Genomic DNA, 496,345 nt, shown 5'->3' on the forward strand with positions numbered 1-496,345 from the left:
CTCCGCTAAGCTTCCTCCAGACACGGCGCTGCAGGAGCACTGTCAAGCTCTGCATTGTGTCGCTGTTCCAAGCACTGCACAACACTGCACCTTCCTGCCCCTGAGACACCTCCAGGTCTCGCAGTCCCCCCAGACACTGTACCACACCTCCCTCCTAACCAGCTGCTGCATCCCAGCAGTGATGTTGCATTGCCTAGCGTCGAGTCACTGCATTGTAGTGCACTGCATCTCCCTTCAACTGTGGCACTGCCCTACCTCTGGACACTGCGCAGAGCAGCTCTCACCACTGCATTGCTCACTGCACAGCCTAGCCTGCATTCACTACATGGAGCAGCCCAACACCGTCTTGCTTCCAGTCACTGAACCGCACTGCACCTAGCTATGCCACACAGTCCAGTTTAGCACTCAGCCACTGGCCTAGGTCACTGCCTTCACGCTACCCTCCAAATTCTGCAGGTCCTTACACCACTGCGTACGCAGCAAGGTGCTGCCCAGCCACTGCACACTATGTGTCACATCCCTGAGCTTCCCAAGCATTGCTCAGCCTACTGCTGGATCATGCCAGGCTGCAAGTGATGTGCAAAAGTAAGGTTAAAAGTTGTAAAATGAGCAACCCTGTGTTGAAACAGTGGGATGTATCTAACCTTGGAGAACAACGTCAGCAGGGAAATCCCCAAGGTAAGAAAGGCTGTAAACTTCTGGTTCGCAGTTTTATGTTTACTGACTTAAATACACATGTATGTCTTTGTACAGAGTGGATCCTTAACTAACCTTGGATAGTTACAATGCCAAGATACACACCCCATTGTGAATAATGAGCATGATAGTTAGGGGACCACCCTAATTGTTTTAAACGTGAAGCTAAATGCATAAACATTAAAATGTGTAATCATGGGCAGTAGAGGAAATTTTTGTCCTCCAATCAGTTGTATCTTGCTACTATAAATATCAGGCGAATCGAAATGCCTGTGTGCCGGCTCTGTTAGATGCCTAGCACCTGATTCTGCAGAACTGAAATAAAAACAAGTATCTCGACCCTGTGTGTTGATTGGCTTATTGCACACCGCATGAAGAACCCTCATTTTAGGGATAACACAAGGACCACACTGGGCTGCGCAGACTGCATCAGCTGCCCTCCCACAGCACAGTACAGCTCACACCGCACAGTTCCTGTTAGATTACATCTCCACCTTCTCACTGCAGTGGTGGGGCCAGCCCACACCTCATCCTTCCCATAGCATTGCCCTCCTTCCTGTTGGCCCCACAGCCTTGCTGGGTAGACTTAATACTCATTAGGCACAGGACCAGTGAGAAACACAAGTACAAGGCAACACAGGGAGGGAATGATAAAGCAGAGAATTATTAGGCGTGGGGGGGTGGTGGGGGAGTCATCTGATAGGAAAGAGACCATAAGGAGTAAACCTGCATCATCAGGACAGCAAAGCAGCCCAATGGTTTTGGTTTGCTGTTTTCATCCTCCATGAGACACTGATAACAAGCAAAACAAAAAGCCACATGAGTTTAAGGGAAACCAAGTAGGATGATGTCCAGTGTGGTGGCAGCTCCCACTTGCAGGCAAGCCCAGGTGCTTGTGCTGACCGGCAGACATTGCCTTGGAGGGCACACAGCCAAATGAGCACTGTCTGACTCTGCTCCCCAGCACTTGGCGAGAGAGGCAGAGTCCACGCAGGTCACAGGGAGAGCAGCCGGGGACTCCCCCAGTCCCACATTCACAGCCAGAAGCTCCCTTTGTGCTCACCATGAGTGAAGTCAGTGTGAGCTGACTGCAAGTGTGGCACCCACACAGCCAGGCTCACAGACCTGCCACAATCCTCCACAGAGACATGTGTTGCACTAATGTCCTATTATGGTTTTTTGGATGCAAATAACTTCTAGATACAGCACAGGGGACCAGCAGACTCATGCCAACACTCAGGGACCACTGGTACCCATATCCCCCTTGAGGAAGTACATGGAGAAGGGGCACATCCATCAGCAGGTCTGCTCCCCACACTGCTGCTCACATCAACCCCCAGCTCCCCAGTGCTGACTCTCTCAGGATGCCGGTTGCTCTCACACAGCCAAGGCAGCATCCTTATCCCCGGCTTCACAGCTTCACAGAAGCCAACGCCAGGCCGTGCAGCCTCCTCTGCCAGCCCCGGCTCAGACAACAGGCTTATTCTCTCCAATAACCCCACTGACCCCTGTACTGCATTGTATCTTGCTGGAGCCCAGCTTTGCTTTACAAACGCTTTATGCCAGCACCTCTCTTCACCTCTTCATCCCTCCATCTGTGTAAGCCAGGTCTCTTCTCCTTGTCCTGACCCCCACCATGTCCGAACAACATGGAGCTGCCTGCAATGCCTGCCGCTGCTGCACCACATCTGCTCTGACCATCCTCAAGCCTCACCTAAACTGTCCCTACTCTACTGCTTGTGCACTTAGAGTTTACACCCTGCACTCTGCAGGCACAGCGGGTGATCTGATTTGGATGATAAGCGGGGACCTACAGCACCAAGACAGATAATGACAAGGCTGAGGCTTGCTCCTGAGCCCATGTTTGTCATTCGAGAAACTCTACCCCCTGTTATCAGGTGTCGGTGTGCTGGAAAGAGCCCAGGATGAAGTCACGCTTTTTTCAGCCTGGAAAAAGATCAGGAGGCAAGTGCAGCACATCCATGGAAATCAGGTACCAGCTCCCGGCAGCTGTCTAACAGCCACGAAATGAATTAAGGCAATGATTAGTGGAGTGATTTGGTTCAAGTAGCAGGACTTCAGTCTGAACATGTTCCTACTTAGCTTACATGTTTCATTCGCAGGCAGATGTCAAGCTGGATGTTGCTAGGAGATCGACAGCAGGGGAATAATTAAGTCTGATTAAATCCTATCATATTGCTGTACTGCTTTCCAGAATGCTCTGGAGCTTTTCAAAGCCAAGCTGACCAAATGAAAGGGCAAGACCTGCATTCCATCCTGGTTCATAAAACCCACTTGTGGCCAACCCACTGAGTCTGTGGGTCCTCACTTGTCTGCAGAGCTTTTCCACAGCAATGGTGGTCACAAGCTGGGGAAAATAAAGGCTTGGGCAGAGGGCATGGCTGGTGGCTATATTAGCAGGTAACACAGGACAGTGAGGACCGGTTGCTATCTGGAGCAGACAGTGAGGGGTCCTACACCACATGTCACTGCATCAAACCCATGTGCTGCTTGGGGCACTCACGTTGGACTAGACATAACCTGGTGCCCTCTGCATGGAGAGCACGCATGGGTCAAGGCTGCGCCAGGGACCAGGCGCTGGTTCTGCTCCTCGTGTCCTCAGTGGGGCTTGGGCACATCAGGGAGACAAACTTCCTTCTTCCATTCCTATTGAAGGATCCCACCTGTGGCATGCTGAAATCCCTCTGCACACGTACGTCACATGTGGTGCTGAGCACCACAGGGCGTTTCTGCTGAAATGGTGCCTGTTTGCTTTTCTCTTTCATGGTGACTGAGGCGCACATTATACAGGGTGACACATAAAGGTAAATAACAGCTACACGTTCTTTTCCCACCACTAAATAAAGTTGTGCTCTATCTGCATCAGTTGCTAAACACACACACGTCAGCCTCTGGGCTCCCTGCGTAGTGAGACTGCTAATCTCATTTTGACTCTGTCCTATAAAAATTCTCATTCAAATACTTACTCTGTAATCCTTCCCCCCAAATTACATGTCACCAAATCAGACCTAATACTAATTAATGCAATGTCTTATTATTCATTAAATACCACTGAATACCACAGCAAAGACCTCTTTCCAGTAATGGCTAGATAGAGGTTACCTCTGCTGATGCACAGGCTCAGGGAATGCAGTCTGGGAACACAACTCTGGACAAACTTGTTCCATTGCACACTCATTACGTATTATTCCTAAACACAGGCTCTGAGTGTGACCTGTCTGTGGAGAGACCTTTACATTTCTGGTGCTCTGGCTACTCTAAGAACAGAAACATTAAACAGCATCATCGACAAGCTCACACAAACCAAGCTAAACCAAGCTGAACTTGGCTGAAGAATTCTGCCACCCTCCAGATGTTTTCAGCAGCAAAGAGCCACACTTACCGCTGCGGGTGCAGGCAAACCCAGAGCCTGCCTGAACAGCTCCCTGAGCCCTCTGCCCACCTGGACCAGGCTTCCCAAGGTCTTCCTTAGATGAAAGGATCCAGCAGCCCTGCCTGACACACGGCTGTGCGAGCAGCTGGCCAGCACATCGCTCGGCAGTTCACCTCCCTGCATTAATTCCAATACGCTATGCTTGGTTCACGTGTGTTTTCCAAGAAAGGAGGCAGGCTTGATTTGAAGACAAACGGAGACTCCCACCTCCCTGGGTCTGTTTCCAGAGTCCCTCACCCTCACGTTCAGAAGAGCAGCCCACATCCCTGCGTCTGGCTTCAGCTTGCAGACATACCATTTTGTTCTGCCTTCTGCTTGATTAAAGAGCCTTTCAGAGCCTGGCATTTTCTCTTTGTGACACTACACATATGCTGCAAGCAAACCCCCTCTCATCCATCTTTCCGATAAGCTAAATATACTGAGTTGCTTAATTCTCTTACTGCCAGGCTTTTCCTCCCACCCTCAAGCCATTTTTTGCATTTCTTCTCTACACAGCCTCTCTGATTATCCTGAATCCTTTTCAAGACATAGAACCCCACAACAAGCCTCCCTAATGCTTTGGCACAGGGATTAAATCTGTTTCTACCCCATTCACTGTCTCAAAAGGCTGTGTTGGTCCTCTCTGCCATAGCGTCAGATTAAGCATTCAGGCAAGATTGTCCCAGATCTTTTCCAGACCTGCCACTGGCAGGTTAGAGGCACCTGGGCTCTGTGTGTGCCTCAGCTGCACATCCAGAACACTGATGCATGGAGCTGGGTGGTGGGGGACATTTTACCAAGGGAGGAGTGATCACAGACACCTCCCTTGCCTGCTCCCTGTCCTGGGATTGTGGATGTCGTGGCTGCCTCTCCAGCAGCATCCCTGAACAGTCCGCAGGCAGAGTCCTGTGGAATTTCCCTCTGGCCAGTGGCTGGTTTACCCAGAGTCAGCACCTCCGCTTCCCAGGTGCTGCAGGCTCAGGTCACCCATCCATAGCTGGACACAGACCCCATCACAGGGGACATGGGTGCCACATTGAGGAGCTTAGAGAGCTGAGCCTTACAGGCAGAAGCAAGGTTTGCTGAGCCTCATCTGCTCCCCAGGAACAGACATCCCAGCTCTCAGTAGGTTGCTGTGCAATAGGGGAGAGCACAGGACCAAGCAGTGCCTGCTGGCAGCCAGGCTACTTTCAGTGTGATGCCAGGGAAGTATTTTGCAGTGCCTCTTAGCATTTCACCCAAGCTGCTCTCAGTGACAGCAGTCACTGAGGGATCGGGTGCACTGCTTAGTGTCTGGGCTGCACACCATGAAAACAGCCTCTCAGAAATAATGACCTGGGTGGAGTTTCCACCTTTAGTTTTGCCCCTTTAAGAACCCAGCTCAAACAGTCCTTGTATATTTGTCAAAGGGTTTTCTTCCTCCCCAGCAGTCCTGTCAGCAAAGCCTACCTGAGACCTGGGAGTGAAACAGGGAATCTTTCCCAGCCACCGGATATCACAGTGCTCTTCCTCATGCTGGTGCTGAGGGATCCTGGAAGGAGCCCAGCTCCAGCTGTGCCCACGCTGCCTTTCCAGAGCCAAGAGCACACAACTGGATCACTGCCACTGGGTTTCTCAGGCAATCACTGAATAAACCTGAATTTCAGCGATGGTGAGGGCTGTGATGGCCATGAACCCTGACAGCTCACCCCAAGCCCTCCAGCCAGGCATTGCCCTGTCTCCTCTTGTGCTGTAAAACAGCTGAAAGAGGCAGGCAGGTACCAGCCGCTGCCTCCTCTCGAATGGAATGGCAGGAGTGACCCCATCTCACTGTCACAAAGGGGAGCGAATTTGGCACAGCAGCAGCAACACAAGGAGAGGCTGCAGCTCCACAGACCAGCCAGGTTCATGCCACACGCCCAAGTAACTCACAAACAACATTTTGATGACATAACCATGGGTTCTCCTAAACACGTTAATGTTTAACAAACTCTTAGCTGGTGGGAGGCAGCATAACTCAGAGAGCCAAAGAAATGAGCAGAGGAACAGCAAAGGGACCCAGACTGGGGTGGTAAAAGCGCAGCTAATGGCATCCTGAGTGCTGTGTTACATAGCACAGACCTTGCAGAGAAACTCCTCCATGGGCAAAAGGAAAGGTGTAGGCGGTGGGAGAGCAGGAGCATCCATAGAGCACGCTTTGCCTGCTCCACCGTCATCAACAATGACACAGGAGTTTATTATAAAGAATTAATGAGGCTCATGATAGCTTAACAACTGTGTATTAACAGCTATGTTTTGAGATCTGTCAGAGAGCCAAGCCTTAATGGAGAGACACCAACAACAGGAAGCGTACCCAGACCCCCAGTGACCATTTCCTGGTCCAGTTAAAAACCAACTGTCTGGATGGCAAGATGAAGGCTTACATTTGTGGCTGACAAAATACTGAACAGGCTGCTTGCTGCTACAGCACACACTGAACAGCCTGATAAAACAATCACAACCCACAGCACAGTCATGGGCTGCAGAGGAAGGTTGTTGGGAACACAAGAGGACAGGCTGTACCGGAGGGTGGAGGGCATCCCAGAAAGCAGGGAATAAGTGTTAATAGGAAAAAGCCAAAGAGAGCTGGCCCCACACACGTCTGCAGCTATGAGCCTGCACTGCAGCACCTCGGCACGGGGAGCTGCGAGCCAGCAGCACGTGGATGTGACTTCCGAGCAGACACACAGCAGTGCTTGTACCTCTACAGCTTTGGCAAAGTCAGCTTGGTGCCTGGTCCAGCCCTCCAGACTGCAGAAAGGATGCAGAAATCCCGAGGAGCAGCCACACCATCATGAAAAGGGAGCTAAGGCTGTGAAATGCAGCAAATAAAGCTGTGCAAGGTGTGAGGAGTGCCGCAGGGGAAGGTCTCCTTGCGGACGGGGGAATAGAGCACTGCTATGAGCAGTGTGTCGGCCCAGCAGAGAAAAGTGAGGGGTGCAAAAGTGAGGATTTGGAGATGAAGAAATTCAAGCTCTGAATTAAGCACATTCCTTTGCAGCACAGTGGCTGAAGGCTGTAGGGGTGGCCGTCCCCACTGCAGAGCAGCTCACAAATAGGATTAGATGGTCTCAACTTCTAATTTACTTTGTTATATCTGTGGCTCAGGCATGAAGAAGAGCTGCTGCATGGTCAAATGTCTTGTTTCCCTCTGAGCAATGATTCCATCCCTCAGAATCATAGAATCATAGAATAGTTAGGGTTGGAAAGGACCTTAAGATCATCTAGTTCCAACCCCCCTGCCATGGGCAGGGACACCTCACACTAAACCATCTCACCCAAGGCTCTGTCCAACCTGGCCTTGAACACCACCAGGGATGGAGCATTCACAACTTCCCTAGGCAACCCATTCCAGTGCCTCACCACCCTCACAGTGAAGAACTTCTTCCTTATATCCAACCTAAACTTCCCCTGTTTAAGTTTTAACCCGTTACCCCTTGTCCTGTCACTACAGTCTCTAATGAAGAGTCCCTCCCCAGCATCCCTATAGGCCCCCTTCAGATACTGGAAGGCTGCTATGAGGTCTCCACGCAGCCTTCTCTTCTCCAGGCTGAACAGCCCCAACTTCCTCAGCCTGTCTTCATACGGGAGGTGCTCCAGTCCCCTGATCATCCTCGTGGCCCTTCTCTGGACTTGTTCCAACAGTTCCATGTCCTTTTTATGTTGAGGACACCAGAACTGCACACAATACTCCAGGTGAGGTCTCACGAGAGCAGAGCAGAGGGGCAGGATCACATCCTTCGACCTGCTGGTCATGCTTCTTTTGATGCAGCCCAGGATACGGTTGGCTTTCTGGGCTGCAAGCGCACACTGAAGCTGGCTCATGTTCATTTTCTCATCAATCAACACCCCCAAGTCCTTCTCTGCAGGGCTGCTCTGAATCTCTTCTCTGCCCAACCTGTAGCTGTGCCTGGGGTTGCTCCAACCCAGGTGTAGGACCTTGCACTTGTCATGGTTAAACTGCATAAGGTTGGCATCAGCCCACCTCACAAGCGTGTCGAGGTCCCTCTGGATGGCATTCCAGACCAGGGCTGATTCCTACACGCTGGAGAAGGCAGTGGGGAGGTGTGGAAGGACTCAGCCTCAGGACAGTCTCTTCACCTGCTCTTCTGGCTCATGCATGTGTTTATGTAAAACCAGGCACAACAGCCTGACCTGGCTCCCTGGCATTACATTGCTCTTGGCACAGGCATGCTGCCTGCCTGTAGCAGTGCACGTTGCCAGCCTTTTGCCCAGGGAATGCCACACTCCAGCCTGCAGCAAGCAAGCCCTTGTACACCTTTATCTGTGCCATTGTAGTGATTTAGCCACATGGCCACAGGTTCCTCTTTTCAGCCTTTTCAACCTGAACCCCACCTTATCTCCACCTCTTCCTGGTGAACTGAAGCCTCTGAACACAAGTAACACATCAGCAATCTTCATGCAATGCAGCAGCCAGCTCTGTTGCTTGAACTGCTCTCTCCCAGATGTGCCAAGCAAACTGGTGCCAAAACCCACACTGCAAGCACAGTAACCCACAGCTCTGCTGGTTCAGACCCATTTACAAACCTCCTCCATTTGCATCGCTCTGATCTCTTGTCCCCAGGAAATGGCTGTGCGCCAGTGCCTGTCCCTGGTGAGCTGCACTCCTGTGCCAGCCAACCTGTGCCCTGTTTGAGGTTTCATGATGTCCCTTGTCATGATTTCAGACACAAAGAGTGGCCGTGTGCTATTTTCTTTGCCAGCCTGGGGCAGAACTGACAGCATGGGTATGAGCACATTTGTTTGGAGTAAGTCATTTCACGTCACCTTTGCTAGCCCCATTTCTGACATTAGTTGTTATAAAAAGCATCGGTTTTGCAATGTGACCTGTGCTGGTTGTACTGCAGATGGTCGTTTCGTCTGCAGAGCCACAGGCTGCATCCCCTCCGTTGTGAGTTCTCCTGCTTGAAACTCTCCGTGATGCACCGGGGACATCAAAACCTCCTAGGGTGCAGGGCCATGTGCCCGAGGGGAAGATGCTCGTTGCAGCATCCTACTGCCTGCTCAACCAAGATCAGGTCAAACATGATGCTCAGGAAAGGGACCAAGGAGAGGGGAGGTAGTGAGGCGCTGGGGTGAGGAGAGTCAGTGGGAGGAAACAGAAAGCACCAGACAACTCCATGACTTTGCACAAATCCTGCCAGACCCCAGGAAGGCGGTGGGATAAAGGTGCTGGAGCTGCCAGTGCAGGTGCTTCACCCATAGAAGAGAGAAGAGCCGCCTGGCATGGGGTGCTGGCCTGTGAGGGGCCCAGCTGAAGCAGCCCCACCATGTCCTGGTGCCTGTCCCACATCTGGGTGCTGAGGTTTATCTGCTCCCAAGGAAAGGAAAAGAAGGAAAAGGAAGAGAAGGAAGAGAAAGAAAAGGAAGAGAAGGAAAAGGAAGGAGAGGAGCCACGCAGCATGGGGTGTGGGGCAGAGCAGGGCTGGTGGAGCTGGTTATGGGTTTGCACCACACTGACCCCTGTGCTGCAGGATGTAGCCAAGGTTTCAGGCTCTGCTGCAGGGCATGAACACCCCGTGTTATGGAGATTCAGCACTTGTGGCAACCTGTGTGCTCTTGCAGCCGCTTTGTGTAACAAGGAGTTAGTGCAACCAGGAGGAAGTGCCTCTGGGTGCTGTGTTTGCTGGCAGGACATGGGCTAACAGCAGCCATGAGGAGGCAGCTGCCAGCCACACGAAGGGGACACAGGCAGAGGGGGAGCTGCTGCAGCACAGCAAACCTCACCGGGTACATCACCAGCATCCACACAATCCCACCGTGACAGGTACAACAGAACAGGACGAGGGGGACGTCTTGTAGCAAGAGGGGTCCCAAAAAGCTTGTGTACAGAGGTGCCAGGCATGGAGGACTCTGCCTCTGTCCCAGCAGCCACAGGAGACCATCCAGGCCAGCAGGTCCCTCATTCCCCACACACTGTAGCCCACACAGTCAGGCAGCAAGAAGGCAAGGACAGAGCTCAGCCTCCCCAGCAAAGCTTCCCACCCTGCTCCCCCAGGAACTAGCCCCCTGTGCCATGGCAGAGGGAGTATGAACATCCTGTAGCCATTACCTGAGGCACTGGTACACTGGGGAAGCCAGCAGGTCCACAGGGACGGGCAGATGCAGCTGCTCAGGGCTGGAGCTCTCAGGGCTCAGCACCCAGTTGAGGGAGGTTCGTACCTGCAGCAGGACTGGTCCTTCCAATGCAGGGCTGGGGGAAGCTAACCACAGAGAGAGGTTGGTGCCAATGACATTCTGCCTGACAGACCGGTTCCTGGTGAATGGGAGAAATCAGCACCGTTGAATTCACGAAGACACACAGGCAGATCCTTGTGTTCAGAGTCCAGCACCTACAGCCCATCTGGATTGACGTGTGAGCCCTGGCACAAAGCTGGGCAGAGCAGCCTGCCCCAGCTCCCCATATGACCCAGCCATAAACCCTGGCACTGCTGGGAGCATTGGGCTGTTCCACCCTCCACCAGCACCCAGGACACAACCATGGCTTGGCACTCCCAGCAGTGATGCATCGCTCCGTGTGCCCAGAGCATCAGACATCTGCTTCAGTCAGACCCCCACCTCATATCAGCATCCCCAGCAGTACTGGGGGACCAGCTACAGTCAAGCCTGGCCAAGGGGGACAGCTCCAGTATCACACCCCAGAGTCACTGCCAGCTGCATCCCCACCCTGGGCCCTGACTCAAAGTGGGATTTTTGATCTTTTCCTCCATAATGCTTTCCTGAGCCTCAGGCCTCACAGAAAAGCTCTTCAGCTGAAGGGGTTCCCCATTTCTTTGACAGTAGGTGACCATGTGCAAGCCTGTTGCTGTGCACACTTGAGTCCTACAGCATTGTCTGCTCAGATACTTCCCTCCTTTTCCTTCACAAGCCAGGAAACACCCTCAAGCTCAAGAACCAGTGAAATCGGTGCTTTCATTGACCTGCTCTCTCAAGAACACTGGAGCTGTGCGAGCCCAGAGGGAGAAGGATGGAGCACCAGGAGCTTGCTCGCAGCAAGCCCACAGCCACAGCACATGAGCAGAGCTGCCTTTCCTGGGGGATGGTTGTGTCTCCAGCCCCCAGCACACTGCAGCCTTGAGCAGCCTTGCCAGAGGCCTGCGCTCCTCCCATTGCACCAGGCAGCTGGGAGAGGCACCTCGTGGTCTGGATGCGGAGTGAGCTGTCAGCTCTCCCTCATCTGCACAGCCAGGCCTAAAAATACCCCGTGAGTGGGCTGATGGTGGTGGTGGTGGTGGTACAGCCTCCATGGTGAGCATGAGAATGTCTGGTCCCTGCCAGAGCACCCGAGGAACTGCCAGCTCCTCTGCCCTGTGCTGGCACAGGGTTTTGGGATCCCGTGCTGTGCCTTGGCAATTCCCATAGTGGAGGTGTGCCAGGGAGAGAGCGTGGCACAGAGCATCCCACAGAGATTCCAGCTGGGGGAGACAGGCAGCTCCAGTGGCACCATGCCTGCTGGGTGTATGGGACTGAGCAGCATGGGAACAGGGGGTTTCGTAGCCCAGTGCCATGAACCCCTAACAATGATAGGATGGGTGCTGCCCAGACACCCTGTTGTTCAACACTAGTTGAAAGCGCTTCCAGACAGCCAAGCTGACAGCAGTGTGGGTGCAAGCACAGCAAGACAGGGAGCTGGAGGGCACATCAGTGGAGCAACCACAGCAGGAGAGTGGGCTCAGCCCTCAGCACATGGGAAAAGCCAGAGAAGCAGAAGAGCACAGCTGAGTTTGCAGCCTGTTCGGGAAGAGGGCTGGTCTTGTGCCCTAAAACATGCTGGCAAAGGGAAAAGCTGTCAGCTTCTTCCTTCCCATCCCTGCACCATCCAAATCCACAAGGCCTGACAGTGAGCACGGCTGCTGACGCTGATCCTCGGGCAATCATCCACCCACTAACCCGACTGAGTGGGAAAAGATGTTGCTGGAGGAGGCCAGAGGCATAAGCCAGGTCTTGTAGGAATGGCTTACAGGATGAGAGCATGAATACGGCCCAAAGACGGGACTGGCTCCTACACATGGCCAGCAGGCAAAGCCCATGCTCTGTGGATGCTAGAGGGTCAGGGCAGGAGGGAGGGCTGCTTGGGGAAGGCAGGCACAGCCTTGTCAGAGCTGCCCGACAGATGGGGGCAGGTTCACCAGGCTGGGCCCCCACCATCCTGGTGTTCCCAGGAGAGCTGCTACCCAGGAGGAGCCCATGTTTGGGGCAGGGCACACCATGGCAGGGTAAATGCAGGCAGTGCAGCACTGCCTTGGCAAGAGGCTTCTGCAGGGTCCATCCCACCAGCAGCTGCATCACCCCTCTGCAGCCATCTCTACTTGCTTCAGAGCTGGTCGGTAAAATACCTGTCCGTCTTCCTCCCAAAGCAACAGCACACGGGGCACAAGATCTTAACTGCCCTGCTGAGCATCCCACAGCCCTTTTGAGTGCATGAGCCTCTACTCATTTGCCTTCATGATGTATTTCACATGCTTTCATCCACTAGACCTGAAGCACCCTGTGCATTTGCTGCTGCTGTGCATGACTGTGGTGGGTGCATGGAGCACATTAGCATCCACGTGGGCTCTTGGTTAGTTTGTGAGTGGCTGCAGGGACTGTAAAAGAGGGCTCACCTGCTGCTCCAGCCCTCAGCCAACCCACAGGTATTCCATCCCAGCCCTGCTGGTGTCCCCAGGATGTCACAAGCATCCTCGACCCAAAACCTGACGTGCCATCTACTCACCCCTACTCAGTGCTGCACTTTTGTCAGAGCCTAGGCCAGCAGGGCAACACCTCCAGCACTCCACCCTCTCCTGGGCTGGCAACCAAGGGCCAAGACCACAATGACTCAGTGTCACCTCTCAGAGGGACAGGCTCCAGACACAGACCTGGATTCTATGACCCCTGGCAGCTCCCAGAGCCTGCACAAAGCTCTTCCCAGGGAGCAGAGCCCTGAGCAATCTCACCTGCTTTAGGGCTGCAGACAGGGGCGAGGCTGGCAGAGGGGTGAGGCCAAAATACCTTCAAGCCACCTGGCAGGGCCCAGCTGCAGCCAGGCATCCATCCATTCGCTAGGAAGGGGAAAGCCTCCCCCAGCAGGTACCAGGCACCTCCTCAGTAAGGCTGCAACTCTTGGAAGGACTGAGGTTCTCCAGCCTGCCTGGAGAAGGGGTGAGGATATCCTGTGAGAGATAAGGCCAGTCCAGCCCCTACAGATTGCCCCCGTGGCTCCAGCCCTGCACTTCATGCTGGGAACCATCCATGCAGCTTCAGCACAGCCAGTGCACAACTGGATGCTGCCTGTTTGAAGTCTGCACAGCTGGGCAAGGGACTAACTCAGGTCCCCCCAGGGCTGCTCATACAAACTGACTGAGACTGGGGGACACAGGCAGGCAGGAGGGACCCCAGGCAGCTCCCTCAGGGTCCAGGGCAGCAGTGCAGGCGCCAGGCTCCTGGGGAAAGAGCAATGCCCCACACAGGTGAGTGCACAGCGTAGAGAAGGCAGGGCAGTGGGGCAGGAGAGACCTCACTACACCGGGACCCCTTAGTAGGGCTCATCTGGAGAAGCCCTGGGCTCAGCTGGAGAAGGCAAGGAGTGAGAAGCACTTTGAGCTGGTCCATCAGATGCTGATGTGCCTGGCTCCCAGCCCAGCCGCTCAGAGCCACGCAGCTCCCATGAATGCTGCCTTTCTTCTCGCTGCCGCACAGCCCTTGGCAGCCCCTCAGCTGCTCCGCCTGCGGAGGGAGAAGAGCCAAGGCCTGTTTTGATGTCCCTTTCCCCTTGCCAGGCTCTGCACAGCGCTCAGGGCTCAAGTTGGGGCCTCCCCGCTGGGGACAGCACTGCAGATCCCTGCTCCTACAGGGATCCAAGAGAAGCCTTCACCTCCAGCTAGCAAGAAAAAGCAGGGCTGGCCCCAGCCCCACTGCAAGGACAGCAGAAGGTCCAAGCAGGACCTCCCCGCATGCAGGAGAGAAAGGCAGAATAAGAGCATTAACTCTATTGCCAGTCCCTATGGACACTAGCTGTTAAATGTTGTTTGGAAACATCTATCCAGCTGGACCTGGGAAAGACAGAGGGGACTCTGGATAGATCCATCTCTGGCTGACAACACAACTACTCCCTTCATTCTGTTCTGCCTCTGCTGGGCCTGGACAAGCGAAAGCTGTGCCCCTGCTGCAGAGCCAAGCAGCCTGGGCAGCCACCCACTGCAGGCAAGCGCAGATCCAGACAGGCTGCTAAGCCCTTTGGTGTAGGTGCTCCCCACTGCTGCCAGTTTCCTTGCTCTTGGTGTATCTCCAGCAGCAGCAGCACACAACCACCACTCCTACGTCCCATAGAACTGTCTGCCGGTTAATAGCTCCTCTGCACATCAACCTGTAGCTGTCAGCAACCAGCACCCACACTAAAGGCACTCATGTCCTGCACCCAAGACAGCGAGTCACTTTTTTAATCCCTTGTGGCTATCAGTAATGAAGTTTGAAACAACCCCTGTTGTGAGGATAGGCACGAAAATTAACCCAAAAGGTGCAGAGATACTTTCAAGAGAAAGAGCAGCACTTGAGGAAATGGGAGTCCAAGCATATTAGCTATCATCAACTCACATTCACAACCATCTGATCCCATGGCTGAAGCGTCTCTGGAGGTCCATGAGTACAACACCCCCCTACCTCCCACAGCATACCTCTATGTGCTGTATCACAGTGCAGTCACAGGTATAGTTTGGACATGAGACTGAGTTGCAAAACCAAGTTTCTCTTTAACCCTAGATGGAAGACTTCAGGCTGGGGATGAGAACATCCCAGCACATCAGCCAACCACCTCACCTACAGCTTTGTGAGGAGGCAGCAATTCCTTCAGCCAGCAGTGGTGTTAAAGACGAGAGCATCCCAGTTCCTGGAGTGCTGGCTGTGCCCTCTCGCAGCGTAAGTGGCTCACACTGGGTACACCAGGCAGTGACTTCCATGAGACTACGTCCCCACTAGAACTGTTCATAGAAGTGAGAACTTCCCTTATACACAGAATTACAGGCCAAGGACATCTCTGTTCATGCTCTCCTACCTTCACTCAGTTTTGGCTAGAAATTAACACACATACTACTCCATTATAATCTTTTTCCAGTACCTTCCCACACATTTCCCTTGCTCCCTAGGTGCTGTCAGAACAGTTTTCACTTCAGCATCCTCACATTACTCACGCTGCAGCAAGGCTGTGGCAACGTCTCCGTGTGGATCTGCCACAGGTTTCTCCAAAGACAGCAATCAGGTGAGTGTTTCCCATTCCTCTGTAGACCATTCTGGTGAGGTGCAAGGAAACCTCTGATACACACCCTCAGCTCTGCTCACTACTGGAACCAAGCAACAACACACTCACCCCCCCGATGTGCTGCACTCTTCATTCATCTGAAGCTGCTGAACAGCTCTAACAGCAATGCAAAGAAGAATGATTATGGGAAAAGAAGAAAAAGGCTTCTTTTGACTTTTAGCAATACTCCAAATTGTTCATGTTGAAACTAAAATACCATATGCTTTAACCTAAATACACACATTTAAAGGTTATGTGCAATGTCTACAGATTTGTTAGGGAAAAGGAGACTTTAACATTGTCCCAAACTACAAAAGATACTCCAGGAATACCTGGCCCTGTAGGTTCCAAAGATAGGGGCTGGAATAATACTACAGTGAATAAGCAATTTAGTGAAGGTCATTTGGTGGATCAGTAACAAAAATCCCTGAGCTAAAGTAGAAAACTCTCCTTTCCCTGACTGCCAGTTCAGCAAGTCTTAACCAGCACTGTGAAATCCAAGAGTCAACACCAAAGTAAAGAAGAGAACTGTTTGACTCTGCAGCCAGGTAAGATTTTTCTGATGACTCCTCTTCTGGCACTGCCACTCTCAGCTACAAAGGGAACCTAAGGCAACTCAGCTCTTACTGCAGATGTCTCAGGTCTGTACTTCAATGAGAAGGGATGACTTTGTGGCTCTGTCCCTGCTCTAGTTGAATAGCCACGCTGGACGAAGTCCTTAGATAACAGAACTCCACTTAGAATCGCTGAAAGACACCCGAGAACTCACTGGATAAATGTTAAGAAGATGAGTATTAGAAAGGAACAGTGCTGATAGAAAAATTAGAAGCATGATGAGAATTTCCAAGTTACATTGCTATAGTTCTTAAATTAGTTTACAAATTGTCCATTTGGAATTTAAATTTATTACTCCATCAAACTGAAAACAACACACAGGCTAATCGAGTCTTGACTTCATCCCATGTTTGCATCAAAAAAGAAACAAGCACAACTGCAGACATGTCAGACAACAGGAGCCCAATAAGAGAACAGAAGAATAGAGAAACCTTGGGATATGGGAATTGGAAACCTTGGGATATGCGGCTGTGCTCCTCAAACAGTGCAGAATCAATTCAACCCAGCTCAAAACACTGGGAAGCCAGAGAAGGAGTGAGGAGAGTGGGTCCTGCTACTGACAGCACTGTCTCCAGTCATCTGAGGGGTCTGCTGATGGAGAAAGGTCTCCTAGAAGTCCACCCACAAGCAGAAACATGACTGCAATCAGGCACTCCACAAAGAATACAGTCACCTTCTTCAACATTATGAAAAGTAATCACTAGCTTGCCAAGTTCATCTTGAATTAAGGGCAAGCTGCTATTTGTTTATACTAAAAATGCTTTTTATGGGTCCAACTTGAACCACTCACAAACAGAAGCTTCTTGAAAAGTGAAGTGAGAAGGTCAACTGCCTGCAGCATCACCTACAATGGACCTAACGAAGGGCCACCAGAGCTCCTGTGGGGTATAGTGAGTATGATTTCCTACTGAACACATTCAAGAAGCACCCACCTAGCTGACACTCTGGCAGCACTTTGCCCACACTGGAATGATGCTGTAACGGGGATAAACACACTGCCAAAACAAAACAAACCACTTGAGAAAATTATTAACAATCAAGATCAAAGTACAGGTAATGGAAAGCACGTGTACCTTTGAGACAGCTGCTCTGTACAGAGCTTTTATTGCTACCTGTTATACCTCAAGCCATAAAACCAATTGTTTTTGCCAAGTCAAATAACACACACCCCTCAAACATCAGGGGCACCAACTGTAAGTTCATGGAGAAGCAAAAATGCAGTTCAATCACTGCAGTAGGTAAAGTATGCTCACATTTGAACGGTGCAGCACAAGAACTGATGGGAAAACTGGGAAGGCCCTTTGTCTCGGGAGAGCAGGATGGCAGCAGTTTCCAACACAGTGCAGCCAACTGACAAGAGCAGATCTGGAGCCCACAGAAAATGCAGCATAACAAAGCTCCTCTTCTAGAACAAATACCAGACAAAGGAGCTCTTCAGAGTCACACAATACTGTTACGAGGTGGATGGCAAAACCTGCTGCAGCTGAACAACAGCACTCCAAACAAATCCAGCTGTTATTTTTTTAGGATGAAGCTGCTGAGCCAAGCGTTTGCAGCACAGGTAGCACATGGCACCTAAAAGGTGCATTTAAGTTATATGGCAGTTTGGGAAGAAAGCCTGAACACAGATGCCTTTTCTCCAGAGAGAGAATGGCAGATGATACAAAGAGTGTGTTTTTTGGTATTATACAGGTATTGTTCAGCCTATGAAAAGTTAATACCAACTGAACTCTGACAGAACAGAGGAAAGTTTAAGGCTCTGCCAGCTCTTCTCCATGCTCACAACACATCACTTCACAGAGGCTTATGTACAAGCTAAGACATCAAAGTGCAATTTCGTTCCCATTGCCTAGACCAGAGTAACTGCAGCTACTAGACTCTGGTCTTGAGATTCTAGTTTTATCAAACCAACTATCCCCTTCATCAGAAAACTATTTAATACCCTGAGACCAGGAGTTGTGGACATGGGAAAAAGAAAAAAAAGCCATAAAGGAAAGCTGCTATCTCCTTTCAGAATCTGCTTAAGCCTTCCAATACTGATGAACAAGGTATTTCACCACAAAAATGGGACAGAATACCTCTATGCAAAACAGTGGTTGTGCAAATCTTTGCTACTCGTATCAGCCTCCTGACCCTATAAAAATGTAGGGCTAAGTAAGATTTTTCTTTATAAAAGCTGTAGTTTATTTCTTTTCTGATCAAGAGTTGTATCACTACACAATACTACATTTTATTGCTAATCACAAATCGATGCACCGGGGTTTCGGAAGAGTTTGGTTTATAGCGTTCCTATGTAACAAAAGGAAACAAGTTACAAATCCAGACTTTGCAGACACATTGCCATGTCCCTATAGAAGCAGGGATGCGTTAGGTCTGTTTCACTAGAAAATTCTCCTCTTGAACTGTTTCTGGAGAACACATAACCGTAGTTTTCTCCAGCAGGAAAAGTCAACCCATCTTTCCATGCAAAAAGAAGGTGGCCAATCTGCTCCACAGCCTAAAATCCCTTTCCTACAGAATGGGAAAGGAACATGCATTTACAGAGCTCCTATTGTGGTGTGTTAATGCTTAAATTACTAGGAGCAAGTTGGCTCATCTTCCAGGTACACCTACTACCCAGCTTAACTCAGCTTCCAATTGCTGGGGTAGCAAGTTCTTTCCAACACAACTGAGATGTGCCCTACTAACACTCTATAAAAACATGTGGTAACCTTTGCCAGGCAGGAACACAGAAGCACTCCTGCTTCAGAAGAGCACTGCACAGCCCTTCAGTAATACATACAGTTCAGTGCATGCTTTATGTGTCCCAGACCCAGTATTAGCTATTGCAAGCAAAAGCCTGCAGCCACAAGACAGACAGCGCTGCCACACAAGAGGTACTGCACTGCTTCAGATACCACTGCCCTGTCATCACCAATACTGTGATGCTTGGATTTCAAGAAGGGAGAGTTAGGACTCTGCCCCTTTGGTCACTATTGCCCTAGAGGGGACAGGGAGAAATTTAAAACTCACTCTTTGGGAGCTGAATGTCTATTGGGAGCTGAATGCCTGTTCTTGTTAGAAGGCTGCACCGTGCAGGGCTCCAGACAGATTTCACTGATTCTGAGGCACATACTATTACAAGTAAACTTAAGATTGAGTAAGTCAAAAGAAGCATCAGAATAAAAAATTAAATGGAGGGTTAAATAATTTGTCCTGTAGGATTCAATTTCACATTTCACCTGTTCACACAAGCACCTCCTATTTGCTTGGATCTGACCAGCCTACCTCAGAAAGGAGGTGCTGAGAAAGAAGAGACTGAAGCTGCTTGTGACAAAAAGATGGGATATAAATATAAAAAAAGGTTCAATTTCAAGCACCAGTAATACTGCCTGCTCAAGCCCAGGTGTGGTCACCAGGGAGACTCCCAAAATACAGGAACATTATTCAATTAAAACAATAAACTGTACTATTCTGCAGCTGCCAAGATTCCTGGCTATAACTCCCAAAAGAGTTTGCCACCTCTCAAAATTGTCTCTAATAAAAAAAGCAAGGCTGCTTGACGAGATGAAAGCAACACCCCCAAAGCTGGCTTATTCAGTAAGGACCCAACTTCAGACCAAGAGTCTGCAGGCATCAGATTCAGCAAATGGGATCTGTTTCACTATCCAACAGCTGCCTTCCAGCTACTGCACAGCATCAGCTTTTTAGCTTCCTTACAAAAAAACAAACAAACAAACAAAAAAAACCAAACTCAACAACAAAACCCCCTGGATTCAAAGCATCCAAATATGGCCTGTTGTACTGGAACGTTTAAATCCTTGGGAGAGGCGAGAATCTTCTTCCTCTGCCACAGGAAGCGCTTACTCCATGATGGCCCGGTACAATGCAGGTTCAATGTAATCTTCACGGTAGCGTGAATTGATCACTCTCTGTCTCTTCCTCTCTTGTCTGACCTCCTTCTCTGCAAAGATCTCTGTGAAGCGCATATCTGAAGCTATTGACTAAAGAGACAAAAAGCAGAATTAGTCACTAGAACACAGGTCAAATTTCTGCCTCCACATCTGCCTACTGCATGTAAGGAAGAACCAAGTCAGGACACTTGGGAACATTCAGCCTTCTTCAAAAACTGACCAAACACAAGGAGAAAAATATTTAAGAAACCAAACCGAAAAGTCTGGGGATAAGTTTAAATAAACTGTAATCAGAGATCTAAAGAATCCCAGGTTTCAAATTTAACTGAGCAGCTAATTTAAGTTCACAAGCAGTCTCTTGAAAGAATGAACACACTCATCTGTTTTAACTTTCAAGCAGTCTAGGACATTTTGTGCCTTATGGGGCAGGCGTGTCTAAACACCTGGTCACAGGGTTTATCTATGATACTTTCCATGCCAAGTGCAGGGTCCTACACCTGGGTTGGAGCAACCCCAGGCACAGCTACAGGTTGGGCAGAGTAGACATTCAGAGCAGCCCTGCGGAGAAGGACTTGGGGGGTGCTGGCTGAGGAGAAAATGAACATGAGCCAGCTTCAGTGTGCACTCGCAGCCCAGAAAGCCAACTGTATCCTGGGCTGCATCAAAAAGGAGCACGACCAGCAGGTGGAAGGGGATGATCCTGCCCCTTTACTCTGCTCTCATGAGACCTCACCTGGAGTATTGTGTGCAGTTCTGGTGTCCTTAACATAAAAAGGACATGGAACTGTTGGAACAAGTCCAGATGAGGGCCATGAGGATGATCAGGGGACTGGAGCACCTCCTGTATTAAGACAGGCTGAGAAAGTTGGGGCTGTTGAGCCTGGAGAAGAGAAGGCTGCGTGGAGACCTCAAAGCAGCCTTCCAGTATCTGAAGGGGGGCTACAGGGATGCTGGGGAGGGACTCTTCATTAGGGACTGTAGTGATAGGACAAGGGGTAATGGGTTAAAATTTAAACAGGGGAAGTTTAGATTGGATATAAGGAAGAAGTTCTTCACTGTGAGGGTGGTGAGGCACTGGAATGGGTTGCCCAGGGAAGTTGTGAATGCTCCATCCCTGGTGGTGTTCAAGGCCAGGTTGGACAGAGCCTTGGGTGAGATGGTTTAGTGTGAGGTGTCCCTGCCCGTGGCAGGGGGTTGGAACTAGATGATCTTAAGGTCCTTTCCAACCCTAACTATTCTATGGTTCTTCCCTTAACCTTTAACAGATTCTGCATTAAGGTATGCATGATCATGCTGTAAAGCAAGATACCCTAGCATGGTGTCCATAGTTAGGTATTTTATAGCAGGAAGCATAAAGCAACAGAACAGATCCCAGAGGGGCTGTGGGATCTCCATCCTTGGAGATAATCAAAACCTGACTGGAGACCTGAGCAACCTTATCTGACTTCAAAGTTACCCCTGCTTGGAACAGGTGACTGGACAGAGGCCTGCAGAGCTCCTTTCCCACCTGAATTATTTTACAATTTTAAGGTGCCCAGCTCTCTTAATGCCACCCTATCAGGAGCTTTTCCAAACAAAGCATAAGGGAAGGAGCTTGGCCATTCTTTGTAATGGGAGTAGACAATGAGACTTACAAATACAGGCATGAAAGGGTGTCAAAGTGCTGTCCCAAACACTAACTATAAGCTCCCATCACTGCAGACGGAGAATTAAAGTCACTCCAGAGTGAGAGCTTTCTTCTGTAGCCTGATCAACCAAGTTTCATAACAACTGAGAGCAGGAGATTGTAATCTGTTGCTGCCATGCTCTCAGCTTGCTGTCCAAGGACAAATGAAGTTTGCCCAGGGAGGCTGTGAATGCTCCATCCCTGGCAGCCTTCAAGACCAGGCAGGACGAAGCCTTGGGTGATATGGTTTAGTGTGAGGTGTCCCTGCCCACGGCAGGGGGGTTGGAACTTGATGATCTTAAGGTCCTTTCCAACCCTAACTATTCTATGATTCTAAGTTACATGAGCTTCTTTAGTAGAAGTCTGTACCCTGTTTACCTACCAGCCTTGACTTCACTCTCTTAGGAAGTTCCTCGTCAAGAGTATATACATCATCCCTTTTCACCATCAGCTGTGACCCATCTTCAAATTCCACCTGGAAGAAAAAACAGAAGTTGTTCTTCCAGAAGTCTCAGAAGTTAGAACCCTCCCAAAGCTACCCAGAACTTGCCTTCTGCTCCCCACAGAGGGCTCCCATGAAATAATCTTCTACCACTTGAATTTTATAAGATACATGTGTAGGTATGCACACTGCCAACAGACTTGAACCAGAACCTCACCAATCCCATGACAAATAAAGCAGCCCAGGAAGTTTTGGCATATTCTTGTAATACCTGACAACCTGACAAGACAGCCTGGCTGGTCACTTTAATAGGGCCTGAACCTTGCACCTTTTGGAAGTGTGTAAGGCATGATGCACTTACTGAATAGAGAAAAGCAAACCCAAACTTATTTTAGGTAGTTTAACCTATAGGAACAGAATTTGCAGAAGAATTACAGACCAGGAATTTTTCAGAAGCTGACACTTTCATGTAGGTAGCCAGACAGGAGTAGAGCTACAAGCAACCAACTTTGCTTTCAACACCAGTGACTGTTACCAGCATCTGGCATTGCTGACAACACTGAGTAACTTCCCCTGAAGTGTTTACGTGTGACTCTCCCATAGCTCTGCTGGCTTTAAGAACAGCCCCGTTATCATAAACGGCTTCAGTTCTGTACCTGGTACATCTGGATGGCATGTGATGCAACAAACTTGGCTCCGTAAACTTGTCCATCTGTCCATCTCACCTGTACAACTTCCCCTTCAGCAGGGGGACCTAACTGAAGACAGTCTCGACTCTACAGCATGAATGAGAAAGGTGGGAGAGACAAGGAGTAGGGTAAGCAGCTTCCTTATGTGAAGATTCAGCAATCCCCCAGGGAGTCCATCCCAGTCACAGTGCACACCACCCCAACAATTACTCTATTTTAGGGATGAAGAACTAGGCTGAGACACATCCATGCATATCATCCATCTTTAAATCCCAACAGTGGGCCCAGCTTCAATGTACTTCATGCAAGAATGGTATACAAGTATCAGCAAGTCTTCTTTCAGACCTACCACTGCTAAGTAGCCAGAGATGAGCTGCACTCCCTGTTACACCTGTTCCTATGTGTCCTCAGTTTAGACTCATTAACGACATCTTGCAGCACATCTCAGCCACAGTCCAACCTAGGGTTGGAACAGTTACCAAATGCCCTGGTGTATCTCCTCTGTAGCAGCAAGAATTGCCTCGCGTCATGTGCCCTCTACTGGAGCCAGACTCCCACTGCACGACATACCACAATGTCCTCTGGATACAGGTTGTCGCTGAATGAACCATCATCAAAGTTAACTTCGTAGAAAATCTCCTTTGCAAGGCTGACCACTTCACATTGATAGAAGCGACCATTCTTGTGCTTGCTGATGACTATCTGTCCAGGTGACAGATCCTGGAGTGCAGCCTTAGCTCGCTGAGAAGAGAAAAAAAAAAGGAATTTTTTACACAATGACTCCATAAAGAATGAGTTGAGGACCACAGCTCCAGTGCTGGCAGACAAGGAAGCAAAATTCAGTTCAGGATGAGTAACTCTACTCAAGATACTATCAGCAGCACTTTTAGAAAAGTTCTGCCTGTGGACTTTCACATGCTTAAAGCCTGATCTGTTAGATGCTGCTGTCCTTTAAGTTACTTAGTAAATTAAGCTATCATTCTTCAGAGCAATGCAAGGCCTTTACAGTAAATATTCTCTAATAGATTGTTGTGGTTTTGATAACTAAAATAGCTACATGAAAACTTTATAAACTAATCAATCACTTAAGAAATTCAATGACCACTGATGCAGCCTGCTGGAGTCCCAGCATTAACTCCTAACATCACAGCTGTTAACACCATGTATTTTATATTAACATATAAAAAGCGCTATTATTTCTCATTACAACAACCACAGGAGGGATGTAATGCTCTGAATGCTTCTGGGCGGCAAACCAAAATAGAATAAAAGATCTCACTAAGGTCACTCAGAGCAGCAGCAAGGTTGAGATCAGAATCCAACACCAGTTAGATTACACTGAACATTGTGAGACAGCCTTCAATGAAGAATTGAAAGAATCAATCCCACAATCTAAAACTTTTCAGTCCCTCCAAGATCCTGCAGTTCAAATTCCAGGGAATCATCCATCTACCCACCTCTGACTGAGATGGAATCTTATGCCTGAAGCAGGTAATGAAGACAACAAATGGCCAGTCATCAGGCTGCATCATGACTCCTGCTGCTTGGGCACAGCTGACATGAAAGGATGTGGGACACCGACCATGTGAGCACTGTACACAGCAACCTGCAATTCTCTTTCTTCGTTTCTTGCAGAAGATGCATTTCTGTGGACAGGAAACTAGAGGTTTAAACTAGCTTTTACTCCACACAAATGGCTAGCTGGTCCTGTGAGAGCACTGCTACTTTCTGATTAAAAAGCAGCAGAAGGCTACCAGTTCTAGCTTATGACAAGGCAATAATTCATAAAGTAAACCCATAGCCAAAACCAATGTACATTAAATGCCTGCTGCTCAACATGCACAAAGCATGCAACCGAAGGATGCTAGCAATGGGAGATCTTTGATTAAATCATCCTATAATGCTCTGAAGTCAACAGGGCCTTTCAGCACCTGGCTAAAGTTTAGAAAGACAAACAACAAGATTACAATAATGGGCAAAGACCAGAGAATTAACAGTTAAAATTCCGTCACTACCACTAGTGGCCCAACTACTCCTGGGTCACGCCTGATGGGCTATTGTAGGAAAAGAATGTTATCTGTAATGTATTAGCATATGCAAAGCAGTTAAAATATTTTTCCCCTCTAAGTGAGCTGTTAGAAGAGTTAATTACAGCTGCTTTGTTGCAGAAGATATTCACCCATTACACAAATGCCTCGCATATCCTGAAGCACTTCAATGCTCAATAGCAATCAATAATAAAGCAAGCTACATACTAGGGATTCTAAAAGTAACAACAACAAAAATCACCATTGTAACACTGCATAAATGTCATTTGCCACATACTGAAAACGGTGCCCCCTTACCGGCTTCTTATCCAAATAAATATATACTAAAACAGGGAAAGAATCAAGAAATGGCAACAGGGACAATTGCTATTCCCCCACACAAAGAACAGTGCAGATCAAACTGTTCAGTCTGGAGAGATGACTTTGGGTTTGCAGGGATGAGCAAAAGTCTTCCAGATTCTGAACAGACTGGAGAGACACTCTGAAACCCCACCAGTGAAGCACATCCTTACCAGTCTGAAACGTTGCAGGGGAATTTTGCCAACATCTACAGGACTCCGCTCGGCAATGTTCACAAATTTTGCCTCCAGTACAGCTACAGCACACATCACATGAACCCATCTGTCAGGACAGGAGAGGGGAAAAAGAAATTAATATGCATTAGGCAGACAGAGGATGTTCTGGAGCTTAAGTAAATACAGGTCTGTTGAAGTTTGCCACATAAATCAGAATAAATAGCCTCTGAGAAGCAGCAGTGTAATCTTCCTTCCTACTGCTAGTAACTGGGCACATGTGGGGCAAACCCAAGACTTCTTCACACTTCCATTGTACTACTAACAGGCTAACAGGAGAACAATTCAGTTTGGCTAGGGCTGGTTGAATGCCTGCATTATAAAAGCCTGCCTGATAGGACAACACAGAACAGGCAGCTGTATGCAGTATACCTGCTGCAGAAGTAGACTGAATTTCAGTATGCTGTTCTACTTAAAGCAATGGTTGTAATTCGTCTCCATAGCCACAGCACATTACATGGAGTAACCAAAATCCTTTGTGAGAAGGTACTGAAAGATGTCATCTCATCAGAAACCTCATTTTTATGTGGTACATTTACACCTCTGCACATTACACCTCTGTGCTATAAAATGCTAAGCAACCAAAAGCATTAGTATGGCACTACCTGAAGAGACAAAGATTGCTGTGTGTGAATGCAACAAACACACTTTATCACCTAATATATGATATTATATTATCATGTAACACAGAATATGAAAGGTGGCGTTACATCAAATGCAGACACTGGCTTTTACTAGCTTACCCTCACCTACTTAGGAATTGAGTCTCTCCCTTAAGATCAAAAAATCTGGAAAACTCACTTGTCATCATTGGCTCTCTGCAGTGCTCCTCCTCGTAATGAACACAAACAGCAGTCCTGGCATGAGGAAGAAAGCATTAGCTGTAAGAGTGAAGTCCAGAGCAGTACACTTGCTTCAGAACTTCCCCCTCAAAACGCATACCCAGAAGAAGACAATAGTTTCAGTGTCAGAAGAGAACTCCCTTGTGCAGATCAACCCTTTAGCTCTCAAAAGCTGCTGCCTTTAGGGCAACAAATATAGACTCCAAGTCTGTGAAAGCAAGTAGAACTACCACTGAAGACTTGTTTAACTTGCTTGTTACAGATTCCTTTTACAACTGTAATATCCTATCTCCTTTGAGGATGTGTAAAAGGATCTGGAAAGCCATGAGCAAAGACAGTTTGAAAGTTTAACCTGTTCTGCTGATCTAGAGCTTTCTGACGGAATCCCGCTCTTCTTGTTTTCTTCATACGCACACACCTCCCCAGTTATTAACAGAAGTTACTGTTTTAGAAATAGTAGCTACCATAAATTAAGACAGACAATGGAGCTAATTGCCTCACTCATGCAGAACATCTTCCCAAGACCCAAGTGAGCTCAGCAGCTTTGCACTACTTAAAAGGATATACTGTTACAGCTTAAAAAGCACCAAAATGCAACAGACTGACTCCCAAACATTTTCTGAATTGCCTTCTATCCACAGGAGAGAACAAAATAATCCCAAACCAACACCACTATGGAAATGAACTTTGTAACCAGGTTCCCAGATATGACAGGCTCCATCTGTAAGAATCTTAGGAGAAACTTTACCTCTTCTAAGGCATTTTCTGTACATCTGGAGCACATCCAGTCTTCAGTGGCCTTGTCAGGGGATACACCATAACAACCTAAACCAGACATATCTCAGTCAGGAGGTTACCTAAACTCAGACCCATTCCCCTAGGACCAAGATGTAAAGCAGGAATTAAAATCAATGAGCCTCAGGGTGATACAGATATTTGAAGTTATCCATGCAGCTAACTCTGTATTTCAATGGCCAGCACTCGAATACATACCATTCAGAAAAGGGCTGAAGTTAGTCTACTTGTACATTACATATACTGGTAGAGGCTTGCTATGTGGACAGACTTACTACAGAGAACACTAGAGTTAAGGATCAGGTCTGGATGCACTCACTCGCATGAACACAGACATGGCAGTTCCTGCAGGTGATGAGTATGCTGGTTCCATCTTCCTCTAAGTAGGGGGTTGAAAGATTGAGGTCAGTGCTGCAGCCAGTTGCAGTAAAGCACATCTCAGGAATCAGGGGTTTGGTTCGGATCTTCCCATCCACTGCAGCTGGAGTAACTCCAGAGCTTTGACTGTTGCCTCCACACTCTGCCTGTAACAGATGGACAAGGAATTTCAGTTTTACAAGTAAAACTGTTTCACATCATCTTTACTCACCCATTATTCCATACATATATCCAGTTTAAAGAAAGAATAAAGGTGCTGAAAGATTAAAGAGTTAGTAGGTTAGGTGAAAATATAGTTAAGTTTATAAAATCCTCAGACACTGCAGCTTCAGAATGAAATTATTTTCTGCCAAAATGGCTAAAACGTAAGTTCTGAACTGTATCCCTCTAAAGAGCAACAAGATCAAACTGCATCTCTTCTGACAGAAGAGATAGAAACACCAAGCCCACCTCATGTTCTATGCTCAACTCCTCTGCTGCATTCCCCCACCCCTTAATACAGAGGATACCAACACTGCTATCCGACACTGTACATTTATCTTACCTCAGTATGGGAGGATTATGATCACACAAATAGGTATCTACTGCAATCCCTGTAATTTTTAACTAGCATAGCTCTAAACAAGTCTAATGGGCTTTCAAACTAATTTGTTCCTGGGAAATAAGCAGCAGACTAAAAATGTAGTTTCCCAGTTAAAGCTCGGGAGACTTTCAGGCTAATCTTTTGGAATCTGTTCATCTAAACCAATGCAAAACCAAACAGCAATTACACGCAAAGTTTACACAGGTATGCTCCACGACATTAAACCACGACACATTAAAGTTACCATTCTTAACAGTTAAAAAGAAATTAATCTTTCTCTTTGAAGAAAAGTTTCATATCATCTTTTGTACCTCATAGGCCACCACGAAGTAGTTTGCTTGATCTTTTAAAAATATTATTAGCAGAAATTGCAGCAACAGAATGAAGCTGCACTGTCCCTCCTACAGTGCATCAAAAGATAGGAAAGAAAGTCCAGCTAAGGATCACAGTTGGAAGGAAACTGACATGTTTTCAACAAGTCTTGTTTATTCAGATTCTGTAAAACTTATTGATTGAACACTGCATGTCAAGCAAAAGACTAAATCATAGAATCATAGAATAGTTAGGGTTGAAAAGGACCTTAAGATCATCCAGTTCCAACCCCCCTGCATGGGCAGGGACAACTCACACTAAACCATGTCACCCAAGGCTCTGTCCAACCTGGCCTTGAACACTGCCAGGGATGGAGCATTCACTGGGCAACCCAACTTCCCTGGGAAACCCATTCCAGTGCCTCACCACCCTCACAGTAAAGAACTACCTCCTTATATCCAATCTAAACTTCCCCTGTTGAAGTTTTAACCCATTACCCTGTGTCCTATCACTACAATGCCTAATGAAGATGACCAAAGGAAATCTGTAACAAAGTTGAAGAAAATGGAACGTTCTTTTCCCCACCAAGCAGCTAGATACTTTTCTTCTTCACAAAGGAAAACTGAGTATTTGCCTGGCATTTTGTGCTGATTTTTTATTTGAATGGGTAACTGAAGTGAGTTCCCAGGCTTGCAATAGACGTTCTGAAGTTGGAACGAAGAACCTAACCACAGCTCAAAACTCGGAAGTGTTTCTGCTTCACTGCATGGTGCGGACAGACATTTGGAAACCTGCAGCTAGAGTTTTCTGCTTAACAGCATCTAGAACGGAAAAAAGAAACTCACAGAACTTAAACTGTTGACAAACTGTTAACTTTATACACTGTCAGCACTAGTGAAATCCCCAGGTACTATGCAGCTTCTGACAAGAATCTACCCTCAGACAGAAACAGCAAGATTGAACTGAAACTATGGTTTATGGGTTTTATGGAAATTAGGAACTATACACAATAGAAACCCTCACCAAAACTGTGGTGAACATATTTCTAGTGCCATCACAGCAATCTCAGATGAATCAAATATTTTTAGCATATAGAAAGGGAAAAGTATCTCTAAATTGCAGGTCTAACACACAATCAGATAACTATTCAAGCTACCTTACAAGCTGAGGCACACCAAAAAATTCAGTATGGGACTCCTGCCTAAGCATTCAATCAACATGACAAAGAGGTTCTGCAACCAACCCCAAGCTATGCATTGCTACAGCTGCACTTTGTTAAAGCCCATTTCCACTTGCCAGATATACTCCGAGACAGCTTTCTATCCACAAACACAACCCTAAATCCTTTTAAGTAAAAGGTTCTCTTTCTTGCCAGCTCCCCAGAGACCATGTAATATGAGTGGAGTTAAAGTGTTGTTTTTAAGTGTAGAACTGAAAGTCTGGAAAAGAGAAATGGGATTTTATTGTCAGTTGAAGCAACATTTGAGCTCCATTCAGTGGCTCAAGCAAAAGCCACAGACAAAAGCTTCTGCTGAACAGCTGAGCAAGCTTCTGGGAACCCACAAACAGGCCCTCACAGGTGTTGCGAGGTTCCCAACTGTGCTCTCCTGGAACAATTCCTTGGGAAGACTGCAACACTGATACAGCTTTTGTTAACTGGAAATACGCAAAATGATGGTTTTAAAACTATGCACCACAGCAGCAACCTCTCCAGTTATCCCCATGGTAACACTAACAGACTTGGTCTATATACCTGGTAGGTCTGGAAGAGCATACAAACAGCACAGTGGGGAGACTGCTGAGCCATGATCCGATTGTATTCTTTTTCAGCCTCAAAATTTGGTGGCCGATTCTGCCACAGCTGGCTAAGTGGCTTGGCCCATGCTTCTGTCTCCTCAGCCTCTTCTTCAGGAGTTAGCTGCTCCGATGCCTCTGTGATAAGAGATCAATAACTCAGTGATTATGTGTACTTTCATAGATACCCTTCTTCCAAATGAAACTAAATAACGCAAAGTTATGAATGGAGATGAAAGACTGACAGAAATCAAACTGACAGAAGCGTGACGGGAACCAGTAGCTTGGTCTCCTTTTTATCCTTTTTAAGAGGCTTCTACGAACACAGCAACCGTACAGACATAAGATAGGCTTACTGTGAGAACAGCACCAGCTCCAAATCAAGACTAAGGCTGTCAGCCAAAGAATCTGGTACTGTTGGATTTTTTGTTTGTGTGTTGTTTGTTTTAAATCATTAATATTTACATCAATTATTAGAATGCTCTAAGATGGGTGTACTTATGCAAATCTCTGGTACTAGTTTAATCTTCCTTTCAGAGCTGTGACTCTGAAGAATGGAAGAGGAAAGAAAGAAGACACCATGCAAGAGACAATTTTAATGATGTGAGCACAAAAAAAATGAGGTAAGATCCTTGTGTAGGATGCAGACTCCTTGCTGACTCCTGGTTACTGCCAATTACTTAATGGAATACCTCACACAGCAGAAGCTAAGATCCTCGCTACAGTTCCCCAAAGAGCACAAGGCTTAGTTACCATCATCACTAATGCAGTCCTTAACCAAGAGTGGGTGATGGCGTGGGAGCTTGCTCAATGGCTGGCGACGACCCTTGGACTTCTTACTCTCCTTCAGTGATCTTATGTATTCCTTTGCTGCCTGGACAAGGAGAAGCAATTCAACACTCAATTAGCACATGTCCCTTTGACACTACTTTTAAAAGGAACTTATTTTGAACTTAAAGAGACCTCCACAAAGTGTACACATGCTTTCATGATTTCACTTCTGAGAAACTAACTTCAGCTCTGAACTAACTTTTTGAAAGAACTGCTCTTAGCTCTTGATATGGAAAACCAGGTAGAGCTTTACTACCTCTGCTGAGCCGTTAGAACAGAGACTTTTCACGGATTCCAGTGTAGCATTTTATGCAAGTCTGTTTATATTAGAATCGTGTAAAAGGCAAAACCAAAGACAGACAAGTTGAATGGTTCTCTTCTATAAGAAGTCTCATGCATTCTGCAGAAATCCTCTGTGTAAACTTAAAAAAAAAAAATCTCAAATTTAAAAATAAAATAATAAAACCCATGTACAGTTCAAGCTGCCAATGAAGTCTCACTGACTTATTTTAAGCAAATGAAACTTTCACCCTCTCTGCTGATTATTTGCACTGACAAGACTGGAAGGAGACTACAACAATAGTGATTTCCCCTTCCCATATGTAAAAAACAAGTGACACACTGACAAAATTACTACCGACCTGACAAGCAAGGCAATAAAGGGCATGATTTTAACAGCTCAGGAAGTCTCTCAGTAGGTAAGAACACCCTGCCTCCTTTTTTTTTTAATGTTATTCCTTTGAAAGCAGAAGCAAATCTTAAACACACCTCACATCTTTTAAAATCTTTTCATAAAAGAAGCCAGAGGAGAGCATAACAGTCATTACCTCTGATCTCCTACAGAGCTGGCTACAAGCCTTCTAAGAAGCAGAAATGCTTTTATTCAAATGGAAATCAGCATTCCCAGTTAACATTTAACGGAAAATTTGTTTTGAAACACACCATACTGGGAAAAGCCATGTATGCCCTTTGAAAATTTCACCTTTTCCCTGTATGGCATATGCAATGGAGACGTCAGTACCAGCAACAGAATTTCTTTAGTTTAAATATCCATCAGAACTCTTGCTTAATTTCAGCTTAATTATCAAAAGATTTGCCTCTTTGCTGTTCCATTTCTGTGATTCCTGAATTTTGAAGAATCATTACTGAACTCCCAGTCTCTAAACACAGATTTAAAGAAGAAAACAAAATAATTTGAAAAGACACCAGCAAGTAAGATTTTAAGTATTACAGCCTTCTCTTGGGTGTCTAATGAAACATTCGCTGGGAGTTCTTAAACGCTTACATTCTCCCAATCAATAATTTTTGTTCTGTATATTTTAAGGGACATATAAATGTAGATGATTTTATATAAAAAGCCCCTCAAACATCTTAATGTGGTCATAATAAAGGCTGGATTGAACTACATTAATTTTAGGTACAAAAAGGTGTCTATTACCATAGAAAGAACTGACTCAGCCTGTAACACTCCCGTTTCAAAACCACCAAGCTACCCTTTTCCTGAAAGCACTTAAATAATTCAAAGAAGTTCTCAAAGCAAGGATTGTTTTCTAGAAGAGGTAAGACTGGTTTGTTGATTTTTTTTTTTTTTTTAGCAAACCCCATAGGTATTATAACCCACATTAACACCTAAGCAACCTGCTATGCAAACACCAATGGAATGAAAAGATAATCTGCACAGATAGGAAGTTCTGTCACAGCAAATCCATGACCAAATAGTTCAGTCTTTCAGTATTCCTGCCATTCATACCTCTGCCAGTTCTTGCTCACTCACACTGGCGGTGGCGCTGGCTTTCTTTCCTGAAGTCTGCTCAGTGTCAGATCCACTGGCATCTCCCTTAGCATAGCTGTGGACTGTGAGCACCCCAGCTGGCCCAGGAACAGTTCGTTTTGCCAACAGATCAGTCAATTCAGAGTCTGAGGAACCAGAATACGCAGGCGAGCTGGACTGAACACTGGGCGTTGCACTCTGCTTTGCAGTTGGCAACACTGAAGTGGAATTTGAAGCATGTGAAATGGAGAGATCCAGTGCAGCTGCTTCTTGTTCTTCCTCTTCCTCCTCCTCAAGATTCACTGTTTTCAGTTCTTCAAATTTAGCTGAGTCCACATGATCTAGAAGAAAGGATATAATGACTTCAGAAAAAGTCTGGGCAGCAGAGAGACCATTTGCACAAAGCCAAACAGAAAAGCAAACTACTGCACATAAAAAAGAAACATTGAGTCATATAAAGAGTAGGTCATTAATTCAAACACCTATAAAATCATGGGTGGGCTTAGCGAGAGAGAGAATAAAAGCATCTGCTCATTGCCTTTTCCAGTACAAGAACTGAGGTTCATCAAACAAAACAGCAGACAGTGAGCTCAAAATAAACAGAGATGATCCTTTATACCGTGTAGCTAAAGAGCTCAACTCCTGGCTACATGATGCTGTGGGTAAGAGGTTACAAGGGTTCATGGGAGACTCAACAGAAAAATAAAACCCCACAAACCAACAGAAGGTTATGAAATACAAGCTGTGAAGGCCTGGAAAACAGAGTAACAGAGGGAGGAATGACATGTTTGCCCTGTTCCTACATTGTTCCATAGGCCCCTTGCTTCTCCCTTACAAACAAGAATAATCCAATCCGTTACAAGCCATATTATTTTTCCTCCAGCCTATTTATTACAAAATTACAAATAAAACATCTACACAGCATACTCGACCCATACCATGAGGAAGTCTGCATATGTTTTACTAAGCAATTTCCATAAACAGGTCACAGTACACAACAGGAATACAGAGGACCCTGGGCTACTGAGGCATCCAACACACTTCTGTATGCAGGCAAGCAAAATAAAAGAGCAAAATCAAAACCTAGGAATACTATTTATGAAGCAAGTCACATGTAATACCTCCTGTCCGCTTTAGTTCAGCTGAAAGGCAACATCTCCATGACCCACCTGGTCTGTCAATCAATGCAGCAGCCACAGGATGGCTGCCTACACCTTTGTTCTCCCCCAGCAATTTGTTTTACATAGTTCTCACTAGGGAGTTATCCATAGGTAGGCCACAAAAGCTAATAGTTCAAGCTGTGGTTATTTCATTTACTCGAGCCAGTCGCAGAAATGTCAGACAAATCAGACTAACAGGCACAGCATAAAATCATCCAAGATGCATCCTCTGGTCTTGAAAAATCAAAAGGGAATATTTCAGGTCTCATGACAGTAAATTTCTGAAGTGCTTGCCTTGGCCTGACAAACTTGTGTCTGAGTTTTTGGACATGACATCCTGCCGACTAGCATCACATGAAAGAGTGCCCCAGATTCAGCTCTAGCAGCGTCACTCACTGAAGAAAAATACCCTGTCCCCTTGTACCGGGATAAAGCTTGAGGAATGATTACCTGGAAGCTTGACCCTTTGTTCACCCTGCTGCACAACTTCACTCGCAGGTTTCTCACAAGGCTCTGACATGTCTGTTTCACACTGTGCAGAGCTCAGCTCCTCCTTGGGGAAGGCCTCACTCTCACTCACCTCCTGAGGCACTTCCAGGCAGACCCTGTGCCTTTTTGTTCCTATGCGATGCTTGGGGATGCTGCAGAAGACAATTCCATATGTCAGGTTACTGAACATGTAAGCATGTTGAATTTCTGCCTGGCTACACAAAATACAGCCTGGTTTGGATCGGTGCTTTATGAAACAGCACCTGGGAAGCCAAACAGTTTCCAAATTATTCTGAAGTGTTTTCTTTGCCTTTACAGGAGCACCACCAAAGACAGCTTTAGGAACAGTAACTAACACTGGCTGAAAAATTTAACTGTGAAATGTAGGATAATTCGCCTGCCCGCCTTCAGTAACCAGGAATTGATGTTGCAGCCTGCAGCACTGACAGAACTGGAATCTGCTAGCAAGCACTGCCCCATGATCCCAGTGCACTCCCTTTTATTTCTGGCCTCCCAGTGTACGATGCACACTTCCAATCCAGGCTTTGGATGTCTGTCCAAAGATGAAGAACTACCTTCCAAGCTGGTGCATTTCCTGTCTAATGCAGACTCTCACCAATGGGGACCCAAACAGTAAAAAAATATAAAAATAAATTAAGAGTATACCCCATTCCCAGGAAACAGATTATTGCTAACTCTGACTGCTGCTGTTCTGTCAGAATGGCAAATATTCAATTAAGCTGGGTCCAATTTCTAATAATCCAATGAAAAAGCAGAGGACTACATAAAGCATTACCTTTTTGTCTCATCCTCGTCCACTTCGTTTTTACACACCTCTCCTATTTCCATTTCTTCAGCACACTGTTTCCCATTCTTGACTCTTTGCATGAGATCCCCTTTAAGGAACTCTGCTGCCTCTGGGGTTGGAAGAGCATGGTCAATGACAGTCACATCCTTCCCGGCTTTCCAAAGCTTGTAACGATCTGGCTGGTACTTCCTCACAAACACATCCATGGAGATCTTCACCATGTCCTTCCGACACGAGCACTTAAATCACAGAAAATATGCAAGTAAGGCCACATACTCAACAATTCTACTCTGCACTCCTTCTCATTTTGCTTTCAGGAGCGTAACTAAAGAATCCTACAGTTACATGTAACTGAGCCTCAGAACTCTCAAGACCTTCCCAGCAAATCAAAAGGGTGTACATTAAGTTACTAAGAACTGGGCAGAGAAGCCAGCAAAACCAACAGAACAGATGTTATCACAATAATGAAGAAAGCAAGCTCACCCTCATCAGCCTATTTACAGAGTTGCTGGTAGATGACTACTTTAAAATGAGCTCATATAAAAAAAGCCAGCAAAACCAGAGACCCTAATGAGGAAATCAGAGCCATACAAACTGGGCCTACTCAGAGTAGCAGAGGTCCTTCCCATCTGGACACGGTTACAACTAGTGCTTCAAAGCACTAGTTGTACTAGAACTAGAACTTCAATGTAAGTTCTGAAAATATAAGGCATGTTCATAAGGCACCTCTACAGGGATATAACACCATCCAGTCTAAAGGTTCAGCCAAGACATTTACTTTGATAAATGACTTAAGTTACCAAAGGCATACTTCCAGGCTGAACAATCAATAAATCACAGTTAAAATACCAGACAAAATACTGGTGAGTCCTGACCACTAAGCATACCCTTTCATCTTTGGTAAGACAACCAGTCCCTCCCTCTCTTTGAAGCCTCACTTGATCCACATAAAGCTAAAAATCCTGTTATATGCTATCCATAGTTGAAACAAGGACATGAAACACGATGCTGACTGAACACTGTTACTGTATCAGAAACCAAATATCACATCTTAAGTGGAAAAAGCACTGAATTCACTCCCTTAGAACAAACACTGGGGATGTAACGAGCAGCAGCGCAATAGGTTATTTGTATGCAATAACCTACTTGATGGCAACAGACCACCTACCACTATAGACCGCTTACAGTACAGACTGCTTACCAGTACAGACTGCTTCCCATACTCGATCCACCGAAGAGTAGCAAAGTTGGTAGATTCAGCACAGTTAAAACCATGATTAAAGCCGGCATGATAACTATAAGGAAAGGTTATCATGAACTCTCCAGCCTCCTGTGTCACCTAGAAGACAGTTGAGACATCACACAGTTATTCACAGCTTAAGAGTTTACTTGATGTCTCTGAATAAAAGGAGCTCTTGCATGCCACATGCAGTATATCTGAAACCCCGACCCACAGATGATGGTTGGAACTACTTCCTGCAATGGACAGATATGGCACTTACTTACCTTTACCATTCTCCTACTTATGTTAATATCTGCTTACTGGAAAGCAACACTCAACAGTCTTTTACTAAAACATGACTGGTCAAAATAGCACAAAATCATAGAACAGTTTGGGTTGGAAAGGACCTTAAGATCATCTAGTTTCAATCCCCCTGCCATGGGCAGAGACACCTCACACTAGGTCATGTCACCAAAGGCTCTGTCCAACCTGGCCTTGAACACTGCCAGGGAGAATACTCTGTGATTAGCTATCTGAAGGTCATAAAGGTGTCTGTATCAGCTACAGGTTTTGCTGAACAGTATCTAAGGCCAATTAAAATTACTACTCATGCACAACGTGGAAATCTGCTACTGTTTCCTTTCACTATTCATATTCAAATACAACTCTAGATCAGCTTTCCACTGCTGCCCTTCAACAGACCCCCACTGTCTAACAAGGTTCATGACAACCGACCGAGTGTGACAGTACTTCTGAGTAAGGACTCAAAGACTAGATCTTCAATGTGTGCGCTTGGGGGGGAAAGTGGGTGGCAGGTTATCACCTCGGAAAGTGAGGACATCTACAACATTATTAATGTAATAAAAAAAAACACAATAGGGAACAAGCCATACTTTCTATTGAGGAAGCAGATCACATCAAGCAAACTTAGGAGGGGACAAATCTGAAACAAAAAAAGAGCAATCTCTCTTCACTGACTACACAGCTAAGCTGTGAAGCTGATCCCATCTAACACAGGATGTTGTGTATAGTTTTAAGTTAAAAAAAAACCAAACATCAAACTCTTTGAGGCCCAAGTGCCAGATAAATGGTGGCACAGTGGGAAAGGATTGTGTTATACCCTCCCTGTTCCTGTTTTCCTCTCTAAGTGTCTGCTCTTGACTGCTGCTAGAGATGAGACAGGGCTGCATGAATGTCTTGACTGAGCTGGTACAATCATGATTATTTCTCCACACCTTATCAAATGGGATGCCGTATTTCTTCAAGATAGATGGAGAGATGAGGGTCATCTTGTGGCGGAGAAATGCTTCACAGCTTTGGGCACTTCCTGGAAAGAAACCTGTGAAGTAAAGGCAAGGAGAGATGTTACCGTTCTGCTGTGAATTAAATTAATTTTTCAGTAATTTCTAGGAAAGGTTACTGCCTAAACGGTATTTTTCCCTAGGCCTGCAAGTATGGACCACCTGATTTGAAGTGTGCTAGCTTGCATCCTGAAGAAAAAGGACAAGTCCTGGAGATTTATCTTTAACAGATGCTAGTCTGAAAGAGCATATGGAAGACTGCACGCCGAAGGCTCTTCCCTTGGCTATAACCTTCCACTCCTAATCATCAATAGTTGAGGATTTTCTCATTAAAGGTCAGACAGCCCACAACTGCATTATTTGTAATATGACATTTCTCTTGTGTGTATACACAAATAGACACTCAGAAATAATATAATCTATATTCTAAAAGGCAACTTATCAGTTCAGTCTGCCAGCCTGTGCTCTTACAAACATTACAGGCATGCTGTACTCTAAAAAGGCTGAAACCCACTGAAGCTGTACATCCCACCTTCCACAAAATGCAGGTCATGAATTGCCTGATTACCTTTTGCAAGTCTCTCCAGTCGCTTCCCATGCTCTGGAGGAATAGAGTACCTGCAGGCATAAGAACAAGTCTGTTAAGTTCAACTGACATGACAGAATCTCAAAGTGAGACAGGAAATCATAAATGGGCATTGAGGCATGAATTACCTATAATAATAATGAAAAAGATCTTCCATCTCCACACCGTCTCTTTCAAAGTTTGATGAGACAAAGCTATAAAACTGTATCAAGGACTTTTACCTCTCCCAAGAAAAATCAAGAGCCAAAAGCTGACCATCTCCTCTGCTGACTTGTGCTTAGGCAGGCAAGGAAGTAAAAAGTCTTATGTATTTAATTACACCAAAATATGAATTGTGGAAGGGAAGAGCACTTCCTGATCCATTTCAGCTCACAGCTGTGCAAACGCTAGTACACTCAGTGCAAGGAGGATCACAGACCAGGAGAGAAAACAGAATCATCTCTTCCAGCTGCTCAGACCAAAACAGGACTAAGACACAATGACACATCCTTAACATGCACACAACTTGCGGTGTGCTCTTTGGGGCTGTATCTCTCTCTGTACTCACCTTTCCAAGGGTGCCACAAAACTCCTAGTTGGTTTGACTACAGTAAATAAACCCACCTACTTAACTTGCTTTCACTCTAGAATATGGAGTGCTTGTTAGCTCCTTCTTAAATAAATAGAATAGAGCTCCTTAAACAAATCAGACTACAGTATCCGTAAAGCTAACTTCTTCCACGTACTACTGTGAAAGAAGCAATAGCCACCAGGTTTATCAGACCTAACTATTGTTTCATGTTCCCATGCAATTGCCACTGCATTGGTTTGTTCACTGGTCACGTGGCACTAGCTATTATTTTTTACTTCAAAGTTGTACTAAAAGGCAGCCAAAAATACTAGCTTCCAACAGAAGTGTCATGGAAACAATTGTTAAGTTGCTTGAGAAATTTATTTGTGAACAGAAGGGAATGATTCACTCTTAAAATGCAACCCATGCTACAGAAAAATTTGGGAGCCTCCCCTACAAACAGTCATGAAAACTCAGACCATGGATGAACCACTCAGCAAGATCCACCAGCCTGCTTTTAGATCTGTGATAAATAGCTACATTTCAAAATCTGTTTGACTGTTTTCCTACTGCCTGCATGACAACAGGTGTGTTACCTCTGTATGGTCATTTTAGAGCCTCAGGAAATCATAAACAAGTTTTCCAAGTTCTGGCCCTATTGCATATTACAATTCTGAGGAACATTTTACATCAGGACAGCAAATGGACTTTCTAGAAGGTAACCAAACAAATGCTACTGAGGACATGCACTGCTCTGCAGTTTCTTACAATTTCTAGTGTTCTTGTCACCAGATACAACTGCAGTGCAACACTGGAGGGATGGCAATTCCTTTAGTCAATTCAACTCTCTGAACTCCATGACACTGACTCCAATGTTTCACAGTATTGTTTTTCTACACCTAGAAGCTTCCCTAGAAAAATCTTACCATGACTTGGGTTCCCCAAAATGCAAGTAATTAATACTGTAGAGATCCATGTCCTCGGTATGCCAAGCAAAGGAAGTTTTCCACATGCCAAAATACAGGTAAGGAGTATTCACTCCCTCAATGGTGATGCCACTTTCATTCTCCACGATATCGAGGATTGTGTTCAATCTGCCAATATTCCATGCATCTACATGCTGCAAAACAGAAGCCTCGTGTTAAACGTACATTATGAAGTACGGAACCACACAACTAAAATGACAGTTACAAAAGCTATCAGACACTTGTGAAACAGCGTAACAAGACAAATCATCTACTGGCATAGCTCAAACCAAGGTAGCTCAAGTAAAACAAAAGTTCTGCATGATGCTAGCTTAGATACTGATTGTTTACTAGTCACCAGAGAACAGCGTGAGCTTGAGCCGATGTCTGAAACCTCTTGAACACTTTTCATTCCAAACATCTTTTTTAAAAGAGTAAATCAACATAACTTAGAAGACTAGCAAGCAGAATGCATGCCCTTTTATAATGTTTATTATCCTAGCACACAATGGCTGCAGAGCTGTCCCACAAAAATATATGCACTAGTGGATACCAAAGCACTGCATGTTCACTGATCAACACTTCCAATGCTCATAAGCCTTTGAGGACAAAGCAGCATAAAAGCAACACTTAGGCAACAGCAGTTTTTCTTTTCTTGAACTGAACTATATTATACTGAAGTGCTAACAAAGGTTCATTGTGACCTCTATTAGCCTAGATTATCTGGGTTAAATAGAAAGTACATTATAAACATAAAGTTTACTGCATTTCTGCCTGCTTTAGAAGCTGGAACTCATGTTTAGACTATCATTATCTCTTTCAGAAAAAGTCATGAGTCAAATGCTACATTAGCATTTCTGAAATGTGATACACAAGGATAACCTTTACCTGAAAACCAACAGAGTTTTCCTACCTTGTCATAAAGTGTGCCATTAACATCAGCACCGTAGATAGGGGCGTTGAACGTAAGGTTCTTCCAGTATTTTCGTTCAAGGTCTTCAAAGTCCGTGTAGCGGGGTGTGCAGTACCTGAAAAAACCCCAACAAAGATACTAAAGACTTTGCAGTTTGATAACTGGTGAGTCTAAACCAGTGGTTTTCACCACTGAAAGAAGCAAAAGCTACAATAAAAATACCCAATGCATGATTATTAGCCAGACCCCTACCCTAACTCCCAGAAAAGCAGTGAAAGCAGCCACAGCTCTGTTTCTGTGAGACTTGGGAACAAAGGATCAGGAAGAAAATTACTTTCACCATTTCTCAGCTTGCTTTCATTTTTGCTTTGCGCACTTCTCTCGGTCTGAACAATTTAATTTTCTGGTTGTTGCTACTTAGCAAGGAAGAACATAATCAAACCCAGAAATGATACAAAGAACAGCTTAAAAAAAAACCCAAACCAACAAAACCAATGTTTTCTGCCACTGTAAGTGTAACAACCATTTTCAGCCTCACCTGCTGGTGAACTGGTCAAGCATACTCTGTTTATCAACAAAATACCTGCTCTTGATCTCCATTCCCTGCTAGCTATATATTGGCCTCTTTCTGCAGAACTGAGGGATCAAGTTTACACTTGACACCTATTTAATATGTGTATACATATGTACTCCAGACAATTACATATATAGCATAAAAGAGTAATTTTCATTAAATTACTCTATTAGAGAAACAGAATCCTAAGATAACTGATGTGTACTGCTCTTGCAAGATAAAATAAGGTGCAGCAGACCGACTGCTGGTCGTAATTCCAACGCTATTTCTAAATAGTTATTTCATAGGCTGTTTTGCTTAAACTCCTTTTAAAGCAATACTTTTTTGCTGTCTCCTTTTTCACGTCAAGAACATTCCTTTCGCTGCTATTACACCCGAGTATTTCGATGATGTTGACACACGCACAGGCACCCACAGCAGAAACAAAAAGTTCTGCTGGTGTTTTGCATCCCTCGTCATTACCAGATGACACGAGCGACAAAGGTCCCCGCGCACGCAGCCGGTCTGACCAGCACACCTCACCCGCTCAGGGCGTTACGTTCACACCTCCGAGCGGCACCAGGACCTGGCCCTGGGGAACTGGGTCAACAGGACCAACCCCCGCAGTGACTATGTGTGCAGTGGCACCGTAGCACGGCCATACTTGTCGCTGTTGGCAATCCTTCGGAACTCGCGGACCGTCATGGCCTTCTTCTGGATGTTGTACTGGGTGAAGAGACCGGACTGCCCCGTCACTACCTGCTGGATGGGCGCGGGGATGACGAGCTCGTCGATGTCATCGTAGCACCGCCGGGGCTTCCACTCCTTCGGAGGGACTATCTGCAGGAAGCAAAGCGCACCGGCTGATCGCGGGGCACCCGGGGCCGGGCACGCCCGCCGCGCCGGCGCTGCGGGGTAAACAAAGGGCGGAGGGAGGCCGGTGGCGGGGGGAGCCGGGGGTCAGCACCTTGGCCAGCCCGGCGCGGTGGGCGCCCTGCGACTCCACGTAGGCGATGTACCGGCTGAAGTCCCGGAACTGCTCCATGGTGGGGCGGAAGGTCATGATCCGAGCGCCGGGGTTGAGGCTCTCCAGGTCCGAGGCCATGTTGCCGGGCCAGCCCTGCACGGAGGAGGGGAGAAGAGAGCGGGCAGGACGGAGGAGGGGGGGTTGGGGGGTGGGCGGGTCACCCCACGCACCCCTCCCCCACTCCTCTCGGGGCGGGCCTCGTCGCAGGCGCAAGCCCCGCCCTCTCCGCCCGCTGGCCAATCGCCGCGGGGTCCGCACCAGCCCCGTCTCCTCATTGGTGGACGGCACCCGCCCGTCACGACTACGGGCTCCCATTCCTTCCTCACGGCGGAGAACGCCACCGATTGACGCCCCTCCCCCTCCCTTTCCCCGGCCGGGTCGAGCCCGTTCCGAAGCGGAGGGGCCCGAGTCCCCGCCCCGCGTGCTCACGTCAGCAGCGCGTCCCTCTTCTCCGCCGCCTCCGCCCTCCCCCCGGTCCGGCGCCCAGCCGCCGTACCCCTGCGCGCCACGCGCCCAATGAGCCCGGCAAGGCCGCCGACGCCACCGCGGCCGTTCCCCACTGCCCGGGCCCCGCCCTGCCCCCCTGCCCCGCCTCCACTGCCCAAAGCCAATCGCTGCCCGCTCCCGCTTCGCATCCAATAGGAATTCGACGGCCAGTCTGGGCGGGCCAGCGAATCAGGAGGCCGGGAGAGGGGCGGTTGCTAGGCGGACGGGTGGAGCGCCGGCGGGCAGTCGCTAGGGGGCGGTTGCTAAGGGAGGCCCGGGCCCACTCGAGGCTTCAAAGGGGCCGGGTCGGGGCCGTCACGTAGCCATGGCGGGCGGGCCCACCGCGTCCTGCCTCCCCGTGGGTCCGCAGAGACACCCGCCGCGGGTGGAGCAGAGCCGAGGCCTTGCTGAGCGGCGTCAGCGCGGCCCGGGACGCCGGGGAGGGGGAGCCTGTCCCGCCCCAGAGGCAGCTGATGACTGTCAGACATGGCCGGCTGAGGCGGGAGCCGGGGACCTCACACCGCCAGCGGGGCGCCCGGAGCCGGCGCAGCCTCGTGGTGGCTGGCGTGGGGTCAGAAGCGCTGGGTGCTAAATAGTGACATTAACTGGAGGCCCTCAGTGACATGGGTTAGTGGTGGACTTGGCAGTGCTGGGTAACAGTTGGACTTGATGATCTCAGAGGTCTTTTCCAACCCAGCTGATTCTACCATTCTAATCCCATGTGAGTGGTGCACCAGTGAGCTAATGGGCTCTGGAGGGTGGACAGTGACACACACCAGGCATGTGCCAATCAAATGTATTAACCCAGCTAATTATACTCCTGCAATTTCTGAGCGCACGCAAAGCCAAAGCAGAATTTGACCCTCGGCAAACTGCTGGCAGCAAATACAGCCTGGGGCTGGACCAGCGCCAGCCACACTGGTCAGAGAGAAACATGGAAAAGTGCCCCCGTGGGCACTGTGCACTGTCCCTGATCCACTGCTGCTGTGCTGAGGATTGGGAGCCGACAGGACGGTTCCAGCAGATCCTCTCAAGCGTGGTCAAGGCTGAATGAGTGACAGAGGCAGTGGAGGGACACTGATGTCCCCTCGGCCAGGACCGGCTATGGTTGTCACAGATGGTGTTGTACTAAACGCTTGCTAAATGTACAAGTGCAACCTTGAACGTAAGCACAACCCACATGTAAGAGCTCATGGCCAGGCTCAGTCCTTCATGCCTAAGTAAAACCTTAATTCCACTGCATGTTTCTCCTGATAGGAATGTCTCAGGGTAAATGGGGCTGTTTAGTCCGGAGAAGAGAAGGCCCAGGGGGCACTTTATTTCTCTATAGCTACTTGAAAGGAGGGTGGAGAGAGGAGGTGGCTGATTGTCTTCTCCCAAGTAACCAGTGATAGGACAATAGGTAACGGCCTCAGGCTGCCCCGGGGGAGGTTTAGGTTGGATATTAAGAACAATTTCTTCATCAAGACAGTGATCAGCATTGGAACAGTGGTGGAATCACTGTCCTTGGAAGTGTTCAAAAGACTATGTAGATGAGGCCTTTAGTGACATGGTTTAGTGCTGGACTTGGCAGTCCTGAGGTAATGGTCGGATTTAATGATCTTAAAGGTCTTTTCCAACCTAGTTAATTCTTTGATTCTATTATTTCCTTTGGTGTCACACTATGGGCATGACTTTCAGCAGTCCTGAGAGTCTTACCAACCCTCCAACAGAGATTTTCTGTGGTCTGCTGCCTCGCTGACCTGCTTGGAGTCTGAATTGCCAGGTGTAAGGACCAGAATCCAAAAGTGAATTAAAATCACAGCAAGGCAAAACACTCAGCCTCCTGCAGATGGAGGTACCAACACGGATAACTGTGAGGCAACGGTTTTGAGATAAACTCTGCATTTCTGGCCTTTCTGGTGGCCTCCAGCTGCACTTGCTACCCATTAGTCAAGAAAGACCAACTTTCAAATATCATGGGGCATGAGCCAGTCTTTTTGTGATGACGAGTGGTAAAATGTTGCCATGAGCAGAAATACATAGGCAGAAAAGCTTGCTGAATATACAGGTGTCACGGCGGACTGAGATTACTTATTAAAACCAGCAAAAGGGCAACAATGAGCTTTAATTAGAGGGATCAGAATTTGCCCTGCTCTCAGAAATGAACCAGGTCAGAACAGGCAAAAAAGAAGAAAAAAAATCAGTCTTAACTGGGAAAATTTACTAATTAAATGGCAAATGTTGCTGAGAACAAGAAACACCAGGACTGTGGGGCAAGGAGCTGCCAAGCTACTGTGCAGTGTAAGCTCAGGTTTGCTCAGGGGTGCAGCTGTTTCTTTTCCTTATTTAACAACTATTTTTCCCTTGAAAAACAAAATTTAAGGTAATGGAATCCCAAAGGGCAAGTGCTTGGGCAGGATGTTATTTGGACTAGAAGGTCTTTAAAGGTCCCTTCCTACCCAAATCATTCTATATTCCTATCATTTTGCATCACTAGGAGGCAACCCAAGCCTAGGCAGGGCTTGCACAGCTCTCTTGCTGCAGGTATCAATGGACTGGATTTAAAACATGAAAATAGAGCAGAAGAGCACCTCAGTGCCCAGGAATCCACCTTTGACTAGCTGCCATTTAGCTGCTGTCCCACCTGCCAAACTGTGCCCTTTGCAAAGCTGTTTATCCCAGGCTGCATTAAGGCTACGTGGTACATTAGGGAATGGAAAAAAATCACTAGGAAATAAAAAGCAAGCAGTGACTGCCCAGGTCCATTGCTCAGTGTGAGTATGGTTGGTCTGTCAGAGAGACTCCATGCTGCTCGGGACCATTACCTTCTGCCCTGGAGCAGTGTGGCACTGAGAGGCCAGGCTGATAGCAGAGGGAGGGAGGAGTCTCAAACTGATACCAAAGAAGATGAGGGGAAAAGATGCCAGCTGAGATAAGTCCTTTCTGGCTGGGGAAAGCTGAGCAAGGCCAGGCACTGCACTGGAGCATGGCATGAGCCACAGTGCTGGCTCCGAGGGCAGACTGGGTTATCATCTCTGCCACTGTATATGGTTAGCCTTTTTTTGTTCCCCTTTTATTTTGTGAGATACACAGAGATAAAGGGAAACGTTAAAAAATAAGTCCTTTTAAAGCTTTATGACTCCATCCCTGTCAGAGCAATGCTGGCTTTGTGCAAGCTGTCTGGGGAGTGGGACTGCCCTCAACAGCAGCAGGCGCCTCTGAACTGGCTGTCCTCTGGGGTCCTGTCCCCTTGCCAGGGTGGCACCTCCTCACACTGCAGGAGCCACCTGGCCCTCTCTGTTGAAACTTTCTTGGCCCTGGGAGGCTAGGACAGGGCTTCACCTGTGTGGCTTTACTCCACAATGTAAGTGCATGGTGTCTACTCAACAACAGCCTTGCTGCAGAGGGCTGGGCTTTGTAACGCTATTCCCGGTGTGATCCGTGCTGAGACGCGTGTACTTTTGTCTCTCTGCCTCCTCCCGTTTCTACTTGGCCCATAGACAAGCTCACTGACCCCCCAAAAGGTTGCTCTGTGCTATAGACGTGGCAGGCAGAGCAGAGCCCACAGAGGCAGTGAATTGGGAGCGTTTGCTCCCTTGTATCTTCCCCGGGTCAGTTGTAAAGGGTTCGGGCTAAGAACAAGATATCAGATGGGAGGGAAGCCCCCAAGCACTCTTGTGCAAGTGGAAGGAACATGCACGTGTGCTTGTGCACATGTACAACTGCTCTGTCAGCTGCTTGTTCCAGTGAGAGCAAACTGCTGTATTCAAAGCCACAGAGGGACTACAGGTTTATACTGTGGCAGTGCCTGGTGAGTGCTGAATGAGTGGCGATGTGCCGCTCACATGTGCCATGTGGCAGAAGCACTGTCACCAGCTGAGGCTCAGCGGCACAGTTAAAGCATTGCAGTGCAGGCAGGTGCTCTCTGGCCAGTTTCCTACAGTGCAATGGTGGGCATGGCGTTCTTCCTCCCCATGCACACCCATGTATGAGCAGGTGCTCGCTTGGCTCTGCCACCCTGGGCACTGACAGCAATGCAAAGCAAAGCGTCCCCATGCCAGCACTGCTGGCACGTGCACGTGCACACACATACACACCTGCACACGTGTGCTGCCTTGCAAGGGCAGGAGCTTGCTTTGCCCTTGGATCTGTATCCCTGCAGGTCACCCCAGAGGCACAGCACCGTGGTAGGAGCCAGCCAGATGAAGGGGAAACACTGTTTTGCATCTGGCACCAGCTCAAGTGCTGGTCTGGCCTTGCAGGAAACACTACGTGTGGCTGCACTCCAGCAAAGTAAGCACGGAGTCAGCAGGAAGGTGCCCACAGCCATGCTGAGGAGAAGCTGATCAGCCCTTCCACATGCTCCCACCCATTGTGCACATGCTGGCAGGACAGGTTTGGCTTCCTCAGGAGGGATGGACAGGCCATGCACACACATGTGGTTGTGCCTCTTGCACTGGCCTTTCCCTTGCACGCTGGTGGTGGTGTCAGGTGCTGCTCTCTAGGAGCCGGCACTGACTGGGGATTTACAGTTCACATGCAGGCAGGGCTGGGGCTGCCTGCCCATGGAGCGGGCACAACCCGGGCACGGGCTTCACACCTGAATGAACTCAGGTGCTGCTCTGCAGGTAAGAGCCAGGCAATGCTTTTACTGCTAAGCAGTGACTTTGCATACATAAGTGTGATCAGTGCTGCAGAGCAGCATCACTGCAGCATGCTGCGAGGCCAGCAATGCATCAGCCTCATCCAGAGCTGGTATTGTCACCAAGCCCACCACCACAGATCTCTCTCCTGCAAACCCATAAGCACAGTCCAGCCTGGTCCTGCAGCCAGCATGCTGGCAAGAAAGGGGGTGCAGGTAAATGTGCTTCCAGCAAAGCTCAGCATCACCCCAGGGCTGCATCCTGCTACATCCTGGGGTCTTCTGGGGATTAGTAACTGGCACTAAAGCAGGTGGGGAAGGTGTCATTCATGTGAAGGCTTCTTCATGTGAAGAATAGGCTTCTTCATGTGAAGAATAATCCATCCTTGGGAAAAAGGAGGGGACCCAGAAGGGGCCATGTCTGCAAAGAGATGGCAGAAGCCATTCTCGGCAGTGCCAGGGACTCTCGGTGCACCCTGGTACGGCTGCAGGTGGGCAGGAGGTGAGCACACATGGGGATGTCACAGAGGATCTCCTAGCTCCCTGCTAGCACAGGGTCCCTGAGGAAAGTGTGGGGTACTCATGGCTGGGATGTGCCCATTGGGAAGGACTTTGGTGGCAAGAGGCTGAGAAGCAAGCCCATCACTGAGGGACCCTATGGCCTCTGCTTGTTGCTGAAGAAACAGACAGCAAAGCCAGCTTGTATGAAACCCAATTATTCAAATTTATTAACATCAAGAATTATGCAATGATGCTGTAGATTTTTTTTATTAACAAATAGAAAACAGACTGTATACAACAGTGACCCCTACAGCACTATGCATCCACAAGGTAAAAATGAATGTGTCCTCCAACATTACCAACCCTGGATTGCTGATTTCAACGTAGCTTGGATTTCTTAACATTCGGAATACATGTGATAATACAATTAGATACCCTTCCACCACCTTTATTCATAACTCAATGCACTCGAAAGAGGGCTGCTCACTCCCTGCCTTTAGTGCAAGCGTGATATAATAAGGAGTATTAATATATAGTACCATTAAATTAAGTCCAGTAGTCTTGCCACATTGGTTCATTAGAACGTCCTGAAGTAGCGGAAAGTACAATGTCCTAGTGACTTTTAACATTTGCAGGATAGCAGAAATTATAGATACACCCAACCTCTGAAGCCATGTGTACTCCCCTCCCCTCCCCTTCCCTGCAGTACCCTGCTTTCCAAAGAGAGCCGGCCCGGCTCTGCTCTGAGGGTGGCTGGGCTTGTGCTCCTTGAATTGAAAATGCTTTTGATGCATGTCACTGGTGAGAGGTGACAGAATGGTGCTTGCACGCACGGAACCGGGGGATAAACAAAAAGGGCCGTGTCTCGCTCTTTCCAGCCCCTTCCCGGGGAAGTGTGGGGCCCACTCCTTTCTCCTGCCTGCTTCCCAGTGAAACACACAAAAAAGAGACTCCGAAGCCCAGAGCCCGGGATTTCGGGTCTCTCACAAACAAGGCGACGACAACTCACGTCATATCGGGATCTGCCAATACACACGGTCACTGGATTGGTTTAACACGCATCGGAATAGCACTGAATGGTTGCCAGCTGACAAAGGGGACCACTTGTCTGGTGACCCCAGATGCCCTCCCAAACCCAAACCTACTCAGGAAATAATGGGGGGGGAGGGGAAAGGCTAAAAAAATAATTGGTAGCTTAGGTCCAGTTCCATGAAATTTAATATTCTACAGAGGATTAAAAAGCAGCCTATGGGGAATGGAGCCGGGCAGGAACCACAAGCCAGCTGCTGCGAATTACCAAGGAAGCTGCACTAAAATGGGCAGAACCAGCAGTGACTGGGTTGAAACAAACACAGGGCAGTAAAAAAATGGAAAAGCAAAAGGAAATAAAAAGAACAAAACCCTAAAAGCCCAACTCCCAAGGGTCTGGTGGGTCCAGTTCTGCCTGGGCAAAACATTAAGACTTGCAAACAATAAAAAATAAAGAGAGAGGAGATTATAAAAACCACTAGTAACTATTTTACATGTTTAAAAAAAAGACCCCATTCCACCCACCTAAAGCCTCGCTGTGAAATGCAGTCGGCGTGAGAGAGGGCGAGAGATGCACATGAGCAGAAATTCAGCCAGAGACTGGAAATGCTTTTGGAGTCAGATTCCCTCGTTTGGCGCTGGGGCGAAGTTCCTAAATGCCGTGGTCAAACTGGTTGGTGTGGAGGTCTGCTGCCTGGGCAGCACCTCCCTCTGTACAGAAGGACTGAGGAATGGGCAGCTCTGGCTCAGAGGGACCCATCTCCACTCCTAGACATCCCCACCGCGACTGGAGGAAAGCACTAGTTACGTTGCATAGTGGTCAAAGCTGCCGAGATACTCCAGTGCTGCTCTGTAGCACAGCTGGTACTGGTCCTGCAAGGCAGCAAGGGGGTAACATGAGAAGTGGGAACACAGTGACAGTGGGCAGCAGGTTCAACATCCAGAGGTATCAGCTCCCCTCCCTTCTCCTACAGCTCTCCCACCGCCCCAGGGAGGATGGCATGCTCACCTCTGTCTGCACCATGGCTGGCCGCTGCGTCCGCAAGGTCTTCACCGTCTGGAACATGTCCACCACCCCCTCGTAGCGCATCCTCTCCAGCACGATGCTGAGCGTGATGAACACACCTGTGCGCCCCACTCCAGCGCTGTGCAGAGGGAGCAAGAGGTGCCATTAGAGACCTGCCACCCCAGTGAGGCTCTGCTTGCACTATCTAGCAGCGGTGCAAGTGGGCCCAGCTCATGGAGCAGAGTGACCTGCCACAGGGGGGGCCACAGGGACGCTGCCAGCCTGAAGTGCCCCCTGAGCCCTATGGGGCCCACCAATTCTGCCTTGTCTCTGGGCCAAGCTGGTGTAGCGCCCTGCCCTGCTCGAGGAGTCTTCCAAGGAGCTACAAATGGCACCCATGGATGTTGCTGCCTCCTTGTCCCCTGCCTGCCTCTTGCCAGTGGTGTGCAGGAGGGGCACCAAGTGCAGGACGCTGGCAGCTGCCAGAGTCAGTGATGCAGGGGTCATCTCTGAGGGCTGATCTGTCCCCACTCACCTGCAGTGCACTGTGATGGGCCCGTCCTGACCGAACTGCTCCTTGGTCTTATGCACCTGCCCAATGAAATCGATGAAGCCCTCTCCTGTCTTTGGCACTCCTTGCTCAGGCCAGTCTGTGAACTGGAACTGGCGGATGGTCCGTGACTGGCCGTCCTGTGGGGAAGGGGTGTTAAGATGTGAACCATGGGTGAGGGGCTGATCTTGCTCCCCTCAGCACTGGTGCTGCTGACCTGCTCTTAGACCCCCACCCCAGGCCAGGTGAGAAGGTGTACAGGACATGGAAGAGCCCAGGCAGATCTTCTGCTGAGAGCTTGGGGCCTGCCTCTGCTCTCCCATGTTCACCCCAATGTGGCTGAGCTGAGCAGGGCTTTGGGCCCCTCTGGGGTCAGTGCCCTGGTCCTGTCTGGGGCTCAGCTCCACCCTAGGACCACATTTACTGTCACAAAGGGGTCCTGCACCCACTCAGATGCTGCACACAGAGACTCCAAGTGCAGGGGAGCCCATGCTGAATGCTTGCCCAAGTGTGCAGCACAGGCAAAGTGGGGTCTGGTGCTGATAGGGGTCCCTGAGCTATTCACCAGGGCTGACACAGCTGGCAAGGAAGGAACTTGTGGTGAGAGGAGCAGCAGGTGGGGGGCAGAAGCCCTTTCTGCCTGCAGTGCAAGGCAGTACCTTGCCTTCCAGTTCCTGCAGGAGCTGCTGCACACTCCCTCTGCCAACCTGGGCAGGACAGAGGCACAGGAGGCAGGGGAGTTGGGGAGCCAGCAGTTGCACTTACCCTGGCATCCGTCACCTTGAACTCCCGGAGGATGTATTGTGGCATGTTGTACTCTGCCATTGGGTCCACCACGAAGTACTGGTACCGGGCAGAGCGCTCTGCAGGCCAGTACTGGTGGCACTTCTCCTGTGGAAGAGGAGCATGGTAAGACAGCAGGACCAACAAGCTGCTGCTCCTCCCTCTCACCCCCAGGAGCATCTGTGGCTGTAGGGCCACAGGGTCAGGCACAGGACACGCCAGCAGGAGGCTGTCCCAGAGCACCTCGTGCTGGGGATGGACTGGGGTGAGCTGAGGTGCCCACAGACAGCAGCACACAGCCCCCTTCTGCCCCCAGCAGGATTCATACCCTGCCCATCTCACGCAGCTTTGTCAACATCACCACGATGGTGGAGTTGTGCTCCCAGAGCATCCGCCAGAAATCTTCCGTGGTCTCAGCCAGTGGTCCCTGCGTGGCGATGTAGGCCTTCTGCTGCCTGCAACAAACACAGTGGTGCTCAGACCAGCTCTCCTGGGGGCTGGAAGCAGGAGCCTCATGCAGCAGGGAGCAGGGCTGACAATGCAGCTGCAGGAGGAAGGTCTCAGACTAGTCATGGACTCTGGGGGGGGCGATGAGCCTGCCCAGCACGTCTTCTCCCTACAAACACAGTGAGCACCACCAAGTGCAGGATCCAGAAAGGCTCCTAGTCCTTGCTGGGCTGACAGTGTCCCCTGCCCAGCCTCTTGCTGCTGCTTATCCCCAGCGTTGCTGCACTTTAAAGCCTTCTCAGCACCCATCCAAGCTGGAAGGAGGGGCTGTGCTTGGGGATGATCCCAGCAGCACCCCTGGGTTCCTGCACTTTCACTCACTTCAGCATCCCTGTCCCTCCCATTGCATCGAAAGACACAGAGCAACTGCATCCTGTCACTTGGATCCTGCACACCTGCTAATTACTGGAAGCAATTCCAGCAGTGTAGAAACCATTAAAACTGTTTTGCCAGCTTTTCTGGAGCTTGAAAATTTGTCCCTGGTTCCGCTATGAACCAGAGCATCTCTCAGAATGTCCCGTGTGAAAGAGAGCTTGACCAGCCCATGGCCCCCATACTCAAGAAAGCACCCTTAGTGCTTGGGCCTCTGAGAAGGGCCGGCTCTGCCATGTTGGTTCTTTGGCTTGCTTAGTGCCCAGCCTAGCACACTGGTGCTGCCTGTGAGAGACATGACGAGTCTGGTGCCACACAGGCAGTGGAGACAGGCTGAGAGCTGGGCTTGTTTGGCCTGGAGAAGAAAAGGCTCAGGAGAGACTTTATAACAGTCTTCCAATACCTAAAGGCGGCCTACAAGGAATCTGGAGAGGGACTTTTCACAAGGACATGTAGTGACAGGGCAATAGGGAATAGCTTTAATCAGACAGAAGGGAAATTTCAATTGGACATTATGAAGAAATTCTTCACTATGAGGGTGCTGAGGCACTGGCACAGATTGCCCAGAGAAGCTGTGGCTGCCCCATCCCTGGCAGTGTTCAAGGCCAGGTTGGACGGGGCTTGAGTAACCTGGTCTAGTGGAAGGTGCCCTTGCCCATGGCAGGGGGTTGGAACTAAATGAGCTTTAAGATCCCGTCGAACCCAAATCATTCTTTGATTCTATGACATGGTCTCGCTTCACCACAGAGAGGCGCCGGAGCCCGCGGGATGAGGGGCAGCATCCTCCCATCCAGCACTCCATCTCTCCACGGGTGCTAAAAATTAATGAACGTGCTGCAGGACAGCTGTAACGTGCAGGATGAAGAGAGGAGCTGCTTCAAGGTGGATTTATAAGACACTATAAAAAGCAGGGAGTGGGGGTGCAGAACGAAACAGAAGAGGTAGTAGATGCAGATTCAGTGATGTGACCTTGGGCCAACTGATCTCTTTAGATAATACTGAGACGATTACTTGGTTCAAAGGAAAGAATGGGAAGAGGTAACAGCGCTCTTCAGGAATGGGGTAGGTAGCACATGAAATGGTACCACCTGCTGTGCTGACAGCCCTCCCTCTAGAGCATCAGCAAGCAGCAAAACCAGGATCGCTCTTAGTCCGTGGCTGTGGAGCCAGGACGCAGCGGCTGCAGCCTGCCTGTCACACAGGGCTGCCAGGGTAGGCATGAGGGCAGGCGGCCACAGTAATGCCGCAGTGCTGGATGGCTCAGAGCCACACAGGCCAGGAGGAGCAGAGGCTGCTCCATGACAGCTTTCCTACAGACCCTTCCTCCTTCACCATTACTCTGTCCCACCCTGGCTCACTGCAGCTCTGCCGTGTCGGGATGCTCCCGGGGTTGCTCTCCTTCTGCTCCCTGCCCACTCTTCCCTCCATGTACCCCTTCCCCCTGGAACCTCTTCCTCAGTTTGCTTACTGAAGCACCAACAGATGCACAGAGCGCTGGCCTGGCTGCACCTACATCTGTTCCCTTTGACAGTGCCTGTTGCTCCTGCGAGGTCACCAGCCCATAAGAAACGTTTGGGCAGAGCCAAGCTGGAGGTGGATTGTGCTAAATCCATCGTTGTATCCCCCACTCCTGCACTGGGTGACTACTGCAATGGTGCACAGAGAGGTGACAGCAACAACCCTTGTACATGCATCACTGGGATTTGGTCTGGATTACTGTCTTGGAGTTGGCTGGGAAGGAGATGTGGCCACTGGGCTGTTTCTCTGCATTCTCCCCTTAAAGAGAAGAACATTCTCCTTAGCAGCTGAGAATGTGATGCCAGCTAGATACAGAAAATGTTATTATTATTGTCCCACTAGATCTTAATCTGTGCTTTCTAAAAGCTATCCTGGGCAGCAGAACCCAGTGACAGGCTCGCCAGTGTCCAGCACCAGCCCTGCCTGAGGATCCCCAGAGTCCCCCAAAATCAAGATATGGGACAGTGAGTCTTGGGCTGCTGCTTGGATCCGTCATGCAATGCACTTCTACCTCTGGTTTCTACAGTTAGTGAGAGGGGGCAGGTTTGTTTTAGATGCTGCAGATATAAAACACATGCCAAGGGATGCCTACCAGAAGATCCTATAAACCTTGGCAGAAGCCAGCACAGCCTCCCACCCCAGCCATGCGGGCATCTGTCTACAGCAATACCAGCCAGGCTGGCAGCACTCACTCACTAGCAGTCTTTACATACTGTAACTATACGCAGTGCAGTGCCTGTGAGAAGTCTGAGGGAAACATAAAATACAACAGTGATCCCCAACCAACCCCTAGGCAGCCAGGACCAGTCCTTGGGAAAGAGGAGAAGGCAGCTCTGCCATGGTTCCCAAACAGGCAGGACAGGCTGGTACAGGCACCTCAGGGTGGCCCTTACCTGTACCCATCGATGAAGCTGGCATTGATGTAATCAGAGCCCTCGACACCCCGGATGGGCTGCAGACAGACTCGTGTCAGCTCGTACGGCATGATGTTCACGAGGCGGTTCTTGAATTTGTTGCATGGGAGGTTGGCACTGATGAAACGTGAGGTATGTGCTTTAGAGTTGGCCAGCAGCTGGAAGAGGAGGAAACATGTCAGACGCCTGCTGGGAATACAGCAGGGGAAAATGGGACGCTGGCAGCAGGGCACACAGGAGTCCCTCTGGGCATGCAGCCACCTTCCCTCCTCTGGCTGAGGGACAACTACTGGGGACAAGTCTTTCCAGACCAGGCGAAGGACTCTGGCACCACATTATGAGGAGGCTGCACCCGACTGCTCTATTTCCCAGTGATCAGTCTGGTTTTCAGGATTGTGATGGCCCCTCTGCCATGGCAATGCACATCTAGGCATGGCGTGGCCTCACTGCTGGCTTTTGGTGCATGGTTGTAAGTAACAGCAGGGGAATCACCTGCACTGACCTGCTGGCACAACCCCAAAGCCACACATAGCAGAGCGGAGACCCACAGCAGCCCTCTCACTCACAAAGGACCAGGACATGAAGCACTGTACCTCAATGAACCAAAGACACATGCCTGGTGGCATCAGGGAAGGAAAGCTTTCCATCTTCCAACAATGTCTTGCTATTTACTTCTCACCCCAGAAGAACACACGAAAAATGTGAGAACTGTGACAGTTTTAGGTAAAGAAGATCTATTTTGGGCTACTGCGAGACATTTTACGGTTCTCTTTGAGGCATGTAAACTGGAGTCATGATAAATGTGTTACTAAGATCTATTGGCAGAGACATTCAAACAGAAGTCCCCACTCTTGGCCCATTCCCTTCTCCAAAAGATTCTCTCCAGCATCTCCAGAGCCACTCTTCTTCTACATGTGGCAGTGGCTCCCTGCAAAAGGACAGGATTGCTCCCTGGGGAGTGATGCAGCCATGTGAGGCCCTCCCTTATCCTGCTCCCCAGGGTTTTCCATACAATGGACACTGCCAGGGCGCAGAGAGGGGCAAATTTTATTACTGTTCTAAAGAGGCCCTTGGAGAAACAACAAATTTTTGCCTTTCTTATAAGAGAGTTGCTAGAGTTGAGCCTAATTCTATGGCTCTCTTGAGGGCAGGTGTCACCATGAGATACTAATTCAGCATGTTCTACTGTCTCAAGCCCAGGACACTGTCAGCTTTGGTAACCACAGGACAGAGCTGCTCAGTTGTTCCCAGTTTACACAGAAAGCCAGTATTTTACTTCTCCTGCTCCTTTGTCACTTGGAAGGAATCCCCAGGGTGAAGCAGTATTGCTGCAGTTCATTTCACAGCCTGCACGGTCTGTTGCCTCTCTGCATGAGCTATACTCCCCAGCATGAGTTCACTGGACTAATGCACCTAATCTGAGAATATGGGCGCTTACCCAAGCTCACTTCCATCTCCAAGGCTGTAATAAGTATCTGCAGTTGGCATTCATAGATACAGACAGCAAAATGTGGGCTTGGATTCCCAAAACCAGTGTGCCTTAAAACACTGCCTTCACCAATTCTAGACATCGAGGCTTGGTGTTGAGGTGGTTAAAAGATAAGAAGTTCAGCACTGCAGAAATGAGACTAGAAACATCTCACATATTTGAATTGGAGCCATTTCCAGACAAGTTGCTCACAGTAACATCAATTATCACTAACACGATCTGCATCTGATTTCAGATGCATCTCCTGCCGCACAGTGAACCTAGAGCAGAACGTGCTGCTGAGAACTGCGCATCCATCTGCCTTTTATATCCTCCCCAGCAGCTGCCAATCCAGGGGGGACCATGGCCGACACAAGCTTTACAATTCAAATGCATTTTAAATCACTGCCTACCTGGTTTAGAAACACACAAAAGAATAACTGTCTGTAATGATCCATGGCTTTCATCTCCCAGCCCCTGTGGGAGCGGCCCGGTGGGGCTGTGTAGGCAGAGACAGGGTGCCAGGTAAGAGGGGTGCTGGGGCTCTGCCACCAACCTTGAATTCCAGCTCCATTGCAGTAACACTCTCTCCTGGTGGCACCTGGGTCAGCTTCTGGATGTGAGCAAAGAGGTTGCGTGCAGGCACCTCTGTATTGCCGCACGTGGCTGCCTCCAGCAAGGCCTCGTGGATGAAGATGTACTGGTCCTCTGTCTGCACCATGTAGTTGCGCTGAGAGCGCATGCACGTCACGTGGCCATAGATGTCCACGGTCTTCTCATGCTTCATCCGCTCCAGCATGGCATCGATGACAATGAAGCAACCAGTTCGGCCCACACCGGCACTGTGGGAACAAAGCACGTGCCCTCAGATGATCATCTCCTACTGATGCCATGCAAGCTCTGCTCTTGCTTAAGAGAGCACCCAGACCTAGAGCGCACAGAGGGAATAAAGGCTGCTCCTCACACTGAGGGCTAATGAGCTAAGCCCCAAACAAGAGACAGCAGGAGGAGCTAGGGAGAGAGGCACTGACAACGTGGGAGGCTACTCAGCCCTTCTCTGCTCCCTGTTCACCTATGGAGCAGAAAGGACACTGTGCCATTCTGCTGGTCCCTGCGGTGCCTAGCAGCACCCCCTCAAGGGAAGAAGAAATGTGTTAACAGGCAGGAGAGTGACAGCATATGTGTGCACGAAGGTATAAGATCCGAAGTCCAGGCTGGGCCCCAACACCAGCAAAGCCCATAATTTCAAGCCTGTTTGTCCTCTAATCTGGGTCACTGTTTCCTAACCCATAAAACAAGGACAGCCAGCCTGAGAGGGAAAAGCAGAAAGGTGAGATCATGCATGTCCATGCTGAGCCTTTTGCTCAAGCACTGGATGCCTTTCCATGTCTGTTAAAAGGGCAGTAGCAATCCCCAAACTCCTCACCCTGAGAGCACCCTGAAAACAACAGACATGCTGCCATGACATGTAAACACAGGCAGAGATAGGGAGCTAGACATTTCCTCATTTATGGTGCAAGTCAGATCCTTAACAGGGCTTTAATACAGCTTGTTTGTGTGTTAATTACACCCCACTCCCATCTGAAACAGAGCATGAAAGAAGAGAATTAAACACTGCTAGTAAGGCGCATGCTGGAACAGCAATGATGGAGTGGTTTGCTCAGTAATAGTCCCCACTCGGCTGGTATAGATAAATCTTGCCTGGAGAAGATGCTGAGCCTTAGTAGACGAACATTTTGCTTAAAGAGCTGCCTTTTTACCCTGCAAAAGAGTTCTGCTGAAAACATTATGTATGAAAGTTTGCAGAGGTTACTGAATGCCTGTCAGTCAATGATGTGCCTTTGAAAGGCACCACCTACTTAAGCTGGGCACACATCATTTTTAAATGGTACTTGCAGTTTTGCAGGAAATAGGGGTTTTTGAGGCCTCTGCACAGCAGTGCTGTTTAATCAGACAGACTAGCAGCAATACAGATGTTACCACTGCTTGGTTGCTGTCCCAGCCCAAGTGCAGGTGATGCTACTGCTAAACCTTCCCAGCAGGAACAGGAGACTTCACTTTTAGTTAAAGCTCCTGGAGCCAGAAGACACAAGCCCAGATGCAGCTTTGCAAACACCCAGTCCTACCTGCAATGGACAACCATGGGCCCAGCATCGGGTGGGTTACAGGCCTTGACCCGTCGCAGGAAAGCTAGAATCGGGGTAGGGTATTCCGGTACCCCGTGATCGGGCCAAGCCATGAACTGGAACTGCCGCAGCTCTCGCTTCTCACTGGAGCCATTCTGTTGAAGACAAAGAGGAATTGTTTTGCATGAGAACAGTCTCATCCTAGGCAGGAACCCATTTATGGGGTAATGAGGTACCCGGCTGTCTGGGTAACAACAGGCATGTAATGCTGTGTGTGATCATGCATGTATTGGGCTTTTGCCACTGAGAATCTGAAGGCAAAATGTAGGCTTCTTGCAAAGCTTCTGTAAACACAGATGCCCTGTGGAAAGCCAGCTGATAGAGACAGCAGAGCAGACGGAAGGGAAGGTGAAAGACTCCTTTCTGCACAGCCTGGGGTCACTACCCGTGTACTCACTGCATGTTCAGGGAAAATGGGCACTGGGCATGGAAGGGCCACAGCAGCCAGCTCCTTCCCTGCTCCTCTGCATCATAGGGTGCCTGATCAGTGGGTGTCTGCAGAGGCTGCCCTGCTCCTGTCTTGGCTTGGCTGAGTGATCAACACAGCAATGCAGTAGGACTGGCTGGGTGACTGCTGGGGACGAGATGCCTTCCTGGGGTGTGAGCATGTCTCCATCACACACTGCTGTGCTCCTAGCCCAGACTCAGTCATGCACAGAGGCAGCTGGCTCTGAAGCCTATTTGCACTGCTGTGACACGCTGCTGCTAGCATTGCCCCTGGGATTTCCAAACACTAATGAGGTACACAGCAGGCAGAAGGGAAAGCCTTGAGCACATGTCAGCACAGCCCCTCCATTTGCATTATTAGTGACAGAAGTACTGAAAATTCACTGCTTCCCATGTTGTCCCTCTAATGGGAGGACAGCTGTTGCATGTACACTCGCCAGAGGCAAGCATAGTCCTCGTTCTGGGGCCCATCACAGGGTTGGAATGTGTACAGGAGAGCATCAGGTGTCCCGGCCAAAATCTGGTGGTGGACAGATGCACAACCTGCAGTTGTTCTACTGCAGCCCAGCTGTGAAAAATGGCTCATGTATGGACTAGTCACATGCTTGGCCAAGCCAGGCACAGCCTCTGCTTGTGGGCCCTATAGCAGAGGAGAGCAGCTCTGCATTACCTGGAGCGGGAAAAGCCCAGCCAGAGCCATACCTTGTACAGTGCAAAGGTGCGGACGGTGTAGGTTGCCAGCTCGACTGTGTCCAGCAGTGTCACCTGGATCATCCCATAGGTTTCTGTACCCCGGCTTGGCCAGTACTGGTCACACTTTACCTGCAGGGAGGAGAGGAGAAAGGGTCAGTGCTTGGCTGCTGGGTTTGGTGACTGGAGCATTGAAAGAAGCACAGAGCCGCTGGCCTGGCTGGGCATTTGGGGTGGTTTGCAGCCTATATCCCCACTAGCTCCCTGCTGTCCCAGCCCAAAGTCCTTGACCCACAGCACTGAGCTAAGACAGACAGAGGTCTAAGTACAGCACAATATACAACAATATAACAACAGGTACTGCCTTTCCCCATAACATCTGTAGTCTCCAGGGTGCCCCTGCCAGCGAGGCCCCCAGCAGCAATCCATCCTGGTGAAAGATGGGACACAGCCAATACCAGGCCTCCAGCCTGGATGCTGTGTCCACAGGGCTGACCCTGCCACCCTTTCTGCATTGCCGTAAGCTTTAGTGCACTGAGCATCAACAAGAAACACCAACCTGCCCCTCTGGTAGGTGGCACATCCCTGGAAATCTGCATCTCCCAGGTATTTCAAAAACTCTGCAGCAAGGCACAGATACTAGCTTAGACACAGTCACAGCTTGCTCTCCCTCTGTGAGAAGACACAGCCTGTGGCCAAACCATCCTTTTAGCCTGCTCCTGCCAGCAGCACTGTTCCACCATGAGAACACTCCTACTCTCTAGAGAACCCCTGCCCTGCAGCTCCTTTATCTCTCCCTCCCAAATCTGCAGCCATAGCACTTTGAGCTACTGGTCACAGCTCCTGCTGCAGCCCACTTTACAGAGAGCCCTAAAACCTCCCCCAGGGTCCCATCCCTCTGATCCTTTCATCTCCCTGTGCATCCCTCCCTGCACACCTGCCCTCCTCCTCCTATTCACAGCTCAGTGTTTGCAAACTACTCCTCCAGTTTTGTTCTTCCCAGCCCTGAGCTCCCTATATAATTGGCACCCTGAGCATCCCTATTTCATCTGGCACCCGGCTCCCCCGCCCCGCTGAGCTGTGGTGCCGGGCTGACAGGAGAAAGACTTCATTTCCACCCATGTGCACTGCACTGAAAATGGTTTCCCACCCTAGGAGAAAGGAGTGAATGGAAGATCATCTGTGCTTGTCAAGGAATAGTAAACTTAATTATTAGCCAAGTGTGTTTACAGGGGAGCATGTGGGAAGGGAAACAACAGGCTTAATTAGAAATCAATGAAGTTCTGCCTTCTAATTGAAGGCACTTTAAGCAGGGTGGGGCTTGTGAAAGTGAAGAGCTCTCATCCTGCACTCTGGTTGCTGGAGTGTGGCAGCCTGAGGTCAAAGAGATGCATCTGCCCCTGCTTTTTTAGGATCTGCTCTCAGTAAGTGCTGCCCTGGCAGAAGTGCTTGGAGCAAGGCTGTCTCATGGGGTACTGCAGGCACCTGCACACCCAGAGCAGCTCCACTGCCTCCTGCCTGCGGTCTCCTGCTGTTCAGGCTGCTGTGCTGCCTTGGATGTGTGCTCCCAGCATGGCAGGCCCTGAACAAATCTCAGAAGATTTCTCTTCCTCGCTTAGCACAGAGCAGGCTGTTATTTCGCACTGACTCGCTGCAGAGTGAACAGCTTGGAGGTCACAAACCTTATTTCACAGCTAAACTGATCTTATCCACAAGCAGGCGGCAGCTGCATCTGCATCTCCATCTCCAGCCACCTGAGTTTGCCTTGCCTGGCTCAGTGATAATGTGACCCTCTCTGAAGGAGGTGAGGTGAGGGCAGAACAGAAGGGCATTCTGCACATACTGAAGGAGCCAGCTGCTTGCTGTATAGGCCTCGGTGTGGTTTGCAAGGATGTTCCAGTGGAGCAGCACAGCTCCCTGAGCTGTCCCCTCCTGCCACACACATGCTACAGGGCCATGTGTGCTCGAGCACAAAACAAACTTCAGAGGAGTTCCCTGTGCAGGATAATAGCAGCGCCTGGGCTGGTAATTGAAAATTATTTATTCATGACCAGATAAGAGTCAGTCACATTTTCTGCCAAATTTACCCATAATGTTTATGCCCCATTTTCAAGCTCTGTAAATTTTATGCTGAAGCTGATGCACTGTGGCAGTAAAAGCAGATAAGAGATGTTTTCTTCTGGCAGTGTTTGCTACTCATTAACTTAAGAAGCACAGTAATGTCCTGAACAGTCATTTACTGCAGCTTTGCTGAGTGGTTCCTGTCCCTCCCCTTTGATGCCCTGTGCCCGAGAGCAGCCGGGCACCTCTCCTAAGCTCGAGAGCTGTGCTCTGCTCCCAACCCCACTCACAAGCTGCAGATGGCATTGCTGCCAGGAAAAGGAATAGAGCAGGACGTGGCTGCCAGGCCTTTCTTCCTCAGAGCCCTTCAGAACCATCCTCTTTGCATCTCTGCCTGGGGACATGAAGCATCAGGGGAGATCACACCCCAGGGATGGCTGCTTGGTGCTCTGGGCTGGGACAGAACAAGCTACTGCACTGCTACTGCTCTGGGAGACCTCGCCGTGCCGGGCTCTTGGGGATAGCCCATGGTAAGAGAAATCCTGATTTAATACCTCTCTCATGCAACACACCCCCCATCAGGGACATGGCACGCTTGCAGCTTTGGGAAAGCTAATCTACAATGTGTGTTTCTGAACTGCCACCAAATGATTCTGAAACTGATTGTAAAGCTTTGAAGGCAGCTAAATTGCACAATCCAGCCATTTCTATCCTTTATGTGCCTCTCGCTTTGTGAAAACATGAAAAAGGGAGGATGATTTGGACCATCAAGCCAGCTGAAATTGCAGACCATAAAAGCTGATGCTCTTTAAAGATTTTTCTTCCCCTGCAGCTCAGGAGCCCTTTAAAGCAGTGTCACCCCTACAGGGCTGCAAAGCTGCTGCTGATCCCGGCTGGCTTATCTACAGACAGCACTGCCGACAGGGACTTGGGAAGCTCACTCAGGAAGGTGGCAGAGCCTGTTCTGAGCTGGGCATCTCACCATGAGGCCCTGCTGCCCACCCCACGCTTTGTGGCTGGAGAGACAATCCTGTGCCTGGACCCCTGGGTAAGGGGACTTTCAAGCAAGGTCACCTGTGGGTAATGCTGTGACACTGTGTGACTGCCTGGAGCAGTGCTGCCCCACAGCATTGTGAACATCAGCCGGCAGCAATGCGCAGGGATCTAAGGGGTTGCACCAGATGAGGTTTGAATGCTCTGGAGTAAACTGTAAAACAGTGACTCATGCTGAAAGCTGGGAGCAATAGGCAGTGAACGGGATCTTCCTTGTTCCCCCAAAAGGTGTGCTCCTGAATGAGCTCTAGCGACCACCAAAGGGACATGAAGAAAAGCAGAGCAGGAAGAGGCTAAAAGCCATGCTGCCTTGGAAGATGCTGGAGAAGTCAACAAAAAAACCCAGAGAAAGCAATCTCCTCAAGTCCACATCCCAGCTCCCCACCAGGGCCCTCCTGTGAGTGAGTGCTCTGAGGCACCTACAGAGTCCAGCAAACACATCCCTTGCTGTGCAGGGCTGTTTCGACTCAGGAGTGGCTGGGCTTCCCCACTGCCTCTCCTGGCAACCTGCTTGTCCTATGGTGCTTAACAAAACTGCCCATTTCCCATTAGTGCTGGGGATGCACCAAAGAGCCAGAAGGGCACAGGCAGGCAGTGCTGGGGAGCAAATGCTGAAGTCTGGGTCCAGTCAGGTCAGCCTAGAGGCCCTGGACAGCACGCCTGGGCGGGCAGCATGCCTGGGCATGCAGCTGCCTGCAGCTTCAGTGAGGGCTCTGGTCACCCTTTGCCCATGACAGGGATTCACAGTGCCTGTCCTGTGACCAAAAGCCTGACCACACACACTGTGTTCGGAACAGGAACTGTTACCGCAAGAGGTAATTGCCTGCCTGCAGGAGGACAGGACAAGGAGCGTGCTATGGGGAGATAACACATGGCTCAACAGCACAGGCATCTCAGGCAAAGACAAGTGCCTGTGGGGTCAAAGGAAACCCGTTATCTTTGTGAAACATGCACCTTGGAGTGCCTTCCATAACTAAGCAGCCTGGAAGTTAAGTGCGTCAGAATTCTGGGCAGGAATTTACTTGGCAACCTAAAAGGGTTTTTCCTCGTACTTCAAATACATAGAATCATAGAACAGTTAGGGTTGAAAAGGACCTTAAGATCATCTAGTTCCAACCCCCCTGCCGTGGGCAGGGACACCTCACGCTAAACCATATAACCCAAGGCCTCGTCCAACCTGGCCTTGAACACTGCCAGGGATGGAGCATTCACAACCTCCCTGGGCAACCCATTCCAGTGCCTCACCACCCTCACAGGAAAGAATTTCCTTCTTATATCCAACCTAAACTTCCCCTGTTTAAGTTTTAACCTGTTACCCCTTGTCCTGTCACTACAGTCCCTAATGAAGAGTCCCTCTCCAGCATCCCTATAGGCCCCCTTCAGATACTGGAAGGCTGCTATGAGGTCTCTGCGCAGCCTTCTCTTCTCCAGGCTGAACAGCCCCAACTTTCTCAGCCTGTCTTCATACAGGAGGTGCTCCAGTCCCCTGATCATCCTTGTGGCCCTCCTCTGGACTTGTTCCAACAGTTCCATGTCCTTTTTATGTTGAGGACACCAGAACATGTTCCATCATTGAAATGTGGAGGCACAAAGAAGTCTCCATTTAACCCTCAGCTGCAGAGAGCAACTGACCAGTAGCTTCTGATCTTGCTTAGCCCATGTGCCAAGCCCTGAGCTGCAGGAAGGGTCAGGTTAATTGACCTCCCTGTTTGGGATGGGGTTAGTGAGGGTGGACATGAGACAGAGCAGGCAGGGCAGTGCAGCGGGAAGCACAGTGCAAAGCTGGGTTGGTTCTCTAGAGGCAGCTCATCTCCAAGGAATACTGTTTTTCCTGCAGGCTGTAGGACATTTGTAGAGCTGGGGAAGCCCATGAACAAAGCCTATTTTTGTATATGTAGGAAAAGCAGATCTGTTTTGCCATGGTGATCGGTTATTCCAGCTGCTTCCTCCCAGCCAGCGTGGGTTAGGACACCCTTGTGAGCATTTCAGCGCTAAAGCTTTGAAAGGGAGGGAGAGCATGCAGGCAAAAGTTTTAACTAAACCCAAACTTGACAGTTTCTGCTTCTCAAGAATGAGCTTATTGGGCTAAAAATAACCAGTGCTTCACAGCTTGAGTGCACAGCCCCTTCTCCTGCTGTTGGCATGGCAACACTAAAATATTCTGCAACTACAAATGCTCACTGCTAAAATTTTACTTTTAGGAACAAACTGAATCATGAGAGGCTGAAGGTGGCTCCTGCTTGGGCAGGCTTTGCCCAAAGGATGCATCTGAGCACAGAAGCACTTCAGTCACAGGTTATGAACTCCTGCTTCAGGGGCTGAGTAAGAACCTCAGTCAAGAGACACCACAAGCATCATCTGCAGCTGCTCCTTCCTCTCCACCTCATGCTGCCCCCACAGTTTGCAGGCAGCTTTGCATTTATTACATCAGAATATCTAATCTTGGCAGCATGAGCTGATCATTTATACATGTCGTCATTGGAGAAGGCATAAATTACTCTTGTTATTGCGAGACCTCATCAGCCATTCGCCTTCATCGCCAGAGATGCCAGGGCCCTGTCAAGCTGCAGGATGCTGCTGATACCACCTACCCATTGCAGCTTCTGGGACTGTCAACACTCTCCATTCAGAGCTTTCCCTTCTCCCTTTGGCACGAGTGATGTGGGCAGGGAAAGGATGCATGTGCATAGAAATCACAGAATCAGCTAGGTTGGAAAAGACCTTTCAGATCATCAAGGCCAACCTTCCCCCCCGAACTGTGAAGGCCACCACTAAGCCATGTAACTGAGGGCCTCATCTACACAATTTCTGAACACTTCCAGAGATGGCAATTGCACCACTTCCCTGGGCAGCCGGTTCCAATGCCTGACCATCCTTTTGGTGAAGAAACATGAATGTAAGACAGGGGTTAATGAGCAGCACGGTAACAGGAGGTCTTGCTACCTTTTCAGTCTGTGGGGATATCCTTACAAGGCGCTTGTTGCTGGGGTGCCTGCAGCACCACTGGACCTGTCTCTCCCTGGGTTCCCATACCTCTTTCCTGCCCGCACCACCAGCTCCAGAAAAGAGAGGAAGCACACACTGTACCCTGGACTTCTCCTCCAGCCTGGTCATCATGACTATAGTTGCTGTTCTCTGTTCCCACACCATCCTCCAGAAGTCACTGAGGGTTTCTGGCAGAGGTCCCTGTGTGGCGATGTAGGCGTTCTGCTTCCGATAGCCATCGATGTAATTAGCATTGATGTAATCACTGCCTGGGACTCCTGTGCAAAAAGGGCAAAGCGTTAACTCTAGTGGCAGCACACCACCCTGTGCCTATTGCTCTGCTGGGCCCTGCAGGCAGAAGAAGCTGTCATGTTCACAAGGCTCTTGACAAGTCTCCTGTACAGGGTGATGCCAGAATCTTGCCCAGGGATCCTGCAAAGGACAGGGATGGTGCCTGAACAAGGAAGAATCCTTTGTAACTCCCATATTAATGCAACAAGAAGGCAGCACCAAAGCAGAGAGACAGCTGCCACCCGCACACAAAGGAAAATTCACAGGCAGGAATATTAAGAAGCTCGTTTGGCCCTAAGCTATTGACTGAAATAATTGTCTTAAATTCACCAGTAATTTGTTATGGTCCTACAGCACCTTTCTAAAATGAGGCTGCTTCATTAGCTTGTCTGTTAGCAGGGGATGTCAGGCAGGGATGTCCCCCCATCCCTTCTGCAGGGACAAGTACCCCACCACAACTGAAACCCTCCTTAGATTGAGATCCCCCTCATTTGCTGCCTGTTGTCAGAGGCTGTTCTAGCTCCCACTCAGCCTCCACCATGAAGGAAAGGACTTTCTTATAAAGGCCTTTAAAATGCAAACACACAGTTAGTAAAATAAATTCAGTAAAACAGAGAGGCCTGGGGCTGTGTTTCCAAAGCCTGCTCAGCATGGGCTGCCCAGGCTGCAGGGAGGGAAAGCAGCAGGAAGCTCCTATGTCTCCCAAGAAGCATGCATCTGCATTTCATTAGAGGAAGGAAATAAAGCTGGGGGTGTCCCCATGACCCTTTTGTCAAGGGGAATTTTCTACAGGTCTCAGCAGTCTCACACCTGCAGAAACAAAGTGCTTGGTGGCTCTGGGGGAGCAACAGCAGCAGCTGGAAAGCAGCGTCTGGCTCCCTTGGCATGGTCGGCAGGGACCCAGCAGGGTGCTTTGGGAATGGTTCCCAGGAAGACACAGACACTACTCATAGGAACTGAGTCAGGCTGGAAAACAAGGATTCCCCCATGTGCTCACCCCACAAGTGTCTAACAGGGTTTGCCCACGATCAGGCATGCCAGGCCTTCACAGAGCTGCTGCTGCTCAACAGGCCTTGAAGCAAGGGACCATTTGGACCCCCTCCTCCTCTGGAAGAGGATGAGTGGTGCATTAGCGTTAGAAAAGAGTCATCCATCCAACAAAAGAATGCTAAGTGAGGCAGGGCCACCCGTACATAAAGCCAGGCCCCAGTCTCTTCTCCAAGCAGGGGTACACTGAATTAGCTGCATCTTTCTCAACCTCCATGAGTGGGCTCAGCTCTGGTGTGCTCATCTGGGTGCTGATTTATAAAACAGTGGGAATGGGTGAGCCTGGGCTTCAGTACTTGGGCTCCAGCTCCTGTGTGTGCAAGATGACTGCAAAGCAGGCTCTGAAAGCATGTACTGGCCCAGATTCCAGAGACATAGGGCTGGTTCTTGGAGCCATGGGGGTCAGTGCTATGAATGCCAGGGCCTGATGTGTTTTCCATGGAGCAAAGGGATGTGAGGAGCCTGATGTACCAGTGGAAGGGGCAACCCTCAGCCTCTGCAGGGCTGGGCACTAACTTCGGATCAAACACCAAGTACAAGAGGAAGATACTGGCCCTGCAGTTATGTTGGGACAGAGGGTGGCAGGGCTAACAGTGCCATATACCACCATGTGCCACACTGTGCCAAGGAAGGCAGATGAAGTCACACAATGGGGCCAGCAGTGAGAAGGGAGGCTGCTGAAACAGACATCTCTGCTGGCGGCAGCGGTAGCAAGAAGCAACCACACAGGGCACGCTGCTCTAAGGACATTGGGAAAGCAAGGGAAGCTCTGCAGAGCCCTTCCTCTCTTCTTGCCAGCCAGAACACACATTGGCTCACACTGATGCTGAGTATTATTTCCTGGTGTTTGTTCCTGCTCGACTAAGAACAGGGAAAAAGATGGTCCCCTGCTACTGCCAGGTTCAGTTGTTGGCTGGGGTGCCCGCTCTGGAGCCACTCTTACCATCGATGGAGGTCAGGATGACACGAGAGTGGTCATAGGCAATCACGTTTGCATAGCGGTTTTTCGGTTTATTCACTTCCAGGTTGGAGTTCTCCCAGGTGAACTGCTGCCCTGGATCAATGGACTGCAGAGAGAAAGAGAGGGATGGAGTCAGGAGAGGTTACAGCAGAGTGGGATGCTGCAGCACATGTGCATTTTGGTCAGGAAATCTGCCTTTCCCTGCACACCTCTCCCCAGGCCAGATGCAGATTCCACGGCTGTCTCCAGCAGCAGTGTCATGCCAGATCACACTGAAACCCAGTCTCCAGTGGGACCTGCCTCCTGTGACCTGCAGGCAAGGGAGCCCCTTGCTAGGGCAGTCTGCTGCAGATGAGCCTTCACCTCCACTCTTGCTGCATGCTCATCCTTTCCTCTGGATCTACTATCAGCAGAAATTTGGTGTTATGCCAGGACTCCACAGAGACCTGACTGCGCAGTTCTTGACCCAGCGGTTTTATTAGCTGTTGAACTGCAGTTTCCTGAAATACAGCAAGCCCTGGGTGTCTTGTGCCCCGGGAGCTTTAGGTATTAGTGTCCTGCAAGACAGCCTATGAGCTTTTGCCAGGGAATAGTAATGAAAATTGATAGGTTACTATCCACCACTCCAGCTACTTATGCAATGTAAACATCTCTCGTTTGAGTTAATAGAGTGACAAGGAACTATAAACCTGGAGAAGAGACGTGGTTATAAATCTTGGCCAAAGGCCTGCATGCTATGTAACTGCCTGAAAAGCACATCCTGATCCCACTTGTATCCTGGCCTTGCATACCCAGTGCTTCTCCCACAAGCCATGTGCTGCTGCATGGCTCCTCCACAGCCAGGCAGCCCCTTCCCAAAGGGACAAAGCCCCTTCTTTGTCCATGCACAAAACAAGGTGAAAAAGGACCAGCCCCAAAGCTGAGATGGGATGGCCTCTTTGTCAGAGAGAGACATGTGAGGCACCAAGATAAGACAGCTGCCTCGTGCAGGGACTTGCTCTGCACATGCAGCTCTGGGCAAGCCCACGGCAGGCAGCTACAGCAGAAATCAGTCACCTCATGAACCCCCTCCTCCTGAAATCACAAACACAGCCAAAGCCTGCTTAAAATCATGCTCCAGCTCCAGGTCCCTGAAGCTTTGCTGGCCCACAGGCAAAAACTATTGAGCAAACAGACCAGGGGAGCAGCACGTGTTATTCTCTCTGCAGACATCTGTGTTCATTGCTTGGCAGACAGCCATTTCAGGAGGCTTCTCAGGCAGTAAAACACCCATGAGCCTGTCAGCTCTGGATCAGCTGTGAACTGGGAAGTGCAGCTCCCTGAATGGGCTGACCTGGATGGCCCTCACAGTCCCCTCTGCTCAGCCTCAACAACCACTGTCTGTGTTTAGGGTGACATCCATGACTGTCCCCTACTCTGGCACTTCCTAAGCAGCCAGTGCAGTGGGTGCAAGTACCCAGCTTGGGTATGGAGCACAGGCACTGCCTGCATGGCTGAAGCAGCCCTGAGGGCTCTGTGGCACATGCAGGACACAGACCACCCCTGTCCCCACGTGTGTCCCACACTGCCAGCCCTCCCCAAGGCAGCAGGCTGCCCACAGGCAGTGCGGCCAGTGCTGACGAAAACACGCAGGAGAATGTGACATCACAGCGATGCTAATAGGTAGTTTGGGAAATACAGGATGTAAACAGACATTTCCTACAGAAAACCTGTAATTTTCTATTATCAGCATAATAAGCAGGCAGCAGCAGCGCTCAGAGGCACTGCAGCAGGGATGGTGGGAATGGAAATCTCAAGCACTGCTTCTGGCTGGAAACCCACTAGCCTGGCTGCCACAGCCCCTGCAAATTCCTCTTCTCAGGTACAGAGACATCCCATCACAGCTCAGGGCTCTCTTAATTTTGTTCAGGCACCTATAATTTGTTTTCAGGATAGGCTGCTCACTGAATCAGCTCTTTGGATGCTCTCCTCCCCTGCCTGTGTGGCAGGGATGACTACTGCCCACCTAATGGTGAGGCTGAACTGGAAAAGGGCAATAGAAATTATCAGAGGCATGAAAAATAGAAACAAAACGTGTAAACACTTTTCTGTTTGGAGTAGAGTGGGAGTGGTTTTGATACCAGTCTATTTAATTCATAGTACACTAAAGGAGAAGCACAAGGAGACAAACTAAGGAGGAAAATTCACCAATGCCTGTCAAAGACACAAATAACACTTCTTTTAGGAAAAGGTGGCCTTAGTCTGCACAGACAGCCCATGCAGAGAGCTGGCTAGCTGGTGGTGTAGCTGAGACCAGCCCCAAGGCTATCAGTGAGCATTTTCTTGCTGCCGAAGAGGAACACAAGAAAGCACCAGCACTGCTTCCACCCTGTGAACACTCAGCACCAGACACAGGTGGGTGCTGGAGTGAGTCCTCCCTTTGCAGCAGAGGCACGGAGAGCTCAGTGCAGTTGTCTGTGCTCAATCTATGCTGCAAATCACTGCCAAAAGGCTGCAGGGCTGCCCAAGCTGTGGGGTGCAGTATGCTTTGCACAGCAAGTCTGTGTCCTGCCACAGCGGTGGAAAAGAGTTATTTCCTGGGGGAGACAAGGCTGCCAAGAGCCCCCAAAACCGAGGAGGAGCATCAAGGTGTTGCCATTAGGGTTAATTGCTTTGATGTGCAACTAGGATGTGCAGAAATGGTCTAATCAGGGGCAGCCTCTTAAGAGGGCAAACAGGTGAGAAAGTCAGAAGTAATACAGCACCTGAGTGCAAAGAGGCTGTAATTAAATACTCCTGCAAATTAGTGACTCATTTAGAAGTAAAATGACTTAATTTAAACTCTGGTGATGAATTAATGTACACCTGTTCCCCCCTTTAAGGCAAACAAATGAGTAAATAAACGGAAGGATGATGGGCTGTTTGGAGAGCAGTTGAAACCCTTACATGGAGTGGTGCCTGGCAAAGCTCACCCCATCTCTGCACCATGCTCTGCAGCCCCTGACTACAGCAGCACTGCCTCATCTTCCCACCTCACTCCATAACTGCCTGGGACTGGGAATCTGCTCTCATTCCTTTCTGGGGCTCCTGGGAATTTCTGTTTCATCCACAAACTTGATCAAAGTAACACTTTCAACTCGTTTTTCCTAGAAAGCAGAAGGGCTGGGAAATTGGAAGGAAATGAGCTAGGAAAAAACTTAAAAGCACCATGACTTTTAGTTTTGCTTTGCTTTAACGTGACAGGGGAGATGTTGTTAAGACAGCAAGTACAAATTAAGAAAAAGCTCAATTAGTAAAGCTCCTCCTTCCCAGCATGGAAGTGCAAGAAGCAGCCTCTCCAAAGCAGCAGTAGGGATCCTTACTGCTATTTCCATCAACATAAAGACAGAGCCAGGCTATTGAAACAGGATTGGAAAGAGGCTCTTTCCTTGACAGACTCGAGAACACTTCGCAAATGCCTTGAAAACATCCCTGGGTGTCAGTTTGTCTCTCAGATACAGTCCACCTTGGGTTTGCAGCTCCAGAGTCCCCCTGCAAGCAGAGTCCCTGCAGCTGCTTGTGGTGCGGGCAGACAGAGGCAGCCCAGGCATACAGGGTTCTGGGACAGCTTGGCTGGCCCTTGGCTGCAGCAGCCAAGGAACTGGGCAGCCTTGGCCCTGTACTGCTCAGCATCTCAGTCAGCTGTACAAGGGCATGGGGAGGGAAAGGTGCTCGGGCTGCAAGTGCTTCCCGGCCTCCTGTGAAATCAACCACATTAGCGCAAGCATTGACCACTGTCAATCTGCGCTGCGTCTCAAATGAGGACATAATGCGCTCCTGAATCAATTGCTGGCAGCGCTTCAACCTTATTATTCTTATTACCGGAACGTGAGTGCTGTGAGCCTGCCAGGCAGCTTCCTGAGTAGTCCATTAAACCCACAGCCTGCGCTCCCTGGGTGCTATCTGGCCCCTGGGTCCAGCACCTCCTGGGCTCACCGGCTCCAGGGACCCAGGCACCTCTCCCACTGCCTAAGCTGTCCTGCCAGGGCTGCAGGCATGGGAGATGCAATGTCCTCAGTGGCTTTAAGGGAAATGCAAGTGAACATGGGGTTTGGGCAGGCCGGCAGTGCTTCCATACAAACCTGGGGGGAAGTGGCTGCAGCCCTCCACTGCACTGGGAAGCAGGATCACAGACAAATCTCATGCACAACCTAAAGATTACCAAGGACTAACGTGCTGACCAGCAGCATGCTCTCTGATTTCATCACATCCAGCCTGTTCTGCTCCCAGGGGCTGCCCACTGGAGGGACATGCCAAAGGGACTGGGCATGAGGGGCAGTGGCCTTAAGCTGTAGTTTGACTTAAGGAAAAAAATTTCCCCTGGGAAAGTGGAATGAAGCAGGATCTAGGTCAGAAATACCAGCAGCCACAAGGGAGCAGGAACCAGCCCTGGCTGGCGTCAGTCTGTCCTGTGTCTGTTAATAGCAACAAAGTGGACAGCAGCGCTCGGCTTGCTGGATCCCACAGTGAAAGTGCCAGATGTGATGTGTGTGTGTACACTTGTTTGTATTGGCGAGGGAAGCCCTTATTCCAGGGCAGGATCCCGCCCCACGTCTACAGGCTGCAGCATGGGAAGGTGGCCCACAGGAGGAGCTCCAACACAGCTGCAGCGCCCACCACAGCCCACAGATAAATAATTAAGGGCTCAGCCTCCCTTCTACTTACTTAATTCCATTAATCCCGCACCGTAAATTCACTGTAGCTCTCGCTGTACACTAAAAATGAAATACTCTCCTGGTGCGGCCGGGCCAGGAGCTGCTGCCAGACCCCTGTACTCTGGTCCCCTCAGCTCTGCTGCATGCCCAGGGGAGTGTGACGGGGCTGCGCTGTGTCCCATGCCACAGCAGCCAAGCACCAGTTCACTGCGCCTGCAGCCGGCTCAGCTCCCAGCACCTGCACTTCAACCTCTCCTGCCGCACCAGACGTACCAGCAGGTCCAGCTGGGATTGCTCCCTGCCTGCTCTTGCTGCAGCCAGCGCACAGCTCGCTCTGTGCTGGCTTTGTTACAGGTGCCACTGGGTCACACAGGCTGGCAAACTGGTGTGAGCAGTATTATTTGTTCCTTGACCTGCGAGAATAGAGGCGAGATGGCTTCAAGAAATCTCTGGCATCCTCCCTGCTCCCTTCCCAGGCACGAGGGAGGTGCTGACAGGTCTTGTTTTGTGTCACCTGTGTCTAGGCTACCCTGCTATCCCTTGCACAACCAAGGCAAGCACCAGATTGATGGCCTTGGGCCAGCTGGCCTCAGTGGTTGAAAGTGCTGATAAATATTAGCTCTCTGCCTCGGGTGCCACAGGCTCCTGGAACGTGAGCCTTCTATAAACAACCCTGCACCCTATGGAGATGTTAGGCTGCCAGGCTGCTCTGCAGAAACACTTAAAATACAACTATTCCGAAGGACAATTAAACAGCAAACGGGCCTTGGGGGTTCACCTGCGATGCCTTTGTTCTCTGTCTCTCCCTGCTCAGCTGTGCTATGCCCAGTCCGGAAGCACTATCACGCTGTGGGGAAACAGGGTCAGGGCCTCCAAAGTGCTGGGTGACCACCCAGCTCTGCGTAGGTCTGGGGCTCACACAGTCTGAGCGCTGGGACTGCATCATCACTGACTGCAATTGCACAGAATTTGCCACGATGTGGTTCCTTGCCTCCTGGGATCCCACTGGGGCTGCACAGCCCGCTCCCCGCCCACCTCTGCTATTTCCATATCCACTGCAGATTCCCTTACACAGCAAGGCAGGCCGTGCCCATCCTGCCCTCCAGTCTTCCCAGGGCAGGCTCCAAAGGGAGCTGTCACCCTGCCAAGCCTGTGTACACGCAGGGACCAGGATGGGAGCAGACCCATCGCTGCAGCAATCATGCACAGGCAGGTGCTGCTCTCTGCAAACTCAGTCCAGGATTTTTCTCACCGGCATTCCAAATGGGAAATGACTGTACTGATCCCCACATGCCAAACAGGGCAACCCCTTCTGCTTTGGGGTCCATCCTAGTATCAAACACTTTATGAGCCCATTATGTTCAGTAAATTCTAGCTGATGAGGAATAAAACACAACAGAATCCAGTGGAAAAAAATTACATGCAACAGTCAGCTACTTAATAGCTGCTTCAAGATGAAAAGTACAACTGATTGGTGCTCGCAACCAGCCATGATGTTCTAAAGAAGGAGAAATGAGAAGAGAGAGGCTCACGAAAACAGCTACGAGACTTTACTTAATGCTCATTTTTTCCAAAACAGTTGCCACAGCTCAGTATTATGCTGCAGGCTCCAACCACCACAGGCCTAGTGTGAGGGAGGGCACAGACACTAGGTCCTGCTGAATCCCTACTGTGCAGTCTGTCTGTAGCACTGTGGACAGCTTTGCTTAGTATTTCAGCTGGGCTTGGAACAAAAAGCCCAAGGCAGGCAGATATGACTACATACTTTGGCACCACTGGCAGGACACACATGAACACACAGGTAACTGCAAAGAAAGCATAATATTCCTCTAAACATTTCTCAAGTTGCAATATAATGCTACAGTTGCTGAAAGCTCAGCTCCCCTCTGGTCTAGAGAGCAGTACAGAGAAAGATGGCAAAGCCCTCCACTTGGCATCCTGAAGCAAAAAGGGGCTCCAAGCCTCCTCAGATACATGCAGCATGCCCTTTGAACTAGCTGGAATTCATCCCTCACCTTCTCTCCCTTTCCTGGCATATATAATCCTACCTCGTGGGCAAATGTTCTGATCTCATCTCATAAATCAGTGTGGGCACACTGCAGAAAGGGGAGGCTACAGGCACAGGCAGATAACAATTCGAACATAAGCGATAACACATGCAAAGGACACTTCCCAAATTTATTCCCTCTTCAGTACTGGTAGGGGTTTATTTACAAGTACCCTGCAGCTCAAGAGGGTCCTGCATGTAAGCACAGAAAAATATAATCCTGCCATTGCTGCAGAGGAACTTTCTCTGACTTCACATGTCTTCAACCTAATCATCCTGCCCAGAGAGTGGTGAGAAAGGTAAGGCAGTCCCTGTGCAGTTCAGCCCCTTCCCCTCCATGTGTGCACCCCCTTGGCAAGCTGTCCTCTGGGGAGGACATGAGAGTCCTCTGGGCTAAGAGAGGTGCAGTGGAGGTTCATCAAACACCCAGCATGTGCCTCTCTGTGAGCAAAGGGAGCACTAGTGGCAGGTGAGGACAGTACCTAACCAGGGACTCTACCAGATATGGAGAAGGGCAGGAGGGTGATTCAGCAGCACAGGGGATTTTGCAGCTCAGGACTGCAAGGCACAGGCAGAGAGAGCTTCATGCAGAGAGGGGTAATGGGACTGCTCCAGGGCAGTAGGACATGAGCACAGAGATGCTGAATGGCACAGGCAATGTCAGCACAGTCCAGCAGTGTGCGGGGAGAGATTACATGGGGAAAGCAGGAATGAAAACCTGAATGTGTGTTTGTTGGCAGGAAGATGGCACAGAAAACAAAGCCTTGATTGCATATGGAAACGAAGGGGTACAGGATGCTGTGGACTGACAGACCTACATGGAGGTCAGCTCTCATGGAGCAAAAAGAAGCTTCAAGACTTCTCAGAGACATGCAGCATATCCTTTGAACTAGCTAGAATTCATCTCTTACCTTCTCTCCCTTTCCTGGAATATATAAAACCCATGGCAGGGGGGTTGGAACTAGGTGATCTTAAGGTCCTTTCCAACCCTAACTATTCTATGATTCTATATATAACCCTATATGCCAGTAAATACAGGCATATTTCCAAGTGATAGCCCAAGTGGGTAGACATGAGCTTTCATTCACTCCTAAGACTGTAACCATGGTGGGAGTGTGGTGGGTTGCTGTGCATTCAGGTGCAAGGCCTTTTCCCTGTACAAGCAATGCTTTAACTGCTCAAGGCAAATTCCCACCACTCTGGGGCTGGCAGGAGATGCTGGCAGGGGATGCTGGCAGGCTCCCAGGCCTGGCTTAGGGCCTGCTCAGGCGATGCCAGTGCAGAGGAGGCACAGCTCAGCTTTCAAGCCCTCTCTGCTGGGGGTCCTGGCTGGCATCACTCTGCCCCCACTGCCTGGCATACTCTTATGCTCACCTCATATTCCTGGGAGAACTTCAGCCCGTCGTTGGCTTTCAGCCTGTCGATGTTGTCAGCGAGGTCCGTCACAGGGATTGGGGGGTGGTCACGCATGCCTGCAAGAGACACAAGGAGGAAGGAGGGAGAGGAAAACGGTTATGGCTCTGCACGGGCGAGGAATCCTTGACAACAGCATGTGCACAGCATACCCAAAAGGTGGGTGCAAGGCGGACATGTGTGACTATGTGAAGCGTTGGGTGGGATGGATGTGAAGTCGGCGAGATCACGCAGCATGCTGCACGCACTCTCAGAGCACACGGTTTAGTGAAACACAACAGAAAAGTGATGTGCAGAATGTGCATGACTGGGTGAGCATGCTCGGACAGTACAGCCACAGGGCACACAGAGCAGGCCACGCAGCAGCAGGGGCTTAAGCAAGCCCCTGGCAGGAATGGGCTCCCACATGGGCTGAAGTTGAACACACTGATTCTCTGGTGCTCTCACCACCAAGGGCTGAGGCTGATCCTCCCTAACAACAGTATCAGCCAAGAAGAAGCTCGCCCAGACCTGCACCAAGGGAAACCTCCGTGGTGTAGGTGCACAGCTTTTGGGGTAGGCAGATCCTGACCCAGCCCCTGGGACCTAGAGAAAGACGGAAAGAGCCCCATGGAGGAATGGCTACTCCCCTGGTCAGAGACTGCATAACTTTGTAAGACCTGAGGAGCAACTCTTCATGAGGAGCAGCCTGCATTCACATAACTCAGTGCTTTTTAGGGGTGCTCCAGAGGCAAAGCCAGCTCCAGGGCCCAAAATCCAGCTCCACATTGGGGTGTCTTGTGCAAGGCACCATGTGCTCTAGAGCAGCTTCTTGGAGGGTGCTGCAAGCTGAGATGCAGCTCGAGCCATGGCAGACGTCTTGCCCTGTCTAAAGCAGGGATGCACAGTATGGCTCATCCTGGGCACAGCCCAAGCCCTGATCAGGGGAGAGGCATAGAGGAGGGGATCCCACAAGTCCTGCATAGGGAACAGGTACTGTGAGGGTGTGCATGCAGGACTGGGGGGAGTCATTCTGGAGCCCTGGGATTCAGGGCTCAACCATTATAACCTTTGTCTGAAGCTGAGATGTGAAGTAGCAGGAATGTGGCTGTGAAACATCTCATCCAAAACCTGGCTCATCCAACTCCCAAGGCTCGTGACTCCACCGGCTTCTCTGTGGGTTTCCCAGAAAGCCCACATGGGTAATAATGATTATTAATAGGCTGAAGCTGTTGATTCATACCCAGGGAGACAAACTGGAGCATGGCCAGTTGCTAAGGAGCCATAACACTGCCACAGATGGCAGTGATGGGCTGCTGAGGTGACGAAGCAGTCCCCAGGCTGGGTACGTGCATTTTACAGAGTGGTGACAAGTCACTAGGTGATAACATGGAAGTGTTACACCACAGCCACTGCACAGCAGGGCTCCTCACACCTCTCCCAAAAACATCTGATGTCACTGCATATAGGTAAGACCTGATCCAACACACGCTCATCCCTCCATCACTTGACAGTGCAGAGCTATCCACGGATGAGACATGGGCAGAGAGAGAAGGAAATACCCCTCTTCTGCCTTGCGAAAAGGTCTTCCTGCAAATGGTCCTCTGCCACTTCACCCATCAGGATCCCCAATGTGGCTGAGCAGGCACACAAAGTTGATTCTCTGATTTCTGCACAATATGCTCGTTGGTGCCAGAGCTCTAGAGGCTGTAGCTCAGAAGCAGCCTTTGCAGTGTAGAGCTGTTACGGATGAGCCATTGAATGAGAACAGTGTGGGACCAAGACAGAAGTGTGGGGCGGGATGAAGAAAGGGACTGGAACATAGTCACAGTATGGGCTTATCCCTGTGTGGTTATGTATGAAGTATAGCAGAACCATGGACCACAGCAGAGCTGCAAACACTCATCTTTGCTGAGAAGTACAAGGGGATCTCACCAAACTTCAGTTTTGCTGGCCAAAGGAGCGTTGCAACAAGGCAACACTGCAAGAGCAGATGGTGTGAAAGAGGTGGTTGGTATCCTGTTACAATGAACCTAAAACAACTGCCACTGACAGTGTAAGGCAAGACAGAGATTTGTACACACTACCAGGACTTCCACATGCTCTTCCAATGACTAGCAAGAGAACAGTGAGATGTCCACCAGGCTAGAAGGGCTCAGAGGTCTCACAATGCCTGCAGGGCTGCAGACTGCAAAGCCCTTGCCTTTGATCCTGAAGGAAGCATTTATCCTACATATTTATTCCATTCCTGTGTGCATACACAGATGCCTTGTACATGAAGCAGGAGGGAGGACACACCTTTATGGTTGGTTGAGAGTCAACCTGAAGCTCACAAGATGAGATAAAGGGGCAGTTGCACTCACAGACTGATACTACTCCATCCAACCTGCTAGAGCAGTCCCTCTGCTCTGTGCCTGGGACTCTGGTGCCAACACTGCCAAGCAGGCCAACTGCATGACAGTTCAGAGAAGACTGGCATCTCTTGGCATCTGTTCTGCCCAACTCTACTGCACAGGTGACCCAGCCTAGGGAAGGCAGGTTGCCTGAGGTAGGAGGAGAGTGTGTTCAACCACTGGGCTGCAGAGCACCCTTCAATCTGTTTGTGAGGGGTTTTCAGCTGGCCACCCCATCCAGAATGGCTGAGGTTATCTGTCCCCACGTAGGGCAAGCTGCAGGCCTGGTGCCACAGCAGAGCCTGGCATGGCACTGTGAGGGGGCAGGAGGCATGGTAGCAGACAAACGGCTGCCACAGGAGCATCCCAGCAGCCCAGCACCCGGGGCCTTCCTTCTGCACTGTGCTGTGGTGAGCTGCTGTAGTGCCGTGCAAACAGTACCCGAGCTTGGCCCTGCACATCATGTCAAAAAGTGAAATCACTGCCATTCTACAGTCTGCTGTGAGTGAGGGTGACCTTCATGACATTGAAACAAAAATTACAGAGACGAGAGAGAAAGGGAAAGAAAAAGCAAAAGGTGTCAAAAGATAAATACAGGAGTTAAAACTAACTTGAGACATTCGGGCAACTGGGGACACTGGCACCTGCAAAGAAAAGAAATGGGGCAAGAACAGAAATCCCATTAGCCTTTAGTCATCATCGCAGAGGTACAGAAATGGAAAGACCAAGAGATGAAGATGCAGAGGAAAGCACCATTTACCACAGCGCCAGGAGCCTCCCTCCTGCACAGGACTGACTGCCTGGCCCTGGGGCTGCTGTGCACCTGGCCATTACACACGAGGCTTTTGGTTCTGGTCAGAGCCACCCTCTGATGCTGACAAACACGTGGAGCTGAAGATACTCACAGGGGAGTGAGCACAGAGGTCTTCATTTGACACCAAGAGCTACTTCATAGCACTGTCCACAGCCCCATGCCCAAGAGGAGCCAGCAAGGGCAGGTGGATGGCAGGTATAGGGGACATCTGTGCTGCTTGGTGGCCAGGGGGACTGCACTCAGGCCTAGCATCCTCCATTCAGTGTCCCTGAGCCTCCAGCTCACTTGCAGCTCATGAGGAGTGCAACTCAGGCTCATTTCATGGTGTACTGGGACACTGCCCAGTCCCATATCCTCTCAAGCAGCTTGGCACAGTGGTACGTTAGTACAGGGAGGCCAGCAGTGGGGGAAATAACCCTTGTCTGAAGTAAAAACCACAAAAATGAGAAACCTTAATATTTAATAACAGTAGCCCCATTAATTATGCATTAAACAAGTTTTCCCTGCTCAGCATACTCCAGCAGGGATACCAACTACTGAAGCATGCAGGGCCGGTGGATAGCACCTCTTGTCAATTCATCCACAATGCCTCAACCTCAGGCAGGTGACAGGGGCAACAGCATGGGCCCAGTGGGCTTCGTGGTTTTCATGCCTCCTCATTAATGAGAACAAGCTCATCAGGAGCTGAAACACGTCACTTCTAGCTGCATGACACCTGCTTCCACCCCGCAAAGCCTCACAAGTGATGCAGGGGGAGGAGGACAGTGCTGTCACTTTGTGGGGGAGCGCTGGCTAGCAGCATCCCAGGACACTGCTGCTGTCTCAAGTGAACTGGGCACTTTGGTTTCTTTTTGCCTCACCAGAGAGCTCTGCAAACTTACTAAATAAACCAGGCTTTGTCTTATCCTTAGGCAGGAAAACAGAATTTCCTGGACTCCTCTCCTTTCTTGAAGGCAGCTCTTGACCCCTCCTACAGCTCTAGCAAGCAATGCCCTTGTTGCAAACTTCCCAATCTCACTGGAGATGGGAGTAGATGCAAGCCTGACCTGTCTTGCTTCTCTTGTTCAATGTAAACCATGAGCATAGAGCAAAGCTGGCTCTTGCGTCCCTGCACAGTGGGGACATGTCACAGAGGCCTGTCCCCATGAACAGGTGTCCTTGGAACAGCCCTGCTCAAGACCTTGCTCCTTCTCAAGAAGCTGCATGCTGTTGCTGACTGTGTGTGACCCTCTCCCCTAGTGCTGCTCCCAGTGATTCGCCTGTTGAGATGTTCTTCCTCTAGCGCAGGGGCCTACCTTGCTCCCAACAGCATTTTCCTCCCATGCTGGAATACCATGCTGGTCTGCGTTGTTGCCAATTAACTGCCAGGCTCTCACTGCATCCTACCCATGAGATCTGCTATTGGTCCTGCCTGGGAGATGTGTTAACTACGGATCTCTGACAGCTGCTTTGGCACAGAGGGAAACGTGCTGGTGAGGCCCACCCCAGGTCTGAGCCAGATCATTGTCAGTGGCAACAAGAAAGGCTCCTCTTACCATTCCTCCCAAACATGGCAGGTTTACATCAGGAAACGGTCCCTTTAAAACTCTCCTGTCAGATGAAAGCTCTTAAGATGAATGAGCAGCAGGAGGAAAAGGAAAGTAGGTTACAGACCAGGAGGAGCTGCAAGTTAGAAGAGAGTTGTGTGTGCCTCATTTATTGCTGAACTGCTTCCTCCATCACAAAAGCCCAAGCACTCCCCCACCTCATCTAGGACTTGGACTCTCTGAGAGTCTCTGAATGAGTCAGGGTGAGTCTGTTTCTGATCATTACAATGACAGGTACTGTATACTTCTGGTGCCATCAGAGACATTCAGACACAAAGCAGCAGCACAAGACCCTTCTGCAGTGCAAAGTACAGTTGTCTCTGCTGGCTGGCAAACTACCTACACCACCAGGCACCACAGGCCAGTGCAGGCATGAGGAGATGCTCTGCAGCAAACACTTGCATGCAGAAAGCAACAGCTTTTACTGAAAAACCATCCTCTGTGCTGCAACCACTGCGACCAGCAGCATTCCTTCACTGGGCCACAGCACTAGCTGCAGAGCAATGCAGGCTGCAGGTAGCTCTTCTCTTCACCCTTACTTCAGCAGAGCAGGAGTCGGTACACCAAAGATGCCAGGATGAAACTGCTGGGACACCCCAAGCAGTACAGAGGCTCTCTGTAAACTCCTGATCCCCTCCCCAGCTCAGTCCCCATGGCCAGCAATGAAAGTGGTGCTCAGCACTGAATCCCACAGCACAGCATCTGGGAACAACAGAGGTGTGGGCTCTGGTGAGCTCTCCCAACTTTGCATGAAGGCTCCTTCTGGCTCAGGACAACCACACTGAGCTCCATGCAATGTCTGACACACATCACACAATAGGCTGTCCCTATCTAGGTTCCCTAGCCCTTTGCTCCTGCAGTGACAGGGCCAGAGAGAAGCATTTTCAAACCAGAGAGGGCACACTGGGATATCCTTGGTCTAAGCTCCCTCTGTGCCACTGTGACTGAGAAGGTACAGAGCTGCTGTGATGGTAGGACTGCAATTCCTCTGGCATAGGGAACTGGAGGAGGGGGCTTGGCTGCTCCTTACCTGGAGTCTGGTAGTTGAGCCGCCTCATTTCAACTGGGTCAGAGGAGTGGGCCAAGAGCGAGTCCTTCAGGCCAATGGAGTGCTCATCCTTGGAAGAGGGGGAATGTGCCCTTTTTCTATGGACAGAGAGGACAGAGAGAAGTAGGTGAGCTCTGGAAGAGACCAGCATGAACCACCTGGGAAGGAGACTGGGTCCCTGTGTCCCAGACACCCAGCTCCATCCCAGGCTCCCATGGGCTCTTGGCAAGTCACATCTTCTGTGCCTCCAGTTTTCCAGCTCTGAAACAGGAAGGATTATATGTAAGCAATGGCAGAAGTTTGATTAGTGAGGCACTTTGAAATGTCATATTCCGCAAAATATTTATTAGAGAAAGAGGAGATAGATGTAAGATGTTGTCTCCTCTTACTCTCTCAAGGAACTATTTCCTGTAGTGGAAGGATAGAATAATTTTTTTTCCCAAGTATCAGAAATATTTAAATATAGAATGCTGTAATATAATAGTGTAAAGGCTCTTCAGGGTGTGTTTTATTGGGCCATTAATACATGTCTTGAATGGTTGAAGGCACCCAAGGCGTGTATTAATGGAACAATAAAATACACTGTTGTCTCTTCATGCCGTATTTATGCCTAGAGCAATGCCACCACCTCAGGCTCTTGCTGGAATTCACAGTCAAAACAGGGACAGATCCATTCAAAAAGTGGACAAGTGAATATTAAAGAAAATCTAAGACTGCAAGAAGAGTTACTAGTGATTCTTTAAGTCCATTTCTTGGTATGTATTACAAATACAGTGGATATACCCATGCAGCAGACAGGGGTGTTGGGCAGGAGCAGGAATACAGTACTCTATTCTGAGTCTGTGCTGACCCTGACATTTTGCCAACATGCTGAGCATGCATCAAAACACAGAGACTTTGTCTTTTGGCTACAGCCCCAAAATGGATTCTGTGGGATGGTGAACCCCTCTGCTGACCTGCTGTTTCCTGGAAGAGAGGGAGCTGCATCAGTGCTAGTCTGTACGAATACTAGCACATTCACCATCCTGCAGATCACTACAGTCAGTCTCTGCTTTCTAATCCCTTGTGAGGCATTTCAGAGCATCCTGAAGGGTTGCCAGGTTCTGCACAGAGGCAGATGCATCTCCGGATGGTGGTGACCCTGAGCCATGTATGGTCAGAAATGTTCCATCTGCAGCCTGTGGCTGTATCAAATACTGGAACTATTCAGTGGGGAGAACCAGCTTGTGAGCCTTACACTGCTCTAAGTCATCTCAACATCTCTGAAGCCTTCTAGCTGCCTGGATTGAGACAAAAGAGCTGAGACTTCAGAGCACCGATAGAAAGAACGGAAAATTCATGGCAAACAAATAAAGCACTGTTTCTCCTATCAGAAACACAGCAGGATGTGCCATGTGCTACGGTGTTCCAGTCCCTGAGCCCTTGAGCAAAGTGGCCTGCCTTTTACGGAGAATGGGCACAGCACATAATTCATGTTTGTGTCTTTCATTAGTTGTCTAGTCAGGGCAACTGCTAAAACAAACCTTCAGATCCCAAGCTATCCACCACTACTCAGCTACAATTCATTCCCATTGTAGAGCTGACACTGTGAATACGCTGCACAGATAAATTTTGGGAAAAATCCCTCCAAAGACAAGCTGGACAGCAAAAACCTGTAGGATAACACAGCATCACTCTGAGCATGTGGGTGGTGCTGGAGTTGGGTATGCTGTTGATGCATGAGCTGGGAGGCTGCAGGGGCATGAATGCCAGGTCTGAGCACAGTGGATTGGTACTACTTCCTATTGCTCCATCCACACCAGACTCTAGGACAAAGTAAAGCTAAGCCTTGCTGTCTAAGGGGCCTAGGTACAGAAATCCCCCCTGGGGCCATCTTACCTCCTTAAGGACCAGCAAACACTTCTTACAATGGCGTGGTATTCCCTCAAAGCTTCCTCACTAGAGTGCAAGAATGCACCTGCATTCTCGACAGAACAGCTCTCAGTCTGAAGTGACTGAGAAAACAAAGAAATGCCTATAACTGCTTGTGTTGTAGTTTTTTTGATTTTTAATTTAATTGCAAAAACAATCTGGGAAGTATTTATGTTGGAACTGTCTCCCGAAGAGCTGTGAGAGGTTGGCAATTGCTAGGAGGCTGATACCTCTGAGGAAACAAAGTCTTTGTAAACCCCCAGGGCTGGCATGCTCCATGCTCCCAAAAACAAAGATGCCCCTTAGTAGCTTCAGGCTTATTTTTCAGAAAAGAAATAGACTTGAAATTTTAGCAAAACAAGAAGATAAAAAGGATTCATACCTTTCTTGCTTACTAGATCCAGGGAAGAGCAGAAACAGAAGAAAGGAGATGATCACTCACACAGAAAGGCACTGGCTGCACATGCACAGCAGAGCTCCATTTAATCAGACAACAAAGCCAGCCCTCCTCCCCGAGCTACAGATACATATGTAAATAGAGAGTCCAGGAGGAGCAGAACCTCGGAGCTGAGCTGATAGAGAATGACCTACTGTAATTGAACAGGCTACCCGAACACATGCAAACGCAACCTGTGCCTCCTTGGGAGGACTAACAATCATCTCACACTACAGTTATAGCTCTAGCAGGACTGCTCTGCAAAAGCAGGTGGTTGCTTCAGCTGCGAGCACAGAGTGTGGATGGTGCTGATCCAGTAGCCAGGGCTGAGAGGCCTCAAAAAGAGAGCTCTTACTCTGGTTTCAGCCTGTCACATCCATGCTCTGTTCTCACTGCCAAGGCCATGTTCCTCAGTCAAAATTCACAGTAGCGGGGGTACCTGCCAGACATCAAGCAGGCGATTTCCACAGAAAACCAGTACTAGAGAAGTCCCCAAGGCTGCAAATGCAAGCTGTGAGACCAGAGAGTAGCCAGCAGACTGGCTATATGGACACAGCTGCCCTCCTCTGTCCCACAGCTCACACGTTTCCAGAATCCACAGCAGCTCAGTGTCTTGGGGCTGATATTAATTACTTTCTGCATGCCTAGCCCTTCTGCTGCTTTTATAAGGCAGCCTTCTGCTGTGCCAGATAGAGACCTTCCTCCTTCCCGTGACCACCAAGGACTGTCTATCACATCACCACATATCTGAAGGAAGGAGGGTCTTGCAAGAGCTGTTACCTGTAGTGCTAATGTTGAAACTGCTATGTTCTGGACCGGATCTCACCTTTTGAAGAGGAGTATGGCAATGACAATGATGATGATTAATATCACAGCCAGGACAGGTCCCATCACCCACAGCATCTCCGGTTCATCCTGCTGCTTTGCTGAAGCTACTTCCATCACAATCTCATCTGAGTAGGGGCTGGCTGCGTATCTCTTCTGAACAGCACCGGCAGGAGAGGGAGAGAAAAGCAAGTATCCATTATGCTAAAGCAATAGCTACACCCCTGAAATGCAGAGGTTTCCCCTTGCCTCTGCCAGCAGGGAATGGTCATGCTTCTAAAACTCCAGCAGCACACCTGGATCCTCCCTCTCTCAGAATCAGGAAGAGGTCATGCTGTGGTCTTGCCAACCTCTCACCAGCCTCTTCCTGGTGCAAACCAGTGCCATTAACTTCCTGGCTGGCAGACCTGGCCTCCAGGTGCCAAACTGGAGCAGCCCAGCTAAGAGTCACTTGCCAGCCCTGGATTCTCTTGGAGCCAAATCACAGGCTGTTGAATCCTAACCAATTGCACAGTGGGGCTGGCTGATGATTCCTAAGTGGTTTATAATACCTGCTGTGCTGATATCAACACAACTCTCCAGGACAGGGCTGTATTAGGAAAACCCCTGCTGGGCTGTGTGGTTTTCTTAAAGGAACAAAATAACAGGAACATTTTCTACCTGATGTCTCAGCCCTGACAAACACACCTTGGAAAGGAGCTCATGTTTACAGGCTCCTTTCCAGAGACTTCTGCAACCTTAAGGGACAGCTTTCTAGCCCCACCAGCAAGACGAGATTAGCAGAGACCCAAACCCTTCCTGCAGAAAAATGACACTGCACCTGGCTTGTTCTGCTGCTGTTGCTAAGGATTACGGAACTGTGCTGTCCCTTCACAGCTCAGCCTTGCTGGGTCAGAAGGGTTAAGTGCTGCAAAAAGTAATCCTTTCTCCCTGTCAGAGGGCTAGAGCTGCAGCAGTTCAGTGCCTGTGGCTTTTGAGAAGCACCTGCTGCCTGGCATCAGGGAGCCAGAAAAGCTCTGCTCCTGCCATAGAAAGTTTCAGTCACTGAAGAGGTGCCCATGGATCTATAAACCTGCTTTAAGGTCGAAGTTTAAACACACACTTCATGTCTAGGTGCATCTGAGAAGAAAGGGAAAAATCAAGCGTGCTGGTGTCACACAAATGCACATCTTGATCTCCTCTCACAGGTGCTCTTGATTCCAGCCAGCCTGGTTTCAAACATGCATGGAGTACAGAAAATGCTCTTATCTGTGACATCCTTCTGGCAGCACACTCAGGTGCAGCATCATTGCTGCTCTCCTCATATTTATCAGTGGTCAGAGATGCCACTGGCTGGAGGGGTGGTTCCTGCTTTGTCTGTGAAACCTTTCAGCCGTTTTTCAGTGATCCTGAAATAGCTGCTGGGTCCTGGTTCAGCTTTGTTCCTAAAGGGAATCTCCATGGGATCATTGCAACCCATCAGCCTTATCCTGCACCCCTTATCTACGTCAAACAATGGAGCAAGGAGTCAGCAACAGCTCTATCTGAGCATAGCAGACAAAGATGCTACGTTGGTAGTAAGAGGATGGGACAGAAGGCCTGGGGCTCCCCTATATGTAAGTGGCAAGTGGCTACTCCATGAAGAAGGCACAAAGGCTTTGCCTATGACTACTCAGAAAGATCGAACTGCATTAGGTAGGGGGAAGGAGCATGCTGATCTATGCAGCAAAGTAACACATGTGTCCATCTCCAAAGCTTTGTGCAAGGGACAAAGATTCATATTTTTTGAAGACATGCTTTGGAGATGCCTCCTTCCAAGAGAAAACAGAAGCAGAAGAGATCAGAAAGACAGTTATCTCAGTGGCATTTTCAAAGGCAGACTGCAAGGTGCATGTGCCCCTGTTCTCCAGAGATGGTGTTTCAACCACACCCCCCTTTGCCTTTGAAGAATGGCAATGTTACACTTGCCTGATGACACCAGAGCAAGTGATTTAAGAGGAGCTGAGGGGGGGAGATAGTGCACAGCCTTGGACAGAGTGCCTTACGTTTCACATGAAAACAGATATGATACAGTGGGGGACGCAAAAAGGTGGTCTCTAGGAGCAGGGTGTAACAACTCTGCTGGTGGGTGCTTCACTGAAGGGCTGTGGCAGATAAATGCTAGGGGAATGATGATGATGATAGTCTGGGATCAGCTAGTTAAGGTCATCTCTTCTTGACAGGGACTGCCAGGATAGCACATCTTAAGGCTGCTGCCCTATCTTGCTGCTAATTTCTGACTCTCCTTCTCTTACCAGCGTGTGCATCTTGCCACAAGAACACGTGAGCTGGATGAGTAATGAAGAACTTGACCAGCCCTAATGAGCCATTACAAGGAAACAAGGTTGAAGAAGGAAGCCGCAGCTGGAAGCTGACCAAAGGATTCTGTGCATCTCTATTATTTTAATTATTTACACACTGGCTGCTGCTACAGATTCCACCACCACTCCTGTCCTTCATATTTACAGCTGGACAGGTCTTGTTGTGCTACTGCCTGTTTATTCCATCAGCTACTGCCTTCCCCCTCACATGCCTAGGCCCCATGTGCTTGGCAGCATGCTGCTGACGAAGGCAGACCCCATTTGCCTCTAGCAAGGAGGCACAGGAGCAAGAGCCCCTGTGCCGCAGGCAACTGTGCCGCTTTGCCCTGCTGACAGCCCACTGTGATGGGATCAGGTTGGCTTCTCCAGATGTCAGCTGGAAGTGACATTCTGGCCAGAGAAGAGCCTGTGAAGGCAGGTTAGCAGAGGAAGCATCCTGTTCACTGCAGAGCCTCAGCAGCTGCTGTGCAGGGCAGGATTCTAAGGGGCTGTTTGCCACAGTCATTTACTTGAACAAAAGCAGAATGAGAACCTATCCCATCCCAACCCTGTGTCAAGCTCTGCTCTGGGCACAGCCCACCAAGCCACAACTGAGCTTGTGTACAGCACGTTTGTTGACACTGCCCTCCACTCTCATCTGTTATGTCAAAGGTACGTGCCATTTCCCTCCAACAACACCATCTATCAAGTCAACTCCCACGGCCGCCTCAGCTTGTTGAGGCCAGCTATGCAGGCTCACTCTCCTCTCTTACGAGAAAACTCCATCATCCTGGCTTGCAGTAATTGTTCACCCTGCCTGCACTGAGCCCACCCCAGCTCTGCCAGGAAAGGCAGTGCTCCCCCATCAGAAAGTCCTTACCGTGTCCCCATCCTCCAGTGAGGCCAGCACAAAACAGCGGTAGCTCAGGTCTTGCGACAGGGGCTTGTTGTAGAAACCTTTGTAGTTCTTCTCGTCCCCCAGGGTGAAGGTCTCGGGCAGCACATCCACTTGAGCAGCAATGTAGGGCTTGAGTCTGTCTGCCTGGCGTCGCTGGCGTCTGCTCTGACTCCCTTGGCTTATCGCCTCCAGCAACTGGGGACAAACAAGGTCCATCACTATCATTTTGCCCAGCATGACGCCACCTTACACTGTTACCTCAGGACTCAGCAGGGTGGAAGGGAAGGGAGATGATACCAGGTTTGATTTGTATGTAGTGGTACAAAAAAACCCAGAGAGATGTGTTATACATTTAGGCATTGCTGTAGCACCTGTCTGCAGACACTCACTGCAAGGACCTCCACCAGAATGTCAGCTTTGGGAAAGTCCTGAGCCCTGGGATGCCAACACAATGAATGTTAGGCCTGAGACAGCCTGGCTGTGCCTGTCAGCCTGAGTTAATATATCTCAACGTGCTGTGAGGGAACCGGACCATGTTCTGTGTCCCAAATATTGGTCTGGACAGCAACTCACACTTTATGCATAGGGATGCACATCAGCTGACACTGATGTATAGGGAAAAAGTGACATTTGCTGTGTCCCCTTCCCTTCTGTCAGTGCCTTGGTATTTCACCTGCTGCTGGGTAGCAGACAGGACTTCGTGTAAATCACACAGAACAGTAACAGATTTCATGGGATGCTCAGAGTAAAAATGGCAAATTTCATAGTCAGCCACAAATTCATGAAAAAGGATATAAACACACAAAAATTCAATTACACTGCTAAGAAAGACTCTCAGATGTTTAAAGATGTTTTTCTAATGAATAAAACCAAGTATCAGGCTTAGAACAGAAATTCTAATTTAAAATGAAGAAGGAGGCATGAAATACATTTCACACACAAATGTATCAGTGCAGCATTGTCAGAGTAGACAGCGAACATCAGTGGGGCTGGAGACAGTGATGCGAACACAAAGCCATGCTGCTGAGCTGAGCTCACTCTGAGGAGGAAAAGATGGGTAATGCATCCCCCCACTCTTTCCCCTTGACAGTCCATTCTTGCCTTCTTATGAATACTCATGTTGGAGCAATTTAGAAAAGCTAAAGCTTATTGCAGTATCACCAAAAAAATAGGAAGGAGAATAAAAAAAGGGAAAAGGAAAAGAGGATGAAGAAATCTGTTTCACAAATAGCCTTGTCACCGTAGAGGGAAAAGGCAGAAACATAGCCTTTGGATGGTGAAGTTTGCTCCCTGCACACACCTCTTGTATCTTGGCTGAAATTACAGCTGAGCTCTTTGGGGCAGAAAGCACAGCTGAATGTGCATGAAACCATAGGGCTGCAGTTGTGGTTAAGGTTGTTAGATGCCGCTGCCACTGACATATATAATACACAAGAAAAACCTGCATCAAAAGAACACCAGGCTTGCAAAGTTCAGATCCTGATAAATTAGAAAATCAATATTGCCCGTGCAAAATTAATTCAGCCTTATGTGTGTGCACTGTGTTACAATCCATGACTGCATGGTCACACACTCTTTCCTGTAACTCTCCAGCTTTGTTAAATACACAGGACAGACAGTGCTTAATCAAAGAGCAGCTATTCCGTATTTTGTTTTCTTCTCTGTATTGTGCAGCCCGAGGCATTGTTTATTGCTTACTATTCAAATCCAGCTCTGAAGACAAAATTAATAATTTCCTCATGGGCTTTTCTATGGTGCTGATCGCTAGAATATTACAAGTGCTTCACAAACATTAACGATCTTATCTTTCAAACACCCATATGAGGTGAGATGAAAGCGATTATCCTAATTTTACAGACGGAGAACAGAGACACAGGGACATTAATGTAAAAAATGCCCAGTAATTTTGAATGTCAAATTGAAAAGACGTTGGCTTGTTTTCTTTTTAAAGAAAACTTAGCATTTTTTTTCTATAGCATTGACTGTATCCAGCGGGGCTCCTATTGACTTTCTCTGCAGCTGGGCATGCTTAGGCTTTGTAAATGAGGCTCCAGGATCTCAAACTGGGCACTCTAAAAAACTAGAACATACAAGACAGTGGCTGCTAATGAAAATTTTGTTTTAAATCATTTGCCCAGGGCTGAGTGAAACAGAAATAGAAACCAGTTCTCTTGATAGCTTTCAACCACCTAAAGCTCATAACGAAGCCATTCTTTCTAATCCTAGTCTTCTATTTCTTATGATGTTTTCCAACTTCTGCAATGAAATGATTCAGGAGGCCTGTAGATGATGGTTCTCCACCACACAAGATCCCCCAACACACTGTGAGCTGGGACCCCATGGAAAAGAGTGCAATCATGTAATTAAAAATTAATGATAAGCAAGGGCTGACTTACAGTTTCTAATGCTTTGTAATTTCTGAGTACTTCGAGTCTGCAACTTTTTGTTTTCTGAATGGCCCTTCTCTGTGTGATTTCTTGGAATTTTTCCTTATTACTTTGGGACGGGGAGTGCATACAGGAAAGAGCGAGCCCACAGTCCCCTCTTGTGGGACTCTCCTGACACCCACATCTGCTGATGTTGGCAGACTGCCGCACAGAATAAGCTGCTTCTTTGGGTGAATGGGCTGGTGAATGCCGAGAGCCTTTAACAAGCAAGCATGAAGGGGCCTTTGCAGGTTTTCTTAAATACTAGAGCTCACTCTTCACCCAAACTGTAGGCTTAGGTCCAATCCAGAGAGAAAAAAGCCTCCTGACAGAACCACAGCTTAATAAACTGAAAATAATACTTCTTTCTTCTAGCCTGTTCTCAAAATCAGCATGGTTGCTTCAGCTAAAAAAGGCTGAGAAGAGTGTACATCCTGAGACAGGATCTGTCCTGAGCAGAGCTCTGAGATACTCAAATGTGATCTGCTCATTGGGCACATTCTGGGAGATGTCTCCTCTCTTGCTTGACTCCAGCCTCCTTCCTACATGCTGTCACCAGCCAAGAAAGGCTGAGTGCACTGCACATCTCACCTCTAACATACAGCCTGCACCTCTATCGCTGCATCTGTGCTACTGCCACGAGGCCTGGGCAAAATGTTGTTGGCTACCTGGGAGCCACTTCCATCACAGCAGCTCTACAGTCTCCTACCTGGTCCAGCTCCATCTCATCAGGTGTTCGCCACCGAGCAGTTGGGCTGCTGGTGCTCTGATCTGCTGGCACAACCACGATGTAGTACCACCTGGGAAGGAAAGAAGCCATAAGCACTGGACCCTAAGTCATCTCTCTGGCAGGTCGCCAAACAATGTGCCATATGCCTCCCAGGGACAACCTGTTCCTTTCCCTGGCCTGGGTTCAGTAAGGAAGAGGCTGGTTTTCCAGCAGCACCACAGAAGAGAATACTCCCGTTAGCACTCATTAGGTTAATGAAGATCTACAGACTGTGCTCCAGAGGGTGGTGTAGGAGCTGTGAGAAGGACATTTATATAATCGGATTGTAGCAAGAATCCTGGGGGAATTGTGCTTCAGCACAAGGATACCACAGTAACGAATGAGACTTCCACAAACTCCCTTTTTAATCTCCTTGAGGCTTTAGGCATTATTTATTTAAAGGATGTTATACAGCATCAGAGAAAGTCCCTCCTGATCCTCAACTGTGTTTTTGCTGGTAGCATCTGGAGTGTACCCACCAGGGTGAGGGCAAACTGTCAGAGAATTGTCTTAATTTTATTGCACACAAATATTTGCTCAGAAAGAGCCAGCAGCATGATCCCCTGTTAAGAGTAAATGCTTGGCTCTGTACCACAGCCTTCTCAGAAATTCACTCCTAGGTTACAAAATCCAGAGGCTGGCAGAGGTCTGCTCTGCCTTTTTTCCCCCATCTCTAGCCCCCAGCTCTGCCTTCAATGCTCAGGCACGGCACCTACCTAACCGGCACAGTGGTCTGGACTTTGGGAAGGGCGAGTGTGAATTTTCCTTCCTGTATGTACTTGTTTGTGGCGATGGGTTTGCTTTGCAAGACATCAGGAGCCGTGCGGATTGAGACGAGATGCTGGAGCCCTCCAGCACTGCTCCCACGGTTCATTAGCACAAAAGAATAGTCCGTGTCTGGCTGAAGGTCACTTATGAGTTTCTTCATCGAGTGGCCGTCCACCTCCACACTCTGGCTATTGTACAGAATCTGAAATGGGAAAAAGACATGCTCATGCAACCGACAGCTGCTGATGAAAACTCACACACAAAATAGCAGCGTTAAAGATGACAATTTGGCTCTGGGCTTATCCTCAGGTGGTTCGACCACTTTACGCTTCATAAACAGCCATAAATCTTTAGTTAAAGAAGAGCAACCCCCAGCAGAGGGTTGAGCTGTCCTCCCTGTGCCTTATAGTGATGGAGCAGAGAGGGGGTCATCTCAGCAAAGCCTGGGTGGCTGGTGCCAATGGTGGGGCTGGTGGTGCCACATGCACTGCTTTTCATTGTCGCTTTGGGGGAGGAAGCCAGATGGCTGTGCTTTGCCCTCGTGTGGAGATGGATGGGTCTTTGTTTCTTGTCTCACGAGGCTACAACACACAATATGCTTTTGGTGTAAAATCCCGTCTGCTTTAAATTGGTGTCACTCCTGTGTCTCCCAGCTCATGCCTCATGGAATGATTAACGCAGACTATCCCCCTCCCAGCATGACTGGGGGTTACATGCTTCACCAATGATCCAACAAATCCTATGCAGAGCTATAACAGGGCTCTGCAGGTGTGACATCCCGTTGTTGCCATGACAACAGATGCTGCAGCCGTGGGCAAGAGGTTGGAGCTGCTTTCCCCTGCCATGCTTGCAGCAGTGCAGGGCAGAGCAGGGCTGCTGGTGGCACAGGCAGTGGGCAGCCCCCATGCACAGTTTCCTGCCTTGGGCCCACTGGCCCCTCAGCTAACAGCATTTTCTCAGTCCCCTGCTGCAGATAAGCAGGACCCCCATCTCCTGTCAGGCACAGCAGCCATAGGCGCTGCTGTATTAACTGCACCAAATGTCCCTCGTCTGCTGTGAGAACCTCAGTTCTGATCCTACTGGAACAACTCCTGCATCCAAAACCAACTGCCTCTGGAAAGCCAGAAACTCAAACAGTTCCTGGAGACAAAGGCAAATGGGGTGTAGAGAACCAGAGAGACCAGAGGTTGTGCCCCAGCTATGATAAAGCAGCATGTTTCCTTCCACCGGGCAACTGTCCAGCTGGATTGTGGATAGCAGTGGAGAGACACAGCATGCCAAAAACTGGCAGAGCTGCAGCATGTTAAACCACGGCAGCTATTAGGTGTTACAGGCAGAGACCACACCATAAAATGTGCTCCTTCCAACAGCAGCCTTGGGAGAGAGCAGACAGCTCTGTGGAAGAAAAATTACTTGAAGTAAAACGGATTTTTCACCAGCTGAGCCCACCATTCAGGCTGATACAGGCAGCAAGGGAGGGACCAAACTCTCCTTCCAAGTCACCTTTTTAGCAGGTGGCAGAATGTTGCCGGTTCGCTGGCACAAGGGGAGCTCATTAGCACTGCTCTAGTATTTTGTGGTGAAGCAGGGAGAAAGGTGGCCCTGCAAAGAGGTCTGAAGGACAGTGGACCGCAAGAACCAGGCTAGGCCTGGAATTTGAAGCTCAGCTTTTGTCTTATTCAAACAGTGGTGTGCACAGCATACTTCAAACCTTCTTTAGGTCACTTTGCACAGAGGTCAGGATAGGAAAAGAGCCCCAGCTTTTTTGTTGCTGAGAAGAGAGACCCAACACGTAAAAGAGCCACAGTGAGGAGCCAGCAATGGAGAAGAGAAGCAACCAATCTCATTTGTTGACATGATTCAATCTTCAGGGATGAACTATAAAAGTAAGTATCAAGTACTAAAATAACACAGGTTTGCATGGACACATCCCCTGCACTGGCTGCCCCGTGCTCAGGAGAGGTAGGATGGCTAGAGGGAATGGTTCTCTGCTGCGACTCCTCTTAAGAGATTTTCTCCTGGGCTTTAATGCCTTTCTCCAAAGACATGTACACCAGATTGGTGCTGAAGTGAGTGAAAAAAAAAGGAAGTATAATGAAGAAATGCTTCTTACAGCACTAAATATTGGATACTTAGCTGCCAGGTTTCACCCTGCTCTGACACAGAAGCAGGAACAACAAAGACAGGATTGCTAGACCTCAAGTCATCTCGGCAGCTTTGCTGTCTGTTCCAGCACTACCCCTTGCAGGTCCAGACATTCTAGATGAGAGCTAATCAGAGGTGTCCTGGGGGAACATGGAACCTCCCTTCATGTGCTCCAACAAAGACTTGAACATAACCAAGCTTCCAACATTAAGAGCTACGCTGGAAGGATGCAAAGCCCACAAAGAGTTCCACTGCCTCTCGGATGAGATCGCTCATCACAAATTCTTCTCTAATAAACGGCTTCTGTGTGTGCTCTAGGGAAGGTGCTCACCCGCACATGAGCCATCTCTGTGGGACATAGCTGTTCTCCTGGAGTGAGAGGAGGAAGAAGCGATCATTGGGTACTTCAGAGTTTCTTTGCTTGCTCTGCACTGGAATTGACCAGGACACAGTCTCCAATTCAGTCCTGACATTAGATGATGATTTTTAGTGCCGTGAACAACGACAGTGAAATTGGCATTTGCAATGCTTTCCCGAAGCATGCTCCACCATCCCCCCTTTTCACAGTTCCTGCAACAGTTCTACGTTCTTTTACCTGCCATAACACATTGTCTTCTCCAATCTTATGCACCATTAGTTATGGCCTCTACACAAACCTTACGATAACATAAGGGCTCAGAAACAGTCATTCGCGTGCAGCTGAAGATGCCCGGGAGCTCAAGCAGGAATGCTATTTAGAGGTTGCATCATGGCCCACTGGTAACTACTTAAGTCAGCAGCAAATTTGGCCCAAGGGCTCTGAACTGCCAAACATTGCTGACTAGCCCATGGATTGCTGTAAAATGTCATTCGTGCTGCTCTTACCCACAAGAGAACAACTGCAAAGCTAGGTGGGTCCAAATGTCACTCCTGAAAGTCTGCTGCTTGATTTCAAGGCAGAAAAGAATGCATTAAACTAAAAGATGAAAAGACACAGTGTGTGCAACACTGGAAAAGATAATGACTTGATGGAGAAGTAGACAAGGCTGCTTTTTTTTTGCGGGCAGGAGTTAATTACTACATTCCATGGGATACACTGTGAGAAAGCACTACCCAGCATCCTCAGGATTATTTTCAAACCTGTATCATAATGATTTTCAAAAGCTGCTGTTCCTTCTCCCCATTTGTAGAATACCTTGTGCTGCTGTCTTTAACCAATATGCTCCCCGTCCTACTCTTAAGTTGAAGAATGTGTCTCAGGAAAGTTCAGTTTCCCCAAGGAGAAGGTTGCATTTATCTTGCACTTTCCATAAAAGCTCCAGAACAGCTTTTTGCAAGCACACTGGAACAGAAAAGGAATAGTGCCTCTCTTCCACCACAACTGCTGGGCAACATTTTACAAGGAATTTGTCTCCTGGACCAGAAGAAGCTGTGAAAATTCCCCCAAGACAACTCAAGCCTTCATTATTGATTTGGTGGCAATGAAAATTTGTAAGGTCCCAGTTCATCCTCTATTAAAAAAAAGCTCCAGTCCTGCCTGTGCCTCACTATTCATTGTCAGAACAATACCTACTTTAATTAAACCTGTTAAAGTAGAATATGACACCCTTTGAGACATAGATTTAGCATGAGACTGTTTATCAAGTGTAGATAATACTAATTGTTCCCATGGAGATTTATCTGCTATGCTAGTTACAATATTAGGCTCTGGCCTCAGCACCCCGTGTTCCTGAAATAGAGAAGAGAGGTGAACCCTGTTTATAAAAATACAACATCCTGAAGGTTAGGGATTTCTTTCGAGTAGCACAATCAATGACCTGGAGCTGACCCCCTCAGCTCCTGGCCTTGACTCGTGTGTCTGCAAGCCTGGGAATATTAATAGAAAGAAGACACTATTAGAGAAATATCCTTCTAATACTCTTGCTTGCATGATTGCTCTTCAGTAGCAAGTAGCTAAAGCCATCTGCTCCTGTGTCACCTGAGGGTTAACCGCAGCAGGGGCAGACCCTGAGTCACAGTCTGCTGCAAGACAAGGCATCAGAATTACATCCTTGGCTCCTGGCTACCTCCAACCACTCCACAATCCTTATTTGGTGGTAATGCTCCAAAGGTCACACTGTCCCTTTCTAGCACAGTGCTGTCAGATAGAGACACGGGCTTTGTGTCACAGGAATAAGGCAAGATGAAGCAGACTGCAAAGTAACCAGGCTCTGGGAAGTTACTTGCGGCCACATATCTGAGCAGTGATCCTAATGCACTCTACGCCTGGTAAAGCTTTGAATACCACGAGGTCTTCACAAAAGCCTTGTCTGCTTCAGCTAACACGCATGTTAACAAGTGCCTGCTATTGATCATGGTAATTCAGCTTCAGGATTTAAACAAGGAGAGCTAGTAACAAGGAAGGGAAGGTGCTCACACACTTTGATGTTGATGTAGTTAAAGACCTTCCCCTCGTTCCCCTGGCCATGGATCCCCCACAACTCACGCAGGCATTTCATTTTCTCTTTAGGCACAGCATGGCAGGGTGCATGTGCAAGGAGGGAAGTCATGCTGATCCCACCCCTGTCCACCTTTGCACGTAGCTGCTGAGACTGGGTGGAAAATTATCTTTGGTGATGAGACATGTTGGTTTTGTTTCTCAAGGGAGAGGAGCTGAGAGCTGCAGAAATTTCCACCACACTCTAGTTTTCCTCCTACCTCAGTGTTATACACTGGGGAGCTGACTAAAGAAGCAAGACATCAGGTTGTAAGTGGTGGATGACAACTACATCCAGAACTGTGTTGGAGAAAAGAGAGCAGCAGCCATTCCTGCAGTTCCCTCTGCACTGACACATCTTGTGCTGCTCACACCTCAAACACCTTCTGGAAGGGTGATGATGCTTCTCTCCTTCATTCCCTTAGGTTATGCATCTGCCGCACTGCTCTGAAGTAACTCATAAAGGCAATCTGGATGTTTGAGACAGGACATGTTGCAGGAAGAGTCACTCTAAAGTTTAACTCTCTGGCTGGTTTTCAGACCACCTTGTCCTGGTAATCTCTTGCAACTGAATCACGTTTATAATTTTTTGTGCTTTGACTCTGAACCGGGCATCAGGACAAGCTTGTGTAACCACTGTTGAGGAGCTACAATGGCCAGCGTGACTAGTAGGTCCCAGCTGAGTGACTACCAGGCAAAGAGATACTTGAGAAAGCTGATGATGGAGTGAAGCACTGACGGGGGTTGTGTAAATAACCACTGCAAATGCGCATGAGAAAAGCATCAGGGATTTGGGGTGCTGGACCAGTTTCCATTTCCCTTCAAAAAGGCAAGTAATTCGGGGCACTATTAAGGGAGGAGTGGGCATTTAGCAGAAGTTGCTATGGTCAAGATGGGTTCCTAACTGGATGGTGAGAAGACAGAAACACATACTACGATCACTGAGACAACCCTATTCTCTGCCCAGTGCACGACTTCACTGCTTGGTATTGGCAGTGTGTGCATCAGCCAACATTATTCACTCCTGCTTTGTTACCACGAGCCAAGTGCTTATTGGCTATTCCACAACTGATCAAACCAGAAAGAAATCAACAGAACTACACCACCTTCTGGCTCAAGAAAAGTGAGAGGAAGGAAAGCAAGCAGCAATATGCTCTACTGTGTGCCATGGTTCATGCACAGGTGCTCAAAAGCAAGAGCAGCTACCTAACTTGGCCTTGGAGATCGGAGCTCCACAAGACTCCAGGCCAGTGAGCAATATGACCCTGCTCTGCTCATCTCTTGTCTAATGGCTGGGAAACATCATGTGGCAGGTCAAGATGCTGCTTTCTGCTGTCCTGCTCACTGCCACAGGTGGAGTTCCCTGTTCTCTGCATCCCACTCTTACCTTAAAAGGCACTGCAGATTTATAGGAGTCAGGCACTTCCCAGCTCAGCAACACAGATGTTTTCATGACGGCATTGACGCGGAAGTTCTTAGCAAACACTGAAATGAAAAACAAGATTTTTGAGCACTGTAAGACCAAGTCAGGAGGGAGCCAGGCAGCAGCTCGGTTCCAAGTCTCTCTTTATCTATCTCAGCATCAGAGGTCAAACAGTTCAGCTGCAGCAGAGAAGTGAGATGAGGAGAAAAGAGCAGCTGCCTTTTTACCAAGTCTCCAGTCTCCAGTGGAGTTTTGCTTTTTTACTATAATTTCCAGCATCACAGAAAGGAAGTCATAGGCTTAACTGTAGTGTTCCTCTCTCCCCCATCCACTCACACTCTCTTGGCCCTTTGCCGTGATCAAAGAACAGTGGTGCTCAGGTACTGGATCTGCAGATCATCCTACCCAGCTGCCTGCTCCAGTTCAAGCAGGAGCCTTTCATGTACAGACAAAACATCAAAGTGTGCCTGTGGAGCAGTGAAGGCGATTAAGCTACCACCAACGCCCCTCTTCCCCAAATGGCAACTTTAAGGAAACCTTCGCTGAGCTTCCCCTCGCCGAACTAGTTTTAGACTAGGGAGCCACACAGTACCTGATCTCAGTAAGTCAGAGCAAGGGGGAGCCTAGCCTCATGAGCTGAAGCAAAGGCCTCTTGCTTGCTGATAGGGCTTGTTAGATGGGCACTTACCTTGCTCAACAGGCATTGTCCGGGACTGGATGCTGGGGCTGAGTGGCCCAACCCCTTTATTGGTGCGGGCCCTCACTTTGATGTCGTAAGTGGTATCAGGCTTCAAATTCATCAAAGTGATACTTGTGTCCTTGGTGATATTAACCAGGTCCTGCTGGCTATTTATGTCCCTGTATACCACTGTGTAGTTGACTATCTTGCCGTTTCTTTCTGCTAAGACTGGAGGGTCCCATGCAACTTCTGTGGTTGAAGTGGTGAGACCCACCACACGCAGGTTCTGTGGGAAGCCACTTGGCACGTCTTCTGCTGTAGTGATCTCCTTCTCAAACTCTTCTCCTGGGCCAGCTCTGTTCTTGGCAGACAATCTGAAGAGGTACGTGGCCCCCTTGTGCAGGTTGGTGACAGTATAGTGATGGTCTCTCTTCCCGAAGTCTATCGTGTTCATCTTTTCCTCATCAAGACGTCTGTATTGCAGCCTGTAACCCAGCAGCTCCCCTACCATCTCCTTGGGTGGGTGCCACTGGATGAGGGCTGTGTTCATGGCTGTCGTGCTAATCATCATGGTGGGCTTCCCTGGGACTGCAACATAAACACACAATGACCATCTATAGCCTGGAAGGAGGGCAAGGAAGGACCGCTTCTGTGCTGCTCAGTCCAAGAGGATTGAGGAAAGTGGGAAAGTTCAGACAACAGGGTGAAGAGGACGACAGACAATTCACATGGATAGAGGCAGAGTGACCCTAATCCGGTGATGAGGGAAGCTGGAGCCAGCCAGCTCTTGGCTGCCGTTTTCCCATGTGCTGCCATCTAAACAGGCAATAAATTCTGCCATATCCAGCCCCAAAATTCATCCCCTTTTATAGGAAAGATTTAAGGTACCTCAAAGCATCACATTTAACTCAGAGAAGATACGAATCCCGTCCTCCCAGTCAGTGGTCTTCAGACACTCCAGCTAGTGTGCAGCACCAGGCCACGCTGGCCTCAGCGCACTGTACCACAACAGACACACAGAAGCCCAAGTCCAGCACCCTGATCTGTCTGGGGCAGACAAATTTCATCCTGAAACCTTGCAGTTTTACCATCTGCAGAGGCAGCAAGCAGAGCTGGGTGGGCTGTTTGCCATCAGAATACATTTTGGTTTAGCTGATGAGCAGATTCGTGATGTCAGTGTCGATGTGAAAGGTGAACACAAGCGTTCCACAGGATTTTGCTTATGCTGCACAAGTCAAGGGATGTTGTCATCACTGGTTAGGAACTGATGGATTTAAATTGGTGGTTTAATACCTTGATCTCCTTCAGTTAAAAAAGGATGTGTCTTCAGTTCACATCAGCTCAGATTTGTAAACAAATCAACTGATAGGGAAGATACTCAGAATCAAAGGGATGGGGCCACTGATATGAAAATGAAAATAGGATTGTAGCCAAACCTACGTAAATAAAATAGCCTTGAACACTTCTGAAATGTATGAGCCCACAGATGAGCATGAGAAAAACGTATTTGACAGAATTATGCCTCGATTTTGCCATGAGAGGGCGATACCAACACTCCCCTTTGAGGTCAAGCCTGCAGACAAGCCTGTACAAAGGCAGCTCTGGGGGTGGTTCTGGAGATAGCAAGACATACTATTACATTTCCACTGCCAGTGCCATCCTTCTTGCACTCATAATACAATGTCTAAGAGCAGCTAGTATTAAGGGACACATTATTTTCAAAGCTGATTCCAAATATTAACTTCAAATGTGCATCATAACATGGGAAGACCCACTGCGGTTTACAGTGCAACACCGGTATGTTTAGGAAGCTTTTCCTGTTTATAGGACAGCTGTAGCAATGTGATGAGCAGAGCATACATCATGGCGAGGCACAAGGGAGACAGCATTTGAAATTGTGACAGTGGAAACTACCTCTGGAGCTCCCCATATGCAGTGCGGAGGAGACGGCAAGCTGTTCCCTGTTTAAAAGCACCAGGAACAAACGCTCTCAGTTTGCACAAGCTGCATTCCCATAATAACAAGTGGTAAATACTGTTCCTGTGGCTGGTGTGAGGAAGCAGCAGGATTATCAGTTGTAGGACAGGTCTAGTGAGTGGAAATCGTGGTCAAGACAATGTCAATTAGTTGGTGCCACTGCCAAAGGCAAGTTTGACCACATCCGGAGGAAAGCACCTGATGAAATCCTGGGTGCCCCTGCTCCAGGCAGAGGTTCCTGTGTTCCGTGAGGCACAGGGTACATGTCTCTGCTGACAGTGCAGAACCAAACTGGCTGTGATCACCAGGACCTAGAAGTTGTGTCCGCAGTATTCCTATGGCAGGATTTGTTGCATTCCAGATTTTACCACAGCTCTAGGAGCAGCTGGGCTCAGCTATGTAATCCTGGGGAGACAGCAGGAGCAATGGCTGGGGGGGAAGCTGAGAAGCACCTCTGAGGAGCCCTCTTGGCCAGGAATCATCCCAGGTGACACTGTAGTCACCACAGGAAGCAAGAAATGGCACTTGTCTATGGGGACAAGGTGAGGACAGGCCATAACTCCAAAGCTGAGGGAGGGCCTGGACTTTCAGGCTTCCTCTTCCCAGGTCTCTGGCCTATGCAGATGAGCTCAAACCCGTGAGTTTCACTGCTCTCTCACAGGCCCTGGCACTATCTGTCCATCTGTTTGCTGTATTTTGCTCAGGTGATCCAGTGGCAAAGCCAGTAAGTAAGGGCCGGAGATCACAAGAGTATGTGCCTCTGTAGCATCTCCAGCCCTCTCGCTTCCTCTGTACAGGTGCCTTGGCCATACTCCCCATGCCTCCTGGGAGGTTTTACTACCACCCCTAAGAGGCTGTGGCATCCACTCCCCACACTCACCTGCCCCTGTGGTGGTGATGACTTTCGGCTTGCTGCGGGCACCATCTCCTTTGGTGGTGTAGGCAGCGACTGTGACGGAGTAGGTGGTTTCTGGCAGCAGGCCTCCAATGACTGTCTCCTGGGAGCACATCCATGAGGCAGAGAAGGGGCAAATGAGAAGAACAGGTACTTGTTACCGGAGTGAGCAAAGGAGGGCACTGGGGTCAGTGTCTCCAACAGCAACACACCAACACACTCACTGATTCACACTCACACATTGCACTCAAACACACATCTTGCACAGAGCCAGCAAACAACAACTGCTGCCACTCCAACACTGACCCACCTCATTTCAACCCCTGCCTCTAACACTTGGCCTTTCAGGGACCCACCAGCAACCTGTGTCAGCAGTTCTGCTCTCCCATGGCTTCTGCCAAGAGGGAGATCTGCTCCAGACAAGGTCCTGTGTGAAGCCTGCGAGTAAAAGGACTGTGGAGCTGTGAACCAGAACAAAAGCCAGTTCAGCTGGCTGGGGAAATCTCTTGGAGGCTAATTTGGGGATTTTTAAAGCTGTCTCTCACAGCAGAGCTGCAGGGAGCATAGAGAGGCAACACAGGCTTGGAGGCCCCAGGCAGGGAGCACCTGCAGTGCTACAGCAGTGTGTTTACCTCCTTGCCAGGCACGGTGTTGAAGTGATGGGACAGGGTCAGCACAAGGCACTGGCAAGACCTGGAGGGAAAACCCTGCACTGTGGGAGGTCCAGAGGAAGGCAGACTCAGCAGGGTGCTAGCACCCCTGCATGCTCTGGCTTACTGTGGGCAGGAGAAGGGCATGGCTCTGCACTTCAATTTGAGATCAAAGAGGGGAGCACCACTCCTCCCTCCTGGCCTCCAGCAGCAACATGACTTATGCCAAGTGCATCTGGCCAGGCCTGCAAACGAGCAAGCACAGCGAGCTCAGCAGCTCTTGGAGAACTCAGTACAGGCACCCTTGTGTGCATCTGTGGGTGTTATGAAAGGGACTGGGGCCGTTTAGCACTAATAACCCATCAGGTCAGGGAGCAAGAGACAGCCAGGCTGGAGAAGAGGCTGGGGAAGGTTTTCGAAAGGAGGCAGAGGCTCTGGGTTGGTTATTTACCCTTTCAGAAAAGAAGTGTAGCGATGGAGAGGGACAAGGCGCTGTCAGAGGCTGCTTCAGGGGTCTTATATCTAACCAGGCGAGCCCTGCCAGCTTGAGGGGTATGAGGGGCACTTGTGGTCGCTCTCAGAGCACAGCCAGTCCTCCCATCACTCACTCGCACAAACACGCACACTGTTAAACCTGCTGATCTCCAGTCAGCGCTGCTGGTTCAGGTTACCTGCCCAGGCTTACTCATCAAAATCACCATGTTACCATCGCAGAACCAGCCAGCCCAGAGAAAAATCAACAAGCACCAACAAGAACCCCGCCAAAATCACCGTGTGAACCAGAGTCCAATCCCAACTCCGCCCCTGCAGCAGATCGTGTGTGCGGGTGAGTGGACGCACAGTCCGATCGGTGCCAATGGACCCGCGGGGGAAGCACTCACACAAAACCTGCAGACTCTGAACATCCCAAGAGAATTCACTCCTCCCAAACCCATGCAAAGAGAAATTCTCACGCAAAAGCATGCCACCAGGAGCAAAGCAAGCGAGCTGAGAGGAGGGGAAGAGAGATGAGGGACGGATGAAAGAAGGTCAGATTGCATAATGTAAACACAGTGCTGTCATGACACACTCTGCGCGAGAATCCTCTGTAAAAAGCAGGAGGAGAAATGCATTGTGCCAGGGAAGCTCACAGTAGGGCACATAATTGAATTGCTGACTCTAAAAAGGTCATTTTCTAGTTTGTTCCTCCAAATTTGTATTTCAAAATTACGTGGGAAAAATTGGATTTAACTGTTTAAATGTGATTGTTTTCCTATTACGATCTGTGTTTCAACCAAAGGTCACGGTTGAGAGTGCAGGTTATTTTTCATGACTACGATCAATGTGGTTTAAAGATTATATATCTAATTTTACCACGTAACTCGGTGGGCCAACTACTGCAGAAAGCAGGATGCAGCTCCTGAGTTGATCACTTGAGCCTGCCTAAAACTGCACTGCAATAAGCTGGAAATACAGATTATAGGAAATGTCAATTGCTTTTCTGCATTTAGTAGCAATCTAAATGCCAATTTTCTCTGGATTTGCTGCTTGTGGAAGGTTTCACAATGTAACTCTCCAGCCTCATTAAAGGAGTGAAAGGGATGTTTTGACAGCACTGTGTCTACGAAATTCACAAATCGATTTACCAAACCCCTCCTTTCCAACCTGGAATACACACAAGTGGTACTTACATGGTCGACGGAGTCCTCAGTTCTCCACTGACGGGGGGAGAAAGGAAGTAGGAGAGAAAAATGGAGACACAGAATTTTAAGGGGCAACATGTAGGAAGGGGATGACAATGACAACAGCAGGGGTTAGCAGGACTGGGTTGGGGGGATTACAACACTTACACACAGAGGATCACTTGGCACAAGCTGTGCCAAGGGAAGAGGTGGCATAGAGCAATTTTCTACATGCTGCTAGCCTGCACAGTAGGTCTGAGATCATTCACACAAACAGGGGCAACAGCTTCCTTCTTAACGGATGCAGAGGTCACCATGTCCTAACTTTGCAGTCCTTTACCTTTCTGGCTTTTTTTTTTTTCCCCTTTTTTGTCCTATTCTGCCTCTTCCACAAGCAGAACAAGTAGGGACAGCATGCATTATCAAGGCTCTGTGGCTGACTGCTGCCCTGCATCACTCACAACAGATCAGTGGACTAATGTCCAGTTTCTGTTCTCGTGATCCTCCAGCCACCATCTCTTGTTGAGAATCAAAGACTTCAACACACAAAACTCAGAGGGCACTCTCTGCAGGGAAGCACCAATACAGCATTTATAGAGCTTCTCTTTCCTGTATCATTTGCAAGAAAATGCTCTGGAGACCTCAGAAAACCGAGAAGTGCCATCTCTTGTAAACATCTGCAAGAAGCTGAGAGTCTTACACAGAGCTCCACACTAAGCTGATTCTCCAACAAAGCTGCGTGGCTTAGAGCAAGGCTCAAACTGGTACATATACTGAGGAAACAGCTTCTCACCTCCAATTACACAATACCAAATGGCAAACACTTGTTTGGCAAGAGCAGCCCTGCAGGTAAGACTTTTACACAAACTATTTCCCAGCAATAGCTCACGTGGATTCCCAGCCATGGCAGCTCAATTAGGGCTCTGAAGAGGGAACATGCAGGTTTCTGGCTGGATTTGGGGTTCTAAGACATCAAAGTTGCACTGGGGTGGTGAAACTTAGCAGACCTGCCATGCATGCCTGTGGCACTGTTCTTTGTGGTTGATGCACCAAAGGAAGGCTTGCAGAGATCACAGTGAGCTCTCTCAGCCAAGGTGACGTGTTCCATCTCAGGTTACTAAATCTGCCTGGAGGAAGCACCGGTCGATAGGTTCAAGCATAGAGATGAAAGTGGAAGATAGGTACTATTGCCCCTGACTCAGTGTGAGCCTTGGCAGGCCTTTCTTCTGAGCCTGAGCTTGCAGCTGTGAAATGGTGCTCAGATACTGACTTCCCTGGGACACTGGAAAGCCCAGCTAATACTGCTGAAGTGCCTGGGAACCTGTGGGTGCAGCAGTAATACTAAATGGTATTAAGGCTACAAGTAGCCTTTTGTACTCAGGCTATTTGAGGTGGCTTTCACAGGCTGCAACCTGTCACAGTGGCAGAGTACTCTCCTCAGTAGTAAAATACGTGGCATACCTTCTAAGTATTTGCTATTCTATTCTCTTAAATTCAGAAAGAAGCAGCTATTGGAGAAAAAAAATCTTCTAAGATTTTATTATAGTTCACTTATTTGATGCCATGAGACTGCAGTAGAATTACCCCCTAAACCATGTTAAAATTTAATTTCATTGCAGAGGTCAAGTTGTCCCTAAAGACTTTCTATATAGCCAAAGCCCTCATGAGGTATTATGGTCACCAAAGGACCTCTTTCCACATACATCTTGGTGTTATTTCCAGTGTTGCACGCTTAGCTGAACCCAAGTCACTGCTACTGATGTACTACCCACACGCCAGCCAGCCCACGCCGCTGGCAACAGCCACACTCTCTGCCCTGCTGATCTGAAACCTGGCAGAAGTCTTGCTACAGGAGGTATATGAGGCCTGGTAGCTCTTTCTCCCAGAAGTACATTTCTGCTTCAACACCACATCCCTGGTGGATGGGGGCCATGTGGATGGCAACAGCCCAGCCTGCCTCCATGTAGCTAGCTGCAGGAGCAGAAGGTTACCCCAGTGCAACAAACAAAAGAGTAGACCTGGGCTCAGGAGGCTACTGCATCTGACAGCCCCTCACACCACAGCATATAGTTTATCACCCACCAGGATTTTAGACCAAGTGTTTAATGTTCAAACTCTGCTCTTATGTTTCAGTGGACTTTAATCTTGCATCAGATCAGAGTGCAAATAAATGCCTTGAGAACTGTGCTGGAGGAATAACAGTGAAAAGCCAGGCCTGCATAAATATGTTCAATATAAATTCAGTTTCATTATGAAAATATCATCTGCAGATCAAAACATTTCCTTCCTTGAACTAGCTCAATTGCTTCTTAACTGTTGAAGGTTGGTCAGTAAGACAAATTGATCTGAAAAGCTCAGGAGCTGTCATAAAAAGAACTCAGACAGGGCTGTGTGCATGAGACAGGATGGCTCAGGGAAGTGCTAAAGCTAACAGTGTGTATTTATGGCAGCTGCAGTGCCTTAACATTTCATTTTACACTTCAACACCACACAGCACAGTCATGTCGCACCAGGGAACGGCTGTTTTCCCTGTCCATGGTTCTTGCAAAAGACAGACTTAAGCCCCCTTAAACAGCCCCAGCTATGAAATGTGAATACTGCAGTTTTCCTTCAGATCCTTCTCTCTGCTTCAGTGACTGTGGCACAACTCCAGATGTAAACTTGGGTGCCAGCTTGTGGGGATGTGGAAGGGTCCGAGGACTCCAGAAGTTCAGGTTTGTCTATTACTTAAATGCCCCTTGGATGATGCCTTTCAGTTTCATTCCACTTACAAAGCAGAGTACATCTCACCTCCGTGCCAGACCCATGCATGACTCGTTCCAAGTAGATTTGAAAAAAAATCCTTGACAATTACCCAGCGAAAGAGGGAGGCTGTAAATTCCTGTGTTATGCCTGGGTGGGCAATGCCCAGGAAACAGGAGTCTCTGGCTAGCCTGTTTTCCTTTGATCTCTGTCCAACAGCTTGAAGTGCTTGCCGTTACTACTGCTTGCTCATCTGGAGCAAGCTGGTGGGACATGCACTCAGTCTGCATGTTGGATGGAAAAGTGCTGCCTGCAAAGACCACGCAATCTTCCCGCGAGCCTGCAGCCCTTCTTGTGGGCAGTGTGCCTCTCCCCTGCCATGGCTGTTTGCAAAGCAGGAGGAGGAGGAGGTGGCAGGAGTGTCTCCTCCACAAAGCCTGACCTTCTTGTACCCTGCCAGCTCCCAGCAGCAGAAGCACTGCTAAGCTCTCTGAGCAGGCTGGCTCTGCAAAGGGCTCTAGCAAGGCTAAGGTGCACGCTCCATCCTCAGAATGATGCAGGAGGCAGGCTCCCGGTCAAATATGCTGCACAGTTGAGGGCAGGAGCAGTTCTCAGGGCCACAATGCAGCATAGGGTGAAGTGTCCCCTCAAGATATTCCAGCCTGGGCTGAGAACAAGCAGGCTGGCCACATTGCCTTCCAGTACCTGAAGGGGGCATATAAGGATGCTGGGGAGGGACTCTTCATTAGGGACTGTACTGATACAACAAGGGGTAACGGGTTCAAACTTAAGCAGGCAAAGTTTAGATTAGATACAAGGAGGAAGTTCTTTACTGTAAGGGTGGTGAGGCACTGGAATGGGCTGTCCAGGGAAGTTGTGAATGCTCCATCCCTCTCGGTGTTCAACGCTGGGCTGGACAGAGCCTTGGGTGAAATGGTTTAGTGTGAGGTGTCCCTGCCCACAGCAGGGAGGTTGGAACCTGATGATCTTAAGGTCCAACCCTAACTATTCTATGCTTCTATGATTTGTTTGTCCATCAGTCAGCCAGTAGGAGGTGAGAGCTCAGACTGGAAGGCATGAGAAGTCTGATGGAGGTAATCAGCCTCAGGCACAGTCACAGAGGGGAGGGAGAGGCCTCAGTTCCATCACAGGACCTTCTGAATGACAGGTTACTTTCCCTAGACAGGAGGCTGCAAAATAGAATGTGATCTCTCCGGCACCAGGGTCCCACTTCTTGCTCATGTTTTCAGTCCTTTCCACTCACATGGTTTTGAAAACTCGGAATCTATATTATCTGCACAGCTAACATCTCCATTCCCTTTCCTTTTTTCCTTTCATCTTCATTTACTCTCTCCATTTCTCATCTTCAATCAGGGAAAATGATGAGTCAGCTGTAAAACCAGGGTCTTCATACCATCTGCAGGAAGCAGATTATATGGTACATACCTACTCAAAATCAGCAGACAGCCTGGCTAGACAAAAGGAGGAGAGGCTCTGTCTACGTGTTCAGAGAATTTCTTTGGCTCCAGAGAAGAAAGCAGTTTAATTCTCCCCTCGTGCACTGGTAGAAATGTTTATGAATGTTTAGGAGTACTGAACTGTGGCTATATTCTGACCATTTTCACTCTGTGACTTTCAGGGACAGGTGTTCCTTGTGACTCTTTTTGTTGCCTTCCACAGAAAATAACTCTTCCAAGACTACTTGTTAAAGTTCCATCTAGCTGTTTGCAAAGACACACACTGCCGCACTGAAAGATGGCAGCTCTTACAGGGTTCTTCAGCTTCTGGAACAGACGTATTTCATCACAAGTACAGGTCATGCCTGGCTTCTCACTCTTTTGGGAAATAAAGATCTCTACTGCCAAGTCAGTGAAACCTCTTCCCTGCAGGGTCATCATTAGTTTATCCCAGGAGTGACATGACTTCTTCAGAGTAGTCACTTTTCTACAACTATCTTTTGGCCTTTGCTTCCATCCAAAAGTTACAGTGGATGAATTGAGCACCACACACACCAGAAAAAAAACATAGTCACAGCACTCGAGAACTTTCCCACATAAATTCACCGAATACGAAAGACTGGTAAGTGGTCTGACATGCCAGGAAGCTTCAAACAACTTGCCTCCTTGATGCACACATTCAAAATAATGCAAAATCCAGCACTCCTTGGAAAGTTTCTGGCACTGGAATCCTCATTCCTGCACATTAACATGGGGTTTCTCTTTCTGAAATGCATGAGTAAGGAGTGAAAGCAGAACTGGCTGGGCAAGCATGAAATGTTTGAAAACACAAACAAGAACAACATTGCCAAGTTCGCCCACTGATGCTTGGGACCAACCCATTAACTCCAAACTCCAGCTGAACAACACAGCATCAATTGGTCAAACAACACAGAAGTTTATATCCTCCTGGAATAAGTAAAGCACAGTAAGCTGCTTTTCTAATGATTAAAATAAAGCAGCATTTGAAGCATTAACAGAGACATGCCCCAGACAACACTGCAAGGACCCTCAAAACATTTTCTCTCTTCAAAGTTTTTCCCTTCCACATTACTTCTGAGTTTTACCCTTCAGAATATGAATGGGGAGTAAAGCTGCCTCTGTGCACTGCACTCCCTACTGACAAACATATAAATGATTCACAGCTGCATTCAGGCCAGAGATCAATTAATCGTTGCAGCTCTCTAGTATTTATATTGGGCATCATTCAGGCAAGCCAGCTCCGAATCGATTACTCGTCGCTTCCAACAGCAGCAGATCCTGTACTTCATTTATACGATTATCTTTGTAGAGAACAGCTTGGGTCATCCATGACGAAGGACCCTCGCTCCAAAGAAGAGCTGTATTTCACAACAGACCAAGAACTTCCCCAGACCCTGGGAAAGAAGCAACTGCACATTGCTGGGCTGAGCAGAGTGCATATCTATGCCTGGAGCACTATGAAGGAGCAGGGCTTCAGCACACAGCCAGTGAGGTATCCAGGACATCACATAATTATGAGCAGATTGTTATATGGGGTTTGCAGAGGGCAAAGTCAGAGGGCAGGGCAATATGGGCCTGCAGCTCAATTCTCCCCTGCCACCCCATCGGCCTTTCCTAGACTCAGTTGGTTTCACCTACACTTTGGTTTCAAGAGGCAATGCAAGGTTCAAGTCCCTGCCTTGCAAAAGCAGAAGGAAAGGGAGGCTTTGCTGAGCCACAGGAGGGCTGCCCTGCCTAGCATGCTGCGCCCACCCAATGGCACAGAGCCATCCCTGTGTCAAAAAAGCAGGTAGCACTGCAAAGAGGGAGAAACTTTGCCCTGAACATAGTAAGCACAAAAGAAACAGACTTAAGGCCTTAAAACTCTGATGGTTTATAACCTGACTGGCAAAACACAATTTGCTGCAGCTGAAATCTGCACAGGACGTGGCAGGTAGAGAGAGGTACATGTCAGAAAGGGTAAGGGAGAAGCATCATTCAATACATCATCTTTCCTACAGCAATCCTTTCCTGATTGAACATTTTACCTATTTGTAAGCCACGGTTTAGGGATAAACTGTTTGCCTTGCTCAGGCAGAGCTGAATCTCATGCCTGGCCTCAAGAGGAGGCCAAGAAATACTCGGATCCAGACAGCCCAGCCCTCTGCAGAGAAAAAAGGTGCCATGCCCACCAGCCTGTGGTCCCCATACTGTACCTGTGCTTCCGACAGCATGACGTCCTTGATCACTGGCTGCCCTCGGGGCTCATTGTTTTCCAGCTTCACGTATGTAACCTGGTACCCGCGGATTTGCCCGTGCTGCTTGTTGGAGATGGGTAGCTTCCAGCTCACCCGGATGGCAGTCGAATTCACAGACTCTACCTCCACCTTTCGAGGTGGGGCACTGGGCACTGTAACACACACAGGATAAACAGTTAGCAGATACGACACAACCATTGTCAATCATCTCTCACTCCTCTACCTTCCCTTCACCTCAGTAGAATGACAGATGTTGGCACAAGTGCCTGTACCTGCCCAGGAGATCATTCTGCAGTTTTCCAGTGTGGCCATATCCCCAACCCCTTCCCAGAAGCCAAGCACTTTTGCTACTCTCAGTAGGAAGGAGTGCGACTGTGACATGCAGAAGCACCTCTAAAAGCCACTGTGCTGGGTCAGACCCAAGGTCCATCTATCCCTCTCTTGTCTACAGCAATAAGGGATCAAGGAAGAATACAAGAATATCGCAGAATATAAGGAATATTGTAACCACCCACAGCTCAGGGTGCCCGGCAGCAGAGGCAGGGGCTTTGAAGCCTTCTTTGCATCCTGCCTGTCACAACATCTCCTCTCAGATCCCTCTGCATATATCTAAACACAGTCCAACAGCCCCCAGGTAACGCAACTGGGTGCTGAGCCTGCCTTGCGGGGAGCCCTGCTACCTGCCAGCAGCCAAAGTGCACACGTGCTCTTCTCCTGTGACAGCAACAGGTTAATGAGGGGGAAAAGCACCATCCTAAAACAATAACCCAGAGCTCAGAGACAGCAGTCACTGAACTCAGTCAGATAAAGGGGCCTGTGGGAATTGTGACAGCTCTGGGGACTGTATTTCATGCACGGCTAGCTGAATGCTTTTTGATAATAAAATGAAAAATTACACTGCACACAAAATATCAATTTTCTTGCAAGGTGAGGCCCGTTTAAAAATGTATTTATACCCTATTTACCATTTGGAAAAATTACCTCCTTATTACTTTTTGCTCTTGCATTGACTGTGACAAAAATGTCAATGCTAAAAAATGAGCTTCTCAGTTGCTCCTGGAAAGCTCCTTCCGGCTGAAGCAGCTGGGAACAGAGGTGTGCATACCCTGCAGAACACACTGCTGCTACTCAAGTGCCCTGTACTCAAGTGAAGGATCTGGGCTCCATTCTAGCACCTCCACTGCAGCACCCTTTCCACCTTCCACTGCCCTGGAAAATCCAGGGGTTTGGAACCCTGTATGCCCCAATTCTCAGCACAGCAAGAAACAATCAGTACTATATAATTAGGGATGGATAGCTGACAAGCAGACATAATGAGGATTGCTATTTCAACCAACTAGATGGGAAGAAACAGCTACCCAGCAGGTAAGCACAGTTTTTAAGCTGCAGGGCAATTCATTATTTTCCCCAGATGTCCTTCTTAATTGTAGATAATTAAATAAAATAGAGAAAGGAGGAACGGAGCACTTTAGCACCATGAGGCCAGCTCAATGTATGGGAATGAAGGGGGCTGCGCTTGAATAGTTACCTCCTTCTGGCTGGAGCAGCCTACACTGTAATCCGCAATTCACTTAGCGCAGTGACCTTGCACAAGCCACAGGGCTCTCCTGCCCTAGCATGACACCTGCCCACACACACAGTTGGGAGTCCAAGTGAAAAACAAGATCCTCCCCGAGAACCAGGCAGAAGCTGCTTGTCAAGCTCTGCTGGCAAGTGAAGGCGGGAGGCCTCGGCAGGAGATATGGAGATGTTGCAGGGACACGAAGAGATGCGAGTGTGAGCACACCACAGCGAAGAACACTATCTTACCCCATTATGGGAATATGTGCTGTGTCTGAGACCCAAACAGGCAAAGTTCGATTTGTTTTCAGATTCAGCATTTAGCAGTTTAGCATTTTTCTTTCCTTCATCACGGCTATCTACCAAACATCACCATGTCAGAGGGATATGAAATCACTCCTGACAGCTAAGCTGGAATGTCCAACCATGGTGCCCAAAAACCAAGTGAGAGTGCTTGCTGCGACATTTCTGGGGTAGCAGCTTCCCCTGGGCTACAACTCTGCTGAATGAGAACTGAAGCAAACAATAGAGGCAGCAGGACACACACAGACGTGTTTGCCAGTTTAGGAATGCAGTCAGCAAGCATTCCCAGACACCGCTTCCAGAGCCACGGAGACATGGGGGACACTGGCAGCCCATTTACGGAAACTGTAACGTGCCTGGTTTCAATTTGCTATGCTGACTGAGCAATGCAGAGATGATCCCTTCTTTGCCTGCATGCTGCATCTCTTTCTTCTCCCATTAAACCTGCAGCTTCTGGGGTCAGTATGAAGCCATGGAAGCTCATACTGTCACCCTGAGCTCTGACACTTTCAAAGGAATTGGCTTAAGTCACGATGACATAACTGACAGCCCTGCTAATACAAAGCAATTTCTCTTTAAAGCTGTCGTATCCAGTAAAGTGTTCTGTCCATGTGATATTCTGACTCTTGAGCGGAAGAGCAGATTTATATAATCTGTGGCTTGCCTGGAAGCTGGGGCAGGAAGCAGCTTTCCTGTAGTATCTGCAAGTTTCAGATGGATTTCTTTTGCCCTCTTTAGTTTGCTGGATTTCAGGTCAACAAGTAAACTTTAAGTCCCGATCTCACAATGTGAGAGAAGCCTTTGGCTGAGAAAACTCACATTACCTTCAGTAAAATGGAAAACCTCCACCACCAAACACTAGAAAGCCAAATGGGAAAGCAGTGTACTGCCTCCTCATTTGCGCAGGAAGCACTGCTAACTCACACAGGACCCTTGTGGGACCACACCAGGAGATCTGACCCACAGCCTGGAGGCAACCATATCATATCAAAACAAGGGCCAGCAGAGCAATTCCCCTACCCCACTCCAGGGCAACCAAGGAGACTCACTCCTTGGAGCAGCTGACTAAGGAACTGCTCCAACAGCCTCCAGTCCTGTTTGAAAAGCACTCCCAAGGCCAATATCCCCACTCCCTTTCCGCCGTTTTCCAGCGGCTCAGCTAGGAGAGACCTGGTTACCCCAATGCGGTAGCTGAAGTAGCTGTTCAGTAACACCTACCATCCTCATCAGTGCGCACGTGCACGGGGATGCTCTCCGGTCCTGGCCCCACATCGGTGTGAGCCCTTACCCACACCTTGTACTCGGTCCATTTCTCCAGGTCCTTGATCTCCCAGCTGGAGTGCTCCCGTCCAATGCCATCCACCACATGCTTGGTGTTGTCATCTCCTTCCACTGCCTGGTAGGCAATGGAGTACTGGGTGATGACCCCATTGCGGCTCTGGGCAGGCGGTGGCACCCAACTTACCCGGATGGTAGTGGAGCTGGTGCTTACACACTCGACATCTTGGGGTGGGGCGGAGGGGGCTGGGGATAAATAAATGAAGTGGGGAGATGAAGGGAAATGAGTGGAAGGACAAACAAAAATGCACAGGGAACTTTTACCCAGCCAACGGAACACTGAACATGCACATGGACATTCAGCCAGCAGCTTCCTGGACAACTGCCTGCCTGCCTTGCAGATCAAAGATGGCACTAGGGGCAATCTGTATTTGAAAGCCTGATGAACAGCATGGGGACAGGAGTGCTGTTCTGCATCAGAGAACACCTCTTCCCAAAGCAGTTCTGGACACTCACTTTACCAAACACAACAAATGGCAGTAAGGGAAAGATCATGAGAGAGAGACTGGTAGGGAGAAGAAAGATGCTTTCAGTGAAGATCTGAAGCAGATGGAAACCAGAAGAGGTAGGAAGCTATAGAACGCAAGAGTGGCAGAAGGGAAGCTCACACACCAGATTGTATGAAGGCTTGAAAAACCTGCTCCTAGTCAAGTGAAGGAAACAAAAGAGGGTAGGGAAAGTAGGTGACTGAGGCTGCCTGGAGTGTGTCCAGGCAGGGTTTGGAATCACAACCATCAGCTGTGAGCAGCATCCTGACCCAGGCACCACGTGGAAACAGGAGATAACATGGTTGTGCTGCTTTGCACGCGTGCCTAGTGTCTGGGACCAACTGCTTCATGCCTGTCAAACTGGTTACCTGCCTCAGGAGCTTCCTGGCCTATGGAGCTGTACAGGGGAAAGCAGGCAGGTTTTGTCCCCTCACAAGCAAAAAAACCATCTGCAGTTTGCATTAATTACTAAGCCCCAGCAGTGTTAAGTGGCCACAGGGAGAGGAATGGGAAGTGGGCAGTGGATGCTTCAGGATGAGAAGCAGTTGGCTGCCACACAGCATTGCTGGGGAACAGCAGCAAAACAACTCTGGTGGGTGAAAAGAGGGATCAGGAAAGAAGAGACAATCTGAACAAAGCAGAGCATCTCTAGACAATTGCCTGGTTCATTCTCTTCTCCAGCCTTGCAGAACTGCTGTCCTGTTGTAACAGGGCCCCAGCAACATGGGAGCCCTCCCACAGCAGCAGCAGGCTCCTCTCCTTTGGCCTCACTGCCCAGCGATGCTGCAGACAGCATGCTTGCAAAGAAGGCAAGGGTGGAAAGAATGAAGAAGGAAGGGACCCCCACCTGTTCAGGGAAGGCACAAGGGAGATGGGTGCAATCCCAGGTGCTTGCACAGAAGAGAAGAGCCCTAAGCAGAGAGAGCAGGGCACTCTCACAAAAAATAGCACACACAATTGCTTTAAGGTTAGCAAGCTTCTGGCTTGCAATAAGACTGGTACAAGGTATCTTGCTTTGCTATGGCAGATGAAAGGCTGCTTCCATTCTTCACTGCACCCAGAAACCTAAAAAAGGCTGAAAAAACACTGGTGCCCTTCCTCATGCTGCAGTCCTTGAAGCCATCAGTGCACCAGAGCCAGCCTTCCTAGGGCACAGTGAGAAGCCTGCCACCCTCACTGCCTGCACAAAGGCAAACACAACCTACATTACCCAGACAGCAGCAGGGACCTCAGATAATTAAAGCACCCAACAATTGTGCCTTGGCTTTGTTGGGCACAGGCTGGTAGTGGGAAAAGATTTTGGAAAGCTGGGGAGAGCAGCACTTCCCAATGCCACTGGTGACCTCTGTTTGTAGAACACGAGGCCCATTTGCTTGCAGAGACATTCACAGGCTGCCTGTAACTCTTTGTGCCCACTTCAGTGCTCAGGGAGGAGGGCCCATCTCCGACGCCTGCACTGAGGTGTCTGGAGAGAGAGAAGATGGAGGGAGAGTGGGCAGTGATGGATCTGGAAGAGATGATGCCTGAGCAGAATCAGACTGCTGCTATGGGAAAGAGAAGTCAAAGCAGTGCGTGGAAGGGAAGCAAACAGTTGCTTATGTGAGGGAAGGCTGATCCTGCTCTGCCATCTGGTATACAGGAAGGGAGCAAGGGTAGAAAATTAATCCTCACAGTCTTTTTGGTTAATCAGCAGAGAAGTGGCAGAGAAGAGAGTAGGAAGACGTAACACCAAAGCAACACCAAGAGTGAGCTCAGAGAGGGCTGAGACAAAGCAACTGGTCAGAAGGGACAGATGAGACATAAGGAGCTTGGCAAGCCTTTCCTTTGCCATGGTCTGCAGAGAGCCCATTCACAGAAGAGATATGCTCTGGCTTTGTTGCTCCACAGCATCACTTAGGATGCAGCAGTGAACTTCTTCAAAGGCAGCTATGGCTGGCAGGGTGGGCAGGTAAAAAGTTGACTGGGTAAGAGTTATAAACATGATGTGCAAGGCAAAAAACTCAGATTAACATGTAAAGAAAACAAAATAAAACTTGGTAACATGAGCAGGATCAACTTAAAATGCATAAGGAGTGGGACTGTCCCTCCTGGGGCCAGCAAAGAGCAGACTGGGTGGCAGCATGCACCCACACACGTAGAGGTACCCACACTACAAACCTCTGCTGCCTCCAGGCTACTCACACCAGCCTCCCCTGCTGGTCCACAGCAGTCCTGTGCACCCACCCAGCCCACCTACTCTGTACACTAGGGAGAAGGCAGCCTCAAGACCCACCTTTGTATTTTAAGCGAGAACAGCATTTTAATGCTGAGGCTTTATGGGCTCTTCTCCTGTATCACACTGCTTGCCTGAGGCAGTGCAGGCTCTTGGAAAACTCCCCCATGCTCCTCAGGCCCTCAAAGCAGCACTGCTTGTATGCTTTGCAGGGTGCCCAACAACTAAGTAAGCAGCTTAGCAGGAAAGACAGCCCAGAGGCTTCTCAGAAGATGGGGTCTGAGCTGTGCTGCTTGAAGGGTGCAAAGGGGCACTGCATCCATCTGGCCTTCCTGGAAAAGCACCCCTATCACTCCTGAGCAGGGATGCCACAAGAAAAGCCCAGCAGCAGCAATGCAGATGTCCTTCTCCAGCTCATTAGCGACTCACTAGTGATGATGTGCCTCCTACCTTACGGTGACTGGTTTGTTAGGGCCAGGAATAAAGCCTGAAGACAGGCTATTTGGAAAGCAGGAGCCTGACTGCTCCTGCAGTTTGTGTCCCACCTCAACATGTCAACCTCCAAGATCTAACAGCCTTTCTCAGGGCTACCAGATGGAAGAGTGCAGGAAGGAGACCAGTTTGAAACTGGAAGCAACACTCTTTCTAGATTAGCAAATCCTAAAGCCATAGGGGACCAATCAAACCATCTGATGCTATGTGAAGATCAAAGAATTTCTGCCTGGAAGTTGCGCACACAACTGCTGAGCTTAAGCAGAGCTTTCTGAAAGGCCTACTTGACTTTGAGACCCTCAGTACCCAAGAATTCAATCTGCACTGGGACTGTTCATCCAACAGTTTGTCACCAGAAATATTCTCAATTAGGGGCCTGTAAACCAAGACCTAGTCACTTCTTGGATAAATCAAAAGAACTCGTAGGTCCCTCAGTGTAAGGAGGGTTTCGCTGCTCAAGCAAAGTTATTCCTGTGGCCAAACCTCTTCTATCCTGTGCATACTTCTCTTACTAAAGAGATGCCAGAACCAGACAGCTACTGCTCCACCAGCCAGTGAAGCAAAAACCTGAAAAACAGACCAGTATGAGATCCCCTGTGAGCAGACAGCATGTGGAAAAGGTCATGGGAAGATGTCCGCCTTAAAGAGTCCACAAAGCAGAGGTTTCGCTTACTTGGACTGTTGTGAGACTCTGAAGGACTCATTTATGCATGGAGCTGTCTCTGATTAAGTGTGTTCAAGGATAAGAGCATCCACTGATGGAATTAATTTAAGTGGCAGGAGAGTTGCTTCAACCTCTGCCTATCAATACAAAAGCTATCTGAAATAGGTATACAAATCCCCACACTTGGAATTTGTTCTCAGTGTTCAAATATTTATAACTGCATGATCTGAACCTTTCTCCATTCTCATACCTGCCTATCCTGTGGCACTAAGCCACCATTAGCTCACTTAACGAGGTGGAGGAATCCCTGCGACTGATATGCTAATGAAGCTGAGTTTTCCTCAAAGAGAAGGTCACTCCAGTAGTGAGCAGAGCAGCTCTTTCCTGCCTGAGCTCCCTTTCTAATGGCCATCTCAGGCTCTCAGCTGCTGTGCATGCTGGTGCCCTCCCTGCAGGGAAGGCTGGCTGCTTTTGCCAACTGCTCACCCCACATAGCTAGTAAATCCCAGACAGACGGTGCTAACAGAAATGTCTTTCCCCCCCCTTTTAATGCTCTTTGCATAATGGCGAGCCCAAAAATCGTTAGTGAAAACGAGCTTATCGCAGGGCCCTTTGATAGCCCTAATCTGCTTATGCACAGCACTTTGAGCTGCCAGTCAGAGCAATGCAAACTCCTGCTCTGTGATCACATGGGGCAGAGCGAGGATGAAAGTGATATTGCCTGGGTCACCTCATTATCTAGCCTCTCTATTAGATCAGCTGCAGCTTGTTCTGGTTTCCCCTAGTGCTGCAGTCCCAGAAGCAGCAGCCCTACTTGCTCATACAACCCAGGCAAACAGCCACTTTGCCAAACTTTGACTCCTCCAGTTGCCTGAGAGCCACAAGCTCATCTGGCCTTAAAGAATGCCTCATCCTGCTATCAATCAAGTGTATGGACCAGAGATGAACTCTGGAGGAAGGAAGGCAGCTGGAATGGGAAGTGATGAAAATCCAGTGGTTTGGGGACAGTCACATATAGAGCCAAACACTCATATACTGCCTGCCCAGACAGCTTGTCTGCATGGCAGTAAATTCATAGAGATACACAAACCCACTCAAATCAAGCTCTCCAAAGCAATTTCCCAGCCTGTTTCATTCCTCCATTAGTTTTTATGAATCTATCCTAAGGGAAAAACAGCATGATCAAAGGGACATGAAGAAAGAACTTACCACTTGGGTGCACCCCCTCTGCCAAAGAGCCCTGATCCAAAACCCCAGGTGACTTTCCCCATTACACCCTTCAGCAAACTCCATGCTGGCATCCCTGAAGACCCACAAGGGCAGAGGTACTGGGCTACTCCATGCCCAGGCAATGGAAACTGGACTGCTTTTGCTTTGTCTTCAGCAGTGCATAGTATCAGACACTTACTGGATTGGGCAGTTCTGGCTTCGATCATTGGGGTGTAGACTCCTACCCCCAGCTCTGAGCGGGCACCCAGACGGAACTTATACAGCGTGTCTGGTTTGAGACCTTCCACGGCATATGAGGATGTTGGGTCAAACTCCACCTTTTGCTGTCAAATAAAAGGAAACACAGATTATTTGGTGTAGTTGGAAAATCTAGAAAAGCTGGTGCTCAGCTCTCCATGCCAAGGGAATAGGCAGCTCCATCACCCATTCTGGCTCCACAGAAAGTCACAGTCACGCTGTCAAACCTGTTGCAGTTCTGCATGACATCCAAGGTATAGAACTTCTTGGGAGTGATACAAGGACCCTGGCAGACCTCTCTGACAGCCAGGCTACACTCGTGTCCAGTCTGCACTGTCTATCACTGTCTTTGTGGGAATGCTGGGACTAGTTTTGTAATTCACGTGAGAGGCACAGGACACGAGTTTGTTTTCTCCCAACAGACAATGCCTGCCTGTGAAACAAAGTAAAGCCCTAAAGCAGTTGGGATTGCTAATGCACCTAAACAGTGCCACTAAAGGACTTGTTTTGCTGTCACTTCACCTGGAGGGCACTGACTTCTGGCAGCTGTCATGCCACTATGAATGCAGAAGAGGACTATGGGACATTGTGAAGCTGCCTTTGCACAGCTCTCACTGTGCTGCCCTGAAGCCAGCACTGCTTTTCATATATTTAGAGCTGGACTTCCTTTAGGGACCTGGCAGTAAATGTGGAAGGGCTCTCTCTAGGTCACCCTCAACGTGTTCCTTAAGTGTAACCAGTCCTGGAGCTGCAGACACATATTGGAAGCCATTTCAGACCCACCTAGAAGCCCTACTGTCTTTAAAGGCACCAGCAGTAAGGATGCCTCAAGGATGGTGTCACGGTATTCTGGAGTCTTTTTAGTCCCAAACCAGTCACTAGTTACTTTGTTAGGCATCAACAAGCACTGCTGAGGTCACTTACACAGAAGCCGGAGACTGCCATATTCCTATACACACCCCTGAGACAGAAGAAACGCAGAGAAGAAATGGTCCTGTTGTCACCCCAGCTCAAGCAGACACCTTTCCCAAGCTGCTGAATTGGTATATCCGACCCCAAGTGCTGCTGATGAAGAGGCAGGATCCTCACCTGGGTGCCATCCTCCCCTTCCCAGTACAGCAGCTCGTATTTGGTAATGCGTTCCTGAGAAGCAGGCAGCCACGTCAACAGGATGCGGGTATCAGACTCTGCTTCTGCCTGGAAGTCAGCTGGCTGGGCAGGAACTGGGGACCAAACACATGGTTAGTGCCGGGAAGCATATGCAGGCAAAGGAGTAGCATGGCTTTGCAGAGCTTGTGTTTCACCTTGCAAGGACCTTTTTCTTTCTTTCTGGATTCTCCCTTCCTCCCTTTCCCCCATATTGTGCTCCTGGAAGAATGCAGGCAAAAAGCAGGCACCTTTGGGACCCAGGAGGGTGGCTATGGGAATCGTGCTCACTTCCAGCCCCTGTCTGCATCCCCGCTCCTTCCTTCCACACGCATACTGAGACCCCAGAAAGGTTCAGCACAGTCACACAGGTGCCGACGTCCATGCCCAGGACCGTGTGTCACATTTTTAGCCACTGCATCTCAGACAAAACTGCGGGCTGCGTTACTTGCAGAGATTGACACCAACTACCCAGGACAAGCTGACGGCTTAAATCTGATAGCTGTGGGGTGGGAATGCCACTCTGACACGCAACTGGTTGATCATTAAGTGCAGTTGTGATGCCTGGTATAGATCAGACACACAGCCGAGCAGCACACCACTGAGGTGCACGCGGAGCTGTGGCACCTCACTCCATACGTACCCCCTTGCTGCGTTTTGACCTGGATGATGTCCGAGGGGGGTCCGTCACCCACTGAAGTAAAGGCCAGGACACGGATGCTGTACGTGGTCCCCGTGATGAGGCTCCCAACGGTGGTAAGGTGACTGTCATCAGTGTTGTGTTTCTGCCACATGCTCAAAGGCAGATGCGGGTCAGTGGTATAGTAAACACGGTACCCTCGGATTTGTCCATTTGGCTCCTCTGGCTGCTCCCACTGGACCAGCATGGTGCTGGCGCTCAGCATCCGTGCCTGGACTTTGAGGGGTGGACTTGAAGGAGCTTGCTCTCCTGTCCGGGCCTCGACCAGCTCACTGGGGGGACCCCTGCCAATGTTATTGACTGCGATGACCCGAAACTCATACTCCGAGAAAGGGCTGAGCCCACCTATGCTATAGCGGGTTGTTGCCACACCATCCACCTCCTGGAACTGACTCTCCAAAGATTTGGGCTTGTACTGGATGACGTAATATGAAATGGGGTCAGAGTTGCCTGAATCCCAGGTGAGGGTCACGCTGGTAGCTGTTGTTTCAGTCACTAATGGCTCTGTTGGAGGTTTTGGCAGTGCTGCAATTGGAAGGCAAAGAGGTGTGATTTAAATAATTCAGTCAGCTCAAACCCTGCAATGTGCACGGGGATAAAAATGGAGCTGCCACCTCCCATTAACATTCTTCTTTAAAAGGCAGAAATCATTTCATACTCTACAACATGCATTTTTATATTACCATATATTGCTTGAAGTGGTTCTTAATGGAAGGATAAACAGAGCAATCATGTTATTAGATGTGCTTGACGCACTTACCAGCAGCAGGCTAAATAAAGGTAATTCAACGGGGATGCAGGAATGTTTCTGTCATGGGGGTTCAGCTGGCAGTGGGAAGGTACTTGCTGGGCTGGGCTAGCCCCAGAAGCCAGGTGTACAGCTGATTTACAAGGGATACAGTAAAGCAATCAGAGCACCACAGGTAATCTGCAGCTATGCTCCTACTTCCACAGAGACAGCATCTTAGGCCATAGGGAATTCATGGACAGTGCTGTTAGATGGGTTGATGGGGGAATGTCTTGTAAGTATTACAACACATGCAGGAGGGATACAGCCAGAGAAATTACCAACTTTCACATCCACTATTTCACTGGGTGGTGTGTCAAACTGCAACCAGACAATAAACTGTTACACAAGTACTCCATGACACTGACATCTCTGAAGTGTTAATGAGAACACAACTACCACAAGCAAACATTTCCGCATTTGCCATTTTACCAAGACAACAAAGAAAGAGGAGTGAGTGAGAGAGATTTGCAGAGTACACAAATACTTAAAGACAATGACTGAAAGTCTACAGTAAGCTTAAAACTCCTACAACCACTCTAGTTAAAGTCATTAGTGACTTGTAATGAAGCTGTGCTTGACGAGGAACTAGGAAAAATGCTTAGCCCAAATTAAGATCCTTAAGTATTTAATTCTTTGGCAAAGCCAACAGGTCTCCAGTTTCCACATGGTTCATCTGAGGGCAATCTCTACAGCACAGGAGTGCTGAGGAAGATGCTTTTTCCAGTGCTACTGCAACATGGAACACAAAGATCGGTGAGGACTGAACTGGCACGGGAGGAAAGGGCATGTAACCCACAACCAGACACCACACATCTACCCAAGGATGACTCAGGGAAGTCAAATATCCTGCCCAATATTACAGCCTGACATAACACATATCCTAGCAGCCTCTCTCAAGCTTTCAAGGACAGATGACACTCATCCACCTTTTCCTTTGGAAGCTTGACTCTTGCCAGTTTACGCATGGGTGTGCAGCCTGTATGTGAGCAAGGCATAGGTCTTGTACCTTCGATGCACTCACTGCAATTAGCTCTGTGTCATTATACTTCTCCTGTTTAACCCTGCAAACTGTCTATTTTCCAGTAAGCACAGGAGAGGCAACTCTGGATGAAGGAATTAGAGTCAGAGGCAGTACTATATGCAGAGTGAAGGTGCAGGAAAGACAGACAAGAGAAACAAGGAGGAAGGCAATGGGCTAAAGGAGCTGAGCAGACTGCTCTCTGTCCTGGGGACCTCTGCAGTCCTGGAGTGGCAGTGGGATGTCAGCCAAAGAGGGAGTGAGGCAGAGCTGTCCCAGATACAAAGAGGTAAATACTGGAAACTGTCAGGGCAACCAGGTGCAGGTCCCACCTCCTCCCTCTGCATCCAAACCTCCTCCTCATCATGCCCTTTTCTTTCATACACTCTCGGGTAGGTACTATAACCAAGGCAACCCCTGTGCTCTGTAAGAAAACAAGAGCTGGAAAAGCTACTGACAAGCAGACACTATGAGTAAAAGGAACACTGTGCAGCTAAGGCTAAAAGCATCCTCTGACCAGCACCAGGGAAAAGAGAATTTGCTGTTAATCTTCAGATTAGAGAGGGCTAACGCTCAGCTCTGTGATTTGTTCAAGCAGGAACTCGATGCTGGAGGTGGCCATAGAGCAGGAGGGGTCCTGCAAGAACAGAGAGAACAGACAGACTCAGAAGATGACGTATCTGTGGAAACCTGATCTACAAATCAACTGTTAAGCAGAGGAGGAAAGGGATAGTGTGGACCTGCTTGGCCCCAGATGGGAAAGGCAGGGCACGTGCTTCAGCCTCCCACTACAGAGCTGTCTGGATGGGCTGCAATGTGGTCAGCAATCAGCAATAACATCCTCTTTGGGGCAAAGCTACCTGTGAAATGGCAGCAGGAAGCATACCTTAATCAACAAGGTGCTTGGTGACAGCCAGCATGGCTTCACTAAGGGGAAATCCTGCCTGACCAATTTGGTGGCCTTCTATGGTGGGGCTACAGAACTGATGGACAGGGGTAGAACAGTTCATGTCATCTACCTGGACTTGTGCAAAGCGTTTGACACTGTTCCACACAACATCCTTGTCTCTAAATTGGAGAGACATCAATTTGATGGATGGACCACTCGGTGGATAAAGAACTGGCTGGATGGCTGCACACAAAGAGTTGTGGTCAATGGCTCAATGTCCAGCTGGAGACCAGTAAGGAGTGGTGTCCCTCAGGGATCGGTGTCGGGACCGGTCTTGTTCAACATCTTTGTCGGTGACATGGACAGTGGGATTGAGTGCGCCCTCAGCAAGTTTGCCGATGACTCCAAGCTGTGTGGTTTGGTTGATACCCTGGAGGGAAGGAATGCCATCCAGAGGGACCTTGACACGCTTGTGAGGTGGGCTGATGCCAACCTCATGAGGTTTAACCTTGACAAGTGCAAGGTCCTACAGCTGGGTCGGAGCAATCCCAGGCACAGCTACAGGTTGGGCAGAGAAGAGATTCAGAGCAGCCCTGTGGAGAAGGACTTGGGGGTGCTGGTTGATGAGAAAATGAACATGAGCCAGCTTCAGTGTGCGCTTGCAGCCCAGAAAGCCAACCGTATCCTGGGCTGTATCAAGAGGAGCATGACCAGCAGGTCAAAGGAGGTGATCCTGCCCCTCTACTCTGCTCTTGTGAGACCTCACCTGGAGTATTGTGTGCAGTTCTGGTGTCCTCAACATAAAAAGGACATGGAACTGTTGGAACAAGTCCAGAGAAGGGCCACAAGGATGATCAGGGGACTGGAGCACCTCCAGTATGAAGACAGGCTGAGAAAGTTGGGGCTGTTCAGCCTGGAGAAGAGGAGGCCGTGCGGAGACCTCATAGCAGCTTTCCAGTATCTGAAGGGGGCCTATAGGGATGCTGGGGAGGGACTCTTCATTAGGGACTGTAGTGACAGGACAAGGGGTAACGGGTTAAAACTTAAACAGGGGAAGTTTAGGTTGGATATAAGAAGGAAATTCTTTCCTGTTAGGGTGGTGAGGCACTGGAATGGGTTGCCCAGGGAAGTTGTGAATGCTCCAACCCTGGCGGTGTTCAAGGCCAGGTTGGACGAGGCCTTGGGTGATACAGTTTAGTGTGAGGTGTCCCTGCCCATGGCAGGGGGTTTGGAACTAGATGATCTTAAGGTCCTTTCCAACCCTAACAATTCTATGATTCTATGACAGCAACAAAAGATGGAGAAAGGGGAAAAGGCAGAGTGGTAAGGGAGAAAAGAGAACATTGACAGAGGAATACACAACAGTTATAAAATGAACACAGACAGCTCTTCCCTGCAAGGGGAGAGTGGGAATGCTCATTCTGGTGAGGCCCACAGGCACTTCACACTGCTGAGATGAATCTTCTTGTCCCACCCTTTTTGCAAGGGACATCTCTGTGCAAACAGCTCTCTGATTAGACATCCACAGCCCTCTTCTCCAGGACAGTCTGTGGCCTACTGTTGTGCTGAGCTGATCCTGCTGATACACAGAACAAGCCAGAAACTGTTGGATGAACAGGCTTGGTGAGGTCTCCTCATGGCATAACAAGGAGCCAGTCTGACATAAGCCTGTCTCCCATCGTGCCACATGTATGTGGAAACATGCAGAAATGACCTCCAAAGCAAATACTACACTGTGAGCAGGAAAAAATGAAGTTGTGAGTTTGGGAACCTCCCTTACAAGGTGGAAAAGTCACAGGAGACTGCAGTCAATTTCTGCACCCAATGATACTTTGACAAAGGGCTACACTATTGAAACCCAATCAGAAGCATCACAAGGAGTAATTGCTTACCTTTGACAGTGATCTGGGCTGTGGCTTCAATCATGCCGAGGGAGGAGATGGCCACGCAGGTGTAGTTGGCAGACTGCACAATGTTATTCAGCTCCAGGACATTCCTACCGACGGGCATCTCATCCTCTTTGGTCAGTTCCTCCACACCAGCCATCCACTTCACGTAGGGCATTGGAGCACCTACTGCCACGCATGTGAGGTTCACGCTCCCCCCAGGCATCACCTCATGGTTGCTCGGAGGGATAGAGAATCGAGGAGCAACACGCCGCACTGAAACAAGGAGGAGACAGCTAGTAGGGTCACAGAACCAGCAGAGAGCACTCAGTTGCATTGCGGTGGTACGTGAAGGGGGTTCAATAGTTTTGCCTGTCTATCCCCCGGGACAGATAAAATTAAGTGCAAAAGCTGTTCCCTGCTTTGCCAAATTGCACGCACTTTGCTCTCCTTCCTTAGCCACTGGCATCTTATTAGAAGAACTCATTAAGGGATGGCTCAATCCATTCCCTCCAAACATAGCCTTTTGAAATCATATTACTAACATGAAACATTCCTCCATTTAAATTACATTCCTCTAATTAGAGAGCATGCACAAATGCCAGTCACACACTCTCTCTGTGCAGGCCCCACTGAAGCTCTGCAAAACAGAATTACCTGCTCAATTTATTAGCTCTAGAGTAAAGCAACCTGTCCCCTAAACCTCAGAGGGTTTGGGCAGGAGCAGCAAAAGGGTTTCTTTTGGAATTAGCACACGTGCACTGCTAAATAAAATATAATTCCTTTCAAAATGTAACTCAGGTTCTACCTTGGCTCAGAAAAAATAGTCACCAGAGCTGCATGACATTGTCAGGGCCCGAACAGATCACCTTGCTGGGCAGGAGGGAACTAATCCTGACAGATGTGAGATCATATCCATTTTGACAGAAGAGAGCTGGGCTGGCAGAACCCTTCCCACCTTTGTGGCAGCACTTCGGGAGATGTATTCCTCTGTATTTCATTGCACAGCTTCTCTTCATATCAAGCCCTTGCTGGGTATTTCATTCAAGACTTATTTGTAAGCAACTCTCAGCTACAATAAAGCTCTAAAGCTGCCTGCCATATGCATTCCCGTCAGGAAAATGACACTGAGAAATGAGGCCCCTTCTTCAGGGTTAGTGTTATGGGCCTATTTAAGCAAGGGTACAGAAACAACTGTGCTCGGTAAATCTTTTGTCTCCTCTGGGCAAGCTCATTTTAGTCTGTAGTTAAAAAGGGAAACTGCTCGAACGTGTCTCGCCCAGCAGCCCTGCTCTGCTTTAGCCTCCTCCACCAGAAAGGCAGCCCCAGAGCAGTGACCGGGTTCACGACTGATCGGCTCCCGAGGAGCCTCTTCCTGCCAATTATGTTCCTCCATCAGTGCTGGTGGAGCAGCCAACACTCGTGGTGCTTGGGGCAGGTGGAAATGGGGCAGGAGCAAGAGCGGTGCCAGCTTACAGAACACCACAGGCACAACCGGCCCCACGGGCGCTGGGGGATGAGAGGGACACTGCTCTGCTGGCCTGGCTCCTGCTACCATGGTGTCTCCACAGGCAGTAAAGCTGCTAACAGCCCCGTGAGCCGCAGAGGTGTCAGTTCTGCTTGCCAAGCTCACTCTCCCCAAATCAAATTCCACTAGCACTCTCTTTGATGACTCATCCCCAAAGCAACAGGCTCACAGAAATAGACTGAACACAGAAGCCCCCACGCTAGCATGTACAACAGAGCTAAGACTTTGTGATAAATGAGACAATACTGTCAACATCGTGTGTGTACTACACATCGTCTCGGTGACAAAACAGGGCTCATTAGCTCCTTACCAGCCAGGGGAAGGATAACTTGCCTTTCTTTTTTTTTTTTTTACTCCTTTTTTGAATGTCTAAATCCAAAATCTTGCTGGTTGTTTCTTTTAATCAATTATTAAATCTCAAATCAATAGCTACATGAGTGATAGCCAGTGAGGCGTTACCTGACTGATGGGGCAGCGCTCCCCAAACGAGACAGAACTGAAAGTGTACTCAAGTGCTACACAGTCATGAGAATACAGTTTCACCTGATGGACATGGCAATGATTTAAATGATGGCGTGTATTTCCAACCAAAGCATCCCAGCACCATTCATTAAGAGTCAGGTTTCATTTTACAATGAACATGGTGTTGAATTATTCCAGGTAGAAGCTGTTCAATTTCCATTCCCATCCAAGGACCAAACCCACCCTACCATATTAAAACAAAAAAGAGCAAACCTCGAGGATAAAGCCATAGGTGTGCACAGAGCACTCACACATGCACCAGGCAAACAGGCACTGGAGGCCACTACAGAGCCAGACAGAAAGCAGTGCAAGGGCAGGACAGGGAGAGGGAAGGGACACAGGAACTCACGCACAGGGACATGGGAAGACAAAGAGAGTGGAGAACAAGAGGCCATGCAGGAAGGTCATAGCCCAACATGCATGCACAAACAGATTTTGACTCCCAGCCTTGTGAGACCAGAGGCAGCACAGCCTGCTGCAGACTCCCCTGTACCCTACACTGTGCTCCTGTGTTAAGCATTGCTTTCAGGGTGCTCCTGGGGCCAGCCTGAGCCCTGCCAGTGCCGTGTCCCCCTTAATGTGTCCTGCAGAGGCAGTGGCTGCAGCCATCTCTCCCTGGGGAAGCCAGCAGCTGACTGCCCCTTGCTTCCCCGTGGACAGCAGAGGGGAGATGCACTTCAAAGCAGCTCTCTCAGCAGCACTCCGCAGGATTGAAGGGAAGGGCTGAGCCCCTTCAGAAGTGGCTGTGCCCTGTCCTTACCCCCAGGGGAGAAGCGGAGGTGATCGGTGCATTCGTGTGCCTAGAGAAGGGATGAATGGCAGGGAAAACTCTCCTGCAGACCAAACTGTATGGGAGGATGGACAGGCTGCAGCATCACCAACCTCAACATGGGCCATGCCTCCAGTATACTGCAGCCTGAGACATGCCAGGAAGCTGTGGGGGCCTCAGCTCTCAAACATGGCAAACGTTTTAACAGTGGTTAAACAGGTCTCTGTGGTGGATTTTGGTGACCCAGCATGTCTGAGCCAGCTTCCCCGCACCAGTACACTCGCAGAACTGCTAAGATGGTCTTGTAGCTCTGTACCAGAGAACAGCGGTGCCCAAGTCACTGCAGCTGCTGAAAATGGATGCCATGTGTAGGGTCAGCTCTCAGCATGGGAGGTGGGAGGGCATCAGAGCAATGCCTTTGGTGAGAGATCTGGCCTGGACAATCCTGTACAAAGGAAGAGACAGCCTCCCATCCGCTCAGGGGATAATTGGCAGCTTCTTGTCCCAGTCAGTATGGAGGGAGAAGGGGAGATGCTGTCAGTTAGCATTAGTGAAAGCTGGCAGAGCTCTCATAGCAGCTTGCAGAGCACCATCAACACATTCCTCAGGCTCAAGCCAGTGATTTAAGTCGCTTGCTTTTCTAGCATAAGAGTCTGGTAATAATTTAAATCAGTACAATGCCTCAAAAAGCAGCATTCTTAGAATTTCTGTCTAATTTGCAAGTCAAATCACATGGGCTAGCAAGTCCATGATGCTACCTTAAGTGCTCTGGAAAATTTTGTTGTTCTTCATTTATTGCAGCAATGAAATTTCCTTTTATATTATAGTTTTCTTGACAAGAATTTGCAATTTTTTATTTTTTTATGTACTTCTTTTTGGATAAAGATCAAAGAAGGTGGTTTGGAGGCTTTGCAGGGACAGCACAGGGAAAACTGCTGTGAATACTAGAATGATTTCAATGAACAATAGGATAATTCAGAGGTTTAGTTCAACCAGCAGACTGTCAAAAATGAGATTCATTGTCATTCATCCCAAGAATAGGCACCGTAAGGGCTCTGTGCTGCTCCACTATTTAGCACGCCTCCTGGTAGAGAGTGTTCTACCGGTAGAAAGTGGGAAGCGAAGTGAAACCCAAGAGCAGTGAGCAGAGCAGCGCAATCTGAGCCATGCCCTGGATCCCACAGGACAAGGAGAAAAGACAGCATGGAGACTGGTTCTCTACTCACTGGGGGTACCATGGGGAGGAAGGAGGAGAGCAGGCAACACAAGAGCCACAAAGGTTGAGATTGAGAAATGTTAATAATTCAGCATGCATTAACATGCACATTCCTTGCCTTGAGAGCAAAGAGCATGAATTGATTGCCCGGCTCCTTTCACCACAGGAGCGGCTGTTTCCTAACGGCTCAGGTTCCCTTGGAGGGTGATGTTACTCCCTTGGAGAAACAGGGAACCCCCCCCCCCCCGCTCCTTGCTACTGCCTGCAAGATTTGGAGGCTGAGGTCTGAGCATGAGTTCTGAGGGCTCACAGGTCATTGCCATTGGCCTCCCTCTTGCGTGCTGAGACACTGCTGGCATACGGCGAGACTGCTGGAAACACAACAGCGCCAATGCTTCCAAAACCGTGTGGTTGTGCTAGGGAAGGGGAAACCAAACTGCTTTTCCCTGTTGGCTGTCTTGGCCACAGTACAGCTGAGCAAATGACAATGCTAAAGCCCCTCCCTCCAGCTTGCAGAAATGCAGGGACCTCTACTTGTCTGTGCTTGTTTCTGGGTTTCCTCCCCACCATGCTTACCTAACATCTAACTCTGGGCTTCATCTTCCCCTTTCCTGGCACTCCCATCACAGGCTCAATGGGTGCTGCCCAATGGTGATGGAGAGCTGTGCCTATGCTCTGCCTGCTTCTGCACTCAGCTGCTTTGGTCCTGCTCCACTATCCTGACATCCTCTCCCCTTTACTCTTTCTCTGCACAAAGGAGCAGCAGTCTGAAGACCTGTTTGGACTGAAGGAGGACTAGTGCTGCTTGGCCTGTGCTGCTCCTCCCTGCACAGCAAAATACAAGTTTGGAGGACTCTGCTCCAACCTCCCAATAGGGATGACTAGTAGAGAGTCACACAGGGCCACGTCTTTAGGAAGGTGAGACTGCCCAATTTCATTACTCCAGCCAGCCAAACTGGAGGATCTGTGCTGCACGGGGTGTGCTCTTGCTCTAGCCACACTGCTACCCTGCCCAGAACTCCCGCCTTCCTCAGGAACCACCTCCTCTGATTCGGAATGAATTCAGGAGATATCCTCAAACATGATCATCAGTCTGCACAGTTTACTCATCTGTAGACACCCTTCATCTCACCCTAGTGCTATCATTTTAAAGAAGGACTTCAAATGGAAAGGCAGTTGCTAGTCTCACAATCTATTGACAGAATCAACAGCAGGAGAGGAAAAATTGGAACCAGAAAAAATGCATTTACAGTCTAATCTTGTGCTCAAACAATGCTGTACTATTTATGCTCCCAATGCATCCTTGAGTGCTGACATTTTATAGACAATTTCCAAAACAGGGCCTTGCCATTTTTGGATTATATTTCAGCTATAACTTTTAGGTCTAATTATTTGCGCTGACAACCACATATAAAAGAGGATATATCATTACAGTGGTGCAGCATTGGAGACACATCAGCATTCAGCATGCTGACATACTAATAGCAAAGTAAGGGAGAGCAAGATTGTGGAGCTATGCAATTTGCATTCGCTCTCTGAAATTTCTCTGATGAAAATAACACAACATTAAGGAGGGAAATAAGAGAAAAGATCCACTGTATCAAGATAAAATAACTCGTTAATAAATAACCTTGTAGCAGTCACAGAGCAATAATTAAATGCATGGGTTAGCAGTACACAGTTTTAAGTAAAGCTAGAAAAACGTAAGATGTAATTATCAGTGCCAAACGAATTATAAGCACAGCAAATCCCAATGGAATATTTAGAAACTAATTTCTGGTTTCCCATTAAATATTTGTGTATGTGGGTATTTTTGGGGGGGTAGGAAGGAGGGGTCGACACAAAGAATGAGAAATTATCCACTCCTGCTGGCTTATATTCATTCTCAGCTGCCTCCCCTCAACTAAACCATGTGGCTAAAACGTTTAAGTGCCCTGTCAAAGGTTCATTCTCCAGAGGTGCCTGAGCCATCACAGCGGTGCTGCAAATATACTGAAATCTGGGAGGCTTTGGGCCTTGGCTTTAATTTCTTCTCTTTTCTTCCTTGTTCTCATTTTTCATCATTGTCTTGGGCTCAGGTAATTTTATCCTCTATGAAATCTATTTTTAGAGGGTAAACAACAAGGGCCCTGTGCCTCAGTACAATCTAAATGAGAGCACATTCCAGGGAGAGAAACAGGAGTGAAGTCAGTGTATTGGAACAACTACTATGACAACTTGTTAAAACTTGTTGCAGTGATGACTGTAAGACCAACTCATGCAGCTGCCCAATGGTATTTGTGAGAGGAGCCAGGGTCTCTCCCTGGGAGAAGCTCTGCACTGGAGAGCTGCTGTGAGCATCCCTCTCCTGCAGTGTGTGTGGAGGGACAGACCCACATAGTACCTGTTTGGTGGAGGAGTTGAGGACTTCTGCCAAAAACACCAGCTTTCCTCAGCATGAAATCATGAGTGCCTTGAGCAAGGTCTGGAGCTAGATTTAATTTAAAAGATGGAGTTGCCTTTTGCTATTGTCCTTTATTCACCTCTGGCTTTCTGAGGGCAGCAGGACAGAGCAAGGCAAAGTACAAATCAGATTTTGCTGAGCGGCTATGAGCTCCTGAGCACATCACCAGGGGCCTCCCTGAGCCACCCACGCTAAGGCTGGGGCCATTGCCAGAGCTCCCTGCTCTCCTGCCAGCAAGACAAAGACCCAGCCCCAGGGAAGAAAGGAGAAGCAAACCTGGTCATGAAAAGGGCTCTTGTCTGAGCATGGAGAACTGGCCACACAGAGTAGGAACTGCAGTGGAGCCGGGAAGCTGCCTCATCAAGAGGACCTTCCATATCTCAGGCAGCTGCTCCTGCTGCCCTGTGACAAGGGGAGGCAGCATGCTGAGTTATTCTCCAGCTGAGATAAAAAGTAAGCTTTTTGCCCCTAGAGAAAGTGAAAACTTTTAAAGCTACAGGAGAAATTGAGGAACCTGCTCTTCCCTAGCAGCTCATGAGGGGATTGGAGATCATTCTGATCTCTGCTTCCAAAGACTGCTCTTGATCTCCGGCCAGAAAGCAGCAGCAGTTTAGAGGTATTACACTGGCACCTAGCACAGGTAATGGGTTAGAGAAGGACCCCACATACAGCAGCATGCACTCCTTCCGACCCTGTCTTTGAATAAAGGTGCCCTGGCTGGTATTTGCATGCAGAATATATTATGTGCATTTTAAATCTTAAGCAACAAAGACATGCAAGCAAGTATCAATGCCATCACCAGAGCCACAGCAAACAGTAAGCAGATTTCATCAGGCACACTGTGGCTGTGCCTGGAAGGGAGTCAGAGTCTGTAGGGCACCCTCCCCTTTTGGAGATGGCTCTCCTCTCTCTACTGGAAAGTCCCATCTGACGTGGCGTACTGTAGATGGATAAGAAGTGAAAAGGACCAACCTTCTCGCTGATCTGAGAGATGAAAGTTTGTTTTGTTTGATGGCAGAGTGCGATGAAGATGAGGAGGGAATAAAAAAAGACAAGGAAAAACACAGAGAGTAAAAACAGGCCAAGCTTCATCTGTCCGCACACCACTGAAACGACAAGACAAGACTACAGAGGTCAGCCATGACTTCCCACTGTGCACATACACCACACCATGTCATGGACAAGAGTGTGCCACACTCACACTGCTCTGGCCCGGAGCAGGGAGCCTCACCAATCTGCTCACCGCTCCTTGAGGCAGGGTGCAGGGGACCGCATGTCCCACGCATACTCACATGGAGGGTGCTTCGGGGCAGCCCCACGCTGGGCCAGATGCTGGAAGCACAGACATATCTACATGTGCAAAGCACTCTCACACACACACAGGGCAAGGGACTCCAGCCATCACACAAGCTGATGTGCTCCCACACACCCACTCGAGCTATAAAGATGATGGCAAAGGCACTTTGATTTATTGACCATACACTGGGAAGAGCATATGTGTAGATCCGAATTTTATCAAGTATGAAAGAAATGTTCCAAGTGGTGAATGAAAAATCTTCTACCATGAAGAGTTGCTCCCCCTCTCCAAACAAAGAGCTAAATGCAGCAGAGAGGTATTAGGCAAGTGACAGACATGCGCAGTCTCAGCTGGGCTCAGTTTCGGGAGAGCCTTATTGGTACACTGTGCTGCGAGTGAGAGATGGACAAGAAATCAGAAGGACAAAAACACCCAGAGAAAATTGAGCAGATCCCAGTTTTTGTTCCTGCGGGAGAGACAGTAGAAGGTTAGTTGCATTTTCCTTATAGACAAAGGAGATCTTATTTCTCTAGCAGGAGTGACCTCACTCCAGCTACAGATCTGTGGCGTATTAGCTGTAATCGAACACTCACTGAGAGAACACAGAAGTGGATTTGATAGTTAAAGAGCGCTTATGAGTCACATTTTTGATGGGGGAAGGAGAAAGTGGGGGGAGGAATTTGCTTTCCAGCAGAAACACTGCAAATTAGAGAACAGCATGTGGCATTATACAGTGCAACAGTACAGTCAGCCATTTCCAGCAACTAAAGGACAGGATTTTAACCAACACTGACAGGGTACGGAGCAAGCAACAAACTGCCAATATGAGCTACAACAGTGGCCTACGAAGCGTAATGGAGCTTGCAGGAGAACAGCAAAACAGTTGTTTACATTTCTTCAGTTGAACTCGTATCAGTGGACCACAACCAGCCAAGCCAGAGTTTAACTGGTCCACAAGCGAGTGCCACATCCAGCAAGGCCCCACACCTGAACATCCTCAAAACCAAGTAGTTTAAGGTTCAGGTTTCCTCTGCCCAGCTTCAGGCAGGGGATATACTTCTTGGTCCACAAAACATTAACATAAGGCTCATTTAATCCTGTGAGACCCTGTGACGGGAGGGAACCTCTTTATTGCCGCTCCCAAGCCACCGCTTTATTTCCTAATTTAATGGAGCGTATCGAATCTGCATGGCCTCGGCAAACAGCAAGGGGCTTCTGCCTTCTGCTCAGCTCTTCCCAATAGGGAAAATTTGTTTCCTGCTCTTGCCCAGGAAGGACAGTGCTTCTGGCAAACCAGGCAGACCCATGAATGGCTGCATTTCTGGAAAGCAGAGCTAACATCACAACAGGGCAATACAGACTCCAAGTCCTGCAAGCATGGACCATCCTGCAGCAGTCAAAGTGGCTGTGCAACAGAATGGGAAGAGGCTGGTGAAAAATGCAGGATCGAGGGATGCTGCTTAAATAGCTACAGGAGCACCCACCCCTGCTGCAGAAGTGCAGCAGCCCCAGAGCCCCCCCTCTGCCCTTAGGAAGCACTGATGGGTCCCCAGCTACACCAAGGGGACTTGCTGTGGTGCCACTTGGCCTGACTGGGGGCAAGGTGCTGCTGCAGCTGAGGGCCAGCCAGGGGCTCTGTTTCGGGAAGCCTGGCAGGGACTGCACTGCATCAGTGTGCATGGACAGGAGTAGGCTCCAGCAGTGGCTTTCCCCACATATTGACACTTCAGATTAGAGTTGGAAAGGTGAGGAGATACATGTGAAACACACTAATTCAAACAGATTACTTTCCAGTCTGTCAAACAGGAACAAGTTTAGGGCCTGCTATTTGTCACTAATTGCTGGATTATCCCTTAATCTCTTACTATATTAGTGGTTTATGGGGAATAAAACCCAGTAGCAGGCTATTTTGGAACAGCTGTAAGGCAAGAGGGAACACCTGGGCAGAAAGTTCTCTCTCTTTTCCCTTTAGTTAATGTTTAAACAGCTGCCGCTTTATCTGAGGTAAACCTGATAAATGGTAAATTGAAAGTTTCATCTCATCCCATTCACATACTCCCTTATCTCCAGCTCTCTATCCATGCCAATCCTAAACTAAAAGGCATGTTTTACCAAGTTTTTCTGCTTTTTTATAAAACAACTGAGCAGTGACAGTAGATATCATCTGTCCCCCATGTAGAGATTCAGGATTTAAGGCTGGGGTTACCCAGAGTATCCCCTGTGCAGAATACCACGGCTCACTAGGCATGTTCCCGTGTTCCCATGAACCTGAGCTGCCTGGCAGCTAACTTGAACATGCCAGTCTATGTGCAAGATAAAGCAAGTGAAGTCACAGCAGAAATGCCACCAGAAGATAGCAAACTCCAGGAGGTAGGAGGGCTCCTTTTGAGATCCACACTGAAACAGCAAAGAAGCAAAGAGCAAGGCCATATCAGAGACGCGTCTGCCAGTCCCATCAGACGGCTCCAGTGCTCTGCAGGCAGAAATTCCCATGCTGATTGAATTTGGCTTTTACCCTGCCACAGAAATGCTTGTCTTATGCAGTAGCAGCAACACTCTAACCACAGCAGCTTGCTGCAGAAAGAATGAGTTTGGGCTTATGGGAGGGCTCTGCTTTTGTGTATTCTTGGGCATTAGCTCCCTGAAACAAGGAAGAGGGCTGTGGCCAGGATACAAATGTACAGGTCTGAGATTTTAGATCGCTAGCTCAAACAAAAGAACACATTTCTAAAGCTTTTCAGAGTGGGAAGCTAATACTTTCCTGAAAGAAACCAGCAAGTTTATTATCCCAATTGGCTCCGTATTCTGATGGGAACTGCCAGCATCTGTCCTTGCGCTGAAAACCCTCGGGTGCTACACAAGGCATTAAGATAAAGGCAAACCCAGACACTCTGGGATCCAAAAGACAGAGAGGTTAACAAAAAACTAGAGGGGGATGAACCTGTTCCTGCTTATCTCCAAAAGCACATCTTGTGTCTCAAGGACTCCACATAAATCAAAATTTATTCTTTACAGCTTTTAGAAGTATAGAGGAACAAAAGGACAGATTGTCTTTTTTATGCCAGATTACATTAGACTAAAACAACCTCCTATTATATGCAATGAACAATGTTCTCATGCTACAGTGATGAGTATATTCCATCCTAGAGAGACAGACAGAATGCTCAGGGCACCCAAACATCCCTTCCCATTCATAGTGCATACACATACATGCATGAATTCAATTAAGAGCAGAAAATCTCAGAGAACCAGAGGTGGATTTCCTAACCCTTTGTGCAAGTGGATATGGAAGGGGTGGGAATGGACATTTAGTCGGCACAGATACGCAGGCCTAATTTTCCACAGGCATCTATGTATGTCATAAAAGGAGAAGAGAGAAATAGGCTTCCGAGTCCATTTTTGTGTTGCACTATCATGCACTGAGCCACCAGTCACTCTCTTATTTTCCATAAAGGTCATTTTACAAATAATCAGCCTTGAGTCTCACACTGCACTTTTAACTGTCAAAGGACTCTGCAAGGAACAAAACTGTTAGGCTTATTTAGTTCAGTTCTATACAGCACATTGAAGTCTTCAGATGCCAAGTTGCATCTGCCCAAACCACAGCTGCTCTGTCTTTGGCTATAGCAGTAGCTTCAGCATGGAGCAGCACTCAAGGGCAGAGAAGATGAAGTTAAAAATACTGAAATCCCATAAAAAGATTGCAATTTCTTCATCAAAGAGTCACTGCACTCTGTTGCATTGCTGTACTGCAGTATCATGTTGAGGTCAGGACTGCACAGCGTACACAGGGAAATCATGGTCCTTCAGACCTGTAGCCCTCCTCAGACACGTACCAACTGCTGAGGGGTCATTACTTGCTGGCCTCTATTGCAGCCTGGTTTTGCTTCTTCTGATGGTCCAGGGCAGCCATCTGTGCAAAGCAGCAGTCTGGGTCATCCAGACTGATTCAACCGCCTGTTCATGTTTCCTGTCACCCTGGCATCTCCCTCATACGTCTCTCCAGCCTCTGTGCTTGTCTGTGATTGCTGCCAGGCCCTCACACACCAGCAGTGCCTCTCTCTGGTGAAGTAATGTCACCTCCAACAGCCCTGCCTGACAAGAGGCAGGTTTAAAGGAGCACACTGCCATGAATATGCATATAGCAATTCCCCATTTTTCAGACAACCCCAGTTTTGGTCGCTGTTTGTCCACTGTCCTGAGCTTTTACCCTTCTGGCAACAGCCTCGAGCTTTGACTGCTGTTGCTATTTTAGCTGTTTTAATATTACATAAGCAGAAAATGTTCTTTTTTAAAGGCTTCAAGTCTTGTTGCTCCAGGCCCATGTCAGTCATTCAGAATTATTATTATTTACACAAGGTCCCTATTGCAGTAAGCATCATGCAGCTGCAAGTAGCCATTTCAGTGAGCTACCTCTGTGTCTGAGCCTAAGCTATGGCCAAGTCCCCACGTGTAAAACTCTGTGGAGGCCAGAGAATCACTGCTAGGGACAGGGCCACAACCTAATTTCATTTTGGGTGATGGCTCCTTAGTGAAACTTGGCAAATAAACCTTCAGACTCCAAGCAAGTTTCCCTGCTGCCAAATGAAATACTAGCCTGGCCTTTCAAAAAGCAGATCAAGAAAGCACAGATTTTTGCAGTAATACCATTTGTATTTATTGCAGGCTGATTTATTAATTTGTGATTTGGGGACAGAGGAGACAATTCAGCTTTAAATAGCCTTTTTTTAAAATGCAGCTGTGCAGGTACTACAGTATGTAGCAGATGTAGTATTTAGGGCCAGGAAACTTGCAGCACTTACCCCACTGGACCATGTCTTGAGGGCCTGACAAGCAGCACTAAAGAAGTGAAAACTGGGCAACAGATTTCTCATCTGATGGGAAGTATGCAGCCAGTGCTCCAATAAGTATTATTCTAATAGCATCTGCACTGCTCACTGCTGTTAGCAGCACTGGGGAACACACCTAGCGAACTCCACAGTGTATTAATAAGGATATTATTATACACAGTCTTTCTGCTCATCTGTTTCACTGAAGTAGGAAAAAAATAATGCCATGTGTAGAGAAAGAGAAGGGCAAAAAGCCCTTTCATACAGGAGAAGAGTAAAATAACAGTGCCTCTTACTGAGGGGAGCACCACATAGGCCACCACCTTCACAGGCATTTCATAAGACAAGACTTATGGCTGAAAATGCTTCTCTTTGTGCAGATGTCCCCGAAGGTGTAGGCAAATGAAGAGTGAAATGTCTTCATAAAAACCCAACAGCATAAGTGAATCAGTGCAATTACAATATACTCCCAGGGAGCATGACAAAATGATACCACTTTTTTTTTATTCCACACTAGGTCGAATCTACGTTCTACTCTTAAATCAATTTCTTATATATCTTGAATCAGCTTCTTGGATTTTTGCTGCTAAATCAGACAGCAAGCTCTCTGGATTAGAGGAATCACATCTTCCACAGATTTCTATTCCCCTCCCTTCTCCCTGCAGCACCACTGGGTCCCAAATATAATCATTGTTACAATGTACTGTGGTGCATATAACCATGGACCACAAACGGATGAGCGTTCCTTTGTGGTGGTAACAATAACAGCCAGACCAGCACAGGCAAGCATATTTCTGCTGAAAGGATAGAATATGAATATGCCACTGTGACTCCCTTGAAGTCCATATGATGCCCCAGATAGCCACCTTGCCTTGGCATGCTCCCCACTCTGGCTTTCACTCTGTTTTTGCTCCTCTGATGGTCTGGATGTTTTCTGCAAGCGTCTGTGCATGGAAGGCTGAAGAGCATCTGTAGGAGGCAGTTACCTTCCAGTGCTGGTCCCCAGCCCCAGACCAGCTCTGCAGCAGCAGATAGATAGATCTGTCAGTCCAAATGCAGAAGGCTTAGGAGGGCTGCTTTCCAGCACACTTAAATGAAAATAATAGCTTCAAGAAAAACACATCCATTTTAATTCACAAATCCCTGGTGTGGAAATGTTTTAACTTTTAATGAAGTCCATCTGTGCATAAGTGCTGGCTCTAAAGGATTCACAGAGACAAGACACTGGTGTAGCCTGCTCCTTTCTCCTCCTTTTTTTTCACTGATATAGGAAGCCCTGAGCAGTGCCTGGATACTCCTTTTCAGCTCTCAGTATCTCCCTTTGTTAGCATGAAAAGTATGATAAAGATGCTAATGAGCCTGGGCTTTCCAACACAGCACACTTACAAAGGATTACCTGGGAGCTAGGAAAGGGGAGGACACGATCAAAACCAGAAACCTCAGGAGTCAAGAGAAACAAACATTTAAAGTATTGAAAAAACAATAGGCTGTAAATGAGAGCAGACACAAGCAGCCCTGAGAACTACAGAGGGTGGGAATTAGTACTGCTGCTTAGCACTCAGCCATGCTTTTAGAGAAAGTGGCTAACTTATTGGGTATTCACTGCAAGGAGGTCAATCATTAGGAAACCACCATGCACTGGTGGGGCAGCCGACACACTTAATTTCCACTGTAATTTAGCATTAATTAATGTCTTCCCTAGTAAAGATGCAGGCACTTTCTAAAAACCCTACTGGAAGTCACTGATCCGTCTAATGACAACACTGTACGACTATGACAAGAAGGAAAACCAAGGATTCTTTTACTCTGCATCCCAGACCTGAGAAAGTAAGACACTTTCATTTTTTCCTTGCTTGTTAAAGAAATAAAATATTGTTTGACTTTTTTAAGTCATTAACTGATATTGTAACAAGTTGTTTTTTTTTTTTTGTAGAACATTTGCTATGAGAAACTGTAAGCACAAATGGAGAAGAGAAGGCTGCGTGGAGACCTCATAGCAGCCTTCCAGCATCTGAAGGGGGCCTTACAGGCATGCTGGGGAGGGACTCTTCATTAGGGACTGTAGTGAAAGGACAAGGGGTAACAGGTTAAAACTTAAACAGGGAAAGTTCAGGTTAGATATAAGGAAGAAGTTCTTTACTGTGAGGGTGGTGAGGCACTGGAATGGGTTGCCCAGGGAGGTTGTGAATGCTCCATCCCTGGCAGTGTTTAAGACCAGGCTGGATGAAGCCTTGGATGATAAGGTATAGTGTGAGGTGTCCCTGACCATGGCAGGAGGGCTGGAACTTGATGATCTTAAGGTCCTTTCCAACCCTAACTATTCTATGATTCTATGAAATACCATCTAGGACCTATTATGCACAGCACACTTCATCCAATAATAATTTATGGGGTACCCTGTCTTAAACATACAGCAGGGTTTTATCAGGATCACACAGGTTGAAGACTGCCAATGTAAAGATTATATGTGCAATAAAAAGGCTTGTTCCAAAAATTTATGTATAACAAAATGACAGTTAACAGCACAGCATATGTCTAAGAACATGCTTCCTTTGATGAACGTTAGGATCACCTCTCCCATGTGCAGCCCATCCACGGCCCATGCCTTGCCCAAACAGGATAAATGAACCTTGCTGAGCAACAAGCCAAGTGTGGAATTCAGTGTACTCCTCACTCCTACAGGATTCACTTATAAATTAAGTGTTCATCAGTAAGAAATCAGAAAGTTGTTAAGAGGAGGTTCTTCTACCTCTTGAAGCTCTTGTGTCTTTTTGCAGCCACACCTCTATAGAAAACAGAAGATGTGGAGTCTGAGCATGTCACAGGAGCAAAAGCATTCCAAATACTGCAGCAGAATGGCTGGGTATCCACACAAACTTACGCAACAACAGCCAACCTGGTAACTAGGATCCTTCCCCTCAGAGTGCAAGTGACAATGTGGGATGAGTTTTAGCACAGCTTGCCTGAAATACGAACTTGCAGGAATACAGGGAATTTAAAATCATCCATAAGTACATTGTGAGAGTGAAATGAGTGATTCCACTGCACAGATACATCTTCATCTTCTGAATAATGCTTAATTGGGTACTTCAGTCTTCCAAAGACTCTTACAGTCCAAATTACGCTGCAAAATAGAAAAGCAGTCCCCCAGAATAAGCAAAGGAAGCAATGCCAGAAGCCACCCCTAGAAGCAAACATACATCACATGAAGACTTAATCATGTTCTCCTGTCCTCTTGCCATACTAACCAATACATATACAGCTTTAAGATTGTATTTTCTTTCTCCAGAACAGAGGAAGGAAGAAATGAAGATGACATTTTGTTATTAGACAGTTGATTTACTATGTGGAAATAAAATCTCATTCTAACTTCCTAACAAACAATGGGTAGCACCAACACAGAAATCTTCTTTCTCTTCTTGGGAAAATTCGTAACTGCATTTCCCATGGGTTCCTAACTAGTGGCTGTGGTTATTCAGAGTTCCATGTGAAGCAGCACAATTTTTTCTTGCTGAAATTAACAGAAAATATACAGGGAATATAACCTTTGTTTTTCTCCAAGCTAACTCAAACACCTTTAATGTAGAGAAAGGAAACTGCCAGGAGACTGTCCTAATGGAAAACCTAGTTATTCTGCTACATTGAAACTAGTTTTAAATCAGCAACATAGCATAACCATTAGAAAAATCAACTTTACATGAACTGTGGCTAATTTCCAGTAGGTTCCCAGTGTGAGCCATTAATACCCAGAGGCTTAACCAGTGATGCATTTAAGACGGATTAGGACAATTCCAAAAAGCTTTTCAGCTTTTAAAGATACAAATTCCAAAGCAGAGGCCTAAATATTGGCTCACCTAGAGCTGAACACCTCTGGCTTATCAGAGCATGACCATTTTTACACTACGTCACCAAAGGTTAGCTTATACTAAGAGGATTAAGCATTCCTCAATCCCAATTAAAGTAACTATGACCCAAAGTTAAGGAGTTCAAGGGAGAAAGGAATTCCAATTTTGCCCATATTTCAGCATTTTACATGACACCATATAAACAGCAAAATAGATTTCCAGATATGTGAGTCAAACCCAATGTGCATCAAAGATATCCCTGACCTTAGCTTCGTGTTTTTTGAAGAAAAGGCCACATCACACAACCCACAAAGTGTGATCAGGGCACTGAGACAGGGAACACACTCCTTCACTGAAAGCCATGGAGCCTTTTGGGCAGGAAGAGAGTGACCTCCTTGGGTGGAAGCTGCTCTTACCTCGAACGTAAAGGTTAGCTGGGGCAGAGTAGCGGGTTCCTGCGCTGTTGGTTGCAACACATTCGTATTTGCCTTGGTCTGACTCCTCACTGTTCTCTATTTGCAGAGCTCCTGTACACAAACAAAAGGACACAGGCAAGTCAGGTTATGGCAAATCTGGTATTCAAACAGCCAGCCTCAGAAAAGGAAGGCCATGCCCCACGCTTTTAAAGTATCTTCCTGGATAAATATATTGTGATATCCCCTGGACCCACAGGGTACCAGCATGCAGCCAAAAGGTACCCAGTCTTCTGTTAGAAGCTTGTGAAACTGATTATTGTTATTTTTTTTAATATACAGGAAACCAGTTACTGATGTATTTCCAACCACCCCAACCACTTATATTCATTGCTTCAATAAAGGAATAAAAACATACACATACACACGTATTAATCACAGCTTCATATGGGATGCCTGGCTAACAAAAGGACCTTTAATAAGCCTTTAATCAAAAACAGCCAAGCACAAAGCATACTAACTGTAGCTGTTTGTTTCTTATCTGATGCACACAAAGCCTAGCAAATGCTCAACAAATTGCAGCCTTCCTGCAGAAACTGGCAGAGTCCCATCTCTCCCACCTCACCACCCTCCTTCCGCAGACACCCCCTTCTGAGAAAACACTTCGCCTTTTGTCAGCTTTATGTCAGTGATCTTGTTCTTTCAGATTTCATGATACATGATATAAAAGATGAGAAACTCGGTGTGAGACATCAAAGATACACACTAATGCAATGCACCCATTTTGCTGCACGGTCCTCATGTGAAAGTCACCCTCCCTTGTACCATCATGCCTGATCCTACAGTTTGGGTCAGGATGTGACCTGATCCCATCCCCAAGGTGCTGGATGCATGACAGGTTCTTCTAAACAGCTTAATAATTTTCAGAGCACACAGAGTCGCCATTTACATGTGTAAGCTGTAGAGTACTCATGATGTGGAAGTGAGCACTGTTCTAAGGTGGTTTTCTCTAACTGCTCACACCATTCCAACTGGCGCCCAGCACTGTTTGGCCCGGGAGGCTGGTCTTTCACCCAACTTCTTGCCTAGCACAGATGACTGCAAAACCGGTCACATCTAAACTCCCCTAACTGTGTCCCATATGCAGACTGAAAGATGGAGCTGCAAAGAAAGAAAGGAGTAGGATGCATATGACAGCAAGCTGGCACTGTTGGCTGGACACTGAAGAGGCTGGTACTCAGCCTGCTTCCCTGAGGAAACACAGGAATAATTTTTAAAGTGCCTCCAAGGGCTCAGGTTCTGCTGGTTAGGCCTGCCTGTAGGAAGGGAACTCTGCTCACAAACCATATGCTGAACTAAAAGAAAACATTAACCCCTTTGCTTGTAAGGATCTGAACTCATTTCTGCCTGCCACGGTTCAAAACGACCACTGAGAGCTGCACTGAGAATAGCTGGTGAAATTTCCTTCTCCCCTCTTGCTGGTTCAAGCTGCAGAGGTCAAACTCAGTTTTTCATATCATCAGAACAGAAGAAAAACTAATGTGAATCAACCACTGCCACCTACATTATTTAGAAGGATAAATTGAGACTGTGGCATAAGTCTATATGTCATGGGGAAAAATGAACTTCCCTGGGTTCTGCCATATAATAAAAATGATGTACAGAGCCCTCCCAATTGTTGCATTAGTGCTGGAAATGAGGCTTCAGCTAGACAGAGAAAGCTTGTTTGCAGAAGTCCTTCCAGCTACTAAAGCAAGGACCTGCCAGCTTTTCCTAGCCATGGAGCTCTCTGGACACTCACAGGCCAAAATCTACAGAGCACTGCTGCTTAATTCAGGGAGAATGCCGAATTTCTACATGGTGCCTGGGAAAAACATCTTCAAGCAGACAGCAGCATGACAGGCAGTGGAGCAGGACAAAGCTTCCCAGCATTGACAAGACAGAGAATCAGAGAATCTAGAAATGGAAAAGACCTATTAGGTTATCTTGTGCATCCCTGGGGGCCAGGGCTGGATTGCTCCTTGTTGTAAATGTACTTGTGTTCTGTCCAATCCCGTTTTAAATGTGCTGAGTGACAGGTCTTTCACCACTTCCTCAAGAAACTGATGCCACAGCCTGTTTATGTTTTCTGTCAGGAAGTTTTTCTGGAACTCACCATATATTATCTCCTTCTTAATTTCTGCTCATTACTCTGTGGGCATGCATGTTCTGCAGAGTTCATTCTGAGTACTTGCATTGGGCTTGGCTGGGAAAATCTGTCTGCTGCACAACATACCCATACTTCAAAAAGCCAACCAACCAACCAACCAATAAAAAAGATGTCATCACCCTGAGGAAGAGCCTATCTCTATCTAGCCCTCATCAGCTGGCTGGGCTGAAAGCAGAGCCAGCTTCATGTGACATGCAGTGGTGTCTGCCTAGAAAAAGTAAGATCCCCAGATAATTCTGCCATAAACAAGTATCTGTTTATATACCCCTTTTTAGCCATTTAATATGTATCACTGGTATTTATTCCTCTTACAACTGTGATCGCTGTGCCTCTGAAATGCCAGTTAGTCAAACTATTTTTTATCTCTAGAGACCTCAACATCAGTGAAGGAGAGAGAAGAGAAAAATATAAAAGGATGAAGAAAATGAAAGCGGAGGGGAGTTTCAGATTACATGCTGTTATTACCTGTCAGTTCTGCAGCCAACACAGATCAATTTCTAGATACATACTATAAACATATAATACGTGTCAGCAACTGCCTACAAACTACTCAGGGACACTGGGCACGGGATTCTGGTTTTGTCTGGGTTGCCATGACCATTCAAACTATGGTGCATCCTGAGCAAGAGAGAACCCAGGAAGCAGAACTTAATGCAAACCTCTCGACTGAACCAGAACGGAAACAGTTACTGCAGTAAATCATCATTAGACAAACATACAGATCCCATGCTAGAGCTGACAGCCAGCAGGAAGTGACGGGATCATGGTAAACTGATGGCAGTCAGTGGGACTATAGGGGTTTTCTTGAAGGACAACCTACAACTAAGTGATGGATACAGGAGACAGTAGGGTATCTCAGGGTATAGAGATTTATGAATGAAGTTAGGATGATCAGACATTGCTGGGATCAGAAAGCTGGAGACATTAATGCATCTGAGCTTTGGGAAAAACTCCGTAAGTGTCAAATGCTCCACCCCTTTGTTCAGTCATCCCAGAGAAAGGCAGTAACTTCATCTCTTGAAGAGTTCAAGTCTAGGCTGGATAGGAGACAAGGAGCTACAGGAAAGGAAAAACTAAGTCCTGAGTAGCTCCTTTCCCTGGATTTCATGTAAGCTGCATCCAAAGACCCTCAAAAGCGCAGTGAATTCTTTGCTTTGACAAGTGCAAAGGACCTGATTTCTATTCCTAGCCCTGTCAACATCTCATCTTACAATCTTCCGCGCCTCTGCAAAGCAGAGCTAGGAAGGCTGATTTACTTTTATCCATTACTTTGGGATTTATGTTGCGCAAGTTGCTGAGTAAGGTCTTGTTCACACAGGATGCTACTGCAGACTTCTCATATGGACTCCTCATATGGACTCATGGTGCTCATGTGTCAGGTGCTTTGTTCTCATTTGCATTGCTGAATCCTGATGTGCAATCAGGTATCATGGCTTTAGCAGATGCGTGAGGCCCATCTACCATCAGGACATGCATATATGAAGGAGAGGAGCAGCGAATAGCTTGTTTGGGAGCTCACGGGGCTCTGCAGTGGTACATGCACATCAGGGCGACGCTTCTCCCTGCTGAACACCACCCAACCTCCACTGCCTTCTATGAGCACCCTGAACCTCAGCGGGGCTCCAGCAGAAGAGGGGCAGCCATTCCTCACCACACTGCAATGCCATGTCGATCTTGCCTGCAGCTCAGATCTATTCCCGATAACACATCTCAGCTTATCAGAAAGCTGACAGCTCCTGAGAAAAACCCCTGGCAGGTCTCCAGTGACAGCAAGAACGGTGACAAGGCAGAGCTTTCTTGGGCTGAGGGCAGGAGCCAGCACTGATGACTGACAAGCATCCCTTATAGGTTCTTTACTCTGAGCTGATATCTCCTTGTCAGTCCCTTCTCTCCTCTCCCAGCTTTTTCCTTTGCTCTGTAAACTTGGGCACAGACAGCAGTCCTGTTAGCAGCTCTCCAAGCTACTTATCTATTCAAATACACGTGTGCTCAGGCAGAATCATTAGCTGCAGTGACAGTGGGTAAAAGCAGCATTTAAAAAGTGCACTGCACAGACAAAGCATGGGGAAGGCAGATCCTGACAAGGGACCCTTCTTGGCAGTGCTGGGTACTGTTGTGCCACAGAGGGCTTGTCATTCTCTCCTCTAGGTGACAAACTGATGTAAAAAGCTCTGAGCTGCCATACAAATGGACCTCTCTGTATCTATTCAGGTCGGAACTCCATCCCCAGCAGTGGGAGCAGCTCTATTTCTCTAGCAGGGCATTCACAGACTCAGTCTCCCTGGCTCAGAGTGGAGGGACTGACCTGCCCTGGTTATAAAACTAAACAGGGAATTAAATGTTCCTGTAAATACCAAAGAGTCAGAGGAACCAGGCCGCAATCACAGCACTCATCTAAGGGAAGGACTTGCAGAGCAGATGTTAATGAACAGAGTTACCTGACCAGGGCCATTGCTGCCAGGGAAGAGGCAAATTTTGCCCACCCCACACACTAGAGCACATAGCAACTCTAAAGCCTTCCATTTTCCTTCCTCCTGCCTCCCACCATCTTCCTCCACAGAAACAGTGCCTGACTTTTCCTGAAGCAGTATTTTTAGCCACCCTTTCAGCCAGTGCTCAGGTCCCAATCCCCTGTCTTCTAAAAATTCCTTCCTCGAGAAGACGAATCTTCCTAATAAAATCCAGGGAGCTGTGGAGCAGGGCCAGAGGCAAGCCCAGATCAAACAAGGACCCATAAATGTGAGTATGGCAGAAAAAGAAATACTGTGAAGGCCTGGCAATGAGGGAGTTGGATTTTGACACCCAAGTTGCTGAGACAACCAACACTTGCTGTGGGAGCCCTGAAAAACTGAAAGACACCAAAACCACACAAGAGTCACCAATAATAAGCATTTCCCTTATTCACTACTTTCTGCAATTTATACCTGCAGTATCTCCCAGCTGTTACAGAGGAATGCACCTAGCCTCCACCAGCCATCAGCATTGCCAATTATGCAAAACAAGATAACTACAAATATATTTTCATTGTTAGTGTTCATTATGGTTATTATGCCTGAGAGGCCGGTGATCGGCATGCAAGGGGCCTGTTCTGGATGGCAGCGCTGCTGAGAAATCACCCTCCTGTGCACCAGAGGCAGCTGCTGATAGCACCCGACTGCAGCCATCGAGCCAGACTCAGGCAGAGATGGAGCACAGGAGACCCAATGTGCTTAGCAACATGAGGTCTCCTCTTAGTGGATTTTCAGGATGCTCTGATCTCTCACCAGCAGGTATAGGAAATCTCAGGGGACTCTGCATCAGAGGCAAAACTACAGCAGTCAAATGCACAGTAATACCTCTGTGTACTTCTAAAGGGATGTGAGTCAATCTCAATCCTGACAGTTAGAAACATGGCATTACAAACATTCCCAGGCTCTACCCCTCCCAACCTCCCTCCAACACTGTCTGCTCCTGTGCGCATATCTTCTCATTTTTAAATTGTTTTCCTTTCACCTCTTCTTTCCGTGACTGGAAAAGCTCAAGAAACAGCCAAAAAAATCCTATCATATACAAAGTGCAACCAAATGTACAAGCACATGCTCAAAAGAGACAGCAATATTCTTTTAGGTTCCTCTAATCTCTTTGGATAGCTTTATGCTCCATCTACCACGATAGTGTCGACATAGTGGAGCTATATTTAAACCAGTTCACCCCGGACTGGAAAGGTTTAGCTGCAGCTATACAGAAGTTGGTGTGGGTGTTTACCTGGCTTCCCAGACAGACAGCTTCTGACACCCAAGTGAGCTGATCTAAAGTTAATTCAGACAGACCTCTGCTACGCTGACGTCTGCAGGGAAGAAATACTCTTATGTATAGGAACCTCAGATATTTCCTGTGGTGACAGAAAAGTAACAAATAAATCTGACTGGAGAGGGATAATGCCTGAGATGATTATTTCTTTACCTCCTCATGTGCATCTGATCTAATGACTGTTCAGTCCAGCACCCACCAGAAACACAACTGTGCTCTGCTCTCTCTTACAGGCCAGGGTAGGAAAATGCAGCCAGGTTTCACAAAAGGTCGAATGAGTCCAATTCCAGAGAAATGCTGGAAGTGCCTATCTTATATTCTACTTAGAAAATGAGAATGGGGCAGAACTTGCTTCAACATGGATTTACTGATATTATCTGTGGGTCATCATTAAGAAGCTAACTATTGCCTAATGTGACAGGCATCTGCCAGCTCCATGTCTTTCTGATGAAAAAAAAATAGGGATCTCAAGATTAAATTACAATATTGGGCAGTCCCAGAGGGGTGAAGCTACAAATGGAGATACTGAATTATTGATAGGAGCTCCTTCCATTTCAGGGAAACCAGAGATGTCTTGGACAGAAAGGACCAAATATGTGGGGGTAAAGTCAAACGAGATGTTTAGAGAGAAAAATCTCCTCCTTTTGGAGGGGTGCATGGTGGAATTATCAGGTCATCCTTGCTAACCACACACTGCTCCCTGCAAGTGGTTTTCCACTGCTTTGGCACAAAAGCCTTGCGTAACGCTTGAAGCTCCAGGCACACAACTCCTAGCGACACAGTCACAGCAGCAATTAAATCAAACCAAAACCACCCCTTCCTCCCCAAACATTATTTCCAAAAGGGTTTGTTAAGAGTTATTAGTTCACCCTTCCTTTCAGACCAAATTAATGGATTCCAAAGCATCAAACTTACCTTAATGAGGAACAAGAGTGCAGCTGGGTATAGAACATGGCAGAACAGTCACTTCTACATGGACACAACCTCACCATCATAAAAGCACTTTCATCTAATCTGTCGTTATCTTTAGAATTCCAGTGACCTCCATTTTAAATAAAAGGCATTAGGCTGACAGAAATCCTCTGGGAGAAGCCAGAGAGCAGCATGTGGCTTCTGTTTGCTCTCACAGAAATGTCATCTTTGACATTCAAACAGGACACATATTTTAAATAATGTCAAGAACAGTCTTAAAATACCTCATCAGGACTCAAACGGGGGTGGGAAGGGAGGTGGGGGTGTGGGGAACTTATGTTTTATGAGATGGATGGTTCTTTTCACAGAGATGTGTTCAGTTCCCAAGCAGGACGTATGGAGCATCCACGTGGTTCTGGTGCTGAGTCACTAATGTCATCAGGCAGGGCGGGCACGCAGCGAGCACGCGGGGAAGCCTTGGGATGGCTGCACACTCGGCATGCATGGCTGGGAGCTCAGAGTGCTCCGCTAGTTAGCATTCAATCTGTCATTTCATTTTAGGATTTGTAGTAGGAGACGAAGAAATAGTTTAAGGACCTTGTAACATCACAGCTGTCAATCTCCAGTATTCCAAAGGGAGGAATGACAGATATATAAGCCCATTCATATCAAAATAAGGAAGGCAGCCTTTTTCCCTGACCCAGATTTGCTACAGAGGCAACTTAATGCAAATACGCATCAAACGGCAATTCACATTTACTCTAAAATCACTTGATGGGAGCTGAAAACATTAACCCCCAGCAACAGAACCAGTTCCAAAGAGTCAGATTATTAACTTCCAGCAGTGATTCAGGGAAAAGGGGGAAAAAAGGGAAGAAGGGGAAAAACCTGAACAAACAAGGTCATGTTGATTTGTAGGTGGTAGTCATTCTGCCGAGAAATCCAGGGGTCAATCAACAGGGGTAACCAAAATCACAAGAGAATTCAGAAGGGCCTTAGCACATAATGCTGATTAACATGCTAAAGTTAATCTAAAGAGACAGCTTTGAGCATTTAGGCTAGAAAAGACAACGCTCCGATTGGAAAGTTATTACTGGTGCATACAGGCTGTGAAAACAAGCCAGGAACTGCGCACACTGGGCTGTCAAACCAGGGGTGGGCTTAATTAATGAAGACTTAGAGCAGTCAGATGTGCTTCTGATTCATCTATGTAGAAAAATATCTTGGTGCTGTGAAGCAACATCGGTATGTCCACGACATCTAGGGCAGTGCTTCTCCAGTATGCCCCCACATTAGAGGGTTAGTGCACTTGAAAGGCAAATGCGAGGAATGCAAACAAAGGTGCTCCTTATCCCAGAGCTAAATTTGCTCAAACTTTCATGAATTTATCTCCTTCTGATTACAGTTTCATGCCCAGCAGCAGCAGCAAAGAATTTGACTGTTCTCTTGTGAATATGTTACCTCTTTACACTTAACACCAAAGCGATCTATCTAAAAACCCCCTAGTCACAAAACCTCAAAAGGCCACAACTGCACAGTAAAGTCAGAGACTTGCAGGAGCTGCAGGAGACGCCAACCATCCCATGGCACAGCCCAGGGACCATGTTCCAGTTTGCAAACTTTCCATTGAATAACCCCCTTTCAACAGTGCAAAACTGCAATGGATGAGTCTACAAGAAATCACGCTGAAAACCAACCAAAATAAATACACTAAGTGGGAGAGGGCAGATGAGCGAGAGCGCTGGCAGAGTTAGGGCTGAGAGTAAAAGCTGGAGATGAGAAACACCGGAGAAGGGACACGGCAGACAGGAGATGGAGTGACGTGACAACTGGAGGCACATTTCAGCATTCTTACCTCTGATCGGTGTACCACCTGGTGAGGTAATTTGAATGCAAATAAGATTAGAGAGAAGCATTAGTACAAAGAGGAAAGGAAGAAAAATTATAACTAAAAAGCAGAAAGTTTTTTAAAGCTAGAATTTCTTTTAGCGCAACAGGAATAAATAAAAAGAAACTGATGTGCAATAAAAGTCGGAGTGACATCCTCAGGAGGTTAGTAAAGCTCATCGCTTCCACAAGAGCAGCGTCCAGCCCTGCATCTTGCCATTAAAGCCACCACCCTCATGAACGGGAGCCGAACTAAGCTGCTGAGGTGGTGTTGCCAGCTGGCCTCACCACTTGCATTCACCCACATCACTGTTCAAGCAGTTGAGATGGAGGACACGTTGGGAAGATGGTGCGGTGCCCCTTCATTCCTCATACAGAACACGGAAGGGGTGTCCTGGGACTGTGTGACTGTGAGTGTGGTGGGCAGGAGGGGTGGAAAGCATATGGTTGCGGGCGCTAGGTGCAATTTGGCTTTGAGGTTAGAATGACCAGTGGGACAAAATCTGCTCGCTTAAAGAAATTAAACTAAGGGGAGAGTGTAACAAATCCGTTTTGAGCCATTCTCCACATTCGCATAACCCTTGCATCAGGTTCCCTTTGGCAAAGAAACTGGTGTCATGCAGAATTAACTTTACATCTAGAAATATTTCGAAACAAAGCAGCTTCTGGTAATGTAACAGCAATACGCTAGCCAGACCTCTGTTGCTCCTGCCTAATTTGTATGTTAGCTGGAGAAAGGAGTCCCTACCCTCTTTATAAGGCACTGGAGATAATTTTACATGCTATAATGAAGTGTATCTTATAAGGAGGGCTTCTCTGGGAGTGAGTTTAAGTTATCCTGTTGCAACAATCTGTAGAAGTTTAGTTTATGAGGTCAATGTGTTTAGCAAGTGGAGGATCCACTGGTCAGTGTCTTGAGTTCAGCGTACAATCAATAATGAAGCATGATTGAAGGAGAGATGCTCCAGCTGGGCAAATTGGCAGGGAACCCTTCTAATCCCCACTTTTGTCCCCTTGGTCTTATTCTGCACATATGAAGGCTGTTAGTATAAGGGAGAGATTCATGCAGCTTGAATCTGTAGGCAGTTTATGGTATGTGTTGGTTTTATGCAGATTTGTAGGATCTGAATACCAAGCACTTACCAAAGAAAACTGAGGAGTTTAAACAGACAGAAAAACAGGGTTAAACAGGACACAGTGTGTCAAATCATGTTCAGTGTATTGATTAATAAATACCAGTATGCATACAAGAGTGTCGTGTATCTCAGATTTACAGCTCATTCCATTATCCACAACAATGATCACCCAATGGGAAAGAAAGACAGAAAAGAATTTCTGTAAATACAAAGAAGGCATATTTTAAGCATGTTTAACTTGCCTCTTAAAAAGTAATTACAATATTTATACTTAATCTTTTTCTTTCCTAACTACCCTTTCCTTTAGGCAGAGTCCTTTCTTTAAGCAGGAGCAGCAATTAAAACTACTCATTTTGGCATTTTCCTCTGCCAAGATGACATTACCCCATTTTAACTTTATGTCTGGTTGTATTTTCTTACACTTTCTATCCAGATGACTGAAGCATCAGGAAAGATCTTGCAGTGACTGAAGTTGTGGGTAATCTCTTTCTTGCAATAATAAATCTGCTGCTTATTTATCTATCTTAGTAACTACCGCTACCCTTGACAGAACAGTTAAACCCAGAGATACTTGCATGGAATAGCACAGCCATGGAAAACAGGGTTATTTCTCTTTGCCTGTTTGAAAAGTTTGCCAAGTGATATTTTTGTTCAGTTTGGTCTAGGGCCTCTCTCCTCCCATCTCCCCCCCCCTTCCCCCCCGCAATTCGCAGAGTTAAGAAAAGCATCACTGCAGTGTGTCATTTCCCATGGGAATGGTGCAATGACTTTGAGAACAAGCCCAAGGGGCAGAAAACAGGACTTCCGTCTCTCTCATCTGGCTGAAACAGGGTTTGTTGTTCTGCCCTAGAACTGAAAGGATTTGCAGCAAACTTTAAATCTACTCCCTGTAGAGGCTAAACCCTTTCGCTAATATGCAATTGTCTACACAGAGCAGTAAGAGCAACTGCAGACTTGAAGCAGATTCCCTAAAACATAAGTGTGACCAGCTCATTTCTTCCTGTGTTAAATCCCAATCCTCCTGGCCTCCAAATGTAAGCGAACCCTTGTGGCAGCAGCACAGAGGCTTGCGGTATTTAAGACAATGTTTGTTCTGGGTCTCTCTCACCTTTGCGAAGTTAAGACATTCACTCTTCACACAGAGGACACCATTACAGAGAATGCACAAGGCTTTTCTGTTTTCAGATTCCCTCACCCAGAAGGAATAAAAGTTTCTATCTGTTCTTCACATCATATGACAACGCATCTCTGGCTACTGTCCTCTCAGGGTGTCCCTCAAAGGGACGAAATCATAGCACAGAGTGCAAACATAAGAGTCCATTGAGTGACAGAGATGCCACCACTTAAATGGTTACTGAGGCCAACCAATGCCCTGCGATCACTAGGCTCTTTATGCAAAGGGCGCACCAAGATCAAGCTTCAAACCCAACTCCTGTGTTTGAAAGGTTTGAAACACTCATAAGGAAGGACAGTTTATTTCCCCTTCACAATAACAGACACTGAACACCACCACATACGCTCACTTCAATCAGGAATGAATACTGACCCTGGCATCCTGTGTAGTGGAAGCACACAGCCAGGTGCTCAAAGCAAGGCAAAACATAGGATAATACATTGGAAAACCCAATGGGATTATTTGCATCAGTCTTTCCCAGTGTTGAGAAGAGGCTCTGCTGGAGAGAGGTCTTCACTGTGCTGACACAAACTCACCCCAGACTTATCAACACACCACTTCCTTTTAGGAAGTGTAAGAACCTAAGCCACCAAAACCCCACTCCAAAGCAACATCATATAGTGAAACCAAGGCTCTTGCTGGCTGCAACACTGACTCCCAGAGAACTCCGACAGTGCTTTTGGCTACTCCCTAACATAATTCTAGGGAAAACTATATTGAGCTTCTGCCACATCATCAACTAATTTTAAAACATGGTTAGAGGTGTAGTGGTGACCCTTGATGCCAGAACTCATATGTACATCACCTGTAACACTACAATGCCTGGACTGTTTCAAAATCAGTTCAGGGGAACAGGTTTTAAATGAGTTAGCATGCTGGGGAAGTTTCCCAGCCTAGAGCTGGCCTTAGATCCTGTGTCAGTGACTGAGAGGCAATGACTGAAGCTATGCACCCTAGGGAAGAACAGGGAGTTGTCCTGAGTCACTGCATTTGCAGTAAAGCAGCCTCTCTCCACAAGAAGTGGGAAGTATTAGCATGATGAGCAAGGGAGAATTTTGCTACAACCAGCATGAGTCAGAGACCTTGCTTTTGCCTTGATCTGTGATAATAGAGATGAAAACATGTATTTATTTGCATTCTCATCTCCAGAGCAATTAGTGCAACACGTACTGACAGAACTACCCAAGAGCTCTACTTTAAAAGGAACTGAGCATTACTTGGGAGAAAAGATCTATGTACTGGGGAGAAAGAATTAAAAACTCACTCTAAATGTGAAGAGTTATTCTGTCAGAAGGTTTAAAAAGAAAAATGCATATACATACATACAGATGTGATCAGTAAATGAGGGATGGCAGGATACAGGACAGATTCATAAACCGTGTATTTCCTCCTGACAGAGACACCAGTCCTCTGGGGTTAAAAGAGCCTAAGATGACGGCTTGGTTGTGTTACACCACAAACTCTTTAGTATCTTGACAGAAGATGAACAGAGCTCTAGAAACTGATGTTCAGAGCCCCCTTGGGCACATGATCTGACTGCACGCAAGTTCAAAGACCTGCCTGAGATCCCCAGAGCATTGCCAGCCCACATAACTGCGAGTGTCAGAAGAGAGCACCTTTCCCAAACATGCTGCTTCTTTACCTCTAGCTATTTATTCCACACTAGGAGCCTAAAGAAACGAAATCATCCTGCAAACCCCTCTCTAAGTCAGACTCCAAAGCTGCTTTGACCTTCATAACCTATATTTAGTACATCTGAATAATAATATATTTGGTACTCATTGAAGGTCGGACACTCTATATATGCAATATTGGGCTCACAACGTGCTGTAGCTATTTTAACTATATTACATCTGCCTAGCTTTTATTGAGTTTTAATTAAATGAAATTAAATGAGCGTATATTTAGATTGAGATAGTATAAACTGACATTCATGCAGATATGCCAGGCTGGCTGTAAGATATGATCTTAATGGAGCAGAGACTTTGCAAACTATTACACTCTCCCATATAATGAGGTATCTATTTAAACACTCCTTTCTTTAAAAACAACTGTGCCCCTATGGTATAGTGCTGGAGAGCTCAGTGAACACCTTGCAGAATGGATCAGAGACTGCCTGACCCATCACATTCCTCACAAAGGGTGAGTGCAGCCAGGTAAGTGGGACTCAGGCACTTCAAAGTGCAGGCCCTACTTTATATCGACTACAAATATAGGAAAAAGTCAGAAATGTAAGCAGGGAATGAACCTTTGGCCCACAAGAAGCAGTAAACTTCTTGCTCCCTACTCATGCCAGGGTGAAGCAGAACCTTAGTGAATCTTGGCACCAGGTCCCCGAAAACAAAACTTCTCTCATATTTCAAATACTTTTGCATTGAGCTGTGGAAAGCTCCCTTACTACATTAGAGAGCTAATCAATTTCTTTTGTGAGTCTGAGGATGTGTCCTCCTCATTGATTTCTAAAAGGTTCCCTTGACACCTCCCTTGGTAATTACTGTGTCTTCAGCAAGCAGCCAGCTCCAGAGTTTGAATCCCAGGTGAAATATTCAATTGAGATGTTGCTCAAGAACAGCGAATAGGAAGCAAAACTTGGACACAGTGACAGGGTTTACTAGTTTGGTTTTAAACTTTCTATCTCACTAAACTTGTGAAGCAGCTGGCAGAGAGGCAGCCAAGTGCCTGCAAAAAGCAGGCTGGAGAACGTACAACAAGTGCATCAGGAGGTGCCTTGCTGCTCATTTATGCTAATTTCTGATGCTGATTTAGTCAGCTATGTAGTGAAACACATCCATGTACACTTTCCTATTGCTGCTTCCTAAAGCTTCTCAGAATAATTAACAAGTGTGATATTTTCTTTCAGCACAAACAGATCAAGATTAAACCATGTTGTGGGAGAAATAAGTTAAAGGTCACTGGGAAATTTCATAAACTATAAATGCATTAGTATAATTAGCGCTCACTGGAACATCAAGGTGGGATCAGGAGTGTCAGGCTGGGTTCTATTTTTGATGGAAGTGATGTCTCATTACCCACTCCCCCAAGTACAAGCCTACTTCTTATCACCCAAGCATCATCAGATTTAAGCAGAAGGCTCCTGCTATGGGGAAACGTGTCAAGATGCTCACCTTGATAGGAAGAAGGTGGTGTTGCCCTGGCAGCAGCACTCATAAAAAATGGCTTTTGAGTGCCCAGAGATACATCATGGCCAGGCAAACCAGTCTGGCTCTTATTTAAGCACTAGACCTTTCTATACCAAAGTTGTTGCAGCTCTGTTCCTTTCTGTACTTTGTGTAGGGCAATGTGGGCCTTTTTTCCCCAGGCTAAAGCTGCTGTGTAGTGCTGCTCTGCATTGTTAAATAGCCACTGCAATTCACACTGGGGAGCTGCACTTCATCAGTGAATAAAGCAACATTTTATTTTCTTTTAATTCTCTAATAGGCCTTACAGTCCTGGGAGACTAAAGAGTACAGCAGAAAAACAGGAGTTCCTCGCTAAAAGGCGTGCATTCTTAGCCACCCACAAGACCTAACTGCCTGTATTTCAAAAGCTAGTATCTGGCTTATCGAACAAAAAAAAATCAAAAAGAAATTGTATAGTTCAAAACTGTGTCCACCTTCCTTTGAAATCCACAGAATTGCTGCTGCTTGGATTTTTCTTTATTCTTCTGGTGTCACACAGCAAGAACGATAAAGATCTTAACAAAAAGCAGAGTATATGTAAGGAGTGAAGTACTACATGACCACTGATTGTAAAATCTCAACCAGTATCTCACTGTCCTAATTTGCATGGCGTTCCTATTAAAATTATCTGAGACCTGTTGAGTTGGAAGTGAAATGTCTGAGCCTACCAAGGATTTGGGGCAATGTCAAGACGGTCTACCGAAGAAGGAATCCAGGTGATGTTCCAAAAGGCATGTCCACTCTAACGTCTCCTTTTAACAAGCCACGATATCCTGCCAGAGAGGATCAGCTCCAAAAACTGTTTTTATATTGTAAAAGAAACAAGCTCAAATCAAATTGGCAGTTGGGTTTAGAATTGCATTTCAGGGGAAAAAAAAACCAATGGCAGCAAGTAAAGAGAAATGGGAGGAAGAGTGAGGAGGTAGGGAAAGCTTACTTGCTTTGCTACCTTACCCGAGCGGAGCTGCTTGATTCGCCCATTGCTAGTTGCAGTGTCAACAGGCAGGAAGTCCTTGAACCAGGAGATTTCAGGATCAGGGTTACCACTGGCAGCACAGAGCATTGTGGCTGTGCGGGCCTTTTCCACCACTTTCAGCTGCGGGCCCATGTCAATGGTCGGGAAGCCAGCTGGGAGGTGGTCTTCTGCAAGAGGAAAAAACACAAGGTTACAGTGAAATGTTCTGGTGCAGCAATGGGATATGGCTGTAGTGACAGCAGTGCCACGGTACAGCATCTGTGCCTCTGCTGGAAAACAGCAGCCTCACTTCCCTACTGAGAAGGTTTTCCAAGCCCTTAAAGCACATTAAGCTCTATAATGAGCATTCATTACACCAATAGAAGCTTCCACTAAATTTAACTGCATTTAAATCAATTGCCTTGGGAAACGTCCATAATTTTCATTGATACGTAAGCTCCATCTATTGTTAATAATTCAGTAAAAGCAGGTATTTGCCTTTTTGTGGGAGGACTGTGTAGAAGATAATAGACAAACATGAAGCCAAATAGTTCGAGGCATCTTGAAAAACAACAGCTAAACAATAAAACCCCTTAGAATGGTCCAGAGAGGCCCATTTTCTCTTTTTTTGACTAGGAACATTCTGTCACACTGGTAGGATAGATTGAACATCTCTTCCTCATGCCCCAAAATCTGATTCAGAAGGCTTTTAGAAACTAATGAATGTAAAGCTAATGAGCCACACTGTGCTCATGAGCCGCCTCACCAGACTGTGCTGTGGCAAGCTCCTGGTGCATTTTCTGGTTTGCGGAGAGCAGCAGAGGTGTGTGAGAAATGGCCAGTGCACGCTCTGGCATGTCTTACTGAAATACTATAAAATGAAGCATCCCCCTTATTGATAAAACCATCCATACAGCAGGTACGAAAATAGTTGGGTTTGCTGCTGCAGAGCACGCTCAGGTAGGCTGGGTGGAATACATCAGGCAGCCTTCACTGATAAGCCAAGGCATGCTCCAACATTGTCATTCAATAGCAGCTGCAGAACAGACCTCATTTACTCATTCTGTGGCAAGATGTACTGTACTTTGCTAAGCCTGAACTGCAATCAAAAGGACATACTTTTCCAGAGAAAAAAGAACTTGAAGAACATTAAGAAGCTTTTAAAGTACCAGAAACTCAATTATTTTCAGTATGTTTCTTTTTTTTCCCTGTTCTAAGGGAACTTAAGCAAACCTCCTTCTCTGGTAAATCCAATTCTGTAAGGCTCCCAGCTCACTGCAGTGCTTAAACAAGCAAGACCTCAGCATCTCCCCAAGTCCCAGAGGAGCCCGAATTTGCTGCAATCTGATTTTTCCTGCTATCAACACACATCTGGAAGTGTACCCTTCACTCCTGACTGGAAGGTACAAGCACCTCAGGTGCTTCTGTCTATCTGTACTGCCACACCTGCAGAGCAAACACAGTCTGTGGTGGTTAATCTTACATATTTCTCCCTTAGATCTCAGGAGAATTCCCAAGACCCTTGACTTGTTTGCAAATCAAGACTGTAGCACAAAGCAACATCTGCTGTAAACAAAACAATGCCCTAGAATATTATTTTTCTGTTCAGATGAGAGTGACTATGAAGCATCCAAGGTTTTCTAAAGGAAAAAACAGTTCCTGATGCTTATTAAAAGCACAAACCATATTTTATCTCCCAGGCTGGCCTCCCTAGAAACCTCTCTCATCATGAGCAAACATAAATGGATTTTTTTTCTTTTTTTAAATGAAAGGTACCACAAAAACTAGTTCTTTTTTAATTTGCTCTCTATTGATTTTCAAAGACAAAAGGTACATACAGCTTAACTGGAACGACACCAGAGCTAGCATCCAATAACGAGAAACAGAAGCACTCAATATTGAGCAATCACAATGCGTACTCGTACATCGCTGAAAAGAAACAAAAGAAGGGTACACGCAAGTACAGCATGATATAGGCTGGAAAGCATTGGAAAATACATAGGAAAAGCCATAAACAGTGACATTCCCTCAGATTGAGGCCAAGGTTGCCTAAAATGCAGCCCCTTGCTATTTACAGTATTAGAAGCAGATGTTTACACTGGGGAGGCTGAAACCCTGAAGTGATCTGATCTAATCACCATGATTGCCATTGACAATCTTTTCTGGTTTATTCAAGATTTCACAAAGAATGCACCGAACAAAAGTATCACCCTGTTAACTTGGTCCAAAGTCTGTGTGGAGGCTTAGGACACAGCTAAAAGCAAACCTGAAACCAGCATTTGTGCAAGAAACCTCTTCCTCTCTGCAGTGATCCTTTGCCCACAGAAACAAGAATGATCAGAAAATCCTTCACAGTGACTGATGTGCAAGAACACAACCGGCCTGCTGCACTGGAGTGCTCAATCAAAATTAGCAGTTTGTGATGACCCACTGACCAGCAGAAATTACATGATGTAACCTTGACTTCACTGCACACGACAGAGATGCTGGTTACAAACACCTGGTGACAAAGCTACCTCTGCCATACCAGAAATCTTAGATCAAGAGTTTTCTGGACTCCAAAGAGATGTACCACACTGCTCCTATATCAAGTACTCTCCTCCAAGCCCAAGACATTACAGAGCCCAGATGAGAATACTGGGCTGAGGGACTGAGGGCACAGGTGACCATCATGTGATGAACTTCAATCCTAGATCCTGGACATGCAAGGTTCATGATGCACACAGTCTCTTCCCTCTCTACTGCACACAAGCCCCAAAACTCTAGCAGCAAATGGCAGTAGCAGAGCAGCAGTGTATCCTGTGTAGTCAGAGCCACAGCAGCTTCCTTGGGCTAGCACTGGTACCAGTACATACCAGCTCTCACGTGTGCTTGGAAACTGAAACCTGCCAATCTGCTACGGCCACACCACCACCAAAACTCAAGCAAACAGCACTGACACGTCTGCCTGCCTACATTGACAACAACATACAGGCAGCAAGGACTTGTTTGATTCCTTGTCAATCAAATGTAGAGGCGATGCTGGTGTTTAAGAGCAGCACTGTGCTTCCAGGAAGCTGCAGTCCCAGGTCAGATCACTGTGTGACAAGACACCAGGGAAATTTGACAGTCAGTCTCTGACGGCACCTCAGACACCCGAAGGCTGGGGTTCACCTGCTGTTACTTCTGGGGTAGATCCAGGGGACCTGCACTGGGCCAAGATTACAGTGTCCAGGGCTCAAGCTCAAGGAGAGGATGAGCACCTTTTCCAGAGGTGGTCCAACGGCCTCAGCTACCCATATCATCATGAGATGGGGATCTCAACTATTCCGTGTTTCCCCTGTACTGTGTGTTCCTGGCAGCCTCCCCAAACCCTCCTTGGAGAAGAGTGGCTGTAAAGAAGACCTGAGCTGGTCACACTGCAGAGCACAGCTCGGCACAAGCCCACACCTGCCCTGCCAGCAGTGCTCCTATAGAGATAACAGGGCTTCATTCCAGCCTGGCTTGGCGCTGCTGACTTCACTGGGATGGCGAGGGATGTCTCTGTTCAAACACTACAGGCGACGATAGGAGTTCAGAGCTGTTCTTGCCTTGCCTTCCCCTTCAGCAAAAGTCTAATCTAAGTCTAATTATGAGGCTCAGTCATGCCTCGGCTCCTTTCAGCCCTTGCTAGCTGTACTAACTTGTCTGCACATGGAGCTCGTCACTAATAGCTATCCTCCTATTCATGCCAATATGTGGATACCCTTCTTCTAGAAAATGAGTTTGTCAGCACTTGGTTTTATTCAAGGATAGCTTCTGTGTTTTTAATGTACATTAAACCAAGCTACGAATCTGCTTTCAAGTGCAGACGATCTAAACCAGTTTTTCCTTCTGGGTTTTGAATGCTTTCAGAAGGGGTGTACTTCAGGCAGGCATCTGGCTAGAGCAAGCAAAATCTAGGCACAAACAAGATCATTTTTGGGTATTGCAAGCTCCAATTCCCTCCATGGACTACAGCAGCGGAAGCAGAAATGACTGAGAGAAAGGCAGGAAGAGGAGAGAGAAGCAGAAGGAAAGGAAAGGGAAACAGTAAGAGAGAGTAAAAAAAAAAAAAAAGAGTGGGTTTTGCAGTTACAAACAGAAACTCGGAAAATCCATGACCAGGCTGAGGTCTTGCAAGTAGCAGTCACCAAGGAGCCAGGAATGTCCCTCTGGCATCTAGCATGACAGCATGTGCAGAGGATCTCATGCTCACTTGACAGCTCCCTTTGCAAATCTCCTTTCTGAGGTGACAGAAATCTAACCCCCATTCTCTCACAGCTCTTTTGTGCCACACATTTCCCGCCTTTAAGGGAAAAGCTAAGGTAAGAAACCTTTCCCACAGCCCTGAACTGGAGCTGAGACCTCCTTGAGAGCAGCTGTAATTACTTGGCTCATTCACCAGCTCCCCAGAAAAATACCTTTCTAGAGGAGGCTGCCATGAGACACATACCCCTTGGGACATCCTTATTTTCTGCATCACTCCAAATATCAAGTGATGATAAGGGACACCAAGGCAATTACAATTTAAGTCTTAAGAGAAGCAAGGATCAGCCCCAGCATGGAACAGCATGTGGATAAGAGCTACTTACAGAAAAGGCCTGCAGAGAAGTCTGTGGTGAGCACAGCTGCTGACAGCTGAATCCTGCAGGATTACGCCCAGGATTTTGATCAAAACTTGTAATCTCTCACAGAACAGAAAAGTTGGAGGGGTTGGCTAGCAGGTTCCTACTAGTGCAAATCCCATATAATAGTCACTGGTCTTGCAGCCATGCAACTGTTTTGGGGATCATACCACAACTTGGCATCCCTAAAACCTTCCCTTTACCACTGTGTATTTCCTCTGTGTCAGTGTAGGAAATGGCATTTTAGAAATGATAGTGCAAACTGTAAACATGTTTATGGGAGTTACTTGTCATATTCTTCTTCCTACAAAAGCCAGGACTGCTTAGTATCATGAGTCCAATTGTTCAGACTGCTGAGGGAGAGAAAAAAAAATCCCCAATATAATTTGGAAATAGCTTTTCTATACATTACAGCTACAGATGTGAAGTTAAATCTCTTACAATCTATCAAAACTAGTGCCCCACTGGAAGGGATGTTCTTGACTCATTTCAAGTGAGATATTGGGCCTTACCCCCACACAGAGCTGGAAACAGCCTATCTGGGCCACTGGCTCCTACCAGCCTGCGTCAGCTGAGGAACTTCCAGCCCAACATCAATTTCAGGGGCTTGGTTGGGATGATTAAAGCACAAAGCTCCTTTGTTTTCAATTCTGCCAGCTATCTGAAGCCACTCAGGAGCATGCGGTGCTAGGGACAAGCCAGGAAATGGATTGAGGGCAGAGAGATCGCCAATAAATGTGTTTGACTGCGGTCAGCATCGCACAGGAGCAGGATGCATGTATCAAAAGCTATTTCACACATTCCCTACCCATTCAGGGAGGCAGGCTGGCCTCTCACCCAGTTCAAGCCACCAGGGCTGAACCGATCCTGCTAAAAGGTAGCGGTCTGACGCAATACGACACAGGATGTTGTAGGGGTAACCCTTGTCTACTGACAGACTCGTATTTGATGGATCAACGGATTTACTTTACAGATTTTACAAGCTCCCAAATCTCCCTTTGAGACACTGTAACACATTAGCAAATGCAGAATTATCAGTGCAAGGACGACAGCCTGGGTAGCCGGCAATATTAACTAATGAAAGATGCAAACCAGTAAGATTGTAAGCACACCACAATCCAGGACATCTGTTTGCTGAATAAACAGCCCTAATTCCTCCAGCACAGGTTACACAGTGTGGCTATTCAATTACTGCAAGACAATCAAAAGCAGTCAAGCAATCCAGTGGCCCAGAAGAATGGCATCATTTTACATGATAAGGAAACCCTGATACTGCTCTGTTCTGGTTCAACTGAAGCTGCACAAAGAGCATTTTATCAGCCATTTTGAGGCGATGCTCTCTTTCTGCATGCTTCTTCTTACAAAAGCCTGTTAAAGAGGTGAACCAAAAATATCACCCAAATTCGTGGTCTCCAAAGGCTGCCCAGTGTCAGGAGCCGGGAGTGGTGGGAGGAGGAGTGCATTGTGTGTGCTAGCTGCCAGAGCCAAGTCTCAGGCAGGCTAATGAATGCCCTGTCGACACTGGCACCGCCTTGTAATTGCCTAAGGAAAAGGTGGGGCAGTGAAACCAACCTGTTTCAAAGGCAGCAAAGTCTTAATTACTGGGTTAGTAAGTATAAAACAGTTTCAGGCAGGCAGAAAATACAAACAGTCATCTATTGATGACAAGGCTTTTAATGACAAATCTGCCGGGTTTGTATGACATCAACACCGATGTGACATGCTGAAGCAGCCTGCCGAAAATGGGGAGAAGGGCGCAGATGAATGGGTGGGTGTGGAAACGAGCTCCAGAAGGACTTCTCTGTGTCACGGTGTAACCACATGAATAACTGCACAAGAGCTTACAGTAAACAAAGTATTTGCTATCTCTTAAAAAGATCACAGCAGCAGTGAAACAGTTTACAAAAGAAAGAATCTGAGTCAGTTCAAAACAAAGAACGTACTGTAAGGAAAATTCAAGAAAATACGAGACTAGACATGGCAGAAATGGATAAACTGTCAGGCAGATTCCCACCCCAGGGGCTCACCGCGTGGGAGCTCATGGGACCTACTAATTCTAGAGGTTATGAGTCCATAAAACACCCCATGGAGACAGTGCTACCTTTCAAGCGCTTGAAGGGTACTGCTAACGTTGTCCGCTCATGGCTGGACAGCAATCATCTCCATTTACAAGCTACCAATACCTTCCCAGTAGCACAGCTGCCATTCCCAAGCACCTGCTTATCTCCGAGGGGAGCAAGGATTGCTTTGCAGAGAGGCAGGTGCTCCTAAGAGCAAGACACGGCAGTGCCTCTCAAGGTGCTCTGACACGGATTCAGCCTCTGCTCCTGCCAAGTCCCAGTGCTGCACACGTGTAGTGCTGAGGTAATGCATGGCCACTGCAGCAAGAAGTCACCTCCCCAGGGCCGAGCACCCTGCACTTGCAGTGGCACCCAGAACTCCCTCCCACCCAGGGTGCAGCCTTGGTTCTCCAGGCCTGAGGGAGCACTGCCTCCCATTGGGATGAAACAAATAGCTTCTCCCAGCCCTTAGGGATGTGGTTAATATCCAAACAACGTTCCTTCCGGCCTCATGATGCCTCTCAACCTGCTCCAAGGAACTGGTCAGAACAAAAGGTGGTGCCACAGATGCAGGGTCAACCCTCCATTAGGAAACAGATCTTCCTTTCCTTTGAGGAGCACTGCAGCATGCCACTGCCAAAGCCCTCCTGTATATCCTATGTCTGGATACACTAGACATAGCCACACATCAGCCATAACTACCTCTAGGCTTCTCACACGGTAGCTGATTTGTTCTAGATTCAGGCGGGGATACAGAAAAGAGAGACAGCTTCCAGAGGCCCTGATGGAGGCAACAGTTGTCACTTTCCAGCGTGGCTTTTCCCTAAGCACAGCCCAAAGGAAGGCATGAGAAAGGTCCCTCTGGAGGGAAAATGCACTTTCACTACCATGGCCTTGCAGTCCTCAGATCCATGGTCTTCATAAACTCTACAAGATCTCCTGAGGTGACTAAGTCTAGGCATAGCTTCAGTGGTGAAAAGGCAATTCCTCTCTCTCTTATACAGATAACCTGTTCTTGACAGAGGGCAACACAAAGATGATTCACAGCTGCTGAAGCTGATTCAGAGCACACCAGAAGAAAGCATACAAGTCACAAGCTTGGGCAAATTAAAGGTTTGCACCTACAACCCACTGTTTCAGTTCTTAGTTTAGGGATCTTCCCAAGTAATAACAACCTCTGCTCAGTACGTGCTAGCTGAGGACTCAGCTGTCAGCTAGGAGACCTCAACCCATCCTGGAAGAAAACAATTATTTGCACCTTATCAGATTAGATCGCAAGGGTCTGAGACAGCATTTATGAAATCCCTATTACCACATCATCCTTCAGTCACCCTGACTACCTCTTGCTGCTTTCCATTCTGGCTTCCTGTCGAAGACAGTCACATTTGCAGTTTTGGTCCTAAACTCAAGTTTTTCCAAGAAGGTCCAATATACCTAAAAGAGCTAAAAAACTTCCTGAGAAGGAAGATTATAGCAGAAGCTTATCTGCTCAGGCTGAACAAGCTCTGAGCCACAGGACACAGCCTCTCCAAGCTGATGACACAGCCCATGGAGTGATGGGATCTGTGATGCAAAGACCCTTAAGAGGCAAGGACCACCCCTGACCTCCTGCTCCAGACCCAACCCACTATTCTGCTGTGAAAGTAGAGCACTGTCCACAGACAACCCAAAAGCACATCAAAACAAGCATTTTCCTGGGAGACCAGAGAAACTAGTTCTTCATGTTAATGAAATACTAAAAAGGGCTCTGACAGTCATTTAAGAGTTAAAAGTATAGCGCAGCAGAAACTACAGCAAGAAATGTAAAAAATGTGGGTGAGGAAGAGCTTACACACAAGTAAAACAGATCATATCTGTGAGATCCCCTGCCTGAGCAAGAGTCCCTTTTTAACCCTTGTTCGGTAAGGAAAAAAAAAGCTCATCTTGTTTCCTCCCCCAAAATTACAGCTTAATTTCAAGTAGGTAAAAATAGTTTTGTGGGTCATACCCAACAGCTGGTAAATAAGCCCAGGCTCTTTCAACAACTCTTTCCCACAGAAGAAAAAAAAATCATCGGCTGGAAGTATGCATTGAAGAAACTTACAAAGGTTCTTTAAACACAATGAATTCAGAAAGGTTTTGCAGGCAGCTATTAAGACTCCGTAGTAAAGGAACAGTAACAGAAGACCATGCTGTGCTTTCAGGCAGGACTATGCCATTTGTTGGTACCAACTGTTGAATATAACTGCCTGTAGAACTGTTTTCAAACCACTGTTTCCCCGTGACAGAATATATAAACACACTCCCACTAAAACATACCCAAAACTTCAATCTTTTCAGAGAAAAGCATGGAAACAGCTCTTACTTGCATTCTCAGTCATTTATTAATCCTGTGCATTTTCCATACTACTTCACCTGCACTGATGTGATACGCGATTAGCACGGAGATTTTCATTTTTTAAGATGTGCAATCAATAATGGATTTCCATATGCCATTAAATCCAACATGTGGTTAAATTAATGGAGCATTTGACTTTTGATCCATGTACGTCTGGCTGCAGCTCAGTGCAGGAAAAAATGCATGAGAACCGAGTTAATCTGACAGCAGAGCTCTCCCACGCTTTCTAACGTTGAGTTTCAGATTAAAGTGAAGCATTCCTGCTGCCACTCAGCTGGAATACTAAATCTGTTCATTTCCACTTCACAGGCCAGAATGCAAGATTTTTGGCCACTTAACTCCTACTGAAAGGGCTAGATCTTGCTAAAATCTGATTTCTATTTAGGTCCTGTAGCCTGCCTGCATCATTGTTAACCCAGTGGCTTCTCCTCCTGTGGGGGAACATCACAGCCTGTCAAAACAACAGTGGCCAGCAACTCTCAAGTAAGAATTTTAACATTAGGGACGGGACAAAGTTATGTGTTTTGACAAAATACCCTGCTGAAAATGTCTTCTTGGACTTCTGACTTTTTAAGGAAAACCGCTGGGATGTTACGTGAGAAAGAACTTTGTCTTGTTTGTCTTTCACCCTCCCCAAAATCCCCAAGCAAAAACTCCTGAGGTCCCAGTTGACTGGAGGTTAGCAAAGCTGACACTCATCTGCAAGAAGGGCTGGAAGGAGGATCCAGAGAAATACAGGCCTGTCAGTCTGACCTCAGTGCCAGGGAAGTTTATGGAGCTGGTCATCTTGAGTGCCATCATGCAACACATACAGGACCAACCAGGTGATGACGCCCAGTCAACATGGGTTTATGAAAGGCAAGTCCCGCTTGACTAATTTGATCTCCTTCTGTGACAAAAGTGACCCACTTAGTGGATGATGGAAAGGCTGAGGGTTTTATCTACCTAGAATTTAGGAAAGCCTTTAACACCATTTCCCAGAGCATTCTCCTGGAGAAACTGGCTGTTTGTGGCTTGGGACACTGGGTAAAAACCTGGCTGGATGGCCGAGCCCTAAGAATGGTGGTGAATGGAATTAAATCCAGTTGGCAGCTGGTCACAAGTGGTGTTCCCCACGGCTCAGTATTGGGGCCAGTTCTGTTTAATATTGTTAACAATGATCTGGACAAGGTAAAATCAAGTGCACTGTCAGTAAGATGGTAGCAACACCAAACTGCATGGGAGTGTTTGTCTGTTGGCAGGTAGAAAGCTCTACAGCGGGATATGGACAGGCTGGACTGATAGGCTGAGGCCAACTGTATGAGGTTCAACACGGTTCAGTGCCATGTCCTGCACTTAGGTCACAACAACTCCATGCAACACTACAGGCTTGGGGAAGAGTGGCTGGAAAGCTGCCTGGAGGAAGAGGACCTGCGAGTGTTGGTCAACAGTGGCTGAATATGACCCAGCAACACACCCCGGTGGCACAAAAGGTCAGCAGGATCCTGGCTTGTATCAGAAACGGTGTGGACAGCAGGACCAGGGAAGTGACTGTCCACCTGTACTCGGCACTGGCGAGGCCGCACCTCAAATAGTGTTCAGTTTTGGGCCTCTCAATACAAGAGAGACATTGAAGTGCTGGAGCAGGTCCAGAGAAAGGCAACAAGCTGGCGAAGGATCTGGAGCACAAGTCTCATGAGGAGTGGCTGAGGGAACTGAAGTTGTTTAGTCTGGAGAACAGGAAGCTCAGGGGAGACCTTATCTCTATAACTACCTGAAAGGAGGCTGCTGTGAGGTGGATGTCAGTATGTTCTCCCAAGTAACAAGTGATAAGTTGAGAGGAAACAGTCCTGAGTTGTGCCAGGGGAGGTTTAGATTGGATACTAGCAAAAATGTCAAGCATTGGAACAGGCTGCCCTGTGCTCACAGGGAAGTGGTGGAATCACCATTCCTGGAGGTAGTTAAAAGCTGTGTAGATGTGGCACTTAGGGACATGGTTTAGTGGTGGACTTGGCAGGGCCAGGAAAACAGTTGGACTTGATGATCTGAAAGGTCTTTTCCAACCTAAATGATTCTACGATTAGCTTGGAAACTGAAACTTCAGATTGTACTGGGGAGGAGCTAGACAGTCATTAGAGAAAGCACAAAAATATTCTACTTCTGGCATTTACAACCAGCCAGAGCTTCAAAAGGAAAACAAGATTTCCCCTGCCCCCAAAGAATGCCTTCCCGAAACACCCCTTTGCTCTCTGATCTCAAAGACTAAACTGAAACTTGAAGGCAACCTCAAAAAATGCTAAGTTATGGAATGGAGTGGCTGTGTGATGCCATGAGAGCTTGAATCCCAGAGCCAGCAATCAAAGCATGTGGGTGTGGGAAAGGAAGAGAAACAATTCTTACAAAACAAGCTGGAAAGCACCAGCCCTGGTGCTCAGCAGCCTGCTCTTCTCTCCACCTCCTCCTATTACCTTTTCCTCACCCTATGCTTTTTCTTCAGCACCATCCTTTCCTGCCACTGTCAATAAATTCTCATGCACGTGGCTCTCAGCCATTTCCTTAACTACAGTGCCCTCTGTTTTGAGCAGAATGCTCAGAAATTGTATATTTGATGTTAGCAAAACTAGCACATAGAACCAGTCTCAGTAAAGGCCAAAGTAGTAAAACACAAATTAAATTTATAGTCTAAAGCATTATTTCTTTATATTATTCAAAAAGAAAATAACCTTCAAAAAATATTCACATATTGACATCAGGTACTTCGGTGACTGTGCAAGTTTCTCATGTACCTTTTTTCAGAGAAATTCTATTTTCAAATGAAGCAATAAACGTGAAGTTTCAATGCACTTGTTCTATTGCAGGCAGCTCAGGCATAGAGGGTGTGCAGGCATGGAAATCACTTGAGAATTGTAAGAAGGGCTTTAATTTAATCTGAACTCCAGACAGATCAGTGATATGGCAAATCACTTCTTTCAATTCAGAACTTTTAAAATACTCTACCACAGAAAAAAAATCTTGAGATACTGGGTAACTAAATTCATTTACTTGGTGGGGATGTGATTTTTTATAAAGGGGAAAACCACAGCAAGACTTGACTAGAGTCAGGGACACAAATATTCTCTTACTATGAGTTTTATGACTTATATTAAGTTATCACTTTCTACGAGACCCATTAATTACACTGGCTCCAACATCACTTTAGATGGAGACTCTGGTTACTGTAACAGTGTTCCAGAGACCACAGGAAGTAGAAAAGGCCCCCAGCGGAAGACCTTGTAGCAAGCCAATGGTTACATGCAAACACAAACAGGACTTTGTTGCCAGACAAATGATGTTTTTTTAATGCTGGGATGATGTAATTGATCAGAGTTTAACAGAGGACGTACTCTTTTTACAGCTAGCAAGTGTTGCAGAGGCTCAATATCCTATTTACTGCTTTGCCACAACACCCATCTTTTCAGAAAGATGTGCAATAAAAGGAGTGGCTGACAATTTCAGCCAAGGCTTTAGAGAAATCCCCAGTGCAGGCCCTCATGAATTAAAGAGCACACAACAGATAAATGGAAAGCTGGCAGTGAAGCCACATCAAGGCCAAGTGGATTAAAAAAAAATGGCACCTCTTGGCTCCTGCGGTACTCATCGTAATGCAAACCAAATGTAGGAGATCAGCTGAAACTCCTTTGCTCTTCAAGGAAAATGCATTCCCTAACATCAGGCGTATTTGCTGTCAGTCAAAGGTTCATTTTTTCAAATGACCACTACAGGAATTGTGATTTTCCCCACCCCTCGTTCCTGGCACCTGTGAAGGGCTGCAGAGCTCAGAGGCATGGGACTCCTTCCCAGATCGAAGATGGCGTTTTCCTTAAATATGGTCCCTACCGCTTCCCCCAGACCACTACATTTACCAGATGAAGACCATGAAAGTTAAACAGACACCTAGATTTTGGCAAGCTTCCCTATGCTGGAAAATTAATTTAAGGGAAGCATTAAAAGGATTTTCCCCCTCTTGAAAATGGAGAAGTTGGTCTTTAAGTTTTAAAGACAATCTGCTATTTTTCCACTGCAATGTAATTCCAGGTTTCTTTAGGAAGATCCCTCCACTAAATCCACAAACCAGTGGTTGGGAGGAACAGTTGCAAAGCAGCTGTTGATGTTTCTTTATTTCTCTTTCTGAGGAGAAATCACAGAAAAGCAGGGGTGGGGGGTGGTGGAAAGAGGCAGACACTGTGGACCTCCCAGGACCTTCCCGTGCTATAAAGTCAAGATTCAGGATAAACAGAATAGAGAACATCTATGAGAGGATGTCATGATCTTGCCCTGTGCAAGTTTTGTTTCATTGCTGACTAACTGGCAGGCAACATTCAACAGACAGGGGCTAAAGCACCATGAGGTTGGAGGTCTCAGAAAATGATTACAGAGGAACTGAGTGCATGAATTGCTTTGACTTCCTTGCTCTGAACCATCCTTCCTTCTGATGCTCACATATACACATGGCTACAAGTGTTCCTGCCAGCCCTGTTTTGGTGTCTCAACGCAAGATACAGCCTGGCTTGCAAGAGGTTGTTCCTACAGGACCCTCAAGGCCCACCCACCTTTCCTTAAAAACCTGATGTTTATACTAAGCGCCTCACAATAAAGGTGACATTCTGTGTTTGCCATTTCCTGGTGTGTATAAAGTACCAGTCCTGTGGCGGGAGGTGGCACCTCTGCCCCGCTCTGCAGGTATATGCAGAGGTGGTTGGCCATGGCCGAGCAGCCCCACGCATGTTCCCAACTTGTCAGCATGAGGTGGTGTGTTTCAAGCTACGTGGTCGCAGTGTGCGACTTCGCTACTGCTGCCGGCTCCAGAAATTGCTGCCGCCTCTTTCTTCAACCCTGCTCAAGTTAGACCAGATTTTCCAGTACAGATAACAATTGTGCTGTTTACATTTTAAACACTTAAGGGGAACACATCATGGTTTTGCTGCAGCAGATCTCTTAGAAGGAAGCTTAAAGACTAAAAAGCATGCATAAGCGCCGACAGCCTCTCTGACCTGCTCCAGCATGGCCCAGGTGATTTTGTCTACGCAGACTGCCCAAGCAGCTGCCATGCACTGAGCTGCTCACTGCAAGGTGTCAGAAGCGATCAAGCAATACCATGGTTTGATTTACTGCCAGGCAAATGCTGGCTGGCACTGACCACACACAGAGAGGTCAGGCACTGCTGTCCTTTATTAGCATGTCAACAACTGCTGTGCTAACGTGCTCACCGACTAAACTCCTGAAGCTGGAAATGCGAGCATGCTTGGGTATAACTAATTGGAAATAGGCCCTGAATTCCTAATAACCAAAGTTACGGTCTCTGGGATTTATGCCAAATTAAAGACAATTAATTCTCCTCTCTTGATTATTACACACCTTAATAGCTCTGTCCTTGAGTCAGTTCCATCCTTGATGTGCAGAGCCCTTCAGCTCAGTCTCTGAGATTCGATGTGCATGAAGAACAGTTAATAAGAAAGTTCTGAATCAAATCCGAGTTACTGTATCAGAATCGTTCATGTTTTACAACAGTGAAAAAAACAATTGCATTCAAAGCCTGCTTCAGATCCTAGATTATAAAGGCACTTCCAGCATAGCTTCCACACTGTAGTCTTTAGAGGCCTTAAACAGTTCCACGTTTCTCTTTAATGTGTTCTTTTAAAATATCACATGGCAGTATATACAGATAATCAGGATTGTTTTCATTAAATGATTTCAGTGAAGTTCACTGGCTTTATTTGATATACAAAAGACTATTTAACCTTTTCCCAAGACACTCCACTGATGTAATTACAAGCAAGAGATGAGGCATGGTTCTCCCAGCTGCAACGACTAACAGGAAAGAAAACTTTCTTCTAAGCAGAGGCTGCTCTAAGCCTTTCCTACAGTATGTAGGAGGCAGGTATCTCCTGGCAGATGAGAATACTGAGAATCTTTATTTCCCCTCACTATACAGTGTACAGGCCACTGGAGTCAGGACTATTCAGCTAGAGGAAAAGTTTAGCGTGAATGTACGTTTAAGGTAAAATAACAGCTGGCACTCCTGTCTCAGGCATCCCTAAGTAAACAAGCCCAGGTATCCCTTTTCAGAGCCTCAACAGCAAACGCTGCAGCAGGGCATACACTGCTGAGGCCCTGAAGACATAGCTGTGATTTTCAGAGCTGATGGGAGCTCCAACCACAAGCTTATCTGGGACACAAGACGACATGTTTGCCAAGGAGAGGAGCGGAACTGGCTGAATCTCAGCTGCTCGCTTTACTAAGCTGACAACCAACACAAAATGCCAAGAAGACACCCTGCACAATGAGTCTCTGATGTTGGAGATGACTGTGGAAGCCTTAGACTCCTTGGGAAAAACATCATCTTTTCTCCCAGACAGGAGTTTTTAGACCCATGACCTGCCGGAGGGAAAATAAAGTGGGCCCCTACTCTGTGAAAACCAAGAGTCCCAGACTTCCCAGATGGCACTCAGTCTCCTTGTGACCAGCCCCACGTCTCAGCAGCTGGAGGGAAATCTTAGGGGCTCTCTAAGAGACACAAATGGCAAGGAAACCACAGTCCCATGCAATCCGAGCTGCCTGTTCCCAAGGCTCACACATGGCAGACAAGGCTCTCCAGCAGACAGCTCTTGAGATTTTTACCACATCTCCCCCACTGCACACCTGAGGCAGACCTCTGCAAAGCCCATACACAGGAAATCATTCCCCATGACAAAGTAGGAGGGAAATGTCCCTAACAAAGCTATGAATGTTGCCATGGGTTGAATCCTCGATCAAAGGCTAAGAATACTGTCCAACACATTTCACTCTCTAGGTTTCTTCTCCTTCTATCTTCCTTCTGAACCCTGCCCAGTGACATGCTTTGAGACAGAAAGGTGTATCCTAAAAGAATGGAGGCACTGGAAAGAACTGGGGAGAGGAAATCTCCAAAGTAATCTTAGAGATTACCTTAGACAGGGAGAGCAACAAAGCCCGCCCCCAAATTGTGGCTCATGAACAACCCTGGTCTGCTACAGAAGAGCAAATAAACACAAGTTCATCTTCCCACACATGCAAGCAGCAAGCAAAACAGCAAAATAAAGCAAGCAAGCGAAACCACGAGTTTTATTTGGTACCATGAGACAACATTACACTGGGTAGTTTACATATTTTTTCCAAGGGAGTTCAGAGAGCCCATGGATGAAAACACTTGAGAAACCCTGGTTTGGGAAAGGGCCCTACCAGCCTGTGGAACTGGGCTGCCACATGCAGAAGCTTTGGACCCAGACCTTAACACACTGAGAACAAAGACAAAAGGTTGATTCTCCCCAGCAAACCACCTGCAAACAGAATTCATCTTTTCAGATGAAAAGCATCATCTTACATTTACACTGAGAACAGAAATTAAATTAGCAAGTAGATTTTGATCATGAAGTGACCTTTAAAAATGATTGAGAGAAGAAAACATTAGCCACCCTTATTTGCTCGGCTACAGATCCCTCCTGAAGGCAGTTTTGTGTGCAAAATATTGCTGCTAATTTTATTTCACATTTCCAAACTGCTTTTAAGAATTTAAGATGACTCCTATTTTCTCATTTTTTCATAGACAAGCTCTGCTGTCTTCTTTTTTCACACAAGCACAAATTGGGAAAAGTACTGTAGCTGAACTTAAAAGAACGGGACAATTTTATGATGTTTAATAACATTTGTAGCTATAAAGGCTAAAGCCACTAAGGGTAATGAAATTTCATGCTTTGGTGCTTAAGGTATTCTCTTCTTCTTGTCCCATATGCTGAACTGTGGAAATAGTTCATGCCAGTATGGGAAGGAGAAAGCACATTCTCCTTGGAGACACCCAGGGGCTGGCTATGGCTGGATGTCAGAGTCGCAGCTGACCAAACAAACACAAATTGCTATGCTCTGCAGTCACCTCTCACTCAACCCTATTTGCGACCACCATCAACATATTAACAATGACAGCAATAGTCACACAAATCTGTATGAGTTTTCCAAATGAAAGTGGGCTTTTCCTTCTGCCTGGCATAAGCAGGGTTAAAGAAAGATTGCACAAAATTACACCTGGTTTATGGCTTCAACAACTGTATTTTCTTTCAGCACTCTCATCATACCTTGCTGCTTCCTCACTTACATAAAACTACAGAGATTATGCAGAATTCATGTCTGCCTTGTGACAAGCTCTTTTAAAAGTCAATACCATTTAGAATCTGCTTTGACCTTGCATTTAGACAGACATAATACCATGTACAACTTCATCCTGCACACAAACTCCCCTTATTCATACGTCAAGAAAGACAAGGATTTTGACTGCTAATGCTTTCTCTTTGCATGCGAGGCCATATCTGCTGAAAGCCCAAATTAGGGCAGGCGTGCACTTTCAAAATTTGGTTACCTCTTATGGGAGCCTGGTTTTTATTCTTTTTTTTTTATTCTTTTTTTTTTAAATAAAACTCCCCCAACCACTGGCATAGTGTAATCACTGAGCTGTACCATGAACCATTTGTAAGCATCCTCTCTAAGCCATTTCATTTTTGCAAAGGTTTCAGACATTGCATTCCTCTTAGCCACTCACTCTTTTGTCTTTCAGAGTTGGTATTTTAAGTAGTTAAGACTGAATTATCTACCATGCTATAAGGGACAGCACACAAAGAATGAGGTTGCAGTCGGGTTATATGAGATGATCCAGAAGCCCTTTATGAAACTCAGAACATCACAAAGATCCGAAGTTCCAGCAGTTTTCCCACTTCCCATACACCCAGTTTCAGTTCTCTGTTGGCTGCACTTTTATTCCACTGCCTAAATGCATCCAGCCCAAATCTCTTCACTTCATGGCCCTATGTCTCTCCACAATCCAGTTCTCCTTGGAAAGGGTGGTGCGGTCCACCTTTGCAGCCTATTCTGCAGGAACATACTCCTGCTTTCCGAAACAAACCTGCTCTGAAGGACAGCATTTTTCCCCTTTCCAGACCAGTCTTTCCAGCTATGTATCCACATAAGTAACACCATCTACATCAAATACCAGCATCATGTAATGGAAGAAAGCATAACAAATACTATTGAGTCTCAACCATCTGCCTGTAAAACTCAGTACTGTCTGTATCTGAAATCACTTATATTGTCACTACCTCAAGTGGCAGGAAACACCAGCTTTCCACATCTGTGTACAGGAAGCAGGGCACAGCCCACAGGGATGTGGGGTCCCCTTCACTGTTGGGAATGAGATCTACCATGTGCCTGTCTGCCACTATCAGGAGAGGATGCAATCCTTTGGCTGTGGGCAGGAGAACACGATTTTTCATAGTGCCTGTACCAGGGGTGTAAAAAGAAGTACAAGCAGGCAGGGAGAAATTCATTGTCTTTGAGGGTTTGTGGGTATTCTGGGAGGAGAGAGTGCTCTGCACAGCTCACAGGGTTGTCCTGGGTTCAGCTGTAACAGTTACCTTTCTCCTTAGTAGCTGGTGCAGTGCTGTCAAACCCAGGACACAGGGGTCATCCATATATCCCTGTGCACCTCCCAGCTGTGGTGAAAAAATTTGCTGTTCTTTGTGCAGAGTGGAGAGATGGCAAACACTACACTGAGTCTTTGGAGCAGGTTGCAACAGGCTGTGGCTCTGGTGGGACAGCTTTGTCAGCACTGACAGCTACCCGCAGGCTGATTTCCTGAACAGAAGGAGCTGTGGAGGTCTGTGCAAGTGAGCTGGTCCCCTGCATGCCTCAAGGCTGAGGGGATGGAGTGAAGGAACCAGCTGCAGCATGCCACGACCAGGAGGCCGTACTTTGTCTTGCTTAGGTTTGTATTAGAATTGGACTAAGTGAGCTGATCAGCTGAATGATGAGCACAATTTGTCAAGCGACCTGCAAAGCATGTCCTGTGCTGTCCCATCCCCCCTTGCCATGGTACAGAGGTGCTGGAGCCTCTCTTCGCAAGGACAGCCCTGCAATCCTGCCTGCTGCTGCTTTGTTAAGAGCTTCTCATAAACTTGCCCATTTGCAAGCCACATGCAGCATAAGGCATTGCTGCAAACTCGTAATTAAATTCATTACTCCATACAATTTTAAGCCATTCTTCAAATAATTACAGTAATTTGATAAGCAGAAATCACATAAACCTGCTGCAGTTTTATCTCTCCCATTGGCTGTCTGAAGGAAAATGTGTCAGTAATTAGTTGGATGATAACAGTCTGGGCTGTGCAAGCAAAACAAAACTAATATGATCCCGACTCAAAAAAAAACCTAAAATAAAATGAAACCAGTGACACCTTATGCAGTGTGGGGTGGGAGCGAGGGGAGTGGCAACAGCCAAAGGGAGTCTGAGGAAGGCGATGCAGCACTAGCCACACTCCCCATTCCTGCTGTGGAATCAGGATGCTCCTGGAGCAGCCGACCTGCAGCTATCGCTTCTGTCTCCAGGGAAAGTCACGTCAGGTAACCTTGGTAACTCCAAGGCCTGGTGAAGGCAGGGGAAGCGGGAGATGAAAGCTTCCTGCAATATTCACGGGACCATGATAGAACATTCATTAGCGCTCTAATGTCAGGAGGAATCAGCAGCACGGGCGGCCGCACTGCCCCACTCTGCTTCTCACCTTGTTTATGAGGTTCCCGACCTTTCCTGCTACGAAGCAGGCAAGTCGGCTAACGGCAGCTTGAGGCACGCTGGGGCACAGGGAGGAAAAAGCACTGAAAAAATCCCACCTGCCAGCTTCTCCGGCGAGCTCCGACTCATGCATTGAGAACCAGGGAATGAACAACATGCACTCTCTCTCATGGACCGGGCTACTGAGGTGCCTTCAGGGAAGATACAAATCCACCACAGGCATTAACACTGTAAATACCGGGGGACCCAGTGCGATGTGGCCCCAAGGACTGTGTCAGCAACCTGCTCTGCAGTAGGGGCGAAAGGAGGTAAATAGAGGTGGAACTGGAGGCAATGAATATGTCACGACTAGCACAGACCCCAACTTCCTGAGTGCCTTGTGTCCTGTTCTGTCCACAGGACCACAAACTCTGAGCTAGAGATGGCAGGGGTAGTCTCTGCATAGCCACAGACTGAGTCCTACCAAAAATCATTAGGAGACTAAAGAGTTAATAAACCCAAAAGGGCCAGGGATGAGTTTCGCTAGAGATAAGGAAACATGGAGTATATGCTAGGCTGAAATAGAAACGAGGCCCAGCCACAAGATCAATAAGAGGAGAAGGTCAGAGCTGTGGTTACTCTGGTGCTTGGATTAAGAGCTTCATCAGGTTTCTGCAATCAGATCTGATGATCCCCACCAAAGGAACAAAGGGAAGGCTCCAGGCCCTCATTTCACAGAGGAGCGAATGAGGAGTCATCAATTTTCTGAAAGTGACTTTATGCCTCGTTAAGACCCATCTAAATTATATACAAGATGACTTCCAAGTAATGGAAAAATGAATCTGCAGACAGTCCTTCTCCCTCTTTTTTTTTTTTTTTTTGCTTTTCTTTCCTTAAGGATGTGTCTCCAACCAGCCTGAAACCAAACACTTGTTTTGGGGAGAAAAAATCCCATAGCTACAGGGAGATATTTCAAAATGAGCGCTTCAGTTTTTAAATGCAGCTGCAGCTTTCACGCTCCTCTTCTTCCCCTAGAGCTTGGAGCACCCTGGCCAACAAAAGCGATTCAAGTCCTAAGCACCACATATAATAAGCCATTTATAAACTCAAGCAAGATTATCTTTAAATACCATGTTTTCTAGAGGAATCAATCCCATTGTGGCAGCTCCACAGATTATTTAGAAAAAAAAATAAAATCCTAAAATGAAAGAAATATCACATCCTTAATTCAGAAATGAAATTAAAAAAGTTTGTTGAGTAAGCAAGTTCAATGCAACATAAAAATAGTAGGAATGATATAAAGGGACAAAACCTCACACATTCTTTTAGTACGTTTTGCCAGCTAAAATCAGTCAATTATGAATGCATGAAAGAAAAAACATATCACAGAGGCTGCACCTCCTTCCACCACACTGCCATGGCCCATGACCCTTGACGAGGTGCTGGGGCTGACTCAGTAGCTGTCCCAGCACTGTGCTTTACTGCTGCCCTCCATCCCTGGAGCCACATGCCACACTGGGTACTGGAGTCACCTTTTCATTGTGAAGCTGGTTCAAAACTGGGGCATGTCACAGAATCACAGAATGCTCTGGGCTGGAAAGTACCTTAAAATTATCCAGTTCCAACTCCCTGCTATGGGCAGGGACACCTCACTCTAGACCACATCACTCAAGGCTCTGCCCAACCCGGCCTTGAACACTGCCAGGGATGGGGCATTTACCAATTCTTTGGGCAACCTGTTCAGTGCCTCACCACCCTCACAGTAAAGAACTTCCTTCTTTTATCTAACCTGAACTTCCCTTGCTTTAAGTTTGAACCCGTTACCCTTTGCCCTGTCACTACAGCCCTTGATGAAGAATCCCTCCCCAGCATCCCTGTAGACCCCTTCAGTTACCGGAAGGCTGCTACGAGGTCTCCATTCAGCTTCTCTTCTCCAGGCAGGATCCCAGATTCACTACTGCTTGGGATCTTTCAGAGAAGATTAAAAAAATAGTAAGTTCTCTCCATTCTGATGGAGAAACTGCATTGCTAGTGGATATGTGCAGGAAAAGGAATTTAGTTTCGTGAGCCTGAAGGTGCTGCCTGGTTTGGGAAGCCAAACTGTCAAGCCCCAGCACCCACCCTGCTGAACAGGACAGAGGCAGGAGTGGGTGTTTGTGGTGTCCCCAGCACACATGTAACAGCTGCAACAAGACAACTTCTCATCAATTCCTGCAGCCCAGGGCTTCAGACAACTGCTTTGCTCAGGGAAGAATTTTATTTGCCATGTGTCCATGGGTTTGTTTCCTTCCCAGGTTTCTTGAAGCACCAGAGAGCAGTTATAGGTATACCATGGGCTGGAGACAGTGATGGTTGGGGGTGGCGTCAGAAATGATCCCATGAAACCTGCAGAAAGCTGGTGGGTCAGAAATACTAATGGAGCTCTGGGGAGAGAAAGTGGAAAGGACCATGAGAGAGGGACGAAAGGCTGCTTCACCACCAGAGTAGCCCAGTACAGCTCACACGGATGGTATAAACCCCTTGAAAACACCCCTGTGATTCATGGGTGCCTTGGTGTCAGCAGCTCCACTGAAGCCCCCACCCTCCAGCCATGCCTCTGATGGCTTCTGGAGCAATGAGATGCCTGGGTGTATCGCAGGACTATCTAGTGATAGCTCAAGATGTGAGGACACTGGGACTGATAACCTAATCTCCTGTCTGATCTCACACAATGGCAATCTGAGGATTCTGCTGACACAGCAAAAGTGGCAGCAAATTCTGCTATTTCAGCTGTGGGTTTCCACTAGGGTCTGTAATCAATATGAACAAATTGGGCAGCAGGAAACAACTGCTGCCATTTTGGCTGCTTTAACCAGATCTGACCCTGTGTCCCTGCCAGAAAACAGTTAAAAGCCCCAATGCGGATGACAGCAGCAAGTGCGCTGCAGCCCCAGGACGGGGCCATGCTGCAGCAGGCTCTCAAGGTGCTGGCCTTGCGGCTGCGGCTGGGCTGGCAGGGCAGCTGGCACAGCACAGCAGCCTGCAGAGCTCCAGACATTTGTCACAATTATTGGGGATTTACGAGGACAGGGATACTGTCAGTTGTCTGTAATTTCACTCTGAAGTATATCCCTCTCTGCAGGCGGTAGTCCCTGAATTAAGCCACCCTGGAGGGAGAAAGGGAGATATCCTCGTTGAACGTCTCTTTTCAACAGACACGTCACCTAAACAAACTCTTCTGCACAGCTCCGGAATGGCTGCTGTAATGGGATGTGCTGCTGGGCACCAGTGACTGAGCCCCATCCTGGCCACGCTGGGAATATGTACAGGTACCAAGCCCAAAAACCAGAGCCTGGATCTGCATTAGCTGGCTGTCTTTACAAAGAATTGGCAGCTGCAACTGCTAGAAACAGCTGCCCGTACAAATCTCCGAGCAACACCCCCAAAAGCATAATACAGAACACTTTAGAGAGGAGGGATGCCACACGTTAAAAAAGGCTCATCACTACCTGCAGCTGTCCTATAGATAAACATCCAAAAATCACAATGCCCTGCCTAATACCACTTTTGTACTACAGCAACGCAGCAAGCACTTTCCTCCCTTTGCTAATTACAAAGCCTTAGCTCTTGGAATGATACCTACCTGATTGCAAGCAATCATTTCTGCTAACATAACATCTCATCTTTTCCATACCTGAAACTCTGCAAGAAGGAAGTACTCCAGGGGGGAAATACATAATGAAGTAGGAGGCTTACCATGCACCTCTTTCTATGAAACTATAATCCTAAGGTTTCACAGTTCACACAGTTCCATTTACTGTACTACAGGGGCACTTTCTGCACCAGCAGAAGTGTACAGTTCATTTCATAATCATAAAAAATCTTTTTAAATGCATCCTTTAACAGTTGCATGAGATTTTCTAACATTTTTGTTATATGGCATCACGTTAATTCTTTCTGCAGGGCGACATACTGGCAAACAGAACAGTACCACTAATGCTGCTCTTTGAAATCATTAAACTTCTATCTTTTAAAGCAATCAATTCTTGCTAGTTCATACTTAATTTTCATAGATGATTGTATGAATTCTTATACCCATTATTATATGTGTGTTTTCAATAGTCTTGAGTTGCAACAGGACATCAAATAACACTATAACCTCGCATGGGATACTCATTTGGACATTAATTCTGAATGTCCTACAGCAAAACCAAATTCCACAAACTGTATTTCAGTGGGATGTATCTACCTTGGGAGGCCGGCCAGTGGCTGAGTATTTATGGCTGTAATTAACTGTCCTGTTTTCAAGTGGAAGAACCACCTTGTACAGGGAATTGATTAAGGAGAAATTCTGAAGGGATCTGAAGTCAAATAAATACCTATTTTGGAGACAGCAGAGAAAAGGTTATAAATTCACAGCTTTCCTAGAGAACTGTATCTCAAGGCATTCTAGTTGAATTCTCCATTTAGTAATATGTATTTGAGGAGTACTTAGAAACTGGCTGGCTATATTTGAACAACCCTTTTTTCTGAAGCTGAAGGAGCTCCAGAGTATCCCTCACAGACAGAGCTTATAAACTGCAGCAGGGACACGGCGAAAGCTTGCAGAGTTCACAGCGCAGGAGAGGGAAAGCTGTTCTGTTGAGGCAGCACGGGGTGCTTATTAAAACCGGCAGGTCCAAAGGGAATGGGAGCAGGATTGCCAGTCCTGAGTACCATGTGAACAGGGTTTTAGGATGTACTCCTGCCTAATGCAGCTTCCACTCATCACTGCTGGGTGTCTACAACAAAGCTGCTGCCTGCTCCCCATGCAGCGCATCTTCAAATGCCCAGGGAAAAACTACTGCCCACTATGCATGCTCGTAAAGAAGCTGGGCTGTGGTTACAGATCTGCGAGTGTTATGAGGTGCTCTATTTAAAAACGAAAAAGTCAATCAAGTGTGAACTGTCTTTACAGACAGATTTGCTTTCTCAAATTTCACTTGAGCTGCATATGGCTCTGTAAAGAGCCATTCTTTTCTCAGCATCCTGGCTTTGACAACCATAGTCCAGATTTTAACGTTTCAAACAATTCAGCCACCACAGAAATTAGTGCTAGTGAGGAAATGTGCCAGTGTACTGTATTATTTTGCATGCGAGCAGGAGGCAGAGGAGAAATGATGCAGGAGGCAGAGGAGAAATGATGCGGAAGGTCTGGGCAAAGCAGCAACTGAAGAAGAGCTCATAGGGATGGGCAGGCTGGGCCAGGTGGGTTCTTGCAGGCTTAAACCCCACAACAAGTTTTCAAGATGTTCTTCAGCTCTGAAGGTGGAAATGGCCACAGCTGCCAGTTTGCTGCCAGGCTCTTTGCAGTGGGACTAGACTGGATGGGAGCACAATTGACTGGACTGGCATGGCACGTCTTACAACATCTCTGGAGAACAGAAAGAGTCTTAGGCACCAAGCTGAAGTAATGCAGCAGCTACATCATCCCAATGACTAGACACAGATATGCTGTGCGATGTCGTGATGCCAGCAACAAGGGAGAAAGTCTCAATACAAATGCAACTGTCCCCATCCCCCCAACAATTACGTGCATCACACACAAACCCCAGAAAGCATTAAGTTGTTTAGGAAATGTAGACAGAGGCAAAAAGTAACAGGGCCTCCGCTGCTAGTTTATTATTTTATTTCTAACCTTGGGAAAAAGGGGCAAAGACCTTATGGTCAGGCAACTTTACAAGGATAGTATAAAGAAAGAAAGGAATTTTGTTTCATCTAACCCCCTCTGGGCAGAGCTGGCATTAGACTGAACTGAAGTATGCCACATGCTTCAATGGGAAAAAAGCAGATGGTGATGATGAAAGGATGAGTATTTCTGCTTCCCATCTCCAAGTGCTCCATTTATTCCTAACTAGCTGTTTCCTGCTCAGTACAGCAGATAATGCTCCTCCCTGAGCACGGCCGACCAACTCTATAAACACTGTGGTAAATTCAGATTCTGGGTCTGGGTCTTGGTTACACCAAGCATGAAAATGAACCTAACACCTTTCTGTGTTTACCAGCTATTGTAACAAGTATTAGAAAACATAAAATAATTTAATGAAAAGAGCTTGCTAATGAAGAATGACTGCAAGAGAAAGGATGAGCTTTGCGTTCTTATCTAAAAATAGAACAGGGACATGGTTAGTTATGAGGCATTTCCAGAGGAAAACAGCAGACACCAAAATCCATACCTGATGATCGTGGCAGTCAGTCAGGGTCAAACAACCTGAGAACAGCCCTACTGGCACAGGCCAAGCTTAGTCCACAGCAGTGCTCCCAGAGCCCACCCAACCCAGGCGAGAAGAGGTGCTTCCACTAATGGAATGTGACTGGCAGTAGGAGCTGATGAACAAAGTTATGTTGCTTGCACCATCTGTTACCTGCCAGTTTTTCCAGAGTTTGTTCTTGGGTAGTGTATAACCGTCCGAGCTGCAGGAAGGATGTTTTAGTTCAGTTAAAGCTTTAGTTTATGCTAGATGCGCTGGCAGCTCTCTGCTACTTTTCCTCCTAACTGACAGTTGAGGAAACTTGACAGTACTTTCTATCAGCTGAGGCATTGCAGCTACATCCTTTCCCGCTCTCAGGCCTGCCAATTTCTCTCTATCAACCTTGTGAAAGATTAATTTTCTGAGAAGCTGATGAAATGCGAGGTCTGCATCCACATAACCTGTCCATCCCGGCTCTTGTTTCCTGAGAAAGCTGTTTTCAATTCAGTGCCGTGTCAATGGGCTGAGAATCGGGTTTGTTGTTAGTGGTCAATCACCAGCATAACAGTCTCAAAACTCAGCCCTTCATAGAATCATAGAATAGTTAGGGTCGGAAAGGACCTTAAGATCATCAAGTTCCAAGAAATTTAAGTTGCCATCTGATGCAGAGATGAAATTGCAAGAAAGAAGGACCTAATTAACCTTGTGATGGAAGCAATGTGCCTGCAAAGATGGAGACAAAGATCTGCTGCTAATTTGTGTGCTTGCCGCCCATGTGTTTCTCTGTCCCACCCAGCACAATTTTAATTTTCACTGAAACTTCAAAATAACCTAAGTGAAAATAATTTCTTTGCTATTTTCAAGTACGAGATCTAACCAGAATCACAAAGCTGAGCTAATCCAGAAATTACTGGCTGTATTTCCAGGTAAAAATTGTAATACCAAAAAGAGCATTTAGTTGCCTCGCCTGACCTGCTGCGAAAACTTCCATGCAGCAGCCTTGGGCTCTATTTCCACCTACTCTGGTCTAAAAGATCTTGCAGAAAGGTGTCCAGCGCTAGATAACATCAAGAGAGAGAAAGAAGCCAACGCTTCCAGTGGCAAATCAACCCCACTGTTGGAGATCTGAGCCTTATTTCTGCTTGAATTTCTCTGATTTTAGCTTTCAGTTACCGATTCCTTATCTGGCTCTGCCTGAGAGATTAAAAAGTCATTCTCTGCAGCTAGCATCTTCTCTCCCTTTAGGTACTCATACTCAACAAATATTTCACCTCTTGCTCTTTATTCTGGTAAGTGGAGCACACAAAGCTTCAAGTACTTTGCTGCATGGAATATTTTTCCACTGTAGATTACTTCTTGTGGCCTTTTACGTACCCCGTATCATAGTTAGGGCCTGCATTCCTTATTGTCCAAAAAATTACAGGCATGTAAAACCTTTGTTACTACACTTGTCCTCAAGGTAACTTTAGGCAGAGGAACAAAAGACAAGTCCCATCTCTCAAAAAATTTCTGCATTCCTAGGAAGAATGGCTGACCTCTCTCTCATTTGTACTTCCTTCCTTCCTTCCCAGCAACCACTTAGCTCCTCTGTCCCTGTCTTCTAGCTCCTACGCTTACGTGACATGCACTTCACATATAAATGAACCTCACTAGAAGGTTGGGATGGAGAGCAGTTCATGTAGGAAAAATCAATCATAAACCTAGGTCTATTTCTGACAGTTTGGTCTTTCACAGAAAATGTTTAATGAGGGTATTTTTTATGAAATACAACAAATGTAATTCTTACTACAGCAATTTTGGTTTGTATATTATCAGTCCTGGCAAGATTTCAGGAGCCATGGTCATGGTGCCAGCTCTCTGTCCTCGAGGAAAGGAATGGCTTGTTCTTGCTTTTCATTAAGAGAGCGTAATATGACATTTGCGTATGCAGCATGAGAGGGGATCAGTGTTTATCATTATCATTAGTCCTCTGCCTCTCCTGCGATGACTCAGGTGAGAGGACAGTCTATGTGTCGCCCACCCTGGAAGCCAACAAAGCACCCATGCAAGGAACCCTCATGAGAGGCCAAGTGCAGTTGTGAGGTCACACAGCTTGAGGCCTGCTGCACCATGCAGGTGAGAGCAGACATCCAAGCAAAGAGCGTGTTTGAACCCTCTGTTTTATCTGCAGTGTGTCACACTGCTGGAAACCAGCTGCAGCCTCTGAACATTTTCATCTTGTCCTGAAACTTACTCCCTGTGGAATAGATGTGCCCCAAGAACTTACCCCATGTAACAGTAACACAGCACTCTGGACGGAAGGAGGGATCACACTAAAATAGCAGGCTTTGTAACTTGCTTTTATAGGCTTCGGAGAGAGCTGGAAGAGCACCCCAAGTGTGGAGGGTCTGGGGATGACAGGCAAGGTCTATGCCTGGGGCAGAGCTGCTGCAGGCAAGATCTCCAGCAGGGAAAAAAGCAGAGGCTAATGGTACAAAGAACTGAAAAAGCAAAAGGAACAAACTCATGGAGCGGAGAAGCTGTGCGAGACCTTTGAGTGCAGGGCCCAACAGAGCAAACTGGATGAGAAGGGTGAAAGAGAACCAGAGCAAGATCTGAAGAGGCACCAATGACCTTCTGACAGCAGGGGAACAAGCCTCTGCTCCACTGATATTTTGATTATAATGGCAACTTTGACCAAGACATACTGAGACACTTTCACACACATTTAGCGTCTGAAGGAAACACTGATTGCGGAAAGACTCAAACCATTCATCCCCTCTCCAACTTCTGTTGAAAGTAACCCTGGGTTCAACAGAGACAACAATGGAGACAAAGAGAAGGGAGGAAAACTTTGAGCAGACATCTAGCAATCAAGATATAGTGACAATTGCAGCCAATAATTAGTAAAAAAAGTCAGTTATTGCTGCTTCCCCATCTTTCGCCATGGCTCACCCTGCTGCTCATAAATTGGTAATTCTAGAAATGAATGGGAGCCGAGTCGGATTAGTTGGTATTCATGCAGTATCAAAGCAACACATTTACATTCTTTGCCAGGAGAATCAATTTACCTTGATTGATGATTGAACTTCAATAAGTTCTTTAATATTTTGGTCATTAACCGTGATGCCATAACAGTGTCACCAGAGTGCTGTTGTATTTCACATTGTGGCTCTTATTAGCTGCACTGGGTAATATGCCTGAACTTCTAATTGAGCCCTTTTAAATATTGATAATCAACATATTTCAAAGATGATCCTTTGAAATAAAGCTCAGCCTGCCCAGAATGCTACATGAACACAGGGACTGCTGTCACCGGAGAGGTTGGGCTGGCCATGTAGATGGCACAGGGAGTTGCTCAAAGCAGCAAAGGCCTCCCCTTCTTCTCACTGTTGGTTTTGTCATTAGTTCACTTTTTCCTTTGCAGTAGCACTGAAACATTGCTTCTGACTACAAACCCTGCTTCTGCTTCAAAACGACCTGCAGTAATTTCATTTTCCCTCTAAGTAACATTTCAAAATGAGATCAGCAGTAATACTTCTCTTTATGCATTGGGCTAAATGTAGGCAGATCTAAACCAACCTTCCTGATGATAGATATATGGCTAAAGTCAAAAAGCTAGAGGCACTTAAAGTGCTATAAAAGGAAATAAAAGAAGGGAAAAAAAAGACATTGTTGGTATTTTGCAGTTGAAAAATAATTGAAGAAAATAAAGAAACAGTAGTTAATGCAAGCAGCAAAAAAGAAGCTTCAGGGCACTGGGTAGGTGGTCTTCAGTTACAACAGCGACCTTAGCATGGCACTCGAGTCCTCGCTTTTATTCTGCTACAGTGACATGCTGCCTATTTACTGTCAGCACAAAGCATCAAAGCTGTTTCTGCTACAGATATGAATGCCAGTGATGCAGAATCTGTCCCTGTGCAGTATCTCCTGTTTGTACTGTAGTAGTATACCCCAAGCCTATCAAAGTTGAACCCTTGGCCTAAAGAGATGGCAGATAGCTCAGGTACGCCTCTGCTGAACTGAGTTAACTCACAAGCAAGGTAAATTAGCCCACGCTTATCTCCATGCTATCAAAAGAAGATCCTTTTTGAAAGCCAGCATGAGTACCTGTATACTGAACCGCAGTGTGTAATGTAAATGTATCCTCAGCTTTGCAAGGATACAGCCAGCTTGCTTCCAGTCGCACGTGAGCATGGCAAGAATATGAAAAGACCAAGAGAGAAGCTGGTAACATTTCAATACTGTGTTCAGAGGTGAGAGGATTAATGAAACAGATAGCAGCGCATCTATTAAAACAAGGGGACAGTGGGAACCTGCACTGTGCTCCTGCTCCATGGGTTGTCTGTTGAGTGCCTGGTACGAATTAAAAATATGCCTTCAACAGCCCACGTCTCGCATGATTACACACCTTTAAAGCCAATCAGGAAGAAAATAAATTCAGATGTGTGTGGCAGGAGTTGAATAGGGAAGATACTATAACAAGCCGCCATTAACTCCTAAGAGCTGGTCAAATACTAATCACTACAAAATCTCTTGACAAAACCACTGCCATAGTTCAGCCTTTCCAAGCACGCAGAAATACAGAACACAGATCACAGGATCTTCCCATCTGTGCTAGACAGCACTCCAAAGCACTCCTCACTTCTCCACCGGCACTATCACAGCGGTGACGCCACTGAATGTGGACCAAGGACTTTTCCTTGCCTGAGGACCTGCTGCTGAGACTGCTCTCATGGGAGGAGATACCCTCTGTGGTGGAGCTGACCTCCCCAGTCCCATCATCTGGCTAAGAGTATTCAATATCTACTACTATGACCAAGAAGAAGAAAATGATCCTATTTTATCTAAGTTTTCTTTTCCCACTCTGGAACAGTTCTAATTCCTCCTTTATCCAAACCTGCAAGAGGTGGTCAGTCTTTTAAATAAACTTGCTGTTTGTCTTTGATATTCTCTGATGAGCAAGTACAGAATTTTTACTTTTGCTTTTGTGTCTCTGCATATTAACAGAATATTCAATGAATTCATTTAACACTTCCCAGTGATCTACAAATAATCCTTTGTGTTTTTGAAATGTGGCTATAGGCAGAAAAATGACTGCATCATTTTTTTTAACATAACTGTTCTGTTCCCTGTGTGTAATCAGTCATGTCTGCTCAGTAGATGAACAAAAATGAAGCTAAACATCTTCTTATCCCATTGTTTTGCAAAATAAATGTAGCTCTAGGAGAAGAAGCTGGCATCTATTCTGCCTCATACATCATTAATAGAATTGTATGCAAAAATCTGAATTACTGTATTGCTGAACTAATAGTCCAGCTTTATCCCTTGTTTTCCACTGAGCCTGTAGTGGTGGGAGAAGAGAGACCACTAATACCACCAGCAAACTTCTCATTCTGGAGTCAAAAGCCTTTCATTTTCACCATCTAGAGTGGAAGATGGGAATTACAAAATACCCCCCTTCCAGATAAAGCGAGCTCTGTATAACTATGGCAATAAAAAAAGCAAGCTTTTCTAAATAGTCAGCATGTATGTTAAGCAAAACAGTTTAAATAGAGACAATAGATTTAGGGAGATGCACTCCAAATCTAGACACATCCCCAAGCACCCTGACATGACAGTTTCCCTGAAGCAGCTTCCTACCAAGGCATTCACACACTGAGGCAGCTGCTAGAGGTGACAGCAAGACGGTTCTTGATTCAGCTTCTTTTGGATGAGCTTGTGGGTGACTTCCACCATATTTTCTCCCAGGTGCTACTGCATTAACTGTATGAGGAACGCACCAGGCACTAAAGCTGACAGGGACTTATAGCTCTGAAACAGAGATAGTTACAGCTGCACATACATGCTTCCTTTCTTATTAAGGAACAAAAAAGTGCTGTTATTTACCCTGTTAAGATCCCTAAAGCAATCTGTCAGTCAGCCTGAATAGGCAGCATGCCTCTGCTGTGTCCTGCCTGGCTCTGGGAGCTGCAACATACCCAAGCAGTGTACGGGTACCCTTCCCCCAGGGAGTACAATCTGCTGTTGGGCTAAAAGCTAACTTGGAGAGGTCACTGCTGAGTCCCATCTCTTATTTTCCCTGTGAAGCCCTTTGGATTACCTCTCACTCTTGTTCAAGTTCTCCTGCAGATGATCACTGGAGCCTTTCAGTGCTAGGAGGAGGCTCAGCATGGCATACAAAACAACAGAAGGGGCCAAACTCTGCAGGACTGTGGTCTAACTACACAGAGGGCAGCCCAACTCCGAGGGACCATCATGGTGAGGTAGATCAGCAAGCAAGACTGAAGAGCAGAAGATGCAGCACCAAGAAGTGAGCTTTCAGATGTGCTAACAACAGCAGCAACTTGTTGCCAAACAGAACTGTGATTTATCCAGCAAATCTGCTTTCATATAGACAAACTCAACTATCTATACAGACTTTAGCTGAGGATATTGGGGGGGGGGAAGACCCTTTGGCTCCAGCATGTGTATGAGCAAACACACGTACATGCATGTGTGTGTGACAGTGAGAAAACAGCTATACTCACAGTGAACATTTTATCCCTGATTTCTTCAGTTGGAAACTACCACCACTTATTTTCTCCTTTGGTTACATCAAACTTGGCATTTTAAAAGCTTGGGGGGGATTTTGTTGTTGGTTTGGTTGGTTTTGTTGTTTGTCTTTCCTCCTTTAAACTGAGTGCTATTTTAGATTTGTTTTAAGATGAATGTTGCTTTCATTCCCATCACTGGTTCCTAGCCTGCATTTCTAAGCTGCATTTTCACTACGTTTAGCACTTACTAGGCAATTATCACTGAGTCAGGTAGAATGACAGCAGTTTTACAGTTCAAGCACACAGTTCTGTATTTCAGGGAGCTGATTTTTAAACTACTTAAATGTTAATAGCATCCACATAATTGTACAGATCAGAATGTCATCAGCTAATCCCTGTGCTTTCCAGCTGACTTCTGTCAGCTGCTGCTATGCTGTACTTATCAATGTCAGGATGTATTTTTGATCACAAATATTAAGGTGGGGTCAGAAATACTTTTATTTGCATTCTTACGTACTTGCATCTTTCTGGTTTTAAACCTGACCAGCCCATCTTTTGTTATTACGAGCAGAATCTCAAAGCACTGTTAAAGCTTCACAGGGTGGAATTCATTTTTACTGCAATCCTCCATTTTCAAAACAACCAGTATGATTGCTACATTTCTCAGGGGAAACCAGCTTAAACTCCCTGCATTTCAACTCAAAACCATTTTATAGCATCCAAAATATTGGTTTGTTAGAGAATGGAAGAATGACCATGTGGGATCCCAGGAAACAAACCACCTTCCTCTGCCTTCTCCCAGGTTTTCCCTCGTAGTTTTTAAAATGGAATTTAGGCTTGAAAAAAAAAAAATAATCTTCAGACAGTTTCAAGGCAACCATAGCTCTATTACACCACTTTTGCTGCACAAGAAGCTATTTCATCAGGAAGAGTATGAGAAGGTCCTTACAAGCCACAGTATACTGCCGTAATGGGAAATGATGAGGGAAAATGGTTTCAAAGAAAATCTATTACTATTCCCTTGTGATGGCCAAATAAAAGAGCAAATGCTATTGCCACTGAGTCACAAGAAAAGTGAAATTAAAGAGAGTTCTGTTAATGTGAAGATTTTGACATGCAGCTCCCCAAAAGGAAGAGGTTCAGAAATAGTAACTGTCATACAGACATTTATTAATGGCTAAATTTGTTATACATCTGCTCTGTGTAGACAGACTCTCCCACCAACTCAGCCAGCCTGGTCTGTGGGAACAGGGAGGGCAGCGTGGCTCCACTATGAAACATGTAGTTTAAAAAACCCCAAAAGCTGATGTGCAAAAGTAGAAAGGCATGACAGAAACAACACAGGATCAAACAAGAAAAAGCAGCATGGATGAGTCAAAGAAGTGGAAAATCCAGAATGACTTAATGCTGCCACAGAAGTTCTGGGAAATGAGGAGACTACAGAACTAAGTAAAAGAAAAGTGGGTCTGATAAGGGAGAATGGAACACCGTTTCGGATTCAAGTGCTTGAGCTGCTCAGCACTTTTTCAAAAAAGAAGCACAGGAAAGAAAACTCAGCTTTAGTTATAATGCCAACATGTTATGGGAATTAGCTAACAAATTTACTATATCAACTGCAATTATTTTGAAGTCTGTAGAGAGCTAAAAGCCATCTGAGAATCAGGAAAGCAGCAGAACCTACCGCAAGAAGAGGCAAAAAGGGTGATGCAGGAATTGCTGCCCTGCCATGCAAAACTGTGCCAGAACAAAGGTGAGTGACAAACCTGTCTATGCTGAAGTGCTAGCAGGAGCCCAGGACTCATCAAGGGATACAAAACCAGCAGGTCAGAATAAGTAAACCCAAGCTTTTCCCTCTGGTTGGATTAGAAAGTCAACAGAAAATTGTGCTATGGCACTTAATAAAAGACCATTCCCAAAACTGAAGCTGATTGGGATTAAATCCAAGTGGAGGTACCAAAAAACTTACTAAATGTCCATAACTAAAGGGTAAGAATAAATGGTAACAGCTACCCTTGAGACTAGTGTTAGGGACAGATCTTATTTAACATTTTAATTAATCCAGGAATAAGGGAAATCACTGCTAGTCACATGGGGAAAACCCAATTGGCAGGTTATAATTAACCACTAACCCACCCAGAGACGGATGGGAGGAGGCGGCATCCAGAGTCTTTTATCCTAGTAAGCTACACGCCACTTGTATCGTCCTTACGATTATAAAATGCTTCAAAGTATACCGTATTTTCCCCCGCTTGGTCTGGCCATGGCTCTGACTTCTACTGTCAAAATACACTGCAACGAGAAATGAGGCTGCATATATATTTCATTTCGTGTGTTTAGGTGGCACATAGCACTGATACAAGGTCTTAGAGAGTTCATTGAATCGGTCAAACGTCAGGATGCAACAACATTTGTATCCTGAATTTGCAAAGATGTGAGACTTCTTTTTTGATGAAAAGCACCTGTAAAGTACAGGGTTTTACTGTGCTCCCTTTTGCCATTTCTTGGATAAATGTCATCATTTTTAATGCTACCAATCTTCTGTAGCCTGCGGAGATTTTCTATGGCAAAAAAATGGCTTGTAGGTGCTTAATTCCCATTAAAAGCTACTGGGGAGATAAGTACCAGACTGTTATTGGAGCCTTTGGGAAAGAAGTCTTCCTCTAAACCATTGTTATCCACCCTTTCAACACCTGAAATAGTCACTTGTATAATACATATTATTAAAGCAAGAGATGTTTGAATCAGGAGTGAAATCACTTTGTGGCCTGAGAAGTAGCTTTTTGGCATACCCATGCAAGTATGCCGAAGAAAGTGAGACAAGATACACTCTAATTCCGCTTTTAAAAAGATCTCTATTTTAGGCAGTGCAACACGAGAAGGGGGATGTCTCATCTGTCTGACTCAGCACAAGAGCCTCATTTAAAAACTCCCCAGCAAGTCTTGACTGGTATTAATGAACACTTGTATTTGGTTTAGAGGTGAAATACTGTGTACATAAAATTCAAGAGACAACAAAGAACAGAAGAGCTCTGGCCAAGAGATTACTTTTGCTAGTATTTTTCTTTCTTTCTGTGCTGCTGGTCTCCACTCTTGTGTTGATATTTCCAAGGGACCCCATTTTGCTCTGGATGCATGTGTTCTGGTCTTCTTTTGATGGCTTCATTAGAAGTTGTTAGCCCTCCTTCCCCCATCCATGTGGAACATGCTCTTTGCCAGGACATTTTACAAGTGACTGGTGATGGGACCAGATATAAAAATGGTAGAAAATACACAAAAAGGGCAAGTCATACAGTCTGACCTGTGCACTGTCTCTGCATCCCAGAAAGCCCTCGCCGCTACCTTCACGTTTCTCCTCTGACACTACTCATCAACTCAATGGTTTTACAGAGACATTGTACCATGGTCCCCTTTGACAGATAGACCTGAAGCCATGTGAATGAAGGCAATTTTGTATAGTCACCCAAGAGATCTCTTGTGGAGCCACAAATACCCTTAATGGTCGTTGGGGTCTCAATCTGAGTGTCAGGAAGAGACAAACAGTATTTTGTGTCTCTAGCTCTCTGCTGAGTCTGCTGGAAAAAGGGCCACTGTGATGGCAACTCACATGCTACATAAGGCAGCACCTGTTGGAGCAGGACTGAGGTAACAAATTCATTTTGGACAGTTAATACGGAGAGATTCACTGGTAACTTTTAATCAGTAGCAAGCTAAGACAAATTGGAAGCCATGACCTAAAAAGAAAGGCTCTGCAAATCCCCCTGCCAGCCTCTCGAGGATGGCAGCTCCCCCAGTACACAGCCTTGATAAACGGATCCTTTTACAAGGTCTAACTCACTTAATCATCCCCTCTGCTTGCATTAACCACTTCTGCGAGGATACCTTCCCTGTGCATATTGCTTAAGTTAGGTCAAAAACCCAGTCTTGTTTTCAAATCCACATTCATGATGAAAGCCTCCACTCTAAGACTTCTATTCTTCTGAGACCTTTTCAGTTATATACACTGAAAAAATCTTCTACCTTTTCTCCCTTTTTTGCTATATGGCTTCCTCCCTAAAGCACAAAACATTTTTCCTCGATGAATTCTCTCCATACATCTCCTCCGTACACAGTGTAACAGCCTGACATGATGGGCTGGGTTGAGGCACACAATGACCAGGCTCCCTCTGAGCAAGAAGCTTCTGTTCTCAGAAGAAGGGCTGAACCCCAGGTAATCTATTCACTCCCTACCTGGCAAGGGAAGCAGCAAAAGAATAATTCACTGCACTTCTAACTGAAAAGCTGTCAAAGAAGTACAGAACTCAGACTTGAGCCTTCAAAAATGAACTTTAATTTGAAAATGGCACCAAGTTTTGACCTAGACTGAATAGCTTTCCTTGGCGAGGCAGATAATTACAGAGGAAGGAGCAACCTCTAGTCCTTCAAATTGCAACCAGCCTGAGCTAGTACCTGGTGGTGGCACAGACTAAGCTGTGGCATCTTCCCCCCAGGATGCCCAGCTCTAGGGTAGTCACAGGGCAGACCCATGCATGACCCAGGCCCAGTGATCATGACAGCTTTTGCGTGGCTGGGATGACTGTGCACAGTGGTCCTGGGCAGACATGAGCCTGCCCACCAGTGCACTGCTTTGTGCCTACACTTGCTGCCTCCCCGCCTTTGATTGCAAATAGCCTTAATTTTGGAAATGTGTCTTCTAACCCAAATGGCCTTTCCTACATGTAGTTTTCAAATGTTTATGTTTCTACCTTTCTCCCACAGCAGCTTTCAGTGCTTGAATGTTTTAAGGATTCAGCTACACAAATAGATACCCTAATCTTGTAACGACATTATAGATTACATAATTGCTATTAGGATGGGTAATTACACAGTGCCCATGTGAGACAGACAGTTCCGATGCTCCATATCACAACCGCATCAAAATATTTTATTTACAGAATATCATCATCACAACTCCACAGGCTATGCCGGATTTTACTGTAAAACACCACATTATTTGCTTGATATGGCTATACAAAAATAATAATTAGGAAAGGCCTTCAAACGCTTGTATTCTGTTTCTATTCTGTTAAGAAAAGACACACTGTTGGGGTCCTCCTTGCTACAGAACATTTCAGCAGCATGCCAGTTCTCACAGCCCTGGGAAGAGTGCTCTTGTTTAGTGTAGAAACATTAAAAGACAATATTACAATGTTTTCCTCAAGTAAAGCTCACAGATGAAGTGTGAAAACAAAAATAAATAAAACAGCCATGGTAGATATTTTTTGTCAAGGTATTTAGGTCTCATTTTGATCTGCTGATGACTTTTTACTTGAGTGAATCACAACTACATCCTAATGCCGGAGCTTATTCACCAGCTATGAAAACAACCTGGAATTACATGCAAATTTTATTTTTGTTTTCCCTCATGACGTCAAATTTATACTACTTAGTGCCCCATCACAGAAATGTCAAAAACCACAAAGACCCTCTAGAAAACAGTGAAGAGTGCAGAAAAAGCTCTCTAAATCTGGTGGGGGTAGGAGGTTGGCACAAATTAGAGCAGGTGCTTTTTAAACAGCATTGCAAGGAAGGAGTTAACCCTGCCTGACATGAGCTTGGCTTTACAAAGGCTTGACTCAGGAAGCCTAAGTGAGGGTTTAGGCACCGCAGCCCACCATCATAAATGTCACATTATACTGCTGCACAGAGAGAATGGAGCGAGTGCTTGCTGACCCCAGCTGATCTGACATGGGCTTAATTGTATATTTACTTCACATACAAAATAGCCTGGATTAGTATTTTCCATACAGCTAACCTGGAACTTTGTTAAATAATCATGAAGCTCCACGAATACTGACATGATGATCCTCTAATCACTGTCTCAGCACATCACATGAATTTCTGAATTGAGCGTGACAAACACACATTAGAGGTTCTCACAGTGAACTGCTACTTCTGTTAAAATACATTTTTCAGGGATTTTTGCAAAGTTTAATTGCACAGGATGAAACATGACACCTAGGCATTTGATTTATTACTAAGCATGGCTCTATATTAGTGAGACTGCAGAGCATACAGTGTTGTGGAATTATTTTTACTCTGTCATGACAGATGGAGTCAGCGTTTGGTAAAGAGTGCGTGCAAGTGTGCAGACACATGCTGCAGGTGGGATCCTCTCTGCTGCCTCCTCCAAGCCGTTATACTCAAACCAGCATGTTTCAGATGACGAAGAAATCATCATCATCTACGTTTCTGAAATGGCAACACAGATTTCAATCTTCTCTGTATGAAAAAGAAAGTCCATCTTGACTAGAAAGCGATGTAAGTATTCCAGGTTTGAAGGGATCTACAGAACAATAATCCCTCAGCATTGGTTATAATTCTACCCTACAATAGGTGCACATCACTCATGCTGCAGTGGCACACACAACTTCCCCTTTGGGGTAGCAACAGACGCAGCAAGGTGGCAGGCTGTGATTTCAGCTTTACATCCTATACCTATGGTTTGGTTTCCCCTCACCCATAGAGCAGAGTACCCCATTTTGTGCTCCACTTGATGCTTCCACTTCTGGAAGATGCACACACCAGGAAGCTTAAGTTTTTTTGCACAAGCTGGACAGCAGATGCGGGACCTGAACAACAGAGTGAGCAGCTGTTAACAGCAGCCCCTGTGCTTCTGGCTGCAGTCAGAAAGGAGTGAGAGATTCCTCCTGTGCCTCTGAAATTCAGGTTTCCCCACTTAGAAACCAACTGACAAACTACCATGTTGGGACCTGGAGTGATGATGAAGCCCCCCCTTGCTCTCAGCACCTCCTCAGCCCTGCAACCATCTGCCAACATCCCCATGATCTCTAAGAAAGGGAATGTGGGATCATTAAAGGATCCTCTATAACAATGGCACAGCAGGCAGCATTAGCCACAGCTTCACCTGTGTTGTCCACTGCCCTCCCCCTGCCAGAACTTCCCATTTCATTTTACCCTAACTGTGCACAACAGGGCTGCGTTAGTGCTCACAGTACATCCAACCTCTGTGATGAGCTGGATGTCCAGACTAGCATCACGCTTCCCAAGGCAAGTCAGATTTTGTCCGGTACCAAGGCAGGACCATGCACTGATTTTCACTTTATGCTTACAAAGCTGAAATGCCAGAGCAGCATCCTGTCCGCAAGCAACCTCAGGAAGAGCCTGGATGTGGCTGTGCTGGCACAGCTCTCCACAGGGCTCCTGTGACAAGAGGACACCTGAGCACGGGCCACCCTCCCTTCTGCTAAGCAATGGTGATACTTGGCAGCTGCATTTCTGAATGTCAACCAGCTTCTGTCTTTCCTATTTCTTTCACCCTTGTGAAAAATCCTCCACAACCTGCTCTGCCATGCCCCTGGTGTGTCTGTCAGTCCCTCCAGCTGGGGCAAACCTCAAGTCACCATTTCGTGTAAGCTTTCAGACAATGAAGATTTCTTCATGATAATGAAGCACAGCCTGTATAGGATAATTCTGAAACTATTATTCCATGATTTATGAGAACTGGGGTTAATACTTGAGAAAAATGCTTTTAAAACTGAATACTCTCATAACGCTTTAACATAACTTTGACAGCCAGCAATAACCTCTCTCCCCATTTGTTTCCTGAGTTGACACGAAACCTTCATACAAAACTAATTAAATCACCAGGAAAGGCATCTGACAATGTCCAACAGGCTTAGAAATGGTCTTAATCAAGGCCTTTGGCACCAAGTTCACATTCTTCTGCGGAGAAACTTTATATTAAATCTCCTTGACATCAAGTGCTTTGGACTTGCCTCTTTCCAGTAGCTCAAGATATCACTGCCCAAACCTAAGGAGTGCTTTGTTCCAGCTGGAAGCAAGCTTAAAGCTAGATGAAATGGAGGTGGGAGTAAATCTCTGTATTTTAACCAACCAAAATGACATCCACTCTACCCTCTGCTTTTAACAGAGGCCAGAAAAGGGCATCAACTCAACAGGATCAGAATCAATTGCTCTATCAGAAAAACTATTGTTAGTGGAGATACTGCAGCCTTGTATTCAGCAATGTTTTACCATCTCAGTGTACTCTTGTGTGACTAGAAAAAGCTGCGGTCCCCCAGTAACATGTTTCTGGGCTACTCTGAGAGGGGGTTTCTAGACTTTCTCCGTAGAAGCAAAGGTTCAAGCTCCACCAAGAGCCAGGAAAAAGCACTGAAACAAATGTCCATGGTGATTTTTGAGCTCAAGTAATCTCTCAAGCTCTTAGGTCAATTCAGATGCTTATTGCTCTTTGTTTAAGCGTTGAGTTCTTTATGGTTTGGCTTTGTGCAGGTTTTATACAAACGTTGACAAATACTAAAAGAGCACTGTAACATTTCAAGGCTGATTCACTGATAAAATGCTCATTCACAGGACTCCAGAGGACTGGATGTCATGTTCCCTTTCAAAAATACAGCTGAAGTGAGTATTCCATAAAAATTCAAAGCAGATCTTGGATACGAAGAGCAGCAGAAGATAAGCAGTGCATAAGGGGACACTGAACAGGTCGTGGAGTCTTACAATAAATATTATTGAAAGTCAGTACTGAGGTTCAATTCATAATATCTCTAAGGACATTTATCATTATTACCGGCAGTGCCTTGTTTTAGGGGAAGCTAACTGAAGACTGCTGTTAAACTATTCCTAGTAGCTGATTACATATTTTTACTGATACTTCAGCTTTAATTCTGATCAACTTTTGTTGATTTACAAGCATTGTTGCCTACTTTAAAGCCTGCAATCAACCACATTATGCACTAGATCATGAATACACTCCCTAACTGCAGGTAATAGGCTGAAACTCCGTTAGACAACAGTTGAATGAAGGGGAGCTCTGTATATACATATATATATCTTGTCTTCCCAAGTGCTCTGGTGTGACATTCCTACAGTATTTCTAAGAATAAGGCTCCCTGCCAATCACTCTGAACACAAGTGTGCATCTTTGCTCCTCCCCTGAGATATGGTCGTCTCTGTTGCAGCTACACAAACGTGGACAAAAGAGGAGAGGACAATTGGAAAGTCTTTGGTGAACAGATTCCAAATTCTCCACACAAACAGGTGCTGGTGCAGAGCCATATGTACACAAACCCAGTGAGGAATTAGAAAAGACCTGCAGAAATGAAGCACAAAAACCTCTTCCATCTCAGTTTGCCATAATTGAAAGTACAGAACAGAATGAAAACAAAGTATTGGATGGACAGACGAGAAAAGGCAATGCATTTCCTCAAACCTCACTCAGAGTGCTCAAGAGAAGGGTGCCAGTAGTAACAATCATATATAAGACCAAAGACCTCCACATTTCTCCCTCCTCTGAGGTTTCTCAGCACATCCCTAGTCTATTAGCTCATTCTTCCAGCAGCCCTTCTCATTGCTGCCATGTACAAGGCCAAGCACATTACCAGTGCATAACAAGCTATAATAATGATTGACGATTGCATATGGACAAGGCAAAGTTGAGATTAAGAGCCACATAAAACAGCAGCAGAATTTTAGAGAACTTTATCTGATAAGATCTTAGTCATAAGAATGGCAAAGAAGAGTAGTTATAGAAATCACCAAGGAAACCCTTGTTGAAAGGGTCTGCATCCATTAAAGAGAAACAGGGATACATACAGAGAGAATTAAAATGGATAAGAACAAGCATTATGTATCCCCCTGAACCACTCATGCTATCAGGTTGGATGTAAATTTGGTTAGGCATAATGTGTACCAAAAGCCTCAAACACAGAATCCCAGAATCCCAAGGGTTGGAAGGGACCTCAGAAGATCATCTAGTCCAACCCCCCTGCAAGAGCAGGGTAACCTAGAGTACATCACACAGGAACTTGTCCAGGCGGGCCTTGAATATCTCCAACGTAGGAGACTCCACAACCCCCCTGGGCAACCTGTTCCAGTGATCTGTCACTCTCACAGTAAAGAAATTTTTCCTGATGTTCACATGGAACCTCCTATGCTCCAGTTTACACCCACTGCCCCCTGTCCTGTCACCGGACATCACTGAAAAAACCTAGCTCCATCATCCTGACACTCACCCTTTACATATTTGTAAACACTGATGAGGTCACCCCTCAGTCTCCTCTTCTCCAAGCTAAAGAGACCCAGCTCCCTCAGCCTCTCAAGGGAGATGCTCCACTCCCTTAATCATCTTTGTGGCTCTGCGCTGGACTCTTTCAAGCAATTCCCTGTCTTTCTTGAACTGAGGGGCCCAGAACTGGACACAATATTCCAGATGCGGTCTCACCAAGGCAGAGTAGAGCGGGAGGAGAACCTCTCTTGACCTACTAACCACACCCTTTCTAATGCACCCTAGGATGCCATTGGCCTTCTTGGCCACAAGGGCACAATGCTGGCTCATGGTCATCCTCCTGTCTGCCAGGACCCCCAGGTCCCTTTCCCCTTCACTACTGTCCAGCAGGTCAGCTCCCAACCTGTACTGGTACACGGGGTTGTTCTTCCCCAGATGCAAGACTCTACACTTGCCCTTGTTGGATTTCATTAAGTTTCTCCCCACCCAACTCTCCAGCCTGTCCGGGTCTCACCGAATGGCAACACAGCCCTCTGGTCTGTCAGCCACTCCTCCCAGTTTAGTATCATCAGCGAACTTGCTGAGGGTACATTCAGTTCCCTCATCCAGGTTGTTGATGGAAATATTAAACAGCACTGGTCCCAGCACCGACCCCTGAGGGACTCCACTAGTCACAGACCTCCAGCTAGATTCTGCCCCATTGACACAACTCTCTGCCTTCTTCCTTTCAACCAGTTCTTGATCCACCTCACTATCTGATCATCAAGCCCACACTTCCTGAGCTTATCTATGAGGATGCTGTGGGAGACAATATCAAATGACTTACTGAAATCAAGGAAAAACACATCTACTGCTCTTACCATCATCCAGCCACCTAGTTACTTCCTCATAGAAGGCTATAAGGTTGGTCAAACCTGACTTCCCCTTGGTAAAACCATGTTGGCTGCTCTTAATGACCCCCTCATCCTTGATATGTCTAGAGATGGTGTCAAGAATAAGTTGTTCCATCACCTTTCCAGGAATGGAGGTGAGGCTGACCGGTCTATAATTACCCGGGTCCTCCTTCTTGCCCTTCTTATAGACTGGCATGACATTTGCCATCCTCCAATCCTCAGGCACCTCTCCTGTTTCCCACGACTTACCAAAGATGATGGAGAGCGGCCCAGCAACGACCTCCGCCAGCTCCCTCAGCACCCGCGGGTGTATTCCATCTGGACCCATTGATTTATAGATGTCCAGATTGCTTAACTGATCCCTAACCCAATCCTCATCCACCAAAGCAAACTCCTCCTTTATCCTGACTCCTTCCGGGGCTATAGGAATCTGGGTCCCCTGGGGAGAGTCTGCAGGAGTAAAGACAGAGGCAAAGAAGGCATTCAACACCTCTGCCTTCTTTATATCCTCTGTCTCCAGGGCACCCACCTCGTTCAGCAGTGGGCCTATATGGCCTCTTGTGTTAGTTTTATCTGCTATGTATTTGAAGAAGCCCTTTCTATCGTCCTTAACCGGACTTGCCAGATTAAGTTCCAAGGAGGCCTTAGCTGTCCTAATTGCCTCCCTACATTCTCTTAACAATTGTCCTATATTCCTCCCAAGTGGCCAGCCCCTTCTTCCACAATCCATAGATTCTCTTTTTCCTCATGAGTTTGCCCAGCAGTTCCTTGTTTAACCATGCTGGTCTCCTGGCTCCCCTACTTGACTTCCTACCAATTGGGATACTCTGATCCTGAGCTTGGAAGAAGTGGTCCTTGAATGCTGACCAACTATCTTGAGCCCCTTTACCACCTAGTACCCTTTCCCATGAGACTTCCCTTAGCAATTGATTGAAGAGGCCAAAATTGGCCCTTCGGAAATCCAGAATTGTGGCCTTGGTAGGTATTCTATTCCTCCCACACAGGATCCTAAACTCCACCATCTCATGGTCACTGTAGCCAAGGCTGCCATTGACCATCACCGCTTCAACCAGACCCTCCTTGTTGGTGAGTACTAGATCCAGCAGCGCTCCTCTCCTAGTTGGTTCGTCCACCATTTGCATTAACAAGTTATCATCAATGCACTGGAGGAACCTCCTAGACTGTGAATGATTGGCTGTGTAAGTCTTCCAGCAAATATCGGGGTAGTTAAAATCCCCCATGAGGACCAAAGCAACTACTGTTCCAAGCAAAACATCGTTTAGCCTTAAAATATTGTTTCTAATTTTAGGTAACTGCTGTGAGGTTGCACTCTTTCTGTTCAGACTCCTGCATTAAGAAACAATGAATGACTGTTCCCAGTGCTTCTGCAGCTCCATGGTATATATGCTGCATGCAACACACCTACGACTTGCTCAGCAGAATGTCCCTCAGAAGGAATAGAGAACCCATTTGAACGTGACTACTTGGGTTTTGATCCTATAGCTTTCTGGCTGGTAGGGATGATATTAAAAGGTGACCCTTTTTGTCAAAGACTTTTATTCAAGCTACAAAGCAGCAAGTCTCACTGTATTTCACATAATTACAGGTCTGCTTACGTTAACAACTCTGTTCAGCAAACTGAACTCCTAAAGATGAAAATCTGTTTCCAAGATGTTTTCTGCCTCAGTGAGCTTCATGCAAGAAAGAAAAAGTGCTGATGGCAACTCTGGACATAGGGCTTTAGTGTCTGTAGAATGTACAGGTCTTGCAAAGATCAGAGTTCCGCTCTGCTGAGACTGGTGTGGATGAAGGGATGACAGCCTCTTCAAAAAGATGTAAGGTCTCACAAGTCAACAATTTTCTCTTTTTTGTCCTCCTTTCCACTCATCTAGTGTTAAACATAAAGGGAGTTGTTTAAATCATAGTAGCATTGTTAGAAAGTTGAAGAGTTAGATGTTTCATCAGACCATTTACAGACTGCCAGATGCTACAAGATTGTTATATCCAACTTTGATTAGGTGTAAAATGCATCTACAGATTACTGCTGTTTTGCCCAGATCACTTTTCCTTTTTTGGGTTCAGCATTTGTATCTGTCATTCAGCTGAAGTAGCAGCCAAGATTATTGGCGCACTACTCTCTTCATCCCTGGACATTTAGTTTCTGATAACTGTGGTGTAAACACATTACAATAGTGCGAGATCCCTATTGACTGACAGCCACCATTAGGGGCACTATATTGTACCATATTTATTCAATACATCTTCTGCAATAGCACCCTCAGGCACTCCCTTCAGAAGAGACATACGACATAACAGGGAAAGCAGCGGGGCTCCAGAAATCTCGAACTTCTCCCTGCATCATATGGCCAGGCTCCCTCCATAGCCATTCTTTAGAACATTTTGCCTTGCTTTCACACAGCTACACCATGATGAAGGCTGAGTGACCCATCTTCCCAGCTCTCCTTTTTCTCCTTCAGTTTCCTTGGCAGTTGCCAGTGTTACTGCTGTCCCTGCTGCTGTGCCTCAGGCCCCTCCTCCTTGCCCCTCCAGGCTACTAGGCATTTCATAATAAAACCCCTCAATTTTTCTCTCACCTTTACCATGTGAAGCTACTACACTGACTGTTTGTCTCCCGATTAGTACAGTTGCTAATTGCTCTTGCTCATTGACCTAAGTCCACCCAAGAAACCAGAAACTAATCACCTTCCTTACCTGCTGCTTATCTGGTGCTCTGCTCCAGCTCCTTCCCACAGGAATCACTGTACCACCTTCTGCCTTCCCCACCCTCACATGTTTAAGATCTCCATCTTTCCTGCAAAGCTCTGGCTAAGGCTGTCACCTGCATGTTTCTGCATGCTGGCCTTGATGAACTTCCTTGAACTGGAAACAGTGCCAGATTTATGGCTTCCCCCCCCGGTTTGTTCAATATACCAGAGCCAAGGAATACAAAGAAAAGCTGTGTACCCAGATACACAGAAAAGAGATTTTAAGGTCTTGCGGGAACATGAGATCATCAGTCTGATACCTTGTTTCATCACAGACTGTAAAGCAGCACAGCCTTACTATTCATACAGTGAACGTATGCTTTAAAACATCTCTAAGAATCTCACCCAGGTGTCATTAAAGTCACCCAGAGAGGGAAAATTTGTCACTTCCAGTGATGGATTGTTCTAACAGTTGCCCACCTTCTCTGCTAGAAACCTGTACCTTGCTTCAACCTGAATTCACCATCATTTAAAGTTTCCAGCTATTAAGTCCTTCTAATATGTTTTTTTCACTTGATTAAGAAACCCTTAAAAAGCTTTTATATATACCATAATCAAACTCCTCCCCATCTTCATATTCATAAGGAAAGCAAATTCATGCTCTCCAGTCTACCGTGATATCGTATTTTTCTCAACCTTAAGATTATATTTGCACTTCTGTTACCTCCAATTTAACACTCCTCTTAAAACACAGAGAAGAAAACTGGGTACTCTTTTGCTTTTCCCAACACCAAGGAGGGAGATCTTCCCTTACTCTATGTTCCCTACCTAGGTTCAGGGACCACATTACAGTCCATGCCACCAGGCTGAAAGGCTGGGCAAGTTACAAGAAATCCCCAGGAGCTGCATGTGCCATATGAAAAAGGGCTGCTTCTGTATAATGGAAAACTGGATTACTCTACACAAAGATTACTCTGCCCAACCTTGTGCATGGCTCTGGAAAAGCTCTTAGTTTATAAAGCCATGTAAAAACCTTACCCTCTGCACCCATCATCTGCTTACATTTGTCATCCACAAATATTAGATTTATTTCCCATCTCTCTGATGGAGATGTTGACTAGCACTGGAGTCAGTGCCAGCCTCTGCTGAGTCTCACTAGAAACATCCCCGTTTGATGACTGTCCAACAAGAACTGCTTTTGATTCTGGTCACTGATCAAACCTGACACCCTACCATTCAGCACTGCATATTTCAATCAGAAGCATTAAGTCCAATGGCATAAAGAAGTTAGTACATCACTACTGCACAGTTATCTTTATTAATTAAACTTGCAGTGTCAAAAGATGGAAGCACTCCCCATAAATCCACACTAACTGGAATTAGCTTAGTAACACCCTAAGTCTTTCTAGACAAAATCCTGTCCCAATTTAAAAGCTTATTTTTATTTAACACAAGTATTAGGCTTATTTTAATTGGGTTAACCATTCAAAAATGTTAGCAAGAGAGTAAGATCTTTCTATCTGGGACTTCCCTGGTATTTATAGCTTTATTAAACTGGAGAATCCAATTTTTAGACCTTACAATTTAACAATGCACAGCCTTTGTATGCTACGTCCAACATCCTTAATTCTAAGAAACCAGCACATACCAACATCTGCACACAATACAAACCCAGGTCATCTTGTACCTCTATCAGCAGCAACTGAAACAGTGACTGAACACGTTGCAGGCTTTTTCTGCATCACCACTTTGTACCTGAACGGGCTTTTCCCATCAGGGGACCCAGTGGTGTTGCAGGCAGGTTATTCTGAGTGATAAGAAAAAGGTGAAGTTGTGGGTGAAAAAAGACAACAAAGGCAGCTTTAAGGAGACAGGAGGAGGCAATGACAGACAGACAAAAGCACCAAGATGCAAGCATGAAAGCCTTGAAGAAAAGGATAAGGTGTTTAAGCTTTTTAGGCAAAGGCAGTAACATATGAAATTCAGGGACTGGCACACAGTGACAACTGGCTCAGCATGCTGGAAAAGGATGTTGTTATCAATATGCTGCGTACGAGCTAACACACACATACTTCTCCCAATCCATCTGGGCTTGGCAATTTATATCTTCTTCACTTCTGCCCTTTCCAGAAGTTTGCCATGCTGCCATGCCAACAGAAAGTGTGCAGAAAGCATCACTTGGCAGTGCTCTGCACAATAAGCTCTCCTGGCCTGGGGACTCCTAAGACTTCTTTGGCCTCCCAAACAAAGTGAACTATCACAGCAGTACCACTTTTGCTCTGCAGAAGTACATCACTTAAAAAGTTTGATGATACCATCAGTAAGCTACTCTGCCACCATTCCACCTTCAACTGCCCAACATCTGCACAAGCAGACGTGAAAATCTACTCATGGGAGAAAAACCCCAAACAAACACTGAATCACAGAGTGAAGAGCCAAGAGTTGTACAGCTTCACAAAATGTTTGCTTCTGTGTTAGCATTTGGCTTCCTTCTTCGTGTTCTTGTTGCTTGCTAAGAGTTGCTCCAAAGCTAAGGCAACTTAAGCCCAGCGGTGCCTCTGAACAGCCACCACAGAGCTCTTGTCTCATCCCAAGCTGGGTATGCTTCCCAACTCTTGCTGTCACTTCTGCAACTTAAGAGGTGTTTTTGCTTTAAGCATCCAAGATCCAAATATTAATTGTTTTAACACAGGTTATTCCTTAAACTGCACAAAGGGCTTTATTATAGTGAACAGCACACAAGGGGAAAGCAACACAACAGAAATGCAACTGCTTAGTTTTTCTCCAACAATCTTGTGGTTTTTGCTAACCTCTGAGTGAGAGGGAGGACCTCTGTCACCTTTGTTTTCAGGAGAGAATTAGTACTCTGGTCCAGTTTTGGGTGTTTTGGGGTCCACCAGGTTTGGGAGCATGGGCTAATGACATGTAAATCTCTGAGGATATTTGAAAGAAAATTATAATTCTTTAGCTTTTAAATAGGAACTGCTATCCCTCGAGAGCTGCTATTCCTCATCAGATTAAGCATGCAGAGACAAGCTGCCTTCCCTTCTGCCTTCATAACGTGTTTCTGACAGATGATGCTGCTCCCTTCTGAATCACTGAAATAAAATGTTCTCAAGGTATGTAGATTCCCAAGATCTCCAGGAAACAGGTGCACATGGACCGTATCATGAATTCACAGAGGGAGATGACAGGACAACACCAGAGTCTCTTAGGACTCTGTCAGCAGAAGCACTGTAGTAGCACAGCTCCTCATGTCCAGCCTCTACTGAAGGGTAAGTGCTTTGAGGCACAAGCAGATGCCAGGAGATAGGAAGGGACAGACAGGAAAAATTCCATCTTCCTTGCACGTGTTTGGTGCTAGCTGCTGAGCGAAGTGCAGGAGTGGGTATGGGTGAGCTCTCAAACATGAGCAGGCACAGGCTTGGAGTAGATGGACCAATGGCCTGATCTGACACGGCAGCTGAGAACAGAGAGTAATAAAAGCAGCACAATCCCAGAGCGAGCAGCCAAGGGAGAGGAGCAGCTGCTACAGCTCTTCCGGGGAAAGGCTGAGGAGCAGAAGCCTTTGTGAACATCACTTTCCCCACATCCTGTGTGCTGTTCCTTCAAAGGGTGAGTTTTGATGAAATAGGATATTAAGACCAGGCTAAAAATGTTCCTGTATAAAGCTGTATACATACATCCATAATACACAGATCATATAGCTACTGACCAGAGGCATAAACCCCAAGCCTCCAGTTACCTCCTCCATGCATGAGTGTAGTTAAATCATTGCTGCAGAGTGCTTTTCTAACTACAAGGCTAATATAATCAGCAATAAGGACCACTTTGCTTTGCCCTGCTTCAGCCACTTGTGCACACATGCACAACCTGCACAGATTCACAACGTGCCAAGCAATTTGTCTTGCATGGGTTGCAGGCAGGGATCACAGCCTGACCTGGCCTGTTAGCATGTCCACACACTACTGAAAAGCCCTTGCAAACACTCCTACTCTGTGTAGCACTCAAATGTGGTTGCACAGAGCATTGTTCATTGACTCCCCTTCACAGACAAACTTCTGTGAGCATCACTGTTAATTCCACAAAAGCCAAAGGGGTAAGAAGTGCCAAGGAAATAACATCAACTGTTCTTGCAGAGAAATCTTAACAGATATAGAGCAACATGCAAATCCAAGCCTCAGTCTGTCACTCCAAAAATATCACTGAACGCAATCCTTCACCTGCAACGCTTCCTTTACAACCAAAGGAACTGCTCATCAAGCAACCCACAGCAGAGTTACAGTGGTTTGTGAGTCCAGGTTTAACAGCAAGGGTGTTGGTCTGGGTGTTGGAATGAAACAATGAGGATAAACAAGGGTTTCTGCCTTCAGGCCTGAGTTCGTATAGTGTCTCTTTATGCACCTCAAATAAAGAGACATTTCCACTGCATTAGTGTTAAAACACTGTGACACCACCTCACAGCTGTACAGTTATTCACGTACAACATATGTACTGCTCTGTCCATATGCTAGGGATCTCCAGGGGAAAAAAACATCATGCAACCTACCTGTGCAGCCGATCGCTAACCCCATCCTCCTAGTTCACTGGGCCAGTGGCAGCACATCACAAAGCCTTAATACAGCAGATGTCCCAGCAGAAGCTTAGGGCTTACCTCTTCCTCCAACCAGCAGCTTATATTCTCCATAAGGTGGTGAACATGAGCCTAAAATTTCCTTTATCTTCCCTTTTATTAATTTGTCAAATGCTAAATGTATGGCTACTCGAAAGAATTGCCCCAGGCTGAGCACCCTTCCTCTCCGAGAGGTAGCAAGTATGTTGTAGGATGGCAGAGCTGTTCCACAGCCTGAGCTACTGCATCCCACAATACCAACACCAAATTTACAAAAGACACAAAAGGTCTGTTGGTATGACCATGTTGGGTTATCTCATGGTTTTCTGCACCAGAAAAGCTGTTGTTTCTTAGTGGGCATACAACATGAAAGAGCAGATGGGAGCAGAACATGAAACCCATAATCACTTAATTCAGATGATTACCAATTACACAGCAGACAGGAAAGCAGGCGCATCCCCTCCACGTGACTGTTCCTGGATTCAGTTTTCAAAAGAAACATCTGGCTTCTGACCAAGATATTTCATTCGACAAAAACTGCTGGTTTAAAGTAGCTTCTAAACTAGCGAGGTGCCTTGAAAAGCTCTGAGACCTGTTGAGGAAGAGGTGGGGTAACTGAGGCATGCATGGCACCCAATGGCACCCCCATTTCCCCACACCTCTTCCCACAGCCTGGATTATTAATATCCTTTACAGAAAGACTGGCTGGAGAGCGCTGTTCTGGCAGTTACATGCCTTTAATGCCTCTTTGTTTGTATTTAAAGCATAAATCCCTGTAAGGAAGTACAACTGCGGAAGAGCAACAGCACGGGAGAATCACTGCTATTTACTTTTTTTCTTTTTTTGCCTTTTTAAACAAAGTCAGGCTTCAGCTGATTGTTCTGTTTACAGTAGAAGTAACAGAAAAGAGTTTTACTCCTTACAGCCCATTAAACCTGTTTTTCTCCTACTCTTGTTCTCCTCCCCCTCTTCAAGGCTTTAACAAGCCACAGGAATACAAATCAGAAAAAAAAACAACCCAAACCAACCCCAAATCTCTCTGCTGATCAACTGCTGAGAAAAGGTTTCAACACGGCTGGTATTAACAGTGCAAATTTCCAACCTATTTATATCATGGATAATTGGTGACTAGAAATATTTGCATTGCTAATTTCCCTCCATTAAGAACAAACCCAGAGTCCCAATAATATGGCTTAATAGCTGCATTGAAGTTACTGCCCCTTCCCTGTTTTTTTAAGAGGAGTTTTTCCCCCCTCTCCTCTCTTAAGCGAGTTCCTCAACAAGGAATTCATTCTTTCTTTGTTCCCATTACTACCAAGTTTGCTGTTTTAACAACAAACTTGACTTTCACCAACCTCTGCAGAAAACAGAAGACACAGAGGGTGGTTAGGAAGGATGGTCATTAAGAATCTGTTACTCTGTGTGTTACCGTTTCCTTATTATGAATTAAATAAATATAAAAAACTCAGTACACTTTTCCACCACAGAGAGGACCTTACAAAAAGCTGAATTCTTGGTTTAGGTCCTTCAATTTTAAAATTGATGCCCTAGAAATACCTGAGAAAGATTAGAAAGAATGGTTAAACCACGCTTTCATTGCCAGTAATAAGGGCCAGCACAACCCTTTAACTGAGCTCCCTGAAGGCAGGAATCCTGCTACAGATTGCCACTTGTGGGGGACGGTCCTGAGCCTAAAGGGCTTCAGGAGCTGATTAGGAGGCTGATACCGCAGAGTTTGGAGTCTTACAAAAAGGCAATCAGCCCAAGAGTCCCCAGGGAGAAAGAGAGAGCAGGGAGCAGCAGAGTGCCTCTGACTTCAACCGGCAGTTCTCTTTCACATAAAGGGACACTGTCAGGTCCCTTTAGAATCACTTTAAAATAGATGAGGCAGATTTGAGGTTTAAAAAGAAACTTTTCTTACGGTCCACTGGATCTGCATGCAAAGCTCATTGAAAACATTTGAGATGCATACCAAATTAACTGTACTGCGCAACCAGAATTAATTGTGTCCTTGACAGCGTGGCAGCCGCTAACATTTGTTATCCCGTGAAGTCACTCAACCCACAAACAAGTCCCTTCACTGCCATTTATGCCCACTGTGCTCCCATAAAGCATAGAGAACAGGTACCTACACCTATTAATAACCCTGTCACCGCTGCCACACTGCAGGGGAATGTGAGCTATCATGACACGGTGACATTTAGCTGATCTCTGGGTCCTGCAAATTCAGCTGACCAATACCGCATTTTGGAAATGAGTTTTGCGTCAGTGAGAAGAGTTATACACTGAATAAGACAGCAACCCAGCGAGTACCAGCACTGATTTACTGGGGTTGGCAGCTGCATTGTACAGTATTGTAACTGCGCTGTGACAGCCAACTCTCACACCATCCTGGTGGAAATAAAGGCTGCTGCCCCCCACCGCAACACAGAACACTGGAGATGTAAAACTTCAGAGAGGCAGCAATTCAATTCTTGGTGAAAAATAGAGGGTTTTTCAAAGAAGGCACCTGGAGGCTGCACAGTGCACCTGTATTACCAGCTAATCATCCCTAGTATAAAAGGGGAGCAGACTCTTGCAACTCAGCCAGCCAGCAGCACAATCCAGAGCTCAGAGAGAGAGGTGGCAAACATCTAACAGTAATGCCAAAATCCAGGAGACTGGGAATTCTTTGAGAAAATCAAGAGGAATTCACATGCATAACTCCAGCTGAGCTGGAGATCGCAGGGTGACTGTCAGCCAAAACCCAAAATCTAGCTAAAATCCCAAAGCCTGCAAGAAGAAACAAGCATGAGAAGAAGAATGCAGATTTTGTATTTTTTTCTTGTATGTGTCATCACCATTACCACAATATTCCCTGCCATGTTTATGGAAATACTGTAATCTCCAGAGTAAATCAGTTCTCTCTACAAATCTTCGAAGTCCTGAAATCACACCCTTTCTCTGCAACAGTCAATAGCAGGCCACATAAAGCACCTGCATTCTCAAGAGAGATGAATGTATTTTTGTGGTTTAGTACTCTGACAAAACCTTACCAGTGTAAGAAAATAACAATACGATATATTGTCACTTGAATTCAAAGGCTTCTGAACTCAGAAATTACCTTGCTAAAAAGTGATTCCATGACCTCTTAACCCTGCACTGATCTTACACTTTTCCAAAAATCAACCTCATAACTGGAAAGACAAAAAAACATTACACCACAGAACACCATCTCTGTCTGCAAATCACACCACCTAACCAGCAGAGTAGTAGGACTGGTGGTATTACAGCTGCACTGCTCCTGGCGCCATAGGTGCTAAGTAGAGGATCCACTGAGGACAGGCACCTTGGTGAAGAAAGGGAAAGCCATGACAGCGTGATGACGCTGTTTGCCATACTTGAGTTGGCTCCTCTCTCTCTCTCTGTGCTGTCCCAGAAGAGCTGATGTTTCTTCCAGTGATGCCCCAGGAGAGGCACTGGGGAAGCAGAGATATGGAACACCAGCCCCTTAAACTGATTATAGATGGCTTTGTTAGTAATATGTAACATATAGCTGAGTTCGTCTAAGTGATACAGTGCCTAACACATAGAAGACTTTGTCTTGATAAAATCAGACATGTTGAGTACATAATAAATATGATATTCACCCTCTGCCTAATGTAGGTGATGTGAAGCTGCTAAGACTGCAATTTTTAGTCTATCACTGTCCTTAAATTATTAAGCAATATAGCACTAGAAAGCTAGATTGAAGGCTGTGCAGTGCAGTTTTGTTTCGGGTGGTTGTTTTTTTTTTCAACATATGCCTGAAGACAGAATGTGACTTTGGAGAAGGTACTGTGGTGCTAGGTAGGATGCATCCGAGAGGATGCTTGGAGACTGACACTGTGTCAGGTGTCAAAGCTGCTTACATTTGTTTCTTCCTTCCTTTTTAGTGCTTGTGTGGTGAAGAAAAGCACTTAGTAACCTACACTGTAAAAAAGCAGAAATTCTCTGTCTCAGCAATATATTGCATTAACTGTTTACAAATGTTTTAGCTGGTTTGAAGCCAGCTTGGTAAACATGTCAGGATATTTTAAAGTCACCTAAAAATAGGTTTGTACTTTGGCTCTAGCTTATTTAAAGCCTGAACCAGAGATCTCTGTGATATATCAGTATTTTTCTTATGGGAATAAGGAAAACGATTTCTAAGAATGCCTCAGCACACCCTATGTCACCTCCCCATTTTATTCAATGGTCCCAAGAGGCAGATCATGTATTTTACATTCATTTCTGTCAAAAGACTTATACAAAACCAGAAATTGCTAGTGCATGTGTGCAGAAGGAAAGACCTTTCCTTGCTCTAATTGTTCATCTCAATGTCCAGAGCCCTTTGCAGGGCTCTGGAAGAACTTCATTTAAATGTATCCCATTCACAGTCTCAAGGACTCCTGGGCATCCCATCCCTTCTCCTAGAGGACACAGTCTGTAACTGAGTAATGCTCCTTTTCAGCAAGAAATATCTATCTATAGAAAAGCTTTTGAAATGATGACGGTAAATTCACTGAGAGCAACTTCACCTTCCAGGAGATACGGCTCTTCCCACATGCACAAACCTAGCGGGCACAGACTGTAAAACTCAGGTGCTTAATCCATACCTGAGCCGCTTAATTTTTTGCCTAATGAAAACATAGTATCAGCTGCTTTTAAGGGAGCAAATGACTCATATTGCTATCACCTGTGTATTATTCATCCTCCAAGACAAAGAGATCTTGAGCAACCCAGTTAAGTCTGTTCACAAAGAGACAGCATTAATCTGGAAATTACCTCATTCTCCAAAGGAAAAAAAAAAAAGGTAAAACTGAAGCAAAGAAAATGTGGGTGTGCTGAAGATTTCTTCATATATCTGTGCATTAATGGGATGTTTGTCCCAAAAGCTTGTTGTGGATATAATATCTTATATGCATTTTGAGACAGGGAGATGTTGTAGGACAACCTGTTACCACTGCAGAAAGAGGGTACCTTCATTTTCCTTTCATTGTTTTTTACCAAAGTATTTTAAAGCCTTGAAAGGCAGAATCCATGAAAGGGAGAATCACGGCTGCTCTGTGTGGGGGTGACCAGGCCTGGCATGGGGCTTTTGTAGTAGCTGGCTTTTAATACCATGAGCTGTTTCTCTGGGGTCACTCTGAGCCACCTGTAACCGAGGGAGACTGCACACACTCAGCCTTTCAGACTTCTAGCTTGGTTGGTCCCTGGTTTCAATCATGCTTTAGCGGCTAGCTGAGAAATGTTACCATTTCTCATGCTGGCTGATGCATATAGGAAGCAGTAACTGCACGCTCACCTGATGCATGGTCAGCAATGAGCTGGAAATCCACTGGGAAGGAAAGGGGAAAATTCTCGAGACTTTGCAACATTTATTTCAGGAACAGCTGCCTGCAGAAATGTCCCTGCTGAAGTATAGGGTAACCTCAGCCAAAGACTGGCAGTAACTTGGCTACTTGTTTTCAAGGGGCTTCTCTATCAAAACGTGAAGAGCCCCATGAGTCCTCTTTCCCACTACAGACATAGACCACAAAGATAAAACAAAGAGCAGTGCTGGTGTTTGTGTGCACACGTGCATGTGTATGTACTACCCATGCAAGCTGCTCCTAACAAAGGGAAAACTGGACAGAAAGCGAAACATCAAGACAGACAAGGGGAGAAAAAATAACAGGGATCTTTCCCACCCATGGCTCTTGCAGCTCTGCTTCCCTGCAGGCCACAGAGGAAAGAAAGTGTGTGTTCAGAGAGCAAAAGCCCTCAATACACAGGTTTATCTGAGCTTCTTCTAAATGTTGCTAAGTAAGCCTATTAGTTTGTGAAATCTGGGAAGAGAGAACAAGGCCCAGAAGTACGAACCTAGACAGGATGTATTATTTCACATGCATTTACATGCAGTACTGGCTTCTCTTGTTGATTGCCCAAAGGTCATCTGACAAACAGTGGTGAGTTTTTTACACCGTGTCAATTTTTGATCCAATAGCACTTGCATATCAGATGGTTTAAAAATATGTATTCACTGCCACTGTTTCTGCTCTGTTCAGTGGTGCCTGCCAATGTCTCGGGTTTATGATGTCTGTAGCAAATGTTTTAGTGTTGACATCTTCTGCAATTTGAGCGAAGATAAATTGCATTAAACACTAAAACATTACTTACAGATGGAAAATAGACTGACTCTACAGACATTTGCAAGCAGGGCATCTCCAGTTATGCCGTGGCAGAGGCTGCAGCAGAGAGAATTCAGTTTCATAAAGAAGAAATCAATTGGCACTAACAATAATGAGAAAAAGCGCCACCTTTACTTTCATTCTCACTTTGAGAAGTGCTGCTCCACCAACACAGGGTGCTAGAGAGAGCCTGTTCTCTTTGTGTACACAGACAAAGCTGCACAGAAGCAGCACCATATTGTGTCAGAATATGCAGCTTTATCATACTATACATCACAGGGATACTGGAAAACAGCCCCTGCCCATCCCTACATCTGTGAGAAAAAATGATTAAGAAAAATACTGATCAACATTTTCTCTTGTCCCAGTTTTAAGCCCAGCTATTTAGTCTGGAGCACAAAAAGGCAAGACCATATCCTGTTCCTTCCACTGCCTTCCCCACTCCCCTTCCCTGTTCCCTGTGGTACAGAGGTTCATGATACAAATGTAATTGCTCTAATTTTTTCCACATCCTTTTGGGAGAAAGAATATTTCTTCTTTTAAAGGGTATTAGTAACCCTCTGGCAATTCCATTTATCTCTTCAGCACAGTGAATGTGAAAGCATCAGCTGGCGCTTGCTCTCCCTTTCACCCACTGTCACCGTGGAGCCCCCAGAGCACCTCTGGAGAGGATGGGAGCTTCGCGCTGGTGCGACATGCACACGCTGTCGCAGCACGGAGACAGGGCCAGCACACAAACACAGATGACAGTTTCATAAATATTGAAGGGCAGCTACTCTGTAATAATGCAGAGTTAACAACACACATATTTTATTTATAGAACAGTAAGAGATGCACTCTATCTGCCAAAGCTGAAAGACTGAATCCCAGCTACCCGTGGTGCAGCTGAGCAAGGAATGAGTTAAAGCCAGGGTTTCAAATGTAAAACAAGGCTAAGCCTCAGTGTTTCTCCAAGGCCTCCCTCCTTCCTTGCCCTCTGCAGAGGCTATAAATAGATTGTAGAAGAATAAAGTATGGGTGGGACCAACTAGTCAGTCCCTTGTGTTCTCCCTAGGGAAGGAAAAAAAAGAACCCCACCATTTCACTCAATTACTTCAGATTATGAAGAAATTAACACCCCATGAAAAAACTCTAGAAGCGCTGCTCCTAATTGCAGTAGGCAGCCTCTGATTTACCATCGTACTGAATATTTGTCTTTGAATTCTCCTTTCCTTCCTTTGCATCATATCCATGCATATTCCCAAAGCAATGCACGTTTACTGAATTTTGCAGTCACGTTTCCTGTAGCCCACAGACTGCCTGTAAGGAAGAGGTGTGCACAGACAAGGGACGTAGGTGGAGAGCATCATCTTTCCTATGCTCTGCTTTGTTAATTCTGGAAAAAAAAACAAAACCAAAAAACCACAACTACCTATCCCTAAATAAACCTGAAGTTTAAGAAAAATGCATTCTGCCTGTCACCCCGAAGCTGAAGATTTGAAGATCAGGCAGATTCTTGAGGAGCAACATATTTAAAAGCAAAAGATTCAAATGGCAATGCTTTATCTATAACCCTGTATGCATCAAGGTCATCAGTCCCGACTCATCTTCCCAAGGTAGTTTTCACAGCATCACCAATTAGCAGGAAAGTTTAAGAAATGAGGTATTATCTGTTTATATTTGAACAGAAGATAACTCAAAAGAGAACCACCACCTCTTGCCTGGCACCTGAAATCCTTTCTCAAAGTGCAAGCTGCTTTTAATAGCTGGGGAAGACAGTGCAGGCACCAGTACCATCTTTTCTGACTAAACTCGGGGATGACTGGCTTGATCTCTCTGAAGAGAGATGTCTACTTGCAGCTTCCTTAGAGTGGGGGCATGAGAAAAACATACCAAGGACCAGCGTTCAGTAGCTAAAGCTCAGGCTTCAGATACTGCATCTGGGATATACCCACACTGAATGTTAGGGAAATAGTCCTAATTTAGCATGACAAGGGCCACAGTTTCTGTATGTTTTTTACCTACTGAGTTCAAAAAGTGATTTAAACCAGAGGATAAGTAGGGGTTATCCTTTTTCTCCCACCCTTACACAGACACCCTGCAGTTTGTTTTCCCTGAACAGCGTCAGGCTGGCCATCTCAGGCCTTCCAGCTTTGCCAGTAGGTCTGTCCTTGTAGTTTGAAGACATGCCTTCCTTGGGAAGGAAAACTGAAATGCTCCAGAGGTAGTCAGCACATGCACAAGCACCTTTAACCTGCAGCCCTGGAAATGCAAGAAGCTGCCTTACATTACATGGGCATGAAGAATGACTAAATCCTAACTTGGTGCATTCTTTTCCTAAAAAAAACCTGGGAAAACAAAAATTCCTTCTTACACTCTCAGGCTTACATTCTTTAGTATGTGTCTCCTTAATGCAGTCACCTCTCAAGATCTCTTTAGAACCTGCATGGACAGAGCAGACAAGAGCACTTAATTACAAAAAAGCAGAAGATTCATTAAGCATCCAGAGGAGAACTGGCATCACCCCTTCCTGGCAGCCCTCTGTGTTCTCAGAAGCTGCATGCACCACTCAGTTTGCAGCAGCTCTTGTCACAGAGTAACTTAAGTTGGCCCTGGTTTGAGTAGGGGGTGGGCTAGGTGACCTCCAAAGGTCTCTTCTAACCCATTTCCCTGGGCTTCGGTCCTATGATGGTAAGCCAGCAATAAGGACAGCAGACCCGACACCTTCCTCCTAGGAAAGGATGTCTATGGCAGCAAAAGTCCTCTTATGGGATCCAGATGAACTCAGCTGCTATCTGCTGCCTGCCCTCTTAGAGCAGTGAATCCTCATCACACAGAGGCACAACAGCCTGGTTAACCTTCTACTGTAAAACCTCATCTTGACTCTCTCAGCTGAGTTTGCATCAGGCTTTAATTGTCCAGCCTCTCCGGGACTAAAGGAGAGGTTAAACACTATTGGTTTTATGTGAACCATGACTACTGTGACCATAATGCTTTTAATAAGTCTTCAATAACAATTTGTATAATTGCAGAGGGGGCTATATAAAATTAAGACCACAGAAGTATTTCTCTGTGTGTAATTTTTATAAGCACTGCCACTGATAAGAATTCATTTTTGTTCAGCAGCATCATACTCCACCAATGACATCTTTCAAAGTCAAAACTCAAACCAATGATCATAAACTTGGGTCTCCTACCTGCAGGGCAAGTGTGCACACACGCATCCCCATGTGCAGTGCTTTCCCTGCGTGCTGGTGGGAATCTGGCCACAGCACACACATTTTGCATTTCAATCTTTTGTTCACATGTTAGAAGCAGACAGGAAAGGTGATGGGCACCCATGCAAACACCCAAGCAGGCATTACTGCCATAGGTTTGTTCAGTATGAGATGTGCAGAGCCATATGCACAATTAATTTTGTTCAGGAGAGAGTGAACCAAAATCATAGATAAGCAGGGCAACATAGAATCATGGAATAGATAGGGTTGGAAAGGACCTTAAGATCATCAAGTTCCAACCCCTCTGCCATTGGCAGGGACACCTCACAATAAACCATGCCACCCAAGGCTCTGTCCAACCCAGCCTTGAACACCGCCAGGGATGGAGCATTCAAAACTTCCCTGGGCAACCCATTCCAGTGCCTCACCACTCTCACAGTGAAGAACTTCTTCCTTATATCCAATCTAAACTTCCCCTGTTTAAGTTTTAACCCATTACCCCTTGTCCTGTCACTACAGTCTCTAATGAAGAGTCCCTCCCCAGCATCCCTATAGGCCCCCTTCAGATACTGGAAGGCTGCTTTGAGGTCTCCACGCAGCCTTCTCTTCTCCAGGCTGAACAGCCCCAACTTCCTCAGCCTGTCTTCATACAGGAGGTGCTCCAGTCCCCTGATCATCATCATGAGCCTCCCTCTGGACTTGCTCCAACAGTTCCATGTCCTTCTTATGTTGAGGACACCAGAACTGCACACAATACTCCATGGAAAAAAAAGAGAGCATTATTATTTTAAGGTAATATAAATCCCAGTTCCTTCTTCCAGTTCCTTTTTACCATGGTTGTCATGTGTTTTCCACAGGCCTCTGACATAAAGAATGCAGCAGACTCAGAATAAAAGCCCTGAAGGGATGTGGAGAGCAGAAAGCACACCTGGTTCCATCTACCCTATGACACAAAAATGCAGGGAGGCCTGGAAAAGGTGGGATTCCTGTTTCTCACATGTGACACTCCCACTTTCTCCCCCTCCCCTGAGAAACTACCTACTCACCCTGCGGCTCTACACTTACAAACTGGTGCTTCAAGGCAGCAGGGTGAAAACTGCAGAAGCCAAAATCCCCTGAAAAAAAGAAGTGGGTACAGGTCTGCCCAGCAAATAGCACTGTGTACTTTCATCTGGTGCACAGCTGGGGACAACAGGTGCCTTTAATTCCAGTAACTTTTTTGTCTGATTGTGGCAGGCTTCTCCTCTGCTTTTGTTTCCAGTCCAGGAACAATTTCCTATAGGTCTGGTATTCACTGCTCCCAGCTTTGTTTTAAGGAAAAGCAGCTGCTGGTCTCAGCAAAAGCACCTGTGAGACAAGAGTGATATGACTGTGCATCGCAACTCGTAATACTGCCAGGCTTGGACAGGATTGAGGGGACCATAAGAGGGACAATATCCAGAGCAAGCAGCAGCAACTCCACCTCACCCACAGAGCACAACAGGTCCTGAAAGAAAGGCCAACTGAGTGACCAAAACAAGGAGAGATCATTGTGCCAAGTGCCCGCTTTATCTGAAGATCAGGCTCAGCAACACAAGTGTTGCTATGTCTATAATCAAATGGGAAGCTACTTTCCTGGGCCAGGGACAGAGGAAAACAAGCACACACATGGCTGGGAAGAGTCTCAGCTTTGTTTCTCATACCCTCCTGCAGCTTCTGATTGTGAAAGACACTGTAAGCTATTCTGATTTCTGTAAATCCTTTCTCCCTGTATATATTTGGGTCATTCAGGGTACAGGACCATGTAGTTACAAAGGAAGTGGAGAAGGGAAAGGAGTCAGGTATGAGATGCTTTAGGGAGAATAGAAAGATTATGAGACAACAAGTCATAAAGAGACCAGCTTCAAAGCATCACTTCATGTGATGTGAAAGTCATCCCAGGAGATGTCATCCCAGGAATAACACAACCTTCGCTCTTTTAACATTTAAATCTCAAAAGGATAGGATTTAAAAAAAAAAAAAAAGTTATCAAGATGTTAAACACCTTTACAGAGCTTTTTCTGGCATGCACGTCAGAGACTGCCAGTTTGGATTCTTGCCCAAAAGGCACCTAACCCTGCCAGGTGTCCAAGCACAGTCTCCACCTCCAGCGAGTGCTGTCTGTTTGCACAGGAACTGCTCCCTGGGTAGAGCAAGGCTCTTCCCTATGTAGCCACTGACCTTGCCTTAAAACAGCACCAGAAATTTTGCCACAGGTCCGTGAAGCATCTGCTCCAAAGGTGTGTGTGTTTGTCCTATGTAGGTATCAGTGATCTCTCTTTACACTCTGTCTTCCAAAGCCCTATAAAACCAATTTAACTGCAGAGCTAATACAACAGGTATTTGTCTTCGCAACTTACGGCCTCCAACTTGCTGCTAGCCATAAGTAACCAGCCCTAACTTGTCTGTTCTTCTTGTCTCACTGGGAAATCAGAACATTTAGCAGAAATCTTCACTCCCATTTATAGGTACGAAACCCAAGTAACAAAGAGATTAAAGAACACAAGAGCCTGCAAAAGGAGGCAGAATAGTAAAATGTACTGGAAAACCCCTCTTCTTTCCTTTGCATCTTAATGCCTGGAGTTAATACCACAGCCTTAAACACCTGCAGTTCCTTCTGATAAACGGTGTTTCTTCTCTTCGTCTTTGACCAAAAAGGATAACACAAATACCAGAGGTTGTAGATTTCTGTATAATGAGGTTTTAAACTCATTTTCCATATAAAGACTCCCCAAACCAGTAGTAAGTGTATTTCTCTCACTTAGAGCCCTTAATATCCTCACCTCTAACACAATGAAAAAAAGCTAAAACTACTCATTTTGTTACCTACTGCTCTCCAGATTAATCTCCATTCTGTGCTGCACAATGACAGGGTCACCATGGGGTTTCCATGCCACTGGGGCTGTGTAAGGAAGTACGCGGCCTCTACAAGTAAAAGCACGGGAATTCTTTATTCTAACACTTCCTAACCTGGGGTTTAATTCCCTCTCTTTGTAAAATGAAAACCAGTCTTTTCTCAGAACAGAAATGATCAGTGCCAGCTTTCCCAAAGGAAAAATATTACAACTGTGTATAGCTTCTGCCAGACTTAAAAATCTTAGAAGGATCTTGGCTTAGAAGTAAGCTCCGAGTGCTCTTAAACAGCCTAAAAAACAAGCAGGTGCCTCATGAAACGAAGATTAAGATTTAGAGTCCAAATCTGGTGCCCTTCAGGCAAAGGATTCCCAAAGCAGAAGCTCCTAAAGCAGCTTTTGTTAAAGTTTCATAAAATTACTGAGAGATTGTCAAAGACTAGCGAATGCAATTGCAGCTCCTATTATGCTTCAAACAGCGCCTGTTACTCTGAGTTTATCCCATCTATTTCATGAAGCTACTGCACCTTCAAACACTTATGAAGAAGCCAACACCCCTTCACTCATGGGGTATTAACTGAGAACCCTGAGCAGGGAAGTCAGGCTGGCTCTGGGTACAGCACAACTAAGCAGTTTGGGGCAGAACAGGACCACAGCTTTCCTCTGCTGGGTCCTCCCAGAGCTGAGCAGCTGTCAGCCATGCATCCATGGTGCCAGAGGGACTGTATTCCACAGGAACATGCCAGACCTGGTCTTCTCCTTGGCCTCTTCTCACTTGAGTGGAGCTATATGCAAGTCCATGATGAGAACATGCCCACCTCCATATACCTGCATGCTGGTCCAGGAAGAATTTGAGCATAAACAAACCAGCAGGGAGAATGGTCCCGTTTGCTGCTCTCACGTGTGGTAACACCACTACCACCTGAATGAGGATCCTTTGTGGCCCTACCACATCCTGCTCCAGGGACAAGGGCCCTGTTACCCCTGCCTGGGGTGCTGGATCCCCCAGAATCCCTGTTCTTCAGGGAAAGGCAGACCTGCCTGCCCCATTGTATGGGTTGAATGTCCCTCTTCCTACCTCCCACTGAAATGGAGGGGAACAAACCCAACTCTCCTTCTTGTTATGGGAAGTATGAATATAGCTGTACTCGAGCCTCCCCCTAGCTACATCCCTAACAGGCACACAGCACTTTGGCTTCTGGGCAGCATTTCCTTCCCCTGTCCTCCAAAAGCTGAGAACTGAAAGTGCTAATGGCTTAACGGACCAAGAAGGGCAGTGAGCTGCCCACAAGGCACTCAAATGGAATAAAGGGAATAGAAATGCTATTTTTATCTCTCCTCCTCCTAATTTATTGTAGCTAAAACTGAATAAAACAACAGAGATTCAGGAATATAGATAGCATCTGAGATTTCTGGCTGTCCCTGTCAACAACTTCCAGACATTTGAAAGCACAGGCATAATCCCCCTTTCACTGCAGCAGAAAATATGAGTGAAACATGCAGCAGTCTTCATGTTTACTCAGCAATGAGATCCATTCCCTCCCAAACTCTGGCCCACAGAACCATCCTTGACAGCTCACTGAGCTCATCAGTCCTGCTTCAAGGAACTGCTGATAATGCTTCTGCTTAAAAAGCCAGGTTGATCAGTGATAAAACTGTGTTAATATATTGTTAATGTAGACTAGCTGGTGGCAACTTGGTCCTTTCCAGAATACCTAGTTCAGAGCAACTCAAGTTTGCAAATGAGCAAAGTTAATGAACATGGGCAGACAACTTTATTTCTGCCCTAATTAAGTGTCACACAGTATCACAGTATGCTAGAGATTGGAAGGGACCTCGAAAGATCATCTAGTCCAATCCCCCTGCCGGAGCAGGAACACCTAGATAATGTTACACGGGAATGTGTCCAGGCGGGTTTTGAATGTCTCCAGAGAAGGAGACTCCACAACCTCCCTGGGCAGCCTGTTCCAGTGTTCCGTCACCCTCACTGAGAAGAAGTTTCTTCTCAAGTTTAAGTGGAACCTCTTGTGTTCCAGTTTGTACCCATTACCCCTCGTCCTATCATTGTTTGCCACTGAGTAGAGCCTGGCTCCATCCTCCTGACACTCTCCCTTTATATATTTATATACACTAATAAGGTCACCCCTCAGTCTCCTCTTCTCCAAACTATAGAGACCCAGCTCCCTCAGTCTTTCCTCATAAGGGAGATGTTCCACTCCCTTAATCATCTTAGGTGCCCTGCGCTGGACTCTCTCCAGCAGGTCCCTGTCCTTCTTGAACTGAGGGGCCCAGAACTGGACACAATATTCCAGATGCGGTCTCACCAGGGCAGAGTAGAGGGGAAGGAGAACCTCTCTTGACCCACTAACCACCCCCCTTCTAATACACCCCAGGATGACATTGGCCTTCTTGGCCACAAGGGCACAATGTTGGCTCATGGTCATCCTGTCGTCCACTAGGACCCCCAGGTCCCTCTCCCCTACACTGCTCTCTAACAGGTCGCTCCCCAATCTATACTGGAACCTAGAGTATTTCTAAAATACACAAACGCTCTGACGTTAGCCTTCAGGCTGACAGCACACATACATACAGGAGGGAAGGCTCATGACAACCTCACTCATCACAAGAGAAACTGCCTCCAAGGGAAAATAAAATCATGCCAAGAGAGACCTGTTCAAGTTCACATTGACTGTGAAAAGCCTCTCCTGACTTGGCCCCTAGTAAAAACATGCCATCTGTTCAAGCTCTCACCTATTAGAGAAAGAAGTCACGGATGTTTTCACTTCAATATCTATACACTTATCACCACTGGGAGAGAGGAGGGACAGAGAACTCAACAACATTTCAAGTGTGGGGCAGCCATATTTTGATTTTGCAGGATAGCAGCAAGGTGGCTGGAATAGTCCCATCTTCATAAGAAATCAGTGACCCGGTGATCATCGTGCTTTTAAAATATGTTGTGGCATTTAGAGGTTAAAATCAGAGGATGTCAGCTTTTATGGACTGGAAAGAAGATATAAAACACTTCCATAGGTTTCCTTTCAGAAACATAGGAACTCTCATTCCTAGGCCCCTCTTATTTATTTTCACTGTTAAACCAAGCACATGCCGAGAGGCAAGAACTGCCACAACCTCTCGCTACATAACCCGGGGGAGTTTCCTCTCATCACCCACAAACTCTTCCACATGATCCCTGCTATTCACGCACTGAAAACAACTAACAGGAAGCTTCATATGAGAATTCTTGGCTTTTTCACTTCTGCAGAAAAAGCTAGTATGAAGCAAACTAGTTCATCACCTTTTCCCTACAGTATATAAATATTCAACACCCACTGACAGCCCTGGATAACATGAAAACCAGTCACATTTTCAGTGCAAGCATCTGTTCTTCCCTAAAGTAAATCTGCTTTTTTATATTATGAAGACTTTCCCTTCAGCCATGTGGGAAAGAGGTACTGGTGCTCCTGAAGGAGACCAGAAATGGAAATCCTGGATCCTTCTCTCATTGTGTCTGCTGGAACACAACATGCTTTTTCCCCTTGCTTTTTCTATAAGCAATATCAAAGTTTTTCAACTATTTGTGTTTCAGTATCCAACTCAGAGGCGAGTCTCCAGGGTAGGTGGTGGAGTGTTTGGACTGTAGCCCTTCATTTCGGCCCTCCATTCCAAAAGCTGTTTTTGTGATGAACAGGTCTGAAATACAAGCTGGCTTCTTTTACGTAGCTCTAAAAAGTACTGAACAGAACCACAGACCAGAGTCATAGCCCAAATACTGGTATTCCTGGAAAAAAAAACCCACCCTGAAGAGCCAGTGGGGAATGGAGCTCATTTCATCACCTCAATGCCTCATGATTATGACCCAAAGAACAAGTAAGGAGCCACCCACAAGCACCCAAGACCACCTAAAGGCATAAATACTAGAGCCTTCCTTTTTGGAAAATAATAATCAATCCCAGAGTCCCATGTACCTATTCTTACAAATATTTTATTTCCTTCTTTATTAATATATGCAAAACAATCAGATTAGAGCCACAGGAGGTAATGAAAAACTAACTAAGAGATAAAGGCCTTTCTGTGTGGTTGTGCTGTGCATGTTTAGTTCCTATTTTAAAAGGAGACCTTGAGTCTACTGTTGCAGTGCTTGGGGGGTAAATGTCAACTGAAGATTTTTCAAGGCAAAGAGAATCGTCATCCTCTAGGAGTATTGTGATCCCTTAACTAAAGCAGAACCCTGACATTATGTGCCTCATTTTCAGGCTAAAGGGGAGGCCAGAAGAATCCTACAGAGAAAGGATTGGATAAAGACTGAAAATGAAATTTGGCAACAGTTGTGATATAAAAAGGCAACTCAAGAGATGCATGAAAAGCTAAGTTTGCAGGTGTGGAGGAGGATCATATTTGATGAAGGGCTTCTCATTCGTTTTTTCCATTTGTGTTATATAGTCTAATAAAAATGTTATCTCTTCTTACAGACCTCGTGTCTGAGCAACCTCTCTATGCAAGGGAGCTACCTCCTTAATGCAGCTCATGATGCTGTAACCACATCTGCAAGAAAGAAAACCACAGGAGACAGCCCTAGGCTGCATGGAGACACTGGCACTGAGCTGGCAGACTATACTATCTCCACAGTGGTACTCCTCCTAGAAAGTTACTGATAGCACTGAATCTGTCCAGAACTGTAGGAATGGTTTAAGCATGAAGAAACATACTATTTTAGAGAGAGGTTCCATTTAAGAGAGAGGTTCCAGGGTGTCACTCTGTTCACCTTATCAAAGAGAAGACTGAAAGGTAACCGGATCAAAGTAGCTAAATGCCATCACAGAAACAGAAATTTGATTAGCGTCTAGAGAATCTTAATAGATAAAAGGGGAAGGCTGAAAGGCAGAACTTTTAACAGGTTAATTAACAACTGAAACAATTTACCATGAACTGCACATTGCTGACAATTGTCAGGTTAAGATGGGATGCTTTTCTAAAACATCTTTTCAAGTTCAAACAGGAATTAATCCAGAGAAAGCCTGTATAAGATATCACAGCTTTCTGATTTTTATAATCTCCCAATGCAGCAGAGCAGCAGTCCTGGATTTCAGGAAAGCAAAGCTAAGTCAGCTCAGGAAGGAGACCTGGAATAGCTCACTAATATTAACAGGAGTATCTGCATGAGTGGAACTCCACATACATTGCGCAACATATGACCAAGAGGCTTAATAAAAGTGACAAGCACAAAAAATAAGCCTGAAAAACCTTACTACCTAACAAAATTAAGGTAAAGTAGGTTGATTCATTTAGGAAGAAAGCTGACATGTCTGAAGCAAGAAGTAGCCAATGCAGCTTTTACACAGACCAAGACAAACAGGAGGGAATAAAGATATTATAGGGTACTATTTGTGTTCTGAGGTAAAAAACCAAGCTCACTGTTCTGACAGGCAAATATCAGTGCTCCTGCTATAGGACCCGTCTGGAGAGTCTGAATCCAGGTGGAGAGCTGGTATGGTTTAAGATCATTGCCTTGGAGGCTGTAATGTTCTTTATTTTAAATATTCTTTATTTAGCACTGTGAGAATTTCCCAACTTGATTTTCAGATCCATTCATTCATAAAATGTTAAGTATCCAGATTTATCCATAGAAAAAGTTTAGGGTGATCCTGAAAGAGAATTCCAGGCATTGAATTTTGTTTGAAAAACCTGCCAGAAAAACTGCTTGCCAAGCATCCCCTAGGGAACAACCCAGCTCTAGAGACAAACAGCCTAGGAGAGCCTTGACTGTAGGTGTTCCCCACTCTCCTCTCACAAGGTTTGCAGACCATGTACCAGATGTTTGGCAGCAGCATTACCTACTGCATCCTCTACCTGCTCTGAAAGCAACTGCGGGTTTTTCAGTTATCTGGAAGTTGATTTGTTGCTTAAGAAGAAGCACCTGCCCCATAAGTCTGTCTTTTTCACTGTGCTGCAAACATATGCAAGATGTTTATGATAGCAAACAGCAGGAGTGTTGAGGAGTCTCACCAGCTCTAATTAAAGCAGGCTCATCCTACAATTTTACCCATGTAGCTCAGTTGAGCTTGCTTGTTTGTTTAAGTGCACAGGCTTAGCTTGCAAATACCAAAATACAGGTGTCAGTATATGACAACTGTAAGCTGCTGAGAAGGAGTTGTCTCCTAATCCTTCTGAGCAGATGTGTTGCAGCAGATCAAAGAACACAAGCTCCTATGGGCTGGACAAGCACAGATCCTGGGGACACGGTAGGGAAACACTCATCCCTTCCCTTAACAGGGACAACACATTAGGATGAGTATGGTAATACACGGTCGGTCTCTATCCCCACCAGACAGCAAATCCCAGCTAATTGTCTTGTTATGGGCACCATCCGAGTGCTCCAGAACACAGCCAGTGCCCACAAGACTCTGCTCTCTTCCAAGGGAGCAGAAGCTACTATGAGTATTATGAAAGATGCTTCTGTGGGATGCAATGCAAAGAAGGGAGGGAGATTCAGTCAGGCAATGGGCAATCCCTCCCTTGCTACTTGGTGCTGGGAAGGGAGCAACAGTGTCTCTTCACATAACCCCAAACACGCATGGATAAGACAGCTCTGCAGGGACATGGCAAGGATTATAAACACAATTTCACTTTGTTGCTACAGGTGAACAAACATCGCTTTGGTAGGAGTCCAGCGGTGCTGCAGTCTACAACCCAGCCTGTGGCATGCAGGCTGCTTCAGCCAAGGGCTGTGTTGTCAGCACAAATAATCACCAAAGACAGACCACCAAGCAAACAAGCCTTTCAAACCAACCACTCATTTCTCATCTTTCCCAGAAAAAACGTTCCAGCAGTGAGATCTCCAAGTCATACCAAAGGCATCTTCAGGCTCCTTCTGAAACCCAGCACACAGAGCACTCAGAATAACATATCTCTGTCCCACACAAAATAAGAAGCAAGAACTCACCAAAGGCGAGTCCTAGTATCAGCCTGTGCCTCATCCTTCCTTTCCTTCTTCAATCATTGAAATACTCTTCAGCATCTCAAAGATTTGAGCTTACTTTTTAATATTACAGATGGGAAAGGTGTTTATCTTCCTTTGTATTAACATGCTAGTTTAAATTTAAACCTCTCTCTAGAGGCCTCAGACACTGGAAGAGACTTCCACAGAAATGGCCAAATCTTGCCTTAAAAATTCTGTAAGGGCAAATGGGATGTTTTGGGGTGGGGGGCTGTGTCCTGACTGCCTGGCTTTCTGCAAATGGGCAGAGTCTACAGCTAAAGCAACACATCCTCCTTTCATTCCACGCTAAAAACAAGGCCCAGATGAATACGTTAGCTGTGAAGAAACACACAAAGGACAATGTCTGCATATTTTCAGGTTCATGTGTAGCTCAATGACTGTTATGCTGAAATGTTCCATTTTTCAGGGACTTTTCCATACTTTGTGGGTTTTTTTTCTCTTCCACAGCCAATACGACTTCTGCTATTTAAGGCCCTCTAAATATTTCTTAAGCCAACTCTCTCAGTAGGTTGCCAATCTTTTAACATTTTCCCAACAATGTTTAGACCCACCAACCTTTTTTTTTATTACCCCTTGAGAGTTATTGCATTGAGTGTTTAAGGAATGTAAGCAAATGAGACAGAGTGTGTGGCAGCCAAAATGACAGATGAATGACATCTGGGAAGGACTGACTGTTAGGTGGATATATGTATAAACATCCATGATCCCACACACTGAATTCAGAGCGCAAGGGGCTTGGCAGCACTGACCAGGCTAAGCTAAGCAGCTCCGGGAATGCACCATTTGCTCAACAGGGAAGCAAAACTTCTGCAAGATTATATACATCTCCAGAAAGCTATGACACACATCCTCTGAGAAAAACTAAGAGTTGGTACAAGTGCTGTTTTGCTCTGAGCAAGCATTTCTGCACAGATGTGCTACTCCAGAGTGACAGCCTGTGCTGTTAGACCCCTTCCCAGCAGTTTGCACATGGCTTTACGGAGTTAAACATGAAGCAATTCCTTCTCCTCAAGATGCTTGCAGCCCAAAGCACATAGATCATGCAGAGAAATTAAAAACAGAACTTGGTGAAAGGAGGGGTGTGAGATAAAATATCATTTTGTATGGTTGGCTAAGCATCAACATTGTGCTATCAGAACAGCACAAGGGGGAAAGGAAGGACAGGGCACTTGGGAATAAGGACCTACTGATGAATGCAAGAAGCCCATCTCCAAGGCAGCAAAAGTGCAAGCAAGGAGACAGTACACAGGAAGAACGTGGCTGAAAGAACAACTTGAGACTAAAAAAAAAAAAGCCAAAGCACTTACAGAAAACTCCCAATGGCAGTAAAATGCCTGCTATTATACAGAAGGGACAGAGATTGTTGGAGAGGGCATATGGCAGGCACAAAGATGAATGAGGACGGCCCAGTGCCACATTCCTGTTGTAGATGTGAAACCAATCTTTGTGGAGCAAAGAATAAATCTGTTTTACAGAAGATGGCATACATGGGCAATGAATGCTGCTGATGGTTCCTCTAGTCTTGGGACAGCAGTCCTGAAGGACCTCATTTCCTGCAAGAAATGGCAGTTAAGATTTGCAAGCTGCTATTAGGGTTCTATCAAATTAATGAGTCTTAAGGGTATAGAGCCCTTCTCATGAATACAATAAACTGCTGATGTACTGATATAAGCTCTTTCCAGTTCAAATATTGATAGAAGAGTTGTGATCTGTGCTGGTATTACAATTTATGTCCAGTCTGGAGACATCCCTTGTTTTATAGACATAAGGCTAACAGGTTGGTTAGAGGTCAAAAATGAAGAAACAATTTTCATCATTCTTTATTATCTTTGAGAGATCCTGAAGCAGATGGAAGCTGCTCAGCCATTCAGCTGGTGTTACATATTTCACTCTGACAAGGCACTGGCATCATGAGCAGAGGGAAACCTGAGCAAGAGTATTTCCTCCCATTTAAACCTTCTTTATTATTAAATCTTTCAGGCATCAGCAGAGCATTTCTTCAGTGAATTGTTTTGTTTGTTTGTTTTAAAGCCAAGCATGAAGTTTAAGGTACCTCCTTTTTTACATACCCAGATCAGAATCTTGAGACATGTTCTGGTTTTAATTAATAAGGCTGCCGGATGCTGTGGATCACTGACTGTAAGACAAAACTAATTCCTCTTCAGCCAAGCACTGCTAGTACATAGCCCCATGTATCCCCAGGTATTTGCTAGTGGAATGAAAGCCGGTTACAGCTCTCTGGCTCAAAATTAACTGACAGCATCAGTGCAGATGCAATTCATGACAAGCTCCATCTCTCAAGTCAATAATAACTTTATGAGATTGCCTGGTTTGCAAGGTAGCCCACCCCCAGCTACCACCTCATGTCATAACAGACATTTAAATAATAAATGCTATCTCTATTTTCTTCAGTGAGGCACAATCGAGGCTTTGCTAAATTTAACCATCCAATTAACCTAGCAACATTCCTGACTTGGGAGTTTTAAGAGTTCACTACTTTCGAGGAGGAAAGCTCTGTTACAGCAATTAATGTTCTCTCTCTAAGCTGTGCAAGCAGCTGACTTCCCAGGTCTTTCTGTGGTCTGAGAGACAATGAAAATAACTGTGAGTCTCGCACTGTCTTTTGAAGCTTCCCAGATAAGGATGACATTCTTCCAGGTAACGCCAACCCCCTGGCTTGCTCTGGGCTCACACAAAAATAGACATATTCTACTGCTTTACCAGCAGTGAGAAACTTGCTGGCAAAAAATAAAACAAAATAAGTTTCAAAGACAAGTTAATTTTGTGTAAAATTAACTGTGATGTCTTAGCCCAAACCTCTTCATTAGTTGCAGCACATAAACCAGTCACCATTTCTTTTTAACCTGAGGCTAATACAAAATCCATGTATCTCCTGCTGGCACCACTGCACATATTTCTTCTGCAAGCTCAGTGCAAGAGACAGTATGCCCAGAGACGAGCAATGGAAATTCTTCAGGTCACTTCAACCCAACAGAAATACACATCTACAGTATCTGAGCAGCAGTCACAGTGAATCCTGTTACATCCAGGTGGTTTTTCCTCTCCCTCACACACAAAGCTGCCTTTATAGAAGGAGCTACCTTGTAGCATCTCTCCTTCGGTTTATGCAGATCACACAGCAGAGCACAAGAGTGCTCTGAATATTAAACTACTGCATCTAACTTTTAAAAAGCTGAAGAGGAAAAACAGAGGAGACTTGGCAGATGCAACCTGGCTATTTTACTCTAAACCTCTGCTGTATCCTCGCATGTCTTTGCAAGTAGGACAAGAACAAGGCACCTACCCCGAAGCAGTGGGGTCTGAGTAGTCACTTTGCAGCCAACACAGATGCTACAAACTCAGAGCTTTTGCCTTTCAATTACCTGCCCTCAAGAACGAAAATACAAAGGATTATCAGACCCTTGAGGCAGCACAGGGAATGCAACTTTCCCAAACCCTCCTCTAAAATTCTGGGAATTTGTAATGGCTTTTAAAGCACTCATCCCCAGATTTCACAAGGACGGGTTCTTTCCTGGCCCTCTTCAGTTTAATCTCCTTAAGCCTGGAAAGTTAAACCTTTATCTAGACTGAAAATATTTTACCACTGTAATCTAGTTACGAATATTTACACAATTTGCCCCAAATTCTCTCATTACAGCTGCCATTCTCAATTATTCACAGGTAGTGGTACATGCAGTTTCCCTGGAAACCTGCAGCTCAGGACTGAGCGATGCGCAGCCAACTGCGGGCAGCGGCCACTCGAGCAGAACTGGTCGGCTGGCTGTGTATTATGCTGCTATTTGACCAGCTCAAATCTACAGGTAGCAAAGGACTCCTCTACATTTCTGTGCCTAAATTTCAAATGCCTTAACTATTCCAGGAAGCAACTCAGACCTTGTATCCCCCAAAGCATAATAAACTTGATGAGGAGGCTGTAACTTTTATGACACATTGCATTTTCAACATTTCACTATCATTTTCTGTATTTACCACAGAAAGAAAATGTCAGATTACACCATCATAAAGCTGGTCATAAGTGATTCACTCCATTACATTTCAGGTCCTTCCATACTTTTAACTAGTGAATTTGTGTCCACAATTTGCCCAAGAATGTGCTGCCTTTTTCTCTCCTTTCCTTCCAGTAGCAGCTGCTTTATTTTATTAAAAAATAAATGAATAGTCATATGATAAAGCTCCTTGTTCCTGTAAGCCTCTTTCAGCATTTACCATTTTGAACGTTGTGAACCCACAAAAGCAGGTATCTTAAAAAGATTTCAGAAGCTTCTTGGAAATGCTCTTTAGGTAATACTAATGCACAACAGAGTAAGAGCATATCCTTGTCAGGCAGAGCTGTGAAGACAGGCAGTATTAAACTGCTGAAGCCTGGCCATACAGTGAGGGCTGCCAGGCTTTATCCCACGCTCTCTAGGACAACACACTGTACTGTTTTTCTGTTTGAAAGACTCAGGATTCTCCTTGTTATACAATGTTCTGCTGAGGTGCTGACTCTCTCCAGGCACCAGCAATGCTTCATCACCCACAGATCACACTTTCACAGAAGCTCCTTCACATTTTAAACCATGCAGTGCCCCAGGCTAAGGCAGAGGCTCTTCCACAGAACATTCAGCAAGACACAGGCCTCCAAATCCTTTCTTTTCCAGTTGGTTCTCTTCAGGAGTCAAGTAGCAATTATACAGTAACCAGATATTCCTGCTACTCATTCTGTCTGTGTTATCCTATGCTATATATACGAGTTTGTCTGTGTCCATCTACCGTCCTGTCTCCTACCTGGACTCTCAGACCCCTGAGGCAGAGCTCGCTGTAGCATGGTGCTCCTGCATGACATGCTGTTTCATGGAGTCTTCCACGAGGCTCTACAATCAGAGCCTTCATTACTCTAACAGAGCAAACAATGGTCCTGTGTCCTCTCTGCAAGCTGAGCCTTCCCCCTCTGCTGCCATCCAGGAATCCAACTCAAGTTTCACTACTGGTAGAATGGTGCAAGACTCACTTTTTTTACCCAGGACTTCTGCACTTAGCGTAATCCCAGGACTGGAGTAGCACATTGTGTTTCTGATGTAAAACAACTACTGAGTTAATCCCAAATGAAGAAGAGCCACCTTGGATGCAGTTACAGAAATAGCACTACTCAATCCCATTGAGATGTTAACAGAGCAAGGAGCACTGCTATGACTGGTGGAAATACTTAGTATTAAGAAATTCAGCTTTAAGTAAAGCCAACAGATTAAAAACGTTTGTTGCACCTGCTTTCCTCAGAGTTTAATGTTTGCCAAACAACTTCCAAACTATTCATTCAGTCTGGAAAATCCTCAGAGCTCACACAGGGAACTCTCTATACATTACTTAATAAAGACAAACTGGTAAGCACCTGCAAAATATCTTTATGAAAATCAACAGCTCTGTTGGGAGAGCAGCAAGTGGAATGCCTACCCTGCACCACTACTCATAGCAGCTGACACTGTAACATACAAACATGTCCTGAAAAACGGCATTACACTCCCCCTTCTCTGAAAAACATCAGCAGATCATAGGCAGACTTCTATTATTAAAATATTATGGTGAATGAATAACCAAAAGGCTGCTATTAATTCTGTTGCTCGAGGTCTAAGACAGCTGATCAGTGGACTGAAGGTAAGCACCGCCAATCTAAGGAGCTGTACTTCTCTTTTAAACAAATTTACTTCTACATATTTATTCTCTTTAATAGTATTCACTGGAAAAGCAGTAGCACTGCAGTTAGAAACAAATGTTCACTCCCCCTTCTTGCCTGGGATTGAGAAACAGCCTGAGAGACATGTTGGTGATGGGGAGAAACACCAACAAAACTTCCTATGCTTTAGCCATAACTACTGAAACTTGTATTTAACTACAAAGCTTCATCTCTAAAGATCACAATCTTTAATGAGTATCTGTCAAGAGTGTCTTCTCAGAATAGAATGGCCTACTACAAGAAATGCCAAAATAATGTAAAAAATGCTGAAAGGGTCATGCTAACAGTAGCGCTACAGAGTCACTGTTACCAGTGTGACTGTAGAGTGTGGGCATTTTCTGCTGGTGAATCTTGTGCCTGCACCACTCTACCTGCTCTTCAATAGTAGCTCTAAATTAGCAATTAATGCCACAAGGAGAACAAGTTCAAACTTTAGTATATGGCACTAAGGATCAGTTTCCATGAAATCCAGCACTTCATGTCTCAATAAATTGAAAAGTGCATAAAGCAATGAATCACAAGGTTATATTCAGATTCTGCAGAGTCATTTTTCAGCCACAGAAAAACAACACTTGCCAGGCTTAGAATAGCAGCACTGATCTAAAGGACAGTGCTGCTTTTCTAAAGGATAATGGTGCTGTGATGGTTTTAAAAAAATGTATACCATAAAAGAACAGGTTAAGTGATAAGAGAAGGCATTTCAATTCTATGCTTCAATGAATATTATTGACACAGTTGTTAGGAAGGTGGAGAAGATGAGCTGTCAAGTTTTGTGACTTAACTTCTATTTCATACAGTTTCGTTAAACACACCGATTTTCTACTTAATTTTTTTTTATGAACATTTTTTTATGTATTTGCCATTGGTCAGATGAAGAGACCACATGGCAGCAAAGGGCTAGAGAGGACAGTCCTGTGGTCTCTTGCCTTTCTGTATATAAAAGCAAGAAAAGATCAAAAGGACTGGCAGCAACTGGCTCAGTTCCACTCACTTCTCAATGTACTCCAACATTACTTATGGACTGGCATTAACTCACAAGTAACATCTCACTTGTGTTAGGACTAAATGTTCTAAGAAAATACGGGAAGTTGTCTTCAATCAAGTCTTGATGGGCTACTGGTCATTGTCCTTCATTTGCATCTAGTAGCTCAACACCTTGAACTAGGGAGCCTGAGTGTTATGGCAGATCCACTCGTCCAGGGCTGAATTTAGCAAGGTGGGGAGCAGAAAACTGCCCTGCTGCACAACAGCGTTTGAGATTTCCATTTGCTGGGCAAAGCCTTTAGTTAAGCCTGGAAATGTGGACGTGCATGCTCCTGCTGCCAGAATCAGTGTAAGGAAGACCTGGGTGCAGCCTTCCCAGTTGCACAAAAAAGCCTTAGAGCTTTTTCCCCTCATCACAGCTACTGAGGCAAGCTGCAAAGCACATAAGCACTGCAGGCCTGCTTCACAAACAGGAAAGATGTTAGAAGGATTATAAATAACAATGACAAGCTACTGTTGCAAACTGTGCAGAATTAAAGAGGTAACATCCAACAGTTTATATCTGAATACAAATGAGTAGAAGGTAATCTGAACAGGATTTTGAAAAACAAACAACACAAGCCACTGAGGCTGTTTCCCTTCTAGTGCACATCACAAACCCCCTCCTGAAGTTTCATCTTTTATCTAATCTGACCCTGTGCACTGACTCACCTGGACAAACAGGGGTTCTTGTGTTTCCCAGATGTGTTCTTGTTTGCCACAGGAATGAGCAAATACGCATGCTCAACCTGCAAGATGGAAGACAGTACTGGAAGATGGAAACTCAAAAGGCTCACAGTATTAATGCAGTGCTGTGACAGAGAAAGTAGAGCAACTCCAGGGTGCTTGCTGCCCAGCCTTGCTTCTACTGGATGAGGATGCATGACTTTGCTTTTGCTGTATGCTAGATCACAACTAACCAGACTGTCACTTTTTAGTACAGAAGACACAAGGACGGGTGCAATAAAGAGCTATTAAGTACAGAGTCCCTTGTAATAACAACAATCCACTGTCCCCTAAAATAGAAAGGCTACAGGGCATCAAATATTAGCAATTAACAGGTATTATTTGTTAAGCTGGAAAGCATCTTGCTGTGGGATATTATATGCACTAGAAGTTGAACTTCATTCTTCTTTCATTAGTTTGACTAAAACCACTATCTCTAGCTCAAAACTGCCAGAGATACAGATCAGTAGAGGTTAAAGAAGCATGTACTTGGAGGAAGCCAAGTTAACATTAGCATACTCCGTCCTTACACACTTCCTTGGTATCCAGCACCGGCACTTGGAAAAGACAGTGGACTGACCTCTGGTTTTACTGTGGCTGTTTCTTAAGGAAGTAACATACAGCGTGAATTGCAGTGCATGCATTTCCAGGAAAGCATGGAAATAGCAAGGAAAATATCAAGATGAGCTACAAAAGCAAGCCAGGAGCTAGAAAGCAGGCCACACAATAGGAGTTCACCAAGCTTGAATTGTTGAGGCTGTTGAAGAGAATTTACAGAAGCTTAGGTGGAAAAGGGGATCTCAGGGCAGAAAAGAGGGTTTTACAGTCTCAGAAAGCCACATGTGTTGGATTACACTGAAGATCATATAGGTTCAACCCTGGAATTATATATTAATTATTGGAATAAACTGATCAGTTAGTGCTGGACTGACAGTTGTGTTGTTCTTTTTTTGATGATATAGTATATAATTAAAGATGTCCTTTAGCTTTCAGAAACATCTGTATGGCTGAAACAAGTAAGATTCAAGTGAGAGATGCTGGACATGGACTCTCTTACCACAGAATCTACAAACAAATTGGAAATGGATACAGTTGGCTGGTATGTGCTGGAATAGATGCAGTCTGCTCTCCCTGGGTATTCCCTGAAAGACCGGAAGTGAGGAGTCTTACAGGTTTGTCTGCAGTAGAAAGTGGTATTGAAGACAAAAGGTAATCACAAGGAAATGCGTTAACACAATAGGGGCATAACCTTACTGAGTTAACAGTCAGCATGGCTTGCCTCATCAATGCAAAGCCAAGCTCCATCAGACAGAGAACTCCTCAGATTTCTGCTTTGATCAAAATATGTGTCTCTAACAGGTACCAGTCTGAGTAGTGGTTTGAATTAGGAGAAGAGGCTAGAGGCAGATTTAACAATTAAGGTGTTTTACAGTGTTGCCACACATTGTTGAATTGCTGGTGCCAATCATACTGTAAGTCAATATACTGAAAGTTTTTGAGGTCTTCTGGGAACTGCTAGGATGAGGAGCTTTAGATGCACAGAGTTGTTAGCATTAAGATCGGAACTGAGTAAATGATACCTCAGTCAAACTTCAAAAATTAAAATTCTGAATCCTGAGCAAGTCAGGAACCCAGCAAATCCTGCTTTTTTGTCTGACATATTCCTCATGACTCGGCACAGGAAATAACCCCATCTGCTGCAAGTAAACACCAGGAGAAAGCATGAGACATTGAAAAAAGTGGCAGCCTGAAAAAAGAGACATCACAACTTGTGTTCTGCAAGGCAAAGGTTGCTGGGAAAAATCTAATCCAGCTATCTGAAACAGGGATAAAAGAAACCATAAAAGCACAAGGAGAACCAAAAGACTTTCTCTTTTCTGAGCACAACAAATGGCTCAGTAATACAAAATGTCAGTTGGCACTTGAAGCACAGTGGATGGCCAGACAGAAAGTGCTTTTTTAAATCATTACCACATTGGGAACACACAGATGTGCAGTACAGCTACATCTGCGCATTGTAATTTCTACAGTAGTCACAACTTAATGAATCATCAGTTGTGGCAAGATCAATGAACCGAACCGCACAACAAACTAAAGCCAGTAAATTCATGCCCAGGGCAAGAGCTAAGGGTTTATTTTATTAATTATTTTTTTTTTAGCACTTCTATCATTTTAAGTATCTAATTAGTAAGAACATGAATCCTTCATCTTTTGAAAGTCCTACTGCAAAAGAGAAAGATTTCATTCATGTTTGCTAAATTCAAGTCTAGATAATGTTCACCTGATAAGCATTTTTTTCCTTGGAACTATGAGCACATGGCAGGCAGAAGTTACAATGTTCAGACGTGTGCTACATGCCAATCAGGTAGACTCTGATTAAGCCTACCACCTCTAGGCAAAACAACTGCTATTTTTTCCATGAGGCCAGATTATTGCTGCAGGCAAAGCATCAACTAAGGTTCTCTGCAATGCCACTTTCTGAAGGGACAAATTCATATCCAAATCAAGCAACCAAATCATTTATTTGTAAAGAACACACACTGAGTTTCCCTCTGGCCTCAACCCATTCAACAACCCCAATGCTGGCTTTGCTGATGACAAATCTACATGCACAATCTAGCTTAGGTTTCACATCAGTGATATTCTTACAGGCAAAAAAAGCTGCCCTAATTAACCTCCTTGCAGGAGGCAGAACACAACACTCAGTCTTCTTATAGAGAATGGTCTATGCAAGCATAGGCACTCCCTGCTGACCTCTTCACTCTTCCAGGTGAACCATTTTGATTTCTACCATATGTAAGCTTTCAGTGGATTGGTACTTGCCAGGGGTTCAGCTGGGCTCTTGTCTCCCTTCCAGACAGACTCCAAGGGACACCAAGCTCTCTGCTTTGCCTGGCTTGTTTGTCACATGCCAGGTATGGAGCTCCATCTGGATAGCACTTCCTTGAATTGTAGCACTGCTGGCATGCGCTACTCTTCCCTGCTGGGACTCAGAGTGAAGGAGAGGGAGGCTCACTTTAAAAGGCTAATTCTGTTCCTCTTCCTGACCTTCTATAAAAATGTAACTGGATATCCTGTCATCATGGACTATGCATTCCCCAATTCATTACCTTCCCCTGAAACAGCTTTTGTTAGTACCACCCTGTGTGCAGTTTATCAGTTTATGCATTTTTCATCAACATGTGCATGATTTCTCTCTCCAAGGACTTTCTTCACACTGGGACCAACTGTGGCATTGTCTAAATCAAAGAGATACAGAAAAATAAATTCCAGCATTGTGTTGCTTGCAAGCAAAGCACCATTTTGGAGCTGTCGCACCAAAAAGCAAGACTTTGGGTTTAAGGTCTCCAACAGGAAAATGTTTCCAGCACCTTTTCAGGGGTCTCAGTGTAGCCAAAACATCATAATGCTAGCTCTGTTGCATGTAATGTTTTATGCAGTTAGTTTTATTTAAGGCATTCTGCATCCTGTGCTGACAGGCAATCCTATGGCAACGGAACTCCCCCCAGTCCTAGCTTGGAATAGCAACACAGTGAACATTCGTACACTGCAGCTGGATAAAGTTATGGCTCTGATCACTATTTAGACTTCTCAACTCATACACTAAGAACTTGGAAAGGTTTCATCCAGAATGGACCCTTGTGATAAAAGGATTGAAGGAACAGAGCACAGGATTAGCACAACAGATGAATACATTGCAGTGTTTTCCCATGGCATCATCCAACCTGCCTCATCAAGGCACTAGATGATCTTGAAAAGACAGATCTTATTATACCTCACACCCACTGGTTTTTCTCTAGGATAAAGGATTTGAAAGAGCTATTTTGCAGCTCTGGGCAGAAAGAATCTGAGCAGGCAATAGTGCCAGAAAGAGTCACTACTGTATTATCTAACTGAAATATCCACAAAAACAAACAGCTGCTCGAAAACTCTATGGGGAAGGTGTTGTTTTACTACTACAAGGTACATACTCTTAAAAAGATTCTCTAGGCTTCTAAGGCAGCAAATGGAATGCACGTATTTTAGATCATCTTTATACCAAACATATTTTAATCACTAACAGCTCAAGTAACAAATTAACAATGAATGTTCACACAATTACTTCCTTGCATTCAAAATTAGGGCCAATTATTCCTTTTGCTCATTATCTGGGCACTGCATTTAATAAGCATCACAAATGTAGTGACTTCCTGACACCAGACTGTATAAAAGCAATACAAGATCAACAAGAGAGCCATAAGGACAACTAGATGTAGGACTTGTGAATAAGCATGATGCACAAAATGATCAATACTACAGGTCTTCAATGCAAAGCCAGTTTTAGTTTGCACGGCTAACATCTCACACCAAGAGCAAAAGGTGACCCGTCCATCAGTAGCAATTATGTGATTTTCCATTTTTTGTGCAGGAGAGGAAGTTAACTTGTGAAATATTCTCTTCCACAGGTATAGTAAGTGACACATGAAGTGTACTACTCCCTACATTGACATCCTCTCTTCTGAACAGCTGTTGTTGCTACAGATTTATTAGCATGTGTTGATATTCCAGTTTCAGGTTTTTCTGGCTTTTAGTTTAAAATAGTGATTTCTCCAAGAATGATTTAACTGGGGCTGTGATATTATTTTTTTTTTTTTGTGAGGAGAAGAAGAAGATAAGACACAGAACATAAGCCCAAGATGACTGTATAGAAACTTTCTTGTATGCAGAGATTTATGCTTTTATAACTATAAGCACTCCATTCTCTAGGGTCATGGTTATCACATTCTGTTCTCTCTATGCTCCATTTTCCATTTAAGAACTTACTCTCTAGTTCTATTAAGTGGATATATTCTCCCACTTCTGCAGAAGAAGTTATAGAAGATCACTGTGGTGCTACATCTTCTTAAGAGCCTGTGTAAGTCATGGCATACCAGTAAATGACAACAGGTCACTAAGCTCTGAGCAAAGAGTCTCCCGCTTATTAGCAGATATAGAAGATAATTTTGCCAAAGTAGTTAAGGACTCAAAAAGGCTTTTCAGGGCACCTTGCTCTTGCCCTTCCCTTTTTGCTTGGAACCAAGGCAGATAATCCATATGGCATTATCCAGCAGTGTTTCCCATTAATTTCCAATAGTTCAAACAATGAGCTACTAACTCATTCAGAAGGCCATTCCACAACCTAACACACTTCAAACACTGCAAATACATAACAGCAACTAAATTTATTAGTCAGCAGGAGACAGCAGCAGGACTGACATACAAGCTACGGAGAGCACATCTGTCAATAACAGGTTGCTACAGAATGAGGCATCTTGAAAAGAGATCCAGCAGTAAGAAAGGTCTTTTGAAATGTCTGGTGATAAAGATCTATTATTTTAGCTTCTGATGGTCACCAGTAGATGTTAAATCTGACAAGAAATATGATTTTTTGTTTTTATTCTGTCAAGGTTTGCAGTACTTGAATTATCGAAAGGAACTAAGCTCTTGTTTGCCTGTTCCAGATGAATTATATACGCTTCCACTTTTACAGTAAGAAACTGATTGAGTTATAATTGTGGGGTTTCATGTCTTTTTCTTCTCTGAAAGACTTCCAGATCCATGTATACACAATTCATTAATGGAAGTATTTTCTTCTGGCTGCCAGTTCTCCAAACTCAATTTATTATCTTAGAGTCACCAGGTCCAGCCTCAGCATAGTTATTACCAGATAAACATTTTGAGAGCCAAATCAGGGCTCACTGACACCTCATCAACACCACTCTCGTTTGCTATTTCTTTATTAGTAGTGCAACAATGGTCTCTATCAAAAACTTCCTCAAATATCAGTTCTGAAACAACCATGCACTAACAACCTCTGCACAAACGGTGGGTATCAAATTGACAGGATTGTGGAGATGGCGTAAATAAATAGGACAGTCAAAAAATAAAGCAAGAGCCAAATCACCTTAAGTGACAGGGATAATAGGAGCAAACATAAGAAATACTAAGAGATTATGCTATCAACCTATTGCTTCAAAACAAGAGGAGAGAAGACAAACGCAGGTGCATTAGAGAAACACAGAGAAACTATGCTAGCCAGTGTCCAACTGAACAGAAAAACCAGCTATGATTCCAGTATACATTTGACTGTATCTCCAAAACCCATGAATCCTTCAGTGCTTTTGAAAAGACGCTTGTAAGACTCCTTGTGTGCACATCTCCAGTTGGTGTGCTCAAAATAAAGTCCCTGAAATCAAACAAGAACAGGTACAGAACAGGACCACTGAGACCAGGAGAATCAAAAAGATTGGCAGATCATCTATGAAACTAATGTGGGGATTCTACTGCCAAGGGAGGCTTACTTGGCCACTTTCTGGTACAGATTAGGACATGAGCTAGCAAACAACCTAAACACTCTCATTTTCCCTAACAAATACATGCACTTCAAGATTAGCATTCTGTGACATTACACCTATGATATTCTTGCCCTTTTTTCTTCCATAGTAACTAGTCCAAAAAGCTTATAGGACATCTCCTTCACTTTGTTGCTCCACTCTCCCACCCTTTTTAGACTACCACTCTTTTTAGCCTAAGGCCTAAGACAGGGATTCCATCCTGGTTTACTGCCTACTGACACCATAAAAATCCCAGCCCTGCCTAAGCTTTCAGGCACTGTTGTGATCTTGGAGTTGGGGTACACAGAATGCCAGCCCTTCTACAGTGACATGAAAGGCAGTGCTGGTGGCTGCTGCCTCCCAGCTGGGACCAATGGTCTGTTCCAATGGAGAGTCAAAACAGATTACTTTAAACCACAGATGATTTAATCTAACCTGCTTGATTTCAAACTGGAACAGAGATGCAGAAGCAGTCATCTGGCCATCCCTGGTCTCAGCTGGGAGATGGTAACCCACAGGGACACCTCCCCAACAAGACAGGAACCTGCCTTTGTGAGTGCATCTCTGCCAGAGAGTTAAACTAATCTGTTTGTGTCTCATTTACCTACTGGAATAGGCTGAATGTTTTGACAGCAGAGCAGCAATAGAACAGCCTGACACACTTTCCACGACAATCTCCCTGGAAACTGTAAAATAGCATACAGTGAGAAGCAACCTGTCCTTACAACCTGAGCCCAAGAAAAGAGAAAATAATGCCCAATTATCAATTTTTGTAACGAGGAGAAGTTACCAGGAGTTTGCCACAAGGCTCTGAATGAGCATCCACATTTCTGAATATCTTCATGAGGGATTTAAGAAACGGAGCAAACAGAAAGGACACAACTGTTATTAGTGACAAAAATCCTTAGCTGAACATGATTTCCAGTACCAAAGTCAGCGCTTACCAACTGCTGAATAAACTTTGAATAGAGACAGGGAGCTCTTTCTACAGGACATATTACTACTACAACTGCGCATTTACAACTTCAAGCTACTAGTACTTGGAGATATGAATCCCCTGTTAGAGCTTTTGTAGAATTCTGTAGAATATACTTCCTTCTTGTTTGCTTGCCACTTAACCTCCCTTGGTTTTAGCTGGCAAGTCCTTCCTGAATCACAGGTGCTGCCTTTGGGTGTTGCAATATCATTGACGCCATTAGCTTGCTGATAAGAATGTGACAACATCCCATCCTGTTACAGATGTAATCTCACATGACCTCATTTGAGAGGCAATATGCAGAAACAGCTGCTTGCTGTAAAAAGAAAAATGTTCCCAAGATCAAGAGGTCAGTATCTTTTCAGACACAAGTTTTATGGGAATGCACAACTCCGAAGGGTTCAGCTTGGCATGAACTATGTGGTATTTCAGAAAAAACTTTTCAAAGGTTGTATTTCTTGCTTCATAAACTTGTGGAATGAACCTGGATGTTAACCTTAGCGCATGGCAGTCTCCTGTTGGAACTCACTATCACAGATACATTATGTGGTTATGTGCCATTAGTTAATCATTTAAACGGAGATAAGAAATGGAAATTATGGCATTTGGGTCTGATATGTTCTAAAGATCTGCTGACTCTCCCGTTTGGAGGACAGACCAACAACATTTAAAACTTTTCTTCACCTGAGAAAATTATTTCTTTGACTCTTATTCACAGCCAAGAAAGTCTTTCTTGTTAAATATTATAAAAAATAAACTTTAAGAGCAGGACTAACATTCATATTGAATCCAAGTTTTGAGAGTAAATAAATAAAATGAAGAGAACCAGGAATTTCACACCTGGATTGAGGTAACAGGTGCTCTACAGAGACAAAAATTAAATAGCTAAAATAGCTCTTCAGATACACTGGCAGCCTAGGTATTGAAAGCATAGGACGTAAGGGATACAAATGAAACAGTCTCTGTAAATTTTCTTGGTCTAATTGAACAGATCACTAGTTCTGCTCAATGTTATGCATGCTATGGCACCAAGAGACAACCTCTTTCCCCTTGAACTTCTAGGATTCTTTTAGCCACTGTTCGGTACCTGAGAAATGACCAGATTTGTTAGCATGATGACAAAGCTCCTAAATTGAGTTACCAGACCAACACCAGGCAACCTGTGGTCAAGCAGCGCAACATACTCTTTCCTTGTGAACACCATTTATACCTTAAGAGCTTAAGTCCACATGAGCTCGGATTTACATTCTTTCAGGTGACAATCGAAATTTCTCAACGAGGCCACCGTGAGTAATTGGCTTAATGTTTCCCGTTCTAACAAGCATGGGACATGCCATAATCCAGTGCAAAGCAAACACACTCAAGACATCTTCATTTCTCTGTGTATCACTGTATTTTAGGAAGTTTCCCTAAGCAGGGAAGCATGCAGAGGATCACTGTGCTGCAGCTCTTGGAAATGCAATAGTTACAGAGGTCCATTAACTGCCTGCCTCATACAGAAAGAAAATTACTATTTGGATTGCTTGTGTAGAGAGCAAAGAACAGGAGTAGGACCTCTGCCACCAAAACAGTCTTTCTTGCCAAGGAGAGACCAAAGGAAGTTACAACAGGACATGAAACATGTAGAGGAAAGACCTGTCCTCTGCTAATCAGAAACATGAAGAGAATACTACCAATCCCAGGAGCAGCAGCAGGGTATGGGAAGCCTTAATTCATTTACACGATCAGAGTGAGCATATGGAAATGGATTCCATTTCCCTTCTATAGTTCTTTCAATTGTATAACACATTGCTAGAAATCTTCTTGGCAAAAAGATGCAAATACAATGCAGACAAACATGAAACAAAGTACAATGATCTTACTGATCTTTTGGAACTAACCAAACATAAACAAGGATTAAGCATAACTAACTTCTGTTTACTACTGCAGTAACAAAAATCACTTTCAGAAGAGTGTTTACAAAAAAGGAATATTATTTGAAGCCTTCTGAGATCCAGTTCTCTGCAGAAATCATTTGTAAAAGTCAAATGCTTTATCATTTACAGCATTTCAAACAGGGTAACCCCAGGAACTGGAATGCAGCTGGCAGATGGTGAATGAAATTAAGCTCATGACATGGTTCAGTAAACAGCAAATTACGATAAGGTGGAGGTGCTTTCCACCCTGAGACAACTGCTGCACACTGGGGAACTTTCCAGGGCTTCACTGAAGCACACCAGGACTTAGAATCATAGAATAGTTAGGGTTCCAAAAGACCTTAAGATCATCTAGTTCCAAACCCCTACCATGGGCAGGGACACCTCACACTAAATCATATCACCCAAGGCCTCGTCCAACATGGCCTTGAATGCTGCCAGGGATGGAGCATTCACGACTTCCCTGGGCAGCCCATTCCAGTGCCTCATCACCCTTACAGGAAAGAATTTCTTCCTTATATCCAATCTAAACTTCCACTGTTTAAGATTTAACCCATTACCCCTTGTCCTTTCACTACAGACCCTAATGAAGAGTCCCTCTCCAGCATCCCTATAGGCCCCCTTCAGATACCGGAAGGCTGCTATGAGGTCTCCAAGCAGCCTTCTCTTCTCCAGGCTGAACAGCCCCAACTTTCTCAGCCTGTCTTCATACAGGAGGTGCTTCAGTCCCCTGATCATCCTCGTGGCCCTTCTCTGGACTTGTTCCAACAGTTCCATGTCCTTTTTATGTTGAGGACACCAGAACTGCACACAATACTCCAGGTGGGGTCTCACAAGAGCAGAGTAGAGGGGCAGGATCACCTCCTTTGACCTGCTGGTCACGCTCCTCTTGATACAGCCCAGGATACGGTTGGCTTTCTGGGCTGCAAGCGCACACTGAAGCCGGCTCATGTTCATTTTCTCATCGACCAGCACCCCCAAGTCCTTCTCTGCAGGGCTGCTCTGAATCTCTTCTCTGTAGCTGTGCCTGGGATTGCTCCGACCCAGGTGTAGGACCTTGCACTTGGCATGGTTAAACCTCATGAGGTTGGCATCAGCCCACCTCACAAGTGTGTGAAGGTCCCTCTGGATGGCATTCCTTCCCTCCAGCATTATCAACCGAACCACACAGCTTGGTGTCATTGGCAAACTTGCTGAGGGCGCACTCAATCCCACTGTCCATGTCAGCAACAAAGATGTTGAACAAGACCGGTCCCAACACCGATCCCTGAGGGACACCACTCGTTACTGGTCTCCAGCTGGACATTGAGCCATTGACCACAACTCTTTGTGTGCGGCCATCCAGCCAGTTCTTTATCCACCCAGTGGTCCATCCATCAAATTGATGTCTCTCCAATTTAGAGACAAGGATGTTGTGTGGAACAGTGTCGAACGCTTTGCACAAGTCCAGATAGATGACATCAACTGCTCTACCCCTGTCCATCAGTTCCTTAGCCCCACCATAGAAGGCCACCAAATTGGACAGGCAGGATTTCCCCTTAATGAAGCCATGCTGGCTGTCACCAAGCACCTTGTTGATTTTCATGTGCCTTAGCATGCCTTCCAGGAGAACCTGCTCCAAGATTTTGCCAGGCACAGAGGTGACACTGACTGGTCTGTAATTCCCTGGGCCATCCATTTTCCCCTTCTTGAAAATGGAGGTTATATTTCCCTTTTTCCAGTCGTCGGGAACTTCACCTGACTGTCATGATTTCTCAAATATGATGGCCAGTGGCTTAGCAACTCCATTCGCCAGCTCCTTCAGGACCCACGGATGGATTGATTCAGGTCCCATGGTCTTGTGTACATTCAGGTTTTTAAGATGGTCTCAAACCAGTTCCTCTCCTACAGTGGGCACAAGGTCTTCATTCTCACAGTCCCTGCGTCTACTTTCCAAGACTTGGGTGGTGCTGTCAGAGCCCTTGCCAGCAAAGACCGAGGCAAAGAAGTCATTCAGAACCTCAGCCTTCTCCAAATCCCGTGTAGCCAGTTCTCCCGAGAGCTTCCGGAGGGGGCCTACATTGTCCCTAGTCTGTTTTTTATTTGCTATGTACTTACAGAATCCCTTCCTGTTATCCTTAACATCCCTAGCCAAGTTTAATTCTAACTGGGCCTTAGTTTCCTAACCTGGTTCCTAGCTTCCCAGACAACATCCCTGTACTTTTTCCCAGGCCACCTGGCCTTGCTTCCAGCTTTTATAAGCCTCTTTTTTCATTTGAATTTTCCTCAGCAGCTCCTTATCCATCCAAGGAGGTCTCCTGGCCCTCCTGCTGCACCTCCTTCTAGCTGCACTTCCCCGAGTTCTGCCAGCACAAAGCCAGCCAGTGAAATTTAACTTGCTGGGTTACCTTGAGACTGAAAAGCAGTGTGCAAGCAACCCTTTACCAGCTCTTCTGTCTGTCCTCTTTACCGGGAGCTGCTCTCCTGTGGAGCCTGGCAGCCTCTCCAGGCAGATAACTACATGCCACATGATTAGGAGTTCGGGAAAGGGGCATAGGGGATTTGCACAGATCTGTGCTGGAAATGGAAATTGGACATGGTATTTTCATTTTCATCTAACCTACTTAAAAACAAAGGAAAATGAAACTGAATATATTCAGTGCCACTTGGCTATGACTATATGCTCTGGATTATGGAGGAATGAAATAAGACTGCTTCCAGAGCATTAAAGGACAAGTTACAATTATGTAGTTTCCCAGTTCTGGAAATCAAAACCTGTAACCAAGCAAGTAGTGACAGGACAAGGGGAATGGCTTTAAACTGAAAGTGGGTAGATTTAGATTAGATATTAGAAAAAAATTCTTTGTTATGAGGGTTGTGAGACACTGGCACCGGCTGTCCAGAGACGCTGTCGCTGCCCCATCCCTGGCAGTGTTCAAGGCCAGGTTGGATGGGGCTTGAGTAACCTGGTATAGTGGAAAGTGTCCCGGCCCATGGCAGGGGGGCTGGAACTACATGATCTCTTAAATCCCTTCCAATCCAAACCATTCTGTAATTCTGTTAGTCTATGAAAGTCCTGGGAGAAGGGACTGGTAATACACATTGTGTTTGAGCCTTCTTCCTTTCACAGAGAATCCATGTACTCCTCCCTCTGCCCCCTGAAGACTCTTTTGGTTTTGGCACTAATTTTCCCTGTCTTCCTGTTGGGTGGAGCTTGCTGGAAACCACAGACTGAAGATATACTTTGGTCCACAGGCAGCTAGAGACAAACACTGTTATCATCACCTTTCCTCATACAGCTGAACCCAGAAGGAGTTTTGTGGAAGAACGCCACATAGACACTCCTGAAATCAGCCTGCTGCCACGTTCTTCCACGCTGGCATCCTTCCTAGTCACTTTTCATATTATCTCCCTATTTAAAAAGCTCTGTAATTCTCAACATTACCACTGAATAATATATTTATTAATTTGTTAGCGCCACTAACTGTCCCCAAGGCCTTTCTTGGGAATGCGTGTCAGCTTATTGATTCTAGCCCTCCTCTCTCTGTGCTGCTTTCCTCCTCTGCCAGGCAGGCAGGAATGTACGTACTTCTGTGCTGCCTCAGGTCATAATTGGAAAAAAGATAGAAATGTTCAGTATGACTCATACATAATTCAGCTTATCAGCTACCCAGGAGAAATGAGAAGGTATATGCACGTCTATTTCTCCTGCTATCAACAGGAGATATAATTTCCAGTTACACTAAGTATACGCAGTTTGGTCACAACAGGACTTGCAGTTAGAAGGGAAAAATGAGAGACATGGGAGCAGAGAATGAAAGGGTAGTAGGGAACCAAACTGTTGAAAGAGATTCACTAATGTGAGAATACCCAGTTCCTCCAGGAGACTGGACTTGTGCTTTTCTCTTAATATTCAGAATGGAGTAAGTTGGCAATTAGAAAGGATTATCTGCCTCTGATCTGTAAAACATTGCAGAAATCTGAATAAAATAAAGCTCCAGATTAGTTAGCTACAAAGACATCTAATAACAGCCTGCTAAACCCTGACTACAACTTCTGGATTTAATCTTAAGGCCTATGTGCTAAAGAGCAAATTGTGAAGAAGTATTAAAACTTACTGTTACAAAGGATTTTTAATGCAAAAATCAATACATGCTGTGTATTTAGCAGCATGTAATCATAAGGACATCTATGACAGAGCTTTGTCATGCACCAGGGACCACTGCATTAGTCAAATTCTTGAGAGGAATTGCAGAATGTCTGCATCATTCAAACTGCCACCTGAGAGCAACTACAGAAATTATTTTAACCCCAGAAGCACAGGGAAAATCCAGTCCTAGTTGACAGCCTTGAAGGTATTAAGGGTTCCATGTGAAATGTGTCATTTTCAAATACGTCTAAAAATTAATGTTAGGAAAGTGATGCTTTGAGGAAGGTGGGGCACTTACCACTACATTTTGGAGGCCATTGAGACTAAACGCAACCACAAACAGGGCACTGAGTTACAATATCTGCTTTGCCAACAAGTAAGCAAAGAAACATTATTACTAAAAAAAAATTCACACTCCCAAAATGCAGAAACAGCACAACCTAAGGCAGACAGCACAGAACAATAAGACAGCATGACTGAAAAAAAAATAATACACATCTGTCCATAGAAAGTCTCAGAAAAGAGAAATATGTTTTTTCTGAAATACAGATACATCATAACAGAACTCATCTCCATCAGTTAAGCCAACGTAAGAGGCACAAGTAGCTCTTCATCCTTGGTAATCAAGCTCACAGCTCTATATGCATGAGCACATACAAACTGTTATACTGCAAATGTTTCTTAATTTTGCCCATTACAAGAGTGCTCAGCAAGGGGTCGATACTCTTCAGTTAGAGAGGAAAACACAGCCCCCAGCCTGCATATCATTTTTAACCTTATGGGATCATGTTAAACTAGCATTACCCCTGATTAAAGGACATCTCCAAATAGAGACACAGGCTCTGTGCCTGACTGGTAGAGACTGTTGCCTCTGCAGCTCTTCACTTGTGTGCACGTGTGTCTTTTCCTGTCTCTGGCTTTTTCTAACTTTCCCTGTTAATGTTGTGGTCTGAGAGTTTTACCTCATCAGGAAAGCATCAGGAGCACCATGGAGCTAAGAAATACTGTTGTGCTCCTTCATGCAATGCATGTCTCTGTGGGCCTTTGAACATTTAACACAGAGCAAATAAATTATTAGTGTGTGTGTGCATATGCATACATATCTGAGATACATAAAGGCAACTGCAAGCAAAGGAAACAGGAATGTGCCTGAATGCGTGGTTGGGTATTCCAGTACCGTCACAAAAATCCAGTTGCAAGAAGCATTTAAATGCAGATCTGCACATAAACTGCTGAAAGATCTCCACTGAGCTTTATGCACTCACATACATGACTGCAAAGGCAAGAAGTAACAAAAAGAATGTGATTTCTCCCCCAATAATTTTCAAGTCTATAGCATTTGTTACCCCATTTGTAGTAATACTACTATTGAAGAGCAAGCTGATTCTTTAAGATGCCCCACCTCCAGAAACAAGATACACGATCATATCAAGTAGTGAATGATTTCTGTGATTCAAATCACCATAGTGTCTGAGCACGCTACAGTTGTTTGTACCCTTTGTCACAGAGCAGAGAGGAAAATAAGATTACCTTTATGCTATAAATGGGGGTGGGAGAACAAGGGACAACAGGTAGCTCGTCATGTATGGCTTGCACACTCATCACTGGGATAACCAGTCACCTCTGGTTCAAAAATCATACAACAACAAACACTTTCCCGTCTAGCTTTCTTCATTATTCAAAAGTTTCTACATCACTCCATATACGCGAAGCAATTTGCCTAATACTTTTCCTGCTTGTCTTAGTAAATGCAATTAAAATAAGAAAGAATCCACTCAGCCAACTGCCCCAGATTCAGAACATCTCAGCACAGTTACAAAATCCTATATATGAACAAATAAAACAAAACATTGATGAGCTGAAAAAAAAACGATTTCCTTAAAAGCAGACAATAAATTTGACAATCTAATATAAGAAAAAAAACAACCCCATTGACTCATCACAATCCTTTTTGTATCTAATATACTGCCCTTCCACAAAAAATGCCATTGAGAGGAAATAACACAGCAAGCAAAATAAAGCCTGCCCATATAGTGGACAAGGATCAAAATCTATCCTTTAACAGAAGAAACAGAATAACAAGTTGTGACTACTGCAAAAAGCAAACTGACCTAAATGCCACATCAAACTCAAAATATGAAGAGTAACCTGAAAATCTGTTCAAGAACAGTGCTGATTTAATCCAGAAGGTGTAGCAACACAGATTAAGTTTATGACTGTCAGATACAATTCTTAGATACCCTGAAGATGTGTTATTATATCAAAGCAGACAGATGAGAAAAGTATACAAGTGCTTCTGTAGCTAGCCTTCCAAGTTAGAAATGACACATCCCAATCAAACAATACAACTAAAACACTTGAAAGAAAGTTCAGAATCTGAAATCCTTTCATGATTGCCTCAGAAGTCTTAGTTTCTAACACTGGGTGAAATTACAGCAAATGATACAGAAAGAACACAGCTTTTCCAAACCAATCTAAAATATCACCAGGTCATTTAAAAGCACCAAACCAAAAGGTAGCTACCAAAGCCAAAGCCATGTCTTCTGTCACCTAAGGCATGAAAAAACTTCCCACTTACCTTCTAACACTGTTAATTTGGCACTCGTGTTTATCTCCCCAACACTGTTGGTTGCTGTGCACTCGTAGATAGCTTCATCTCGATGAACACGCAGGGGCTGTATCCGCAGAACTGATCCTGATCCATCATCAAACTCTATAACCTTTAACATTGAAAAGAAAGCACTGCTTTACTGATATCTTCTCCAACAAAAACCTAAAGTCAACACAATCCAGGGGTTAAAAAACAGAAACTAAACCAAAACAAGCCCTGTAAGCTAATAAATACCATGCAATTAGTCAAGTGTTCCATGTCCAGAAATGCAAAAATTTCAGAGTCAAGAACATATTTGTCCTCTGAGGAGGCCAGAACAAATGAGGATCCAATGAGGTTCTTTATGAGTCAATTAAGGTTGACAAATTATCACCCTGGTAATAAAGATGTGGATCTGATGATTTAAAGCATCTGAGCCATATTTGTACTAATGGTTTTACTAATCACACTGACAGCAATTTAGTGCCAACTTTCACCTTGATGGAAGAGCAGAATGATATACTCTTGCGGGATTATCAGGAAAATAGTAACTAAGCTAGAATAAAACCTTGAGCACTTACAGTGCATGCTAACACCGGCAGAAAGTAAGGGCTTTTAATGTCCTTCAGCATCAGGTACTTTACAACTCTGGCATAATCAACAATGATGTAATTACAATTCCTTCCTCAGCATAATAAATTAAGTCCTTAATAAATCATTGCCTTTCCATCTATCCTGCTACGCTGTAACATGTATTTCTCTAACTTCTACATGGAAGAAAGAGGTATTTGTCAGTTTGCAGCTGGAAACTATACAGCGTTCTTTAACAGGAAGGCACAGCCTCAGGCCATTGTTAATGCCAAACTCATCCTTCTCTTATTACTGAGCACAGCAAAAGTTAGAAATATTAACTGAACTGCAGATGGTGACAGCATGAGGGAAAGGCACAAGCCCCCCTCCTGTCACTTGGGAACTGCAGGGGGAGATGAAGAGACTAAGCTATATTTTGTTCCAGGCACATGTAAGCCAGCCTAGGACCTGCATTACCCACATGCAAAACCTTCACCCTGTTCTCAAGACACTGTTTAGGAGTCCTTCTCCTAAACAGCATAAAGACCACATGAGTAAAAATAGGAAGGAGAAGAATAATGTGCAACACAAGACTCTGCAGTGACAGGAGAAATATTTAGAAATCAAAAGGTAATCAAGACCATGGAAAATCTGGTATTCCTCAGGCTGGAAAGAACAGTCCTTCTATTCTAAGTAACAGGAACAGCCTGAAAAAAAAACCCTAATTTGAGGTTAAGCAGAGAAAGAGAGAGAAAGACAGAGAAACATGAACGTCACCATAGTATGTTTTAAGGGATTATTATTTTTTTAATACTCAATTTTAAATTAAATATAAAACTGTGACAAAATGCTGAACTTCCTATAACCTTTACACAAGACAGGGCTACTGCCAAATTTTAAACCAAGACAAAGTCAGATGCAACAGTGAAATCACTTCAGTGATAAGGACTAGAAAGCAAAGAGATGGAACAACAGAAAAGCTCTTTTGCCCTTACTATCCTTTGAACAAACACTTTGTGTGAAAGGAAGGGAGCTACAGCTACTAAGGACTTCATAGACACTGAGACCAAAATGCTGTTCATTTGTTAGCAATAGATACACCTTTTGTGTAATAACTTACTATGTGTTCATCAAATTTGTTTTGTTGCTTTTTTCTTCTTCCTGTAAAGTTAACTCCAATTTTCCTCCCAGCTACTAGGAAGAAAATTAACTCTATCCCAGCCAAAACCAGGACACCTCCAAACAAAGGCTAGCTTAGTAATGAGCTAAAATTAATAGTAATCTACCAAAAAAATAAAAGATATTATTTACTATCTAATAAAATATCCCATAAAAATGCCTATAGATCAAAACTAATGTGAATAAAGGTATGAAATTGCTCATATGAATTTATATATGACATAGCCCTCCCATCAGCCACAGTAAGTACCGAATTCACTATAAAGATTACAGCTACTAAAAAAATAGATTGTTTAAATGATTACTATACAACAAAATGTAACCTTTATTAGGGAAAAAAAAACAATGTAAAACAAGACTAAAATTGATTAATTGAGGTTTCCTGCTCACACACAAAATCATGATTAAAATTGGTGAATTTAATCAATCCATTCTGTGCAGCAAAGTCATCTTGTGCTCTGGTGAGAAAAGCAAAACCATCAAAAAGACAGGGGATTAGAGGAAAGGCAACAGAATGGTAGAAGGGTCACATTCCCAAGGACATTTTTAGAGAAAAGAGCCCAATCCAAAAAAGGAAAGTGGAGAAAAAGGTGGAGAAAGTCAGTGAAAATGTATCTGCTATTTAAAATATGGACCAAATTGGACCCTTTTTCAAAAGCATTTCTTACACCTGCTCTTCCCTCTTCCTCTCTTTCAGACTTCAGTTCACAGGGATGTCAAGTCACCCTTCAGGATTACTTCACCATTCCCCTTCCAAGCACATTTGTTGGAGAGATGGCAGTAGATATCACTTAATAGCATTTCTGCATCCCACTTTTGAATTCCACTGGGGTGCCTTATCAATTTTGACAATGAAAATCAAAATTTACTGCTAGATCCAACTCTTATCTGCCATCCAGCTGTAAGCCCCAGTGTCCCATTTGAAGAAGGATGTCTTAAGCATGTGCTTCAAGCATCAAGCTCACAAGACAATACCCGCACTACACTACAGATTGCATTGTTGCAGGGAAGGAAACTGACTTTACTCTAAAGCTCTAGACTCTGCACTGCAGTGATGCAGAGATAGCCAAGTTACAATGATGATTATTGTGTAATTAAGACCCACAAGCATTAGGTTTGATTACCAAATTCATATTTTTGTTTTGCAATTACCTCAAACCGCTGAGAACTGACTTTCTTCCCCTTCTTCATCCATGTGATACGAGGTTTGGGCTCTCCTGTTGCCTGACACACAAAAGAGGCCACTCCTCCAGAAATCCCAATCTGATCTTCAGGAGCTTTCATAAACGTTGGCTTGCCTAGAAAAATAACCAAATCACCCCCATGAGGATACAACATCAGATATACATGGAACGTGTCATGTTAATCTAAATTATGAGACAATTGGTGCTCCTACTACAAATCCAGGTTGAATGACCTCAGCCACAGAAATTCAGCGCAGACTGCAATATGACAAGCACAGTTTCTGCTTGAGTACCTCTTTTTCCTGACATGAATGAAGTCCATCTGGCTTGACTGTAAATGAGGGCAACACAGGGCTCCCCCCCAGCCCCCTGGGCATTCTTTCAGGTATATGACAATTTGGAACCATTTTTACGGTTTATTTTTTTTAATAAATGGATTTTTGCAGGTTTATAACATGGTCATAGCATTGGAAATTACCCAACAGCTGAGACACCAAACCTACAAAATCTGCCATACGTTGCCATTAGTTTTCCTGAAAGCTGTTAAGCTGTTCATAAAAATTAACAGATACAGTTTTAAGTGTACAAATAACACCCTTGAATTTCATTTTATATGTGGAGTGACATAAAAATTCTGGTCTGTAAGTATCTGGAAACTTGCACAGGCTGGCCTGTGCTTGGTGAGAGACTAATTAAAGTGAAAGCAATGAAACCAAAGTGACATTCAGGCCTGGAAGTCTCAACAAGAAACAAAAAAGATACAAATACAGGGGGAGAGGAATCATGTGACATTTTAATAATCAATAAAAGTTTCATGAAAATACAGTTGCATCTTTACATCTTCTGGATTTACCTGACAGGCTTGGATGGATAAAACCTGGCATCCAGATGGAATGTTTGTACTTTTCTTTTGCTCTTGCTGTACAAGAAAACTTTGCAATCTGTGATCAAAGGATCGCTTTGAAACACTACTCTGTCCATGTGAGAAGTGTTTGATAGCCTTGTATCCCTATTAGGCACTAAAACATATAACTCCTCAGAGGGAGTTAGCAGAATCCACCTATGATGTCATTCAGTGCACTAAGGTCATGTTTCAAACACAGTTCTGACTGACCCCCTCAAAGATGAACCTGAGCTGTAAATGGGGAAGAAACAACTGCTGGGATGTAGAAAGGAGTGGAACAAAAACCTGTTCAACCCCAAGACACTGAACCAGTATTTCCAGTGAAGCTGGTGGTGGTTCCACATCTCCATGTTCTGGACACATCCATGAGTATGTCCTTGAGAGAAAGGGGGATGACACTTGTAAGCCCAGGTGCTTTAAACACTAAGCTTCTCATAAACTGAGGGCTGAGTTTCCCTCATCCAGGAGGGATACATTTTCAGCGATGCCAAAAGAAGACAATCTTTAAATGCATCTTCCTAATGTTTAAGAGATTAAAATCCTAAGAGTGCAGTTGCAAGTTAGAGCTGGGCCAGTCTGGCAGCTTGAAGCTACTAAAGAGGTCTCTGCACCTCACCTCCCTTCTCTGCCTCCAGATACTGATGCCCAAGCCCCTAAAAAGCAGCTCCAGGGTTACCAGAGCCTCTGTGGTGCAGATTTTGTCACTAACCTGGCAAAAAGCCACTTTTTTTTTTGTAGGGAGCACAATGGCTCATGGCAGGATCAGACAGAGCTGGAAGACACTGTGGAAGATGGCACCTCTACCTCAGCATCTGCAAGCTGGCACATGCACCTGAAACTGCGGAGTGCAACTTTGCCCTTACACAGCAATCTCCGAAGACTTTGCTATCTCCTTATCCCAGTTCCACCTTCTGGTTTAGCCTACACTAACATCTTACGTAGATCCCGCTGTCCCTACTTGCATGGCACAATGTGACAACACACATGGCAGCTCGACCAAGCGACAACCTCCATTTGCTGCTTTTGATGAAGACCAGAGGCCAGTTTCAGGCCTACTACAACATGTGTGGATGAGACCAGGGAGACTGCTGAGGGCCCAGGATGCTTCTTGCTTTGCACACACTGCATCTGTATGGGGTGTTGGGGTGAGCTGCAGGAGTGCTTCTGTGAGGAGAAGTCAGGGCTGCCCTGTGCTGGACATAGCCAGTTCCAAAATGGCGCCACATCAGGGCACAGCCACACTTGTCATGGCAGTGCTTCTGTGGTAAGAGGTTTAAGAAAAGGGAAAATGCCTCGCAGCAGTGAGAAGTGAGGTAAAAACTGTGAGAAACAGCCCTGTGAGCACCCAGGTCAGAAGGAGGAGGAGAAGGACTGGGTGCCCAAGCAGAGACTCCCTTGCAGCCCATGGAGATGGTGGAGCAGGTATTTCCCTTCAACTGGGTGGGCAGCTGGCCAAGGTCAGCCCACCACAGCTTTAGAGTGAAGGTCAGACCAGTTGCATCACACAGAGAAGCAACTACTAGCTGAGGACATGTTTGCAGATAGGGGCGGGCGGCATGCCACTGCTGAGGCAGCTGGACAGCCTGCTAGGGAGCCCACCAACCACCCACATGGACCACAGGCACCAGGGGACATGCCAACCCTGATGGTTGGTGGTGATGTGGAGGTCATAGCTGAGACACTAAGCTGTAGGCCTGCACCTCTACTACTGCTGCTTGCTCAGCTTTACTTCCAAAAGCTCTTTGCAGATGATGGACCTACCAAAGTCAGAACTGTCCACATCTAAGCGGATACATGTGCTCTATCCTCAACAGGGTCTGTGAAGGAATATCACAGACCTGGCCTGACTACAGAAATGAATCACACACAGGTGTACTGAATTGCAGTATTGTGTGCAGTTCTGGTGTCCTCAACATAAAAAGGACATGGAACTGTTGGAACAAGTCCAGAGGAGGGCCATGAGGATGATCAGGGGACTGGAGCACCTCCCGTATGAAGACAGGCTGAGAAAGTTGGGGCTGTTCAGCCTGGAGAAGAGAAGGCTGCATGGAGACCTCATAGCAGCCTTCCAGTATCTAAAGGGGGCCTATAGGGATGCTGGGGAGGGACTCTTCATTAGGGACTGTAGTGACAGGACAAGGGGTAACGGGTTAAAACTTAAACAGGGGAAGTTTAGATTAGATATAAGGAAGAAGTTCTTTACTGTTAGGGTGGTGAGGCACTGGAATGGGTTGCCCAGGGAGGCTGCGAATGCTCCATCCCTGGCAGTGCTCAAGGCCAGGCTGGACGAAGCCTTGGGTGGCATGGTTTAATGTGAGGTGTCCCTGCCCATGGCAGGGGGGTTGGAACTAGATGATCTTAAGGTCCTTTCCAACCCTAACTGTTCTATGATTCTATAATTTTACCATCGGTGGTGAAGGGAGCCCCAGGACTGCACAAAATAAAAGTAGCTCAAACCCCAGAAAATGCTTTTTAAGACATGTCGGCTGCTGTCTGCAGTCTTTGGCACATTGTCCTGACAGGAACAGCTGAACAGCAAATAATTATTAAGTGTGCTTGCTTAACTGATGCTGATTTCATGTATTTACTCATCTATAATCATGTCTATTTCTACTTAGTTTATATTTACATATATCTGTGTTTATTCACCTCTCATCTATTCCAGTGAAATGTTAATTTACTGTTCAGGCTGCTAGTGATTGCAGTGTGATTGACTGCTTTGCTATGCAGCGTGCTGAGCTGAGGTCTTGTATTGCATTTTGGCAGTTGATTTGTTTTTTTGATTTTCTGTTATTTACCCTGTGATCTTAGTAAAATAGTGTAAATTTTTCAGGTGAGAAATACAGCAGAATCCAAAAACTTCTGTCCTTGAAGAATACAATGCAATTATATCTCTCACTGTATACTTATTCCCCAGCTCATACACCGAGGACTTACGTTTTGTACATTCTAAATAAAAGTTAAAAAAAAAAAAAAAAGTTCAATAATCTAAAAAAAAAAAACAGAACAAGAGGAAACAATGTTCACCTCCAGTAAAACAAAAATAAAACCCTCTGCTGCCTTGAATTTACATTGTTGCAATAAATCTTTTCCCCCTGCACATCTAATTCATCAACTCTGATTTCTGGAAACCATTTAATCCACTGAGAAGGGTGAGAAAAGTATGCCAGATATATATATATAAACCAAATCCTCACATGGTCTGGGAAAGTGTATTTCTGCAAACACAGTTTAAACATTTGTATGCCCTTAAGTTCTGAAATGGAAGGATAGTACTAATTAAGCAAACCTAAAATCCTGAGTTCTGGCCCCTGGACAATAGAGTCAGGCATGAGTATACATATTTTTATACTGATTGGTAACTGTTACAGCAAATCCCAAAACTTATCTCGCTGAGAGCTAACAGAAGTGCAACAGATCATCTGTGAAAATCTTGGTGTCTGTGGAAAATGCATGTTAAGTGGACTAGACAACCAACATCTCTGCAGCTCTACTGCCAGGAGGAAGCTGGGGTGGGACATATCACTAGTTACCTCCAAAGGGCAGCTGTAACCCCCACAGATAGGGCCAGGTGATGGTACAAACAGCCTTTTTTTAACCTGTTTTGAGCATTTGTACTCTCAGGGTAGCCTTAGAAACGCAATCAGAAAATACAGTATTTAATCTGTAGCCTAGTTGTGGTCTTTCTCATCTTCTTAAACTCGAAATGACCAGAGTCTCCACAGAAAATTATGAACATACCAAGTTTTAAGCTGTTCGCTGTTCAAACAAACTACAGATAAATACAAGGAACCGAAGTGTCTTTCACAGTGAAATCCTGATCTTTCCCTGATGACCTAAGGACTAGGCAAAGCTGAAGACATTTTTTTACTAAAAGTCTAAAAAAAAGAGGGGGGGGGGGGGTGGAAACAAACCCAAACCAGCCATTGTATTCCAAAGACAAATCTGTGAAATACCAGCTCAAGAAAGACCCTCACAAGCAAGTCTTGGATGACAGCAGGGAGAGGTGCCAGATGGCTGGGTGCCCATCAGGCCCACCTCTGCTTACTCCATCGCGTGGAGTAAGAACTCCAGGCTGGTGTATTTATCACCTGATAAATTTGATAAATCCAAGTCCAGCTCCAGCCTCTCCCTCTCTAGCCTCTCTGCTCAGTGTCAGATCCCTGGAGCACATTCAGTTCTCGCCCTTAAACTAATTTTTGCTCCTCACTTCATAACCCAAGTTCCCAGTACACCAGGAGTGGAAATTACTGCTATCATAATTTCTACTCACTCGTAAGCTTCAGGCAGGAGAATGGGAAAACTTTCACCTTCTTGGCTGAAATTTTCCCTGTTTGGTCTTTGCTCAAAACTAAATTATTCTAGGGAGCTTATGGGAACAACACAGCTTTGAGAAGGAAGACCATGAAAAAGAGCATTTTCTTACAAGAGAAGGAAGCAGGCTTCATCTTCTTTGGCTGGGGGCTGAAAAATAACAACTTGCTCAGACATGCTCTCCATTGAAGAACTTAAAAAAAGAACAAACCACAATACCCCTAAAAAACCCCAGACCAACATTTCAGAAGAAAAGGACTTTCCTTTCATAGTCGGTAGTGTTGAGAAAGTCACCTGCTGAGCAAGCACACATTCCTCGATAATCCTATAAAGTGAATCACAAGAAGGGCCTCACGGTGTGGAAGAGGTGCTAACAGAGATTCAGGCGCACGTGAGTCTACTTCACTATACTGGAAAACAGCAGGAAACTCATGCAGAGTCCTGGGCTGAGCTAGGATGTGTAGTGTTTTCAGAAGAAATGCTCCCTCAAATTACATTTTAAGAGATCCACAAGAACATGGGTGCAGAAAGGCAGAGAGAGAAGTACAAGGAGTCAAGTTAGGTATGCAGTGATCAGTAAGGCTGTTGTCTGCCCTCCCCAGCAAAAGCAAGTGTAATGGGTTTGGGAGCCCGAAGCCCTCAGAGGCAGAAACTCCTGTCCATTGGAGAGCCACTGATGGTCTTCCTGCAGGGCAACAATGAAGATGCACCTCCTTCACCCACATTTATATATAAAAATCACTCCTGTTCTCTATTCTAGACAATTTGCTCATTGTGAAACAATTGTTAGAAAACCATTGTGGCAGCTATTTTAAAATTTGCCCCACCAAACATTTGTAGCAGTATAGTAACATTTCAGTTCACTTTTTCAGGATTTCCTCTCTTTACCAGAACAGTTCAGAGTTACTTCATCATATCTGCTGGTTTTAGGCTGTGCAATTTTTCACTGAACCCAAAGGACCTTCCCAAGGAGATAAGTCTCTTTTGCCAGACTGCCTTCCAGGCTGAGGCACAGAGGTGTATCCTCCCTCTAACCTGGCAAGGTGTCTCTTATGTGAACTGTAGCTTCTGAGAAGTGACATATGATCTGCATTACCTGAGCTGAAAACCAGCCATAGCCTTGAAAAATGATGCTAGATCATGCATATTTAGCACAGATCCTTGTATCTGGCGACACATTAAGCACACAATAGGCACATAAAAGATGCTTCCTTGTAATTCTCTAAGAGCCAAAAATTTCAAGTGGCTGAAACATAATATATGCCAACATAAATATGCTTCATATACCCAAATATTAACTTGTTTTATTTCAAATACCCATCATTAGATGGTTTCTTAAAATAAATGAGAAAATTAAATTGAATCCTGATGCTTTTTGAGTATTTAGCAGCCACATCAAACATACCTCATCCAAAAATTTTAATTCAGAACCTGACAAACATACTGCTCCTCCTGCTCTTGTAGATGCTATTTTTTTCCAAAGAGTTGCACACAGGTTTGAGAAAAATGAATTATTAAACACATGTCTGCAATTAAGTGTTCTATGAACACTCACCTGCTGTGACAGATTTGGAAGAAAAATATCTCTGTCCTCATGCTACAAGTGCCCACTGTTCTAAATAGAAGGGCAGCCAAAAATAAGACTGGCGTTGTAGGGTAGGGGAGCTTGTATTTTTATCTGAAAGCTTTTATGACTTGGCTAAATTAAGACTGAATATAGTCTCCTTTGTGAAGGAAAAAAATTACAGTTGTGATACAAGATGAACTAGATAAGCACATACAATAGGCATACATGGGTAACCTTATTTAGGTGCCTGGGCTAAATGAATTAAAAGAAGTTATTGGTACAAGCACAAAAAAGATAACTGGAATAGTTCTTTGAGCCTGGAAATTGTGAAATTCAGGTTTAAATCCCTGCCTTTAACCTTCCCTGTCACATATGCCAAGGCACAAATGTGCCTCACCTTCCACTGTAAAACTTGCCTGCTGTTCTCACATGGCTGCTGTCAGGACAAATACGCGAAAAATGATGATGTGGCTCAGTTGTTGTAACACTGGGAAGAAACAAATAATGACACAGACTTTCTCAGGTTCACAGATGACTTTGAAGTAGAAATAAGGTGGTCTAGAAGACAGAGGTGGCCCATTCTAACATTTACAGCAAAGGTATTTCTCTGTTTCCTTTATGATCTTGGATAACTGATATCTGTATATGGATGGATGTCTACTGGAGAGATACTCTAGTAAAACCTAATCTGCAAGTTTTCTCCTAAGCATCTGTTGCAGGGCAGAAGGCAAGCCAGTGGGCTCTCCACCTATCCTTATGTTTAATATCCTTATGGTTTCCTTTCACTATACCCGCCATCTTTTAAATGTGGTTCCTTCCCTTTGTGATTATCAAGAATACTGTTTGGCAAGATACAATTTTTCAAGCTTACATTTTTAATTCTTGTATAATACACAAGAAGGAAGAGCCTGTTTGAGCCTTGAAATAAGTTTTCTTTAACAGCAGCTTACTGAAGCCATCAGTGAGTCTCAGTGATCACAGTGCTAATTCATTCCTTATTTTTCCTATTTTGGACTTATTTCACTAAGATGTCAGCACTCTGTAAATGAAATTTTTGTCCTTTATTGCTTGGTGCAAGGTACTTATTAAATAAATGCAAATATATAGCGGGGTATTGCATGCTCAGATATATACACAATTTTCTTTTTATCCAGCAAATGGATCATAACCCTCTCTCCCAACCACTTTAAAAAACACTTAACTGAGTCCCAATCACAGGAAACAGCATTCCAAATTCAACACATTCCTCAGATTACTCTGAATTACAGGTTACCTAATGTTACCTGCACATCCTCCTCTCTTGTTTTATCACCTTATTGTTATTAGGTTTTAATGCTTAAGAGATTCCCAACTGCTAGGACAAATGATTTTGCTATTTCAATCCAATTTCAGTGGTTGACTTTTCCAGCTTCAAGAGTGGCTGTCCGTGATAATCAAATCTACAAACATTATCTCAAAGCAAGCTGCATTTCTCTTCACCTTCATCTCCTGACTTCCATAAAGTTACTCAAAGGTATTTTCTGAGTCTGTACAAAATCAAATCGAATAAAGTGAATGATTAATATACAAAACTCTAAGAAGTAGGTCTTTTAACATGTTCAATGACCTTTGTAACTTTCAGTGGAAAAATTACATTACGAAAGTAATAAAAGCAGTCATCTAGCAGAAGCTGTGCTTTTCCCCAAACACTAGCAGGAAATACTGTGAACTAAGACACAAGGTACTCATTTCAGCAGGCAAGACCCACTGTGCTTTGTTTTTCTATAGTAAGTTTAATTGAGGAGAATGCAGGAGTAGCATGGTAGGCCAAGTGTGTAATTTTATTGGTATTTGAAATGACTTAAGCCCAGAAACTCTTAGAATCTTTGATTCCTGCTTCTTCATGATCTCAGCAAACAGGTGGTGCTGACAATTTCTGTAAGTTCCTTCCTTACTATAAGCCCAGTTTAAAGGCACAGCCTTGGACAGGGCTGAGGTGTGTCTGTAGACACACAAGTAGGAACCTTCACACCTAGACTGGCATCTCCAAGCCCTCTTATCCCTTTTACAAATAGAGGATTTATACTTATTAAATCTGATACAAAACATCAAATAGTCTTTAAGTCAAAACTGGATATTTGAAAATTTCCTCTTAAAGAAACATCTTAAAACCCTATGTGTCCTGTGTTCTTTAGGGCAATTATACATAAACCAACCCTTCATCAGTAGAAACCAGGTATCCACTGTTAAATGCTAACGTTTGGATAAACCTACTTATTCCACAGAAATGCCGGTTAAAAGCCGTTTGCTCACTCAAGTGTTAAGGCCACGATTACTGGATATTAATAAACTACAGCAACAGCCTGTCATCATAGTATTACACTTCAGTAAACTTCTAATTCTGTCTATGAATCATGGAAATTGTTGAAAGAATTTAAATGCCTAAAATTAACCGACATGGTACTGAAACAGAATTGTCTCAGGCAGCCATCACAGAAGGATGCTGCTCAAGTCACTCAGTGGCACTGAACATTCTGGGTGCCAGTTTATTTGCGGAGAGTTTTAGGCAGGAAACTTAGACTTTAATACAACGGGGAGGTGTTTTCTCTTCATATCGTATCTGCAGGATGCCTACAGATTTTGCGCACAGGGTGGCAAATTTTCTCCTTATTTTTCAAAGCTGTTGTAATGTCTTTCTCAAAGTGCCTGGCTGGCTATCAGTGTGAGCTGGTTTACATCTTAGTAAGAAAATCCCTAACTCTGGCTAATCCCTGTGCTGTGATTGACTCTTGTCCGTGGGTTTTCGAAAGTTATTTGTGTGCCAGGAAAGGAGGGGGTGACACGGGGATATAATTCAACCTCTCTACTCTGACACCATTCTTACAAGTGCTTCCAATAACTGAAATAACACATAACTAGAAAAAGAAAAATATGCCAAGAAGCACTAGGCAGTCCTGCATATGACTGAAGAATACTGATTAAAAGAAGGCAGAAAACTAGCCCCATCTTCATTTGCTCTCTTCTGCTTTTACATTTCCCTAGAGCACCCACAACCCATGTGTGCAGCTTGCTATGTATCTTGGGCAAAAGCCAGACCCCTATACACAGGTTTAGTTTTCAACTCTAACTTCACAGCATTTATACCAAGTATTATACAAAGTAGAAAAACAAGGGAGAGCAGAGAAGAGCTGCTCTAACTGCAGACCTTCCAGCAGCCTCACGGAATGGTTTTCTGCTTTGCTTTAATTTAAAATTGAAACCTGAAGTCAAATTTCCACCTGGTAATAGCTTAAAGGCACTTCCAATTAACTTAGTAATACACACTTTCTGAGTTAATAAATTTTTCAGCTTCTGTGTTTAATACAATTGAACATTTGGGCCTTTGGCCTTAGCCCTTATTTAGCTTGAGAAAGGATTGCAGGGAGACTGCCTCCAATTATCACTATTAACACAACATTCACTTAAGGGCTTTCAGATGCATACATATAGAACATTTGTTTAATCATACACAATATTCAGCAACTGAATTCAGGCCTCCTCTTTTGCACAGAATATGTACATCAGACAAGAGCATAATAATGCCAACTACTGGACTCTGAAATCAGTCATCACAATGCCGCCCGAGGCAGTATGGAAGAGCTGTGCATGCTCCTAGGAACTTACTTTTCTTTCCAAATCTGCATTTTGTTATTTGCAAAAAATTTGTCAAAACTTCAAAGTTAGTAAGTGTATTGCAGAGAGTAAAGAATCTGTAAGATATGCAGGACCAGAAAACAAAGACAGAATTGAAATCTTGTGCTTGAAAAAACATGAAAATTAATTTTGCCAGCATGCCTACCACATTAAACACCATATTCTTTTACATAAAGGGATTAAAAGGTTTTAATCCCTCTTTGAAAGCAGCTAGCTCTTGATTCAGCAGTTCAAAAGGCTTTGCCAAGCTCAGGTTTTTCCCCTGCTTTTAAAAATTAAAAGTGAATGTAAACCTCATTTTGTCAACAGAGAGAATAGTACAGTGATTTTAACAGAACTGGGAGCCAGAGTAAGCGATCTCTTCAGAGTATCTGTTACTAAAGCAAAAACATCCTGAGCTCTCAGGAAGGGACCTAGACCTGCATTTCATTTTAGTGCTGCTGAACACCGTTCTGTCCTCTTCCTTGTAATGAACCAAACTTCTGCTAATCTACCTGGTGAGGAGGAAAACTTTTTGCTTAATGATAATGAGCACACTCGGGCATTTCTGATTTGTTTTCCTATTTGTAGCAACTGTTTTATCATGCAGCATCGGTACTACAGTCTGCAGAAAACCAAGAAATATAATTTCCACATTTAAATGTTTACCAGAGTGTAAAAAATTCCATCAGGCAACCAGGTACCTGAGCTAAATACTCCCAAGTGTAAAAAAAAAAAAAAAGTTACTAATTCTTGCTCAGTCTTTCTTGAAATTCCCCAAGAAACAAGACTATTTCCACATTAAAAGGCTTTCTCCACATCAGACTCCTTGCTAAGCCTGGATGGAGAGTCTGATCAACGCTTCTGGGATCTACTGGGCAGAGTTTTGTCCCTTTAACAATGTATTTTTGCAGTGGCTAAACAAAGACACAAAGCCACACGCAGCTCAAAAGCCATTTGAGCAGCTTTGATTCCAGGGCTACCACCTCTGCCTGGTAGCAGGACTGCACTGGCAAAGGGCTGCTGAGCAATTCCGATCTTCCAGAGCAGAAAGACAAGAACCAAAAAGGAATGCCAAGGCCACGCTGTACAGCACCCAGCTGCACACTGACCTTGGTGCAATCAGTGATGGAGCCAGGGAAGCTCTAGGAGCTGCTGTCTCCTGTCCATGAACTGCCTGCGAGTTTTCCCAAAATGGCTCTGTATGTATGTGGAAAACATCTGACTCCATCCAATGTGAATATTGGGTGTCTGAACCCCACAGCAAAAAGAAGAAGCGACACATGCCAGATGCCTGCAATTTTACAGTCACTGCAGTCCAGCCCTGCTCTGTGCACAGAGCCGGCGTTTCATCCCAGGAGGTGCCCAGTCCCATCCTCCACCCAAGGCTTCCTGGTTCAGCAAGAGATGGCTTCTAGAAAGGCATCAAAATTAATCACCTCCATGGTTGCTGCATTCTTGATTCAATTTTTCTAGCATCCATTCCTTGCTGTGTTATGAATTTAGCAGATAAAATTAAAAGCTCTTTTCACATTAATAACTTTTCTCTGTGTAGATGAATAGGTCAACCTCTGTTTCCAAACTCCTTAAATATTCAGCTACCAGGCATGGTTCCAGATTTGATTTTCCAGGGCCTTTCACCTGCACCAACTTTTACTTTGCATAGAGCTGCAAATAAATGCACAAAGCTGTGGACCACACGGAGAAGTCATTGTTTGCTATGCTGGGAAAAGTTGCTGTGGCCTTCACTGTGCATCTTCATAGGAGTGTTTGGGATGGAAAGGACCTTAGAGATCATCTAGTTCCAACACTCCTGCCATGGGGGCAGGGACACTTTCCACCAGACCAGGTTGCTCAAAGCCCTGTCCAGCCTGCCCTCGAACGCTGCCAGGGCTGGGGCAGCCACAGCTTCTCTAGGCAACCTGAACCTGTGCCAGTGTCTCACCACCATCACAGTAAAGAATGTCTTCCTTACATCTAATCTAATTCTACTCTCTTTCCGCTTAAAGCTATCTCCCCTTGTCCTATCGCTACTTGCTCTTAACAAAAGCCCCGCTTCTCCAGCCTTCTTGAAGGCCCTCTTTAGGTATTGGAAGGCTGCTATCAGGCCTCCCCACAGCCGCCTCTGTTGAGATGAACACCTCCCACATCACCTCTCTAGGAGAGGTGCTCCAGCCCTCTGATCATCTTAGTGATCCTCCTTTGGACTTGCTCCAACAGGTCCACATCCTTCTTACATCCTTAAATATGTTCTTTATGTTTTGGCCATGACCTACTCACAAACAGTTCTGCACTGCCCCTCAACCCAGACCTCCAGCATCTTTTTCCACATTTCTCCCCATGTCAGCAGCAAGTCCCAAGTTCATACAAGATCCACACAATCACAGAGAGGAAGTGTGAGAGGCAGTTCCAGCGCTGACTCCTTGCCATACATTCACCAAGCCCATCAGGGGAGAATCGATCACAGGTCTGGTCATACCAGCTTATACTGACTTTTGTAGCCTGGAAGCAGTTTTAGCCCCAAATCTGAGACTCACAAATACATATAAGGCTGCAGGTGCCATGAGAGAGCAGTAAACAGATATGCTGCTTAGAGATTTGCTGTACTTAGAGTCTGCCCGCATCACTTTCATTCTTACTGCTAGACAAAACCATCACATGCTACAAGCTTAAGGGACGTACACACAGATGTTAAACCTGCAAGGTTCAGCTTCTTTTAAGCTCCTTGTGAAGACTACATAGGATATATTTATAACAGAAAACAGATTTGCCTTTTAGAGTGCTGTGCCTAAGTCTTTCTCACCCATCCCCCTTCTGTTGACCGAGTCCCAAGGTACCCGGTTTCACACTCAATTTGCTGAACTAAAATCCATACTAGCAAAGAGGATGACAAGGTATCTCAGTGAGAGCTAACTGTGCTTCTCAGGTTTTACATGCATGAGAAAGAAGATGCTGTTTCCACGTCAGGAATCTGACATCCTACTATATTTAATGAAGGACGTACACCAGGGTGAAACGCAAATCTGTACGAGAATCTGAAGCTTGGAAGAATGGCAGCAGCTTTCCCTACCTACTGCAAGGCAGTGCATCGCTAAATCCTAACGCAGGCTAGAAAGAACGGGATGAGACAAAAGAGCCTGTCTAATTATGCCTGCTTCAAGTGAATTTTATTAGTCCCTCAGCTCTGCTAACGGTGAGGATAGCATACCTGTATATAGGCAAATGGATCTTGCTTAAGAATTACCCATGCAGGAATAATCCCCTGCCTATTACCAATCTTTGATTTTCATGTTATCTTTTAAAGACTGACTTGAAGGTAGGTGCCTGCCAACTCCACTTGTGCTCTCCAGGAATAAATGTTTATCAAAGGGGGGCTCCCCATTTGCTGAGCTGGAATTAGTTACACCAACAGGGTACCAAATGGGTTGCAGCCTGTCCCTGTTATTAACAGAAACTTGAAATAGAAACACTAAGAAGCAGCAACCGATCACCAGAGCCTGTCAGAGAACAAGTGTGACACGGGACAACCAAAACGTACAGGCACAGAGACCCGAAAGGGGCCCTCGAAAGCAGAGTCCAGTCACCCACAAGGGCTGCACTGCACAACTTCTCTTGTAAATAGATCACACACCTTCTTAAAATAGGTTTGAGTTTCAGTCACACTTTTACTACTGGAGAACTGTTACAAAATGATGGCCACAGAAACATCAGCATGAAAACAGACTGTTGTTTTTTAAGTTATTTGCTGCCAGTTATATCCATTTGTTTGTATGCTAACATGATCCTCCAGCTGAAAAGGGGTTCCGTTCCACCTCTGCCCCTTTTCTCTTTTTCCCCCAGTGTACATCTTACATCATTTTCAATCCCTTCTTAAGAACAGTAAAATGTTTTCTGTCTTGCATAACCACCATGAGACTTGGCCAGACTAAAAATCTCCTCTTAAAGAAAGATACTGCATGTTGATTCTTACGAGGTTTCTTTGAATTGCCCTGCGGAGAAGGACTTGGGGGTGTTGGTTGATGAGAAAATGAACATGAGCCAGCTTCAGTGTGCGCTTGCAGCCCAGAAAGCCAACTGTATCCTGGGATGCATCAAAAGGAGCATGACCAGCAGGTGGAAGGAGGTGATCCTGCCCCTCTGCTCTGCTCTTGTGAGACCTCACTTGGGAGTATTGTGTGCAGTTCTGGTGTCCTCAACATAAAAAGGACATGGAACTGTTGGAACAAGTCCAGAGGAGGGCCATAAGGATGATCAGGGGACTGGAGCACCTCCTGTATGAAGACAGGCTGAGGAAGTTGGGGCTGTTCAGCCTGGAGAAGAGAAGGCGGTGTGGAGACCTCATAGCAGCCTTCCAGTATCTGAAGGGGGCCTATAGGGATGCTGAGGAGGGACTCTTCATTAGGGACTGTAGTGACAGGACAAGGGGTAATGGGTTAAAACTTAAACAGGGGAAGTTTAGATTGGATATAAGGAAGAAATTCTTTCCTGTTAGGGTGGTGAGGCACTGGAATAGGTTGCCCAGGGAAGTTGTGAATGCTCCATCCCTGGCAGCGTTCAAGACCAGGTTGGATGAGGCCTTGGGTGATACGGTTTAGGGTGAGGTGTCTCTGCCCATGCAGGGGGGTTGGAACTTGATGATCTTAAGGTCCTTTCCAACCCTAACTATTCTGTGATTCTATGATTCTATGAATTCTGCTTTACACTCTCTTCAGGTAGAATCCATACTACTTTTATCACCATCATCTTATTAAAAACCAATAAAAGGCATGCATTTGGGTTTGGGCATCTTGAGAGTACGATTTGTCATCTTACTATCACACACACACACATGGCAGTCCTTTAAGTTATGCAGCTGGATATGGCTTTTATTAATCCTTCGATATAATTTAAACTGACCCAAGAAACCATTCAGGCTTAGTTTAACTAGTAAGATCACACCCACAATGTCCTCATGACATACCATTTCTGAGTTTCAAGAAAACTTGCAGTTCTACTGATCACATGCAGAGAATGTTAGTTAACAAGGCTGCTCAGAAACCTGTACTTGCATACACACATTCATGTCTTCATCTTTACTTTAACCACGGTTATTGAATGAACAGAAGCCCTTTTTTGAGTAGCCAGAAGCCTGAAAGGCAAGCCTATTGTGCAAAATAGGAACTATGCTGTAGAGGCAGACAAAACATGCAATTCTGCTGTTCTATAATGTAACTTCAGGTAATTAAAAGCAAGACAAAGGCAGAAAAGCAGAAGATGACCTGTAACCTGGGAGAACAAGCCCACCAGCACAACAGCAGCCACCCACGCTCCCAGAGCTTAGACTGTAAAACCAAGGCTGACAACATGATTCGCAAAGTGCTGAAATCACCCAGCAGCACCAGTCATAATCTGAGATGCACATTTCCTTCAGCCAAGCACTTTGCCAGTATTACTGGTGATAAAGCTGGCATATGAATTAAAGGTTTGAGAAAAGATGGTGACAGTACAGAAATTAATCACACATTAATTTAAAACTTCCAACTGTCTCGGCACTGTGAAGCCATCACACTGTCATATCATGGAGAGAAGTGACACACCAGTCCACTACCATAAGGAAATACAGCCTCCTATTCCAGACGACTGTGTCTTAAAAGCTATTAAGTGTTTTCATTGAGTTGTATCAAATCACGTTTCAGAGGCCAATGTTCTAAACTCCAGGTATTAGAAAGCCCCATTCAAAGTATTATAAATTCAGCAGTGGCACTGCAGCAGACAGGGATTTATCTTTCAGACTGCTGCAATCATTATTAATATTACCAGCCACTTTTGTTTAGCTAATTTGGTGCTTCACCTGTGAGTAAGTGAACTTTGTGAAATAAATTACATACAACAAAATAAGTGTTGTTCTTACTGTATTAACAGGCATCCATGTATATAATTCATCCACAGCGGTTTCTGAGTATATCCACACTGCACATATTGCCATTAGGCACTGATGGGCTGGCCTGCAACCGAGCACTTACTTCATGAACTCCTTTCTGGATGGCAGTGCAGCTGAACTGGTTAGGAAAGCCATGGCAGTTTTCTTAACACAGACTTAGGAACTTAGGAAAAACTCTATAGAGATGCCTTTCCAATTCTTATCTTGTGGGATGTGGGGATACAGGGTCCTTTTTTCTTTCTCAGAATAAGGATTCTTGAACAGATCAGTCGCAACGTTGATTGCTAAAATTAAAACAGCTTAAATTGAATGCAGGACTGTCACACGTTGTCAAACGTGCTACAGAAAGGAAGGAGGACAGAAACAACTTCACTGCTACCCAAGTGTGAAATCTGAAGCTGCACAGGAAAGAGAAGCCTGAATTTAGGAGTTGTTAGGCAGGATTAAAGAGAAATATATATTCTTTTTAGACCCCTTCTTTCTTCCAATTCTTTGCCCATGTTTGATTGAGGAAACAGACCTCAGCTGCATGGGACATCTGCTCTGCAATTCCTTTTTCAGAATTCTGAAGTTTCCTTAAAATCCAGGTTTGTTGCCATTTTGGCATGATTTACAGAGACTGATTGTATCGAAGTGACTCAGAAGAACTGTAATTTTTTTTATCATTGAGAAGCCCTTTTCATTTACAAAAGAAACAAGGAAAACACTTCACTATTTAAAGAGCCATTTTCTGGAGGAAGCTATAGCAAAGCAGTAGTCATGTTACTCACTTCCTAGAACTTGCTTTTACTATCCTTCTATTAGCTTTCAATATAAAATCAGAGAAAATTATACTATTAACTTCTTAGTATATTCTCAGTAAATATTCAATGCTTGCAGTTGGATTTTCAAGTTCTTTAACTTCAGGGTTTTAAGAGGAGACAAGTGGGTTTGCTTCTATGGTCTTTATTACTTATTGGTGACAAACAGCCGAGACCACACAGCTGAGACAACTGCACTCTCAAAAGGCAAGATATCCACTGCTCCAAAGGCAGCTCAGCTCTTCCCGCCTACCACTGAGGGTCCAGAACATGCTCTGCTTGCCAAACGTGACACACCGAACCCTCATTTCCAGTGCTACAGGCCCAGCTCAAAATCAAAGCAGACACTGGAGCAGACTCTGACCTAAACAAGTGACAGCTTGCTAAAATATTCTTGTCCTAGCTCCTTGAGGAAAGTGAGTGCTTTCAAATGCCTCTAGACTAGTACACCCGCAAAGGATAGAAAAATACGTGATACAAACAAAAGCTGGAGCAGACATAACTGTCTTCATGGAGCCTGGAATCACTTTTGCACAATACAGGTAAGGAAGAGTGGAAAAAGGCAACAATTTTCTTCAACCATTTACAGAAAAGCCTCCATTGAGTCACAGGAGTGTATTCAGGAAGGGACCTCGTGAGGTCTCCAGTCCAACCTCCTGCTGGAAGCGGGACCATCATTTGTGTGGTGGTATTTTCCAGCTGAGTCTTGGGAAGCTCTGAGGATGAAGAATCAGCCACCTTGCTGAGCAGCTTGCTCCAGTGCTGCTCTACCCTCCAAACAAAAAGCTATTCCTCACACCATCTGATCCTCTATTTCAGTTATTAATAATAAACTTCAACACAGTTTCCTCTATCTCTGCATCTCATCTCTGCTAAACTTATCTATTATGACAGCTATTGAGCAACTGGATGACTAAAGATGGCAGATACTATGACTGTATGCATGCATCGGAGCCCATGTTTAAATAAACAAACCCACTATTTTCAAACACATCTAATCACCACATCAATAGACTTATTAATGGGATTCCAGGACATGGCTGAATGCATGTTGCAGCAGCAGGGACTGGCTTCAACAAACACAGAGCTCCATTCCAACCGTATGTCTCAAAGATAAAAGAAAAATTGGAGTGCAATCAAATGCAGTGTATTAAATAACAAAAGGAATTAAACAAATGGACAATGAATGTGCGAGACACACACCCTGCCACAGCTTTCAGCTTGTCAAGGGTTTATGAATCATGGAATAATTTAGGTTGGAAGGGACTTCTGGAGGTCATCCTTTCCAAACAACCACTTAAATCAGGACCAACTTCAAAGTTGGCTCCAACTCTGAAGCTGGATGAGGTTGCCTGGGCCCCTGTCCAGTCAGTCGTTGAGTATGTTCAGGGATGGACATTCCCAAACCTCACTGGGGCTCTGGTACAATGTTTGACAATCTTCATGGTAGGGAAATGTAAAAAATCATTTATTTTATCACCATTTCCCATGTTGCAGCTTATATCTGTTGGCCCTCATCCTATCACCACAAACCTGCCAGAAGAGCCCCTCAATTCCTGCTCTACACCCTCCCACTCATCATCATCATGGCTTGACTTCGCAAACGAAGATTTGGGAAGGGCTTTACCCACGCTTACTACAAGCACGCTGATGACTAAAAAGGCCAGTGTGGGATAGGCAAATCTGGTTGCAAACACCCTCCCATTAGGCAGCAGAAAATAGCCATAAGGCCCCCTTTAAGCCATCTCATACTAAGGCAGAACAAACCCAGCTTCCCCCACCTCTCCTGGTACATTGGTGCTTCACAGCCCCCCCTCCCCCCAGTTCAGTATCCATGTATTTCATCCCCATACAGCAGTCAATGATGCTGCACTCCTTTCCTCCTATCTTTCAGTTTGTGGCTCTGTGTTCATATGCATCTACAAGCTACCTGCTGTAAGCAGAAAGTATGACTATTGCTAATGAAAGATGACTTCTCACAATACCTCCAAGACCAGGTGAACCGTGCAGGGTATCAACCTGCAAATTTATCTCCCTTACACAGAGGTATTACTTGACTAGCAGCCACAGCCCTTCCAAATTAACTTCACTTACAATTATTGCAAATGTTTCCACATCTTGCAAACACAAGCACACGGAATGGCAAGCCCCTGAACACTGTTACACCTGGGTACCTGGTGCTTCTCATATTCCTTACACCCCTGGTTAGACAGACCATCTCCAATTAGCTTTTTAAACCACCTTTCCGCTGTTTACCCCCTTTACTGGTTGTGAGACAAAGAGGTCTTCTGCTGTGCTTATTGACATTTATGAAGTACACCACAAAATAGGGGGGGTAATCATTTTCTGAATCATCGTATGCTGGCACTCTAAATGAAAAGAAGCTCAATGGAGCTCCCACTACACACACTACTAATATTAAAACACTTTCAAAGACACTTCCCACTTCCGTTTCAACACATCACCTCCGTTTGCATTCAGTTACTATGTTAGTCTCTGTACCAAATGAATCCCAGTTACAACTTCCCACTAAGTAATGAAGTAACAGAGTGTTTTAGAGCTACAAACAAAAGATTTTGCTTTTTTTCAGATATTCTAAACCAGCCCTCTGTCACTGCAAAAAGAGAGCTTGACATCTGAGATATAAAATGCTCAAAAGAAGGCTGTATCAGCTAATCAAAAGAGAGTGATGACTGCAACAAGCTTTATCAGTTCTGACATTGCAAAATGAGAGCAGGAGACCACTATTCCGGACTGGCAATTCCATTAACTCTTTGCATTACTACATTTCTATTTACTTTTGGCTGTTCATAGACTATCAATAGCCACGTGGTGAATAACAAAGAGTAGCAGCAGCAGCAGCATGTAGAGGCCACTGTTGTCAAGCATCGGTTTTCAGGAAACTGCAGCTCCCCCGTCCACAGAACGCGACTGAGGAAGCAGGAAAAGAGCAGGTTCTGCTGCCAGCAGCAATCACAGAAGACAGCCTTTTTCTCTAACCCCTGAATTACTTTAACTTTTTCCATGAGAAACTAAACCATTTAGACTCTGGCACCATCACAAGAACTTAATGCCATGGGAAATATATATTGTATATGTATTTAATATAAACAGATCTTTCTTCTTGATTCCTCAAGTGCTCTTTTACTTTACATTGTATCCAGCTCTCACAGCCACTCTTAATTCCCACTTACATACAGGTTTCAAGAGCTAATTCATGGGCACTGAGGAGTCAAGTTTCAAAACTGCATTTGCTACCATTGCATCTCTTGGTCTCAACAAAGCAGGTGAGCAATGACAAGCAGTTACTGGTTTCTCACTCTTTACACATGAGGGATGTGATGCTCTTGCCAGTTTGGCAAGTAGTAGTGTTGCTGGCCTGCTAACCTCAGTACAGGGCAGACTTGAGAGAAACATCTGGAGGATTCACTAACATGGGTGTTAAAACACCACGAACAAAACCAGAACCGATCCTTTTTTTTCTCCCTTTAGAGAAACTCCATTTACTGGTCAGGGCTCTAAACTTCTCCCTGCAGAAGCTGAACTATTACTACTTATCAACTTGATAAAGCCACTTTGGTTATATTTTGCACAGCATAAGGGGAAAGCTTAGTACTTTTTGTAACATGGAGAACCAGGAACAATGAAACCTTTATGAAGGTTTGTGCAACAAGTCAGCAGATAATGATTAGATTGACAATGACTCAAGTCTGAGCACTGAGAAGAGAAACTGTCGGTGTGTAACCATCAATTGTGCTCACAACTCTGATTGTCTCCCAATATTTCTGAGGTCTCCAATGGGAACAAGAGGCAGAATTAATGACATCTATCATTTGCCGGAAGGGTCTTCCTTGATTAGCCATCCATCAGGGTGTATGCACATCGGTACTTGCTGTCCTCTCACAATGGCTAACTATTTGTGTCTTGAAAGACAGAAGAGACTTTGCAGAGACAGCAGAATTGCCTGTCTGCAATCACTAGGTAATAACCTACAGGCTGGAGAAAGGCATATGTAACCTTGCTTGCCTGGATCCCTAAGACAACCTACTTTTTGCGGTGCAAGTGAAGGGGTTATTAAATCTTTTAGGTGGAAAGAAATGTTACCAAGAGTAGCAGGGCATCTAAGGTTTAGCTACTTTGAAGCTGAGCCTGGGAGCTCAGACTGCGAACCAGCTGGCTGGAGAGGGAGCTGACAAATATGTTTAGGCCAGGCAAATCCTTTCATTCCCTTGCTTAAACACCTAGGACAGGGCACAAAAAGGGCCTTTCTCACCTGCTGCATCTTCCTGGAGGACAAATGAACAACTGTCAAGAAATACACTCTCTCAAACGAAAAATAGTAATGGTAGAAGAAGCATACTAGCTTCAGAGGAAAGCAGGGAAATGAAGGAGCATGTTCCTAACAATACTCCTTCAGCCACAGCAATTCAATCCCTGCACTGAGGAAGCTTTTACCCTGACAAGTCATTCCATCTAGTTTTAAGGTCAGCCACTATAGAAAGAAAGCCTACCCACAGTATGCAGTTAAATACTGGAACTACCATCCATTAGCTGAAGAACACAGAGCAGTAAGGCAGCAGGGTCTAGAGGTGGGAGGGATGAGAAGATGACAGGCTGGGCTCACTGCCCCTCCTGCGTCTCTGGGGAGGAAGAAGCAGACCATAAACTGGGTGATGGAGCAACCCAAAACAGGTAACACAGTCATGGTCTACTACTTACTTGTGTATATATAGAAATGAACAACACCTCAAGGTGCAACAACTGAGGTGCATTAGTTGTATAATCCTCTGAATTATTCCCTATCAAGTCAGTGGTTATCTTCCCTGCATTTTCCCTGTGTTTCTAATGGAATTCAGTGCCCCCAAGAGTAAACTGCATCGTGTTGGACTGCAAGTGGACACACTGTTTTAACGAATATTGCCAGGAACTGTCACAACCACTGCTTAGTTCTGAAAACCTTGGCTAGAGAGAAAGGAAAACCCTGTGAGAAAGCAAATGAGCAGAACAAAAACCACCCAACAATTTCTCCATCTATGTGGGAGACAGCTCTTGTGAACAGTGGGTGAAATTACTGGAGGGAAGACTTCCACAAGAGTCTAAGCAGTTAGGAAAGGCTGGATGAGAATGGAAGAAAATAAGGTGACAACGGTGATGAGATGAAGTGTATCTTGCTTAAGATGGAAAGAGGAGCAGTGGCAGCAGGGAGGGGGAGAACATGAGAACAGCCTTCAAGGATCTGGAAGGAAACTGCAATTTGTAGTCAGAACACTCTGAAAGGGAGTTTAAGGATAGGTTGTTTGGGGTAAACTCCTGTACCATACTCTCATGGTATAAACATATTGACAGTTAAACACTGGAACAGCTTGCTGAGGAAATGGAGGGCTCTTCTTCACCAGAAGTTTTTAAGAACACGCTAGACAAACATCTGTTGTGAACAGCTTACAGAAATCCTGTCTGAGTAGAGAAAGGAGGGAAGAAATTCCCTTCCACCATTATTTGCTACAAGAACTCTTCTATCCCTTTCCAAAGTTCAAGAACCCTAGTTTTATTTCAGATGTTGCAGAAAAGCTCAATCATGGCCACAGCTGTAACCTCTGTGCTGCAACATGGCTGCAGAAAGACAGCTAAAGATGAGCCAACAGCTCCTGCAGCTACAGTGCTGCACGTACTCCAGCATCCCTTTCCTCCGTGTGGATGAAAATATTTGGCACCGACGAATGATGTCCTCATACTGTCAAATATGCTTTTAACATAGATGTATTTTACCTGCTCCAGAAGAGAACAGAGCTCCAGGTGAGCCTGCAGAGCCCTCTGAGCTGCCTGAGAAGGGCCCTGTGCTGGTCAATGCCCCTTGCTAAGGGCAGTCCCGCAGTGAGCACATGGCACATCTGCAGGCAGCCTGCCTCCCACTGTATGCTTAACCAGGCTGCAGCCAAAACTACCTCAGATTTATACTAGATTATAGGAATAGTTTACAGATTCATAGCACTGTATCAGATTACTAAATCTATAAACTATGCAGATAAAACTCCTGAGCAGCATAAGACATTATGGGGCAGGAGGGAGAAAATTTCTAATGCAAGGAATCACATTAAGTCTTCAATGTGTTTTAAAAATAAGCATTTAAAGTAGTAATATTTCGGACCACTCATTTACTGATTATCTTAATTCTAAAGTATTTATCATCTTAACTTAAAACCAGGTATCACACAGTATCACAGTATGCTAGAGATTGGAAGGGACCTCAAAAGATCATCTAGTCCAATCCCCCTGCCGAGCAGGAACACCTAGATAATGTTACACAGGAATGTGTCCAGGCGGGTTTTGAATGTCTCCAGGGAAGGAGACTCCACAACCTCCCTGGGCAGCCTGTTCCAGTGTTCCGTCACCCTCACTGAGAAGAAGTTTCTTCTCAAGTTTAAGTGGAACCTCTTGTGTTCCAGTTTGCACCCATTACCCCTTGTCCTATCATTGTTTGCCACTGAGTAGAGCCTGGCTCCATCCTCCTGACACTCCCCCTTTATATATTTATATACACTAATAAGGTCACCCCTCAGTCTCCTCTTCAAACTATAGAGACCCAGCTCCCTCAGTCTTTCCTCATAAGGGAGATGCTCCACTCCCTTAATCATCTTTGTTACCCTGCGCTGGACTCTCTCCAGCAGGTCCCTGTCCTTCTTGAACTGAGGGGCCCAGAACTGGACACAATATTCCAGATGCGGTCTCACCAGGGCAGAGTAGAGGGGAAGGAGGACCTCTCTTGACCCACTAACCACCCCCCTTCTAATACACCCCAGGATGCCATTGGCCTTCTTAGCCACAGAGGAGCTACTGAAAAGGAAAAAGCTTCTGCTTTCGAGACATTTAGAATCCCATTCTGGCACAAAGTTTGTTTAGGTATATGTTACATGTCTGAAAAACATTCATAGCACTGCAGGTCTCAAAGTTTTGGGGTTTTTTTGTTGTTAGGTTGATGTGTTGGTTAAGTCATGCCTGGGCTATTCTTCAAACCAATCATGGAAAGCTTTGTGAATGAAATAAATTTCTGAACAGCAGCTTTCTTGACTGATCTGTTTTAAACCAGATGGCAGCAAAACACTAAAGAACTCAGCTCTCCTAGTGACCCCTGTTTGAAACCCACCAGCATTATGTCTAACCCAATCAAGGTGGTGTGCTACACAACACGGTGATGTTCTCTAGCGCTGTGGCTGTGCATCTGCTTGCACAGGGCTGGAAAGCTGCCGCAGAGAAAAGGGAAAACATCTGAGTAGGTCATCTTATCCATAACAGGATGGACACCGGAGAGAGGCTTTTTAGCAGGGCCTGTTGTGACAGAATGAGGGGTGATGGGTTTAAACTAAAAGAGGGAGATTAAAGCTGAACGTGATGAAAGAATTCCTTACAATGAAGGTGGTAAAACACTGGTACAGGCTGCCCAGAGAGGTGGTGGGTGCGCCATTCAAGTCCAGGCTGGATGGGGCTCTGGGCAACCTGATCTAGTTGAAGATGTCCCTGCTCACTGCAGGGGTTTGGACTAGATGAGCTTAGAAGGTCCCTTTTAATCCAAACCATTTTACAATTGACAGGTGACAACACCATCCATAGGAACCAATGCTGCCTGTATTATTGCTTGTTTCTAAAGCTGCTATGGCACAATCTCAGTCACTGCATCAATTTGGGTTTGCCCTAAAGTCAGGTACATGGATGACCTGGATGAACCAAGGGCAGCTTTGTATGACAGTGACCAGCAAAAACTTGTCACCTACAGCTGCCAGGACATGACTGCCTCCCACTCATACCTAAGGGCTCCCCTCTCACAATCCTCCAAGAAAGGCACAGCAGGATCTGATTTTTGTGATTTTCTTAGAGCAGCCATTCTCTCCAAGCTGTATTTTCACAAGACGAACTCAGGGCCTGTTTGCTATTCAGTGAAATTCCCAGTACGACCTGGATCTATTTAATTTGTAGCACAGCAGAAAGACCAACATTGTAGTGCCCGTAAGTTCTGACCTGAGACTTGAGCTTATTATTCAGTCAGGATAAGAGGGTGAGCACAAGGATACTCAGTTTTGAGATGGAACTATATCAGAATTATAACAAAATAGGGTTGTGGTTTTTTATCCATGTAATAAATTTGCATAAATGGCCAGCAAAGGCAGACAAAACTCAGCGTTGTCTAATTTAAGGTAATGCATTTTGTAGGGAATAATTTAAACTAATCATACACTTTTCTGGATTCTAAATTAACTGTAACCGCTCGGGAAGGCATTGGACATAACTAACCGAGTAGATGTCTTCAGTAAGCTGCTCAGTGCAGGTAGAGTCATAAAAGTACTGCACATTAGGAAGTGCATGGAAATGGATAAGAAACAATACAAAAATACACTACTGTAAAAAGGCAAGAGAATTTCTAAGGCAAAATAATCTAATACCTGCATCAGCCTTGACTTTGTCCTTGGACAACAGGATTGACAAGACTCTAGAGAACTGTCTCCGAGAAAAGAATGAGCTGGGTGCCCTTATTTCATACTTGCAAGAGAAATGGTAGTTCCACTGAATGTAAAAGTGATAAATTCAAACCAGCAAGTCCTTTGTTTTAATAGCCACACAACAGATAATTAACCTCTAGTCAGGGAGGTGCCCTGGGGCAGCAGCAGAAGCAGGAGACTCGGAGAATCCCCTTATAGGACAACAGTTTAGGGCAGAAATGGCATTAATCAATGACCTCAGTGTACTCTATACTATAATAGATGCATATTAATATTCATAGATTTTTAGGACTGAATGGTCCACTTTATCATCCAGCCTGACCTCCCTTCTGACACAGGATGTGTTTTAGCCACCTCCTCCACCCTCCAGTCCTTCTTAGGCTTTTCTCTGCTAGGTCAAAAGAGGCTGCTTTATACAAACTAGCTCTCTGTTGCAGTACAGAGGCTGTATGGAGGGTATAATGCAAATTGTGGCTCAGCAAGACCTGGTGATAAAGTACTGAGTTGAGATCCACACGTCAGGAATGAAATAAACCCTACAGTTGCGTCAAACAACACAAGAGGCAGGAAACGGAAAACACTCTCCAAGAGCCTGCAGGAAATCACATTCTCAGTGCTTCTCCAGACCCCTTGTTTCAGGCTATCACTGCACTTTTATGTGGCCACCCACAAATGCAGTGTGGGACTTTCCATGATGCAAGTCAGCAGTATTTTTATTCTACAGATGATGGAATCACACCACTCCCCATTAGCTAATGCTTCTGGAATTGCAATATGTTCAAGCCATGATATGTTTTTAATAAATTCTGGAGCAAAAATATACCCAGGAAGCAAACAAAAATTTTAAAAACCAAATATTCTCACCCTTTGACACTGGGAGAAAAAAAAAGGAGGATTTGCATTCCCAATTTTAACAGGGTTCAGCTTTTGGGTGACCCCTTTCTGGAAAAGGTTAATTCTCTTGAACTGTGTATCTTAAATATGGCTGAATACAAGCACTGAGACCCATCCAAAAGGGATCCTTTCATAAAACAAGAACCTAAAGCTTAGTATTTTTGTATTTTTTTAAAGTATCTGTTTTCTATCTCATTATGGGTATTATGGAAATGAAGAGCAGCCATTCCTACTCGATGCGCATTCTTTCAGACAGATACCTCTGTGGCAGACACTGATTTTAGAAAAGAAAAGCCACCTCTGCTTCCCTGTTTCAGAGCTAAGCAGTAACTGAAGCCCTTCCAGTGAACTCTGGGAGGGTGGGAAGAGAGAAGGATGCTCCCGAATGACACCCCAGATCTGTGGAGAATCTGCACCATCTACCCCTGTGCTCAGCAGCAGTGGGAGCCACACACTGAGACATCCGGCACTTTTGCACCTCTTAGGGAAGAACAAAAGCAGCCACATTTTTATCTGCCAAAGTAAATTTCCTGCCAAAGCAGCAGAAACTTCATCCTCGGACACCAATGATGGCTGGCAGATAAATAGAGGAAAAACAGTACAGTGCTTTAAAATGCTAGCTCCCTTCTGGTGCCTGATCTATAGGTCTGCCTGCCATTCCCTGAGCCAAAGCAGAGAAAACCCCACTAAAAGCACTTGGTAACTACAATGCACAACCAAGCAAGTTATTGCACTTGTTTCCCTAAACAATAGTCCTGTCAATGAAAAAAAAAAAGTAAGTTTCAACAAGCACAGGAAAAACTTGGTTCAGAGGAGCCTGAAACATATCAAGTCTGATCTCCAAAGTGGCAACCGAGTCCTGCTCATCCCAAAAGCCCCCTCAGCTTCACTTGGCTGGCTCTGAAATGCTGAACTTTCTCTCCAGCTCATTAAGCAATGTTGTAAGGAAAGGGCTGCAGCGCATGCTGCCAGTTCAGGAATATATTACCAGGAATATATTGGAATCTATTTTAATAAACAACAACCATCTGCCCCCAGAATTGCAGATGCTCAGAGATGCAGCTCAAGGTAAAGGGCAGCCACTTAGGTCAGAGATCCGTGGTGTGGAGAAAAATCAGTCTTAGCACTGTGCAGGGATAAAAGAGCAAACACCGACAACACCAAACAGTGGGGTTTCTACAGAAGCTGCAGGATGGACTAGCTGAAGTATCTGAATAAATATGTATAGGATTATGTGTTTCATGAAGTGGAGTGTGTGCCTTATATGGAGAGATCCTGAGTATGAAACTTGTGTCCACCTTCAGGAGATCTCACTCGCCTTGCTGATTTTTATCCTGCTGCTGTTATGCAATGAGGAAGTTCATCAATATGAGAAAGAAAAACTTCAGTCCTCGAGGCAGCATGAGCAGAAACCACTGACAGCATTAGGAAATCTATAAATCCCATACTTTCCTAGCCAGAGCCTTCCATTACTTTTTTTCTGCTACATTTGTTATAGTAAGAAACGTTAAAGCTTAATCTCCAAGTGTTCACTTCTCTGTTTAAGCTCCATGCAGACTCTCCTAAGGCTAAAAGGAAAAAAAATGCCAAGGATCCTTGCATCTGTGACAGACATTGTGTGGTTTCTTCAGTAGTGGCAGGAGTCAGCACACACAGGCAAGATGCTGCTGCTGCTCCAGCAGAGCCAGCACAAGTCCTAACCCGGGACCCATAGGCCTGGCTCTTGTGCAGGGACCCTCCTTCCTCCTCAGAAAGCACCAAGGCTTTAGGAATGGGCCAGAGTATCAGCTTAGGCTCCTGAGGAGGGCCTCTACACAACCAAACTAACAGACCCTAAGAGGCCATGAAAGCCTGAAAACTATTTAAATTAGGTCCACCAACAAGAAAGCTGGCATCAACTTAGCGTAGAGTCTGTTCAATAGCAACTCTCCTAAGTCAGCAACCCGCAGTGCATTTTTCCCTATGCATTATCATGGATTATCAATGATGAGCTTTCTCCCAGCTTGGACAAGTCTGCAGTAAATGGAGGCTCTGTTAAGAGATCAAGAACATAGAAATGCTTCATTACTTGTGCTACTCCAGGAGGTAGAAGGCAGGCAAGGCAACCATGCTCTACCAGGAGGCTTTGTCTGACTGTTCAAAAGGGCAACAAATGTGTCCTGATTTACAGAGGAAGCAGTAGTAGTAGTAGTACACAATATATTCAGCGAGGCTTTAACAAAACCCCCTTACCAGTTCAAATAGGGGTTTTGTAACTTTGGACTCTGGTAGCCAAGCCTTGGTTTAAAAAAAACACGAAAGAATTTGAACCTGTGCAGAGCTCCAGACTGTATTAATAGCATGAAACACTTCTTCAAAAAACAAAAATCAAAGATATTTCACAAAGAAGGAATAATATTCTATATACACTCATTGCATGTGCTGGATGTGCTTTATAATTCTGCCACAATGATTTTTTTTTTGCAGCCTCTAAATAATTTGTTTCAGACTGAGATGTGCTGTGCTGAGTTTCAGCACATGGCACATTACAGACAGTTCATAAACATGCCAAAGTCCCCAATTTCTGCACTCATAGAGCAGATTTTGTAGTCACTTCATTTCCCGTTTTCACTGCTTTTCCCCTCCCCATCAAACACACTTTACAGCTGAGCTCCATCACAACCCACCAGCAGCCCTGTCCCAGTCCCACTCTGCAACACCTTTACAGCCACGTTCAGCAATGCAGGCAGCCCACACAAGGGCTGTCCAGGTTGAAGAAGTCACAGGGAAGGGTCCAACAGCTATCTCCAAACTCCCCAAGCCAGCAGCATTTCTGGAAACCCAACAGCCTCTATCTCATAAGAGTAACTTGGGTTGAAGAACCTGCATTAAAAAACTTAAAAACACGGATCAAGGAAAAGACAGTTATTTGGGGCAAATAATCCAAGCTAATTCCTTTTAGCTGACTTTATTTTCACATACACACTTGTTGCAGAAAGCTGTAACAGAAGGTGCCAGAACAAGTCTATGCTGGACTCCAATGCAGGACCAGGGGGACGCAGCTGCCACTCCTGTGTGACGTCCCAAAGCAGAGCCCCCCCCCCAAACCACAGAGACCAGTAAAGCTGACACCCCGGGGCTCAGAAGGGAATCAGATATTTAGCAAGATTATGCTATCTGCTAATCTGATTAGCCCCAGAGACCACGGATAAACATAACAAAGAACAGCCGGACACCAGCTGTAAACCCCATCCAGTCAAGCAAATAACACAGCTGCCCAGAAAAGCTCAGCATCTGGGACTGTCGCATGCAATGCTTTTAGGGAAATGACAGACTCACTGCTCTCATGTTAGACATGGGAAAATGCGTTAATCTGTTTACCTTAAATGGATTTAACCTCAATCTGAGAAAGAGAGGACTGACAGAGATAGATATATATATATATATGGTCAAGACACTGAGGCAGCGAAGTGCAGCGAATGGGAGGCAGTAATCCTTGACACCATTTACACAGGCTTGAAGGATCAGGCACGACGCAGGTCAAATAGGAAACGCTAAGAGATTAAACAGGCACATTCATAATTAGGTGTAATGTTGACTGTCTTCTGTTTCTGAAATGATAATCGGCTTCTGCATCAAATTGTTGCAGCTACCTGAGCTTTAGGCTGATGCTGTCAGGCTCTGCAGACAGCCCCTTCCCAGCACAGGGAACACACAAGGCTGGGGCTTGGGATGAAGGCTGGATACAGTGATTGAAAAACTAAAAATCATATTAGCAGAGAACCTACCAAGTCTTCTTAAGAGGGAATGGGCTGCTGAAAGGAGACAAAAAGCCACCCCATTCACTCGCCATACACCAGCTGGGGCTTTTGCAAGCGCAGTAGGGAAGGCAAGGGCATTATTTAATGCGTCCACTTGACATTTTTAAACACAAGAAAAACAGCAGCAACAACTTGCTCAAGGACTGCATTCATCACCGCCTGCCAATTACAGAAACAACACTGATCAGTCAGGAGGACACAAGTGCCACCGCGACTTGGCAGGCCACCGCTGCAGGAGCACAAGCACATGCTCTTTGAAGCGTTCCTTCAGATCAGCAGGCACTATGGATATACAGAAGCAGGTCTAGAGCCCTCCAGCAACTCTGTGGCAAAGCATTGCCCTCCCTTCTTAACTAGCAAGCACTCTGCTGCAGCCTCACCCTTTCCCATAGACCTCACTCAAACTTTTGACTATCACATCAGGTTATTTTTTTGAATTTGGTCCAAGCTTCTCCAAGACTGAATTCTTACAAACACTCCTATATGCTCAGAGAATCAGCTCGTTTCCCTCCGCTCGACAGGAAAAAGGAAAACCTTTATTTCAGGGTGACTCACACGAGAGCAGAAATAAACTGGGGCCAGGTGACTCCCCCAAGTCAGAGGCAAGGCCAGCCCAATGGTATCACCATAAAACCTGGCACCAGCAGCCAGAGCAAGGCACAGGATCGCAGAAGACAAGGATGTCCAAGGGGACACCAGGAGCTCAACACTCAGCCCATTATTTCATGATGTTTTTGGGATGCGGGAGAAGAAACAGTGTTTGCTTTTTCAGCTCAGGAACGTGGGTATCCCAATAGCGTTGGAGTCTAACTCTGTTCAGCTATCACTTGAACACAGACAGAGGAGTTGTGGTCTAGCAGAGTTCAGAACAACATGGACACCCAAAAGGGAAAAGATAAAACAGTTCTAAAGAAATTGTCCAAAATATGCATTTCCTGTTTGCATGCCAAACATGACTAGTTACTAGTATTCAAATGCAATCATGTAGAGGCTGATCTATAAATAATGCAAAGCCCCAAAAGAAGAGATCAACACTCATTCACAGCATACCACATGCTGTACTGAATAATATCATGCACCAGCTTTCACCATTCCCATAAAAAGGAAATACAGGCAAAAAAGCTGAGAAAAGGAACAATTTCCCCCATCCCCCTCCAAAAGTAAGATGACATCTAAAGCAAGGTAAAATCTAAGGCAGTTCTGGTCTGTACTGCTTTTGTAGATGGAAAGCTTTACTTCTGCATTCGCACTTGCTATTTTCACACACACATTTCCAGAAGCTGCAAACAAGGTATCAGGGAAATCCATCACCTCTCACCCCACTACAGGGTGCTCTGAGTAGCTGCCATACAGAAGCTCAGAGCAGCAACGAAGTTGTTTCCCAAACTTTTCATGTGAAGGGTCTTAGTCCAATGCACAAAGGACTGAATAATTTAAGTTGGAAGGGACATGCACGGGTCAGCTATTCTAACCTCCTGCTCAGAGAAACACTAACTTCAAAGAAGTGTTTAAAGCAGGAAGCTCAGGGCCTTGTCTTGCTGTGCTTTGACTATCTCCACGAATGAAGAGCCCCAAACCTCTGTTGTCACCTGTTCCAACTGAGCACCAGTGTCACCATCAAAAAGTTTCTCTGTATAACCAACTGTATCATCCTGGTTGCAACCTGCGATTTCTGACTCCTGTTTTTCACTGCGCACCTCCTGGAGAAGCAGCATTTCCACTGTCCCCTAAAAGACTTCTACATCTTGATTGCAATTACTGAATTCTAAACCAGTTCTTTAATTTTTCTTTCTTTTTTTTTTTTAATTTATTCATCTGATATTCTTGGAGCAATAATACCTTCCCACACATCCTCTTTGCACAATCAGATTTAAACCATTCACATTGAAAACTAAGGTCTTTTTTCCCTACTTATAAGCTCAGTTAGCTTTGTTATAATGCAGTTTATAAAATTACATTTAATGGAGAAGGGAGCAGGGAATTTGTTTATTTCTGAACTGTGATGGCTAATGGATAGGGTGGGAATAATGATAGGATATATATTATGCTATGGTCGAATAATACAAGGAGAGAATGCATGACCTGATCATTTTTATCCTTCATTAAATGGCCTACTGGGCTGCTTTTTCTGCATTTCAGCTTTTAAAACAGAAAAAACATAGCAAAAAGTAACATATTGCTTCAAATCGCAAGACTAGTCTTAATTAAAGCAAAAATTACTCATCTGTTTCTTAAATCCATTAGCAATAGCCAAAAAAACATATAAAAAAATTAGCAAATCAGCATAAGGAGACTAACTGTAACTAGCCGTGGTAACTACTTTCCTCCATAAATGCTGAGGCAGTTTATTCTCACGTCTGGAAGGAAAAATAATGCCTGCACCACGCTAAGCATCCTTGCCAGGTCCTTCATTGTCCCAGCAAGCCAACAGCAGAGTGGGAAGCAGAATCCAAACTTCCTCACATGTCCAGCCTGGAGCAGTGACCCCAGAGATACAGCTGCTTTTACAGGCAGCTCCTGGCTTTTCCTGTCTGTATGGGTATGTACGAAGTAGGACTACATAAGCTGCCATTCCTGGGTTTTACTACATTCTTCAAGGAAGAAAATTGATGGAATATCGATGGTTTTGTGTTTGAGACAGGCGCTGTGCCAGGGGTATGTGCCTCATTGCAAAGACGTTCCCAGGGACACATAGAGCAGGGTACCCCACCATGCAGTTCACTACAAGGGGAATCGGAATCCCAACCTCTTCAGAAAGTCACCAACACGTAAAAAATCATCAGAAACAAGCAAGTTTGCAGAATGAGACCCAACATATGCGGCATACAAACTGCCTCCAGTGTAAAGCAACACATGACTGAAATAAGGAGATAAGGAACGGGAAGGAAACCGGATTAGGCCCCTGCCTAATGCCTGAATATTTTCATTTCCTGTAGGGAAAATAACTGATACTGGCCAGCATTAACTGGTAAGGAGCTGGCTATTATGGGTTTATGGATGTTTCAAGAGAACTTTGATCCAGATCACAACATCCCATTAAGAGAGACAATAAATTACTCTCACTTTCCATGACACAGGGCACCAAAATACAACTCACATGTATAAATGAAACAGAGCTCTTAATGACTAAGAGTGCTAAAACATTAGCGATACATCAAAAGCACACAAGTTCATATGCAACAACCACAAAAGAGCAAAAATGAATACTGCTGACAGAACATGCATTTAGTTTTGCAGAAACCACCAAAAGTGAGAGTTTCTTCCCTAAGAAGCTCTCCTACACTCAAGTTTCCTCTGTTTCTGCCAAATATGCTCATACGGCAACTGAAAAAACATTGTGGCATTTGATTTCAAAAGTCCGTATACATAAAGTTTTCCTAAGGAAGTGCTTAGATAAAAGCCCTTTTCTGTGGTTTATGCAAGAACACCACTACTCAAAGTAAAAACATGGAGCTGGCTGATGGGCAAAGCACCAGCACTTTGAAGCACTGCAATAGGTCACATCGTGGCAGAGAAATCCTGCTCTATAAGCTTTGATGTAGATAAGCTCACAGAAATATATTCGTTGTTTCACTGAAATGTATTGCTGCTGAAGTTTTTCTTACCCAGTGTTAAATAAGCTCTTATTGTTCTTCAGTATTTAAAAAGAAAAGATTAGTTTCTCTGCCAGCATTTCAGACAAAAGTGCAACAGGCAATACACAAGGTCCTATGAGGGTCTAAACCGAGTTCACATTCATTAGTACGTCAGTGACTTCCAAAGGGTAAAAAACAGCCAAACAAAGCATAAAGTCAGCTTGAATTCATGCCCGCCACAGCACTAGCACAGTCTTCGTAAGAAACCCAGCATTCAGAGATGAGCTAATGAGGCGGAGGGGCAGAAGCTCACCTTTCCACTCCACCACCTTTTGCTTTTTTAACATAAAAGGCTTTCTCTTTATAATGTAAATGATGTAATTTCTACTTGCAGAAACACACACTGGAGTGTTGGGTGCTGGCGTTTTTTACATGTGTCTCTGGTGAAGGTTAAATATTGGAGAGAAAGTCTTGGTTTGGTTTTAAAACACAGTGCTGATCCCCATAAAACAATCTCTGAAGAAAGCCACAGCAGTAGTTTGAATACCCTGAATGCTGAGTCGAGAAGGAAAAACATCCGCACACATTTTTATGGTCCACTAAAACCTTAACTGCTTTCAAGCACAGAGCAGCTACGACACTACTTTAGATGTGGAAGACAAGTCTATAAACAGCCTACGTCATGATCTTAATTTATCTAGAATCTCCTCCACTGACATTTACCTCACCCAGTTTCACAGCAAACCCTTCCATTCCCCCATTTTTTCCACGCTCTCCCGAGATCAACTGCAGTCAAACACCTAAAACCTGACTAAAACCTCGTATATGAAATGAGTGAATTTGCTCTACCCCCTACAGAGTCCTCAAACAGCACCTGCCCAAGCCAGCCAGATCCCTCTCTCCAAACTCTTCCGGCTCATTCATGATTTTGCTCCTTTTCACTGAACTCGTACAGCTGCAAATCCACTGCTATAATGTGATGCCCGAAACAAGAACACAGGAGTTTTCTTGAAACGTGGAGGAAGTTGGTGGGGGAGCACGACCAGCACCAGCTGCCCATCAGCATTCAGGGAGCGCAGCTGCTCCCGGTGGCATCCCAGGAATTCAGCTTGGCTGGGGAAAAAACAAGCAGCACTTTGTGTTTCCCCCCTGAAATTTCACCTAATCGCTGTAACACGTCTGTGTAGCTCTGCCCAAATCCTTACGTGTGTTTGAAGCACTTTCGTGCAACAGTTAAAGCTCCAGGTTCATACTGCAGGAGTGCCCTTGTTTGCACCCCTCCCTTTGTTGCCATCTGGCAGGCTTCCTCATTGAAGCTTCTTACAGGGAAAACATCACTAATGGCAAAACAGCAGGAATTTAGGCAGCCAGCGGCTCCCTCCTCCTGCCCTTAAAAGGTTTGTGTCTGCATCATTTTAATAGGGATCCCTTTTTGCTCTGACACAGACACTGAGCACAGTATCAGCCACATCCAGATGGTGCCGGTATTTCTATACTCCATTTTATGTTTTTTTTCCTCTAACCAGTGCACAGCCTCTTCATTTTCCACTTCCTTCTAATCACCCACCCAGATATCACATGGCTGAGGCAAGAACATGCACTACAGTGCTGTGAGCCCAGCTGCCAAAGCCCCAGATCGTATGGGACTGCAATGAGCACCCTGTCCCTGTGCACACACAAACATTAACAGAGTGGCAACCTCCCCTGGCTGCTCGTTCATGTGCTTAGGAGAAAATAAAGGCATTAATAACATGTGTTATCTCAGTTTCTCCTCTGACTCAATAGCAGGGGGTCCCTGCCTCCCCCTCCGCATTTCAGAGCCAGTCCTGCAGACAGGCCTCACACACCATTCCAGCACAGTCCAACACAGCTCTCATGGGACCTTTTTCCTCTTTTTTTAAGGATGGAAATACTTTCTGAGTAGGACTGCCTGCATTCCTACTCGTTTTCTGAAGTGCTAAGCGCTTCACTTGGGCTATGAATCATCAACAGTGACAGCAACAGAAACGGCTTGTCATAAGCAATGAAGAAACTTCAAATTAAGTATCCCACCAAATAACGTTTGGAGCTTGCTGATCCACAGTCAAGAGGACTCGCTTATAAACATAATTTATAATTTAAAAATGATTGCAGGGACAAAATAAAACTCCCCAAAGAACTTAAAAGATGTTAAATCTCAAACAAAGGGGAAGGAGGGAAGTGAAGGCAGGAGACCAGCTTGTCTCAAGCACCTCTTGAAGCTCAAAAAAGTAAACGTTTCTCACATACCTGTAAGGTGATCCATCTGCAAACATGTTGAGAGAAGGTATTTAAATCTCCCCAGGCAGAGGCAGCTTTTCCCTCCTCTTCACCCTTTTTGCAGCTTAAAAACCTAATGCTCTCAGCCCAGTCTCAATCTCTCTGTATTTTTTATCAAGTCTTAGAACAAAAACCAGCTCTTCATTGTTCTTTGGAGGGATTTGTAACGCGTGCCTCAGCATTAACATTCACATGATGGCACACACTAGAGATGGTCTGGAACTTTTTGTAATCTGAAAAGTTATGTGGTTTGTGACTTCAGCAAATGCTCTCCTGATGTAACTGGACTGGCACTACACCTCCTGCATTTAGGTTATATTTTATCCCTTTCCTTTACAATTTGTTCCCTCTTACAGATTTGCTCCCCTTTCACAATTAGGGGTACCTCCATGCCTTCTGGAATTCAAACCTCTGGGACACCATGAGACTTTTCCCTCCCAGAGTCCCTTGTCCCATTCATCACACTCCTTCCAACTTCTTCAGCAAGAAAAAGGGGCAATTCACCTGCCCAGTATCCTTCCCTGCACACAGACCATCCATTCCCAAAGCCTTTCTGTCTCACGCACTGAATGAAACAGGTATCGCACACGAAAAGGAGCTGCTATCATGTACTTCTCCAATCACTCAGAAACACAATTAAGCTTGAAATGTGTCGGTTTCCTTGATTTCACTGTAGCCAGATTATACACATATCCAGGCTATGTATTCTACATCATTAAAAATAACTTACTATACTCCTATCTTGCTGCCTCCAGCTATAATCCAAAACCAGAAGTCCGTACGCTGACTATTTCAAACCTAATAAAAATCTCTCTCTGGTTTCTGAGCCCTTTCTCCTGCTTTCAAACATCTGCACAAGGAATGGACATCTCGGTGCTGCTGGATCTGGCCTCATCATCTTGTGGGGAACACAAAATTCCACCTGTGTATGGTCCTGGAACTTGAGTCCTTGTAAAACGGTTGTGTCTTGGGAAAAATTTTGTTAATCACTATCCCAAAGAAGCCATTTCCTTGCCTAGTAACACGTCCAGGTGCAGCAGGCGCTAAAAGGCAGCAGAATGAATTATTTCAGGCATGGGCGTACGTGTGCAGAGTGACCTTCCAGTACATAGTCTAATGAAGATCAGAAATCTTCACACACCTTGCCACAAATAACCTAAAACCTGGCATATACGCTTAGTAAAATGTTCCAGTGACTTCAGAGACCTCTATCAATTCAGAAAAAAAGCTGCATTAAAATTCTGAGCGTTCAAATCTATTAAGCATTTCCAAACACAGGAGGACGAGTACCAGGATTTGTTCAGCTGCCCTGAGTTAGCTCAGGAGAAGAGTGTTAGCTCGGTGAGCTGGCACGCAGCCGGCTCAGGTACCTTCCATCAGCTCAGTGATTTAACAGTCAGTAAATCTAAACTGTATCTTTTATCGTGTTTGTAAAAACACTGTTTTCACACCTGCTGAAAACCCAATGCCTCTGAGAGGCACCAGCACCAAACGGATCAGATTATGTTTTCCCCAACACATGCCACTGGCACTTTGGTCCTGGACATGGCAGAGACAGGAGAAGGACACCACAGCTCCTGCGATGCACCGGCAGGAGAATGGACATCCCACATGATGTCCATAACCCAAAGCCAGTTTCATCTTCTGCACCATGGCCACACACCAACCACAGAGGCAAAAGCCCTGTCCCCACCACTGTGGCCTGTGGTCATGACCAGAGCTGCTGGTGGCGCATGGTGTGGTTCAGAAAGGACTGTCCTGGGTGACTGAGCTCAGTGTAGGAGTGGTGAACACACACTCAGCCTGGTAAATGGGATTCATTAATCAGGCTCCAACTGCTCCACTTCACTGGACAGGAGCTCTTTATAGACACTGCCTCATTTATTTATTTTCTAAAGGCCTAGATTAGTGTGAAAGTGTTGAGAGATATAATTTGTCTGAGCAGATGATGGACAAATCACTGAATGAACGCTAACCAGGCTCTTGCGGCCCACAGAAGAAATCCACCATGTGCCCTCCCACAGCTGCAGTGCAGAGAAGACGAACCCGTTTTCCTCCAAAAACTCAGCCACATGCACACCGTCCCTGGCACCCCGAGGTCAGACAGGTGACACTTCTTACCACATGCTCAGCCCTGACTGTGGGCACAGCAGCAGTCTCTGTTTATGAAGAGCAGGGCCCTCGAATCAGAGGGAAATGAGGAAGTGATAACTAACCTGGCATTTCATCTGGGGACAGGCGTTTCTAACACAAACAGCCTCGCATCTGTGAATATATGCATATTTAAAGAATGAATTACCTTTCATTTAGATTAGTTACTAGGATATCTCTCTCTTCGCTGAAGCAGATTTGTTCCTGCGGTTGTCTCTACTGCTATTCTGGGACTTGGTATTGTCTTCCCACTATTGCTGCAGAAAATGTTCAGCAGCTAATTGCACAGTCAAGTCCTTTCACATAATTTTCACTTTGACAAGAGTAATTAAAAAAGCTAAACGGCTCAAGAACCAATTGATTAGGTCTGCAAGCAAAGCTCTGTTTGGGCAATCCCGAGATCCACGTGTACAGAACAGCAAGCTGTCACAAAACACAATTAGGAAAATGTTCTTCAATGTTTATGATTCAGTGTCAGATTCTTGCAACATCTCTTTTTTGCCCAATTCCTATCACATGTTTTAATCATGTATGTACTGCGCATATAACATGCTTGCAAGATTATGGGAAATTAGCCAGATAGGATAAATTTAAGAACATTTTTCTCCCATCTCCCATATTTGTAGTCTCCAAACAGTCTAAGTTTGCAAATGAACTCAAACAACTCCCGTCACAGGAACAGAAGTACAGAAGGCTATTTTGTCACTATATTTGAAAGACTGTGAATAAGGACAACTTCAGATTTTATGTCACTTTGTATAGCTGCGCCATAGTAAAGACATTTTGAAGAGTAACCCTTGTCTGTAGACACACTCTCTGTGATAACGGTGCTGACTCACCTGTTTGCTCATCTTAAAATCGCTGAGTCCTCTATATAACAGGACTTCTAGTATCATTACATTTCAAACTACATAACTGAAGGTGTAACAGGCTCCAAAATTACTAGAGATGTACCAAAATAATGAGCATAGGAACAGTAATGAAATGGAAACTCTTGGAAGCTTGAGGTTAACACAGACTCAGAGATGCTCCCTGTAAGTTTTTTAATAAAGCTAATGGCTCTACTCTAAAAAGAGAAGTTGAGAGGGTTTTCTTTAAACCATTTCCTTCTCAGTAAGTTCTGCTCAGTTATGGACTACATATTTGAAAAATTGTCACGAAATCTGCAAGGTCTAAAGCTAATGGGAACTTGGAGCAACAATAAACAAGAAACTCCCTCCACACGTGAAGGAGAGTGGTCAAACACCAGACACCTCCCAGTGCCACCCAGTGAGCAAGAAGGTGCTGGTGCTCTTCAAAGCTTGGGCTTCTGTATGAGTATGGGGCATCAGGAACAAACTAGAACACAGGTTTGTGGCAGGGATCACCAACACACACAAATACATCTTTGTGAAAGACTCACGGTACCATCTGAAAGAACTGAGTGCACTGCAGAGTGGTTTCAAACAACAGAAATCTAGTGCCAGCAGCTCAGGCTCGTGTCCTGCTCAATACAGCAGCATCCTACACCACTGCCCCAGGCAGAATGGTGGGACCCAAAACCAGTTTCTTTCATACAGAAAGCCCGGCTGACCCGACCTTCCTGCACAAGTTAAATGCTGAATCTTCTGAGGAAAGTCAAAGACTGAAAAAAAGAGAGAACTGCGTCTTTATGTAAGTACATAAGCTGGAAGAAGCCATAGGAAGGTTTCACACATTTACAAATGTGATAATTTAGATGACAAATGTAACAAATTAAACCCAACTTGTTAGCTAATAGAATATTTAATTATGTACTATGAATGATCACTTAAAGATTTGGGAATTCAACCAATTATTTTTGGAAGGTGTGAAACATTCCTGAGCATGAGAAGGGGTTTTTTTAACATCTCAGCACTGTCCCCCTGCATCTCCTTCCACCTTACCTTGTTTATAGCTCTATTCACTAATAGTTTTTACTTGTTTCCTTGATGTCTTAATTTCCTGCAATAATACATCTGCCATGAATAATTAAGCAACGCATTTGCTGCTTGCTGAAAGCTGAACAAGTGCTATAAATCAGTTCTGGGACCCTCTGCCAGCACAGACACAATCAGTGATCTGCTAATGTTGGCACTTTTTTTTTTGCAGGTGAGAGAAACAGAGCACGGGAACACCCAAGGAGTCACTCAGCAGCACCAGACTCCCTCACCCAGGGCTGGCATTTTGAGAGTGCTTGTCTGCATCTTCTCTTATGCAGCAGGACTCCAGAGTCTGCTCTAGCAGGGATAGGAAGCTTTGATGTAATATAACCTTCACATTTAATCATTCCTTACTTTCTCGCATCGCAGAGGGCTGTTCCCTCTGATTTCCCTGCTCCATAGGTAAGAGAAGGATAGCAAAAGACAGCCCGAGCATGCATCGTTCCCAAAATAATGGGCTGCCATGGGTACTTTGCTGTATTTCTACTCCTGCCTGTGGTTCAACCCACAATACAGGCTACAGGATAGTAGCAAAGTGCTGAAGGATCATCTGTAGTCAGGCCCATTACACTTTCTGAAGGTTTATCTTGCTGATTCACATTCGCCCTCAGACATCTGGGCATGCTGCATTTCTCACTTTTTTGTATATGAAGACTGATGGAAGATAAGAACGAACTACACAGACAACAGCGGTAACACTTTCCTACAATGCTTCCACTCACACCCGTATCAGGGGAGAGCAACAATAAAACAACTTTCCATTACCAGAACAGCACTCACCTTTTAATTGGAATGAGCTTTACAATGCAATCACTTTAAGGAAAGCTCAGCTGGCAGAGTATGCGAGCCTCTCCACCTAGGCAAGCTGGCACATTAGAAAACTAATCAAGCCCAGGTATCCAGCCAGGCCTAGGAAATGTCAGGGTGGCCATTAGGATTCCACACATCTCAATTTGAGAATCTCCCCAATTCACCGTAAGGTGCAAAGCCTCAGAATTTTCTTAAAGGTCAGAATGTAGAGCGGCTCATCATCGAACTCCCCTACAACGCACCCTCATGCAGAAACAAACCATGCAATGTTCCTGGGTTTAATTCTGTTGACAACAGATTGTACATATTTTAAAAACGTAACGCTTAGCAGCTGTGCTGCCAGTCTGCAGAGTTTGCATATAGAGTTGCGATATTACCATACTCTATTATTCATAACAGGCAACAGACTTCATTCTTGGTCTTGTGAAAAATAATTGCAGTTTGAAGCCAAAGTCTGACTGCAAAAAACACCCTGACATAATGGCCAGAGTTCCATGGAACGGGCTGCATTCTGATTGAAATCAATTCCTTAAAAAGACAAATTTCCTCTGGCCTCTTTTTGAGAGAGCTTTCCAAGCAGTCCATGGCTCTTATGTGAAACCCAGGAAAGAAAAAGCTTAGGGGGGCAAATAGCTTTTCCTTATCCAAAACAAATACACAGCGAGTTAACCATAATCTTTTAACAAGAAGCGTGAGACGCTCTTATCTCATACAGTCTTGGGACTCCACTTACCAGACTGAAGTCCATGGGTTGATGTACAGTTATTCATAGGAAGAGTAACTACTGGACGAAGGAAAAAAAAACCTCACACATTTTCTTTCCCACTACCATTGACATTAAAAGGATTCTACACAAACACACATTTTTAATACATTTTGCCTTTCACACACAAATAGGCATCAAGACAGATTTTAGTCAGGAGGCCTTACAGCATCCTTTGCAGCTGTCCCCAGAACATTTTTTCCTGCCAGAAGCCATTTCAGTGCACCCCTCAAGGGCTGCTGGTCAGTGCTGCTCCAGAAGGTAACAGCAGGCAGCATCACTCACCAACAAGCAGACCTTCCAACCTGCTCTACAGCACCACGTGCTGTGTTACGGAGTCTGGCACAACCACAACTCCATTAGAAATACCTGACAACCACTGCAGAAAAGCAGAGACATTTGATGCTATGACAGAGACAGGCTTTTGAGCAGCACGGCAGCAACCACTGCATATGCACCAAAACTGCACACCTTGCTGCTGCGGCTGACTGGCCAGCAAAGCTCCTGCATCCGTGACAGTTCAGACACAGACCTCTGAACATACATGCAGTGGGGTAGAGCCTTAGGGCAGACTACCTACAGATAAACACATACAGAGAGAAAAAAAACCCCAAACATTAAGTACCTATTGCAATTTGCAGACCTGAATTAACTGTATGGCTTCAGAAGATGTCTTCTTATGTTGTATAACAGGCAGCTGAAAGGCTTTAGTCAGTATATAGATATGGGCAAAAAGACAGCAAACCTATGAGGGCTCGTGAGGAAACTACAGATAGAGGATGTTTTGTAAGTCTCATTTTTTAACAGCATAGTCTCTCCTGTACTGTCCCCATCAATTCATTTTGGGGCGAGCTGGAAAGTCAGAGAAGGGCAGTAAGGAAGACTAGGGGCCTTAAAAATACTTTCACACAAACTTACAAAGTCAGACAGAAAACAGTGATTTTCACTTGAGTGGAGGATGAAGGAGGACAGCATAGAAATACCAGGTGACCTAAGGGAAGACTGGGAGCCTGCACCTTCCTGGTTCACAAATGAAGAGACTAAGAAATAACACTGGCAATTCAAAACCTGTAAAAGGAAACACCTTCTGTTTGTACATGACATTCCAGAAATTCCTCTGGAAATTCGGTTCAGTGCTCAACAATCCTCCCTGTCAGCAAACTTTGCTTAGTGCCTGACCTGAACTTCCTATATGCAGTTTAAAGTACATTATTTCTTCTCCTAGCACTGATGGAGAGGGCAGACTTCTCAGTCCTTCCATTCTGGCAGTGGGGTGCTCGAGATGAGATATTGTTTCATTAGAGGCCTTATCAATGTGAGCAGAGTAGAAAGACCATCTGAGGTGTCTTCAAGATGGTACTCCTCATTTCTTCATATCACTGCGATGTTTGTTCCTCTTGAAACAGCGTAGCATTGTTGACTGCTGTATGCTTTCTGGACCATTATCACTGCAAGACCTTTTCTGTATACCAGCTGTCTAGGCAGTTGTGTCTCATTCTGTATTATGTAGATGATTACTCCTATTTTCAAACATCTATCCACATTTCTCCTTATTGACATGGATCCTTTCAGACAGTTTCTCTAATTTGTAAGGATCATTTTGAATTCTAATGGTGTCCTCCAACAGGCTTGCAGCTCTTCCCAGCTTGTTGTTGCCTGCAAATTTAATAAGCATGTTCTCTATTCTATCAGAGAGATCATTACTGCAAATGCTGAATGCTACCAAACTGCCAAATACACACCCTATGAGCAGATGTTTCACAGGAAAAAGTCTCAAAGGGACCACCGAAAGCTTTACTAAGGATAAATGACATCTACTGCTTCTCCATTCACAAAGGCTGTTATCCTGTCATTAAAGAAAATTAGATTGATCTGACCTTGACAAATATACATTGGGCCTTATTCCTTTGCCCATGCGGCTATAATAATATTTAGAGTTGTTGCAATTAATAATACTTTACAGAAGCAATAATAAGAGTCCAGTTTTTTACAACAGCATCTATTTTGACATAGGAAATGGAACTAACTTGGGTGGGATAAGAAAACGCAAGAGCATGGGATCTTTCTTTTTGCACTTCCCTGAAACACGCAGCATTCGTTGGCCATCATGGGAGGCTTATGTTGGGACAACTCTGGGATAAATGGGCCCCGAGTTTGACACAGTGCAGAAATTACGATAACACAAATTAATTCAGTCATTTCGGCAATTTGACACAAACCTGGAAAACACCATGTGGAATGCTGCATCTTACTCCTTATATGTTATGTGTGTAATTCTTAAATTCCTCAAAATTACACAGGAAGCTGCTCTCACACAACACACTACAGATTAAAGACAACACCAGAAATTTTTGCTAAATTTGCCTCTCAGAAAAAGATGCTTTATTTGCAACAGAAGGCTGCATGTCTAATTGGAAAGATTTTGAGCATCTTTCAAATTAGATGTTGAGCATAGATGCTGACTGAACAGCACAGGGATTCTGTCTTAACACATAAACACCCCCCCAAATCATACTCTGCGCCCTAGGGTAAAGGCACACAACTCTGCAGCCATAGGAAGAGAGACGTATCTTAGCATTTGAGAAAAATAACCCCAAAGTTAGGCAGTTAAATATGTTAAATGTTTCGTCTATTTATAAGGCAGAATCAAGGTTCAACAGGCACCACAAGACAAGTCCAAACCCTTGTGGCCTTCAGTAGAACCACAGAGCAACTTCAACAAAGAAAATGCTCTGTTTGCACAACTGCCTCAAGAAATAGACAAATGCACTAGAACACAAACTCCATGTCAATGTGAATTAATTCTCTCCACATTACATGCTACGTGCTGTAGGATCTGGAGGACTGCCTCTGCTGTGCACCTCTGGGTCTTCTGAAGGCTGAGAGCAGCCCTGGCTATGCTCACAGAATGAATATATGGGCAATTTAGTTACCCACAAGCTCAGACAGCATCCTTTACTTACATGCACTTAATGATTTAGCATGAAATCCCCTTTATATTTTTCAGCAGCTTATTTTTCCATGGGTCACTCCCTTCCACAAATCAAGTTCCATTTTCTCTTGACTGCTGAAGCGCATCTGTGGTAACATCAGATGTTTTCACAGACATTATAGACTTGAGATGAATAACACCGCAGTTTTGTTTTACGCAGTACAAAAGTATTTCTCCATTCTCTTTGTTTTTAAGAGCACCCAAAGACATTTTTTTTTTTTTTGCAGAAAGATCCAACAAACAAATGTCCAACCCATAAAATACAGCCCCTCCAACTTGAACTTTGGCTGAAAATCAAGCAGGGCACATTTCAGCCATGAAACAAACTCGTAAAATGCTGAAAACAACGGGTTATAACGAAAGAACTTTGTGCAACCCCTGATAAATTGCGTGTAATGGAGCATAAAAAAGTATGTTGAAGTCTGTATACAGCACGTATAAAAGACAAGTCAACAGGTCCATTACTTGATATGCCAAACAGGAGCAAAGGGAGCCTTCCCAGCTTTTGGACTACCCCCATCATCCTCCCAAGAGCCGTACTAAACCCTTTGCAGTCATCATGCCAAGAATAAGAACACTGTGCCAGGATAAGGCACCCCAGTCCTTTACACGGGAATATGAAAATATGTTCTCTGTTTCCCTCTTCAGATTGTACTGATTTCCCCCCTGCTACTATACACTCCTCCCGCTTAGTAAATGTCCTGTAAATCTTGTGCATTCACCACATTTGATAAGAGCACTTCTATAAGGGTTTTCTTGCATCCTGGAACTACTGAAAGCTGCTCTTTGATGCTAAACAGGATTAAAATAAATAGTCATCTTCTTCCTATCAATATTTTAAGAGGTTTTGACATTTCACAAGATTTTTACCACTCATCACTCAGTTCTTCCAATGAACCTTCTCTCTTGTAAAAGAAACACTAAGTACAATATACCTACAAACAGCCTTCTCACTTCCAAGCTGTGGGTTTCTTTCAAACACAAAGATCAAAATCCTTTCTGAAACCAATGCACGGCAAGCTCACATTTACCTCAAAAGAGAGAACTTCAGTTTCAAGTTTGAAAACTAAGGAAAAGCCATCTCTGCCCTACATACAGCCCTACAACAAAACCAAGAGCTTGGTGAGGCTCACATATCCCACCCACGCAAGCGACTGGGTCCTACCTGCTAGGCTCAGCTAATGCCTGACTCAAAAATGGTTATTACAAATGGAGTTTTTCAGGGTAAAAAGACCTACATGAGTAAAGCTGCTGAGTATTTCCTGGCCTCTTTAAAACCCCTTTTTCGAAACAACCTTTACCAGAAGTAGCACAACAGCAGTTGCAGTAATGGTTGAAGTGAATTTGGCTAAAAATAAACCCAAAGAAAACACAGAGGTGTTCTGCACTCTGATACCTAAGTACAGAGGCTCAAGACTCATTTTCTTCTCCACCCCACATGGCAATTAACTTGCAGGGGCTTTTATTACTCATCTTTGAGGTAAACCAAAGTCATCACATGTAAAGAGAATTTATAATACGCTTTTTTTTTTAACAGGCAGCAAAAGCAAGCAAGAACTGCCTGAGTGCAATCTTCTTTTTGAATTTGCAGTACTAACAAGTGCTAACAACGGACTGATTATGATCCTTTCTTAAGGCCATGGCCACTTCCAGAGAGCCCAGTATCAGCTCAAGTAGAATAACTGCATATAGCAGAGCCAACCGAGTCCAAACTTCTTGACATGGAGATTTTATCCAGAGTACCAACTCAGAACAGTCACCCTCAGTGCCATGAACCTCTGCTGCAAAATGGTGGCATTTCCATTTGCTTTTGGTTTTAAGCAGGTGCTATCTCCGTGTCTCAACCCAGTTTTACAAAATAAATTCCTGGAAGTTGTACTGTTAATTTCTGGAGGGGGAAGGGGCAAGGAATACATGCAATGAAGGGCCATCAGAAAAGCACAGCAGGGCGGCAAGCTCATCCCAGCCTGTACTACGTGAAATGGAATATGTTCTGTAATTATTTCTTTTTAATACTACGTGAGTGCCCCTTGTTATGAAGGCTTAATGTTACCATGCATCAGAGAAAGCCCAAACGAAACTGACATTCAAGGCAAGGTCTAGCATTGCAGCCTACAACACATATACAAACGTAAAGCCACTGTACACTATGAAATACACTTTGGTTTAATTCAGTAATCATACATCAGTAAAGTATGCAAGGCAAAAGGCATTTCTATGTCTTAACACTTTCAGTAAGCGCCCTACAGTGTTTTCACAGCAACAAAATAAATGAGATTTGTCTTCGCATAGACAAAGCCCTGATTCTCATAAGGGACTAAATACAGCATTCAATTAAAAGTACACCATTGCTTTTTGGCTAGTGATACATAAAGAGAGACATCTTACCAGAGAAAAAGCATCAGTGAACAGATGCCTTCCCCACCCCCCCCCATTTATAAACCAAACATGTTCATCATCAAAAAAGACTAACATTTTGAGCAAACAAATTTCATACTCTCGGTTGTTCACAGAAATGAGCTTCATCATCTTGTATTACAGTACCATTCTAAAGCACTGATGTAACGAACAGATAATCAAAGAAACAAAAAAGCATCCCCATTACCACTTCATTGCCTTTTACAACTGCTCAGCTAAAACACCGAAAGGCTCCAGCAGACCTCATACTTTTCATCCATCTGACGTCAGTACTGCTAGTAGCAAGCAGCAGCACAGCAAACCATATTATCAGTTTCCCGACACTCCCTTTCCATCTGCAAAGATCATTACCATCACTACTATAGGATATTTTAAATGTCCTTACAATGCAGCAGCCTCTGCAAATAGTCACGACTGATTAACATTGGGAATAAATACAACTAACTTGCAACTAGATTTGGCAAGTAAAAAGTAAGCTTTACTAAGATTGGCAGTCAGCTAGTAACAGCAAGGGAACATCACCTGTACAGAATGACTGGATGAGCTGCGATCCAGCAAAACACGTTTTCATGTACTTAGGGGTAGATATTCATGAGCAAACACCCAAATCACACTAGTGAAATAGGAGTCCGCATCCTGGGAATCAGAGGCCCAGAAAGGGATTCAAAGATCATTGTGGAGGACTGTGTAACCAGCTCAATGTTATGGGTAAAGGGGCTAAAGTCCCACTGTACTGTGGCAAGATGGGGCCACTACACTTCTTGGTCCTGGTTCCTTCACTTTAAAAACCATACTGAAAAGTCTGGACAACTAGTGAAGAACTATAAACGTTATCTCTGATCAGATCAAGACCAACCCATTTGTGTACAATGAAATGGACAAACTTGCAGCTTTTCTAACTCCTACATTCTAACTTGCTTCTCAGGGAGATTGCATTAAATAGCAGGAGTCTCCAGCCTAGCTGACACAGGTTACAACATCCAGTGTCTGAACCCAAAAAACTGCATAAACTAAGCTTGAAACAGATACAGATTTTTAGAAGTAATGATTACTTGCCATTTCTACAGATCATACAGGAGATGGGTAAAATCTCTATACCATTTAGTCTTCAACTCATTATTTGACAGCCTCCTGAAAGCTAAATGCTAGCTCATCCACAGCTGTTAAAAGTAGATGCAGAAATTACTAGCTGAAATTATATACCTTGTGCTATGCAGGTCAGAGTAGAAGACTACACTGGTCTGATTTCTGGCCTTAAAACCTATGAATCTACATTGAACGCAAAATTTTAAGCAGGTATTTTTACTGTTTTTCCGCATCACCAAGCCAATAAGCACACCCTCCCTCAAAGAAAGTGTATTAAATATATAAGACCCTCAACATTTGCTGCTGTGACAGATAACTTACATGGACACTTAAACATAGGGACTGCCTTGTGATGGCAAGAGAGTAACTGTGGTTATACAGCTGCGTCTGAGTGACGTGAATGGCAAGGGAGACTGCTTAGCCCTAAAGAGCAGCACTAAGGGGGTTAAACAAGGAGCCATGGTGTAGAGGCAAAAGTGAGAGCTTACGCCATGGTCTTCATGCAGACCGTGGTCTTCACGACTCCAGGATGTCCCTGGAGACTGACAGCATCCTCAGAGCTGTCTGAGAGGAAAACCCAGAGCAAGCTTGTCTGAAGTTGCTACACCACAGCAGCCAGCACTCACTGAAGGCTAGGAGACAACACCAGCAAAGGATCACTATGTATATATGCTGTTCTTACATCCTCCGTGGGTCTTTGTACTGACCGTTGCCAGACATGGGATTTGGGGCTAGGCAGATCTTTGACCTAGCACTGATACTGATTGATTAATGATGTCGGCTTTAAATAAAAAAGACAAATGATGATGCTGTGACCTGTTGTAGGCAGCTACCCAAACAAATTCACATCCCTCCTCCAAGTGCTGGTGCTAAAAAAGCACAACTATAAATGCAGAAAAAGAGCTGTTGTCTCCTCTATACATAGTGTTTGCTCCCACAGCATCCTTGATGTCTGCAACATTCAGTTACAAGCAAGAAGCGTTTAGATATTTTATGGAAAACTGCAGAATCCATTTATACCTAAATTTTATATATATGATAGGTAAGGACACCAAAAATAAAGCTGCACAATAACTGTGGTTAGTATTTCAGCCTGTCCCTTAATGATGCAACCCCAGTGCCTCAGGTACAGGGGTTTTCCTAAACAATATTTTACATATTCTTTTCACCGATGGAATCTGTGAAGCTAGTCATGGTAGACGTGCAGAAAATTAGTATTTACCTGTGCTGCAATACCTGGATCTGATCGTACCAATGACACATAATCACCACATGCAGTGTTTGGGGAGAGGCATGCAAACAAGAAACCAGGAAGCAAGATGCAAGGCCACAGAGAAGCCTCAGGTTCAGCTTTTGGGATGGGACTCTACTTCCCAGCTCCACAAACCGTCTGCTTTCCAGACTTGCACAACAGCAAGGGTGTCCCAGAGCAGCTGTATTTGGAGCTGAGCTGTGGTTGAGGCATCATTCAGGTTACAAAGAACAGAGCAGCTGAACCAGGGAGTCAAGCCTGCCACAATGCTCCCGGGTCCCCGGAAAACAGAGCAGTGACAGCAGGCAGCAGAGCTAGGGCACAAGGGAACCAGTGCTCTTCTGTCCAAAACCTCCAGACAGCAGTTCAGGTGCAATGCAAAATCGCCGGCAAAACAGAGCTCACCAAGAGCCTTGTGTCTAGAATGGCCATCAGTGCTCTTCCCAACCTTCAGAATTATCAACATCCCACCTTCCTGTTTTCTTTTTTGATACATCTCCTCAAGCCAGTTAGCATCCCAGTAACATGGTCAATTGGAAAACAAATGTAGATTTTTATGAATCACGGAATAGTTTGGGATGGAAAGCACCTTAAACATCATCCAGTTTCACCCCCCTGCCATGGGACACCTTCCATTAGACCAGGTTGCTCCAAGCCCCGTCCATCCTGGCCTTGAACACTGCCAGGAATGGGGCAGCCACAGCTTCTCTGGGCCACCTACGACATGCATACCTTTTGGATATAAAGCAGCTCTCTCTTACAAAGGGCAGAGCAGCCTTGAGACACTTCAGAGTTAGGGTCCTTGCTCAGCGGTGATGGTGAGAGCCAGAGACCTGCTTTCACCAGCCCCTGCTCACTGCTGCAAGTCTCCCCTACCCCCTCACACAAAAAGCCAAATTTGCTCTATCCTTAGAAATCAAAAGGTGCAAATTGTTTGTTTACCACATATAACTTCACAGGTAGATGGCCTAATTCTGCCTTAGTTCCTTCCTTCTACAAGGTCACTTTTGAAGTGGTTTTCTTCCTTAAGCCCTTTGAAATTCTGTGCAAGACACACAAGATCTATTTCAGTTAGAAAAGACTTTGGATGGGTCACCGAGTCTCTTCCTTTGGCTAATGGAAGCTGTGCCCAGGACTTCAAAAACAAAGCCTGATTTTTATAGAAAAGCAGCCAACAAGGAAACATGCTGCTGATGACTCCTGATGACAGGATTGATTTTTCCCCGTTTTCTCTGCATTTGGTTTCGAGAGGGGATTTTTTTGTTGTTGTTGTTTTTTGTTTTATTAGAGTAAATGACATATTTCCACAAGCCGGCAAAGAGCACCTTTTAGTTGACAATCAAACTGAACATTAAATGAAATCTGCAAAGCCATTTTTCCCCATGCACAATCAAAAGCTGACAGACAGGGAAGCACAGAGAGCACTGTAACAAAAATAGCCAAGGAAAGCCAAAAAATCCCACAAGCGAGCTGAGGAGAAGGTGTAAACCAGCGATCCTGAATCAGCTCTGAGCTGCTTTAATGGAATTAGGGTCACCCTGACAGAAACACAGGCAGATCACAGAGAAAACTTAATAATTTCTTCCTGCAGCCTGTAAGAGCTGGGGAGGATTTGGAAGTGCTTTCTGCCAAATGAGCACTGCTGCATTCACACGCATGTGCCCCTTCCTGCTCACCTTCACCTCTCAGCACCCCACCGGCGTGGCCGGCACCCACCGCTCCCATCCCGCTGGCAGGGAGGCACCCAGCGAGCCCCTCTTTTTGTGACACACTGCCACATGTTTCATCTCTGGATGCCCCTTCAGTTCGTCAGCGCTGACATTATCCACATCTCCCATGAACTCAATTCCAGGAGAGGCATCGCGGTGCACACCCGGCGCTAATTCCGCTAGGTGATACATACTCAATCTGGTTTATCTCAGGCGTTAACATCCAGCTATCTGCCAGCTGCCTAACTGTCAGGAAGCTACAGCAGCAACGCTGTGCTGTCACAACAGCAGCTCCAAAGCCCAGGCAGAGAAGGAGGGGAACTCCAGTTGCGGATGCTCCTGAACACCCAGCCATGAGGCGCCTGCCGCCAGGGATGTGGCACTGCCCATCCCCAGCCCTCCCTTCCTTGCCCTCGGATCATCACTGTTGCTATAAAAAGCAGTGCTGGGGACTGACTCCAGGAATTCCAGGATAACCCTGTTCCAATTATCTCATTGCTTTTAATTGGGGAACTGCAGGACTGCTTTGCAGATACTGAGCCTACGCATCCCTACACTGCCTCTAGGCAGCACTGCAATGGGGAAAAGGAAGAATCACAGTGAAATCTCAGGAACAGCCATATTGCATCAGGATTCCACGTAAATAAACAGTCTTTGACTGGAGATAACAGGAAACTTAGGGGATCAAAAAATGGAACAGGAAGCATATGGGGTGCTCCTTTAACAGCATCCCTCTCTAGCTTTTACAGTGTGCATGTGTGATCATACCTTCTCCTTGCCCTTCAGTGCTATCCTGAATTAGGACTCCTCAGTGCCATATTCACTCCTGTATTTGCCTGCATGTATCACTGATGGCAGGACATGACATATGCAGGGTTTGGGGCTTTTTCCTCCCCCCTGCAGAGGCACAGAGCAGGCCCTTTCACACATCTCCCTGCCACTGAGATTTGGTGGCAAGATTCAGTGGGGTAAGACAACAAAAAAGCTGTAAGTGTCTAAAATACACAGAGCACTTTCCATCATGGGAAACCCTCGGTTAATCCATGGTGTCTGTGGTAGTTAAAAGATCATTGTCCTCTAGATCTGCCTTCCAGATTAGGAAGAAGTAATACAGTCTGCGCCAGACAAAAAGGCACACATACAGATCTGCCTGCTTCTCAACAAGGAAGATGTGTCTCTGCATCTGAGACACCAATATTTGGATCTGGGCCTGTGAAACAGAGCCAGTTTTGTTAAATTTAAGCACGTGGAAGTATTCCACAACATTAGCAAACCACGTCTCCTGCAAGTTGTCCTCAGGACAGGAGCTATCCTAGGACATCTCAGGCTCCACAAGCTTCTGAATACCAGATAGAATGATGCTCCTCTCCTTTGCAGGGGCTAGGATAAGAGATAGCAAACCTTGGGGAATTTTCATACAACTCAGAACATTAAACATATACCTCTCTGTGCCAGACTCCAAAACGAACTACAGTGTGTAAAGAAAGTGATCTGAATAAGCATCTTCCAGCAGCACCAGCAACCAGGGAAGAAAGCCGAGGAAGGAGACAGCAGCTGCCCCCAGTATAAGTGGGCAGCTCAGACTCATATAGACTGCATGCTGATCTGCTGCCTGTGCAAGTCACCCCTAGTGACAACAAAAATAGCGAATTTCTATCTTTCTTCACACACACACACACCCCCCCCTCTTCTCTCCAGCTTCTCTAAATTTACTCCTTCACATTCAGTCAAGGACATTTAGGACCCCCAGTCTGTTTTTTCCACTCAGCTAGGCTCCTACCAAAATGAATGAAGATTGCCTTCAACTTTCACATAATTACATCTTAATTATAAGCCTGGTGACTAAAGCTGAAGTGAGAAGCAGATGGTTGGTGGCAGCTCAGGAGGCGCATCACGGTCACCTTTCTGCTCTGACTCCAGCGTCCCAGGAGCCCTGGGTGCTTTCGAAGGCATGGAGTGTTCACAACTGCCAGAGTCTGCAACAAATGTGCAAATGTTTGAACACTGAAAAGCTGGTTCCTGGTTAAAATAAAGGGGGTGGGGGGCTGCACAAATACTTGGGGGTAGCCTAGCAAATACACCCAAGTTACAAAAAACAAGACTGCAAAGAACCCACAAGGTTTCTCACATTCTGCATAACTCATTCACTGAGAAATTCCTACTCTGAGGTATTTTCAGCAGCCCACCATCAGCCAAGCCCCTCTCCTTTTGCCTGTCCACAACTGTTTTGTGCACAGTGGTCTCCTTTGCCTATATGGCCCTATATGGGGCTAACCAAAGGGAGTCACAGCAGCACTGCAAGACTATCAGAACAGGCATGGACACACCACCTTTAAAGCATGACTACAAGGAAACATTCCACTCCAATTCTGCTGAAATGTAGCTGTAGGAGAGCTGCACAAGAAGGTAAAAACTCGCACCCTTTCCCCAACAGCTCTCAATCACCCACTGACTCAGGAGAGATGTCTCAATACTACACTAATTATAAGAGCTTGTAAAAGAACAAGGAAAATAAAGTAACAGAGATTACCACTTCTCTGTTCCTCTGCCCCCAAGTTTCTTTACTCATCTGTACATGTTAGAAATCAAACTGTCAGGTTTTTGATCTTGCAGCTACTACAGAAACTCTTCCTGCTCTTGGATAGATTTTTCTGTCAGCCTAGTGCTAGTTTTTAGCTCTGTCTGTGCCCCTTTCACATATGTACTGTTTATCTGCATTATGCACATCTGAAAATAAGAAATTTGAGGGGGTTATCCCTTAATGTTCAGTGTTTTCAGTACAAGCTAAGAAGGTTTAATACTTGCTGAAAGAAATTTTGCAAGGTATTCAAGCTTTCCAAAAATGAATGTTACTTACTGTCCGCTCCTGCTAAAGGCAGCATCAAGCAGCAGAGGATGGCTGCTGGCACAGTGAGTACTGGGATGCAGAAGTTAGGCACCATATTCCAAAGCAGAGCAAGTCCTCTTCAATCTGAGGCAAGTGGTCAGTACATCCAGTGTTACAGACACAGACTCACTCCTGCAAACAAGAGAGGAAAACTATGAAACATAACACAGATTAACTGCTGATATATCAAACTACATTGCTAAAGGCAGTTACAGATACTTTAAAAGTGAAATCTAACTGTTTTTCCTGCTTGAGCAGTGGAGCTTCACATTGTAGTCCTCTAATCCAATAAGCTGTTTTCAAGGATCACAAGGTATAATGCATGCCCATCTCCAAGTTTATCTTCATGACCAGTCTCCATTATGGGCTATTAATACATCCTTCAGTTGTTCTTATTCACAACAAATAGTTCTGATCTTGCATGCTACAAGAAATAGTCTTAAGCTCATGTAACTCTTCCTCGTCCATCTTTCCAAGAGAGATGTGCATGACTGCATGTTTGTGGTCAACTACATGTTAAGCATAGCTTGGCCCATCCAGCTGAGCTGGTGCACACCAGACAAGTCCTGATGGGTCCAAGCAGGAGAAACAGAAGCTGAACTGAATCAGCTGCCAGTTCACAGGGCTGCCAGAGCCACAGTAGAAGGTTATTAAGAAAAGTGTCTATAAAGAAAAGTTTTAGCCAAAGCAAATACCTAACCTTCAACCTCTCCAAACCAGAGAGAACAGTGTAAATGACTGAGGATTGGATATTCCTTCTCCAAAGCAAAGCAAATTATGTGGGAAGTTGACTTAACTCGGGCATTTGCTTGGATGTAGAAATACAGAAAATTCCTTGAAACATAACCAAAAAAGGCAGCAAGAAAAAAAATGCTATTTTGGTACATCTGTGTTCTTCATCTTTTCATGAGAATATACTGACTTCACTTTCACCTGGCAGTCCAAGGTCAGCCTGTTAAGATTTTAAAGGAGCTGACAAGCCCCATTTCCCTCAAAGGGACAACACTCAGCAAGGACAGGAGCTCACTCTTTCAGTGCTGGGCACCCCAACACATGCTCAAGAGTCGTTCAGAAGCTGAGGAGCTTTTCCTTCACTAACCTGCAAAAGGCTGCTGAAAGTGGGCAACACAGCAGAGACACTGAAAAACTTTCATGCTGGCAAATGCCAGCCCAAGTGGACCCCATGAGTAACCCTGAAGCAAAGTATCTGCAAGCGTACAGGCCGTGCATGGCACAGCCCGCCGCTCATACTTGTGGTGGCAGACGCTCAAGACTGCTCTAACAAACGTATTTTTGCATTTAGCTAGAGTTTTGGAAGAACGGGGTTGGTTTGTTTGGTTTTGGTGGGGTTTTGTTGGTTTGTGGGTTTTTTCTTGAGAACCACTGTGTTTTTGATGGAAGCGAGTATCATACGTTAGGAACACATTTACTTCTGACAAAAACATGGTGTTCAAAGAATGGCAGCAACCACAGCGCTGAGGGAAATCTGCAAGGAATCTCAAGAGAATCCACCTAAACAAATACTAAATGTTTACATCTCCTCATACTAGCAAACAGCAGATCATGATTCTCCTCCATTTTGTTACTGTATTTGCACAGTAAATCATTCACGTGGTATATCATACAACTCAGAGAAATCCTTTTTATGCAATGTCTTCTACAGCCAAGGCATCTGAAAATACTTTACAAAATAACCTAGCTCTAACCTAGATGCAGAGAGAATACTGATCATCTCATCCTGCTTTTATTATCTCAATGAGAAAGCATAAATCCAAGTAAGCTCAGCAGCCAGATTCTGAACACTGCAGAAGAGGCTCTTCGTATCAGCCGCACACTCAGTTCTCTTTGTTGCTCTCCCACCTCCATATCCTCATTCATTTCTTGCCAAAGAATTACTAAAAGCACCATTAACACTCCTTACACTGCAGAGACAGATACAGACAGTTGTATCTGCATAGCTGCACAAGCTCTATTCCAAAGGGAAACTCTATTCAGTCCCCAAGCAGTTTGCCCGCTGTTAGCCAGCTCTCCAGATATGGTCCGCACGGGAAAGGGAAGAAGTGCCTGGATTAAGAATGAAGATTATGTTTCTAAATTCTGCATGTACAGAAAGTGCTAATTTGTGCAGCCCAGAGAAGCAAACCCACTGAAGCACACTTTAAGCGGCATTACATCTGGCTCAACAGCAGCCAGAAACTTAAGAGGCTACTCTTCAAGGGGGAAGAGAGAAAAAAAAACCCAAACCACCAACAAGGGTTGAAATTACTGTGTCAGAACTAACGATGTGTGTCAAACTCTCTCAGCTTAGGACAGGGAACAAGTTTTACAGGTGATGCTGAAAACATCTTAGCCATGTATCAGACCAGATTGGGGATGAACAGCTTTCAGAGAGCTTTTCCTCTTTCATTCACTTCCATTTACAACAAAAGTGCCTGGTCTAATGGTATATCTTGAGTGCAGATTGCTCAGAAGTCACGTGAATGGCACCTCCACAGCCCTCATTCAGGAGTAACTCTCAGGAACACAAAAACCTCAGCTAAAGAATAGGTCTGTCTCTCAATTACTCTCTTTTTTCAGCCAATGTGATCAAGCTTCTCTCCAGCGTCAAGCTTGACAGATTTATAACTTTCCTCTCAAGCCCATGAGATACATACAACATGCATCATGCAAAACTGATGGATTATCAGTTACCCTGCCAGATGCTTTATAGACTTAATCTTTTAGCAACTGTTTAGTGCTCTATAATAATTTACCATCTGGTAGAAATGACAGATTTTCTCACGCAAGACAGCTGTCTGTCCCTCCAAAGTTAACAGAGCACCTTTGGCCCTTAACTGGATCAAACTTAGCCACTTCCTCATTCCACGGCCGTCTGCCTATGGAAGAGTTGTCTGCGTTGAATATTTAAAGCCCTTTAAATTGAAAAGTTTCAAAATTTTATAAGCCTCAGTAACTGCCATTCTCTTTTGAAATTGAAAACATGAAAAAGCCTCTCCCAGTGGTTCAGCGCTAACGTTTTTAGAAGCAAGGTGCTCAACCCCAATAAGACAACCCAATATTCACAGTAAGGCAACAGGGTGTTGCTGAAGCTGAGTTAACCCTTCAAATGCTACCGTTACTCTGATAGCTCTACATGGTCACCTTGAACCACTGCTAAAGGCTTCCATTCCTGGTGCACAAAGGCAGCCTAACACAGAACTTAACTATAAACCAAATACTGTTGGTAGATCTTGGTAACAAACACAGAATCAGTATTGCTCTCACAAATACAATCACTATTTGTTACCAATATTGGTAACAAGAACAGAATCAGTAAAATCAAGTCCAACAGCAACCAACCAACTAATGCTCTTAAGACTTTTAGTGCGTCTTTTGCCCCAGCCACCTCATGTTGCTTCAGGCTGCTCTCTCTTGCATCTGGAATCCTCTCCTGTGCACCTTCATTCAAAGGCCTCCTTTACTCTCATTGCTTTGGCTACTATCTCACAATTAACATTGCATTTGGGAGCCCAGACACTGTAGAAGAAGGTTTTTCAGAAATACACATACGTTCTCATTGCTACGTCTGCATCTGGTCCTGGCAATATTATAAACTCTAGACCATGTAACCCAGAAAGAGGTTGAGGCTAACGAAGCACTCCAGATGGCTTAGCAAAAACAGCTTTGAGTTTAGCAAGCTTAACTCCTGCCTCTGCTCCAAACTCAATCTTAGAACTACCAAGAGCTGGTTTGGCAGAAAACTAGAAAGCAGGAAAGCACAACTGAGGAAAAAAATAGCAAACTTCATTTAAATATAGCTGATTCTGCCGTGGGGCAGGTGGATGGAAAACAGGCAGTCTTGAGAACGTTTCTGAAACCTACATGGTTTGATTCTTTCAGACAAGCAGAAAAAGCTGGACTCTTTTAAAACAGAGCCAAGAATACCAACAGCTCATATGGTACTAGGAAATACTGGCAATGAGTATGTCTCATAGGAGGCAGCAAAGAGATTAGAAAAAGCAGTCAACTTTAAAGAGTCAGGAGGAATTTCAAACCAGCGCTGAACAGCTTATGTCCTCTATGAACTCTTCTGGAAGCTAAACTGAACTGAAGCAAGTGTCATGTGGGTCACTAGCCATGAACAGCATGGTGAAGAACAGCATCCCCAAAGTAAGCCTGCCCGCTCCAAACCAGGAACAAAAATACTGCACTAAAATCACTTTTTAAGTTAAAGCTACTTTACAACCCAAAGTACCTAACAAGTCAGCACAAAAACGTTCCCTTCAGGAACCCCCATACGTCCACAGAACTGCCAGGCTCAGTTGCAAGCGTGACTACTCACACTGCATTTGCTGCGAAACATGGTCAAAAGACTATAAACTTAGACAACAGGAAGGTAAGCCCAGTGCCCAAACAATGTCCTCATCTGACCTAGAGACATTAGAGTATCTTTTCATAAAGGAACGTGAAACAATTGTATTTGCTCTTCAACCTGAGCCCAAGGATGCAGGTCAAAAAATACCAAATGGACACCACCCAAACGATAGTAAAGAAATTGCTAAAACTGCATCAGCTTCTCCCAGCTCTACTGCACGCGCAGCACATAACAAAACCAATTTTCATTCTGGACACCTAGCCATGTCTTCGTATTTTACACAAATACCTGAAGGGGAACCAGTGATCCCGAGGGACCCAACCATCACAGTACTTTGGGGTGTCACACAAAGGATGGTAATCAAGAACTGACCTAGCAAGCAGGGGACACATGCCACACACAAAAGCAATGAAGCAGCTATTTGTTCTATTAAAAATGAGAACAATAATTGCTACAGCTCAACTGCTTCACTCTGCATATAACACCTCATCTGTGCTCTGAAGGAGAAAGAGGAAAACCATGATGCACCATATAATTCAAGATCATCATATTGCACACATTAAAAGTTGGAGAAGCACAGTTACATGCAAGTTAATGACTTTTGAATGTTTCACTTCACTACATTAGTATTCCTTGAGCATAGATTTCTTTGTGCTTTTCTGCGAGAAATATAATATAAAGAGACTTGGGGAGTACAGCAATATGGCCAAAAAAGACAAAATGAGTCTCATTTCACTCCAAACTCCCACATGCAGGAACATATTAGAGAGATTCAGTGGGGAGATAGATGAAGATGGCAACACTAGCACAGATGTAGGGAGAAACTTCAGATGAACTTGCAATACAGTAAAAAGGCCAAAAGCTAAAGCGACTGCTATGTGAGCAAAGGTATTATCTCCAGGACCCCAGTGTGAGCAGGCTTAGAGCATCAGATTGAAGACTCTCAGACCATCTGGAGAGAAGGGATGAGCAAAGCAATTCAAGAACTGGGATTGATAAAAATCCCTGTCAAGTCACAAGAGCTAGACAGACTGGCTAAGCAAGATGGGCATTTGATAACCATTCCTAAGTACATGAAGGATACAAACACCATGAAAGAAGTGGAGGAGTATAATTAGCCATGGGCATATAACTGTGAGTAATGGAATGAGACAGAACAAAAGAAAATGTATGTTGAATAGTCTCAGCAAATACTCAAAGAAAAAAACAAAACTAGGAGAGAGAACAGAACCCAGCAGGAAAATATTTCATCATCTATTTGGATGGAAATTTAAAACTGAGCAAAAGAAACACAAACACTCCAAAATATCCCATAAGGGTGGGTTAACTGAATGGGAGGGTAACTGAACAGAGGCAGATTGGTATGGGGAAATACATACAACTGCAAGAATGATTCAGAAGTACTTCAAAAAGATTCTTCTTATTTTGGCAAAGCATTAAAAAAACCAACCGTGAAGACTTCAGCAGCAAGCTGGCCCAGCTACAGATGTTTGTGATCCTGAACACACAATCACAACTTGACCCAAGGAAAGGAGCAGAGGAAAAGAGAAGCTTCTGAGCAGGATGCAAGCACAGCTTGGATATTCCTGACACCCTTATTAGCTACATTTGCTTCTGAAGATACTAGTTTCTGAAGGTGTCATTGCCTGGCGACAATCCTAGATAAAAAGGAGGACTTTTTTCCACTGGAAAAAGGATTATGACGGGCCCTGTTAAATAACTATGGTCATAACTCAAAGAATCCGCTTAAAATATAGATCAGCCTTGAGCCTCACAAGCCCAGCCATCATTCACAGAGAGCACTAAATACAAATCGCTGTAGATCACCCTACCCAAGTGTATAGGCTCTTAATGCCCACTGTAAACTCTCCTTAAAAGAAGTAAACTATTGCATATTGCCTTTTCAACAGAGGTCTTTTACATTTACAGAATAAGCCCAGCACTGCGACCAGATGCATGGATTAAAGATGCAGGGCAGCAGAAAATCCTACGAAAATCAGGAAGAGATTCAGCTATTCCTTAGCTATCAGCAAACTCCACTGATGTGAAGGAATGTGCTCGTGAGCTGCCTCTTCCACAAAGCTGTTTCTACAATTCACTACACACGTGGCAGTATGTTTTTAATACAAGTGACCATACCATTAGAGGCTTGCATTCAGCACAAGGGTGTAAAGTTTAAAAGCACAACAGACTAAGTCCTCTGCTCTAAATCCCAACTCTCTGGCATCAGGTTTTGCACATCCAGGGTGCGGAACAGAAGATTTTAAACTAAAGAGAGGGAAGGCTGAGAAATACGGTCCTCCTGGCCTGGCTGCTTACAACACACTGCAGCTGACTGCTACTTACTGTACAGCCGTGGTGCTGTTATTCCTACATCTGTTTCCAGCAATGCCAAACACACTGGTTCTGCATCTCTCAGACTGAGTGATTTTAACCAGAACAGCAAGAATGCAAATGATTGTTCAGATGAGGGTTTATCTGTCCTTCCTTCCCTGCCAGGATTTGCATGGTGTCTACTGACTTAAGACCAAACTAAATTCTACACCAATCCTAGTTCAAAACTAAATCAGTTTCTTCTTTATAAGAATGGTTCTGCTCCATTCTTATGTCTACTCAGCTTTGTCAGCAGCCCCAGGGTAGAAAGTTTTCAGAGACCTCCTGGAATCTGAACAAACTATAAATTCATTCTCTGGCCATTTCAAGCAATTACTAGGACAGTTTTCTTTTGCAGAATCCATGAAAATTTGACCCTATGAGAATATGATCTTTCAGGAATTCTATTCCTTCCTCAGTATTTTTTTCCTTCAACCAGATTACGAAGTATATAAAGAACTTCCTTCTGAAAAAAAAAAAAAAAGAAAAGTGACTCTAATGAAAAATCCCTTACTTTGCTGGAAGTTCAGTTACGGTTTACATAACATAGCATACTATTGGGGTCTGCTCACTTAATGCTTTTCAGATTAATAGCTTATTCCAAATCTGCTTTTGCCAAGACCTCAATTTCTGAAATTTGCTTATCTTTAATATTTAGGAAGAGTAGGCACAACATTAGCACCGAGTCTTCCACAACGTTTTCAGCAGTTAAAAGCTGATGCAAAGTAATAATGTTCCTTTTGCACGTACCCTTGTCTTCCTTAACTGTCACCTTTAAACTCGCACCATCCACAAAGCCCAATTTTCACATAAGACAATAGCACTGATTTGCCCAAGTTATTTATCTTCTAGGTATAGTCATTAGTTCTTCAAAGCCCACCTTGGAGCTTTCAATTTTCCTTTTGTACCCATTATACTTTACAGACTCCACTACTAATACCTTGGAGTTGGGTTTCCAAATTTTCAAACCCGCTACCTAGCTAGTGTGAATTACTCCCAGCCCTAATAATTTAACTGCTTTCCCCAGCTTGCTTTCTTATGTTCTGCTGTTGGGTTCAAACCACATCAAGAAATTGGTTGGCTTCCTTCTATACTTACTTTCTCCCATTTTAATTTTAGGGATGGTTTGAATAACTTGTTCACTTTCTTTTAAATTATCCTTTCTCAAGCTTAGCATCAGTCTCAACATTTTGATCTTTTTCTTGGCCCCCCTGAGCTCAATGACTATAGTCATGTACTACACACAACATAGTCATGGCTATTCATGAAGAACTTTTGTGAGGGTCCTACAAACAACTTTAACCTTGCTGACTCAGCAGAAGATTGACAAATACATAGATGAGCAAATAATGCGGAGCGACTACTTGTGTCTGGAGCTATTTTAAGCCAGGCTCTGGAAAACATGCACATGCTGGCGACAAAACCTCCACCCACTGTCTCGCAGCTGCTGTCACGTGCAGCAATTGAGTAAAAAGGACTTACTGCTTTGATCATGCTAATAGAGATGATAATCCTTCTCCACAGCTCCAGCAAGCGCCCATGAAGTGGCAAGTTCACAAATGCATCTTGGCTGCCACCCTTTCTAGACGTGGTGGCCACCCCCAGCACAGGAGCAGCATCACCACATCAGACCGGATCGCAGCCCACGTCAGCCAGCCCAAAGACCATGGAGAAGACAGCAGCAGGCTGCCACAGGGATGGTTTCTTCCTAATGCCATCATTTAGCAGACAGCTTATGCCCTACTGGAGGGTTTATATATCTAATTAAACTTTCTGTAATTCTCATCTTGTGACACTATGAACATTTTCAATGCTAGTTTTTGGAATTATTCTCTCCTAAAGGGTTTTGAAGTTAATTATATCATAGTTGTTATTACTGTCTCAACTACAGATACTGCTTGAACCCCATTATTGTGTGCGTTACTGAGAGCTAAAATAAGAATAGCTGCTGCTTCGGTGTGCTCTGGAGCTAACCTTTCCTACAGAATGCTTCTAACCTTTGCCCACATTATGCATGCTCAGTTTATATGCAGGTAGTTAACACAGCCCAGTAGGGTAGATGGGCTTATTAAATTTATTAAACCAAATTCTCCCCACGCAGAACGCCCCCAGCATCCTACAGTCCTCTTGCTCTGGAGGCATTTGGCTGTTACCATGGAAGACAGCACCCAGAAATTCCCTTCGCAACTAATAAGAAGGAACTATGAAAGCACAAGTTTCATGCAATTGCCTTCTGTATGAAAAATGAAAACTGCTTCTGTAACCTATAAAGAAACCAAGATGCAATCATGCTTATTGTAATAAGTTGCTAAATTTATGATTATTCCTTTTCTCTTTTCTCCCATTCTACTTATGCCCCCCTTGCTTTGCTTTGGCAAAAGAAAACACCCTCCGAGGTAGCATATACTACATAGTACCCAAGCCATATTAAAGCGATGTAAATAAAAATCAAGCCCTAGGTATATACTATAATGCTTACTGAAGATGAAGAAACCAAAGGTCTATAAATTAAGAAATCATTAATTAATGGTGGCAAAGTCAGTCCTAAGCCTGACTCAGTCCAAAACTACACCTTCTCTCCTTCAGTAGCACTTCAGGCTAAAAATTAAATTCAGGCTTTTTGCATCATACATATTCCATACAGTAAGACAAAAGCATCTACACATAGGATTTTGTCTCACTCAGATCTGAGGCTGTATGCTCAAAACTGTTTGATGGAAGAAAATCAATTAATATATTTTACAAGCCTTCTTTGTTTAGCAGATCAAAGCAGTAGCTTCCTAGCTACTTCCTGGCTGCAGGGACTGAGATAACAGCTGCATCCAGGCTGCAGCGAATCCAACATGTCCTGGACAGACCAGTCATCTTCCATCTTCCACACCACAAAGCAAATTGCAGGACTCCACAGCACTCAACAAGCCAAAACCTGCTTCCATGCCCCCATTTTCATGCAAGTAAACTCAGATGTGTGGATCTCACACAAGTTACGATAGGAAGGCTCCACATGGCTGCAGAGCCGTGCTGCCTGCCGTCTTACTAAAGGATGCACAACCTCACCTATATCAGATTAGAAAGATGAGAGAGGGTGGGAGGCTAAAACCATTCTGCACGTTTTAATGAACCTGTAACAATTGCCTCTCCCAGCCTCAGGAAGAAATCCAAAACACACGGCAAAAGTAAACAACACTACCTCTCAGGTAAGTCAGGCAGATCATCACCCCGGCACAGTTCTCACTGCTGCTTGCACCTTGTGTGATCCTGTACCTCCCATGAGCCCTCATCCACCATAAAATCCATGCTAAATTTGTGTGGGTTTTTGCTTTCAATACCCAGCAATTTTTTGGTTACTAGAAAAGGCATAATTTGCTAGCCAAGGGTACCGAGCACATGGCAGTTATGTAGCTACTTCCAGTGGCTTTGGCATTTCTACACTCAAGAGGCCACAGGAGAGATGAGTTCTTACATTCAGCATGGCACAGACAGATATGGGATATTCTTCATCCTTCGGCGTAGTTCTCCTCCACGTCATTCTATGGCTCTAGAAGCTTCAAGTTTTGCAGTTCAACCTTAAGGTATTCAAAGGAAAACAAAAGCCCACCACCACAGCACTTCTGCTTCAGTAACAGGATAGCTTGCTTTTGAATTTTTATAATTGAACCTTAAAAATCCCTTCTTCCCCAAACTTTGAGAGCATTTCGTCTGTATCCCAGTTAGATCTTGTAACCTCTATGCATCCTCTTTACCAGGTGAATCACACGGTGCTAATGGTCTGAAACAAGATAAACCTGAATCCTAATAAAAGAACAACCTAAAAAGAAAATAAATTATGTACCTCACACAAAACTGCCCTTTTGCAATGGAGACTTCTGCCAATAGCAGATGGAAAGACCTTTGAAAAATAAGACAACCCATATGCCGTCTGCAGCAACTTCGTAGCTTTACTGTTGAAATTACACACTCCTTCCCTCCAGTCCATCACCTTTACATGACCTTGAGTAAAGCATAAAGAGGGTAATACATAATGTGCAGCTTCTCGGGATACGACTCAGTGAAACCTAAGGAAAGAAAATTACTGCTAGCTGTTTTTTCAATCCGTTCGTACATCTGTGTGCTGGAACACATACTTGGAACCATCGAAATCAGATTTAATGTACATTTCATAGTACTTAGGAGGAAAGCTATTTTAATTTTGTTAGTTGCCAGAATGTAAAATCCTGAAGGCAAAATGCTTCCAGCAGAAAAACAGAAAAGATCTTAAAGGGGAAAGACATTATCCAGCTTGATGAAAAACCAGGCAAGCTTATGCAGGACCTGGTTAAGTACAGCTCCAAGGAGAGGAACAGCCCCTGTTCCTCCTCATGACTGATGCTAGTGCGGGGCTAACGATACGAGATGCAGCACCTTGTTCATCAAATCCAAACATATCAGATTAACAGCGGCACAGAGCAACTCCTCAGCTGCCAATAAACAATAGCTCCAAGGCCCTTAGCAACGCACAAGGAACGTGCTCCAAGTTTTAAGCATTTACTTTTGGATACGCAATGCCACCAGATGTCCAAGCTTTTTCTTACCTGCAGACTAATGCATCCAAGTGGTTTTGATGGCACTCCCTCTGAAAGCTCAGAGAGCACAGCTCTATGTCCACCACTTCCAGATATGTGACTAGTCCATTAAAGTGGACCTGAGCCAGAAGAGAGGTTTTACCAAATTAGCTAGGGTGAACAACACCGTGCTTGTGCCAGTTCTATATTTTAGTCTGGCTACAGGAAAGCAGGACAAAGTTATCCCCTTGAAATGTTTTGAATCAACCTGAATCGGCAGGATGCTTGCACTAGGACAGCACTCTGCATTGCATAATCAAGGCAGTCCTGCTCTGGTAATACATAACCCACTATATAATGGACTTTCTAAGGCCCAAGGCATCTGCTGCCACTTGTTGAAGAGCTTTTCTCAACACAAGGCACCCTGCATTTCACAGAGGCAATAAGCAAACCCAAAACAGCTTCAACTGTGCCTTGCTCTCAGAGACACCCTTCTCTCTTCATGCCCCAGGACTGTAACCGCAGCCCTGACTTTTCTTCCTTGCTTACTGAAGAGACCCAGTCCTGGAGCTCATGTCCCTGACTGCTCAATCACCAGCCAGTGTATGGATTCTGCATCGCTCAAACCTTTCCCAGCTACATGATGCTTTTACTGGTACATTCTTTATGAGAAATCACTGCTTTGGTTTTATCCTTGTGGGTTTTAATAACGACACACATACACAGAGAGCTTGCAACCAGTGAATTTTAACCGATTTATGAAGTATTAAAAACCACAACATTTTTTTATAACATTTTAATTGTAGTATTACAGAACTCATCTGGTAACATCTAATTATAATTCTAAATGAGCAGCAATTAACAAGCTATTTTATGGTGCCTAAGTCCAAAATAAACAAGGTCAGGACAGTCCTGCCAAAGGAGCTGCTAGCGTGCACTCTGCAAAAGGGAGGCCAGTCTGTCTTTGGAATGTGCATCATTTCTAACGTGTATCATACATTTTAGAAACCATAGGGAGCATCTAAGCACTGGACTTGCTGCACTGCTGTATCCCTGTCTGGAAACGGGCAGCTCTGCTTCTGTCATAGCATAAGCACCACCAGTATAAGCTCATTTGAAGTGACAGATGCAAAAATAACATCATTGGTGGGGAAGGCAGGAGCAGCTCCAGCAGAACCAAGTGCCCTCAACCATCAGGTAGCAAAGACCCCAAAACAGGTTGAGGACAGAGCAATGAAGGAATCTCTCCTCTCTGCACAGAATCGGTAACACTCCCTGCAGTAAAGGCAGCCCCCACCTATTGCTTGAAAAAATCAGTTCATCTTGGCCAGCGGAACACTGCTAATTCACCCAACTTCCTCCAGCTCGTGGGAGGCAGTAAGATACTGCAAGACAGAGCCACAGATTTCAGGTCAGAAATTCCAGGACACTTCCCAGTGACCTACATGCTGCCCCAGAAATTTCTTGGAAGAATCTTGCTCCTTCACTCCATGGCTAGTAAGTTAAATCCTTCTACCTGCTAAGCATCCGCTAAGTGTTTCCGAAGTAGCTATAGCAGAGAAGCACCCCGCCATGCCATTTAGGGGTGAGCTGGCAAAGGTTCAAAGCCCAGAGGCTTTTCTTCAGAACAAATTACCCTTTGCTGACAGGCTGGGCTTAAATTTTGTATTTTATGCTTTTAAAATAAAAGTTCTTTGAAAGTAGAAATGTGAGGGGAAAAAAAATCAGCCTAAATCTTATGCAGTGTACAAGGTAATTTTCTCTTCTCGAAAGGAAGAGAAGGTTTGTGAAAAGGGCTTTGTGACAGACTCATGTATCTGTCTTCTGGTTTTCCCTTTACCACTTCTCCTTGTCTTATTGTGAAAACGAATCTCAAACCTCTCATAGAAGAACATTTCTAACTGTAGGAGACGAAGCAACAGAACAGGAACTTGCCTGATGCAGCTGGTATCCTCTCTGCCTGCAGGAACAATGCATTAGATATCGTGAGCTAACATTAAAAGACATAGAAACATTTGGAAAAGTATCACTGATCAGCTTTTTAAGAGGAAGAAGAAAGTACCCAGGGCACTGTCAGGGCTAAATCAGCAATCCAACTCTAGGAGACACTGGCAATAGAGAGTATGTTTTATGCATGCAGGTGGTTTATGAGAAACAATTTGTTTACAGCCCTTTTAAAAAGAACACATGAAGGAATTGGTACAGCTATTCCTCATGAAGAACTGCTGTTCATAATAAAGCTTATTCTGTCCTCCTAGCTCACAGAGATAATTCCTGACAGATTAACCTTCTGGGCAATGGCAGTAAAGGGCTGCTTAAGGCGCTGCAGATTCTCACAGCTCCACCACACTGTGTCCCAGCCGGAGAAGCCCTAAAGCCTTGCACCACATGGGCCACGGTGGTGCAGATCTCTGCAGAAGTATTCTGGCGTTGCTCTTCAGCCAAGACTTACAGGCTTCCAAACCTCTGCACTCCTGTCAACCTGCCTTTGTCCAAACTGGAGTGTACATGAGACCCGGCATCTCCTAAGGAAGTCAGCACCGTCTGATGGAGTTTTCACAAATACAGTATAAAAAGTAACTATCCTCCTTGGCAGTGCTCGTCAAAAGAAAGCCAGTTAATACCTATATTGGTAGCTGAAGCAAACTGATCATCTCTGGAAAACAGAAAACTTTCCTGAGCAAAGGCAACAGGAGAGCTCTGCAAGGACAAAATGGACAGTCGGGACTTGGTGAGATACAGACATCACTCTGCACACTTCTCTGCAAGCAAACATGGAAAACCGTGTCCCGTGATTGCACAGCAAAGCTTCTGGATACACTGCAGTTTCACTTCTTACTTCACCACTGACCACCAGATGCTTTGACCGATGCTTGCCACAGGGTTGTCCTGGCAGCACACAGCAGTGTTGTGCCCCAAGTCTGGTTTTGCTATTACGGTGAATGTGAATGAACAACTGCAAATTCAATCCCAACTCTTAAGTTGGGTGGGAGGTGAGTAACCTTTTAAGAGCCTGGCAAACACCATTATCCAACCTGCAAGTGCCCACCCTGTGACTTCCTGGAGAGCCCTCACTGCCAAGCAGCAGCATCACGAGAGGAGACAGTGGGATTTTCTTTGTTCACTGTGTGGATACAAAAGGAGAAGCTGATCAAACCACTGCCTGAAGTGAGGATGCACCAGGAAGGCCAACCAAAACTACTAGTGCAGCAAACCCATAGGCAATAACCATGGTTAAGACCAAGACTGAATAACTCCTGACAGTCAGTTGTATGAACCAGGCAAAGCTGGTTATTTCTTTTCAAACAGACCAACTACCCTGGGAAAGCCCACCACCCCAAACCCTTTTCCATTAACTGTCCAGGAGCGCTTCTTGCAAGTTACTAGAGGCACAAAGGCTGCAGACGCTTGGTTCTTTATCTGTGAAAGCATTCTAATTGAATTTATCACACTACATGCAAGTCAAACTTTATTTAGCCAAACAAGAATCCTATAAGCCCCCCTTTCCTCACCACAGAGTAGGAACTAGCAGAACAGCTAGTGCCTTCTTGCTTTACTGAATTCATTATATTAAACCAAAAGCAATGTCATCTTAACTTGAAAGGACTTTTAAAAGAGCTTGAAGCAATTCTGCTGCTGCAGCATTTTTGTATTCTGGATTAACTACAAGCCTTCTTAACCCCTCCGAGTTTCTAAGTGCACATAACCCATATCCTCCTAAGCATTCAGAGCAGCCAGCAACCTCTCAACTGTTAGCAAGCTGAGAGTTAAAGCATACACCGTGTATAACTACTGTAATTTGAGCTCCTCTAAAAGCTGAAGTCCAAGTTTTAGGTATTTTTGTCCACAAGAAAGGACCTGCAGAATCTGGTGAATTATCTCAGGCATTCCTTGTGTCTTGTGCAATTTCCCTGATTAACATCCCAGGCTCACAGGGGCAGTGAAAAGGTCAGTATCCCGCTACAGCAGATAGTGCTAAAATATGATAAAATGTTACCTTTAAAACATTTCCAATTACTATTAATACAGAAAGATTTCTATCTTGAGGGGTTTTGTAAGTTCATTATTATCTTTTTAAGCTCTTTTTCAAACAGGATTTTATGGCCTTTTTTTTTTTCCAATAGAGTGCATCAGAAGCGAGGAAAGAACCGTAGGAGCAACTTTCTTGAACTATTAAAAACACAACCCTGCCACCACTAGCTGGTTCTGTTTGATGTAGTTTGTCATCTTTCTGGACAGCTGAAAGCCTCAGGCAAACGTGCAGGGAAAAACAGTGAACCATCTCATTGGTTTTTGCTTGTTAAACCCCACGTTTATTCCAGTGGCTCTGAATCCTGAACTACACAAAGTCTTCTGAACTGTTCCATGCTCAGCAATCGATATGGGGTGGGGTTGGGGGGTGCAGAATCCAAAACATCCTTTAAGATTATTAACTTCTGGAGAAAGCATCAGATAATGAACTGTTTCATCTCAATGCACGCAGCTGAAGAACAATGAGAAACAGCCGCCGCCAGAAACAGACCAGCTCCAGCACGGTCCTACAACAGGATCTCTCAGGTGCTTGACACAACCCCTGCTGAAAGCATCTGTATCGCTCCTGTCCCAGAAGCCTTCAACATCGCTGCACAGGGAAGGCTCTCTTACCCTGCCTGTGGGGGACACCGCTTACAAAGCAAAGAACCTATTTAAAACAAACTTTAAAGCTTTCTTCTGACTCTGACATGTTTACAGAGGACCCAGCACATCTCGGGAATGGCCATACGCATGCAGTAGATGAAAGGATGCCAAGCAGTGCCAAGTTGTCTCAGACAAATAGCATCTACAGGAGATGGATAGAGTCACAAGATCAAAGTGCAAGTGCTCCCAGCTCAACACTGTTTTGTAAAGAGCTGTCTATACTTCGCCTGTTCACAAAGCAAAAGGGGAGGGGGGATATGGGGAAGAGAGAAAAGCCATTTTTAATACACAAAACTTAATATACAAAACTGTATCAGAAGAGTGCCCTAGAGGCCACTGTATCAGTTCATTTTCCTAACAAATTAAATAAAAATACACGCTTGCTCTTTAAACAGCTGCAGCACCCAGGGGTCTTGCTGCAGCACTGAACACCTTGTTGAGAGCATGGCCTGCCTCAATCCAGGCAACAAGCATATTCAGAAAGCTGACATGGGCAATTTCACTGGCAGTAGGTCTAGCCCCAGAGGTCCCAAGACATCACTGCCTGTATCTGCATTTCCCTTCCCTTTGCCATCTTTCCTCACACATTTCCTGACATTCAAATGTGTTTCAAGACAGCTCAGAGGATGCAATTTGTAACCTCAATTCAGCACAACATGAGGTTGCCAAGATGGTTAAGAAAGAACTCTTCCAAGTTCGATGGTTCAGAAAGAACTCTTCAAAGTCAGTTTATTGCACCTTTGCAAGAATAATCCATTTCTATTCTAGTGGAGCCTACTGTGGTGTGTTCAAACACCAACAGGTGCATTCAAGACAGGCTGACATTTTGCAAGCCGCATGGTAGACGAGCTGTGTGTCCATGAGGGTGCATACACTACAGCTAGATGTATCCCCAGACTGATCCATTAGTATTTGGTCAATGACAAGGAAAGTACTGCCTTTCCTTCCCCTAACTAAGGCACTAATCTGTTACAACTCTACAAGCTGAGGTTATTAATCAAAAGTCTATCATAACATATAAAATGTAAATGGCTTGAAGATGTGCCTGTCTACATCAATTAATTATTAAAAGAGCATTAGCTGAAGCTTTTCACCTGCCATTTAAAAGTTAGGGATAACACAACATGACATCAACACTACTAGTGCAGCACAGCCTACACCCTCATTTTCCGCCCACCACAGACAGCCCAGTTGTGCCAATACCTGCTCTTCTTCTGCAGACTGGTTCCAGTAACACCGCAGCAGCAACCAGCGCCTGAATGCTAGGGATGCTCAGTGCGTACAGCTGCAAAATCACTGTAGGGAGCCAGTCAGCAGGTAGCCCCTCCAAACAGCAACTGCAACAAGCACTTGCACATGTTTGCCTGACATTTCCACTTTTGTTTCAAAATAAAGTCCTCAACTAAGGAGGGCTCTGAAAACGGTAGCGCAAGCGTTCCTAGAAACCACCAACCGCGTTGTTTTCAGCTGTGTTCACACTGCTGTAATCAATGGAAGCACTTAGCAGTGATGAGTACGTACCGGCAAGGAAAAACGCCCCATCCTTTATGCCAGGACTGTATCTTCTTCCAGACCAACCAATGAATCAAGATCACTGGCTGCACCAGAAGGTGAAGCACTGAGAGAGCTGGTGCTTAATTAAGCTGATGTAAATACACGTGGGTTCAGGAGCAGACTGAAATCACTCCTGTTGTACATAAGCCAAGAGCAGATGACAGCACAACAGATTCAGACTCTCTCATATTTCTACCACTTATGACCCAAGCTTTATTCTAATTGCACAAATTGAAGAATGATTAGCAGTTGTGTGGACATTAAATGCCCTGTTGATGTAACCAAAACAGATTTGCTTTTTTCAGAATGATTACTTAAGGCCATAGCTGTGAAACTAGAATGAATCAGAATAAAAACATACATTGAAAACACAAAGCGTCACCTCAGAAATGAGGGGGGTGGCTATATAGCCTTAGTAATAATTTAGAAGCTGCATACTTTAACATCATGCTTTCTAGAAATGGAAAGGCAGATGCCTTTTTCATGAAACACCATAAACTTGCTACAGCTTGCTTCTCATCCCTTACACTCTCTAAAACGAACTTTTATGAATACTAACAAGATTCACCCCACGTATGTTTTCCATCAGGTTTCTGTGTAGGAACCATATCTGAATTTATGGTAAATTTATATTTTTGCTGAAAAGCATTCTGCACACCTCAAGATCAGCAAAACTACAGGGTCAAGTTGGAAACCAGCTTCTATGAGGCAGGGGAGGCGAGGTAAATGCAGCCCTGACAGACCACAGCTGCCCGTGCTGCAACAACTTTCTAGGCAGTATGCTCCCTAATGAAGTACCAGCCAGGCACTAGCACTCCTGGTATTGTTTGGGAAGCAAATACTAAGCTATAACTTTAAACATTTTTGCCTCGCCGCCCATCTTCCACAGATGCTCCTCTTCACAGCTTATTTCCCAGCTGAACGGTGAGAAACGGGGGACCCCAGACTGGCTGCCAGCCAGCCAGCCTTTTCAGGCTTCAGTTTTAATACCATTACCTATGAATATGTTAAATTTCCTTGGCCTCCGGTCACCTCATTAACCCTGGCAGCAAAGCAACTAACATAAATACAGCTTACAACATACACTTGATAAAAAAGCCATGCATTTTCCTTAGCACTTCATCTAAAAAGGTAAATCTTGAGAGAGAAGTCTCTAGCTGTTAACCAGCTATTTCCCTCTCCCCACAGAGGAAGAAATTGTGTTTGTCTCCGACAGCAATATATGATATTACTGTCATTACAGTTGTTTCAGAGCAGCTTTAAACTACACTCGTGTTTCAGAAATACCTGCCAGAGCCCTTGTTCAAAGCTTTAATCCCTCAGTATATTGTTTCAAGGGAAGCTTTTAGTTTTAACCGTCCAAGTCATCAAGTACACAACAGAAAATGCATGCTTAATGGTGGATGATCCAATCCTACTTGCGGCATTGAAAATACAATCCACAATCTCCTTCCCTGTGCTTTTCCAGTCCGGATGACCAGATTTTGTGTGTGCTATGAGATGGCATCACAGGGCTGAAAAACCCTGGAAAAGGTTCCCTAAACGCAGGGACTGGCCAGTGCAGGAGATCTTGTAAGACATCCTCTTCACCATTATTTGTAGCCATGGTGTGTCTCACCTGCTGTGCCTCTTCAGATTTTACTTACAAAGCAGATCTCACTTTTCTTTAATACAGACCGGCTAAGAGTTTCTTTCCAAAGGACTTTTAAACATGATGTGCACACATATTTTATGCATTATTTGTGCATATTTTACACTTGTATACATCTAATTCTATAAAAACAATACTACCCATGTGTTTTATAGTTAATGCATGTAATTTTCTTTTGAACAGCTCCAACACCACCGAGGCACTTTGCTTTATGTCAGAGGCAGCAGAGCACAGGGGCTGTGTTCCCAGCAGCCTGACAGGTCCAGAGATTCAAACCTGCCTCCTCTGGCCTTGCCAACTGCCTTCACTCTTGCACCTTACATGCCCCAACTAGAAAAGCAGGGACAGCACTCTCCTCGATTTAAAAACAAAACCAGAAACACACAAAAAAAACCAACAACCCACAAACAATCAAACCACCACACACACAAACAGAACAACCAACCATGAAACTCCAAAGAGTAAATACTGCTATCTTGAAAACATCAGAAGCTTACTCCAGCGGCCAGGCTGCTGTAAGAACACATAAAAAATTATCCTGCAAAATTTTCTGCATTAATTTTAGTCTTCTGTTTCTTAAAACTCCACTAAACCTTTAGCTTTCCTATGACAAGTTATACCCCTACTTTGAAGAAAAGCTGTAAACCATCAGAATCTTAGGGGTTTACCACCTTAAGAAAAGCCTAAAAATATACAGGTTACCTTTTATAACCCTGTAACAACAGAGGTTTGGCTCTAACAGAAGAACAATGAGATACGAAATCAAAACGATCATCTCTCCACTGATGGTGCATAAACACTGTATTTATTAGCACTTCCACACACTGATTTTAGACTAACCTCTTTCTCACAGTAGTAATAGCAGAAATGACCATCTCAAAACTGCTGTCATCCAAATGTCACAGAAGAGAACAAATGATACTCCTGTGTGATACCTACTTCCCTGCATCTCCTCTGGCATTTAGAAGCTGGCACGCGAGGAGAATAATCCAGCTCCCGTGACTCGTCTCACCCTTCAGAGCCAAGGCAGGCTCTCAGATGGAGCGAGCACGGGAGCTGCACCAGGAGGTCCGACCAATATTCCCCATCTCTCTGCAGCCTGCAGCAGTTCCTCCATTTTGCAGGAGAGGATCTGGTCAGCACTCATCTTGCTAATTACACACCAACAATTAACTGGAATCTCGTTGGGCTGTGCATGTCACCTGTTAACCGGGCTCAGTGAAAAAGGGCTGAAACTGGATGTGGCAGATGGAGCTATATACGCTGCCCATCTCTGGAGAGCAGATTTGTAATGCAAAACACTGAATTCGAGATGCGAACTATGGATACAAGGAAGCAATCAGAACCAAACTGATTAAACAAGACCCAGGTCTCAGCACAGCACGCAGAATACTAAGCAGAAACAAACATACCTCGGAGGGGGGAACAAACAGCATGCCGAGTCACACACCAGCCAGACCTTCCCTGTACCATGTGAATGCCCCTTCAGAAACATCAGACCATTCTGCTAACAACTCACCAACACCAGAAACATACTCATCCTGCTCGCTGTCAGATAAACACCGGTGAAAACCTCACGTTGATGTTACCTGCTTTATAACAGGGAAGCCTGGGGCAATGACGCCACACAGCCAAATGCACTTCACTTGTTGCTAAACCCTCCAATTCAGATTTACAGTATCCTAGGTCAGAAGACAAGTCTGGATTATTATCTCAGCCTCTCTTACAACCCCAGGGACGTGTCATTTCATGCAGTTACTGCTATCCTGAGCCCTGTTTGACTAAAACAAATCTGGGTTCAGTATGGCAGAAATCCAAACTGATGCCCACGACAGACATCAAGACACAGAGGGGATCCACTACTTCTCCTCCCTCTGCCCTACCACAAGACTGAGACAGGTGCGCTTTGCTTCCAGCTTAAGTACTGCTGGCTCCAGCACTCAGGCACACCTGCTTTTCCCTGCCATATTACAGAGCATTTTCAAATCCTTGCACCAGGAACCATGCTTTCCCCTATCAACCCTGATCTGGCTCCACAGACCTCCCACTCGTTTTGCTTCACTGGCTAATGGAAGAGGAGAAGAATTAAATACACACACCCCACCCCCTGAGCTTCTGCAGCCGCTCTCTTGTGAATAGTCTGCTCACACACACGCTTGTCAGCTAAACCCTTGCTCAAAAGCCACTAGGAAAACTTTAACTTAGACTTTTAACAGCTCCTCCAGTGGAACACAAAAACACAACCACCCTTAAAGCTGCTTTTGTTCCACTTTTGCTCAGCAAAACGCTTACCCCTCATACAGCTAGAACCAGCCTTGTACACTATTTTGCTGTCTTACACCTCCCTGCTAAGTGGATGACTTCACGTAGCCTTGCAAGAATAAACACATTCTGACACGCACCAAAACCCAAACCAACAAAGCCGGTTTATGCAATGCTTTGTAGACACCTCTACATTACCTGAGCCCCACAGACAAGTTAACTTTTTTTATCCAGGGCTTAGAGATTAAAAACAACTTTCAAGTGCCAGTACAGTGCTCACCCGCTGACTTAGCACGTACTGCCAAGCTGCTGCAAAGCCTGCATGCTTCAGCGACCCAGTGCTTTTGGAACATTCCTGTTATGTGCACACATACACACACAAAAGAGCAATCTAATAATCAGGATATTTAGAGACAGGTTATTCAGAGACTCTCACGTGGCTTCTAGGAGCCCACTGCTTTACCGGGGTGAGCTGAGTTTAGTGTGAAAGGATACTGTAGCATTCATTCTCCTCTCCTGCCCTCTTCCCCTGACAATTTCTTCAAGTTTTAGGAGTTTCATATTTTATTTACTGCCTTTCTCAAAGCTTGACAGAAAGTTTCTGTTATTTGACCAGATTTTCTTGCCCTTTCTGTTTGGCAGGTGTTGATTCTCCCCCATCCTCCTACACATCTCACATGGAGTTGATACAGCCTCTTTTGTGGTAAGATTGTGCATCTTACTACAAAATCTGCTGTTTCAACATCATCAGCATGGCCTGGACATTAAAGATCAGTGTCTAACTGAACCAAAGAAGCACCCCACTACCCCTCTCAGATGCAAAGGACTGCAGAGCCCACCCCCACATGCTGTGCTAATGCTGGAACATGGCAGAACCCCAGGTGCGAGGGCAGAGAGCAATGGCTACAGCCCCAAAGCTCGATGGTGTTTCTGCACTGCATACAGAAATGGGAACCGATTCCCCCACTAGCTCTTGGCTGATATGACGATGTTGATACTACACAGGCATATAATAATGTAGCCCTAAAATATCTAACAGACTTCCCCTGCATCTACTGAACAGGAAAACCAGTGATAATTTTACTAATGACCTGGCAAACACTATCGCCCAACCTCTTTTTCAGGGAGTGATACTGTAAAGGGAGTTGGTAATGGTGGTGATACCCTTGCTCCACAAGCTTCTCCCAAGTGAGATTTCACGTCTTTGTGCCAGGCACCGTCTCAACCCCCCAGCCCCAAACAGGACAACCCAGCCCTCTGTTGTTGTTCTTCTAAGACATGCCTTAATACCGAACACGCTGCTCCACTTCCACATTCCTTAGCTCTGCTATCTGTAAATAACAGTAAGGACTGGTACTTTGCAATGCAACTTCAGATCTTTGGATGGGAGATGGCAAGTAAAAAGAAAAGTTATATTACAGAGTACAGCAGGATATCTCTCACCTAAACAACTTAAAAATCACCTTTTAATGATAAATGTCTCCATCAAGAGCATCAAGCACAGCATGACTCTGCTGAGGGAGCAGAGAGCTGGTGAAGATAAGCTGGTTTTGCTTTCTTGAGATTTTTTAATACAAATGTAGCTATAAGACTAAGTTTACTTTTGCTAGGAAATCTTCAGAATAAAATGACTGCTATTTCTATATCCAGGTGTGTTCCATGTGTATGAGTCCAGTCATTTCAGATTCAGCATAAATTTGGTCTTGAGGTTAAAAAAAGCATGCCTCATACTTTGTCTTTAGGAGAGGGCACAATCTGCCAGCTCTCATTTAATATGGACAAACATGATTTCAGCATTATTCATCACTCCGATTTTGATAATGAAAAGCATTCCTCAAACTAAAAGGTTTAAAAATCTAACTATCTCCCATTATCATCCAGTCCTTGAGAAGAAATTAAGTTCACGTCCTCTAAGAGATTTAATGGACAACAACAGACCCTTCACAGTCCATCTCAAAACACTAAAGCACTGCCCCTGAAACAACCAGTTGTCTCCTTAAATAACACTGACAATAAGATCTAAACCCAGCCACTGGTGAATGCAGTTTCTAGAGGAGGTAACTTCAGGTTGAATGCTTTCAAACTGACACAAGCACTCACTGCAAAGCCAGCACAGCCACCTGCTCTCAGGTTATCCCCATTTAAACCCCAGAAAAATCTAGAGTTCATCCATAAATACTTAAGCGATATCACCAGCAAGCCACTAAGAACACAACTGAATATCGACTGCCCAATACCTACAAAGCAGAAAAAAGCCAAAAAGCCAAGGATCTTTGTTGGTTGTTTTCTTGTTGTTATTTTTGGGGGGTGTTATTTGGTTGTGGGTTTGGGTTTTGGGGTGGTTTGGTGGTTGTTTTTTTGTTTTGTTTTTTTTTGGGGGGGAGGATGTTTATTTATTCTAAAGACATGACTTCATAGTACCAAAACTTTTAAGTAAAATAGATCAGTACTAGTGTTCACTTTTGACAATGTAATCATGTGGTTTTAACAGTAGATTAATAATAATAGATAGTAGAAAACTTTTCATTTTTACTTTAATCCTTTCAACACCATAGCAGGCTCTTCTTTTAAAAGAATTCTTGCACATCATCAGGAATCGCTCCTACACAGGGCACACAGTCTGAGTTTTCACAGTAGTCTCTAGTGTAACATAATACATTCGTCTCTTGTAACAGAGGCTGTAATTTGCTAAGCAATTAGTGATGGCTGAAGCAGTCACAGTGCCCAAGTCCAGCCACTTTCCTGGCTGCGTCAATACAGTTTTGTGCAGTGGATTGAATCAGGGAACCAATCTGAGTTAAACATAAACTAGAGGGAGGGGGAAAAGAATACAATTCTCTTTCACCTAAAGCAGACACCTGATTTATTACCCTGCTCCTAGTAACAAAGAAGGTTTGGAGCAAGCAGGAGGAGATGGGCAGAGACTGGTGAAGCCCAGACTATCTCCGGAAGAAATGTTGGAACTACACAAAACAACCCAATTACTGCATGCTGCAAAGGACTAACCTCCAACAAGACTTAAAGGTGGTGTTCCGACTGATTTTCTTTTGCAAAATGATCTCCCACCCAGGGTCTATGGTTATATTCCAATAACAGCAGAAAAAAAACCCTCTTAAAACCTATGTCCTCTGCAGAAAATAACCTCTAAGGAAAGCACCAGCACTCTTTCACAGCCAGAACAGTGTTCCTCCCTCGCCATCAAAATTTCCAGGAAGTTAAAACTTTTACAGCTCTTTAGAAGACAAAACCTCTGGTAAACGTCGTGTTTCAGCACAACACCAGGGACATCCTGCTCCTCTCTGGATCAAGTCACTGCCACACGCTTCCTCACCTTTTACGAGAGATTGACTTGATCACAGATTCATAAAATCTAAAAACTAAAACTAATCTAAAACTAAAATAGTTTGGGTTGGGAAGGTCCTTAAGATCATCTAGTTCCAAACCCCTTGCCACAGGCAGGGACGCCTCACACTAGACCAGGTTGCTCAAGGTTCTGTCCAACATGGTCTTGAACGCTGCCAGGGATGGAGCATTCACGCTGGAACTCTGGAACTACTGGTTCCAGCACCTCACCATCCTTACAGTAAAGCTTTTTCCTTATATCTAACATGAATCTCCCCTTTTTAAGTTTAAACCTATCACCCCTTGTCCTATCACTACAGTCCCTAATGAAGAGTCCTTGTAGGCCCCCTTCAGATACTGGAAGGCTGCTATGAGGTCTCCACGCAGCCTTCTCCAGGCTCAACAGCCCCAACTTTCTCAGCCTATCCTCACATGGGAGGTGCTCCAGTCCCCTGATCATCCTCGTGGCCCTCCTCTGGACTTGCTCCAACAGCTCCATATCCTTATGATATTGAGGACACCAGAACTGCACACTGTGCTCCAAGTGGGGTCTCACAAGAGCAGAGTAGAGGGGCACCATCACCTCCTTCAACCTGCTGGTCAGCTTCTTTTGATGCAGCCCAGGATTTACAATTCAGATGGACTGAGCTCCTTCAAGCAGCACATCTACATCTGATAAAGATCCATGATTAGGGCCCACATCCCATCTCTTAGAGCCTACAAATTACTTGCTGACATGAAAAAAATAATGATGCTTCTGTGGAAAAAGGGTATTTGGTAAAATAAGCAAGATGGAGAGTATTTTCTTTCTCTCTTCCTTTACCAAATGATTAAATAGAGGGATCAGAGGCTCAGATTTCAGTAACAGATGTTTAATTCTGAAGGCTTAGCCTTTCCTGGCCAAAAAGCTTTGACATTTCACTATACTGGTTTATTGACCAAAATAAGAATAGATATCCCAGGTAACTTTTGTTTTGCAATAATGAGATCATAATCTGACTTACAACATAAGTAATACTCCTGTATCGCCAATGAAGCTGATCTTTATTATCAGCTTCTGAAATCCTCATATTACAAGTTGTTTCTTCAGCACTTTGTGATTTGTGCTCAGAGCGGCACCAAAGCATCTCCTCTTAAAACACTATTCCCAGTTCAAAATTGCCGCAATGTATTTAAAAACTCTACGAGGAAAAGCAAACAAGCTGCACTGTACAGCCTCCCTGCAGTACGTAATTGACTTAGTAATTTCCATAAACCCCAGTGAGAAGCTACCAGTTTGTCAATCTATTCTGCACACCAGATTTTGTGAAAATGCATTGAAATGGCTGATTTACTAATCCTGCCCTAGGTACCACTTCAGTAGCAGATGCCACCTAGCCCAAGAGAATAATCTCATTTAAAGGAGCAAAATGCAGCTAGAAAGCTAGCCTAAATTTAGTACAGATCAACCACCAACAAAGGAACATTTATGAGGACATGGGAAAGGTCTTTGTTATCAGTACAGATGCGACCCAAGTATCTCATCTACACCAATATGAGGAGCTACCAGGTGCAAAATAAAACACTGAAATATGGCTATACACAGGGCCTACTGTATCTTGGTATGATTGCTGGAAACTCCATTATGGTCATAAATATAGTGACAGCTGACAAGAAATTCAACAGAGGGATAGATTTTCTCCCAGTAGGAGAAAATGCTCTTTAACAACTACCTGTGGGATTATTAAAATAGGCTACTTACGTATCTGCTGCTATTAGTGATACTGTACTGCCTGCCAGATCTAGGAGAATTTTCACTTTGAACGCACACTTGGAGTGCTTATTGTTTTATCAAGGGAGTATAAACACTAATCTCTGGGGAGGAGAAACAATATACCCAGCACTGAGTACGGGTGCACTCATTAGCCCATGGGAGCATTAGTAACCTGTGGTATCAGCATGTTACAGGACAGAGTCATTAAATCATTACAGCTGTCACTTGTAAGTGCAAGTGGCATGGACAGCAGTGGCTGAACACAGAAACATCACCAACCCAAGGACTTTACCAACCACACAAAGAGCAGCAGAGGAGAATGAGTGTCATGGGGAACAAAGAAGGAATATTGCAAACATCACTGCTGAAAGCATTCAAGGAAAGAAATAATTTTGCCTAACCATTACATGTGATTGTTTTAGCTGAAACTACATCTTTTTCTACCATTTGCATACCAATTTGGCAACTTTTCTTCTTTTACCTGTGAAGGAGCTGTTTTATCCAAATTTTTATGGAATTTACCGTTTTTCTCAATCTTTTACCCTTGACATATCACAGACATAAAGCCCCCTCTTCATTCCAACAATACTTCATATAATCTTGTTGAGTTCACATGAAGACCTTCACGACCATCAATAAGATCATGGAGCACAAGACGCATCAATTAAACCGAGAATTATAGGCTGCATCTTAGGTTTCTAGAAAACAAAGGTTTACGTGATTATCGTATAACCATTTCTAAAATTAAATAATTGCAGAGAAACAGTGCTGCCTAGTGAGACCGAGATCTCCTTGCTACCAAAAATTAGAGGCAATTATAATGTATGTGTAAAGACCACAGCATTCCGAGCGTTAAATCACCTTTAATTATGTTTTCTGGATTTGTAACACTGACATTTGAATTCCTAATACTACACTGATATACCACGTTAAATCAAATACACCAACAACTCTGTTCTGAATCACCTTGAAGGCTTGCAAAACAGAGCTGTGTTTGAACACATTTATCTTTTTCCTTATGCTCTTTCAGTTATTCAGCAAGACCACAATGTATACTTCTGGAGTCATAATTGGTCACCAGAGCAACAGCTCGGATGCCAAAAAGCAGGAATTCAACACAACTGTGCACGGTGGCAGGGAGAGAAAGGTGATCACAATGCCTCCATTGTAGCCTCGATCCTGCAGCCCTGCCCCACCATGAACTACAAGTCGCTCATGTGCTGAATGCAAAATGAGTAACTGGGAAAGTGACTGAAAATGAGACTTTATTTTCTTTTAATTTCTGTTCCTTGTACCAATGACCTTTAACAGGGTCTGGGCATCAATCCTGGGCAGTAACAGGAGAGGTGAGCGGGATCCCTGCCTACATTTCCCTGTCTCCAATTGAGGCAAAAAAAAAAAAAAAATTAAAGAATTCTTCTTCAATCAATTCTCTTGAAGTCGTCAATTTTCTATTTGTTACCAACCCTTTGAAAAGGAGGTTCGCATCACAGTTAGCTCACAGTACTGACAGCTCGTCCCCAGTTCCTTCCTCACAAGGAAAAACAGACATTTACATACCAGAGGCCTTTTCTCATGTTGTCAGCTAACTATGGCCGTACAAATGGTGAAAAAAATACCCACTCCACATCATTTTATTCCTTAACCCCTTACAAAGAGCTCAGGATTATTTCCAGATGACAGTCTACTGTAAGAGGACTGAGAGGGTTTGTGGTTTTTTTTTCAGGTCTTTCCCCTCTATTTAGTGATGCCCTTTCCTTCCTGTACTCCAAGGCAGCCAGTTTATCAGGTTTCAAAAACCAGCTAAGAGAGGTTAAATTAAGAAATTTTCCTTGCTTGTCTCCTCTGTTTAAAAGGTGTTACATTACTCCCTTCACAGTTTGCGGTACAAACACTGCAGCTGCTAAATAAATACGTATTTATGCACATACACACATTATTAGAAATATTTATGCTAATTCAATTGCGACAAAGAAATCCTGTCCCAACCAGACTGCAGGTTGCCCACGGTTCAGCTGCTGCAGAAGCAGCTCAGCACTGGCAAGCCCTGGGATGAGGATGGGGATGTTTCACCAGCATGCTTTCCTGCATGCACAGAATCATAGAATTGTAGAATAGTTAGGGTTGGAAAGGACGGTAAGATCAAGTTCCAACCCCCCTGGGCCAATTTCCCTTAAGCCCCAGCACATTTGGACAACCCCAGTGCCTGAGCACCGAATACTTTTCTCCATCAAACCCTTCTGCACCACTCTGATGCTACTGCTAGGGAGTAAGGAAGGATGAAGGGAGATAGCGCTGTAAGGGCAAAGCTTTCTTCCAGGCAGAGGTTGGCAGCAAGCTGGCCACGCAAAGACGAGACCAGCATGGCAGGATGGGGAGCACTAGCACCAGGGACTCGCCAACTTCAGAGCCCTGCTGACAGTTTTCACAGCTCCCCCGGGCATAGTGGAAACACTTCTCTCCTCTGGACCCCTGACTGACAGCACAGCTTCACGAAAGGCTCCTAGCACAAGAGATTTTCATTTTCAAAACCTCCAAGCAGCTCTCAGCTGCTGCTTTTAAACCTGCAACTGCCACGTGTCACACATTTCCTCCAATTCCCACCCGTAAGAAGGGGACTGCAGGCACACAGCATCAAATGAAAGAGCAGCAAAAAACTTCTGCTGCAACGTTTCCAATCAAGAGATGAAGAAAGATGGTCTGTCACAAAGTGACCAGCATTAACCCCGATGACACAGAAATATCGGGCATTAAGGAACAGTACAAACAACTAAGAGTCAGTCCTGAAGGATCTCAGGAGTGAATTGCCCAGTTTTCCTTCTGAGTTTTCTACAGCCGGATACATATTGAAAGCACATGGTCTTACTAGCAGAGCAAGACAAAAAGCAAAGTCTATTTAAAATATCCGTAACATGTCTACAAAAGTCTTGGCATGCACTGTAGGCAAAAGGCAGGCCAAGTCAGGATCTCTTTGGGATCACCTAAGAAAGATGAGAGTTTTACCTACATAGATAAAATAACAAGCCATTACCTCACCATCTGAGTAATGCTTAATAAAAGATTTGATTTGACCTCATTACAACTGCACTGGAGAAAGGCACAACATCATCACTAAGTAACAAAACAGTTAGCACCAGCACTCGTTGGCATGCTTCATCCATATCTGCCGCCCTGAACACCTCACAGTCTGCAAATGGGATGGTTTTATTGTTTTTAAATACACAGAGGCACGTAGTCCTTAATTATACTTTAAACCAAGAACAAAGGTCACGTACACACTCTTAGCAAGAGGCAACCATCCAGTCACTGTATGGTCTGTAAACAACTCCCATCACTTCAACAATTACCAGCAGACCTTTAGACTTATGCATCTCTTGGCCCCTTTCATATTGGAAAAACATCACTAAAACAGATTAAAACTGCTATTCCAGTCACACCACTTATCTAATGCTTGAAGAAAATCCGTACCTGCAATTCTCTCCTTCAAAACAAATGATAAAAATTGACTGTTACTTCAGACTCTTTATCTTAGAAGAAAATATTCTTTCTAATCAGACACTGCTAAAAATCTAGTCTCTCTCCTATTAAAACTATGTATTTGCATAATCACAAAACTGTTTCAAAGAAGCATTTTTAGGCTGGATAAACACAGCAGTCGTGTGTTCAGATACACTGAATTAGATGAAATAACTTTAACAGAAAATGTACATGAAGTACATTTTCACAATTAACAGCTGCTTTATCTCTTTTTTTTGTAAGATGACATTTAAGCTATATGCACGTATCAGAGCCCTTTATCTTCCAATGCCATTTTCCCCTGGAGCATTCCTGTCTCACTTCAATAAAATATCAGCACACAAGGGCTTGAAACCAGCTCTACCTGCAGCAGAGACAACTCCCAGACTATCAATTTGTAAAAGCATTGGAAAAGCAGCAAGAACAATATTGACAGATGGGCTCTCCCACACTTCCACTGCAAAAGCCTCTGCTCTGGCACCTCCTTCCCCACAAATTAATCTTTGGGGAGTTGATGGATAATGATCCATTTCAGCCTTTCAGGCCTCAAAAAGCAGACATGGGGTATTTCAGGATTTGGGTGGGGTTTCTTTTGTCAGTCCATCTGTGTCCATCCTGTCCCTCCCACCCCACACCCTCCCTTTAAACTTTGACTCCTACTTTCAGGAAAAGATAAATCTAGCCATCTAGAATGCCAACGAGATCTGGGGAGTTTACATAATGTATTAGATGTCCAGAGCTGCTTCCAACCCATGGGCAATGCTCATCCCCAGCCAGCATTTGGGGTGTTAAGCTACTGAAGCTTTGGCATGTCTGGGGATCACAGCATCACCAAGCCTACACTTCTTGTTTTAAATTACTTTCATCTCATTTGCACTCCCTCTTTATATCTGAGCTAACAGACGATACCTTCAGGTCTTCTGGCAAAGAGGCCTTGCTATAGCAGCATAAAATTAAAGACAGAAGTAAACCAATAAAATACCAACTCAGTTCAACAGGGTATTGGCTGTCCTACTTCCACTTCCCAGGAGAAAGCCAGGGATGTACTTGGGGAACAGAGCCATCCACTCCCACCTTATCTCTGGTCTGCGGTTTTAACCTTGAGCCTGCATGTAAAGTGAGGGCTTGTATGAAACAGCAGCGGGCACTCCCAAGCTCAGGATACCAGTGTCCTCACCAGCAGAAGATGCATCAGGTCTGTTGTCATTACCAGGCGTGTTTAATTACTGCTGTTACTGGCAACCAGGGAAGTGCTGCAAGGCACCTCTTCTCCAAAGAGAAAAGTTAGCACAGGGCAGCACAGATCACTTCAGGAACTGCAAATACTTTGCCATCTGCAGTCACTGGAATTAAAACAACAGTCTTGAGAACGCTCATTTATTCCTCCCTGACCGCACCACGTACACTGGCACCTCTGCTGACTGTATCTCCATGGTATCCTCAGCAACTCCATACCTGTGGTCTGGTCCACAGGCCGCACAAAGTAAATACAAAGAAATCTAGGCAGAGGCACACTCATGGGTGGAGTGCACAGCACATCTACACATAAAAACAAATACTTAAACCAACTGTTATTTTTATCCCTGTGCAAACAGTAGCACACAGAGAAAGTAAATCTCCTGTCCTGCTCTTCTGTAAGACTACATGAGCAGAAGCGTTTAGCATTGCAAAAGAAAATGAATTTCTTAAGAGCCCAGCTGAAAACCCAGTTCCCACACAGAAGGTGGGCTGAAGCAAACTGGAGCGTAAGGTACTCAGCCGTGCAAAGGGCTCCTGTGGATACGATGATTTCCCATCAATTAGACCACTGTAAAATGGACACAGCAGCCAACAACTGCTCTGACGCATGAAGCAAGAGAGGGTTTGGAATCTGCACCGGATCTCTAGGCAGTGCTAGGAACATGATAGCTGTCATAGCCACAGCTCCAGGGACATCCAGAGGGGTAAGAGCTCCTGGGCTGCCCAGCGGAGCCACACTCCTGTGCCAGAAACAAGCTGATGTGCTGGAAAACTGAAATTCAGAGACTCTCTCCTGTTTCAGAACAGAGACCGTGGGTTTCTCCCTTCACTGGACTCATGACTTGCTCTGTTCAGCTTTTCAAAGGACAATGACAACTCCCAACTTCCACACAAAAAAGTTTAACAGATCTTTTGTGCTTCGAAGCAGGCGGTTAAGCTACAAAGAGTTATTCATTCACCATAGTCTCTAGCCATTGCCATTCCTGTAACAGCATGATACCCAACTAACACATACAGACACCAATGTGTGTTAATTTAATCCACAGGTCCCTTTGCCCCTGGATAAAGGGCCAACCTTAACCCCACGATGCTGCCGCAGTGACAAGAAAAGCTCCAGAGGAGCAATGGAAATAACTTGTTTCTCCACCTGAAAGCACCCATAATTAGGAAGTGATGGATGTCGCTAGTAAACGTGAGTGATGTTTTTCAGGAGCTCTCTCATCTGTAACTGCACTGTTTTCAGATAAAATAACCCTTTCTGTCAGGCAGTGTCAGGAATGTCTGCAGCCAATCAGTCACTCTGCTATCCAGCAAAAAAAATACGACGTTCTTGTCATAACATCTGCAGCGTACCTTCTATCAGCCCTTCTTCTCTGTGCACCCCATCAGTTTGGGTCTCCAACTCCAGCAACACCAATCATTTGTGCTCGAGATAGTTGAAACTTCCAAAAAACTCCCAACACCAATGCATGTGAAACAGAATTCTGTTTGAACAAAACACCTTTGACAACAATATAAAATGGTATTTGCCATCTGGAGTTAGCGACTATCAAGTAAAACTTGGGAGAAAGCCCCGCCTGCCACTCCTGCATGCTGGCCAGCAAAGCAGAACCACCGCAAGAAACAGCTTGGAGGAAAGTCAACAAGATAAGCAGGATCATTTCAAACTTGCACACCATAAAATTTCACACTGTAGCAGCTTCATTTACAAGACTTTAACAAACATTAAACGAGGAGAACAAATATCTAACACAATTAACCTAGCTTACACATATGGCCTAACGTTTCCGTGCCACTGTGCAAGTGCCAGGAGAGGCTGTCCCACCAGGGAGGATGGAGCAGCGCCATACAGACTGTCACAGCTATCGTGGGAAATAACCCCTCGACTCCTGCACCTCTGAACCAGGTGGCCTTGTCAGCTTAATGGCACTGCTTCAAAACCACAATGAAACAAAAAACCCCATCACCATGATTAAGGAGATGGGGACAGATGAGCAAGAGGGACCATAAGTCTTTGGGAATGCTTTATATGGTCACCTGTCAAGCAGCCTAGCTATGTTTTTAAGTGATTAAATCAGGCCTCAACAGAAATCTAAGTGTTGATTTCTCAATATTCTAACCCAGAAAAACATGTGCACTGAATTGTCACTAAGGCTCATGCAACAGACCAGCACTCCGAATGGCAACACACTTCCTCTTCTAGAAGTTACCTTACAAAACTTAGTGGAGCTTGAGAGAGAGTTAACATTTCATTAAGAGCTATTCTTGATCTTTAAACACAGCCAATGTATATTAATATTTAACCACTGCATGTTAGAGATTACATATCACTATTACAAGCTCGTAGTTATTAACTTTTGCAAAACACTAAGACGAAACAGATGCTGATCACATGTTTTCTGTTTATTGTGATAGGAAATAATCAGCTTTTCTGATTAGGTACATGTTTATCATATTACAAGGCAACAACCTCCTTCAAGCACCCGATCCAATCCAAGTGCTTGATGGAAAGGTTTTTTAAAGGCTATGAACTTAAGCACCTGTATCCTAGAAAACACACTGGTGCTTCTAACAAAAGAAAACGCTGAAGCACTGAAGAAATTTAAACATTTGATTACAGCGTTTCCTCTTGAAGCCTGATTGAGAAAACAATTGGTTTTGTGTTAAGACACACTACTCAAAGGGAAGCAATCTCAGTAATACCTGGCGCTTCTAAACCGTTGATTAACATTACCTGGAGGAGCACAGCCACTGACCCAAGAGACCTATCATTCAAAAAATTCATCCTCTAAACAAAAGGAGGATGGAAGCACTTTATTGAACCTCAAAATAGAGCAGGTGTGAAGGGACCTCTGCAGGTCCCTAGATCAAATGCCTGCTGAAAGCAGGGCCACCTCTGAAGTCAGGCTGCGTTGTACAGAGCCTTGTGCAGTTGATTTTCAAATACCTCCCGACAGAAGTACCACAAACTCTTTGGCCCCTTGTTCCAGTGCTCTGCACTTCCCTTGCTGCATCCTGTGAACTTTGCCTCTTTTCCCTTTCCTCTGCTCCCCCAGGAAGAGTAAGACACCACCATCATTCCAGCCACCCAGTCAGGGTACGTGGCTATGGTCAGACAAGCTCAGACAGCACAGCTCCCTTGGCCCTCATTCACACTGCTCCTGCTCCAGTCCCTGGCCAGCCACACAGTTTTCTGCCACATTCACTCCAGTGTTCAGCACCTTTCTTGATTTGTTGATGCCTTTCTCATACTTGTGATCCCCAGTGGGATTCAAGTTACAGCTTTTACCGTAAACTGGGAGGACCTCTTGTCCATCCCTTGGTCAAGACAGCAACTGACCACTCAGTCTCCTCATCCACAGGCTGACTAGACCCAGTTCCAAGAACCTCCACATCTCATCTGCCCTCCCGACCCCAGCCACATCCAGCAATGCCCTTGGCCAATCCACACTCCCTAATGTACCATCCTTACAGCTCAACACAGGTCCTGAGCAGCACTGCCCATGGCAGAACCATTACCTTTAATTACAGTCCTCTTAATACACTCCATATGGAGGCTGTCCTCTCTGCAACTATTAGCTTGTGCATAGGTGGTGATCCAGCACGTGTCCCAAAGCGCTCTTCTACGGCTGCGCAGGCTAGCCACATCCTCACCATTTTGCATTTCCTCATTCCAGCTCATTAAGTTATACGCTGCAGATTTACAAATGTTTTTTCAATCTACCATAACCATTTAACTATGCTTCACAATGCTTGAGCCCCCCTCGGTTTGATCTTGCTTGCAGATTTAGTAAGTATTCCCTTGTCCACATCAGTAAAGAGAACAGCAAACAAAGCTCAGCCCAAGACAAATAGGGGTGTATCCACACAATTCCTCCTGTCACCCCCCTTCTTTCCCTGATTTCCACCACGAGTTACAGGTAACTACTCTTCAAACACCATCTTTAAACAGTTACTTGTTTACTGTATCATTAAATACACGTATTTCCCTATTCCACAGCAATGCCACAGGAGGTTATGTCAAAAGTTACTGAAGTCAAGGTAACATCAGAGGTACTGCTCCCCCCAGTCCTTATCATCATCATCTTCTCCTCCAGATTCCTAGAAACTGATTAAAAATTGTGTTCCAATTCTCTAAGCACTGCAGTTACACTAACTCGTCTGCAACTCCCTGTGCCTCTTTCAAAGGCAGGTACCACATTTGCCCTTTCAGTCCTCCAGGACCTTTCTTGCCCTTCACAATTTCTAAAAGATAATTGTAAATGGTTCAAAGGTTGCTTGGCTGCTTGCTGATGTACCCTAGGGCAAATTTCATCAGGCTCTGACTATTTGAATACACCTATCTTATCTGCTGTTTCTGATCTATCCTTTTCCTACTCTGCACTTTACTCCTATCACCTTGTTTAAATGAATTTTAATTAATGTGAAGACACACTCATGCAATACAGTAACTACATGAAATCCATTTAGTATTCTATCTTTCAGCTATAAAGTTAGCAAGAAAAAACCCCAAAACCCAGACTGTGCACCCACCATGACTCTGGCTTTTTGGAGAACAAAAAAGACCAAAAAACAAACCACACAGGAAAAAAAAATAATCCTGAAACACCACACATGCACTGCCTCCCAAAAAAACCCTCAACCCATCAAAATAATAGCACCAAAACCAAGCCAGAATAAACACTGGATATGGCTTAAACCAACCCTCAGCTGAGATGTCTGAAGAGAAAACAAAGAAATAACAAACTCTTTGCCTGCATAGAAAGAGAAATGTAACTGCATTTTAGAAAGGACTCTCTCAGCGACTAAACCAGCCTGTTTTGGTTTGATACATTCATAGAAGCCAACACTTCCCCAGCAGATAAAACATTTGATAATCAAATGCATGATTTCCTGCACACTGCCTCAGCTATCTAGCACTGATCATTGCCAGGGGTAGGGTACTGAATTAGACTGACCACTGGTTCAAACCAGCACAGCAAGTACCACTCCCATGTGAACACAAAGCTGGTATATTCCAGCACATTACAATTTTAATGCACCCACCTGTTTTAGCTATAATTTACCTTTCATCAACTGGAAATTACCATCCTCATAGCTGAGACATGTCAACTTATTACAGGAGCATAGCTAGTCTGCTTCTATGGAAAGTAAAACAGACAGCCTTAGATCATCCTCTGTGATTTCTATTTTGTTTTTCAGCAAAACGAACTAGACACGGTTGTGTGCTGTTACCACATCTCATCTGAAGCACAGTAACTTCTTAAACTGCTCCATTTCCATCCTCAAAGTACATCAGTCTCTCCTCTGTGATCCCCTAGGCAGAAGATGCAACGTTAATGGAGATCCTGGCTGTCATTCTCAAAAGCAGTCAGTGATTTGAATGCCTCAATTTCTAGTGTACCCAACCTGAAACACTTTAAAAGGTCCGATTTTCAGGAAATGATGAATACTCAAAAACTGCTGGGTGGTGGTTCCTTCCCTCCCTTCCCCCCCCCCCCCCCCCCACTTCCTCACGGTGTTTAAATCCAGAATCTATTTTATCTGATGTTTCTACCTAAAAAATCCTTCTGCAAGACTAAAACCCTAGTACTAGTCAAAACCACTAGGAAAATCATTTTCTTTTGCTGTGATAAAAATGCAACAGATCCATACATTCTTCCAGTTACACAAAATATGGCAGTCTACTCTTGAATATGGATCTGCATTTTTTTGCAGAGTGATATAGTGAAAACCTTCTCTCACAAAATACTATAATCAGCTTTCAGCAAAACCTGCTTTACTGGACAGAATAACAAAGCTTGATTTCCAACACTGCCAGGTCCAAAAAAACCCCACCCAGTATTTCAATCCTTGTCTGCTTGTACCTGTTCTTACTACAAAAGCAACCATCAGTAAGCCCTGCCTCACTGCTTGTCTCCCCTGAAAAACAGATCATAATTAGCAAAATCCTTGGAAATCATCCTGGAGTTGTTGATGGGCAGAAAGAGAGTATGAACAGAGAGAAAAGCCAGACCAGACTGCTGCTGTTCCTTATTCCGTTAGTGGAAAAATTCAGAGGACTTTGGTATCATGCACTTGTTCACTCACAGCTCATCAAACCTCATTATTTCAGGTCTCTCTAGAAATCCAGAGTTTTGCCTTGGAGTACAACAAGCTGTATATCCACCTAACGCAGCACCCGGCCCCCAGGAATGGCACTGCTGGTGCTCGTGCCCAGCACAGCCCCAGGAGCTGGCACAAGCACCGGGAACCCCGGCACAGTCACAACTGCAGGGGCTTTAATCCACCATCCTGCTGGGCTCTACTTCAAACCAGAAGTCTAACCAATACTGGCTGGTTTCAGCCAAGCCTATGCTGATAGCAGATAGAACGAAACCAAGTTAATTAGAGTTAAATGTATCCTCAAAGGAGAACCCAGTACCAAAACTCCTTATGCACATTAACTTCTGCAGCATGTATTTTTAATGAGTTCAGCACTTGTCTTGGGTTTAGAAAACACACACGCAGGGTGGCAGCTATTCAAAGCCATTGCGCCAGAGCAGGAGCAAGTGCTGACTCTGTGGGATGACAAGGTTGCATTGCCAGTTATGGTGATTATACCTTGATTGCATAACCCTCAGATAGCTAAATTAAACAGGTGAAGTGACAAAACAAAAGCCACCTAGCAATATTCTGATTATATAATAAAAAAGGGAAATGAAAAAGACCAGAGGGCTAAAGCTCATGTTTAATTTTACAAACATGGTTAAATCTTGTAACATCTCCAGCTTCTGCTGATGCTCTTTTTCATAAATACTCTTCTGAAACTGTATCTTGCTGCAGACAGCTAAAGCATACACCTTCACAGCAGAAGGGGATTTTACTAGTCTGAGTTTGGAACCCCACCCTTCCCTCTCCACATGCATTCTCCAAAGAACAGCCTGTGAAACCAGGTAAATGGCCAGCAGTCATGCCCTTTGGGATCCAATATATTAAAGCACTACACTCATCTGTAAGATAAAAGGACCTTCAAAGACTCTTAAGTACCCCCCAGAAAATAATATATAGCCATACATAAAAGAATGCTTGAGCCATGCCAATAAATTCAGCCATCAGCCTTTCAAGGCTCTCATTTAAACAGAGACAGAAAATACTGTTCACTGTATTACAGTGAAAAGCTAACGGATAAGTCGCTGATTTGCATGATGTTCTGGCCAGTGTGGCATTAACACACAATCAAATCACTCTGAATCCCACAAGCTACATGGCAAAATCTTGTAGAAATACGTAAACTGTATCACAGAAAACACCCCTTAAATTAGAGCATGGTACCACGACACATTTCACAAACTGTAAACAAATTAAGAACATTTAAAGTATTATAAGGGGACAGTGTGACCTGATGACAACTGGTTTATACTTCAACATTGTCATGAAGAAAACTCACAGTGTAGAAGTCTCAGTTTTAACTGTGATTCCAGTGTCCACCTTTCAGTGGTAATGTTGCATGCATAAAAATCCCCTAAACCCCAATCACGTAAGTATATATAAACACACAGATATATAATATTTCCCTAGCAACAGCCAATTCAAAAATGAAAATCCTGAGTTTGGGGGTTTTAACCTTTTCAAGCAATCTCCACTTTAATAAATTCATTAACTTCAGGACTGTAACATTCAAATGGAAACTTTAGCTATTTTTGTATATCCCTGACAAAGCAAGCATACAACAATTTTAGTTCAAATGAATGTCAAAAGACTGCTTCAGGATGCACTGCAGTCTCCAAACTCCTGAAGACTTAATCTGTATTCTGCTAATCTAGGTTACAATTTATCTTCAGGGGTTCTCCTGTAACATCATTCCTTGATGCTTTAGATTCCACCTGACATGACTGAACAGGCTTCCTTTTCTTTATTCTCCCATTCATCTGTACAGCAAAAGTACACTTTTTCCCAGTTCCCTGCCCCTCCCACCCCAATCAGATGGACTTCGCTAAGGAAATTACTTTAAAAGAAACCCCTATAGACAGCCCATGACCTAGATCAGGAAGATTCTGCCCAATTTATGTTAAAAAAAAAAACAACTTACTTTAAAAGATGTTATTGCGTGCCACTCTCAGCGTACTTTCAGCTACGTTTTATATGGTCAGAGTCGGTCTTTTATTGCATAAAACCTGAGTTTACATTAAGAATGATAGAAGAACTTCTCAGGGTCAGCTAAAAGCATACGTAACTGCACATACCAGAAAAGAAGCACTATAAAACTTCAAGCCCTCAAGGCCCACTGTTTTGCTGAAGAGCAGCATGACCAAGCCGCGGGCTCAGCTCCCATGTACAGCTGTCACTGCTCTTGATTCAGCCTTGTCACCATGTAGCATCATCCCAGTGGGGCAGCTGTCTCCAGCCTAGGACTGCTCCACGATGCTTCTGAACACAATATAAAACTACAGGCAGATGATTAATTAAAAAATATCATCCTAAAGATGACAGAGACTCTCCTGTAATTCAGATACTGTGCAGGTTTTCGTCTCAAGAAATTAACTCATCACTGGGATGTGCTCTGTCCTGCTGCTCATTGCCAGCCTGGTTTCATGCCAACAACTCCATAGGAGACGTGAGCCTGCAAGGGGTGGAAGCCAGTGGGGTAAAAGGAATCTCACCTGGCTGTACCTCTGAGTAGTTGGCACCCCTTCATCTCACCTCTCTTGAACTGAAGGAGAAGTGAAAGCAGTCTGTAAACTCTGTTCTTCAGTGGGCACAGCAGCTTAGAGCCTTTCTGCTCACGCTCCTATTTGCATCCAAATACAATCTTGCCAACCCTGGAATCAACTTTGATAAAAACCAAACACGCAGTATCGCATGCCAAGACACTCTTCCCTTCCCTGATGCTTCTGTGAAACACAAGGTTTCCGAAACCAGCCTTCCCATTCATGCTTTGCATAACCTCTCAGAAGACACATCCCAAAACCTGAGCTCAATCTGCTACTGCACCTGCTATTGCCTGACCCAACACCATCCATGCCTGGCAAGACCTACTTCAAAAAGCCTTTCAGCCCAAAAGCTCACTAGCAGGCTTTTCTCTACTCCTCAGGACCTCACCAGCCCTGCTTTCAAACACCCATATGCAACAACATGCCTACTGTGAGCCTTCCAATCTCCACTTGAGCAACAAGACCAGTTCCTGGTATTTCTTGTTTCTTTCTAGAGAAATCTTGTTTAAGGCATCAGCATCTTAGCTAATGAGTTTTCATTTCCCTTGTACACTCCACAAATACTGGGCTGAGTAATGCATAACCTAATTGACTGTTAAGGTCACTGCCCAGGTCTTTAATCTTATTTAGAACACTTTGAGACAGTTCCTGAGTCATTAGGGCTTCATTCTTGGGGACACAAAGACACGTAGTATACATTAATCAAGAACATAAATGTAATTCCATGTGTGTATTTTACAGACTGCAAGATTAGAAAGATGGCATTAAATATTTCTTTGCAATATTTGCATTTTAATAACGTTGCTTATTTTAATGTACAATAAAAATATTTAATTGTCAGAGCCTGCTGGTTTCTTACAGTCATTGCTCTAAGAAAACTCCTTTAAGTAGTAAAAGCCACGCTTTAAATACCAACCTGAAGGAAAAGAAGGGCTCAGGGGAAAACTATCCTAAAAATTCTTTACTTGGGAGCAGGGGGGGGAGATATTTTTCAAGCGGTCATTCACGAGACTTGATTTTTATGGTGTAAATCGTAACTGAGTGTGTGCACGTGAGTCAGGAACTTTGCAATACTTTTGAAAGGGATCAGCATTACTAATCAGGCGCTGAAATCCAATTTCTGGGCAAATCCGGGAGCTCAGAGCTAAACACTTCAGATGGCTTGCAAAGACCTTTGAAAAATAAAGTTAAACAGTAATTATACATAAGTGTGCTTGAGAAACTTTACACCTGTCCTGACATGAATCAGATCTTTGCATGGATGATGAAATTCCTGGCATGGCTTTTGGTGATTGGGATGGCATTAACTTAGGCAGGGTAAGAATTCAACAGCCACAAGCCCGGACAGGTAGGATAAAGGAGTTACTGACTCAAAAAAGCACGACAGATTATCTGTGGAAGTCTAAACATGTTGATCACTTAACATAAACAGATCTGCTGGTATTTTTAGAAAGGCATTTCTACTCATAAGTAACAATGTTAAAAAAAGGACACCAGTAACGCTAATCATATTTTCCACAGGTCCTCCCAGCCCCTTGCAGATTGTTTCAACTAAAACTCAGACCAGGGAGAGAATAAAAGATTAAAAAAAAGGAAAGGAATAAAGAAAAAAAGCCAAAGACAGGGAGCTGGGTTTGGGATTAAGACAATAAAGAAGTTGCTGGCAATCAGCGTTTCACTGCTGGCTGTGCCACAGACCCCTCACCCAGCCTTTATCTCCCTGCGCCTCAGTTGCCAGTCTGTAAAACAAAGGCCATAACGTTTCCCTACCTCACAGGAACGTTCTCAGAATAAATCCATAAATGCCTGGGAGACACTGAGACACCACTGTGGCCATAAAAATACCTAGAAAAAAAGAAAAACAAAAGTAACTGTCATAAGTGACCATAACAGCAGAGACATGCACAGATGAAATGTAAAGCAAAGGTCAAAACTTCACTTAATGATGTGCATTCCCCACCCTGCGGAAGAAGAGGTTTGGTTCACCACATGTTCCCATCCAGATGCTTTTAAAACTGTGACAGCAAACAACAGTTCCCCCTTCCTCCTCAGACACAATGTGGTCATGATAATCCACCACCACAGACAGATGCGGATGGGAAAGGTGTTTCCCCTTACAGACCACTACCTCAGGCTCTCCATTACAAATACCACATCCAAAACCCAAATCACAGCAACAGACCCCAACATACTGAAAATGCTCTTCCTCAGCCTCTATATCAGTACTTACTGCAGAACTGGGTTCTTCCAATAGTCAGAAAATCTTCTAATTTTCAGCCTAACAGCTGAAACATTCCTGAACAGCTTCTAGCCATTTGTTTTCATGCCAACACTGATCCAGCCGCCTCAAGAGCTTTCCCCTAACCCTGAGGTTTATTTCCTTGACGATAAAAATGAATTGCATCACCTGCCTGTCAGGGCTCATTTTACCACCCAAATCAAGCAAGTTCTTGGAGTCTGCTCTGAGATGATCTCCCATCCTCCAGATTACCTACCTCCTCTCTTACCCCACCTAACTTCTGCCCAGCACCATCCTTGCAGCTTACTGTAACCCTGGGACAGTGCAGAGTAAAGCTGTGTTTCTCCAGCACTTCCACAGCTGGTAACCCCTTCCCATCCTACTCAGCTCAGAGAAAAAGTTTCTTTCTCCTAATGCCTCCTAAAGTCATGACCCTGCGATGTTATCACCACAGAGACACATCCCACTTCCATTGCTCCAGGTCTCAAAAACCCTTTCTGAAAGATACCCAGATCTTCCACAGCCCTGACCGTGCCTCCTACCTGTCCTAGACACAGCACTCTGAGCCCTCAGAGCACTGCTCCATGCTCCCAGTGACATTTCAGGGAACCCACATGTCCCCCCCAAAACACACCTCCTATCTTCCGTTTTGATCCAGCTCAGGACCCAACGGCTTGAGCTCAATTACACCATTAAGCATTTTTTAATGTGAGTCAAATGACTATAGCCCTCAGAAGGATAAGCGATTCAAAATTATGCAGATGCAGAGAATGCGTTATTTAGTCCTTATCATTTGCAAAGTACTCATTTTGTAAACAGTTTCAGCACTCTTTCAGAGAGCGTGACAGTGCCCCACGTTCTGGGTCTCTAACAGTTGCTGCATCAGGCACTATTCGCATCCTTGGTGGAAGACGGTAGGAATGCCATTGGTTCACTCCAGCTCCGAGATGGGATATGGGGTTGAGATGCCTGCCCGCCCCACCCAACTACAGATATCTCCATCTATCCTCTCACACACCCCTCCCTTGGAAGACCCTCTCTTTCATCCCCTCCCAACCTGATCTGAGCAAGACAACAAAATTCCCCTCACTTTCAATTTTGGGGAGAGAAGGCAGTTCCCTCCCTCCTGGCACAGTGAGTGGAACCTGCTCGGGAGCCGGTCGGACAAGCACCAGAGCTGGTAGGAGGGGAACAGCAAGCTCACCCCTTCTGCTGGCAGTCTGCGGCCAGGTCAGACTGGGATATATTGGAAATCTCAGCACAGACAACCAGAATACACTCACCTTTCCAAGGACTCGGATCCATTTAAAACCGTGTTCTAATAACCTTCACAAACAAATATATTATGCAATTTTATGTTATGCAGCGTTGACTTCAATGACTCTGTAGCAGTGCTTACTCTACTATATTTACTTCTGGCACACAACGGCAGCATTCACTGCAAGTCATTCAGAGTATGTTCCTGTTTTAAACCCAGAGGATTTACCCTGCCAATATCTATGCACAGGGCTCCTCGGTATGTTTTTCGTAACTTTGTCCCCTTCTTCTGTCCCTGCAAGTTCCCCTATCTACAACACGAGTTTTTTTCCCCCTCTTATACAGCATTCGAATTTTGTACCCCAGCATCTCTCCCTCAGTGTCAGGTCACCATCCCACCTTCAGCTGTCCCCCAGTGTCTCCATCCCTCACATCTAAATCCTAGAGAAGCACCCTGACATCTCCCGCCAGGCTCCCCAGGATTTGAGGAAACCCCTCTCTTAGGCATACACACATACATCCACCTTGATGCCCATGCCCAAGACTAACATACTAAATGAACAGAAGATAGATTATACAAACCTGGTTCCTCCCTTCCCCCACGACTGACACAATGACCACTTCAGTACTGGCTCTTTTCACTCCCTTCATCAGCTGCTCTTTGTTGCAAGAATGGCAATCACATCTGAGTGGAATCCATCCAGCAATAAGAGGTTTATTAAATCCCCAAACACACTGAATACAGAGAAGGATAACTTAAGCTACTTAAATGGCAACCCTTTATTAAATGCATAAAAATGCTTGAAATTTCTATAAGCCAACAATTTAAATTAATATTCCCCCTTAAACATATCAGTTTCTGCTGCTAATTGTATGACTTTTCACGTGTTTCTTTTGAATTTATTCTTTGGCAACCCTATGGAATTTCCTGCAGCTGTAACACACAGAGCTGCAGTCATCCACAGCACACATGCATGTTATTTCACTAAAAAACTCCTTTTTCCCAAAAGCATAAGTACATTTTCCATTTGCGTTGTAGGGGCAGTTCAAGTCAACTATTCTCAGCTACACTACTGTGGCACTACTACTAGGAAAGAAAGGGGAACATGACACCAAAATACCTAAACAAATAAATGATCTTTTCTGCAACTGAAATAATAAAACAGAGACAGAAAGCAAAGAATTTTAGGATGATGACAGAAAATCCCCTCGGTCATACCAAGCATTATTTAATACGCATTTTAAGGCTCCTGAAGGCCCCTTCCACAACCGGACCTGCATACACCAAAGTGATTCTTTATGCTCTGAATTTCATTGCATCTCTTTGACGTGTATGCTTAAAATTTTACACTGACTCAGCTCTGGATGTCAAAGCCAACTTTGTAAAACAGATGCTCTGCTTGCACACGGAGAGGACATAAACATTAGGCTTTTGCCATTGAGGATTAAACATTAACAAAAATCTAATCAGCAGTGACGAAAGTGGTAATGGCAGTTCACTGGAGATAACATCCTCCATGAAGCACACTGCAGTCTCCGTTGGGCTCATTTAGAAGCCTGAAGTGACTGAAGAGAGACCGTATCAATAGGATTTTAGCACACTAAATTACACACAGTTTCCCCCATGTTGAACTCAAGGCCAGCAAGAGTAGCAGAGAGGCTGCCGAGAGCTTCTCTGCCACACATAGCAAGGGCACATCCCCTGCAGCACCCTGGAACAAGAGCTCAGCACCCACAGCTCCACCTGGGCACCTCTGCAACCAAAACCATGAGCGCTACCACCCCAGTTTTGGCCAGTTCCCGTGTGTCAAGCCCAGCAGAGTGTTTCCTGAAACTCTCCAAGGCCGGTTTTTCAACCTACGTGACAGTATTCACTGAGCAGGCAACACCAGCAGCCATGAGCGTTTCATGCAGCACTGACAACAAGGAATTCCACATTTCTTGGTAAGCGCCCATGCTGGCTGACACAGCAAGAGGCACTGTGAGAGGCCAAGAGAAGCGGCAACTTATCACAAGAAAATGGCAAATTGTGAAAAACCTGTATTACAAGGTTAGCTGCCTAAGCACAGCTTTAATAGAGCTCCATAAATACCTCAGTCTAACACTGACAGAGGTTAAAAACCTATTATCTTTCCCAAATGATAGTGTGAACATATGTTCAATTGAACACCCCGCCCCACCAAGCTACAAAGTAGATTCTGCTCTTTCAGTTCCACAAATACAAACCACAGGGAGCATTTTAAATGAAAGCATTATGAAGATTACATTAGGCAAGTTTGATCTACTGTAAAACACTTGCACACAACATTAAGAGGGAGAAGAACCTTTAACACCTGCTTACTCTTCAAACATAGCATTATCTCTGTGCATGGCTTGGCTCTTAATGGGAAGAAATCTCAAGCTAAATTGCATGGCTTACTCCACCAGCAAAGAATACTTTAGATGTTTGGGACCTAGTGGCCCACTAATACCAAACTGGTGAGATTACTCTTCTAAAAGCGTATACTCTGCTGAATTGCTCCACTGGCTGCTGCCCCACAGCAGAGGAAGTTTTTACCCCAGTGTAAAATGTCGTGACGCAAGCCATGTGGCAGCTGGAAAAGGACTGTGCAATCCCAGCAGTGTTGAAAGTCACCACTGTAAATATTCACAAGCAGGCCAATTTGTTTCCTTACCAATAGCACCTGGTAATTCACAAGTATTTATTAGTTTCTAAATACCACCTGTTACTCAGCACCTCCTCCACTGCATGCCACGAGCTCCCTGGCTGCAGAGGCTTTATAGTCCCTCCGTGCTGATCAGAGATTTAATCATGTTTCAACTTCCACAGCTCACTCAGCTACTGAAGGAGAGGCAGGGAATAATTACTTACTTCTGTCTTTCTCTGCTGACCTCTCTGGAAGATGAAATGAGGAGCTTTAATGGCCTCTAAAGGGAGCCAGGTCCAGCCCATCTCAGATGGGAAGGATGACAACTGTACTAGTAGGTCTTTGGAGTGAAGAATGGTTTTAAAGATCCAGACTTCAAAGATCTAAACAAGGGAAGAGTTCAAGCTCAAACACTCTCCCCACTGGAGGAAGGAGAGCTTCTAACGCAACCACTTGCATTTCCAACCATCACTTACACTTCAGAGCTAAGGCACCAGGAGCTGCCTGTCACATCCTACAGTATAAATAAATCTCAGTCTGCCAGGAGGAAAGCTGTTACAAACCTAACCAATTTCCTTTGGATTTCTTTAGAATGCTTCCTCAAAGGATCTCTCCTTGGCAGAGCCAACACAGGATTCCTCCACCCCACTAGCAACAGCAAACATGTTCCCTCCTCTTCCTAATTATATGCATCACCCATACCATGAGAAAGTTGGGCAGAGCACTGATGAAAGGTGCACAAGTAGGCAGCACAATTAAGGCTGAAGAAATGACACAGATGAATGACTAAGTAATGCCTTGGTTTCCCTATGAACTCTTAAATTAAGATCCCTCAGACCTCCGAAACGTACTCATCCTGCTTGCGGTCAAGCAGAGATGACTAGAGAGGATCAGCTTATCATCATAAATTCAAAGACAAAAGAAAAAAGGAATGGAATTTACTCTGAGGCCAAGCTCACACCGAGACCCACTGGATGACATAAACTTGAAGCATCGTCCTTACAGATGCCAGCCAAAAGACTAAAGCTCCAAAACCCAGCGTTTGGCATTTCCATCGTCTTATGAAGCAGTGCTGCCTTTTCAGTGCAGATGCAGCACGAAGGCTGTTATGCCACAGCTGACAGACTTGATATGGAGGCACTTGTATGCTTTCCAGGGAGGAGACACAATCTATTCAATACACCTTTCTACAACATCAGATTTTTCTTTCCAGGTGCACAGCATGATTTCACTTGTACAGTCCAATCTGGATCTTATGCATCATGTCATCAGCTTTACAGAACAGCCACAGAATAATAAATAACAGATTTAAGGTAAAAAAATCAGACCAGGTTTTGCTGCAAAACATCAATACAGGACAGTTTAACCTTGTATTTGTTAAATATGGAATGGGGGAGTTGCAGCCAGGGCTTGTTATCCTAAAACTCCTAACAGAAAATATCTGCAATCCCCTCTGCAGACAGCAATAAACCAGGACTACAAGGATTTTCTGAGAATTTGGTGAGCATCATGTTCAAGTTCCTAAGATTAGAAAACTCACAAGTGGGAGGGCAAAAAGCACACAAGAATGTCTAAAGTAATTTTTCCAGTGACTGACAAACACACTGTTCAATTTCTTAGGGACTTGAGTGGCTGGAGCTGAAGTTAAGCTTCACTAAAGCTATATTTAGTTCTGCACAAATACAAATTAGGAAACACTTTCTTTCCAGTTACCAATGCAGTGTGACAGGAAACAATTATTTGCTCAGTGTCTAATGTTACCTTTGGTGAATATCTGGCTTGCAGAAATTGTATATTGTATAATAAAGAACCAAGCTGATATTCCGCAAATCAGTGAGGAAACTCATTTAAGAAGATGAGGAAACATTTGATTTGCACATGTCTGAGCTACACTGGTCTTAGCTATGCAGATAGAGTTTGTGTTGAGGCTTCTCTTGCTTTGATACTAAACTACAAAGCAAGTTTGTTTTCTGAATTGTACTTTAATTTATTCAAGAATTCTGTGGATATCTGAAGAATACCGTGGCTTCTCCAAGTATAAACCAGAGCTGGGCAGGAGGACAGAACAATTAAAAAAAAAAAAAAATCCCATCTTTTCAAGCGCCAGTTTATCTCTATGGAAAATGCAATTCTGGGTCACAATGGAGCTCTCAGCTCAGCAATCGCTTCAGACTTCAGTGTCTACAAAACACAAAAGACAACAAAAAAGCATGATTCAAAGGAAGGGCTTGTTAAACTGTGGAGAACCAAGCCATGATTGTATAGAGGAATCTCACGTGGTGCAGACATGCTCAAAAGGGCTGCACTCAAAAAATCCAAAGCATGTGGCAGAGAAGAATCCCTGCTCCTGCCTACTGCAGCAAGAATGCCAACTGACAGGCTTGGGGTTTCCAAGCCATCTAACACAGCATCCTTACACTAAGGAAGTTAGAAAGCATACCACACCGCAGCACAAAAAACATGTCCTTTTTTTTGGCATCACTGGGCAAATATCTGCCATGCCCTTTACCATACTGAGTCATGTATTTCTAGAGCTGGAGGAGTTGGCATTTCATGGTTGGCTTAAGTGCTCCAAGTCTCTGCCTTGTGCTATGCTGGTAACTCTTCCTATTGCAGATCCCCTTGAGATGGAAGATGGACCCTCAGCACCATCCAAAAGACCACCAATACCCACAACATTTATTAGTCAAAGCAGGACTATTAAAACACACATCTTTGCCTGGTCTTTCCACTGCTTGCTTCTGGAAATAAAAAAAGAAAGGAGCCAATAAATGGTTGTTTTCTTGGTTGTGTTTTATTGGAGATTATCTGTTATTTTGGCAGTAAGCTCTCAACAGCAGGCCGAACACGGAAACCTGAGTTCTGGGCACAAAGCAAACAAACCTCTCACTGTAAGCCAAAACGTTTCCTAAGACACTCCAATTCTGAACAATCTCTCTTAACTAAAAAGCCAAGCGTGACTAATTTTGATGAACAAGTTACAAGGATTTCCAAGGAGAAATGACACCTCATTACTCCCACCTGTATGAAATCTAGGAACACTGCTTATACACTTTATCTTCTTTGAGGATCTTGTGGCAAGGGGAAAAACTGATGCCCCACATGTCTGTAACGCCAAGTGTATCAAAACTTCTCATAAGAGTTTACCAACAGCCACAGCTGCTGTTAAAAAGAAGCCTTTTTAACTATGTCCTTCCACACAACTGGGATATTCAGTAGGTGTAATATTTTGCCTCAGGAACTCAAGATTTGATCAGGAATTTTACTTCTGACGCCCATAAAGTTCCTGCCTGTGTTTTACTTGCTACATTTTTACTCTAACAAGGTAATTCCTACAGTGCTTTCTGTATTGATCAGCAAAACCAGTGCTGAACTCAGAGTTATCTAGTCCACATGATGGAGGGAGGTGGGCTATTCTTTTCAGATCTATACAACTAACATACTACCACTTTATCCAAGCATAGCTGAACACTCCCCATTCCCAGTAGTGTCAAAGGAGCAGTAACAACCACAAATCTGCATCACAGGGTAGAGGTGCACGTCAATACGCAGCCTGTACTGAATACGCAGCGAGTACTGAAGGGCAGCAGCTACATTATCTTGCTCAGAGATGTACCAGATTAAAGGCTGTTCTCTGTTTCAGTGGTACTGACACAGCCAGAACGGTAGATTCCATAGAAGCTTAAGCTTAATAAAACAAGATGCGATTGAAGCTTTTAATGCAATCGATGTAGTATCAGTTTATTTTCTTGCTGTTCTCATATTACTCCTGTACACACAACGCTACAGCAACGCACTCTATGACTAAACAATCTCTGTCAAACTTTGCTGGAGAGACCAGATTGGACTTTCAACAGTCAAGCACACGTAGGCCACATTCACCTTCTAGTTGTTTAGAATCTTTTATTAAGTTATTATGTGACTCTATACTTCTCCTTGGCTGTTCTCTCAAGAGAGATGACACAAAGCAAAACGAGAATCCAGCTTGGAACAAGATGAACAATTTCCCTGGAACACAAGAAATCTCATTTCCCACCTCCCACTCTCCCAAGGACTCATCCACTTGCCCTCGTCATCACAATGCTAAAATAATCAGGAGGAAAAGCAGGAACCTCCTTGCCAATACAGGTTGCCATGTAGCACCTCCTCTCCCCCCTCAGCGTACTGAGCTTTTAAACAAACGCGTAACGTGAATGAAGCCTTCCAAAACTTTATTAGAGGTTTACAGAATGAGTAGACAAGGATGACAGGCATACAAATTACCATTACTACTGAGTAATCAAAGGGATAAAGACACATATTTACGTATTAAGAGTAGCTAATTATTAGGAATTAGAATTATGCTTTTTAAGAAACCGACTACTACACATCAGTCTACCGTGTCTTTTCTTGCATGAAAATATCTGGCCCTGAATAGGATGCTTAAGTGACGGCTATCATCTCATCCAAAGCACATATTCCCTCAACAGCCACTCCAGTGCTGCAGTCTGCCAAGGGAAGGAATTATTTCATACTATACCCAAGATCTCAAACTTCCAGCTCTCCGCATTGTACAAACCCTGGCAACACCGTTGTTTGAAAAGAACCTGCGCTGATACTGAACTAGCCCAGAAAAAGAGAAAAGGAGCTGACCGCTGTTACAGTTGCTTTGTCCAGGAAGAGCTAGACAGGAGCACTCTCCAAGTACTGCTTAGTGCTTCCCCACCTCCTCTTTTGCACGGTTTTAACTCCACATCAAGCAGACTCCTGTAGAGAACTGACTTTAAGGCAGTCTACAGGACTTTGAAGTTTTTCAGAACAAGAAAAGACTACAGCAGTATCCTGTCAACACTGGAAGAGAACACCTCTAAGCACAGGGGTACAGGAGTGAATCAGACATAAAAAGTCCAAGCAACTACCTAATACACAAACTTGCAAGCGTGCCACTGATGTAACAGAGAGCGTGAAGTCGGGACTGGGGTTGTTCTTTGAAGAACAGTGGCTCTCAGCCTTCTGTGGCAGATCAGCAGCTTACTGACAATAAACTCTGGCTGTAATGGAAAAAGAGATTTTTATGTTATGAGAAACAAGTGTTACAAAATTAATGCAAAAACATACAATGGAAAGGTTGGTTTCTTTTTAATCCATTGCAATTTGTCGCATCAGACTACCACAACAGGATAATCTTCAAGTAGCTAGCCTTAACACCTTGCTACAGCAAAAATCCAAGAAAAGCAATAAACAACATGAAGGAAAATATCAGAGGAACTATTAGATCAAGTTCGCATTAGTGTCGCCTGAAGTGTGTCCTCCATTGCATTGAAGAGCTGATGTTTATCTGCCTCTCTACAAGGCTTTTGACACAAAGCCCAAAGACCCATGAGAATGCACTAATATTAGAGAACTAGCAGCAACACCCAAACCTGTTAACAACTACCACCAGCAAATTCTCATCCTGAATATAACCAAGCTTTCTTATACCTCTACAAAACATACCACTCTTTTCTTTCCTCCTCCTTTAAAAGTGTAAGAAAAAATGAGAAATAAAGTAGCATCAACCTGCATGAGTTTAAAAGGTTTTCCCTTCAGCAGCAGCAATGCCACCATCCCAGACAAGAGCTGGAACTGCAATAATTATTCAGACTGGAATATCCAATCTCTGTCAAGTGATTAAAGGTGAGCTGTAACTTAAATATAAAATACACGTGTTTGAAGTGAGAACAGATGAACGCACCTACTGTATCACACATCCATTAGTACAGAGCATCTATTATAGATGCATATTAAAGGTGGATGAATATACTCACAAAATCCAGACAAGCACATTTTTAAATAAACAGTTCTCCCTACCAGAATTACCATGAGTTATCATCCCCAGTGAGTGATCTTCTATAACAGAAGGTATTAAAATAAAGAGCACTTTTAAAAGTTATTTACAATATACTCTATTATTTGCTTAGTAAAATAAGCCAAAATCCTGTCTCAGAGGTGCCTGTATTTCAACTTTATATCTGTAAATAAAGCACCAAAAAATAGAATACATTGATAAAATAAATGCATTGCATATCCATTTTACTCCAAAATTCCACCCTTATATCATCACGCCCTGAATAGTTATGTCTTCTGAAACTTACAGAAAACTGAATGTGACAACAAATGTAAACAACACCACATTAATTACAAAGGCTATATCAGCACTACACATTTAGAAGTGTATTAACAGTATCAAACAGTAAAGTAACCACAATGAACAACTTCAGATAATCGGAGTCCTTATTTCTTGTAATCCTGCAACATGCTCATACAAGTGACACCAAACAGAAGCACTCAGATACATGAATTTGTTTTTTCACATTGTTAAGGGTTTTTCCTTGAGAAGCAAACTAAACACTGACTTTCAACATGTATTTAAATAATGTTTTAAAGTACTTAAAAAAATACGTTTATGTTTCTAAAGCACTACAACATATTTTATATATTTATAAATACACATAATATTAAAAACTATTCATACATCAGAAGTATTCAGATCTATGTTCAAAAAACCTGCAGTTGCTTCCCAAACCTTTGAGAGGCTAAACAGCTGAAAGTAATGCACTAAACCAACTCAAAATAGTGACTGACCTTTCAGCTCATGTAGAAATAGCTCTTTTCCTAATTTCAGTTTATTCAGTTAGTTCAATTCAATGACTTGATTTGCTCAAAATAAGAAATCAATTAAGAAATAACATACCATGAAGATTTACTTTCATTTTCAGATGTAGAAATAAACATTAAGTGCAAGAGGATGAGATCTACCACTTACAAAATCCTCCAGGGCCGAAACCATTTTCCAGTCATTATCCAGAGTTAATACCTTGACTATTTTAAACCTTGAAAGGACTCCCTTACCAATTCAAAAAGCAAAATGCAGTAAGTTTGCTTTTGATTTACGTATGCAGTAAATTTAGGAATAACGTAGCTAATATTGTTTCATGCATTTCAACTGAATTCAAATTCTTACATCAATGCAACTGTATATTCAGCACTCAATATATGTTAAACAAATATTTTATTACCAAAAATATGAGCACAAAGTACCCCAATGCTTATATGACATAGTTAGACAATTATAACGTAGGCTTATAATAATCTTGACAAAAGGTGTTACCTTATTGTAGAAGCTGTACTTAGCAGCAAATCAAGGCGATCTAATAATTACCAAACTACTAATAATTAACCTCTCCTTTGAGAAATGTAACAAAGTAAGATCAAAGTGACTGATTTACATCAAAGTTTCTTCATGATTTACATCATTATTTAAATCATATTTCAGTTAATGGGATATTTATTACAAGGTAGCAAATAAGAGTGGAAAGATTTAATGAACTCTGACACTCATCTCTATTTTGGGGCTTGTCTCAAATTCAGCATGGACTGGGCAGAAAAATTCCTACAGGGCCCTGTGCTACCCTCTCGGTTGTGTAACTGGTTCTTTAATTTCAGAATATTCAGATGATGCATAACTCAAGAATGAGTTATTTTACAATTATTTGGGATACCTGGATAGATTTCAGCATATCCCTAACCATGCTGCAATCACGTTCCTGCTGGTGAATAAAACCTCCTAAGTATCTCCTACGCATCCCTGCACCAACAAGTAACATCTCAGCGGTACTTCAGAGCCCACACTGGGATTAAGCAAAACATCCCAGAGCTCTGACACAATCTTTTAGTGATGAGGGGGAGTAAGGAGGGAGGACAACCTCTTATCTCAGTCATGCTATTTTTCCTTTATTACAAGAATTAAAGAATTAGGAGAAATGTACAAAGTTAATGCAGACAAATGGGGGTTTTTTAATCTTGCTAGTATTTTAATTAAAACCTTTTGTCATGTCTGCTATGCAAGTTCAAAGTGTTGCACTGCAGTAGCAATGGAATGCAGAAGTCTTCTTATGCTTGGGGAAAAAAAAATGTTTTCAACTTTTACCGAATCAGCGACTATAATTACTACAGGAATAAATCAAATTTATAGCAGGCAAACACAAGGCATAATCATTTTTTGTGCAGCCATAAATGAGTTTATTCATGTTGCAATGTGATAAAGTTTAACATTTTCTGCATGTCAGACAGACTATTTTGATAATATTCTTTACATTTCCTCCTTATTAACGAGATGAAAAATTTGCTATTAAGATATGCAAGTCATCTCAACACATCTCGTTACTGGATAAGCTTCAACAAAACCTTTAAGCACTTTTTTCTAACCCCATTAACACAATAAACGCACAGCCAAAATTCTTGCTTTGGTATTAGACAATGTTCTGTTCTTGCAAAATATCAAGAGGTAGAATTCAGCAAACTACAGCAAATCAGTTGAGGTTTGGGTTTTGTAATTCTGCTCAGAATGCTGCAGCAGGGGAGACAAACGCATGTTTAATTTCCATTATTTCAAAAGATTTTTTTACTTCAATTTAAAGACATGAGAGAGAAAAATGTTGGCTTTTTTTTTTTTTTAAATCATTCCCAAGACTACCTCTGCTATTTAAAAGTACTTTCACATCTCCACTTTCACTACTAACCTTTTGTGAAGAACAATTTCTGATCGCTAGGCTATTTTTCATTTGCCTACCTCTGTTCATAAAAAAAAAAAAAAAAAGGGGGAATATGTAAAACAGCAGATCTGAGAGACTGCTAAAACTTGAATAGCTTACGTACATAAAACCGACTGTGGTTCTGCAAAACCTGAAAGTAATGTTAGCAAAACACTGGATCACTTCGGTATGCAATGGCACTGCTGAAGCACTCACTGGCATCAAACCACAGCAGCATGTCACCAACATCAGCAGTTGGCTCTTTGCTTGAATGTCAGTTTTGAAGAGCAAATACTCACACTCACACACGTATGCACTTCAGCACATATACAAAGGCCACCCATAATCAAATAAACCTGACAGATCCTACCTGAAAAAGCAGTTTTGTGAGACCACATAGCTCAAGTCAGCAGAGCCGTTTGGACCAAGTTATCCAAGAATTCTCCATTTACAAACTTCAGTTTCTCCTTGACATGAACTGGAAAATTACAATGGAAATATGCAACGGAAAATACTGCAGGTAGGCTGTCACCTCTGGTGCTGGGAGAGACGGCTGAGCAATGCCACTGCCACGGGAAGGATGGCTCCGAAAAGGTTCCTGCAAGACCGCTGCGGAAAGACCTTTATCAGCTAGTCACTATAAATTTATTTTCTGCAAAGGAACCTTCTGGCATAATGTGCAGAGAAAGGACATAAAACGCAATCTGTCTGCCAATGAAACTTAAAAGTGAATGTGAAGGCAGAAGAGGCAGCATATTTTGTTGAAATATGTAGATATGCCACTTAGATCTCAACACGTGCCACTGCCTGACACCAAAGGGTGAAATGTTCTGATCTCTGCTAACAATATTTATACTGAGAAAGCCTCCGATATTTCATTCAGTTCCCCAAACGCCCATCATCCTCTCTCCAGAAGCAAGAGGGGTGGGTGGGAGCCCTCTGCAAGTCCACGAACAGGTGACGGAACCTGTGGACCACCTTGCCAGCATTGTTTGTTTCCCCCTTAGCAGCACTCACCTATGTACTGCCAGAAGATAACTGAGGAGCATGGACACTGAATTCGCTTTGTTGTTTACAGAATAAATACAGAAATAACCAAAATCCTTCAACAAGGACAACTAGCAGGGTGGAGGCCAGTATCACCTGCACTGCTGTCCAACGCGCAAGCAGACCGCAGCTCTGCAGCAAGGGGGTAGGTAGCTTTCACCACCACACAGATTAAGCCAGCAAATCATCCGGAAACAACTTTACAGATCAGGCTTTTTTCCTTTTTCCTCACCTTTGTTAGGTAATTTGTGTAAGCTGTAATATTAAATAAAAGAACAGCAACCATGTCTTATGAATAGCGGGGATTCTTTTTTTAAGTAACAGAATAACCATCACCTTCTAATCTAATAAAGCTGTTAAGACCAGTAATATTCCATCAAACAGGCATGCAGAACTGTAACACAAGTTAAACAGACACATACACAGAAAAAAATTAGGGCCTGTGCAATTATCCTGGTTTTGGCTGGGTAAAATTAATTTTCTTCCTAGTAGCTGATGCAGTGCTGTGTTTGGATCTATATGAGAACAATGCTGACAACACACCAATGTTTTAGTTCTTGCTAATTAGTGCTTGCCTTAATCAAGGACACTTCAGCCTCTTATGCTCTGCCAGCGAGAAGGGGCACAAGGAGCTGCGAGGGAGCAGAGACAGGACACCTGACCTGAACTAGCCAAAGGGGTATTCCATACCATGGAACATCATGCCCAGTATATAAACTGGGGGGAGTTGGCCAGGAGCCACAGATCCTTGCTCAAGAATGGGCTGGGCACCAGTCAGCAGGCAGTAAGCAAATGTACTGCGCATCATTTGTCTTTTTGGGTTTTACTCTTTTTTTTTTTATTCCTATTCCTATTATTATGTTTTACTTTATTTCAATTATTGAACTGTTCTGATCTCAACCCATGCGGTTTACCTTTTTTCTGGTTCACCTCTCCATCCACCAGCGAAGAAGGGAGCGAGCGGCTGCATGATACTCAGTTGTCTGGGGTTAAACCACAGCAGCAGTACAACTCAATTTTCAGTGAGGCAGTATTAAAATATAATTAAATATTTTACAATACAAATAAGAAGATTAAGTAATGCCAAAAGAGGGCACAGGATCTGAAGGGCAATGGATCTAAAGATACACTTTTAAATATTTAAGCTAGTTTTTTCCCCTGAATTTTTATCATCTTATTAACATAAGTTTATACATTTTGTATAACAAGTTTGTGCACTACAATTTTTTTTCCACTTGTTTAATCTTCCTATTTCTACTTTTTAAACAAGCAGTATTACTCAAGCCTCTGGGTGTATTTATTTTAATTAAACACAACCAAACAAAATGAAAAGCTTTTGCATTGTTTGAAAGGAGACCACTCAGAATCTTCCTCCGTGTGTTGCAGTAGAGATCTGTCAGATACATCCCCAGAGTAACCCTGTCAAAGACAAAAGCTGTGCCAACAGCTATTTGTCTTCATTGTGAAGGGAAGCCTTTAACAAACAACAACAAAAAAAAAGTAATTTAATATTTGTATTGTGTTTGCATAAAGAAGCACTGAACACTGTATGCGTGGGGTAGCACCTTCCAACCTGCACCCATATGAGGGCACACCAGAAGAGCAATAGCGGACGGACATGGTCTGGGACAGGCTGACACTTGCTGTATAGTCCCACCTTTACTTCTCTTTAATCAGCTGAAAGCATCTGCTTTTATTCCATAGAAGATGGATGTTCACATGTTTTGACAGAAGACCCATTCCCCATTAACACCTACGCAAGACCACGCATGAGGCAGAATCACCCACGTGCTGGCTGGTCCTCACTCCATCAGGTTGCCAAACCATCACTTCTAACAACTGACAACGTGCCTGTATGTGGGCCTTAATTCTATGCTACATTCACCAGCTTCCTGGGTTTTTACTTTTGTAAAGGCACACTCAAACCTGTGGTCTCACCAACTTATTCCTGTGGGGGCCAGTCTCCATGCTCATCTGAAAGCAGGTAATGTCAGGCTGTGCCTTCCCCTTCACCCACTGTTATCATGTCCACAATCAGAACAGTGCAGTTCAAAACACAGAAAGCAAGTAGAAAGGCTTAAAAGGCTTCCTCACAGTGTCTGGCCAGAAAAATATCTTCTCAATATTTATGCCTTTTCACTGCAAACCAATTTCTTCTGCAATAAAAGGCTGCTTTTGATGTAAACTCCTTACACCACATAAGGGCAACAGACTCCAACTTTAGACTCTGTTAGGAAAGGTTTTCTACAATCTTGAATAAACATGCAGGACCTACACATGCAAGGAAGAAAACAGGATCTCTGTGGTCTTTCAGCCCACCGCTCTAATGGTGTACAAATTCAGCGTAGACAAAGGCAGACAACACTCAAAACATGCGCTACAGCTTCAGAATGTTATTTCATAATATTAATAATTACCTAAAGAGCACAGTGGTATTTGACAAAGATTTTTTTTGTAAATAAGGTTACACTGATGAGAAGGTTTTCACCAAACTCATTATTTTACCTGAAAGGCAAATGCAAGTACAATAGAAATTGCAAGGCAGTATTTTACGGAGGCTATTTTTGTTCACGTACATGGATCTAGTTATTGAATACAAGTGAAGTTTAACAACAAGAATAGCAAGTAATTTCACATCGTACAAATTGCCCTGTACTTTTAGGAAATGTACTTCAGCAGAGACTGTAGACTATTTAGAAATCACTTGTCTTCAAAGTCTGAAAACGACTGAGGGACAAACAGTAACCCAGTCTGTTCAAGTGGTGCTGAAAAACTCAGCATTTTCCTCCTCTCTTCAGACAACTTTAAAGTCACATTTGCTTTTTATTATTATTACTTCTTCTATGCTAACAGAAAGCCTTTCTAGACTTTAGGTTTCAGCATCAATTTCACGTCTTTATAGGTTTCACCCGATTTTCAGACTTCCACTCACCAATTGCAGACATCTGGAAAAATAATTTCCCAGAGTGAATTACTTATTAAAAAGCAAACGTATCAATGAAAGAGCCCAAACCAGGCCCCTTGCGAGGCCAAAGTAATACACTCAGCCCCGTGATCTCTCCCAGTAGAGTTTGTCAAATCACTTCCAACTGCTCGTGAACACTGCTGGCAATTTTTTTTGATAGCCAACGAAGGGGCAATTACAGAGTAGCACCAAGTCACAGCTCACATTTTGGGAGGATTTCACCCGGAAACATGCCACTGATATTCACATTTAAGATCTCCCAGGGCCCTATTACTTCTTTCTTTTCCAATAATATCCAAAATTGCGCTGGTGTTTGAAACAAAAATCAAGGCTTTAACAATCCACAGTTTCCCAACATTTGCTTCGTTTTAATTGTGACAGTATGGAAGTTCATGCTAAACTATTCAGCTATCTACCTGGTCAGTTTTACAGCTGTATTCTACATTGGGTAAGTCACATTCAGAAAATTATATATATGCATAAATATATATATAAAAATATATATAAACATGCTATGACATTCCACCAAATTATCTTTTATTATGAAATTCCATCCTTTAGAAGACCTGAAAATAGTTTATACAGCCATTTGGACATCTAATCCTGGGATAAATGCCTAAAAAGTACCAGAGAAACAACACTCATCATCCAAGAACTTCCTGAGGTGGACGTAATTCTCTGCTCCCCCAAACCTCAGTATTTTGACTTCTGGGGTCCTTCCTGGTAGGTGCTGGGAGCGCTGCAGGGACAAGATGGACTCCTGCAAGGGCACCAGGGTGACCTCTCTGAAAAACCAGCAATCTGTTCCCAACTGCACCTCCTTCCCACACCTCCTTTTGGAGCAATCTGCCCTAATGTATGAGTCCCACTGAGACACTGCACCTTTATTACCGTGCTTCAAGGCTGCCCATTATCATCCAAGTTGCCTTCATCCATTCCCACACTTTCAGAACGAGGAGACATTTAAAAAGAAAAAAAGTACTGAAAAAACCCAGTAGAGTAGAGAGAAAATGTAAAGGATTGACCCAACAACTCACTCCCAGGTACACCCGACACCACATCAAGGCCAGAGGGGACCACGGACCCTCACTTATCACAGGTTCCCCAGATTAACCCTAGGTAGAAAGCTGATCTTCACCCCAAAAGCCCTGCAATTCTCAAAGTTTCCAACCATGCTAGAAAACAAGAAATAAACCACTATCAAAAAAAAAACAAACCAAACCACAGCTCAATTTTCTCCTGTGATAAATGGGCAGCAAGCAAAGGAGACATCTGTCCCAAATCCTTACCCCCTCACCCCAAAAACACCCCATCCCTGCCACTGGGTACAAATGAAGCTCCACCACAGTCAGGAGCCACCAAGCTGCTGCTGCTCCATCAGGTTTATTTGATAGCAACCCTGCTTTCTTTCCCCTGTGTTAAAACTCAGCAACTTATCTCCAAACCAATCAGGGTCACCATAAAGACACACTTAGTGTTACAAGAACGACCTGTGTTTTAGTAGCTCTGTCCATTTTACGGAACTTTAAATTAAATTTCACATAAAACCTCTGCTTTGGATGTCCCTTAATCGCTCTCCTGTTTATGGCTGCACACAAACCTACCCGACATAAAAATCTGTCAAACACTGTAATTTCTTCAGTTGCTTCCTGTGCAATGCAAGTGATGACCCACCTCCTCCCATAAGAAAAGCCTACAGAATGCTTTATGCTTCCTTTTTCCCCCCAACAGTCCAGTTAACCCTAACCCCTAATTCTCTCCCATTTCCAGTTAGATGGCTGAAAAATTTAATTCCTGATAAGACAACCTTTCAACCAACAGGAAATTGACTTCTGACTAAGGGCAGAGGTTGTTCAGCTCTGGGTTTTTTTATTTCCTTGTACCCATAATCACCACAAACATCAGCGGACACCAAAATGAATTTAAGAGGAAAAAAACCCAGCCCTGATGTGTCTCCATTCCACAGGTGCCTGCCAGCCGGCACAGCTCAAAGCAAGGAAGCACAGGCAGCTGCACAGAGAGACTCCCATGTAAGGCATACTCATTCCCAAGGTAACTTACCATCTTATTAACATGGCTTATAGACAGCTGTAAATTTTCAGCATTACAACACTTTATGATGTTAAATAATGCATCATATGTTGCACAGATAGTTTATTGTACATTTTTCCACTTTGAAGACTTTCATGGATCCTATACAAATTGCGCACAGCTGCATATTACTGGTAGTTGACAAGTTCTTAAAAATTACATTACCTGATCATCCGAGAAGCAGACTGCAATAGCACCGCTGAATACCACGCTTTAACGTGTGCATAAAAAGGAATGTTGTGGTCCAATTTTTAAGTCGTTACCCTTATGAACAAATTATTCTATTTTTTAATAAAGATATACTGCTTTTACAGCATGGGTATGTGTACTATTGCATATTCTGCGTATAAAAATCATACTCTGAAGAGCTGTACTGCAGTGCAAAAGCTGCCACTGGAAATACTGGAATTATCTGGTTTTCATGCAACTAAAATCCCCAAATAAATCTTGCATTAGCATACCTGTTTGTGCTTCGTTTTCTGATAACAGAGCTTGGTTAAGACTTGAGAATCAGATAAATCACAGAGCAAGCACTAAAACTCAGGACAGTCACTTCCCAACTTGTTTGAACTTGACTGTATATTGCTAAGCTTATACAGAATGTAAACTGCTGCCCTGTAACAGTTTAGATCATATGTTAAAAATCTTTCAAGCATAGTTGTTTTTATTTTAATATTGCCTGAAGGCCCTAAACCAAGACCATACCCCATGATTCTGGATTCTCCACCACACAGTTCCTGTCTTGAAGAAATTACGACCTAATATAGACAAGATGGAACAAAGAAATACAACAAGCCATCAAGGGAAGAGTGGGAACTCATCAACTTAAAGGTACAGTTGGTTAGTTACTCCAACTACTGAAAAAGTCCTCTAAGCAGGGAGCAAATAAAGAAAAATAGTAGCAATTGTCATAGGAGTCCCTTTTAAGGGGTAAATAAGTAAATTCTTCCAAGAAGCATCTAGACTGCTTTCAAACCTGAACCTTAACTAGTACTATGGAATTTATAAACATTACTAATTAGCAGCATTGGAATAACAAGCCACCTACATTCTTGCCATTTCCTAGAACAACTGAAATCATCGCAAGCCATCAAGCAGCAAGAACTCGTATCACCCCTTGAAGTCCTCCTGATTTGTGCAGCTATTCCCATACTGCCAAAACACAAAGGTTCTTAAAGGCAGGTATGGTCCAGCTAGCCTAGGAAAGGGGAGTTTTAACCACTCATTTTCAATAAGAGCTACATTCACCGAGGTTTCTAGTTACCTTAACTAAAGGCCATATTTCTCTTCACCAAAGCAATCTAGGGACTGCAATCACAGGTTTCTATGAACACTCTTGCCCACTTAAGTTATTCCTCCTCTGCAGATTTAAACCTGCAAATAAAATTCACAGATTTAATTTGCAATGCTCATTGTTTCTTATCACCACCAACTATTTTGTACGCCTAGGAAGATATTCTTCCACATTAGGAGAATACAAGGACAAGAGGTCTTCCAATTTGAATACCATCCCAATAAAACAGTAAAAAACACTGAATTTCATACATCAGGTGCAGTAAGACACGGAGCAATATAACTGGTAATACACAGAGCATGTAACTGGATCCAAATAAATGAATAAACTAACCAAACCACAAGTTCAAGTTGTTTTCCATGACCACATTCATCTTCCTGAAAGCCACACTTCACTGTGACTGATCTGTTCTTCCCGTGTGAAACAGATTCTGTTTAAGGGCTAGTAACGGCATTTGCCACATGTCACAGTTGGGGATGGAGGGAACCGACACCCATAAATCCAAGTTGAAAGCTTGCCCACAGTAGACAGCATAGAACCTGTCTTCAGGACAGAGCATCTCCACCACCACATGTGACAACAAATCCTGACACTGCAACATCACGGGTGGACACACAACACACAAAAAAAACCCCAAACCCATGATTTCCCAAGTAACCGTCAAGACCTGCAGCTGTAAAAAGACTATGCACTGATTACAATCTCTGTTCTGGTGATTTTTTATCACTGAATGCTCATCCTCCAAGAAACATCATTTATATTACACTGAACCTGAGTTTCTGAGCAACATGTATGCGATATGAAACCCAGCCAAATACTACTGATTACACCACTGTCTCAAAGCCTGCTGGCAAGTTATGTGTTGCTTCAACATAATCCTAAATTATGGAGTCTTCATTCTTTCTGAAAATAAAGCAACCTGTTCTCTCTTGCTTATCTGAAGTTACCAAATATTTACTTTCTTGGTCAACGAAAAGGCAGACCTTCTTCAGGTTCCATATTCCCACCGAGTGGCTATGAATATGAATATGCATAGCAGTACTAAAAGATATAAAAAGAGAAAGAGATAACAACCAAAAATATGCTACTATCAGTATTTGGATAATATAAGAAGAGGCAGCTTTACCTTAATCAGTATATCATTTTATTCACATGGGGTGACAAAAGTATATTAAAGCTATTCTGAAGTTGGACCACTAGGTTTGTTAGACAACATGTTAAGCAGTGCTGCTGGCATTTAGGAATGCATTTTCACTGAGCCATGCCTGAAAGATTCAATGTGCAATATATTAGCTTACCAAGAAACATTCCAAGAACTGCTTCCCCCATGTAAGCTCATTGCTCCCAACTAGTTTAATCTACAGTTCATATTCTTAAGAAGTCAATGTCCTTCTGCTGGTTTGGTATTTATACAACCAAGAGAAAGGTAACCTGAAGCAGCTAAGCTACACTAATCAGCACCAGGTTGGCTGTAAATATCCTTTATCCCAAAGTTATTTTTATTTACTTGTAGCACATTTGGACTAAAATGTTTTTATTTTAGTCTTCTGCAGCACGCATGATTTCACACGTATACTCATGTATGCACATGTACATGCTTGAAAGGCAAATTTACTTGGTTACTTTTCTATTAAGAGAAAACTTGGCATTTCCCTAGCACAAAGCTGTAAAAGCTATCTGGAATGCAGATCCTAATCACCAGAGAAAAACTTGTTGAAAGAAGGGATCCACACCTCACTGCAAACAGAGCTGCTCCACAAAGACTGGGGGAACAAGCAACAAGCTCAAAAGAAATGGAAAAAAAGACTGATGGGTAAAGAATAAGCAGCCTAAGAACAAAATTAGAATCACCAAAGGTTCAGCTCCTTTTGCATTATAAATGATTCTCAAGCCCTACGAGCAAACCAGAGGACAACAGGGTTATGGAATGCATGGATAAATAACCCAAACTACCTGGATAGGGTTCCTCAGTCTTCAGTAAGGGCAATAACAGTGAGAAGGGTGGGATGAGGGCAGGATGCTGAAGGCAGTCAGGACAGACACAGGAACTACTGCAGTTAACAAGGATGCCCAGCTCTGTAATACTCAATGCACTGCAGTTCAGGGACCCAGAAAACGCCTTTCAAAACAGTCACGTGGGGTGTGATTACTGCAGATCTGATAGCAAATATATCAAGCTAGACTGGTACCAGAGGATTATAGAATAGCAAGTGTAAATGTCTATTTAAAAAAAAAAAAAAAGGAAAAACTAATTTTGTTATCTAAATGTTGGCTGATTTAATCTCAGGAGTAATGAAATGTTTTAAAACATTTCAAAAGACAGATAATTAGAGACCTGAAGGAAAAGAGGAAACAAAAAAAAACAGGATAAGACAACTTGGGTTAACCAGCAATAATTCATGCCACATTTTCCCAGTATGTTTTGCAAATAAAACACAAGATTTCTCTAAATATAATGTGGTAGGTCTCATTTATCCAGCTACCAGAGAACAACACTGCCATTGTTATGTAGGAAATAACCAATTTAGCGGGAGAAAGTTAAAAAAACAATGTAAGAATCCCAAGATAAACAAGGAAAAGGGCTAAAGTTAAAAGGTCAAATACAAACAAGAAAACTGAGGCCGTAGTAGCTACTAAAAGATTTATTTCCCAAGGGTTTATCCTGAGACAAATTCTAATTTTATATATATATATATGTGTGTGTGTGTGTGTGTATGTGAATATATATAAATTAAAGCGACTTGAAGACAAAAGGGAAATGCTAATCAAGTTTGCTACATGTCAGCGTAGAGGGAGACATCTGTCATATGCTAAGAACAGGGTAATTTTGAGGACAGGTAATAAATATAGACCCAGATTCTTAGCACCACATACAAAGCTGTGCACTCGAGACGAAAACAAGAATTATTTCTGGTACAATCAGGTAGAAAATGATTAAGAAAAAAAACCCTGGTGTACTAGACGGAGGGCAGATGAGCAACAGAGCTCTTAGAAAAGCTTCAGAGAAGCATTTTTTTGCTGCTTGCACTACATGAGGCTCAGTACAGCCTTGCAGGCAGCCCTGGTCACCCCATTCACAAAATATTCCTTCAAAACAAGACCCTACAGACAAACAATCCCTAAGCAAATTTAGGCTAGAAACTGGAAATGTTTTCTACATGAATGCTTTGTCCATTCACCAAGCCACAGCCAGGAGAAAAAGGATTTAAAAAAGTATTTTGAAATAGTACTTGATCAGATTATAAGGAGGACTCTGATGCAATTGCTTGCACTACCAGTGGACTAGATGTGACATTTGTATTCATACCAGGGAAAGAAATACAGGGGAAAATCTGAAGTGGCACTGGGATTACTCTTTTAAAACAGACTCTTCAGCACATACCTAAGTGAAAGCAAACTGGTACAAGCAAACTGGGAAAGAAAACTAATGAAGGAACCAGCGATCAGGCAAGTGAGTACACGGTTCTTTGTATTCTCTTCATAAACTATCACTGTTCAGACACTGGTTTCATTTTAAAGGAAGGTTCATAAAAAGAAAACGGAGACAGGCTGATACAAAACAACTGATACAGCAAGAGGGAATTTGTTTTGCTTTACAGGAAAAATAAAGGGACCTTTGGTGTCAGTCAGCGCCTTCTGAAAACCAGAAAGGTCAGAAGTATTTCTTAAATCTCTAATAAACGTTCTCTCAGAATGGTTTTCTTCAGTTAATATTTTGGTTTTCTTCAGTTAAAATCTACCTCCCCAGCAGAGCTTGACAGGGTTTTTCAATCTGCACTTGGCTACCGGCACTTCAATAACATGAAGATAATGGCACAAGGAGCGATGCATTTTACTTCATGGCTAAATTATTTTGTTTTTCATGTAGAAACAAAGAAGTCCAATGGAGATACTTCGCTTAGATCAACCTAAGGCCAGAGGCAAGCGCTCCAACAGATAACTGATGCGAAAACTATTCCAGTCACATTCCCTTACTCGGACTGCTTTAACTTCTCCTAGATAATGCACTCAAATTCCTCCCTAGCACAAGAAAACTCACATGCCAACAGCTGGTGACCACCAGGGCAGCCTGAATGGTGTATTTAGCACATGTGGATTCCTGACAATCCATTGCTTTAAGATTCTTTTTTGCTTCTGATAAGACAATAAACCTAACAGCATCCCTCTAGTAAAACAAGAGTGATTTAGCCCCTACAAGCCTCTGCAACTCCTAACAGGAATTAAAATGGATTTGAAAGATTTAAAGGACTAAAATCTAGTTTGTACAGCCACACTTCAGCAGAGGAGAGAAGATGGCCTCCTGCATGTGTACAAACTCTGCTGCAATGGCCAAAGCCACATCAGGCAGCTGCCTTCAGCAGCTTGTGCCCCAAGTGCGCCTCACGCTTAAAATCAAGGAAACTGCATGTAAGTGAGGAGCCAAATCTTAGACTTGGGTACAGTGGAAGAACAGGTTCTTGATCCCTCACAGAAGTTATCCCGTATTCTGCAGAAACGAGAGCTGGTTAGAATTATCCTATGCTGCATAATCCTATGCTGCATTGCTGTTGGTGAACATACAACTGCATCTTTAGTGGGTTGGGGCTTTTTGGGACAGGAGGGACAAAAAATAAATAAATTAGTTACTTGCAGCAAATTCCAGAAATTGATTGCTCTGTAAATATCACTTTATTAATTCTAACGGATGTCAGTACACACACTATACATAGATATGATATATATTTAAAAATTATTTCCACTTCTCTTTTCTTAATTGTAAGTACTGCAAGTTCTCCTCGCTTTCAGAAATAACCCTACTTGAAGTTCCACTGATGAAAAGGAAATGCAAGCCCTTTAAATTGAGCTATTAAATCTTTTGTATCTCGATCTGTGATGAGCGAGATGCATATAATTATCCTCTGACCAGAAGTGGTGCATTTCTACTACAGTTACTGATGTCCTTATACACTGCATATAAACAAAAAAAAATGACTAATCTACATTAATTGTTACATATTGAACAATGCATTATAGGCATCCAGAAACCATCCCAGGCTGAGCCAGCCCAATAAGGAACAGGAAAGCTGGAGCCAGGAGGTAGAAAATGGAGAAATAACCCCACAGCCTTGGTTGATACAGACCGAACAGTTGCCTCCTACACAGACTTGCACGCACTGAGTCCCTAAAGCCTTTTATAAGCTGCAGACACCATGAAGAAACACTTTTCATTTTGTAAACACACTACTGCTTTCCCGGAGTTCTTCTTGTAACAAAAGCAAATACACCCTGCCAGAAATACTAAGTAAGAATGGTCCTACAGGAGCTGGCAAATTCCGTCACAAACCTCAAATGAAAGTGCTGCTGAATGGTAATAAACACTCCCGCATTTGAAGTCCCTCTTCCAGACACCATTATAGGAATAACAGTACGTGTAACATCCCTGCTATGCAACGTGAACAGCACATGCATTTGAAGGAACTGCTTTGTGGCACATACAGTGATTACCAAAAGCAACATTTCAACCCTAACAGGAAACAAAGGAAAGAAGTCAGGATATCAGATGTCTAAAACACAGCATTAAATAGACAGCTATCACCAGAACATCAAAACAGGTTTTGGACAAGCAGCTCTAAAACCCATTTTCCCTTTCTCACATCAAGAAAAAATAGGTAACCTTGGGAATGTGAATTCTTGATCTCTAGCATAATATCTTTGTTTCTTCTCCTCTCTGCAGCCTCTGAACATTTTAGTTTCAACATGATGAAGGTGGCAGAAACAAAGAATAATTTGAACAAGCTGAATGTTCATTATCTTGTCATAATGCACAAGACTCACATGTTCTGAAAGGCTTCTATTCTTTCCTTTAAATATTTTTATTCAAATAACCTCAAACGCTGTAGAACCTGAAGTTAGACTACAATACCCACAGGGGAACCAATATGTTCTCTTTTCCACCCTTAAGAAGAAAATAGGTATTTATATATCTGCATGCCACAGAGGTACCACCCACTGTGCTCTTCTGTAATGCTGCTGTATTAAACGAGTTACTGTCAGCACAAGCCAGCCAAAAAGCATCTGGTGGGCACACCAGATCCAAAAGGGCACCTAAGCCCTCTTGTAGTGGCCTACAGCAAATGAACTGTAAAAAAACGTGGTCTCAAAAAATCCCTCTGTAACAGTTTCTAGTAACTGTCAGAGAAGGGTTTTCATGTTGCAGGGGATATATAAAAGTGAGGGTTTAACAGGCACTAACCACCCTTCGTTAGTTCTCTCTGAATGCCTGACCAGTCTGCGATGAGTTTTACAGTATTCCTGCCAGCAGATTCAAAGTCCCTGTCCGAGAAACCCAGAGGAGCACAGGAGTCATGAAACTGCAAGAAATCACAAATAATGGGGGGGAGAGGGGTTATTCCCTTTTTCATATCCCTTTCAATTGCACAGAGCTTATCACAAAGGCTCTACCTGGAAGACCTGAAATGTTTGAGCTTTCAAAGAGGGACCTTCTTGTAACCTTCCTGGAAAGCTGTGCCAGCCTGCTCACCTACACCCATGTACTCGAGAGCTCCTTCAAACAACTTTCCAAGAGCTACATTTTCATTAGGTCTATTCCTTATTACAGTTTCTATCAATGGACCCTGTATGTTTACTGCCTGCAGCTCCCTGCAGCACTCACCAAGCCCTGAAGGAAAAAAGGAGGAGGAAAAAAAAAAAGGAGGACAAAAACCCTGACGTCACATTTGTAATCTTCTATTCTTCAGCATCAAGGCTGACTTAAGTAATAGGTTACACACCAGAGTCAGCAGCTCATCAAGTTCACATTCAAATGCTTTTAGAAACCTTGATTTAATACCATCTGGTCCTGATGATGTGTTACAGTTCCTTTCAGCAATTAATTATAAATCCTATTCCACTGACACTTCGATTTGAGACAGTTCCTCAGAAGAGTCTTCTGGCAGGAAAAGGCTCCCACATGTACAACTCACCCTACTATGCTCTCACATGTAAAGGAATAGTTTAGTTTCTACATTTGCGTTCCTATCTTTCTCAAATGTTCCTTCTACAGCTGGAAGCCAATTTATTTGGAAAAGGTTTTATTACTGGCTTCTACTTACAGTTGTTAATAAGCTGATAGGAAGCAGACTTTTCTATTTTATTCTTACATTCAACTTTGCAGAATTCATACCCTTTTCTAGTTTCCTTGTTCTATGATGGCTTCCTCTTCCTGAGAAGTGTCTTTTTACTTGTAGTATTCATCTTTGGTTTGACAATATTGGTTTTTTTCATTAAAAAAAAAAAAAAACACCAAAACTTTTAAGTCTGCTCTGAGCCTCTTTACACACCGTTTTTAAACAGCTACCATGCATCCCACGGTCACTTTAAACTCTTAGCTGCTCCTTTCAAAAAGGGAAGGAATGCTCGTCGTCATAATCTTCACGTCACTCTCATTATAGAAGTTGAACACGACAGTGATGGGGGTTTATTGCTCTAAAATCAAGTACAAGACAGCTGCTATCACAATGGCATTACTCAACCTCCACCTCAAACCTGCTGCACCAAGATGCCATTCTCTTCTCAGGGACTCTCAACTGAGCTGCTCCACAAAACAGTCGTTTACAACATTTTATGCATAAACCCTGCATAAAACTTGTCTTGACACAAAGGCAGCCCTCATAAGGGTATAAGAGAGGCTAAGTTTCCTGCTCTTGCAAGCTCTCTGATCTTTTTTAGCTACATATAGCAACTGCTACTGATGAATTGTAGCAATTCAACTGAAAATGACCACTATTAGATATATCCAGATATATCACCAGCAAACGGGGGAGGGGAGGGGGGGATCAGTTTCCATCTACTACACCCAGAGATGTCGGATGACCCTACAAATACAATGCAAATATCTTGTGTCAATTAACCCCAAGTACCACCTTTGGTTTCACTCAAAACACTTGCCCAGGGGAAGGCTGAACAATCTGTCTAAGTGTTGAGATTATTAACAGGGAAACAGCACCAAAACCTCCAGTTGCAGTCGAGGCCCACAGTAAAACAGATCTATAGATATAGATATAGATATTTACTATTCACAAACAGAAAGGAGTATTTCCCAATCCATACATTTCAGCTGTAAAAAAGCTACAAGCAATAGTGAGATTTGCAGTTGCATTGTCCCAGAGATGGGCTGCACAAGAATTACACGATCAGCACACATTCTTTCACTTATTTTTGCCTAACACTACAGTAATAATAAATGAAAAATTACTGCTTCCAGAAACTGATTTTTTTGCTGTTATTTTTTGACTTTTCCTGGTGGTGCCAAAAGATTTTTAGGAAAAAAATCCCAAAAATTAGAAGCAGAAAACAATCTGCACGGTTCCCCTGTCCCCAGATTGCTCCCACCACATATTTCCTAATAGCCTGCCCAATAAAACTACTTCCTGCCAAGTTACAGTGCCATGTATGAAAGTTAGAATACAAACAAAATGAGCACAGTTTCTGTAAAATGCTTCCTCAACTTACTAGAAAACTCTGCAACTTTTAACAAACCAGAAGAAAACCCAACCTGGCCAGTACTTTCAGTGAAATATCATGAGGAAATTAATGAATTTATCATAAGGCTACCTCACCGGGGTGAGCAGGGAGGTATGAGATAAAACAAACTTCCACTGCAGACTGAAATATAATTACAAAATAAAAAAGCAAAGCTAGATCTGTTTCCAGCAATAGCTTAATTCTTGGAAGGCTGTTATTGAAAAGCAAGATTCATCATTATGTCTTGCTATAAAATCATGGCAAAGTAGACAAGAAGCAAGCTAGTAAAATAACTAACATGATTTGTGTGGTCAGTAGAGATCGCTTTTAATATCACACTGTGCTAGCAGAAGCCATTTTTCAAATCTACTTTTAAAGAACAGCTTTTGAATACGGCTAATACTCACTGGAAAATTAGGGGTGGGAGTTCCCCCCCCCCCCCCCCCAAAGAAAACTTACACAGAGAATAAACATCTCTATTCTAAAAGCATACCAAAAGCTGATTAAGGAACACAACTATACATGAATGTCAGGCGAGACAAAGGCAACAGCAGAAGAAACCATGTGAATGACCTGAAATCCAGATGTCTGAACTAGGTATCAAGTTTGACCATGAGGCACCAGCTGCAAAAGTTAAGATATGGTTCTTAGGAGAAACCAGGATCTCTCAACCTGGAAAGTGCAGAGACAGTGGCACAAAGGCTTTTCTTCACTTCCGTAGATGAGGGGAAACAAAGTCCGAGCATTTAACAAAACAAAGTAACGTTAGAGATTGTGATTACCTGCTATGTCACAAGTTAGTAATACCAGAAGCGGGTGCCAGGACCTTGTGTCCCAATGCTGCTTTGAGTACGCTTTTCCAGGAATTACAGGTGACTGGCGCCCTTTGTTTTTCGACCCAAAGTATTCTACACCTCAAACTAGCTCACCCGTGTCTGCCTTGATAGCAGATCTTCATTTTAACCCTGATTCATCTTACAACGGCTTCCAAAACCCCAGTCTGGTGACCTGATAGAAGCACAGCAGGGCACCACATGGTGCTGCAAAGTCACACTACTCAAACCAGCACAAGCTTAGGGAAGGTCCACAAATGCTGGCCAGTATGTGCAGGATCCCAGCTTTAGTATTACACACCAGTCTCCTGTAACCAACATGATGAGCAGGGTAGGCTAGAAGAGGAGGAAAGGACATTTGCCAGGTGGGACCTTTGAGGGAAGCATTTATACATCATGGGCATATGTAAGCAAGCTGGAAATGGCAAATTCCAAGCCTCCTGAAGAAAAAGCATCTGCATCTCAATGCTTGACTGTAAAGAAGTTTTTTTGAGACAGCGACCCTAGCAAAAGAAGCAGCAGGCGATCCAAATATCCAGAGTGGACTTGTCACACCAGGGGCACAGGAACAGCAGCAAAGTGTCACTCTGAACAGCCCTTGCCCATCTAAAAGGTAGTATGAAAGCAGAGAGAAGTCTAGCTTGCAGTAGGAACCCTTCCCTATTTCTGTTTAATATATTTCCTGTTTGAGACGTTTTGAAAACACTAGAAGAAATTATTTACAGCACCACTGATATGTTAGCCAACTGCTTATACACCTCTATTGACAGACTTCCAGCAGAGACACCGCAAACTGTCCAGTGTAGCTGGCAAGTACAATATATCAAAATTAATCTGGCACCTGTGTAAAATTTGGCAGTCATACCCAATAAACCGTTTCAGCCATGATGTAGCAGTGACTGACAACCTGAACAGAGTGAGCTGGGCACAAAGCTCCTCTTCACGCCACGGTGCCACGCCAGTCAATATATGCAGCACTACCCACTATTGCTACTAGGGCCATTACTCATTACAGTAGCCTACAAAGACACCAAATGCCCCACCAGAATCTCAAAGAGCACAAACTACCTATAAACACCAGCAAAAAATATTAGGAGAGCCCCTAGAAGGAAACGGGAGCAGGACTGTAAATACCACCAATGGGTTTGTTGTACCTTATGCTGCAAACGTGGGCTACACATACAGGGGAGAGCAACTCAATTTAAATTCAGAGAACAATACATCCTTAACTAAAGCTCCACTGTGTAAAACCATGAAGTATTACACAGGCATTTCATCACCATTTTATGCTCTTGACATTGTTACGTTTCTGAATGCACTGCGTTGCCAGCAACAATTATCAGAAACCTGAGGGCTAGTGGAGATCAAGTCCTGTACTTCATGCCCCTCCATGGGCAATCTGCTGTCACAAAAACATGTCCTGTCTGGACATCCTATTCTTCGTTTGTATCGTACGGCATTTAACAAGGTTGTACCTAACCATTTGAAGGCATGCAAATCATTTTTATTTTGTGTATTACCTAGGAAATTAAGTGCTGCCTTCTCCTTTATCTTGTTAGCACAAGTCATTACATCTTTTTCATATGCCAAGATAAATTTAACACATATTCACTGCTTTGTAAAGAGAAAGAAACTGTAGGCATCAAATTACATTTAAAATGCATTTAATTCCCTCTGCTCTTTTAATTGTGTGTAAAGAGCCTGATTCTACCCTGGTACAAACTTGAGCTTCCCCAAGCTTACCAGTATAATGTTATTTTCCTGCCAGTATCACCCAGTATCATTTCTGATTTTATTTTCTAAAAAGCTAACTACCTTTAAAAGATGCCACCTTTTTTACCAACACACTATTTTCAAATTACAGCTCTATCTCCGTTAGTAAAACCTTACACAACCACTGAATACAAAATGGGTTTCCTGGCCCACACCACCTTTTCCTGTTTGATGCACCGAGGTCTCTCCTGCTGTAATTTTAATGAAGCTCCTGCTCCTGTGTTCATACTTTGTGGGCACACGTCCATCACTGCTCTCCATGGGGACAGCTGGCAAAGCATTAATCCTTGCCTCTGAGCCAGCAGAGGGAGCACAGAACATATTTAGACCAAGATTTGTAATTGATGCTTTAAAACAAAATAAAGAAGTTGGTCAGTCTCATTAAAATTTGTTGGATTTTAAGCAACACCTTTAGTCAGACTGCAGAACAGCGGGGAGTTACACATGGGGTTAAAGCCCAACAACAATAGCTCTTTCAGCACCATAAAGTACCAATGAAATCTTACATAATAACATATTTCCAATTATTAAATGAGCAAAATATGGTTTTGTTTTGGAGCCACACTGAACAGCCACAAGGGTATTCTCTTTAAGCACTCAGCAGAGTAATGAATTGATCAGCTGCAAATGCTGGCAGAGGAACAGTGGCTGCCTGCAAGCACCACTTCTTCCAAGTAGCTCTGCTATCTCACAAGGTCTCGACTTCTGCTAAGGGTCCAGCGGACATACGCCCTAAAAAGAGATCCTGGCAAATGTGCCTAGAAGGACACTCAAGCCTCCACCAGAATAGGGAAAGGAATCAGACCTTGCTTTGAGTTGCATTTAAGGAAAGCAGGGTGTAAGAAGGAAGGCAGGCTCCAATTTTACTTCTCCAATAAAAGCTGAAAAATGAATAAAAAGAGCAAGCAGTTTATTTCTGCACCATCCAAGGTCTGGGTACTCATTAGTGCATATAAGTGATACATTTTGTGATGACTGTTTTAGTACCAAGCTTACTTAATTTACTTTGTCTTTCAATAACATCGTATTTCTTTTCAGTAAAATGAACATAATGAGAAGAAATACATACAAAACATGCAAATTAAGAAATTCAGAGATGTAACAGTATTCTGTGGGTTGGTACAAAGAATGAAGCCTCAATTTACTTGACTTAGTCTGGAACATTCAAATGTTTTTCCTATTAACTCCATCATCAACACTTTCCTAAGTGTTTCCTAAGACAGAATAACATTTGCTATTGAAGATACAGAGCAGCGAGTATAACCCAAGAGGACAAGGAAGGAAAATACTTGGTGCTGCAAGAAGACCAAGAATATTTTGTTACACAGGAGCCTAATATCCAAATTATGGAAGCAAAGGTTACCACCCTCCCATAGAATGCCTCTATTAAGAGCCACCCAGCCACAGGAGCCTCAGGGAGCACCAGAGTTGATGCAAATGAGGCGGCAATTAAGGTTCACAAGGTCACTTTCACTATGAATGCCTTTCCCTGCCTTCATTATCACCACCTCAGACTGCCCGAGCAAAGGGCAAACTCCAACATAGGCAACAGCAGCCAAACACATCCTTTTCTCAAAACTCCCATCATGGGGGCATGTGCTGCCCAAGACTTGGAGCTGCACTGGCTCAGCCTGTACCAGCAGGCATCCAAGCACAAGCTCCTCCACCTTGTACTGCTCCAAACACATCCTTAGAGGTTCTCCCAGACCTTTTCCTGCTCCTTTTAATTGAATGAGACAGATCCAGTGGTTGGCCAAGAAGGGTAGGTCCTCCCGAAGCTCATAGCACAACATGTTCCACACAATTAAAATAAAAATGTCTGAGTGTAGGTGAAGCTGTTCCAGAAACAATCTAAAAAGCCAAGAACCCTTTATAGGAGACATCAGGGATGAGCTCAAGTTTTGCATTTCTGTTTAAACTATGTTTTACATATAGTTTCAGAGTGAGCATGTTAGGATCTGACGAAGGGCTCTCCTCTTGTCTCAGTCCACGATCATAGAGAGAAGAGAACGGATTTCCTTGCTTTCATCTCCTTTCAGATAATATCATTTCAGAGCTTTTCTCTCTTTGCCAGCTGAAGACTGTAAAATTGCAACTTTTCAGGAGATGAACCCTCACTTGTCTTGTTCCCTCCAGGTACAGTGACCGGACCGGTCTCCCCAGCCTGACCAGCACTCCTCAGCACATGGCAGGATGGGGGTACAGCCATAGTGCTACTACCCTTTAGCCTTTTCAAGCAGCAAGGCAAAGCTTCAGCAGCCAGGGAGGTGGCTCACCTGCAGTTGCCCAGGGTCCCACTGGGATGCCTGCATTAGCACCAGGCACATGCTGTGACCCTCCACACTGCTCTGGTTTTATTCTCTTTTCTTTAATCCAGTAACTAACAACTGTCAGAACTAACAAATGCTGGACTCTGCAGCCCCATGTACGGCTCAGTACCTCCCCCAGTGTGACACTGGGGACGTTCTCTCAAAACAGAGCAGCAGCAGCATCAGTACGCTCAAAACCATCACTCTGCCAACAGCCATCCTAAGGCACTTTCCTTTTGCATTCACCTGAAAGAACAGCAGCAACTTTCCTCCTTAAATAGCTCATTCTATTAGCACAGCATTTAGACACATCTGCTAACACCAGCTAAATGTCCGTGTTTTCTGTATCTACCAATAGTTCTCCAGAGTACCAGCACAGTAAGGTGTTTTGTATAATCCATTCCTCACAGTTATGCCTTTCAGTGATGCATTTTTCCTAATGGCTACTGCCAGAGGCTTTAAAACACCAGGAAACAGTGGACAGCCTTGCCTGGGGTCTCTGAACAGCATGAATGCAGATTTCAGATGTCACTGCTTTAAAAAGAGTGGTGCCTCTAATCAAATTAGGTCTGATTACGGACACCCCAGAGACCCAGAACAAGAAGTAGTCCTTCACCTCCACGTCTAAAGCTTTTGCAGCAGATATCAACACAGGAGCAAACAATTAAATAAATCTGTGATGTTCCGCACCTAAAGAAAACGTGCCTTTGCATTTGTGACTTTTGCAAGCACGTTCAGAACAGATGTGTCTGTCTCTCAGAGTAGACCTTAAATTCCAAAACGAATAAACAGGTACGCTATTTTTCACACATGACACCTATATCCTCTTAAAACAGCAGAAACAAGCAGAACATAAACTTGGAAATTCCCCCACAAACACCTCCCCCTCCCTGCGTGCGTACTGCACGCACGTTACAGGCACTTGCTGAAGGTGTCATTCCTTCACGCACTTAACAGCTCCTGTGATGTATTTTGCTGTGAAAAAATCTAAACCATGCTCAAGTCTCCCTCATACTACAGAAGACTGTTAAATACAGTTTCCACCACAGGGCCCTGACAGATTTCCACATCTCTGCAGTGCTCAGCTATATGGAGAAAGGCAAAATCATTACAGACATACAGAAACTGAACTTTAGGAGAGATATTAAAACTTAAGACTGCTGCAGCCCTCCATCCCACTACATTACCTCCACCACATTCGTCAGCCAGCCTGAGGTTGCTGAAGCTCAGACTCCCCCAGTCACCACAGAAAGCATGTCTATGGGCTCTCCAGTGCTTCTTACCATCATTCTAAGTCTGTGGAAAGTTCAACTGGAAATAACTTTACATCAAAGATATTAATCATTTCGCTGGTAAATACTTCAACATTTCTTCACTTTTCTGCACTAAGTTTAAATCAAAAGTAATCATGCAACCACACAGGCTCACTCACAGCAACACTCATGAATGACATAATAACAGTGACAAAAAACACAAACCTCCCATGCAGCTTCCCGAAGAGCCCAACATGCTAATCAGACCTCAACAGTCACGGCAGTAGAATTTCAAAGCACTCCACAAGATCTTTTTCTCTGGTGAGGTAAGACATCATATGTTAAAAATTTTATAAGTGTGCTGTAGACTCATCATCACAGCCAGAGATACTCAGATTAATATAAAACCTGCATAATTAATTTCATCTATCAATTTTGTTCTGCAGTGATCTCACATCTAATGATGTAAGCACTATCTTTTTTGACTGATGGTCTATGAGCTGATGATGCATTGTCACTGCTGTCCCACTGTTCGGTCACACAGTACACATGTTCCAAGCTAAATGGAAAGTAGCCTCTTTTTAATGGCAAGAGGCTCAAACTCAGAAATTGGTCAGTGTAACTGCAATTATCCATAAACCCACACCCCTCTGCACACCACCCTTTACTGGCAGGCTCTGCTATGCACATCTCTGTGAATACAGACCAATGCAAAAGACCACCTCTCTGTGGCTCTGCTCTTACATAGAGAAAGAAAGAGTTTGGTTGTGCCCCAAAACTACAACCATTATAGAGCCCTGTGCAGGAGGCAGCTCTGCACTGGCAAGGTTTTCATTTCCTACTATCTCCATGTAATTAAATCCCTAATGAGTTTCCTCATGAGCCTTGTGCAGCTCCAAGCTGCGCCCAAACACAGCCTTGACCCTCCTCCTTTCCCCACCCAGACGCTCCCAGACAAAGCTTAACAGCATCAAAAGGGCTGGACAAGATTTCTGCCAAACACTCGCCATTAGGGAAAACTCAATATTGTTCCCTGTAATTAGGGTGAAAACACCCTACAGAGGATCAGGTCACGACACTGGGCTAGGAAGCAGTACATAAGAAGGCTGATGGATGTAAAGGAAGAGTTGACTCTGAAGAAGGATGCATCGCTGAGATTCACATTTTGTTATTCATAGAATCATAAAATAGTTAGGGTTGGAAAGGACCTTAAGATCATCAAGTTCCAACCCCCCTGCCATGGGCAGGGACACCTCACACTAAACCATATCACCCAAGGCCTCATCCAACCTGGCCCTGAACAATGCCAGGGATGGAGCATTCACAACCTCCCTGGGCAACCCATTCCAGTGCCACACCACCCTCACAGGAAAGAACTTCTTCCTTATATCCAATCTAACTTCCCCTGTTTAAGTTTTAACCCATTACCCCTTGTCCTGTCACTACAGTCCCTAATGAAGAGTCCCTCCCCAGCATCCCTATAGGCACCCTTCAGATACTGGAAGGCTGCTATGAGGTCTCCATGCAGCCTTCTCTTCTCCAGGCTGAACAGCCCCAACTTCCTCAGCCTGTCTTCATACGGGAGGTGCTCCAGTCCCCTGATCATCCTCGTGGCCCTCCTCTGGACTTGTTCCAACAGTTGCGTGTCCTTTTTATGTTGAGGACACCAGAACTGCACACAATACTCCAAGTGAGGTCTCATGAGAGCAGAGTAGAGGGGCAGGGTCACCTCCTTCCACCTGCTGGCCAGGGTATTATTGCCTTACTATGGAGCATGACAGAGCTTTCTCTTTGGAAGCTGTCTTCCTCCCGGCACCCTCTTCCCCACAGGGAAAGGCTATCTGGCAGAGCCACCCTCTCCTGAGCAAATCCAAATTCCAGGACAAGACAGGGCTGCCCAGCTGTGCTTCCCTCTCCACCCCACAAGGCATGTCACACCAGCATGTAGCTTCCTTCTGGATAAGGACCTACAGATCTTCAAGTTACTGATTTGACTTTCAGGGCTGATAGCAAACACAGGTTTAGAGCTCAGCATACTGAGTTTTATATGGCTTAATTTTTCAGCACATAGCAAATTAACCAGGGTCTGGGTCAGATACGAGGAGAAATGACATGCCCACCGACTGTTTCTTCAAAGCTTACAGAAGTCACAAAGTGCACGAGGATGAGGAATCAGTATTTGAGCTGTAAAACTGGAAGCACAGTCTCACAGACCAGAGGACATTCCACCCCACAAAGCACAGAGGAACCTCCGCTCAAGCCTAGCCCAAGACAATGAAATCCAGCACTACAATGTAAATTTCTTTCCCTCCCAACCATAAGCCTCAAAAAACATCCCCAGTGCCATTCTGTTTCATATAATGTACACCTGTTCTACAAGCAAATGGAAGATTATCTTTGCTATCTCAACTCTGCACTGAATTTTATTGAGTAATGTTTGTAAAGGTTCTTCCTAGAGGGCTGATGTCCATTCAAACAGTGTAAACTGCATCTGACATGTTAGCACTGGTGTGCAAAGCAACTCAAGCGAAAATCCACCACTGCCCAGAGCTGTATTACACAGAGGCTGGGGTCTCATACATCTTCCTAACTACACAGGTGACAACAGGATAACAGGATTTGCTGGGCAACAGAGGTAAGCTGGAGACACTATCAGCTGAGGATAATTTGGCCAGTTTCCTCATACACAAAGCTCCAGGAAAGAAAAAAGGAGTATGCGAGAACAGATTTCTAGCAAGGAAGCAGATTATTTTGTATTGTGGAAACAGCAGCACACCTCATGTCCTTTAGCAGCAGCAGCACTTAGCACTTTAGCAGAAGCAGCTCTTTCCACCATCAATAAACATCCATCCAAATCCGTAATTGAAACTGTGCCTCCGTAAACGTCATTATTTTACTCCATGCCACAGGTCCCTTCTTAGATGCATATTAAAAGCTTATAAATAAGCTTTTTTTGACTGAACTGTTTACCCACTGTTTTCCTTACTATCAGTCAACACCTACATACATGCAAAATAAAGGTACCAGTAGAGTGCAGGCAAATATTTGATGTTAACAGATTGGCGCCACTTTGCTCAGCTCACAGTATACCTAGCAAACAGCTAGAATATACAGAACTCAAAAGAATAATTAATCCCCAAATACCAGATCAACAAAAAACTTTCTTCAGATCATCAATTTTATTTTAGCACCTGGCAAGTTTGTAACTAAATCCAGCTTCTTTTCATCTCAGATTTTTTATGCATACCACCTAGAACATTACCTAGGGAAACAGAGTACTGCTTGGACAACCTCAGAAGACCAATGCCATGAGCTGCACTTCCTTGCTTTCAACTACAGATAATAGTTTGAGCCTGCAAAGCAATGTCAGTGGTTCTTCAAACACCTGCATGCTCCCTAGTTAAAAACCTTTAAAGCATGTGCTACATCATTACAGTAAGTCCCACTTCAGAAAGTTAAAAACGCTTTTACTTTACCCTGCACATCACAGTGCAACTGCAGAGGAGGAAAGCATGGGTCAATTAGCTTGTACATCAGCCTCTGTCCTATTACACCTCACTGTCCCTCGAGGGATGGCATATCTGCACTGCTTCACCATGGACAACGGGTTACGAAAGTCAGATGAAAAAAAGGAAAAAGGGAAATATAACCTCCATTTTCAAGAAGGGGAAAATGGATGGCCCAGGGAATTACAGACCAGTCAGTCTCAACTCTGTGCCTGGCAAAATCTTGGAGCAGATTCTCCTGGAAGGCATGCTAAGGCACATGAAAATCAACAAGGAGCTTGGTGACAGCCAGCATGGCTTCACTAAGGGGAAATCCTGCCTGACCAATTTGGTGGCCTTCTATGATGGGGCTACAGAACTGATGGACAGGGGTAGAGCAGTTGATGTCATCTACCTGGACTTGTGTAAAGCATTCTTGTCTCTGAAGTGGAGAGACATCAATTTGATGGGTGGACCACTCAGTGGATAAAGAACTGGCTGGATGGTCGCACACAGAGAGTTGTGGTCAATGGCTCAATGTCCAGCTGGAGACCAGTAACGAGTGGGGTCCCTCAGGGATCGGTGTTGGGCCCGGTCTTGTTCAACACCTTTGTCGCTGACATGGACAGTGGGATTGAGTGCGCCCTCAGCAAGTTTGCCGATGACACCAAGCTGTGTGGTTCGGTTGATAATGCTGGAGGGAAGGAATGCCATCCAGAGGGACCTTGACAAGCTTGTGAGGTGGGCTGATGCCAACCTCATAAAGTTTAACCAAGACAAGTACAGGGTTCTACACCTGGGTCGGAGCAATCCCAGGCATAGCTACAGGTTGGGCAGAGAAGAGATTCAGAGCAGCCCTGCGGAGAAGGACTTGGCGGTGCTGGTCGATGAGAAAATGAACACGAGCTGGCTTCAGTGTGCGCTCGCAGCCCAGAAAGCCAACCGTATCCTGGGCTGTATCAAAAGGAGCGTGACCAGCAGGTTGAAGGAGGTGATCCTGCCCCTCTGCTCTGCTCTCGTGAGACCTCACTTGGAGTATTGTGTGCAGTTCTGGTGTCCTCAACATGAAAAGGACATGGAACTGTTGGAACAAGTCCAGAGAAGGGCCACGAGGATGATCAGGGGACTGGAGCACCTCCCGTATGAAGACAGGATGAGGAAGTTGGGGCTGTTCAGCCTGGAGAAGAGAAGGCTGCGTGGAGACCTCATAGCAGCCTTCCAGTATCTGAAGGGTGCCTATAGGGATGCTGGGGAGGGACTCTTCATTAGGGACTGTAGTGATAGGACAAGGGGTAACGGGTTAAAGCTTAAACAGGGGAAGTTTAGATTGGATATAAGGAGGAAGTTCTTTCCTGTGAGGGTGGTGAGGCACTGGAATGGGTTACCCAGGGAGGTTGTGAATGCTCCATCCCTGGCGTTGTTCAAGACCAGGGTGGATGAGGCCTTGGGTGATATGGTTTAGTATGAGGTGTCCCTGCCCATGCAGGGGGGTTGGAACTTGATGATCTTAAGGTCCTTTCCAACCCTAATTATTCTATGATTTTATTCTATGAGTAAAGGTATGCTGCAGGCTTAGCCAACATATGCAAGCAATCAATATATGAAATTACAAGGCGAGGTTTCAATTACATTGCATACACTAGCTAAGACTTTTACCTCCAAATCAGCAAGCTCCAGTAGCTGTGAGTGACCCCAAGTTAGCCATCCAGGTATCTACCTTCAACAAGCAGCTATCCGGAAACTGCAGATGGACAAAATCCAAAATACCACTGCAAAGGGGGTTTCTTGCACAGCACCTGCCAGAGTAAATTGCAGCATAAATCCCAGCTCGAGGATTTACAGCAGCGGAAATGCAACATCCTACTGGGACAACCAAAGATCCTCTTGATAAACACTACCAACTCTAACCTTAATTTCAGTATAGGAGATTTACAGTACCAGCACAGAAATTAAGTCAAGGCTGTGAGTGGAATTACATTAAGAAAACAAAATAACTAGGTTCACAGCAACCTCTTACACGGTGGTATTTCGAATTAAGAAAGGTCCTTGAAATGTAGTTAGAAGAACACAAGTTTCTTCATATGGAACTGGATGAACACATCCACACGCTGTGACTTTATCAAAATGTCACCATTACGAATCTCCGCAATGACTAACAACCAAGTGTAATTCAAGAAACTCTAACTACTAAATTTGCATTTACACATAAGCTCCATGCAATTGAGACAGGTAAAGGCTAGCAGAAAGAAGCTGGCAAGAGGCTTTTTCCTACCCATTTCCTTCACCTGTGGGAAGTCCTTTTGCAATATAAGGCACAGATCATCATCCATGTGTGCAAAGGAAGGACAGAAAAGGAAACACTCAGATGAAGGTGTGGCAGCAAAGATAGAACAGATGTCAATGATCTATTCCAAAATATCCCAATAAAGATCCTTTCTGAGGGTGGGTTTTTCATTTAGACAAAGGGGACACTCTCGAGACACCACCACTAGCTCCATCCTCCCAAATGGCTGCACAAGCGGCTTCACTTCTGAAGTAAGGAGTATCAAATATATTTTCTTCAATCAAGTAATATTTGCTCTGCTAAGACATTTTCCGGACCAGTTTCTTTCTTAACAATCAAACTACAATGAAGTGCTTGCTAATAAAATACAGCCTCTTGAATTTTTCTTACATATTATTTAATATACCATTTTGAAGGAAAAGAGCTTCAAGCCATAAACAGAGTGCTTAGCCGATTCACTAAAAGCTGACAAATTCTAGTACCTGCATATCATTTCTTACATGCAGTATTACCACAGTGTCTTGATTAAAGGGCAGAACAAGGAAGGCATCTTCTGCAAACATTCTGATATTGCTTTTACATTAATATCTAATCAGGAAGTTTATACCCATAAATAACCACATACCTATACAGCACATTATCTAATACATGTGTTTTGAAATATATCAAGGCTAAACCATTGCTCAAGATAATGATGCAAAGTGTTGACTTAAAGTATGCATTATTTACAAGAATAAGCACCAGCTTCAGAATTTCATGCTCAATTTTCGCTACACACAATCTAAATTGCATTAAAAGCATATATATTTTGCTAACAAATAAAACAATTCGTCAGGGACATTCTTTTTAACCTGCTTTCTCAATACATCTATAAAATACATTCATGTAAAAAAGTATATTCTGCTGATGAGATAGTAAAAATAAATCCAGACTGCATTTGAATGAATTTTCAATGTGAAGTACATAAAATTATGCTGCCTCTATAGCTTAGAGGAAGAAGGGAAAAAATATAAAAGCACTAGATTAGGTACTGCACAAAATTTACTTTTTCCTAAACAGAAGTGGATTGCACAATAAACCACTCTTTTTTTACCCTGCATTGTTCTCTGGCAACTGTAATCTGGTATGAAGTTTACAAAAAGAGTCTGTTTTCTCTTTAAAAATGTTTTACAGGGAGGAATCACTTTAACCCACCAGTCACCCTTCTAGCAAAGGATACATTATTAACCAGAAAAGTACAAACTGCAGCCTAAGGTTCAAACGTCCAGATCACATGAACTCATCATCCCTTCACCTGCTTTAAATCAAACCATAACCCAAACTAATTAAAAACTAAACCCAGGGCTGAGAAGTGCACTTTTGTTTTGAAGAGAGTGAAGGGGCTTTGTTAACCTCTTCTCTTCTATCAACTTTTCACAACACAAAATTACTCCTGTGAAACTGAAAGCCCCTTGCACTCACATACAGTAGTAAGGCACTGCAGCCTTAATGAGAAAGTAATTTTCTCCCAGTGAAAGGTTGCAGGTACACACTATGCCACTATCCATGGGTACATATTACACCATTACCCGCATCCGTAGAAGTCATGGACCGATGGATACCCTAGCTGAAATCTCAAGAACTCCAGCAACTTGTGTTTTCCAATAACATGCAGAAATACAGGATCCAGATGTTTTTCTCTTGCAGGAACTACCCCAAGTGCATTAGCTTCAGTGGAAAACCAGCTGTACCCACAGCATCAGTCCAGCCTGCGCTCCAGAAGACGCATCACGCTGGCATCAGAGGAGCCATGTAACCACCCCAGTGATGGATCCAGAGTGAGCCTCCTCTCCCATGTGTCCAGTTTTCATCCAGTTTCCCCCCACCTCCTACCAGCATATCCATCAACCTATGGCTCATATAAATCAAACAAATCCTCTTCCATGGGTACTCAGAAAATTGCTTTTAAAATGGCTAAAATTAATTTAGAATAATTCCATTACCATAATACCATAAATATCACAACAGTTTGTGTGGGGTTCCACAACCCTTAGAAATGGCAAAAACAAAAATTAGGCTTTTAAGAAAGTATTCCTTAGCTTAAGTACTTTTACAATCAGAACTTCATTCTCATCTTCTGAACAATATTTACACAGATATAAAAAGCCTTCTCAAACACAGGGCATGAATCCTACAGCATAAATCTATATTCTGGTCTCATGCAGGGAGTAAATCAGCATTCAAACAGCTACGTTAGCAATAACATATGAAAATGAACTACTTTCTAGGTATCTGTTGTATTTTGCAGTCTGAATGTCAATAGAGAACTTGGATTCATTCAGAGCCAACAGACCTCCAGACTGGCTGGGCACAGCAAGTTTTTCCTCTTGTGGCAAGTTAATTAAGTGTGGGCTTTTTAACTTCCTGGGAAAAGCCAGAAACCTAAGGTTTAGAATTTGAAGTATTAGATAATTCTCAGTTACTGGAAATTTAAGAAGGTTTTACTGTGAGATCAGAAATAACTAGCTTAATGACCTCCTGCAATGCTCAGATTTATTTCAGCTAAGTAAGAATTACCCTTCTCCACTGGCCACTGCTAACATGGCTCAACAGCCAGTCCCAAGCTGCTGTTAAACTATTTATTTGCAGAGACTAACACTAATGGGATGAAATTTAATATTTTAACATATACAAAACCCACTTCCAAAAAACATGAAATCGCCAGATTTACAGGGCAGATTCTCACTAGCTCAGCAAGACCTACAGCAACTGCTCTCTTCACCCTCACTCAACTCCTTATACTTCCTTTCACTGCAGGATCAGTCAGCCCCAGCATCCTGTGAATTAGTAGCTTAAGCAGAGCACTGCAATTCCTTTACTTTTATTCTAGAATAGACAAGCACAAAGAAACTTGCAGCATTAGTTTTCTTTCAACATCTTGGAAAATCGGTCCTTTGCTCCCAAAGGACAAGTGACCAAGAAATGGCCACCAGGACCCCAAAAGTTTGTGGATTTCAGGTTATGAAATCTGCAGTTTCTTCAAGAAAGACCTGATAAACACAGACCAGGTTGAAAGAAAAAAACCCACAAACAACAAACAAAGCAAAACCAAACAAACCAGCCACAAAAAACACTCGCCGACAACTAAACCCTCTCCTCTCCCACAGTGCATTGCCTGAAAAAATGGTTAAGGGCTAGATACCGTAAGAGTGTTATCCTGCACCTCCCATGCCATGTAAGAGTAATAGGAGTCACCCACCCTTTCCCTCCCCATTCATAGATGACTAACCCAGCAAACGTTTCAGTGGGGTATCTGGGAAGCAAAGTGCATTATGGCAGACTTAAAATTATCCATTTCACAAAATCTGCTGAAAACACAGGATTAATCCACCGGCTGGGAGACATTGCTCCTTCAGCCGGCAACCTCCCTGCTTCTGCTGTGGCAGGGTGCTCTGGAAACAAGGGTGCAGCTCACACGACAACTGAACCAATCCAGCACATCACTGCCACCAAAGAGCACTGTCCATTTCTCACTTCCAAGCGCACTCATTCTTCTTTTATCCCAGCACCCACAACTCTCCTGTTCAACTGGTGCAAGGAACTCAAAGCTCCTCTAATTTCAGTTGCCAGACCTAAACTGGCAGAGCTGCTATTTAGGCACTGGAAGTGACTCACCACCACCACACCAAGCACATCTGGCACCATGCACGTGAGAAACAGGTGGTGGCAACAAGAGCAGGTCCTCCCCCAACATCAGCATCTATCACCTTGACCTTGCCTTGGCTATACCATTGAAAACAAGCAGATCAAAGCAATGAGGTGGGACAGGGAAGTGTTGCATCAGAAGGACCACTGGAAGGACACAGAGGAAAGGGGGAGAATGCTTTCATAAACCTTTCAACTTCCAAAGGAAGTCCAAAGCATGCTGTGATAAAATTGGTAACTGCAAATTTTAAGGTGAAAAGCTGCTAAAACCACTGCATCTTTCATCTACTAAGTCCCTTAAAAAATTGCATCAACTGCTAATTACTTCCTGTAAACACATTTTCTATGTTCTCTCTGTAAATTGTCTTGCTTCAACTATCAATTTTGTCTTTTCCTGTAGCTTTCTTCCATCCTTTTCTTCTAAATTGATATCTTTCTCTTATTTAAGATTTCTAAGCAACAGCAACGTCACCTTTTCACCTTCTCTTCAAAAATCAGTTTGAGGTTTTAAATCACTCACTTTAGTGTGTCCCAAACTTGAATCGCTCTTGGAAGATTTTCTGAAAACACTCAAAATACTAAACATTTTTAGAAACATGAACATTAAAACAGGACACAAATATTCCAACAGCAACCACATCACTACCAAATGCTAGGACAGCATCCCCTTAGGACATTCAGGCAGTATTTTCCCAAACTATAGAACTCAAGAACTTTTTAGGTCTTTCAACCACATAATCAGTGATAAATGACTTAAAAATCAGATACAGTAAGTCGAATTCTCTTAGACTAACACTAGATACAATTCAAAGTAGGGTAGAAGTGGCAGACAAAGAACAGTGACATGCAGTAACAACATGAAAACGTTTGGATTTGTGCGTCTGAGGGAGAAGTCCCAATTAAAAGAAGATTTCAAGAGAAATTTCCAGCTCTCCACTTTTGCTTTCATCATCCTAGCACTAACTGCTCTAATCAGCCTTTATGCTCCTCCTTCTACCCAAAATAAAGCAAAAGGAAAGTCAAAGTAATAACATCAAATAAAACGCATGAGGGTTTTTTGCTGCCTCTACTACAAGTAAACACTAGAGATGCCATTTATGAAAGTATAAAGAAACCCAAGGATGGTAAAGGAAAAATATAAAATATGCATTTACACATAAATATTTTACATGGGTGAGATAAGGCCTTTATAGTCAAACTGGGGGCGTTTTCAGGCACAATTTATTACATTTCATGTAACTTGCAGAAGGTTTTCTATTTCATACAAATCCCCGAAGTACCATCTTTATGAATGCAAGCAAAACACGTCCCTTCATGCCCATTTTATTTGCCTTAAATTCTGGTTCTGGACACTTCCAAGTCAAAAATCAATGTTACACTTAATATACTCCACAAAAACAAACAGGTCTTTCTTCATGACTGCTAATAGTAACTTCCATACACTTGAAAAGACGGCACTCGGTTTAATGAAGTCCTTGTGATTGATTTTTGTAATTGAAGTTGACACGGCTCAAGAAAGACTCCACTGTTTCAGTAGCGCTCTTCACCCTGCTGCTGAGCAGGGGCAGGGCAGTAGAAGCCTTCTCCATAAATTCCGCAAAATGGGAATATCTGTGCTTCCTAAAAGCTCTTCGTCCGAGAGGACTGCCACTGCAGCACCAGCCATTATTTCCCCCTTGACAGCATTCTGGGAGATTTATAGAAAGGTTCCCTTTAAGATCTTGGATCCACAGTTAATCAGTGACTAAGCAGTACGAAGCCAACAACCAGGTTTTTCTACCGCCATAAACCCTTCTCTTTTCTCTCCCTGCCTCAGCTTCTTTGATGGAAGCTGAGCAGCTCAGCCTCCCTCCACTGAGCTCTCTCAGAACACTGCCTGCCAGTATCGATGCAACAAGGTGACAGGCATCTGTCCTGTGTGGTAGCAGCAAACCTCCTTCCAGCAGCACAGAACAGCGTGCCCTGCATTGCAAATTGGTACCATGAACATTTACAAATCTGCCAGAGGAACGGGATACTGGGTCACAAAACAGGTCACCTGAAAACTCAGCATTATGCAAAACATGAGCCACATGCCTTCAAAAGTCATCCAAGTTACTTTATTTCTACATAGGAACAATTCTCCTAGGAAGGAAAAAAATAATCACCTTATTAAAATAATACAAGCTACTTAAAAACCATTTAATCTGGTTTAGGTCCACTAAATTGAGCTACAGTGCTCTTCTTAATACAAGGTATCTATAGGCCACAAGCACCACACTGCAAGGGAATCTCTTTTATTTTAGCGTCCAAAGGACAAATACTGACCATACTGAGCATCCTACCATGAAATTCCAGGTGTCTCTGAAACCTACATGTTTTATCAGCTTTGTTTTACAGTACAGGCTGAGCCAAGAAGGGGTCACCAAGCTGCAGCAGCACTGGCAGGCATGTGCTTTTATCCAGCTGCAGATAACAGAAGTATCTGCAGTTACTGGCCACGTAGGCAGGACTTGGATATTTATACAGCTGCATTATGGAAAAGTTTGAGCCAAGAGAGGCAACGCGAACAGGAGAATGTTTGAGTTGTGTCAACACATCCATTCACACCACTGCAAACATGACGTTCAGCCCCACACTGATGCAAAGTGTAGACGGTTGCTCCTGCAAGGTGCCCACCAGCACCATCAGCAGCTCCCATGCACTGCTGTCCTCCCCTCCAGCGGCTCCTGAACATGCATCCCAAAGCTGGCACCAGCATGGCCTGATGGGATGGTATAGGGTTTATTTGTTTGTTTAACACAGGACAGGTTGTCTTTCTCTTTTTGCTAAAGCCTCCATCATCCGTTTCTGCGCAGAGCAAGGTTAATGATGATGAATAAGATCCTTTCCAAAATGTTTGTGCCAGGCACAAAACAAGAAAACATAAGCACAGCAGGAAAACATCACTTAGCTAGGTCAGCATTGGGATCTTACAAATGCTCTTCCCCAGATGTGGGGGATTTTGGTAAAACACAACTGCCTTCTTCCAAGGACTGACTGCACAGAGGTGTTTTGGGCTTCCTTTACTCCTCCCTACTCCACTGTACAGCCCAGTATAGACCTATGACAGTCATGCTCCTTCAACAGCCCCACTGGTCACCAAGTTCAGCAACAGCAATGCAGATTACCGTGGAGGACAGAAGGGAAAAGCTGCTTTGAATGTCTTCTGACAGTGCTGACATACTTTTTTACACATTTTAAAATACCTAAAGCATAAACAAAAACCCCTCACCCTTAATTCAAGCATTCTTTAGTAACCTGTTTCACACAGGTTGAGAAATCCTCTTGTAGTGTATCAAAAACATGTTATATCTCATACATCTACATCACCTATTGTCCATACAGTGTTTTTCAACTGCAATTTATTACTTAAAGACAACTACTAATTTGATAGCAGTGCAGATATTTTAAGATACTGACAAGAAAGGCTTCCTTTGCAAGCAAGGAAGTTTTATTTTAGCATGTATCAATACTGTTTCAAGCTCTTCTGCGATAGTCAAAACTGACCCCAAAAATGTGCATCTTAACCCAGCTCACTGAACTCCATGGAACATGTTGAAATCCACAGCTGTTTATAGCTGCAGCATTATGCATCTGACAGTTTTATTTGTGTAACAGTTTACGCTTTCATTATGTTCTGTCACTTGCTACATGGAATTTGTGTTTAAGAGGATTCCAATGTATCATATCTAAGAGGTTTACAACAAAATCCAAATAGCTGAACTCACGGATACAAAGCGTCACTAGATTTAAGGGTTCACAGTAACTTCTTGTATCCATATTACAACATTAGCCCTTTTTTTGTAAGTAGATTCATCCACAAACAATACACAATACTACAGAAAAATTACCTTCAGGATTGATTAAATGAAAAAATCAATACATAGTATTATTACACCTGCCTTCCCATCACTCCATCATACATAAAAGCCATGAGAAACAACCAGTTTTCACGAGATTATTCTCAACTCTTAAAAAAAGAGAGCACAGAAGCATGTTTCCTTCTAAGCCTACCAATACGCTAACTGTGCCAGGAGCCAAACAAGTGGCAGAGCTTCAACTCCCAGTAAAAGCCTGTAAACAGCTAGTGTCTGAGATGCCAGGAAGTAACTGGAATAAACAAGAATCACAATATGGACAGGATCCCCTCCTGAACATGAAATATGTCAAGGGCAGTAAGGCCAACAAGCCATGGCAAGCCTTCTCTACATTTAGCAAACGTACATTTGCCTCCCTGCGGCCAGGGAGTCCTTTTTTTGCTATTGTGCATAGATCCTCCTCAAGAGGCTTCTACCTCCAACCCCCCAGTTAGGCAAGCCACCATCTTCAGCTGTACATAGAGAGGTTATACCGCATCTCCTTTGCTCAGTTATCCTGATTGCAAATATCCCTTCCTCGGGAAAGGATATTTATGGCCTCCAACTTATTTTTCTCTTTGCTCCAACTGACCTTATCATTCATTCGGCTGTTAAATTAAACAGCTCTCCACCAGAAATTCCCCACTCATGCAGGCACTTGCATGCTGGTGGTTTCTGAGATTAAGTAATCTCTGAAACTTCTTGGTAATAAGCAACCAACAGTGAGTAGAGAAGCTCAGGCAAGGCCTATAGCCATCACATCATACTGTGCCTTTTTTAAACCTTTTCAGATTTTTAACATATTTTCCAATGATAAGTACCAGAAATGCACAGCATTAAAATAATGCACTCATACATCAGCTTCCTTCCAGGTAATATCGTCACCTCTTTCCACCCGCAGCATCACCCTATCTTAACAGTGCACACTGGAGATAGGGAATCACGGCTGTCAAGCTGCAGATGCAGGCTCAGCCAAGGGCTTGCCATACATCCTGCACCAGTGGAGTAACTGCTCTGCATTACACCACTCCCCAGGCTGCAATCATGCTCTGCTCTCCTCAAATCCACTTGACAGAAAGCTTCACTTAACTACAGATGATTTCAATAATGAGTTATTTCAGCTCATGTAACTGTGGTCTGTGGTGGAAAAGTCAAACCAAGCTATGTCACAGCTTGTGTTAATTTCCACTAATGAGAATCCCAACAGCTGCAGTAAATGGATCTATCCACAATCTGAGAAATTAAATACCTGGAACTACTTCCGTGAAAACAATCTTCAAACCATAAAGGAAAGAAAGCCTGCAATTCACAAAGACCGTCCTCCAGCAGAGAGATGTTTCACACAATAAGAACAGCAAAACACTTCAGCTACACAACTGACATCAAAGTATTAGAGAAGTAGTGGAAGCTGAAGTTTTAAAAGATTCACCCTGTGCATTGCAGAGGTGCCTAGACAGTTAAGGAAAGCTTTTCTGTTTAACTAGAATGACCAGTTAGTCTCTACTTTGTGGGGATCCTACCTCCTACCATACAGCACAAAAATACTAGACATCATGTTGCTTAACAAGAGTTAAGCCGTCAAAGGAAAGGAGAGCTGTGTCTCCAGCCACTCTTACCTTACCTTCACCTATGTAGCTTCTCACTGGCTTTAGCCAGGATGCACAGCTGGCACGTTTCCCTGCTGCTCAGGGGCACTGTGGCTGCTGGGAAGTTTGGATGAAAGCTGGAGTCTTGAATAACACCAAGCTGCACAAATGCTGTCCCCGCAAAAGTATCCATCTATTTTGCCTCTTCACCTTCATTTCCACACCCACTGTCTCGCCACACGGGAGGACCAGCTGAACTGGAAGCCTACACCCAGAAGTCATGGCAGGTTATGAAACACGATGGCACTCTCCACTCCAGCTGGGAGGCGCAAGGCTGCTGGGACCAAGGATGCTAACAAGAACCTGGAGGAACCAAAGTTCATCCATGATTTGTTGCCTGCTCAAGTGTGACCATGAAATGAAACCCTCACACATCAGATGGCTGACCTCATTGTGCACTGTGTTGGACTAAATGAGGTATGAGGTTCAAGGTAATGTAAGTAAAACCTGTTCTGCAGAGGTCGGGGATGTAGACTAAATATAGACTACAGAGAAAGTGCTGCGTTTTTTATTGCATCTCTGTCCAATGAGTAAATAGTTCCAGTATGCTAGCTAGCACTCATGATCTTCACCAGTGAACTTTCAGCCACTTTAACGGATGGAAGCTGCATTACAAAACAAAATACTCCTAGAAAAGGTGTGGAACAGTAGAAGTCAACCACTTGAGCATTAATAAGTATTTATAACGCAAGATGCAGTGGATGAGACTGTTCACGTACTCCAAATGTGCAATGTGCATGAGAATTGGGATTTGGCACACTAAAAATAAGGTTCTGAGCAAATTTTTGCACTTTTGAAAATTCTTTCCTCACTACTTCCACAGAAACTGCATATATTAAAGTCTTAAGATGCATAAAGAGCAATAAAGCCCTCCACAGCTAGCAACCGAATTTGCAGAGCAGTGTATCTGATCTAACCCTGATGCCAAAGGCTCAAGCTTTCCAAAGCACATTCTATTCTGAAGCTTTCCAGTACTACTTTTACTTTTTTAATTCCCTCTATTTTGTTAAATTTAAGCTAAATTAGATTTGATGATTTAGAGCAAAAAAAGCAGCTCCGGGTAAAGACTAGAAAAAATCTTGTCCTGGTTCTTTCCTCACACGTGAATAGGAATCTCGATGACAAGCTTACCTGCATTACCAATGCTTGATTTAGCTGTCAGAAGCCTATTTCTTTCTTCCTCCTGCATACTTTTTGCATAATAATCTAAAGAGCCTCTTAAATGTTCACCTATTGGTCTGCTCACTTATTTACTTCATTAATGATGTATTATCCCTTTTTCACTTTTACAAGTAAATAGGCATTTAGCATTTTAAAACACCAGTCCCACATTTCCTGGAGAATGCAGCCTAATTCAGGGGTTTTGTTGAGCCCTTTTAGAGTGTTTCTTTTGCATTCAACAATTACAGGTTCCTTATATCAATCCCAAAACTGGGTCATCTAAAAGTACTTATGAAGCATTTAGCAAGCACTAGCAAGCAGAATTATATCCAGCCCATGCTGTTTCATGAGTAACTGAAACAGCCAGGTAGCTTAAACATACATTTCATCAGACTGTTGTTGACAAGACGTTAATACTTACTTTTCCCTCAGCAGCATGTTGTTTCTTCCTCTTTACTTCATAAATCCACTAGAGTCTAAATACAGAAAAGTGGATTTAACCAGAGCCAGAGATGCACAATTAACTTACCTTTCTCTCTGTCAGTCCATGATTTAGTGACATGGTGCTCTAAGTGGCAGAAGTGGAAAAGGGAAAGGAGGAATGGCAGGGGGAAGTGTTGTTTTGGTTTAATTAAAGACAAAAAACTCACCTTAACAATAGTTTCTAAAAGTGTTTCCACAACAATCTTTTTTACAATACAAATCACTACCAAGGTATTCCACAGACTTGTTTATGGCGCTTCCAAAGGCCGATATAAATGATCATGAGAAATACATTCAATAAAGCCCTTCTATCAAGGTTATGCTGCAGAACAGCTGATGTCTTCATAGAATCATAGAACAGTTAGGGTTGGAAAGGACCTTAAGATCATCAAGTTCCAACCCCCCTGCCATGGGCAGGGACACCTCACACTAAACCATATCACCCAAGGCCTCATCCAACCTGGCCTTGAACACCACCAGGGATGGAGCATTCACAACTTCCCTGGGCAACCCATTCCAGTGCCTCACCACCCTCACAGTAAAGAATTTCCTCCTCATATCCAGTCTAAACTTCCCCTGTTTAAGTTTTAACCCATTACCCCTTGTCCTATCACTACAGTCCCTAATGAAGAGTCCCTCCCCAGCATCCCTATAGACCTCCTTCAGATACTGGAAGGCTGCTATGAGGTCTCCACGCAGCCTTCTCTTCTCCAGGCTGAACAGCCCCAACTTTCTCAGCCTGTCTTCATGTTCCCCACTTAAAAATTTGCTGTCATTAGACATCAGTCCAAGTTGTGCATCTCCCCCAGAACTGCCCAAGACTTCCCCAGCAACTCTTCCAAACATGTCCACTTGGTTTCAACAAAGATTTTAGTTCAAATTTTAGATTTGGATTTATAGAGCCTCCATTAAAAGACGCAAAGCATACACTTGAAAGATTTAGGAAAGGTGACATTTGCCTCTTGCAAAATTCTGCTTAATACAACATAATGGCAGCTACTGCCATCAACAGAACCCTGGGAGTTATCACGCAGATTTTCTTGACATTTGAGAGTCACCTGGTGGCTGACAATAAAATGCTGATTTATGGTCTGTAGACTCTTATTTACTGGAGGACAAAATTCCCCTTAGGCAGACACTGAGACACCATAGCATACTTGTGACTTCCTGTAGTCTCTTGAGAAAGTATATTCTAGAAATTGCAAAGGCAAATCTGTGTAAGCTTTGCATTCTCATGTGCAAATTTCATTTAAACTAAGTTATAAAAGAGAATAAAATGCCATTTTAAAAGCTTGCTGTTTTCTCTAACAAAATGGATGCCACCTTATTACAGAAACTACAGTTTCCCTGTGGTTTGAAGAAGAAAACTAGGCACAAATGCCTGTTGCTTCTTACATCACTTCTGGTGCCCTACTGAGAAAACTGAGTTATTGATAAAACAGGATTTCGAGCAAGATTTACACCACTGGAAAATTTTACTACGCTTCCGAGCAAACAATTGTCTTCTCATTGTAATAAAAAGCTTTCAGGTGTGAATGTTTAAGAAGACACTGCAAAACAAGTCGTGCTATTGTTAAGTACCTCCAGGAGAAAAAGATTTAAAAAAATACCCAACTACCAAAACCATTAAATCCTCTCTTTGGAAACTCCACAAGCCATCTGAGTGAAATTCTCCATGGCAGTGATTTTGCACTTCTGTAATAAAGACCATCTAAATCTATAGAAATACTCTTTTCTTCTGGAAGGAAAGAAATAGTCTGCTACTTGTTAAGAGTTATTAATTCAATGCAGCCTACCTAAACTACACAATTAAAGTAAAATGCCTCTTAAGCAGAGATAAAAGAATGTCAGTGGCCTTTGTCAACTGTAAGCCAACTCAGATGGCAAAGTGCAGGTGAATTCTTCAGCAGTGCCATTTCTTAGGTCAGCGCTGTGACCAAAGTGTGCTCCACTTTCCATCCCGTATCAGAGCTTATTAAGTGCAAGTTGTTCCTTAATAAGTAACAGCTACACTGTCACACTAAACCTCCCATAGAATCATGTCAATGGCTAACTGCAGATTCCCCTGTTTGAATAAATCTGTTTCTGTGTACTCTGCACAGACTAACACACAACTAAGATCCAGGATGAGACTGTTTTACATTAAGTTTTTGCTTCTCAAAGTGGCTCCTCCAATACTCACCACAACACTGACTCAGAACATCTGTACAGGCTTCAAGAAGCATGTGGCTACACACAGAGCATGCACTAGCTCAGCTGAGAGCCACACTGGTCAAAGCGGGACATGATTTACCATCATCTGATACTCTGATCAGAAAGTTAAGAGATCTTAAAATGCAGATGTGTTAAATTAGGAAACACCAGGAAGAGCAATGTTTCTGTTTAATCAAAAGGTCAGCAAAGGTGACTCAGTTACAACATTCAAGCAGCAAGAAGTACAAGAAAACTTTAAGCAAAAAACACAATTAGATATTGAAGCTAGTCCAGCAGAAAATGGGAAAAAAAAAACAAACCCAAGTTTGCCTTTCTAATGCTCTCAGTGGTAGATTAACCAATAGAACAGGAAATTCTTCTTCTCTACACCTTCACCTTTAGCCAAATGTCTTTTTGGAAATTGTGTATAACCAAAATCAGAGTTAATACCTTGGACTAGATGAAAGATACCAGTCTGCAACACCACTATCCCACCCTGAAGCCCATGGATAAATTACAGGAATCTACTACTGCTATTAGTTATTCCTTGTTCACCATGAACTGTGAATTCAACCCTGATGACAGTTTGCATAGCATTTAGTGTACTTACTTTGTAGTGAACTATTACTTTTCCTCCAAACTTACTTTCTCAATAAATCAAGAACTACAGAGCATTATTCCTCGTATTACATAAAAAAACCTACATAAAGCATGAAAAATTCAAAGGCAAACATTAAAAAAAGAGTACATTCCAAAATTAGAACAGTCCAGCTTCTTCTGGGCATGTTTTCTAACCCAAATGCAGCACTTCTAGGTACCATTTCTTTCACAAAATCATGTCACAGTTGATGTCTAAAAGAGATGATACTCAAGCTTAAACCTCAGTGTTTCAACTGAATGTTTGAATTTTCAACCCTGATATTCTCTTAACATAGCTGGTTTATGAGATTTGCAGCACGGCACTACATCCTCTGGGGAAGAAGAAAGGCAAAGCAAATATTAAGATACAATTCTCTAAGCTAACTAGGAGCCTGAAATCAATAATATATCCACTACTTGACAAAGATGATTAAATGATGCTCTGCAAATTATTAGTAGCATTCCTCTTCCAAATCCATTGTGGTGATAATACGACAATACTGATGGATGTCAAATGCTTTACATTAAAATAACACGGGTATTCACATCGTAGCCTTCAAGTCTTGCTAAGATAGCACACTTTTAACTCACAGCAAAAAAAAAAAACAACTTTTTTTGGCCTCCTTTTACACTAGGCTTTTTTGAAGGAGGGTTAAGACAAGGATAAATAGAACAATTTTTTTTTTTTAAAGGAACAAAGAAACAAGCATAATTTATACCTGAAAGCTTGCTTTCAGAAGAATTATTTGTAGAAAAAAAATAAATTAGCCTTCTCTATGAAATAAAAGTGGTCTACGCATTCTCCAATATTAGACTCCACTTTTGTATCTAAAACTACGGCTGAGACAGACAGTTTCATGAGCCCAGTATGTCTAAACCAATGTGTCTCATCACATCATGTCTCTTCTCTGCATCAAGTTCACCAGAAAAGTCAAAATCCACAGCATCACCTATGTCACACACACAAGAAAACACAGCTCCTTGCTAGTACCCGGTAGCTCAAAGTATTTCACAAAAAAACGAGGTGGCTCTATTAACATGCACACCTGCAAACTGTCTTCAGAAGCAGGGTCCCAAATCTGGGTAGAAAAAACATGGGAAAACCCTACAGTAATTATTCCTTTTACTGTATTCCAGAGCAGCTGGCAGACCCATATTAATTCCCACTCAGAACTTGCTTCTCTGTGACTGCAAGATTTTTTTTCCTCATAAGCCTATCCAGTCACATTTGAACTTCCCTGAACTTTGGGCACTAAAAAGACATCCTGCAGCAAGGCACTTCCCAGCTTAAACTACACATAGGATGAAGTTTTTAATCTTAAATTTAATGGTGACCTTCAGTCCTCACTTGAAAAAGAGAAAGAAGTGTTCCCACCTTTAACCCTTCTCCCCACCATTAGGACATTGTCAAGATTAACACGCATTGCCCCTGCCCCAAGGTTCTTCTCTGTTGAAGATCTAGAAAAACAACTGGTCATCACTGCTGCATTTCTCTGAAATGTTAAGTTTTCCTAGTTTCCTTTCTAGATGGAGGACTAAATGCTGACCATCACTCAGGGCATAAGACACACCACAGACGCAGACAACAATGCAATTATGTCTTTATTTTCTGTTCATCTCATAGTAATTCATAAAATTGTTTTCTTCTTTGATCACTGCTGACCACACCAATCATCAGTGGATTACTGTGCAAAGACACTGAAGGCTTATCACTTTCATCATATAAAACTGGGTCTGGCAAAACAGAGCAGGATCCACTGGAGAAAATATTTTAAAAGGAGTCCTTGATGAATACAGCCTTGCTCTCAATAGATACAATCTTGGTGAGATAATTATGTCTAAATTACACTTAAAGTAGCTTGAACTCTACTGGACAAAAGTTCTTGGCAGAGTAAGAGAAATGCAAAAACATCTTTAAAAGCAGTTGATGCTACTAAATCAAACATTAAAGTGGAATGCTGCGAGGTAAACGCTTTGACTCAATGCAATGAGCTGCCCACTCCTTGCTGGGCTTTGAGGATGGAGGAGTGTTAAACGACGCCTAGGCAAGGGCAGTCTCCTTGATCAACAGAGATAAAGTTCTGCCCAAACTAGTAATACCAGCTGCAGAACACAGGATGTGAAAAAAGCTGAGTCCACATTCTGAAAATTTATATTGAAGGAAGTTAGAGCTAACACCTTGACACATAACTTCGAATTTCTACCGAGTGAAGTCTGTGTTTGGGGTTATTTTACTCACAGCACAACTCTCAGTTTTCTTATACTTACCAAAAAATAATGAAGTCTTGCTTACAAATGTATTTCATCTTTTTCCACATGTGAATGATTTTGGAAAGAAAAGTCCAAGGAGACTAGGGCATCCTCCAGCACAGAGCTCAGTGAAGCAGCTGCAACGCTATTACTCACTGCCCTGCCCGTGGTGAAAACAATGCCACAGCTATGCCTCGGTGGGCAACAAAGGAGTTCATTCTTCAAGGGTTATTCAATGCTTTGTGTTTTGGTTCAGTCTGCAAACTCCGAGAGCAGGAGACGAGTTAATGTTCACCAGGACTGCTGAAATGTAACGTCAATAGGTGTCCTGTTTAACAACTGGATCTAGGGCTCCTCAAACTGGTCTCTCCTCTCAATCCACAGCATGGTCATATAAAGAGAGAAGAAAACAGGAGAGCAGGGTAGGAGCTCAGCACAGGGAGTACTTCTCCAAGTGCCAGCAATTTCTGACTCATGGTTCTTTCCACAGAAATCTGAGGATTTTTCTTCCCCAGTTGTCCTGTAACCATAAACAGGTTTGGGGGTTGGTTTCTTTTAATTAAAAGAATAGGCCAGGTTCAGACCTTTTGGTGCTCTGATCCAAAACCCTTGTCCAAGTAACGTTCCCAGTTCCTAATCTCTTCTCCCCTCAGTGTTTTCCCTTGTATTGTCCACCAATCACTGTATTTCTCAGGAACTGTAGACTCCCCGTTTCTCCCTTACAATGACAAAAGAAGAAATAATTCATTCCCATTCCCTATTTATAAGGCACCCAGGAGCAAGGTCAAAGCAGTTCCCCAGACATCTGCTCACGCTGAATGCGGTGCAAACACAGCAGCAATGCTGCCTCATAAATAACAGCACTGGTCTTCTGAAGTTCCCTCGTTCCAGTCACCTCATCCCCAGAAAGAGAGAAGAGGTCTCAACAGCACAGCAACATGTAATATATATGGATTTCATATGACATACTGGAAAACAAACTCTCTAGTTCAGAAGGGAGCCAAGACACCAAACATGAGATGGTGAGCTCTAACATCTTCTTGCTTGGGGATGCAGAGAGAAGCTGTCACTTCCCCATGGAGTGCCCAGACCTACAAAACCACTTAAACTTGTAGATGAGAGATCATCACAGAGGCATACAGGGTGGTGAATAAAAACTAGTTAGCTGTCCCACCTAAGAGTAACAACTGATGCCCAAGCTCAATTCCTTCTTAAGTTTTGTGAAGTGGCAACAAGGGAATTACTTTCACACAAGAGGCTAAAAACGAGTCCATGAAGGCTCTATTCTGTGCTCCCACAAGTCCAAGTGCCATGTTGCAGCAGTTTTTCTCATTCTCTTACACCACACAGATAAACCTGCATTATCCCCTCTCTCCTTGGCAACTATGCTTTCTTTCACAGGTCAAAGCACACCTAACCCTACAGTTCCTCTTGCCTCTTTTCCTCAAGCTTTTGGGAGATCAAGACAGGTCATACTGTTTGAGTAACTCCACCTAAGAGGACACCTTCTATAATACCTGTGAGTTCTCATCTTGCCTGTAAACAGGACAGGATAGGAGACGGATTCTTCTGAACTGCACCCTTTCCAGACAGTTGAAGCAGAAGAAAGTGCTACTCTCAGCTGCACTGGAACAGGCATGTCCCAAGCATTTGTCCATGCTGTCCAAAGGTGCTCGGGCTTTTGATACTTTTGATAGAATGAACGCCACAGCTATGTACCAGATGACACAGCAGTATGACCAGATTACTTTCAGGTTCAAAAGACCCAATTCTCTTATCTTTCCTCAGTTAGACACAAAGGGCTATTGTTTCTCCCATCTGTTCTCTACTTTCAGCAAGCAAAGGCTGAAGGACAGCAAAAGCTGTACATCGAGGAAGATAATACAAAAAGGCTGCTACGCTCATCGCTAATCACTGGTTAAGAAGAGCTGAGATACAAGTGCCCAGACTTGTTATACTGTCATTTCTCTTTGCAGTCTACTTAGTAGCTCTGTCCTAATTTATCAGCAGTCTGTTTAGACTGTCTTGTATGCTCCAGTCTTCATGTAGTAAGTAGCCATCCAAGTCACAATGTGCCAATTCGCACAATTTGCTTATGTCGCCCACTCTTCTTACACAGGCAGCTGCTAAATCCTCAGTGTCGACTCAACTGAAAATTACAAACTCCTTCTGGATAGCACTGCAGGTCACTAATAATTATTCTTTGACTGTAAGAGCAGTCTTATAAAGGAGGAATTGAAAATAATTAGATGTTTTGTCATTCAAGTTTATTCTCACATTTCTACGGTAACCCTTCTTCAATTTACTTAAGAGTATACGGTAATTTTTAACTACAGGTTTGGACAACAAAAAAGCCGGATGAATCATTCTGGATATTTAAAGCCTACAATCAGACAGTTTGAGACTCCCTGTACTTTGCTACAGTTCTCAAGCCAAAGTTTTATTTTCTGCTTATTAGCAGGAATACTTTTATAGGGAGCACTAATTCACTTAAACACGCAGAACACTTGATTTGGGAATTTCTTACGTTCGACAAAGCTTTAAAGGTCCTTGTTCTTCCCTCTACACTGATTTTTGCTTTCTTTGTAACTGCATACCCAGAATTAGAGGGCATTACAGCTAAACTGGGAAGAGAGCACGTGTGTATAAATATATCATGTAAAAATAAAACTGGGCAGATGCATAGGAAACACCCTGCAGCATGTATTACCCTTATTTTCCTCATCACTGCATGGACAACACATGTCTACTGGTACAGTACTTCAGAAGCCAGGCCCGCTCTCAGGGATGAACACAGGCCATACTGTTGGCGAGAAGATGCTCTGGGCAAGTTAGCCCTTTCACTTTAGCTGCTCTCCTGTAAGACACCAGCTGAGTTGTGTGCTGGAGCAATGCTGAAAGTAACTTCTAATTTATACTGCTTGTAACTCACAAGATGACACAGCTACAAAATATTCAGCTTGTATAAACAGCCTTAGATCAAGCAAAGCTTGCTGGAGAGTTGTCTCAGGTTGGATAAATCCATGATAGCAAACCATGTTTCCTGCTGTTCATTGTTTTCCTTTAAGCATAGCTTTGAAATTTATTACAGTAGCAGCAATTTCCACACACACATAACACTTCAGACTTCTCTTAACACTCAAGTTGTTGCTTTATTATGCTCCACAAAAGGAGCTTCTCAAAGAACTCAAGAAATTACTGTATGCACACAAACAACAGGAATCAGGTAAGAGTCACATAAGAGCAGAATTTCAACCATGTCATCCACTGGTCCAGCCTACAGCTACATACCTTAAAAAAACCAAGTACATAACTCCCACAGCCCGTCAGAACAACGCATGTTGATGTAACAACACTGTCATATGTCAACACACTGGCTTTTTAGATAGTAATGATGAACAGCCTGCATTGATTCAAGTGATAAAATATCAAACCACAGGTCTCCAGCTTGTGAGTTCTACATTAAAATCTCAAATATGAAATACCAAACATAGGAATTAATGATACATCCGAAAGGATTCAGGAAGTGCCGTTCCTGACCTTTACAACCATGTTAGTGGATTCCTCTTTACTCCTCCCTTATAGAACAGATGAAATTTCTCACCATCCTCTTCTACAGCCAGAACAGAAGAGCTGGTGATAATCCCCTTTGAATGCAGTATTTCACACCTACCTGGTAGGTGACAGGTGCTACAATGCAAGAAGATTAGCACAGTGAGGTCCTTTTACAGGGAAGCAAAGTTACCATCAGCCAAGTACAACAGCAACAGTTCTGCCTAGGCTTATCAAAGCACTTGCCACCCATGTGTGCACCTTCCAGACATGCATAAACATTTATGTTAAGGGCTTGTGGAGGAATATGTATCTTCCCACAAAGGCAACAGATATGTGCTGGGCAAACAGACTGCCACAGGATGGCCCACCTCCTGGGCAGCCTGACATCGTCAAGGTAAGGATGCTGAATTCTCAACAGCAGCATTGCATGAACCTTTTCAGGTCCTGCTGCTTTCACACCAGCAAACACGTACCTGACAAAACAGTTAAGAGTCTTCTGAGAGAACTAAGGGCATGTAAAAAACCCAGTCTGAGTTGGCAAGTCATGAAGTGGGAAGTAAGAACCAAGATTAGACAAAGTATTACCCAAACAGCAGGTATCTAAATCTGCAAGGGCAAGACCAGCAAGAATCAATCATGCAACTATAGACAGAAGTACTAAATCATTTTCTCTGAACTCAGAATAATTCTTACCCTGGAGTTACCACCCTAATACAGACTGACTTGTGGCCACGAAGAGTCTATAGAGGGAGGCGCTACAGAAGAAAGAGGAAGGCAAAGAGCAGTAGTAAGAGGAATAGCGGAATAGGGAGAGGAAGAGTGAGGAAGAGTATCAAATAATCTTCTTCACCACTTCAATATTGTTTTTTAAACACATTAGAAGTCAGGTAAGCCTGCTTGTTATTCAGTTTAGCAGTCATTATCTGATTCTCTGTTATCAGTCACAACACTGTGAGACTATACCTACATTTCTTGTCATACTCGATTTATTTTCTCAAATCTCATCTCCCAGCAACAGTAACCCATGTGATGCACCCTGTTGGCTAAGCAAGCCACAGAAACAGGATGACTGAGGTTGGACCAACATCCACAGTCACCTAGAGCACATTACTCAGGCTAGAGTCCAGATAGTTCTTGAGTTCTCCGAGGCCAGAGACTATACCACCTCTCTGGGGAACCTATTCCAATGCTCAGTCACCCTCATAGTAATGAGAGGAAGATCCACCTGAACATGGGGAAAGCTTCTTTTAGTTTACACCCATTGCCTCTCACACGATCACCTAGCACTACCAAGAAAAGTCTGGCCCCATCCTCTTGAAACCCTCCCTGCATATGCTTACATACATTGATCAGACCTCACCAAGCCCTTTCTTCTCCAGGCTAAAGAGGCCCAGCTCCCTCAGGCTTTTCTCATATGAGAGATGCTCCAGACCCTTAATCATTCCAATAGCCCCTTGCTGGACTTGCTCCAGGAGCTCCAGGTCTCTCTTGCACTGGGGAGCCCAGAACTGAACACAGTACTCCAGGCAAGGTCTCACCAGGGCTGAAGAGAGATCACCTCCCTTGACCTGCTGGAGTCAAACACAGGATGAGAGACAAAGAGACTGTGCTTTCTTTCACTAACACTTGGCAGAGGAAGATAGCAAAAACCATCCTCTGAAATTCACTACAGCTCTGACCTTACTGGTTTCTAAACTGATGTTAAAGAACCTCTTGAAATAGAGACACTCATTTAACATGGGGGAGAGGAGGAAGAAGGGGAAAGAGGAGGTGATGATTTTAACTTTCCAATGCAGACCAGACTTTCAGCTTTTTCACTTTCGAGTTAGAAGACCCCAGAGCTCAATGTTTTTACTCTTTAACTAATGGTTTGAGTCAGTAATGACCTTAAAGATCATGCAATTACAACCCCCCCTGCCATGGGCAGGGACACCTTCCACTAGACCAGGTTGCTCCAAGCTCCATCCAACCTGGCCTTGAACACTGCCAGGGATGGGGCAGCCACAGCTTCTCTGGGCAACCTGCGCCAGTATCTCACCACCCTCACACAAAAGGATTTCTTCCTAACAGCTAATTTAAACCTACCTTCTTCTAGTTTAAAGCCATTCCCCTTGTCCTTAGTACATGCCTTTGTAAATAGTCCCTTTCCAGCTTTCTTGTAGGCCCTCTTTAGGTATGGCAAGGGTCATGTGTTCCCCTGATTACATCCTATTGACCAAAAAAACCCAGAGTACATTCACTGTGAAAAACAATGCTACCAGAGCACATTTAGCATCTCGCCTCTCCAAAATTAGTTCTTTACATTCATCTCCTGTGTACTCGAGGCCTTCCATGAATACAAAATCACAGCATGAGCTGCTTAAAACACTTGGACTTTAAGCTTCTCCCAACTATCAAACTGACTTCACTACACTCCTTAAAATGTTATGTCAGCACGAAAAAAAAAAAAAAGCATTACAAAGGAGAAGTAGCAGTCTATTGGAAATTTTTGCTTTCAATCATGCTAACTACCACATGCTGTTAGTAACACATCCTATAGATAGTGTTAAGCAATGTTTGTCAGTGAAAGAAGAATTCAATCAAAGAGAGCAGCCTACAGCAATGAAGACCACAGGAAAACCTGGACCTCCACCTTAGCAATCTCTAACATCACTGGGAAGGCTTTTGCTGCAAGAAACATGGTGGAAAACAACTGGGACTGCTCCTCCAATGGACACACTATTCCACAGCGAGAGTCAGTTTTACTGGCTCCACTTCGCAAGAACACCAGTTATCCCACAATAGGTATGGCCACCACAAGGAGATATTCCAGAACACTTCATGGTCAACACAGACAAGTCTCAACCCAGCTTCAGCCTCAGAACTTAAACGGAAACCCAGGAACTCTGAATCACCTGGAGAGCCAAGGTAGCTTATTCCTTAAATAAATAAAAAGACGCTTCCAGCAACCCATGTAAAATCTTCAGCTGTGTTTGGGAATCACAGGAAGAACATACTGGAAAGCTTTCAAAACATAATTCTCAGTTCCACACTCAAGACTGTAAACCTCCCAGATTTACCAGAGACACCAGCATCATGCCAAGCGCTGCCCAAGAGATGCAGCTCCTTCCAAACAGAATGTCAGCAAAGCAAAAGCCATTTCTACTCACACATAAGGTGCCACTGATCCTGGTGAACAGACAACCTTGGAAATATTTTTGCATGATTTTGTAAGGACAAAGAGCTGGGTAATATTTTCTAGTCATAATATTTTATATCATACAAGGGCTCCTCAAACTGGCCTTTTTTTCCTGTACTGTAAGGGTGCTCTCATGAGCTGCTTAAGTGATCAAAACAAGAACTAAAGACTGCAAGCAAACAGACCACAGCACGAACAAGCAATGCCCACTTCAGAAAAGAGAAGCAAGACATTCACTTATCCCTGATGAATTATGAATTACTTCACACTTACAGAATGCTTCCTTAAAATATTTAACATTAAAATACATCAGTTTTATTCTCCCCATTACACAGACAGCTGGAGACTCAAGTAAGACATTTCAGGTCAATTGCTATGGCAGCTGACACCATCAAAATTTATGGCCATGTCCAACCCCTGGTCACTGACATACTGTGCCGCTCACATGTTGCTCATCAGATGGGCAGGGGGGGCTGCTTTTGCCTGGCAGAAGCATCATGCTAGCTCACTGTAATCCTAAATGTCAAGGAATCCAAGCCTGCAGCAGCAAGGGGCAGCAAGCCACAGGGCCTGTGCTGTTGACATGCTTGCTTTACTGCAGTAAACATCAGACATTCAACTAGAAGAATGGTGGCACCTTGTAGCACTACTCATCTTGCATTTCCTTCCCCAAGTTCCACCAGTCCTACGGTTCCTTTGCCAAAGACAGATTTGAGCTGTCACTCACAGGGTGCAGGAAATCAGGGAAGTGCTAATTCATAAAGTACTAATTGGTAAATGCCTATCTTTGGACATCAAAATATCTCATTGCTCTCCCTTTCTTATTTCCATTTTCTTCCTGCTGCCACAGTAATGTTCTCACATTGCACACTAACAACAGTTGGCCCAGGGATGATGTTACCCCCGCTTCAGCTCACTCCAAAACACCACCATGAAGGGTGCTCCTTTAACTTGTGAGGGTTCTTATGAATATTCCCCATGTTAGTTCAGAGGGACACAACACTCAAATTAGCAGATCTGCCAGCAAAACTGAAGGCAAGAGAAAACTACTGAAAGACAGGGAAGAAGTTCTCCATTGGGCTGGTATTGTTTGTGGGTTGGTTGGTTGGTTTTTTTGCCAGATGCTCAACACGATCAACCAACCATGAAGAGGGGAGGTTCTCCCGCTCCACACAGTGGCTGCAGACACATTCAGAAGAGGACCTACACATGCTCAATCCAACCCAATTCTGTGCAAATTAATCATGCCCCACATTTTAAGTCAGACATTTTCGAAATAGGGCAAAATAAATACAGAATGGATGTAGCCACACCAGCAAATTGTATTAGGTTAATTAGCAAGAAAGAAACTAACATACCAGTATCAGGCAGAGACGTAAGAGACCTTGGTTTCATTCTCAGCTCAGCTAAAAAACTCAATGTCAAGTTATTTAATCCACCAGATTCTTTGTTTCCATGTATAAGAAGTGAGGGGTTTACTGTCCTACTTCCACAGGAATTTGCTAAGGATAAAAATCTATCAATAACTGCAAGTCTCTTACAACAGCTTGTATTGCAGCTCTAAGTACCTGGGCGGGCAGCTGGCAGACAAGGACTTGTGCAACATCTTCACGTGTAACTAGGGATTGCACATCTTTTAAGGCAATCAGAAGGGGCTGTTTCAGAGCTGCGAAATTCCACACAGAAACAAGGCACACCTTTTGGCTACATGAAACAACCAGTCAGAAAGACAAGGAAAATAATTCCCTAACCAACAGCATCATTAACACAAATTTCAGGATACCTCACTAGCCCACCTAACTACTGAGAGGCAGAGAAATAGCTGGGAAGACTCCTCAGTTTTCAGAAGAAAGTTAAGTGTACAGCTGCAGTAGGGTTTCACTACAGCAACTACAAAGACAGGCTTTTCTCCACCACACCATATGATGTCACCCAATGCAAAATGGAATCTCTCAGTTTCTGTTAAGGGCTTGCTCGTGGAACATCTGAGAAGCAGCAGGAACATCAACCATTATCTCCTAGGCCTGGAACACTGGTAAGAATCGAGCCTCCACTCCAGTTACATGCAACCACTGATCCCCCAAGACCATCTAACCCCGTGTTGGACAAACCGGTCCAGGAGACAGGGATGGACAAAGGACCAAGAGCAAGAAACCTCACATTGTTTCCCCAGCTTCAGTAGCAAGGACCTTCCTGCTCACACAACAGCTCTTTATTAAAGCCACGAGTGGGCTGTTTTCTGTAATGACTGTCATTTCAAAGAGGATATGCTGACCAGAAACAAGATACTCTTGCTCCGGAGAAAGAATTTCTGCACATTTAATTAATCAGAAACAACTACTGTGCTTACACCCTACCTTAATCTGCATTCACTTCAAGCATAAACAAGACCCAGCTTTCCACATTAGCACAGGCAAACATGGCAAGCATCTCTGGACATCAGTTTCTTGAAAATACTTGCCCAGCTCACCACAGGGATGTTATGAGTCTAAACTAGTCTGTAATACGCACCTAGATCTTGCGATAAAAGCTGCTTCAGAAGTTATATTAAAAATAATAACCAGCAACTTTAATAACCACTCAGACCAACTCAAGTCTTCCTAAATGATCTGTCTTTCCATTGTGTATTTTAGCTATGTGCATTTCTTGCTTATTCTTTAATTTGGTAATTTTCAAAGCTAAAAAAATTAGAGACTACCATAATATCCTTAGTTTTTATACATACACAGCTCTACACACAGCGCGTACCACAGCACGCTAAGATGCACTAACATCAAAATCTGACTCCCACCAGTAATAAATGACCAAGATCATAAGTTCTGAAACAGCAAAGTATACTAACAACATGAATTACAGCAATCATAACTACAGCTTTTTGGTACATAATTCAAATTACTTTGAACTATATACACACTTAAGTTTTATTAAGAAAAAATCAAAGAAAAAAGAAATCAAAGAAAATACTAATGTCATGTTTGTACAAGACCTCTCTCTATTTTCTTGCCAACATAATTTCTACTGCTATCAGTTGTCAAGTGGATTAACAGTTACTATATATTCAGTTTTCTTACCACTGCTGTCTGAGGGCCATGCCTGTTATAAATAATCACCAACCAGTGTCCTTGTATTTTATCTTTAATCATGCATATTACCCTTTTTATAAAATATTATTTCTTAAACACTGAAGTATTTCAAGTTTGCTCCCTTTTGTGAGAAAAGGAAATAAGTGAAATTCTTGGCCGAGGAAAGGGACCTTTAATAAACATATGATTTGCTGCTGGATGGTGTTTCAGATTATATTTAAAATACATCATGTTTTGCTGATACCTCCCTGCACTGTTGCTGGTAGAAAGCCCAGCTAGAGAGTGACTATGGCAACAGCAATAGGATATTTATGTATCTATGTATATGCTGTATGTGTGTGCTTAAACATACACACTCACACAACCTGAAGATGAATTTGATTTAGATTAAGATGATCCTCAAGATTTTCTTTGCTCTCATTTTCACGTGACCAGGTAACCATTTCTAAATGAGAGCTTCTGAGGTGGCAGCAGCAAGTTTTATAGGATGAAAATCTTTCAGGAGAGAAGCCTAGAAACCTATGAACACTTACAGAGTGTACACAAACACATGCTCACTTCAGAATGCTTTAGCTATAACCAGAAAGAAACCCAAACGTCTGCAGGAACAGATTCAGCAACACCATTTTCAGGATTTTTTCCATTTATTTTGGTTTTTTTTTAATGGGGCTTTTTACCTACAGTATTAGAGCCTCATTGGAGAATGCTATTTTAAAGGAGATCCAGCCTCTCCTCTCCTCCGATAGTCCCATTCCTCCTCCTCCTCTTTGAATAACAAATATGCAGAAGTTCCTTCAACATGCAAATTAAACAGCTACACACTGAGCTCAAATTGTTATTTCTGGTATTAATTTCTGTCTCCTGACAGATACTGATAGGTGATGCAGGAAATCTGAGGTAACAAAGGCTTCTGTTTGCAGCAATAAAGGACTCTCAGCTGGGGGGGGAAAGGGATCAGAATAAAAGGCAAATACACGAGGCCAGTATACACTACAGAATGCCTCTGTTGAGTCCAGCAAGCAAAAAGTCTAGCAGATTCAAAGCAGTATTAAGAAGTGTTAATCCTTTTACCTCTGAGCTATTCATGAGCAATATGCAAAGCTGTTCTTATGGCGTCGCGTTTGCAATGCTCCAGTTATGCTTGCATCAGCATTTCCATTGTGAGCCCTGCTTTCAGAGATTTTTTTACTTTGCCAAGTTTTAGTCTGGAACAATTTTACTACAAGCCTGTGAGATTTTAGTCCAGGATTAGGATTTAAGTCTGGTGAAGAAACATTTGGACAAAATCTGTTTGGCTGTTTTATTTATTAGAATGCGAAGTTAATCCTTCTGAGTTACCGGACTGGAAAATACTCACAAAACTTTTTTTCCCCCAACTCAGAGAACAAAATTTACTCTCCCCAAGAATTCCTTGTCCCCATATTTCTATAGTCACTGAACAGATGAAGGTTATAGAACGTAAAACTAAAGCACAACTGAAACATGCCTTCCTATGTCAGGCATTTTCTTTGCAACATGGATGCCCCAAAGGGGAGGAGGGAAGAAGCATTGCACTGTGGGTTGCAGGTGAAAGGTGGACACTTAAACCACAGGCTGCACATTAAGATGTGTAAGACAAATCCCCAGCATTTTAAACTTCAGAAACTGCATCACATTCCTAGGCAATGTAAATCGCTCATGTTAAATATCACTACGTAAATTATTAGGTATAAGATGTTCAGTGTTAGTAGGCATGTGTTCTAACTGGACATGGTACAAAAATTCATAAAAAAGCCAACATTGCAAGTATTTTAAAAGAGATGAGCTCTCCAGACTGGACAGAAAATATCTGCTGTGTCCATACCATTTTCCTAAAGCCACCTACATTGCCACTTAGTTCTCAAACCTTGGGATTTGCTGACCTGGCTGTAGGAGCTCAGAGTCGCTCAGTTTTCAAGTCTCATGTTCACTAACATAGAATCACAGAACAGTTTGGGCTGGAAAGGACCCTAAGCTTACCCAGTTCCAACACCCTGCTATGGGCAAGGACACCTCCCACTAGACCATGTCACCCAAGGCCCTGTCCAGCCTGGCCTTGAACACTGCCAGGGATGGAGCATACATGATAGCTGCACGTCTAACATCCAGTAACACACAGCCACCATGAGTTTTGCAGGCATTCAGCAGCATACACAGCTGAGGCTACCGGCCGTATTGTCCACAGTGCTAGTTCTTCATCAGCTCTTCTGCATCTGCTCCACAATTGCACAACCCAGTGACCTGAAGCTTCCATTTCTGCACAACTCGACAATACAGACCAATGACTGCAAGAAAGCCCTCCTCGATGCTGCAAACAACATCTGCAGACCAGGGAAAAGCTACGGTTAACTGAAACCAAGGCAGAATTTCCAAATAATGTCCTTTTGTGAGTTTTCCAGATAGCATCCGCCTTACAACCCCCTAAGTAAACATAACAGAATCAACACGTGCAGCTTCTCTCCAAAGTACCTACACAGAATGGCCATGCATACATTATATGCATCTACACTCAAGCAAAGAGGTAAATGTTTGCAGGTGATGTAAAGTTTTCTTCCATACCAAAATCTCCCTTACCAACTAGGCTTCAGGACCAAGTTTTCCGCTATGCCTAAATCGCTCCTCCCACCTGGATTTTGTATCACTATATAATTCGTTCAAGAGTTAAATCCTTACCATGTAACTGCTGAAATGCAAAGATTACTTAAGAAGCAAATGATGGAGAACACATTTTCAGTGATGATGAACCATAAAATCTAATCTTAATTTTAGGTATCACACAAGATCCATTCTTCCCCTTTTGACCAGACTTTCCATACCAAACATCTACAAAAAAAATTTACTAATCAATACCTTATACCATTTACTTCAACAGTGTGTGTGTATATATATATATATATATATATATGATTGGATTTTTTTAAAGTGTGACAGAATGGATTTCCTTCCCATGATTTAAATAACCAGGTTTTGTGTCCGCTTTTGTGCTTTCCAGCTATTTTCCTACAGAATAGCTGTTTCGTATTGATTGCTTGATACCAGTGCGCAATAATTTGCTTCTAAACCTACACTTCACACTTTAAAAAAGTAGTTATATGGTTAAAGTATCTACATAAATCATGTTACCTGTTTATGCTTATGTACATGCACGTATGACATGCACACGCTTTTCATTTTTAGTTTTCCATCTGACACCAAGTATAATATATATTATATTTGTGTATGTGTGTATATATATATATTAAAAATATTTTTTCTTTTGACTTGCTCCAGCAAAATTTCGATGGAAACCGAGCTCAAAAGTATGCAACAGCAACTCAAAAGATTTCAGTCTTTCAAAGTGTTCACATGAAATGGGAAAGGTTTATCTGAACATATTTTTCCATTTTAAATCCATCAGGTTTAAAGATCTATCTACCATACATCAAAAGAGTCTCATCATCTCTCAAGAAATCATTATTCACATGCAGTAGAAAATGAACTTTCCATCCTGCACAAGAAAAATAAATCTTTCAGTTGCTTAACAGTGTATGAATAAGGCCACGAATGGAATCTGCTAAACAAACCAGAGCAATACTGTTATGTCTGCAGATGCAGAGTGAGCTACAGCTGATTTAACATTTCCAACCAACTCCAAATCCAGGTGATAAACAAACACCTTCCCAAATTCAGCAGTTTGATTTATTCTTTTTTTTAAGTACAGCAAGAAAAACTACAATGCTGGGGTGGGGTGGGGGAATGGGAAGGGATGCGGGGACATTACTATTTCAGGCCTTAATGCAAGGTATAATTTTTCATGCAGTTACCATTAGTCTGAGGTCCATTTGATTTAACAGAAAAAACTCCTCTTTTGTCCCTAATTTTACAAGAACATTCTCATTTTCACTTAGTCTTGAATGAGCAAAGTCCAACTTGGAAGCTTCCACAGGGCATAGCAGATTGGTGCCACAGCAACTTGCGCATCCTCATACAGGAGAGGCAACACAGCCTTCTCCTGTTTGTCACAAGCCCTTCTTCTGCCACATCTATACTTTCATGACTGGGTGGTGGTTTCTCTTGAAGAAAAAGAAAACCAACCTCCAAAAGAAGACAGCTGCAAACAGCAGGACACTCACAGTCATTTCTAGCACGCGAAGCCAGCCAGGAAGCCCCTGGGGCCTGTACGTCTGCCCAAAGAAACCAAGTTTTTAACTTTCAGCTACTCCCCACTTCCCCCACACAAACCAAAGACAACCACACAGGAAGAAAAATTTGAACCTGTATGTTTATTTGTGGAGATGAACTGGAGATCATCTAAGGTATCCCTAGTCTTGAAACAGGCAGGCACAAAGACAGGGATAAAAAGTCTTCCTGAAAAGACTGCTCCAAAGAAGCACAACTGAAACTACCAAGCCCATGATGCGGTTTGAAGAACGGCCGAAGGACTAAAAATATTTAGCTATGCTAACATGCCAACAAATACGTTCAGTACATTGCCAAAGGGATTAGAATTTTGTCTAGCTGTACTAAGTACCTTATTTAATATAAGAATGGGAATAAACCTTGCAATTACATTTTCAGGGAGAGCCTACAAAACAGAAAGCTACCATCAGAGACCATGAGATTATATAATACAGCAGGAAATATATATATATGTATATATGTCAGCTTCAACCTGGAAAAGCACAAGCAGATAAAATAATCCAACACATGCATCCAATAAGAGGTGTAAACCCAGAAAGCAGCAGAACCAAGAAAGATAACAGAAATGAGAATTTGAATGAAATGTATTATGAATAAAAGACCACAGCACTTAACCATAAAATGAAATCTGAGCTACAGAATACACCAGCTAAAGCAGTTTTACCCAACCACAAAGGAATAAAAATTGTATACTTAGAAGATTAGTGTGTTTAAGGGAAAAAAATTAAGACAGAAACCGAGTGGGCATGAACAGTAGGGAGAAGACAGGAGGGAGAGTACTGAAGGCCTCCAGGACTGGATGATGAGACAAGAAAAAACCATTCCCAGACCAAAGAGCATACTCAGAACACTGACATCTTGTGCAGAAGGGCTTTGGTTAGATTGGCTTCTTGTTGATTAACACACATGCACACAAAAAATTAGGCAGCACCAGCCCGTGAAGCATGGCACTTCATAGACCTATGAGAGATGTCCCAAGAAGGGAAACTGGCCTGAATCACCTTCCTACCAACAACTTGCCTGTGATGCAAGAAAATAAAAGTTTTGGTGCCAAATAGTTACGGATTTGGCACACGAGTGAAGTAGGAACTACCATTCAAGGCATCCCTCAGGGTCCTGCAGATTCGCTTCAGGAGCAAAAGCCATGTGGCATTAAAAGCAGAATAAGGTCAGGGGGAAGAAAGGATTAAGAGGGTGGAATACCCTTGTGAGAGCTACAAAATAACCCAGAATTTAGTAGGTCCAGACCTTCTCCAAGGCAAAGGATACAAGAACGGAGATGTGATCAATGTGGGCTCCAGGGAGCCTATGCCAAGATTTCTGTCTCAATAAGCCTCGGCACTGGAGAAAAAGATGAGGAGGACACCCTAACAAGAATTACACAGCCAGTTACAGTCTGCAGGGAAAGATAAGCACAGCATAAAAGCAAAAGGAGCTAATGCTTTGTGGCCATTACAAGGCTAGGCTGGACCATTAATAAATGATGAAGGAGGAGGAATTAAAAACTCAAATAGCTTGCTACACTGACCACCTTTTAAAATCGAAAAGGGAAAATAAATGAAAGGCTGAACAATTAGAATGTAATTATGAACTTATAAAACATTTTTATACATACACATATATATATGCCCACACACACATACTTAGCTACAAGTATGAACAGTACCACAAAGAAACTCAGAATTTCAGACACCTACAGTGAGAAACATATGTGCTCAAACACAGAAAAATCAAAATTATGATGGACAGTTATTCTCAGCAAGCACTCCTGGCAATACCCACCACCGCAGCTCCATGCTTTTATCTGTATTACCTCAGTAAAGTACCAACTGATAGCCATTACAAATGGCCGTTAATAATTACAAGTAAAAGCCTTAGGAAATGTAGACATACATATCAGAACTACTCCATAACATTTATTTCAAGGAGCCGAGCCAGTGAAGACGAATTAGCAAACAAGCTTAGTAGATATAACCACGAATTCCTTGATGATTTGGAATATCTATAGATGAAAGATGTATCTAGACCTCAACTTCACAGAAGAAAACCACATGGAAATTGTTATCATATAAGCAAGCAAATCTCACTTCTCCCAAAAGAACAGTTTTATTAAGGTAGGAGTCCTTAAGGCTCCTGCAAGATGATTAATCTTCTTCCAACTAAAATGAGAAATGGAGTTTATAAAGTATGCACAAAATCTGACGCAGCCCATCACTTTTACAGAGTATTTTAGTTTGCTGATAACAAGCACAGAGTAGATAAAACACACTTGGATGTCAGCAAACCATTTGACTGTATCGAATCATACAGTTTCAAAATTATTTAAGAAACCAGTCTTGGTGCAGACAGAACACTATTAAAAAATACACAAGCAGAAGAAAATGAAAATCACATACTGAATCCTTGAAAGTATCTCTCAAGGATGGAAGAAATTTTCTTGTATATTCTCTTACTTAAAAACCTTAGTTAATGATGTAGAACAGGAGTAAAACGTGTGTTCTTGAAATCTGTGGATGTTACTAAATTTAGGAGTTGCAAGCCCCAGCGAGGACAGAGAAAGTTGAGAAGCAGGCAATTAAAAATAAGGTTCTCCTTGGGAAAGTGCAGCGAAGACATCCAACAGGAAAATAATCTGAAAGAAATATTCAGTGGGAGTGACAAACTGAGGAGCCAAGAAATTCTTACAAGGTTCGCAGTGTGATCTGGTACCAAGAAAGATTAATGAAACCTTGGCTGCACATGCAAAAGGAAAAAAATTAAAAGCCACATCAAGAGAGAAGCAAGAGCTAAATCTGCCACTTTAGGTAACAAGCAATAGAGAAAAAATAATCGCAATAATCACAGAACTCTGCAGTATTAAAACGGATGCAAACACCACCACGATGAGACACATCTTATTCAGGCTAGTACGTGGTGATAGGTGGACAAGTTTAAAGAGAAAGGAAAATAGGGATAGGTGTCTGAAAGCTTCCTTCTAACAGCCTTTCTAAAGCCCAAATATCACAGCCACACTCACAAGAGAGAACTGAATGACCGTTTAAAATGAGTTCACTCCCACAAATGAGATTAATAACAGAAAGCTGAAGGGTCTCCTGCAGGAAACACCAGAGGCTTGTTCCACAAACAGCTCTGAAAGGACCCAGCGAGGCAGGAATATCTAAACAGTGCAAGGCAACTCTATACTGGGGACAAACAATGAGCCCAGGTAGCTCTTAAATTGGCTGAAGGTCATGAATTTCTCAGCAAATGATTTGGTAAATATTTATTTTCTTTCAAGTGCAACTTTCATAACAGAAATGTATCAGAGGGAGAGGAAGGTAAACCTCCTCTTGTTTGCAGAACAAGCAAGCAGTAAACAAAGGGAAGAAAGAGCACACAGGTAGCGTCAGAATCTGCTATTATTTTTGTGATTTGTTTTACTAACTGTTGCATATTAATGCAGCATGCACTTCTGGCTTCCTTTTACAAAGTGAAGCAAAGGAGCACAAGGGCAGTGGTACTGCACCTCCCAGCGGGTAGCTGGCTTGAAGTTCACTCACCACTGGGAGAGGGACTGAAAAACCAAGCAGGCACAAAACATTCTCTTTTGTCCTACGGTGTCAAGGATCTGTCCTCTCCATTCAAAACCCACATTTTTCCCTAACACAGCTAGAACACCAGTAAGTATTGATAAACATGAATGCCAAAGAACTGGTAAAACCAGAAGAATACTAGCCTGGTTTTTAGTTTCAGGCACGGCCCAGGACTTCATCTACCTAGGATAAACTTTATAGTGCAAGAGCTCTGCTTTTCTTTTGTTGCTGTAGCATACCAAGTTCAGTCAAGTTTCTTAAAGGAAAAATGCAGAGTGTAACTAAAAGCCAAGCTATCTGAACTGCTGTGTCTGCTTTGTTTTCCAATTCCTTTCCACAGCGCTTGACTAGCCAGCCCATGGACAGCCAGCCTGTCTCCTCACAGCACGGATCATTGCATGAGCATGCACTATTCAGAGGACAACACTGCAAGCATATTTAGACACAGATTTTAGAACTCAGCAATACCAGAACTTTTAAATAACTTTGCCAGGTGATGTTTATTGAACATTTCTATTGCAACACAGCACAGGTTATGCCATCAGTTCGGCACCAACCGTGTCACAATCCAGGGATCTCGTGGCTGGTGATTTTCTCAAATACAAGATGGCTTTCAGATAACTTCTGCACAAAAGGGAGAAGAGGAATGAACATAAAAGGGTGACAACTTTGCCAGAAACATTCCAGCTTCCACTGAGAATTAGTTTAGACACTAGTTCTAAATATATTATTTGAACTGTGGATTAGACCAAAGATTTTAAAGAAGTATGTATTTTCTTCTACCAACATACCTATTTAGAGACCAATTTGCTGTCCTGAAAAAAAAAAAAAAAAAAAAAATCAGGATTTTGGTTTTTTTGGGGGGTTTATTTTGTTTTTCTAACATTTTCATCCAAACTTTTTAATAGTAGCAGCAAGGTAAATCTGTACAACTCCATTTTGTCATGTGTGGACTGAGGGCAGTAAGCACTGGACACATGAGATTTCAAGATGAACGTACCACCCACACAAACTTCAAGTACTCAGTTTTCTCCTGTCCTCTCAGTTCAATCATCACTTGCTCCAACAGCTTTTGTCAGGGTGACTGCAGCCTCGGTTCTGCCTGGCACATTGAGTTTTCACTACTGCATTTCCCAAGGTTAAACCTCAAGGTTTAAAAAACAGTGCTCCTCCAAGATGACCTTCGGCAATTGCCCCAGTTCTGAGAAATGAATGAAGTGTTCCCAAAACAAAGCAGATTTTAGTAGTAAGTTGTAGCTAAAAAGAACCTATGTGACCTGCTTTAGAGATAGGGACGGCTAAAAATACTGCTGGCTGGGCAAGACTTCTGGGCAGACCTTTGGGATCATGGTAATTGGGTAATTCCTCCTGGATTAACAATACACAAGACTTTTGCTTAGCATTTAAAATATTTTCATACAACAGTATAAAACTATCAAGTACGGGTAGACAGATGTTTTAACACAGTAGTTAAGCCAGGATATAGAACTGATTTTAAAGGACCTGACCTAATGTCCACAGAAGTCAACAGGAATCTCTGCACTGACTCAGCAGAAATCACACCAGATACAAGTATTAACCTAAATATGAAAATCCATTAGAGTTATAACTGCAGATAAAAAGCCTATCAAATAGTCGACACAATCTGCTAGTTTCCCACAGGAAGGGTGTCCTCTAACTCATTTTTAAAGTGCACTTTGTTGATCTTGCAGAGGTGAACAAGACGCCCAGCCTCAGATGCTGTACAAGCAAGGCAGGATCACCACCACCAAACTGTTACAAAGTGAGGTATGGCATTCAGTTTCTTCTTTACCTGTTTTTTTTTGCAAATCCAAATATCCATATAAATATCTCCAATACCTGCATAAATATCTAACCCTCTTCTGAACTTTAAAAACTGACATCCCAAATGCCTGCTACTGTCTTCCTGCATGCACTGTAAAAAGGATTTTCATTTCAGTCATCTTCAACTGGCTGATTTAGAAGTGTTTTCAGATTTTCTTTCTATCTCACCACACAAGACCAGGCTCCTGACCTAGATTCCCCAAGTAGTTTATTACATTCTAGACTTCTTATGCCCCTTCTGATTTGTCTTTTTCTGATGCAAAACAGTTCAGCTACTCTTTATGTGAGGTGTTCCCAGCCACAGATGATCATTGTCCACCTTTCCTGCCATCTCTGTTAATTCCTTATGTAAAGCTCCTAAATAAGATTCAAATAGCATTTTATTATTTACTTACAGAGTATCACTGCAGGGTGAGATCTGAAGAACATTTGTTTCAACAGAAGTATTTTGGCCAATTTGGAGGTGTGTCAAATGATATTTTTATTACTATAAAAATTAGTAACATTGACTGAATTACCCCGAGTCATTGTTCTGTATTGATAATATCAAAAAGTTACCCAGGGAGCAGTTTCAGATGGATTAAACTACTCCACATGGCTTAAGACATTGCTTATATTGTTGCTTGCCACACGCATTCACAAGCATTTCAAGTGCTGTAAATATTTTGCAACATGCTGTGAATGATTCAAATGCCTTTTCTCCAGGATGAAATAGAGAAATTGCCCAGTACAACTGGGCAACGTTTCACTTCCCATAGCAGTCTGCAGCAGCCCATTAGCAGCTACAAAGTCTTCGGAACAAGCAATACAGGTGAAAAGGGGCATCTGTGAAACTCTATGTGCAAGCACTAGGGCTGCAACTCCACGGAGCAGGGAAAGGAGCATCCCAGGAGAACTTGGTGAGCGAGAATGTAACTACCAACCCAAGGTTCCAGTTGTGCAGCCCACAATTACACTCACAAGCTGGACAAGCACAAAGCACTGCAGAGGAGTGACCTTAGGTTTACCAGCACCGATTCTGCACACACACACACAAAGGCATGGTGTATGAGATTAAGACTGGAGTACATCTTCTAACCCTGGTCCCCCCAGCAAGCACAGCAGGGCAAATGAAAACACATGGTCTGCACATCTTCAAGGACTCCTCTCACAGGCAAGTAACTCTGTTCCCATCTTTAAGCAGAAGTCAAAATTCTCATTTGAACTGCAGGTGTCTGCCAAGCAGTGCAACACACACACACCTGCAAGTGCCCCATAAGTACTGTTTTTAGGGGAACAAAGGTTCAGCATAGCCCTGCCAAGTACAGCCTCATGCCAAGGCATTCTGCCAGCAGCTCCACACCCAGGATGGGGCAAGGTCTCACCAGATGCTCTTCAGCATCATGAGAAACACCCCTGCATAAAACACAGGTAAAGAACATCCTCCCAGCCACACCACTTGGGTTGCTACTTCCCAGCACAGCCCCTAAACATATGCTGACATCCACTGTGAGAGCTGCCAGGAATTACTGCACCAGGATAACCAACCTTCAGGTCCACTCACAGGGTCTGACTGCACAGCCAAGCATAGCTCTCCTGATGTTTTGGGCACACCAAGTAGCTTCTCCTCTGAAGCACAGCTGCACAAAGAAAAACAGGTTCATCAGTCTGTTCCAACAAAACAGAGCCCTGGCCTTGAGGAGCAGCAGACCTGGGAGAACTCCTAACCCAGAGAAAAGACTGACTCTCCTCCCGGTGCATAACCTCTCCCAGGCTCCCAGCTAAGGAGTCTGCTGCTTGAGGCCACAAACTCCTTGGGGTAACCTGGAGCACAACGTTTCAAAGAGACACAGCACGACCAAAGTCATGCTGCACCAGTGTCAAAAGGAGAACACACTTCACCAATTCCAGTGAGAGCTGAGGACAATGGGATGAGCACAGACTCGCACACAGAGTCTGGCAGGCTGATAACCACTGCCGGGCAAACTGTCACCAAGCTCAAGGAAATGCCAGTTTCTTCCATGCACCCCAGGAGAAAAGGGACTGAAGACCATTAAACACGTTTGGAAAACATCCAAAACAATACTGAAAGAACAAAGGTGTCATCAGAAATCTGTTCAAATTTGCCCTCAATAAAATGCAGGTAAAGATTTGGATGTAATTGTTATTTTTGGCAGTGCACCAAGGACTAAACCAAAGAAGCCTATCGGGCAATGGGGAAGAAATGACTATTGCAAATCTCTCATCACAACCCAGTTCCCTAGATGAAGAAATGAACCAGCGCAAATCCCAGGTAAAAATCGAGTTGAAGAAGCATGACTGATGCCTAAGCACACCATGACTCCAGGCCTTACTCCCTCCAAAAAGTAACTCCTGATAGGGTGGCTGTGGGAGAAGTTTAGGGAACAGTTTCTCCTCAAACAGTTGTCAAAGCCACAGTATAACCCACTCCCTTCACTGAATGGTTGGAACTTGGGAAAGCTTTTTGTGACTATGACCAAAAAAAAATGTGTATCACGACGTTTTCATTTTCTACCACTCCAAACATATTTCCATTTATGTAGCCTGTTCTACCTACCTGTCGTGGTTTAACCCCAGCTGGCAAATAAGTACCATGCAGCCACTCACTCACCCCACCTCCCTGGTGGGATGGAAAGGAGAATCAGAAGAAAACCATGGGCTGAGATAAGAACCATTTAATAACTGAAGTTAAGAATTAGAATAAAAAGACAAGAATAAAACCCAAGAAAGACAAGTGATGCCCAATACAATTGCTCACCACTCACTGACAATACCCAGCCTATCACCAAGCAGTAATCAGCACTTCCGGGCCAGCTCCCCCCTATACTGAGCATGATGTTCTAGGGCGTGAAATATCCCTTTGATTTAGGTCAGGGGTCCTGTCTCTACTTCCTCCCGGCTCCTTATGCCCCTCCTCACTGGCAGAGCACGGGAAACTGAAAAGTCCCTTATCAGGGTAGGCATTACTTAAAAACAACTAAAATATAGGTGTGTTATCAGCACTGTTCTCAGACTAAAGTCAAAACACAGCACTGCACCAGCATTAAGAAGAAAACTAACTCCACCCCAGCAAAAAACAGGATACTACCTTAATATCCACAATCTTAACACAGCTACAAGAACTGAACAAGATGTGCTCCTTTTCTACAGTCATCTTTGTATCACACTCCTAACTATATTCATACTGATGTTTCCAAAATCCATCATAAAAGTAATGTATGTTTCTCCCATAATGGAACATTTTTCTCCATAAACTATGCACTAATGGAGTTAATCTTTAAAGAATAAATAAAATTAGGATTTCAAACAACATTTTAGTAAAGATTGTAAAAGCTAGGCCACCGGAAAAAGAAGTTGAGGAAAATAAGTGAATTATTTAATAGCATAACTCCAGAAGGAGCTTCACTGCATTAACTGTACTGAATAGCAAAGCTATTCATAATCTTCACCTAGTTAGAGGCACTGAGTTAGCACTGGTTTAAAAATGAACTGTAAAGCTTAAAAAGACCAAAATCTAAGTTTGTGAGAATCTAAAATACTACTGATGAAAAGTAGGCCACACATACGCCTATCTACAGAGCCTTGCAAAAGCAGGGAAATTGTCTAGTCCTCCATAAAGTGCTGCTGACCTGCCCGTACTAAAATGATAATGGAAAAAAGTCAACATGACATTTTGCTGGCCTGTCCATGGAAGAAAAATTATTTTGACATGTAGCACTAGATAGAGGCAGTGGAGCAAATCTCTTCTGAAACAGCTCAGGTAGGAAGACATACCTAGAAAGATGAAGATATTTTCAGAATAGCTGGAAGTCATTAATATTGTATTATGGTTTTTTTAAGTAAATACATCTTTCCCCATCGATTGAGTGTTAGTTCTTTTAGAGGAATTCAAACACAAACCTTTATCCTACACTGTTATTGCTCACAGGAGTCTATGACATTCACAAGGAAACTCCCTTCAAGTAAAAACAGATTTCTTTTCCATTTTGTATAGTGGCCTTTTTTGCCTCTTATCCAATAAAAATAAAAAGCCCTGAAGATCACAACTTCCCACAGCCCTTGGCGGGGGTCGTCTGAAGTCAAAAAGAGGAGGCATAAGACATGATCCATCTGTTTTTTAAACAAATGGGCACATTTGCAAACATCGCTATTTCGCACATGCTAATAATATGTTCAGGCTTTGACCAGCATTTTCTTTTTTTTTTTTTTTTTTTTGACACAAAAGCACTCATTCTAACAGAACAGAATATACTACACTTGCACAGAAGCAGAAGAATGAGCTTTTTCCTATTCCCTGGGCCAATATCTCCAATGCTATCACCCACAGACACTAATGAAGAAATGCTGCTCCAGATCCAATTCCAATCACTTTCCCTTCCTCAAGTTGCTTTTGGAAAACACTTCCTATTCCTTCATTCAATGCAAAGCAAGTAACTTAACTTCTGCCAGCCTGCAGACGTAGATGCCCTCTTCACTCCAGAGCACCCCAAGTATACAAGGGGCAGACAATGACATCACTTACACATCTCGGACAGCAAGGAGAGAAGCAGTCTCTACACACCACACTGGAGGAGGCAGCTCCACACTTACACCAGCAAGCAATCTGGTTTTGCAAAAGAGGTTGCCACCTCTGCAAAACGGACTGCTCACACCTGTCTGGGCACTGCTGCCATTTACCCAATGCTGGCATGGATCCCTACTCGAGCACCATTTGTGTCCTCCTAAGCCTGCTGCTAACTGTAAAGACTGCAATAGAATTTCCTAGCTTTCTTTTGTATTACTGAGCTGTAGCCTTCCACAAGTTGCTTTAGCAATCATCAAAGGCAGCATAAGTGAGGGAAGAAAGACCATGCAGCTGGGAGATGGGTGCACTGTGCCCTGGGACATCCAACTACCTCGTGGGTTGCTAGTGCTAAAAAGGAGAATGCCTCACTGCCTTCTCCAGAGCTGTGCAGTCCCATCCTCTTGGGCATTCACTGCACCTATTAACTGCTTTAATCCACTAACCCACAGAAAGCTATTCAGCTCTCCCCCTACCCCTGAAGTTATTTTTCTGCTGCTCCAGTGTGATGGCCCAACACCAAAACAGCAGAAGGTAAAGCACAGCAACTGGGAAGGGGAAAGCAGCAACTCTTCCTTCTAGCTTTCAGCTTTGCCAGCTGCAGCTTATCTATTCATTGCTCTCACTCAAGAAAATAAGTTCCACAGAAAAGGGTTTACTGCAGACAGAGTGCCCTATGTTAAGCAAACTGGGGATACAAAGTTCATGGAGTTAATGGCAAAGCACAGGACACGAACATTAAAAGGATGCACCGGCTCACACCACAGGTCCTGCTAGCCTAATACCCTGTCTTCAACACAGCCTGTAAGCACAGACCTAGAGAAGAGCAGAAACTGGACAAGCGTATCTGCACTTTCCACAAGCACCTTTGTAGCCTTCAATACTTTCACTGGTAGGGGTTTCCTTAGACTGGAATGAGTCATCCACTGTGTAGTCCCCAAAAGACCTTTTCCAGGAGTCAGACAGGCTTATCACCCTGCATGAATAACCACTTCCCCCTGATGCGGTCTGAACCTGGCTCCTACAAAGTTTACTCTCCCTTGCTCTTACACTAGGAGATGAAATAGCCGAATCCCCCTCAAGTTCTCGTCATTCCACAGACCCCTGTCACATCCTTCTTCAATCACACCTTCCCCAGTCATGTTGCATGGAAGCCATTCCAGATCTCCAATGACTCATGTTGCATTTCTCCACACTTTTAGTTGCTCTATATGCTTCTTGAGATGAAAGAGGAGATGAAACTCTATCTAACATACAGACAAACCATGGATTTAGACATAGCATAACGCTCTGTATCTTATTCTTTACTCTTTTCATAGCATTTCATCAGATTTTATACACTTTCTTTAATCACTACTAAGTACAGAGCTGATAGTTTGACGGAACTACTGCTGATCTCAAGACCACACCCTGAGTGGTGACAGTCAACCTGGAGTTCCTCACTTTATACAAAAAGTTCAGGCAGTTTCCTGCTACCAGTGCCAATCATCTCCCATTTATCTACACTGAAAGCATCTGTCACACATTTTATCCTTTCAAGCAGTCTCAGGGACCTAGAAAAGATGTCACAAACTGAGTTAAAATCTGCAAGTTACACAGATCACTGAAAATGAGACAGTGATGATGAGAACTCCTGTACTTGGGACAAAAAGCTGCTGAAGCACTCAACTGCAGAGCATGTAGGAAAGAGCAGTCCTACGAATGGGACTGCACACGTAACAGGGAGTTTCTCCAGGCTTTGATCTTTTAGCTATTCGAAACCACACGAAAGTTGAACGAAAAAGGTACAAGATCCCAAAGGAATCAGATTCCCCACTTCTCCACAGCAAGCTTCTCAAGTTCTCTTTTTATGACCACCTTTACCAAAATAAATAAATCACTTCTAAGTTAAAAAAAAAAAAAAAACAAAACAGAAAAAAGTAAACCGAGGTATTTCCACGCATTTCCTTTCATGTCTTTCCACCGCCTCGTCTCAAGTCACATGCTCAGTCCTGACCTTTCCAGATTCTCCTCTCTGCCTCGCCACACTTATTCAGACTATCAAATTCATTTAGCGAAACCATCCTATCCTTTCACACTTGACTCTTTTCACAGACAAGTAGTTCATTTTCATGCAGACCCACTTTTAACTTCAAAAGGTTGCTTTGTATCTCAGCTTCTGATGTCCCTTGCTTAAAACACTTTCAAATGAAGATGTGAAAAGCATTGTAGCTGGGAACTCTTGGCGTCTCCTCTGTCCCTCCTCGAAAAAGAGAAAAATAAATCCACTATTAAACAAAGCGAGAGGCCACACATACTCAGGCTTTCTGTAGCTTGTCACGAGCTCTCATAGCTTGCCCATGTACATCCAAGGTCACAGCCAGTGCTCAGAAAACTGAGCCCACAGCAGCCAGACTGGGTTGGTCTCCTGAAGTTACCTTCACAGTGACTACTTGCCTTTACCTTAAATCTCCTCTGATATCATTCATTTCCACTTACCACATTGGTTATTAGCAAGACAACCCTTCTGAGAAGGTCTCGCAGCGTCAGAAGGCAGGCTGACAACCTGACAAACACCCAGTGTCATCCCCTCCAGCATTCCTGAACCCCGACCAAAGCGACAATGCAAACCCCTCCACCACACCATTATGGGAGAAGGCCACCCGTGCAAGCACATTTGCTCCTCACGTAGGCACACACAAAAGACAGCACTGCAAAACCGAGCCGTGCAAGTTATTTCACACCAAGCCAAACTATTTTGTTCTCCTTTCCGATGGCTCAGACAAATGCATTAACCCAGGCAAACAGAGAGCAACGCCGCAGAGGCCCCCTCTAACAGCAGCACCCAAAATCCCACACACAACCGATACCAAACCACAAACCCTTTGGTCCAAAAAAGGGCTTTTTACCCATTCAGAGATGCTTTAGCAATCACGCAAAAAACAAATTTCATCAACAACATTATATGCAAACCCATACTGCAGTTAGGTGAAGAAATACAGCAGAAAGTCTGCCAAACTTACATCTTTTAAGCACAGCTAGAAACTACATGTGTCACAGCAAACTACCATAAAAACTAATGTAGCAGCTCTATTAATCAAAACATTTTTCACTTTGAGACCACAAATACAGGAGAACGGTTGCTCATAGCTCATTTCAGAATCAAAGCTGAGGAACTAATTTTTATTTCAAATATTTATAACTCAGTAATTTCAGGTGAGAAAACCATACTGAAAAGAGGAGAACATTACACTAGCTTTCTCATTAATTTTCCTGTGAAGCATTTGGGTCTCTAAAAACTCACTTTTAAGTTAATTATGTGCAATTTGGACACTCCAAAGTCAGGAATTCAGAACTGAATCCTGTCTAGTCACTCACAAACCTGTATGACAAAACCACATAATAATCATGCTCTTTCCTTGCCAGAAAAGACAAAAAGGTACTACCAACATTTTTAAAATCACATTTGAATCTCAGGAGGGTTTTCTCCCCCTTGTACTAGCTTTTTCTCCCACAAAACTTACTGGCCACATTTCTACCAGCTTCACTAATGCATCCAGAAATGCACCAAGTTAAAAAAGCAGCAGTTATTTCCTCCTCACCTTCCTCAGATTTTGGCAAGAATAGCAATTTTACCTAGTTATAATACAAGGAGTTACCACAGATCTTCAGAAAATGGGCAGAACTGAGTGCTTCAGCTCCCCTCCCCTTGGATCTAAATGGAAATACAACAATTGAAAGTGCCACCGGTTTTACATACATTTTACTTCCAGTAAAATACAGTTTTCACTGCATCAAAACCACAGCACTTAAAAAGTTAAATAATTTTCTAGCTGGCTGCAACACCCATTGAAACACAAGACCGGTTCAAGATAAAACCATGTCCTTTGTATTAAAATCCTGGTCAAGCTGCTGACAAGGAGACAAATGAGTTTTTAAACCATTAGTGTACGCTCGCATAAAATTAAAACCGATTCTGTAGAAAGAAATTTGGAGAACCGTGATATGCCTCTTCCAGTGCAATGCCTCATTTTGATTTTTTGATAAGTTATTAAAATTGGGCCATCTCAGCTTGCTGGAATTTCATTTATTCATTATTGCAATGTACAGTTAATGCAGGAGATTAGATTAGGTTTTGACAAGTCTTTTACACTTTTCAGGGCAGCGTTGCTATTTCTGCTTAGGTTAGTAACTTTATCTACCCGCTAACCTTTACGGTGTTGACAATCGCAATTAACAATTTTCTCCCTTGCTTCCAATTCCCTACCCACTGCAGATGATGCTGCTGCAGCAACATGCATCCCCAGCTCCTCCTGGGAGCCTGGCTCAGTGACACCCCCAAAAGCACCTGCCGTGCCCCCCACATACAGTTCCCTTTCGAGATCACACGAGACTTGGCAACACCAGCAAAACAGAGTAAACTCCAAAGGGAGAAGGCCATCACCTAATGAAACATGACCAGCGGGACTGCTGACTGTCCAAATATTTAACTGCTCTCAAATGCTGCAGGTCAGGTGGGTTAATCAAATAAACTTGCATATCCGGAGGGATCGCCCATTATTTGTGCTTTCATTAAGTCCTTACCTGACTTTAGGCTCTGAAAAATTACCATGCTCGGAGCAACTATGAATATTTGCATACGAAAGCCTACAGATCAGACATAGCAGTTCTCCATCATGACCTGAAAGAGTGAGAAAGTTCTTCCAAAAGAAATATTTTTGCTGAATAACATGACAACTCTCTTCAGCACACAAAGGCAGCACATGCTGATGGGAACTGACAACACCTATACCAGGTACCCGGAAATATAACCCATGTCACAGCACAGAGCAGCACTGTAAGTGGGAATCTAACACAGTGTCTCTCCCAAACTTAACCTTTAAAAATTATCAGAAAAAGAAAATACCAAGGCAGATGGACAAAGTAGATGCCAAGTGTTTTCAGCGTACCACAATGGAAATGAAAATAAATCTAGGATTAAAACACAGCTTAGTTTCACTGATTTCTAATAGCATTTGTCTCCATTCAACAAGAATTTATGCACCATTTCAACCTGATAAGAATTTAATTCTAGGTAATAAAGCTTTACAAATTTAATTCAAAGGAGGAAAAAAAAAAAATCCAGCATTTCCCAATTATATCCAGAGCTCCACAACTACAGCCTTCAACTAAAGGAACAGGGAAAGCTGCCACCACAAAAGCAGAGCTTACATACGACCCCTGGGTACAGTGGCAGTAGCAGATAGCTACAATAAAAATCAATATTAATTCTGCACACTTCTGTTTTGAAAATAAAGCAATGAAATTCCCTCACACCCACCTGCCAAACGGACACAACTCTGACCAACTTCATCAGAGAGGATTTTTAGAGTCTTTCTACGGGCACGTAATGGATTCCAAGACTGAACGTGCACTGAATGTTCAGTGAACCAAGTAATTTTTAATAGATTCCTCAGGGGAGTTTACTTTATATTTTTAAATCACTCCAAGACCTTGGAATGACAACTCGATTCAGAGGAAAAGAAAGGCTAGTGTTCATGGGGTGGGGTATTATGTTTCTTCCAGGGTTTTACTGAAAGAGGAGCAGTCATGACTACTAGAATTTCTTGCCATGTACTTTAAAAATGTCTTCATTTCTATGCACCTCAAACTGCTAAAATTGCTTTTGAAAGCATACGCTGAGCAATTCCAACGTTCCTCCATGCACAAGTACTGTATCAGTAGGTACAGAAAGTTGATCTAACAAGAATTTGGGAAGAATTAAAAGTTAGAATGAGGCAGCTCACTTTCTTTAGTCATGGTTGCAAAGAGTCAGGCAATAGTGTTAACACAACCACCAGGCCTAGATTTGAAACCCAAACATAGCACAAATTAGAACAGTTTGCAGATTTCCTATTAGCCATCCTCTACCCCACAGACGCCCCCCAAACTAATGCCCACCTTGTTAGTCAAGATCCCTACGATGTGACAGCAGATTCAGAAGAAGCAGCAACCATCCCTTGGAAGAGGAAATTTTTCCAGCTGTATGATTACATACTCAGGAACGCAAGAGGAGCCTCAACCGCTGCCATCGTTAGTGTGATTTCAGCAGGATTAGGCAGAGTGCAATGGAGGAAAAGCCTCAGACAATGAGTCCTTTCATACATCAGAAACAAAACCAACCGTTAATCACACCAGCGATTCAGTTTCTTCCACTAATTCCTAATCAGACATCAACAAATAAAGCAAAACACTTACTCTTGTTTGAATTCAGTGAAATAAACACAAGTGAATGGAAGTGCTCAGCTCACACTGTAAAAACGCTGTTGCCCCTCCACCTCCTGTGAACAAGGATCCGCGAGATGCACGAAGGGTCTCTCACTTCTCCCATCAATGGAGAAGTCCTGAGCATGAGATTTAGAGGAGTGCTGCATTAACAAGCAAGAGAAACTTCAAAGCCAAGAGACGAACTCAGCCGAAACCCTCCTCCATACAAAAGAGGCCTTGAACCACATTCATTAGAAAAAACATCTGGTGCGCTGCTTTGATTTTCAACATTAGTCACCGGACAGAAACAGAACATCCTCCTTTTCTATTTTTTTTTCTCCCAAAGCAACAAATAATTGCAAATCCACTTCTCCATATAACCTATCATTCATCACCTCATCAGTGACTGCTTGAGTCTGATGGAATTAAACACTCAAGTCAGGCAGTTTTTGTTAAAAGCAATAATTACATCGTTACCAGAATATACAATTAGGTAATAAAAACAAAAACAAAGCTGCCTGGCAATATTTTTAATGCGCTCTCACTGAAATATTACTAGAGTGGAAACAGGCAACATTACAATAAAAATATATAAATAAATCCACTTCCACCCAAGTATAGCTACTTCTAATTTAAAACTTCACCCACAGGCAGAAATGTATAAATGATTAGCATTATAGTGTTTATTTTAATTACACTGTGCAACAAGAATACAAGAGGCTGTTAACTCACTTCAGATACAAAGAAAGCCAGTATCTGAGAGCTCACCCTTCGTTTATAACCTACACAGCTGTGTCACCCCATCCTATTACTCCTATCACCTAGATGGCAAAACCAGAACATCTGCATTCATTGTAACGTCCAAAAAAAATCCCCATACAATAAAAGTCTCAGCTCAAAGGAAAAGAAAGAGAAGCAAAACAGGAGGTCAGGAGATCCTTCACCTCCTCCTTGTAGATAATGTTTAAGGGCATCAAATATTCACTGATCTTCAAAGCACAACTCTTCAAAGATTAATAAGGAAAAAAAATACATTCCTAATTCAAACCTGCATTTACAATTGTTTTTCAGCAACATAACTGCTGTTCAATGTATTCTTTAACAATACAATTCACGTACAATTCATGGTGCCTGCCCTGAACACCTAATGATCTAAACAAACAAAATACAATGGATGATTTTTTAGTGTATTAAAGGCATTTTTCGTCACTGCAGTCAAGTTGCTGATCCCCGTAATTCCATGCAAGTCATTTTAAGGCAAATGTCTGCCCATCTATCTAGCTGGTTTGGGCCAGTGAAGATGCCTTTGATCACTTTTTAGTAAAATACTATTCTTAAAGGATGCCCAGCTTCCTGACAGCAGGCTGAGGGATCACTAGAAGAGCATGACAGCCTGCTGCCATGCAATCCTTCAGAACTTTCCCTTCTTGTAATTAATTATGCTCCTTACTTCTTCCACAGGCATAAGCAAGAGGCTGGCACAGAGACAATATAGCAGCACACTTTATTATTATGTTGTTTACAAAGAAAAAGCTTCAGGTAAGAAACATAGCAGGAGCCGAGTGCAATTATCGGAAATAACAGCCTGCTCCCATAGAGCTGATGGAGTTTTATCACCAGGGACACGCATTACACTTCTGTGCACTTCTGCACGCAGGCGAGAGGTGCCTCTTGCCATCACGGCCTCAGCTGCAGACCCAGACAACCAGGGAAGTCAGCAGCAAAGAAAGAAAAACCAAATGCGATGCTCGCTGTCAGGAGGAAGACATCTCTGTGCAAAGGATGGTACCTGCCCACTCGAACGTGGGGGCAGCAGGAGCCCACACTCATCCAAAATCCAGCTACAAATAACAGAAAGCCACATTTTGAGTCAACCTAAAAAAAGAAGCTAAATCATGGTCATGCTAAAAAAGCATGTTAAAATCATGGCTCCCACCAGCTCCCCCTGTCTTGACCTATCTGGATGAAGAAGTAGGATTCGGCACCTACTGACCTGTGCTAAAATGAGCCCCCTGGAACCGGACACATCTCAGGAAATTAGGTTAATGGAAATGCCTGGTTTTGAGCCAAACAATCTCAAAAAAGTACTCTATCTTAACACTACGCTCAAGCAGGAAGTGTAGTAGTAGGGTTACAGGGTTCAAAGATGTAGCAGAATCCAGAGAAAACTCAAACTAACAAGAGTAGCAACTCTGCTATAGACAGACTTCCATCGTACAAGTATATTGAAGGTGTCCTCCAAAATGTTTACCATTCTACCTTTGTGTCAGGAGGCAGAATTAAAGCAGTAGCTCTACAATCTGCTGAAACACTAGGTGCAATTCTTCAAGTCTGCACTTCATTAATTGGAAGCTACTGAAACAAGGCTATGGAGAGGAGACAGTATCTTATACACATGTTCAAAAATGCACACTTCCTCCTCAGGCTAAATACAAGTTTACAAGTACTGGAGGTTTTTTTTTTTACCACATAACAACACAGAAATTAGAATACCCAAGACTGTAAAGGAATTCTGGTGGTGCCCAAGAACAGTCTCGACAAACCCAGTGAGAATATATATTACAAAATTATTTCCACGCCTTCTAGTTCATAGGTTTAAGGGGCTAATTTTCATTGTTTATGGTAATTATATTTCATATTTCACCGAACTTTGACATGCAAAATGTATTATTGGATTTTGCATGCATCTTCAAGTCAATTTGTGTAATCTTGCAAATTCTGTATTACAAGTAGTTAAAATACAATGGACAGCACATTCATAAATTACAAGTTTTTCCTTAAGATAAGAGAATTATTATTGATTCTGTAATAAACAGGCCTTCGATCAAATTTGGTGAAACTAATGTTACTTAATAATACAAAAACAAACATAATGTCTTTTGTATTTGATGAAAACAGTACTTTATAAGAAGGGAACAACTCCATCCATAAACAAGAAGTCACTTTTTCCTCCTTTCCCCCAATCCCATGTCTTCCAAGCAAACATCACCTCAACACATTCTTTACACACCATGTCCAAAAGGATCCTCTTGACCACTTTTATGGTTCTCCTTCTAAGGTAAAAAAAAAACAACAAAAAAAAACAACAAAAAAAAAAACACAAAACAAAACAAAAGCACAATATCTGCCAAGTAAAAATAAACAAAAATCCTAAAATCTAAACTCTAGGCTAGCCCTTTTCATACTTCTCAGATCTCATTTACCTTCCCAACTGACGACCCTATCAAATACATCTAGGTTCACGCACAAAATCTAACCTGTTGATATAACAATTACCAAAACTCCTGCAGGAAAAGAGCCACACAATCATCCTTCTTCCATCCCTACTCACAAAAACCTCTAGAAAAATAATGGCTTTTCCAAAACACTGTAAGACCTAATTTTGTGAGGAAATCTAACTGAAGAATGAAGCACCATCCCATGAATAACTTCCTGTTCCTGAAGAATGAAGACGTATTACAAAGCTCAAGTGCCCGGCTGCCTTCAGCAGTGAGGATGACACACAAGAGAAGAATCCATACACTGGAGGGATAAAAATGCAACTGCGCTGTGTAGATCTCATAAAATAGAACAGATGTTATTCCTTGTATACACATGCAATTCAGTGTCAAGCACCAGACTTGGAGGGGAAGAAAAGAGGAAAAAAATGGGGGGAAAAAAAAACCCAACCCAAAAACAAAGAAACAAGAAACATATGAAGCCAACAGATAAATCCTCACCACGGTCAAGCACATGCATGTTTGGTTTGGTTTCGAGTGATGAGGATTTCCAGCACTGCTTTTGAAAGAGCAATGCCACCTGCCCACCCTTTACATTTTTCCCCTGTTCAATTTCAACCGACAACTCCGAGCCATAAACTTCTTGTGCCAACCTAAATAATTCCTCTCTTTCTCAGTAAGACTGGAAAGAAAGCACTTACCCACTTGCCAGCTGCAGCTGAAATTTTGTGCCAAGAAATAAATGTCTTTTGGGCAGGTTACAAACTGGAAGCTTCTATGCCTGCTGAAGGACAACAGTAAGAGTGGGACCAACCCGTCCCTTCCCGGATTAATGGTATTGCGGTATTTCAGGTATACAGTGAATTGCACTTAATGAAAGCATCCAAACAGAGCTGCTACTTCTGAATCTTGAGCCCAGGTATTAGGAAATGCTTTTGTCAATTTTGCTCTCAACCAGGCTTTTTATATATATTGCTTCCATCCTCTCCTCCGAAAACCCTAACTTACCTCTGTATTTTTGATCTTTAGAAAAGTTCTCAGAATCCATGAAGGAGCAAGACCTGTTTCATCCTTCCCCCCCCCACCCCCCAGCAAGGCACAAGTGTACATACACTGTGCGTTCACCAACATTAAGTGTCCTTTCCTCAGCCTCCTTTCACTTCCAGAGGAGACTCTGACCCTCCTACAGAGAGTACAAACCACTTGCAGGTGCTGGTCACTACATCTTTCATCAACAATTAAGGTGAAGACCAAGGACATGTGCTATGTCTTCCCCACAGCCCCAAAAAGATAGCAACTGACAGACTTTGTGGCAGAACGGATTATGGCTAAATTAGAAATTAAAAGACAAGGTTGTGAAGAGTTTGAAGTCTTCCACCAAGGGTGGAATGGATACTGGGCTCCTTAGCTCTGCAGTCTAGGCCTCCCCATGGGTGTTTCGTCAGGCACCTCAGCATTACAGACATGGATGTGAGCCACAATGCAACAACGGAAAACTGATACCTCTACCCCACCGTCTTCCCCACTCTCCTCTTCTCTGCACTCCTCCCAGCTCACACAGGCTTCCTAGCTACAGGATGTTACTGCCTGGCTGCATGCCCTTGGTTTTTTGAGGGGGCCCTCCAAAGCTCTATGAAGCTTCTCATAATAAATCACAATTACAAAGTCAACGTTATGAATAAAACCTGTGTTGTTGCAGTGGAAAGCTGTCTTTTCCTCTTTAACCTACAACCATAGGCCCCTTTCCCACGCTGAACATCATCCCATTTTCATTTTGGCAGCGATATGAATTTTATATTCACAAAAATATTGCCAAAATTCTGAAATGCCAGTTAGAAACTCAACCAATACAAATATGTAAAGATGAATATGTATACTGCTAAAAACACAAGTACCCTCTTCTATAGAAAACAAAAAATAGAACAGTAAATGCACATAAACAAATCATGATGAGGTACATTAAGATAAACAAATGTACCAAGACATGCATCAGTAGCGTTAACCTGGTTTTAAATATACAGAGTAGTTACATCTCTATCATCTCCACAAGTAGAGCCAAGCAGTGCTTGTTCCCCTTGCTCATTAAAGCTCTACAACTGGTGCCTCCTGTATGCCCACATGTACCATTTCATTAAGCTCACTTGACATTAGATGAAGAAAGAGTACAAGAAAATTGCATATTTCCTGCCTAAAGTAAACTTGTCATTTAAACCTTGTGTATAGATAGAATTTGATATAGCACTGGCGCAGTGAGTCATTCGTCAGTTTTAGAGTTTGTACGGCAGTGTTCTTACATATGTTTTGCAATACTTTCCAGTTCGCTACCACCCCATGTAATTACAAGTTTTTACTGGAAAGGAAGCATACATTTTGGATTTGAGCACCGCACTAAGATCTGTAGAAACAAAGCTTACTTATATGGTCGTATTACCAGTAAAAGTAAATCCACATGAGAAGCCCTCACAAACTGTGTGAAAGACCAAAGTCAATGCATTGCTTTTAAAGATTGGTAAGAATCACAAATATTTCTCAATTAATTCTTCCAAATGTAAACATAAGCAACTCACGTGCCAGATTCCTTCAAATGCTACTTCTTAGCTACGCAAGTTAAAACTGCATTCATTCAAAACACTAAATAAAACATCCAGTACCTACTATGAGTGCTTCACTTGAAAATAATAGGTGATCGATCGATTTCACATCCTTTTGTACCAGGACAGCACATTAAAAATTTTCCCTACTGTCTTACCTTCACCTTTTATTTAATAGGTTGCAAACCCAAATGAGTAATTTAACTCTCACCCCTGGCTTCTAAGAGACAGTGAAAAAACCCCACCGAAACAGAAAGGTTTGCCCTGGTTAATACTACTAACAAGATCAGCTCAGCCTCTCGCCTGATGGCTCAGTTCACTCCAGTGCTTCACAGGGAAGCTTGCAATCCTTCAGAAGGCACAAGTCCCAACTTTAATTTGCACAGAGCCACAGTGTGCTGCTCGGGCACACCTCTTCAGTCAGTTTTTAAAAGCTGATTACTATTATTCCTTTCTACTATCTAAATTCACATCAAATGGATTTACCAACTTATAGCTCTCCTGCTATCTGATAAAAAGCTGGAGAGAAACAGTACCCCTTGCACTATTAAAGCTAGACAGTTACGATTCAAGAACAGGCAACATCTGCAGGGTTGTTTTCCTCCCAGTTGCATATACTATGACCTACAAGAAACATTTTCTGTTTAAAAGTAATACTTAAATGGAGATCTATGGCTGAACATTATCACAGGGATTGCACTTACTTGACAGTCTGCTATTAGCCAACTCCATTATCGCTATTTGCAGTTTTTAAATGTACAGATTCAGAAGTAACTGTGCAAAGCCTCCATTACAAGTGGATTTATGGAAAGCCACAGCAATAATCATCCTCATTAAGTATATCTTCCCACAGCCCTGCATTATGTGGACACAAAGAGGAAAACATTTCTTCTCTGTTACCCACAAGCTTAGATCTTTCTCCTTACAATCCCAAGCTTTGACTGTCTTCTCTGCTTCTGACAATGACTGTTATCTCCCATTCCCAAAAGCAGGACTTCGTTTAGAAAAAAAAATTAAATTAAAATTACCTGCACACCTCTCAACCCACAACCACAAGAAGTAGAAGCTGTCCTACATTGTGCCTGCAATCTCCCAGAAAGTGACATTTTCACTGGCAACATGCATGAGAATAAAACACTGTCTCTGGCTTCTGCTACTTTGCTAACGGCCCCAACCAGTATTTATCCAAGACGTATTTATGGGCACACACATTCAAAGAAAAGGGCAGATGGCAATATTTCTAACTAAGCTGAATTATAAAAATCTCTTGAGTCGAAGCGATGCATTAACTCTTTGGCCATAAGCTGTTTTAACCCCTTCACATGTATGGTCATGCTGCATCCTATTTCATCAACCAGGACTCATGCCAGTGACGTAGGCTGAGAAACCTGCATGTTAAGAAGGCTGGTTAAAGGCAGAGGCTGAGAACTTAATTAATCCAACACTGTCACCCACCACACACTCAGATCACAAACCGGCCACACAAATTCTACTTCACACTTTTCAACGCTGAGACTGCTGATTGTGCGCTTCAACGTACGGATATCTATCACTCCTACATCCTCAGCCCCACAGCAAACCACCATGGCAGAAATAATAAAATCAAGAATAAAGTACACTTGCTCCATCCATAAAACCATTCTCATGAGCCACGCATTTCCTGCATTACCGTAAGGAGTGCAATGGACTTTATTTTAAAAGCTATTTTCAAAGCCACACTGGCAGGCTTGAAACAGTGACCCAGTAACCGGACACGGAGACAAGTCATTTGCAGCAGAGGACCTCAGTAAGCTCAAATTAAATTTGTCATGTCTCTAACATTTACCTTGAAAAATGTACAAAGGTGGTTATACAAGCACCATAAGGAAACTCTATTTGCTCATCATCCCTGCTTAAGTTAGCTGCCTTCAGAGATCTCTAAACTAGCAAATACTCAACTGAAGCTTTGATTATCCAGTTGTCTTCAGTATAAATCGCTTTTCATAGCTCAATTCTACACTTGACAGGAGAACAGTTTATTTGATACTGACAACACAGCTTCATTTGGTTACATCTGAAATAAACACAAAACTCCGAAACGCTTTAAAGCAGCTGCCCCAGTCAGTCTCCTGGAAACACAGCACATCTTATCCACACAAGACGACCGCGGGAACAGATCTTTCTTTAATCGCGCGGAAATACTTTTTTTTTCCATTAAATTTAATTTACGGCACGTATCTGAACTGCTTGAAGTTGGGTCTTAACAGTTTCTAGCTGCCGAAAGCACCGGGAGGGCAAACACACCCGTTTCCAGCGTTCGCCTTCCGCCTCGCCTCCCGCTCGCCGCAGGCTGCCCACCCCGGCGAGCCCGGCAACCCCGGGGCTCCCGCAGGGAAAGACTGTCCCCCGTCCCGTCCCGTCCTCCCCCCCCCCCGGGTACCCCCGGGCACCGGCGAGGCAGGCGGCCCAACAGGTTGCGGAGGGGCTGCGGGGCAGGAGCTGACCCCGCGGAGGCTGCAGCCGCGCTCCCGGGGGAGGGAGGGCGGGCTGGGGAGAAAGGGGTGACCCCCACACACACCCCCCTGCCCCGACTCTGGGAACTGGCACCCCGGGCGCGGCGGCGGAGCTCCCCGCCCGCTCCCGCCGGGGGCCCTTTGTTCTCGCCACCCAAGACGCCGCCGCCCGGCAGCCCCGCGCTCTCCCAGGCGGCGGCTCGCCCCACCGGGGGGTGAAAACGCGATCCGCCGCCACCCGGCTCGCGCCCCGCTGCAGCGCCCTCCCTCCTCCCGGCGTGGAACGGCCAGCGCCAGCCGCGGGGAAACGGTTCGGGCCGTTACCGATCGCCCCGCGCCCCCTCCCCCCCTCCCGTCCCCGCACGGCGAAGGCGCCGCGCCCGGGACGCCCCGCGGCGCTCGGCGCTGCGCCCCCGCCCCGCCAACCCCCCGCGAGGGACCCGCCGGCCGGGGCTGCCCCGAGCGCCGCAGCCAGCCGGGAAGGTCACGCCGCTGCGGTGAGTCCCGCGCCCCCGGCACCGCGGCGCGGCGCCGGCAGGTGCCTGGCTGCTCCCCGCCGACCCGGGGAGGCCCCAGGGGCGCAGCCGGCAGCCGCCGGGCACCGCGTGGCGGCTCCGGAGGACGGGAAGGCAGAAGGGCTCCGGTACCGCGGGGGACCCGGCGCCGAGGCGAGCGGTGGGGCCGGCGCTCAGAGGAGCCGATTCGCGGGGCTCAACAGGCGGTGGAGTTTGGCGGCTTCCCGGGAGACGACCCCGTCGCGCCGGGAGCTGGGCGCGGGGCCGAGCGAGAGGGGAAGAAAGCGCCGCAGCCGAGCCACTTACCGGGGCTCCGGGGCTCCGCCGCCCGCATGCTGCCTCCGGGCGCCGCCAAGAACCCGCTCCGCTCCGCACCGACCGCCCGGCACCTCCGCTCCGCAGCGCTCTCTCAGCCTCAGCCGCCGCGCGGGACCGCGCTCCGCGCGCGCCGCCGCCAGCCCGCCCCCACCGGGGCCGCGCGCCGCTCCCGCCCCGTCGCCAGCCCAGCCCAACCCAACCCAACCCAGCCCAGCCCAGCCCAGCCCGCCCCGCCGCCACCTGCCGCCCGCGGGCTCACCTGCGCTGCGCTGCGCTGGCCCCCGGCTGCCGCTCTCCGGCCCCGCAGCGCGGTGCGGCGCTGCTCCTGGACACAGCCCCGCTCCGTTCCGCCCCGCTCCGCCGCGGCCTGCGCTAGGACGCCGCCCGCCCCAGCCCGCCGAGTCGGCCCGCACCCCGCGGGCAGGGCCCGCCCCGGCCAGGTGTGGGCGGGGGGCGGCTCGGCGGGGCGGGGCGGGAGCTCTCTCGGCGCCGCTGCCGCAGCCGGAAGGACCCAGTTGGGGGCCCCCGCCGCCCTGCCCCGTCGGCGGCCTGCGGGAAGGGGCCGAGCCCCGCCGCCTCTCGGACGGGTGCGCTGACCCTCCGCTCCTAAGCCCCGGTCGCTGTGCCGGTTGGGTGTCGGTCAGACCTGAGGTGGAGCCGGTCGGTGTAGGGAGCCCCCGTCGGGAGGCAGAGCAGAGCCGGGTCTCCCCGTCTGTGGCGGCGGGTGAGCGCCACGCTGAGACCTGTTGCGATTTGTGATAGGTTGGACCGTGTCGCGGCTATTCGGAGCTGCTTCAGCCCGTGCAGTCAGCGAGCGCTGCTGCTTCAACAGCCTCGGTACTCCAGCCCTTTCCTCTTGCCCGGCCAGGGCCCTGAGCTAAGAAACAGCAAAACTGAGCAGGGGAGTTGGAACTAAATGATCCTTTAAGTTACTTCCAGTCCCCAAACCGTTCTGCAATCCTACGACTCCGTGATTTCCTGCAGCCTTTTTTGATAGTGGAAGGGTTAAGTTAGTCAACGGCACGGATTGTGTTGGTGCTCTTTGGCTCGTTGCCCAACCCTTCCTACGAGCCGGGGTTGCGTCAGCACAGGCAGCACCACGGTGCTCGGCTACCTTGCCCTGCTGCCGTTCCCCTCTGCGCGCTGTGCTGGGGCACTGCCGTTTAACATCGCATGTTAGTTTTTCTGCCCCGTTCCCCCTTCCCGTCCCCCCGTGGTCTGCAGGAATTCTGCTTGTGCATGGTAACAGTGTTCCTTTGAGGATCTTTTGCATTGTCCTCTCATCTCCATTTAGCCAGGGTGGTGGCAAGAGCCAAAAAAGTTTGCACAGGTTCTTCCTCTGCCCCAGCGTGGTTGCCTCAAGCACTCTAAGGAGCTCTGGGCTTCACACACCCAAGTGCAACACCCAGTCCCTTGCACATCACTCGCCTCTGCCCCAAACTGAACACCTAAAGCCGGTCTTACACCCCTGCCACACGGCGGGAAGCTCCATCACATAAAGCCTTTGGTTCTGGGGATATTTTCCTTCCTGCTCAGTATCCAAATGTTGCTGCAAAACAGCCCTTCTGTGCATTACACAGTGAGGCCGCGGAGCCCAGAGTAAGTGGTGCTGGCCAAGTGCCACACGGCACTGCCAATGTGCCCATGGGCTCCACTCTCCGTGTTAAAATTTGGATCTGCTTCAGGACGCTTCAGAGCACAAGACCATGGGGAAGCCCGGAGTTCCCTGCTCTAAGGCAGGGATTCACAGAGGCACCAGAGCTGTTCTCCCAGCTTGCACAGCAGCTGTATTGGCACCTTTAAGGTGGGTCGTGTCAACAGAACCCTGTTCATTTTATGTGGAAGTGGCAGGTTTTTGAAGTTTGCTTGAAAATGGAAGATCTGTGGCTTAAAGCTCCTTTTCTAATCATGCCAGATGCTTAAAAACTTTTGAGTGAAGACACTGAAACATTGGGCCAATCTGCAGGACAGATTTTTAAGATATTTTTAGACACGTAAAGATGCAGGTTCCTGAACACCTTGACAAATGTGGATTCATGTGACTGACACAGAGCTGCCTCATAAACTTTTGATGCCCTGGAGCTTCTAGCCAAGACTTGCAGGTAAATGATTGTCCCATGGGTGTAAGCCATTAATCATCTGAATCACAAAACAAAGAGTTTTCACATACAGCTACCACCCAAAACTCTGCTACTGCCCTGTGCACTCTGTGTTTTCGTGACGTTAAAGGTGGGAAGGCTATGAATAGTTTGAGCCCAATAGGCACTAGCGCTTTGTGCTCTACTGAATATGGGGTGGCCAGTGTAACACCCCTTTACCTGCCTTAGGACTTTGCAGTCGTGGAGCACCATTCTTCAAAGCAAAGGCATCCACTTCAGCTGTTTGTTTAGGATAGGATACACTGGCATGTTGTCACCAGCACTGTATTCTGGAAGGAGGCATACAAGAGTCCTCAAGCCCTGAGACTGATCCACCAGTTTGTATATGGCACCCTCCTGTGCCATCTTGGAACCTCCCATGGCTCCAGCCCGCCCAGGAGTTTCAGCAGTAAGGTTTTTAGACAGCAAAGTCTCCATGTGTATTTGCAGTGGAAGTCACTGCTCTTGGTAGCCCTTCATTCTCTTTGATCCAGCTCTTCAGAGCAAACATGCACACCCATGGTCTTGTCATATGTGCCACTTGGTAGCCAACTAGCATGTGGATATGGTGGGAGGTGGTTTGCTTGCCTTTAACATAATAAACTAGTATAAAATGAAAAGACCGGCATTCTGAATTCTTTAAGACTTGTCAGAACAACTTCCCTTCTCATTTCAGGAGTTGCTAAACTTGCTAAATGCTCTGGATTGAATCTGTAAACTGCAGAGCCTGTCCTTGCTCAAACTGCTTTTTTTTTTTCTTCTGAGGGAGTATTCTTGCCAATGACTTTTTCTCACCTGATTTTATAGTAATTGTCAATTGTATCGTCAGGTCTCTTGGTCTGATTCACAAGTGCCTGGTGCAATGCTCAACTTGGTACTCATGTAAGATAATACATCTCCATCTGTAGATCTGCTTGACAGCACAGCTTGAGGACCATATGGCCATGACTCTGACTGCCCACCATTTTTTCAATATTACCCCCAAGACTCTTTCATTTCCTTTGTAAGACAGAATTATTGGAATGCTCTGTTATGCTCCAAATAATAATAATAAAAAATAATCTGTGTTGCCCATTTCTGTTCTTCTCCAATTGAAGGAACTGCAGCCTTGGAGAGACAGCCCTGATGCTTCCTCATGTGCAGCACTAGGTTCTCTGGACTGGAGAATCTTGCAGCTGAGGATAACAACTTGACCTTAATTTTGCTTTACTAAAGCTTGTGCTTGAGAGAAGAAATAGAAGTTGGTGTTGTAATAAAAGCACAGTCACGAAGCTAAAGCAGTGTTTGCTTCTGTTTCCTGGCCAAGGCCCTTAAGATTTCTGTTCCTGGAGAGTAGGTACAGGCATCTTTCCCTTTCTGCATCATTTGTCTCAGTTGCCTGACCAGATCTGGTCAGGATACGTGCTTTCCCTTACTGTGGCTTTGCATAGTGCTTAGCACAGAGAATACCCTCTTGATTGATGCCTTAGAGATCCTACAGAGTATGTAAGCATGCGTAATAATTCTCATAGTTTGTTTACCTCGGGGGGGGGGGGGGGGGGGGGGGGGAGGAAATACAATAAACCAACCAAAACAAAAAGCAGCACCTGACAATTTGTTCCTGGTGCGTAAATATATTTTGGGTATTGTTAAATGGGAAAAGTTTTCTGCTCCTGACTGAATAAAATGTGCTAGAGAAAGGCCCTGGGAATGCTGGTCACCAAGACCAAAATTGAAATGACCTCCTGCTAAGGGACAAAGTCTGGAGTACTAATGGCTACTGGCTCATGGAAGACTCTTCCCAAAATGCAATCACTTGTTCAGAAAAGATTTATGGATGAGTAATTATTCTTTGCAGCATGGTCTCCATGTGTTCGAGTCCCAGAAATACCAGCTCACTCTCCTTTTCTAACCCCAAATGAATGGTAACGGCAAAACTAAAATACATGATGCACATGTAAGTGCAAGCAAACAATATAGAAAATACAGAGAGTCTGCCACTGGAGTGGTCTCTGCTCCCCTCTGCGTTTCCTTGCACTGCTATCAGGTCCCTGAGGAGCTGTGTTTTTCTGGTGTTTATGGCAATGACATCTGTGCTCAGCCAGTCTGAGAATTGCTCTGGTGGTCTTCAGCTCTGATCCTTTACAGTTTGGCAGACCCCAAGCTTCCAGTCTGCAAAACACAGGCTGTGAAAGGGATGAAGAGGAGCACTAATTGTACTAGTATTTAAACTCTTCCTAAGCTAATATATTTGTCCTCACAGGACTTCTGTGAGGTAGGAAATTACTACTGTCCCCCTTTTAGAGATGAAAACCAGATACAGAAGCTAATTGACTGAGCTAACATCAGGAGCTGGTGGCAGAGCAGTGAAATGAGATCAGCTGCTGGCCCCAGTGCCATGTGCTGGATGACAGGTTGGCTCAAACAGTTCTGAAAGCCTGGTCAGTGCCCGCAGGCTTTTATAGCCCTGTGCAAATGCAAACCACAAGCTTTCAGAGCAGGGCAACCTGGGGAGGAAAATTCAAAGTGCAAGCCTTCAGATCACAGCAACCTAGGAAGTGACAGATTTGCCCTCAGATCCAAGTCAGGCTGCAGCAGCAATACCAGCCTGGCCCAGGTTTGCAGTGTCACTGGGCTTTTGGACTTGCTGTGGGGAACAAGCTGGTTTTTTTTTTCCTGACAGCTGCTAAGAAGTGATTCCTGATATTGGATCAAATCTTGTGGCTGATTTCAGCCGTGCCGGAAAATCCATTTGGGACTGACAGTTCCCCTCCTCACTTTCACACCAGTTCAAGCAGGAGCCTCTGCAAACAAAATTCCAATTAATTCTTTTTTCTTTTTTTTTTCATATTTTTTAGTCCTGCCTACTTTTATATTCAGTTCTCAGAACACGCTGAAAACATTTTGAAATAAGCCATGAAGCAGTTATGAAAATACTGGGCTCTATGTTCAGAGACCTCAAAATCAATTCTGTTCTTAAGGTTGGGTTGCAAGTATGCGATGAGGAATGCCACTAACACAGCTCATGTGTACAGGAGTGGGTTTTGATTAAATGCTTGTCCTTCTAAGCATTGAGAGAGGAAAGGGAGTGGCATTGCCTTATCCTTGCAGCAAATTTATAGACCTTGTTAGTGCGGTTAAACTTTTGTGCTGACTGAACTTTTCCACACCCTCTTTCTGCAATAAAAATCCACCTCAAATTTTCAGCTCACAACCAAGCAGCAGATGAAGTAATGCCCAATGTTTCACATTAAAGCAGGGCGAGTATCCTAAAATACTCTTTCCCAGCACCAAAAATTATTCTGCTCAAATGGCTGCTCCTTCCTCGGAGAACTCCACCTCTTTCCAGCTTTTAATATTTTTCAGGATTGCAAAGCTAATGCTTTTCTTTGACAGTATCATCAACTTCAGGTCTGATTGCAGGATGGATTCTGCCCTCGTTTCTGTGCACAACAGCACCCACCCTCTGACAACAGCCACCTAAGATAAAAGGGCAATTCAGGGAGCAGATACAGCAAGCGTGACTGGGAGAAGGATCACCCCGGCCACAGCTCTGCTGCAGCAGATGACAGGCAAACAGGACAGATATACTGGATTGATGTTTATATCCCCAAAGGAGCTGACACAATTGCTGTTTACCAAATTTTCTTTTTAGCTTGGAAGATCGGATGTGAATCTTTCAAGGTGCAATGAATGGGGAGTCCCGTATTCTTACCTCAGTGTTTGAAAGCACTAGTCCTGAAAAGCTGATGAGAATAAAGCATTGCGCCCACACTGGATAATCTCAGCCTTTTGTGTGTGAATGGCATGAGTGGCCTTGGAAGGATCTCAGAATCCCTCGGGCACAGCATGGTTACTATAGCTCTGCTCTGCAGCTGAGGTCTGCAAAGAAATCAAGCAGAAGCATTTGGAGCTCCAGCCTTCTACATAAGGGCACAGAGGAGGGTTTTGGGGCCTGTCCAGCTGTGAATGGGAAATCCAGGATCTCCTAGTTGAAGTATTAGTGGCACCAGAGCTGGCCTGGAGTGAGACAGGAAGCTGTGAACTTGGCAGAATTAGAACTTCGCATCTGAGTTGTATTTATTCCCCTTACATCCAACAGTGAATTTTCTCAGTGTGAAGCTCGGCATCCAGACTCTGCACAGAGACCAGGTCACGGTGGCTGGTCCATGTGAACAGCATGGGAATGCCATGGTGCTGGGGAAGGTTGTGGTGCTGTTAAGTGTCACTGTGGTGTGATGATCACCGGCAGTGGCAAGAATAAGCCTGGAGCAGCAGTTCTCCTCTGCTCTGCAGGACTAATCCTTGCAACACTCACAGGGCAGGATTTGTACCCAGAAAGAGGCCAGAATGAGGGATATACGATGCTTAATCTCACATGCTTGAACAGGACTTACATAGTTCCCTAAATTTTGCTACCCTATTGTGGAGCATGCACATATTACAGAAGTAAACTGAAATGATCTCCTAAGGATTCTTTTTTTTCCCTCTAATTCATTCCTTCTACCACCTCCCCTCAACTCCCCCCAAAAAAAGCACCCAGGAGGGACCAGCTGTCTTGACAGATCATTTAAAACTGCTTTTGTAAAGATAGATTTGTATTTTATAGCTTAATATTTTAGAGGCTGGTGACTGGTTAAACTTCTTTAAGCACCAGCACCTCTTGCTTTGGGCTCCAGCCTTCAAATAAGTCACCAGTTGTCATGGTTTACTGTGTATACTATGGGACAAGTGCAAGGTTTTGACAAGAAAAGATATTTGGGTGTTATTCGAGGAGACATGGGGAAAGTCACTTAACCCAGTGTTTATATAGAATGGCGGCTTTCTTGTTTCAGAGGTCACCTCTGTTGGAATAACAGGCGCAGGCTTCAGACGTCAGCTGCAAGGGCTGTTTTGTTCATCAGGGAGGTTATAGATTTTCCTATTATATATGGTTGGAATTTCAGGGAACAAATTTTGTTTAAATTTAACTAACCCTTCTATCATGTTTCCAGCAGAAAGATGCAGCACATCAGCATAGCAATTGCTTCTGTGGAGATACCAGTGTCTTTTCTAAGCGCTGTTCCCATTAAGGTGTTTGGAGCAATGGATATGGAAACCTGTCCCTGAAAAATGTGTCCCAACTTTGACGACACATTTTTCTGTTTTCAAATTTAGATAAGAGCAATAAAGTGGGTGAGGAGCAAGCTATGAACATCATAGAGACTTTGTTAAAATTTGGGAATAAAAGGTTTCTGCAGTGCTTTTTAAAGTATGGGAGGGTTGGCTCCAATAGTCACTCTGCAAATACTACAGAGTGGTGTTTGGGTTTGTTTTTAGAAGCACCTTGAATGGCATTTCTCCAAAACTGAAGGGTTAGGTGTGTTCAGCAAATGAAATGAGCTGTTTGGGCATTCCTGACTGTCTCCCACTGAACCACGCCACAGCCCCTACAGAAAGCTTCAAGGCTTCCTCCTGAACCCTTCTCTAAACTGAGCCTCACCTGCCTTTTGCCTTCTGCTGACCCTTGTCCCAGCAGCTTTCCAGGTTTGCCTATGTCTTTCTTCTCTCTCCACCCTGTTCCCTCCTGCACACATGCACACACATGCACACACACACGAAGCCCCCAGAGCACTCTGCTGCTGGGCACTAGCAGGGCTGAGTCGCTGCCCTGGAGACTGGCTGTCCTCTCCATCTCTCCAGGCTCTCCTTGCTCAGGCTGCCTCCAAGTCAAACTTCAAAACAGAGGTACTGAACTCACCCACATTTCCATTTCCCTAACCCACATTTTCCCACCTGCAAGTCTTTTGAACAGCTTTAGCACATCACCTGCCAGATTTTCCCTTATATAGGTTCTTGGCCAGGGCTCATGGCTGTAGTAGCTGAGCACCTTTCAGTCATGCATGAAGTGATGTGACTCATGTCAGGCTTGGGTGATTTGTTCTCTCTCCCCATTCTCTCCCAAGAAGGAGGGCTGTACCTGCTGTGCTGAAGTCTTTGTTTTGTTTGGGTAAAGTTTCAGGTTGTGAGATTTTCCTGTGACCGAGAGGCTAGGGTTGTCACCCACAATCTTCCATTCCTTCATCCCCTCAATGCACTCTGCTGGTATGTTGAAGATTTTCACAATTTTTATCTTATCTCTGCGCTACATTCCTCTGATACCAAGAATATTTGGTGCTGTCAATTCTGATGGCTAAAAAGCATCCAGCAGTATTCTGTCTTCTGGCTTTGGGTGCAAGTCAGCCTTTAAATATTAGAGGTCAAGCTGAGAACACAGAAGTCTGCACACATCCCATTAGTTTTACACCTTCATCTGCACCGAAAGCTGCTGGTCATGGCAGGACATAGGGTTACACGAATGTCTGGTCTGATCTGAGAGGTTCTCTGTCCCTGTTTCCCCAAAATCTTTGTTGATGCTGTTTAAGGACAAAGCCTTGGGTGAGATGGTTTAGTGTGAGGTGTCCCTGCCCACAGCAGGGAGGTTGAAACTAGATGATCTTAAAGTCCTTTCCAACCCTAACTATTCTATGATTCTAAGGTACCCCCCAAAATTCACAAAACCAGGAAAATTATAATCCTTTTCTCCCCCCCCCCCTCCACCCCTCACCTTTCATTCAACGGGACATTAGCAGGAAGCTTGCTTCTTGAAGGTGGGTTTTGGTTTTTTCCTCTCTAATTTCTACTTCGTATTTTTAATTACCGTAAGAACTCCACTTTAGAAAAGACATCAAAAGAAAACAGTGTGATCATCAGATTCATATTTGGTTTGAATGACAGACTCAGTTTCTGCTCTCCCTATGTTCCAGCCAGTTCTGAGTGGAAAAGGAACAACTGAATTGAGGAGGAGAGGTGCGATAAACCACGTGATTTTTTAAAAGCAAGTAAAGAACCCTAAATTCTCAAACAATTTATCTTGGTGATCAAGAACTAAAACCACCACTCAAAATCCCACTTTTATAAGATACAAAATGATCCATAAAGAAAGTTGTACAAATAAGTTCCCTTGGGCATTCCTGTGGCGCACCATAGATCATACACTGTCTTAGGAATTGATTTAGAGCAATTGAAACTGATAAAAATGAAACTGCAAAGAAGGGGAGACAAACCAGCTTCAGCTGCTGTGGTTGGGTGTGGATTTGCTACAGGCAGCCGGGAGGAACATGAGCCTATTCTCTTCCATACCTTCCTTCCACTCATTGCACCTTCCCCAGCTTTTGGGGCACATCAGAGCTACCACCTAGAGAAGCCTTTCCCCATTTTCCTGATGCAGGGGATCTCCGTGCATAGCCAGGCACACTCAGTGATTTAGAGACCTGACCTCCACATGCAATTGGATGCAGAAAAATCTGGTGCTGCCACAAAAAGAAGCATCTACATCATCTTATTCCTGCCTGATACCGTGTTTTCCATTTACAGAAGTGATTGCAGCGCTAATGAAATCAGGGGACAGTTCTGGATTAAAACTAACCTGGGTTCAAAATAAGGCAAGTTTTAATCTTGATGCATTTTCCCTTGCAGCCTCGTGTATGCTGGCACCAGCACAAGGTGAAGGTGTGCAAGGGCTGGGCTGAAGCACTGTGGTGGTGGGAAGGCAGGGCTACTTTATGCCTTTGCTGTTGGATAACTGACATTTCATTCTGCAGCAGTGATAGTTTATGTTAGCCTAAATTATGTGTAAAATTATAGCCTAATGTAAAGGGTATTGCCTTGTGCCTACTTTGAATTTAAAAGGTTTCTCTAGGTTAAGACATATATCAATGCTTCCAGCCGTAGAGCCGAAGTGCTGCATGCTTTGGTTGCTATGTTCTGTGCTGGCTGTATAAAGCAGCTGTAAATTCAGGTAGCTGCTTTGCATTACCACTGGGACATGGCACAGCCAGCACTGGGGTGAAGCAGGGATATGCCTAATGTTTTTATACATTGCATCAGAGAGACAATGTAAAAGGACAGAGAACCTCTGCATCAGAGAGCGATTCACCTCCATCCTCTGTTTTTCCTGTCTCTGAGCAGGGAAGCAGCCCCTCACGGTAGCAACTGTTGCAATCCCCCCATCCCAGCCCTGGCAACAAACACATTCTTCTCCTCCTGCTTCCTACACAAGTCTCTATCCCAGTTCCCCAGCAGGATACAGAGCTGGAGCCTTCCCCTCGGCGGCAGGCTGGTGCACTGACAGATGCTGGAGGGGAACGGAAGGGAGAAGGGAGCTCCTTGAAGACGAGCATGGAGGCTACATGGGGAAAGGGGACACCTACAGCACTTGGGAGAGGCTGGGCTGTAGGAAAGTCTTTACCCAAGGGACATGAGCTAAGGATAGAGAAAGAAACAGAAGGTCACAGGGGTACAGAAGTTGGCAGCTCTGCCCCCACAAACCTCCCTCCAGGTGGTTGCATGACTCCTCCAGCCTGTGGCTTGCAGCATCCTCCCATCCCACCACCCTCTCTAGCCTCCTGCTCCAGCGCACGGCTGCCCTAAGCCCAGCTTCCCTCTCCCAGCCGTCCTCCAGCCCACCTGCAAGCCCGCTGGAACTGCTGGCAACGCTGCCATGCCTTCGGCAGGCTCCAGCTTCAGGCAATCTTTCACATCCCTTTGGAACCAGTTTAACTCTATTGCTGTTAAAAATGGGCATCTTAATTTCTAGTCTGAATTTGTCCAGTTTCATCTTTATTAACTTCTATTATGCCACCCTAATCTGCTGGAGAGCCCTTTAATATTGAAAGGCTGGAGACAGCCAGAATCCTCGCAGGAGCTGGGTTCTTATTCCAGGAACTGCAGCATATGCTCCTTGCAGAAAATCTTTCCTTTTTTTTCAGTGTTCCTTCTATAAAAACATTCAAATGCAAGTTTATATCCGAACACCACTCTTGTTTTTCTGAGGGGCAGTCACGCTGCTGAAACTTGAGTGTCTGGCCAGAACTTTCTCCGGGTGTAGGGATTTTAGCAGAGGTTTCTGTATTGTCAAAACCATGCAAACAGGGGTTGCAGCTCCAGCCTCAGATCTGAAGCCAGGAGGTAGATGTCCAGGCTGCGAGCAGGTGTCTAAAAACATCACTTTGTTAGTGAGCAATTCAGACAATGCTGCAGAGTGCATGGGCAGTGCTGTGGTATGTCCCCATGCCGTCCTCTCCTGCGTGTCCCCATGGGACACTGCCAGCTGAGGAAGGCTTTGAGGAAAAGCTTGTCATGGAGGTGATGTCCCTCAGAGTCTTCTTGGGGTGCCTCCTCATCTAACTCATCACTCCCACCTTATTTATTTTTCCCTAGTGCATGACCAGATGTGCTATGAAACTCTGTATGAAAATGCTATAAAGTAAAGAAGAGTTTTTATTGCATTGGCTTAAAGACTGCATCAGTCTTTCAAATGGCATTTAGTATTGCCACTTTGACTCGATAGATACAGCTTTGTCACGCTGCCATCATAAACTTCAGCTTACAGCTTTGACCACGAGGCTGCGCTTGGCAGTGACAGCTCAGCCAAGGAGGACAAAATCCCTTCCCAAACTGAAGACACATAACCCCTCGGAAAATAATTTGTATATGGAAAAAACCCACATTAGTGGGATTTGTTGTTTGTATAACCCAAGAACGGTTTTAATTAAACAATAAATCTAAGAAGCAATTAGGCAAAAAGGGGTTGAGGCAGAATTGGTATTTTGAGAGAACGCTGAGATATTGCAGTTTAAAAATCAGCCGGGCTGCATGTTCAGCAAGTATCTGCTACAGCACCTGTGGAAAAGCCACAGTGTGGTGTTGCATAAATAGATGCCTATCAGGCGAGAAGCTCCATGGGTAGATATGTAATTATACAACTTTAAAAAAAAACACCATAATATTTATCCTGCATCCTGGATTGGCTTCAATCATGTGCATAATATATTTATTTGAAAACATCCTAATTATGTATTTACCTGACAGAAGGAGCCATTACAATCACCCTGGCACATAAACCCATTTTGTAAATCTGCCTGCTTTTGCCTTTACCCAAGAGACCTGCACCAACTGCACATTTATGATTATGTATAGAAATCTGTGAAATATATAAATAATAGTATTCTTGAAGGATATCATCAAAACATTCTGGACTTCTTTTTCTCTTCATTGTACATTGTTGGGTTGGATTTTTTTTAGAGCTTTTCCAAACAGAGACGTTGCATTTTATATGCAAGGCAAAAAATGCAATCTTAACACTCTGGAAATAATAACGAAGTCTTTGAAAGATTTAAATTAGTTTGTTCCCTGAATTAAATGTCCCATCTGCTTCCCTTCCCTCCCCATGCCTCTTCTCGCCACCCCCCGGTGCGTGTGCACATGGGTTTGTTATCTTATATTCTTTTTTGGCATTGCTTCTGAATTCCAGCAAATGCACAGCTATTTCAGCCTGCTGGGGTTGTTCCTTGAAAACCAGGCTTAGGGCTTGTGCTGGGTGTTGAGCACAGGCATCCTGGCCAGGGGCATGGCCAGACTGCACCCGCTGCCTCTGATGGAGGTTTGCTTGTAGGGGGCTCAACTGTATGGCAGCGTCACAGGGTCGATGGTGGCTGCTGAGGTTAGAGAAACACTGAGGGGATGGTTGTATGCTTGGTTTAAGCTAAAAGCATTTGGGAGGAAGGCAAACAAATATGAAGAATCCTAAGTTTGCAAACAGTCGTATGGGGGAAGGGAAGCGAGTCTGGGGCTCAGCAACCTTGACATTATCTTTCTAAATCATGTCAGTTGTCTAATGTACTCACAAAGCTAAAGGAAATTCTAACTTAAGGCTGACTCCATCTTATACTCACAGGGCTCTCTCTTGGTCTCTGTCTCTCTTCCCCACCCTCTGCCTCTTATTTCCCTCTTTTTAGGGAGATTACTCCAGTCATATTAGAGAATAGCCTGGCAGCCTTAACTGTACATCATCTTCTCCCTCGTTAGAGATGAAATAGAACATGTAAATATTTTCAAACATTATGTTTTGTTGAATCTTTTTCTGTAACTCATCCTCATCATTAGCCTGTGGTTTAGACATTGATAATGAAAATGTATTCATTTAAATTTACCCTTTCTTTGGGGAAATATTTTTAAATTAAACAAAAATAAAGGGGAAAGTCATGGTTCTCCTTGCTGGTCTCATGTCCTGCCAGCCTGATTACCCAATCTGTTATAATTACACTGAGCTCTGCAGACCTTCAGGGAGCCAAGTTATACAGTAGAATGACTGCTAATTGCTAGGGGTAAAACCTTGGGCCAGTCAAAGTCAATAGGAAGATTTCTACTGATTTCATAGACAGTATTTCTGAGACCATCTTCAGAATGCTGAACATCAATATTATTTAATTTATTGACTTAACTGAAAGGAAAACCAAACCTATCATTAATGCTGTATAGAGGCTAATAAACTCAATTTCTTGAATACTTAAGTCACCTGAAATTTTAAAATCTTTCGGTCAGCAGTATGAAGGAAAGCAGAACTTCTTAATTTAAACAGACTGAGCTATTTCCTTCTCATACAATTTGTTTTGCCTCTGCAAAATTTATGATGGAAAGCTGTATGACATGTCTGTGGGGTTTTTATACCCAGGCAAAATGCAAAATGGCAGATTGGATTTGCTGAAAGGCTGAAAAATGTCATCTGAACTAGGACTTGAGATCCAGCAGAATTTGTGTGAAGCAATTACAAGCAACTTAAAGGGAGGGACTGAGATGCAAGATGCATTTCAGTCATAATAGCTGTCTTCCCTTGCCATAGCATGAAGGGTGGCATTGCACATTGGGGATGTTAGGGATGGGTGGCTGGTGCCTGGCTCCCGCATCCTCAGACAGCCACAGTCCATCTCCACCTTCTCCAGCATCTTGTAGCTATGGCCATCTGCCTCCATCCCACCACTTTAGCTCCTGTGTGGATGCACTTCAGTGTGTACTGTGTCTTTTCTGCATGGCCTCCCTACAACTAAATTCACCTTTCTGCGAAACAAATTCCAGAACTGATGAATTTACTAAACTATATATGCATTATCTTTTTTTAATAAGGTAGGGAGAATTTGAGAGAGAAATTGAAAATCAGAACCATGGTCAGAAGTGGGAGAAAGCTCTTGGCAGGACTGACTCATTTGCATCCTTTCTTCCATTTCACATTTATCTCAAATTATCGTTTCAGTTTGAGTTAAGCAGCAGTTTTTGTTGCTGGAAGTTAATCACCAGCCAAACAAATTTAAGAACTAGCATAGAAGAACCCCAAATCCTGATTAATCTTCATCATTTTTTAAAAGGAGAATCACTCAGGGTGAAACTAGAAAGCTGTGCCTAACATAATTAATTTTTAAAACCTTTTTTTTTTTTTTGTAAGTGTATTTGGAATGAAAACAATCCGAACGGTAAGATTGGTCTATTAGGAGAAATGATGAAATTGTAAAAGCACAGTTTTTTATAAATCATCATCTTCTGTCTTCAGAGGAAAAGATAAATGACATTGTCACATTAAATGATGGTGAGACATAATTAACTCTCGTTGATCATAGAAGGCAATGCATAGCACCGTTTTTAAATCAGTAGCTTAGATAATTTGCATCTGAGAATTTTGTAGGAGCCAGCCAGGAAGCTGTCCAGATTATTACCACAGGTTCTCAAGAAGTTTTGGAATTCAGAAAAGCTCAGGGATCTGTTAAAAAACTGGTAATGCTTGAGTGTTTAAGAAGATACACAGTTGTAGGCTCTTCATCTTGCCAACTAGCCACAGCAAAAGAATGAAATGACTGGTGCAGCACATCGGTGAAGAATTAAAACTGGCAAATAGATCTTATCCCCATCGAATTTATAGAAAATACCAAGCTAATCTGATATATTTTTGAATAGCTGACAAGTTCAGTTTAAAAAAGTAATAGTCTATTAATACCATCTACAGCTAGACTTCTAATTGCCTAATACCAAACACTCTCCTTAATAAATTAGAAACACACAAACAAACATGCTAAAGATTAAATGAATCGGCGGGTGGCTCCTTGACAGTTTTGACGCAGGTTTGGCAATGTAATGGTAAGTGAGGAATGCTCACAGGAGGAGATGTGACTAAAGAGCCCCAAGCAACCAGTTCCTGGCTATGAAAGTTTTAGCAGTGAAATAAAAAGAAAATATAAATTGTTAAACATTAGTTTGTCGATGGCACAGAACCTGTGGAAATACTGGAATGCGAAAAGCCCTGATACTAGATGAAAGAAGACAGTCTGCACCAAAGCCTTGTCTTGGCAACGTGCCTTCTTCACAGTATGCCCTAAAATAGCATTTGCATTCTCCACCAAAGGCTAAGAATATACCAGAAACCGTAAGCTTACACTTAATACTTTCTATAATATGTATGCAAAATGTTATAGTTTATAGAAACCTAAGAACCTGTATTCAGTCACTCAGGACAGGGAGGAATTAGCTAGAGCTGTAACACATCGGCACTCTTCAGCTTCTAAAGCAATATTTGTAACCACAGGATTGTTTCATAGCCACAAATGTGCCTATCCTTCATGAATTTGTCTAATCCCATTCTAAGCCCATTTATACTCTGCAGTATCTTGTGGCAATGAATTCCACAATGTTATAGATACGTATTTTTATACAAATATATATATATATGTGTGTCATGTGGAAAAGTAGTTTCTTTTGTTGGTTTTATACCTGTGACCCATTTCAGCTGGGAGCTTGCCAGTTCCTGTGTAGTGAGAAGGAATGAGCAGTTTATCTTGGATCACTTTCTCTATATCATTTTTTATTTTATAGACTTCTATGGCAGCTCCTCAGCTCTGCCTTTTACAGGATGCATAATCCTAATCCTTCCATGCACAGGTGTTGTTCCACAACTTGCTGCCCTCACAGGCCTCAAGGTTACAGGGGACAGCACCAAAAGTTCATGGAGAGGAGACCAAGCAGGACACAGCAGCAGGTGCCTTCCTGATCTGTTGTCCCTCATCCCACTGGTCATAACTCAGGCTTTTCCTAAACCAGAAGAGGTGAGCAGGGTTTTTTTCAGTTTATAGACGATGATAAATTTTTCTTTCATTAGTCTGCTCAATTGCTTCTTGAATGCTGTGATCCTTCATCATGTTCAGCACCTTCTGTCAGCAAAGCTCCTCAGCTCATTTGCTTCTCCTCTGAAGGGATATCTCCTCTGCTTGGCGTTGAACCTTCATCTGGTTGCTTTGCTCATGCCTCCAGCCTCATGTATTGAAAGAGGTGTTGGACAGTAAATTCCAATTCAGCTTTTCTGTACTGTTCAGGACTTTGTAAATGTTCAGCACAGTTGTGTCAGTTCAGGTTAGGAGTCCTCATCTGTTCAGCCGTTCCTGTGTCCCTGTGTGCTTGGGACTTCAACTACCCTTGGTAATATGCTCTCTTCTTTCCCAGCTCTGCTCTCTGCTTTTCCAGACAGGGAACCAGACCTGCACCCAGCACGCATGGTGCTTGAGTTTTATACTGATTTGATGCTGTTTAGTGGTTTGGTCTGTATTCCTTCCTCAGTTATTCTGCTTGATTTTCTGATCTATACTGAACGCTGGGATCACATTTCCAGGTATTTCTTTGTGATAGCCTCAAATGTTTTCTCTGTGTGGTAATAGTCAACTCACAGACCAAAACATGTTCTTGAAATTAGATTTGTGTGTTCTTATTACAGTGCAGATATATACATTGATTTTAACAACATTTTACTGTCTGGTCATTCTGAGTAGTAAGATCCTTCAAATTTCTTAATGGTGAGTTCTTGTCCTTTAATCTTGAATAACTACTGTCATCAAATGTTGACACTTCACTGTTCAACTTTTCCAAGTATCTGGTGACTATGCTGATAGCATAGGCTTTCGTACCTCTCTGGGTACATTGGCATGGTCTTGAAGTAGGGAGGGAAGGAAGGTGAAGAAAAACAGAGGAGTCAGTACTGGGTGCAGTATCTAAGACACGGCTGTAAGGTGGATTTAGTGAGCAACAGTGATTTAATCTGTTTTGTTCTCCACTCTTTTCTAAATAATTCCTAATCTTAGATTTGCTTTTTAGACTGGTGATGAGTTGTGAGATGTTGTTTTCAGGGAGTCTTCTGCACAGGGAGTGACTCCACAACCCCTTTCACAGTACTAACAGCTCATTTAGGGCCCGTTTTGCATGTAGAGTTAAGGTTACTTTTTTCCCGTGTATCATTTTGCAGCTACAAACACTGAATTTCATTTTAAAACTCACTGACTCAATATTATGAGATCACCCTCCCCTCTTTGCAATCAGTTTTAGTTGTGTTTAGCTTCATTTCAGTAACCTGAATAATTTCCTATCATCTTCAGACTGTGTCATCTCACTACTCGCCCTCTGCTTCCAGACTCCTTCAAAGATGTCTTGAGAAACCTGTGTGCCCGCAAAGGAGTGGGGGAACCCAGCAAATGGTGTTTGCCAGCCTGCTGAGGGTAGGTGGGTGGTGAAAGAGGAAAGTGAGTGCTTGTGTTGCCAGTTTCCTGCTTTGGGGAAGAAGGTCCCTCCAACTGGCATGAACTGTTGTGCTGCTTGCCAGGAGCGGTGGCTGTTACTCCACAGCTACCCTTCCAGGCATTGCAGGTGATGAACAGCAAAGAGTCATTTACTAAGCAATCCAGGCTGCAGCATGTAACACAGGAACAAGCAAAAAATACCTCTTTCAATGTGAGAAATAGTAAACTCATTTACCTAGAAACCAAGAAGAATGGCTACAATTAGGGAATGAGGACTTGGGAAACAGCATCTTGGACTCAGGGGTCTTGGCAGGGAATCACTTGCAGATGAGCTTGGTTTGGGGCCAAAAGAACTGGTGAAACTCTGGGGTATAGAAATAGAGTAGTACCTAAGTTCTGGTCAGGAGATCCCATTGCCTCTGTGCTTGGCTGTGCTGTAGCCTCTTTATTATTATGTATAATAATATCTACATAGCTATATTATATGAAGTTCTGTTTATTAATACACATTATATAAAACTTTATTATTTATCTTGATATAATTATTCCTTTTGATCAAATTTCATGGCGGCTGGAAAATGGGCTCATCTAAATCTGAGCTATTGTACCTCAGAAGTTAATTGAGACTGGTAAAATGGGGGAATTGGGATGCCAGGGGGGTGAATGACAAGCAACAGTAAACTACAGTCTGCTGATTGTATGGAGTTTCCAGCAGGTTGCCACAGGCCTAATACTTAAGCAGAGTATTAATTAACTTCTATAGTAATGATCTGCAATGGAGTATTGATAGCACACTTTGTGCATGGAGATGATCCCAAAGCTGGGGGTGTTGTATGCACCAGTGATGAAAGATTAATAATTAAACAGGGTCATGAATCTCAGCAGTGTGGGCAGGAGCTACTGCAGGAAGTGAGCTGCACCTTGGAAAGACACAAGTTTTTTGGAGGGAGTCATTCAGACCAAGGGGAAGTGGAGTCCTCTGCTTCACTCATCTCTGTGCAGTGTTTCAAAGAGGAATATGTTCTGCCTGGTCAAGATTTCCTGGTTTTAAAGTAAATGTAGGGTCAGGGTTCCTGCCGGAGGGCTTTGAGCCTTGCAAGGAGGTGTGAGTTGGGCAGCTGGATATCTCAGGAGTCCCCCTGGGTACCTTTCTGCATACTTGAGCACCAAGATTTATAAACCTACTGTATGAACCTGTTGTGTTGGTACAGTGTCAGTTTTCAGGGTCATGCCTAAAGGAGAACAAACTGTTGAGATGTGAATCTGATAACTTCCTCCTTCAAGTTATAGGGGAGCCAATGAGGAGACGTGCTATGCTGGACTTTGTTCTCACCAACAAGGAGGGGCTGGTGGGGAATGTGAATCTCAAGGGCAGCTTGACACTGACATCATCCACCTGGACTTGTGCAAAGTATTTGATGCTGTCCTGCATGACGTCCTTGTCTCTAAACTGGGGTGGCATGGATTTGATGGATGGACCATTCGGTGGATGAGGAATTGGCTGCATGGTAGCACTCAAAGTGTTTTGGTCAACTGTTAGATGTCCAAGTGGAAACCAGTGACAAGTTGCATTACTCAGGGGTCAGTACGAGGACGGGTGCTGTTTAACATGTCTGTTGGTGACGTGGACATGAATTGAGTACACCCTCAGCAATTTTTCCGACAACAGCGAGCCGTGTGGTGCAGTCGGCATGCTGGAGGGAAGGGATGCCATCCAAAGGGACCTGGACAGGTTGGAGGGGTGTTGAACTCCTGATGTTCAACAGGCCAAGTTCAAGGTCCTGCATGTGGGTTGGGGCAATCCAAAGCAGAAATACAGCCTGGGTGGAGAGCGCATTGAGAGCAGCCCTGAGGAGAAAGACTTGGGGGTGTTGGTTGATGTTGGCAGTGTGCACTTGCAGCACAGGAAACCCAATGTATCCTGGGCTGCATCAAAAGAAGTGTGACCAGCAGGTCAAGGGAGGGATTCTGCCCCTCTAATCTTGTGAGACTCCACCTACATTACTGTGTTCAGCTCTCAGGTCCCCAAAGTAAGAAGGATATGGAGATGCTGGAGTGAGTCCAGAGGAGGGACATGAATATGATCAAAGGGCTGGAGCACACTTCCTGTGGAGACAGGCTGAGAGAGTTGGGGTTGTTCAGCCTGGAGAAGAGAAGGCTCAGGGAATACCTTATAGCAGCTTTGAGTGCCTAAAGGGGGTCTACAAGAAAGCTGGAGAGGGGCTTTTTAAGAAGGCATGTAGGGGTAGGACAAAGGGGAATGCTTTTAAACTAGAAGAAGGTAGGTTTAGATTAGATATTAGGAAGAAATTCCTGACTGTGAGGATGCTGAGGCGCTGGCACAGGGTGCCCAGAGAAGCTGTGGCTGCTCCATCCCTGGCAGTGTCCAAGGCTAGGTTGGAGGGGACTTGGAGCAACCTGGTCTATTGGAAGGTGTTCCTGCCCATGGCAGGGGGCTGGACCTGGGTGATCTTTAAGGTCTCTTCCAACTCAAACCATTCTACAATTCTGTGAAGTCTATGGAGCCCAGTGTGGAAAGCTGTTCGGTTTGGATCACATAAGAGGATACAAACAGGAAATATGGGCCTAAATAAAATGGAAGAAACTTAAATTAATAACAAAATGTTCCCCACAATTATATTACTACAATAAGGGACACATTCCCAGCACCTGTGGTGGAAGGGAAAACATGTTATTGGGAGCACCCGGCAGGGAATCGGGTCCATCAGGGAAGAGTCGGGTTGGTCACCAAAAAGCTTTAAAATGGCCCTGTGCCCATGAGCTCTTGCCAACACCAGCCCAGGTGTCCCCTGAGGTCAACCTAGGATTGTCTCAGGGTCCAACCAGAAGTCCTCCATGGCATGGTCTTGCAGGTGTTACCATCTGAAATGCCACTTCACCACAGTGTGGCAGCACTCGATACTGGATTTGTCCTCATCTATGTCCTAACCGGAATATGCTCTGTATTTATGGAAGTGGCAGTAGGACCTAACCCTCCAAGGAGCTGCTCTGACACAGCTGTGGGGATGGCAATGCCTGGTGGGTCTTTGTCCTGGGTTCAGCAGTAGCAGTCATGTTTCTCCTTCTTGGTGGCTGGTGTAGTGCAGTGTTTTGACTTTCAGCTCGGGAACAGAGCTGATAGAGATGTTTTGGTTTGGCCAAGGACTTTGTGAGCCTCATGCTCTGCCAGGGAGGAGGGGAAGCCAGGAGGAAGCAGAGACAGGACACCTGACCCAAGAGCTATTCCATACCACAGCACGTCATGCCGAGGATGTAACTGGGAGGGAGCCGGAAGGGCTGGGAGACTGCAGGGTTGGAGGAGGTATCGGTCGGTGCTTGGTCGGGCTGAGGGGGGGCAAGTTATCGGTCTGCTGGTGCTGAGGTCTTGTATTCTCTTCCCTTGTTATTTCCTTTATCATTATTATCATTGGTGGTAGCAGTAGTGATTTGTGTTATACCTTAGTTACTAAACTGTTCTTATCTCAACCCATGGGAGTTGCATTCTTTTTGATTCTCCTCTCCGTCCCTCTGGGAGCAGGGGGAGGGAAAGAAGGGGGGGAGTGAGTGAACGAGTTACCTGACTGGGTTTAAACCACGACAGTCTTGCTGGGGTCTCCCATCTGCCTTCTGCCCCAGATGGAGCAAGGAGGTGCCCTGCATGTCCAGCACCCATCCTGGCAGCTCCCCTGAAATGAGACACTAACCCGACCTGCATGTCCCATTGTGAGCGAGGAGCCCTGCACCACTGCTGCCACCGGCAGAGCTTCTCGCCACAGCAAACACATGAACTCTGCAGCTCGCAGCATGTCTCTGCTCTGCCAGCGGTCATTTTGTTGCAAGCCAGAGCTTCAAACTTCTGACTTTTATCTGCCAGCAATTGGCAGTGTGTGAGGAGCAGGCTCATGGGCTGCTCCTTGCTGCCATCCTGCCTCACTTCAGCCTCATGTGCCATGGGGAGCTGAGTGCCCTATCTGGGGATGCTCACTGCTGAGAGCATCTCACATCCAGCCCCAGCTTTTCCTCCTTAATTTAAGGCTCCTTGTCTGTCCATCTTCTGAGACTGTGAATGAATTCCCTTCCTTCATTTATATTGTTACCTTGAAGGTATTTATAGAGCAAGACTGCATCCCCTCTGACTCTTTGCAGTGGTAAGTTATAGAAAGTTGGTTCCTTCAGTCTTCCATAGCCATGTGCTTTAATCCCGACATTGTTCCTATTACTTGTTACCTGTATTTCTCAAAATGGAGGAACATTTTTCATACTTTTAACATGGAACAACTTGCATTCAGGCAACTGGACACACACTACAACATGCTGCCCGCATCTGCTGCTTGAGTCCTTCTTGCTCTGGGGAGGCAGGAGAAAAGAGCCCAGTGCAAGAGAGATCTGTCCCCAGGGCTGGTGCACAGCTCAGCTGGGACAAAAGAACAGGGTGAGGGGCCACATGGGAGCAGGCACTCACATGGCAGCTGCTGCACAGCACTCTTCATGGACCTCCACGCTGAATGGATGCCGCATCAGCTCTGTTCAAGGCTGTTGAACTGCAAGATTATATGGTATTAGTTTGGATCTCACCCCTTAGCCTTGATCTCACTCCTTTCCAGCTATTCCTTGTGTGGCATTTGCATAAGAGTGTTTTGGTAGCAGGGGGACTACAGGGGTGGTTTCTGTGAGCAGCTGCTAGACGCTGCCTCTGTATCTGACAGAGCCAATGCCAGATGACTCCAAGACAGACCCACCGCTGGCCAAGCCCAAACCCATCAGTGATGGTGGTAGCACCTTTGGGACAGTGTTGAAGAAGAGGACAAAACTGTGCAACAGCAATTGCAGACAGAGAAAGGAGCGGGAATATGTGAGGAGCAGCTCTGCAGACCCCAAGGTCAGTGCAGGAGGAGGAGAGGAGGTGCTCCAGGTGCTGGAGCAGAGATTCCTCTGCAGCCTGTGGAGGACCCCATGCCGGAGCAGGGCCACCATGGGAAGTCCACTCTGAAGCAGGCTCCTGGCAGAACATTTGGCCCCATGGAGACAGGAGCCCACGCTGGAGCAGGTTTGCTGTCAGGAGTTGTAACAGAGCAGGGGACCCACGCTGGAGCAGTGCACAAAGATCTGCAGCTTGTGGGAAGGACCCTCACTGGAGAAGTTAACGGAGGACTGTCTGCTGTTGAAAGGACCCCACACTGGAGCAGGGAAACAGCGTGAGGAGTCCTCCCCTGAGGAGGAAGAAGTGGCAGAGAGAACGTGATGAACTGACCACAGCCCCCATTCCCCGTCCCCCTGTGCTGCTGTGAGGGTGGGGAGAGGTAGAGTATTTGGGAATAAAGTTAAGCTGGGAAGAAAGGAGGGGTGGGGGGAAGCTGCTTTAAGATTTAGCTTTTATTTCTCATTGCCTTACTCTGATTTGACAGGTAACAAATTAAACTGATTTCCCCAAGTTGAGTCTGGTTTGCCTGTGACAGTAATTGGTGAATGATCTCTCCCTGTCCTTATCTCAACCCATGAGCCTTTCATTATATTTCCTCTCCCAGTTCCCGCTGAGGAGGGGGAGTGACAGAGCAGCTTCGGTGGGTACCTGCCATCCAGTCAGAGTCAACCCACCACATTCCTCTTTCTCTCCAAGGTTCCATACCGCTGTTTGTTAGTGCTGGGTCTGGTCTTGTTGCATCCCGCCCGTGGCTATAATGTTCCCAGGCGGATTTGGATATATCCCAGGCTGTGCTCAGTGCCCACTGGTGATGCTGATATGAATGGTGTTACCTCATTCTCTGTTCAATGAAACTTTAAATGCAAGTGCCGGTCCCGTCTCCTGTGGTAACGTCACTAAAATTGTTCCTGAGCTTGAGGTTTCATTTTTATGGTTACTATCTGAGGCTGTGACTCACCAACCAATTTTCTAGCCCACACCAAATTTTCTGAATCCATGGAGTTTTCTCTCAGTTTTTAAGAAAACTTGGTTATAGCACCACAAGAATGACTCTGAGAGGACCGGCCACACAGGAGATGGAAACACGGGCTGCATAATGAGGGTGATCTCCTCAAAAAGGGAAGAAAATGAGTTGTAACACACAGGGACAGAGTGGGTTAGAGGCAGCACAGTCCCACCTCCACACCTGCTGAATGTCCCTCTGCGTTGAGCAGGTTCTGGTTGGGTGCTTTGCAGTAGTTGATTACGAAGCATCTCTGATTATTGCAGTGCTCTCAAGACCACAAGCTACTTTATAAGGCTCAAGGTGCATCCCACATTGGCTTCTTCATTACCACATTTTCATGCTCTCAGCTCACAAGCTCTGTGATTCACCCTCAGCTTGAGCTGTGTGCTGGGAGGAGCTGGGCAAAGGGGAGTTTCCCCATCCTCAAGAAACTTCATACCACTGATTCCCCCAGCTTTTGCTCCCCAGATCAAACCAGCTCTCTCACATCTTAATCCTTTCCAAAACAAAAAAGAGCTGGGGAAGGCAATGCATCTGCTTCCTGGTAAGGGACAGAGATGCACGGCTGCTCAGTGGGTTATTTGAGAATGGAAGTTACTGAAATACATATTTTTCAGGGGCTGCACTTAAAAAGCCTGTGGGTTATGTGAGGTGCTGGAGTCTGAAAATGAGATGTTGAGTTCACTTTCCCTCCCCACTGACATCCAGGTCCCTTTGGACTTTGTAAGAAACAGCTCCATGTGCTAAAGCAAAGGTGGAGTGCAAACATACCTGCTCCTGACAGACAGGAAGGAGTGAAGCTGGGCTGTGTATGCAGGCGCCCAGTGAGCGCTGCCTGCGGGCTGCCTTGCCTCCGGGTGCCCGGCAGCGGAGCCCTGGGCAGAGGCTGTAAGCTCGGTGAGGCAGCAACAAGGAGAAGCGGGAAAGGAGGAGACAGAGGGATGAGAAAGAACACCCCAAATCAAACCGTTTGAAATGTTCCCGCCAAGGATCTGCGGGCAGGTGGGCGGCAGATTCCTGTCCCATCCGCAGCCGTTTGTTAATAGGATTCAGACTTGGCCTCTCCCAGGGCTCAGATAACGCCCGAGATGAAGGGAAGATTATTTCTCAAGATTGTCTTCAGAGATTCCTGTTAAAATTCCCAGGCGCGCTGTGTCTGGACTTGCAGATTTACAATATGTAGGTTGAGTTTTGTCAGATACTCTTTTACCATCCCTGTGTTTATCCTTTGCTCTTGGCCTCTCCAGCTGCTCTCTCATAAATCCACTGCTTCCTGCAGACGAATCCTCAATTCCTTCATTATCATTACGGAAGGTAGGTGAGAGCAGTTCTCTCCAACCCAAATCACCCTCGAGTCAGCACAACTCAGCCTTCAGTTGCTGGAAGAATCAGATTTATTCCCTAATTCCTCTGCTCTTCCATTCTTATTTCTAAATAAAAATATTAATGCACAAACACTGCAGTGTTACTAGAGTGAAGCTGTCCGCGTGGAAGACATTTAAAATACTTAACACATATCCTGTTACAGGTGTGCATTATTTTGGCACTTGCTTGCCTTCACGTGGATCTGGTGCCCTCATCTTTTTGATAGATTAAATGGGTGGCTCATGGCTCTGCCATGTGTGTGGATGTTTTCTTGTTTCCTGACTCTCCGCTGTACTTTTGATGCTGGCTTTTATGCTCTCCTAGCTATGCACTTCTTGTCTGCCATTTTATACCAGTGGATTATCTTTGAATTGCTACACACACCACCTGGTCTCTCACACTGCAATTCTCCCTGCATGACGTACTCCTGGCCATCCTTGCCCACAGGTGACAGAACCATCCATCAGCTGCTTGCAGCTAAATGGGAACAGGACAAAGGACCTGGCACCAACCTGCTGGCTCTGTCTAGCGAGTGGATTGATGAAGGTGCAGCAGCACCTCCAGGGAGGGCCTGGAAAAAAGGTAAGTCATTGCCAAACACTCGAGATATCCCCTTGCATTTGGGGTGGTGAAAACTCTGAATGGCTTTGCTCTTCTTCAGGAGCATTTGCATATGAGTAGGAAAGGATATTCAACCTGGAGCTTCATGTTATTAGCTATTTCCTTTTGATCAGCATGGGCGTGATTCTGCGAGATGCTGAGCAGTGGGACATAAACACAGCAGAGTGTCTGACACATCCACACATCCAATATATGTATGTCAGGACTCCAAAGCTGTTTAAGACAGCTTTGCCTATGTGTTTTGCTGTGGGAAAGACTTCGTGCTTAGCACCTCCTGAAGCTGAGCCTTTTAAGTGAACCCCTATGTATGGCATGCTTACTTACAGCGTTTGGTAGCCCAAATTTAGATGCTGACAACAGCAGTTGTATATTACCGTGGTTAGAGTCTGAAGGGAACAGACCAGTCTGGCTATCCCACACTCCCACAGAACTGGAGCAGGGCTCTTCCCCTGAGGCACTCGGCAGTGCTGTCTCTCTTGGATTTAAGCAATTGCAGGGTTTCCTAAGGAAGGAACAGTCTGCAGCCTGATTTAATCCTTTTTGCTGTGGTGGAACTGGCAGGACAGGGCTTGTGCAAGGCAGGCTCTGCAAAGCCTCTTCTTTCTGTGCCAGACCCTTGGTGGTTTTGTGTTTATCCATGCTTAGCACTGCTAGCACAGGCTGACGCCCTGGGTAGCACAGGTTTTGGGTGGACAGAAGCCTGCCATGGAGATTACTTGTCCCACTTTTGTCAAGACCATAGGGAAACGTGGTGCACGCCACTGGCAGGCACAAGAGAAAGACCCTACAAAGGCTCAAATGATAATCCATGCCAGTGCCAAATGCCTGCCTGGCTTTCTCGAGACAAGCCCATGAATGGCTCACCCGGCTTTCATTGCTCACTGCCTTCAGGCAGGGTCCGTAAAGAGCAGGCAGGCGTTGGGCAGCGATCCCAGGGCATGCTTAAAGGGTCTCTGTCACCATGGCTTTAGCCTTCCCAGTGCTTGCTTTTCTCTCTGCCTGCCTAACGCCAGGCAATTTCAGACTGCAGCACTTCTCTCCTGAGGAAATGCTGGCCATAGATTTAAGAATAGATATTGCCAAATAGTATATTGTTTTCATAAATCTCCGTAGATCCGCTTTATATCCTAGAGGCTAGACATTCTAATTATTGCTTCTATTTTATCTAAATTGGCAACAAAGCCATTGTAGCTCAGCTCAGAGCCAGTACAGGTAATTCTGCTAGACCAAATTTTGACCTTTTAAAGTTCATTCTGAAGTGTCTTCGCTCTCTGTGGTTCTTGCCTGCCTCTTTGGCTCTGCTTTTTTAGAGCCATTGCCCAATTTAAAATAGCAATCACCATAGCTTCAATACATTGTACCTTAAAGATGTAGGCAATTACTATGTGAAATATCTCAGAAGCAGGACTAATATCAAAGGGCGTTCTCATACCCTTACAACATCCAAATAGCATATTAAAGATCTTGTTGAAGTTAGATTTAAGCTTGTCTCTTCACAGTTTGTTTGCTGAAGCAAATGCCCTTCATTTCACAGTAATTTTTTTTTCCCTTTTGCTGGGAACCTGCCTGTCATACAGCAGTTTCACAGAACAGTGTTCATGGGTTGCAGCTTCATTTAAATAATGTAAACCAAAGCATCTTCCTCCTTAAGCTGGCTTTTCAGTGACAGATACAGAATTAGCTCCATCTGAAATTCCTTATCCTTTCAATAACTCCCAGATTTTCTATATTACGTTATCTGTTATATTACATTTTTGCTTTGTCTCTTGAAAGTGGGATTTTTTTTCTCTGTTTTGGAGAGATCGTTGGAGCAACCAATCTTTGGAGCTTAATGAGTTATTCCCTTTCCAGACAGCCTCAGCCCAGCCAGATATCTGAGAATCCTCCCTGGTTAAGCCTATTATAGCAAATGTTTCTCCTACTTTTCAGCTGATTTTTTTTTTCTTCTAATGCAAATGACATTCTGTGCACCAACCTTTAAACTAAAGTGGGACTCAACTGTCACAAAGAGTGCAGGGTGACACGGAGCGAATCTCTCCCTATATGTCATCCTGTGGCATTTACAGCAAAAAGATTTCTGATTACAAAATTAGGAGAGGTTCTCAAGTGGTGCATCTGGATAGAATTGTTGGAAATGTATTACCTGGTGCTTGCTTAAAGACAAACTCTGTTGTGTGTTATTATTCTTCTTTATATCCTAAGTGCAAAGCAGTCTTTGTTATAGGCTTCTGATTAATTCCCTTAACTGTAGTACCCTGTATTTCTTTCAAATGGTGATTTCTGAAGTGGTTTGTGCCTTTCCCCATTCCCAGGAGAGGTGCCTGCTGCCTCCCCTCCAGGAGGCTCCTGGTCTGCAGCCCATCATCCCTCATCCGTCACCTCATGCCCACCACCCCATGCCCACCATGCCATGCCCACACCCTCTGCTCAGGGCAGGGCTGGCTCAGTACATCACTGCCCGTGGCTCCAGTTTGAAGCCCATCTTTGCAGACATATTCACCAGTTCTGGCCAATTTTATTTTTTTGGGGGGAGGGGAATAGGTTTTTATTCCATGAAGTTTCTGACAAGGGCATTAAAACATAACGCAACTGCCCTCTCAGAAGCTGGAAGGCAGTAACATTAAATATGTGATCTTTTGCGTGGATGGAAGCATGGGTTTTGGTGCGTGGCAATATTGCCAGCTTCTGGTGGCTGCACTCTCATTTCTCTTTTTCCCTGGAAAGTTTCGCCTCTTCCTGCAGTGTATTTGCCCCTCTCAGGATTTGCTCTGCTGACATTCACTGCACATGCAATCTTGTCTCTGCCCTCTCTGCCAGAACGCACCCCAGCACAACTCTACCACTACCAGGGAGAATTATTTTCTGCTTCGTTTGTGGCACATTTGGCTAAATATGAAATGATTCTCGCCTTGCATTTCCAATGAAACTTAGCAAATAGGAACTCCTGCCTGTCAGAAAATGTCTTATTCCTTTATTTTCTTCATTTTTAGCTTTTTCTCTTGGAAATTATACAGCATAAATAGCTGCTTATTCTGCAGAGTGGGATTTAGAGCCCTGCTGGTGCCTGCCAGCTTTTTCATCCCTGTATCTTAATGTGATAACCACGTACAGCCCAGCAGCTGACCTGCTGCCCAGGCTGAATTTCACCCTAAAAGCCTCTGGATGAGGTTCAGGATATGGCAGTTTCTCACAGCCCTCTGTAAGTCATCTACTTAATGATCTTCTCCATACAAGCCTGTCTGTTATTAATGAGTCACTAAGTTTCCAACAATCCTATGTTTGCGCTTTAAGCTTTAAGCCCACCACATGTGCATCCGTTGATCTGCATTGCAATTAATTATGAATAGAAATGAGCTTTTCTTCTAAACAACGGTAGAGCCTCCCATGAGCCTTGTGATCCACACCGAGGCTCTGTGCTGGTGTAAAATTGCTCCATGGCTGCAGTGGTGGGGGCTGCCTTTGCTGTCATCTCCAGGATTTCGCTATTCCCCCTCTCTGGTGCGGGGGGCTGGCGGTCCTGTGCTCCTACCCATGCTTCCTCCTGCCGCCGTGCCTCAGCACGCTTTTTCGGTCGCATACCCTCCCACCAGGCCTCAGCAACGCCTGCTAAATCACAACCATCTTCATGCATGAGAACCTCTCGTTCCTCCTGCCTGGTCCCTTGGTTTCCAGCCTCAACGCAGACGCAGCTCTGACATATTCTGCTTATTCCCTCTCTAATTCTCCCTCTAAATTTCCTGTTCCCATCACAGGCTCATTCTCTTGCCTGTGCAGTTAGAAACCCCCATGCAGAGCCCTAATGCGGGGACACACCTCCTCTGGACCCTCTCCCTGCTGAGGGCTGCCTGGTGCAGGGGCTGTGCAGGAAATTCCTCTAGCAAAGGAGATGAGCTCATTTCCCAAAGCGATGCTGCTGTGCCCCCGCCAGGGCTCTGTAGCTGTTGCCCAAACAGAGACAAATGGAATAGCAACTTCATGAGAAAAATCTCAATCTTGTTTCCGTTTCACTTGGTTCCAATGAAAGCTTTTCCTTAATTTGGTTCAGTTTTCAGAATCTGAGCACCTCCGCACACCCTCCCTCATTTTTGTCGCATTCTCTCCACCTGCTTGTTCATGGATTTCCCTTTCCCTGCCCTCTTTTGCTTCTTTGGGAAAAGAAAAACAGCCCCAAACAAACCAAAACACCCAAACTCCTGTTTTTCTTTTTCTGTCATTCTGGATCACCAGAATTAATGCTTCTTTTTTTTTCTCTTGTCACTTTTCCAAAGTTGAGGAAGTCTGGCTCTGTTCCAGCTAGAAAGGGAAAAGTCATAAGGCAGTCCCCACCCACCATCCTTCTGCTCTGCTCCAGAGCAGGAACAGCTAGGGGGAAGACATTGGAGAAGAGCAGGGGAAATAAACTTCCAAACTTTATCATTTCAGCAAAATAGATATATTTTCTTCATTAAAAAAAAAACAACCAAAAAACAGCACCAAAAATATCCCCAAACAAAAAAAAAAAAGGAAAAAATATTGCTTTCAATCTGCAGCTTTTTTTCACCAAATGAGACATTTCCATCTTCCAGAGAGGATTAGGATGCTTGAAGAGGTGATTGAGTAGAGGCATGCACAAGGTGTGCTGCTATGGGCTCAGCTTAGCACAAGGCAGGTACCTGGTATTGAGAGACACTGCTGTGTTTTCCAGCACTGTCAGGATGTAGCCTGAAGGTCATGGAGCAGAGCCACCATCAAGGGTTCCTTAGGCATCTTAGGCCACCTCCACAGCATGTCTGACTCCAGTGCCCTGCTGACCTGGACCCTCTATCCTGGGAATGGAGGGAGAGAGGGAAACAAGATCAAACTCAGTCCTGAGCCACTTCCTATCCCATGTGGCATGCAGGCCATGAACATCTCCAGGCCAGCATAGGCAGTCCTGGTTTCCCCGGGTGGTTGAAGCACACCCAGGTGCGTAACAGGTTGTGCACACCAGGGCTGTGAAGCCTCCCCGGAATGTGGATTTACCTACTTCGCATACAGGAATTTGATGTGAAATTGGCATATCTGCTGCCTTCTAGTCAGCTCTTCCAGCATCTCCCGCCCTTCTGCCAGGATCTTGTGTCTTGTTTCCAGGCTGAATTTTTCTAACTTCTGCTTCAGCCTTCAGATCTTGTTGCTCTCTGTGAGACAGAGACTGCTGAAGTGTCAGGAACTCTTCTGGCTGAGGTCAGGGCATCTCTCAATCATCCCTCCAGGAAGCTGAGTAGTTTGTACAATTTCAGTCTTGTAGCAGAGCTTGATTTCTGATGCCTATACAGTACATATGGCTTTCCTTCGCAGAGCTTTGGTGGTTTTTGTAATTCTGGACACCCAAGTTCGCAATAACATCCATAGTAATCAACAGCAGCAACGTGAACAGAGGCAACATTGTTCCCCTGCTTTTGTTTGATATTCTCCCATTATGTATTCAAGAAAGGTGTTAGCTGCTTTCAGTGTGCTCATGTAGTGGCAGATACCTGTAATCATTCCAGACCTTTCTTCCAAGTCACAGCTTTCCAAGACCCATCCCAGAGATAAAGACTGTGGTCTTTGTTCCCGGATGCCTTCCCCTGCATGCAGGCGTATTAAAACATATTTAGTTGGATTATGGCCACTTTACCAGGCAATTTAGAAGATAATTGAGCAGCAACCTGGCCTGATCATTATTAACACCCCCACCAGAACTACATCAGCTGCAGACTTCACCATCACATCTTTTTTATGACCAGGTTGATCAGTGGATAAAAACACACACCTGTGGCATCAAGAATAGGCTCCCTGAGGGACCCTGCTGAGGACACCTTCGTACTCTGAAGTCTCCCCAGTAAGCACCACACTGGGAGATCTGTCTAAGGCAGATTTTAGTCCATGAAGTGTGTGCCCTGATAGTTCCCTCTATAGTGCGGGGATTTTCTTAATCCAAATGTCATGTAGTAATAAGCAAAATGCTTTGAGGAGAACCAAGTTTGCTGTATTGGTACGCTCACCTTTATCAACCAGACCTGTAAGCCTGTCCAAAATAAGACCCCACAAAACCCCATGAGCCAGCTGGTTGATGTTCAGGTCTCTGGGCTGTGCTTTTAAATTTTTCTAAACACTGGAACTACATTGATGTTTCTCCAGTCTTCTGGAATTTGCCCATTTTTCTAAGATCTGTTAAATCACAACGTTGGCTTGAGCTGGTTCCTTCTAGACTCTTGAGCATCAGCTGTCCGGATGATCTGCAAATGCTGAATTCGAGGAGATCATGCCTCACATCCCCCATTGTTACAGATGGCAGGATTTATATTCCATCCACAGTATCATCTGGAGATGAATATATCCTCCTGCTTCATTCCAAATACAGAACAGAAATATCTACTAAACATTTCTGCCTTTCTGCACCAGTCACCATCTGGCAGGAGCAGGGAGGAAACCACCCTGAGTGCCAAGCTCCAATTGTCCCACAGGGAGTCTTGTGCTATCCAGGCACCCCACATACACCAGTGTCCTGGGTGCCTTGGGGAACCCCTCACCCCATTGCCCAAGGCTCTCCCCATGCTTTTGCTGCACTAACCAGAGTGGCTCCTTGCTGCACCCTTGCCATGGGCAGGGGGCTGGGGCAGACCTGGGCTCCTGCTCCCCTGCCCCAAGGGCAGGCTGACAGCCAGGCACCAGTGCAAATTCCCCATTTAACCCTGGGCTGAAGAAGCCATTGCCATGTAAATCACTGCATGAAGGAGGCTGGAGGGCAGAGAATGGGGAGCAGCCTTGATGGAGGAAGCTGAGATAAGGGGGCTCTTATTGAAATTCAGAAATCTCTTTTTCTTTCTCTCCAGCCACTCAAACAGCAGCTGAAAGCCAAACTGGGGCTTCCAAGAGTCCTCTTGGGGGAAAATACTCTGAAACACACAAGCACTGCTTTGAATATGTTTCTCGGAGTGGAGTCACCTGTTTTGCCTGTACAAGTCATACCCTTCCTCTAGTCCCCATCATGGTCTTGAGCAGCATCCCTGTGCCATCACACCAGCTGGGCTCACTGGTGGTCCCTCCTGCCTGCAGCATCACAGTTGCAGAGCAGGCAGCCCCATAGCCCTGCAAACCACATAAGCAGGGAGCCCCAGGGCTGGTGTGAGTGAGATCCCAAGGAAAGGATTCCCAGCCTTTCCCTTGATCCTTTCATTTTTTTTTACATCAGTATTCTTTATTTACTCCTTATTGCATATGGCAAAGCCAGGAGGAGAGGAGATGAGAAAAAAGGCACAAAGTCTGCAGGGGAGAAAAGAGAGGCGTTATTGTGAACATGTGTTTGTCCCTGGCTGGTGGCACAGCTCCTCCGTGGGATGCGGGATTCCCTGCTCCGAGGGCTGCCTCACTGCTGTGTTGCAGGCACTGGGGGCTGCTGGGGTGGGAGGCTTACTTGTGGCAGCAGTCACTGCGCAGTGTGATGGTGCCGGGTTAGCCTGGCTGTGTCCCCCTTGGCAACAGCACGGACCCCATTAATAATTAACCGGGTGTGGAGACAGGACTCGCGTAATGCCATCACAGACATCTGACACTCCTAATGACCTCCTTGCTCTGCCTCCTGCATCAGGGCTGGTGGCTGATGCTGCCACTGCTCCTGAAGGTCATCTCTGTGGTCCCATCCCCTCTGAGGGGCTGTGCCCGAGCCCCTGCTGCCCACACACCTCACCCGATGTCCTGCCTCTGGGCAGAGAGCTTTTGCAGAGGGTCACAGCTTCACCTATGGGACAGCTCCTGGGGAGAGGCACCTTCTCTGCAGCCACCCCAGTGACTGAGGGAGGGCAGGGGTGTTCTGGGGAAAACCAGGCTGGGGCCTGTCAACCAACCACACTGCTGGGGGGGCTGGCAAGGAGCTGTCCTACCACTTATTTATACTCATTTTGCCACCTACGAGAAGCCCTCTGGCACTTGCTAGTGGTCCCTGTGCTGGGGCTGTGATTTGCTGCATCAGCACTGACTGCACACGCTGCTTTTGCAGCCCCACGCCCGGGGGACATGTCCGTGCTGTTAAAACACATCCAGGGTTGAGAGTAACATTGGCCACAGCAGGTCATGGTGGGCAGAAAACAAGCCCAAGGGGAGGGAAAGCCATGGGCAGCACACACATCCCTGAGCATCCCAAAGCAGAGCTTGAGCATCGCTGCAAAGGCTGGAGCTGTGCTGGGGCTGGGCATACAGCCCTGTCTCCCCACACCAGAGAGAAACCTCTGCAGCGGTGTCAGCAACATCTTTGGTCATTAGAAAAGGGACTGCTGGAGGCACCAAACTTCAGGGTGGCCTCTGAAGAGACCACCCTGTGGTGGTAAGGCACCAAAGTCTCTGGAAGATGAAGGGAAAGGTTCAGGTAGGGGATTAGCAGGTGAGATTAAAGGCTCAGCAGCTCTTAAAATGGATCTGACCATGCTCTAAAGCAGCCCAGCTCAGCTCTGTGCAGTGAGGAATTGCTCCTTGTCTGGTTTAATTACACCTCATAGCAATTCCTTGCTTGCTGTTTGTGCTCACCTTTCCCAGGGGTCACAGCCAGCATGCCCTGTATGCCCTTGAGGGCAGCTTTGCCATCAGCATTTCTGGAGCTGGCACCTGTGGTAAGGGTGAGGAGGCCAGCAGCAGACCTGCAACCAAAAATCCATTTGGAAATGTGGAGAAAAAACACTTCTCATCCATCACACTTCAGAGGTTTCATTTTAAGCACCATTTGATTTTAAAGACGTGCTGTCTGCCACCACCGGAGACTCCCAAGAGAGTGCAAGTGCACCTTTCCCAAAGCCAGACCTGAAGCCTGGTGGTGCCACCAGGCTGTGACCCCAAGCCTGCATCCCAGACCCCTCCAGCATCAGTGCTGGCATCCAGACAACTGATACCTGATGGGCCTGGCCATGTTTGCCACCTTGTGAATGTTCTCAAGTGATGGTGATGAGTGCTGTGGAGAGCTTTGTGCTTTCCCCATACTTCTGAGTACCAGTGGTGGAGGACAGGGGTGGCTTTTTGCTATCCTGTGACTTTTCAGAGTCAGGAAAACTATCACATTTCCAAAAACAAGCTCAAGGAGATGCAGGGGACTCTATGCAATGGTGCCCATCTCCTGACAAACATGGATAGCCCTGGGAAAAGGGCTGCTCTGAAGTTGACTCCATTGGTGGGCATGTGGAAGAGTATGGATGGGAAAGCAGCTGAACAGGGCTGGGTGAAGCCAGCAGGCACTGCCAGGGCTGCCTGCTCTCACAGACCCCATGGATTGACATGGTTTACTGGTGGACTTGGCAGTCCTGGGGTAAAGGTTGGACTTGATAATATTAAAGGTCTTTTCCAACCTAGTTGATTCTATGATTCTGTGGATACACAGAAACGGGGCAAAACTGGGGCAGGTGGGAAGTGATCCCCCTCTGCCCCCATCAGACCTGGCATCTGTGAGCTCCACAGTTTAACTGTGTGTCATAAGAAAATCTTGTCAAGCCATCTAATTCAGGTGCTCTCTTGGTTTTGAGAGACTCAGCAAATACTGATGAAGACTGCCAGGCTATTGAATTTCTTCTCAATGAAAACCTTGGTCACAGCTTGTTGCCCCACATGGGTGGTGTTTGGTCCCTCACTGAGCTGGGCTGCTCAGGCTCTGGCTCTGCCACACCAGTACATGCTGCTGGAGTGGTTTCTCTTTTCTTTCCAGCATCCACCCATCCATCCATTCTTCTCCTCAATGCCTTTTTGAGTATCACTATATCACTATACAGAGAGGAGCCATCAGGGACATCCATGCCTCTTATCCAAACGGGATCTGAAAGCCCTGTGTTGCGTGTGAGCGCTGGGTTGTTTTTCTGCTCTGTGTAGCATTTTGCTCCATCTGACTGCATTTCACCCACTTCCACCACCAGTTTCTGGCCCAGCTGTGGCCCCCAGGGACCATCCTGGCTGGGGACACGGAGGGAGCTCCAGGAGACACTGGTTGTGGAGGGAACATGGAACACAGAAGCAAGCTCTCCCCTTCCCCCGTGCAGTGTTGCCATATCAACAGGTTCTCTGGCAGAGCCCCTCACTACAGATGCAGCATTTCAGGATGCTGTGATGCAGCCAGCTCACACCGAGCCCCTCACAATGCTGTGTCCCCACGTCCCCCCCAGTGCCCTCTCCTTTCCGTCTCCCCAGGGCTCTCCTCAGGTGCATTTTGCTTCTCAGAGCATTGCTGGTTTGCATCCTGCCACTGGCATGGTAGAGCGCATTCCTGCTGTGCTACGGCACCCGCTCCTAATCAGAAGGCAGCGGCGTGAGCAGCTGTAGACAGTGCTGAGGGGATGGATGGGATCCAAGCCCGGCCAGGTGAGGGGGGGGAGCAGTGGAGACCAGTGACTGCTCCCAAAGCCTTACAGCATCTGCTCCCCTGTGGTGGCAGCAGGGCTGTCCGGCCCCAGCCCACAAAAGGTAGAAGGTGACTTATTTCAGAGCACGAAAGGGAGCTTTATGCCCTGACACCAGCCAAAGCACCAGGCAGAGATGCTGGGTGCCCCATGCTGAGGTCCCTGCAACTTCCCTGAGCCTCTTCCAAGGCCTCTCCCACCCCAGCATGGCTGTGCTTCAGCTGCCAAAACTAATGAAAAATGCCAAAATGAGTGAGAAAAGCCCCTTGACCGCTGGCACTGTTGCATGACAGAGACTTGCATCTGGCAAAACCAGTCTGAGCAGGAGGCTGAGGCTACCAGATGGGGGGATCACCACCACCCTCCACAAAGGTCCTGGTGGGAGGGGGTGACAAAGTGGGGTGCCCCAGGAGACTCCTAGGGAGCCAGGTTAGGGAAGAGGGGAAGGAGGAAAGGGCACATTTTTTTTTGGGGGGGGGAGGGGGTGGGGATTGAAAATGGGGGCTGCAGGACAGTGAGGGGCAGCCACATCCCTACAGATCGGGGCAGGGGGGCCCCTGCAGTTGATGTGGGAGGCAGAGAGGGAGGAATTTGCTCTGGAGGCACTTGCTACTTCAGATAGCTGGGATGCCGGAGCTGGGAGGGTATTTACATTCCCTCCCTTATCTGCACATAGGCACCAGTGGGGCCCCTTACCCGCTGAACAGGTTCTGGGGGTGGGGGGCTGGAGCAGGGAGCTCTGCACCCTCCTTAGTGGCTGGGGTCCCTTGTGGGGACAAGGGTGTGGGATGGGGCAGCCAGAAAGCCAAACCCCGACTGAGCTTGTGTCTGTGTAGGACATGCCAGCTGGGTGCTCCCCAGAGCACACCCCAGATTTCCTGCTGCATCTGCACCTCTCCAGCCAGGATGCAGGGGCACAGATGATTCAGAGGCACCCATCATGGTCTTGCTTGCTTGGCTTCACCTGGCAATCCCCCTTTGCTTCTTGTATCTCAGATACGTGTGTGCAAAAGGGTCCCATAGAGGAGCAGAGCTCGTGGCATCCCTGGATGCATACCTCTCACTGTCATGCCACAGGCAGATGGAGCTGTGGCTGTGTTCCAGAGGTGGACACTGGCAGCATCTCGGGGTGCTGAGCATCCCCCACCCCAGGCACTGGCAGAGCAGAGGGTGACTCCAGGGACAGGACAGCCTGTCTGATGGCTAAGCTGAGACTCAACCATCCTCCTCAGGCAATTACTAACCTTGGGAGCGAGTCCTGTTAGCAGCCTAGGAACTGGGAGAAGCCAGCTGCTCTTGCCACCTGTGACTGGGGCATCCCCAAGCACAGGCATGGCTGGGCTGGCAAGGCAGCGAATGCTGGACCCACACAGGGGTTGTGTAAGCTCATCATTGCTCCATGTAGTGCTGCTACGTGCACTCACCACCTGCACTCCACAGCCCTGCTGCCCCACAGGCCCCCCAAGGCCTTACAGGAGGAGCAGCTGTGGGGCCCACATCTGCACATGAGGCAGCCTGGGCTGGGCTGGGGCGCGTCCCCATGGCCAGGCTCTGGTGCTGGGGAAGCCACCGGCCGTGCAGCCAGCCATGCTGCAATCACGGCCATCCCTCCTCCGGGTGGGTAATTGCCTCTTAGCAATTAGGGAGGGAGGAAGGGAGCTGCGGGCTCATGACAGCAAAGCAACAAGCTGGGTTGGACAGCACTGCTAGATGGAGGAGGGAACTTCCCTGGCACAAGGAGCTGGAGATGGCTGCAGGAGAGGGGGAGACTCCTGGAGCCTAGAGGAGAACAAAGGCTCACCCGGGCTGTTCCATGCCACCATGTGTTGTAGCCATGGGAAACATGGAGGCATGGCACTGGCTCCACGCTCCTGCCTGTGCCTGTGCATGGGCTGCCCATGAGCTCCCTACCCTGGCTGCCCGTACAGGCCCCCTGGGAGTGCTCCGGCTGGCGGAGCTCTGACCCACAGGCACTGCGCTGCCCATCAGTGGCCCCATACAAAAGCCATACTCCTAGGCACCGTGTGAGAACAGGTGCAATGTGGGGGGATACAGACCAGCAGGGCTGGCTCTGCCCCAAACCGCATTCCCACTGGGATAACTGAGATGGCACAGCATGGATGAGAAGCAGGGATGTGGAAGGTGGGCTGCCTGCAGCCCTGCCTGCTCCCCAGCTCTGCAGCCCCCACTCTACCCTTATCCCTGCACATGCAGGCCGTGTTCCCTCAGGCTTGTAGCTCATTAACCAAGAAGCACAGTGTTGGTCTGCTGAGGTGTGAGGCACGAGGCTGCATTCACCCATGAGCAGCCCCCAAGGGATGCTCACCGCAGCGTGGCCCTGCCTGCCAGCACCGCACCTGCTGTGCCTGACCGCCTCTCAGACCCTGATACACCTCCAGCATCGTGTCCCCGAAGTGCTGCTCCTCTCCCCAGACACTCCACGAGCATGAGAAGTGACATGGGGCCATGGTGGAGCCTGCGAGCTCCCCGGCTGCCCTGCACTGGAGTGACAACTGCCCATTTATTCCTCCTCTGCTTTCTCTCTCTCAATGAACCTTTGATCCATGGCGATACTTCCCCTCTTGCTCCACAACAACTCAATTTCTACAGTAACCTCCTGTGCTGGACCTGTCGAAAGGCCTTTTGAAAATCTGAAAAAACTTGTTGAGTGGTTTTTCTTCTACCCACTCTTTACTGAAGCATTAGGAGAACTCCAGTAGAACTAATGAGCCTGGATGCTCCTGTGCAGAAGCTGTGCTGGCTCAAGCCGAGCTCCTCGCAACCTTCCGGCCACCCAGGTTTTGATAAGCTCCGCTAATTTACCAAGTACGAAGGGTTTTCCTCACAATGCTCGCATGGCGCTGGCAGAGCCACCCTGGGGACAGCCTGGGGACAAGTTTCAGGAGAGCCCAGACGCTGCCCCAGGCCAGCAGTGAGGGGGAAGCTGCCACAAACTGCTCTGGCTCGTTACAAAATCTTAATTAATCTCTGAAAATTTCCTATCTACAAATAATTCAGTCCTTATGAAATTCCAATAAAACCATTTATCACAGCTGGCAATTTGACGCTGCCAAGCAGAGCTCTTGGATGCTCGGGCAGTAATTGATAGCCTAATATAATTTTAAATGAGGGTTTGTGTTATTAATTTCAGCCCTCTGAAAACACCTCGCTGTTTGGACTAAACCCCACTTCTGCTACCCTGCAGGCAGCGGGTGCCCGTGAGCACCAGCCCTGCCTGCTCCTGCTGCTCATCCCGCAGCCAGCTGGAGCCCCCTGAGCATCCGCAGTGCGGGGCTGTGACACCAGGAGCAGGGCTGACTGTGCATCCCTTGGGAGCAGAGGGGGCTCTGCAGGAGCAATGTGTACCTATGGGGGGCTGAGCACGACCCCCATGCTCCAGCCCACCACTCCTGCAGTTAAATACTCAATGTGAGTAATTTACACTTACGCATCCATCACCGCTGAGGATGTGGGATCCTTCTCCCCCTGCTGAGTAACATCCCTGCATGTCACTAAACAGCTATTAAACCCTGCTGCGGGGCGGCGGCTGCGGGGAGAAGGAAAATGATCCCTGTATTTATGCGGTCTTAACTCCGTAACACACTTGAAAACTTGCAAAAGATACTGAGTAATGAATGCGTAGTGACAGCTAAGATGTGACAGTCTCACCATCGCTCCACTACAAGTGCTCACCAGTAATCCCAGCGACAGTGGGTGCAGCAAGGGGGGAGTCATAGAATAGAATCATGGAATCAGCTAGGTTGCAAAAGTACTTTAAGATCATCAAGTCCAACTTTTACCCCAGGACTGTGAAGCCCACCACTAAACCATGTCACTGAGGGCCTCACCTACATGGGTTTTGCACACTTCAAGGAGCAGTGATACCACCACTTCCCTGAGCAGCCTGTTCCAATGCCTGACCACCCTCTTAGTGAAGAAATTGTTCCTAATACCCAGTCTAAACCTTTCCTGGTGCAGCTTGAGGCTGTTTCCTCTTTTCCTATCTCTTGTTACTTGGGAGAAGAGACCAGCCACTTCTTCTCTCTATCCTCCTTTCAGGTAGTTGTAGAGAGAGGTAAGGTCCCCCCTGAACCATCTCTTCTCCAGACTAAACAACCCCAGCTCCCTGAGCCCCTGGTGCTGCACTGGGGCTTGCTGCCTGGGCATGGGCTGCTGCCACAGAGCCCAAGCTGCAGGAAAAGGTTGGTTGTGACATGCCCGGGGGCCTGGGGGGTTTTGGGGACCGCAGGGACAGAGAATCAGGAGAGGTTAGTACAGAGACAGAAGACAGGGAGATGTAAGGCGAGAGCACGTTTGATGTGGTTCATTAGTTAACGGGCACGCAGGGCTTTGAAAGTGCAGAGCACTGAAGAGGTGCAAAGGATTGCATGTTCTAAATTATTTATCCATTTATCTTTCTCTCTTTCTCTAACAAGGCACCGTGGGGAGCAGCCTGCGCCTGGCCAGCCGGGAGCAGCAGCCATGCTGGGACCCAGTGGGGCCCGAGTGCCCCAGTGTGGTGGGAGGAAAACAGGTCCGGGATGGGTTTCTGCTGCTGCTGCCCAGCACTGAGATTAGCACAGGGAGCCAGGCCCATGGGGCAGGGGCCTGTGTGTGGGGCAGTGTGGCTGGCACAAGCCCATCCGGGGCCAGGCATCCTAGGGGATGATGTGGGGCCGCTGAAGGGCAGCTCTGGGGACCCTGTGCATCGTAGAGAAATTGCATAAACAGCCCCTGTCCCCTCTTGCACCCAGAGCATGGCTGATGGCAGCTCCTTAACCCTTTCTTGGGGATCATCAGGGGACTGCGCCAAAGCCGTAATTGAGCTGGGGAGCTGTTATCACGTTAAAATCTGGACATAACCCATAACGAGATTTGCAATTTGTCCCAGGCAGGCAGCAGGCTGCAGTGTACTTTCTCCATTAGGGGCCACATGCTTCTAGCAATCACATTAGTGGGGCTGGGATTTAGAAGCAGGAAATCGAAGTGGTCCCTGCAGACCCCAGCCCATTGCTGAGCAGACAAGGGATGTGGAGGGGCTGCTCACCCCACACGATTCCTGCTCACATCTGGACTGGGCTGTGCTGGGTCCTCCTTGCTTCTGCCAGCACTGAGAGCCACGGGGTCTTCCTGCTTGGTCACTTGGCGACTGAGCCTCCTTGGATGTCACCCAAACACGGTTTGCTCTGCTCCCAGCTGTGCTGAAGCCTCAGCAGAGTCTCAGCCCTCACGGTCGCACTGCCCTCATTTGCTATTTTATTCTTGGGATGTATTTGTTAAACAGATTTTAATCTATGCAGTCTGGAGCTATTGATACCATGCCCTGCTAACTTGTTAACTGGCTGTCAGGCAGACCAAGAGAAATGCCAAATATTAAATGAAATGTGCTGCGTGAAACAGGCTATTGCCGAGGTCTCAGTTTCCTGTGCAGCATCCCGCTCCCATGCAGGGCTCAGGGTGATTTATAGGTCTCACAGGCCCAGGCTCCAGGTGATGGGTGCTCTTGGGGTGTGCATTAGCATGTGGGGCACTTGCAAAACTCCCCTGGCCCCACTGGTCTTGGGGGATCTGGAGTTGCCCCACTCTGCACAGGAGCTGGGACATCTGCCTACACCCATTCCATGGTCTCTCACCCCTCTGTCCCTCGGGGGCTGCATTGCTGCACCCCAGCACCATGACCCCACCGCCTCAGCTCCCTGAGTGCCCTCTCTGCCCCCCAGCACTAGGGATGGAGGAAGATGCTCTATGCTGGGGCTGCTGTGTGAGTGCAGGGGGGCACCTGCTCCCTGAGCTTCTGCCTGGGAGATTATTTATTTGGTGAGTTATGACTTTGTTTTCCCCTGTGTAAATATCTTTGAAGCACAGCTAATGTTCTGTGCACAGCCGAGGCAATTACAGCCCTCAGCGCAGCCCCCTGGCCTCCTCATGCAAACCAGCCTGGCCCCACCATGCCCCATCCCTGTGTAAAGGGAGAATTAAACCACCACCGAGAAACACAGCCAGTGCTGCCCACAGCCCTCGGCCACCCTGCTGCAGCCCCACAGGGATGGAGGTACTCTTGGGGCAGCCCTACATGGGCCAGGTGAGCTGCAGTCGCCCTTCCAGCTGTGCCAGGGACTGCAGATGTGTAGAGATGGTTTTTCAGCTGTACCTGGGGGTGTCTCTCCAGCTGTGCAGGGTGGAAGGCGGCACCAGATGTGCAGGGCTGGCTTTTCCAGCTGTGCTCACCTGCAGTTCTCCAGCTGTGCAAGGAGAGCTCAAACTGCCCCCAGAATCATAGGGGGAGAGCCTTGCAGCCCTACACAGAGGGGTACAGCCCCAGACCATTCTCCTGAGGCCAGGAGCAGGTCTACTGCTCTTGTCGTGAGGGCTGCTCATTGCACTAATGACGGCGGGTGCCAGGGCCATGTTGTCTGGGCGTTGATGTCGTCTCCCGGCCCCCGGCCCCTCGACGACAGGCAGCCCCGAATCAGCTTCATTAAGAGCCATTGATCTGTTTCCTGCTTAATATATTTTTCATTTCCAAATGTTTTTTCCAGGCTCCAGAGCGTTTGCAGCTTGTACCAATTAAGGCAGCAGCACAGAATGAGCGCTGCAGCCCATTAATTAAACTTACAAGGAGAGATTAAGTGCCCACTCCATTCTCTCTGGCAGCTCTCTCCAAGCAACAGGCATGCTGGGGACCAGAGCAAGGTTGAGCACTCACGTGTGGGTCACTTGCCTTCCATCCTTTCCTCTTTCCCTCCTTCCCTCCCTCCCTCCCTCCCTGCTGTGTCTCCAGCCACCACGCAGCCACCACTGTGCTCAGTGCCAGCCCTTGGCCCATGGGTGCTCACCCTGGCCACAGTGCAGGCTGCAGCATCACCTGCATGGGGAAAGTGGGAGATGTTGGGCTCCTGCACGCCAGGGCTCAGGGTGGGCTCCTCCCAGCTCTGCTTGGAGCAGGGATGCTGTGTTCAGTATCTGTGTGCTCGTGCATGCATTCTGTACAGGGCACATGGGGATTCTGCCTTGCTCTGTGCCTGCCAGGGATGGGGACTCATGCTGCAGCACTGTTGTGTTGTTATGTTCCTGAGTGGCTTCTGCCCTCACTGTGGGGCAGGGGGACCAGGTGAGGTGGTCCCCTGCTCCCCACACTGCCTCTGCCAAACCAGCCGAGGGCACAGCTCTGCCCCACTCTCACGGAGCAGCAGTCAGGGACCAGCCATGGGTATGTTGGAAGGGAGCTCAGGCTCATGGCAGCCGCTCACATCCCGTCACCAGCAGCGCATGCCCATACGCTGCTGGTTCCCTCCAGGAGAAACATGCCGACAGGGAACCCCAGCATCACTGCGGAGCAGCTGATGCTTGCGCTGTCACACACTGTTGCTATGGAAATGATCACACTGTCGCACGCTGACATCCTCCCATTCAGGGCACCTGGATACTGGGATGGCCCCACTGGCACCTGCTCTGGGGCTGGTGATGCCTGTGGGCAGCCAGCCTGTAGCCCTACAGTGGGAGGGGGTGTGGCAGGGGCTGCATGGGTGCAGCAGGGCAGGTCGCTGGGCGCAGGTAACCCACCCATTGCTGAGGGGTCTTCCTGACGAGTCCTCCTAACTGGATAAATGATGGACATGTGAAGCCATGCCCAAAAGCCTGGAGCCTGGCCTGAACTGCGTGCCGGAGGCAGAGCTTCCAGAGTTTCCCCTGGACTGGGATGGCAAATTAAAAAGGGAAGGTACAAAAAGCAAAGACTAAATGTGAGATGTTGAGCTCAGCGAAGCAACGGAGGGTTCATCTGGGGTCATGTCAAAAAGCTGATGTACAACACACCCGCTGTGTCTTTGGGCAGGAGCAGAGCCTGGGCAGCAGCACCAGCACAGCACCACTCATTTCTCTCCAGCGTTTCACTTATTGCCAATATTTTGATTAAAAACTTGTTTTAAGAGGAATTAAGAGGGCACAGAAGATGCATTAAAAACTGATTCATGGACAGATTCCTTACATGGCCTTGTTAATGGGGAGGTATCAGGGAAAAGCCATGCCAAGGAGAATCCCTGGGGACCAAAACTATTTACTATTTGCATTAACAGGCAATGTGAGGATGCAAAAACTTTGCTGGTGTGAGGAAGACTTGTGAAATAGTAGTGATGAAGGAGAGGGTTTGCTGCAGCATCACAGCCTGAGGTACCAGGCTGAACGTAGCAGTGAGACACACACAAGGGGTGACATCATGAAGGTGCTCAGGTGGAGGTTTAAGGAGAAATGATGTGTCCTCCCTCCTAAAACACTTTTTAACAGCTCTGTGCGCAGGGCACGTTAACCTCTGAGTTTTCTATTTGTTTGGGATTTCTGCCTTCCTGTGAGTGGTTGCTCCCAGAGACAAGAGAGGATGGTCCAGGAGGGAAATAGTCCTTATCCCTGCTTTAGGATGCCCAGTCCATGGGCTGGATGCTGCCCCCCACTCACCCAACACCGTGGTGATCGCGGGGGGAAGGCAGACTGTGCTGGAGGAGAAAACAACCTGGCCTTTCTGGGATCTGAGCCCCTCTTGCTCAGGGGCTGCGGGAGTTGCTCTGGGGTGCAGCAGGGGGAAGGCAGGGTCATGTTGGGGGGTGCCCGTGCAGGACCAGCGTCCCCCTGCCCGCACTGGCACCGCACGGTGGCACCCACTGCGTGACTCGGCATTTCCCTGCCTCATTGCCTTTGATTTAGCAGTTGCTCGAGAAACTCCAAGTTGCAGTTTCGGGAGCATCTGCATTTTAATTAGTAATTACCAGCAGTGCTGCTCCGGACCAGCTGCTGCCTGCAGGGTTCCGACTGCCTCTCAGGGCTGCCCCCGATGAGACAGGGTCAGAGATGTGGCACTGCCTCTGCCTCGCGTCAGGTATCCCTGGTAAGTGCCAGGGTAGCCCTGGTGTGGCTGCTGTTGCGATGCCTTGCCTGGGGTGCTTCTCAATGGCCCTCGAGCTGGAGATGCCCTCATCCTGCCGACCCTGTCCTCCTCCCCATGCCAGCAGCAAAGCAGAATATACTGATGGCCCCCAGTAGGCATGGGTGACTTGCTGAGCAGTGCTCCGCGCAAATGCATGGGGATCCCAGTGTCCTGGCTGCATCCCTGAGGGAGAGCAGCATCACTGTGCCATCTGCAGCCACAGCTGGGTTGGTTTGCTTCTCAGTGGTTCCTTCCCTCCCTCCCTCCCTCCCACCAACTCCTGCAGCGCCCTCTGCTAATGCCTGAGCTCATCCCTGCTCCTCCACCTGATTAATTCCTCAGGTGGCTCCTTAAATGCTGCTGATGCCCAGGGTGGGGAGATCCCCCCCTGCTGGGAATTAGCTTGCTCAGGAGAGAACCTGAGGGAGTGTCCCAGCGTGCTGCAGTGACCTGCTGGGGTGATGCCCGCCATCCCCATGCCCACCCTCCACCCCACGCTGGGTCCCCTCCTGCAATTCCCACCATGTCCTGCCCCACAGCTCCAGGATCAGCAAGGCAGGTGCAGGGCCACCCCTGCAGAGCCCCACTCCTGGCTGCTCCCATTCCCTCCCTGGCTCACTGGGCCAGCGGTTCACTTTAACAAAGCTTTTAGGCTTAAGTGCTGCTTGGCGTGACTGGGAGAAATTGATATTTTGAGAATGATCTTGTGAGGGGCCATGAATAATTCACACGGGGAGGTTCCATTCCCATAAACAGCCTGCTAAAAAAAAACAAACCCAGCGCTTAACAAGGAAACCAATTCCCATCCTGCAAAGCCCTGGGCTCCAGCTCAGCCTCTGCTCCATCTTTCATCTCCATAGAGGGGTTCCCACAGGATGGCCGGGTACCTGCTCCTCATGCTGGAACAGGCAGCACAGCCCCAGGGAGCCCTGCTGGGGTCACTGCTGGCAGTAGCACCAAGCCCGTATGAGTCGGGGGTCAGCAGCATGTCACCAGCCCCCTTGGGCCTGGTTTGACCTCTTTATTTTGTTAGCCCCTTGTTAAGGGCTAACCTATGGGGTGGAGGGCAGAGAGCACCCATTGCCATGGCAATAGGTACAAGCGGGTGAAGCGTGTCACCCTGGGTGGTGGCTCTGGGGACAGGAAGGAGACACCTGCAACCCTGGGGCAGGCAGAGGGAACATGAACTGGCTGGGGTGCATGGACAAGGGCGAGGGGCTGGGGAAGAGGGCAGGGCTCAGGCCCTCTGGCAGAAATCCTGCTGTCCATCTGAGGAGATCCCTATGGAGACCTGTGTCCCCTGGGAGTTGGAAGGGACAGGCTCTCTCTCGTAGCACACTGAGAGGATGAGCACCCAGGGCACAGCCGTGGCACAGGGATGATGAGTTTGACCCGGCCATGAATAAATTTGGGCTGTAAATCAGAAGCAGGGTCCTCACTGCCAGAGCAGCTGGTGCTGGTGCGGCCCCAAGGTGGGACTGACCAGGGCATGAGCTCAAGCTGGGCTGGAGATGGAGCTGAGGGATGGATGGGTGCCAGGGAGATCACAGCAGCCAAGCACAGCACCGTTCCCAGCTCTATGTGCTCTTCCTCCAAGACTCTGGCATCCATCTGCCAAAACCTTTGTCCTCCACACCATGGCTGGGTAATGTCTGTGTGACCTGGGAGCATTCCCCGCCTGCCCCTGTGCTGCTGCAGGGGGACTGGCATCCCCTTCCCCATACAGACGGGCCAGGACGGGGTCACCTCCAGCCCCTATCCGTTGCACAGGGCTGTCAGGAAGCACTGCCATGGTCCTGGTCCCAGCGCTGAGCTGGCAGCCCGTGTGTGCCAGAGCTGCTGCACAGTGACAGCAGCGTCTGTTTGCTGCCACCGAGGATCTCTCTCTGGCTGCTCATTACCGGATGCCTTCCAAGCGACAGCGCTGGATGACACTAATCTGGCTGGTTTCACAGCGAGAACCCACGTTGGTGAAGGGCTTGGTGGCTGCCCCACCATAGCTCCACCAGGGAATGGGGCTGCCAGGGCTGGAGACTGCCCAGGTTTGCACAGGGGTCCTGGGGCATCCCATGGAGGAAGGACCCAGAGATGCAACCATGGGACCAGAGCCAAGCTGGCATGACCACAACCACCAGCTCTGAGATCCACCGGGAATGAGTACAGGGTCACCCTGACAGTGCTGCCATTCCCACAGGTGCCGGTCCTGTCTCCTGTCCAGCTGAGACTTCCAGAGACCAGGATGCTGCTGGCTTGAGGCAGGTGAAGGTGTGAGATAGAGGGGCCGGAGGCAGTGCTGGGCCTGGGGATGCCCAGAGCAGGGTGAGAGGGACAGCGCAGGCATCTGACCCCTCCACAGGTGCCTGTGCTGCCTGTGGCTACAACTGGAGCTTTGCAGCCCCTCCACCAGCCCAGCCAGGACCTCATCAGGGACTCAATCTCCCCCTGGCTGGACACGCGGTGAGGGGCTGAGAAAGCCCCCAGCCCTCCAGCAACACCCAGGGGACAGACATCCCAAATACGCTGAGGGCTGAGCTGGGAGCACAGCACTGGGAGCACAGCTGGAGCCTCACGCCGGCGCCTGGGCACGGAGCCGTGTGGCGATCAGCGAGGAAGAGCCTTGCGGCCCTGCCACTGCACAGGGAGAATTAGCAGTAATAAGTCATGATCATCCCCTGATGACGAGCACTTAATGTGTGCCGGTTCTGCTATCAAAGTGCCTCTTAAACCCCAATCACCCTGTCGATAGCGATGGCAGCGGCTGATGGATCCCCAGCCATGCGGCCGCCCGGCTGGGTCGCTCCCGGCATGCCACAGGCAGGAGCATCGATTTCCCACGGCTGCGAAGAGGCAAATATTTGAAAAGTGATAAATAAGAGGAGCTGCTGCCTCGGCTGCGCGCGTCAGCGCCCGGGATCAAGGCAACGAGGTGAGACTGCCCAATTAAATCCCAATGAAAATGGCCGCAAATCCAATTTTCCCCCTCATCCATACCTACCCTGAGGGCTGGGGGGGCTGGTAACACGGGGGTCATCGACTGGCGCTGCTGAGAAGAAATCTCTCGGAATTCAATTAGTTGGGAAAACACAAGGGGTGGCGTGGGGAGCAAGGCCAGGCTGTGTGCCTTCATCGTACCCACAGGGATGGAGCACCCAGTCCCCACTGTGAGTTGCCGGAGGGCCACTGAACACAGTGGTGATGGCACCCATGGGTGCTCAAACCGCCCTGGAGAGATGAGGGAGAAATGCCAGGCATTGGTGCTTCTCTTGGTTTGAAACCCTTGGGGTCACCCCTGCTCTGGCACCCCACCAGCATCTGCAGGACACACCAGCAGCTGTGCTGGGGATTGAACATCCAGCTCCATCCCCAACACTGATGGCAGCTGACAGGGAACATCTTGTGCTGAACTCCCTGTGTCCCTGAGCACTGCCTGGCCCATGCTGACCTGCATGGAGCAGGACAAGCACCACTGGGGATGAGGCTGTGGGTGCTCAGCAATTCCCAATGGGGTGGGGAGCCGGCATGCTGGGGCTGGGGTCTGTGGCTGCTTCCCAGCCCCTTTCCAGGCTCCAGCACAGAGGGATGACCCTGCCCGGATGAACAGCCATTACGTCTCATTGCCTTGGAAACCAAGGAGTAGCTCTGAGAAGCCTCTCCACCTCCTCTTCTTACTTCTCCTCCTCTTCCTAGTTTCCCCATGGGAAGAGGCTGGGGGATTTTTGAGTTTTGGGCTGTGGACAAGCCAAAGGGGGTGCCCAGGCTGTGCTGTTGGGTGTAGGCATGGGGGCTGCCTAACCATGCCAGCCACCAGTCTGCCTGCTGCCTTGCTCAGCTCCTCCTCCCTTGCTGCAAGGAAAAGTCCCCTGTTAAAGCACATGATGCTCAGATTAGTGTGAGCAATGGGAGATCTCCTCTATCCCTATGTCAGGGACACAGGTGGGAGATATGGATTTCAGCTGGTCACTGCTGCTGTGGAGAGAAGGGCTGTGGTGGTGGGTGAGGAAACCCTCCCCATCCCCAGAGCAGGACTGACGACCTCACTGGGATGCGAAGATGGGGCTGGCTGCTGCAGCTATGGGGAGCAGGCACCAGGGTCCCCAGGGGGTTGACAGTGTCATTACACCCCCTCCAGCTTCCCTGGGGGGACCTGTGAGCCTGTACCCAGAGCTAGAGGGACCCCTGCTCTGCTCTCCAGGGTATGTGGGGGCCGTGGTGAGGGCTGGGAAGGGGCTGTCACCCTGGCAGGGAAGGCAGGCTGGGGTTGGGGTGCACTGGGGCAGAAGTGAGCTGCTCTGCCCCTGGGGAAGGTCTCTTCCCTGCTGCAAGCACAGCTGGGACCAGCTGCTGCGCTGCCTTGTGCACAGCCTCAGCTGCCACCAGGCCCAGGAGGGGCTGTGCGCTGGAGCGAGAGTGAGGGCTCAGCGCAGTGGTGCGGGAGAGAGAGCATCCTCCAAGAGGCATCCCTGCGGGATACTGACCCCACGGGACCCAGTGCTGGCACAGGGAGCACTGGCCCTGCTGCTGGCCCTTCCTTGGGTAACATCTGTGTGCTGCAGGGTGTAGGAGCACAGCCTGCTGTCTGCCTTCCTGCAGGAGCGTGGCCCCAGCAGAGCACCCTCCTGGCCCCACAGAGAGAATCCTCATGTTCCCACACAGGGCATCATCATAGCCCCAGACAGAGCATCCCCATGGTCTCAAGCAGGACATCCTCCTGGCCCCGTGCATAACATCCTTATAGCCCCACACAAAGCATCCCCATGGCCCCACACAGGGCATCTGCATGCGAGGCATCCCCACAGCCCAACTTATCTACTGCAAGGTCACTCTGCACCAGGACCTGTCCGCTGCCAGAGCAGCTGTGCTACTTGTCTCCCACAAGCTCCTCATGAGCCCAGAGCACGATCAGCAGTGGGGAATGCCAAAACCCCCACAAGATGGCGAGTAAAGGGCTAGGTGCCCCAGCTGCACCAAGGATGATGGTGGTCCCTTCCGAGATTGCAGCAGAGCTGGTAACACACAACTGGGGTTTACTAACAGTGGTAGCACCCCGCAGGCAGCATGTGCGGGCACAGGGCCACCACCTTGCAGGCTGCAAGGGAGCAGGGTCGGGGCAGGTCTGTGTCTCCTGCTGCCCTTAGCCTCCTTGCCCCCCAGTGCTGCAGCACTGAGTTGCCTGGTAACCCTCTTCCTCCTCCTCCCTGCAGCTCAGGGATGTGTTATAAGGCTGAAGAGCGATAGACGGTGTTGTCTGGGAACTCTTCAGCACCAGCCCTTATGCAGACTTACCTGGCACAGGGGTTAGGGGTTATGGCACAGTGGGGAGCCTGCCTGGAGCACTATGCGGTAGGTAGAGGAGGCCCATACAGGACCCATAGCATGGGCAGGCAGTGACTGAGGCAATTCCCTGCTGCCTGGCCCCACACACAGAGCAGGCAGAGCCCCCCGAGCTGGGCATCCCCCCTCCCACCTACGACATTCCGGAGTGGCTCTGCACCCCAAAGCTCCTGGGGCTTGTGCTGAGACTTGATATTCTGCCTGCTCCCCTACACACACTGGCAATTAGATCATAATTGTAATATTTGCATATTCATAACAGCTGAAATTAATCGCATTTGCATAATGGTAATGAAAGGGACTTCATTAATTACCGCTTTTTTCTAGGGATTTTGCATTTAAATGGATTCCATTAGGCAGGTTGTGCTGCAGCGGCTGCTGGGACAGGACAGGAGCCGTGTTGCTGGACTGGGATTGAGCCATGAGACCACAGGCACCTCTGCCACCCTGCCTGTCCCAATCCACTGTACCCCACAGCCGGGCTCAGCTGAGGTGTGGGGACCTGATGGCTTCCTGCCTGTGCCCTGCTGTGGCTTCCCCTTGTCCTGCTGTGGTATCCCACTACAGACATAGGGATGAGGGTGGGAGTAAGGATGGGCACCAGCTGTGGTGCTGGGCTTGTCTTGTTCAGGGTGCCAGTGAGGCTGTGGGGCACAGAGAGTCCCTCCCACAGGCACC

At 45.1% G+C, this 496,345-nt stretch overlaps 2 protein-coding genes across 15 annotated transcripts; both read right to left on the reverse strand.

The window, feature by feature from the left end:
- Positions 1-16,322: 16,322 nt before the first annotated feature.
- Positions 16,323-42,823, reverse strand: KDM4A (lysine demethylase 4A). The gene is made up of 22 exons (XM_061451475.1): positions 42,742-42,823; positions 42,186-42,338; positions 41,883-42,058; positions 40,666-40,780; positions 39,714-39,907; positions 38,220-38,269; positions 37,586-37,689; positions 36,330-36,467; positions 35,117-35,367; positions 34,282-34,472; positions 32,651-33,012; positions 30,823-30,943; positions 30,029-30,207; positions 27,322-27,526; positions 26,956-27,032; positions 26,167-26,222; positions 25,306-25,414; positions 24,203-24,391; positions 23,316-23,486; positions 22,713-22,832; positions 21,997-22,089; positions 16,323-20,038 (listed from the first exon to the last, which is right to left on the reverse strand). Exons 2-22 carry the CDS (start codon positions 42,321-42,323, stop codon positions 19,898-19,900), a joined length of 3,180 nt encoding a protein of 1,059 aa, XP_061307459.1. The 5' UTR covers positions 42,324-42,338; positions 42,742-42,823; the 3' UTR covers positions 16,323-19,897.
- A 5,232-nt stretch (positions 42,824-48,055) lies between these two features.
- PTPRF (protein tyrosine phosphatase receptor type F) lies at positions 48,056-445,769 on the reverse strand. Of its 14 annotated transcripts, XM_061451476.1 has the most exons (36): positions 445,607-445,769; positions 349,573-349,647; positions 307,818-307,979; positions 253,596-253,741; positions 250,683-250,824; positions 157,426-157,614; positions 150,951-150,968; positions 142,189-142,299; positions 125,330-125,599; positions 120,684-121,265; positions 119,984-120,117; positions 118,836-118,980; positions 113,452-113,757; positions 110,329-110,522; positions 103,923-103,949; positions 101,588-101,705; positions 98,740-99,318; positions 98,016-98,113; positions 91,977-92,230; positions 91,201-91,291; positions 88,048-88,260; positions 84,851-85,005; positions 81,660-81,775; positions 78,841-78,873; positions 75,819-75,916; positions 67,707-67,830; positions 65,528-65,703; positions 59,339-59,458; positions 58,130-58,284; positions 56,560-56,845; positions 54,515-54,693; positions 51,553-51,679; positions 51,207-51,332; positions 50,427-50,581; positions 49,895-50,030; positions 48,056-49,758 (listed from the first exon to the last, which is right to left on the reverse strand). In XM_061451476.1, the coding sequence occupies exons 3-36, from the start codon at positions 307,900-307,902 to the stop codon at positions 49,690-49,692; spliced, it is 5,757 nt and encodes a 1,918-aa protein (XP_061307460.1). In that variant the 5' UTR covers positions 307,903-307,979; positions 349,573-349,647; positions 445,607-445,769; the 3' UTR covers positions 48,056-49,689. The 14 variants fall into 14 exon arrangements, with proteins under 14 accessions (XP_061307460.1, XP_061307461.1, XP_061307464.1 ...); XM_061451477.1 differs by lacking the exon at positions 349,573-349,647; XM_061451480.1 differs by lacking the exon at positions 103,923-103,949.
- Positions 445,770-496,345: the final 50,576 nt, after the last annotated feature.

Source organism: Pezoporus flaviventris, unplaced genomic scaffold, assembly GCF_033815535.1.
Source record: "Pezoporus flaviventris isolate CSIRO_AGI_PZ_B2104156 unplaced genomic scaffold, CSIRO_AGI_Pfla_v1 ptg000013l, whole genome shotgun sequence".
Classification (NCBI taxonomy): Eukaryota; Metazoa; Chordata; class Aves; order Psittaciformes; family Psittacidae; genus Pezoporus; species Pezoporus flaviventris.

Bases quoted from the DNA above. Each gene is read 5' to 3' on its own strand.
- KDM4A (XM_061451475.1), bottom strand. From the start codon at position 42,323: ATGGCCTCGGACCTGGAGAGCCTCAACCCCGGCGCTCGGATCATGACC. The intron at 34,473-35,116 runs GTAATGCTTTAT...TGTCTTCTGCAG, and splicing joins GACGAGGATGAGACAAAAAG to CATCCCCAAGCATCGCATAG. The intron at 27,527-30,028 runs GTATATAGACCA...CATCTGTTACAG, and splicing joins TGCTCTTCCAGACCTACCAG to GCAGAGTGTGGAGGCAACAG.
- PTPRF (XM_061451477.1), bottom strand. From the start codon at position 307,902: ATGGTGCCTAACTTCTGCATCCCAGTACTCACTGTGCCAGCAGCCATC. The intron at 121,266-125,329 runs GTAAGCAATTAC...TTCCAATTGCAG, and splicing joins AGCCCAGATCACTGTCAAAG to CACTGCCAAAACCTCCAACA. The intron at 49,759-49,894 runs GTGAGCATGCCA...GCTGCCTTGCAG, and splicing joins CAGCCATGGTGCAGACAGAG to GACCAGTACCAGCTGTGCTA.